Genomic DNA, 576716 nt, shown 5'->3' with positions numbered 1-576716 from the left:
TATACATGTAGAACCAAAATAAGATTTCATAAGGGAAAGTATTAATCAAGTCAAGTAGGCTTGACAAGGGGAAATATGTTCATTTTCGCATGGCAGTTTCCTTAGATGGAAACAGACACAGGACGGAGATTTTACTGGAAGGGCTCTCACAATGACACCTATCGGGGAGGGAGTGGGAGAAGCAAGACTGGAGAGAGGGATGCTGAACTGCAGTGTGATGAACAGACCTCACAGGCAATTCTAGAGCTAGGGCAGTGCCTCCAGCTCTCCTGAATCCAGGCAAAGGGCTGGGGCTTTTGTGTCCCTGTGTGGACCAGTCATGAGCTGTGAGATGTCCTAGGGGACACATCTCAGGGAGGAACTAGGTTGTGAGCCTTCTGCCAGCCGCAAACTCTCCCAGCAGCTGGGCCGTGAGTGCGTCCGTCCTTCCGTGGAAATCCGGGTGGTGCACTACCCACCCACTCACTACACCAGCGTTTGTGCCCATTTCATCCTTCCCTGGGCGACATTCATGATGGATATTTTTAAATCTCTGCCAGGATCACAGGTAAAAACTGAATATTGTTTTAATCTATTAGGGCACATTTTTGTTCATATATTTGCTGATTTCCCCCCATGTTCTGTGACATGCCTAGTTTCCTTGCTCCTTTTTCTACTAACTAAACTTGGCCTTGTCCATCAAGTGGGAGTTTGGATAATAACCAACCTACAAAGGGAACGTGGGAGCAAGTCGGAGGCTTGTTTCCTACCATAATAACCATAAAACTTTAAATGTTTTCTTTTTTTTAAGATTTATTTATTTCAGAGAGAGAGAGCATGAGCAGCAGAGGCAGAGGGAGAGAGAATCTAAAGCAGACTGCGCTGAGCGTGGAGCCGAGCCAAATCTAAGAGTCGAACACTCAACCAACTGCGCCGCCCAGACATCCCCCTGATGCATTAAGAGCAGAAAACCTTTACACCTTAATTTATTCTTACTCTCCATTCCAACCTGCTCTATTTCACTTGGATTCCATCGTCTTCCTTTTTCTTAAAAGCCTCAAGGCAACAAATCTGGTGAAAGCTTACTGTCAACAGTTAAAACAATACGCAAGTTCTTCTGAGAGAAATCTATCTTCCTGCAAAAAGGCATTTAGCTCCGCTTTTAGATGTTGCAAAATCTAGCTATGATTTCTGAATCTTTTGTATCCTAAGATACATGTGTACTAGCCCCTTTAAAAAGCCATGTTTTTTTAAGGATCATTTTCTGAGAAAAAATCGTCACATTGTCGAGACATGAGACTTTTCTCTTTTTTTAAACTTTTTTAAAATTTAATTTCAATTAATTAACATATAATGTATTATTGGTTTCAGAGGTACAGGTCTGCTATGATTAAGAGTCTCTTATGGTTTGTCTCCCTCTCTGGTTTCTTCTTGTTTTATTTTTTCCTTTCTTACCCTATGATCCTCTGCCTTGTTTCTTAAATTCCACATATCAGTGACATCATATGATAATTGTCTTTCTCTGATTAACTTATTTTGCTTAGCATAGTACCCTCTAGTTCCATCCACATCATTGCAAATGGCAAGATTTTTGATGGCTTAGTAACATTCCATTGTATATATATACCACATCTTCTTTATCCATTCATCTATTGATGGACATCTGGGCTCCTTCCATAGTTTGGTTATTGGACATATTTGGACATTGCTGCTATAAACTGTGGGGTGCAGGTGCCCCTTAGGATCACTACATTTGTATTTTTGGGGTAAATTGCTGAGTCATAGGGTAGTGCAATTGCTGGGTCAGAGGGTAGCTCTATTTTCAACTGTTTGAGGAACCTCCATACTGTTTTCCAGAGTGGCTGCACCAGCTTGCATTCCCACCAACAGTGTAAGAGGGTTCCCCTTTCTCCACATCCTTGCCAACATTTGTTGTTTCCTGTCTTGTTAATTTTAGCCATTCTGACAGGTGTGAGGTGGTATCTCATTGTGGTTCTGATTTGTATTTCCCTGATGCCGAGTGATGTTGAGCACTTTTTCATGTGTCTGTTGGCTATTTGGATGCCTTCTTTGCAGAAATCTGTTCATGTCTTCTACCCATTTCTTGATTGGATTATTTGTTCTTTGGGTGTTGAGTTGGGTAAGTTCTTTTAGATTTTGGATACTAGCCCTTTATCTGATATGTCATTTGCAAATGTCTTCTCCCATTCTGTCGGTTGTCTTTTGATTTTGTCGGTTGTCTTTTGATTTTGTCGACCTTTCCTTTGTTGTGCAAAAGCTTTTTATCTTGATAAAGTCCCAATAGTTCATTTTTGCCTTTGTTTCTCTTGCCTTTGGAGACGTGTCTAGCAAAAAGTTGCTGCAGCCAAGGTCGAAGAGGATGCTACCTGTGTTCTTCTCTAGGGTTTTGATGGATTCCTAAGACAGGAGACTTTTCTTTATAATGAATATCCATTTCACACGTTGGCTTAGGGAGTGTGTTGGGGGCGAGGCTGTTAAAACAGATGTGGTAAGGCTGAAACTTTGCAAATTGCCTCTAAGTGAAAGACAACAGACAGTTCAAGATAGAAACAGTGAAGCTTCCTACCTTCACATCCATCTAATTCAACTGCATGGGTAAGTGTTGGCTACCCTCTGGAAGGCAGCAGGCTAAGCTTGAAGATCTATGTCCATATTTCTCGATACAGTTCAAGGTTCTCCCTGTTTCTTGCTTAGCTCTTACCATTCAGACCCTTCTCCAGCCATATCCAACAGGGGAAATTCCTTCTCCAACCCCCAACCCCGCCACAACAGGACCCTGAGATGTCCCTGGCATGCCTCTTTGTCTCCAACCCCATTGTATGTGTTGACCCTTCCTCTCTTATCATCTTTCTGTACACAGTGAACTGCTGCTCTGGCCTCCAGCTACAGCTTGGATCTGCTGTGTAAACTTCTTGCTTGTCCTCTGTCCCCAACAGAAGTCCCCCTTCCTCCACTAGGTCCCCACAGCACTTTGCACAAACTGGACTATGGTCTCTATGGTTTTCATCAGTCCTTCTCTTGTACCACCTACGAGCCCACCAATTCTTTAAGGATATGAGCTGTGCCCTCCAAATTGTGCAGTGTGCAACTGGCAGGCATCGTTAGCAAAAGTTCGTGAATGAACAAAGGAAGAGATCTGGAAAGCACTTTGTAATTTACAAAACGTTTTCGCAGACTTGAGGCAATGCAATCACCCCAACAGCCATGCAGGCTTGATACTATAATATCTAGAGAGGTACTAGAGAGAGAATTAATTAAGTTCCTACCTGCAAGGGGTTTACAAGCAACTGGAGGAAACACAGATATCATAAGCCCTTGTCACTTACAGAAACCTAAATAAGACACTGCAGAATCGGTCTTGGAGTCCAAGGGGTAAATGAGTTGAATTCCAATTTAAGAGGAAAATAAACAACGTTCACTTTGATTTTTCCATGAGTTAGAAAAAACCTAGCAATAACTTAAACACGCCACACAGGGGCAGAAGAAGCTCACTATATCTAGGATTTCTTATTCTTCAGTGAGTTTGCACCTGTTCCTAATTCGACATTAGGTGGAAACACAGAAGGAAATTAGGTTCTTCACATTTATTGTCTACTGTACGTCAGAAAGTTTACATAGGGTGGGTCAGTAAATCCTCTTAATCCTGTAAGGGATTCTTATCTGCCCCTCAAGCTCCACCTCCGTCCCTCCCCACCTCTTAGCCCCAGGGGTGATGTCCCAAGCCCTAGGGTGACATGTCCAAGGTCACACATTTATGGTCAGCAGTGGAGTTAGGATTCAAACCCATGTCAAATTCCAAAGTCTGTTTTTATTCTTTTCATACTTTTTAGGTGACATAATAATACAAGAATACCTTCTCATTGTTATTAAAGACATTCAAGATAAAACATATGTCACCCTAGACTCCCACCCAATCCCATCCCGCTCTTATTATTTTAAAAGATTTTATTTGTTTATTTGAGAGAGAGAGAGAGAGAACAGGCATGAGCAGGGGGGAGGGGCAGAGGGAGAGGGAGAAGCAGACTCTCCGCGGAGCAGGGAGCCCGATGCGGGGCTCCGTCCCAGGACCCTGGGATCATGACCTGAGCTGAAGACAGACGCTTAACCCACTGAGCCCCCCAGGCGCCCCCATCCCTCTCTTATATCAATCTTCTGTGTCCCTTTCCAAAGTTCTATCCATGCATTTACAAACATATATTTATTTGAGCACAAATTTGTTCACGCTGAATTATTATGTCATTGCTGTGATATACTTATTGACTTAAAATTTATCTTATAATGACATATTATGTTTAAAATTTGATAAGGTACAGGATTTGCTGCAAAATAATTCTACTGGAGTGGGAGGAAGTGAGATGAAACAAGAGGGGTCTTGGATTGACAACTGCTATAGCTGAGCGATAAGGTTCATTAAGCTGCAAGTTACCATACTAAAAGTTTTTCAGATACTCTTGACTTCCAGCCTCTGTTTAGGATATAGGAAAATGGAAAGAACACTGCTTCCATCTTTACAACATCAAAAATGTCAGACAGGGGAACCTGGGTGGCTCAGCCATTTAAGCATCTGTCTTTGGCTCAGGTCATGTTGCCAGCAACCTGGGATGGAGCCCCACATCAGGCTCCCTGCTCAGTGGGGAGCCTGCTTCTCCCTCTCCCTCTCCCCACCCCCCGCCCCAGCTTGTGTTCTCTCCCTCTCTCGCTTTCTTCTCTGCACTCTCTCTCTCAAATAAATCTCTAAAAACATTTTTTTAAATGTCAGACAATCTGTAAATTATAACTTTTCTTAAGAGCTGAGGTCGGAAGGCAACCAATTATTGCCAGAGGGCAATAAACGTTGTCACCCTTGGGGAACTGGTGAAAACCCATTATAGCTGGAGAAAAAGGAAAAAAAAAAGTCCTCTGCTTTTGGGGAAGGTGCGTGATCACTGTCCACTGACCAAACCTGCAGTTGGAGGTAAGCAAGATCACTGAGAAGCCCCACCCCCAAGACCTAGGGACAGAGCTTTTGCCTAAAACTAAGGCTTAGTCAGAACAAAAAAAAAAGTGTCTCCCAAACCCCACCAGAGGCAGGACTGATACTGTGGGCATGTGAGGCGTGCAGTCACAGAGGACCCATGCTTTAAAAGTTCCTGTATTTGGTTTAACACTCTGCTGTCGCCAGCTTAAAATTTTTAATAATTTTTTTTTACCAGATTGCCCCACGTTTTCATTTTTCACTTCAGTTTGCGTAGTTGATCCTACCACCAGGCTAACAAGTGTCAAGTAACAATTAACTGGCAGAAGAAACAGGACACTTCAAGATCATTTCACTGAGATTATCCCTTCTGAGGAACAGAAATAAAGAAGAGTTTAAAAAAAGAGTAAAGTAAATAAACAAAGTTTCAGAAAACCGTGGAACACCATCAAATGTGACAAAATACACATAATGGGGGCACCAGAAGAAAAGAAAAGAAAGAAGAAAATAGAAAGTATATTTCAAGACAGAATGGCCTAATACTTGGTAAATTTTTATGAAAAACATTAATATGTACACCCAAGAAACTTAAACTCCAAGTAGGACAAATTCAAAACTTCCCATGCCTAGACATATATATCATAATCCAATTTTCAACATCCAAAGACAAAGAGGGAATCTTGAAAGCAGCAAAAATACAAGTAATTTTCAATAAGATTAACCAATGATTTCTCAGAGAAACCATGGAGCCCTAAAGGCAGTAGGATGATATATTCAAAGTGATGAAAGCAAAAACCTGTCAAATAATTCTGTATGCAGCAAAAATATGGGTCTAATTTGCTATAAAATCCCAAACTATAGATATGGAAATTAAGATATTCTCAGATAAATAAAAAACTTAGATAATTAGTTGCTACTAGACCTTTCTACAAGAAATACTAAAGAGAGTCCCACTGGCTGAAAGAAAAAGACAATAGACAATAACCCTAATCCAAATGTCCACATGAAGAAATAAAGAGCACTGGTAAACATAACTCTATGGTAAGTATAAAAGATGGCAAACATGTATTTTTTATATGTAACTTTCCCCCCCTTCTATCTGATTTAAAAAACTGCATAAAGCAAAAATTATACATCTGTGTTTATGGACATAAAATGTATAAAGATGCAATTTGTATGATAATAATAGCATGTGGAAAAAAATAATAGCACAAGGGAGAAGGAAGGTGAACAGCTATGTAGGAGCAAAGACTTGGTGGACTATTAAAATTAAATTGGCATTAATTTGAACTAGATTACTATATATATATCTTCTAATATCAAACAAAGTGGACTTTAAGACAAAAAAATTACTAAAGACAAAGAAAGACATTATACAATGAGAATAGGGTCAATTGATCGAGAAGACATACCAATTATAAACATATATGAACCTAAGAACAGAGTCCCAAAATACATAAAGCAAGAAATGACAGAATTGAGAACAGAAGTAGACAATTCAACAATAATAGTTGCGTATTTCAACACCTCAATTTCAATAATAGAAAGAACAACTCTACAGAAGATCAACAAGGATAGAAGACTTGAACAATATTATAAGCCAAATAGGTCTATCCCCAAAGAACACAAATGTCCCATGGAACATTTTCCAGAATAGGTCATGAGTTAGACTATCAAAGAAATCTTGAAAAATTTAAAAGGACTGAAATCATACAAATTACTTTCTCTGGCTTTGATGGAATGAAATTGAAAATCAATAACTGAAGGAAATTTGGTAAATTCACATATATGGGAATTAAACAATATATTCTTAAATAATGGATAAAAGAAGAAATCACAAGGAAAATTTAAAATTTTTGAATAAATGGAAATGGAAACACAACACACCAAGATTAGTATGATTCAACTAAAGCAGTGGTAGAGGGAAAGTATAGCTATAAATGCCTGTATTTAAGAAGAGAGATCTCAAACCAAGAATCTCACCTTACATCTTAAGATGCAGGAGAAAGAAAATCAAACTAGTGGCTTGTTTGTAATTGCCAAGCAGGAGGAGGAGGAGGAAAGAAAGAGAGAGAGAGAAGAAGGGAGACAGGGAGGGTGTGGGGAGGGAGGGAGGAAGGAAGGAAGGAAGGAAGGAAGGAAGGAAGGAAGGAAGGAAGGAAGGAAGGAAGGAAGGAAGGAAGGAAGGAAGGAAGGAAGGAAGGAAAATCACCCCAAGTTCCTTAAGTGGAGAATGGATAAACGAACTGGTACATACAAGCAGCGAAATAAAAAGGAGAAGGAACTGCTGAAATACAGCACCATGGTTATACCTCAAATTAATTAGGTAATTAGGTAAAGTGAGAGGAGACAGACTCAAAGGGCTGCCTACTGTATAATTCCATTTCTAGGACCTTCCTGCAAAAACAAAATTGTATCGATAGATAACAGGTCTGTGGTTACTTGTGACTAGGGGTGTGGGGAGTGGTTAACTACAAAGGAACATGGTGGGAGGTACTTTGGGGAGATGACAGAACTCTTCCATATCTTGATAGTGGTGGGGGTTACACAACCACCTACATTTGTCGAAACTCACAGACTTGCACACCGAAAAGGATAAATTTGACTTCATGTGCCTTATAACAATACAAAATGTGGGTAATTTTTCTTTAATGTCTTAGAAACCTTACATGTCAGTGTTGGGAACACCACCTCATTTTTTAGAGGGTTGCAGAGCACTCCACACTATGGATATATCCTAGTTTATTCATCCAATCCTTAATTGGTGAGCACTGAGAGTGTTTCCTTTCCCTTCCTCTTATAGCATTGTTTCCATAAATATTTCTGTACTTGCCTCCTTGCACCATGTTTTTATTTCTTGAAGACACACACCTACAAATGGAATTCCTAGGTCACGTCTTATCCTTAGTGCTCTGCTGACCATTGACAACGCGCAGGGATTCTCCTACCCAGGGGCAGCCTAGAACCTCTCCTCTACAGCCCAATATGGGGCTGAACACCGAGCACTGCTGCTCAGTTTCATTGTCTAAGAGTTGGTTACTTTTTTTTTTAAGATTTTATTTATTTGAGAGAGAGAGAGAGCACAAGTGGGTGGAGGGCAGAGGGAGAGGGAAAAGCAGACTCCTCACTGAGCAGGGAGCCTGCCGTGGGGCTTGATCCCAAGACCCTGAAATCATGACCTGAGCTGAAGGCAGAGGCTTAACCGACTGAGGCACTCCGGGTTGGTTACTTTTTTACTCAAAGACTTGTCTCCAGCATCGTTGCCCTGTTTGGTGGATTGAATGGGCTGATATACAGGATTTGTGCAGTAGATGTTAAATATACAATCCCTCCAGGTGACTCAGTCTCATCTCACCAGTCTATGAGTATCTATGCTCGCAAGCTTTGGAATCAGACATCTATCTGCTGGAGCCCTCCTTCAACCTCTCTTTCTCCATTCTGGGATTTTTTTCCTGAGCCCTAGAACTTCAGGTCTTTTTAGGTCAGTCTCTCATACCCTATCGGTTCTCAGTCCTGTTGACTCCACCTCCTAACCATCTTTCATAAATGCCTTTGGAAACCACTGATTCTACCCATCATGTCATCACATCTATCGTCAGGCTGTGTTCCAGAATGGCTGGAACTTGCTCCCAACTTCTTTCTTAACTTCTGTGCCCTCCTTCATGCCATTTTCCAACTGGCAAGCAGTGTCATCTTTTGAAAGATGCCTTTGGAACTTAAACAAGATACTTGCTTTTACAGTCAATTGAAACCTTGGCTTTCGTGATTGTACTCCTTAGCAAGGAGTATAAAAATAATGTACTTATTAACGCAATTGACAACTGTGTTCTCTCAGAGATCAATAATTTCCCCTGAGGCCATAAGCCTCAGCCACCAAGTCTACTCTTAGGGGTGGAAAGATTGTAGGGTAAAAAGGAATGACCTACAATGAAAAAATATATCTATCAAATGTTTCAAATATATATAATTTTTTTCAAAATGTTATCTGCCATCCTTTTGACAGTATAAAGATAAATAATGTCAGTTTTCACAACCTTGTAATGGACAGGATGAGCCTGATGTCTGAGCTGAGATGCTCAGTTCTGGTGAGAATCTTAACAATAGCATGTACATTTCTGATTCTGAATTATAAGGAGAAAACTTAAACATAATAATATTGTACCAAGAGATGGTACAATAACAACATGGAAGGAGCCTTCACCCAAGTAACTTTGCAGAGTAAAGCCAAGTCAACCAACTTGAACTACTTTGTGAGAGAGAGTATGCTTCGGTCTTGTTTAATTCACTGTTATTTTGGTTTTCTACAATGGCAGCTGCACTTACATCCTAAATATTGCACTCTGTATTCTTTCTACCTCTAACTCAACCCAATCTTTAAATTTTCTCTCCCTGGCTGTGTGGTTTCTCATATCTTGCTATCTGCTTGCCATCTGTGTTCTCGCTCAGCACTAACTCACCTAGCCTCCCCCCACGCATGACCAATAACCCAGCCTTCACTTCAATGCCGAAGTCTTAAGATGAGGAGCATCTAATGGGCCCACTTCCAGCTAGATATCCATTAAGCTATGGGCAGGATCACAAGGACTCCTGGTGCCAGAGCTGGGGATGGAATAGGGTCTCTAGGAAGGAAATATGGAAAGGAAGGACATGGTAAGCAACTCCAGAATAGCATAAGACTCTCTCCACAGAACAATGTGGACCCTTTGTGGAACCCACCTTAACAGCATAGGAAATAAAGCAGAAATAGCTCCTGAAAATTATGTCTGAGCAATTTGCTTTAATTCATCATTTCATTTTATCCTTACAATTACCAATGACACAGGTACTGTGATCATCCCTATTTACAAGAGAGAAAGGTACAGCACAGAGACGCAGACACCGTGATGAGCTGAGTCAACCTCAGGTACTCTTGACCACATCTCTGCACTGCCTCTGAAAGGCTCTCAGACCTCTAACCCAGCCCTACTAGAAAGAGGAGTCTGGGGTTCCTCGACCAGCTGCTGTACAGCAGGGTGAGACCCTAAGCTTCTTGACCATCTGGCTGGTGATCTTTCTACCAGGCTCCTCTGAGTGTGTCTAGAGAAAACACCTGGAAAGGTGTTGTAATGTCAGCTGCTTTTCTTGCCCCTCATGCTACTTCTGAGCCTTTGGTCACCACTGTGGCAATTGAAAAATAGTTTTCGATTGAGTCCAAGTGGTGTGATGTGGATACAGACCCTCAGCATCACTATCTTCCACCTCATTAGCAGCAAAACATTCCCCAGGGCCTCATCTTGAAGACTTCCAACTCCTCCCCAGTGTGGGATGGACAGTTGTGCTGCCTCGGTCAACAGGTCCATGAAGGCATCCATGGTGATAATGCAGGCTCACTTGGGTTGAATGCATCAATAGATACCCAAAGTGATGATTTTTCTGCTTGAAAAACAATGACCTACTTAGCATAATATCCAGTACTGGGAATCAAGGTCATTGTCCTGGGATTCTCTTCTGCTTCCCACGCCTGCTTCTCCCAGGCTTCCTGGGGTATACAACCCTGGCAGGATGCGAACAATACCCAGCTGTGCCCCATCAGGGGGCAGAGAACTCTTTCCAAAACTATGCAAAGTGGTGCCTTTCTGGCAAATAATGCAAGGTGGAGCCAGTGGCTCAAATATACATACCCAAGCCCACCTTCCCACCTTGTTGATGTCAAGGTTGGTTGACATGTGTGGAGTGTGAGACAAGAACTCCCTATAGAAAAATGGAAGATGGACAATTTATGATGGCCTTAGTATTTACTTGGGGCCCTTGTCTATCAGATACTTTGAGCCAAAGACCAGGAAGTGGGTCAAGCAGGCCAATGCTTTAAGAACACACTGAAAAGAACAAGGCCCTGGAGCCTCATGAATGAATAAAAAAGTAGTCAATTAACTAGTAAACTAAGAATAACAGCCTATTTTATTGAGCATGTTCTATGGGCAGCACTTTTCATAAGAAACCCTATGATGTACTATCATTGTTCTCACTTTACAAATAAAACTTTGGATTCCAGGTCCTGAGATGTCTCCACTGCAACACCCAGGACTGGGCATGGTGATGCCACAGGTCAAATCTCAGCAGAGTGTTGATAGACTATGGAAAATTCCATACACCCTTGGATATCCCCCCTTCAACAAGAGAACTCTCCTATTATCTATATGCTAAGTGTTGATAGCTCCCAACCAACACATATAAACACAAAATTCCACATTTAAAAAATCAAATCAGATCCAGCTCTGAGTTCTTCTCATAAAATTTCTAAGAAGTTTCTGATATCTAATACTGGAGGACTCCTTCCTTCCCCCTCCAATTATACCAGAAACCCCAAGGCTTACTCAGACCATGAAATTTGGGGAGGGCCCTAGCTCCCTACTTTGCGGCCCCTGTGTTCACCATCCCCAAGGATAGAGGCTGCTTTTAGGAACAGAACTCAGGCATCTCCACTCTGGGAACATGCAAAATCTGCCCCTTTCCAATCTCATGGCAACTTCATACCCTTCTTCAAAGCTCAGAAATAAACAACCCCTCCCTCTATGAGAAGAACCAACTTAATTATGAAACACAAAAGCCATTAAATCCTCTTTGAGCCAAGAGAGTCCCCACCTTGGCACTCAAAGCCTGGCTGCCCATCCTACTGGGGCAGGGAAGGGGACAAATCCCTCTTCACTCTTATTGAAGTATCTCCAGCAACCCAAAAAGCCAGAAACCAACTAATTTCTCAAACACTCATCCTGTCGCATCTGTTTTACCCATCGGACTTCTTTGAATAGAGCACACCATAGCTAAAAATAAAATGGTTGAAACAACTGGAAAATGTTTGCATTTTACAGATGAGAAACTAAGAGTTTCCCCAAGGTCTCTGAGCTTCTAGAAAGCTCATCAGGGTTTCAAAAGTTGCCCACTCTGGGTTTGAAAGCACAATGATTGCTAGACTTTGATTTCTAAACCCCAGTCACACTGAAGGAAACCAAATCTTCTTTGAAAAATGTCTGGCCCCAGGCTCGGACAAAAAAGTATGATGTAAGTCTATAACATCAAATTGTGTCTCAAAAATACATGCGTGCTAGAAAGAAGAAAGAAAGAAAGAAAGAAGAAAGAAAGAAAGAAAGAAAGAAAGAAAGAAAGAAAGAAAGAAAGAAAGAAAGAAAATAAATGTAAAAAAGACACAGAAACCAACATGAACAAACTTGAAGGGGTTTCCAATGGACAAATCTGAGACAATGTGAACATCAAAATAATGTAGTTGCTCTGCATAAAATTATGTCCCCTCGAATGTACATATTAGAGCCCTAAACCAAGGAGATGGGGCCTTGGGAGGTAATCAGGATTAGATGAGGTTATGAGGATGGGCCCTCAAGAACCCTCGGTGCTCTTATAAGAAGATACACAAATTGTGTGCACTCTGTCTCTCTCCCTATGTGAGGACACAGCGAGAAGGCAGTCATGTGTGGCCCAGAAAGCGGGGCCTCACCTGAGACAGAATCAGATGACACCTCTATCTGGGACTTCCAGCCTCCGTAACTCTGAGAAATACATTTCTGTCATTTATAAGCCACCCAGTCTATGGTATTTTGTTATAGCAACCCACGCGGACTAAGACACCAACTAAGGAACATTCTGCAAAACAAAAATGCCAACGTCAAGAGAAACAAAGATAAACTCATGAACCATTCCAGGCTAAAGGAGAAGAAAAAGCAATGAAAATTAAATGCAATGCTTAATCCCAAAACGGGGTTCTGGATTAGAATAAAAATGACCATCAAGGAGGAGACAGTTGATGAAATTTGAATAAATCCTACAGATTAAATATTGTATCAATGTTAAATTGTCTGATTTTGATCATACTATAAGAAATATTCTTGTTCTTAAAAACACGTGATACCTATTTGTGGGTTAGAGATGCACAATATCTGCAAACTTAATCTCAAGTAGTTCAGAAAAAAATAATAATTTAGATATAGATAGAGAGAGGGAATAATAAAGCTAATGCAGCAAAATGTTAATCATTGGTGAATCCGGGTGACATACGGGAGTGCTTCGTAATATTCTTGTGACTCTTTGGTGTTTGGAACCCTCTAGAGCTCCAAGATAATTATGTTTACTCATATACACCCCATATGGGAGGGGGGAAAGCTAAATTCAGTCACAGTGATGATTTCCACACCTTGGGGTGGCTAACTAGGTCCACACTTCTGTTGGGTTCACACAGCTGTGGAAATATTGCAGTTGGTGATGGGGAGTTTTCTGAGTCATTCACATGGAGTCGGAGAAGGAAGAACGCTGAAGATCAAACCCTTATAGAAATCCCCAGGGCTCTTTTATTCCAAATGCCCTCACCCCAAGAATCACCTTGAGTTCTTCTATGTCAAGATTCTTTCCACTGTAAGGGCAGAAACTCAATTCAAGCTGGCCAGCAAAAGAGAGGAGTTACTGGTTCACTTAGCTGCAGGTTGCAGGGTACTCTGGAGCCGGGGGGTCGGAGGCTGTTATCCTAAGTCTGTCTCACTCTGTCTTTCCATTCTGATGACTTCCGCCTTCAGGCAGACTCTCCTTTCATAGGAGGAAGATGCTACCAGCAGCTCTAGACTTGCCTTCTACAGCCTTCATGGCCTCAGGGGAAAGGGAACCTCTTTTTCCCTAGTAGTTTCAGAGCGAGAGTACTCACTTGACTTTTATTGGAATAGTATGTCTATCCCTGATGGGCTCTGGGTTGTAATCAGTGATTGTCTAGGTTTTGGGTCATAGAGCGACCCCTAAGGCTGAGAAGGTGGGTGGTAGAGAAGCTCTCAATGTGATCAAGCACTCTGGGTGAGGCTGGGAAGGTCTTCTCCCTGCAGGAAAAACAGGGTGCTGAGAGCAGAAAAGGCAAGGATGGATTGGGGGGAGAGAGGGTAAAAACAACATGTCAACTCCACCCTGCACTTTGAGTGCCCAACTTGCACATACCACAGTTTTCCTACACCTTCAAAATGTCTCCACCTGACAGGATGCAACAAAATCATGTACAATCCAACACTGCCCTCTCCCCCAGCCCCAGAGACAACCTAAAGGCATGTCCAGATCCAGATCCGAATCCATGACCCCTGGGTGAATTCATGAATCTCGATTAGATCTGAGTATGATTCCCAGATGTCCAGGTAATGTTCAGCTGAATGATAAATTAACTCTCTCTCCTAACACATCTCTTGTACAACAGTGGAGACAGAAAAAGAAAAGCTGTAACAAAACTCCCTTTGGAAAAGAAGATATGGAGAAACAATATAAGATTACTACTTGGTCATATTGTTTATCTTAGGAACAATCACAGGGACTCCCTCCTGGCAATGAACAAGTCTTTGGTGGTCACTTTTGGCTGCCCCTAGTCTGCTCTCTGGGGAGATCTTCCTCATCTGCTGACCCTCATTGCTGGGTCAGGAAGGATTCTCCTTTGAAAGCTGTATGTCCCTGGTAATCCAATTTCTGATCAAGGAGGTTCAAGGCCCCATGATTGCCTCCAGGGATGAGTAATGCAGGCTTTCAGTTGTCCACTACTGGGATTTCTCCAGAAGCCCAATGACCGACAAGTTCATTAAGAGTCTGGTCTGTTTGTTTCAGGGCAAGTCCTCAGACCAGTACCCAAAGTTAGAATTCTGCTTGAGCTGTGGGTCCTTGCATCCAGGCCATGGCTTGGGAAATTCTACAGATGACAAATAGGCTTCTGTCTGTTCTCTTACCTCCCTCTTAGTCAACTTGTGTTATTAACCACAGGCAGAAAAGGAAAGGCAGCTTTTATTCTCCATCATGTTCTGGGTGGGCCAGCTTCCAGCAAAGCTCATCTCTTTCTTGTAAGAACTTACTGAAGTCCACAACAAGCTTGCTCCAATATCCTTTCTCCACCATGTCTCTTAAAGCGAGTACCAGCAGGCACAGGGCCCCTGTCCCAGGAGAAGCAAGCGACTCTCAACCAGCTGGTTGGCTCCAAATAACTTCCCCATTGTAGATTTAAAAATTCTCACTGCTCGCCACGAGTTGCCATTCAGCTGATTCCTCATCTTAGGTTCTGTTACTTGCAACGCCCCACTTCTACTATGAATTTCAATACTGAGCCAGATCTTTTGGTTTCAGGACACAAAACTCTTATTTATTTTCTGCAGTAACTGCAAAGTCCAGAGGTGGATGCACCTTCAGGCACCACAGGATCCAGGTGCTCAAATGATGGCATTGGGAGCTTTCTCCCTTCATCTCTCAGCTCTGCTTCCCTGTGGGTTGGCTTAGGTAGGAAGAGGACCGCTGGCTCCTCCAGATCTGCATTCTACCAGCTTAGCAACCTCACAGAGAGACAGCTTCTCTTTCCAGGTAAAACGCCAGGGCTAACTCTCATCGGACCAACCTGGGATTGCATGTTCACCCCTGAATCAAATTCCTGTGGTAGCTGGGGGTGGCATCAGTCCTGGCGGAGCCACATGGACAGAGAGCCAAGGACAGGGATGACCCAAGGAAAATGGGGATGTTGTCATCAGAAGAGACAGAATGGTTGCTGAACAGACACAAACAATACGCCTCCCCTCTCAGTTTCCAAACTTTCATGGCAGCTGTACTTGGATAGCAGCAAGAAAAAGGGAATGAACAATTCTGCATCACCCACTGTGTGTCTTGCATCGGCTTATTTTTTCAACGTAAATTTTTGAGCACCTGTTATTACAAAGAATAAGAGCAGCTAACTCTTCTACAGCACCTGGTGTTTCCTAGGCTTCACACTGTTAACTCATTTACACGGCTCACAACAACTCTATAAGTTGAGTCCCATAGTGACCATAAGAAATTGGAGCACAGAGCACATCGTCGTCCCGTTGGTTGTAGGGCCGGGCATCTTTTAGGTTCCCAGCGCTGCTGTAACAAAGAACCACAAACCGGATGGCTGGAAACAACAGAAATATAATCTCTGACGTTCCGGAGGCTGGAAGCCTGAAATCAACGTGTCAGCAGAACTGCACTCCTTCTGAGACTCTAGGCGGTCCTCCCTCCTTCTCTTCCCCACTGCTGGTGGCAGCCGGCTGTCCCTGGGCTCTCTTCCCCACTGCTGGTGGCAGCCGGCTGTCCCTCGGCTTCCTTGCTTGCAGCTGTGTGTCTCCGTCTCTGCCCCATCATCACGTGACCATGGGCTCTTCTCTTCTTATGAGACAGTCACGTTGGATTAAGACCCACCCTAATGACCATACTTTAGCTTAATTACATCTTGCAAGACCCTCCCTTTGAGGAACATTTTCACAGGTACCAGGGGTTAAAACCTCAGCATATCGTTTGGGGGGACAGAATTCAGCTCACAGCATCCAAGCCAGGCCTGGTCCCAGAGTCCTCTGTTACCTCTGGTCTCAGGTCTGGGGGAGAGCTGCTGGGGTCCCAGAGGAGAGGAAGCCGGGTGTGGACCTTCCAGGAGCTTCTGCGGTGTGGGGAGACACAAGGTAAGCAATGAGTACTCTGATGAGGGTGGGCATGGAAACTGGGCATTACCCAGTCACTGGCGGGTTCCTGGAGGCGGGGCTGTCTGCATGGAGCCATGAGAGATAAGCAGGATGCAGGCAAGAGGGGCAGGGGCGGGAGGGAGGGACAGGTTCCAGGCAGAAGGGAACAGGGCTCGTTTGGATTTGTCAAGACAGTTCAGCAGGACCAGAGCAGAGAAGTCAGAAGGAAATGCGAAAGAGGAATCCAAACAGGCTGGCAGGGGCAGACCCGGGAGGTGGGAAAGCCTTGCCGAGGAGCTCACACGCTGTCCTGGATGTCACAAGGAGCCACGCGAGGGCGTGTGCCGGGTTCCGCTAGAGGCGCTGATTTCTATCCAGTTGTCACGGTCCTGTCGGGTCGGTGACAGTAGCCCAATTTGACACAACGGAGAAATCGAGGCTCGCAGAGATCACAGCTGTCTAGGTAGAGGCAGAGGCCAAATGCGGCTGGTCTCTGACCCCGGAAGTCCCCTAGGGACACATCTTACTCCCCGGGGGTTGGGCTATGAGGCGGGGGCAGTGAACAGATCACCAGGCCAGATGCTGAGTTCAAGTCCCACCCCTCTGCTCCCTAGCTCGTGACCTCAGGGAAGGTCTCTGTTCCCTGAATGGTGGCTCCCACATGCAGACACCTCGCCCTGGCAAGGCAGCTGCCTGGAGTGGCCGAGAAGTGGGCACAAAGGGGCTTGGGCAATGGATGCATGGAAAAACAGGAACAGCCTGGTGACAGCATGATTCTGATCATCATCATCTGTCCTTGTGACTTCCTGGGGGGAGGATGGGCAGCAGCTGCCGGGGCAGGCAGAGCTGGAGGAAGAAGCATCCTCACTGTGGCGTCACAGCCCTGCCACCCTCCCCAGCAGACCTGCACTGTCCCCCACCATTTCCTCCCAATGCAATCAGCGCTTTAATTAAAATCAGTCATCAGACTCTGGAGGCACAGCCAACAAAGGAAGCAGAAAGAGCAATTACCTCCTGGAGGCGGTGCCTGGAGCTGTGGAAGTTTCCTATGAAGAGAAGCAAGTGAGGGTGGCCTGGCAAGACGGAGCTGGGGGCTTGGGGAGCGGGAGACACTTTCCTCTCTGTGTGGAAGAGACTCGGGCATCCGTGCATGGGTTTCTGACTAAGCATTCTGCACCCCAGCTCCTTGTGGAGGACAGAGATGCTGGGGTGGGGCGGGCTGCTGTCTTTCCCCATCAGTGAAAGAAGTGGGGCTGGATTTGAAATGCCTCTCTGTTTTGTCTACTTGGGAAGCTGGGGACTTACTTTGGTTAAAATTGCCCCCGGGGCTGGACCACCTTGTCTGTCCTTCTCTCTGCTCATCCAGCCCATCCTTGAAGGCCACAGAGCTGGCCCAAACCCCTCCACCCTCCTGCATCCCGCCCCAGCTCCGCAGATGAGCTCTGGCCAGAAACAGAACACAAGGCCCTTATACAACTTGAAATTTTCTAGCAGCCCCATTAAAACAGGCAAAAAGAAACAGGTGAAATCGATCTTAATCATACGTTTTATTTGGCCTACTATATCCAAAATAGTGTCACTTCAACATGCAATCAATATTGAAAATCATTACTTTTTGTATACTAAGTCTCCAAAATCCTGTGTGTATTTTATATTTATGTCTCAGTTCAGACTTGCCCTATTTCTTTTTCTTTCTCTTTTCTTTTTGAGTACAGTTGACACACAATGTTATGTTAGTTTCAGGTCTACAACATGGTGATTCAACATCTCTATACCACAACAAGGGTAACTGCCGTATGTCACCTCACGACGCTGTTACAATATCATGGACTATGTTCCCCATGCTGTGCCTTTCAGTCCTGTGACTTATTCATTCCCTAACTGGAAGCCTGCATCTCCCAGCCCTCCTCACCCATTTTTCCCATCCCCCCATCCCTGGCAACCATTAGTTTGTTCTCTGTATTCATAGGTCTGATTCTGCTCTTTGTTTCTTCACTTGTTTTGATTTTTAGATCCCACATATAAGTGAAATCATATGATCTTTGTCTTTTGCTGTCTGACTTATTTCACCTAACAGAATACTCTCTAAGTCCATCCAGGTTATCACAAATGGCAAGGTCTCATTCTTTTTTATGGCTGAGTAATATCCCACTTTATATATATACCACATCTTCTTTATCTGTTCATCTGTTGATGGACACTTGGGTTGCTTCCATATCTTGGCTCTTGTAAATTATGCTGCAATAAACATAAGGGGCATATATCTTTTTGAATTAGTGTTCTCATTTTCTTTGAATAAATATCCAATAGTGGAATTACTGGATTGTACGGTATTTCTGTTTTTAATTTTTTGAAGAAGCTCCATACTGTTTTCCACAGTGGCTACACCAATTTGCATTCTCACCAACAGTGCATGAGGTTCCCTTCTCTCCACATCCTTCCTCCCTAACAATTGTTATTCCTTGTCTTTTGGTTTCTAGCCATTCTGATAGGTGTAAAGTGATATTTCACTGTGGGTTAGATTTGCATTTCCCTGATGATTAGTGATATTGAGCATGTTTTCATGTGTCTGTTGGCTAGTTGTATGTCTCCTTTGGAAAGGTGTCTTCAGGTCCTTCACTCATTTTTAATCAGATTAGTTTGTTAGCATTGAGTTGTATAAGTTCTTTATATATTTTAGATATTATCCTCTTATCAGATATATCAATTACAAATATCTTCTCCCATTCAGTAGGTTGCCTTTTTATTTTGTTGATAGTTTCCTTCGCTGTGCAGAGGCTTTTCATTTTGAAGTAGTCCCAAGAGTTTATTTTTGCTTTTATTTCCCCAGTCTTGGGAGACATATTTAGAAAAATGTTGTTATAACTGATAGCAGAGAAATTACTATGTTCTCTTCTAGGAGTTTTCTGGTTTCAGGACTCACATTTAGGTCTTTAATCTGTTTTGAATTTACTTTTGTATATGGCATAAGTAGTCCAGTTCCTTTGTTTTGCATGTAGCTGTCCAGTTTTCCCAACACCACTTATTGAAGAGAGTGTGTTTTCCCCATTGTATATTCTTGCCTCTTTTGTTGAAGATTAATTGGCCATATAATATCAGGTTTATTTCTTGGCTCTCTATTCTATTCCACCGATCTCTGTTTCTATTCCTGTGCCAGACCATACTGTTTTGATTATGATACCTGGAATTGTGATATCTCCAGCTTTTTTCTTCTTTCTCAAGATTGCTTTGCCTATTTGGGGTCTTTTGTGGTTCCATACAAATTTTAGTATTATTTGTTCTCGTTCTGTGTCGGTATTTTGAAAGGGATTGATTAAATCTGTAGATTGCTTTCGTTAGTACAGACATTTTAACAATATTCATTCTTCCAATCCATGAGCATGGAATATTCTTCCATTTGTTTATGTCCTCTTCAATTTCTTTCATCAGTGTTTTGTAGTTTTCAGAGTACAGGTGTTTCACCTCTTGGGTTAAGTTAATTCCTAGGTATTTTATCCATTTTGGTGCAATTGTAAATGAGATTGTTTTCTTAATTTCTCTTTCTACTATTTTGTTATGAGTGTATAGAAACACAACTGATTTCTGGGTATTAATTGTGTGTCCTGCAACTTTACTAAATTCATTTATTATTTCTGATAGTTTTTGGGGGGAGTCTTTAGGGTTTTTTATGTACAGTATTATGTCACCTGCAAAAAAGGCCAGTTTAACTTCTTCCGTATCTTACTTTTTTCGTTCGATTGCCATGCTGACTGGCCATATTTCAGTTGCTCAGTGGCCGCGTGTGGTCAGCAGCTACTGTATTGGACGGTGCAGGTCTGTACTGTGTTAATATTGGGTGATAGTCGTCTTCATTTATCAACTGGGTACCTCTCCCACCTGTGGAACTAGGACCCAGTGAGGATGTATTCACCCTCCAGAGAGCCTGGCACAGTGCCTAGCTCTTGGTAGGAGCTTCATCATTGTTTTGGAGTGAATGAATGATTCATTATGAGGGAGGGTCTCTCTGCACATAATATGAAATGGTGCTAGGGGATATGGACATGGCAGTGGCCCAGGAATCCTGCCCCCAAGCTCCCGTTCCATGCCCATGCCATGGGAGCCCCGAGCCGAAGAGGAAACAGTGAATCCAACACGCCAAGTTCCAGCATCTGGTCTTCACTCATTTTAAATATCAGCCCTGATGTGTGTTCGCCAGCGAAGGAAAGCCGGTAAATCCAGGGGGTGGGTGTGGGGGCTAGAGGGAGACATTCCACTTCCTATAGCCCCCTACTTAATTTCATCCATTCATTTATTCACCCATAAATGCTTATTAGCTCATTAGTTTGTTCATTTAGGACATGTTCCCAGTGTACTTCATTTAAGTTGGGCATTTGCTAGGTGCTGGTACGTTTCACGAATAAATAAGAAACCAACCTATCTCTTGCTCTGTAATCCTCTGGTGAACTTATTCTAGCAAAATCTGTGTTTAAACTAGAATAAACAAGCAAATGAGCAACGCTTGTATAAAACTGACACCTTCCCTTCTCCCCCCCGCCCCGCTTTTTTTTTTAAGTTTTACTTATTTAAGTGATCTCTACACCCGCCGTGGGGCTGGAACTCACAACGATCAAAAGTCACGTGTTTCTCCTACTGAGGCAACCAGGTGCTGCATGTGGACTTTAACTAACCTTCCTTTTCTCTTTCCATCGATAGCACACCTACTATGTGCCAGGTACAGTGCTAGGCCCTCTTTCCACCATCTCATTCAATCTTTCATTTTTAGGGATAAATAAACTCTGGGTCAGAAAAGGTTAGGTAGCTTGCCCGATGGCTGCCAGCTAGCAAGTGGCAGAGCTGAGATGCAAACCTGACTCTTCTGCCTCTCTAAATGAGGGGCTTTGTACCCTACTGCAGCTCCTCGTCATTGCTGTTGAAGTTCTCCCCGCTGTCTCCATGCCTTCCAGACACACAGGGCCACGCACACAGCAGGTGCTCCAGAAATGCCGACTGAATGTATGAACGAGATACTTGTTGAGTTAAAGAATGAATGAATGAGTTCTCCATTACTTTGGGATGATTTGTTTTTGCACTGGCTTGACTAAAATATAGGTTTCTCAAGGAACCATAGCACAGAAGGCATGTGGACTCTGCAATCAGCTGGATCTGGGTTCAAATCCCGGCTTGGCCCATATTTGCTGTGCAAACTGAGCAAGTCTCTCAACCTCTCTGAGGCTATGTTTTCTGAGGTTTGGAAGCAATATATGCGAGATTCTATGCCTAGCATAGTGTAGGTGCTCAGAAAACACCTGTTAAATGGAATGGCACTGAATCTCGATTTGTTAACAAAGTCTTGGGGAGGGCTGGGGAAGAGAAGACTTAATTTTGGTTAGGTGGAAGATGAGCTGGCATCAGAATCATTCAGGAAGCATGTACAATCCCGACTGCATGCCCCCCTTCAGAGAATGAGATTCAGGAGGAATCTGCCTGATAAGTCAGACATTGGTGGGCTAGGGATCGCTTTTTGAAAGTGATCACCCTGGAGCATTCGGATGGTCAGAGGAAATGTGTCTTGCAGCAAAGGTTGCAGAGGAAGGAGAGTGAGCCAGGCCTCAAAGGACAGCAGGGCCTCCACCACTGCCCTGGATTTTCTCTGCCAGCTAAAGGACAGGTGGGTCCTGGGCCATCTCTGCTCCTGTGATGGACCTTGAATAATTGATCAAGTCGCTCAGTGAGAAGCTCATGAATTCTTAAACCCTTTTAAGGGCCTCCCAGGAAGGGAGGGCATCCCCTCCAGGGTCTCTGTGGCCCTGTGCTCTCTCTATCTAGGTTCTGCATAAAGCGAAATGTCAGGGTCAGGGCCCCCTGCTGTGGCCTTCAGGTCGACAGCCTTTTAAGGAATGGACCGTTTCCCCTCACAGGATCCCACATTCTCTGCGCATATGGATTCTACACCAGTAATTGGCCTAAAGGCAGTCTGGAGACTGTCCCCAGGACCCAAGCCCTCTAAGCACCCTCTTCCTCTGTCCCCATGCCAAGCTGCCAGGACCCAGAGCACGCAGGTGACTTGAAACCTGGGATGCTCAAGGTCCCGACAGATTGCCTCTCCCAGCAAGTAAATAAAATTTTAAAATGGAGAAATGCTATGGAAAAAAATAAGGCATTTTTTGTTTTACTTTAAAGACAGATTACTTAAGCTAGGGAAGGCCTCCTGGAGGAGGTGGCTTTTGAATTGAAACCTGAACCATCAAAAGAAAGATCTGGAGAAAGACAGCTGCAAGCAGAAGGAATAGCAAAGACGGTGTCCCTGCAGGGACTTGGTGTCTTCCTGGGACAGAAAAAAGCCCAGTGTGGCCAGGGCACAATGAACGAGGAGGTTAGTGGGGTATAAGGGAGATGGAAGACTGGATCTACTGACCCTTATGAGGGCTCTGGGGAAAAGGGCAAAGATACCCCTCCTTCTGGATAGACATAGACCCTTATCCATACACAAGATTCCACAAGAAGAGCATGGCTGAATTTTAACCTCCCCTTGCCTGTCTGCCAGGCAACCTTTTGCAGTGTCCAACATGCAGAACTGTACATGGAGGACCTGGGGAGTGCCATTATCTGTCTGTGATGGAGCCAGACAAAAGGGAGAAATCGTAGCTCAGTGCTGGCCAGGTTAAATCTGAGATGCCATTAGCCATCTAGGAGAAGCTGCTGAGTAGACAGATGGATGTGCCCATCCGGAGCTCAGGGCAGAGGTCTGGATGTCCTCACTGGATCATCACACGCTTGGATGAGGCAGTCGGTGGGGGGAAAAGCCACAGAGTGGTATTTGGGATGTGCAAATCTGCCTGTGAGGTGCTTACTAGTCTGTGGGAGAGGTCAACAAGGTGCTTAGAAATCAAAATTTAAGGAGACACTCCCTCCCAGGGTCACTTAAGTGCAGAGTTGGCACCTGAGAGTGGGTGACACCTTAAAATTTGTGTCTTCTTAACTCTAGTCCCTGTTCCTTGTAATTCAATGACAAAAAGGTAGTCATGACAACTAATGGTGCTGGCACACTTGGACACTCACTTGGGAAAGAAAAAAAAGAACCTCACACTTTCCTTCACACCGTATATAAAAACAAAAATAGGTCAGAGACCTAAACATAAAAGCTAGAAGTATGAGGCTTAAGGGGGGAAAAAACAGAGAAAACCTCATGACCTTGGGGTAGGTAGGCAAAGATTGCTTAGGCCACAGAAAGCATGAACCATAAAAGAGAAAAAAAAATCAGTTGGATTTTATCAAAACTAAGAACTTGTCTTCCAAAAAAAAACACCATTAAGAAAATGAAAAAATGCCAGAGGCCCAGAAAGATTGTGTGTAGTATATATCTGACATAGGACTTGTTTCCAAAACATGTAAGGAACTCTTACAACTCAATAATAAAAGGACAATTGATCCAATTTTTTTCAATGGGTAAAAGACTGGAACAGATCCTTCACAAAAGAAAATACATAAATGTCCAAAAGTGAGCAAGTGAAAGTGATGTTCAAGGTCCATCGTCATCAGAAAAATGCAAATTGAAACCATAATGAAGCACTACTTTACACCCACCAGAACGGCTTTCAGTTAATAACAATGCCAAGTGTTGGTGAGAACACCAAGCAACTGGAATTCTCCTACACTGTCGGTGGGAATGTAAAATGTACAAACACTTTGTGTTTGTTGTTGTTGTTGTTTTAAGATTTTATTTATTTATTTGAGAGAGCGAGAATGAGAGAGAGAGAGCACATGAGAGGGGGGAGGGTCAGAGGGAGAAGCAGACTCCCTGCTGAGCAGGGAGCCTAATGCGGGACTCGATCCTGGGACTCCAGGATCGTGACCTGAGCGGAAGGCAGTCACCTAACCAACTGAGCCACCCAGGCACCCCAATGTACAAACACTTCGTAATACAGTTTGGCAGTCCATTACAAACACACAACCAAGCCATTCCAATTTGAAAATAGAAACAAGATCTCTATACAAAGGCTTGTAGCCAATGTTCAATGTTTTACTCATGGTGGCCAAAACCTTGGAAACAACTCAAGTGTTCATCAGCAGGAGAAAAGACAAACAAGAGTGGTCCACCCATACACAGGAACAGTATTCAGCAATCAAAATGTAACTTCCTAAATATGCCACACCATGGATGATTCTCCAAGGCTGAATGAACAAAGCCAGACAAAGAAAAAATACAATTTGTATGATTCCACCTATATAGAAATCTAGAAAAGACAAATCTTGTCTGTGGTGATAGAAACCTGTTCAATGTTTGCCTGAGGCTGGAGGTGGGTGGTGGGGGTTGACTGTAAGGGAACAAGAGGGAACTTTTAGGGGTGAGTGGAATGTTCTATATCTTGATTATAGTTCTGATTACAGGGTGTATATATGTATCAAGACTCATCAACCTTGAGCTCTAAAATAGGTACATTTATATAAATTATGTATCAATAGAGTAATTTAAATACCTCCATTCAAGGTTTTGTTGATAACCTTTTAAATCCTCTGGTCCTCCTTGTTACTCTGAGCGTGGTAATGTCTCAATGTTTCTGCTCTTCAAGGACATTGTGGTTAAATAATCTGGTTCACGGCCAGGACATAATGGGCATTAAAAATGGGCTCAGGGGACACCTGGGTGACTCAGTCGGTTAAGTGTCTGCCTTTGATTCAGGTCATGATGTGGGGGTCCTGGGATGGAGCCTCATGTTGGGCTCCCTGCTCAGAGGGGAGTCTGCTTCTCCCTCTCCCCCTCCCTCTGTGATCTCTCTTGCTCTTGCTCTATCTCAAATAAATAAATAAAATCTTTAAAAAAAATAGAATGGATTCAGGAATTACGGGTGCATGAGGGAACTGGGGCCCAGAGGGGAGACACTTGTCTCAGGACACACAGCCCAATACAGGTATTGACTACAAGGTGTTGCTGGGGGCGGGGGGGGGGGGGGCGGTTTGGGTTTCAAAAAATAGAACCCAAAGAAGCAGAGGCAGACGTCCGTCTATCATCCGCTCATCTCCTGTCCTGTCTGTTTTCCTTCAGAACTGAGTTTTGAGAGAGGTCAGGGTGCCTCCCCCAACCCCGAGCGAGGCCAGGCCCGCCAGGCGGGTAATTGCACAAACCCTAGGTCTGCAGAGCGTCTTTCAGGTGAGACGCTTCCCAACCACCGCCCCCCCCCCGCCCCCCGCCCCATCCTAAGAGCACAGTCCTCACCAAGCAGCGAGGTCCACCCGCTGCAGGTCTCTGCACCTCCATCATTGTTCACCTCGCCTCCCAGGGTTCTGCGAAGAGCAATGACAATGGTTGTCTGCTCTCACTACTCTCATGGAACCTAGAAGTTCTGCTCGGGAAAGTGAGGAAAGGCAAGGAAATAAAGAAGAAGCCGAGCTAGCATCCTTGTGCCCACTTCCAGGGCCAGAAGCACACTGAACTCTGGGCACAGAGCTGGCACGAAAGCTGGGTCACCCTGACCCTGATCCTCAAGCCCCGAGCAAGGCACGCCACCCCCGACGGGGCGCCAACATCGTTGTTCTTGAGGTCCAGGCCGGTTCCCGCTCCCACGAGCTGGGCGGCCTCCGGCCTCAGTTCACCCACTTGGCCCCCACGCAGGAAAGGATCTGGAGCGCGCCCGGGTTCGGCCGGGCCCCGCCCTCGGGGTGGGGCTGGGGGCGGTCACGTGGGGGGGGCTCCCGGGCCCCCGAGCCCCGCCCCGCCCCGCCCCGCCCCGCCCCCCGCCTCGGCCGGGTCTGGGTCTGGAGACGAGGCGCAGAGCCAGCCGAGGCCGCCAAGCCGGGGCCGCTGAGCTCGGCGGCGCCGCGGGGTCTGGGGTGCCTGCTCGCTGCTCCGCCCGCTCCCGGCCAGCTGTGCAGGCGGCTGAACCCGCCGCCGCAGCACCAGGAGCAGCAGCGAGGACTCGAGCGCGGGTGGCAGCGGCGACACCATGGATCTGTCCTTTATGGCCGCGCAGGTAACGGGGCGCCTTCCCCCGCGCGCCCTGGGCTGCGAAGTTTGGGGAGGTTCGGGGCCCACGGGCTTGCCCTGTCTGCAGCTGCTGGGCGCGCTGGGAGGCTTCGAGCCGGGCGGTGGCGCCCTCCGGGGATCTACGTCCCGGCCCTTTGTCCGGAGCCGGGCATCCCCAACCTGGTTTCTCTCGTCCGAGGCGGCGAGCGCGACTCCCGGGGGTGGGGCGGGTCGTGTGCCCTGAGCGCCCTGGGTTGATCTGTTCCCAGACTGAGAGGGGCCTGGGCGATGCGAGTCGACCCCTCCCTGCCCATCCCCTCCCTGCAGTCCTCGCTCCAGGACCCAGGACTGCCCCGGGGCCGTGCAGCCCAGATCCGTGGAAACCCGGGTGGGTGGGCACCGTCGCTGTTCTCCATTGCCTATCTTCACGAGGCGCGGGAGACCTCGGGCCCCCCCTCCCTTAAGTGGAGACCACAGCCCCCGGCAGCCTGAGGAAGGAGGTGAGACCGGCTCTGTGACCAGCCAAGCGCCAGAGCGCAACGATCCTTTTTTTTTTTTCCTTTGTGCTGGGTCTGTAGTCATCAGTGCCCAACGCGACCATAACTCTTCCCTTGACACAAAACAGGTTGCCAATAGCAGGAAAAAAAACAGATGACCTCTCATCACTTGATCCTTGCTGAAGGAGAATCCCCTTGAGTTCTGAGCGTTGGGTGATCTTTATGTTTCTGTGCTCAGCTCTCATGAGCTAGAACAAAGGCAGGCAGACACCCCCTTTGCGGAGCTGCCTGTGGCCTTCCCCGGACCCAGTGCCAGGGACAGTCTGGCTCCAGGAAAGGCCACATTTGGTCTGGGCGAGTAAATCTCAGTGTACCACATTCGGACCTTGCACCTTCTATGAGTTAGTTATGTTGGGATCCCAGAGGTAGGAAGGCCACCGGGGTCCCTCTGTCCCCTGTATGTGTAGCAGGGGCCCCACTTGCTGCTGTTTAATTTTCCGGGGAACAGATTTTAAGAGAACACTTTCCTTTCCCGCCCCCAAATTTCACCCCGGTCGAAGCCTCTTGAAATAGTAACAGCAAAATCCAGGCTGTATGGACAGCGAGTCTCTGAACAGTCATGGAAGGATGCAGAATCCCCAGGATGGTTTTAGATCCCAGCTCTAGGCAGCCTCTTGTTTTGTTTTCCAAAATGTGCTTTGCTTCAGTCAGCACCACTGGTCTTTTTTTGCCTAATTTTCTGTCTCCTGTTCCTAAACCCACGTTTATAAATATTGTCATGCGGGCATCATTTTAGACAGTGGTGACTTTAGCTACAGGATAACTGGAGTGGCTTCACCAGATTTATTTCTAGGGGAGAGAGGAGCTCACACACGCCTGTCTCTGCCTGCCCTCCTCTGGATCCCACCAAACAGCTTGTGTCCATGGTTACGAAATAAATTGATCACTGCTAACCCTGGGGCGGGCTGGAGCATCGGAAGTTGCCATGGTAACCGGACAAAATAAACGTAGGGCTTTTCTCCATCTGTAGACAGAGCCTGCACAGAGATTGGGTTCTTTTTTTTTTCTCTCTCTCTCTCTCTCTTTTGTTTACTCTCAAGTTTTGTGTGCTCAGTGTGTTCCTGCCAACAGATATTTGGGTATAGATTACATGCCCAGGCCCGTGTCAGTTGCAAGGAGCAGAAACATGATGAGCCATCGCGTGGGGAGAGATGCTGAGGTTTGTGGAGCACCCGCTGTGTGCCAGTCGCTTGCACACTTTATTACAGTAAATCCTTACAAGTCCATGACATGGGCACTGTCATTCCCCCTTTTACCGATCAGGTTATGAAACTTCGACAAGATTAAATAATTTGCCTGCTTGGTGCGTGTCACCAAGCTTCTGTCCCCACACATCAGCAGTGGACAGTTTGATAGGGAAATGTTAATGCCTCCATCTACTTGTTTGGCAGAAGTTGGGTAAACTTGCCTTCAGCAAGTTTCTGTTAGATGATTGGTTGGGGATGAGACAGGATGGATGTGAATCGTGAAAAGACAAGAACAGGAAAACAGTGCCTTCGCGGGGTCGCGTGCCCCGCCCCTCGAACACCTGTCATCGTCAGGACTTGGGGAACGTGAGTTCTGATAGAGTAGAACTACAGACAGATCTCCCCCGGTGGATTCTAGGCAGAGAGGCAGGAGGAGGGAGGCCCGGAATATATTCACAGACTCCTTCAGGAAGGGGGAATGTAGGGGCACAGGACAGCTGGGAGAGGGGGCTGGCGCCAGGTCACAGAGGGGCTGACTGTGGGGTGGGGAAGTTCACATGAATCAGTGGGCAGTGGGAGCCATTGCAGGCCACTGAGCAGGGAAAGGTTTGTGATTGAAGCAGTGCTTTGGGAAGACCCCAGCCCTGTGGAGCATAGTTAGAGGCATATGAGTGGAGCCAGAAGGGCACACCTGCTTGATTAATTGAGCGACTGAAACCAGCTCCCTGTGGCTCCAAAAGCTCCTCCCCCTCCTCAGTGTTGTGAACTGTGAGTCCTGTTTCTGGCTTTAAAAGACTCAGAGGATATAAGCCATTTCAGAAAGATTTGCCTCTCAAACGCTAAGCATTACGAAGACACCCCTTATGGATGGAAAGAGTGGATCCGCAACTCCCCTGATGCAGATCTGCCCTCGCTGGTGCAGGTACATGGGGTTGTGTGATGGGGTTTGGAAGAGGCTGTGGACACTGAAGATGGGAAGACTCAGCTCGTGGACCCCATCTCACCCCCTGAGCCCCGGAGGTGCTCAGCCGCCCTTTCCTCCCCCCTGGACACACCCCAGCCCCTCTCTGCGCAGTTCCTGGGTCCCCAGACACCCTGGTGGGCTGAACGGTAAACAGGAGCACCTGTTTCTCTATGGCCAGCAGTGGCCGGAAGGACAGGGCCGTCCAGACGCCCAGGGAGCTGGGGACCAGGAGAACAGCACAGACGTTGAGGACTGAGCCCTGAATCCCTGTGTCATTGGTGGGGTGGCCCTTACTCCAGAGATGGCCCTGTTCCCTCCCTCCCCCTCCTGGGGGCGGGGGGGGGATCTGATTCCCCTCCCCTTAAATCTGGGTTGGCACCAGCGAATTTCTTGACCAGGAGAAGGCAGTGTGAGTGGCATTCTGGAACCTCAGAGACTAGCTTTGAAGAGGACTGTGGTGTGCATGGATGGCTCCTAGCGTGCTTGCTCCAGGGGAAGCGCAGAGACCCTGAGACCTCCGTGATGAGACAAGGAGTGAACATTTAAGGAACCTACTGCGTGGGCAGAAATGAACGAGAGGGGGGGCGCCTGGGTGGCTCAGTTGGTTAAGCGGCTGCCTTCGGCTCAGGTCATGATCCCAGGGTCCTGGGATCGAGCCCCGCATCGGGCTCCCTGCTCCTCGGGAAGCCTGCTTCTCCCTCTCCCACTCCCCCCGCTTGTGTTCCCTCTCTCGCTGTCTCTCTCTGTGAAATAAATAAATAAAATCTTTAAAAAAAAAAAAAACAAAAAAGAAATGAACAAGAGGGCGTAGGGGCACCAGTCACGTGCTTGAGGCTGTAGGGCCGAGTTCAACAAGCGCACAGGCGGCACAAGAGCTCAGTCTTGTATCTGTCCTCTGCTGCCCCTACAGCAACTAGTCTAAACCCAAGAGTTCCCGACGTTGCTGCCATTAGGATCCCCTGGGAGCTTCTAAGACCTGCTGCCTCCACCGCACCCCGAGTGCTCCCCGTAGAGTCTCAGCTGAAGGCGGACATTTTCGTTATTTTCTGTCATCCGCCAGTGGATTCCAGCGTGTGGTCGGGGCGGGGCTGGAGGCTCGAGGCTAGAACCGCACTTGGGGCCGTCTCCCTCCCCCTCCTCTGGATGGAACAGATCCTTGGCTCTCCGGTCCCTTTCAGGTCGTAAAAGGTCATGTGGTCCCCAGAAGTCACCCGAGTATGGGTTCAGCAACTTAAAAGAGCGAGACCCAGAATAATACAACCCGGGGACTTGCTCCAGAGTCGAGGTTCTCCCTTCCTCCTGCCCACACCTGCCACAGGTGGGAGCCCTGTAGTCGGGTAGGTGGCTCTGCTAATCCCCTCATGCAGACAGGGAAGAAAGGGAGAGCCAGGGTGGCTCAGCCGACAAGTAGAGCCAGGCCTGGAGCCCCAACCGCAGGGCCGTCCTGCACGTGGGCTCACCACCTCGCAGAGCAGATCCAGTGCGGGGGTGTGTGGGAAACCTAGGGCCCCGCCATGGAGCAGCTCCAGGGAATCCTCAGTCCCTGAATACAGAGTGTTGTGATTATGTCCATTTTTGAAAAGATTTTGTTTGTTTATTTGGAGAGAGAGAGAGAGAGCGCGCGCGTGCAAGCATGAGCAGGGGGAGGGGCAGAGGGAGAGGGAGAAGCAGACTCCCTGCTGAGCAGGGAGCCCGATGCGGGGCTCCATCCCAGGACCCTGAGATCACGACCTGAGCTGAAGGCAGATGCTTAACTGACCGAGCCACCCAGGTGCCCCATGTTTATGTCCATTTTTTAAACATGTTCCTAAAGAGGACTGTATTAGTTTCCTGGGGCTACCCTAACAAATTAGCACAAGCAGAGTGGCTTACAACAGAAATGTAATCTCTCCCAGTTCTGGAGGCTAGAAATCCAAACTCCAGGTGTTGGCAGGGCAGGTGTCTCTGAAGTCCCCAGGGGAGAATCTATTCCAGCCCTCTCTCTTAACCTCACGGTGTTGCCTGCAGTCCTTGGTGCCCCTTGCCTGTGGATGCATCTCTCCGATCTCTGCCTCAGCAAACCTGGCACCCGCCCTGTGTGTCTCTGTGTCTCTTCTCCTCTTCTTATAAAGACACCGGTATATTGGATTAGGGCCCACTCTAGTGACCTCATTTTAACTTGATTATACCTGCAGAGAATCTAGTTTGAAAGGAGGTCATGCTCACAAGTATCAGGAGTTAGGGCTTCAAAAGCATATTTTGAGGGGAGACACAGTTTAACCTGTACTAACATCTGAAGACCCGTAAATAACCAGGATCTTGATCCTGGTGTTAGTGGTCACTGGTCTTAGGCAGTGGATGGATCATTTCTCTACACTTTAGTTTCACCATCTGTGAAATGGACACAAAATCGCCTTTCCTGTGGAACTGTTCATCTAGTCCTTCAGCAGATGTTTCCTGTGGGCCAGACCCAGAGCTCTGAGGTGGAGAAGGCCACAGGCCTGCCATGTGATATGTGACATGGGGTAGGTAAATGCAAGTGTCCCAGGAGCCCAGACAAGGCACCTGACCCGGAGGTCAGGGAAGGCTTCTAGAAGTTTGACTTGAGCTGTCTGAAGGATGCTGAGCTGCAAAGAAGGAGGGAGGACATTCCAGGCAGACGGAATGGCATGCTCAAGGGTTGAACGTAATAGGACTTGAAACAGTGTCTCCTGTTGGGCATGGGGGTTGCAAGTCAGGGCATTTGGATGGACTGGGGACAGGTGGGGAAGGAGTTGGAGACTGGGGCCAAGAAGGTGACCTTGTTCAGTGGAGCAGAGTGGGGTGGAGTGACCCACAGAGCAGAGGGCTGGCCTGGAAGGAATGGCTCCTTGCTCCTGCCCTGCAGACACACAGCGGGTTCTTCCCAGTTTTCAAGAAAATGGAAAATTCAGATGTTTACATGCAGTCTGGATTTTTAAATGTTGGCCACTCATTAAAAAATTTTAAGAAGGCAACCAACTACGATGTGAACTGTTTCAGTTACTTATTGCTTATTCTTTCAGTTACTTAGTGGCTTAAAGCAATCGTTCATTTTGCTCACGGTTTTGTGGAACCAGGATCTGGGAAGGACTCGGCTCGGAAGTTTGTTTCTGCTCAATGGCAGCTGGGCCTGGAGTCAAGACTTCCAGCCTCGCACACACGTCTGGCGACTCTATTCAACCTGACCATTCTCACCACTTGGCATGTCGTCTTGCAGATGTTTCTTCAGGCAGCTGGGGTTTCCTCCCAGGATGGTGGTCTTCTTGGTGGTCTGCCTTCCCCCCGAATGGGCATTCCTGGGTAGAAGCTGTGAGGCTTCCTATAAATGAGCCTCAGAAGTCCCAGAATGTCAGTAACTCGGTGTTCATTTGGCCAAGAAAGTCCGAAGGCCAGCCCCAATCTCAGCGGAAAGGATCAGATCCTACCTCTCAGTGTGGGAAGCAGCGTGCATATCCAGGAAGGACAGAAGGAATGGCTATCTTTGGGGACTGGCCTCTGCAGGGGGCAAATCGGGCAGGTGTGTGTGGGGGGTTGATCCTGGGGATGCCCGTGTGATTGCTTTAGACCAGTGGGAGGTGTGTAGAGCTTGACAAAACCTTGTGAACTGCCAACCCCAAGAGAGAAGTAAACTACTACTAAGGAGATAGGCCATGATGTCATTAGGCTGAACTGTATCAAGTTGCTGATACTTGGCCATTTTTGACCTGACAGTTTCATATAGTTCAGCCTAATCAGTACTACCTGGTATGACAGTAAGTTCTTGAGTTATGGAGCAGGGGAGTGAGGAGGCATAGGGAGGGGGATCAGTACCAGCTGGGGGAGATTTGAGGGGGCTTCCTGTGTTTGAGGAGTGGGGACCTCCCTCTCCCCCCGTCAAACACACACACACACACACACACACACACACACACACACACACACCCCTCCCCTCAGCTGGGCTTTTAGAACCTTGACCTTGCTGGTGGGAGGACACAGTCACTCCTGGAACATTATGTTGATAGTGGGCAGATCTTTCTGGAAGATAGCCTGTGTGGTCTAATCATAGCTGAGATACATCTGCTGCCAGTCCCTCTCCCGCTGCCCTTTCCTCCCCCTGGACCTTGGGGGGCTCGCAGTTAATTTGCATTTTAATCATTTTTCGTGGAGAGGGAAAAATCCACAAAAGAATCTGGTAGTGCTGAAGAGGTGATTCTGTTATCTCTTGAAATGGCTTGTCGCTACATTCATGGGCTTGTGGGATTATTCCAAAAGATCTGCAAGACACCAGCAGAAATTTTCTCTCCCCAGAGGAACACAGCACCCCCCAGAAAAATAGAATTCTAGGGAGTCTGGCAGTCTGCTACTTAGAGAATGTTTTCCCTAGCCAGCGACTGCTCTTTTTTCTTAATGTAAAAATTTTCATTAAAATACAAATTGTCTATTATCTCAAATGTTTTTAACCGAAGGGCCTGTCTTGTTGTACTTCAGATTCTCATTTAAAAGATTTAAATATTTTATCATTCCAATTAGACCTGCTTCGGGAGAGAATATAATGCTACATTTTTGCAGGGGTATAATGAGCAGTTAAGGAAGAGTAAAAATCCATGGTACTTTTTGTAGACCAGATTTCGAGACAGCATTTTGGGAGTCAAGACATTTCATTTGACTGGCAATAATTATATGTCACGGAGCTAAGAGAACTGGGGCATCTGGAAGTGAATTGCAAGTCTCCAATCAAATATTTGAGTGTTTATGGAGCAGCTGCTATGTGCTCAACCCTGCTCACCCTGCTTTAAGGATCTGAACCCCAGTTCCTTCTATTCTGAGGTGATGGGGACCCACCTCTGTTTACTCCCCACCCCATTCTGTCCCCTAAAGATGTCCCTATACCTTCCCATCATAACTGCCACTTATTAAATGCTCAAGGGAGCGCCAGGGAGGCCCTGTGTTGTGCAGTACACAGAATCTCATTAAATCCTTTATGATAGCTCCATGGAATAGGCAATTTTAAGATCCATTTTACAGATGAGGAAACTGAGGCTCAGGACATACACACCTGGGATTCAAACCCAGATCTCTATGCCGCGTCGGGTTGTTTTTTTAAATGCAATCTCATAGTCTCTGCCTTCTGATTAGAGTCTTTAAGCCATTCATGTTTAGTGTGATTTTTTAAATGTGGTTGGGTTTAAATCTACTATCTCACAGTCGCCTATTGGTCCCATCTGTTCTTTGTTCCCTTTTCCCTGTTTTTCTGCCTTACTTTGGATTAAGAAATTTTTGTTATTCCGTATGATCTCTTTTGTTGGTTTACTAGCTCTGTTTTGTTACTTTAGTGGTTGCTTTAGGATTTGTAGCATATATCGTTAAGTTATCACAGCCTAGCCACAAGTGGTATTACGCCACTTCACATACAGTGTAAGAACCTTATAAAAATATATTCTTATTCTCCCCTCTCAGCTGTTGTGCTATTATTGTTACACATTTCATTTCTGCTTGTTATAAACCTCACACTATGTTATTTTTGTTAAAAATCAATGATCTTTTAAAGCGATTTAAATAGTAAGAAAAAAAGTCTTATATATTTTCCCATATGGTTATTATTTCCAGGGTTTTTTATTCCTTTGTGTAGATCACAAATGTGGTATCATTTTCATTCTGCCTAAAGGACTTTAACATTTTTAGTGTGCAGAATTCTTCCAACTTTTGTATGTCTGGGGTGGAGGAGTCTTTTTTTTTTTTTTTTTTTGACTGTCATTTTTGAAAGTTAATTTTTACTGGGCGTAGAATTCTAGGTTGATAATTGGGTTTTCAGTGAAGGTATTGTTCCTCCATCTTCTTGCTTGCAGTGTTTCCACTGAGAAATCTGCCGCCACTGGATTTTGGTCCTCTAAACATGTCTTTTTTCCTTTGGCTGCTTTAACAGTTTTCTCTTTATTGATTTTGGGCACTTTGCTTATAATGTGGCTTAGTGTAGGGTTTTTTTCCATGTTTCTTGTGCTTAAAGTTTGGGAGCTTTCACATCTGTGGGTTTGTACTTTTCATCACCTTTGGAGAGTCTCTTGCCATTCTTTCTCTCCCGCCCAGTTTTATGGAGATGGTTGACATGTAACATTGTGTAAGTCTAAGTTCTACAACATGGTGATTTGATACGTGTGTCTATCACAAAATGATTACCATATCCTTACCTCACATAGTTACAATTCTTTTTTACTTGTAGTGAGAACTTTTAAGATCCATTCTCTTAGCAACTTTCAAATATACAGTACAGTATTTTTAACTATAGTCACTATGCTGTGCATTATATCCCCAGAACTTATTTATCTTATAACTGGAACTTTGTGCCTTTTCATTATCTTCACCCAATTCCTCCACCCCCTGCCTCTGGCAACTACCAAGGTGGTCTCTATTTGTATGAATTTAGTTTTCTTTAGATTCCACATGTAAGTGAGATCATACGATATTTGTTTTTCTTTCTGACTTGTTTCACTTAGTGTAAACCCTCAAGGTCCATCCATGGTGGTACAAATGGAAAGAGTTCATTCTTTCTTATGGCTAAGTAGTATTCTGGAGTGGGGTGTGTGTGTGTGTGTGTGTGTGTGTGTGTGTGTGTGTGTGTGTGTGTCCCATCTTTATCCATTCATCCATTGATGCACACTAGGTTGTTTCAGTGTCCTGGCTGTTATAAATAATGCTTCAGTGAGCATAAGAGTGCAGATATCTCTTCAGATAGTGATTCCATTTTCTTCAGCTATATACCCAGAAGTGGAATTGCTGGATCATATGGCAGTTCTATATTTTTTAATTTTTAATTTAATTTTTGAACTTCCATACTGTTTTCCACAATGGTCATGCCAATTTACATTCCCACCAACAGTGCACGAGGGTTACCTTCCCGCCACATCCTCGCCAACACTTGTTCTTTCTTATCTTCTTTCTTCCTGATGCTAGCCATTCTGACAGGTGTGGGGTGACATCTCATTGTGGTTTTATTTTGCATCTCCCTGATAATTAGTCATGTCGAGCACCTTTTCATGCACCTGTTTGGTCATTTGAATGTCTTCTTTGGAAAAACCCAGATTCAGATCCTCTGCCCACTTTTTACCTGGATTGTTTGAGTGTTTTGCTATTGAGTTGTGTGAGCTTTTCATTATTTCTTTACATATCTTTTCTGTTCCCCCTTCTCTTCTCCTTTGGAGACTCCATTTACACATACATTCGGCTGCCTGCAAGTGTCATCCCAGCTCCCTGGTGTTTATTCATTTTTTTGAGTCTCCTTTTCTGTTCATGTTTCATTTAGGGTAATTATCATTGATGTGTCTTCAAGTTCACCAATACTTTTCTTGAACATCCAATCTCTGTGAATCCCTTGCGGTGTATTTTTGACCTCAGACATGGTAGTTTTTATGTCTAGAAGCTTAATTTGTGTCTTTCTTTATATTTTCAATTGTCTTAACATGTTCAGTGTTTCTTTTAGGTTTTTGAGAATGTGGAATAGTTACAACAACTGTTCCTCCGTGCGCCTCTGTTGCTTCTAAATCTGCCTCAGTTCTGGCTGGTTTTGATTGACTGCTTTCTCCTCATTATGGGTCATATTTTCCTGCTGCTTGGCATGCCTGATAATTTTTGATTAGATGCCAAACATTGTGAATTTTACCTTGTGGGATGCTAGGTATCCTTGTATTCCTATAAATATTCTTGAGCTTTATTCTGGGATGCAGTTATGTTACTTGGAAACAGTTTGATCCCTTGGGGTCTTGCTTTTAAGGTTTGTTAGGTTGGACTGAAGCCATCTTTAGTCAAAGAGCCATTCTTTCCTGCTGGTGAGCGAGGCAGTTCTGAGTAATCTACCCAGCGCTTGTGGATTGCAAGATTTTCAAAGTGGCTGGGGGAAACAGGGACTATTTCCGGCCTGTGTGGATGCCAGGCACTATTCTCTGTCATCATTTTGGGTGACTCCTGCCTCCATTGCTTCCCTGACACACATGAACTCATCAGTCCTCTGCTGAATATCTAAGGGGTCCTTCTGCAGACCCCCAGGATTCTCTCTCTGTACAACTCTCTCCCTTCCACGCTCTGCCTCATGGTCCCCAGCCGCACTGGTCTCCCCAGACTCTCAATCCTGTCTTTTCAATCAAGGAACCCACTGGTCTTTGCCTGGGTTCCCCTTTCCTGCCCCACAACCTGGAAACTCTCCCCAAGCAGGTAAGTGAGTTACTTGTAGGGATCACCTGGTTTGTTTCTGTCTCTCAAGGATCAGAGTTCTTCATGGCCTGATGTCCAGTGTCTTGAAAACCATTTTCATGTATTTTGTACATTTTTGTTGTTTCATTTGGAAAGGTAGATCCAGTCCCTGTTACTCCATCTTGGCTGGAAGCAGAATTTTCTTAAGTGTTTTTAACAGCTCTGTTCCCACCTTCCTCCTCTCCTGCGTTGTGGGAAAAGGGGATGTAACAGCCGAGTCTAAATCTGGCCCAGTGCCCACCCCCCTGACTCCCACCTGTGGCCCCTTGCTTGGTTTGGCACGTCTTGGAATCTTCTGTATGTTATAAAATGTGGGCAGTGTTCGCACTTGATCTCACAGGTGAGTCCCTGATGCCAAACTGCACGGACCGAGCAAGTTCCTTTCCATGCTACCCTTGCCACATGAGTTTCTTCCGGATGCCCTATGAGGGGACATCTGAGACACCGAGAGAACCAGTGCTGTGCTGCTGGTGTCAGCCCTGTATGCCCGCAGCTGGAAGTCAGGCAGCTTAGTGAGCAGGGGTGGGTTCCCTGAGGCTTCCCTCTAGGCCCCTGCACCTTGGAGAGAGGCTCAGTCCCCAGAGGGATGAAAATGAGGGCTGGAGCAGGCTGGCAGGCAACAGTCGGGACCCTGTGTGTCCTCTCCAGACCCCTCAATGACCCTTCATCCATCCCCTCAGCACAGAGCTGTGGGAGCCGGTTAGAAATGCGGTTAAACTTGGCTTCCAGCAGCTTTACGGGGGGGACCTCGGGGAGGTGACTAATTGCTCTCCCAGGCCCCTGTGCCCCTGCCTCTCCGCTGAGCCTGGCAGTGCTGCCTGCCATCTCCTGCCTCCTCTCCGAGGTCCCGCCAGCCCTTCTTCCTCCCCGTGGAGATTCCGCGGTGGCCCCACTCTGCATCCCAAAAACCAAATCTATCAGGCAGGGTGGGCTTGCAGGCGGCGTGCCACAGAGAGGCGCTCCCGAGCTGTGTTGGGGGCTGTCTAGGAGCCAAAAAGGAGCTATTACCAGGCCTCATCAGCTTTGTCACCCTGATCAACATTGTGTGAGCACACATTACATAGAGAACGTCTCTCCCAGGCACGCAGATGGGTGAGGCAGGAGCCTGCCCCAGGTGGGAGAGGGGGCGGATGGTGTGGATGACTCTTGAGCACCTTGAGGACCAGACTCCGTGCATGACCACCCAGTGAGGACAATACTGCCGCACGCCCGTTTCACATGGGGGTGGGGTGGGGAATGAGGCTCAGAGAGCCTGTGGATCTGACCAAAGTCACCCAGGCAGGAAGAGGTAAGACCGGGCTGGATCCGAGCCAGGGCCCCGCTACCAGCTGGGGAGCTGGGTTGCAGCGCTGAAGTGGGGCGCCCTGAGCCCCTGACCAGTGTGGTTCTGTGTCACAGCACTCCTCAGCCCAGCCTTCTGTTAGCCCGTCTTCCTCCCTAGAACCTGTGTGCGCTGAGGGGACCCTGGCTGCCAGGTCTTGTTCCAGAGCCTAGACAGGCTGGCGCCGAAGGCTGGCCAAGGGCCCACAGGAGGCTGAAAGAGCTGGGGGCGGGGCTGCAGCAGGGGGAGCTGCTCTGGAAGTGGTCCTCCCCCTCCTCCTCCTCACCCCCGCAGCCCTCCACCTCCATCAGAGCATCAGAGAATCCTGGCATTCCCTGAGGGCCAGGGTTCCTGTCTCCTTTATGCTGGGATCACGACTGCCCAGCCCAGGGCCAGACCGGGTAAATATTTAATCAGTGAATCAGGACGGCCAGGAATCCACAGAAGCACAAGAAAAGCTGGATAGAAAACTATGTTTTGCATCGCCTTGCATCACTTCCTGCTGGGGTCTGGGTCACAGCTTTCTTTCCCTAAGGTCCCCAGTTACCAACAATACCCAGTCCCACCACCACACCCCACAACCTGTGTCTGAACTCCCCAGCACCCTCCCGTGCGCCCCGCGGAGTGTCTGGCACGGGGGCGGCCCAGGACTAGGGCTTTCCATGCAGTATTTTATCCCATCCTCTGAACAGCCCCATGGTGGTCGTCCTGCCCAGAGAGCTAAAGACCCCCGTGGCCAGGAGCTGATGGGACTAGGGTTTGACCAGAGGGCTGATCCTTCGACAACTTCTGGACCTCAGCATCACAGCACTGACTCAGAGATAAGGCCGCCCACTGTCCAGGTCTGCCCAGGACTGAGGGGCTTCTCAGGATGCCGGCCCTTATGTGCTGACACCCGGAGACCCCTTGGCAAACCGGGAGGGTGGGTCACCCTGCTCACAAGTCAGCTGGCGTTCCAAAGGGCTCTTTGGATCCCACGGGGATGGCCGACATGCTCTTCCAGAGAGGTGCACTGTGGATTTCACTAAGGCTCGTGCTCTTTACAAATGAATGGGGGTATTGGAATTAGTGCCTTGCCCCCAGCCCATTCATTTCTCTGATAGTCCATAAGCACCCAGTAGAGGTTAGATACTGGTCTAGGTACTGGGTGCAAGGAGGGGGACAAGTGCTAAGATCCCTGCTGTCTGCATGGGGACAGATAATGAAAGTACAGGTGAACACATATACAGCCAGTTATAGTCAGGGATAGCACCTCCCATGAGAGGTTGCCAGACACCGGGAGAGCATACAGCCTGCCCACCCACCTCTGTGTCCCAGCAGCCACCCAGCGGGGTGCCCAGAAACTGTTGACCCCTGTGGCTTCATCAGGAAGGTGGCAGAGGGCAAGGAGGACCCCTCACACCCCTGGCCCCAGGAGCTGACTCCCTGGGGCTGGCCAGGCTCTGCATTCTTCTCTTCTGCGGTCCTAGCCCTGCTGCGTGTCCCGGGCCTCTGAGTCCTGGCCTGGGCCTGACAGCAGGCGGCTGTCTCATTAGGAGAGCAGAGCCCACCTCTAGGAAATAAATCCCAAGGCTTGGGGAAGCTGGTTAGCTTGGCTGCCCTCAGTCCCTTCTGTCTCCCACTGGCCACCCATCACCTAGAAGCCTTCCGCTGGTCTGGAACACTGTTATGGGAGCACACTCAGCCTGGAGCGTGGCTCGCCCTGTTGGTCCCCAGTGGCCCATATGGGGAAGAAATGCCAAAAGAAAAAAAAGATAGCCCTGCTGGAGTCATGAAGCATTGGTAGAGAGCACTCACTCCAGACACGTTGAAGCTGAACGCCACCCCCCGTACACCGAAGCCTTACAGCTCATCCCCCTTTACACATATATATGCCTCCCCTCTCTGTCCAGGGGACCCTCAGAGGCTAAAAGGACAAACAGTGCCTTATTCCTCTTTGGAGCCCTGGGGCCTGGCCCACCGTAGGTGCTTAGTAAGAGCCCATGGAATGGACACAGTGAGCCCCCAAGTCGGGGAACCCAAGAGTGAGTTCTGACTCCTATGTTTGCCTTACTCCCAGACCCTGGCCAGATCCCCAGGCAGCTCTACTGTAATGCCCGAATCCTTCCCAGCACGCCTCGTAAGGTGGTCCTCTGTGTATCTGCAGCGACAGGGACCTCACCACCTTGCAAGACCATGACTTCCACTGGAGTCAAGCCTGCCACTATGCAGCCAGGGAAATCACTTCTTCTCTCCAAGCCCCTGCATGCTCAGCAGTGCAATGGGATCGTGGTAGTTGTGATAAGTTATGATCAACCTCAAGATTTTGAGGCTTCACAGTGGTAATGTGGCTCCTGGAAATTGTCAGCAAATGGGAATGATTCACGACAAACTTCCTCTCCCGAGTCAAAGCCCTTTAATTCTGCTGACTGGTCCCAGGCAGCGAGTCTAATCCGGCTTGCGTGTGGTGGGCTCTTCTGTGATTGCATAGGTGGGCCAAGGAGAGCACCTGAGGTGGGGAAACAGGAGGCCCGAGTCCTAGGGCTGGCTCTGCCACGTGTGACTTGGAGTAAGATACTTAACTTCTTGGAGCCTCAGTGTCTCTGTCTGTTAGACGGGGGCAGTAACACTCAGCTCATGGTGTGGGCAGGAGAATGAGGTGAGATGGTGGTTGTAAAGTTCATGCTGGGCAAGACTGCACAAATGCCCGTAATTATTACTCTGTTTGAGCGGTCCTCCTTTATCCTCCCTTGGTATCATTCCTTTTTTCGGACTAAATATAGCTATTTCCCTCAATTGTTTTCCCAAATGAATATTCTCTGTGAAATCTTCACCAGGTCAGGCAGTGTTCTTATAAATACATTTTCTTAAAATACGACGTGATGGTCCAGAAGAATCCATCACCCCCTTGGATCTAGTCCTGATACACCCATTAATGTGGCCATTGAGAGCCAAATCTTGCCTCCCATAATGCTGTACCTTTGACTTATACTGATGAGAGACGTCTCTTTTCTGAGCATGATTTAGCCAGTTCTGCCTTCCAGAATTTGTACAACTGATCTTTTTGAACCTTAGCACAGAATGTAAAGAGCTGTGAAGCGTCTGAAATTCTACCCTGTTTGTAAGTTTGCCTGCTATGATTTAAAAGATGCTGACAGAACAGATGAGGCTCCTGGATAAAGGACTTTATGACTCATAGTGCAGCCGGCAGCCTGAGCTTCATGTTCTCATCAGGGCACCTTACGGCACGAGCCCCGGGGAGGTGATGCCGAGCAGCCCCGGGGAGACTCTTTCTGCACACACACCGGGTTTGTAGAACAGCTGAGAAACCCCATGCTTAGGAAACCCCACTCTTTTCAAGGGAGCTGCTTGGCAAACCTGCCCAACCTTTGTCCTAGAGGGAGCTGTCACCCCGGTCAGGAAACAAATGTGCCCTCTGGCACACAGGGAACATAATCTTTCTTCAGGGCGGTTTGCTCTGCAAATGTCCTTGAAAGATAGTCTGAAACAGGGCACCTGGGTGGCTAGTTGGGTTAGGAGTTTGACTCTTGATGTTAGCTCAGGTCATGATCTCAGGGTTGTAGGTTCGAGCCCCGTGATGGGCTCCATGCTCGGTGGGCAGTCCGCTTGAGATTCTCTCTCTCCTCTCCCTCTGCCCTTCCCCAGCTCATTCTGTTTCTCTCTCTCTCTCTCTCAAATAAATAAATAAATCTTTAAAAACAAAACAAAACAAAAGATAGTCTGAAACAAAAGCTGTCGATTCTTTTGCCCAGAAGGCGCCACGAGAGATGGATGGAGAAAGGGCTTCCAACTTCTCCCGCAAACCGCTGTGCACAGATCTGGGCTTGCGTCTCCCTTGGCCACTCCTGAGCTGTGTCACTTCAGGCAAAGTACTAGCCTCTCTGATGCTCTGTTTCTACAGCCTGAAGTAGAAGTGCTGGAAGGCATTCTTGGGAATAGCCTTCTGGAAGTGTGCTAGCTGTGCGGGTACCGAGTGGGCTGAGGAGAGAAGGCAGCAGAGCCGCGGTCACCATGAGAGGGAGCTCATCCTTCCAGCACTTGATTCTCGCCCCTGTGTCTCCACCATCCTTCCCTGCCCTGATCCTCACGCTCCTGCCCCTTCTCTCCTGTCAAATGGGCAGAATGTCCATCCTGGCCCAGAGCCCTGCAGCCGTGGTGAGCGCCTGGAAGCCGGGCTTGGGAGGCTCGGAGCAGAAAGCGCAGAGCCTGGCTTGTGCCCCAGCTTAGGGGACGTGGGAGAGTTACTTTCTGAGTCTCAACCTCCTCATCTGTATCCGTATCATTGAACCTGCCTCCTGGGACTTAGGGCCGTTGGGAGCATTCGAGCATGAGACGTGCTCAGCGGGGCCGTTATGGTGCTGTTCTGGGAGTCCGAGCTTCCCGGAACACAGTGTGGGGCTGAGGATGTGCGTTTCCTACCTGGTGGGAAAGGCGACCACACCAGCCCCTCCCTGGAGAGAACTGATTAGGAAGAGCACCACGAAGGGGGCTGCGGGGCACGAGCTGGTTTCACAAACCTTGCCAACCACTCCGCATGCTAGGCATCCCCGTGGCAGGGCCCCTGTGAGCCCCCTGCGTCAAGAATGCAGAACTGACCAGGCTGCCCTCCCACGGGCTGGAGAAGCCGGGGTAACTCGGGCCCCTGGACACCTGCTGTCTGGTCTTGGCAATGCTGCTCACACACTGTGTGACCGTGGGGCAGGGTGACCAACGTTCCCCTCCCTAGGCTCCATTTAGGGCCTCAGTGTAGTGTGGTGGTTAAGGGTTGGAGACCAAGAGTCAGACAGACGGGGTTCGAATCCTGGATTCGGTTGAGCGTCTGACTCTTGATTTCAGCTCAGGTCATGATCTCAGGGTCCTGGGATCGAGTCCCGCATCAGGTTCCTCACTCAGCGGGGAGTCTGCTTGGGATTCTCTCTCCCTCTCGCTGTCCCTCTGCCCCTCCCCCTGCTCTCTCTCTCTCTCTTTCTCTCTCAAGTAAATAAATAAATCTCAAACGAACAAACAAACAACTGGCTGGGAGATTCGAACTTGCCATCTATCTTCCTCGGCCTTGATTTCTTTATCTGTAAAGTGGGGATGATGACGTTTGCTGTCCTGTGTTGTGAGGCTTGGACAAGGCCAGATGTTTGCAGAGCCCGGCCGCTAACTGGTGCCTGTTGTAATGTTGCATTCCGTGTCTTGGGTCTGCAAAATGGGGCAGGTGGGAGTGGACCACGGGACCTCTTACTGCATGGGGACATGGAAAGACTCCTGGAGTCAAGGTGGGCAAACCTTGGTCCAAATGCTCCTTGGCCTCTTCCTGGCTGTGTGTGACCTGGACAAGTCCTATCACTTCCCTGCACCCGTGATCAATGGCAGCAGCTGATCACACCTCCTTCCGCCCCATGTGACAAAAGCACTGGTCACCAAGCCTGGCCCGGGGGCTGGGTCGGTGGTCAGGGTGCCTCTCAGCTGGAGCTTGTCCATCAGCAGGGCTGCTGACCCCAGAGAGCACTCCTCTGTCTGAGGCTGTAGCCAGGAGGAAGGTACCAGACATAGAGTCCTGCTTGGGGCCAGAGCAGGTAGGATTCTCAAAGTGGGCCACACGCAGGTCCCAGTGGCTGGAGCTCCATCTCAAACCAAGGCTTAGTCCTCAGGACATCCACTGGAGCAGCTTGGGCTGATGGACCGCCCCCCCATGCCAGCTCACTGCACCCCTGCGGCAAGCAGGGTGGATGGTCCCATGGGGGGACAGGAAGGAACAATGCCTTCTGCAAATGGAAAATCTGCTCAGCCTCCTCCTGGCAAATGACGTCTACTGGGCCCTCCGAGGTGGAGCCCATTTTCTGTACTTTCGGTCAGGAAAATTCAGTGGTGCTAAGGGATATTCAAGGAGGAGGAACCTGCAGGCCTCCATTCCCTGGATCCATCGCGGAGAGGAACGTGAGGACCCCAGGGCTCCTTCTGGTTTGATTCATGTCACGGTGGTGGGCGAGTTGACCTCCAGCTGCCATGGGTCCCTGGGGTCACTATACAGTGCCAACCATGGGAACGCCTGCCACGTGCTGGGTGCCACGCTCTGGCTGACGGCTTCACTTGGACCAGCACAGCTAAGCCTCACCAGTACGTTCTGAAGTAGAAACTACAATCACGCTCATTTTTCAGATAAAGCAGCTGAGGCTGGGAGAGGTGACGTAGCAGAGCAGAGATTTCCGCCGGCTGCCAGGTGCCCACGTGCTTTTCCTCACCTTCCTCCCTGGGCTCAGTGGCCCTGCCTCGTGGCAGATGTGTTGCTAGATCTGAGCTCAGCCCGAGTAGGGAATCGGAAGAACGGCAGTGATGGGCATCCCTCACCTTTCCCACGGTGCTTTTCGGTTTGCCACAGCAAGCTCCGATACGGGAATGTGGGTCAGCATCTCTGCTTTTAAAAGTGGAAACCCAGGTGCAGAGGGGAGAGGTGGGTATCCCTATGCCATGGGGATCCAATCCCTATGCTGTATTTCAGCTCTTCCACAGGGTGTGGCCTAGGGTCCAGAAGCAGCTCCGGAGAAAGGGCAGCCCCACCAAAGGCTAAGGAAGCAGCTGGTGGGTGGCCTGGGAAGGTTCCAGAGCGGGGGAGCCGGCGCTGCATCTGGAAGAGTGCTCAGCATGCAGGAGGGGCCCTGCTGGGGGCTGGGGAAAGGCACTGCCCCAATGGACAGAATGGTGGCCAGATGCCAGGTCCTCTGGCTTCGTTGCCCACCAGGGATGAACCCCCCGGACCTGGAAAGCAGAGGGGCCCAGATCACGGCATCAGCGGACTGATGCTACCCCTCGGGCCCTTGGGCGAAGCCCGGTCTTCCTTCCTTAATCCACTTAATTCATTCAACAGCCATCCTCTGGGCCCCTCACCTGGGTTTGACTCCAAGCTAGGTACCAGGAGAAGAGGTGGCCCGGACAGTCCCTGCTACCAAGGGGCCGGCCGTCTGGTGGGAGAGCAGGGGAGCCAAGAGAACTGATGATACTGAGAGAGAAGGGTGGGGCGGGCTCTCTGGGAGGGCTTCCTGGAGGAAGTGGTGTCTCAAGCCCTGCTCTTATGGGCTTCCTATCCTGCTGCTCTGCTTCTGCGCTTGAGGCTTTCTTGGAGGCTGCAGCAGCTCCGGGGTGACCACAGGCTCTGGAGGGAACAGGCTGATGGGTCCTTGACTCCTGTAATTCTGGGCTCCAGCCAGCACCAGGTTCTGTTCTGTTTGGGGGCCTGCAAAGCTTGACCTTGGAACAGTGAGGCCCCTCAGGAAGGAAGGAGGGCCAGGGCAGGGGTGAAGTCCAGGTGTTCCTCCTACCTTCTCCCACCCGATGAGTCTCAGAACCCCATCATGTGCCCCCTCTCATTGCACCTGTAATGCACAAGGCCCCCTGGCAATGGTATGTATGCCCAGAGCCCAGGGGCCTCCCGCCCGCCACGTTCACTCTGGACTAGGCCCAGCCTCCTGCCTGAGACCCCTCCTGCGTGGGTGTTCAGGTCTCTGGGTGTCGGTCCTGGGACATTTGTTCTCCTGGGAGAGTTGGCTCCCCATTTGGGCAGGGAGAGAGCATGAGGTTCTGACCGCCAATCATAGACTTGCGTCCTGCTGTAGCAGGAAGGGGCCTGGCTTCGAAGCTCCCTTCCCACAGAGCTGGTGTCAGTCCCATGTGGGACAGGGAAGGGGGCCTGGCCTGGGGATGCACCTGGGACAGTGGTTGGAGCTGGCCTCTAGGAAAGATGTCCTCGAAGACCACCTGCTCTTCCTCTGCCTTCTTCTCGTCAGTCTTAATAACTGATCTGTCCTTACAATACCTTAAAAAGCCTCCACTTTGGGAACACATACTGCTCTCCTGTGTCCCCTACCCCAGCTGTGCTTCTGCCTTTGGAGGAAGACACACCTGCCTTCAAAGTCTTGCTCTGTCGTCCAGGCTCCTGTGTGACTTGAGCCCATCACTTAGCAGCTCTAGACCTGTTCCCTTGCCTGTGAGATTGAGCAAGTGACATTTGTCTGGAAGGGTTCAGTGGGTCCTGGGAAGAGCAAGGGCACAGGCCTGGCATGGAGCATTGTCTAGATCTAAGGAAGGGTGGCCTAGGAAGGGGGATGAGACATCAACTCATGATGTTAGGGTGGCCTGTTCCCCGCGCTCAGGTCTGTGGACTGCCTAGTCCTTCCTCCGACCAGCCTGGCTCCGGCTGGCAAAGGCCCCTGACTCAGACCAGTCCCTTCTCCTCGTCTCAAATCCGGTGGTTCCTTTCCCATTTTTTAGCTCCATTATGGGTCAAGGTTGGTGCTACCTGGCAGGCTGAGATTCATTGTGTTGCATTTGAAAGCTCATCCGTCAGTCACAGTGGTTGACTTGCAAAAGAATTGTGTGCAAGGAAGCAAAAGCCTTTAGCTTTAGCTGTATTCCTCATTTTAAGGTGATGAGCATGTTGAATTGATTCAGACCACTTCAGGGGATTGGCAGTCAAGGGGCTACTTACAGCAGGTTGGTGGAGAAAATCCTCCTGATCGTGACCTTGGCTGACCAAATAGTTTTCTACAGCAAATATTCTAACAAGTGATAACAATATTCACAGACTGGATGTTGTTAAGTCAATAGCATTTAGAGCTGTTGAAACAGAGCGTTCATTATAATATCAAAGCTGGTGGCTCTTCTCAGTAAACAGAATTAAGCTTGCCCTTTGGAGGACAAGATGCAGAATCGATTTGGCTTTAACTTAAATGTTACGGTAACTGTGATATAAATATTTCATAATCTTTCCTCTTAATCTGTCTAAGCGAAGATAAACAAAAGGCCCTGTATCAATAGCTCCATGGTTTCTCAAATTTCAAGCAAACCTATCTTTGGATCCTGGTTTATTTTTTACTCCTGGTGATGTGTAATTTACAGATGATCAAGAGCACAACTCTTAAGCCTGAAGCCTGATGAATCTACATATTGTGCTGAAAATTGTTGACCTATCAGGCCTGGCTGCCATCATGTGAAATCCCTGCTTAGAAAGTTGGTGCTTGGCTGGAGGGTGCCACCTCTCCTAATTGCAAACGGTGGCTCACCGTACCGACGCTGTTCATGCAAACAGTATGGTCCATGCGGAACTCTTGCTTTCCTTCCTGGGGGTCTGGAATTTGGGTGTGTGCTGGGCAGAGGGTTCCTGCGTGACCAGCCCCCAGTAAAAACTCTGGTGCTGTGTATCCTTGGTTGGCTACATTTCGGACATTTTGTCACAACCTGTTGTTGAGGAATTGGGTGCATCCCGTGTGACCATACTGGGAGGAGACCCTTGGAAGCCGGTGCCTGGTTTCCTCTGGGCTTCATCCTTTGCACCTTTTCCCTTTGCTGATTTTGCTCTGTGTCCTGTGCTATAATACATGGGAGCCCTGAGTCTTCCCAGAGCATCATCAGACCTGGGGTGGGCTCAGGGGCCTGACGTGCACATGTAGAAGTAGATCATGCCCCCCCTAAAGATGCCCTCTTGCAGCCAGTACCTGCCAAGGACTTGCTCACCCATCTCGCTCTCCCTGTCCCCCCAACCCTGTCAGGCTTTGGGGAGCATCTTTCACTGGTCACTCTTCTAGAGAGAGCTCTGTTTGCATACCGAAGAACTGCTTTCTTTTTTTACACACAGCTTACTCACAAATGCATCTTTTTGTCTCCTGAAAATAGCTGCCTCTGACCCAGCGATGTTTTATCTTCTAGAACGTTCCTTAATGACATCATTTCTACTGACCCTGTTCCCTGACCCCCCAGCACTTACCTCCCCATTCTTACTTTTAAAAACCTTGTGAATAGTGGCTTATTATAATGATGCACATTATTAAAACACTCCTGGGGGGGTTTCATAGTCAACTTTCTTGCCAGAGACTTCTTAATAAGCTCTAATCCAGATTCATCAGAACAGTTTTGAATGGGAGCTTACGTGGTGGGTTTTCCCACACAGCCAGACCCCGAACATGTTGTAGAGATATACAGGTGACTCGGGGAAGTGCTTCAGAGAGTCTGTTCTCTCAAGCAGAGAGCTTTGAGGGATAAGGTACAGCAACCACCAGGCTACTGTCCTCCCTAGAGGGATCAGGGTTCTCTCAGGGAATGACAGGCTTTCCATAGTTCTAGCTGAAGGAGATACAGAAAGGGCTCGGTTTGCGCCCACCGTGTTGACCAGGAACAATAGCAAAAAGTCAAAATCAGCAAATAGAGACAAATAGGGTTAAAACAATTTAATCCCTTGAAACAACAGGATTCTGAAATACTGATAGATCTTGCATTGATGCAATTAAGTATTTTTTTAACTCTTCTCCCGTGTAATTCATTTTCATGCAAACTCTCAAGAGACCAATGTATTTCCGACGATGTGTGAATGAGGCTCCTAAAACAAACACAGAGCCGTGCAGACTCCAGAGTCTAGTTTTATGGAATGAAATAACCTGATCAATTCATGTTTACATTTGTTCCTGGATAAATAGGATCCATTTTTCTTATCACGTATTTTTGGTGCCAGAGTTGAGGTCACTCCAGAGTTTCACTCCTGGAAGCCAGAGGAGGTTGGAGGGGTTCACACCAAACCGTTCTGCCCTTGGCTACCTCTCCCTGCACATAGAAGTCTTAGGTAAATATTGGGCACAGAATGGAACCTGTGAACACCTGGCGACAGCAGGAAGTAGGGGCTGGGTGTGTATGTGTTGAATTTACCGTATTTTCTTTCCAGTAGAACTCGTTAGTGGCCGTATAACCAGTATGTAAGAGATGATGCCTTTGGCTGAGCAAGATTTATTTATTTTTGTAAAGATCTTATTTATTTGAGAGAGAGAGAGGGCAGGAGTCCGGGGGGCGGGGCGGGAGGAGCAGAGGGAGAAGCCGACTCCCCGCTGAGCAGGGAGCTCAGTGCGGGGCTCGATCCCAGGACCCTGAGATCATGACCTGAGCCGAAGACAGACACTTAACCGACTGAGCCACCCAGGCGTCCTGGCTGAGTGAGATTTAAAGAAATAAACACCTCAGCATCATCCTCAATGGGATGATTATTCTAATGCTTGGTTTTCTATCTTGGTAACCACATCCCTCCCTAATAAGGAGTTAATCAAACTTCCCGAAGAGAAATCCTCTATCCCAAGCCTTCAGCATGTTTTGAAGTCAGAAGCCCTTGCAGGCAACTTATCTGCTCACAGCTTTTCTCAGAAAGTCACTGCGCTTATCAGGCACCTGCTGTATGCGCCCACTGTCTCTGAACCTGCCCTCCCTCCTCCCGTCTGGCAGCTGGGCTGCTGTCTCTTGGGTCAGATGAAGAAGGTGGGCTTGGGGTGAAGTAGTGTGTCCATGACCCCAGAGGGAGTGACCTGAGCCCCCAGCCCTCTGCCCACTTCACCCATGTGATGAGCATCATAGCTGCCGATTGCTCCCAGTCCGTCAGGAAGGGAGGAAGGAAGGGAAGGAGGGAGGGAGGAAAGAAGGAAGAAAAGCCAAAGGACCAGTGGATCTTTCTCTTACCCTCTCCTTTATCCCCTCTTCTTTCTTCCCTGCCTTTTGCAAAAGCAGGCATTGAGGTTACGGCCCTCCACGTGCATCTCTACATTAATCATTTACTACACTGGGACTGTTATTATCACTTGGAAAGGAGGCATTTTCTACCTCTTCATAGAGAAAATGCCTCCGCCCCAGCGCCCTGCTAGCTGCTGGTAACCATCAGGTACCCTCAAGACCACTTTTCTGAGTGGCATCCTTGCCAGACCACCCAGGGGACAGGCCCACATCCCTTTTCCAAACTTTTCAGCTGAAACTGGACTGGGGTTTTTCAACAGAGGATCGGAGCACTTTCTTTGCTCCTGGGCTGTCAAGCACATGCTTTCTGGGGCACCCTGAGCCTGGTTAACCCTAAATACTCTTGGGAAGAATATAGCCTTGTTTCTGAGATGATTTCTCTCCAACAGGCAGGTTTCCTATGGAGCATAATACAGACTCGATTTAGCCCAACAAGCCCGGGAGCATATGGTGAGTACCCGCTATGTGCACTCAGGATCTAAGGTGACAATTCAGGTCTTCGCAGTCCTGAATCATAAAACAAATATCAGCACATGGTAAAACCTTGACTTTTATCACACAGGAGGAAAAATCTTTTCATCTGACCCTTGCAAAATCTCTGGGAGGTGGAGGAGGTCGGGATCATCATGGCATGTCTGTGGTTTGAAAGCTGAGGCCCGAGAGGTTTTTCAGCAGCTGCTGATTTGCAGCTGTGAGTAAGCTCTCTGCTCTCCTTGCCCTTGGCCAAGCCCCTGATGGCGGATGGTTGCCCTCAGGAACAGGTCAAGAAGGGGATTGTCAGCTGCAGAGGAATCATGTTCTTCTTTAAAAGCCCTCTTGACCTGAGGAACAGGACTGTGAGATCCTCTTGAGGAATCATGAGAGTCCTAGCCCAGTCTTCATTTGCTTTCCTGGCGCTTGGCTTTTTCCACACTGGGACTGTTGCAGTGGCCAGCTCTGTGGACCAGCCTTTCTCTCTGGAAGGGACTGCCCAGGGAGCCAGCCTCCTTTTTTTCTCTGGCCCTGTTTTCTTCACAACACACCAGGCTGGATTTCCCTCCCATGGACAGGCAGGGGGCTGTGACGTGGCTTCCCGAACATGGATGGGGAGAGTCTTCCTCTGGCTTCTGACCCGGCTGGGCTTGCAGAAACACCTGTGAGTGCAGCGGTGCCCCGGGAGGCTCAGTTGGTTGAGCGTCTGACTCTTGATTTCAGCTCAGGTCATGATCTTAGGGTCCTGGGATCGAGTCCCGCGTCAGGTTCCTCACTCAGCGGGGAGTCTGCTTGGGATTCTCTCTCCCTCTCGCTGTCCCTCTGCCCCTCGCCCTGCTCTCTCTCTCTCTTTCTCTCTCAAGTAAATAAATAAATCTTAAACGAACAAACAAACAAAAGAAACACCAGTGAGCACACCTCCTGTGTTCTGAGCTGGCTTGCTTCAACAATGACCAGCTTTCTGAGACAGTAACCAGTGCAGCCAACAAAAGGTGGGGAGAGATTGCTGCTCACCAGCTCAACTCACAATATCAGCAAGTAGTGGACAAACAACCCCTTTTCTCCACCGGACAGGCTTTCTGTACATCTATCGGGACCCATCTCAAGGGTCACCCCTTCATGGAAGCCTTCTGGAAGCTTCTTAGGACATTAGTCATTCCTTCCCTTGTGTCTCATCTCTTCTTCCTGCTGACACAGGTGTCCCTGGGGAGAAAGGGCAGGGCAGATTCACCAGGAACGTCATCAGTGGGAGGAGACTGGTGTTTTAAAAATGTTCCCCTGGAGGTCCCAATGGGCACCTCCAGTGGAGAGTGTCCGGCCTTTGGTTCTTGTTATTTGTCTCATGCCACAGTGACTACCAAAAATGATTTTGTGGTACAGAGGAAAGGAGATGAAAAAATGATCCAAACATTTTCCTTATTGCAATAGTCACCCTCCACTTATGGCAAGAATACTTTCAAATGAAGTCTTTCCTTTTTTTTTTTTTTTTCCTTAAGCTCCAAAAGCGTCCCCTCAGGGAGGTAAGCATGCTGGGTAGGTCATGGCCCCAGCCTCCCTTCCCTCCAGGGCGGACGCACTCGAGGACAAGGAGCAATGCTGTGTTCTGATTAATTTCATTTGTTAGTTCTGTTCTCTACCCTCTCTCCCTCCTGCTCTGTCTCTCCTTCTCTCTTTTCCTTTCTTTCTCTCTCTTCCTCTAAGGTAAAGAGCACATAGTTTTTCTCTTTGCACCTCTGGCTTCCAGCCAGTCTCCTTGGCATGTAGTAGACGCTTTGTCTGGCCAATGAAAGAATGAACAGTTGAACAAACAAATTTCCCAGCCTTCACCCCAAGGCCTTGAAACTCCACTCCACTCAGGGAAAGGGAATTTAGTATGATCAGGAGGATGTGGGCCCGCACAACAGACTGGTCCCGCTGATTCTACTGAATCATTCCAAAGATATCCATGAATGAGTTGGGGCAGAAGAGGTACTAATTTATAACAGCTTTTGCCAGCTCAACTGTTTATACCTAGTGACCCAGCATCGGTGACAGGAATTTCTCACAGCTGAATCAACAGAGGCACGATGACCCCTCCACCCCAGGAAGCCCAGGCCTTAGAGAGGCCATCAGGTACAACCAGGGAGGGCGGCATCCCCACCTGGTCTTGGCCTCTTCTTCTCGAGGTTCTCAGCCAGTGTCCTAAAAACAAGCAATGGCCCCCAGATGCTCACTGAGGACCATGGACGCCCCTTGGAGGACAAGGTCCTGGGAGTCCTGGACCACCACTGCCTGGCATTTCTGTCCCCCAGGGCAAGCGTTCCCTCCATTATTGATACTCAAAGATGATGTGTGTTCTGACCAAGCCAGCGTTTTCTCCTGCTGTGTTGTGCTGAATTTCTATGGCAATGGTTTCAAAAGTGGTGAATTTGCTTTTTCCTCTTAATTCTGTAGTGCTCTGACGCTTGCCAAAAATATCCTTGTTTTCCTGGGTCTGAGGTTTTTCCTGGGTCTACTTATGTTCAGTGATAGAACCACCTCATCTGCCATGCAGATATTATATCAAATAGCACAATCACAGCAACTAATTGAGCAGATTTATTTATTTATTTTATTTTATTTTTTTTTAAGATTTTGTTTATTTATTTGTCAGAGAGAGAGAGAGACAGAAAGAGCGCAAGCTGGGGAAGCTGCAGGCAGAGGGAGAAGCAGGCTCCACACTGAGCAGGGAGCCCGATGTGGGACTCGATCCCAGAACCCTGGGATCATGACCTGAGCCGAAGGCAGGCACTTAACCGACTGAGCCACCCAGGCGTCCCTGAGCAGATTTTCTTAAATAAAATGCTCTATGTGAGTTGACATGCTAGGCACTGGGAATTCAAAGGGAAATTAGTTCTTATTCTTAAGAAGCTCACACTCCTTAAGAAAGATAGATCAGTACTCAGCTAATTGTAATACAATGTAATATAATGTGACTTAATGTACTATAATGTAATCTTAGTACATAGCTAACTATATTATAATGTAATCTAACATAGCATCACCTACTGCAACAAAATAACATAATGTTAATATACAGCTTAACTATAATGTAATGTAACATAATATAAGGTCACATAATGCAAGTGCACAGCCAACCTTAATGTAATGTAATGTAACATAATATAAAACGATAATATAATAAATATGATGTAATACATATAAGGCAATGTTTTAAATGTTTTATCAGTTGTAGGAACAAATTAGTATAGGACCCTGGTGGAGAAAGCCATAATACAGCCTAGAGTGATGCAAGGGTTAGGAGTTGGCAGGTGTGGATTTTGATTCCCGATCAATTCCTTGTAACTGTGTAAGCTTGGGGAAATGACTGCACCCTTCTGAGCCCCCAGTCACCCACCTCCTGCTGGGCTGGGGTGAGATTGAGGCGATACCATGAAGTGACAGCATCCAGGGCAGCCCTGTTTGGGGAGTTACTGCTCATTCCCACCATCCGGCTCAGGAGAGGCTCAGTAGAGGACCCTCAGGCAGTGGAGGGACAGTCCAGCAAGCAGCAGAGTCCGCCGCCTGAGCAGTGAGGTAGCCGCGTGAAGACACCCAGCACATCCAGTACAGAAGGGGTGGGCAGTGTGGTCCCTGAGGGCATGGGACCTGACCCATTGCCACCCCTGGCTGCTGAAGGACTGATGTCACAGTGGCTCCGTGCTCCTGGGGGAGGCGCCGAAATAAACACAGACCTTGCTCTAGAAGCTCTCTGCGTGCACTCAGCGCTGGTCCTGATGTCATGGTGCCCTGTCACATTGGCGAGTGTCATGGGTGTGACCTCTGCCTTCCTGGCCAGTTTAGACGCCCAGCAAGAGAAGGAAGTGTCTCTCCTTGTCCGGCACAGCACTGGCTCACGGGGGTGTCCACTCAGTGTGGCCACAGAGAGGATTATGGGGTGATGCCTCCCCATCCTCCTTTGACCATGTGCCTTCCTTTCTTCCCCTGTCTGCAGGCATGGGGGTGGTCCCCACCTCATGGGCTGTTGGTAATAAAATGCTATCATGCCCTTCAAGGGCCCAACACGTCCCTGGTGTGGAGCCGGCTCTCCATAAATATTAGCTTTTATTTTTATTTCCTATGCTGTTTTCCATTAAGAACTCTTCAGCACGTGAACAGTAGCCAACACGGGCGGCAAGGATGGACATGGGGCAGCTGCGTTGCCCTTAACTACAGCCAACGTGAAGAAAGACACGGCCAGGTGGGCGGCTGGCCGTGTGTTGTCAATTTGATGAAAGGGCAGAACTGCCTTTTTTCTTGTGCTCTTTCAACAAAATAGCCAAGTTGGAGGCCAGTTCTCTGTGGGACAGCGTCCCAAAGTAGCTCAGGGCTGGGTGACTTCATGACAAGGCTCTCGGGGTTTGGGGTGTGGGCGGGATGCTCAGTGGAGTGATCGTAGGCAGGATGCCTGATGCCCGGGACCCGGGGTCAGGGCACTCACTGCAGAGGCCGGCATGGAGTCAGGTCTGTAGCTTCAACATCTGTAGAAGGAGGCAGAGCCCCTTGCTGATACCCTCTTGGGGTGGAGGGGGGTGGAGAAATGGATTTCCCACCTCCGAATGAGACCAAAGCAGGGTCTGTTTGCTCTCTTCCTTTCTGCCTCCAGGAGAACAAGCATGTGGATGGTGTCAGGAGCATCAGCTGGTCAGCACTGCAATGCAGGGGGTGGGCCAGCCCCGGGCACGTTCCTCAGCAAGGCCTCTGTAGGTTTCTGTCCGCTGACACCTTGCCAACTTTACACCTTATATGTTCCAGCCGCTGAGCACAGGGACATAGTAGAGACTGTTCATTTCCATAAGAGTCATCCTGTAATATTGCTCCGAACCCCCTAATACTCACACTATTGATTTCCATAATAATCATCTTGGAATGTTGCCAGGAACCCTGTAATAGGCAGTTTGAATTCAGCCTCTGGAACTTCAGGAATGCCTAATCTATTGAAGCCTTGGTTTTGCCATCTGTAAAATGGGGAAATTCCACCTCCCTGAGAGGCAGTCTCTCTAACCAGGGCAGGTATGGGACGGGCAAGAAGCAAGGTGACATGAGAGGGACATGTGGTGACCCCCATGGGACCAGGGCAACTGGCCTGGGCAGTTGGGTTGTTTTTGAAGCTTTCAGCCCTCTTCACTGTCCTTGAAGGCCCAGGGCTCAGAGGCTGATGACTGACCATGACTTCATGAATCAGGCATGAAGTAGAGGCCAGGGGCACTGAAGATGTTGAGCTGGGCTCCGTGAAATGCTGCCTCTCTTACATTGTAGAGGGTATAAATGTTAATCATTTTAGAGGGAAAGCCTCCCTTTATTTGGGGGTCTTTCTTCCCAGCATGTGCCATGCTGACCTTTGTGTTTACAACTTGGAAGTTGACATGGGACCCTTGATACAAACCCCCATCAAGGAGAAGTCTTCACACCTGTGCTCACTAGCATTTCTTCCAGCACATTCCCAGGTCCCAGGGAGGAAACTCACAGAGCAAGATGGAGTCCTGATTCCACGTGAGACTCCATGCCCCAGAGCCCTGCTCTCGGCATGGGAATTGCCTTCTGTACTAAGCCAGGAGGATTGACCGAAATGCCACCTGTAGCCCCAGCTGGGCCAGGAGCCCAGGAGGCGTGGGCCCTTTGACCAAAGAAGGGTTTTCCATGTGGAGGGCACTCTGGGTGTCCTTCGAGGATTCTCCATTTACCTTGGTGATTAAACTCTAGGTGCCCAGAACCCTATAGTCTTCACCTGGTTATTTACTTTCAAAATAACTGATTTCCCTGTTCGAGTCCCATGAAGCATGGACAGCTGCTGTTTTGCTGGGTCCCTGGAGAGGGATGCAGCCCGCCTTCCCTCTCCAGAGCCGGTCACCGATCATGTCCTCACTCTGCTCTCTGTACCACTGGAGCCTCTCCGTCTCCCCTCTGCAGAAGCCTGGGGCCGATAAAATGTAAACCATATTTGCAGAAATGCAAGGCCTCCGGGAGGAGGAGACATCTGTGGCGTGTCATCAACAGACCCAGGTTCCAAGTTTGAGCTGGTGTGTGCATCGCAACGTTTTATTCCCCTGCGCACGTGAACTCTCTCGTTCATACATTCCCTCTCTCTCCTCTCCCTCTCACACACACATACTTACAAGCTCACACGCTCACACACACCTTCCAATTCCTGTCCTTTGACAGCTGAGGGACTGACCGTGGGCAAAGTCCTTACCTCTTCCGGAGGCAGATTCTGCATCCCGTTTTGTTGAAGGCATGAAGGAAAGCACCCCAGCTGTGCCATTGGCCATCCTAAGGTCCAAACTGAAGGTGTGCTGGGAACGAAGCTGCACGCCATACGTCCTGCTGTGGCCTCTGCCCACAGGATGCCCCTGGGTCACCTTAATCTCTCCCCCATCCCTGCAGGCAGCTCAAGAAGTGTGGGGTAATGACGGCCACATCAAGACACTCTCGTCTGCAGTTTGCAGACAGGCAAGCTCACTCTGAGCATTGCCTAATGTGCTGGAAAGGGGAAGCAACATCCGATAAGGTGTGAATAGCCTTGTAGAGGCTCCATCTCAAAAGTCAAATTCAAGATTCCTATGCCTGGCTGTTCCCTCCATCTTCTTATAGGACAACGTTTGAAGTAGGACAGACACACAGGACCGTGTACAGTTTAATGTGTGTTTTCCAAGTGAGCGCATGTAACCAGCACCCAAATCAGAATATAGCTCGCCTTCCACCCCGAAACCCCCTTGTGTCCCTCTTCCCAGCCTTCACCCCTCCGGCAGCAACAATAGGCTGAATCTGACACCAGATATTAGTTTTTCCTGGTTTTGACCTTTATAAAAATCAGGATTTCTCAAGGGACACGCTATTGATACTGGGACTGGATCATTCTGTGCTGTCAGGGGCTTTCCCGGGTGCCTCAGGATGCTCAGCAGCATCCCTGGTCTCCACCCACTAGGTGCCAGTAGCGCGTCCTCCCCGCTCGGTGGTGACAATCAAAAATGCCTCCAGACATCGCCAATTCTGGACCCTGGGGGTGCAGAATTACCCCCAGTTGAGACCCGCTGAAATAAATGGAATCACATAGTATGTTCTTATTTGCGTCTGGGTTTTTTGGGTCATCACTGTGTTTGTGAGATTCATCCATGCTCTGGTGTATACCTGTGGCTCGTGATTCTCATCGTGTAGGATTCCATCGTGTGAATACACCGCAGTTGACACATCCATTCTACTATTGATGGGCAACTGCGCTGTTTCCAGCTTGGGGCTATTCCGAGTAATGCCGTATGGATGTGTGTGTATACGTGTTTTGGTGAACACGCATTTGCCTATCTGTTGAGCGTGCAGTCTGTTTTGTGAGGTCTTTTGCTTCCTTTCCCTCCAGTGACCATGTGGCCTCCATGCCTGCATCGTAAAGGAACTTCCTCACAAACTCCTTCAGCCTTTCCTTGGACCTGGCGGCATAGACCCCAGTGTCCTAAGCTCCATCATCTGCTGCAATCACTCCACCTGAGCCATTAACACTCCCCACACTGCCCAGTGGGGATCGCAGCCTTTGGCCAACCGGCCACAGCCCACGTCCTGCCTCCTGGTGGGGCCGGGGAGCGGGGGGAAGCCTGTTGACCCAGCCCTGTAGCCAGCCCTGGGAGGTGGCACCACTCAACCTTGGGGAGCTGTGCTCCAAGCCTATGGGAATGACAGCCCCAAACGTCCAGCAGGAGACCAGCCGCAGGGGACAGGGGATGGACAGTGGCTCCCACTCTGAAGATCTTTAACATGACTGTCACTTCCCTTGATCAGAAATGTTTTTCTTACCGATGTTATGTGCTAACTGAAGTAGCAGGATTTGGGTGCCAGCCCTTGGATTCAAATTTCCTCCCTTCCTTCCCTCCCTCCCTTCTTCCTTCCTTCCTTCCTTCCTTCCTTCCTTCCTGTTAAAGTGACTCTGCATGAAAAGCCTGGGCACTGCAGGGGGCACAGAGAGAGTAAGAAACTCTCCAAGGCATTTATGAACCTAAGGCAGCATGCGGCGTGTGCACTCGTGTGCGCGTGCGTGCGTGCATGCATGCATGTGTGTGTGTGTGTCCATGTACACACACCATATCTTATGGATGCAGTGCGCAGTGCTCTGGCATTGGGGAGATGACAGGAGAGCTACAGATAAAATGCTTTGAGAACCAAAGGAAGTTGAAACTTCAAAGGAAGTTTCCAGAAATAGTAGCTGGGCCTGGAAAGTTGGGTGGAATTTGGGTACGTGGAGGTCTAGGCCGGCCTCCGGGTCAGGGAAAGGTAGGAACAGCCACTAGGAGGCCAAATGGGCAGGGTGCATAGTATTTCCTCAGGTCAGGGTCCTAAGCCCTCAGCCAGCCTTTGGAGATGTCACAGTGACCTCTGCAGTGGACCCCGTGCCTCAGTTTCCCTACCCTGCCTTGGCCATACACACAGGAAAATCTGGGGTCTGTGGAAAGAGCCCAAGCTTCAGGGCCTGACTCGGGTTGGGGGCCTACCCTCACCAGCCCGGCTCTGCACGGGGGCCTCAGCTCTGGCCCATGCCGTGCGAATGCCGGTGTCCGCCCTCCGCCTCCCCCCTGCCTCCCAGGGCGTGGAGAGCACTGCATGGCTCCCAGGGGCTGCAGAAGCAGCAGTAGCCTATGAGGTGTGCTTTGATTTCCTTTCTATTATGCACACTCTCTGGGGCATACGTATAGCTCTGAAAGTTCCCACAAATGCACAGACGCCTGTGACCACAACCACCGTCACGATTTAGAGCCTTCCCTCACCCCAGACACTTCCTCCAGCTGCCCTCGCCATCACGCCACCCCCATGCCCACTCCCGAGGTCACCATGTCATCCTGCTTCCTCCGGAACATCACGGGAATGGAATCACACAGCGCAAAGCCTTTTCTGTCTGGCTTATTCATGCACTTGAGATTTCCCCACATTGGTGTCCATCAAAAGCTGATATATTTTTAGTGCTGAGTAGTCTTTTACTGCGTGATTGTACCACCATTCTTTGGTTTTGTGTTTTTCTGGGCTTTTGAAAGACATTTGCGTTGCTTCCAGTTTGGGGCAGTTACGAATAAAGCTATTCTAAACTTTTGCACAGATTTTTCTATGAATGTAAGTTTTCATTTCTTTGGGGGCAAATACACAGGACCAGGATTTCCAGGTTGTTTGGCAAATGTGTGCTTATAAGAAACTGCCGAATTTTCCAGAACGGCTGTACCATTTTACTTTCCCACCTGCTTTGTATTCAAGCTGTTCCACACTCTCGCCAGAACTAAGTAATGACCTTAAAAAAAAAAAAAATTAACCATTTTAATAGGTGTACAGTGGTATCTCATGATGGTTTTATTTTGCATTTCCCTAATGATTGGCGATGTTGAACATCTTTTCGTGTGTCGTTCTGCCTTCTGCGTATCTCCTGTTCAGTGACCGCTCAGAGCTTTTGCTCATTTCTCAAAGTGGGTTGTTTTCCTGTTGTTGATTTTTCAGAGTTCTTTATATAATTAAGTTACAAGTCCCTTGTCAGATATTGTACCTGTGATTTTGTAAATATTTTCTTCCAACTGATGGCTTGTCTTTTCATTCTCTTATCAGTGTCTTTAGCAGAGGAATAGTTTCTAATTTTGATGAAATCCGGGTCACCGATGCTTTCTTGTATGGGTTGCACTTTTGGTGTTGGACCTAAGCATTCTTTGCCTACCTAACTCAAGGTTGAAGAAATTCTTCTCCTCTGTATTTTTCTGAAAGTATTATACATTTATGTTTACATTTAGATCTGTGATCCATTTTGAGTTCATTTTTGTGTAAGGCATGAGGGTGGGGTTTTTGGGGTAATTTTTATATAAGAGATCAGGTTCCAGGGACATTCTTATTTTTATTTTTTGCCTATCGGTATCCAAGTGTTCTAGCATCATTTGTTGAAAAAACTACCCTTCCTTCACTGAATTTCTTCTGAGATTTTTTTTGAAACTCAATTGACCATATTTATGTGAATCTGTCTCGGGACCCTCTGTTCTGTTTCATTGATCAATGTGTCTCTTCGTTTGCAAATGCTACACTGTCTTGAGAACTGTAGCTTTATAATAAGTCTGGAAATGAAGTACTACTGTGAGTTCATCAACTCTGTTCTTTCTTGGCTATATTTGGTCCTTTGTCTTTCATACATATGTTAGAATCGGCTTGTCTCTATCTACAAACACACCGGCTAGAATTTCGATTGGGATTACATTGAATCTCTACATCAATTGGGGGAGAATTCCCATCTTCACAATATTGAATCTATCAGTTCATGACCGTACTCTCCTCTCAGTTCATTTAGCTATTCTTTATGAATTTCATCAGTATTTTGCTATTTTCAGCATTCAGATCATGTATCTGTTTTGTTGGATTTATACTTAGTGCTTTCATTTTTGTGGTGCTCTTGTAAATGGAACTTTAAAACAAATTCCAATTGTTCATTGTTTGACTATAGACATACAATTGATTTTTTTTTAATACCTAAAGTATGATGTTAGCTTTCAGTTGTTTTTTGCTGGTGGTTTTTTTGTTTTTGTAGGTGGTCTTTATCAGACTTAAGGGAGTTCCCTTCTATTTCTATTTTGCTAAGAATGTTTACCATGAGTGGATGTTTAGTTTTGTCAAATGATTTTTCTGCATCTATGGATACAATTATGTTTTGTTTCTTTTCACTTCTGTGAGTGTAATGAATTACATTAATTGATGTTTGAATGTCGACCCAGACCAAAAAAAAAAAATTATCTTTTTACATATTGCTGGATTCAGTGCACGAATATCTCTAATCTACTTTTTGTCTATTGATCTTCCATTTCTTTTCTTGTCATATCTCTGATTTTGGTAGCAGGGTTGTGCTGGCTTCATTAACCTGATTTGAGAAGCATTCCACAAAAAGAGTTAAAAATGCCCTCCCCTCTTCTATTTTCTGGAAGAGATTGTATAGAGCTGGTATTATTCTTCCTTACATGTTTGGTAGAATGAGTCAGTGAGATCATTTAGAGATTTCTTTTATTCAGAAGATTTTTGCCTTGCCTTCTGCAAGCAGTGGTCCCAGCATCGGTCCCACCGTAATGCTGTGGTGATGCTATTGGGCTCTGTTTTGCACAGGCACCTCTCAGGGACGCATCTGGACTTTTCAAAGGCTTCATGACGCTTCTTTGGGTCACTCACATGCATGCACAGCACAGAACGAGCCCAGAACATGCACAGGTTCTATGCAGAATTAGAGGATCCTTTCTGCACTCTCTCCCCTGGGATATTCCTTGGCTCCCGAGGGCCTTCTTTCCTAACCCTCCAACTGAGAGTCTGTGTTTCTGTCAACTTTATTGCCTTGTGTGTCACACAGCTCTGCACGGCCAGGATGCCCGCTGGGCAAAGCAGGAGATGAGAGAGACAGAGAGACAGAGAGAAGTGATAAAAGGAACTTCCCCACACAACTCAGGCCTCGGGGGCCCTTTCTTCAGTTCCTCTGGTCCGAGAGAGAAGGGTTTTCTCTTGCAATTTAGGTTCCCTGCTCCTGCCACTGCCCACCACTGCCACAGAAGCGCAGCCAGCAACTGGCGCTGGTCCAGGGGCAGCTGGAGAGAGAAAGAGAAAGAAATTGGGGATTTCCCCCAAACTCTCCGGCTCCCGGGAGCCCCTCTTCCCTGCTCTCTGTCTACAAAGAGGGGATTCTCTAGGGCTTTTGCTGTCGATGTTTGGAGACAGGATGGAGAACCCCAGCAAGCTCACTGTGCCTGTGTCTTCAGGGCGGAAAATGGAGAAAATCACAAAAACCCCACAATGGCGAGGCCACGAGAGGCGAGCAGGCCTGGCTCTGTGCCCACCCAGCAATGGCATTGGGGACCATACTTACAATTAGGGGCCCCGGACGTTGAGTCCTTACAATCAGGACACAGTACTTCACCCCCACAGCACCCCACAGGGTGGTTCCCACTATTCTCCTCATTGGACAGATGGGAAACGGAGGCCCAGAGAGGGTCAGTCACTGGCTCATGGCACACAGCCAGGGCTCAGCCTTGTGCTTGATTCTGCAGTTCCACGAATTAACAGCAACCTGCCCTCCTTCATGCTGTGAGATCTGTTGCTTTGTTCTTATCTCCGTTAAAGTGCATGAAATGTCATTTTATGGCTGTGCGGTTGTCTGCATTCCTTTTAAATGTTAAGCCCTTCAGGGTTTCCCCTGGGCATCCCTAGGGTCGATCTAGCACTTCCAGGTGCAGAGTAGGCCCTCAGCGTTTGTTGAATGACTAACAAATGGATGGATGGCACTCCCAGTCTATCCAGCCCTTATATTTGGACCACAGAGACCCTGCGAGAAGATGGTAAGGAGAGAAATTGTCTTTATAATGTTTGTAGGCTGGCTGGAAGCCTCCTGGAATTTTCCAGTGAACTAGGTCACCCAGAGAGCCTGGACTGCAGATGGCGTGCTCTGGAGACACAAAACCGAGGGCGTGCCCCTTGCACAAACTCTGAAATTGTAGCTCTTTCTCAGAGTGACCACATACAGAGTTGCCAGATTTAACAAATAAAAATGCAGGAGGCCCAGTTTGAATGACATTTGAATGTCAGATCATTTTTCAGTACGATTTTTTGCTGTAAGTATGTCCAATGAAATATTTGGGATATACTTACACCAAAAAATGATTTTGTTGTTTTTTCTCTGAAATTCAGATTGCACTGGGTGAGGATTTTACCTAAGGGCCTGTCTCCCAGCCCTCACCACTCAACTCTCACTTTAGGACCGTCAACACCTGACCCCGGCTTTCTCGGCATCTGGTGAAGGCTTCTGAGCACTGAGCTTGGCCTTGGCCATCACTCATCTGAGCCGCTCCTGGGTAAGCGAGGCTCAGAGAGGGAAGAAGGGCCAGGTGTCTCAGCCCTGAGCAGCACCAGAGTGCAACTACCCAATGGAGACGGGGACAATATGGATGTTTCTACCCTCGTATAAGTTTAACTTTGAAACACACAGTCCAGGAGCATCAGATCCGTGTGGCTGGGATGCCCCAGGGGCCCTGCGGATGGATGGCCTTCTATGGGAGGAGGGTCTGGTGGAATCCAGCAGGAAGCCAGCAAGCCCACTTCCCAGAGCCTCCAGCAACAAACACCCATTGTCTCTCTCGTCCCCTACCCTGAAGCACTGGCATTATTCCGGAAATGTCTGCCAGAGCCACCTCTGGTTACCAGGCTTTGAAGATTTCCCTTTGAAAAAGTTTTCTCTTCCTTCCTCTGGAGAGGCCCTGCTTAGGGGAGATCTATCTAACCTCTCTCTTCTTTGCAGGAACAGATGGGGACCCGGAGGGGGCGGGGAGCCGGCAGGCCCGCAGTGGTAATCATAACCCACCTCGTCTGTGACCCACTCCAATGCTCAAAACATTGCTCTTAACGTTAGAGGTTGAAGAATACTGAAAAGTAACAGACGCCCATGTGCCCAGTGACCAGAAGAGACTCTTTTTAATATTTCATCCTGTTTGCTCACCTTTTCTTAGAGTGAAATATTATAGACAAAACCAGTCTCCTTTGCCCCCAACCCTTGTCCTCCGAGGCAGCCGCTATGGTGAGTCTGGCTCATACATTTATAATCCTTGACTTCATATGTGCAGATCCATGCACAATATAGAGTATTTGGCAGGCATGCTTTTAACGTCAGGGATGCTATCTGACTTTATTTGGTGACTTCCCTCCCTGCCCCCCAACCGCAGAAAGCGTTTTGCACCTGCTGGCCGCCCCCACCTGTGAGGCAGCGTTGGGTATTTCCCCTGTGTTTCTGGGGGAAGCCTGAGCTTGGGCAGGTTAGGTTAAGAAATGGGCCCTGACCGTCCAGCCGGGAAGTGCTGGCTCTAGGCTGAATCTCAGCGTGCCTTCAGAATTCTTGGCTGATGGTCCTCGAATTCATTTGTTCACCCTCTATCTTCTGAGCGCCTGCTCTGTTCCCGGCCCTGGGGACGCTGCGGGAAACCAGGAAGGCTCCCGCTCTCGTGAAAGTTACCACCAGGAAGCACAGCCTTCATCGACTTGGGCCTTGAACGCCGACCTGTCCGGGCGTTCCCTCTTCAACAAGCCAACAGGCTTTTTTCTGACCTGTCCATGACCACCTCCTCTGCTGGGGAAACGAGGTCCCCCCTCCTCCAGCCCCCGCCCCACCCTGTGACTCAGCAATAAGATGCCCAGGATCTGGTTCTGCCTCCCTGGGCCTCTCTCTTCGGCAGGGTGTGAAGTTAGGGGTCTTCACCCCCAGATCTGCTCTGAGCTGAAACATCGTCCAAGGGTTCCACTCCCAGGGGGCTAGGACCACACCCGCCCACTGGTGTGAGAAAGCCCAGTTGTCACTCGGGGGGGGGAGGGGGGACATCTCCAAGGAACCTTCCAGATGCTTCTCTCACCACCCGCTTCTGGGGTAACTCAGCCACCATCCCTCATTCTGACCATGAGTCCTCCTGCTCAGCTCTTTCGAACTTCCAAATAATGCAATCGAGGCTGACCTTTTTTTTTAATAATTTTTTATTGTTATGTTAATCACCATACATTACATCATTAGTTTTTGATGTAGTGATCCATGATTCATTGTTTGTGCATAACACCCAGTGCTCCACGCAGAACGTGCCCTCTTTAATACCCATCACCAGGCTAACCCATCCCCCCACCCCCCTCCCCTCTAGAACCCTCAGTTTGTTTTACGGAATCCATCATCTCTCATGGTCCGTCTCCCCCTCCGACTGACTCCCCTTCATTCTTCCCCTCCTGCTATCTTCTTCTTCTTTTTTTTTTCTTAACATATATTGCATTATTTGTTTCAGAAGTACAGATCGTGATTCATCAGTCTTGTACAATTCACAGCGCTCGCCATAGCACATACCCTCCCCAATGTCTATCACCCAGCCACCCCCTCCCTCCCACCCCCCACCACTCCAGCAACCCTCAGTTTGTTTCCTGAGATTAAGAATTCCTCATATCAGTGAGGTCATATGATACATGTCTTTCCCTGATTGACTTATTTCACTCGAGGCTGACCTTTTTGTTTGTTGTTTTCTATTCATGAGATTTTGCTGTTTAAACTTGTTTTCACATCTATGGACACTTTGAATGTAGAATCTGTTTTACAAAGGAAAAAAACATCAAAACCACCAAACACCTGAGACAGATAGATCAAATGACAGTGCTAGCCAGACTTGGAGCATCTCTCAGCCTAAACATAAGTTGGGGAGCAGAGGGGCTGTCTCTTGCACCTGCAAGAGAGTGCCTGATTAATTGATCGCATAGAAGCGCACATCTGGAAACACGAGGGTCCCCATTCCCTCCCTTCAGCTTAAGCAGTTGGGTAAGAGATGCATGCAAGGCTCCTGGTTTTGAATTTCTACAAGAACAATAAAAGGAAAGAATATAAGGAATTACTGAGTGACTATCTTGGACCACATTTTATCATCTGTGATTTTATTTCCTCCTTGTAAGAATCCTGCTGGTTCCACTGAAGATAATGAATTATCTTCATTACTAAACAGGCAAGTGGGTTAAAGGACCCACCCCAGCTCTACTATACTCACCCCCCGACTCTACCGTGCTCACCCACCTTGGTGAAGCAGGATTCACCTCCGAGTCTGTCTAGCACCAGAACCCACCCTTGTCCCCACACTCAGAGGCAAGAGCATCCATCAGACACCAGCCGTGGTCTCTGGCTTAGGTGCAGGGCAGAGGGGGGGCTCACTCTCTGGAGAATGCACTGTCCCCCACGGGGGTCTCTGCGATTGGGCTGATGAAGAACAGCTGGTGGGGAGCTCTTCTGACTTCAGTTCATTAATTCTACAGGGTCGTGTTTGTCACCTTTTTTGTGTTAACAATGGGGCTGAGAGAGCTTGAGATGATTAGATCACAATGCTTGCCTTCCAGAGAGTTCCCTGGGTAGCAGGAGACCAACCTCCAATTAGGTGAGCCTCTGGATACGTCACCTGACAGGGCAAAGAGACTTTGCTGGTATGATTAAGGTTAAGGATCTTGACATCAGGGGCGACTGGGTGGTGCACCAATTTAGGTGTCCTACTCTTGGTTTTGGCTCAGGTCATGATCTCAGGGTCGGGAGATCAAGCCCTCGTCGGGCTCCACGCCCAGGGGGGAGTCTGCTTGAGATTCTCTCTCTCTCCCTCTGCCTCTGCCCCTCCCCACCATGGGCTCTCTCTCCCTCTCTCAAATAAATAAATCTTAAAAAAAAAAAAAAGATTTTGAGATCAGAGATGATCCTGGATTATCCAAGCGAGCCCAGTATAATCACCAGGGTCCTCATAAGGGGGAAATGGGAGGGTCAGAGAGAGGTTGGAAGATGCCACACTACAGGCTTGGGGGACAGAGGATGGGGCCACGGGCCAATGTGGGCACCTCTGGAAGCTGGACGAGGCAGGAGTACAGTGAACACCTTGGTGGTAGCCCGGTGAGACCCGTGTAAGACTTCCAACCTCTGATCTCTGGAGTGCAAACGTGCTGACATCCTTATGCGTGAGGCTTTGGGAGTTAGAATCACTCTTCTGGGGAGTGTGTCTTTGTGCACCAGGAGCTCTGAAGAATTCATACCCATTGACTCAGAAGTTCCCTGTCTGGGAGTCTGCCACAATAAATAAAAATGCACATAGAAGCACATACATACACCCAAATGCAGGTATAGGGTGTTGATCAGTGCACTATTTTTTTAAAAATTTTTTATTATTAACATACAATGTATTATTTGTTCCAGGGGTACAGGTCTGTGGTTCATCGGTCTTACACAATCCACAGCGCTCACCACAGCACATACCCTCCCCAATGTCCACCACGCAGGCACCTCATCCCCCCACCCCTCTCCCCTCCAGCAACTCCCAGTTTGTTTCCTGAGATTGAGTCTCTTATGGTTTGTCTCTGTCTCTGATTTCGTCATTTTATTTTTTTCCTCTCTTCCCCTATGATCCTCTGCCTTGTTTCTTAAATTCCTCATATCAGTGAGATCATATGATAATTGTCTTTCTCTGATTGACTTATTTCACTCAACATAATACCCTCTAGTTCCATCCACATCATTGTAAATGGCAAGATTTCATTTTTCGATGGCTGCATAATATTCCATTGTGTATATATACCACATCTTCTTTATCCATTCATCTGTCGACGGACATCTAGGCTCTTTCCATAGTTTGGCTATTGTGGACGTTGCTGCTATAAACTTTGGGGTGCACGTGCCCCTTCGGATCCCTACATTTGGTAAGGATTACCTACATTGGTAAAGACCCAGTAGTGCAATTGCTGGGTCATGTGGTAGCTCTATTTTCAACTGTTTGAGGAACCTCCATACTGTTTTCCAGAGTGGCTGCACCAGCTTGCATTCCCACCAACGGTGTAGGCGGGTTCCCTTTTCTCCGCGTCCCTGCCAACATCTATCATTTCCTGACTTGTTAATTTTAGCCATTCTGACTGCATTATTTATAAAAGGAAAAAAACAAAATTTCTGAATCTCCAGTTGTAGGGGGATGGTTAAATTGCGGTTTTATTTGTGGTAGAATAGTATACAATGGGTAAAATGGTGTTTTGATGGAATTTTTACACAAAATTTTATATAAAACCACATGTGTAAACATGTGTTCTCTCTGTCTCTCTCTCACACACACATACACACACTCACATTGAAAAAAGGTGCAAAAGGAAAATATCTGTGTTAACAGTGATTATCCTAAAGCAGTGAGGCTCGTTCTCACTTTTCTTTTTCCTCTTTTCTATTTCCTTAATGTTCTGTGCTGAGCATCGTGACTTTACAAAGAGAAGAGGAAGGAAGGCATTTTACAGCCCATGCTGGGGTGGAGGGCCCGGCCGTGAGAGGGGGTCTGTAAGTCCCAGAGACTGCCCCAGCTGTGGATGAGCTATGTGCCTTAACGCTTCCATCTGCGAAATGGGCATGGGGGTGTCTGCCTCCAAGCGTTGCCATCTCTACTAATTTTTGTAGCTTAAAATAGGAACTGTCCATGATAAGAAACAGAAGGAGAGCCCTGTGAGATGCTGTGTCTGAGCACAGGGTTGCTTGACCCGGCAGATGTCCCTCTGGAAGGCGGTTCCTCCCGAGCCCGGTGTGCCCAGGTTAATTCTCTCTCTCCCTGTCCACAGCTGCCCATGATGGGAGGTGCCTTCATGGACTCGCCCAACGAGGACTTCAGCACGGAGTACTCCCTCTTTAATTCCTCCACCAACGTCCATGCGGCCTCCAACGGCCAGGGCCAGCCGGAGGAGCCTCCGCGGTCCTCCAACGACGCAGTCTTGCTCTGGATTGCCATCATAGCGACACTGGGGAACATTGTGGTGGTTGGGGTGGTGTACGCCTTCACCTTCTAAGGTTCGGGGCGCCCGCGAGCTCCAGGCCGACTCTCCCCGTGCTGGGCTCACAGCAGGGCGAGGCCTTGTTCGGGGCACCAGCGCTGTCGGCCTTTGGCTGTGCCCACCTCCTGGAACCAGGAGTTCTGACCATGTGCACGGCCTCTCCAGGGGCAGTGACTGTGCATCAGAAATTTCCCCCAAGCAGCCCTGATTTCCAATGTTCTGTGCTGTGGTCAAGCTGAGCCAGAAAACATGGGAGTGTGAGCTTCCAGCCCCTGGAGGCGTGATGGGGCAAAGCCTTCACGAGGAGCAAATTGGGGAATTTTTTGAAACCGTATTTCAATAACGTAAGACCAGAAGAAACAGCCGGTTAGGTGTGAAATATGGACATGGGGTTACAATCGCTTGCTGGCCGTAAATAACCACGTATGTGTCTTGTTTTTATGCCAACTTACCGCACCTGGTGCGTGAGGTGCCGGGCGAGAGCAGCCCTCAGTACTGGAGCGTTCCCAGCCCAGCCTTGGTCTCCCATTCAGCCCTTTGGAATAGGGTGGTGGTGAACTGGGCCATAGAACATTCCTCGTTTGACTTGGACAGGGCATCTTTGTCACCAGACACTTGGCCCCTTTTGAGACCCAGATGCATCGGGAAGTCCAAGGGCAGGCGGATGACTGGTGACGGGATGGGATTTCCATGGGTAGGGGGTTCTCTGCTGGACGGACTTGCTCTTCTTTTTCAAAAGAGAAGAAGCGCCTTTAAACTGTGGATCTGCCATGTGGTCAAGTCTTCAGACCAGCAGCCAGAAGATGCTCTTTCCTCTCTGAGAAATCTCGGGATTTTAGAGATAGCAGGCTCACGCTCACCTGATCTTCCGACAGCTGGGAGGGAGAAGCGCGGTTTGCCATTGATCACAGGGCAGGTGACTGCACCCGTCAGAGCAGGAGGGACCAGGAGGGACGTTTCCTGACTCAGCCGGGGGCTCTCTCAGCCCCAGTGAAGTACTCTCTCAAGCAAATCCCTGCTTCTCAGCTGCCCTCGGGGAGAATGCCCAGAGAAAGGGTCTGGAAGCTGTGTGCCAGGGGGGCCAGGTGCTCAGACACCTGCATTTTACACGGGGTCTGGCTCCCGGGTTCTCTTGCAGGCATGAATGTGCTCTGTCCGAGTCAGCCTCCTTAACCTTCCTCCAAGTCAGTGGCTGTGGGGAAGGGGGTTCTGGCAAGTAAGGGAGCCTCCCGAGCAGACCAGCACAGGATGGGATGCGCTGGGGGAGAAGGACTCGTTCTTCTTCTGTCTTTAGGAAAGGCGCCTGCATGGTACGCCCCCTTCCCCAGATAGCTCCCCTGTGCTGAGCAGAGTGAGAGGCTCACACGCAGGCTCCCTCGCTTGCAGGCCAGGAGTGGCTTTCTCTGTGCTTTCTCCCCGTGCTGTGCAAAAGAAAATAAATGGTCTAAACTTCCCCTCTCTGGTGGGGAAACTGAAAAGACTGGGTGGGAAACCCTGGTGCTGTTTGGGGACAATTGCAAAAAAGGTGATTGTGTCCCTGTGGTCTCAGGAGACATGGCTGTTCCTGGATGGCAGGCACAGGGACATCTTAATTGTCCAGAGGCAGCCACTCGTCTGCGAGGTTGGCGCCGGGCTACTGTGCCAACAGGATCTCCAGCCTGACCTCCAAACTGTGTCCGCAGACGGCCACCAGCTCCTCTGAGCCACATCTGTCACTGCAGCCATGCATGCATCCACGGCGGCTTTGGCTCAAGTGGAGGTCGCGAGTGCAGTGCTGATGACCTTTGCAGAGAGGGAGAAGGGATGGGGGACCTTTGGCCTGGGCTCCTTCTGGAATCACTGACAGGGCCGTGCTCTCAGCAGGACCAGACCGGGGCAGGGGGCGGGGGCCGGGAGGGGGCTGGGCTGGGTGGTCAGCTGTTACACGCCCATCATCCCCGCTGCTTCCCGAGCAAACTCTTCCCTGCCTCAAGCCCCCATGTGTGCCCTATAAGCAAGGGCTTTCTGAGACTGGTGTCTTCATGAGAACCCAAGGAGGAGGTTGAGAGCCGGGGTGGAGAGGAGCCTAGGCGATGCTTGGTGTCTTTGTGGGGGTCACTACAGCCCAGATATTCTGAGTCCTTACCTTCTGACCCCGCATCCCCAAAGGAGCCCTGTAGAGATGTAGTCGGCAGCTCCCTGTTCTCCGAATGGCCTGCGGCAATGGCAGTGGGAGCTCTAGAGTGTTCTGTGTGCCGTGACTGGGGAGGGAAGGAACGTGTGGTCCCAGCTCTGAGTATCCAGGGCAGCCCCAGCGGGCTGGGGATTCTCTGGGTAATTCTGGGTGCAGGGGTCTCCCCCACGAAGGCTTTCTCTTCCCCTGGCGTGAATGCCAGTTAAATTCAACTTTCAAGGAGTTCTCCCTCTTTGGTCAGGGCCACAGACACAGGGCTTGGAACCCTGGGCCATCTTGTCCAGACTTTACCTTCGGCGACTATAGTGACTTGCTCAGGGTCACTCCATCACAGTCTGCTACAGTGTTTTGACCTGGTTTTTCCTACCATCACTTAGATAACAATGAGGATAGATGTGCACGTGAAAGTCCAGTGAAGGGTAAAGGACAGATTTCCAGCCAGAAGGTATGCTGTGCTGTCCCTCCTGCCTTACGCAGCTGGGCTCTGTCTCGGATGTTAGGTAACAGGCAGGAGGCACCATCTGAGCATTGTGTCCAGGCACCGTGCTGGGCCCACATGTGCGTGTTTAATCTATACGATCGCCTTACAGCATCCTTGCTCCAAGACATATGGAACCAGAAACTCAGGGGAGTGGAGTAACTTGCCCGAGGCCACACAGCATGAAAGTGACAAGCTGGGATTTGAGTCTGGACCCTCCAGCTCTAAAACCAGCCTCTTTCTGCCACACCATGCTGTCTTCAGTGGCTGGGGTGGCACCTCCAGGGCACATTTAAGCCAGGCTCTGGGTCTACAGAGGCCATTCCTTGAGGCCCCATGTCGTGGTGTGGCCCGGGCCAGCTCTGGCTCCCTCCACAGGCAGAAGTCTGACTCTCCTCAGAATAGGGCAGGCTCGTCCCCCTGCCCATTGCCCTCTCTCTGTCCAAGCTTCAGGGATGGTGGTCCCTGTCACCTGCCCCTCTCTTTTTAAAGCCGAACACAAGTGTGTTTGTGTGGCCAGAGACGTTAGCGGAGAGCGGCTTTCTTGGGATACATGCCGAAGGACCCTGGCCAAGACCCGGAGCCCAACAAAGGGGCCCGCACAAGGAGTGAGGCTCACGCAGCCCGATAGCCGAGGAAAGTCGGGACGGTCCGTGTGGTAGGTGAGGCTCCAGCCCAGGCTCAGGCCTCCTGTTGAGCCCCATGGGGACTCTCCTGAGCAGGCAGGACGGATGCTCCTCTCTCACAGCCCAGCCTGGGGCTCCCATCTGGCTTCTCCTGGGTGAGGTTGGCCCCAGAGCCCACCTTGACTTAATGAGCCAGCACTGAGGAAGAAGGGGCTTGTCTCTTCAGTAGCTGCTCTTCAGAGAAGGGGTCCTGTATTTGCTGGAATGTTCTCCCTCCTTGGCCCTCCACATGCCTCTGCATCTTCCCTCTGCTAGCCATAGGTGCCCCATACCTGTGTTTGTCTGCATGTGGGACACGTGCTTTAGGAGGGCTGGAGATACTGTCATTGGAACTTGGGAGGAGAGGCCGGAGGACACTTTAGCCAGGTGTGTCCCGAGGGGATTCCACCTCCTGTATGGGCCCGGGGGGAATTAATGATCACTCTGCTGTCCCTCCCTTTTCCCTGAGATCTAGGTCAAGAGGCAGATGAGATTCCCCTGACCTCCCCTACCCTCCAGAGAGAGACAAATTTACCTCCTTTCAGGAGATCCCCGGGATCAGAGGGAGAAAGTTAGGGAGGGCAGGCTAGTACCACTTGGCTGGAGAGGCAATAAGCCATTTTCCAGCCTGTTCTAAATGGAAGGCCTGGCTACCGGCCAGACCACTAGCATATGTTGGAACCCCTCCCTGGAGACTGGAGAGACTCGGCCGTCATCTGTGCTGCCACCTGATTCCCTCCAGACAAGTGCTCCTCTCCTTCTTCAGGAGCATGACCTTCTTCCATCATTAGCAGTGATATCATTAATAATTATTATCCTTGCTGTTGTCATCTGTCGTGCATCTTCCTTGTGCTGTGCTCTGTTCATATCCCATTTACTTCTCCACTCACCCCTCGGAGGCAGAAGTGCGGTGCGGAGAGGTGCACGTTAATTATTGTCCCATTTTTCTGTTGAGAAAACTGAGGCCGGGCCAATGGGCCTGAGAACCCACATCTAGAGAGCTGGGATTCAGATCCACCTCTGCTGGCCCTCCAGCCTGGATGGCTACCCTGCGTCTCCCTGCGCGCACACTCTCCGCGGTGAGCCCTCTGGAACGGACCGCCCCAGGAGCAGGCACTCAGGCTGGGGCTGTTTGGGTCCTGGATCGTGGAGTTGAAGTGTAGGTCCTGGAAGGGGGCCGGAGCAGTGCACACGGGTTTAGCAGTCTGAGAACCTCACAGCGGTAAAGAGGCGTTAGAGAGCTTCCAATCAGGACCTGTAATGTTGGGGAGGGCAAATGGGGCCTCACGGAAAAGGAAAGAAGACCTGGCAAGTCTCCGGCTGCCTGGTCCAGAACATCATCTCCCAGCCTGCTGTGCCGTCACCGGGAGAACGGGGATGGCCCTGGATTCCCAGCACCAGCCGCGGGATGGGCATCGCGCTCCCTTCCAGCTGTCACCCGGCCCCCTGCACCGTGTCCTGGCACCTGCCCGTTGAGCATCCCCAGAGCGAGTCCTAGGTGGGCTGGGCTGCCCTGACAGGACAACCAAGAGGCTGTGCTCAGGGGGCCAAAGGCAGCAGTCAGAGCCTGAGTGCCTTGTAGTGGCCTGCCCCACGGGCCCCTGGCCTCTGTCATCAGTGACAAGGACACAAGACAGGCTGGCTGAGCTGAGGGCTGAGAGCCCCGAGGGATGGAAGTTCATCATCTCCAAGCGGAAAAAAGGAGCCTCTCCGAGAAACTCAGGTCATCCGCATCAAGCAGCAGCGAGATGTTCCCAGAAAATCACTTCTGAGATGAGACCTTGGCCATTTTCTTTCCCCTTGGCGGGGGGTGTGTGTGTGACAGGGGACAAAGCAGTGCAAAACACAGGGACTGCAGAGAGGAAGGATTTCCCCCAGAGTGAGAAAAGGGTAGCTGTCAGGAGTTAATGGAATGGTCGAAAGTACAGAAAATTGACTACATCAATTTTGGAATGTAAGTCTGTGTTGTTGTTCTGAGTCACTGGGCAAGTCATAATTTTTCTTTATCAAGAGAGATAATAAGGGGTGCCTGGGTGGCTCAGTCATTAAGCGTCTGCCTTCAGCTTGGGTCATGATCATAGGGTCCTGGGATCGAGGCCTGCATCGGGCTCCCTGCTCGGTGGGGAGGCTGCTTCTCCCTCTCCCACTCCCCCTGCTTGTGTTCCCTCTCTCGCTGTCTCTCTCTGTCAAATAAATAAATAAAATCTTTAAAAGAGAGAGAGAGATAATAAAAGCAGAGGAATCCCTTGGAGAGGCAGGACAGACTGCATGGTACCTGGGATGTACCCCGTGCCCATCTTTTGGCCGCAGTGCAGGCTTGCACCTGCCAGCATCTATCCAGATGCTTTTTTTTTTTAAAGATTTTATTTATTTATTTGAGAGAGAGAATGAGATAGAGAGAGAGAGAGAGCATGAGAGGGGGGAGGTCAGAGGGAGAAGCAGACTCCCCGCTGAGCAGGGAGCCCAATGCGGGACTCGATCCCGGGACTCCAGGATCATGATCTGAGCCGAAGGCAGTGGCTTAACCAACTGAGCCACCCAGGCGCCCCCTATCCAGATGCTTTAATGAGGCTCCATCCTCTGCCTCTGGGTCCTTTCGCCAGCTGACTTCCCGCCTTCCCAGAAGGAGGGCTGAGACCCCTCCTGCCTTGGGAATAAATCCTGACAGATACACAAGGCATATTGGCAGGGAACTTGTATGCACAGCGGCTGGGGAAATCCAGAGCCCTTATTCATCACCGAGCCCCTCCGTGTGGCTAAGCAGCCACCAGCCAGCCCTGTGTCCATCCCACCAACGTCTTAAGGAACGAGAGAATCACTGCACTTATGGATCAAAGCATTATCCCAACAACCCAGATGATTCTGACCAGGGCTCTGTAAGCTGGTAGGAAGGGAGTTTCCAAACTTTGACGCTTAAGGGGACGGAGTCTCTGAGGGTTTTGTGGGAGTTTGCCAGCTCAGGCTGGTCGGCAGGAGACTGGGGTCTTGGGCCCAGGGCATCTATGTAGCAACGTTTCTGAACCATTAGGCCAGGGGTTCTCAACCTTGGAAAATTCTGTCCTTCAGAGGACCTTCAGCAACGTGGAGAGACAATTTGGTTTTCACAGCTTGTTGGGGGTTGATGTTCTCCTGGCATCTAGTGGATAGAAGCCAGCGAAGCTGATGAACACCCCCCAACAACAAAGAATTAATGATCTGACCCCCAAACACCAATAGCGCTGAGGTGGGGAAACCCGGTACCAGGCAATGCTATCTCTGAATCCAAAACTGTGGGTGTTTTCTTCCAAAGCTCCCCTTTTCCCCATTTGCGAGTCATGGAATAAATCAGAGTTCTTCTGGGCAGCGGCGGTGATTATGGTTGCTGCCCCGAGTTCCAATAATCCCAGCGGAGGGCAGTGGTCTGCAGCCTAGCAAGTCCTTTGGGTATCCACGGACTGTCCATGCCCACCATCTTGGGCTTTCAAGGGGAGACTCGCCCTGAGGGAGGAAGCCCTACAAAGTCGATGGGAAGGCGGGGCTGAATTTGTCCAGGTAACTGTGATCTCTGGGGCCTAGAGGGACCTGACCTCTGCCATGCATCTGAGCGGCACTCACTGCTGGGGTGGGGGAGGGCAGAGGGGAGCTTAGAAGGGATGAGGATGGGAGGGGCTGCCTCAGAGTCCTTGGGCAAACATTTATCTTAACCTTGTTTTTGACTCTTTTCCATGTGCCCCACTCCGTTCCCTGCCCCCCACCCCCACCGGCTTGAAGGCATGTTCACACTTTCTACTATTTAAAGTTTTACGGAAACCTTATTCTGGTAACAAGCCACCCTCCAGAGACCAGATCTTCACGCAGAGAGAATCAGAGACGTTTCTGTGTCTGACGAATGTTTTCATAATCAACTTGTAAGTAGTTTACTTAATTTAAAAAAAAAAAGGTATTTTAACTATTCTTGTAATCCTTTGCTACTCAAGCCCCCTGGTTTCACGATGAGATCACTAACTTTTACTACAGTGAATAGGCAATTTCTTAATGTAGGGCTTCCATGTGCTCTTTGAAAAATATCTAAGCTCGATGGATGTAAAAACGTGGCTATGGAATCATGTTCCTTTGTTAGCACCGTTGCTTTTGTCATTTTCTATGATGATCATTAAAAACAAAACAAAACTTTAACTCCGAAGTGTTTGAATCCAACCTGCGCTTTACATAAGGATCCTGTCTATTCATCGAGGCAGGACTCAGCTCCAGGTCCCCTCCGTTCTGGTGCTCCTTCTGCCCCACCCGAAGCAGGATGACCCCCCTCCTCCCCGCGCCCCTCCCCAGCCTCCCCAGCCTCACACCTGCAGGGGGCAGGCGGGGGTGGCGGGGGGAGCAGATCGCAGGAGCTGCCTTCACTTACTCATCAGGAGCCCTCCCCCTGTAAGTCCTCTGAGAGCAAGGTGTATCTTACTCAACTTGTTAATCTCCCCACGCCTAGCATTGTGCCTGGCTCTCGGTAAACACCCAACACACATTCCGGGAATGAATGAATGGCATCCGGAAGACCAGCCCAATGCATTTCCACACAACACGGGACGGTGAGCCTGTACTTAATAAGTTTCATTCATTCACTGCTAACGGCAAACAGAAGGCACTTACTAGGTTCTGTGCAGGTCTGAGCTCTTTACGTATATATTAACTCACTTCACCTCCATGACAACTATATAAAGTAGGTACTATTGTTATCCTGTTTCTGTTTTTACAAGAGGAAACTGAGGCAGGGGTTTCCTGGCCCAAGGCCATGTAGCTGGTGAGTGGCAGCACCAGGACCGGAATCCGGGCTGGGCTCAGAGTCCACATTCTAATAGCTGTAAATGCCCCCTCGACATTTGTTGAGCACTGACTGTGTGGGAGGCCATGTGCCAGGAGCAGGGATGCTGGGGCAAGTGAGCAGCCTCTGTCCTGAAACACAGGCTTGAGGGGGCGAGAGGCACAAAGAATGTCACTGTCAGTGTTATATGCCAGGACGATAAGGGACCAAGTGCTGGGTTCTGCACCAGAGTCCCTGCCCCAAAGGAGTCCACCCTGGTCCCACTGAGGCAGGAACAGTGCAAGGAACTGATTAGATCAGTGGCTTAGACAAGAGCTGACAGCTAATAGGAGCTTACACCCCAAGCCCTGGGTCCCAAATTAAAGTCTGGTCATCCTAAAAGGTAGGCGGGGTCTACCTCTGGGGCAGGTGCAGGAGGGGATGTGCCGGTCAAAACATCCATGGGTCAGGCGTCAAAGGCTTTATGACCAAGAAATCTTGGGCTGCAGACCCAACCCCCCCGCCCCCCCACGCACACCTCCCCCCCACAACTGTAGTCTCAGGCCAGTTCCAGGGCTTCTAGCACCTTCTGTCAGACAGGAAGTACCTTCAGGGCTCCCAGAGCAGGGGACTTCCTGTGCTGGGCGCATCCTCAGTACCTGCCACTCTAATCCATGGGACCCAGTATAAAATGAGAACGCGGAGCTCTTGTTTAACATTATGAAGAATTTCAAGATGGTGACCCCAGGGCATCAAACCAAGGGTCAGGCTCTTCTGACGGTACAGGTCACACGCCCACGAAGCAGCCCTGGCCACCACTGCTCTGAGCCCCACAGCCAGGGGAAGAGAGGGGCAGGTTAACACACTCCATGCCACACGTTGCGCTCTTCTCTCTTAGGGTGCTTTTCGGGAGAATTCATGTTGGCTGCTGCGGAAAAAAGCAGAAAGGACCAGAAAACATTCCCATTCCTGCATGCCAGCTCCTTTTGCAATGTGACTTTGAGCACAAGTAAGTGGACTTTGGCAGCAAGTAAAGCCAAATAGATCACTGAGGGCTGCCTGGAGGAGGCAAGACTCAACCTTGTATGGAATCTGGAGAAGCAGGTGCACAGCAGAGGGGTACATGGGTGCTGGGGGGGCAGGTTGAGAGGTCAGGCTGGAGCCTGGAGGTCAAAGCAATTATGGGGATAAGGCTGGATAAGCAGATAAAGCCAGCTTGAAGGGGCCCCCGAATGTCAGGGTTGGAGGATCATGGTAGAGAGTGGGCTGCCATCAGCTGTACCCAAGCAGGGCTGGTCCTCAGCGTGGAGGGAACACGGTGTCTGGAAGAGGACGGCAGCTGGGAGGTGACTCTTGATTCTGCCTCTCAAACCGGCTCCTCCAGAGTCTTCCTGGTACCAGTCCCCCCCCAACCCCCACCCCTGCCTTCTCGCCTGGGGCCAAAGACCCAAACAGCTCGCAGAGATGGCACAGGCATTCCCACAGCCCAGCAGACTCTGTTCTCAAGAACTGATGAGGTGCATCACTTCGGAACAACAAGGAGAGCCCGCAGCAAGGTTTCTAATGAAAAGAAGGCGGCAGCCACAGCCCAGCGCTGCTGTATTTATGTTTTAAGAGGCCACGGCCAGGGCAGCCCGCACGGAAAACATGTCCTGCTCCCCGCCCCCACCACCCTCCCTGCTTTAGTGTTCATACCAAACATTTAGTTCTACAAATTTGGTTTGTAAATGCCTGTGTTTGCATTCTATTTGCTTGCTGCCAATCGGTCCTGAGATTTTGATGGCTTGAAATGGGTTTGCGGGCTCCGAATGTCAACACACGACAGTGGGCCCGTAAGGAAAGGAACGTTCCGACAAGCAGGGCTCTCCCGTCCAGCAGCCAGCGGGTTGCTGAGTTGGTGGGGCTGGTGTGCTCCCTTCTCCTGGAGAAGCCTGTCTGTCCCCTTTGGCTCACCCTCACGCCCCCCGCCCCCCAGTGCCCAGCCCAGACTTGGCGCCCTGTCATACTTCCACACCAGTGGGGGGATAAATAAACCGGAGCAGATGGGATGAAAAACACGTGGCCCTTGGTTGCCTGGTGTAAGGACCATCCCGGCATCACCCCTGGAGCTGTCTGAGCCAAGAGGGGAGGAGGGGGAGGGGAGGGACGGTCCCCAGGATGGTGGTGGGCCCCCCAGGGATTCTGGAGCCTGGCCAGTTCCTGTTGGCCTGGCTCCAAAGCCTGCCCTCCCTGGTGATTTTCCGTTTGGCTGGGACAGGCCTCTGATCCTTCAGGTCCTTGCAGGGTGCTGGCCTGACCAGGGCAGCGGAAACGGCTGGATGATGAATATTTATACAAGCTAGCAAGCTAGGCTGGGGGGTGGGGGGAAGAGGGGGAGCCTTTTCTGCAAAGGACACAAATCACATTAACCGCCATGGTAACCGCACTTGGAAGGTGCTGCCCTGGGGGTTTGCAAAGCTCTTTCCCACCGAGCTTTGATCCTCCAGCCCTGTGTGTGTGGGAGGGGAGGGCGGCGGCGGCTCCAGTGTGGGCCTCTCCCAACCAACCAACATCTACCTGCCTCCGCCACACCTCGGTCTGGGCTGGGCTCTGACGTGCCTAGGGGAACAAGGCAGGCCCCCCTCTCCCTTGCAATTTCCTGGGGGATAGCAGCACCTTTTATTCTAATAATGTGACTCCGGGTGGGCCCCCCCTGCCTCCTGGGTGGGGGCTGGTCCCCAAAAAGCCCATGACCTTGGAACTTTCAGCCCCACCCCCATCCTCTGGGGGGAGCTGAGGGGCTGAAGATCAGTAATCCATCCTGCCTGCTCCAAGAGGCACCACAGAATCCCTAGACTAGAGGGTTGGGTGAAGGTCCAAGGCGGGGAACGCCTCCATAGGCTAAGGGGTGGCGCACCCCAAACCCCCCAGGGATGGAGGCTCCTGCCCCAGGACCCTTCCAGACCCCTGTTCCGGCTGTTCAGCCGAATCCCCTGTGACATGACATCCTTTATCTCAAATCGGTAAACACCAGTGAGTATTGCCCTGCGTTCTGTGAGCCGTTCTAGCAAATCATCGAACCTGAGGAAGGTGTTGAGAGAACAGCGGGTCAGACGCAAGCATGGGGATCCCGGAGACCATCCGACGTGGGGGCAGTCTGGTGGGTCTGAGCCCAGAAGCCTCCAGCAGTTAGCCTCCGAACAGAATGAAAGTCCAAGCCCCCCGTTGGCATCTGAGAGTCAGAGAAATGGTCAGTGTGGAGAACGCTCCACGCATCCACACACTCCGTGTCAGAGGTATTGCACACAGAGGAACCAACCAGGCCCCGGTCCTTCAGTAACATCAAGTGGTGATGAATGTTTGGAGCAAAATAAAGCGAGCCAGGCTGGAGGGAAGGGGTCACATGGTCCGGGGGAGTGTTGTCAGGAAGCTGGCGAAGGCGAACAAGGCCCAGCAGAAGTCCAAGTGGGAGAAGAGTGCCCTGGGTAACCACTGTCAGCAGGGAAGCGCTGAGCGCACCCGACTTGTGCAGGGGTGACAGGAGGGAGCGGGGAGGGGGCGGGCACAGGGGAGGGGGCCTCAAGTAGAGTCAGGAGTGAACAAGTGCAAAGCCAGGGTCCGTGGACACGCGATGAGGCTCCACGATGACATTTCGGGGGAAATGGCTCCAAGATCCTTGAGAAAGGCCCTCTGGAGTTGTAAGCGGTACAGAGACAGAGGGAGGGTTCACGGTGTAAGTCCCCCCACCCTTTTAGTAAATGCTCTTAAGAAAAGGAGGTGAGGGGCCTATGTCAGGTGTTGGTTAGAAAGACAGTCAATTCTTTTGACAGCCCTGAGCTTTTCCAGGTAGGAATCCAAAAGGGGTTGGGGGACCCCAGGGATGCGCGGTCCTTTGGCTGCTAGACGTCATGCAAAGTCCCTCAGTGTGGGGGTCTGGACAGAGCCAGCAAGTGCCAAGAGGGCTGTTGGCAGTTCTCACAACTCCTGCTCCCAGGGGAGAGGTGTGGGGGTGGCCCAGCTTAAGATGACAGTTCAAACTGGCGACCCGAGGTGCCCACCACCCTGAGGAGCTGGGGGAGAAGAATTTTGGACTCAGTTCCCTACAAAGTGTGGTCTTGTCCCAGAAGGGCTCTGGAAATAACATCCTTCCTCCATCCCTGCGCCCATTCATTCCACAAGCATTCACTGAGCCTCCACGCTGAGCCGGACACACAGGACTACTTACGGTCCGGCTCCTGCCCCTAAGGCCCTCACTCAGAGACATGCCCCAGCTCTTCCCCAAGACCAAAGCTCTGAGCAAGCGTCTGCAAGCACCTTATTACCAGCAGGGGTCCACATGTGCGTAAGACACGGCAGGGGAGTGCTGTCCTGGGTGCGTGCCCTGGTGGGGCCCCTTACCTTGTTGGCCCCTTCTCCTAAGTGGAGAGGGCAGCCCTTCATGACTCTGGCAGGTGGCCCTGGGATGGAGCACCTCCAGCCATCAGGCTCCACTGCTGGGTTCTGAGGCAGATGTGCGCCGATGGACTGCCCCGCATCCACCGTCCCTCCTTTTAGTATAGCACCCCATCTTCTTTTGGGGAGCCACCCGCTCCATCTATGTATTCGGCTCATCCCAGGCTCTGTGACCACAGTGATATATGCCAGGTGGGCACGTGGCTCTGGCCCAGGCTGCTGTGCCATTTTATCCCCCTAGCCCCAGTGACTGGGTCAGCGATGGTCATGTGACCAAGCACAGGCAGGCAGAATGATCCCTTGACTTGTAAGTCATGCAGCCATGCTGCCTGGAGAATGATGAGGATGTGAGTCTGCATTGGCCAGCTGCCATCTTGCCCCCACAGGGAGAACCATCTAAGAATGACGCAGAGGACACAGAACCCAGGGATGGAAAGAAACATCGGTTCCTGATGGGTCTGACTGGACTCCTGGATCAAGCCACACCTGAAGGCTGACCTGTGGGATTCTCAGCTACATGAGCTAATAAATTCCCTGTATGTCTGAACCGGTTTGATTTGGGGTTCTGCCCCTTGTAATAGTCTTCACTGACACTCTCTTGATGCACTCTGTCCTTTAACCCCCATGACAGTTGGCCCACCCTTAAGGTGACAAGCTCCAGGGAACCCATCCTATTCAACAACAACCATCCTGGGCTCTCTTGCCTTGCTGCCACCTCAGTCTGTTTCTGTTCCCGCCCAGCTCCCCCTGCCCCTGGTGGCTTGTACTCTGAGTCTGATCACAGGCTCAGCTTTTCTGGCTTGACACATCACTCCTGGCCTTGGTCTTGTCTGTTGGCCTCTGATGGCCCCAGGTACTGCCCACCAATGAGTCCCAGCACCTAGGACCTGACCCTAGTCTCAGCCTCTGTGACTGGCATCCCTTTGGGTCAGGCCCCCAAGAATGACAACCTATCAGACTGTGCCCTATGTTTTCCTCATCAGTAGAGTGTTGCAGGAGGAGGGGGGAGGCAGCCCCAACACAGTCCCATGTAATTATTGTTGCTTTGGGGAGCCTAACAAAACCAGCACATGCCCGGTCCTCCACAGTTTACAGAGTTCTTTGACCTACGTTTTCCGCTCTGATCTTGTCACACCCCTGCGCTGCTCTGCCCGGAACCCCTCCCAGCATTTGCATAACTCAGCTTGTCCCCACTGCAGGATGCTTTGGCCCCCACCTCTGACACCAGCCACCTGCCCTCCAGCTAAGTGGTTTCACCCTCTTGGAGGGAGCAGCTGGAGATGCCTGAGCTTGTTTCCCGCTGCCCAGCCCTGGGGCAGCCCTTATCCCGAGACTGACAGGTGCCCCTCCTTTGCCTCTAATGGGATAGAACTTCCATTTCCGGGCTCCCTGCAGGATCGGGCTGAGGCTGCCCTCTGCAGGGCTTTGCCTGAAACGGCTACCCTGCCTTTGCTCTCTGCACTTCCCGTCTTCCTCCAAGGTCTCCCAATGTGCCCAGAAGCACTTCCTTAATAAATCACTTGCACGTGAACCTTGCCTCCGGTCTTTTTCTGGGAAACACATCTAAAGCCATCACCCTAACTGCCCTGAGAGCTAGATACATTCATCTCCATTGTACAGATGGGAAAGCTGCCGCTCAGAGAGGTTAGGTGACTTGTCCAATGTCACACCGCTGGTTCAAACCCAGTTCTTCTGGACCCCCAACCCAAGCAGCCTCTTCCTGCTCGGGTCAGTGAGCCACCTGAAGCTACCACCAGCAGTCAGGCTTCATAAGCTAGGCTTCAGTGTGTTCTCTCCTGTCACATCACGGTGCGTGCCGCTGTGGGTCTGCAGGCACCGCTGACCTCCAGCCCCACGTTCGGGGCCAGAGCCTTAGGGAGCTCTCTGCAGCCTGGAGTCATTGTGGGTCTCTACCATCAGCAGCCATAGCCCTGCAGCCTTTTTCTTGCTTTGTGAGTCAACAGTGTGGCTCCCGAGATGGACGCCATCACCTGTCCATCTCTAGACCCCTGAGGAGCACCGATGTGCAGCATCTGTCACGGGATCCGAGCACAACTGTAACTGCTTCCCAGGCGGAAAGCTGCTTGCTACAGGCGTTAGTGTTGAAACCCGAATCTTTAGCTTGTGGATCTGAACCATCTTGTTGATATGAACAAATGTTCCTACCTATTGTGTGGCATCCTACACTGCAAGTCAAAGCCAAGCAATCGACATGTATTAGGTGCATGTGCTCTTTCTAAAAACCACAAACTAAGAATGATAAATCACCAAAAAAAAAAAAAAATGATAAATCACCAATATACAGTTGCCCCTTGAACAACGCAGGGGTGAGGGGCACCAACCCCACACACAGCTGGAAATCTGCATATATCTTCTGACTCCCCCCAAATTTAACTACTGATAGCTTACTGTTGACAGAGCCTAACCAGTAACATAACCACCAATTAACACATATGTTGTGTGTCAGATGTATTTATGTACTGTATTCTTACAATAAAGTAAGCTAGAGAGAAGAAAACGTTATTAAGAAAATCATAAGGAAGAGAAAGGACATTTGCAGTACTGGACTATATTTATTGGAAAATATCTGCCTCAAAGATTCAAGACGAGGGATTCAAACCCGGGTTGTTTAGGGGCTGAGGATAGTTTAGGATTTGCTAATCTTACACTCTTCTGTTATGCATATATAGGAAAATCAAAAGGATCAAAAATTCAATTTGCATGGAGTTTAAAACCATATATTTTATGATAAAGGGCATTTAACTTAAGATGGCCAAAGCACTGATACTATGTATTTGCTGTAAAGAGAATCATTAGAGTTTTAATTTTCTGTATTTAAAAACTGAACAATAAAAAATTGTTTCCATTACCTTGGCGGGGGGGGCGGCAAAAACATGCTTGTTACAAAGCCACTTAACGACGATTTTCTTATGTCCACTCAAGACTTTCTCTCCTTCCCCTCCTGCTTGGGTTTACTCTGTTTCCAGCCAGGGAGGAGCATTATTTGGTGAATATGAAGATGAAAATACAGTGTCATTGCTGATGGTCAGCTCTGGGCACGTGGACCTGTGATGACCCTTGTCGCAGAATGTGATTCTCCTTCCCCGGAGTGTTTGGGAGGAGCCACGACTCCCTCTCCACACCCTCACCCCCACCTGTGGTCCCCTCCTACAGGAAAGGAGTACGTGTGTGTCTACACCTCTGTTGGCACTTTTCAACTCCCTGGAAACCACGTTCAAAATCCCGCTTTGTCCAGAAAACTCTGGTGCATTAATTCACTCCCCAAAATTGCCCCCAGAGGGCACCATGACTTGCCGATTATTATCAGGAGATTATATTCCCAAACAGGGAAGAGCCCTAAACCGCAGAGGAAATTGAGCAGAACTCCCTGGTGTGCACCCAGATCCTGCCCCACAGAAGGAAAGCTGGGGTCCCAACTAGTGGGCCGTGGTCCAAACCCAGCCCTCAGCCCTCTTCCCGTGGGCCTGGGCCTGGCTCTGTTTTGCGTTAATAAGGCTTCTTATTGAAGTACAACGTACAGACAGAAGAACCCACACACCATACGTGTACGGTTCCATGAATTTTCACAAAATCATCACACCCGTGAACCAAGGACTCAAGTCAATAAGCCACATGTCCTCAGCTCGTCCAGAAACCCCTTCAGTCTTTACTATCTCGTAAAATTCATTTCCATTCGTTGCCAAGAACAACAATAGAAAAATCTGGATGTCTGGACCAAATGGAAAGACCCACACGGGGGCTTCCTGCCCGAAGGGGTGGGGGGAGGTGAGGTTGGCTGCAAGCTCTAGAGGAGGTGTGGACTTACTAGACCATGTCAGGCCCAGGTCAGACGGGTCCTTGGCCCCACATTTTAAAGGGCACCTCCCTGTCCCCCTCCTCAGGCCCCTTCCTGTAGGGCAGGGAGCCCAAGAGGCCAGGGGCACGTGTCCATAAGGACCCTTCACTCTTCCTTTGAGACCAGACTGCACTACGCAGGACACCAGAATTCTGTGCCCTCCTCAAGGCCTGGTGGTTTATAGGTTTTGAAAACTGACTTTTAGGCCCCAGGAAGGGCCAAGGGGCAGCTGTGTCTGAGAAGGAGCTCGGATATGCAGGCTGTTGGGGGGGCAGAACGTGGGGGCAGGCCCCAAACCGGAACCAACTCTCCCGGGGGACCATATTCCAGCATAGAACCCCACAGAGTCTGTATTAGTCAGGGTTCTCCAGAGAAACGGAACAAGTAGCATATACACAGATAGAGAAAGAGGATTTATTTCTAGGAATTGGCTTACACCATTATGCAGGCTGGCAGGTCTAAACTCTGTGGGGTAGGCTATCGGTCTGGAAATTCAGGTAAGAGCAGCAATGTTGTAATCTTAACTCTAAATTCCACAGGGCAACAGGTTGAACACTCGGGCAGGGTTTCTAGGCTGCAGTCTGGAGGATTCCTGCCTTTTCTGGGAAGAGTCTATCTCAGTCCTTTTCCATGTAGCCTTCAACTGATTAGATGAGGCCCACCCACAATCTAGAGGGCAATCTGCTTTATTCAAAGTCTACTCATTTGAATGTTAGGAACATCTACAGAATACCTTCACAGCAACATCAAGATGCTGTTTGTCCAAACAACTGAGCCACCATAACCTAGCCAAAGTGGCACATAAAATTAACCATAATAGAGGGGCACCTGGGTGGCTCAGTTGTTAAGCGTCTGCCTTCGGCTCAGGTCATGATCCCAGGGTCCTGGGATCGAGCCCCACATCGGGCTCCCTGCTCCGCGGGAAGCCTGCTTCTCCCTCTCCCACTCCCCCTGCTTGTGTTCCCTCTCTCGCTGTGTCTCTTTCTGTCAAATAAATAAAATCTTAAAAACAAAAATTAACCACAATAGAGTCCAAGAAGTCTACATCCAAGTCTATATCCAAATCCTTCTAGGTTGTTGTGAAGGCATAGTTGTCAAGAGAGAAGAATAAAATAGATTTTATTCAACAGTTCATTAGCTGGTTCATAGGTTTTATGCCCTTGGACATGGTATACGGCTTTGTTGTTACAAATGCTCTGACCTGGTGTGTCATAAGGGCAGGCTGCCCATAACTCCAGATTGTCTTATAGCAGCTGACTTCAGTCTCACCTTACCCACTGGGCCCTTCTAGGCATTGGGTTTTCAACCCTAGATTTAAAAAACATCGGTTTAGAAAGGGGTAGGAGAGGATGGAATTAGCAGCCTGCTTATTGCTATCAGACGGGCCCTAGCTCTGTGACGATATATGATCCTCCATCAAAGCCCTGCCCCCTCCCCATTGTGTCAGGTATGGAGGCTGGGGCAGTGATGTTGTTCACAGCTCCATTTCTGGGGAAGAAGATGTAGGAGTATCCCGTGGCTTTAATTAGATGACGTCAACCGCAGGCCTCACCTGCATGGTCCACACTCACAGAATCTAGCAGCTGCTACCATTCTGAGGGCTCACTGCTCAACAGATCAGCCCAGCTTCCCTTTAAAACTGCTCTCTCTTGATTAGAAGTGTTGGGGCAGGGCCCGTTCTGCCTTAAAGTTCATCAGGGAGCCCCTGTCTCCTTGGCTAGTGTCCCAGGGGAGGCAAGCGAAGGGAAGATGCCCTAGAACAGGGGCCAACAGAGGCCACTGCTGGTTTTTATAAATAAAGTTTTATTGAGACCACGCATGCCCATCTGTGTACATCGTGTCTACAGCTGTTCAAGCACCACAGAGCAGCCAAGCGATGGCAACAGACACCACGTGGCTGGCAAAGGGGGGAAACGTTTATTATCTGGCCCTTTTCGGGGAAAGTTTGCCAACCCCGCCTTAAAAGGTAAGGCTGAGTTAGCCCTTCCTAAAGAGCGGGTAGGTCCACCTGGCTACCAGACACGAGGCCCCCTCCTCCTGGCCCTCCTCTTTGTCATCTTTGGGAACAGCAACCCCCATGGAGCTCAGGAGGAAGCAGTGCTGGATGCAGCTCCACATCTATCCATCTTTCCCCCAAAGAGCCCACCCATCAGCCCTCGGGTTAAGAGGGAGCAGAAATGGAGGGAGGCTTGGGGGCCAGATGTGGCTCTGTGGGTTGTCACCACACAGAGGGGTCTGGCCTCGGGGCATCCGGGGGTGACATACAGCTTATGCCGCTCACCAAGCTCTGTGCCTGGGGTGGGCTACACCTTCCCAGAGGAAAGGATACCTCTGAATTCTCATAAAGGTGCCTATAACACACACGAGCCAGTGTGGGGGCCCTGGCAGCAGCCTGGCTTTTGATTCCAGTTCTGGCCCCGACCTTGGACAAGAGACACAAATCCTCTGAGCCTCAGTTTCCTCACCTGTAAAATGGCAACAAGAACAGTGCTGGGACAGGCTGAGTAGAGGCCCTTCAGAGATGTGTGATCCTAGGCCCTCGGGCCCGTGACTATGTCACCTCTGTGGCAAAAGGGACGTTGCCACCATGATCAGGTTAAAGATCCTGAGCTGGGGAGAGGATCCTGAATTACCCAGGTGAGCCCAAGGTCATCACAAGGGTCCTCACAGGAAGAGAGGGTCAGGGTGAGTAGTACAAGGGAGAAGTTGGAAGCAAGCGGTTGGGGTGATGCAGGAAGGGGCCCCCAGCCAAGAAACGTGGGCACCTCGAGGGGCTGGAGAAGGCAGGGAAAAGGGTTCTCCCCCTGGAGCTTCCAGAAAGGGCCAGCCCTGCCGACACCTTGATTCAGCCCAAGGAGACTGCTTTTGGACTTCTCGTTCCAGAACTGGGCTGTTCGGAGCCCCTCCATGTGTGACCGGCTGCTCCAGCCGCCACAGGAAGCTGGTTTTAAGAACAAACAGACAGTGCCTCCGAACATCCCTCCCTGTGTATTTCCCGGGCTCTGTAAGGGGCCAGGTCACGGGGCTTCCTTACCTCCACCCTGCCCTCCCTGCCACCCCCCGGGCCGTCCCCGGAGGCCCCCGGGAAGATAAGGGGTGACCTCTGACCACAAGAGGAAGGACAGGAGGCCAAGGCAGCCAGATGGCAGAGATTACAGTAAGAGCACCCTGGCCCCTTCCAGAGCCGCCAGACCATGGGAGGCCAGGGTGGCCATGATGTCATCACTGACAGGCTTTAGCTTACGAAAGATGTTTCAAGGAGAGCAGGCAGGAGAAAAGCAAGAGTTCTTTTCGGATTGGTCATCGGTGACCGGCAGGCCAGACTGTCCCCTCCAAAATCAAACCTCACAGGAAAAAGTCACCCCATACACACTTTCCCTCGGCCGGCTGGCCCCCACCCCTTCGAGCCCCGGGCCAGCCACCCCCAACCCCCACCCCCGCTCCCGTGCTTTGCCTGATCCACCGCCTCGGGGTGACCAATTCCTCCCCGTCAGCCAGGGACTTTCCAGGTTTTAGTGCTGAAGGCCCCATGGCCAAGGAAGCCCCAGAACCCCACAAACCAAGACAGTTTGTCACCGGACTCAGCTCCCCCCATCCTCCCCCCATGCCACAGTGGCTCCCGCAGCACTGAGGGCCCCCAGCCCCGCATAGGATGCCCTTGTTTCCTCTGGGTTACCAGCAGAATGGATGGTTTCAGGCAAGGTCACCTTTCTTTAGGGGAAGACGGGGTCTATCAGGCAGGTGACCTCTCTGGTGCTGACCTGGTAATACCAGGTGGGCAGGTTAAGGTTACATTCCCAGGGGGAGGCTGAAACCGCAGTTAGGTTAGGTACTAGGTCTTGGTTTGGTGATGCGGGCTTAGCACAGGTGACGCCATTTGGGGCCTATTGTCTGTTTTGAACAGCACTTACTGTGTGCCCAGCACTGTAGGGAGTGTTGACACTTGCAGTGGACCACAATGGGAGAGTCCGTGACCTCAGAGGCATTTCTCAGCCCGCAGAGGAGGGACTGCATGTATCCGTGGGTCCCTGCATGCATAGGTACAAGACCAGGTGCGGCACGTGTCTCAGCTCACTTAATCAACCCATTTCACAGTTGAGGCATGGCGGGTTGGAAAGGCCAAGTGAGTTACCTAAATGAGAGGTATTGGGGCCTGAAGTCAAATGCAGGTCTGTCCCTTTTTTTCTCACCGTGAGCCCCAGGAAGGGGCTTGAATGAAGGAAGGTGTTGGGGCGGGCTGAACGGGGCTGAGACTGGTTCTAAATGGGAACATGTGGTCAGCTGACTCTGGTCAGCTGGCTCTGACTCCAGGATCCATTCACCTCATCCACAGTGTGATAAAGATTCCTGGAGTCAGAAACAGAGTGGGGAATCTGGTGTTGGCCCCCAGCTGTGTAACCTGGGGCAAGGCGCTTAGTTTTTCTTAGCCTCGTTTCTCCCCTGTCAGATGGGCCCCCACACTTTCCTCTGGGCGTTGTGGTGCAGACGAAGGAGTAGATGCATGTGTCTCCACACACCTGGTCTGTACCCTTGTACAGGGGAGTAGCCTTTAGGATGCCCTTAGGAGGGACAGGCAGGTGAGCCCTGTGCCTGGGTTCAGGGTGGGTGGCCCTGGGATGCCCCTTCCCCTCCAGCCCCTCCTTCCAGGGTACACACTGTGGTCACACCTGTGACTAACATGTGTGGGCTCTACCAGAGGCCCAGAGTCTCCCCCAAAAGCTCCATGGGTGTTAACCCATTCAGTGCTGACAGCAACTCTGTGAGGAAGCGCCACTGTTATCTCTGGTTTACAGGTGGGGAAACTGAGTGTAGTGAGGTTGAGGGATATGCTGAATGTTAGGGGTAAAAGGTGGGACACGGGGCACGATCCCAGGTAGTCTGGTGTTCGTGCCACTGACCTTCACCACCACGCTCCATGCTGGGGCTCAAGGCCTAGGGCGGGAGGAGGGGAAGGCGTGGGAATGGGGGGCACCTGTGCACAGCCAGGTGGCTCTCTGTTCCCTCTCACTTCTCATTGTCCTTGAAGTGTTCATGGTAGACGCTCTCCATCAGCCAGGGTGCCTTCAGACCCTTTCTCTTCCTGTCGAGATGTTCTCTCTCTCTCTCTCTCTTTTTAAAAGATTTTATTTATTTATTTGACAGAGAGCGACACAGTGAGAGAGCGAATACAAGCAGGGGGAGCAGGAGAGGGAGAAGCAGTCCTCCCGCGGAGCAGGGAGCCCGATATGGGGCTCGATCCCAGGACCCTGGGATCATGACCTGAGCCGAAGGCAGATGCTTAACAACTGAGCCACCCAGGTGCCCCTAAATAGTTTTTGAAGGATGGAGGGAAGGATGGGAGGAAGGAGAGAGGGAGGGAAAAGAGAAGGGAAGGAGGGAGAACCCAAGGCATCCGGGTCCTTCACCATCACAGCCCTCAATGCGACTCTAGGCAAATGACAGCCTGCGTGGTACTTAACAGGTGTGGATGCAGAATGGCCCAATTTGATGTACGAGTCTAACTGCTGAAGAACACAGCGTAAGCTCAAGGGACTATAGGCTGCCCATTTTTCAGGGCACCTAGACATGAACCCATCCTCAAAAACAATCTCTACTGAGACTTCACACCAGGCCCCAACTGTGTGTGGACATAAACCAGAGCAGCTGAGAAGCCCCCAGCCCAGACCTGGACAAGGCTGTGGGGTGTGCTCATAAAGGCCAGGGCACACGAGCTTTGACCCTCTAGACACCCCTGCCCCAAGTCATGAAGCTTATCCTTCTGCTTTCCCAATCTGCAAGCACATTAATGCTGGGGTCCTTGGCAATGACCATGGGCTTCAAAGTCTCTCTTTCCATTCTCCCATGGAATGCTAGGCTGTGCATGGGAGACCCTCCCAGGAGCTCTCGGTGGGGCTGCCAGGGCTCACCCTGTGGTTGTGGCTGTGCGCACATGGGAGACAGCCAGGCCTGAGCAGGTGCCGTTCAGACCGAATGACAATGCCAAGTCCACTCTCCATTCAGAGTTCCCTTTGCAAAGACTTCCTGAGTGTGTGTTAGGTGTCACTCACTGGGCAGAAAGATGGACAATAAACAATCAAACAAGCTCACACAGCTGTAGTTATGATGAAGAGAAAATCCAGACTGGTCCACTTTAGCTGACAAGTCAATTCCCTAAGATTTCCTCCCATGCCTGGGAGATGCAACCACAGGGGGTAAATAATCAAAGATAAGAGATAGTATCATATACTGAAAAGGGTATGGGGAAATGGTCTGCAAGTACAATTAGACAATCCTTCTTTGAAGGCAGCTTTGAAAGAGCTATAAAACTTAAATATGTGTCCAGCCCTATCACCCAGAACTTCCACCTCAAGGTACCCACTCTGGAGAAATCTCTACACTTATGCACAGAAAACATGTACAAATATTTTAATGACTGCATCATTTGAAAGAGCAATAAACTGGAAATGATGTCTATTGATCCATGGAATATGGAGTAACAGTTTACAAGGAGGAAGGAGGGGTGCCTGGGTGAGGCCATCGGTTGAGTGACTGACTCTTGGTTTCAGTTCAGGTCATGATCTCAGGGTCGTGGGATCGAGCCCTACCTCCGGCTCCATGCTCAGCTCGGGGTCTGCTCGAAGATTCTCTTCCTATCCCTCTGCCCATCCTGCTCGTGCTCTCTCTAAATAAGTAAATAAATAAATCTTTAAAAAAATAATAAAAAAAATAAATGGAGGAGGGAGATGTAGCTGCCCTGAAGCAAAGGTCCTCCAGGATGGGACCACTGGGTAAAAGAGCAAGGTGGAGAAAAATAAGCATGATATCGGGTCATTCCGAAGGTAGAAAAAGCTGCACCCCAGTCTCCCCACATCCTAGATAGGACATAATGCACGGAGATAGGCCTGTAACCACGTACCCCTGCAAAGGAGACCGGCAGAGAGGGCGCCATCGGAGGCCCCAGCTTGACTCAGATGTCCCAGTTTCTACACAATTACACATGGCTTATCTGCATAATTTTTACATTGGTATAATTAAACATGAGAAGGAAAAGAAAACAAAAAGAAAACCCAGGTGGTAGAACAACCCCCAGTTTGTACACTTCAACCCAGCTCAGATGTGATTGTCTATTTTGACAATAAAGACAAAAGCCCGACTATCTGCCAAGATCCGTTGCCATTTACAGAATACACGACCACCCACGGTTCGCTTAGGTTGCCCGATAGCCCTATTGCTTAGCTTTCATTTTATTGGGTAAACACACACATACACACACACACACACACACACACACACACACACACTCCAAAATGTGGCTTAAAACTGTACCCATTTTATTTAGCTCACAAATCTGTGGGTCAGCTGGGTGATTTTTCTGGTCTGGGCCAGCCAGGCTGATATTTGCTGGATTTGTCCGTGGTCAGCTGGCAACTAGATAGTCCCAAATAATGGAGCTCAGGTGTCTGGAATGTGACACCTTGTTCTCGGTCTGGCTCTCCTCCTGCAACAGGCTTATTCACATGGTGGGGGCGCTGTCAGAGTTCCAACAGCATCACGGTGAAAGCTGCCGTGCCTCTTGAGGCGCAGGCTCTAAAATTCACACCTTGTCACTTCTACCACATTCCGTCGGTTAAAGCAAGTGCCGAGACCAGCCTGCGTGCTAGTGGTGGGAAACGGACTCTATCCAGCTAATAATACCAACAGCTCCTATGTGCCAGGCCCTGTGCTGAGCATTTTAGACAGATGTTCTTATTATGTTCTCATATTAAGCCTATGAGAAAGGTGTATAATCTCAATTTACAGATGGAAAAACTGAGGCACCCTGGTGGGGGGCAGGGTTAAAGAAGGGAAACTCTCCAGCAGACTCCAGGACGTTAACCCACGTACAGATGCCTGAAATGCCACCATTGCTGATTCTGTCCTGCTATGGGATGAATTCTGTCCCCCTGTGACCCCACCCCCACCCCAGGATTCATACGGTGTAGCTCTAACCCCCATGGGGCTGCATTTGGAATAAGGGAATAATGAAGGTTATATGAGGTCCAGGGTGGAACCCTGCTTCGTGTCCTCGTAAAAGGAGACCCCAGAGAACTCAGTCTCTCTCTGCCACATGAGGACACAATGCCAAGAAGAGAACCAGAACTGAACTGGCCAGTACCTTGATCTGGAACCTCAGAGACTCCAAGACTGCGAGAAATACGTGTGTGTTGTCTAAGCCCCCCCGGTCTGTGCTATTTTGTTATGGCAGCCCAAGCAGCCTAAGACATCTCTCTGTCCCCTTTTAAAATCCAGTGCCCCCTTGTTGGGATGAGCACTGGGTGTTGCATGTAAGTGATGAATCACTGAATTCTACTCCGGAAAACCAATATTGCACTGCTTGTTAACTAAAAAAAATTTTTTAATAAATAAATAAATAAAAGTAAAAACATAAAATTCAGTACCCCTTGAGCTGAATGTGACACCCCTTTCCTAATTTCTCAGTATGCACCTGTCATTCACTTTGTGGCTCTCCTTCCCGGTGAGCCAGACTTCAAGGTGAAGTTCCCAGGATACCATATTTCTGCATAGAGCTGGTCTCAACTCCCACTTGTCTCTGCTTTTTTTTTTTTTTTTTTTATTATTTCTCTGCTTGGAGGACACAGGTTTGGCAATGACTGCTGGGCCCAACAGGTGGGTCTTGAGTCAAAAGAGAACATCTCGACAGGAAGAGAAAGGGTCTGAAGGCACCCTGGCTGATGGAGAGCGTCTACCATGAACACTTCAAGGACAATGAGAAGTGAGAGGGAACAGAGAGCCACCTGGCTGTGCACAGGTGCCCCCCATTCCCACGCCTTCCCCTCCTCCCGCCCTAGGCCTTGAGCCCCAGCATGGAGCGTGGTGGTGAAGGTCAGTGGCGCGAACACCAGACTACCTGGGATCGTGCCCCGTGTCCCACCTTTTACCCCTAACATTCAGCATATCCCTCAACCTCACTACACTCAGTTTCCCCACCTGTAAACCAGAGATAACAGTGGCGCTTCCTCACAGAGTTGCTGTCAGCACTGAATGGGTTAACACCCATGGAGCTTTTGGGGGAGACTCTGGGCCTCTGGTAGAGCCCACACATGTTAGTCACAGGTGTGACCACAGTGTGTACCCTGGAAGGAGGGGCTGGAGGGGAAGGGGCATCCCAGGGCCACCCACCCTGAACCCAGGCACAGGGCTCACCTGCCTGTCCCTCCTAAGGGCATCCTAAAGGCTACTCCCCTGTACAAGGGAACAGACCAGGTGTGTGGAGACACATGCATCTACTCCTTCGTCTGCACCACAACGCCCAGAGGAAAGTGTGGGGGCCCATCTGACAGGGGAGAAACGAGGCTAAGAAAAACTAAGCGCCTTGCCCCAGGTTACACAGCTGGGGGCCAACACCAGATTCCCCACTCTGTTTCTGACTCCAGGAATCTTTATCACACTGTGGATGAGGTGAATGGATCCTGGAGTCAGAGCCAGCTGACCATAGTCAGCTGACCACATGTTCCCATTTAGAACCAGTCTCAGCCCCGTTCAGCCCGCCCCGACACCTTCCTTCATTCAAGCCCCTTCCTGGGGCTCACGGTGAGAAAAAAAGGGACAGACCTGCATTTGACTTCAGGCCCCAATACCTCTCATTTAGGTAACTCACTTGGCCTTTCCAACCCGCCATGCCTCAACTGTGAAATGGGTTGATTAAGTGAGCTGAGACACGTGCCGCACCTGGTCTTGTACCTATGCATGCAGGGACCCACGGATACATGCAGTTCCTCCTCTGCGGGCTGAGAAATGCCTCTGAGGTCACGGACTCTCCCATTGTGGTCCACTGCAAGTGTCAACACTCCCTACAGTGCTGGGCACACAGTAAGTGCTGTTCAAAACAGACAATAGGCCCCAAATGGCGTCACCTGTGCTAAGCCCGCATCACCAAACCAAGACCTAGTACCTAACCTAACTGCGGTTTCAGCCTCCCCCCGGGAATGTAACCTTAACCTGCCCACCTGGTATTACCAGGTCAGCACCAGAGAGGTCATCTGCCTGATAGACCCCGTCTTCCCCTAAAGGAAGGTGACCTTGCCTGAAACCATCCATTCTGCTGGTACCCTCCTTGCCCCACTGTCTTCTACCTATCAGAATGTTCCATTTTGTACAGTTTCTTGGAGCTACTTTCTGTGCTAGGTGGGTTGCTGCCCTATTCACGAATCATGAATACAGCCATTAAGATCTTTAAAATGTACTCAGTTGAAGTTTGTTTTTAACAGATTCTGTGGCAGCAGTGGGATCTGAAGGAGACTTCTGATGGTTTCAGGGACAACAAGAAACACAGGCATGGTACCCACGAACCCTTGGAGTTCTCTGCCTTTCTCACCGTTTTGGAGGGCCGTGGGTGAGTTCCCCTTGGTTCTGAGCTCCACTCCCTCTGCTTCGAGCTCCTAATCTAATTGGCTCTCCACACTCCCCATTTGATTGGAAACCCCAGCCCTTGGTTTAGTCCCCAGATCCCATGTTGGGAACAGCTGGCGGTTCCGCATTGTGGGGAACCCCAGTCCCCACTTCCACCTTGGGAGCCGCTGGTGGTGCGCAAGGGCTTCTCTTAGCCAGGCGGCCCTAATATCTTTTCCTTTACCACTGGTGTGTTATGGTGCATGTGAGGAAAATATTATTGCTAATGGAAATTGCGGAGACCAAAAGCCAGGAATATTGGTGGGGTATGGTCCAGCACTCAAAAAGCTGTTAGAGAACTTGACTCCTACCTGCAAGACTTCCATGTTAAGTCATAGAATGGGTTAGATTAGCATGACGGGATATTTTTCCCAAGAAGACATCCAAATGGCCAACAGACACATTAAAAAATGTTCAACATCACTCGGCATCAGGGAAATACAAATCAAAACCTCAATGAGATACCACCTCACACCTGTCAGAATGGCTAAAATTAACAAGTCAGGAAACGACAGATGTTGGTGAGGATGAGGAGAAAGGGGAACCCTCCTACACTGTTGGTGGGAATGCAAGCTGGTGCAGCCACTCTGGAAAACAGTATGGAGGTTCCTCAAAAAGTTGAAAATAGAGCTACCCTAAAACCCAGCAATTCCACTACTGGGTATTTACCCCAAAGATACAAATGTAGTTATCCGAAGGGGTACGTGCACCCCAATGTTTATAGCAGCAATGTCCACAATAGCCAAACTATGGAAAGAGCCTAGATGTCCATCAACAGATGAATGGATAAAGGAGATGTGGTATATATATACACAATGGAATATTATGCAGCCATCAAAAAACATGAAATCTTGCCATTTGCAACAACATGGATGGAACTACAGGGTATTGTGCTAAGCAAAATAAGTCAATCAGAGAAAGACAAGTATCATATGATTTCACTGATATGAGGAATTCTTAATCTCAGGAAACAAACTGAGGTTTGCTGGAGTGGTGGGGGGTGGGAGGGATGGGGTGGCTGGGTGATGGACATTGAGGAAGGTATGTGCTATGGTGAGCGCTGAGAATTGTGTAAGACTGATGAATCACAGACCTGTACCTCTGAAACAAATAATACATTATATGTTAAAAAAAAAAAAAAGAAGATAGTAGGAAGGGAAAAATGAAGGGGGGAAATTGGAGGGAGAGACGAACCATGAGAGACTATGGACTCTGAGAAACACTGAGGGTTTTAGAGGGGAGTGGGGTGGGGGGATGGGTTAGTCTGGTGATGGGTATTAAGGAAGGCATGTATTAAATGGAGCACTGGGTGTTATATGCAAAAAATGAATCATGGAACACTACATCAAAAACTAATGATGTACTTTATGGTGACTAACATAACATAATAAAATAAAATTAGGAAAAAAAAAGATTAGCATGAAGGCACCTGCCAACCTCAGGAAAAATCTCTGTGCAACAGGATACACTGTGAAACACCACACACCCCAAACCAGTGGCATATCCTTCTTAGGTATTAGTTTGGCTCTGAAAAATCCAAAGACTTAGTCCCCCCACCCAAAAAGCAAGGGGTAGGGGGAACTGTAAGTTCCAAAAAGTAGAGCATGCCCCCTTCCAGCATACCTGCTTATTTTATGGCCAAGAACTATAATTCCAGAAGCTGCTGCTATCTACAAAGATGGCAAGCTCTTACTAGAAGCAACCTAAGATTGCAATGGCCATTATGGGAAAAGTTCCAATTAGACAAGATCATTCATTTAAGAAGTCCACTTGAAAGCAAGTTTTCCCAAATCAAGCAGAATGGGATGCCTATTTTAATTAGTATATAGAAGCTTCTAAACTTTAAAATTCCAAAATAGCTTCATTAAAAGATTTATTGCAAAGGACTAGTGAAAAATTAAAGACACAAGAGGTACCTAAAATAAAAGACAATAAGACTGACGTGATTCCTATGTCTCCCCTCCAACCTCCCTTACGTGAGTACTCATGGTCTACGAACTCTCTATCCGAACTGCTTCCCACTCTGAAGAGGCTATTAAACAGTTACCTCTTCAAATAAAACCACCGAAGGTTGCAGGAGACCCTCTTCAGGTATTTTTCACACGGTGGTTGAAGACTGAACTAAGGGCATAGTTAAAGAATTTCCTAAAGCCAGGGAGGATCCCCAAAAGTTTTCTGAAGAACATAGAGTCCTTATTGGGGCTGATCACCCCAGGCCTCCAGATCTTAATCAGCTTGTGCACCTGCTGGTAGGACCCCAGAAAGCCCCCAGAATGTGGGAAGCAGAATGGCATAACCCTGAAGATGATATTCAAGATTATGGACCTTGTGGCCCAGAAAAAGCTCACGAAACAGCAACTGAGCTTTTAAAAGCCATTCCTAGAGTCTTCCGTGCCCACACAGATTGGTCTATTATTCAAACATGTAGCAAGGAAGACGAATCCGTGGCAGGGTTTCAAGCCAGTCCAGAAGCTCTCTTCCTGTGGCATTCTCAGTTGTTTTTTTTTTAAAGATTTTATTTATTTATTTCAGAGAGAGAGAATGAGAGATAGAGAGCACGAGAGGGAAGAGGGTCAGAGGGAGAAGCAGACTCCCCGCTGAGCAGGGAGCCCGACGCGGGACTCGATCCCGGGACTCCAGGATCATGACCTGAGCCGAAGGCAGTCGCTTAACCAACTGAGCCACCCAGGCGCCCCAGCAGTCTCAGTTTTATACAATAAATGAAGTCCCCAACGTGTTCTGGCTGTCCTGTATGTACACGGATTATCTCCTGAGATTAGTGGATTGATAAAAAGGAAGAAAATAGGATGGGAGGCCACCAGTCTGACTGAACCCAGGACCATAACCAAGCACGTAGAAAGGACTTTGGAACTAGATCATAAACAAATGTTCACCAAGCTATTAGCCTTACAACTGCAACAGCTCCAAGGCCAGAAACCTAAAATAACACCCGAGCCTCCTGCATGGCACCCTCCGAGGAATCCATCATCAAAATGCTGGCCTAGGGGAAGCAACCTAAGTGTTCATCGATGGATAAAGGGATAAAGAAGATGTGATATATGTACAATGGGATATTACTCAGCCATAAAAAAGAATGAAGTCTTGCCATATGGGACAACATGGATGGACCTAGCAGGTTATTATGTTAAGTGAAATAAGTCAGAGAGAGAAAGACAAATACCATATGATTTCACTAGTATGTGGAATCTAGACAACAAAACAAATGAACAAACAATAAAACAGAAACAGACTCACAGATCCAGGAAACAAACTGCTGGCTACCAGGTTGGGGGCAGGCAGAATGGGCAAAAGGGATTAGGGGGTGCAAGCTCCCAGTTTTAGAATAAACAAGGTGTGGAGATGTAGGTTACAGCATAAGGAATATAGTCAATAATAATAACCTTGCATGGCGACAGATGGCAACTAGACTTGCCATGGGGATCATTTTGCAATGCATAAAAATATCAAATCACTATGATGTATACCTGAACCTAAAAGGATACTGTATGTCAATTATACTTCAATTTTAAAAATGTTGATCCAGAGGTCAATGTCTCATTTTTAATCAGCTAGGACACTGGGAAAAAGATTGTCCTCAAAGGTTTATGCAAATCCTTCTTCAATTCAGATGCTCCCGTATCTGCCCCCCAAAGATGACCCCCATGTGGGCCCCCCAAGAGTTGACAGGACTCTGAAGGATCCTCCAGTAAACTTATACCAGTAATTCCTTTAAATAGCCAATGGGAAATTAGATTTAAATTAATGGGAAAACTTTACAAATTCTGGTAGATACCCCAGCTGTATTCTCCACTTTAAACCCACGTGATAAGACAACAAATCACTTGAAGTGAAAAATGACTTTTCCACGGTGGGGGAGGCTATCTCATAAAATTCAGAGAGACTTTCTATCTCAACCAGAACAAATGACTCTGGTATCTTTCACTGAAAAACTTTCCTTTATGCTGTGATTCGGCTCCAGCCCATCTATTAGGTAGAGACCTCCTTTCTATATTAAAAGGGTAATACGTGGGTGCCTGGGTGGCTCAGTTGGTTAGGCGACTGCCTTCGGCTCAGGTCATGGTCCTGGAGTCCCGGGATCGAGTCCTGCATCAGGCTCCCTGCTCAGCAGGGAGTCTGCTTCTCCCTCTGACCCTCGCCCCTCTCACGCTCTCTCTCTCTCTATCTCATTCTCTCTCAAATAAATAAAATCTTTTTTAAAAAAGGGTAATACATTTTACCTCTGATAGAAGCCCCATCTTAGAATTTCCTGACCAACACGAACCTGATCTTTTATGTTCTTTACAATCTGTCCTCGATATAGAAGAGGACAAATTCCAACAAAAGTCCTCTAATTTAATCAAGATGTCTGAAAATTTGTGGGCTACTTCTAATACTGACATTGAAAGAATAAAAAGTGCAGAGCCTATAAAGATTTAGGGAGACATAACTAAACCTTGTCTCAAATTGCCTCAATATCCATTAAAGCCCAAGACTATACAAGGCGCACACCAACAGTAGAAGACCTTACCACCCATGGGCTAATCATGCCCTGAGCCAGTCCCCAACATGCTGAACTGGCCAGTCCAGAAACCTAATGGGTAGGATGACAATTTGTCCAAGACTTGAGGGCTATTCACAAGAGAGTGGTTCCCTGTTTCCCAGTGTCCCAAACCCAGACACCCTTTTGTCGTGAGTTCTACCAGCTCATAGCGGTTCACTTTGTGGATCTGTGTTCAACCTTCTTCAGCATCCCTGTGGACCCCAACAGCCAGTACCAACTCACCTTGACTTGGAACAATCAACAGTCTACCCAGATAGTCATGCCTCGGGGGTTCTCTGAGGCCCCTTCTTATTTTTCCCAAGTGCCCCACCAAGAGCAAAGCACCTCCCATTCCCTGGGAAATTGACCCTTTTACAATATATAGACGACCTCTTTCTCTGATCTGCCCAAGAGGCATCCATAAAAGACCCCCTTCATTTGCTGCTAGTTACTGGAAAGGGCATAACAGCTCTAAGGAAAATTTTCAAAGGTTTCTAGATGCTGTTCAGTACCTATGTCATAACCCAGGCGCTGAAGGAATCCAGCTATCTCCAAAGGGAACCAAGCTAATGCAAGAATTCCCTAGGTGCTCAACTAAACAGCAGCTTCTCGGATTCCCAGGCCTGGCTGGCTATTGTAGACTCTAGGTTCCCATTTTTTCTCTATTGGCTTCTCTACTCTAGGGGACCTTACTAAAATTTTCAGTCCCTGAGCCCCTTCCTTGGGAAGATGAAGGTGAGCAGGTCTTTATACAACTAGAACAAGGACTGCAAGAACCACCCCCCCTGGGACTACCTAACTATTCAAAACCGTTCACTTAATTTGTGCATGAAAGAGACAACCAAGCCCTGGGGATGCTCACACAAGAACACAGCTGGAAGCATCTGCCTATTTCTTATTACAGCACACACCTTGATTCCGTTGCTCCTGCATATCCGAACTGGCTAGAGCCACAGCTGCAAATTTAGTAGAAGCTTCCACAGATTTAACCCTAGGAAATGACATTGTTTTACAAACCCCTCATGTTGTCCAGAGTCTCCTCAATTCTGAAATGACCCAACATCTTTCTGCAAGCAGATTAACTTCCTCTGAGATCCTTCTGCATTCACCACTTAATCTTTATCTTAAATGTTGCAACATTCTTTTTTTTATATTTTTTATTAACATATAATGTATTATTTGTTTCAGGAGTACAGGTCTGTGATTCATCAATCTTACACAATTCACAGCGCTCACCATAGTACATACCCTCCCCAGTGTCCATAATCCAGCCACCCCGTCCCTCCCATCCCCCTCCACTCCAGCGACCCTCAGCTTGTTTCCTCCAGCTTGTCTCTTATGGTTTGTCTCCCTCTCTGGTTTCATCTTGTTTCATTTTCCCCTCCCTTCCCCTATGATCCTCTGTCCTATTTCTCTCTGGAAAACAGTATGGAGGTTCCTCAAAAAGTTGAAAATAGAATTACCCTACAACCCAGCAATTGCAGTACTGGGTATTCACCCCAAAGATACAAATGTAGGGATCCGAAGGGGCACATGCACCCCAATGTTTACAGCAGCAATTTCCACAATAGCCAAACTATGGAAAGAGCCTAGATGTCCATCAACAGATGAATGGATAAAGAAGATGTTGCAACATTCTTAATCCTGCTGCTGTTCTACCCCTGCCTAATGAAGGCGAGCCCCATGATGGTGAATAACATCCCGTTTCATGACACTGTGTCCTGATTGATAAGACATCCCTTTGACTAATTCCGATCTAATTTGGCTTGTTGGTGGGTCAGACAGTAAAGACAGAAGAGGAAATTTCCAAGCTGGCTAGGCTGTTACTCAGTATGAACTACCTGAGAGGGGGCACCTCCCACAAGTTAAGTCTACCCCCCGCAGAGCCCTGTGCTCTCACCTGAGCAGACCACTTACTGGAAGGATGAGTTGTTAATATTTTTCCTGACAGTTGGTTTGCCTTCGGGGTTGTCCATGATTTGGAGATGTCGTGGAAACAGCCGGGACCCCAGTCATAAGTGGACGATTAAACCAGCTTCTCTCAGCTATCTTCTTAACTTCTGAAACTGCTATTATCAAAACTGAGGCTGAAAGGACTGAGCCTGAATGTCAGGGAATGCCCTGGCTGACTTTTAGGCAAAGGCAGAAGCCACGAATCTATAAAGGCTGTGGCGCATGTGGATAAAGTCCATTCTGCTTCTTCAAGAAAATGACCCCTGATTGCCAGACTTTTGCCATCCTGACGTCCTTGCCACATGGCAGCATTCTGCTCCTGCATCAGAGAAATCATGATGGGCAAACAATGGCTATAAAATCAATGAACAGTCAGGTCTGTTGGAAACCCAGGACAGCCACTTGCCTCTTCCGTGTTCCCTGGCAAACTCCATCTTTTGGGTTTTGCATCCTTCCCCCACCACAGTGCATTTAAGATGACTTAAACTATGAATAAGGATTGGTGGGGAAACTTTTCTAAAACCACCAAAACAGTGCCACCAATGTCTGGCCCATCAGGCTCATAATCCTGGAAAAACTATTATGTGCTCCCAGAGCCCTCAAACCTCCTCCCTCTGGGCCCTTTGAGCACCTTCAACTGGACTTTATTTAACTGCTTCTTCATATGGGTTATCAATACGTTCTGGTGATTGGATGTGTGTTTTCTGAATGGGTTGAAACTCCCCTGCCCCAAATTTGGTGCCCTCACAGTGGCAAAGAAGCTGTTAAAAAATGTGTTTCCCACTTGGGGTATACCTACCATCATGTGCAGTGATGGGAGCACCTACTTCACTGGGCAAATCCAATAAGCCTTAAGGAAAGCCTTGCAAATATCTTTAAATTATCACTGTCCCCATTACCCTTGATAATCAGTCAAGGTCAAGAGAACCGATGGGATCCTCAGACTCAAAATCCCTAAACTGGCTGAAACTATTGGACTCGTTGGTTTAAAGTGTTGCCTTTGGTCTTGCTGAGTGTTTGTGGTACCCCCTTTGGGAAACATAAGCTCATGAGATAATCACCAGTAGACCAATGTCTGTTGGTGTAAAACCTCTTGCTGATCCCTTGTTAACTCATGCTAGTGTGACCAGCTACTGTAAGTCCTTAATGTCTTATGCTAAAGCCTATCATCAACAGGTTAAAGATGCCTCCCCAGATCCCTATTCAAAAAATCCTGTTGGGGTGCCTGGGTGGCTCAGTTGGTTGAGCGTCTGCCTTCAGCTCAGGTCATGATCCCAGGGTCCTGGGATTGAGCCCCGCACCAGGTTCCCTGCTCAGCAGGGAGCCTACTTCTCCCTCTCCCTCTGCTGCTTCCCCTGCTTGTGTGCGCTCTCTCTCTGTCAATAAATAAATAAAATCTTTAAAAACATCCTGTTGGTGACAGTCTAGAGCCTAGTGACTAGGCATTCTGGAAACATCATCTGAGGAAGACAGCCCTAGAACCGTGATGGAAGGGACCTTACCAAGTGCTCCTGACCCCTGACGCTATAGCAGAATTAGAAGGCATTGAACCTTGGGTTCACACCTCACAGCTGAAGAAGGCTCCACCTATTACCTGGTCCTGTGCAAACATTGGAGACCTCCAGGTCAAATTGATGAGGAAGACAAGCAGCTGTCGTGGAGGTAGACTGCCTCTTCCCAAGACACCAGATCAAAACTTCCTACTTTAACTAAACACAAGACCCTTTCTTCTCTTTCTTTCCTTTGCTCTGGGATTGGCCTGGAAAGATAATGCCATCATCCCTAAATCCCAGGCCATTGCCAAGGAGGGTAGCCTTTCAGGCTGCTGAACTTGTCATCCAAATCTGTCCATGGTGCTAGAGATCCCCTGGTCCTCCCTGTGATCAATTTCTCTTCTATTCCCAATGTCACCGTAAACTACAGTTGAACCCCCTGCACCAGAAGTCATTTACAGAATCTTCTATGGCTAGAACATCCCAGTGACTTGTTTTTACCTTTCTCTAATTATACCTGTACCCAGTTAGACACATGCCTATGCAGATCACAGTACATTTGCACCCCCACGTTCTTATGATTATCTACACCAGGTCTGCCCCCAATCACAAAAAGATCTCACCAGCAGCACCCATCTTTGCAAGGAATTTAGACCACCTTTTTATTTCAGCCTAGGAGATTTACTTCCTGACAGTGCTAGAAACCTAAGTGACCCCTGGCTTGGATAGGCAGATGCAACAATCCCCGTGAGTGAGTCCATCAACAGTGTCCCCTTAGCAGGAGTGGTTCATGCCCCAACAGGATTTATCTCTGCCTGTGCTGGTTATCATTCTCCTTGGGCCCATGAATGTCTTGCCAGCTGGCACATAGCCGGGCAGCTTAAGTTATCTGTGCCTCTAACTGTCCACAATTAAACTGAGATACCTCATTAGTCAGCTCCCTTGCATTTATATCGAGTTAGAAGGGACTTACAAGGAGGCTTTCATGATCCAGGATTCCCTTCCTTTGGCTTATCCCACTTCCCCATCTAGGAGTGAGTACAAATGGTGCTATGATGAGGAGCCTCTCCTAAACTCCTCAAGATATTATAGTCTGCGGCTAAAGCAATAGGTGCCCAACAAAATTCCTTAGATTTCCTAGACACGGTTGATCTTGATAATATGATAGCCTTTGATTATCTTTTAGCTGAGCAAGGAGACGTCTCTGTTGTGGCCAATACCACTTGCTGCACCTGGGTTAACACTTTGGGGGAAGTTAAACTCAGCTCCACAGTATTACTGAACAAGCCATTTGGCTTAAGAAAGTGACCCTTTTGGGGCACCTGGGTGGCTCAGTTGGTTGGGCGACTGCCTTCGGCCCAGGTCAGGATCCCAGGGTTCTGGGATCGAACCCCGAATCGGGTTCCCTGCTCGGCAGGGGGTCTGCTTCTCCCTCTCCCTTTGCTGCTCCCCCTGCTTGTGCTCTCCTGCTCTCTGTCAAATAAATGAATGAGATCTCTAAAAAGAAAAAAGAAAAAGAAAAAGAAAAAGAAAGTGACTCTTTCAATGGAGTCTTTTTATGACCATTTGATTTTGATTGTTTTGGGTGTTGGGGACCATGGCTCCAAAGTGCACTCCAGACATTGGGAATGATCCTGCCTATAATAATCACAATAGTCTCTCTGGTGTACTGTGTTCTCTCAAAAGCTTTAAATGCATGTTTGCAGCTGCTAACCACCAAGAAAATGATCTCTCCAAGACTGGAATGTCAAAAAAGAAACAGAGAATGACCATCTTAAAAAAAAAGTGAGCCTGAGGTCATGACCTGTGAGGTGCACAGAGATTCTGCAAAAAGATCTCATGACCTGTAGATTCCACTGAGGATCAGCAAAAACTGCAAGAACTTCAGAGCCATAGCTAGGAGTGGCATTAATGCCTTACATTTTGATCATGCCTCTAGTTAAACTGTGAGTCTGATCAAAAGGGGGGACTTGTTGCAAAGAGATAACAGGCCTAAAATGGAGTCACTTGTGCTAAGCCCATGTCACCAAACTGCAGTTTCAGCCTCCCCCCAGCAATGTAATCTTAACCTGTCAACCTGAAATTACCTGGTCAGCACCAGGGAGGTCATCTGCCTGATAGACCCCACCTTCCCCTAAAGGAAGGTGACCTTGCCTGAAACAACCCACTTCTTGCTGGCTACTTCCTTGTCCTGCCCCCTTCTGCCTCTGAAAGTCTTCTGATCTGCACAGCTCCTTGGAACTACCTTGTATCTGCTAGATGGGCTGCTGTCTGATTCATGAATGGTTGAACAAAGCCAATAAGATCTTTAAAATTTACTCAGTTGAATGTTGTTTTTTAATAGTGCTTAATACATTTTTTAAAAGAGACCGTTTTATTTAAAAGTGGGTATTTGTGGGAAGTCCTTTGAAGAGGAATGGTTTTTCTGGTTGTGTCTGCTCTTAGGAAAGAGTGCATCTTCCAGAAGTGGCTACTGCAGCTATAGGACTTGGTATGGGCACTGGCATGGTCAGATCTGGGACTCAGAAAAGCAACTTAAGCAACAGTGGTGGCTGGTGGCTGGGGATAAATTGAAAGCACACAAGACTCAGGGAAACCTGGTGTGCAACTATTGGGTAGTCCATGCCAAGAAGATCATAGCTACAGTGAGACCAGCATGAGAGAGACAGTGGGAACGGAGGGCTTGGACCCTGGGTTCAGGTACTGGCTCCTGAGTTCCAGCTGGGTGCCCTTGGGCCTCTTTCCTTATCTGCAAAATGGAGGTACTCCCAGGCCCCATCTCGTGCCATGAAGCATACATGGTCTGCCCTGGCAATATTACATGCTAACATCATGCAGGCTTGCAGGGAGCAGCACGGTGGCAAGGCACAAGTTTTGGGACTCTGTTTGCACTCCAGCTTTGCCACCTGCCCTCCCGCACACATGAATTGGGGCCAGTTATTTAACCTCTCTAAGGGTTAGTTTCCATCTGTAAAGTGAAAATCAACCCCACTGTCTAGGGTTGTTGTGTGGTTTAAGTTTGATACTGCAGGGAATAATCCTTGTCGAGTAAACACTCAACAAAGTCTAATGTCTTTTTCCCCAATGGGATGCAGAAGGTGGGAGAAGGGGCCAAGAGTCACAGGGCCTCCAGCTGCCCCACTCCAGACATTTCATAACTCCTTGGTTCTCTCCCAAGGGCCCAAGTGCTGGCTTCAGTATCCCTCCAAGGACTCACTGATAAACATCTTAATTAACATTTTGGAAGCAACTTCGTCAGCAGTTGAGTGTCATTGGAATATATTTAAAAGCCTCCTTATCCAGCCTGAATCTGTACTTTTCCAGGCCAAAATGTTTCTCACTTCCCAGTATTTCTGAAAAATCATTTGTTTGGCCCTCCACTGAATAAACCTTCAGTGAGCACCCAACTGTGCACCAATCCCTATGCTAACTACTAATAAGAATGCCTTCTCCTTGTCACGTATTCAAAGGACCAAAGGACATTTCTTGACTGCCTACTAAAATAATTTTCTTTCTATCTTTCTAAGCTCTTGGCTGAGACTGCCCCCTGTGATAAGACAGACTAAGAAGAGGAAAACAAACATAAGTTTGTTAACATATACCTCATAAAGACATGGGAGATACTCAGAGAAAAATGAATCATTCCCCTGAGTTGGCCTACACCACCAGTTTCAATATTATGTGGGCACTAAAGACAGAGAAAAGTATATTTGTGGTGAGGGGCAGGGGGGAGGCCAGTTATGGAAAGTTACCAGAAAAAGCATGGTGAACAAGGGCAAGGTTGTTATGCAGATTGAAGCCAAGCCTTCTCTAGTGACAAGAGTCTCTTGTGATTTAGAACCACCCTTCTCTTCCTGGTACAGAAAGGGAGACATGCTTGCAAATGAAGATTTCCTTTACAAATACAAACGTCCCTTACAACTAACTTCTACTCTGTTTTCAGATCCCCTTCCGTATCTGCTGTTTCTCAAAATAACCCTTGTGCCAAAGAGGGGTCTTTTGGGGTGGCATATTCTGTGCAAGACGCAGAGGACACAAAGATGAAATGTCCATCTTCTTTTTTTTACTGTATTGCCATTTAGTGATTTATTCTACAAAATTTTTGATCACCTAGTATCTGCTGGGCACTTTTTTTTTTATGTTATGTTAGTCACCATACATTACATCATTAGTTTTTGATGTAGTGTTCCATGATCCATTGTTTGTGTATAACCCCCAGTGCTCCATGCAATATGTGCCCTCTTTAATACCCATCACCAGGCTAACCCATCTCCCCACCCCCCTCCCCTCTAGTCAAGACGCCCTTCAACAGACAAATGGATAAAGAAGATGTGGTCCATATATACAATGGAATATTACTCAGCCATCAGAAAGGATGAATACCCAACTTTTGCATCAACATGGATGGGACTGGAGGAGATTATGCTAAGTGAAATAAGTCAAGCAGGGAAGTCAATTATCCTATGGTTTCACTTATTTGTGGAACATAAGGAACAGCATGGAGGACATTAGGAGAAGGAAGGGAAAATGAAGGGGGGGAATCAGAGGGGTAGACAAAACCATGAGAGACTATGGATTCTGAGAAATATCACATCTTCTTTATCCATTCATCTTTTGAAGGGTATCTCAGCTCCTTCCACAGTTTGGCTATTGTGGGCATTACTGCTATGAACATTGGGGTGCATGTGCCTCTTCTTTTCACTACATCTGTATCTTTGGGGTAAATACCCAGTAGTGCAATTGCTGGGTCATAGGGTAGCTCTATTTTTAACTTTTTAAGGAACCTCCATACTGTTTTCCAAAGTGGTTGTACCAATTTGCATTCCCACCAACAGTGTATGAGGGTTCCCTTTTCTCCACATCCTCTCCAACATTTGTTGTTTCCTGCCTTGTTAATTTTTGCCATTCTAACTGGTGTAAGGTGGTATCTCAATGTGCTTTTGATTTGAATTTCCCTGATGGCTAATGATGTTGGACATTTTTTCATGTGTCTGTTAGCCATTTGTATGTCTTCTTTGGAGAAGTGTCTGTTCACATTGTGGAGGGTATATGCTATGGTGCGCGCTGTGAATTGTGTAAGACTGATGAATCACAGACCCGTACCTCTGAAACAAATAATACATTATATGTTAAAAAAGAAGAAGAAGAAGATAGTAGGAAGGGAAAAATGAAGGGGGGGACATCAGAGAGGGAGACGAACCATGAGAGACTATGGACCCTGAGAAACAAACTGAGGGTTCTAGAGAGGAGGGGGTTGGGGGGATGGGCTAGCCTAGTGATGGGTATTAAAGAGGGTACATATTGAATGGAGCACTGGGTGTTATACACAAACAATGAATCATGGAACATCAAAACTAATGATGTATGGTGATTAACATAACAATAAAATTTTTAAAAAAGAAGTGTCTGTTCATGTCTTCTGCCCATTTTTTGACTGGATTATTTGTTTTTTGGGTGTTGAGTTTGAAAAGTTCTTTATAGATCTTGGATACCAGCCGTTTATCTGGAGTGTCATCTGCAAATATCTTCTCCCACTCCGTGGGTTGCCTCTTTGTTTTGTTGACAGTTTCCTTTGCTGTGCAGAAGCTTTTTATCTTGATGAAGTCCCAAAAGTTCATTTTCTCTTTTGTTTCCCTTGCCTTTGGAGACAGTCTTGAAAGAAGTTTCTGTGTCCGATGTTGAACAGGTTACTGCCCATGTTCTCCTCTAGGATTTTGATGGATTCCTGTCTCACATTGAGGTCTGCCATCCATTTAGAGTTTATCTTTGTGTATGATGTAAGGGAATGGTCGAGGTTCATTCTTCTGCATGTGGCTGTCCAATTTTCCCAGCACCATTTATTGAAGAGACTGTCTTTTTTCCATTGGATATTTTTTCCTGATTTGTCAAAGATGAGTTGACCATAGAGTTGAGAGTCCATATCTGGGCTCTCTATTCTGTTCCATTGATCTATGTGTCTGTTTTTGTGCCAGTACCATGCTGTCCTGGTGATCACAGCTTTGTAATAGAGCTTGAAATCAGGCAACATGATGCCCCCAACTTTTTCTTTTTCAACATTTCCTTGGTGATTTGGGGTCTTTTCTGGTTCCATACAAATTTTAGGATTGTTTGTTCCAGCTCTTTGAAAAATGCCATTGGTATTTTGATCGGGATGACGTTGAAAGTATAGATTGCTCTGGACAGTATAGACATTTTGACAATGTTTATTCTTCCAATCCATGAGCATGGAATGTTTTTCCATCTTTTTGTGTCTTCTTCAATTTCTTTCATAAGTGTTCTATAATTTCTAGAGTATAGAACCTTTACCTCTTTGGTTAGGTTTATTCCAAGGTCTCTCATGGTTTTTGGTGGTCTTGTAAATGGAATCAATTCCCTAATTTCTCTTTCTACAGTTACCTTGTTAGTGTATAGACAGGCAACTGATTTCTGTGCATTGATTTTGTATCCTGCCACATTACTGAATTGCTGTAGGAGTTCTAGTAATTTTGGGGTGGAGTCTTTTGGGTTTTCCACATTAAGTATCATGTCATCTGCCAAGAGAGAGAGTTTGACTTCTTTGCCAATTTGAATACATTTTATTTCTTTTTGTTGTCTGATTGCTGATGCTAGGACTTCTAGTACTATGTTGAACAATAGTGGCAAGAGTGGGCATTCTTGTAGTGTTCCTGATCTTAAGGGAAAAGCTGTCAGCTTTTCTCCATTGAGAATGATATTTGCTATGGGCTTTTCATAGATGGCTTTTATGAATTTGAGGAATGTTCTCTCTATCCCTATACTCTGAAGAGTTTTAATCAGGAAAGGATGCTGTATTTTGTCAAATCCTTTTTCTGCATCAACTGAGAGGATCATATGGTTCTTGTCTCTTCTCTTATTAATGTGCTCTATCACATTGATTGATTTGCGAATGTTGAACCACCCTTGCATCCCAGGAATAAATCCCACCTCGTCGTAATGGATAATCCTTTTAATGTACTGTTGGATCCTATTGGCTAGGATCTTGTTGAGAATTTTGGCATCCATATTCTTCGGGGATATTGGTCTGTAATTCTCCTGCTTGATAGGGTCTTTGCCTGGTTTTGGGATCAAGGTAATGCTGGCCTCATACAATAAGTTTGGAAGTTTTCCTTCTGTTTCTATTTTTTGAAACAGCTTCAGGAGAATAGGTATTATTTCTTCTTTGAATGTTTGGTAGAATTCCCCTGGGAATCCACCAGGCCCTGGGACTCTTGTTTTTTGGGAGGTTTTTGATCACTGCTTCAATTTCGTTACTGGTTATTGGTCTATTCAGATTGTCAGTTTCTTCCTGTTTCAGTCTTGGTAGTTTATAGGTTTCCAGGAAGGCATCCATTTCTTCCAGGCTGCTTAATTTATTGACGTATAGTTGTTGATAATAATTTCTAATAATTGTTTCTATTTCCTTGGTGTTAGTCATGATCTCTCCTTTTTCATTCATAATTTTATTAATTTGGGTCCTTTCTCTTTTCGTTTGGATAAGTCTGGCCAGTGGTTTATCAATCTTATTAATTCTTTCAAAGAACCAACTTCTGGTTTCATTGATCTGCTCTACTGTATTTCTGGTTTCTAATTCATTGATCTCTGCTCTAATCTTAATTATTTCTCTTCTTCTGCTTGGCTTAGGTTTTATTTGTTGTTCTTTCTCCAGTTCTTTAAGGTGTAAAGTTAGCTTGTATATTCAGGATTTTTCTATTTTTTTTTTTTTTTTGAGTGACACTTGGATGGCTATGTATTTCCCCCGTAGGACCACCTTTGCAGTATCCCATAGGTTTTGGACTGATGTGTTTTTGCTCTCATTGGTTTCATGAATTGTTTAAATTCTTTAATTTCCTGATTGACCCAAACATTCTTAAGCAGGATGGCCTTTAGCTTCTTATTGTTTGAATTCCTTCCAAATTTTTTCTTGTGATTGAGTTCCAGTTTCAAAGCACTGTGGTCTGAGAATATGCGGGGAATAATCTCAATCATTTGGTATCAGTCGAGACCTGATTTGTGACCCAGTATGTGGTCTATTCTGGAGAAAGTTCCATCTGCATTCGAGAAGAATGAGTATTCTTGTTGTTTTAGGGTGGAATGTTCTGTATATATCTATGAAGTCCATCTGGTCCAGTGTGTCATTCAAAGCTCTTGTTTCTTTGTTGATCTTCTGCTTAGATGATCTGTCTATTGCCGAGAGTGGAGTGTTGAGGTCTCCTACTTTTGAAGTATTATTATCAATATGTTTCTTTATTTTGGTTAACAGTTGGCTTATGTAGTTGGATGCTCCCATGTTGGGGGCATAGATATGTACAATTGTTAGATCTTCTTGTTGGATAGACCCTTTAAGAGTGATATACTGTCCTTCCGTATCTCTTACTACAGTCTTTAGCTTAAAAATCTAATTTGTCTGATATGAGAATTGCTACCCCAGCTTTCTTTTGAGGTCCATTGGCATGAAAATTCGTTCTCCATCCCCTCACTTTCAGTCTGAATGTATCTTTAGGTTCAAAATGAGTCTTGTAGACAGCATATGGATGGGGTCATGTCTTTTCATCCAATCTGCAACCCTGTGCCATTTCATGGGAGCGTTTAGGCCATTCATCTTGAGAGTGATTATTGAAAGATATGATTTTATTGCCATCATGTTGCCTGTGTAGTCCATGTTTCTATAGATTGTCTCTGTAAATTTCTGGTCTACATTAATATTAACTAATTAATATTAATATTTATTACTAAGTAAATAAACAAAATCTTTTAAAAAAGAAATTGGATCACACAGGGCATCTAAATCCTGATTCATCTACCCAGTTGACATTTATTGAGTGCCTACTATGTGCTAGGCATGGTGTCAAGAGCTTAACTAATGCACAAGCCTTCCTTCTTATTCTCTCCTCATTTCAGACCCAGTAGAGGCTACGATACCAGAAATCTACACGCACCTCCCCAGTATCACCGACATCTGCTCCTTTCATAGGTGCCCAAGAATCAAATCAGAGGCCCTTGTAAGCAAACAACTGCTTTCCTCTCAGGAGAATCATGGTCATTATTAATTCAAGAACATCTTAGAAAAAGAACTCCCTAATAGAGATATCAGTGTAGGGGTGGAAAATTTTTTCCCTCTTCCCTTTTAAGTTCTTTGGCTGGCCCAATAATTGAACTGACATAAGAAAAATTCATAGGACAAAACGAATTTAATTTCATACATACAGGTACTTTGAGGTTCAAAGAGGTGACCAAAACAGGAAGTTTTATGCCTTTTAGACAAAGAAACAATGAATTTGTGAAAAAACTGACAAGACAAAGGTTTGAGCCTGGGGGCAGTAAATTGGTGAAGTGATAAGCTTTGTTCATACAGCTTTCTCAGCTTTAAATTCCCTACCTCTAGTATGAAGGTTGCCTTCCACCCTCCTGGTACAGGGAGGGTACTTCACAGAGGAGGTTCATCTCCTGCTTTCAGGAGACAGAGGAAAGTGTCAGGGTGTCCTTCTTGCACTGGCTGTTTCTCAAGTTCTTTTAATTCAAAATAAGCAATATGCCAAAATGGCATAGTGTGGTGTGGCATATTCCGTTCCCTTTCATCAGCGTGGGGAGGGAAAATCATTCTGTCCTGTTGAAAGCCAAAGTGTGCTGCATGGTCACCTCCTGTTTGTCTTTACGGCTTTTGGAAAAATAAGCCCCAAACCAACTTGGCCTCCATTTTTAAACTATTGAGATTGTTTGTAGCTTGAGCCGTACAGACGTGGGTTTCCCTCTGCCATAAGTGAAATGGTAGATGTGTGAGAGATAGACAGTTAGCAATGTCAACAATGAAACACCTATGAGTGATTCTTTGTTCAATTTTTTTAAAAAGAAAAAAGAGCCGGGAGAAATGCCAGTCCGTACAGAATCTGTAGGCAGTCTGTAGGATTCATGACTGCCAAGAATATGTCATGAAGCCCCAGGAAGACAAGTTGCTGATAGGAGCTGAGGACACAATTAGGGATGACCATCCCAGAGACAGAGCTAGCCAAATTTGAGGTCCCGATGTCTTGACACACGAAGGGGTCCTGAGAGAGAGGAGGAATCCTGGAGTCTGTGGGAAGAAACAGTGGCCCGCTGAAGGAGGTCGGCTACGAAGTGGCCCGTTGGGGCCGTAGAAAGGCCTTGACTTCTGGAAAGAGAACCTCCTGTCCCCCTCCTTCCTCATCTTCCTAGCCATCAATCTGCAATGTAAGTAAGACAATGAGAAGAGGATTTGGGGAGAACTACAGGTCTCCAGTGCCACCCAGGGTTCCACCAGGAAAACCAATCCTCTTTGTTCTGCTTTCTGTCCTGATGTTTGCAAAGTGCCATAGAAGGTTTCAGAGCATTCACAAGTAGAAAAAAAGATGTTCACACAGTTTCGGGCATTTATTAAGACACCTACCTGCAGGGCCAGGATCATGTGAGGCAAGTAAGGCGCTAATCTTGGCACAAAATTTCAGGGGTACCAAAAAAATAGCTGCAACAATCAAGATAAATATTATTTTAATGCAGTGTTTAAAAAAAGCCAAATTTGTGCAAAAAAAATCCATGACAAATAAAATGCAAAATAAGGTCTCCATCAACGGTGATGTTACAGAGCAACACAGCATTGACAAGAACAAGATGAGTCTTGCTGCCGATGGTTCAGTCTCTAGGTGGGAAGGTCCAGTGCATAAGCCAGAAGCCCCAGAAGTTCAGGGAAACAAGAGAAGCTTGTTTCAAAGAATTAGGAAAGAGAACATTTCTTTGTGAAAATGGCCGATATTGTGATTTATAATAAGAAATATATATTTAGTCTTCATCCGCATTTCTGGCACAGAGCTCCTAAAACTGCTGGAATTTCCTAAGTAAAGAAGAGAGCCATAAAGGTGTCTTTCGTTGTGTGAAAGAGGCAACTTTAGGGATGGGGGCTGGATATGTCAGCCCCACCCCCCTGAACTCTGGGGAGGGGAGAGGAACTGGAGGTGGGATTAGTCACCAATGGCCAACCATTCATTAATCACGACTATGTAAAGAAGCCTTCATAAAACCCAAAAAGGACAGGTTGGGAGAACTTCTGGGTTGGTGAACAAGTGGAGGTATGGGAGAGTGGCATACTTTAGTTGGGGCATGAAGATCCACGCCCTTCCCCCATACCTGACCCTACGCATCTCTTCCATGTGGCTGTTCCTGAGTTATATCCTGTTTTAGCAAACTGGTGATCTAGTGAGTAAAATGTTCCTCTGATTTCTGTAAGCCTCTCTAGCAGATTAATCCAACCCAAGGAGGGGGTCGTTGGCACCTCTGATCTATAGGTGGTGGGCCACAAGCACAGATGTCCACCTGGACTTGTGCTCGGTGTCTGAGGTGGGGAAGAGGTGGCAATTCTGTAGGACTGGGCCCTTAACCTGTGGGATCTGATGCTACTTCCAGGTAAATAGTGTCCCAATGGAATTGAATTGTACGACACCCAGTTGGTATTGGAGAACTGGTTGGTGGTGTGGAAAAGATCTCCACGTGTTGGAATTGGATGCAGAATGCCAAAATAACATCTTTTTTTGGACTCAGCTCTTGCCCAGCCTACCAATAATAGGTGCTTACTTAGTGTTTGCTGAAAGAAAGAATGAAAATCTAGATGAAGGCAGCTCATGGTTGCGTGTCAAAGCACAGTGCTGAACAGTTGTCAGAGAAGGGAGCAGCGAGGGGGACCCGCTGCCCAAGGGCCCCGTGCTTACCCAGATTTTATGCTGGGCTTCTCTTTTCTTTTTCATAATAGAATTTTTTAAATATCCAAAAAGCAGAGTGAATCATATAATGACCCCACCCATGTATTCACCACCAGCTTCAATAATTATCTACATTTTGTTCATCTTATTTCATGTACCCTCCTTTCTCATCTCAAAATATTTTAAAGCAAATCCCAGATATCATATTATTCTACCCATAAATACTTCAGTTTGTGTCTCCAACAGATAAAGCCTTTAAAACGTATGACTGCAAAATCATTGTCATGTCTAATAAAATTAGAAGTAATTCCTTCCGTGTCCATTCATACCAGGCAAGGTTCAAATTTCTCCAACTATCTCAAAGTGTTATTTGTTTAAGCAATCATTCTAATCAGGATCCAAATGTGGTTTACATATTGTGTGCATCTGGTTTGTCTCTTAAATCTCTTTTAATCTGTAATGGTCCCTCTCTCCTTTCCGCTCCCTTAAAAAAACAACTCAGACCATCTGTCCAGTAGAATTTCCTACATACTTGTAATGACCTTTAATGCGTTCCTCTGACCTTTGAATTTCCTAAAAGCTGGGAATCTGACCTAGAGGCTTGATTAGATTCCAGCTGAGGGATTTTGGTAGAGTTCGTAGGTGGTCTTGGGCATTTCATATTACATCACACACCAGAAGATGCATCATGTCTATTGCCCCACAATGAGTAGGGTAAGGTCCCTCCATATAAAGTCCCACATAAACCTTTCATCTGATGATTTCAGCATCCAGTCGTGATTCTTAACTGGGCCAGGAGAGATTGCAAAATTCTAGCCGAACTTTTAAAAGGCAGAACCTCTCTGAACTCTGTTCTAGGGCTTCTTCTTTCTCACTTTATGCCTAAGGTTAGAAATACAACATAACAATTTGTTTTGTTTGAGCTTCACGGTGTTTTTTAAGCTGTAGAACTGGTATTTTAAAGTGGGGGTATTGTACATTTTTAATAAAAAATGCGATTTTTCAGCTTCCTTTGAAAAGTCGGGAATCCGGCAACGTTGGGTCCTCCTGACCACAGGGTGGCAGTCTATGGGATCTGAGGTGTGGCTGATGCTCTAGACAGAGTACGCTCCTGGTTCTCCGCAGCCGTGCCACGGCCTCCCGTGTCCCCAGAATGACATGGAGCATCTAGCAGGCACTTGCTAAGTTGTCTTCCTTATGATAGAAAGATCATTCTCTGGGTTAAGGCCTCCAGCAAAAGTTGGAGACCAAAAGATACACGGAAAGGGACGCTAGTTTCAAGAAAAGTAATGAAGAGAAACTTTGTGAAGATCACTTTTTTAAAAATGAGAATAATAGTCAAAGTGTATCTGTGTTAAAAGAATACAGCTCGAAATGCTAGTGGGTTACTAGCAGCGCCTTTGTCCATTGATCCCTGGGCTGTTGACTTCACCCCTGCCGCCCCCTCTCCCCATCAGATCGCCTATCCCCACGATCCCAGAGCCCCTCTTGTTGCGGATTCAACCATGTTCCCTCCAGAACTCAGATTGACACCTGTCGAAGAACACAATTCAACCGAGTCATTTGGGCGATCTAACTGGCTTTGTTCAACGATCCATGAATCGGGCAGCGCCTCATCTACCCAGTAGGAAGGAGCTCCAAGAGTTTTATCAAAGGGAAGGTTCATAGAGGCAGAGGGTGGAACAAAGAAGGTTCTAAAAGAATGGATTATTTCAAGCAAGGTTACCTTCCCTTAGAAAAACGCAGAGGGTCTTATGCAGACTTCTTCACTAGGGCTAACCAGGAAATTCCAGACTGATTGGTTTAAAATTCCATTGCTGGGGGAGGCTGAACCTGCAATTCGGTTATTGAATCTTGATGGGGCTTAGCAAAAGTAACTCCATTTGGGGGCTGTTGTTTCCTTTTTTTTTTTTTTTCTTTTTTTCTTTTTCTTTTCTTCTTTTTTTTTTTAATAAGCACTAACCCCCAGGACCTCACACATGACTGTATTTGGACACGGGGTCTTTAAAGAGGTGATTAAGTTAAAATGAGATCATTAGAGTGGGCCCTAATCCAATCTGACTGGTGGCCTTATAAGAAGAAGAAATTAAGACAGAGAGAGAGACAGCAGGGATATGTGTGCACAGAGAGCAACAGGGTGGCCACGGGCAAGCCAAGGAGAGAGAAAAGCAATGCAGCCTGGCCCCTGATGTTAGACTTCCAGCCTCCAGGACACTGAGCAAAGGAATTTCTGTTGTTTAAACCAGCCAGTCTGGTATTTTGTTATGGTAGATCTAGGAGACTAATATACATCCCTGTGCTTTAGATCTTAAGTCCGCATCCCCAGGATACACTACTGCCCGAAGCCCCAGACTGGAATATCCAACACCCCTCATTGCAGTGATAAGCAGATATCCCACAGATTTGAACAAAGGTGCAAAGACAGGAACTGACTGAGGTGGGAGAGTATAGGTGTAGCTAGAGAGGACAGGCAAAGAAGTTTGGACAGGTAGATGGCAAGTGCTAAGAAGCAATAGGGTTTTTGGAAGCCACCAGAAATTTTCAAAGTGCCTTTTGGGGAAGATTAATCATGGAACTGTTAGCTTTCCTTATTAGGAGGAGCTGTTAACAAGGTTTGTTTTATTTTGTTTGTTGTGTTTTAATCCTCAATCCCACCAACCAAACAGAGCAGACTGCAATAAACATTTGTTTGATTTCAATTGACTCAAAGTCATTCTACCTTGGAACAAAAGGGCAGCCACACTGGCCTGGATTAGCAGTTTGCAGGTTGTGCAAACAAACACCATTTTATGTGCTAACTGCCCCAGGGTAAAAAGGGCCTGGGTTTGGGCCCATCCGGGTGGGAGGTAGCATACAAACACAGGGGGAAAACAAGGGTTTTGCCTGTGTGGGGTTAGGCATTGGGTCGCTGGTGGAGAAGGGGGACTTCATGCTTGAACACCACTCCTGAAATGGGTAGCAATAAAAGAAGAAAATAGAAGGAAGAGATACTCAGAGGAGACAAAATGGGACTCAAAAGCAAGGTATACATCATTGTGAGCTAGAAAAAGAACAGGAATGCAGAGCTTTAGTGAAAATCAGTGTAACAAGGGAGGGAATTGGTCAAGCTCACAGATTAAAGCCAGGACACAGGCTCCAGTTGGGGGGTTGGGCAGGGGGAGAAGAGGGGCGGGGCGAGCTCAATGCACAGAAAGGGTTACGGAAAAAATGGCCCATTGCTTCTGACTATAGCTTTATCAAGGAGCCTTTGGGGTATGGAGGTAGGTTGGTAGGGAGGACAAAGGCTCTGCAGCTGGCCCAAGGCCCTCCCACCCCACTCTTTCTGTAACCAGATTGTGGTTTGTTTCCTTGGTATCAACAAGAAACAAGAGCTCCAAAACCCAAGGGCAGGTCAAGGTTCTATTCTATTGGTCCCTAGGGCCATGTGGAAGCAACAGAAAAAATACACAGAGATAGGAAGAGTGAGAAATGCAAATAGAGGCAAACCCCCCAAAACCTCAAATTTACTTTGAGTTCATGAACAAAATATGGGAAATACATGAACAACTTAATGCCATGCAGGAGAATCGGCATAATGAACAGAGGAACTTTCATTCCAGATCAAAAGCTTTATGAAACACTACATATGACAAAACGATAAAATAAGGATGTCTAGGATACTCAAAGAGTTGAAAGGAAGCATCGCCTTTGCTACAAGAGGATATAACAAAAACAGGCAGAAATTAAACAAGGCAGATATGAGAAAGAAAAAATGAAATCGTAGTATCTGCTACACACAGCCCAACTTAGAGTCTCAAGAAACCTAGCAAAGAGGGGGGGAAATGTTTATTTTCACTAGAAATCGGTACAAAATAGACTAAACTTGAAAAAAATCAGAACAACTCAGTATTGATATTGACAAAAGTGTGCCAGAAAGCAATATGCTAATACAGCTAAAGAGCCATGAAGATGTTCACATCTTTTGACTCAAAATAATTTCACATTGAGGCGTTTATTCCATAGACACAACCAAACAAAAGCAAAGGGCTACAGGCACAAACAAATTCTTTGTTGTCTATGATGGCTACTTCCTGAAAATGGCCTGAGTGTGCTTTATGAGAAGCATAGATTAATAAAACATGGTACTCAAATGAGGGAGAGAATAGAGATTCATTAAAACAATTATGATGATTGCATGAAAACACTTGAAAGTATTTATGATAAACAGGTTAAAGTTTAAAAATAGATTTTGCAGGACTCCTGGGTGGCTCAGTTTGTTAAGTGTCTGCCTTCAGCTCAGGTCATGATCTCAGGGTCCTGGGATCGAGCCTCACATCAGGCTCTGAGCTCAGCGGGGAGTCTGTTTGTCCCTCTCCCTCTGTGCTCTCTCTCTTTTTCTCTCAAATAAATAAAATCTTTTAAAAAAATAGATTTTGCTTTCCAGCCATGATGGAGTAATTCTACCCAACTAATCATCCCGCTGTAAACAACCACAACACGAGACAGACTAGATAAGCAACTGTTTGTTCGGTGTTGGACATTAATTAGTGTAAGCATACTAGTCCTGGAAGAAGGGGAACTTACAGGAAGAGCCCCATTATAACCCCAACCCCTCCATGAGGACAATTTCCCAACTGTGATGCAGCAAGCAGGAGTCTAAACAGACCGCAGAGCTCCTCTGATCCCAGGAGGCAAGAGTCGGAGAAGCTGAAGTGGTTGAAATCTGTGGGGCAGAGCATCAGACAGGAGGGAGCTGGGGTGAGCAAAAAATCCGTGTTCCGGGTCCTTACAAGTCCTTTGGTGAGTATTAGTCTGCACGTGTGCAGGGTGAGAACACCTGACATCTCCAAGAAGTGGCTACTAGGGGCTAAGAGCAAAATAAGGGTCCCTGAGATTGAGTTGTGCTTCAGGGATATTAGAGTTCCAGGCCAGCCAGACCCCACAAACAGTTAAAGAACGGATAAGGTAGATTGTGAAAATGTTAATGTCATTAAATTCAACAACTCGGAACACTCGGCTTACCAAAACTAATTCATGAAGAAATAATCTATAAAGAGCCCTAGATCTATGAAATAAGCTGAATTAGTCCTAAAAAACCTTCTCACAAAGAAAACCCCCAGTCCAGGTGGCTTCCTTGGTGAATTCTGTGAAATACTTTAAAAAGAAGTAGTATCAAGATTGCACAAACTCCTTCAGAAAGGAGAGAAAGAGACAACACTTCCCCATTTGTGTTATGAGGCTCACTTTACCCTGAATCCAAAACAAACAAAGACATTTCCAGAAAAGAAAAGTACAGATAAAGATCCATTATAATTATAGATGCAAAAACACTCAAAAAAATTAATAGATCCAATCAACGACATGTATAAGATGGGGAAAAAATCTATCATATCACGACCAGCGGGGATTCATCCTAGGAAATCAAGTTTAATTTAATACTCGAGAAGATCCAGCGGTGTAGCCACTGTGAGAAACAGCTTGGCAGTTTCTTAAAAAGTTGAGCATTGAACTACCAGACAACACAGCAATTCCATTCCTGGGTGTCTGCCCAAGGGAAATGCACATGTTCACACAAAAATTTGTACATCAATGCTCATAGCAGCATTATTCATAAAAGCCAAAAACAACCTAAATGTCCATCAACTGGTGAGTGGATGAAATGGGTATATCTATACAATGGCATCCTATCAACAACAGAAGGGACAAACTACTCACATATGTTACCTCCTGGAAAGAACTTTAAACTAGTATGCTAAGTGAAAGAAACCAGACACAAAAGACCATGTACTGTATGATTCCGCATATAATGGAAAGGTCTAGAAAAAGCAAATGTATAAAGTAGATGAGTGGTTGCCTGGGAATGGAAGTGGGGGGGGGCGGATCAGAGATTAACTGAAATGGGCATGAAGGATCTTAATGGGGGGGAATGAAAATGATCTAATACTAATTCATCATGATGATTGCACACTCAAAAAAGTTACTAAACGTCGAGTCATGTTATTGAAAGGACTGAATGTTATGTAAGTTTGAAGTTATTTAGAACTTATTTTAAAAAATGAATGTAACTCACTACATTAAAAGAATGGAGAAAAACCATGTGGTTATCTTAGTAAATACAGAAAAAACATTTGACAAGTTTCAACATCCGTTCATAGTCTAAAATAAAAAATTTAAGAAATGGAAAAAACCAGCTCTCAGAAACCTAAGAGGAGAAAAAGCAAACTTGCTCAATCCTAATAAAGGGCATCTATGACAGATCACGGATAGCATCATATTTAATGGTCAGCTTAACTCATAATATCCTACTGTTGACCAGAAGCCTTATCAATAACATAGTAGATTAACACATATTTCGTATGTTACATGTATAATATACTGTATTCTTACAATAAAGCAAGAGAGAAAATACTTATTTTCTTTATTAAGAAAATCATAAGGAAGAGAAAGTACATTTACAGTATTGTACTCTGTTTACTGAAAAAAAACCCACATATAAGTGGACCTGCACAGTTCTCACCAGTGTTGTTTAAGACTCAACTGTAGACCTCTAAATGAAAAAAAAAAAAAAACCTGAAACTACCTCACAGCATACATAAAATTTATTTGAAGTGGAGCATAGACTTAAAAGTTGAAACTATAAAACAGAAGGAAACAGAAGAGAAAGTATTTATGACATTGTAGTAAGCCAAGATTTAAAGCACAAAAAGCACCAGCCATAAAACCATTGATAAATTGGACATCTTAAAAATTCAAAAGTCTAGGGCACCTGGGTGACTCAGTTAAGTGTCCAAATCTTGGTCTCAGCTCAGGTCATGGTCTGAGGGTCATGAGTTCAAGCTCCAGGTTGGACTCCATGCTGGGCATGGAGCCTACCTGAAAAGAAAAAAAAAAGAATTCAAACCTTCGATTCTTCAAAGGACACCATTAAAAAAGTAAGAAAACAAGCTACAGACCAGGAGAAAATACTCACAATAGATATATCAGGTAAAGGATCTGTATTCAGGGTACACAAAAAACACCTGAAACTCAGTAATAAAAATTTAAAAACAACCCAATTTAAAAGGGGATAGTAGAAGACGTGAAGGGAGACTTCACAAGATAAAATCTATAAATGGCCAATAATTGATAAGATCAAGTGTAGCAAGGACAAGAAGCAACTGGAATTGTCATGCACGACTGGCAGAGCATAAAATGGTACAAATGTTTGGAAAACAATTTGGTAGTTCTCATAAATATATCCTTACCATATACTCTAGCAATTATACTTCTAGGTATTTACCAAAGAAAGATGAAAACATATGTACACACACACCCAAAACAAAAAACAACAACAACAAAACCTGTACATAAATGTTCCTACCAGCTTTCTTCAGAAAAGCCAAAAACTGGAAACAACCCAAATGTCCATGAGCTGGATAAACAAAGTTTAGTATAGACATATAATGGTATATTACTCAGCAATACAAAGGAATGAACTACTGATACACACCTCAGCATAGATGAATCTCAAAAACATTATCCTGGGAGAAAGACATCAGTCAAGAAAGGGTACATAATGGTTGCCGCATTCACAAGTTCTCAAAACAGGTGCATTGAGTCTATAGAGATGAAAATCAGATAAGTGGTTGCCTGGAACTGTTGGTGGGGCTGGAATTGACTAGAAATGTGTACAAGGGAAACATTTGGGGTGCTGGAAATGCTTTTATCTCAAAGTGGTTACATGGTGTATGCATTTGTCAAACTCATCAAGCTGTGTATATATTGCATGTAGATTATACCCCAATAAGGTTGATTAAAAATAGATTTCACCTGTAAGTTTTTGTTTCCTTAAGGACCCAAATAGAGGCATTTTACATCGTGGATGTCTCAGATGTTACTTATATGAACATCTGAAGATAATAAGAAGGAACAGGAAATTGGGGAAGGGGGGAGACAGGCAGGGTCTAGACCATGACCTTGAAGGGTTTTGCAAGTCCTGCTAAGGTATCTGGATTCCATCCTGTGTTAGAGGCAATGGGATGATAGCTAAGTTTTATGGGTTCTCTTTGAAACATTCTATTTATATTATTGCCATATCTTTTCAGGGAAATATATTTATTTTTAAATATAGGCCATGGAGGCGCCTGGGTGGCTCAGTCGGTTAAGCAACTGCCTTCGGCTCAGGTCATGATCCTGGAGTCCCGGGATCGAGTCCCGCATCGGGCTCCCTGCTCAGCGAGGGGCCTGCTTCTCCCTCTAACCCTCCCCCCTCTCATGTACTCTTTCTCTCTCTCATTCTCACTCTCTCAAAATAAATAAATAAATCTTTAAAAAAAAATAAATATAGGCCATGGACACTGAAGCTGACGTGTACTGGGGAGGTATGAAATTTATAGCCGGATTAGCAGTTCATCCAAGAGAGTGTTCATCAGTATGTATTGATTCAGGTGTTTTATGTATAGTATCTAATTTTATTTACACAACAGTACTAAAACATAAGCAAATATGCTTATGCAAATATCAGCTCTTACCACCTAACAAACCACCCCCAAAATAGTGGCTTAAAAAAATAACCACTTATTTAACTCACTGTTTTGCATGTAGACAGATTGGGCTGGGCTCAGCTGGAAGTCTTCTAGCCTCTGCTGGGTTCACTTATGCCTCTGTGTTTAGCTGCCAAGCAGACTGGAGGCTGGCTGATCTAAATGGCCTCTCTGGAGTGGCTCCTTACTGCTCCACGTGTCTCTCATCCTCCAGTAAGCCATTCCATATTTTCTCACATGGCAGCTGGGAGGGTTCCAAGGGAGAGCAGAAGTGTGCAAGGCTTCTTGAGCCTAGACTTGGAACTGGTGCCCATCCTTCTTTTAGCCAAAGCAAATTAAAAGGTCCACCTGGATTCAGAGGGATGAGAAATAGATACCACTTCTTGATGGGTACAACCCGTTGCAAAGGGTGAGAATTTAGGAAGGGTGAAGGATTGTAACCATTTTTGCATCTAATGCAATTGCCATCGCCTTTTCATGTAAAAAAAAAAAAAGGTTTAGAGAAGTTAAGTGACTTTTCTATGGTCACACAGTAAATGACAAGGCTGCCAGGCTCCAATTCCAAACTATTTCTGCAACAAAGTGTGAATCTGCATCTTAAGGAGCTTACAGTATTTCAGGCTGTTGAAACCATTATTCCCGCCCTCTGTAATACAGAATCAACAGATTGGAAAATGAAGGAACAGGAAGCTTATGAGCAGTAATGATTTCAAATGTAATAGTTTATGTCCTGAGATCTAAACAGAAAAGAATTTCACTTCCTTTCGGTAGCATCAGTAAGAATGTCACCCCAAAATATTCCATTTGGCCCTAAAGGGGTTCAGAACAAGTGTCCCCACAATGTGCCGCTTTGGCCTGTGGACTGTTTTTAGCTGAAGGCTATCAAGACCCAGCAGACTCAAGAAAACTTTTACCTCTCCTGTAAACTACATAAAAGAATTTAGAGAAGGGGCCTGGCCCAGCAAGAGAGCTATTACCAAGAGATAACTATTTTATCTGAATGACCTATCTGTTTGGCAGGACAAACATCTAATTACCAAACATCTGCGCTTCTTACCATCTTTTGAATCAACCTCTTAAAAGCCCCAGGCCCCATCCCATCCTTAGCTCAAGATGGCACACAAGCCTCAATTGCCCGCCCTTGGGTCTCATAATCTTATGAGGCCCCTGTGGTTATGTAACTAAACTTGGTTTCCTCCTGTTAACCTGTCTTATGTTAATTTGTTTATTAGACCAACCAAAGAATCTAGAATAGAAAGAAAATGGTTTTCTCCCCAACATCCCCATGTTTCCTTACCCTTCAGAAAAAAAAGGAACATAAAACCACCTGTCTATTTACCAAAAGCTCTTTGGGGTATAAGAGCACATGTCCATGGATGCAGCTGCAATGTTTGTGAATGGTCACAGTCAGTGTTGGGGAAAGGGAGGGGAGAAAAGCCTTCTCTCTGTTACTAAGATATGAGTTCCTGTACAGCAATCTCAAGATTTGGGCAAGACAACACGCGGAAAATTCCCCATGATTAGAAACATTATCAGATTATTGCCCAAACAAGTCAGTCTGGAACTGGGCTAAACAAATGGACATTTGAGGTCAAATGCCAGCGGGGAGGGGAGCTCATTATTCCTGAGACCCCAACAATGGGTTGGAGCAAAGGGAGAACAATGGGAGAACAGGCTCATGGAATGCTCTACAGCTATTGGCTGGGGATGGAGCAGCCAGGCCAGTGCAGGAAGTGGGGCTGGACTATGGGAAATGGGAGCTGGAAATGTACACATATACATTGACAAAGGGAGGAAGCAGCTGTAGAGAAGTGGAAATAGAGCTGGGAGGTTTTGGCTATCAAGTTGCTTAGGTGTGAGAACTAGGGATACTTATTTACTGTCACACCCCCAAATTTGAATGAGTCAATCCCTCTGACCAAAATAAATAGAATGGCACAGTGATCCTCAAACTTGCCCGATCAGGGGACTCCCCTGGAGACCTTTGCACAGTATACCTTCCTGGGCCCCTGCCTGGAGGTTCTGATTCTTGTCGGCCAGGGTGGGACCCAGGAATCTGCGTTTTTAACAAAAGCTCCAGGTGGTCATGATGCTGACACAAGCATGGAATGTGGGAATGTGCAGTTGTGTGGGACTTTCTAACCTTTATCTCAGGGAAATATTTGGGGTGGGTATGGGAGGGCATTGTTCTTGATGGATGGCAACAGCCTCAGGTGCTCTGGCCCCCTAAGGATTGGGATGATCAGTATCTTAGTGCTCCTCTAATGGGAGTAATAGTCAAAATATGGAGCCACAATAGGGCACAGTGTCTGGTGCAGGAGGCTCTCTGTTCTGCCTGGTCTGCCTCATGTGCTGTGGGAGAGTCTGGAAGATTCCAGGGAAGGAGCGAGGGCAGCAGAAAAAGGCAGGAGGCCTTGGGAGGCTTAGGGCCTTTGTTATTTGTCGCCTTATAAGGAAGAATTTCAACATTAATAAAGCACTGCCTGCATTCTCTGCGCACCATTTGAGAGATCTCAGCGTTCTGGAAAGAATTTGGCATTTTGATTCCCACACAGGCACCAACATTTACTAACTATGAGATGCTGGCCATGTGTAAACCTCCGTTTCCTCATCTGCAAAAGGAGGGTGACCATGAGTCCTCACTCATAAGACTGTCATGAACATCAAATACACAGAGTAACCCCTGGTACTTTTGTTCAGACCTAACCCACTGCACAGGCACTGGCTCCTCCTTCCAATCATGAAATTTAAAGGTGCCTCCATTTAAATGTTGTTTGGGATTTTGTTTCTGTTTGTTTTTGTTGTTGGGATTTTTCTTCTGTTTGTGTTTTCAAGTTGAAGGGGAGCAGAATTTGCCATCATGAAATATGCCCCTTTAGCATAAGGATTGTTTTTGGCTGGTTATTTTCAAGAAACAGCAGACACAGGAGAAGCTTGGAAAACTGAGTAGAAGTTACCCTTTTGTGAGAGAAATGGGCATTTATAAGGGAAGCCTCTATTTGTAAGGATGTCTTCTCTGTACCAGGAAGATGAGGATGACTAAATCTCTAGAAACTCTTTATGTGGAAGGTGACCACTTAAATCTGCATGGCAACCTTACCCTTGTGTATTTTAATTTTCCTGGTCACCTTCCATCACTGCCCTCCTCCCACATCTTCTTTTGTCTCTAGTTAGAGATGGTATTTAAAGTATTGGCTTAAGAGCACTTGGGTGGCTTAGTCAGTTAAGTGTCTGACTCTTGATTTCGTCTTGGGTCATGACCTCAGGTCATGAGTTCGAGCCCCGTGTTCGGCTCTACACTCGGCATAGAGTCTGCTAAAGATTCTCTTTCTCCCTCTGCCCCTCACCCCCTGCTCACACACACTCTCTTTTTCTCAAAAAAAAAAAAAAAAGTGGTGGTGGGGTGCCTGGGTGGCTCAGTCAGTTAAGTGCCTGCCCTCAGCTTGGGTCATGATCCCAGGGTCCTGGGATCGAGCCCCACATCGGGCTCCCTGCTCAGTGGGGGGCCTGCTTCTCCCTTTCCCTCTGCCTGCTGCTCTGCCTACTTGTGCTCTCTCTCAAATAAAAAGAGAAAAAAAGTGGTGGCTATTTTGGGGAGTTACTCAGGTTTCTTGGGTATTTCCCATGCATACAGGAGGGACACATGTCATTAAACTTCCATTTCCCCTGCCTGTTAATCTGTCTTTTATTTCAGGAGACCTTGGCTAAGAACCTAGAAGGGTAGAGGGAAAATGATTTTTCCTCCCCCACAAAGTCAGTGAAATGTTCTGAGAGTTCCCATGCAGATCCACAATCTCTTCTCTTCAATGCCAAAGTCCAAAAAAACCGTGAATTCCAAAGGCTTCCCATATTTGGTGGAACAATCTGACCTGACCTGAACCCCTTTCCAAGAAAAACCTGACATAAGACTTTGCTCATATGGTTTGCTCCAGTAATAATAGTGTTTCATTTTGGGGTGTTTCTCAAACTCCCCTAGGGGTCTTCCATAATGTACAATAGATGCAGAGTGTTTTCTTTCTAAAATCTGGAAAGTAATGAGTTCTGGAATAACTGATCCCAGGGTGAGCTGTTTTTACTCACAAAACTTCTGACACCAAAATGTGGGGTGTTTTTCCTCACACCAACCAATTCCCCAATTCTCCAGATACCAAGTGGATGTCCTACAACTCAATCATGACTCCAGCTATTCAAAACTAGCCTCAGATCCACAAGTTTAAGGGCCAGTCCCACAAGACTGCCCCCACTTCAGATACCAGTCACAAGTATTGGGTCCCCAAGTAACCTACACTTCTATCCATCTTGGCTACAAAACTGAAAAGTTCCCACAACCTCTCCTCCCTTTCAGGTTTGGTTGCTAGAACAGCTCACAAAACTCCACAAAACACATTACTGGTTTTATAACCACTTTATTATAAAGGATACAAATGAACAACCACATGAAAATGTACATAGGGTGAGATCCAGAAGAGTCCTGAGCACAAGAGTTTTGGTCTCCATGGAGTTCAGAGTTCACCACCCTCCCAGCATGTGCATATGCTCCCCAACTTGGTAACTCCCCAAACCTCACATTTAGGGGTTTCTGTGGAAGTTCCATTACATGGGCACAGTTGATCAAATCACTGGCCACTGGTGATTGAACTCAATCCCCAGCCTCTCTCACCTACCAGAGGTCTGAGGGTGGGGCTGAAAGCTGGTTCCTCAGACAACCAGCCACCCATCCTGAGGCTACCTAGGGGCCCACCAAGAGTCACTCCATTAGCATAAACTCAGGTAAGTTTGAAAGGGGCTTGTTATTTATAGCAAAAGACACTATTATCACTGGGGAAATTCCAAGGGTATTAGAAGCTCTGTGTCAGGAACCAGAGACAAAGACCAAATATATATTTCCTATTATGTCACATAGGGATTTCTGAGAAGGGACTCTAACCTGTCTTCCTCCCTCCCCCTCCCCCAACTAAAAGTCACGGAACTGTTAGCCTTCGAGGAGGTCTCTGAGATCATTTGCACCGGTGTCAGGGATCTCTTCAATTACAACCCCTGTAAAGAGCCTCTAATTTCTGCTTGCAATTATGGACCTTGAAAATAAAATGGCATGGTATTTACCCGCAAAATTGGTTTATTCAGGACTAGTGGAGAAATTGCAGTCTGGGACACCTATGACAACCTGTAGGCAAGTCCAGAGAAAAAAGGAGAAGAACATTATCTGATAGAAAAAAGGAAGAAGCTGGGAGAGGTTGCTTTGAGTAAAAGTCCATTGGAGGAAAGTGAGAGTTCAGGGTGGTGATGGTTTCTTATTGGCTGGGCTGTTGCTGGACAAGCAGAAAATCTTCCTTGCTTCCTGTTGGATCTGCAATTGATGGTGAGTTGGTGAGGCATGAGAGCTCCCTCTTTTGGCCCCCCAACCTCATTTTAAATGAGGTTTCCTTTGTTCAGTTGCACAGAATCTTCCAGAACCAGGGAACTCACTATTTAAGTCCTGGAAAGTCATTCCATCATGGATCACTTCCTCTCTTCAAAGGACTTCTGTAGTCTGCACCAAATTTGTTCCCTTTGTCCACCCCTACCTCTCTTCCCCCTCCCACTAGTTGTCCCTGTCCTGTTACCTGTAGCCCAGAGAATCTAGCAAGCCCTCTTCAGCTAGGGCCAGCTCTCAGCGCCAGCCCATAATTTTTGGGACCAGTACAAAATGAAAACATGGGGTCCTGACTCAAAAAACGGGAAAAAAATGCCATTGAAGGCATTAAAAATATAAAGCTTTTTCCTTTCTTCCATGATTTCTCTCTTTCAGTTTGTCATGATGGGTTTTTTTTTTTTTTTTTTAAGTAGGCTCCACACCTAGTATGGAGCCCAACATGGGACTCGAACTCATGACCCCGAGATCAAGACCTGAGCTAAAGTTAAAAGTTGGACACTTAACTGGCTGAGCCACCCAGGCACCCCTTTACTTGGTTTTAATGTTGCTCTAAGTAAAGAAGAATTCCAGTGTTAAATTATTGACATGAATTTTATTCATCTTTATATTGTGCATCTCCAGTTTTAAATGCAAATATAAGGACACATAACTCACAGGTGGAGTCAATGAAGTGACACAATTTATATTTCATAGCTGGTTCATGCATGTGTATTTTGTTCTTGCCAGAACATTTGAGACATTGCACAAAATCAACTCAACTGCCTTCATTTTATTTCTTGATAGGCACACATTCCGCCAAAACTCTTTCCCTTGGGCTCACCAATGGGGAAGGAAAGGGAACTGTTGGTGCCCATCTTTCCTTTCCCTTCTACTGGAATCCATTACCTACTTTCTGATTTCAAAGGAAGTTCTGGTTGGAAAGGAAAGTGTCATAGCTCCCCTCTTATTCAGCTGTGGCTGTAACACACTTACCTTGCACTCTGAGTCCCACTGGACTCTCGCGCATCATGAGTCTATAGGGCATCTTGAATACTATGTGTGAATAGAGAGCGAGGAACGGGGACACACCTATTGTGCGTATTTCCTTTATTTGTATACATGCTCCAGGGCCCCATCAGATTTCACTTACAAAATACAAGTTTAACGATAAAATTATAAGTTCAAGGTAGCCCCAGCAGAGCATTCAACCCATGTGAGGCCCTTCTGAGCAGAGGGCCATGTGGGGCCTGCACAGTTCATGCACCCATGAGGCTAGACCTTCTGCACGTGCGATCTACAGGAGTGGGTTTTCCTGCCTGTTCTATGTTTGGACCATCCAAGTTTCGGGCCCCCAAGAGAGGCCACATCTAAGCCACCTTAGGGTTCTAAGCTGGGGGTAGCTTACCTATGCAGTTTTTGATGATGCAAAATGGCTCCCTGTGCTGGTCCCAACACCATGTGCATTTTTTCAGATTTTCAAGAGGTTGTGCAAGACAAAGTCTCAAAAGCATTGGTTGTATTTGGAAATATGCAGCTCACCTTGGTAAGAGCCATTTCAGTGGAATGGGGAGTGGAAGGCAAGAGCCAGAGGATCCGCTGACCAATGAGCGAGGATGAGGAAGAGGAGTCCAAGAGGAGAGGTAATGGCGAGAAGAGAAATAGCTGCAGTGGGGGAGGCGTGAGTTCAGGAGAGAGGTTTGCAAAAGTAAGAGAAAGCCAAGCACTGTTGGTGCTGCTGGGAAGGAACTAATAAGGAGATTAGTATGGGACCACTGAAGACCCAGGAGAGGCAGGAGGCACTGCAGAGGCTGAGGCTGGTGAGAATCTGGACATTTGAGACAAGAATGAAGAATTCCATGTTCCTCCATGGAACGGCTCTTTCACGGGGTTCCGTAAATTCCACAGTCTGAGGGACAGGATCGACACCTTACAACTACAAAACCACTCAGCAAGCCATGGAATGGGGATTCTAGAGAACATCGTGGGAAATTGAGGAGAAAAGAGAGTGGCGGGACGGGGGAAATGCTCCATGTACGTGTGTGTATGTATGTGTGTATGTGTATATGTGTGTATGCGCGTGTGTGCATGTATGTGTATGTGTGTATGCACATGTGTCTGTATATAGAGTTTGTATGGGAATAAAAATACAGTGAAGCAAAACAGCAGGAGGGACAGACCGGATCTAGGATGGCAAGTGGAATATGAATCCAGCCAACTTCACTCTCCATAGCCCTTGTTTTACTCTTAAGGTCCTACCTCCCTCAGTTGGGGGACCAGCAAGCCAGATCAATGGGACTCTGGGCTGACTGCCCTGGAGCTTTCCTTCAAGACAAAGCCCAGCCTGCCCAGATTTGTGAGCTGCCCTTCGGTCAAATCTGCAAAGAAACTGGAAGGGGGCATGGAACCCTGTCAGGAGACCATGTCCTGTCCCAGCTCAGTCAGCATCTGCATCGTCTTGGGGGCAGCCTTGCGCCTGTCTGGGCTTCTGTTTCCTCATGTCTAGAATAGGAGATGTGTGGACAGGCAACAGACGATCCCCAAGGCCCTGTTCAGCTCTCAGGTTAAAAATGATTCTAACCCAATTAGAAAATGGTCAAAGGCCATGAAGAGACATTTCTCCAAATGGTGAAAGCATAAGAAAAGATGCTCAACCTCATTAGTCATTATGGAAATGCAAATCAAAACTGGGGTGAGAGGCTTCACATCCATTAGAAAGGTTATTAAAAAAAAAACCCCAAAACCTGAACATAACAAAGTTGTCGAGGATGTGAAGAAGTTGGAACCTTGGGGCGCCTGGGTGGCTCAGTGGTTAAGCGTCTGCCTTTGGCTCAGGTCATGATCCCAGGGTCCTGGGATCGAGCCCCACATCGGGCTCCCTGCTCCGCGGGGAGTCTGCTTCTCCCTCCCCCACTCCCCCTGCTTGTGTTCCCTCTCTCGCTGTGTCTCTCTCTGTCAAATAAATAAATAAAATCTTAAAAAAAAAAAAAATTGGAACCTTCACGTGCTGCTGATGCAAATGTAAAATGGTACAGCTGCTGTGGGAACCAATCCAATGGTTCCTCAAAAAGTTACACATGGACTGCCCATTTAAGCCAGCAATTCTTCTCCTAGGTGTACACCTAAAAGAATTGAAAACAGGTGCTTACATAAGTACTTGTACATGAATATTCATAGCAGCACTATTCACAGCCAAGACAGGGGAACAACCCACCTATCCATCAATGGATGAATGGATAAATAATATGGAACACTATTCGTCCATAAAAAGAATGAAGTACTAGGACATTAAGCTTAGTGAAACAAGTCGGATAGAGAAAGGCAAATACAAAAAAAAAAGAAAGAAAGAAAGAAAGAAAGGCAAATACCATATGATTTCATTTATATGTAGAAGCTAGAATAAAAACAAAACCAAACTCTCAGTTCCAGAGAATAGATCGGTGGTTGCCAGAGGTGGGCAGGAGTGGGAAGGGGGTGGGCAAAATGGGTAAAGGGAGTCAAAAGCTACAAACCTCCAGGGATAAAATAAGTAAGTCCTAGGGTTATAATGTACAGAATAGTGATTGTGGTTAATAACACTCTAGCGCATATTTGAAACTTGCTAAGAGAGTAGATCTTAAAAGTTCTCATCGCTAGGTAGAGATGGCAATGTAAATGTACTAAATGTCACTGAACTGTACACTTTAAAATGGCTAATTTTATATTACTGTGCATTTTACCCTAATTAAAAAAAGAAAAGGGGAAGAAATGACCCTAGGATCTCTTCATGACAGAACAAAACCCCTATGAGTACTTGAAGCCACTCTTTTGGAACTAGTCATGGCCCCTCCAGGCGGCCCTTCTTCTCCTCAGTGTGAATGTCTGATTAAGGGGCTTGGAGTCCACAACACAAGACATAATGTCCCTCCCTTAATGACAAATCCCAAAGGTCTGCCTTCCCCTTCCCCAGTTCCATCCCCAGATATCTTCATCTTTTCTGGAAGACGCCCTTCCCTTGGTGAATAAAAGAGAGCCACTTCCCCAGCACCTATTTTGGGAACCAGCCTGGAGTGTGACAAAAACAACCACCATATAGGGAGACATTCTCCTGTGAAGGCAGCTGACTCGCCAGAGGTGGGAGGGGGAGGACCCTCTGCCCTGGAGCCTGGAGTGTTGAGGAAACAGACACTTCAAAGGTTGGCAGAGGCTGCTGTCCAGGTTTCCTGTGGCCTGGGAAGAGGCAGTTTCCCTGGCTTTGTCTCGCCGGATAGACCTGGGTGTGTGGGATTAGTCACACCCTGGCTCAGTTTACAAAGGAGGGGACTCTTTGACAAATTGATTTTCAACCTGTTTTCCTGGAGAACGGTGGGGAAAGGGTTATTTTCAACCTCTCTTGGGAATGCACATGTTAGGCTGGATGGGAGAAAGGGGTGGAAAGACAAAAAGCCATAAATTGGGAATGTGTGGGGGATGGGACAGAGCTGGAATTTCATGGTAACTCACCGGTGACCTTGGGCAAACACTTTCACTTCAAATTCAAATTGAGGGGTTTGCCTTAAACCAGAGAAAATGAAAGAGATTATCAAGTTCCATTGCAGGTAAGTTTGCAGTTCAATATATGTAGTCATGTGTCACTGTGGATGCTGAAACTGACACGATTTCTGGAAAGAGCAACAACTTTGTGACCTGGTCCCCAGGTCACATCAACTGAAGGCTGTTTGGGGTCAATGTAGTCATAAAATATAACACCAATGAGCAATAAAAGTTGACTTCAAGACAGTGTTATGTAGGGGCGCCTGGGTGGCTCAGTTGGTTAAGTGTCTGCCTTCGGCTCAGGTCATGATCTCGAGCCCCACATCCAGCTCCCCACTGAGCGGGGAGTCTGCTTCTCCCTATCCCTCTCCCTCTGCCCTTCTCCTCTGCTCATGTTCTCTCTCTTTCTCTCTCTCAAATAAATGAATAAAAAGAAAATGTTATGTAGTGAGAAGGGAAAAAAAAGACAATGTTATGCAGTGAGAAGAAAATAAAAGACAAGGTTATGTAGTGAGATGAACACTGGAGTCCATCAGATCTGGATTTGGATTGCTAGTTTTATCACATACCAGTTGTGTGGCTTTACTTTCTCCATCTGAAAATGGGATAAACATATACAGATACCTATTAGAGTTATAGATAGAAGAAATCATGAATGTCACATGTCTGGGATACAGTAGGCTGTCAATAAATGTGGTTATTATTTATCTGGCTCAGCCCCCCACCTTCTATCGAGGTGAGTTTTTTCCTAGCGGCCAATCAGACCATATGTGCCAGATGCCGGGAGAGAGCACCCCCTCTGGACCTCCAGACATGTCAGAAGTGTAGGATGAAGAAAAATTAAGACATGCCTTCTGGCACCCCTTCTCTCTATAGTAAGAGCAAAAACATATATCATTATTAATTCCACTCCTAGGAATGTATTGAAAGGAAAAAACTGGGGGAAAATGGAAAGATCACTTATCTAGGTGTTTTTCAGAAAGTTGTTTATGATACACAACAGAAACGTATTCTACTAGAAGGCCTAGGAAGCATGACACGTTGATACCATGGAATATCATGTTAAATGATCAATGTGATATCTTGTAGAGTAATGACAACATGTAAATGAAGTGATGTAAAATTTAGGAAATTGGCCTCAAAACTGCATACACATTAGAATAATAACTACTCAGCTTATAGCCAAAAAGTGGAAGGGGCCATGGAGAAATGCAGATAGTTGACATAATGGGGGAATGGCATTAGGGTGCAATTTTTTTGATGCCATATGGTTATTTAATATCAAATATTATTTTTAATTACCTTTTTTCTTTGAGAGAGAGCACAAGAGTGAGCGGGGGGAGGGGCAGAGGGAGAGAATCTCAAGCAGACTCCCTGCTGAGTGCGGAGCCCGACGCAGGACTTGATCCAACGACCCTGAGATCATGACCTGAACTGAAATCAAGAATCTGATGCTCAACTGACTGAGCCACCCAGGCACCCCTTTAATTATCTTCTTTAATGATGTGGTTGAATTGATGATTTCTAAGACTTCTTTCCTCTCTAGTGCTCTATGGCCTCCTGCTTGAGCAATTAGCATATAGATTTATCTCAACTTATGTTTCCTCATCTGTAAAATTAGATAATACTTTTCTAGTTTCAAATCCTGAGACCCATCTGTGTTCACTGTCGCTGTGTAATAAATTACCCCCAAATTCAGCAGCTCAGACAATGAATACTTACTGTCTCATGCAGTTTCTGAGGGTTAGAATCTGGAAGGGGCTCAGCTGGGTGGTTCTGGCTCAGCGTCTCTCTCGAGGCAGTCAAGCTGTTAGGGCTGCAGTCAACTGAAGGCTTGACCGGAGCTGGAGAACCCACTCACAGGCTAACTCACACATTGTCAGTGCCCTGCCACAGGGGCCTCTCTGTAGGGCTACTCACAGCATGGTGGCTGGCTCCCCTCAGAGTGAGTGACTCAGGAGAGAGAGCCCCAGACTAAAGCTGAGGGTTCCTATAACCTGATCTGGGAACTGACATACCATCACTCTGCCACATGCTGTTGGTCACACAGAACAGCCCTGAGGCTCTAGGAGGGAATACACAGGGGTGTGAACACCAGGAGGTAGGACCCACTGGGGCCATTGAGGGCTGGGTATGGCATCATATGACAAAGTTGCACCCTGCCTGCACACTCCCACATACTGCCAGCATATTGGGCGTCACATTACCCACCACCAAGAGGTGGCCAAGAAATCCTTATTGACTAAGTGACTAAATGTTTTTCTACATTTATTAAAGGTTTGTGAGGAGTAGAGACGGTGTATACCAAATGCCTGGCTTATCAAATGCACCCCATGAAGAGGTAGATACTGCTGTCCTGCTCCATACAAATGAAATTGCAGCTCAGCACACAAAAGGTCATAAGCTGATAAGGTAGTAGAGCCTGGGTCCAAACCCAGGCAGACCTGTCTGACTCTTAAGCCCATGCTATTTTCATTCTTCACTATTTGTTGCTGAATTCACACACACACAAAGAAAATCAACAATCTCTCTTTCAGGCTTAGGTTAGGATTAGTTTTCAGGTGGCTCAGGGGCAGAACTCTCAAAATCCACTGCACGTGTGGGGGAGCGGTCTGTTAGATCTCCCTGTTTCCCATACGCCTTCCACCACCCTTACCTACTGCCAGAGATGTGCCGATAAATGCTCAATGACCAGCTCTGTGGGAAAAAGACATCCTGATTTGTAGCAACTGCTGGTGGCTATGATGTAAATATTCCCACCATGGCCACCTTCACCTGACGTCACGGAGCACAGAGTTGGGGAGAGAAGTACCATACACTGCTGTGAGCCTATAGGAGCCAGCTCCAGCACACCATCCCCTCCTCAAGTATATGAAACTTCCAGAAAGAATGGAGAATGGCTCTCAACCTCATTTGGACTTGTTAAAAGGTTTCTGCCTTTCTAGTTATTCCAGCTCTGCCTCTTCCTATATGAGCCACCTGGTCTATGGATGTGTACATGGAGTTTGGAGCCTATAGTCAAGCTGGTTCTGAATTTGCCTCCCTTGAGCTTAGTCCATACTAGCAGCTCTGATCCAAGGCTTGTGTATCTATGACTTGGAGGTACAGACCTATCCCTGAACCCTTCCCATAGCAGGTTCTAGATAAGACCGCCAATGTCCTAGCTACCCCATCCCCACTCCTCTTATATTGCCAGCTGCCTCAGGCTCAGTGGGAGCACCCAACCTTCTTTTGTGGGAGGTTGAGGGTGCGTTCATTATTAGACATCCTAATATCAGGGCAGACAAGAGCACACAGCCACGCAGAGTCCAGAAGAATGTACAAAGCTCACAGAGCTTCGTGCTGGCATTGAGTCTTATCTTCTACCCATCAAACCCACAGAAGCATGAGCATGGGGTGTAAGGAATACTTTTTCTTCCTATTCAGCTCACCTTGCTTTGTCTCCTTAATGCACACAGGTCTCCCTGTGTTGCTACTGGGGCAATTCCACCAGGCGACCCCATCACAGACAAAGAACTGAACCCTCTTTCTCTTCTCTTGATCCCCTTGCCCCCCTCCCCGGAGTCCTGCCTCTTTGAATCTCTGGTCAGTCTTAGTGCCATTTGGTTACAGTTTCAAGGGAGATGAACCTCCAAGATCTGCAGGTGGAACATCTGAAGGAAGCCCAGACCCAACATGGGTCTCCTGCGAGTGCCATGAGCTCACTGGAAGAGTCCTTCCCTGGGTCGCGTGACCGCGTGTCCCAGCCTGGACACACAGCAGGTCTTGAAAAGATGATGCAGTGGGGTGCTGTTCCTGGTGCACAATCTACGCTGCTCACAATGTAGACAGATTCTTCTGCTTTGCCAGCAGCTCCCAAGAACATTTGTCTCTTTCTGAGACTCAACAAAGGGCCCCCAGAAGCAGAGTTTGGGAAACTGAATCAATTTAGACCAAAGCATTAGAGCCTAGACTTGGGCAGACTTGGGGAATGGACAAAGCCCCAGTGGAAGAGACTGGACTGACTAGCAGAGGAAGGTGGCTGTCCTGGGATGGATGAAACAGGCAGAGGGCCAAGGAGCAAAAACTAGGGTGGGGGGTCCTTGTCCCCAGCCAAGCCCAATCGGCCTCCTCATTATTTTAAAATGTGTCCAGGATTTTGTTTTAATCAGATATAGTAAGGTGACAGACACAGAGACAACTGCCTCAGAAGAATAGTTTCATGACTTACAATCCCCAGAAGAAAGGGGCACACCAGCCATGTTACCCAGGGCCACAGGGGGAAGCAGCAGGGTCAGTCAGGAGGCAGGAGCTAAGGGAAAGCATGGACCTGAGCCTTCACAGTGGTTCTTGTGGGACAGTTCGGGTGAGGTAGGGTAGGTACATTGAGTAAGTTCAGTATTGAATAGTTTGGATAATTCTGGCAGGCTCTGGGCTGCAAGGGTGGTCCCTGGTGGTTCAGAACCTGGCCGTGGGTGATTTAGGGCAGGGGATAGATGGACTTAGTGTGTGAGTTTGATACAGCAGGTGGGCGGTGGTATGGGTTTTCAACTCACAGGCAAGTCATTTGCTATGTTTAGGAATTAGCCAGGCCTGGGTTGGACCATCCCTCTCAGGTCCACAAGGCCCCAAGATGTCAAAGCATGAAAAAATAAAGAGAACAAAAAACATGATTAATACACTCATCCTGGCAGATTCCTCTGACTGAGGATCTGAGGTTCTAAAATCAGATGGACAGTGGAGTTCAGGCTCTGGGTCTTCTCACATTGGTTGACCACAGGAAGTTGCTAGAAGTCCCTGAAGGTGAGTTTTGAAGACTGTATGGTAGGTTGTAGCCCCCAGCACAGCTCCAACACACAGGGGGCATTGGAGAAAGGACAACTGCAATTATGATTAGTAGGGGGTGGGGAGACTGAGTGGGGTAAGGGTGTGGGGGGGGTGGGAGGGGGTGGGGCTCATGTATTAGGTTTGTATTTAACTCTGTTCCATTTCACCTGGTTAAAAATCACAAGACTGTGTGTAACAGCAAAATATTATTAGCAACACTAATGCCTTCACTAGGGATTTGTTAACGTGTGGAACCGTCCACACAAGAGAGCGTTATACAGTATAAATAGACGAGGAAATGTGATCATACGAAATATTTGTTTTGTCATTGAAGGCAAAGGGCAGGTCACAGGATATAAAATTTCATGCAATCTCATTTGAATTTACACACACACACACACACACACACACACCCATAACTGGGTCCTTGGTTGAAAAGGGAGATTTCTGCCACATGGTGCCATCAGCGGCTCTGGTGACATTAGCCTCCTGGGCTGATGGGTCCCACTAACAGTGGCTGGGGGCAGACTGGGAGCCCTTGCTGCTTGGGGCTCTGGAGTCCCTCCGGGCCAGGCCAGCATGGAGTTGGGGGAGGGGGAGGGCCTGGATCAGGGGTGGTCCTCACAGAGGGGAGCCGGAGTAGTTTATCCCACTCCCCCGGCTAATTTGATGCATCTGAAGGCTCAGCACCTGGACGCAGGGCTCCAGCAGGCCTTGGAGCCTGTGAACAGTGACTTAGCCCTCGGTGGCCCCCAGGGGCCACTGCATCAGTGATCCGAGGCATAGAAGGCAGGAACGTAGGTGAAATAATCCCACAACAGAGTAGGGTAAGTTCACCCAGCCTGGGGCCACCCAGACAGCCTCGGAGACGGTGGGAGGGGACGTGAGTTTGGCATTAAAAAAGTCCCCTGAGGGCACCTGGGTGGCTCAGTCCATTAAGTGTCTTCCTTCGGCTCAGGTCGTGATCCTGGAGTCCAGGGATTGAGCCCCGCATCGGGCTCCCTGCTCCGCGGGGAGCCTGCTTCTCCCTCTCTGCCCTTCACCCTGATTGTGCTCTCTCTTGCTCACTCTCTCTCTCTCAAATAAATGAATAAATAAAATCTTTTTTAAAAAGTCACCTGTTTCAGCCAAATGTAAATAAGGCGCCCCAAGACCTCAAAGACTTCATTTTCACATCCCACTATCCACTTGTTACTGCTCACTGTCTGGGACCCCTGGGCATGCTCCTTTGCCTCTGTGAGCCTCCATGTCTTCATCTGTAGAATGAGGGTGATGGTGTCTATTTCCAAGATTATCGGGAGAATTAAATAAGATCAAAAGCAATTTCATATCTATTTGTCTATCTGTCTCTCTTCTATATTTTATATATATATATGATACACTGTCCATGTATAAATTTCCAAAAAGTTTAAAACATGATTCTCATTAAAATATAGAATGAAGGGGCACCTGAGTGGCTCAGTCAGTTAAGTGTCTGCCTTCTGCTCAGATCATGATCCCAGGGTCCTGCAATCGAGCCCTGCATCGGGCTCCCTGCTCAGCAGAGAGTCTGTTTCTCCCTCTCCCTCTGCCCCACCCCCTCCCCGTTTGTGCTCACTCTCTTTCTCAAATGAATAAATAAAATCTTTAAAAAAAATACATATATGTATATATATATATATGTAATGAAAAATAAATACAGAATGAACACAAGTGAAAGGTTTATTCAGTTTATTTATGAGGGAACCAGTAAGGAAATAGAGCTGGTTGAAGGTGCATGTAGAAACTGCATTTTTTTTAAAGATTTTATTTATTTATTTGACAGAGAGAGAGAGCGAGAGAGGGAACACAAGCAGGGGGAGTGGGAGAGGGAGAAGCAGGCCTCCCGCTGATCAGGGAGCCCAATGTGGGGCTCGATCCCAGGACCCTGGGATCATGACCTGAGCCGAAGGCAGATGCTTAATGACTGAGCCACCCAGGCACCCCCTGCATTTTTTAAACATGTATTTTTTTTTTTAAGGTTAAAGTGAGATGCTAGACTAGACAGAAAATTGGTCAATGTCAACACAGGTATAAACTTTGGGGTTATCTTTCCTACTGAACCAAAAAAAATTGGCGTTTCTGCCAGACAGAAACCTCCAACAGTGTGTAACTTGGCCCATGGTGTGTGTTGGCAAAATCAGACACAGGTTTGCTCTCCTTGGGTGAGCCTAGGAAACAAGGCCCGGGGGGATGTGGAAAAGACAGGCTGAACCCCTGCAACTTGCTTTACCTTCAAGTGAGGGGTGACTTTTCTGAAGAATGCAGAGCGGTTTCCAGCAACCGTGGAGTCCCCTTCCCTTGCTGACCCTGGGCTTCTGCTCTTCTTGAAGCACTGGTCTGGGGCAGAACCACTTCCCTGGGCTTGAATCCTGCTTGATGTTTCCAAAACACTAAAGTATTCTTTGTCTCATTTCATCCCACAACAGCCCTGTGAAGCTGGTGTTGCAAATCCCACTTATAAATGGGGAAACTGAGGCACAGGGGTTCGATGACTTCCATGAAAAATGGTCCAGGAAGTCATGATCACTGGGGCAGAACCATAGCTCTAACAGCCACCAGATGCTACAGCAAGCACTGTGGGGGCCACCCCATCCCCACCCCAGCTGCAGGCTCCGCTGGATCCAGGTCACAACAGGGCACTGCTGTGGCTGAGGTTGGGGAAACTCCCTGTTTCTCCTTTATTTCTCTTGGAGAGTCTATGGCAGTGGTCTTCAAACTGGGCGACAATGCCCCCGGGACACAAGAAGACTCACCAACAGGACATTCAGGTGTGCCTTGTGTAAGGAAATTAATTTCCAGATTCTCAAATTCCAGTTGACTCTTTCCTAAAGCTGATTGACCCAAGAACCCCGGCCTGAAGTCCAAGAAGCAAGGAGCTCTTGTCCTTTCTCCTCCTGCCTTCTCCCACCTCACAAAGGAAAGGCAGACCCATAGCCTCTCTACCGGGGGTCTTGCCTTGGGATGTAAATTCCTCAGGTGCCAAACAAAGGAACAGCTAGAAATAGCTACAGGTAATTGCCCTCCCAAGTTAGTGAGTTGGTTTCTAATCCCTCCAACTAACTTGAGGAAGGGTCTGATTCTGCTGATAGAGTATTAAAACACATTGTTGACAAGAAAAAAACGTGATTTAGAAGATGGTTGAAGAATAGAGTGACATCATAGCAAAACTTCCATTCCATCTACTTGTTCATGTGAGAAAGGCTGGTCAGAACTTACATCTATAAAGACAAAAAATAGTATAGAACTGAAGCCTGCCCTGCATGCATTTTCACAATAATACACATCCACAGATGCATGAACTAAGGTGGGAGAAAACCACAGACATCTATCACAACATGCATTTCCAGTAACATTTTACTTTTTTTGTTTGGCAACTAACATAATCTGCAACAAATTCTCTTGCTTAGCCAAATGGTGTACTGGTAATCATCATCATGACACCTCCATTCACTTAGTGCCTATGTTCAGAGGGAATTAAAATTGTCTGCCTTTCTATCCACATCCATACTTTTGTAGCAGGCAAGGACTATATTTATTACATCGAAATCAAATTTGAGGGGAGGGAAGCCGAGGGGACATGTGAGTTCAAAGAGAAAAGAGAACACTATAAAACATACAACTTTTGGCAATGAATTATTTATATATTGTATAAATGTTTGATAATGGGGAGAGAAGGAAGCCAGAGTATGTCATGCCAAAATATGCCTCTTTTACATAAAAATTATTTTGAGCCGCAGGAAATTAAGATGAAGCAAATGCAGGAAAAGCTCTCTCTACTCTCCCCCTTTCTGCCTCAAGGCAGGTTGTAAATTTCCCTTTACTAGAGACAGTTCTAGACTCATCGGCCCAGAGATAGCACCGGGGGAACTGCGCACAAACTTGACTCCATTCATTTCCGCAGCGTGTTTACATTTCCGCAGTCTGCTGCCCTTGGATCCTGAAACCTTTGTCTTGCCATCTCTCTACAACTGCGGCACTCCTTCTTCTTTTTTTTTTTTTAAGATTTTATTTATTTATTTAACAGAGAAAAAGAAAGAGAGTGTAGCGGGAGAAGCAGGCAGAAGTAAAGGGAGAAGCAGGCTCCCCACAGAGCCAGGAGCCCGACATGGGACTTGATCCCAGGAGCCTGGGATCATGACCCGAGCCGAAGGCAGACGCTTAACCGACTGAGCCACCCAGGCGCCCCTGCACTGCTCCTTTTAAAGATGCCAGATAAGTCCTCATTTTCAAACCATTTCACTGCATGTGGCTTGTGCGTTTGGGTCATTTAGGTCCAGTGCATCAGGACGGTTGAAACTCTACATAATGAGGCATTACTGCACTCCTCCTCTGGGTCTGTGCTCGATGATGTCACACCAGTAGCTTGAAATCAGCCACAGGAGACTTTATGCCAGAGAAATCATCAAATGCTACCAATCAGAGCTTGATTTGTTATTTTGCTGACTATCTGCACTTAAGACACTGATGGAGACAATGTTAATAATGCAGATGACACTTCAAAGAATGTCCTATTTGTAGCTGTTATATTGTGAATAGTACAAACAAAAAGAGAGAATATTCTTCCAGTATTCAAATACCAGTATCCAATCCAGCAAAGAAGTCACTCCTGTCACTGATAAATGAGTGAAGCTCTGACACATTGTATTGTTTTACTTTTGTCATGCTTATTAACGCAAATGAAAACATCAACCATCATGCATGGTTGCTTTGTCATTTGCAACCACAGATTGACTGTGGTTCGGCAAACACTTTCTGCAAGAATTACTGGTTGTAGAATTTATAAGAAACAAAGCTGGGGGCATCACATTGCCCGATTTCAAGCTATATTACAAAGCAGTGATCACCAAGACAGCATGGTACTGGCACAAAAACAGACATGTAGACCAATGGAACAGAATAGAGAGCCCAGATATGGACCCTCAACTCAATGGTCAAATAATCTTTGACAAAGCAGGAAAAAATATGCAATGGAAAAAAGACAGTCTCGTCAATAAATGGTGCTGGGAAAATTGGACAGCCACATGCAGAAGAATGAAACTTGACCATTCTTGAACACCATACACAAAGATAAACTCAAAATGGATGAAAGACCTCAATGTGAGACAGGAATCCATCAAAATCCTAGAGGATAACATAGGCAGTAACCTCTTTGACATCGGCCACAGCAACTTCTTTCAAGATTCATCTCCAAAGGCCAGGGAAACAAAAGCAAAAATGAACTTTTGGGACTTCATCAAGATAAAAAGCTTCTGCACAGCAAAGGAAACAGTCAACAAAACAAAGAGGCAACTCACAGAATGGGAGAAGATATTTGCAAATGCCACTACAGACAAAGCGCTGATTTCCAAGATCTCTAAAGAACTTCTCAAACTCAACACCCAAAAAACAAATAATCCAGTCAAAAAATGGGCAGAAGACATGAACAGACGCTTCTCCAAAGAAGACATATGAATGGCTAACAGACACATGAAAAAATGTTCATCATCATTAGCCATCAGGGAAATTCAAATCAAAACCACATTGAGATACCACCTTACACCAGTTGGAATGGCAAAAATTGACAAGACAAGAAACAAGAGAGGTTGTGGAAAAAAGGGAACCCTCTTACACTGTTGGTGGGAACGCAAATTGGTACAGCCACTTTGGAAAACAGTGTGGAGGTGCCTCAAAAAATTAAAAATAGAGCTACCCTATGACCCAGTAATTGCACTACTGGGCATTTACCCCAAAGACACAGATGTAGTGAAAAGAAGGGCCATATGCACCCCAATGTTCATAGCAGCAATGTCCACAATAGCCAAACTGTGGAAAGAGCCGAGATGCCCCTCAACAGATGAATGGATAAAGAAGATGTGGTCCATATACACAATGGAATATTACTCAGCCATCAGAAAGGATGAACACCCAACTTTTACATCAACATGGATGGGACTGGAGGAGATTATGCTAAGTGAAATAAGTCAAGCAGAGAAAGTCAATTATCCTATGGTTTCACTTATTTGTGGAACATGAGGAATAGCAGGGAGGACATTAGGAGAAGGAAGGGAAAAATGAAGGGGGGGAATCAGAGGGGGAGATGAACGATGGGAGACTATGGACTCTGAGAAACAAACTGAGGGTTTTAGAGGGGAAGGGGGTAGGGGGAATGGGTTAGCCTGGTGATGGGTATTAAGGAGGGCACGTACTGCATGGAGCACTGGGTGTTCCATGAAAAGAATGAATTGTGGATCACCACATCAAAAACTAATGATGTACTGAAGGGGACAGAGAAAGATGGCGGAGGAGTAGGAGACCTGGATTTTGTCTGGTCTCAGGAATTCAGCTGAATAGGGATCAAACCATTCTGAACACCTACGAACTCAACAGGAGATCGAAGAAGAGAGTAGCAACAACTCTCTGAACAGAGAAGCGACCACTTTCTGGAAGGTAGGACGTGCGGAGAAGTGAATCCGAGGCGATATTCGGGAGGATAGATGGTGGGGGAGGGGGCCTCCGTCGGCCGCTTCTGGCAAGTGCTAGAGCCGCGGAGCACAAAATCGGACCTTTTAGAAGTCGGCTCCGCTGAGGGACGTCGCTGCAGTGGCTAAGCGGGGGGTGGAACCCTCGCGGGACAGTGTGGTCTCAGGACCCTCGGGGTCACAGAAAGACCGGGGGTGCCTGAGTGTGGCAGAGCTCCCAGGGATCGGAGCGGGGAAGCCGGCTGCAGAGACGGAGCCGAGGCGCGGGCTCTCAGCTCGGGGTTGCCATAAACTGTGATCCGCGGCCCAGTCGGGGCACGGCTCCTCCTGCAGGGACCCAACAAGCAGCAGATCCGGGGAGACTCCCCTTCCTCCCCCGGGAGGAGCAGCGCGGGAGAGCACCGCAGGGATCTGCTGGGTTTGGAGACTCCACCCGGGGTCGGGTGCCAGAGATAGAACCGCTCGGTCACAGGCCGGGTGAGCACGGAGTGCGGCCGGAGACCAGGGAGAGGGGAGTGACTGCTTTTCTCTGGGGGCGCACTGAGGAGCGGGCCCCGAGTTCTCAGCTCCTCCGGGTGGAGATTGGGAGGCCACCATTTCTGCCCTGGTCCTCCAAAGCTGTACCAGGGCTTGCAGGGAACAAAAGCTCCTGAGAGCAAACCCGAGCAGCTTCCTTAACCCGGACGGACAAGGGCAGGGCAATTCCGCCTCCGGCAAAGACATTTGGGAACCACGGCAACAGGCCCCTCCCCCAGAAGATCAGCACGAACAGCCAGCAAGCCAAGACCAAGTTTACCGATCAAGGAGAACGGGAGAACTCCAGCGCTAGGGGAATACTGCACATAGAATTCATGGCTTTTTTTACCATGATTCATTAGTTTTTCAAAGTTAATTTTTTTAACTGTTTTTTTTTAATTTTTCTTTTTCCCTTTTTCAACCAACATCTTATCAATCCCTTTTTTAAAAAAAACATTTTTTATTTTTCATTTTTAGAGTCATATTTTATCCCTTCATAGTAGTTACCCTTATTTTTGGCATATATATATATATAAGTTGTTCTCTCTTTAAAATTTTGAGATAGAGTTTCTTCTAACAGATCAAAATATACCCTAAATCACTAGTGTATGGCTTTGTTCTATTCTCCTGCCTGATCACATTCTCTCCCTTTTTTTTCTTTTTTTTTTAAATTCTTTCTTTTTTCAAACAACTCCTTATCTTATCAATTCCTTTTATAAAATCTTTTATAATTTTCATCTTTACAGTCATCTTCCATCCCTTCATTGTATCAACCCTTATTTTGTACATATATGTCTTTCTTCCTTTAAAATTTTAGGAGGCACTTTTTTCTAACAGACCAAAATACACCCAAAATCTAGTGTGTGGCACTGATCTATGCACTAGCCTGATCATATTTGATCATATTCTGTTTTTTTTGGTATTGTTCTGTTTTTGTTTTTATCTTTTTCTTTTTGTTTTTTTTTTCTCTTTCTTTTTTCTTTCTTTCCCTTTCTTTTCCCCTGGTTTCAGGTCTTTTCTGATTTGTATAGAGTATATTTGCTGGGGACGTTGTTAACCTGTTAGCATTTTGTTCTCTCATTCACCTGTTCTCCTCTGGACAAAATGACAAGACTAAAAAAATCACCTCAGCAAAAAGAACAAGAGGTAGTACCGTCAGCCAGGGACCTACTCAATACGGACGTTAGTACGATGTCGGACCTAGAGTTCAGAATCATGACTTTAAAGATACTAGCTGGGCTTGAAAAAAGCGTGGAAGTTCTTAGAGAAACCCTTTCTGGAGAAATAAAAGAACTAAAATCTAACCAAGCCAAAATCAAAAAGGCTATTAATGAGGTGCAATCCAAAATGGGGGCACTAACTGCTAGGATAAATGAGGCAGAAGAGAGAACCAGCGATATAGAAGACCAAATGATGGAAAATAAAGAGGCTGAGAAAAAGAGAGAGAAACAACTACAGGATCACGAGGGCAGAATTCGGGAGCTAAGCGATACCATAAGACGAAACAACATTAGAATAATTGGGATCCCAGAAGAAGAAGAAAGAGAGAGAGGGGCAGAAGGTATATTGGAGCAAATAATAGCAGAGAACTTCCCTAATGTAAGGAAGGAAACAGGCATCAAAATCCAGGAGGCACAGAGAACCCCTCTCAAAATCAATAAAAATAGGTCAACACCCCGACATCTAATAGTAAAACTTACGAGTCTCAGAGACAAAGAGAAAATCCTGAAAGCAGCTCGGGAGGAAAGATATGTAACCTACAATGGTAGAAACATTAGATTGGCAACAGACCTATCCACAGAGACCTGGCAGGCCAGAAAGGACTGGCATGATATCTTCAGAGCACTAAACGAGAAAAATATGCAGCCAAGAATACTATATCCAGCTAGGCTGTCATTGAAAATAGAAGGAGAGATAAAAAGCTTCCAGGACAAACAAAAACTAAAGGAATTTGCAAACACAAAACCAGCCCTACAAGAAATATTGAAAGGGGTCCTCTAAGCAAGGAGAGAGCCTAAAAGCAGCATAGATCAGAATGGAACACAGACAGTATACAGTAACAGTCACCTTACAGGCAATACAATGGCACTAAATTCATACCTTTCGATAGTTACCCTGAATGTAAATGGGCTCAATGCCCCAATCAAAAGACACAGGCTATCAGATTGGATTAAAAAACAAGACCCATCAATATGCTGTCTGCAAGAGATTCATTTTAGACCCAAAGACACCCCCCACATTGAAAGTGAGGGGGTGGAAAACCATTTACCATGCTAATGGACACCAAAAGAAAGCTGGGGTGGCAATCCTTATATCAGACAAATTCGATTTTAAAACAAAGACTGTAATAAGAATTGAAGGACACTATATACTACTTAAAGGATCTATCCAACAAGAAGATCTAACAATTGTAAATATCTATGCCCCTAACATGGGAGCAGCCAATTATATAAGGCAATTAATAACAAAAGCAAGGAAACACATTGACAACAATACAATAGTAGTGGGGGACTTTAACACCCCCCTCACTGAAATGGACAGATCATCTAAGCAAAAGATCAACAAGGAAATAAAGACTTTAAATGACCCACTGGACCAAATGGACTTCACAGACATATTTAGGACATTCCATCCCAAAGCAACGGAATACACATTCTTCTCTAGTGCCCATGGAACATTCTCCAGAATAGATCACATCCTAGGTCACAAATCAGGTCTCAACCAGTACCAAAAGACTGGGATCATTCCCTGCATATTTTCAGACCACAATGCTTTGAAACTAAAACTCAATCACAAGAGGAAAGTCAGAAAGAAATCAAATACATGGAGGCTAAAGAGCATCCTACTAAAGAATGGGTCAACCAGGAAATTAAAGAAGAATTAAAAAAAATTCATGGAAACCAATGAAAATGAAAACACAACTGTTCAAAATCTTTGGGATGCAGCAAAGGCAGTCCTAAGAGGAAAGTATATAGCAATACAAGCCTTTCTCAAGAAACAAGAAAGGTCTCAAATACACAACATAACCCTACACCTAAAGGAGCTGGAGAAAGAACAGCAAATAACGCCTAAAGCCAGCAGGAGAAGATCAGAGCAGAAATCACTGAAATAGAAACCAAAAGAACAGTAGAACAGATCAATGAAACTGGGAGATGGTCCTCTGAGAGAATTAGTAAGACTGATAAACCCCTGGCCAGACTTATCAAAAAGAAAAGAGAAATGACCCAAGTAAATAAAATCATGAATGAAAGAGGAAAGATCACAACCAACACCAAAAAAATACAATTATAAGAACATATTATGAGCAACTCTATGCCAGCAAATTAGATAACCTGGAAGAAATGGGTGCATTCCTAGAGATGTATCAACTACCAAAATTGAACCAGGAAGAAATAGAAAACCTGAACAGACCTATAACCACTAAGGAAATTGAAGCAGTCCTCAAAAATCTCCCAACAAACCAAAGCCCAGGGCCAGAGGGCTTCCCGGGGGAATTCTATCAGACATTTCAAGAAGAATTAATACCTATTCTCCTGAAACTGTTCCAAAAAATAGAAATGGAAGGAAAACTTCCAAACTCATTTTATGAGGCCAGCATTACCTTGATCCCAAAACCAGACAAAGACCCCATCAAAAAGGAGAATTACAGACCAATATCCTTGATGAACATGGATGCAAAAATTCTCACCAAAATACTAGCCAATAGGATCCAACAGTACATTAAAAGGATTATTCACCACGACCAAGTGGGATTTATCCCTGGGCTGCAAGGTTGGTTCAACATCCGCAAATCAATCAACGTGATACAATACATTAACAAAAGAAAGAACAAGAATCATATGATCCTCTCAATAGATGCAGAAAAAGCATTTGACAAAGTACAGCATCCTTTCTTGATCAAAACTCTTCAGAGTATGGGGATAGAGGGTACATACCTCAATATCATAAAAGCCATCTATGAGAAACCTACAGCGAATATCATTCTCAATGGGGAAAAGCTGAGAGCTTTTCCCCTAAGGTCAGGAATGCAGCGGGGATGTCCACTCTCACCACTGCTCTTCAACATAGTATTAGAAGTCCTAGCCACAGCAATCAGACAACAAAAAGAAATCAAAGGCATCCAAATCGGCAAAGAGGAAGTCATACTCTCACTCTTTGCAGATGATATGATACTGTATGTGGAAACCCAAAAGACTCCACCCCAAAACTGCTAGAACTCATACAGGAATTCAGCAAACTGGCAGGATATAAAATCAATGCACAGAAATCAGTGGCATTCCTATACACCAACAACAAGACAGAAGAGAGACAAATCAAGGAGTCGATCCCATTTACAACCGCACCCAAAACCATAAGATACCTAGGAATAAATTTAACCAAAGAGGCAAAGGATCTGTACTCAGAAAACTATAAAATACTCATGAAAGAAATTGAAGACGACACAAAGAAATGGAAAAACGTTCCATGCTCATGGATTGGAAGAACAAACATTGTGAAGATGTCAATGCTACCTAGAGCAATCTACACATTCAATGCAATCCCCATCAAAATACCATCCACTTTTTCCAAAGAAATGGAACAAATAATCCTAAAATTTGTATGGAACCAGAAGAGACCCCGAATAGCCAAAGGAATGTTGAAAAAGGAAAGCAAAGCTGGCGGCATCACAATTCCGGACTTCCAGCTCTATTACAAAGCTGTCATCATCAAGACAGTATGGTACTGGCACAAAAACAGACACATAGATCAATGGAACAGAATCGAGAGCCCAGAAGTGGACCCTCAGCTCTATGGTCAACTCATCTTTGACAAAGCAGGAAAGAATGTCCAATGGAAAGAAGACAGTCTCTTCAACAAATGGTGTTGGGAAAATTGGACAGCCACATGCAGAAGAATGAAACTGGACCATTTCCTTACACCACACACAAAAATAGACTCCAAATGGTTGAAAGACCTAAATGTGAGACAGGAGTCCATCCAAATCCTAAAGGAGAACACAGGTAGCAACCTCTTCGACCTCAGCCGCAGCAACTCCTTCCTAGAAACATCGCCAAAGGCAAGGGAAGCCAGGGCAAAAATGAACTATTGGGATTTCATCAAGATAAAAAGCTTTTGCACAGCAAAAGAAACAGTCCACAAAACCAAAAGACAACCGACAGAATGGGAGAAAATATTTGCAAATGACATGTCAGATAAAGGGCTAGTATCCAAAATCTATAAAGAACTTATCAAACTCAACACCCAAAGAACAAATAATCCAATCAAGAAATGGGCAGAAGACATGAACAGACATTTTTCCAAAGAAGATATCCAAATGGCCAACAGACACATGAAAAAGTGCTCAACATCGCTCGGCATCAGAGAAATCCAAATCATAACCTCAATGAGATACCACCTCACACCCGTCAGAATGGCTAAAATTAACAAGTCAGGAAAGGACAGATGTTGGCGGGGATGTGGAGAAAGGGGAACCCTCCTACACTGTTGGTGGGAATGCAAGCTGGTGCAACCCCTCTGGAAAACAGTATGGAGGTTCCTCAAACAGTTGAAAATAGAGCTACCATACGATCCAGTAATTGCACTACTGGGTCTTTACCCCAAAGATACAAATGTAGGGATCCAAAGGGGTACGTGTACCCCAATGTTTATAGCAGCAATGTCCACAATAGCCAAACTGTGGAAAGAGCCAAGATGTCCATCGACAGATGAATGGATAAAGAAGAGGTGGTATATATACACAATGGATAATTATGCAGCCATCAAAAGGAATGAGATCTTGCCATTTGCAACGACGTGGATGGAACTGGAGGGTGTTATGCTGAGTGAAATAAGTCAATCAGAGAAAGACATGTATCCTATGACCTCACTGATATGAGGAATTCTTAATCTCAGGAAACAAACTGAGGTTTGCTGGAGTGGTGGGGGGTGGGAGGGTTGGGGTGGCTGGGTGATAGACATTGGGGAGGGTGTGTGCTGTGGTGAGCGCTGTGAATTGTGCAAGACTGTTGAATCACAGATCTGTATTAAATAATGCAACATATGTTAAGAAAAAAGAAAGAAGATAGCAGGAGGGGAAGGATGAAGGGGAGTAAGTCGGACGGGGAGACGAACCATGAGAGACGATGGACTCTGAAAAACAAACTGAGGGTTCTAGAGGGGAGGGGGTGGGGGGAAGGGTTAGCCTGGTGATGGGTATTAAAGAGGGCGTGTTCTGCGTGGAGCACTGGGTGTTATGCACAAACAATGAATCATGGAACACTACATCAAAAACTAATGATGTAATGTATGGTGATTAACATAACAATAAAAACATTTGAAAAAAAGAAAAAGAAAAACATCTCAAGAAATTTAAAAAAAATCTAATGATGTACTGTATGGTGACTAACATAACTTAATAAAACTAAATTAAAAAAAAGAAAGTGTATTGCATATTTTAGGTTGTTCTGTAAGTTGTTTCCTACCCATCCTTTATACCCGTAAAACTTATAATAAACTGATGTACATATATAAATATGCATACTTTTTTAAGAGCTGACTGTTCAGTATTTACCAGCACACTGCTGTTCAAGCCCTATTCCTGGCTTATCTTTGACCAGACTGGGCATTGGCATTTTTTTTTAAGTTTTTAAAAAAGATTTATTTATTTGAGAGAGAGAGAGACCGTGTGAGCCGGGGTGAGAGTGGAGATGGGGAGAGGCAGAGGGAGAGGGAGAGGCAGAGGGAGAGGGAGAGAAGCAGACTCTGCTGAGCACAGAGCCTGACACAGAGCTCTATCGCAGGACCCTGAGACCATGACCTGAGCCAAAATCAAAAGTCGGACACTCAACCGACTGAGCCACCCGGGCGCCCCTGGCATTGCTAATTTTAGAGTCTACCAGCTGAGACAAATGTGCAGAGGGGTTAAGAATCACTACCCTAAAAGGAGGTAAAAAAGTGAAGAGGTTGCTAGTTCCCATCCCAGCGTGAGCCTTCCACCTCCAACAGGTGCAGTTCAGGGTCCAAGCACTTTAGGGGAGAGGAGATAGCAGGCTTTGGGACAGTCCCTACCCATTAGAGAGGTAGGCCTGTCTCTGCACGGTGTCCATGATGTCTGTGGGTAGAATTCCTGCTCCAATGCAGCCAACCATAAGATCATTCCCCCCAGACTGGGAGCTTCTCAAGGGCCGGGACTGCGCCTTATTTATCCACTGAAGACCTGGCAAGTGGTGGATGCTTCCTGGACATTTGGCAAATAAATTAATGAATTGCATCAAGAGAAGATTATTCCAAACATCCAACAATAACATTTTAGATGAATAAATTACGGAACGGTCATTTAACAAAATACTCTGCAGCCATTAAAAATGATTGTGGGAGAAATGATTTAACGACCTAAGAAAATGCTCGTGATATATTGTAATTGCAAGATGACAGCTGCAAGATAGCATAGAAATGATGGACAATTTTGTTTTAAAAAACACATACAAAATATTTTCCTCAGCTTAACCGGGTATTGATCAACTCCTGGCCTGTGTCCGATTCATTCCAGGGAAGCAAGTGCTTTGTTCGGATTTTTACTGAAAACTCATCCTCCCAGGGAAGAATTTGTTTAGTTCATGATTAACGGCCTTAGCATTCTGATACAGGAGGGACTAGGACCCTTTTGTGATTAATCTTTATCATTCTTAATCTATGGAATTTTCAAATTTGGTTTTTAACATTTACATAACATGGATTACCCACAGCAAGAAGGTTGAGAGGCACAGTGATAATTATCCAAGGGTTAGGGAGATTGAGGGGAAAGATAAAACAGCACCTTGAAAAATCAGGCAAACGAAGTGAAATTCTTCCCGGATGGATCTGGAAACCACTGGCTAGGGCTGAAAAGGGAGGACAGTGATGTAATGTGCTTAGCAACACTTTGGAACTCACACTTTACCAAATAAATCATTCACCATTGTTCTAGACCTGCGGCTCCCCTGGACATTGCAAAACAAACATTTCTGCGGGCATGTGCCAAGAATGGGAAAACAGGCCAGCCAGTTCCCTCTGGACCAATACATTAAATGGGTTGGTGTGGGAGATTGGCCTTGGCCCATCTCTCGGTCCCTTCCCTGCCCGGTCCCCCAGCATGGGGGCGGGGGGCAGGGGGGTAGTGTTAAATAAGAGGAGCAGAGCCAGCTTCCAGAACAGTCCACCCCACCCTGCATCCTGGAGTGTAAAACTGCAGGAACTCAACAAGGGGCAAAACACCAGCAAGAACTCAAAGATGCAAGTGAGAAGTAAGTCTGACCTCACATTTCCCCTGGCATGAGGCGGCTCAAGCAAACACATTAGATAAGTCTGAAAATATGTCTTCTGACAGAATGCTTAGCCTTCTGGTGGACTCCAGAAATCGTGGGCCCTTTACAGTGTTGAGAAAGAAATGGGCTGGCCTGCCAGTTTTAGGATTTGGTTCATCTCATTTTACATTTTCACAGACTTTTGCCAAGTGCTTACTCTGTTCCAGGTACATAGTAGATGTTTGGGATCCAGAAATCAGACACAATTTCTTTCTTCTCAGAGCTTCCAGCGCGGAAGGGGACAAAGGTAAAGAGAACCACTTAAATTCAAGACAGAACAAACCGAGGGATCCTGATCATTGTCACCGCCATTGATGTCACAGCCAAGGGCATCAGTGGAACGCCTCTTCTGGGCTGGAGCCCCAGCACCTTGCACATACCACCTCTTTAATTCCCTCAAGAACTCATGAGGAAGCTCCTATTATCAGCTCCACTTTACAGATGGGGAAATCAAGGCTTAGAAAGCGTGAACAATTAGCTCAGCATCTTAAAGCCAACTGTGGCAGACCGAGGGTACAATCCTGAGTCAGTCTCCAGAGCCCCTGTTTATTTCCATCATTTTACATGAAAGGAGGATATGAGCAAACACGCATGGGGCAGTGGTGGGGCGGTTGAGGGCAGGGGAAGCGTGAAGTGAGTCTGAGAAGGAAATCGAGGAAGGCTTTATGGAGGAGGCACTGGTCTCTGACATCCCCCACACCCCAGGTGTCCGTGCATCGGCAGTGAGACCCTCGGGGGACGCTTGGATCACACTGCTTGGTGAAAGGCGAGACTGGAGAAGCCCGCAGAGCTGGATCCCGGAGGCCCAGAAAGCCATGCTCTGGGTTTGGTCTTGCCCTGCACGTGCTGGGCACCCCTCGCCAGTTTTCAAGGAGGAGGGGACCATGATTTGGAGCACGTTTTGGGAAGGGAAGGCTGGCTGTCATCTAAAGAAGGCTTATTAGCCCTCTCTCGACAACTGATGAAACAAAACTATACAATGTTTAGCAAGCCATGGGTACTCTGACCAATGCTGTCACCATGCGCATCAACTGCACAGTCTGTCTGTATTTCGAGTGCACACTGTAGGTTCACCAAGTCGGCCTGATGCCGGGGGTGGACACTGACGCCCAAGAATTTGTCTTTGTCACCAGCATCCCAGGGAGCCCTGCGCAGGCGCCACAAGACTCAGCCTCACAGATCCCCAAGTTATCCTCTCAGGTTCCAGTAGTCGGTGATTTCTCCCTCCGCTAAGTGTGAAAGGGAATGCAGCCCTGGCTGTGGGCCTAATGTGCATTTGGAGAGCTCTCCGGAGACCCATCCCTGTCCGGGGTAATGGTGGTGGACACATGATTACATTAGCATCGGGAAGGCAGCGGCAAAACCTGGATTGTGGCGATCCCAATTCCCTTTCACAGCTGGTGGCCCAGGATGCAGGGTCAGATGGCAGAGAGGCCTTCCTGCCCAGAACAATCAGTTGTGCAAGGCATGGAACCTGGAACTTAGGGCAGCTGGCCTCCCGCCGCGCTCCACACCCGGTGTCCGTGCGGACACAGCCCAGGCACAGCCGCGTTAGCACTGCAGTCCCGCAGCACAGGAGGGCGAGTCTGCTGGGGGAGGTGCCCCATACTCCCGTTCATTGCAATGTTTGCAGCCCTGCAACGCACAGTGGTGCTGCCTTAATCCCCCAGTCTCCCGGGGCCGTAGGGAGGCTTGAAAAAAATTTACATGGTGAAATATGGAGTTGTCCAGAAATAATTTGGAGTCCCCAGGAGAAGAGTGAGGTGATGGTGGTGCCGGGAACAGAGCAGCCTGTGTGCTCTTTGAAAGGGGGACTGCTGGGGACAGAGGCACCCGCTGATTGCCTGGTTTGGGGAGGACCGGCTTCAGTGGGGCTTCCATATGGGACTTCGCTCAAGAAGAGCTGAGCTTGAGTCCCTGCAAATGTAAAGAGATGAGCAGAGTCAGGGGGCCTCGGGGAAGGCGTCTGCGGTGGACATGAGGTCGACCCCCAAGATCTATTCCACCTCCATGACGCATGCCACCAATCAGCGCACAGCACTCCCCTGGTGACATCATCTGGCAGAGGGTGGGCATGGGTCCCAAGCTGGCCTGGTCAGGCTGGAGGCAACCGTCCATATGGTTAGGGAAGCGGTTGGGGAGGAGGTTTCTCTGTCTTGTCCTGGTGAGTGTGAATAGGGAGGCACATTGCCCCAGTGGTCACTGGCCACCATCTCGCAGTCGGGACGTGGACCAGCTTCAGGTGACATCAGTGCTGAGCAGAGAGACTGGAAGGAACCTCAGTCCCTGACGGGAGCACCAAACATGGGCTGAGTTGTGCCCGAAGCCCCCCACCTCTGGACCACGAATTACATGAGATGTACACATCCTCATTGTTTAAATCTTCTTGCATCCAGTGTCTTCATTTGCGGCCCAGAGCCTCCCGACCGGTACAGCTTTCCCCTGGCACAGCTGCCCACGGAAGTGTGAGCAGATGTCTCGCAGAGAACCTTAATGCTGGAAGCAGGCCAGCGCCTTCGAACCTCCGTGGCTTGTCTGGAGCTTTCACAAAATGTCTGTTTCAGTGGCATTCTTTCTACAAAGATATACTTGATTTGCATAGCAATCATTAGGAACATTCTTCATCTGCACCAAGAAAAGGATCTCTCCTGTGTTTTATGAGATGCAAAGCCCTTTCAGTGTGACCTGCGTTTTGACAGAAGAATCGGTCTGAGAAATATCTCACTCTTCCTTGCCTAATGGCCTCTGTGTGTAGGAGACTACAGAGAGCAGGGAACCCGAGTGAGCAAGAGACCGGGGTGACGGGGACCGCTCACACCCCACCTGACCCAGCTGCCTGCGGAAATGTGGGCCCAGGGCCCCCCTCACCCCAGTCTTCTGACTCCTCGAAGGAAGCTGTAAAATGGAATTTGTATGCGAATTCCCCACTTAAAAAAATAAAAGCAGATCAATCCTGTCTGTATCAAACATAATGCATCGGTTGCCATTTGTGCTGGTGCCTGGCCAGGGCTCGGTCTGGCAGATCCCAGGCTGTATGCCGTGGGCCCTGTACCTCCAAATAAACAACTGACTGTGTACAAAGCTGAGTCATCGCAGCTTCCTATTTCAATGTTCTATAACACTGAACATGGGGAAGCAACCTTCATTTGTAAGAACAGGGATCAGTTCTGTAAACTGGTGAATCTACCTGGGTGCAGGATTATGCAACTGTTTAAAAAAGATATTTACAAGTAACTCGAGAGAAATGCTTATGATGTTATAAAGATAAGCAGGGAAAAAGGAGCCTGCCGAGTTGTAGACATAAGTGATTCCAACTCTGGCAAACAATACAGGATGGAACCATGCATTAGAAATGAAGCCTGAAAGCAAATGAATCAAATATGAACAGGCATTCTCTCTGGGTGGAGAGAGAATTCTTCTTCTCCTCCTTACACTTTTCTGAACTTTGCAAATTGTCTCTAATTTCACAAGCATGAAAAATAAACTTCCTCATGAGGTTTCTAACTCATTAGGGCAAGGACTCCAACCGAGCCCGTCTGCCTCGACGTCGGCCTCAGCTGTGTTCGTGTCTACAAACCTTCCCAGAGCGGCTATCTCGTGCCACGCTCTGCGCCAGGCGTCCAGGGTGGAGCTGAATTCGAGCCTGTCCCGGTGCAGAGGAGCCCGCCGACTAACTGGTGTGAACCAGACAACTCGAAAACAGTGGTAGGGAAGATCACTCGCACAGAGCCACGGGGCTCCACTCTTCAGATGAGGGAGGCAACTTTGCAGACTCGTAAGGGCTTGTCAGCCCTCTGGCTGAATAAAGGGGGGAAGAGGGCTCTAGGAGAGGGTCCGAACGGTGCAAAGGGACAGAGGCAGGAAATAACACAGCAGATTTGGAGAAGCCAGGTCATTTGGGGGAAGGTGAAGACCAAGCCTCGTGTGCGGGCTTCTCACTTGTATCTGTCCTGGCTGCTGATGAGGGTGGGTCCAGTTGTGTGAGTCTCTCTGGCTAGGATGGGGCTCAGTGGTCCACTTGACACCTGAGTCGTCGCTGGGCCACCCAGGTTCAAGGACAGAGGCTCTGGGGCTGGTTCAACAGCATCCTTACATCCACGGATGGACCTGAGCACAAAGCTGGAAACATTTGTTTCCAGGGCAGCTGAGTGTCCATTGAGATGGATACCACGGGAGCTGCTTTGGGGGAGCCTGGTTCCAGGGAAACCATCAGGCCACACATGCAGTTATTCCAGCCACGTACAGCCAGATGGGAAGGAGGGAAGGAAAAAAATGAATGTTTTTGAGCACCTACTGGGGCCCAGCACTTTGCTAATTGCTTTCAGATACACTAGCTAGCTTCATCCTAATAATTTAATGAGGCAGGTATGATGGTCTCTGCTTCATGGTTGGAAAACCAAGCCTCAGAGAGGTCAGGGAGCTTGCCTGAAGTCACACAGCCAGTAAGTGGTGGAACCAGGCTGCCTACCTCTCCACTCCACACTGCCTGGAGGAAGGGGACCATGTTTATAAGCCCTGGAGGCTGTCAGAGCACCTAGCACTGAGTTTTCTTTAAACGCAGCAGCTGCCCCATAACTGAGTGCTCATCTGGACTCCTCTGCCAGGCATTTTGGCCCCAGAACTGGTGTGAATGCCAGCTCTCTTCCTGGACTTCAAACCACTTTCACTTTTAATTGCTCCTCCCGGGCCCTATCTCCTGAGGAGGGAAAGAATGTGTCAATATGATGAGAATTTCCCTGCATTGCTGGTGCCAGACCTGTGACCCCGGGACATCATCTCTCGGGCATGGCACAAAATTCCGGAAATCTCCAGCTCTAGAAATCCCCTCTGTGCTTTCCTACAGTTTAGAGGTGAAGTTCATGTGTTAGCAAAGCAACATGTAGCTCTTCTAAAGGACAAAGAACGGGGGAAATAAGCCCCTTTAGGAGGCAGCCAGATATGACGGGTAAACTGTGGGGCAGGTGGCCTTTAAAGGGCCTGTGGCCTGGGCAAATCATGGCCTCTCTGGGCCTTAAGGACTAGACCCGAATTAGGCTGCAGCTTTCAGACTGAAGGGGGAAGAAGTCATCTGTGGCCCTTGCTTCAACATGCCAAGTCCCTGGCCCTCTCCAGAATGCACATTGTAAACTCTTCCCAGGATTCTCGGAAAGGCTGGTATGGGTTCCGTGGCTCAGTGATGTCAGGGCCTTCATTCCTTTATGATCTTGGCTTTTTCCTCATGGTCACAAAAAGGCTGCCAAATCCTTGGGATTTGTGCTTTCTAGTTTCTAGTAATCTCCATACCCACAAGGACACCTCTGTGATTTACATGAGCCCCAAGAGGGGAAGGACCACCCTTCCAGCTCCCTGATGAGGTTGAGCACCTACTGTGCACCAGCTACTCTTCCAGACACTTGACACTTGACAGGATTCTAGAGATGGCCCCAGATTCCCATCCCATCCCCTGGTTATTCAATCACACTAACCTACATACTGCTGTGGAGGAACTTCGCAGGGGTTATCCGGGATGGGGTGGGAGGAAGCCTGGCCCTATCAGGTGAGCCCTTTCGAGAGAGTTTTCTCTAGTTGGAAGCAAAAGAAGAAGTCAGAGATATTAGAAACACAAGAAGGATTCCATGAAGACTCCCAGAGAGATAGAAGCCTCCAGGGCTTCCAAGCGCCCTCCCTCACCCAAGTTGTAAGCAATTGCCCATCCCAAGGAAGGTAGAAGGAAATGCAAGCCCAACCATAGGCCCTCTCAAGAAACACCCTCTGACCACACAAAATTGTGTTCCTTTCACATCAAATCTTGCCACAATAGACTTGCTCAAAACCCGTGACCACAGAGGTGGCACAGACAAGTCTCTTTGCACCTTGGACTGCCCGCCAGGGTGGGAGGAATCGGTAAGCATGAACTTGAAACAAGTGCCCTTGTTGTCAGTGATAGGAAGTGAGGAGCACAGAGAGCCCCTAGCCTGTCACTTCCCTCCGAGGCTGGCACAGCGTCTGCCCAGGAAAGGAAGGGACATGCTGGTTCTCTGCTGCCCAAGGGATAGAACAAGGCCCAAGGGAAGTGGTTTGAGCTCATTCCAGATACACAGTAAATCTCCCAAGAGTGGGAGAGCTCTTATTTGCCTATTTCTTGCTCCTCAAGGGGAAAGATCCTGCTCTGCGAAAGGTCCCATGGTCTTGCTAGGCACGAGCAGGTTTGGACAGGTGCAGAGAGCTTGTGGAGAGGAGGGTTGCCCCGTGGAACAGGTCCCCTCCCCCTGGGGACCAGCAGGGAGGTGGGGTGCAGAGAAGTAGAGGGGGCCCCCATAGAGTCCTACACATACAAGATGGTAAGAAGCTGGGGCTCAGGGCGAAGCAGCCAGGGGGAGCCCCAGGTGAGGGGGCCAGAGGGCCCACGGAGGGGGGGGCTGTCAGCGGTGGTTGTCGGCATGGCTGCGATGCACACCCTCCCCTTCTCACAGGCCCTCAGGGGAGTCTTCTACTTGGGCTTGTGCACACGTGGCCTGAGCTTTGTCTCCTCTGATTCATTCTCAGAAACCAAGGGAGCCAGGGTTCATGTCAGGTTCAACACACAAGTGGGATGTGGGGTGGGGAGATAAGCCACGAATCGAATTCAAGGGCTTGGGGCCAGAGGCCTCCATGGGAAATTGAATCCCCAAGAAATATTGGAAAAAGCTTTGAATTCACCCAGGGTTGAAGTGGGGGCTCCAGCCAATCTTATCTAGATGATAGGAGTCAGAGAAATCTCTGCTGACCTCAGCCTCCGGGCACTCCCACGTGCTGCCCCCCCCCCCCCCGCCCCACAATGCCAGGCAAGAGCCCCCTGCGTGAGCACCTGTGCAACTATCATCCTGCACAACCCCTTGGGGGCACCCACCTCACTGTATTGTCACCACCTGATTGCTTCTTTCCTCCTGCTCTGGACTCTGGGGTCCTCAGGCCAGGGCCGGGGTGTCTTCATCTCAGACCCCCTGGCTTAGCTCAAGCCTCTGTAAAGGCTGATGTTGGGGGGAAGAGAATGGCATGGACATTGCTGGAGTCTGACACCGTGCCAGACTCGGAGGGTAAGAGTCCAGTAAGACCTGCAACCTGTTCCCAGGGTCCTTGTGAGTGGGCATCCTTGGGGGGGCCCATCTCTGGGGGTATTGGGGTAGAGGTTGAACAAAAGCTTGGCAAAGAATGGGCCAACACTCAACTCCAGTGAGCAGTGGCCTCAATGGCTTCCAATGCCCCTCTGGCCCTGGGACACCTGACCCCCTGAGATCATGGTCCTGCAATATATTTGTGCCCAGACGGCTGCTGCCCACGGCCTTCCTGTGTTCAGCAAGCGGTCCATGAGTGGAGGGGGTGAATGAGAGCTGAGTCACCCCATGGAATGCCTAAATAAAAGTCCCCTCTCTCCCCAACAACTATTATAAACACATTACTGGTCAGCGCCATGTGTTTGCTCCTTGGAGTTTATGTTGCTGCACGAAATGTGATATCAAAGATAAGCCCACAAACATCTAACCACCCCATATTGAGTCATCTCTGTGTCTGGTCTATACGTCATTCCGCCCTCAACATACTTGTGCTGGACAAGATGAAGGGGTGTGGGGGGCAGTGGCCCCCACCCCACAGCCAGCTCACCCCTCAGGAACCACACTGGCCCCACAGCTGGCTTAGGGTCATCCTCATCCCGTGAGAGGCTGAGAGGTGACCTTCTAGGCTGGGACACATGGGCCAGAGTTTGCAATGCACCTCTTGCGCCGACTTGTCTATCTCGGCTTTAAATCACCAGCAAGGTTGTCATCCTCTTTCCTGACACCCCAAAAACAAATCCATAAGCTATTGGAAATCCAAAGCATGTCTCAGAAAGCATATATAACGGATCTGTTATTTCTGGTCTTGATAAATTCAGCTTTAAAATCCCATTTCACAGCTGGGGACCCAGAAGCTAAGCAGGATAAGAGATTTTCCCAGGACCCCACTCAGCCACAAGCCAGGCTGGCTCTGGGTGGTGGGCTCTTTTTCTAATACACTGATCCTTCCAAATCACTTCCCAATTGTAGCTAATGGCATCAATCTCCACCTGGTTCTTCATGCTTCCAAAGTCATTTCTAACATTAAGATTGTCTGGAGCCATGATGTGTCATGATCCAACTACAGTAACGTAACCAGAGAAGCATCTCTTTGTGCCGTGTAACGTGAAATCCGGAGGTAGGCAGTGTGGGGCTGGTGCACTTGCTTGAGGAAGTCATCAAGAACCCAGATTCCTTGTAGCCTCCTGCTCCACCGTCCTTACCTTGAAACTCTCATCCTCATGGTCACAAGGGGGCTGCTCTACCTCCAAGCATTGCAACTACATTCCATGCAGGAAGAACGGGGAAGATGCAGGGCAAAGGCTTATGTCACCTGAGTGTGTTCCTTTTCATACGGGAAACAATAGCTTCGCCTGGTAGACTTCTGTTTATACTGCATTGGCACAACTGGGGTGCACGGCCACCTTTCACCGCCAGGCATTTAGAACGGCAAGCAGTCCCTAGGCATTTTGCTGCCCTGAACAAAACTAAATTTCTGTGGGCAAGAAAGAGGAGAATGGATATTTGATAAGGAACCAGCTGCCCATCACACAGCTCCCACCTTTAGCCAGTCCCTAAGTTCCATAGAGTCTAACTCCTTGGTTTCCTCAAGCTCACCTGTCCTTCCCCGCCCAGGGCTTCCAACTGGATTAACTCCTGTAACTGCTCTCTCCCAGGCTGCCCTCCACGCCTGTCCACTCTCCATGCTGCCACCAGCCATCTTTCCAAAGCACAGAACACACTGTCTCCCTGTCCTCAAACCTCCACTTGCTCTCCATTGCTTAAAAAAGGAAGTCCAAGAGGACACTAAGGGCCCTTTACAATCCAGCCGCAGCTGATTTCTTCCCTTAGCTCCCAAGTCACCTGACCCTCTAGCTACACATTGGCTCCCAATCCCCACGCAGAGGACCACTCCCACACCTCTGCACCTTAGCTCATGCCATCTCCCCCACTAGCATGTCTTTCTTCCCGCCTGTTCTACTGGCCAGAAATGCACCATTAAGCTGCAGTTCAACGGCTACCTTTCCTCAACCCTTTGCGGACCATGCAGGCAGAATCAATCTCTCCCTCTCCGGCATACTTTTGGGTAATATTTTGCAATTAGGCTTGGACTCCAGCTGATTGTTGCGATTTCTTTAATGGCTTGTGGACATCCAGCACCCATTTCTCTATTTCCAGTAACAGCCTCTTGGGGACCTGCCCCTCCCCATACTGGTCCCCAGGGTCCTGGGATTCTGGTGCCATCCTGCAAGCATCTCTTGAGGCTAGACATACCCCTGGACTCTGGTGACGTCAGACTCTAAAATTCCTTCTCACTCGAATCTGTTTCGGCTGGAGTTCCAGCTCAAAAACGTATTCCCAGAGAGCATTGTGCATCTCTTCCCGGCTGGGTTGAAACTGTTCACTGGGTAAAGTCTGTAGCTTCTTCTGCTTCGTTCCCCTTGCCTGGCCCAGAGCACCATCCCTGTGAGGAGCCGGTGGGGAGTTGAAGACACTGGTGATATGTAGGGTGTCTCCCACACTTCATCCTGCATCCCTCGGGGCACTGTCTGGATCTGCTGCACTGCACTAGCCGCATGGGTCCTCAGCCTGCCCCTGACCCTTGACATCTGCTTGGTAAAGTTACAGTCAATCATACGCATGAAATGAGGTTTCCCTGCCAATAGCTCTGGTTCTGAGCCACGTTCTCTTCCATCTGGCAGCCGAGGGCACACAGTAGACGTTTAATAAATGTTAGTTGTTTTTATTGCCAGATTCTATGGGCAAGCTGGTAGATGAAGCACCTGCTATACATCAGTCCAGTATCTGAGCTGCGCTACGATGCTGGCACAGGCTTTTGGCTGAGCTCACCTCTGATTACCACAAGCCATGCATATAGCTCTGGGGACCTTCCACCTCAAGCCACCAGCATCTGTCCCCTGAATTGTGGCCAAATGTTCATAACTTCTCCGCCATTCGCACTTGCCTCCCGGCCATCTGTTATTAACACAGCAGCTAGGGTGATCCTTTGAGGGGAGAGTCAGATCCATTGCTCCTCAGCGCAGGACCCTCCAGAGGTCCCCTTCCGTCCCACCAAGAATAAAAGATAAAGTGCATCACTGCCCTGGCTACTCTGATCCCCCCCCACAGCTTGCTGAATGCTGAACATTCCAGGCCCTCCCATGCTAAGGCCTTCATATTTGCTCTTCCTTCTGCAAAGCTACACCCCCAAAGTGCTGCTAGTTTCCTCTACTCATGTCTCCGGCTTCATCCCACTTCACCTCTGAGAAGGAAGGACAGACAGGGCAAGGAGGGACATTGATTTGAGCATCTATTATGTGTCAAGCAAAATGCTACAAGTTAGCCTTAAAATAAGCACAAGGAAGCGTAAGAAAGTCTCACCTGTCCTTGCTGACTATGGGCACCCCTATTTGAAATACTAAAGTCTCTGCCCCTCTGCTTCACTTGTTTGTGCCTGTTTGTGCCTGAAGCCCGCAGTGTTGTCTGCCTGTCGGCCAATCCAAAAGCAACTAACCCCACCTTACAGATGACAGAACTGAGGCTCACAGAAGTCCAAAAGCTTGCTTGGTGATTCCATTCGGGTCTGCCAACCCTAGGGTCCTCCCCATCCCCCACCACTACCCATCCGATCCTAGATGGAGCGTCTCCTGTGATGCCCCACGTGCCTGTCTTCAGACAGCCCTGCCCTGGCCTGATGGCCCGACCCGGGAAGCCTGTGATCTGACTCCAGATATGGATCAGCGGACCACATCTGGGAGGCCATTCTGCGGGATTCGGGCCCAGCTCTTAAACCAACCACTCCCATGTCGTTCTGCCATTAGCTGCAGACACACTATGGGCATCAGGAAGGATTGAGTTCTTTGAGTCAATTTGCTGCGTCTAATGAAGAGCAGGAGATGATCTGGATGATGCGTCGCAGCTGCTAATATTCCTTTTCTGGAACGTCATCGGGTGGAGTCCTAAATGTGAAGGTGGGTTAGTGTTTGCACAAGCATTTTAGCATCCGGGGGCCACAGAAGACAGGCTTTTGCAAATGCATTTCCTCCTGCTCCGCGTGGCTGGCCTCATTCTCTGGCCCTGAAGGAAAGCATCTTGGCAGAGCCGAGAGACCTCTGGCAGGCAGCCCCCCCGCCCTGTCCTGACCTGTGCCAGCCCCACAACGCGCTCCATGAGGTCTGTCCCAGCGCCTGTCCCTCCCATGCGGGCGCCATCGGTACTCACGCCTGGTGGCTCCCAAACAAACCCATTAACCATGATTTATTCCACTCACCCTGGGAGGCTGGTCATCGCCTCCAACGACCTCTCTGCCAGACAACAAACCCTTCTTGAGATGTGCTGTGTGTGGGCACCTTCCTTCGCACCGGGCTTCAGCTGTGGACACATATACAGGAGCTCTGCCCCCAAGGAGCTCATGGTCTCGTGGGGGTGCAGAAGCCGGGGATCTCTGCCGAAAAAACCAAAGACAGCTTCGTGGAGAACGTGCCTGGCAGCCTGGAGAGTCAGGGAGGCTCTCTGAGAGGGTAGCTTTTGATGAGAAGAAAGTGACACTAAGATCTCAGGAAGAACATTCCAGATTGCAGGATGAGGGGTGGAAAGGCCCCGAAAGGCCCTGAGAGCGTCCCTGGATGAGGGGCAGAAAGAAAGTCTGTGTGGCTGGCAGGCTGGGACGCAGGGGGAGGGCATGGAGGTGGGCAGGGCAGACGGCGGAGGGCCCAGCTGCCTTACGGAGCTTGGACTCCACCGAAAGTGTGATGGGAGGCCCCGGGAGAGCATTAGACAGCCTGTGTGGACGGGCAGCCGGGCGGGAGCTCCGGGGCCAGGTGTCCCCCGTGGGGCGATCTGGGCCTGGCTGGCAGGACGAGGGGTTGGGAGGCCGAGATCATGACACCAGGAGCAGCGGGGGGTTTGGAAGTGGGGTGTGGGGAAAACTGAGGAATGGAGCATGATTTCTGGCTTTCCACGGAGCCCCAAGGCAAGCAGGGACGCCCTTTCCTGGCTTGGGGAAGATGGGAGAAGAAGCAGACTCAGAGGCCACGGTGAGAACCAACTTCGTCACATTAGGTTTGGGGTGTCTGTGTTCCATCCAGGGGGATGGGGTCAGGTGGCAGGGAGAGAAGAACAGTCTGGAGCTCCGAGAAGTCTGGGCTGGAGAAGCGGCTTCAGAGTCCGCACCCGGGCTGCCTGAGCTCACCTCCGTGGTGTGGACTGGGGACGGCAGGGCTGAGTGCTGGTTCTGGGCACTCTGGGCCACCCCGGCACTTTGGGGTCCGCTGCGGGAGGGAGGACCCGGCGAAGCGGCCGCAGCCCATAGCGGGGGAAGCCTAGGGAGGGAGAGTTTCTGAAGGACACTGTGACAAGTCGCACGAAATGGCACAGGGAGGCGGAGGGAGGTGAGCATCAGTTTTGGTGCCGTGGAAGGCATGGGTCACCTAGAACCATCTTGCGGGGATTCGTGGGGACAAGACCCCAGTTGAAAAGGCTTAGAGGAGGAGGTGAGGAGAAAATGGAGCTAACAAGTCCGGACAACTCTGCAGTGCTGGGCAGGGAGCAGGAGAGTGGGTGGGGGAGGGAGGAGGGCGTGGGGTCAAGGGAGTTTCCCAGGCTGCCACTGGGCATACTGGGGCAGCCAGCAGAAAGGGTGTAATGGGTGATGGGAGAAGGACAGGTGACAGTTACCGAAGAAACAGGCCTGAGCCGGTGGGGGATGCAATCCTGAGCCACGCGGACAGAAAGCAGGACATGGCTTCCGCCGTGGGGCATGCGGAGACCGACACAGTGGGCTGGGACTCAGCAACAGGGCTTTCTCGTCTAGATACAGTGACAGCCTCTGTAAAATCTGAGATCAGATCATTAGCCAAGAGGGAGGGAAGGAAGCCACATGGAAAACACAGAGAACGAAGAAGACTAGGGATGTACAAAGGGAAGTTTCTAGGAAAGAGCACATGGATTTAATGCAAGAGTTCGTTGCCCTCTAGAGATCTTTGCTCCTAAGTATGAAAGGAGGACAGCCACTCTGTTGTATGATTTTTTCCCAGTCCCAGTCAGCTTACAGGTGCAGACAGAGGAGAGCAGACGGTTGAGGCGTTGAGACGTTTCCGAAGGAGGTGAGCTGGAAAAACAGGAGATGGTGGTCAGCAAGCGGGAGGCTGGAAATCAAGACTGGAATGGGTGGCTGAGATGGGTGGCAGGAAAGGTCATGGGCCGCCCCTTGAGATCAGGCGACTGGGAGGTTCTTGGGGGTGGGGGGTGGGGCGGCTGCTACCCAGGCTCCCGAAGGCCGCACTCCTGCAATTTGCAGACCTCAGCCAATGGCAGACGGATGGCGGGCATGGAGGTTGTCCCCCTGGAGAATGGAAGGAGCTTCGGTGCAGCCAACGTTCCAGAGCTCCCCTGGGATCAGGTTGAAGCTGGCCTCCAGCAGAGATCACTTTACCATTCAGCTTTTCTTTCACCTGCCCATCCGGCTTACCTCGCTCCCCTTTTCCTGGGGTACTCTCCAAGCAATCATCTGAACAAGAATCCAGTCTCAGGCTCTGCTTCTAGAACAGACAGATGGCACATGCCAAGAACACTGAAGGTCACAGTGATAGCGAGTCCGCGAATCAAGTACTGATATTATTACTTGGAAGGAACTGGAGGTTTTGTGTAGGAAGGAGACAGTGTGGAAGTCGAGGGAAGAGCGACAGATGTTCACTCCACTGCTCCCAGATCCTGAGATTGTGGCACATGATAGGAAAAATCAACCTCGTGGGGCGCCTGGGTGGCTCAGTCAGTTAGGCGTCTGCCTTCGGCTCGGGTCATGATCTCAGGGTCCTGGGATCGAGCCCCGCATCGGGCTCCCTGCTCAGTGGGGAGTCTGCTTCTCCCTCTCCCTCTGCCCCTCCCCCTGCTTGTGCTCTCTCTCTCTCTGCCAAATAAATAAATAAAATCTTAAAAAAAAAAAAAAAGAGGAGGAAAAGTCAACCTCTTGAGAAGACTGGGGGAGGGAGGAGCAGGGTTCTCCACAGATGCCTGGCTTGGGTCCATACAAGGTGGAAAGGCCAGAACTCAGGACTGACCATGAGTTTCGGAGCGCTCAGAGGACGGGAGAGGCAGGTGGCTGATGGGGTCAGAGGAGGCGATGTGCAGAGTGTCTGTGGAGGTGGGCAGTCCTGGGGGATCCAGGAGGCCCAGGTCCCGCCCGAGGCTGAGGGGACGGGGCATGCAAGGCTTGGTGGGGTTGGTCCTGGAACACAGAGTGCCAAGTGATGCAGCCCCAGGTGCCCGGCACAGCCCAGGGAGAAAGCAAATTTCTCGGGGCTGTCTCTCCAGGTTCATGGAAAACCAACTAAACCGATTTAGACACACAAAACCTAGGGGTCCAGCCAGGCCCCTGTGCCCTTCAGGGATTTGGAGAAATCTTACCCAAACTCTGAATTCATGGGTTCAGAGACTCCAGGGGGCCCTTCTCCCCCAACACCCCAGTGTCCCACCCCCAAAATGATTCTCGTGGCTTCTCAACAGCCTGCTTCCTGGAGCTCTTCCCTCCAGGTTTTCCCATGATGTTCCCCAGAGCTCTAGCTCGGTGCTGGCCTCGGCGTCCTGCTCATGAAGCCCAAGACCCCTTCAATTGCCACATCTTGTGACTTCAGCAATTTAAGGCCCCGGTGGCCGGGGTAAAGGTTGCACTGTAGGTCCATCACCCCCTGCCCAGGTTCGGGCTCTTCCCTTCCTCTCTCTATCCCCTCCCTCCTCTCACAAGTCAGACTAACCAGCATCCTTCTGATGGCCTGGAGCGGGATGTTTCTGCCCTCACGCAAGCCCCTGGGGGCCCGGCTTCTGTTCCCCATGCGCTTGCCCAGGGATCCCTCTCTGAGACATGTCACACTCCTGCCGAAAGGAGTTCGAGGTGCACACTGCTTTCCCCTGTGCACAAACAGTACATGTGGTAGGTAGGGACACAGACTCTGGAGCCACGCCCAGCAAGAGGCCCAAACTTCCTGAGCCTCAGTTTCCTTATTTGGACATTGGGGCCATCATTGTAGAGCTAAGGTTTTTCTAGCACTTTCCTTGTTTTTGGCACTGGGCTAAGTACTTTATCATCATCGTCTTATTTAATCCTAACATTAGCCTTGTGAATTAGAAACTACCCCACTTGTCAGAGGACAAAACGAAGATTTACTGATTTTAAATAACGTGCCTGCCATCTGGGACTCTTAGTTGGCTGAACTGGATTCCCTGAAGGGTCTTTTTTACTTTGAGGACTTTGCTCTTACACTCCCTACATTGACAAAGTCTGGCTCTGCCATTAACCTGACCTTCCTCCCCCTGGGGCCTCAGTTTCCCTATCCAGAAGACGAAAGGTCCCTTCTGGCTCTATGGCCGCTGAATCTTAGAAAATGGCCACCATGGACTTGAAAGAGTTAGCATAGTTGCATGCAAATCCAAAATTCCCTTCTTACTAGGAGCTCTCCCAAGTTTCCAAGAGCTTTGAAGATAAAAACACAAAGTGGCTTAAATTTGATTAAAAGGCAGGAATTAGGAGGCAGTGAGTAAGAACATCCTCCACACTTCTTCTGGAAGGTCTCTAAATTATCCCAAAACATCATTTAATTTTTTTCAAGCATGATATTTTATCCATAATGGGATTGCCCCTGTGGAATCACAGCACTAGAAATCAACTCAGAAACCCATGGCCTTAGATGAACCATGAGAGATGATGGACTTTGAGAAACAGAGGGTTCTAGAAGGGAGGGGGTGGGGAGATGGGTTAGCCTGGTGATGGGTATTAAAGAGGGCACGTTCTGCATGGAGCACTAGGTGTTATACACAAACAATGAATCATGGAACACTACATCAAAAACTAATGATGTAATGTATGGTGATTAACATAACAATAAAAAACTTAAAGAAAAAAGAGATCCATATGAAGAATCACTCATGGAGAAAAAAAAAAAAAGAAACCCACGGCCTTCACAGAGGGGAAAGGTCTGAGCAGAGCCAGGGCACAGAGCAGATCTTTGAGTCTAGTGTGTGTGTGTGTGTGTGTGTGTGCGCGCACGTGCACGCATGTATCTGTGTGTGTGTACGTGCGTGAGTGTGTGCATGTATCTGTGTGTGTCTAAACATGCAGGAGTGTGAGCGTGTATCTGTGTGTGAGTGTGTCCGTGTGTCTGTGTGTGTGTCTGCGTGTGAGTGTGTGTGTCTGCATGTGTGTGCGTGGATCTGTGTGTGTGTGCACATGCGTGTGCACCCCGCCTACTCACAGAAAGTCCCGGGTGGACAAGACTGGCACAGGACACCTTGACTCACCCCTGAGAGGTGACCACAGCTGACAAACATGGCTTTGTTTATGTTCCTGGGATTCTGAGATACACAAATGAGCTCTGACCAGAAACTGAAACATGTTTGCCTGCAGAGCTTCTGCGCTCTCGGTAGCATCTGGAGGGACCCCTGGGGCTCCAGGCCCAGCTCTGCAGGCAAAGCCCTTCTGAGTGCTTGAAGATGACACAGCAGGAAGATCCTAACAGCCCAGCCATCTGGAGGCTAAGAAATGAGGTTCTAGAAAGAGCTCTGGGTTGGCTCTTTGTCTCCAGCCTGCAGGCACACCCTGGGCTTCTGCAGCCTCCCCCATCCTGCCCCCCGATGTGTCCCAGAATCACCACCTCCGTGCTCACCCAGCTCCGACCAGTATTCATAGCGATGAGCTTTGAAACCAAGGCCGGCAGCCGTAGGCCCCTGTTTCACTGCCCCTGGCGCCAACAGGAGACCCACCAAACCCCACCACGTGGCATGCAAGGCCCTTTGTGATCTGGGGCCCACTGGGCAGGAACTCACTAAATTCATTCATGACTTTATTCCTGAATTCATCAACGCACGAATACCCAATCGACCCAAAGACTCCCGGGTGCATGGCCTCTCTCTGCCACCCAGAGTCCTGCCAGGACCCACTGGACCGTGGGTGGGACCGGAGCTTCCTGAGGAGTAAGTGAAATGGGAAATAGTATATGCGGGAGTACTGTGAAAACTGCAAAGAACTGGGATTATAAGTGTAAGAAATTATTTCTATTAGTAAGAATGCTGTTGTCAAGTGCCCCACTGGGTGGACAACGTTTTTGTTCTTGTGATCAGCTAAGAAAAATCAATCAACTAATTTAAACAAATACTGGTACTTGTTTTCTCACTGTAGAAAATATTGAAAATATACAGAAAAAAACTCAGCATGTATAGTCCAAGCTTGGAGGAAAATCTAACTGGCTTGTCATGTGGATAAGAAATAAACCTTCATTGCTCAAGCCACGGAGGCATCAGGATTTATCTGCTTCTGCCATGTAGCCTAATCTCACAGTTGTCCACCTTCTAAGGCATGCTGTGCCTTTACGGTCTTGAATTCAACTGCTCATAAAAAGCACTCATCAAACGTGAGCCTTTAAAAATAATGAATCATAAATCAATGAGCAAGCCATTTACTAAATTGGGTAACATACACCCTGAGGTTTGTGGGACGGCAGAGAAGAGAGAAATCACTGCGGACAGGAGGAAGTAGGAAAAGGAGCTGTTGAGTGGAACCTGCTAGGATGTGTGTGAATTGGGCCCAGGAGGGGAATTGGAAGGCTCTTCTGGGCAGAAGATGATTCATGAAACCAGTGGGTTTTTGTCGATCATCAGGAGGCAGGAAGAGCAGGGAGGTACGTTCTGTGTCATTACTGGGAAAGTGGGAAAGATCAGGAGCCTGGAAAGCCCTTCGGTAGAGGGGTTCCTTCCCACCCTTGTCCCATTCTGCTTTGGACCCCCACGATTGTCCTCAGCAGTGGTAGAGTGGTCTTGTTTGCTGAGGTCCCCAGGAAGCCATAGAAGAGGTAGGGATGTGGAGGTGAGGGTTATTAAGAATAATCAGGCAGGGCACCTGGGTGGCTTAGGCGGTTGAATGCCCAGCTCTTGGTTTCAGCACGGATCATGATCTCAGGGTTGTGGGACCGAGCCCCGAGTCGGGCTCCACACTCAGCAGGGAATCTGCTTGAAACTTCTCTCCCTCAGCCCCTCCCCTGCTCTCTCTCTCTCTCTCTCTCTCTCTCTCTCTCTCTCTAAAATAAATAAATAAATCTTTTTCTTTTTTTTTTAAATCATCTGGGTACCCTTTCTCCTCGTGTTCTAGATGAAGAAATTGGAAGCCTGTGAGTTTAGGTGGCTTGTGTTTGGACACATAGCACAGCCGGTTAGTGTCCGAGGCACGTCACGAATGTAAACCCGGTGATGTCACTTTTGTTTTCAGCCTTCCAGCAGGTTCCCAGCCCCTGGAACAAAATCCAGACTCCTGACTGTGACCTACAAGCCCTACATGATCTGGTCCTTCCCGCTCCCATTCCCGGGACTGGAGGAGATCCTGGCCGGTTTTTGCCGTCCATGGCTATCGGGCCCCTCCCAGCCCCACCCCTCGGGTGGTCTAGGAGACATCAGGGATCTGAGTTCTGACAGATGAAAGGTGGTGGGCAGGAGTCAAGTGCACCCCTTCCAAGCCCGTCCCTAAAACTATCTCACAATCTCCCGTGATGCCTCTCACCCCTTGGCTACTGGCCCAGTGCAAGGATCGGTGGAGGGCTCCAGGACACCAGGCACTGGGAGCAGGCAGGTCACGTGACAGCAGGGGCCTGGTTCCTCCACGACTGGGGGAGCAGAGCCTCCCCTATACCCACATTGTGCTACTGAGTGAGCTAGAAGCAGACCCTCACTGCACCAGGCCCAGGCTCTGAGGATGACTTGTTACCGCAGCTTGCATTCCCTTACCCCGGCTGGCCAGACCCTGCTGGTCACTCTGTCCTCACAGCTTTTACTGCTCTTACTTATTTTTAGTGTTCGCCCTCCAAAATACAAACTGCATGAGGTCAGAGGCTTGGCCTATTTGGTTTACTGCAATATCCCAGCACTTAGAGCTTAGGAAGTGCTTTTAAAATTTGGGTTAAATGAATGAGTACTGAATGAATGTATGAGCAAACCTCAGTCCCATGACACTCAGGCTGAAACGCAGCCGGTCACACTACATGATTCTCTGTCTCTGAACAGTACAGAGTGGAGGGATTTTTTTCATCAGTTCACCTGAGAAAGATGAGCCTGGTCTCAGGTTTAAGGTTGGCCTGTCTATTTGGCCCATTAAAGAAAGTCTCACGTATCGCAGTAACCTTCCCTGAGCAGAGAGGTTTGCGGCCCTTGGCTCTGTAGGCCCCTTGGCTGCTGGCGACTGCTGAGTTTGGCACGTGGGTCGGTAATAAGTCAGAAGTATTTTTCCATTTTGCAGGAAAGAGTCAGTAATTTGCCCCCCACTGTGGGAGGTTGGAGAGAGAGGCGTCCAGACTAGCACCTTGAGATTATTCATAGCCAGTGCTTGCCCAGCCTTGCCAGGTCTCAGGGAGACCGGTCCTCTAGCATTTTCTCCAGGGACAACCAACCAGCTCGGCCTTCACTCAGGGGCACAAACAGCGCCGGGCAACTGGCCCTGCTTACAGCCTCCCAGTGAGCGGGCCTGGTCCTACCCACCTCGCAGACAGGCAAACTGAGGCCTCAAGAGGTAAGGAAGGCCTCACGGGCTGGGCCTCTAACTTGCAAAGAAAACACGCAACCTCTTCACCTGTCTGACTCCCGGACTTCCCTCAGTAAAACGGAGAGCGGAGGTATCGCAACCCCCGCCCCAGTCGTGAGGCGGGTGCTAACAGGATCACCCCTTCCTTAGAGATGAGTAAACTGAGGCACAAGCAGTTTAGATATGCACCCACGTGGAGTGCAGAACTGTGGTTCAGACCAGGCAGTCTGTGCACTTGACCGCTATGGGGCTCGCAGTTCGATCGCGGTTGTCCTGGAGCCGGCCTCACGGGACCTCAGGGAGCAAATGGGGCATGGATGCGGCCAGGGCTGTAAGCTGCCAAGGGCCATGCAAACGTGGACTTCCCATACGAGAGCAGACAGGGGTCCTGGAGGGGCAGAAAGAGAGATCTGGATTAGTCAGAGTCCTTCAAAGAAACAGAATCAGTAAGATAGAGAGAGAGCGTGACCGACTCACACATACACACACGTGCCCACACGCACACACTGAGCCCCTAGTGGCTTCCCTTAGCCCGTGGACAAAGGCCAAACCCCTTTCTGTGGCTGACAAAGCCTTTCTCCACTTCTCCCTCTCTTTGACACCCAGACCAAGCCCCTCCATTCCCCCCAAACCCCCACAAGGCCCCATCAAGCTCAACTTCACTCATCACAAAAAGCCTTCTTCCTCCCGCCCTACCAGTGAGGTACATTCTCCCAGCCGCCCCCCGGCTCTTTGCACATGCTCTTCCCACCCCCTGGGATCTATGCTGCCCATGCTCCCTGCCAAACCCTCCTTCTTCTAGCATCAGCTTATAATGTCATGTCCATGGAAACTGCTCCCTGACAGTACAAAAGTGGCTAAACAATAACTGTGTGTAAAATTGCACATTTACTATCTGTCTTCCCCAAATGTCTTGGTTTCTCCAGCAAGAAGGCTGCTTGGCCATCATGGAGTCCCCAGCCTGTGAGCAGGGCACATAGTAGGTCTGCATAGCACTTCAATGATATATGGATGTCCATCATGATCCAAACATGTGTTTCCAATTGGGTACAGTGATCATTCTTTCTCATCCCCGACCACATATTGTTTGCCTGGATGACAAAGGCTCACACTCAGAAATGCCGGCATCATTGCACAACCCCGACAACACACCAGCAGTGTGACCAAGCCCATCCTGAGAACTCTTACCCCCACGTGACTCTGCGCCCCCCCCCCCCCAGCATTCCCCTTTCACACCCTGATCATCCAGCCCTACATCCCGGACCCCAGTTGCTGAAGCCCCAGGTCTCATTCCAGCTTCTGTCTTTCATTTCTTAGGGGACAGCCTAATGGCAAGTTCAGATCCAAGACCCAGCTCAGCTGCCTATTCTCTGTGTCACCCGGGGCAGGTGACTTAACTTGGGTCAATATAGCAAGAAGCTGGATCAGAGGATGGCCACAGGCCCTCAGCCTTGACTGCGATCCACAGCCATCTCTTTTCTTCTGCGTCTTGGCCCGAATGCCCTGTCTCATTGCCAAGACTTCTGCCTAGGAGCAGAATCCACTCCTCACTTTTCTGCCCCAAGTAACTCTTGAGCCGCCAGACCGTGCCACCCCAGCCACGCCAGCCTGGAGGTGAACCTGGGACCACAAACAGAAAACAGGGGTTTCCCCTGTCTTTCCCTGCCTGTAATGGCAGGAAACTGTGTCAGCTTTCCTCAGTGGGTCCTACACACTCACATACACAACGCTTGTACACTCACATGCCTACATACTCCCCCATGCTCACACATGCACACTCACACCGTGACACATATACACTGGCACGCTCATACTCACACATGCTCACATCACGTTTCCTCTGTTTCAGGTGGGGCTTTTCTGTTATAAGCCACAGAAAACCAATTCTGGCTTACCTAAGGAGGAGAGGGAGGCTGTGGACAAGGAAGGGGAATGAGGAAAAGGCAGAGAAATTGGGAAAGCTCCCAGAATGACAGAAGCCAGACAGCCAAGTCTTGGGAAGGACGTGGCGCAGTCAGGGGAGACACCCAGCACCAGGGACTAGCAAGGGGTCCCTTGAGATTTCCGCAAGCAGGACAAATCAGCCCACCACCACTGCCTGATTTTTGTGACCAAATTATACCCTGCATATGAAAGCTGACATTCATTCACAATATATGTAAATCAAACCATCATACTGTCCACCTGAAACGTATACAGTGATGCATATCAAGTGTTTCTCAATAAAGCTGGGGGGGAGAAAGATTAAATTCATAATATTATCAGTATGGTGTCAAGAATATGATATAAACCAGCCTCCCATGCACCCACCAGCCAGGTTAAGAAACAGAACATCACCAACAGGTCAGAAGTCTTCACGTGCCCTTCTGCACCAAACCCAGACCACGTTCCGTCCTCACAACCATCCTCTCAAAGGTCAAGTTCCTGGAGGAGATCCTCTGATCCGCCCAACTCAGCCACATGCTTACAGTCCCCACGGAACTGCATGCAATGGGGACCAAGGGGGCCTCCTATAGGGAATCAGAGTGGTTGTTCTTGGAAGACGTGGGCCTGAGTGCTGGGTGGAAACAGTGAGACTGCTCCAAAGCTGCCTTCTTCTCCTGTGTCCTTTTGGTTTTGACTCCTTTTTCCTTGTACCTCCTCTCTAGCTTAGGCGTGGGTCTGCAGGGTTGACCCAGAACCATATCTGAGGGACAGACAGGCCGTTGCTGGCCTGGAAGCTGGAAGGGCTAGGAGCCCAGGGATGCAGGCAGCTTCTAGAATCTGGGAAAGGCAAGGGAATTAATATGGTGATCCAGGGGACTGGGAGCCCGGGAGGAGGAAGGTATTGAGGCACCCTCTGCCTTCGCCTTCTGTGGGACGGAGGTGAGCCCAGCTCCCCCCCACCATGGCTCAGTGCATGCGGTCACCTCCCAAATAAATGCCCTGTCCAGAAGGCTTTGACTCTGTCTCTGCTCTGGAAGGAGTTTCTTCCAGCACCTGCCCAGAGCTGCCATGGGACGCCAGGTATCCTAGGCTACTGGCTACTGGCCGGCAGGGCATCGAGAGCCCGTATGGGTGCCTAGACACTGGACCTGGGGTCCGAGCGCTGAGCACACCCCCTTCTCTTAGTTCCATGAGCTGGAGCAAGTTACTGCTTCTCTCTGAGCCTCAGCACCCCCACAGGTAAAATGAGACACCTACTTCACAGGTGTGTTTTGAATATTAAATAAAGTAATAGTTATAAAAAGCCTTAAGCCTGGTTCTGTCCACCGGGAGGTGCTGATAATAGCTGATGGTCATTTCTTATTATAGGTGGGGGTGGGAAGGTGAGCACTGCCTGACTGGCTTGAGGGTTCTTTTCAGGGTGTGTCCCCAGCCTGCACCTTGAAGGGGGTCCTGGTCCAGAAGGAAACTTCCAGAAGAGATGGCCAAAGTCCCAGAGCTGTGCATGAGCTCCTGTGACCTCGTCCGGCAGAGGGTGACAGGCCTCAAGCTGTCCTGACACTGCCATCTCGAGTAAATGAGCATGTAACTAAATGAGCATAAATTAAGGAAGTGTGGGAGCCCCAGAGTGACCCCGGGGAGGGGGACAAGGACTGGACCCGGCCCCTACACAGGGCTCGGAGCTGCCTCCCCTCACTGAGCCCCGCGTGCGGCATCCTCCCAGCCCCCCAACAGCAGATGCGGGAAGGCGGATCCGGTTCCGGGAGCGGCCCACTGCTGCTGCGGCCACAGGACGTTTAATCCCAGACCCGGGATAATAGTAAATGACAGGAGCATGCCGGGCCCTGTGCATGCAGCACCCATGAGGTCCTTACGCAAGCCACCCCCTCGGCACTGTTTCCAGTTGCCTAGGACAAGTGAGGAAGCCCTGCTAAGGCCTGGCCTGAGATTCACAGCAGGGCCAGCATGCGGACCAGGCAGCCCACAGCCTCCACTGCGCAGGGTGCCTGCCAGCACCTGAGTCCCAGCATGTGCCACAAAGCCATGTTGTTAACGTGGCCCGATACTGGTTGATGGGTAAAGATTCACTCTTGAAAGCATTAGTTCATCCATCTGCCGATATGTAAAAGACCTCCATGGCAGGCGGACAAAGATATGCCGAGCACCTGCTTGCCTCCAGATGCCAAGGGAAGGGGAACGACCTCTCTCTGCAGATGCGCGGTCTACAGCAAGGAGACACAGGGGGCCGTGGATTGAATGGTGTCTCCCAAGAAAGATTTGAAGTCCTAACCCCCCTTACCTGGGAATGTGACCTCATTGGGAAACAAGGTCTTTGCAGGGGATCGAATTAAGATGAGGTCATTAGGGTGGGTCTGATCCAATACGTCTGTGTCCTTATAAAAGGGGGAGAGATCTGGACACAGACATGCCAGGAGAATGCCACGTGAAGATTGGAATGAAACTGTCACAGCCAAGAGGCTGGGAGAGAGGGCTGGACCCATCCTTCCCCAGTGCCCAGTCTCAGACTTCGGCCCCCAGAGCCATGAGACAAGAGGGGTCTGCTGTGGCCTTTCTCCAGCCAGGCTTGGTGCTCTGTGACAATGGCCCAGGCCTAACACCCTCCCAGTGACCCAAACATGTCACGTCATGGGGCTGTTGTTCAATATTCACTCACACGCCTGCAACAAAGCAAACATGAAAATGCGGAGTCCCTGTTCTCCGTGGGACCGGAGGAAAGCTCGGGCGATTGTGGGGCAGGGGGAGTAGGGCAGACGACATAAGAAGAGAAGACAGGCCAAGCCCCACAGCTGTTCGGCCTTTATTGGAAGAACAGTGGGCAGCACGGAAGGGTTGAGCTGACCTCTGTCTTCCCAGGGGCCCTTGGACTACAGGGCAGAGACTACAGTGTCCAGCCTGGAGAGGACCGTGGGAGCCGGCGTGATGGGAAGTGATGGGAAGTGTCCCATCCAGGGACACCGGTTTTCTCTGTGAGGTAGCAGGAGGGACATGTGCTTGGGATGACAGGGAAGAGGGAGGTTTGGAAGTTGGAGGGAAAGCAGAAGGACCAGTAGGTGGGACCAGGGGAGGCTCTGGGCAGCATCTGGGACCCTGCTGGGACCAACAATTCTAAGTCGATGGTGGCATCAGGGCGCTGGGCGGTGGGGGACCGGCTGGCCTGGTAGAGAGGGGACAGGAGGCAGTGAGGGACAAGAAGTACAGGCAGGGAGAGCAGGCAATGACTCAGGGAGGGGGAACAGGCAGCAGGGGTAGCCAAACAAGTCATATGAAAAGAAGGGGGATCATAGGCAAAAGGAGAAATAGTGGTTTTGGTCAAAGTGGCACCTGGCCATCCATGGTCTCCTCCCTCCCCCAAACCCCTTTAAAATGTTAGTAGAGGTACTACCAAAAAAAGACATGACCCTATAGGATCATAAAACTGGCGGAGGCCATAGCAGCTGAGTTAGGGGATACTTAGTTGGCAGAAAGCAGAAGAAAGATCTGGCAGAATGGAGGTGGTTCCCATCTAACGACATGAAGAGGGGAACCCAAGAAAAATAGACCCCTTGATCACAGAACCCACAGGGGCTCCGTCCTTGAAGCAGCAGGTGCCGTGGAAGGAAGGTGTTGGATTCGGGACTGCAGGGGGGAGGGGTGGAGCGGGGGGAGGGGTGGAGATTGAGAGAAAGTGTCTCTGCGAACTAGGTGAGGCGCCAGATGTCCAACATCGGCTTCTCCCTCCTTCCATGCCACCTCCAGCCCTAAGACATGAGGTTTCTCCTCTGGAAAAATCAAATGAGAGAGGGTAGAGATGAGGCATGATACTTAACAGCATAGGATTCAGTGAAAATCTGCCCATTGCACTCTGGCACCCACAGATCCCTCCCTGTTCTGTCCCAGAAAGACCAGTGGCCGGGCTCTGGCCTCCCGGGCAGGGGACGGAGCGGGGGCGTCCACCCCCCGCCTGGGCACAGCAGCAGAGGGGAGGCTGTGTCGGCACAGAAGCAGGCTCTGAGGGGGCTTTGGGGCACCATGGCTGGCTGCACGGCCTCCACCCCATCCCCAGAGACCTGAGCGTTTCATCGCGGACTTGGGGGCCCAGACTTGCGCCGGGTTCCATTGTCTATCTGTAAGTGCTGTGTGCGCGCGGGGGGCAGGGAAAGGATGCATCCGTCTAGTCCATCAGCGAGTGATGATCACAGGGGCCGCTTGTGCCAGGCACCATGTCATCCTTGGTAATTTGACATGATCCGCTCTGGCTTCCATCTGATTGCTAAAATGTCCTCTAGCCTCAAAAAAAAAAACAAAACAAAACAAAAAAAAAAAACCAACAACAACAAAACCCTGGAATCAAAAAAGTGACCCTCGGGGAAGGAAAAAGGTCACCTCCTTACTTTCTGAATCACTCCAGTCTGGGAAGGGAACACAGCTCAGCACCCGGAAGGGCCGCCAGCCACCACCCACAAGGTCTCTGCCTCGTAGGGGGGCCCCCTCCCCTATTTCTGGCAACAGGGAACTCTGGATCCTGCTTGCAGCTCGACACCATCAAGGTTCATGACAGGGGGGCATTTAGGAAGGTGGTGCTTATTTATGGGGCAGGAACAATAGGACATGCTTGCTGTTACCATGACGCCGAGGCTGGTTCCTCCCTCAGCTCCAGAGCACCCCACCCCTGGCCCCAGAGCACCCCTCTCCCATGTCTCCAGCATGCTTCTGTGACCTACCAAGAAACACAGGGAAGGGAAAAAGCCAGCCGAAAGTACCCCGGTTTCCCCTCTGGGCACAGGGTGGGGGGGGGGCCTCTGGCTTGCAGGCTCCAGGCTCCCATTGGGCCCAACCCAGGGCCCCATGTAAGGGCTGCCCCCTTGCCCTACCTCCTGCCACCCCGAGCAGCCTTCCTCAGAGCGCAGCGCGGCTCTGTGGGGACTGGGCTGCCCGACATGCTCTTCAGCTCCTGCTCTCCCTGGGCAGGTCACTCTCCCTTCTGTTGATGATCCCAGTGTCACCCACCACACAGAGCTGTGACAGTCAGGTGAGGAAATGGAGGGGAGGGGTCCTCTCCCGCCTCTGAAGGGCACGGGGAGGGGGAGCTGTTCAACTCTCGACCGTGAGAAAGCAGGGACCAGCCTGCCCCCGGTCCTGTGAGCCCTGGACGGGCACACGAGAACAAATCTGGCCCCAGGGGGTGTTGGATGGACAGATGGATGGATGCACACATGGACGGTTGTGTGAGAATTCTGGGGAGGCCACAAGGCCTCATGGAAAAGGTGCAGTTGGGAATCCGAAAGCAACCGGGTTCACAGCCGTCTGCGGCCTTCCTTGAGCGGTTATTGAGCACCAAATGTGTGCCTGCCTGTTCATCGGTGGAAGGTGTAGATACCGCCCTTGCCCTCGCGGAGCTCTGCGTTCATGGCGACACAGGGAAGAACATTCCCTCCGCGGTGCCAGTACCCTGGGCAGGAAATTGCTGGCTGAACCACCAGGCCTGGATCATCCTCAGGAGGGTGATTTACCTTCCTACAAATCCCTCCGGACAGAACACAGATCGCTAGTTCAGGGAGTAGGGGAGGCGTGAGTACAAAGGGGCCTGTGTGTAGGGCATTGCACTCTGCGGGACATTGGGGTGCCGAGTACACGAGTCCGCATTTGTCAAAACCCACCCACCCGGACACCGCCAAGAGGAAATGTTACTGCGTGCACATTTCTTTTTTATTTTTTTAAGTTTTTTAATTATAAAATGATCCCTTCCGCACCTGCGAGGAGGCAGGGGGGGAGGGGTGGGCGGGGCCGTGGGAGACCAGCTGGGGCCCCAGCAGTGACCTTGGTGAGAGTGGCTGGGTCATGTACCTGAGCTCAGGTTGTTGACGTCGGGGAGCCCTGGCTTCCTCGTTGAGGACATGGTGTACTGATTTCCAGCTGGAGGCTGACCCTGCGGTTAGGGGTGGCACCTGTAACCTGCCTGGTGGGGCCTGGCCAGAGCAAGGTGCTCAGCACTTAGGAGCCTGGCTGATTACGCTTTGCCAGAGGGCTGCTGTGGCTGACCTCAGGGTGCCCCGAGGGGAGCTCTCCCGGTAGCTGTGGGGGGGGGGGGGTGGTGCCGGGAGGGGCCAGGGGCTGCGTTCGGAAAACAGACCTGAAAGTAAACCCGAGGGGAATTACTCAAGGGTGAAGGGCACCTGGATGCAGGCCCCTGCCTGTGCCTCCAGCCGCCCTGGGCAGAGGAGTGTGGCCCAGGGTGTTACGTACTTAGCATGCTTCTCTCCTAGGGAGGCCGGAGCATTGGTGTTGGGGTGGAGGGCACATAGGCCCCAGGGACAGCCTGGCTTGTGGGGCGACCCGCTGGGAAATGGAGACTCTGGGCTGGTGCCCCGCATCTTGCAGGCCAGAGCACTAGGGTTGGCAGGCCTGGATTCCTGCTCCAACTCAGCTTCTCTTGAGCTGGGCGACTCTGGGCCAAATACTCGACCTCTCTGCCCCATTATAAGACTCCAATCAGGGGTGCCTGGGGGGTTCAGTTGTTAAGCATCTGCCTTCGGCTCAGGTCATGATCCTGGGGTCCTGGAACCGAGCCCCGCATCGGACTCCCTGCTCAGTGAGGAGTCTGCTTCTCCCTCTGCCTGCTGCTCGCCCTGCTCATTCTCTCTCTGTCAAATGAATAAAATCTTAAAAAAAAAAAAAAAAAAAGAATTCAATGAGGAGCACGTGGGAATGGACCTCAGCGAACTGAAGATATTCTAACCGACATTGGGGGTGAAGAGGGTACCGATGCTGGTGCTAAAGGGTTGGCCGCTGAGTCAGCAGAAACTCACCGAAGGCCCCAGGTCAAAGCGCCCCTTGCTCTGCAGCAGCATCTGAGGCCGAGAGCGTGGACCCGAGTGGGGAGCACGCGGGGAGGACACGGCAGGTGCAGCTGCTGTGGAAAGCAGGTCCTCAAGACGGTAAACATAGGGACACCACATGACCCAGCAATTCCACTCCTGGGATGTGCCCCAAAGAACTGAAAACAGAAGCTCAGATCCTTTTACACAGACATTTGTAGCTGCATGGCTCACAACTGTCGAAAGGCAGAAACAGCCCAAATGTCCATCAACAATGCATGGATGAATGAAGGTAGAATATTACTCAGCTGTAAACAGGATGGAAGCATAGATCCCTGCTAGGTGGGTGAGCCTCAAAAACATTAGGTGGAGTGAAAGGGGTCTGCCCCGAAAGGGCACAGATTGTGTGATTCGATTGGTAGGAAATATGCAGAATAAGTAAATCCCAAAACAGGAAGCAGATGGATGGCTGCCGGGGGCTGGGGAGAAGGGGGATGGGGAGTGACCACCAGGAGGTGTGGGGTTTCCTTTGGGGGGAACAGAAATATTTCGACTGATGAGATGGTACAACGTGGCGAATCTGCTCAATGACAACGAACTTTTAAGTGGTTAATTTATGTTATGCTTTCTGTAAAGGCAGGGAAGGAGGGGTGCTTATGGGTCATACTGCCAGGAAGAGGGGACTAATCTGGTGAGGGGCAGGGCTCCCCAAGTCCCCACTCGGCTGCCAGGGCCCCCGGGGCAGACGTGACATCCTGGTTTACCACAAGGAATCCGGGACCCCACCCAAGCTAGAGCACCTGCGATGGTGCGGGGCTGGAACTCAGGTCTGCACCCCTTAGGGTCCCTTGTCTCTCCCTGCTGCTCAGCCAGGACCACATACCCACCGCCTCACCTGAGCCTCTCGCCCCACCATGCAAGAGTGTCTCCTCTGTGGTATAAGGGGAAGCAGATGCACAGAGCAGAATCTAAAATCATGTGCACAAGCCACCCCAGTGACAAGTGACAGGGTTCGGGAGCCCCTGAGGGAAGATGGGTCTGGGGCACTTGGAGAGTATAGACAGGAAGTGAGGGGCTGCCCCAAGCTCGGGGGACAGGGGGCTTCTGGAGCAGGTGCACCGTGCTGGCTAGAGAGCGAGGGGAAAGCAGATGAGGGAGGGTCAGCTAGGAGAGCGCAGAGTGAGCCCCAGCTGGGGCCCACGGGGGCTGCAGCCCTAGGCGGTGAAGGGGCCCTGGTAGACACATGGGACCGGAGTTCCCAACCAGGACAGCTCACCCTCCCTACAGAGTCTCCCCTGAGCATGGGGCCCACAGCGCCACCTCTGGTGGCCAAGGGGATGGAACCCAAATTTGGGATTTGGGAGGGAAATGGGGGTGGGGAGGGCCTTTCGATGTCCCTCCAGCTCCCCCTTCCTGCACATCCCTAAACATTTTAACCAATCACCTCAGCCTTCCCCCACCCCTGCCCCGTCAAGTCTTTGGAGGAGAAGCTGCAGCAGATGCCACCAAAACCCACCTCCACTGCTCACTGGACTCCCCCTCCAAGCTTCAGCTTCCTGTTGAAGATGAAGAGGAGGAGGAGGAGAAAGTGGGAGGGGGAGTGGAGAGGACTCATTGCTGTGCCAGCCTAGGGGAACCCAGGGGGCTAACCAGACAGCCAGGTGCCCCGGCAGGGGCCGTGGGAGGGGGACCCAGGTTCCATGGGGGTAGAGGACCCTGCACAGAGCCAGCTCCCTGGGGACCCTGACTTAGTAGTCAGTCCTAGGAGAAAAGGGTCCAAAGGATGCCAGCAACCAGCCTCCCCTCCTCACCCTGAGGATTTCCCAGACCCAGCCACAGGAAGTGAGTAACCACCTCTCAAGACCTACTGGCAACAGCCGCCCCCCCCCCAGGGCCAAGGACAGAGTTAGGAAGTGTGGCCAGGCTGACGGGCAGACCAAGGGCTCCTTTCCACCAAGCCTGGCGTGCTCAACGGTCTGCCAGGCCCAAGGGGACAAGGCCCCACCGCCCACCTCCCCGAGCAGCAAGGAGACGGACAGAGGGACTGAGGAGGGACTGGCCCCCTCACAGCCGTCTAGAGCACCTCTCCCAGCCCACCTCCTGGGGATTCCTGGCATACCAGAAATAGCGGGGATCTCACTCACTCCCTGAATCTGGGAGGGTTAGGTGCTGTGGGAAAGCCCAGTCAAACAGAAACTGTGGGGGGAACTCCCATATCCCAAAGTTAAACAAAAATAGATGAGCTTATACTCTTCAGTGTTCCCCAGTGTCTGATGGGAATAAAACACATAGGCACATACAAGCTATGAAGCATGAATTATGTCATTTTGATGATTCCATCTATGACTTAAACACACTGATATTTGCATTTAAAATTGGCACTGGGCAATGTGAAGATAAATGGTAAAGTGCATGCTGATAATGTACATTTTTAACCTTTCTTTCCTTAGAACGACATTAAATAGCCAATAGCGGGCAGCCACTGGGCCGGAGCTGGCCTGTGCTCAAGGTCAATGCCTCCAGCAGGGCCGTCCGTATAAGGGACTCTGGGAGCGGAGACCAGAGGCGGGACGGAGGGTCATGGGGGCTGGGATGCGCTCTGTAGGGCTCACAGGTGTGGCTGTTAGTGCCAACCAGGCAAAATTACAGGCTTTGCATGTGTTTTGCTATGCATCAGAGTCAGAGCTTACCTTTCAATTCTGCCTACTGGTTTTCCAGGACGGGTCTGTCTGGGGTGTGTGTGACAGATCAGCCCTTCCCCTAGTGGCTGCCCATCACAGAGAACAGGGGTAGGTTTTCTGGTCAGGACTGCGGAGTTCTGTACAAAAGCACAGCCCACTCCTGGGGGCCAGGGGCAAGGGCCTTCCTAGGTAGGGGGGTGAGAGGTGGGAGTGACGACCCTGGCCTCACACACAGGTGTTGGCGAGAACATTCCAGAACACTGGGGTGGAGGTGCAGACATTTATAAACAAGCATAGGTACATGCATGTCTGGAGGTTGCTTTTGTGCTGTTCTCTCTGAACGCAGGTGTGCTGGCTGGAGCTGGGAGTCCTGGCAGGGCTAAGCCCCTCTGCGGGCCCCAGCCAAGCAGACCCAATGGGGAGGAGTATAACAAGTCTGTGGCTGTGGTCATTTTCAAGGCAGGGTTTAGCCAAATTTCCTCATAGCAAAAAGTGAAGGACAGAAAACATGCTAACGCAGGTAAAAATTAGACAGGGTTGTTCCTGAGTCCACATGGAGCTCCTTTTGAAATGGTTCCCCACCCAGGTTCTGCCCTAAGCAGGGGACTGGCCTCAGTGGCAGACTCCTCCCAGGCAAGGGTGTGTTGGATGCATTCACTTCTGTCGAACAACGGATAGCCTAGTTATGTGGAAGTCTGATTTATGAGTGCATGGGGAGCTGGATAAGTGGGCGGGCGGGTGAGTGGATGGATGGATGGATGGATGGATGGATGGATGGATGGATGGATGGATGGGTTAGTGTATGAATGGGTGAATGGGTTGGTTAAAGGATGGATGGATGGATGGATGGATGGATGGATGGATGGATGGATGGGTATTTGGATGAATGGGTAGATACACCTGTAGGTGACTGAAAAAGTATAATTGTTTTATAAGATTTAAACTTTATTTTGATGGCAAGACACAACACAATGACAATTGTATGGATGAAAGATAGAACTTTTTATTACTTTCATTCCAAATGTGAGAAGGCTTCCAGGCAGGTCCACACAAGGGGTTGTACCCAGGGACAAGATAGTAACAAGCTGGAGCAGCAGGGAGCAGCTTACCTGTGGCAAGCAGGGTGGGGTTAGCTAGGATTCCCAGGCTCCCTGTGGATTGGCTATTTTGAGTAAGTTTCCAAGTTTCAGGGTATGAGGCTGTCCACAGTTATTCGGTCCCTGACCCCTAGGTGGTTAGGCACACAGAGGCCCAGAGTGTGAGAGCCCAGCAAGGGAAATGTCGGAGCATGAACTTAACTGCTAACAAAAACTGACCAGCCTCCAACCTGAGCTTCAAAAAGTGGATCAAGACGGTATTGTTAAAAAACTACATTACAGGACACCTGGGTGGCTCAGTCGATTAAGCGCCTGCCTTCAGCTCAGGTCATGATCCTGGGGTCCTGGGATCAAGCCCCGCATCATCGTCATCAGGCTCTCTGCTCAGTGGAGAGCCTGATTCTCCCTCTCCTTCTGCGTCTCTCCCTCCCGCTCATGTTAACGTGCACCCTCTCTCTCAAATAAATAAATAAATAAATAAAATCTTAGGGAAAAAACCTACATTACAGCGGTATATGGAAAAGTGTGTAGACAGACGGGGATGTCTTTCTGAGCTCTCTCAGTCAATAGTATTTACAGAAGCAGTAACATTGGATTCAGGTAATTGAGGATTTTCATCCCATAGACAAGGTACCCAAGAATGTACCAGCTGGGAATTTTGAGAAGTCTCTGTTCTGACGGGTCTCAACATGCTTTGGTCTTCCCGAACTGAGAAAGGCAACAGACCCTCTCACCCTGAAAAGGCACACACGTACGATTCTGTGTACCATTTAGAGGGCTGCATCCCCGTTTAGTGGACCCCATGCAGTCTCTCCCCAGAGCCCTGTCCCCACCTGGGAAGTGGGAAATCTCAGGGTAAGGAGTCCTAATGCGGTAGGACAGGCCAGTACTCCAGGGCGTCACCTGAGGCACCCAGGCCGGTGAGGGACTTGACTCAAGTCTATGCAACCAGCCCACATGGCCACGTCGGGCACAGATCCTGATGCACCGTCCTGGGACTCAGTTTCCCCATCTCCAAGAGGACAGAGTGGAACTGGATCACTGTTTGTGGACTGGCTTCAGAGAAGCTAACAGGGAAAGGGGAGACCAGCAGGTGGGGTTCTGACCCTCCGATCTATTCCCCGATTCCACTTTATCTGGTCTCTTTTGAAGGAAAGGTTTTAAGACCTTTAAAATACATATATTGGAAAGGTCCTGCCTTGCAAGCTTTGAAGCTGCTAAGATCCGTAAGTCTCCAAGTCTCGGGAGTGAAGCCAAGACAACCAATCAGTGTTGAAGTGGGAGGAGACTGCTGCCAAAGGTCCCCAGATTCGGGGGGAGGGGGCAGAAACTTCACACGCGCCAGAAAACAAGACGAGGAAAGGTGCTCCTTCTCCAAAGTCTTTTCCACGTTTCTGCCACTTGGGAGGCCAGCTGCCTGTTTATGCTGGAATTCGGACAGCAAAACAGTCAGGTGGGGGAAGTAATGAGAAAAGCCAAACGTTGTGTTAGACAAACTCCCTCACTTACACAGTAAGCCAACTGCCGACCGCAGTGCCAGAAGGAAGAATGCTGGTTTTTAGGGGTGACCCGCTATGCAATCCACTTTTTCACATCCATGATTGCATTTAATTGAGAAAGGGGATAGTATGGCGGTTAGGCACACAGACTTTGGAGCAAGTCTGCCTGGGTTCCTGCGAAGATTAGCTGAGTTCATCCATTTAGGTACTTAGAAAAATGCCTGACACAGAACACAAGTTACGGACGGGTCAGGGCTGTAATTAATCCTCACCACTCCCCCTGTGACACTTGTCACGCTCTCTGCTCCGTCTCCCAGCTCAGAGAGGTTAAGCCACTTTCCCGAGGCCCTCAGGCAAGGAGCGTGGGGATGGGGATCCAGGACCTGCTGCTTTTGAGCACTGGACACCTTCGCCACCCTGTGGCTCGAAAGCGCAGCCAGTCTACACGATAGAACATTCCTTGGGCTAACCTGGAAATCTTCCATGTGGCTCACGGAGCTCTCAAGGCTCACAGGGCAGGCAGAGCCCCGGGTTGCGGCAGCTGTCCCAGCCTGGCCTCTGCAGGCGCGGGCTCTAGAAACTGTAGCCAGACTGGCCACCCCTGGTTGCTGGGCAAGAGCCCTGGGCTGGGCTGGAGGTGGAGGGAGGAAGCGCCCAGGAGGGCGGTGACATCACCACCCAGCCCTTGAAAGATGAGCTGTTCCCTCCACCACTTCAGCTCCTAGGAGGGGTGAAGACATCAGGCAGCCCTGCCGGGACCGAGGGAGCACCCGAGGTGCCCGTGTGGCTCGCTCTGGACAAGGGGGACCCCCGGGCAGGGGCTGGTCCAGTCGCCTCCCCACTGCCAGGAGGACAGGAGGTGCCAGCACAAAGAGAGAGCCGGCAGGTGAGTGTCCCAGAGGCTGATTTCTCGGGCTGGGGGGAAAGTTCCCTTCCTTTCCCAGTCCTGACAAGTAACAAGACGGGCTCCACACAGGAAAATGATCTTGTTTGTTCTAGGTTTATCTTCTTCCTGAATCAAGACAGGCATGTGTGTATTTGTGTGAACAATTTAGTGATTTGATTTTTATGGACTCTGGGTAGCTGCCTCAGACTTCGGCAGCAAGGAGCAAGCAGGGATGGCTGTGGGGTTTAGACTCTGGAATCCGGCTTTTAACTCACAGCCGTGCGGCTCATGAGCCCCGTGTGACCCTGGACAAGTTCCTTAACCTCTCTGAGCCTCAGTCTCTCTGTCTGCGAAGCACCCTGCTTGCTGGCTGCCGGGGTGGCAGGAGTTAAATCAGATGGCAGAGGGGAGAGGGTCTGTCAATGCCGCCGCTGGAGGATGGTAACTCGGGCAGGTTGAAAGCCCCTCAGGTCCTGGTCCTGGTCCTGGTCCTGGTCCTGGTCTGGGCTGTCCAGGGCAGAGCGATAACCCTGAACACCGGTTCGGAGCCTGGGCTTGGCACGGGTTGGAGTCCTAGCTCTGTTCTCCTTCCCTGCGTAACAGTTTTGAGCAAATTATGTCCTCCCCATCCCCCCACCCCCGTTTCCTGAGCATGAAGATGACTTGGCAGGATGGTGGAAGGGTAGACATGGGCGAGTGTCTGCCTGTGAAGCCCCACAGCTGCGGTGGGTGCTCTGTGAGGGCCGCCGAGGGCAGGTAGCTGCGTGAGCCGGGGCTGGGTGGGCAATGGGCGTTGCTGTGGCGGGCAGGTTAGAATGTGCCTCCCTGAGTCACCGGCTGTCTCTGGTTCCTGCCCATAGGAAGCGGGAGCTCTGGCCCAGGTGTGGGGCACTGGGGGGCCCTGGGCCAACCCTCCTGAATTCCTTCTCGAAGAGGGAGAAGGGCTTAGGCTGGGGCCAGGGTAAGCGACCCCAGAGGACACCGCCTGCTCCCTCTTCTTTGGAGGAATGCCATCCTGTGACCTTCTAGGCCCCAGCAGCAGCGGGGTGATGGGGAGCCCCACAAGGTTGAGGGAAGAGTGTGCCGTTTCCCCTTGCATGAGGTGGAAGGCAGGCAGTTCTGGGGAACAGCCAAGGGAGGAGGTTTGGGAAAACATTGAAAACAAGAAGGCTCCCATGCCATCCTGGCAGGTGAAACCCTAGGGCCCCATTCCAGCCCTGCCCTAAACTCACACAATCCCTGTGATGCTTTGCTCTTTGCTCGGGTCGGGGGATGCCTCGGGCTCTTTGGGACTCTGGCTCTGTCACTCACACACAGCGGAAGTTTCCGATGACTGACTGAGTCTAGAGCGGGGCGGGGGCGGGGGGGAAGGTTTAAGGACTTGGGATTAGACCAAATTTGAGAGATGCCGGCCAAGCAGGGACCATGCAGGGGAAATAGCCATGCCACATGGTCTCAGCTCACACAGTGACGGGGTCTGGCCCTCAGAGCGGGTCAGAGGGACTGGTTTTCAGAATGAAAGCAGGGCTCTTCTCTCTCTCAGTTCATGGCTGCCTCCCTTGCACGGAGAACCGGGAACCGTGCTCAGCATAAGGCAGGCTCCGGTCACTCTCTGCCAAATGACTGGATGGATGGATTGGATGGATGGATGGACGGATAGAATTCCTAAGTGACAGATGCCCATCTGAAAAGGCTACATACTGTATGATTTCAGTTATATGACATTCTGGAAAAGGCAAAACGATGGGGATTGTAAAAAGATCAGTAGCTGCCAGGGGTCAGGGGGAGGGAGGGGTGAATAGGCAGAGCACAGAAGATGTTTAGGGCAGCAAAACTGCTTTTATGAGGCTATAGTGGAGGATACACATCATTATACATTTGACCTAGCCCATAGAATGTACAAGGGAGCCCCGTGGACTTTGGGTAATAATGATGTGCCAATATAGGTATTCACTGTAGGAAATGTACCCCTCTGGCGGGGATGTTGATCATGGGGGAGGCTGTGGGTATGTGGGGGCAGGGAGCATATGGAAGTCTCTGTACTTTCTGCTCAATTTTTCTGTGAACCTAAAACTGCCCTAAAAAAAAAAAAAAAAAGAGCACAAAGCAGATCTATGTGTTGCTTTGAGGATTCAGAAGGCACGTAGAATATCTCAGGGCGCCTGGGTGGCTCAGTTGGTTAAGCGACTGCCTTCGGCTCAGGTCATGATCCTGGAGTCCCGGAATCAAGTCCCACATCAGGCTCCCTACTCAGCAGGGAGTCTGCTTCTCCCTCTGACCCTCTTTCCTCTCATGCTCTCTATTTCTCATTCTCTCTTTCAAATAAATAAAATAAAACCTTTAAAAAAAAAAAAAAAAAAAAGAAGGCACTTAGAGTATCTCAAGACCGTGAGCCAAATAATCAGAACCTACTAAGATTTGACAGCCCAAATGCATCACTTCCAACACGGACCCAGTCTAGGACTCCCCTGACCTGTGAGTATCTTTCTTAGTGCACATGCTTCCAGGGATGGGGAGCTCACTACTTCACCGGCCAGCCCGCTCCATCTCAGGAGAGTTCTATTGTTAAAAAGTCCTTCCTTAGACTGGACTTAAACTCCTCTCCCACTGAGCAATGATCCACTTTCCATTTCTTGGAGCTGGAGCGTACAAATTCTAGTCCTCGTAGGCCCTCTCTGAGCTAAACATCCGCAACTCCTTCATCAAGACACACTTTCTCCTGCAAATCCAAAGAGTCAGCCACCTCTTTGACTCTGGCCTCAAAGTGGGATCTGGAGGATCCTGGAGCCTAGAAAAATATGAGCCTCCCCCCAAAAATCATCACCGCACAAAGCAGGGTGCAACACACACGAGCTCTGGTTTCAAATCCTGACTGTTTACTGGTTAAGGCTGCTTAACCAGTAAACTGATTTCTCCACAGTGCAGTGGGGATCACCCTTCCCATTGCTGAGGACCACGGCGAGGCGTAACTCAGATGGTGTTGGCGCGGTACAAGCAGGCATCAGGCTCACTGCAGGTGCCCGCCTAGCGGAGGGACGGCCTACAGGGGCAAGAACAGGGTCTGGGACCATCAGAGGTGTTGTCTTTGCCCTGCAATGGGGCCCCCGCATCTTGGGGATTCCCAGGGAAAAGAGCACCCCAGCACGCACGCGCTCATGTTCCCAGGCAACGCATCCTTGGGTGGTGACAGCAGGAGCCCCATCATACTTCCCTTCGGGGCTCAAAATTTAGGTTTCCGGGCCCCCCCACCCCCAATGCCTGTGGGCCTCCTGATCTCTGGGGCCTGTGGAGCGCTGTCAGGTGGAGCACAGAGAACTGGCTTCCAGACCCCAATCCAAACTCCCCAGACAGCAGAGACCTCAGACCAGTCACTTCGCTTCTCTGGGCCTCATGGGGCCAATTTGAAAATCAGCGCTATTTGGACCGGACATCCCACAGGATGTTGTAAACTGTAGAGTGCCTGTCACGTCACTGGTTGTTATTGTGCTGATCTGTACCCATGACTCCGTGTCTCCTCTCTCCTGAGGGTTCCCTGAGCAACCACACTCCAGCGTGGGCATTGCCTGACGGGGAAAGACTGGCCATTTCCAAACATCGCTGTGTGTCCAGTCATGTGGAGTCTGGCTCCCTCCTCCCGCCAGCTACAGACCCCAGGGCCCTCTCCTGGGACTCTAACTCCTCCCAGCTCCGGGATTTTGATGCAGGTGGGCCTCTGTCCACATTTGGGAAACAAACTGCCTCAGCAAAGGGCTTTCTGAAGGGGAGCACCCTTGAGGAGAAATCAGGCCCTGTCCCTGCCCAGGACCCTCCTCAGTGGATGTTGTTAAATGTCAGCTAGTAAAGTGGGGGGTAGGGGGGGAGAAGGGGCCTCTGGGCTCTCCTCTGACCAGAAATGTCCAGAAAAGAATGTCTAGAATGCAAGAACGTGGTGAGGGAGATGAAAAGCCAGACCAGGCGGGACCGGGGTGCGTCCACCCGGCACAGGTGGGCTCAGCAGGGGCAAAGGCCTGTGGACGAGGCGGTCTGCACAGATCATCTGTGGTGGCCGAAACAACGGGAAGCAGGGGACTCAAATGAACTGGGGCACAAGGGGCAATAAACCCCCATGGCAGCGATGCTTCGCCCCCTCCCTGCCCCCTCCCTGCCCCTCCTCCTCCTGGCTCAGAAACCATCCATAGGGACTGAATCCCACTCCTCCCCAGCCGGGTGACCCAGGGCAACCCCTTAGGGTCTCCTAGCGTTGGTTCATTCGGCTACAAATAATCATAGAACTGGAAACTTCCTAAAAGGAAACAGGAACTGCCTGTCCTGTCCGGTGCCTTCGAAGTGGGTGGTTGGCTTGTTAAATGTAACAGGGCGACTGCGCATCCGGGATGTGTCCATTCTCCTCCTCCAAGGACGGGTGCACACGCAGTGCTCTGCACACTCAGAGGAGTTCTGGAAGGAGTTTGGGGGCAGGGCGGCGGAGGGAACCAGAGAGAGCGCTGCCCCCAGGAGGGAGCACTGCCCTGGAGGGAGCTGGGGGCGGGGCCAGAGCCAGGAGGCAGACTTCCTGGCCACTGTATACACTTTCCTACTCTTCGAAATTCTTAATCTTGAGCATGCATATCCTTTGCAGAATTTCAATATATATATATATATATTTTTAAAAAGAAATTGAAGTGGAAATAAGGAGACAAAATCCTCCAAGATGCCCACTCTCCACAGCCTGAGTCTGTCCTGCAGATGAAGGGAGGGGACAATTCACACATTGGCCCCAGCACCCAGGAGCCAGTGCAGGGAAGAGGCAGCCAGGGAACAGGAGGGACCCCAGGTAGGGGGACAGGCCGGCCCTCTGGTTCATTTGTGAGTTTTTGAGGAAGTGCATTCGCTGAGCAGCTACTGTGTGGGGGCTCTGTGTTGGGCACCAGGGTGCTGCTGGGGACCAAAACTGCTTGTCATGCTCGGACTCTGGGGAGGAGTTTTTTTCCGGAAAAAAAAAAATCTTTTTTTTACTTGTATGTGCATTCTAGCCAAATGCGGAATTAATCCCATCAAATAATCCAATAAAGGGGAAGATGTTGTAGAAAAAAATCAGTGTGATCAATGAATTAGTGCGATCAAGGAAACCGACTAAAGTCTAAGGTATGGCTGACAAATTTGGCTGTAACATAATTTTGAAGTTTAATAGCCGTTTAAAAAGGATGCTTAAAATTTTTAAAAAATGATCATAATCTGGCAGAATTAAGCTGGTCACATCTGGGAGAAAGAACTTTCTTAGACTAGCACAGAGCAGGGCTGCGGGGTGCAAGGTGACCCAGAGCCAGACCCCGCAGCACCCGCCTGGCTGGTAGGGGCTGTACCAGGGGAGGCTCAGCCAGGCCTGGGGGGACATCAGTCTCTGCAGTGATAATAAGAGGCATCTGGCCATCAGAAGCCGCAGCCATTAAGCGCTGGACCCTCTGAGTGTGGCTCTGGCCACCTAGAGAGAACAGGTGTCCCGAGGAGACCTCTTTGTCCCTACAGACTAATATTTGGGTGGTGAGTTGCCAGGCTTCATCTCTTGTGAGCCTCACCATGCAAGCCAGCCGCCCCCCAAAGGCTCTGGGCCACCAACAAGAGGGCACCTCTCAGCCCCCCAGCCCTAAGCCTCGGGCCCCTAAGAGGGTCCCTTCCCGGGGAGTCCCACGGCAGCATTCATAGACCTACATCTCTCTGCAAAGTCCACTCCTTTGAAGGTCTGTCTGGATGCTGAGAGCAGGCTTCCCCGAAGGCAGCCTCCAGCCAGCGGCGGTCCTGGGCCAGGGGGTGGGATGGGGGATACGGGCCTGGTGGCCCGCAGCCTAGCGTTCTGACGCAGGCGGGGCCAAGCGGTTGCTGACAGACGCAGGACAAGTCTCTGACTTCTCTGAGCCTCCCCTTTCTCACCCGCATCAGAGCATAAAGCCCACGGTCCACAGCCATTGTGCGGCTGATAGACCAGGACCTGCGTGCAGGTGCCCACACAATGCCACACTCCGCCTGTCCCTGCCTTCCTGAGCCATTACTGACGCTGCTCTGGGCTCACCAGCTCGGAGACCTGCCCGCGAGGTACGCAGAGCCTGATCAGAGAAACTCCCACAGCGCTCTGCCTCTGTAACCCCTGGTGTCATCCCCAGAGGGCCCGGGACAGTCACACGCATGGCTTGTTCCCAAGCGTCCTGAACCCAGAGCCAACGGCAGGGTCTCTACTCCGCCCTCCCTGGGCCTCTGTCACCACCAACAGATACACAGACACACACAGACACACACAGACACACACACACACACACACTACACACACACACACGCACACAATACCGCACACACCACACACATACACCATACACACAGACACACACACTATATACCACACACACCACACACACACACACACAGTACCACACATACCACACACACCACACACATACACACACCATACACACCACACACACCACACACACAGTACCACACACCCCACATATACACACACAATACCACATACATACACCATACACACGGACACACACACTATACAACACACACACACACCATACACACACCACACACACCACACACACACACACAATACACACACACACCACACACACCACACACACACCACACATACACACACCACACACACACCACACACACACCACACCACAGACACACCACACACACACATACACACCATACACACACACACCACACACACCACACACACCAACACCCTACACACACACACACAGTACCACACACACCACACACACACACACAGTACCATACATATACACCATATACACCACACACACACAGACACACCCCCCACAAACATACATATCACACACAGAGACCACATGTACATACCACACATACCTTAACACGTCACACGTAGACAGGTACACACACCACACACACATATTGCACCACATACCACACACATGCATACTGCCTCTCTGCTGCCTACATGTCCCCACATCCGGCTTGTGACACGTCTATCATGTCTGAATTGTCTTTGTGGGCAGGTTTCAAGTCCTTTCCCATGAGGGTCCCAGACCCAAGGGAAGAGGAGGGTGTGCCTACATGGGGGAAGAGGGAGCAGTGGGAGAGACAAGGCACAGGAGACTGCCCAGAGCGACCTGAGGTATATCTCAGCCCCACCTCTGGGCTCCTTTGCCACCCAACGCTCTCAAGTATTCCTTCTGATGAACCCACAAGCAGGGATGCTCTCCCCACTTGAGAGTCAAGGAAATGTCTCTAGAGTTAATCGGAGCTGATCAGAGGCCAGGGTAGGTTGGGACGTGGTCTGGCTCTTCCCACGAGGACACCATGCTTCCCTGGATAGGCAACGGTATCAAGATAGAGACCCTTCAACCTGGGCGCTTCCCACAGTGGGACGTAATCCAAAAGCCCCAGCTGGGTGCTAACAGCCCTGATCGGGACACCTTACATGTCCCTGGCCATGGACCCATGTTTACTGTAAAAATAAGTATCAGCCACGGGAATTTTCCTTGCAAATGGCCTGGGGAACTTCTTCCGAGAGTCTGTTTGGACTGTGGTAACTGTGGCTGAGGGGGCAGAGGTGGGGCCCCGCGGGGCAGCCACCACACAGAAAAGCCCTTACATCTGAGGGACAATGGAAATGACGATTATTCCTGAGGCAGGAAAGGGAGCTGAGGCTTAATGAGGTCCTGGGTGCCAGGGGTGATCCACTGGGGCCTCGCCACAACCTGCATGCTGGAGATAAAGCTCCTTGTCCTATGAGTGGGGGGACCCAGGCTCAGAGAGGGGGCCCCTCACTTGATATCACACCATTAACTCTATCATCCAAGGTCTTCTGTTACACAGCAAATTTGCCTCACATGTCCCAGCTGGCCGGGCCTAGGGCAACCAGGGGAGGCAGCTGAATAACTGGGAGGACAGGGGAAAGCTGCAGGCAACATACAAACGAAGGAAAATCAAGCTGGCTTCAGGTTTTCTGCAGCTACAAATACACCTGACCCCAGAAAGCACCTACAGGCTCAGGAGGGAAACAGGCTGAGATACTGAATGGTCCTCCATGAGCAAAGTCCTCAGAAAGACATGCTCAAATCTGAGAGGTTCACAAAACATGCCATCCCTGCAACTGTCATGGAAAAAAATCACTCAAAGACATAACCCAGGCAGCAGAGGCATGAATCAAGATCTAGAACAGTGGTTGGGGAAGGATTTGCTTCTGCTCTTTTCTTTTGTTTCACGGGGACCCCAAATTCAGGAAATTAGTCTGAGCCCTCTGACACTGAGGACTTATGCCTGGTAGAAAACCGAATCTTCCCAGAACTTCCCTCAGCAGCAATTCATCTGGGTACTTTTCCTTGGGTTTTAGAAGCCTGCTGAATCCACCTGCTTATAGCTGGTGGCTGGGTAAACAGGAAACCACTGAAGAAACAGTTCATAAATACTTTAGACATTTCATTTTTAAATGAAAACATGATTGCATATTTATCAGTTTTTATGTAAGCAAGTCTTTTCCTTTGAACACAAGTCCGCTGACTATCTTCCTTACATAAGCTAACCCATAATTCATTCCCTATGTTTTTAAAAATAGGAGAAAACACTTAGCTTATTTAAACATCTTCATTACAAAAGTAATATATATCCTTCATAGAAAAATTGGAGGCTACTACAAAGAATAAAGAAAACGCAAAAGCAACCCAAGATCCCAGGCTTAAAGGCAAACACCATCAGTTAATGTTTTGGTATTTTGCCTACCGTGTTGTATATACAATTTAGTGTCGGCTTTTTTTTTCTGCTTGACATGATATCAGAAATATTCTTTTTTTTTTTTTGTAAACTGTTTGGAGCATCATTTTTCCTAAAGATTTATTTATTTATTTGAGAAAGAGAGAGAGCAGGAGCGGGAGGAGCAGAGGGAAAGGGAGAGAGAGAGAGAAAATCTCAAACAGACTCCCCACTGAGTGGGGAGACCAACTCAGGGCTCAATCTCACGCCCCTAAGATCACGACCTGAGCAGAAACCAAGAGTCTGATGCTTAACCAACTGAGCCAGGAGTCCCTGGAGCATCATTTTTAAAATATTTAACTAATTTCCTGGTCCCAAATATTTTGGTTTTTCTTATTTTCCTCTTCCAAATGCATGAAGCTTTTCCTGTTCTTTTGAATTTTTTCAGAAATACCAAGCAAAAAGGAAGGGGAATTCTTTAGGTTCTTGATTTGTTTCACCGAATTATCCAAATTGAATTTTCTGGAGACAGGTTCGGGAATCACTCCACCCTCTCCTGCCTGACTATGTTCAGAGAAGATATCCAAGCCACATCTGCTGCCTTTCTCAGTCTGAGACTGGCCCATTAAACCCTTGCAAATCAGATTGTTTTTACATTGTATTGGGGGCCTCCAGGAATTGGAGCCAGGCAGCCAGAGACTAGAGATGAGAGGATCTGGCATCTCATCAGTTGCAAACTCTTACTAACAGCAATCCCTACTGAGAACCTATTAAAAACCAATCCCATTTCCCCAACAAGGAAACTGAGGCTCAGAGGGCCTAAGGGACCGGGCAGTAAGCAGGGACACAGGACCGTGGCCCCAGTTTCTCCTGCGGCAGCCTTCAGAGCAGTGTGTGGCGGAGGGTGAGCAGTTTGGAAATGGCCTCTGCCCAGCACAGATGCACAGTGGGCCAGGCGGGGAATTTCAGGGGCTTTTGGTTCTAGTCCTCAAACTGGAAAACACAAGGGACGAGACAAACTCGTGCACGTCAGAAATTCTCCTTGATCCCGACTCAGGAAGTGGGAATTTTCCACCTGCTTTAGCACCAGAAATGATGAACCCTGGGGTCCTGCACAGCCCCCCTCCACCCCAACCCAGCCAGGTCTGCAAAGGTCTCAGAGCCCTGGGCAAGGTTGCAAGACCCCCCTCGTGGCAGCTGAGCTGCAGACCACGGGTCCTCAGCAGGGTTACACGAAGAGATAACAGTGCTCTGATGTTCGACCCCCTTTCTCCATCCTACCCCACCCCACCCCGGCTGCAACAAAAAGGCAGCCCGGTGGGTTAGAATAAATGCAGACCTTGGTCTGAGGCACTTAGACTTTACTCTGCACTTCATAGCTGGGTGGTCTTCTGGGGGTTAGTGACCTCTCTGAAGTTCATTTTCACCCAGATACCAGATGGCGTCACACCCAGTGTAAGCCTCTCACAGTGTTGCCTGGAGAATTAAGGGAGATCAGGTCTGTGAATCACCTGACGTAGAGTTGACAGCTGTAGGACCTTCACATCATACGAATTTCATATATGGTCTCAAACTAGAAAGGCCAAGGAACAACAGGGCCGTCGCATTGGATTAGGCAGCTATAGGTGGTTGTAGGGCATCATTCTGTAGAATTTAAGGAATCTTGGTCCAAATACACCAAAAACACTGCCCAGACTTAACTTGAACACTTCCAGTGACAGGAAACTCACTACTGCAAAAAGCAATGCAATTCGGCAGAGATTCAGTCAGCCACTACACTGCCAGGACCAGACATTCAGAGAAGCGAGGACCCTGTCCTGTGCTCAAGGAACTGACCATATGGCAGCCAGGATGGGTGTAAAGACAAAAGAAAGCGTGTGTGTGTGTGTGTGTGTGTGTGTGTGTGTGTGTGTGTGTGTGTGTGTGTGATCTGAGCCTGTTTTGTTGTTTATTAAAATGAGGACAATACTATGAGCCCCCCTCCTTCTTACAGCACTGAGGGGAGCCCAAGGACACAGGAGCACTTTACACGGCGTCCCAGGCCTGGCTCTGCCACCAAACTGCTGGGGCTCAGTTTCTTCATCTGTAAAATGGGGCAATCAGTGCCGACCCAGCATTACTGTGAGGGTCAAATGAGTTACTGTGTATTATGTGCTCAGAGCAGAGCGGGCGCCCGGAAGGTGGTACACACATTTGCTGTCAATGTCACCTTCCTCATCTTTATCCGTCCTTCCAACAAATATTCCCCAAGTGTCTGCTGCGGGCCAGAGCCAATGCCCGGAGGTGGGGGTCCAGGGGAGGGGAAGACAGAACCGTCTCCGGCACTTCCAGCCGCCCCCTCCAACCCCGCCACCGATCTGGCAGGGAGAGAGACCGTGAAGCTGGCGCCGAAGGATGAACAGCAGTTGGAAGGGCTCCTCGTAGACTGGAAAGTGGGCAGGGAGGCAGAGAGGTAGACCTCTGACTAAGGCGTGCCCGGAGCCAGTGATGAAACTGGGAACCCTGCGACACATCACATCGGGCTTGAAATCAGCCCTGATCAGGATATTTTCACCACGAAAATCTGCCCCCCCACCACCACCACCAAGAGCCAGCTATTAACATCACTGGCACGCTGCACCCCTGCCTCTGGCCCCTCGCAGTTGGCTGAACAAGCCCACCACCCACATCGGGACGGGTGTCCCAAGGACTAAGGACAGGACATGGGGAGCCACTCTTCCTCCTGCAAGCTGTCCTGGGCAAGGCCAAGGGAACGGCAGGAGTATTTCCTGAGCAAGTGCTCACTGGGAGCCCACCCCACACCAGGGGCTGGCCAGGGGTCCTGTGAATCGGTCCCTGGGGCAGCTCAGGATGAGTGCGGGGGGATTTTCTCAGGCACAAGCTTTCCTGACCAGGACAGACAGAACCTGGATTTTCCGGGGCTATAAATTGGCTACAGAAGGCAGACATGGCAGGAAGCTGACAGAACTTTGCTTCAGGAGATGCAGAGGCAGGAACAAGAGAAACCATTAAGGTTTTGTTCATGCCTGCCTTCTGAGGAGATAAGGGATCACCTAGACCCTGCAGGTGGAGGCACCACAGGGGACTGCTCCCAGCCTCCCTCTACAAGCCCCTTCAAAGCCACTGACCCACCCTCGTCATCCACACGTCACCCCCTCCGGAGTCCATCCTGTCGGGCATCTCCTGTCTGTCCATCCCCTCCTCCCGCCTCTCCCCCTTCCTCCATCTCCAGCCCCCCATCTCCTCCTCCACCTCCGATGCCACCAGCTCCCCTGCCTGGCTGCCTCAGCCCCCTCACTCTCTGCCTCCCAACTAAGGGAAGCCCCCAAGCTCTCCAGAGTGATAGCGCCAGTCACACCCCGAAAACACCGTGCTTCGGCTCTTCGGGCATCCAAGTGCAAAAGCCATAAAGATGAGACCTACACGTGAAAGCTCTATGGTTGGGGTCACCTGGTGTGATCACGTCCTCCAGGAAGCCTCCTGTGCTCTGCACCCTTAGGCATACGCCAACCACCTGGGAGATTCCTGAGGGCCCGGGCTGGCTCTAGTGTACTGTTACAGTGACACTATAAAGAGAGACCAGGGTTCAAATCCCAGCTGCCCGAGGCACTCACTGTGTGACTCTGGCCTCTCTTTTCTCATCTGTGAAATGGGGACAGTAGTAGTACCTCCATCTGAGGTGGTTGTGGATTTCCTGAATTAATTCATGGAAAGCACTTAGAGCACTGCTTAGCAATCACAGTAAGTCCTACTAACTGAGGCTAGCATATGTCCTGGCACACAGTAGCCACTCCTAAACTGAGGGAGTGAGTGATGGATAAACAAAGAAGAGCTTATTCATTACATACCGAAATGATATTTTAAATATACAGACTTAAAAATACAGTATTAAAATTACTTTAGCCTGCTTCTTTTTCCTTTTTTTTTTTTGTTGTTGTTGTTTTTCAAATGTGGCTACTAGAAAATTTAAAATTACTTCATTAAAATGAGATCTCTATTGGACAACACTTCTCTAGGCTGTGGGAAACCAAAGAACCAACACCCAGGATTCATGAACAAGTGAATTGAAAGGAAGAGAAAGCAGAGTGAGAAATGTCAGGAAAACCTATAAATTAAAAGAAACAAAAGAGACATATGAATCAATGCAATATGTAAAGTAACTTGGGTTCTGATTCAAGAAAATAACTGTGGGGCGCCTGGCTGGCTCAGTGGGTAGAGCATGTGACTCTTGATCTCAGGGCGGTGAGTTTAAGCCCCGAGTTGAGTGCTGAGCTTACTTAAAAAAAATGAAGAAAAAATAACTTGAAAACAATATGACATCATGAGACCATCAGAAATTGGAACAGCGCCTGGAGAGTTGATGCTAGTAAATTATTGTTGATTTCTTGTAGATGTGATAATGGGTATGCAGTGACACTTCTTGAAAAGAGTCCTTCTCTGTTAGAGACACACCCTGAAATATTTACGGAATAAAGGGTAGGTGTGTGAGATCTGCTTTAAATCTTACAGGAGAGGTGGGATGGGGTTTGGTTCCAATCTTGTGTGGAAGAAACAAGATTGACTGTGAGTTGGTGCTCACGGAAGCTGGGTGATAGGTACATAGAGTTTCATGATGGTAGACTGTCGGCTTGTGTATATTTTCAAAGCTTGCCATAACGATAAGCTAAAAAACAAAAACCAAAAGACAAACCTGGGGCTCTGCCCGGGTTCCAATTCTGGTGGCTCCACCTTGCTAGCTGGGCCTCAGTTTGCTCCTCTGTGAAATAGGCAGGTAGCAATAGTCCCTAGCCTGCAGAGGATGGTCTGTACTGGGTGTTGAAATGTGCAAAGAAAATACATTTATTTTGCAGGTGCTTTATACATCATCACCAGTCTTCACAACACCCTTTCTTTGGGACGTTATCCCCATTTACCCAAGGGGCTAGGTCTCCTGGCGCAGGTCATCAGCCAGACAAAACCAAGACACATCCCTGGTTTACCCGTGTCCATGATGTCAATACCTGTGTCGGGGACTCAGGGCCAACTTTTCCCATCCTCTCTGCTTGTCTGGTCTCGGGAGACTCCAGGGCCATTCCTTTGCAGTTGAACACCAAGAAACGTGCTCCCCTTCCACTCCTTTCTAGAGAAGGTGTAACACAGGGCCACACCTGGAGCTCTGCGGTTAATTCTGAAGGTTGACTCCCTGGGTTCCAAAGGGCTCCACCTCCCGAAGCAGACCTGGGCAGAGCGCCATAGTCCCAGCGCAGGGGCCAGGCTTGGACTTGACTGTGGCTTTGTCTTGGGCAGGCCTGGCAGGCGGGGCCAGGCCCCGGGCTCCTCAGATACAGGCAGGCAGGGAGACCTGCTTCCTGGGGAAGGGGAGCTTGCGAAGACTGACTCGTTCCATCCTTCTCCATAAATGCCTCTGGACGCCAGCAAGTGAGAAGATGAGCCCCTGGAACAGCACGGTGCCGGCCCCCCTACCCCTGCTTGCATGTTTGCCCGTGGCAGCCCATTTCCTCTTCAGGGACGTGGTTGTGCAGTGGTCTCCAGAACCATCTATTACATCTGCTTACTGTAATCATGGAAATGAGGTCCCAGAGATGACAAGGCACTGACCCAAGGTCACCTACGGTGCTCAGCGGCAGAGACAGGGGGTGGTCCTTGAAGGGTGGCACTGGGGTGTGGCTGGCTCTCCCGGTTCTTTTTGTCCTGCTCAGTGTGTCTGTGCGCTTCCCTCCCGTTCCTCACGTTGAACTTGACAAGCACATGGGGAATAATAGGGTGTTGAATGAACAAATGAGCAGGAAGTTGAAGGCGCAAGAAAACAGGTCGTTTCAGAGCCAAGATCTCAGACATTACAGTGAGCAGGAAGGCACAAAAGTCCACCTGCCCCGAACTGGGGGTTCTCCACTCTTCCTCTCGCACGCACCTGCAGCAGGACCCGAACCACTTCGTGCGACGACGGGTTGTTTTTTCTCTGCAGCTCGCTCCAAGTCTCTGTTTATCCCTGAAAGTACAGTGTAGCCTCCTCCTCGTGTTGTAAACCAGCTGCGTGGGAAGACAGTCACGGTACACCTCTGCTTAGGGCAGAAGAACCAGGCTAGCGGCCAGTGTGGCTAAGGCCCCGGTCAGCTGCCCTCCCTTTCCACCCCAGCAGGCCCACTGCCTCCCCTGGGCCACCAGGACCCTCTGGGAGCTAGAGAGTCTGCAGAAGAAATGAGCATTCTTCGGCACACCCAAACCTGAGCCTTTCCTGAGGAATTGCTTTTCTGGAAAACACACTCCCTCTGGACCCACAGCCTTCCTTTCTTGCAAGGCTCTCTTGCAAGGATTTCTATCTCTTCCCTTTATAAATTATTTACATGCTCATGACATCAACCCTGGAACATACAGGAAAGTGGAAAGGACTCTTAGGTCTGGTGTGTGCCTGCCACACCATTGCACGGGCTAGGGGTGTGAGGGTGGGGTTTTTAAACATGTTCACAATCAGACAATATTAGCACCCAGCTCCTTCTTCCACGTGGGAAGAAGAAGAAGAAAGAAAGAACATGGGGTCTGGGTACCAGGATTCCAGGACTGGCTTCAAGGTTGAGCACGGCCACTAGCTGGCTGTGTGTCCTAGGGAAATGCTCACCATCTCTGGGCCTCTGTGTCCACTTCTGTAATGTGAGGGAGTCTGACGCAATGCTCAAAAGCCCTTCCCACTCTCATATTCCAGGATCCTGTCAGGTTAACCTAGAAGGAGTTTCCAGGGGTGGAAGGAAATGGAAGGAGGAATAGGCGTGGTCCAAGAATCCCAGGCTTCAATTAAGACAGGTCCTCAGGCTCTGTCCCCAACAGCCCCAGTCCTGTGAGTGCTTCCAGACCCCCAATTGCCTCTGGTCTGCACCAAACCCCTAAAAGCCCACTCCAGCAGGAGACAGGCAAGGCCTCCGCTCAGGTTGCAGGCCAGCACTTACTTGCTGTGTGACTTTAGACATCTCACCACCTCTCTGGGCCTCAGTTTTCCCTTCTGTAAAGGAGGGTGGGAGTAGGTTGAACGTTTTCTTTTTAAGGAACATTCTTTCCTCCAATAAAATTGTGTTGCAATAACCTGATATGGGGCAGAGAGGAAGGGAACACTGACATTTACGGAGCATTGAGTATGTGTGGAGTTGGTCTAAGCACTTTGCAATCATTAACCTCCTTATACTCCCAGCAACCCTACAAAGTAGGTGCTAGGTCTGGAAGGGTTCAGCTGCTTGTCCGAGGTGATACACTGCTAATAGGTGTTGAAGCTGGGATTCTGACCTGGTTGGATCTCAGTCATGAAACCCCGGTCCTCGGTCATTCCAACCCCTTGGGGACATCTCCAGGTTCCCAGCCCATGCTCTTCCACATTCCCATGCGCACACACGCGCGCGCGCACACACACACACACACACACACACACAGAGTGGCTGCCCCTCTGTAGCCCACCCACCAAGCTTGATGCTCAAGCCCCAAACCAAAGGCCCAGGGACTGCCGATTTCCCAGTCCTGTGCCCATTCCCCAGCCGGCTGCAGCCACCCCCACACCCAGACGGGGTAGCAAAGGCAAAGAAAGAGGTGGGAGCACAGGAAATGTCTGGGGGGGGGGCAGAACAGGAGAGAGGCAACGTGGCTGGGGCACGTTGACCTTAAAAATAAGACTGTCAGTGGCTTTACCAGCAAAATGGTTTATTTGAGAACAGCAGAGAATTGCCATTTGGGACACATGAGCTATTGCAAAACCTTGGTCAAGTGAAGAGAACAAAGAGGAGAAATGCCCTTTTACACAGGAAAGGGCCAACTTCCGACGGCTGGTGTAAACAAAAGCCTATTGGAGTAAACTGGGAGTTCCAAGCATAGTGGTTTCTCATTGGCTGAGCTGTGACTGTGTCTCATTGGCTGGGCTGTTGCTGGGCAAGAAAATAATCTTCCTTCTTAATGCCGGAGTCCTAAGGCACAAACTTCTTTCTGCCCCGAGTGCGTGCTTTCTGCTGGGTCTGCAAAGGGCTGTGAGAAGTGGTGTGGTGTGAGAGCTCCCCCTGCTGGCCTCCCGACCCCATTTTGCGTGTTTATTTTTTTGTTTTATTTGGGAAAATATTTATTATGTTATTTATTTGTTTTTTCAAGTTTTTATTTCAATTCTAGTTAGCTAATATATATGGTAAAATTGGTTTTAGGTATAGAATTTAGTGATTCATCACTTCCACCTAATATCCAGGGCTAATCCTAACAAATGTCCTCCTTGATACCCATCACCCATCTAGCCCATCCCCACCCACTTCCTGTTTAACGTTTGTTCTTTACTGTAGAGAGTCTCTTATGGTTTGCTTCCTGATCTCTCTCTCTTTCTTTTCCTTCCAATATGTTCATCTGTTTTATCTCCTAAATTCCACATCTGTGTGAAATCACAGGATATTTGTCTATGACTGACTTGTTTCATTTAGCATAATACCCTCTAGTTCCATCCAGGTCGTTACAAATGGCAAGATTTCATTCTTTCTGATGGATGAGTAATATTCCATTGTGTGTGTGTGTGTTTGTGTGTGTGTGTGTGTGTGTGTGTGTGTGTGTACCACATCTTTACCCATTCATCAGTCAGTGGACATTTGGGCTCTTTCCATAGTTTGATTGTTGTGATAATTCTGCTATAAACATCAGGGTGCATGTGTCCCTTTGAATCTGTCTTTTTGCAACCTTTGGGTAAAGTGACCCCATTTTATTTTTTTATTTTTTTAGAGGAGGGGGAGGGGCAGAGGGAAAAGGAGAGAGAGAATCTCAAGCAGGCTCCCTCTGAGCGTGGAGCTCAACACGGGGCTCGATCTCACGACCCTGAGATCACGACCTGAGCCAAAATCCAGAGGCAGGTACTTAATTGACTGAACCACCCAGGCGCCCCCAAACCAACCCCATTTTAAATGAAGTCTTCCTTTATTCTGTTGCATGGGCACTAGGAAAATATATTACATGAAAACGGTTTGGAATAAAGGAATGGTTTCATAAAAAACAATAAACAAATGCAATGCTTTTCTGAAAGGTGTCATTGTGACAAACACAGAACAACATGGGAAAAATCCCCTTGAATTGCACATAAAACCACGGAGACAAAAGGATGGTGGCTGTGGCTATGTGTAGGGCTAGAACTCTGGGAGACTTGAACATGTTTAAATGCTATTTACTGTGGTTATATTATCTTATAAAACCAAAAGGGAGGGTGGGATTGGTGTTAGGGTGTCGGATGAAGTTGCCCAGTCATGAAAACTTCAAAACCCAATGTGGGGGAAAGAAGCAAAACATGCTGAACAGAATAACCTGCCTAATAAGCACAAGATAAAGACTGAACCAGGTCCAGGGCATCCGAGGGTGAGCAGAGTGCCGAGTCGGGCAAGGGAGCGCTCCCCTCTGCTGCAGAGCGCACTGGCTTCTCTTGCCTTCTCTGTAAATGTTTCCAAAACATTGCAGGCCCGTAGAGTGTGCAAATGTCAGAAGGGCCCACGTGATGGAATTGGGTCTTCTGATTCTACTCTCCAGGAGTTCCTAGAATGGGGGTTGACTTCCCAGAACCCCATCCTTCCCCAGAGACGGCTTTGACCTTTTTCAGGGCAGGGGAGAGAAGGGTCCCTTGGAAACTGTGTGCCCAGGCCGCACACGCTTCTCCCCGGCTGCCGAGGCCAATAAGGCGCAGAGGCCCACCTCCTCCCCTCTCCCCCAGTGTTTACTGTGGCCCAAACTATTCCCTGGTGACTGGTTATATACAGCACCCTTACTGGTACTTATGGTAATCAGACTTTAGAGGAAAGCATCTGTTCTGGGGAGGTGTCCAGGAGAGGGCTCTACGATGTGACTCAAGAGCCCTCTGTTCTTTCTGGCCCTGGCCTTGACTCCAGATTCCTGGGTGGTCTGAGAGATTCCACTTATTCAAGGAGCAAGTGTTTTTTCAAGAGACTGGGACATGCCAATCGGTGCAGGCACAGCGGAAAGTGGGAAGATGGAGGCAGGGCTCTTCCCTCTTGGGATACTGAATATAGATGGCCACACAAACACACCACAGACACCAACCACACACCCCCACACCCCACACAATACACACCACACAATACACACCATACACATATACATCACACACCACACACATAGCACACAATCACACATACACACCACACACATACACACCATACACATATCACACCACACACACACACACACACACACACACACACAAGGCAAAAGGAGAACACCCACACTCACGTAGTGACACACTCATCTCTCTCCATCCAGCTGAGGAATCAGTGTCTGAAAACCGAGTCTGGGTCTGTGAGTGGGAGAGCAAGCCACATGGAAGGGTCGCCTAAATCCCACACCCCATGGTATGGCTGAAGCAGAGCAGCCCTCTTGCTGGGGCAGGAAGTTCAGCTCAGGTTCTAAAACACATTGCCCACGTGCTGTGTACGTTTATTTACACATCCTGACTCATCCAGTGCTCGCCACGGCCCTAGGAGGTGAGGGCTATTTTTATACCAACCCCCAGATGACAAGCCCAGTGGAGAGGGACCCAATTCCAGGTCCGACTTCTGATCCCACAAGACCAGCTGCCAGGCGGGGCCCCCTGGCGTGCGCCACCCCTTTCTAGCTAGGTGCTTTGGGGTTGTTTTCCCAAATTCGGTCGTTCGGCTTGCAGTCTCTGCCATATCTAAGCCACCTAACACAGCTGCTTCTCTAATAAGAGACCTACTTTTGACCCGTGACTTCTTATCACCAACTTTATTAAATGGAAACTGAGTATCATCTGTCATAAAAACAACCTGCAGAAAATAAATACAATGGACCATAAGCTCTTCAAGTCTGGCTAGACTCAGGCACTGGGCCCGCCCTCTTTGTTGAAAGCGGGGTACACATCCCAGACAGGTGTTGAAGCCACCGGCCCCGTCCCGTCCCGTGGGGAGGGGTGAGCACACACTACAGAGTTCTCTACCGTCCAGCCCACAACCTTCGCTGCCAAAGAATGCTGCCCAGAGGTGGCTACAAGGTTGGGGGCTCCAGACAAGGGGAAGGTTGGCCCTGGAGAAAGGGACGCTGTGCGCTTCATCCTCAGAGCCCCTCAGACACGGGTTCCTGGGAAACCAGAATGGGCTCCCTCTGAGACCCAAGTGGCATTTACTTCTGGCGGCTGGGACAGCCAGTATTCATGTGATTCAACGAAGGGAAATATTTCTGAAGCGCGTCTTCTTGGCCAGGGTTCTGAGGCTGATGGAGAACCAGTGAATGAGGACATCGGATGCTCCTTGTGAAGCATGAGTTTGAGGCACGAGGGGGAAACCCAGCTGCAGAGTCACCCCATCTCCCAGCACTGCTCCAGCTCTGCGGGCAGGGACTGACCAGGACATCATGAGGTCCAGGGGAGGCGGGGACAAGGGGGTTCCTTCAGGGTGACAGAGAGTGCCGCACTCCTGGTCACCCCACTCCCCGTGCTAACGTGCCCCCCAAGCCATGCTCCCTGCCACATTCCTTCCAATCCCTCTCTGACACCAGATTTTATAATCCCTGGGTGTATGCCACAGGGTCCCAGGAGGACAGAGAAGGCACATTCACACCGGGCAATATGGAGAGATTTCTGACAGGGGGTCTATCTACAGAGCGTAGCCAAAGCCCTAGCAGCCGTCCCCCACTCCCTCCCTGAGAACTGAGCAAAATGAGGCGGTTGAGGTGGTCCTTTCCAGAATCCTGGCCAGGGAGATGGAAAGGACCCTGGAGGCCCCAAGGCAGGGAAATGGGAGCTGATGCACCATCTTCATGCTCTCCCTCCGTGCCCTGCCGGGGCTCCTGCTGGCCAGGTCCATGCGGAGCAGGCGTGTAGAGCCCCTGGTGAGGTCCCCCGGGCTGGGAGGCTGCAGGGAGGGGAGCAGCCGGCAGCTCCCATACTCCCCTGGGCTGGGCACCTCCAAAGCAAAGGCAGAGAAACAACACGCATCTCTCCACACTCCCAGCTTCTCTGGACTTGAAATCCCTCTCTCCGGACTGCTGGAGAAAGAGAAGCCCTGGGCTTTGTTTTGAAAATGAGATCAATATTTACAGCCATTAACCAGCAATTAGGATCTGCCAGCCAGATCCAGGAACACCCCAGCAGGCAGGCACAAGGGAGGGCAGTGAGGAAACACTGGGCACTCCCCAGGGTGACGGAGCGGGAGGCCCCGAGTCACCTGTGCACCTGTCACTGTCCCCATGGAAAAGAAAGGCCTGCGGGCAGGCTGAGGTCCCTCAGCAGGAGAGGGAACCCCACGGGGCAGAGGAAGGTCCCCTTGCTCCTTCTCAGTAAGCAGCACGGAGGAATGAATGATTCGAACACATGACCTCTGACCTCCAGTTGAATTTTCTTCTGAGGGGCCGGGAGGGCCTCCCAAAAAGGCAATCTAGGAGGTCTTTCTTCCTTTCCCCAGATCCCACTCCCTGAAGGATCAGCAGCACTTTGCTCCCTGTTGCTCCCTGTTGCTCCAAGTTCCAAATCCTGAGGGGTTCGGCTAAACCCTTTCCAGATGTTAATTAACTATCTTCTGCCTCATTTCCTGCTTACCAACTCAGTCTCTTCTTTTTCTAATGTGCTCTCGTATTTTCTGAATTGTCCGCTGCCTTACCTCCACTCCCACAACTAAATTCGGAGAGCTGGCTTCTAGAAGCCTGTGTGCCTGATCTTTGCACAGGCTGATCTCACTAAGTGGCTGGAACCTGGGGCTGGGCAGACCCATGGCTACACGCATCCACACGCACGTGCACCCAGGCACCCAGCTATTCACCCCCTTCCCGGACAGGAGCAAGAGGCCCCATGAGATGGGGGGAACAGGAGCAAGAAGTCCCGTGAGATGGGTGAGCGAGCTCGAGGTCTGGACCAGAAGGCAGGGGTCTAAGCCCCCACCCCCAGGTCTGGTCGGTAATGGCACTTGGAGGAGTCTCCGCACCCCACCTCCTCTGCAAGGCAAGCCCACAGCTGATGCTTCCCTCTCCGGATAGGGTACAGCGGATCCTTGAACAAAGCGGGGGTTAGGAGTCCCGACACCCTTCCCCGTCACAAATCTGCATCTCATTTTTTACTTCCCCCAAACTTAACTGCTGATAGCCTACCACGGACCCGAAACCTTCCTGGTAACATAAACAGCCGGTTAACAAAGATGTTGTATGTTATATGTATTATATAGTATCTTCTTACAGTAAAGGGAGAACAGCATCAGGAAGAGAAAGGACATTTACAGGACGGACCGTATTTACTGGAAAACATCCGCAGGCGTGGACGCCTGGAGGTTCCAAGCTGGGCTGTGCACGGATCAGCCACACAGAGGAAAGGGAAGAGGGTTGGAGAGAGGCTTTGTCAGCAGAGCCCCGCTGGGCAGAAAGGTTCACATCTCTCAGAACTTGAGAGCACACTAGAGCAGCAACTACCAAAATGGGTTGGGACTGCTCATCCCCAGCAGCCTTTCTCCTTAGGCTCGAAGCCCTGGGGATCCTCCAGCCCAGGCCTCTCCCCTGAGCTCTGGACCCACTCTGAGCCCAACAGCTACATACACTCCCACCTGTGAGTTTCAGAAGCATCTTACACCAGGCACGTCAGCTTTCCTCTCTAAACACCCCTGGGATTCATCCTCTCCAGCCTCCATCATCCTGCTCCCAGACGAACGGGCAGAACCAGCTAATCTGTCTCCCTGCCTCCACGCTGCCCCTGCCACAGTCCTGGCCCCTCCTTCCCCCAGCAGCCACCAGGGCCTAACACATATCCACAGCACGCTTCTTCCTGCCTCAGGGCCTTTGCACCCGCTGCTCCTTCCACCCAAACATCCTCCTCTCCACCACCATCCTTTTATCCAGTTTCCTCCCGCGTACCCTCAGGTCTCAAAATAAATATCCATTCATCCCCCACGCCAGGCTGGTTTAGGACTCCATGTTACATCCTGTCATGGGATCTTTATTTCATAGCATTTATGCCAGTTTTCAATTCATTAGTGACTAATTCAGTAGCATCTAGCTAATCCATTGGACCGTACACTCCTGGAGGACAGGACATTGTACCCTTAGGTCCCTAGCACCCCGTAGGCAGTAGCTGCTTAATGAACATTTGTTAAGTGAAGGACTCCAGTTCCCTTCCCTGGTGGAGAGTACGTGTGTTTTACGGTCCCCAGCCACCATCTAACTGTCTTTTCTCCCCCAATCAGCCCAGGAGCCTCACTTACACCCCACTCTGAGTCCCAATGTTCTCCACGTGGAAAAGATCAATGTTCCTGTCTTTTCATGAGGACCCTGTGCCCACCACGGCCTCTTTCGGGTAAGTCAAAAGAGTTCCTTGGTGTACTCCTCACAGGGGAGGGCCAGGCAGCCTGGAGAAGACCTGGAGAATGTGCCCCTCACCTCCTGGACAACAGTTGAAGCAACAGGAGAGGTCGAATCCACAGACGAAAACTCTCAGGGGCTGGTGAGGCTGGTGTTCAAATCCCCGTGGGCCTGGTGGGAGCAGAGGCAGTGGAGTGTTCTGTGGGGTTTGGCGGGGCATAGGAAGGCAAGAGGAAGACACAGTACCGGTGGTCACGTGCGAGCTATCCCAAATGAACTTGGAAATGAAGAGAGTGACGTTCTGACGTCAACACCCAAGGAACCAGACAGAGATGTGCCAGGTCACCATGGAGACCGGAAGTCTCCAACACACATCTGACGTCTGGTGGAAGGCCAAGTCACTCTAAAGAGAGAATGTGGGGAGATCTGATCCCGAGTGGAAGCAGAAGAAAGGGAGGGTCCATCCTCGGGGGGCAGTGTTGGCCCGACAAAGGGGAGAAGGGCCCAGCCAGGCCTCTCAGCCCTGTGGGGGCTGCAGCCTACTATGCTGATGACCAGACAGCCACGGGGCACGCGACCCCTAGTTACGCACTCCCCGGACCCCCTCGGACGATCCCATGGCTTCTCAGAACCAAACTAGGGGCCAGGGGCCATCCCGTTGGTGAGGGACCATACTGCTGGGAAGTGAACAAGCAGCAGCTGGTGCCACACTTAAGTCTCTAGAGAGCCAGACCCTGAGCCTGGGGCACTGAGGAAGTGGGTTTTCTGTAGCTACAGAAATTGGGCCAAAGGAACTTAGGGCTCAATGGGGAGGGCTCATCTCTGTTCCATGATGTCTGGGGCCTCGGCTGGAATATTCAAAGGCTAGGGTGCCAGGATCAACCAAAGGCTTAACTGGGACCAGAGGCTCTGCTTCCAAGTGGCAAGTTGGTTCCTCTCCACGTGGCTGCCTGAGTGCCCTCACAACATGGCAGCCAGCCTCCCCCACAGAGAGCAACCCAAGAGGCCAAGGAGGAAGCTGCATTGTGGGTATTTTTTTTTTTAAGATTTATTTATTTTAGAGATAGAGAGTTTGGGGGCCGGGGGTGGGGCATGGTGGAGAGGAGCAGAAGGAGAGGGAGAGAGAATCTCAAGCTGACTCCGTGCTGAGCGTGGAGCCCGATGCCGGGCTCCATCTCAGCAACCTGGAATCACGACCTGAGCCAAAACCAAGAGTCAGATGCTTAACCGACTGCCCCCCACAGGCACCCCTGCAATGCGTTTTAGGACTGGCCGCGGGAGTCACACATCGTCACTGCCACCAGGAGTGGGAAGCAAATCCCTAAGTCCAGCCACATTCACTAGGAGAGGAACTAGACTCTAATTCTTTGAAGGGAAGGGTAGCACAGAATTTTTGGACATAACTAAAACCACCACTCCACCAGAAGGATCTTTCTAGAGTGTTTTTTTATTCCATCACTCCCTCCTTAAAGCCCTCAGGGATAAAGACTCAGTTTCTTAGCAGCCAGTGATGACTGCCCTTTTTCCCTTATTCATCCCATCTCCTGCCACTTCCCGCCTCCCTGTCCAACATCTAGTCCGCCTTCCAGAACGTGCCAGAGGCTTCTCCACTCTGCACCTCCGCTCAGGCTGCTCCCTCTGCCTGGTCTGTCCCCTCTCCTTTGTTTTTGTTGTTGTGTTTGTTTGTTGTATTTTTTAATTTTCTTGTTTGAGTACAGTTGACACACAATGCTACCTTGGTTTCAGGTGTAAAACACAGTGATCCAACTTCTCTATACATTACACTGTGCTCACCGCAAGTGTAGTCACCATCTGTCACCGTATAACGTTGTTCCTTCTTGCTCTCCATTGACATGTTCCTCTTCCTTGGAGACCCAGCTCCAGAGTCACCTCCAACCTTCTCCACCCACCCCCCAATTCTGTGCCCCATGCCCTTCCTTCCACCTCATGGTATTCATCACACTTGGGAGCTTGGGCAGGGCAGGGGACACGCAGTACTCACCTCTGGGTCCCTACAGCCACATGGAGCTCAGCACAGAGAAGAAGCTCGAGGCACACTTAAAGGATAAATGCATTGATGAATAAGTCAGTCACAGGTGCCCAGTCTGGCCACTGAAAACCAACCAGCTACTCCTGGAAGTAGAGGGGTTTTTCCTAGGAAATCCCAGAGGTGAACAGCAGATCCTTTCCCATGAACTGTGGCTCAACTCCTCCCCATGAGCCTACCCAGGAAGGAATCGCCCTCCCAAAAAGAGCCCCTTTAGCGCCACCTACCCTCCCCCAGCCCACAGGGCACTAGGAAAATGTCTACCCAGGCCTGCCTCTGGGTTGTGCTTTCTGCTTTCAATGTATCTTCATACCCACTCTTTGATTTGAACCTTGCAACGGCCATGCAAAGCAAGTCAAGAAGAGAGTAATATTCTACACCAAAGGAAACAGAATGGAAGCTCAGAGAGGTCAGGCAATTTGCCCAAGACCGCACATCTAGGATTGGAACCCATATGTGTCCAAGCCCCATGCCTCTTTGCTGAGGGTAGAGATGAATTAGCCTTAACAGCGACACTTCTAGAAAAATCAACTGCCCCATGGTCTGAGTCTCACCCAAGAGTGAAAGAGGAATCAGTGGGTTAATGATAACATCACTAACACAGGAGCAAGCAGAGTGTTGTTGGTAGTTTAATAAGCACAAAAATAGATAATTATTCATGCTTATTGAACCAAGTGCAGAGGTTAGGGCTTTTTGCATACTGCCTTGGATTCCCACCACAGCCCTGAGAAGTAGATTTTGTTATTTCCATTTTACAAGGTAGGTCATTGAGGTTCAGAGAAGTTCATTAACTTACCCAAGGTCACACAGCTAATGAATGAGCCGGGATTTGAACTCAGGAGGACTGCCGGGTTCCAAAGCCCCTGCCCCCCCCCTTTCCATCATGCAACCTCTGATTATCATCAATACTTTGCTGATGAGGGTTCTGGAAGCACAATGCTGCCTTCTGCCAGAAGGAGACAGGGTGTGGGCAGATGGGGTCTCAGAGCCAGGCTGGAATCTCCTTGTCTGGCATGATATTATTCTTCCCCTCTAATCAATTAGTCACCATGACCAGGCCATGAGAGGCTGAAAGATGACCAGCTCCCTTGGGAGGGGCCCGTGCGATAAGGAAGGAATGAGGAATGTGCACGTATCCTCCCATCACAGAAGCTTCGAGGAGGTCCAGGGTCCAAGACTGTGATTGCCAGTACTGGTGATGGACGCCGGCCAAGGAAACATCCCAGGGGAGCCACGAGGCAAAGACCATGAGCTCTCGGCCTAGCTCAAGGAGACGGGGTACCTCTCAAAGACCCCGGGGAGTTCGGGGTGCCCGGACCCAAGTCTCTGAGCGTGCGGCAGAAAGGGCCTGAGTGCCACTCCCGACCTCGCTTCTGGAAGCTGCCTGCTAATCACCCCCCTCCTTCTGCACCAGCTATTTCTCCTGCCTCTTGTGACTTGAGGTGTAACAGCCTCTTTTCCACTTTCTTTCAGCACGGAAATGCTCAACGTCACCTCACAAGTCCTCATGCCCACCCTCAACGGGACCGTGCCCAACACCTGCGTCTACTCCGACTGGTGGAACTGGCTCAACACCATCCAGGCCCCCTTCCTCTGGGTCCTGTTCGTGCTGGCAGCCCTGGAGAACACCTTCGTCCTCAGCATCTTCTGCCTGCACAAGAGTAGCTGCACAGTGGCCGAGATCTACCTGGGTAACCTGGCCATGGCGGACCTGATCCTGGCCTGCGGGCTGCCCTTCTGGGCCATCACCATCGCCAACAACTTCGACTGGGTTTTTGGGGAGGTTCTCTGCCGTGTGGTGAACACCATGCTCTACATGAATCTCTACAGCAGCATCTGCTTCCTGATGCTGGTGAGTGTCGACCGCTACCTGGCCCTGGTGAAGACCATGTCCATGGGCTGGATGCGCAGGGTGCGCTGGGCCAAGCTCTACAGCCTGGTGATCTGGGGGTGCACGCTGCTCCTGAGTTCGCCCATGCTGGCCTTCCGGACCATGAAGGAGTACAGAGAAGAGGGCCACAATGTCACTGCCTGCATCATCATCTACCCGTCCCGCACCTGGGAAGTGTTCACCAACATCCTCCTGAACTTGGTGGGCTTCCTATTGCCCCTGACCATCATCACCTTCTGCACAGTGCAGATCATGCAGGTGCTGCGGAACAATGAGATGCAGAAGTTCAAGGAGATCCAGACAGAGAGGAAGGCCACGGTGCTGGTCCTAGTGGTGCTTGGGCTGTTTGTCCTCTGCTGGCTGCCCTTCCAGATCAGCACCGTCCTGGACACGCTGCTGCGCCTTGACATCCTGTCCAGCTGCTGGGACGAGCACGTGATCGACGTCTTCACGCAGATCGCCTCTTACTTGGCCTACAGTAACAGCTGCCTCAACCCACTGGTGTACGTGATCGTGGGCAAGCGCTTCCGCAAGAAGTCCCGGGAAGTGTTACAGGGACTGTGCCAGAAAGGGGGCTGCGTGCTGGAGTCCAGCAAGATGGAGAACTCCATGGGCACACTCCGGACCTCCATCTCCGTGGAGCGCCAGATCCACAAACTGCCAGAGTGGGTGGGCAACAGCCAGTGAGGGGGCGCCCCCTGGGCCCCTGCTCCTGTGTGCCGAGCAGGAGGGACAGTGGTGCTTCAGGATGTGCCCAGGAAGGAATGGAAGCCATGCCATGGGTGTGACCTCGGGCAATAAGTCGGCGTCTCTGGGAAAACCCAGGAGCATCACTGCTGCCCTGCCCAAGCTGCAGTGAGCCAGGCCGTGAGGATGGGGTGACCTCACGCACAGCCGAGGGCTCCATACACACGACAGTATTATTGTTCTCATCTGCTGCCACCCCTGGACCAGTCTGCATCCTCCCGGGAGTGGAGGGGCCTGGGGACAGGGACAGGAGTGACTGAGCTTCCCTCCCACGTGGTGTCCCGCCCTGCCGCAGCGTGCTGGCTCAGACCTCTGGGAGAACGGCCACCCCAACTCTGGTGCCCCAGCTGAGTGCATGCGGGGACCTGGCTGGGGTTTTGCCTCAGGTCTCTTAAATCTACCCAGCTGGGACTCTGGAGGATGATTCATGAGATTAATGAAGGTTTAACTCTGAGGGATCCCTGGTAAGAACCCAAAGACCAGGACTCCCTCACTTCCCAGGCCCATGGACAAGATGGTCTGTGCCAAAAAAGAACTCGGTAAGCACTTGGCTGGCACTTGCTGTTTACACAGCCCTGAGCACCATGGGCAAGAGGGAAGAAAAAGAGAGTATAATCTCTGCCTTGAAGGAACTTGCAAACTTGAACGGGGATGATTGGGTACTGGCAACCACCAGAAGGCTGTTCTGCAACCAGACATGGTCAAGCAAGGCACTGGGGGCGGTGCAGAGGTGAGGGGCGAGGAGCCTGCCGTGGGCCGGCCCTTAACCCGTGGCACATTGCTTTATCCCTGCCTGTTTCCTCCTCTGTAACACCAGGCTGTTGTGAAGATTGAGAGGCAAAGGCATAGAAGTACTTTGAAGGAAAGGTGCTATATAAATGTGTGGCTTTATTATGCACACAGAACAGAAGTAAATTTACTGTAACGACACAGCTTTGTCGCTAATGACTGTGTAAAGCACCCATCCGTGTCTGCCACATAGTAGGTGCTCAGTAATGTTAACTGCCTTCCACCATTCCTTCCCATACTCTGTACTTCCCACCCCCACCCCAACACACACACACACACACACACACACACACAAGCATTTTGGGGGCAGGCCACCCATTCAGGGTTTGATTTGTAATGAGCCCAAGAGATTTCTGATTGAACTTACTCAGGGAATCCACATGCTCAGACCCTCACTGGGGGTGGGCAGTAGTCGGGAGTTTAGGCCTGCCTACCGTTGTCCCTGTCTCAGCAACCAAGGGCACCAACCAGTGGTTTATAATAGCGGCAGACCAATGATTTGGCGCGAAGGTCACTGACCCCAAAGCACTGGTGCTGGGACCAAGCTCCCCTGGAGGGCTGAGCGGCTCATGGGTGCCGGCAGCAGCCCTGGGTCAGGAGGGCTGGCTAGGTCCGGGCAGGTGTGAAGGTGAGGAAGCCCTGGGGCGGTACCCACATGAGGAGCACCAGAACAACCGGTACATTGCTGAACAGAGAAGGGAGAACTCCCTCCCCCAAGAGGACAGCCGCCGGCACTGCAGAGGGGCGGGGCTCTGCCTTCGCTGGGCGGGGCAGCGGTGGGCGGAGCGATGCGTGGGGCGGGGCGGGTCCCAGGTGTCAGGCGGCAGGAAGCTAGACCCCATCCTTGGCCGGAGCCTTAAGAGACAGTAACAGCTGCCTCAACCCACTGGTGTTGGTGGGTTGCCTCAACCCCAAGCCCCAGCTCCTCCAAGGAGGATTCATTTCTTTTTTCCCACAGTTTCACAGTCTGCCTCCTGGGGCCAGCCCCGGGCCAAGCCCCATGGGGAGTGTGGAGAATGCACCACCCAGGGTCTGACATCAAGCGGCAGAGAACCAAGGCAGGGAGGGGCCAGCTCAGTAGCAGTGGAGCTCGTAAGGTACGCAGCACCCGGGCAGCGCTCATTCGCTCGGTAAAATAAATGGATACTTCTTAGCAGGCTCTCTCTGGAGAAGATGGAAACCCAAAAAGGACCGGGAAATTTTGGATGGCAAACAGCCCATAAACCCTCATCAAGCCAGCTCTAGATTTTAAAACAAAAAGGATCAAAAAAGATTCCCAGGCTTTGTTCCCCTACCACACACAGCCCTCTGTCCCAGTAAACATACACACTCGTAGCTGGAGAAAAAGAGTTGAATAAGAAGTAGCAACGGTTTAGAATTTGAATGAAGTTACACAGGTGCACATATTGTGGAATAAAGAGGAGGCTGTGCTTTGCAAATGTGTAGCACTCATCCATCAGCCGGCCTGTGATGGTCTAAAGGTCTTCTCTGAGCAGAGCCGAGTCACAGCTCTGGGACCCTAATGGTCACTTAGGGGTCATCTCGTGGTCTGAGGAGCAGTCTGTGACAGGGCAGCCGCCCTATGGGTTGTTTCGACACTGTGAGAAAGAACATCTGTCCCGTGAAAGACCCAAAGAGCTGTTACATTGTAAAGAAGGCGCATTTCACAATGAGAAATGGATGAAATGTGTAAACATGTGTCTTTTCCATACAGCTTAATAAATGGATGAGGAGTTTTTTGCAGTTTTTTCCTTTTTTCTAACTCTGGAACCCCTGAGTGTTGTGAGGACAGTGCAATAGGCAGTCAGAAGCCTTGAGGGGGAGGGGAAGGGTCATTATTTCCACTCAACCTATTTTAGGGCTTCTGTCCTACAGAACAGTGGTGTCCAAGCTTCTGTGATTGTGTATCCCTCTAAGTAAAGGAATTTTGATTATACATACCCAATATGTAAACTTACTAATATGTATTAAAATGTAGGCTCTAAAATATACTGAATCAGAAGTGTAAGAATGTTCAATAGGGTTTGATACTTTCCCCCTCCTACATCCCTACGGTGGTAACTCATCACCAGGCTTTCATCAGGTGCCGGTGGGACCCCATGAGGACCTAGAAGCATAGGGATGACAGCGAGTCAATCACTCAGGCATGCAATACATTTGTTGAGTACCCTCCATGTGACCTCCTCTTTAGATCAGGAGTGTCTTCCACAATGTCTAGGGTAAATAGTTGTCTAGCCACTGCTTGCATAATCCCAGTGATGGGGAACTCATTATCCACTTCATTTGGGGGAACTTTTCATTATTCATGTATTCATTCATTCGCTCATTCATTAAAGAAAACTTGTATTCTGTGTCTACAGAAATGGCACTACTCTGTCTACACCTCCAGCCACCCGGGCCAGATATGTGAGGCTCATCGGTAAATGCACCCTCTCCTTTATTCCTTCTACCCAGTGGATCAGCACCTCTTTTAGATTCCACCTAAGGGTTTCCTGGACCTATCTCCTTCTTCCCTTGTCTAACCTCCATCTCTTATTACTGTTCCCATCTCTGATTCTGACCACTACCGTCTGCTAATTCTTATTCTCCACTCTGCAGCCAATGATGTGTTTTAAGGCAAATACAATTGTAGAGGGGCTATAAACCCAAAGACCAGTGTTTAGGAGCTAAGGCTTTGGAATCAGGCAGATCTGGATTCCAGTTCTGGTTCTGGCCAGGGCTCTTATTTGTCGTGTGGTCTTGAACATCTCACTTATCGCTTCTGCGTCTCCATGTTCTCATCTGTGAAATGGGGATAATAATGGTATCTACCCCATAGAACTGTTAACAGGATTCACATAGAAAGTGTTTTAGCACAGTGCCTGGTAGAGAGTTGGCACTGGACCCATGCGGGCCACCATGATGGTGATGATGGAGGGTGATGACCACAGTCTCTAATGAGAAATCCTGCAATAGTGTCCCACCGCTCTTGGGATGAAGGTCCACATCCATAATGTGGTCTGCAAGACCCATCAGGAGCCGGCCCTGCCTTGTCTCTTTCCCTCTCTCTACCTCCTGGCTCATTCTCTACCTCTGGCCCTAGTGTCCACAACCGGACAGAGTCCAGCAGATTTTCCATTCCCCCTCCAGTGCCTACCCTTCCCACTCAGCCTGCACCCCTCCCGCCCAGCAGCTCTGAGCTTGGACAAAGTGGCCCACCATTGCCCGAGGAAGCTCACTCATCCAAGGGACTTGGTTCACAGATGGGAGCCTGACTCGAGGAAGTCTGCACTCTGGAAGAAGCCACCTAGCTGGAACTGTGAGCAGGGCTCTGGGCAGGTGGAAACAGGCTGGAAGAGTCTCGCTGCCACCTTCCTCCACCCAGCCAGGCAACGTGAGTGGCCTCTCCCCTCCTGACCTTCCGTGGCCCCAGCAAGCTGGTGTGATGGGGAGAAGTCCAGGTGGGCTGCCCAGCCCCTGAGTCTGCCCCAGGGCCGAATGGGCGAGGACCTGGTGCAGAGGTGCAAACTGGTCCTCAGTGACCTGGTGGGACCGAACGCTGGTGATGGGGGCTACCATCAACGTACGAAGCCTAACGCAGTCTTCATGGTTTGGAAGGTGAAGCTTCGATTGGCAGCCTCCAGCAGTGTGCTCCGCTATCTCTTTGTCACTCAGCCCCTAAGCCCATTATAGAGCCTCGCATAGTTCTGACCTCTCGCCAAGCCCTGGAGGGCCCGGGGGTCCGGGGTAAGCAAGGAGGTCCCTGTTGGGCATGGGGCATTGACTTGAAGGTTTATTGATTAGTTTTTGGCTGAGGTCAAACGGCCCCATTACAAAGTCCCACTCTCTGCTGACAACTTTTCAGACTTGACCCTCATGACCACTCAGGGAGGCAGGCGCTTACCAGTTCCTGATGTGGGGACTGAGACCCAGGAGAGCAGTTACTTGCCACGGCCACACGGTTCCTCAGGAGGGGGTTCAGGAAGCCCACCTGGTCTTGGCGGGCTTGTGCCTTAACCAGGGGTGAGGAATCTTGTCACCAGGAAAGCCTTCAAGGTGCCTTCCTGCGTGAAGAGCTTCTGAGCCAGCGCTGGGGCTGTGTCTGCCCTAATCACCAGACTGCATCTTGTCGGCCTTGGGAGTACTCGTCTCGGGGAGAATCGCCTCCCCAGGGGCTGGCGGCTGACGCCTGACCGGAGATATTCTCCGTCGAAGCTTTATTGAGCTATGATTCACATGCCAGACAGTTCGCCCATTCCAGCAGCTTTTAGTTTATTCTCAGAGCTGTGTGATGGTCACTGTTCTCTGATTCCAGAACACATTCATCACCGAAAAGTGAAATCCCCCATCCCACCCTCCCCACCGCCTCGGGAGCCACTCACCTCCTTTCTGTCTCGAGACTTGCATCTTCTGGACATTGCATAGGGACAGAATCATACACCGTGTGCCTTTTGTGTCTGGCTCCTTTTACCGGCCTTATGCAGAGATGTAATATTTAATGGCAGGGGAAGAACTTTGGAGGTCAGGCCTTGAGTCCCTACCATGCCACTAACTCACCGTGTGATCTTGGCAAATCACCCCCTCCATGGCCTTTGGCCTCTGTTTCCTCACCTGTAAAATGGGCAGATAACACAATAAGTATGCCTATCTCACCCAGAGCTAGTGACTCTGAAAACGGGGCTTTATAAACTATAACGGGCAGAACCAACATGACAGGGACCACCCCGGGCTTGGAGCCAAGGTCTGGTCCCCATCCCAGCTCTGCCACTCCTGGCTGTGGGAATTTGGACAAAGCCAGTTACGTTCTCTGCGTTTCTGTTTCCTCACCTATACAATGAGGAGCGGGTGCTTTGAAGAATAAGACAGATCAAAGTGTTCTCGTGGGCTAAATAGGGTTCCCTCCCCCCTCAAATGCACATCCACCTGGGACCTCAGAACATGATCTTACTTGGGAACAGGATCTTCACCCAAGTCATTAAGTCAGGGTGAGGTCACACCGGATCATGGTGGGCCTATGTCCGATGAGTGGGGTCCTCACGAGAACAGGAGAGACATACAGAGACACAGAGGCCCTCCGGAGATGTAGGCAGAGTTTGGAGGGATGCTTCCACAAGCCAAGGATCACCAAAGATTCCCCAGAACCATCAGAAGCCAGGAAAGAGGCATAGAAGAGACTTCCCCTCGGACCCTCCAGGAGGAACAGACCCTGCTGACACCTCGATCTTGGACTTCTGATCTCCTGAACTGTGAGAGAATAAATGTCCACTGTTTTCAGCACCCCCACCCACCGTCTGTGGTGCTTTGCTACGGCAGCCCGAGGAGGTGGGTAGGGATGTTTTGCTAGTTCTGAGGGCATGTTCCCTCACTACGGTCTACACAGAGCCCTGTCCCCAGCGGTGCAAAAGTCATTCCACAGGCTTTCTTCAGGTCTCCTGAGGGCTGGCGATGCTAGTCTGTGACAGAAGTTCCCCTAAGGAAGAGCAGGATCGACCATCGTATAGAACTTCGGAGAGTTTTTCAAAAGGAGGATCCTGAGGCCTTTCCCAAGATCCCAAGATGTTAGGGGCCGACCCAGGCCCCCAGAGGGTGTGCACCACAGACCTGCAGGCCCAGGACCAGGACTGCCCTGTTCCCCTCTTCCTTCCCTAGGCCCCAAAGGCAGGCTGATTCAGGGCATCTCAGGCCAGGCTAAGAAGAGGCCACAGGGCCTGGCTCCTGGCTTCCAGGCAGGCCGGCCACCAAGTCCACCCTGGTGGGAGGTTGTTTACAGACAGCCCCACAAGATGACCCAAGACAGGGCTAAGGCTCCTCTGGACTCCCCCTCCACGCTGAGTCACCTTCCGAGGCCCACTCAGCGGGCCAGCCATGTCTGCCTGCTTCTTCTCTGGGGTCCTGGCCAAGACAGAGGATGACTTACGTAACCCCTCCTTGTGCAAGAGCAAAGCAATATTAGGCCAGCTCCCGCTGGCTGCTGACCAAGGGCCAGCGGTGTCACCACTGTGGCTCACCTGATCCCCAAACTCTGAGAAGGGGCCCCCCTCACAGGCTCAAAAACCGAGGCTTCAGGAGGGGGCATAGAAACTGGTCCTAGTTCCCCTGGCTCGACGGCGAGGGCACTGAGATTCAAGCTCTGCGGCCCAGACCGGCCCGCCCTGAATTCCAGACCAGACCTGAAGACCCAGGCCCTGCTTCCAAATCAGATTTTTCCCCAAAGTACTTGCCCCACCGGAGGAAGACAAAGCACTGAGACCCTGGCACCTTGACCGCTGAAGGGCTTTTCGGGGCAATCTGACCCCTCCTCACATTCCACAAAGAAAGACAGACCCTGTCATTGTGAGAACTGGCCATCTCCCCTCGGCGCCCCGACCCCAGCAACTGCCAGAATGCTTTCTCTTCAATTCAGTTCTAAAATCATCTTCTCCTAGAACTATAGAGCTCACCTTCTAATCTTGAAGCTATTTCAGTACCATTATTTACTTTTGCAGATCTTTCCCAAAGTTTCTCAAAAACAAAAACAAAACCTAGCTCCCGATTGGTCAAATAAGTCTGAGAACTGCAACTACTACATCTTCCTCGTGGGGCTGCCGATTGCACGGATGTGTGTTAAGGGCCCTGAGAAGTCCTGCAGGAAGGAGGCACGCTCCTCTATGCTTGGCCTAACCCAGGGTTCCCAGACTTGATCGGCACAGAACCTGTCTTCCACTGGCTGCTTCTACTCTCCTTGCCCCACACCTCCTTCTCCAGCTGATGTTTAAATGTTGGAGCTCCTCATGCTTCAACCCTAAGACCTCCTCTCATCCGCCTTTCCTGATCCCAGCCAGGGGCATGGCTCTAAATGCCATCTGTGATGGTGAGTTTTAAATGTCAGCTTGGCTGGGCTCCAGCACCCAGTTATTCAATCAAACATGAATCCAGGTGTTGCTGTGAAGGTCTTGCGTAGATGTGGTGAACGTCCGCCATCAGTTGACTTTCAGTAAAGGAGATGACCCTCCGTAATGTGGGTGGGCCTCATCTGAGCAGTTGAAAGACTTGAGAACAAACACTGAGGTTTCCAGAGAAGAAGAAATTCTGTCTCAAGACTGCAGCACGAGCTCCTGCCTCAGTTTCTAGGTCTCTGGTCTGCCCTGTGGATTTTGGCCAGCCAGCCCTTGTAAGCACGTTAACTAACTCCTTGAAATAAATATCTTGATGGATAGATGATAGATTGATTGGATTGATTGATAGATAATAAATAGATGATAGATAGATAGATAGATAGATAGATAATAGATAGATGATATCTAGATATTGATGATAGATGGGTAGGAATAGGTAGATATCCTATTGGCTCAGTTTCTCTGGAGAGCCCTGACTGAGACACATCTACGCCACTAACTCTGAAATGTTAGCTCTCTTCTGAGGCATCTTCTCTGATCCCAGTTTCCAGGGGAGAACCCCATTTAGGTCTTTCACATGGATCTTCAACTTATCTGTCTCTGTCACATGTGTGTAGCCACCATGAGGACTGGGACAGTCAAGGGTGACCCCAAGTCTTCAGGAAAAGGTGAAAGTTCTCTTCAGCATGTCAGTTCCCCTGTATCCAGGTTGTGAAAGCACTTCCGATCATGGGACTGGCATGGTTTATGTGAAAGATACATGCCTACGGCATCAATCCCATCTCTCTTAAAGACATACGAGCTCTACTGGTTTCCCAGGAAAGCTAATCTGATTTCAAGCCCTCCATTTTTTTGCTGTACACATGGGCCACTTAAGCATCTTGGTTGATTGAAAAATGATGTAAGAGGTTTTCCATGTAGGCAACTTCTGCCAGATAACCCAGAGAAAAGTCATAAAACTGGGAAAATACATTACACACATTTATCTTCCCTGTGAGTGTCCGTATGATGCAATATGGACGCAATATCAACATTTTCCATGGATCTATTTGATCTTCACATCAGCTCGCAAAGTAGGCAGGCCATGTTCACTCCCAGATGCAGAAACTGGGTCAGAGGCTCCCTAGGACTTCCAGGGTCCCCCAGGTCTCCCCCCCACACAACGGGACAGGGGGTGGGTGTCTGTGCTGTCAGACAACTCCTCAGTCTGGTCTGAAACTGTGCAATTCTCTTTGCTACACCAAAACAAGAGCTTTGGGGGGCATACCCACACAGGGTCTGCCCAAGGGTAGGGGCTGAGTGCTACCCAGAAAGAATGAGTAAATGCCATCTGAGGCTTGAGCCTGGGCCTTCCGACTCCAAGTTCCAAGGAAGCCTTCCACAAACAAGTTTGTACATATATGCATGTTGAGCCTTCCACCTACAATGGTTTTCTCAGCTTGCCTGCCTTCTAGACTCCTATTCGTCTCTCAAAACCCAGCTCAAATATCCCTCTGCCATAATGCTTGCCAGGCTCAGCCTCAAGCAGAATTAAATTCTTTAGGTCTTCATACTAGGACAGACCCCTGGCTCTTCATTGTCACTCTGCATTCACAGTCACTGTGTATCTTTGTCCTCAGACAGTCCCAGAGCCCCGCAAGTGGCCAGGGAAAGGGGTTTGTTCATCTCTGTCTTCCCAGTACCCACAAGGGACCCAGTGCCCTTAAGAGGTTCGGGACTGTGTGTTGATCCAGAGACAAACTATTGATATTCTGATATATATAAATAAATAGGGTTATAAATTCATTCAGCAAATATTTGTTGAGCTCTGTTGTAGGAGTTTGGAATATGACTCTAATGAAAAGAGATAAAGCCCTTGCCCAGTACAGCTCATACTTTAGTGGGAGAGACAGGAAGTAAAAACTAACCACGTGTCCGTGGTTGATGAGGGTGATGAGATCGGTTATGACAAACAGTGAAGCCAGGGAGGAGAGGAGAGGTTATTTAAGGGAAGGGCTCGCCGATAAAGGGGGATCTGTGGGGACCAGGAGGACCTGAGGCATGGGGCTGTCTATGAGAAGGGTGCTCCAGGCACAGGGAATGGCCAGTGCAAAGGCCCTGAGGTGGGAGAGGATGTGGCATGTTCAAAACAGAGCAAGGGGGCCAGGAGAGCCAAGGGAGGAGCAGGTGGGGACCATGGCAAGGACACTCAGAAAAGGCAGCAGGCTGTGTCATGGACAAGTCTTAATGATCTCCTGTGCCTGAGACGGGAGCAGTGAGGGTTTCCAGAAGAGACACAACACGGTCAGACTTAGGCTTTAGAACATAGCGGAACATGGCTGAGCAACCCTGGTCACACGTCCTTTCCAAGTGTTGCCCCTGGAGAGGGTTCCGGAGCCTTCCAGGCCCAGTATGCTCCAGGCCCCAGCTGTGTTAGCTCACGGGCTTCTCCCGACTCGCCTCAAAGGAGGGTCTGCCTAGCACCCCCGTCCAGGTGAGACAGCATCTCCCAAAGCAAAGCTGACACAGAGACAGAGTTTTAGGTGGCCATTTTTTAAACCTTCCCGGTCTTTGGAAGCCCAGGCCCACCAGAGCTTTTTCTGCTGAGTGGCCAGTGCCCAGAGCCCTTCACTTTTAAGTGGCCATCAACCAGGCGGGGGCGCTGCTTAGAGCTGCCCGGGACACACTCGGCAATTGTCTTCCGTCGATTTCCAGGGGTTTGTGCTTTGTGCAGCCTACAAACTTTAGGATTTTATTTTTACCCCCCTTCCATCCGGACACCTCAGTCTGGCCCCTCTGTTCCCGCCCACTCTGTGCAGCCCTTGGTGTGCTCTTGTGGAGTGGGGTTTGCACACTTGGCCGCAAACACGGGCTTGACCACCTTCCAGGTCCACCAGAACATGAGCAGTCCCGGGGGAGACACCAAGGCTTCTTCTCTCTGCCCCCGGCACCCAGCATGCACAGGGCACCAGGCAGACGCTCCCTTCGTATTTGCAGACTAGGAGGATGAACACGCAGACCCGCGCTCATCCAGGGGCAAAGGGTTACAACGGGCCTGAGTGATGGAGGGGCATGAAGCAGACCGGGAGGGGAGGGGAGGCCATTTCCAGCAAATGCCCCCAGGTAGACAAGTCCAGGTGCACCAGGAGCCCGCAAGTCACCCCTTGGCCGCAACAGAAGACGCAGGTGGGGGGGGTGCCTCTGGCTGTTACAGCAGGACCCTGGAGGAGTCTGAGAATTCCCAGGGGCTGGGGTGTGGTCCTGTGAAATGACAAAATCCCGGTGCTCTGGAATAGGAGTCTAGCACAGGAATCGACGGAAGGACAAGAATCAGAAAGCAAGGAGATCTGTTGGGAGTTCTGTGTCGTAGACCGCATGAGTGTCTGACACCGACGACAGGAAGGAAGGCTTGGACAGAGGGGACAGAGGGCTCGATGGGCCTTCAGTTCGGGCCAGAAGGTGCCCAGCTTTGGTTTCTTTCTTGCGTCTACAAGTACAGTTAATAGTAGGGCTAGCACGTGTAATTGTGGGGGCTGAGCAAGAGCCCTGAGGATGCTCGGGTTCTAGAAGTTACCTGCAGTGGTGTTCCCAATGAGGTATCCTCACAGAAGCTGCTCGAAGTGACTAGGAGAAGAGATAGGGTGGCTCTGGGGTTTAAGGACTGGAGAACTGTGTATGTCACGGTGGGAACTGTGACCCGTGCGTCCCCAAGCCCCTCAAACTCCAGCCCACCTTCCCTGAATACGCATCGAGCGTAGCCAGAGCCCACCTGCAGCTCAGAAGACACAGCTGCGCAGAGTCCCCGGCGTTCGCCTCAGGGACGGTGCCAGGGAAGGCGGACCTGTCCCACCGAGCCGGACAGGCTGTCCTCTTTGTAGATGGCAGTCCTGGGTACTCTGCCAGCCACCTCTTTGTGCCTCTTCACTGCCCTTCTCTCCCGACACATGCCCCCCACATGCCCCAGGACCCAAAGGACCCTCATCCCACCTCCATTATAAGGGCCTGTACCCCTTCCGAGATGTGGGGTTTCCTCATCCTGCCCTCGGCCCCGGGAAATCGAGCCCCTCTTCCCACAGGCTTGGGGTTCCCTCACCCTGTCCTCAACCCCCCGGAATTCAGGCCCCCTCTCCCCACAGCCCCAGAAGTAGAGACTCTCTTCCCCCTGGGACCAAGGCCCACTTCCCATTTCCCACCCTGAGTGAGCAACAGTGGGAACATCCGTTTTCTTAAGAGAACATTCCATCCCATGCCCGGGTGGGGCCCCATGGCTTTGGCAAGGCTGCCATAGAGTCACCTCCCGAAGCCCAGTTCCCTCGGCTATCCCGTGCCCTTGTCCTCACGGGCTGTTCCCCAACCCACGTGCAGGGGGCCAGGGGCAGACCCCGCAGACCCCACCTCCCCCAGAACTTGTCGTCTCAGCGCCTGGGCAGGAAGGCATCCCATAAGAACAGACACTCATGAGAAAGAGTCCAGTCTAAATGCATATGGGAGGGAGAAAGGCAGCTGCTTTCTGGAAAGGGTTTCCTCTGGGCAGACCCTAATCTTCATTACCAGTCAGGAAGGACTGGGACTTGGAGCCTCCCTCTGATGAAAATCTCCCCCAAATGATGGCCGACACTCACCTGACATCTGTGTTACCAAAAGAAATCCCAGGTCTCCCCTGACGGGAAGGAGCCTTCCCAAAGACAAATTCTACTTTACTCCCTAAAATACTCACGGGCTGCTGAGTCTTGGAGTCTTCTTCTTCTTCTTTATTTTCTGCTTCCACAATTTCAATATGTCTGGTGACAGGAGGAAACCGCTAGAAAGTTCTAAAATGCAGGTTATCCCCACCAAGGTGTCAGTACAGAGAAAAGAAAGAGAGAAGACCAGATTCTGAAGACAAAGGGGACATTTTCTGCCCCCAGACATGTTGGGTTCAAGGTAACATCCAGAGGGGACTTGGAGCATCCAAGAGGCGGGACTAAGGTGTGGGGAGGGCTGGGGCCCCGAGATTTGGGTGTCAACTTTCCAGAAGCCAGAATTCAAGCCCTGGCATGGATGCGTTCTCCTGCATTTAGGCAGGGAGTTTGAAATGTCTTAATTTCCTAAGAGGGAGGATAAGGAGCCCTTCAGTTAAAGGATCTTGAGGCTTGATCCTCAGGGAAAGCCAGAAATGGGGCGCCTGGGTGGCTCATTTGGTTAAGTGACTGCCTTCGGCTCAGGTCATGATCCTGGAGTCCCGGGATCGAGTCCCACATCGGGCTCCCTGCTCAGCGGGGAGTCTGTTTCTCCCTCTGACCCTACCCCCTTTTCATGCTCTTTCTCTCTCTCTCATTCTCTCTCTTAAATAAATAAAATCTTTAAAAAAAAAAGAAAGAAAGAAAGAAAGAAGAAAGCCAGAAATGGCTTTCTTTGTGAAGAGGCACAAAGAGGTGGCTGGTTCAGACATCCCCAGATGTCTGAACACGAGGTCTTGAGTAGTTCAAGTTGATATATGCAGATGTACACTGAAAAATGGGCCTTGGAGCTGCCAGGGAAAATTAGGAAAAGTGCATTACTCAACTCTGGACCCTGCCTGAGTCAAATTTTTCCTAGCTCACTGTTTGTTCAGTGGGGTCCACATTAATAGATTCTTGGCCGTGGATCCTTCAGAGCCGAAATTCAAAAGGAAGCATTTAAGAAAAGCTGCTGCAAAACCTCAGGCATGCAGGATCCCATAGCAAATGCGGCTGTCATCACTCAATGTCCACTGAGGCTCATGGGGACTCAGAAGGAGGCCAGGATGCATTTTAAGCACATGTTGGTCAACATACCGCTCCTGGGCAGTCATAGGCCTCCCCACATGTCACCAATGTAAGGAGGGGGGTGGGAGCTGAATAATCTCTTGCCAGCCCCAAAATGCAGAGCAGTTTTCCTTTTAAACCCCAGCTCGCTTCTTCCATTGAAAGACTCACTTTTTTCAGCAATCCCTCCAGCGACGTCATCGGAGAGAAGGTTGTGTAATTCAAGCCCGTAGCATTTCCACTGGGCTTCCCAGCGCTGAACACACCTCTGAAGCCTGCTCTTGCCATCAGAAAAGCCAGCTGAAGTTGTGAACTCTTTCCTTTCCTAGGTAAGTAAATGACCACCTTTTTTTTTTTCCCTTGTGAGAGTGAGGTGTAAGAGAAGATCCACGTCTCTTAGAAAAAAACAACCAAAAAAGCTTCCTTTTACAACTAGATATTGGCAGAATTTTCGGTTTTCTTTAAGTGTATTTTTTTTTTTGAAACAATTCTAGATCCGTTTAAGAGACTGTATTTGTGCCTGCGTAGGGGTTGAGTTGCTTTTCCAGAAGAAAAGGAGGAGAGCATCTGGACTAGCCTGGGAAGTTTCCAGAAGCTCTTTCTTTATATCAAGGCCACAGGAAACATGTAGAGGCTGGATACAGCCTCCAAAGGGCTCTGTGTGGACTCTGACCAGTTTCTATCTACAAATTTTGATTGATAAAAATCAAAATTGATCTCCCCACGATGGCTTACCAGATTTCAGAGGGTCAATAACTGGCTGGGTTATTTGGCTTGACAATAGCATCTTATTATTTGACTAAGTTGAGATTCTTTCATCTCTGTGTATTTCAAATGCCCTTATCATCATCTCACTGTTGGAATTGGGATGAATTCCAGGAAGCCTCCTTGTAAGACAGTGGTCTCCCGAGTCGCAATGCCAATGTTAAAATGTGCAGAACTCAGAAAATAACACATGGAAATTGCAAACTCGTCTTCTCTAGTAGACCTGCCCAATGTCACCTCTAAGTTTTTAACAAATAAGATCAAGTATTACTAAAAATACAGTGCTGTTTATTGAGCACCTACTCTGTGCCGGGCAAATATCAGAGCTACAACTAAGAACTGGTGAAGGAAGCTCTCTCCTTTCTGTCCAGCTTAATATAAACACAGACAGCAGGTGGCAAAGACAAACCCTTTAAAAATAAGCCCAGCGGGCGCCTGGGTGGCTCAGTTGGTTAAGCGACTGCCATCGGCTCAGGTCATGATCCTGGAGTCCCGGGATCGAGTCCCATATCGGGCTCCCTGCTCGGCAGGGAGTCTGCTTCTCCCTCTGACCCTCTTCCCTCTCGTGTTCTCTATCTCTCATTCTTTCTCTCTCAAATAAATAAATAAAATCTTTAAAAAAAAAAAAAAATAAGCCCAGCTTGGGGCGCCTGCGTGGTGCAGTTGGTTGAGCCTCCAACTTTTGGCTTCAGCTCAGGTCATGATCTCAGGTTTCTGGGATGGAGCCCTGAGTCAGTCTCCATGCGCAGTACAGAGTCGGCTTGAGATTCTCTCCCCCCGCCACCCCTCCTGTTCATGCTCTCTCTCAAATAAATAAATAAGCCTTAAAAAAAAAAAGTAATAAACCTAGCTTGAGCAGACACAGGCTATGGGAGGAAGGGCAATGTGTGCTGAACCAACAGATTCGAGCTGAAGCCAGAGGTCTCTGCACGTGGCTTGCAAAGCAGTCCCTGATTTTCTGGGTAGGGTGAAGCCTTGCCCCCTGGATGAGTTTCCTATGGCTGCTGTAATAAATTAGCACAAACCTAGTGGCTTAAAATGACACAGATTTATTGTTGTACCATTCTGGAAGTCAGATGTTCAACATCAGTCACACTGATGTGTGGGCCAAAGTCAAGGTGTTGGCAGGGCTGTGTTCCTTCTGGAGGCTCCAGGGAGAATCTGTTCCTTGCTTCCTCCACCTTCAAGAGGCTGCCTGTGTCTCTTGGCTCATGGCCCCTTCCTCCGTCTTCAAAGGCCCTGGTGCTGTATCTTTGCCTCAGTTTGTTCATCTGTACCATGGGCGCAACTCTACGACTGCTCATGCAACCGTGTTGTCAGGATTAAGTTCCTGAGAGCCCAGCGGAGTCTCAGGCCCTCTGCAGATGACAGATGTGGCTGATGTTGAGGGCTCAGACCCGGGCCTCTGGGTCTCCATCCAGCCCCAGCGTCGGGGAGAACTGGGGCCGAGACAGAACGTGTCATGTGGGTTTTCCTTGGCGGGTAGAACTTGGTCACCACGTGCAGAGAAGGGCACAGGAAGGCGTGGCATGAGGCCCCATGACAGTCTCAGGACGCAGCTCCGCAGACGTGTATGGACCACAACAGAGTGCTGGGGCGGGGGCCCTCGGGCATTTGAGAAATCAGGTTTGCTGGGTATGCCGGCTTCCTGCGGCTGCCGAAATGAATCCCGACCAACAGGGTGGTTTTAAACAACCAAATGGCCGTATTACAGTGGTGGAGTTATAAAGCAGTTCTTGTCCAAAGCTATTTCCCAAAAAATGATTTATTTAACTCTGTCTCTATACACACACACCCCAACAGATTGGCCATATTATAGTGATGGAGTCATAAAGTAGTTCTAGTTAAAAATTTGTTTTCAAAAATAGTCATGTCTTTAAGTATATATATACACCCACATACATTAAGGCAAAATAAAAGTTTTTATGTTACTGAGCTGAACATTGAAAAAGAACATAAGCAAAATAGACTCGTTTGGTACATATCCACGGGCTATAATCTGTGCCTGACTTGGGTATGTCTTTGGCATTTTCCTGGAGAATGAATTTTTCTTTCCGCTTGGTCTTACTACTTTTAATTGTTCCATATACTTGCTGAAATATTTGCCTTCAAATTTTACAGTTAATAAATTTAAGTTAGCACCTTCAATTGACCCTTCTCTTAGACTAGAACGTATTTATTTAAGAAAATGTGGCGGAGGCAGGTGCTCAGGTGCCTGATACACTCTGAGCAAGTTCTGCAAAGTGGGGGCTATTCTCAAGTCTGACTCTTTGCATATAAAATGATGTAAATATTTTAGCCCACACATTTTCACAGGTGGTGTGCCTTTATGCTTTAGTTCAAAGTGGCTTTCTTCAACAAATATTTTTACCAGATTCAGCTCTACAAATAAGTTGCAGTTACAATTTTTGAACTCTTTGTCAAGCTTAGATGCTGTGAATGGTAGGTGTTCTCAATTTTGTCCCATTTCTGTACAGAACATGAACTTACTCAATTGAAAAGATTCTTCCCACAAACAGGTATTTCAAAGCTCACTACAGAATTTTTAAAATTAAATCTTGTGTGCCACTGAGCTCTCACTCTCTGATTTAATCATTTCTTCCCTTTTGCAACACATTTCCTTTATTGTCTGCATAACAGCTTCGTTTTCTATCATTACAATCTGCTAGACACGCAAAAGTGGATGTTTTGGTGCTCTGTTCTTTGAACACGTTGATTAAAGATTTCCAATTGATTCGGAACAAAATTCAAAAAATGTAGAGCTCTCTTTTAACAAACAGCTTAGTAACACTTTCAGGCATTTAGGCTCAAGGTCTTATAAAATTGATTGATGATGGGCAGCAAAGAAAAGAAATACATGCTGAAGGGTTTGTTGTTGTTGTTTTTTTAATTCACCGTCAACTTCACTACAAAAAGCTTGTGGTTCAATAACTCTGCGTACGTCTTTAAATTTTCTAAATTTTGTCACCTATCATCTCTATATCAATTGGTAGAATATTGAAACGTTTTTGCATGCAATTATAAACTGTGTTTGCACTGTGGCCTGTTCAAAGTACATTTCTATTTCATTGGTCTCTTATTTAGTAAGAATGTAACTGTTACCATGACACCATGCCCCAGCAAAATCTGTCTTTGTATTACCATCACAAAAATATAACTCTATTTCCAATGTAAACAATTTAAACTGAATTTAGAATAGCATTTCCCAGAAGTCCGTTGTTCCGTTCGGCCAGACTGAACTTCCAGAAGCTTGGTTTTGGGTCCGTGAATTGGATCATGATTGGCACAGACTGATTTTTCTAGTGGAAGAATCTGAAGATACTGATATCAAACTGGCACCAAGAACTCCCCGTCTGTGGTGTTCTTACAAAACTGCCCCATAATCAGCCACCACCTCCACTGTTGTCTGTGTAGGAGAAAAACTGGAACCAAAAATCAGCTGAATTAATTTGCAGAACAGCTGCTTGGGCTAAGTTGAAAAGCCACGCTTCCATGGGTGCGATCAGTGTCTTAGGGCAGATCTTTTAAAAGCACCAACTTCTAAAGCGGAGCTTTTGCGTCTTAGGCATTCTTGTGGTCAGTGAAAGCCCCCACAGTGATGTAAATATCAGCAAACATTCTGTGCAACTTGCGCATTTCATCACCAACTTCCTTGAGAAACAGAAGCTCACTGCTAAAATTTTCACTGCTTTCAGTTTTTAGCTCATCACTGCCAGAAAGGGCATATTGCAAAATTTAAAATTATTTCCAGGGGGCGCCTGCCTGGCTCAGTCGGTAGAGCATCCAACTCTTGATCTCAGGGTCGTGAGTTTGAGCCCCACGTTGGGCGTGGAGCTTACGTAGAAAAGAATTAAAAAAAAAAAAGTATTTCCAAATAACCGAATAAATATTTAGTTGTGGATTTATGCCCTGCAAGAGTTGACAGCACAAGAGTATCCTGACTCTTCCGTACGCTCTGGGTCAGAGCTCCTACATGCCACAGACACTCCACAGCCACCCGACCCGTAATTCGCCGTGTTTCCCCACTCACCCGCCCCCTGGTGGCCAAGCCCCTTGTTCTCTTCTCTGTCTACACTCTCCCTTGGTGATGTCATCCAGTCTTGTGGCTTTAAACACCATCTAGGTAATCACAACTCCCATTTACGTATCACTGTATCAGACCTTGTCACTGCGTACCAAACGTGACTATGTAGGTGGTGTCCAATGGACATCTCAACCTTGACGTGTCCAAGAGTGAACCCCTGATCCCCGGCACACACAAAAAATCCTGCCCTGTCTTCAGTCTGTGACCTCTACTTCAGTTGATGGCAACTTCATATTTCTTTGTATTTCCTGGCAACATCCGATCCTTCCTTTCTCACAACCTGTATCCGATTGAAAATCATGGCAGTATTACTTTCAGTACAAATCTAGAAGCTGATTCCATCTTATCATCCCCAAGGCTACCACTCCCCAGCTAACACATTTATTCAGTACACTCATTGTTGTGGGCTCGCTCTTCCCACTAGGCTAGAGGCCCCCTGAGGGCATGGGGTTTTTGCCAGGTGGATTCACTGCTGTGTCCCAAATACCTAGAACAGCACCAGGTACACAGTAGGTGCTCAATAAGTACTAGTTCAGTAGATAAATGCATGGAGGAACTGGTGAATTATATCTTGGTGTGAATGGCACAGTGTGTGTTACCAACAGTGTCAAAACTTGAAGGTCATCGTGTCCTCAGGTAAGGAAAGTCGGGCTCAGAGACACTAAGTGATTGCCCAAGGTCACACGGCCAAATAGACTCTTCCAAGATTGGTTCTCTCTCACACAATATCTTCTGTTGGATGCTGGGAGGCCATGCCCAGTTGAAGGAATCTCAAGCATCACCAAGTAATAACAGTAATGATAACAAAAGTTCACATTTATCGAGTGCTTACGAAAAGCCAGGAACCATTTTAAGCCCTTTGCATATATTAATTCGTCTGGGGTGGGGGTAAGATTTTTAGGTGCGAAGCCCCAGAACTCCCACAGTGCAGGCAGCTGCTTGCCGTGTGAATGGGACCACATGGGTCCCCTGAGCCGGCTGTGGCCAGCTTTGCTGGCAGGTGCCCACAAACCCACAAGTACAGGATATGGTCCCTTCTTTTCTGTGGGGTCCAGAGGGCTGGGAGGCATGGTCGGCTTCCTTCCCACCACATCCCTCTCCCCCTGAACCTCAGCGTGGGCACGTGGGAGGCAAGCCAGCTGTGTGGCTAGGGGTCAGCGCGGACCGAGGTCTCCCAGGACAGGTTGTTAACATCGGAGCCTGGCTTCCTCATCTACCAAGTGGGGACAAAACGTGCAGTAGGGTCGAGTAGACAGAGGCTCAGGCTCTGGAATCAGACGGTCCACGTCACTGTGACTACGGAGGAGTGATGGGTCCCTTGACACTCCATTTTCTGAGCAGTCGAATGGAGAGGACAATGCTCCTGCCGCCACAGAGATGTTGGGAAAATTAAATGAAAAAATATTTAAATGTGAAAGTCTTAGAATGGTGCCTGGAGATAAGAGATCATTTCATCAGTGTGAGCTGCTATTCTTTTACTACTTGTATTTTTCAAGCCCAGCTTGAGAACCTCCTTGCTCTGGAAACCTCCCACCATTGCCCCCACGTCGTCCACCCTGCTGGTCTCTGCCCCCACGGGTGGGCCTCCCCGCTGGCTGTACCTCTTTCTGGCCCTTCTTGATTCTTTCTTAGGTCGTCGACCACTGTCTCCATGGCTGCACCCCCTCTAGGCAGTGAGCACCTGCAGGTTGCGGGCTATGTCCCGTTCCCTGTATCTCTGGTACCTGGCAAAGTGCTGGCACAAAGGGGGTGCTCATTAAATGTTTGACAAAACTGTTAACAATAATAATGTGGTTGGTTTTTAAGATTTTATTTATTTATTTGCACGCACATGTGCCTGAGGGAGAGAGAGAGGGAACACAAGCAGGGGGAGTGGGAGAGGGAAAAGCAGGCTTCCTGTTGAGCAGGCAGCCCAAGGTGGGTCTCGATCCCAGGACCCTGGGATCATGACCGGAGCTGAAGGCAGATGCTTAACCGACTGAGCCATGCAGGAGCCCCGGTAATCTAGTAAGTAAGTAAGATTAATCAGCCCCTTCCACTGAGCCCTTCCCCCGGACCAGGCAACCACGCCAAGCGCTCCATAGATCCTATGGCCAGTCCTGGCCACAATCCCACTAGAGGGACACGATCGGCTTCGACTTCCAAAAAGGGAAATAAAAGTCAGTGGGTCTCAGTGGCCCACATCAAGTGGTTGTGCCAGGGTTCGGGCCCGGTTTTCAAAGCCCTAGTCCTTTCCTTTATACCAGGGGTCGGCCAACATCTCCTCAAGGGGACCCGATGGCAAATATTGGCCGTTTTGCAAGCCACGCAGCCTTTGTGGCTGCCACACAAAAGCAGCCTCGGACAATATGTAGATGAACAGGTGTGGCCGCGTGCCAAGAAAACTTGATTTTTCCAAACCTGCGGGGCGGGCTGGAGGCGGTCGGCGGGTTGCGGCGGGCGGCCTCCCACCTGACGCTGCGTGCCGTTCAGTGCAGGTCCCTGTGGATGGCGGCCCGGACCCCCCTGGAGTTCCTGTCGCTGAACCGGACGCAGCTGTCGCCCCCCAGTGCCACGTCCTGTGACGGCGCTCAAGAGGCCTGGGCCGTGCTGCACAGGGTGTTACCAACGTTCATCATCGTCATCTGCATCTGCGGCCTGCTGGGAAACCTCTTCGTGCTGTCGGTCTTCCTCCTCCCCCGGCGGCGCCTGAGCGTGGCGGAAATCTACCTGGCCAACCTGGCCGCCTCCGATCTGGTGTTCGTCTCGGGCCTGCCCTTCTGGGCGGAGAACATCGCCAACCAATTCCGCTGGGCCTTCGGAGGCCCCCTGTGCCGCCTGGTCAATGGAGTCATCAAGGCCAACCTGTTCATCAGCATCTTCCTGGTGGTGGCCATCAGCCGGGACCGCTACCGCGCACTGGTGCACCCGGTGGCCAGCCGGCAGCGGCGGCGGCGGCGGCGGGCCCAGGCCACCTGCCTGCTCATCTGGACGCTGGGCGGCCTCCTGAGCGTCCCCACGTTCCTGTTCCGCTCCACCGCGGCCGTGCCGCCGCTCAACAACTCCTGCGCCTGCGTGCTGCTGCCGTCCGGCGCCGCCTGGCCCTGGCTGAGGATGGTGGAGTTAAACGTGCTGGGCTTCCTGCTGCCGCTGGCCGCCATCGTCTTCTTCAACGGCCACATCCTGGCCTCGCTGCGCGAGCGGGCGGGGGTCCCCGGGGCGCGGGCCGGGGGCCGCACGGGCCGCAAGGCCGCGGTGCTCATCCTCGCGCTCGTGGCTGCCTTCCTGGTGTGCTGGGCGCCCTACCACTTCTTCGCCTTCCTGGAGTTCCTCTACCAGGTGCGGGCCGTCCGAGGCTGCTTCTGGGAGGATTTCATCGACCTGGGCCTGCAGTATGCCAACTTCTTCGCTTTCATCAACAGCTGCCTGAACCCGGTGATTTACGTCTTCGTGGGCCGGCTTTTCAGGACCAAGGCCTGGGAACTTTATCAGCAATGCGCCGCTCGAAGTCTTCCTCCAGGGTCCTTGCCCCACAGGACGGGCGTTCTCCAACATTTCTGGCGGAAGTAACACAGCAGGGAGTCACGAAGCTTGGCGTCCTCATCAGTGATTCCGGACGTAATAGATGCTGTTGGAGTGGGCTCCAGAATGAGCGCCCCACCCGCCCCCACCCCCCACCCCCCACCCCCCACCCCCCAGACGGCCAGGACCTCGTCCCTGGAAACTGTTGGGTGTTCTTATGGTACGAGGACTTTGCAGATGTGATTAAGCTAAGGGTCTTGAGATGGGGCGATGATCCTGGATTATCTGAGCGGGTCCAGTGTCATCACAAAGGTCCTGATAAAAGAGAAGCGGCCAGAGAAGGCCATGGGACAGCAGATGCAGGAGTGAATCCGGGAGCCCGGAGCCGGGGGCTGCTGGCGCCCCCTAGGGCCTGGAAAAGGGACAGAGAGGGATTCTCCCCTCAAGCCTCCAGAGGAAGCCAGCCCTGCACACGTTTGGACTTGAGCCCACTGAGACGGACTTCAGAGGTCTGGCCTCCAGAAGGAGAAGACAATAAAGTCGTGTTGTTTTAAGTCACCGAGTTTGGGCTAATTTGTTCCAGCATCCACGGGAAACTTCCAGTAAGGGTCTCTGCCCACGTTGCCACGTGCCCATCCAAAAGGTTCTAGGCTAACAGCTAGGCATACAGAGATGATAGAGCTAGGGATCCCATCCACGAGGAACTTGCATAAATCATTAGAATAAAAAAAAAGAAAAGAAAACAAGAAATCGCAGAAGCACGCCCCATATCCAGCACCCTGAGCGTTCGGAGGGAAAAGGGGCTGTCAGGAGAGGTGTGCTGAAGCGGGTCAACGGGGAGCTGAGTTTCAGGAAGGGCAGAATCTGGATGCGTGGAGGGAGGGGAGGGAGGCCTGGCAGAGGCATAACTGGGACACGCAGGTGGAACATGGGCGCTACGCAGGAAAGAGTATTTATGAAACTCTTAATGCTTCTGTATTCTTCCTGCCATGGGGGACCCAGTGGTGAACCTGGAAAAGTCTGCCTTCAGGGAGCTCGGAGAGAACCAGAGAGCAGGGTAACTGCCCCCACCACATGAGAAGAGGTGTTCTGAGCACAGAGAAGGGCGCCCAGGGTGGGCGGCTGGGAGGGGAGGGGTCTGGAGGGTTTCCCGGAGAAAGAGACAGGGCCTGTAAGCTGAATCCAAAGAACAAGCAGTTGGCCGAACCAAATAGGAAAAAGGTGCGTTCCAGGTAGAAGAAACACGCTCCACCCAGAGACGGGTGGGTTTATAGGCTCGGAGGAGGAAGGCTGAAGGAAGGAGAGGTACATGGCAGTCACGGAGGGTGAGGACAAGACGACCAAGGGCAGGGGGGAAGCAGGGAGGGCCCGGCTGAAGCTAGAAGGCATTGATCTGTTGTGTGAATTACTCTAGCCATGCTCATCAGGCCCCAGACAGGCAGGCAGTTGGGTATCTCCAGGGCTGGGGTTTTGCCAGAGGACGGCCATCGTTCAAGGTGTTGGGAATACTGGTCTGACTATGGAGACTGGCTGAATTAGAGAAGGAATGGACTTAGGAGGTGAGGGAGACAGAGTGACACGGATGCAGTTACAGAGCAGGGGCAGTGGGAGCACCTAGGTGAGAGAGCACAGGAATAGGAGGTTGAGGCCACGGAGTAAGAGTGTTTGCATGGAACATTCCATCCCCCACGTGGCCGTGGCATCGGGCAGCTGGAATCAAGAGAAGGAGAAGGTCATAGGTGACAAGGCAGTCAAGGAATGGAGAGGTAGGGGAGGGACATCCCACAGGGTCCCTGCAGGCAGGCAGGCAGGTGCATTCGAGAAAGGGCAAGGAAGCCAGTGCTCCTGGAGCCTGCCGATGGGATCTAAGAGGCTGGCGGGGGCTGGGCCGCCAGATCCTCGCAGGCGAGCAGTGACCACCCTGCAATCAGTGCCCCAGCCCCCGGAGAGCAGGGATTTAAGTCAACAAGCCAGGCTCCAGCTGGCCCATGTATTTAGATCGCACGGTGTTTAAAAAAACTATTATTGAGCTGGTGACCAATATTTAAATTCCACCTAAGAATCCCGATTTTGGGCTTCCCTTGAGCATCGGCAGATCTAGCAACAGGGAGCCTGCATTCCTTCCTTAGGCAGATGTTTACGGAGCCTCTAGCCCGTGCCAGACACTGCCGTGGGTGCTGGGAGCCCAGCAGGGGCCCCCTGGCGCTGACTTCTGGGTGCCCCCCTAGGACACCAGTTCTCTGGCACTGAGAGCAGGGCCCCCCTCCAGCGGCTACAGCCCCCTCCCACGGAGCAGAGGCTAGAGTCATCAGCTTGCTTGCTTCCCAACACCGACGCCGGGGCAGGAATCCCGGGAGCAAAGTCCTGTACAGAGCAGCCAGGACAGGAATATCGGGCAGAAGTAGAGCGAAGGAAAGGAGAGATAATGCCCAGTCTCTCCTCTGCTCAGAGCAAACTGACCCGAAAATGTCCTTCTTGCTGCTTTCTCAGCCCCCGGCACTCAAGCTGTGGCTTATCAAAATGCTCTCTGGGGGTTGCAAAAGACGGTCCCACCATCTAGAGCATGCGGGCTCCCATGCCTTAACCGGCGGCAGGCTGTTGGCGCGGTCTCGATGAGCCGGACACCGGATTTCTGGAACGAGTGTAACCGACACTGAAGCCCGGCCTGCAGCCCTGCGGGAAGAGAAGCCGGCAGCCCACAGTGAGGGCTCCGTTGTCCTTCCACTGACAACGTCAAGTATTCGTCTGCAGAGGGAGAAATTCCTGCCTTGGTTAAAAGGATCAGTGCTGCGGGAGAGATTAAATGTTTGAATTGGCGCGGATCTGGGCGATGTGCTCGACCTGGAGGATTTCACACGTGGGTCCAGCCCCAAGCCTCACCTTGTAGGGCTAATACCTGCCATGGAGGGATGAGTGAGCCCATGGTCTAGCATCCCTGGCTCCGGCACCCAGGCGGGCTCCCACTTTCTGTCTGAGAAGGGCCAAGGGAGAGACATGGAGTTTCTTTTCCAACCCAGCCCCAGGGGCAGGCCTGTTATGTCAGTCCACAGCCGCCCTCCCCGCCCCCCCCGCCATAGCCATCACCCCGTCCGTGGGGTGGGCTCCGAATAGCGCTACACACTCCCAAATCCCAGCCCGGGGAGACTCCCGGGTGTTGCAATGGACACAGGCAGGCTCTTGTCCTCTGGAGATGAGTCACGAGCTTGATGAGGAGCAAGCAGGAAGTTTTCTCCTACATGCTAGAAAAGGCTTTAAACTAAATTAAAATGAGCGAGTGTCATAACCAGCCCAATCTGGCTAGAATCTGAAAATGTTCCTGGTTGTGACATTGCACCATACTTACACACGAAGTCATCACAGGGGAAATGGAGTAAAGAGTACAAAGGATCTCTCTGTGAATCTAATAAAAAAGTGTGTGTGTGTGTGTGTGTGTGTGTGTGTGTATCATCGAGTTGAACCCCTCCATTTTACAGTTAAGGAAGCTGAGGCCCAGGCATAGGCAGAGACTTTCCCGAGGTTACCCGGTGAGCTGGACTCCTGGGGCAGGGCTCTGTTCAGACCCAGGGATGCCCACAAGACTGTGAGGTCAGAGAACAGGCCTGAGTGCCAGGGACCCCACCATCAGAGTTGCCTTCCTGATGGCAGACTCCCAGTGCCTGGCACTGGATTTAAGATAATGAGCAGGAAGACAGGAGCTTCAAGGGGCGCCTGGGTGGCTCAGTTGGTTAAGCGACTGCCTTCGGCTCAGGTCATGATCCTGGAGTCCCGGGATCGAGTCCCACATCGGACTCCCTGCTCAGCAGGGAGTCTGCTTCTCCCTCTGACCCTCTTCCCTCTCGTGCTCTCTCTCTCTCATTCTCTGTCAAATAAATAAATAAAATCTTTAAAAAAAAAGATTTAAAAAAAAAAAGGAAGACAGGAGCTTCAGGAGACAGAAGGGTATTAGAAGGGTGAGTTGGGGCTCAGCAAGTATGGAGGGGAAGATACTTCAGGGTTTTCCTTGACAGGGAGCTCAGTGGTTGCTGAAAAAGCTGCTGGCTCTTGGGCTATATTAATAGGAGTATAGCATCTAAACTATGGGAGATGATAGGCCATTTAGCTTAGCATTGGACAGGGTACATAAAGAGTATTGTGTTCCAGCTCTTGGCTCATTCAGAAGAAAGGGATCAGACTGGCAAAGGGACTCAATATCATAACCTTCATGACACAGTGAGAGGCTGAGAGGGCTTTCCTGAAGAAGCAAAGACCTACGGAGAAAGGGGGAAAAAATGTATTTAGTGTGACCCCAGCAGGACCAAAGAGAAAAAAATCCTGAGAAACACGTTCCAGCTTACTTTGAGGAAAGAACTTTCTGATAGGCAGAGCTGGCTGACGGTGGGTTCCCTGTTCCCAAGGCACACCCACCCTTGAGAAGCTCACTGCAAGCAGGGGGGCTGATAGAAAAAGAAGTCATTTCTCAGTATGAGATGTGTAATCCCGGGGTGATAGAGTCTGCCTGGAAGGGGTTCAAGAAACAAGGGAGTAACAGAGGATGTGACCCCGAGCTGGGTCTTGAAGTTAAATAGGACAATGAGGGTGTTAACCACCCACAGTCTTTGCCTCGCCCAAGATGTGACCCAGTGAGATCAAGGGCTGGAAGAATTATCACAAGGCTCGGAGGTCGGTGTTCCCTATAGGCCACAAGAGTCCACAGAGACTCTGAACAGGGGAGTGTCAAATTCAGACCCACAGTTTAGAAGAATCACTCCTGAGAATATGTGGGATATAGATGATGGCCTGGGGTCCTATCAGTTATCTGTTGCTGCATAACAAACCGCCCCCAAACTTAGAGATTTCGAACCACCTTAGCGCACAGTTCTGTGGTCGGCCCCACGGGCTGGATTCTGCTGATGGTTCTTCCGCCGGTCGTGGCTGCATTCCCACACGCATCTGTGATCAGCGGATGACCCGGCAGCTCTGCTTCTGGGGGCTGAGCAGGAGGGTGCAACAGGCACAGAGTCGGCCTCAGTTAAGTTAAAAATCACTGATAGATTAGGTGTGATGCAGGCAGGCTGGGGAGCACCCCAAATCTGACCTCCCCAATCTAAGAATCAGAGCGGCTGAATTGCCCACTGCTTTGACTGCACTTACTGTCGGCTTAATACAGTTCAGGTGTTGTGCAAGGCGCAGGCGCAGAGGACAATGAGACACTGTCCTCTCGGACCCTTCATAGGACGTGGAAGAGGTCGTCACATGCAAGCTCCTCAGTTGGTAGGTGGAAGACCTGAGACCCAGAATGGTTTGCCCCATCACACGAGGTGACAACACTGTTGAGGAGCCTGGATGAGGCACCAGCTCCCCTACTCTGTCTAGCCCTCTCCACCTGTACAGTGGCTCCCCAGAAAGTGCTTCCTAAGAACACCTTGTCTTTTGGGTTTTTTTTAAGATTTATTTATTTAGGGCGCCTGGGTGGCTCAGTCGTTAAGCATCTGCCTTCCGCTCGGGTCATGATCCCAGAGTCCTGGGATCGAGCCCTGCATCGGGCTCCCTGCTCGGCGGGGAAGCCTGCTTCTGCTTCTCCCTCTGCCACTCCCCCTGCTTGTGTTCCTTCTCTTGCTGTCTCTGTCTCTGTCAAAAAAATAAAATCTTAAAAAAAAAATTTTATTTATTTGAAGGGGGAGGAGAGGGGGGTGGGGCAGAGGGAGAGGGAGAGAGAGTGTCAAGCAGACTCTGCGCTAAGCACAGAGCCTGACTCGGGGCTGGATCTCATGACCCTAAGATCACGACCTGAGCTGAAACCAAGAGTTGGATGCTTAAGCGACTGAGCCACCCAGGCGCCCCAAACACCCTGTCTTTCGAATGGAAGTACCTTTGCCCGGTGCTGACAGGGTGAGGTGAGGGGAGGGCCAGGCCATTCCTCGTCCTCGCTCTCCTGTAAGAGACATTTCTGCTGTCCAGCAACAGTTCCAGGCCTCCCGTCCTTCTGGGAAGCGGGGACTGAACTTCCTCGTGCTGTGGAGGCTGAGAGTGGTCCTCTCAACTCCTTTGGCCAATGCCAGGGGACTTGGATTTGCTTTGAGGCAGAAGCAATTCTCTCTTCTTCTGCTGTAGCAAACCCCGAAGGCTTGTGTCAAGAAGGTGATGTCATTAAGATGTGGAGGCCCGTCAGCCTGGACCCCTGAGTTCCTAGAAGAGCAGAGCCCCTACCCCACCTGCATGAAACATGAACCTCGGTGGTTGTGAGCCACGGAGCGTCAGGGGATGTTTGTTACACAGCAGAACCCCTCCCATCCTGACTGACCCACCAGGTTTCACTGAGGATAGCTCCCTACGCCCCTGGCCTGTTGCCCACTCTTTACTCCTCTCTGTGGAAGAAAAGTGACCTGACTGGTTTCAAAACAAGAATTGAGCCTATAGAGCTTGCTGCCTTCCCCCATTCCCACTTTGTCCACAGACTGGTCTTCTCTCAGCCATGAGGTCAACTTAGCGCTAGACGCTCTGCCTCAGTGGAGGAAATGGCCTGCACTGCCTGGACGTTGTGGGTAAGTTGGCCTGATTCTGGGGTTCAGAATTACGAACCTGTTGATGCCACACATCAAAGTGACATCACCTACCAAGCCCTCCTCAGTCGTGAAGGTGACATTGTGGCCTCCATCTGCTGACTCTTGACTGCCTCACTTAGTTCCAAGCTCAGGCAGGGAAACAGTGTCCTCCAACCCCAGCTCCCATTACCTTGCCCAACCCTCACTTCGAGGGACTCAAATTCCAAACATCTGTCACTCCTTGGACAAAAACATGAAAGCCCAGTGGTGAAATGCAAACCAGATTCCTGAGAGACTTTTCACCAAACCCACGGTAAAACCTTAGCAAGTTTTGATCCCGGGTTTCTTGGCACCGCGGACATTTTGGGCCACACAGCTCTTTGTGGTGTGGGAGCTGCCTGGGGCCACGTACAATGTTTAGCAGCACCTCAGCCCTTTCCCCTCTACCACTAGATTTTAGAAGCCCTGCCCCAGTGGGACAGCTGAAATGTCCCAAGATATTACCAAATGTCCTGTGGGAGCAAGATCACCCCCCACCCCCAACTGAGGGGCCCATCAGCCTGGAAAGGCCCATCAACCTTTTAGCTCATGTGATCTAGTTCTTCAGCGATGGCTTCAAGGAAAGGCTGGTGGTCTGGGGAGACTTCTTGGAGGTGAAGGGCCGTCAGGCTTGAAGCCTTGAACGAAGGGAAGGGGAGAAGCCATCGTGTCAGGACAGCAGGACATAGGGAGGCTTGGAGGCGGGCACACTCAAGAGGGGGTGTCCAAGCAGGAGGCCCACACAAACAACAGTTGGGATGATTGAAGAGCCAAGCATACAGAGTCGTGCAGAACCGTCTCTGGCATGCGCTGCACACACAGCCAGTGTTTGCTCGTTCCATCATAGCCATCTCTCCTCCAGCCCAAATAGCGACAGTATTTTTAGCAACTCATCACAATTGGTTTCGGTGACATTCCCCGGTGTTTAACAATAAATTCCTCCAGTCAACGCCTGGACCCTCTCCCAAAGTCCCAAATATCCCCTCCGTCATCCTATTGCCGACCTTGGGGTGAGGCTGGGAAAGGGGAGCAAAGGAAGGGAAGAATGAGGTTCAATCATAACGGACAGGTATCCACATTGAAAGCCAGGATCCAACAGGACCTGGCCAAAGGTGACATCAGAGGCGCTTGGAGGTGCAGGGTCAGATCTTTATTTAAAACGCTAGTGTTTTGGGGCACCTGGGTGGCTCAGTCAGTGGAAGAAGCAACTCCTGATCTCGGGGTCGTGAGTTCGAGCCCCATGTTGGGCATAGAGCTTACTTTTAAAAATAAAGTTATTACCTATTTAAAAAATAGAAAAGGGGCGCCTGGGTGGCTCAGTCAGTTAAGCGTCTGCCTTCACTCAGGTCACAATCTCGGGGTCCTGGGATCGAGTCCTGAGTCAGACTCCCTGCTCAGCGGGGATGCTGCTTCACCCTCTCCCTCTGCCCCCAGCCGTGCTCTCTCTCTCAAATAAATAAATAAAATCTTATAAAAAATAAAATGCTGATGTTTTGTTCATCATGGATGTTTGTGCATTCATGTGGGTTTTTTTTTTTTTAAGAACATAGCATTAAATTATTGTTTATCTTGATTACTGATGTGCCCAAGGCCCATGCCCCTCCCTCCCCCTCGTCCCAGCCCTGAGTGGCAGGGTTAGGGGGCTGGGGCCTGCATCTCCAGCAGAGGAAGGAATCCAGCACAGAAGCTTAAACTGGCTTCTGTTGCAGGCTCACCTTTAGATACCCCTGCAGGAAAAACCACCAGAGACCTTTATCTAAATATTACCTCATGCCCCAAATATTCCCTTATCAGCCTGTTGTGACAACTCCCTCAGGGGCAATATCACAGAGATTGAGAGAGGGCCCTGGTGCAGCTACCACCCAGGGGAGTTATTTACAGGGAGAAATCAAATGTGAAATTAAATGACATTTTTATTTTTAATTTAAGCAGTGTCTTCGACGAAGAGGACGCTGCCACGGAAAAGCCTGGCGAGAGGGCAGGGATAGGATTTTCCCCAAACTTTCCCACGGTACCTGGCGGGGGTTTGGCGGGGCGGGGATTGACTCTGCGCAGGCTCAGTTGCGCTGCTGCTGGAGGGCTCGGCGCGGGGCAATTGCCGAGCTGAATTCCACTCGGGAAGGGAGCGGGCGCCCCCTGCTGGCCCCCGCGGAGGATTGCTCTTTTCCCCACCGAGGATTCTGCACAAATTTCCAAAGCCCTTAAAAGGGTTACAACATACAGGTTCCAAAGCTTAACAGAACATAGAAATGAGAAAAGGCAAGGATTTCTCTGGAACACGGTTGTTTAAAGATCTCTTCAAAATAATAAAAAATGTTCTAGTGATTAATTTTGTTGGGGTTATGTTAGTAGGTACCACTTCCACAAGAGGAAAATTGGCAACAGACACCCACACTTAAACGGGTGTATCATTGACTCGGTGTTTCCCCTTGTCAGGATCTATCGGACGGATAAATCACGGAGAAACTGAGACGCTGCAAAGTTAAGTGACTTACTCAAGGTCACTCTTTGGGATGGAGAGTGGCTAAAACTCCAGCAAACAGGACATAAAGGCTAAGAAAACAGCTTTCAAAATGAAAGCCCGTAAGAAGAATTAAAAAGAGTTTTGAAGACAATAGTATGTTCTGAAGGGGAAAATCTTAAAAGAAAAACTTTAGTTTAAACTGAAATGGAGAAGAGAGGTGTTTATTTGGCTTTAGGGGTGTCCGTCACAAATGAAAGGGGGGATTTCTGAGTGTGGAGCTGTGACATTGATACTGATTTTTAAAAGCAGAGTGGAACAGGGAGGGGGATTGCGCTTAACTTTTACCACATGTTAAATGCATTTTGGAGTTAGAGCCCTTTGGTCTCCCTCGCTCTAAAAATAATTGGGCTACATCTGGGCCGACAAAGGCTCATGTTAGGGTTTTGGAAACAGAATTATACTTTGCACCAAGCAGCCATGTTCTCCTTTATTCCTCAATGGAATCTAAATTTAAAAGAATGGTGTGGGGTGCCTGTATGGCTCAGATGATTGGGGATCTGCCTTTGGCTCAGGTCGTGATCTCCGGGTCCTGGGATCAAGCCCCACTTCCGGCTCCCAGCTGGCTCAGTGGGGAGCCTGCTTCTCTCTCCCTCTGCCTCTCCCCCTGCTTGTGTGCTCTGTCTCTCTCTCAAATGAATAAATAAAATCTTTTTAAAAAAAGGAATGGTTTGCCCTCTGCTGATAGCCTAGAAATTCTTACGGTAAGGACGTGGTAGGGTTCGCTTTTCTCGGCTGTCCCCAAGCCCCAACGACTTTGCCTCCAGCACCCTCTTTGACTTTTATTTCCAAATGCTAACCAGGATGTACCCTCCAAGTCAAATTTCCCTGTAACTAGGCAATCCTGAACATCAGCTAAAAAGGGAGCCGGCTCCCCCAGCAAGCCCCAGGCTTCCCCCAATCTGTGTTTAACGCCAGGGAAGCAGGAAGTTTGCATGGCCGAGGGAAAGGAGAGACCAGGTGGGGTCTTCAGAAGCAGGAATTCCAAGTCTAAAACTGCTCTGAGTAGTTTCTGCTTCAGTTTTGTGGAATATCACTTGATCTCTCAGGAGCAAAACATATTGATTTCCATTTTATAAGGGGCAAATGGCTGGAATGATTAGCTGGGTCTAATCGATGTCTTCCCACTGGGTTCTGAGCTCCCCAAGACCAAGGGGACGTCTTTCAGCTCTCACCTGGGACCTGGCACACAGTAAGCATTCAGGAAATAGTTAACTACCCCTAACGCTCACATGATACAGTGTGTGAGACACTAGTCTAAGCACTTTCATGCATTAACTCACACAATCCTCATGACAACCATATTATCATCTCTGTTTTATAGAGGAGGAAACTGAAGCACAGAGAGGTTAAACAACTTCCCCAAGGCCACACAGCTAACAAATACTGAAGCCTGGATTCAGCAGGTCTAAAATCTGTATTCTTAGCTACTATACCAGTGGTACCGAAACTTGTCTGCACACGAGTCACGCGGGGAGCTTCAAAAATATGCCCCAGGGATTGACTTAATTGGTCGTGGGTGTGGCCTGAATTTTGGAATTGTTAAAAGATCCTCCAGTGGTTTCAGTGTGCCGACAAGTTGTGAGGACCGCTACATTATACCATCCTGCCTCGTTACTCAGCAAATTTGTTTGCCGAATTTTATTTGCTCCATGTGCAACTGCTTTCAGGAATATAAACAAGCCGGGGGCAGGGGCGAAGCTCCAACTCTGGTGGTGGCAAATTGTCTTGGAGGGAAACTACTTGTAATTCCAGTAGGGTGCTGCTAAGTGTGGGTCTGCAGACATTCCTGGATGCAAATTCCAAGTTATGAGCTACACGTAGCAGTCTGGCCAGGCGCTCACCAACTCCCATTTCCTCCCTTCCTAGACACACAGCAAGGCGGCGACGTCAGATTCCCTTCGGGCTGGGTGTGGTCACGGGCCAGGATTCTGACCTACAGCTGGTGGGCAAACGCCAGAGCCAGGCTGTCCTCCTCCCCACCCCCACCCCGTCCAGGGGAGGCAGAGCTACAAGACAGGGGACGCCTGGGCTCCTCCATCCCCACTTGAGGAGAGCTGCCGCCTATTGAGGAGCACCGACTGGACTTCATGAGGATGAAACGCGGCTGGGTTTGGGGGCTTCATCTGTCATTGGTGACGAGTGTTCCTTGACAAGCAGATTGTGTGGCTTTGGACAGGTCGCTTCTCCTAAGCATCAGTTTCGGCCCCTGCAGAAGGACTAACACAAATACAAGTAAGAGGATGCTCGAGGGCTGGGTGGCGCTTCTCTACCCCTCGGGGGCTCCAGCAGCACATGGGAGGGTAGGAGCCTGAGGGGGGGGGGGATTTATTCCTCCGGCCCCTCGGCTTACTGCCCGGCACGCAAGGCCACCGCCCTGGTCAGGCGGCCCCTCCTCTGGCTGCAGGTTCTGGGAACCTCTCCCTCTCTGTCCCTTCGGGCCTGCAAGGAGGCTTACGTTGCTCCAGCGGCTTCTCAGAAGGCGAGAAATCACCCCCGACTGGGAGGCCCAGGACGGACCCAGAGCTGAACGTGAAAGAGGCTCCAAGGTAGCCGTGGTCTCCCTGGCCCTGCCCGCCAAGGCTCCGTCAGTCCCTTCCTTACGGCCGCTGCCAGTCGTCCGTGTGGCCGTCCGCCAGGGCCCCGGCTGAGGCTGAGTGTGAATGCCACAGGGAGGAGTCCTGAGCATGGCAGTCCCAGAGTAAATACTGAACAAATATGGGGTTTTCACCTATTTTATGTTTATGGATGTACTGGTATCCTCACATATTGCTAAAACCAAGCAAGTAAAACTGCATTGAATAAAGGACATCTTCAAGTACTAATCATGTGATCTTGAGCACGTAACTTTGCCTCTCTGGCCTTGACATCCTCACTGCAAAGTGACTGTGTAGGACGATAGCAGTGCTAAAGTTCATTCATTCATTCACTAGGCCCCGATGCCTTGATTCTGGGCAAGGCCCGGTGCCAGGCGCCAGGTGCGTGTGCGCCCTGCCCGCACAGAGGGTGTCAGGCAATAAACACTGAGACAAGTCAGTGTGGGCTTGGGAGAGCAGGACCACGGTTTCAAGGAATGTGTGCGATAATGGAGAATAAAGAGGTAGGTAGGGTGGCTGGCCCTGCCTGAAAATGGTAACCTTGTAAGTTGCAACGAGGAGGAAACAGGCAGAGCATTCTGGAGAGGAATGTGGGAAGGCTCTTTAGGCATTGTTCTCGCTCCAGGAGGCACATTATTTCCCCAGGGGAGCTGTGAGCCCAGCGGTTTGCACAGGTGGATTCTGCCACCCAGGGGACATCTGACCGTATCTGCGGACATTTTGGTTTTCACAGTTGTTGAGGGGTGCTACTTGCCTCTACTGGGTAAGGCCAAGGATGTGCTGCTCAACATCCTGCAGTGCACAAGACGGCCCCCCAACAGAGGATTTACCAGCCCCAAATGTCAGAATTGCTAAGGTGTGGAGACCCTGACTTAGCCCCATTCGCAGATTCTTATTTAGTTGGTGCTGAGTGGGGCCTGAACATCATAAAAAAAAAAAAAAAAAAAAAAGGAAAAAGAAAGATCTCTAACCCCTGCATACAGGGATGTGGCAGAACCAAAGGACAAGAGCGGCTGGTGCCCAGCCAGGAGAGGGGAGCAGGGCTAGAGATGCAGGTGAGAGATGGAGAAGCAAGTTTGTTCTTGCCTTAGGCTCAAGCATTCTAAGAATCGTGAATCTTAATCTTTTAGCAGAATTCCTTTCTTAGTTTCCTAATTAGTGATGAGCTTTCACTAATTCAGACAACTGTGCAAGGTCCCCTTAAATGACGTCCCAGGATGAGCATGGGGTTTGGGAGTCACAGCATGTGGCCACAGCAAGGTTCTTGACTTCTCTGGAAAACAGGGACGGCACCAACTGCCTCTCCGAGGGGCCCTGAGGTTACAGAAAGAACCCACGCACACCGACACCGGCAGGCAGCAAGCACCGCACAAAGGTTCCTATCCCTCCATCACAAGAGCCACGTGTGAAGTGTGCCCTGATGTTTCCCTGGTAGCTCAGAGTGCTTTCACAGTGACACCGGTCCTATCAAAACTTCTTTTAAAGGACTGCCTTTAAAAGTACTCCTTTATCTCCCTCTCCCACTCCCCCTGTGTTCCCTCTCTCGCTCTCTGTCAAAAAATTAATTTTTTAAATCTTAAAAAAAAGGGGGGGAGGGGGCCCCTGGGTGGCTCAGTCGTTAAGCGTCTGCCTTCGGCTCAGGTCATGATCCCAGGGTCCTGGGATCGAGCCCCGCATCAGGCTCCCTGCTCCGCGGGAAGCCTGCTTCTCTCCCTCTCCCACTCCCCCTGCTTGTGTTCCTTCTCTCGCTGTGTCTCTGTCAAAAATTTAAAAATAAATAAATAAATAAATCTTTAAAAAGTACTCCTTTAAAATCTCTCTTTTAGGGCAACCCTCTCAGGTCCCCCCTCCCTCCTCAGGAGCTTTGTACTATCACTTTGCTATCACTTAATAAACTTTGCTTTTTGCTGCCCCCCCAAAAATAATAAATAAAATCTCTCTTTTACAAGTAAAAACATTCCCCCATATAGAGCAGACTTACCAGATATTTATCTAGGTCCCTCAGACTGACACAAGAAGGTATGTTTGTCTCAAGTCCACACTGCAGGGCTGAGATAACAAGAGTGACGAACACCCTGCAGGGGGTAGGAGTGGCAAGCTTTACCATCACATGCCCCGTGCAGCTCAGAAACGGGCGGCAGGTTGAATCATGATTTGCCGTCACCAGCACCGGGGTCTCAGTAACAGGATCTGCCACAGACCTGAGCCCCACCCTGAGAAGTGTTTTGTACAGGCCGTGGGACCCGTTCTTGGCGAAAGACAAGTGTTTAAACCAAACTCCAAAGAGTAAATATTTTAATTTTCTTCAAGTATACTCTCCATTTCATAATATTTTCCATAGTCACACGGACGAGTTACATTTCCACAAAAAGACTCATACAGCAGTAGCGTTCTTAAAGTACTCACATCCAAAATTAAGTAGGGAAACTAGGGAACTCAGCAAGGAGCATACAACACTGTGGTGAGATTAAGTTCCACGTCCAAGGTTAAGTCGGGAGGGATTCGCAGGAGAGCCGAACTCGGCGCCCCCCCCTCCACCACGGTCCACAGTGGAAAAGTGACCAGTGCGGCCTGCGCCCCCGGGCGCTTAGGAAACCCACCCCGAGGCTGGAAGCTGCCATTTCATGTATGCACAACGCGAGTCAAACAGCAAAGTGAACACGCTTCTTAAAGGGGGGGCTGCTAATTCCACCACCCACGGCACCAGAGGGGTCACCGAGGCCGCTGCCACCCCCTTGGCCAACCCGAGTCGCACAGCAGCCTGCACTCCAGCGCTTCCCACCGAGCCACACGCTCGAAACCACGGTGGCCACGGTTGGGATGGGAGGCAAAAATCCCGGACTCCGATGTTTTTGAAAACTGCTGACCTCTCAGTGTGAATTGTTGAAACTCAAATTTCTCATCCCCAACACAGCCCATGACGCTGGTGTGTTAGAAGAGCTTTTCTGTGTCTGATGTACAGAAACAGGATCGAGGAAAATACTCCCCACGTAAGCTTACAAGGTCTGCTAAAGGGGGTGGTGCGCCTACATGGTCCCAAAATATGGAGATAAAAGGAAGTTGGCACTAAAGCGCACAACTAGGCTTCTATGGAAAGACTGACTATACCTTCCTATAAACAGAAATAAGAGTGTTTGATAGAAGATTTTCCCCCCTATATTGTACACTCTACAAGTAGCCTTCCTAGTTAAACCTAAGACTCACAAATTTCCGTTTGATTTATTCTATTTGATACCAACTGGTATGTCCAGTGGATGGATGCGTCTGCAGATACAAAAGAGTATCACTTTGCTTTTGACAGTCCCTTACTTTCAAGCTCAAGGAACTTTACAGACATTGGCCCTCATGTCTCCAGCGGGTCAAGAGGATGTGAGGGGAAACGGAGTGACTGCTCACCACGAACACTAGCCCTGCCACACTGCTCCCTGTAATTCTGAGGAATTCTACCCGATGCAGGTGTAAGAAAAGGGAAGCAAAGGCCCGTGATTAAAGTCACGAAGCTTTTCATATCTACACAATTTAAATGAATGTCACGACAGTTGCTAACTCTGAAACCATGTAGTGAAGGGTTCTCATTTAACACGGCTGCCAAGTCAACACCGCCTGCTACCCACCCGCTCTGGGGAGAGTACACAGTGCACAGAACCCGACCTGAACGCACTGGAGGCAGGCCCGACGCCCCTGGGTCAGTGGCCCCTGCACAGCAGCAGACAGAGCTGCCTAGATGGTTTTGAAACCGAGCAAGGGCACCAAACCTACAGAACACGGTTTTTACAGGAGAGGATTAAAAACTAGACATTTTTCCTGGAAATATTTTAATACCATTTAAAAGTGACACAGAAGGCAGGAAACATCAGTTTTTAGTATTTTTGCTATTCTAGGCACACTGGGACTTGGAAAGATTCCCTAAAGTGAGTCTTAGATTATAAAAATATTGATGTGAAATATATGTGCTTAAAGTGGGAATCCAAACTGGACCCAACCTTCACTAAAGTCAAAGTTTACTGCTGTGTCTAGAAGAAAGGCTGTATTATGTCTGTCCTAAAAGGCAGATATTAAAAGGGAATGTTCTACTGGTAAATAATAGCAATCTGGGGACAGACAGGAAGGGAAATGGGATGCACATCAGCCCCATTCAAGAGGAAGTATCGCTGCCTTTATAAAGTGGTCTTCACATGCTTCTGTAACACTGTGGTCTTAAAACTCGCTGACGGATCTTGGTCAGGCTTGCTCACCTGGACTCGCTGGGGAAACACCCATATGGCCTCCGTGCAGCGACACGTGGACACACACCATCTACTCCATGCAGGATAGCTCATCAAAGTCAACCACACAGGCCCGGTGGCCACTCAGAAATGCAGTACTCAGAGATCCAAGATCTGAGGGAGCCCGTGGCTACCCTGTGTGGTGTGACCTCCATGCTCTCCAGCACCCCCAGCCCGGGGTGTCACAGGTCTGGGGCAGTCTACCAAACCACACACACACACACACACACCCCACACACCCCCTGATCATCCATCTCTTTTGGGCTTTGTCGTACAAAACCCCTTAGTCTGGGGCAGTCTACCAAACCACACACACCCACACACACACACACACACACGGGGCAGTCTACCAAACCACACACACCACACACACCACACACACACCCTGATCATCCAAAAATCTCTGTTGGGCTTTGTCATACAAAACCCCTTCGTTTACAGACAGATGCTGAGGCTTACAGAAATCTAATGCCTTGGCCAAGTCACCTGCCAAGTGAGGGCAGATCTGGCAGCCTAAGGGTCGTGCCTAACGCCCTCCTTACTGTGTCGCTGTGACATAAAGGTTGGAGAAGACATTTTTAAGAAATAAAAAATTGAGGATACTTAATAATGCAGAAGTGTTCAAATACAGTCTACATAAACATCTCAAATAAAGAGCATCTTGGTTAAACTGGCAATGAACAGAGCCTTGATACTGGGCCTTTCTGAGGCAGGTTTCTGGTTCCCAAACCCAGATTCTGTGGTCACAGAGAACCATGGAAATGACAACATGAAGATACATGTTACACTAGGATTTACAACCAAATTTGTCAAAAGATGGGTCTATTTGCAAATCAGGAGTGCAAAGAAGATTATTTCTCCCTAGACTATATCTAACTGAACTTAAATAGCGTAACTATGGAAAATGTATTTTAAAATTAGAAATTTTATATTTTTAAGTTGATGAAGGGCTTTGCAGTTTGATTAATCATCACAAATAAGAGACATGGTATGTTCTGTTTTAAGGATGCATGCAGCATCCTGGGGTCAGCGAGCAGGGAGGTCAGAAGGTGCCCCCAAAGCCGGCTAAGCCTTCTCGATGATGCACGGGCGTGGCTACTGTTTACTCAGGATCACATTCTGCATGGAATCCATTTAATTGGGAAAGAGTAACGGATGGTTCTGTGAGTAGTGCCTTTTTTAAGTTTTTTCAGCAATAAAAAGGAAATAAAAATTAAATGCTGTTAACGTAGTTTTCATAAATTTTAAATGTCCAGATGTTTGGCTTACATTGCTTTCTTGTTCAGAAAATCTAGAGAATGGAATCGATTCGACATCATTTTTCAAACCCCAACCTGAAATGTAGTTCTGAAATCCAAATTCATGTGAATGGCATTCTCCCCACTTCAGAAAATTAAAATTCACATCATGCAAATTCACATGAACGGCATTCTCCCCACTTCAGAAAATTAAAATTCACATCACATCAGTGGATGAACACAAAGTCCTGCATTTTTTCTACTACATTCACCTAAAGTCAAAAAGTGAGTCCTTGTGAACAATTTTCCTCTTACTCCTAGGCAATGATTTACTTGATATTAACCAAAATCAGTTTCGAGAAAGTATTCCCAAGTATCTTGGGATGGATCCAAGTATCCCATCTATGAATATGCTCTAAGAAAAGCAAAATGTTCATGGAAGCATAAAACAATTTTACCTTTAAATAAAAATATTTTATTCATTCCTGACAGGTTATCAAAATGTACACGGTTAACCAAGTAAAAATGGTACTTCGAAATAGCTTACTAGGGCATATTTGGAGGATTTTTGGTTAATTTCAGCAAAGTAAAAATCATTTCCAATCTCCCTTTCCACACATTCCTAACAAGCTTGCACTATATCTGCTGAAAAGTGAACATATAAATCATATGGGCCCCAGTACATTATAGAATGCACATTTTCATTTACACTTTAAATAAATGGAAGTTACTACATCTGAGTTAGCTTCCTTTGCCAGAAACATTCAGTCTTACTCCTCTTTATATTTTGTGAAAATCTGTAAATTACATAATAGATCACATGACTCGTATTAATCTACATACACACACACACACACACACACACACACACACACAATAAAGTGCAACACAACAGAACATGTCTGCGACATTCACGTTCTCAACGCCCACAGATAAGATCTTCTGAGGGAATGGAAATAATGTTCTCAAGTGCACGGACACTAAATCCAACAGACTAGGTTATTTATTCCTCAGGGATATTTATATTAAAATCCTATTTGCTTTGCTTTCCCTGTAGCTTCTGTCTCTCATTCTCAATGAAAGTTTCGAAGCTGTGATTCTTTTTAAACCTTGAGAAAAATCAACTCCTCAGGGCAACATAAACAGTGCTTTCAAAGTGCACTTTCAAAGTTTCTGAGCACACTGTACTGTAACAGGAGGCTTCCAACGATCTCTCATCCATAGCAAGGAGAATTACAGCCATTTTAATAAAAGCAAGCATTCCACTCACTTGGCAGCAAACGCTTAAGAACTTTTGACACTAACTACCAAACACTTCTCGAGGCAAGTACCAAACTAGCCCTAAAATGTCACAAGTTTTTGGTTGCATGTTGCTTTGATATTAAATTATTTAACTAAGAAATGCTTTTGTTCCTGAGATGAGCACAATAAAATTAAATGAGTACCCTCTAAAGCTGCCAATGGGACACTATGCTCCTTACTTCCACCCTCACTATCTCCATAAAGAATTGCATCTGAAATATCAGTCTTCCCCATGGCGCCATTTCTGTGACTCGTCTTGCCGAACATCTGGTCTAATTTGGTTTCTCATGCCACCTAATACATTTGATGTCGCTTCTGTGGCAACAATCAGAGGTTTCACCACTGCGGGAGGAATCTGGCGCAGGACCTCGCCCACGGCACCAGTGACCCCTCTGCTCTCGTGTTCTCGAGCTGCGGTTTCATAAATTGTCTGAGCCGTGTCTGTAAGTCCCTGAAAGGGGAGAGGAGAGAAGGTCAGAAAAATCTCTAAATTATCCTATTGTATACAACTTTAGCAGAGTACATCAACATTATGCCTGTAACCAGACCAAAAAACCCACTGTGCTTTTTGAGATACCAGGATAATTATATTTATGACAAAATTGTAATTATAGGGAAAATAAGAGGCAATTATTATAATTTAGCATTTTGTTGTGACACGTGTATGTAGAAAATACCATTTTCTACCTAAGCTACCATTTCACGTAGAGAAGCTTAAAGAACTATTTAATGATCTAAGAGTAGCTTTCCTGGCACTATTAATCATCTAGTTAAATCAGACTTAGCAAATAAAGCTTCTGGAATAAATATAATCACAAAAGGAATACGGTGATAGCTCCTTTGAGTCAACTGTAACAAGAAAATCTAATTCTACACAGCTCCAGAAAATTATTTGTTTTAAATTACTATCTAGGTACTAGAAAAGATAATTGTGGAACATTCAATTAAGATAAAAGGACTGGCTTAAATAGAAAAAATTCTGAAAACAAAGCAGGAACATGTTTAATAATTTAAAAGTTTCTGTAGCATTTTTTCATGATTCTTATAACTGTGTAACATTAAAATAATCATGATTGCTACACTTTAAAGCTCAATATATAAATGTGCTGATCAAGCCAAAGTGGTAAAGCTTCACACCACTTTTAAATCTGTTTGTCTAACTCAGAAATCCCGCAGGGGACACAAGGCACTGTTCCGTTGTGACCGGTTCAGTGAAGGGCACAGCACAAGGCACTCTGGGCTCTCCAGGGAAATCAAGGAACCCTGTCCTAAGCCAGAATCCAGCCATCACTCTGACCAGCTAACAAGGGTATCATTTCTACCCGGCACAGCAGGGTAAACATGTAATACTGTAGGGGGAGGAAAAGTACAGAAGAACTAAAAACAAATACAAGTGCAGTTTTTAAAACTATCTACAATAAGTGAAACCGTGACAATAAAGAAAACGCTCACGGTTGGTCCACCTGTGCGATCTGCATCCTTCTGTCTCCTCTCAGACACCCTCCCTAGCCCGCAGACAGGAAGCAGGTTCTAGAGGATGACAACCCAGTGAGCGCCACCACCGTGTCACAGAAGTGAATTCGTATCTCGGCTCTCACTTCAGTGTGTTTACCTTGGCCAAGTATTTTTTTTTTTTCATTCGTTCTTTGTTTTGTTCTGTTTTGTTGCTAGTCAAGTCCTTTCAATGGGGGAGAAAGTCTGTGGCGACTGTCAGACTTCACTGGCTCAAGACACCCGCAGAGACTGGCGCTCCGTGCTCACGAAGCAGGCCCTGGCCCCGGGTCGCTGCCCCCACCACAGCCCCCGGCCTCCCACCCAGGGGAACAACGGAAGCAAGGGTCAGCCAGCACAAGGCAAATACTTGTGGGCCACACAGTTTCTATCGTATATGCTTTTTCTTTTTTTTTTTTTTCCTTTTTACAATACTTTCAAGTTGTTAAAATAATTCTGAGCTGGTAGATCCACACAAAAACAAGCCTGAGCCAGACGTGACCTAGAAGTCACAGTGTGCTGAGCCAGGATCTAGAGGAGCCAATCTGTGAACCAGCTGGAATGTGTTCTCTCCATCTTTGATTTACTTAACATCTAAAAGGGAAAAGACACATTTATCACCATGTAAAGAGCCTCTATTTAAAAAGTTTTGAACACGGAAGTCAGATTCCTTGTAATCAAGCACACCCTACCATCTCAATCTGTGCTCACACTGACAAGTCTTAGAGAGAGAACCGCACGGCAGACCCGAATACCCAGGGTCCAATCGAGGCCCCACTACTGACTCGCCCAGCTACACTGGGGAGCCATTCCTGCTGAGCCAGTGTCATGGGCAAGTGAGGAACACCACCTACCTTTAAGGGTTGCTATACACCTGGCACAAAGTAAGCACACAAATATTTTTTCAAATGAATATAGATTAAATCAGACAGGCGTTATGCAAACTGCAAAGTGCTCCATTTCCAAGTGCTATTATATCCTGTGGCCCATGGCCCCTGCCATGCCCTGAACCCCAGGATCATTTTTATAAACCTGATTTCTAACATGTCTACTGATAACTGGCCCAATCGTGACATCTATAGGAACAGATCTGACCAGTAATTATTCTCCCAACTAAGTCTCCTTTTAAGAAAAGCAGGTGGTCTTGCCTTTATTCCACTAATATATTTCCTCAGGGCCCTACCTCACTGGTCTCCCGACCATTCGGGACCACAGAGGCCACTTTGTCAGGGAAAAGACTGTCCTAGGCACTTGTGCCTGTCAGAATAGACGGGGGAAAAGATTAATGAAATCCTAATACATGCATCAAGAGTAAAACCACTTCAAACTTTGTCAAGAAAGATTACAACGGGGAATGCTCCCAACAGTGCCCATTAAGAACCAGATTCACTGGTGCAACTAAATTGCAATTAGGCTTAATAAACGTTGAGATTCAGATAGTTACAAATCACCAACTTCATTCTTAACAGCCTCTTGCACAAATGAACAAAGGGACATTTATATGAACATTGCTGTAGCAGTGGTTTAGGGAAAACAAGGTCTACCAATAGGAAAATGAAGTATGCCACAGTCCTACGATGAAATGCCGTAGAAAGTTTAAATGAGATGTACGTATATCACTGTGGACAGAGCTTGAAAGGCAGACGTTACACAGTGATACCTATGACACCATATATGTTAACTTTTAAAATATAAACAATAGCATGTGTTGCTTATGAATACATACACAGTAAAACCACAAAAACATGTACCAAAAAATGTGTACCATCTTCAGGAGAGTGAAGGCATGGGAACGGGATCAGGGCGAGTGATTCAGCTGAAAAGCTGTACTTTTAAACAAAGCTGAGTACTACAGAGCAGGGCAACTACGTGCTACGTCCGGGTAGTGCGAGCGTGTGCGTGTGTCCATTACCCGGCTGGCTTCTGCACGTGAGGAGAATCAGCCTTTCCTCCGGATCATGACTCTCCTTGTGAGCCCATCACTACCCGGCCCTCTTCTCTGACCTCACGCAGACATTTGCACTTGCTATTGGTAGCAATTCCAAGTCCACTCGCAGGGGTTTCCAACCACAAAATACTCTTCCAACAAAAGCCAGGAAAGTGGGCCAGCCGGTTCCGGCCTGAGCACCCAGGTACGCACTCACCTCTTTCACAACACTGTAGGCCTTGGCCACACCTTCCCGCAGGTCCACTGGCTGGTGGGCTAAGCGGTGATGAGGAAACCTTTTGATCTTCTTGGTCTCACTAGAAAGGGTCCCAGGAGACACCATGTCATAAGCAGTCTCTGCTGCCGCCTGGATCATTTATCAGAAAGTAAGAAATGAATCAGAAGAAAGTCTGCAGAGTTCTGCTCCAACAATGCACTTGCCATGGGGGAGTCGGGAAGAACAGAGGGACTTGCAGGCCCTAATGCAGGTGCGTCTGTGGTATCGGGAGTTCTTCACGACAAAAACTTAGCACTTTTATACCAAGAACATTAAAGTGCACGTTAAGAACTAGTATCTGGATTGAGCTGACTTTCTCAGTCCTCCTCTCTCCCTCTGAGAACACTCTCCACGTTACCAGGTTAATCGAGAATGCCCTGTCTGTGAACAACTGGGTAAGGTCAACTGGAGTTTAACACTTAACAAAATAAGTCTGTTTTGATCTGTAATGCTTCCTTCACGTTTAGCTATGATCTGTTCATATAAATGAGGCAAAATAAACCCTCGATTAGGGTGTCTGGGTGGCTCAGTCGTTAAGCATCTGCCTTCAGCTCAGGTCATGATCCCAAGGTCCTGGGATCGAGCCCCACATCGGGCTCCCTGCTCAGGGGGAAGCCTGCTTCTCCCTCTCCCATTCCCCCTGCTTGTGTTCCCTCTCTCGCTGTGTCTCTCTCTGTCAAATAAATAAATAAAAATCTTTAAAAATAAATAAATAAGTAAATAAATAAATAAATCCTTGACTAACTTAACAGTTACATTAACTGAAACACAAATTTGCACTGGATTCCACTGCTTTATTCTACGAATTCTTTAATAAAAACAAACAAAAAACCCCACGATGTTAAATCATCGTAAATAAGATATCTATTCTCAATGTTCTGTATATTTCACAGTGTCTTTTTAAAAACATAAACCCCCGACCATTTTGCAGGAACCGTTCCTCTCCCCATAGGGAGGACGGCAGTCGGTGGAGAGATACCTGTATGGTCTGAACCGTCCTGTTGGTGAGCTCCAGGGCGGCCATGGCTGTTGAGGTGCCAAAGGAGGCGGCACCTCTCTGGAACCCTCTGACGATGCGGCCGTCCTTCCGGTACTGCTCTATCGGTAACCAGACCAAGTCCTTTAGGCCTTGCACTAGAACAACAGTCAACACGGAGCGATCAGCGGGAGTGCTCGAACTCAGATCTCTGCTAGCACTCTAACCCCGGGGTTTTAACCTCAAATGGGAACGCAAAGTGCTCTTACCTGTGTGTATGACCACACACAGAAGTTTTCTAGAAAGTTGGTCCTCTCACACAGACTGTCCCAAAGGCACCCATAACTCCAAAGGGGTTAAGAATCACACATCAGGCAAAATAAATCATCTTTTGATTAAACAAGAAAACTCACCTAATTGTACTAGTGAATGCATAGGCCCAACACCTCCCAGGATTCCTGGTAGCTGGTTTTTCTTAATGTCAGTAAGCCATTCCGTGATGGCATACGAAAACAATTTGTCAACACCTAGCAAGCTAGAGCAAATGACTATTAGTATACAGAAAAGAGAAAGAAATTCGTAGGTTCAGATAAGTTGGGGGAACTTTTTTTTTTTTTTAGTTTCAGGAGAATTTAGTGATTCATGAGTTGCATAGAACACCCAGTGCTCATTACATCAAGTGTCCTCCTTAATGCTCATCAGTTACCCCAACCCCTGCCCCCCCCAGCAACCCTCAGTTTGTTCCCTAGAGTTAAGAGTCTCTTATGATTTCCCTTCCTCCCTGTTATTTTTCCTTCCCTTCTCCTATGCTCATCTGTTCATCATGAGTGAAATCATATGGTATTTGTCTTTCTCTGACTGCCTTAATTCGTTTACCATAATAAGCTAGGGTTTTTTAACTTAAGACAAAAGAAAATTTACCAATTACAAGGACAAAATATTATAGATGTTCGATCTGAATGTACATATACACACATATATGTACACATATATATAATCCAGTTTAATGTTAGTAATTTCTACAAGGTTTCAGTAACATGTATAACTGTATTCTTCCACTGCTCCTATTTCTTGAACATCTAGAACTCTAGCATAGGGGACACCTGGGTGGCTCAGTTGGTTCAGCATCAGACTCTTGGGTTTCAGCTCAGGTCATGATCCCAGGGTCGTAAGATCGAGTCCCACATCAGGCTCCATACTCAGCACAGAGTCTGCTTGAGATTCTCTCTCTCGCTCTTCCTCTCCCCACTTGTGTGTGCACACACACTCCCTCTCAAATAAATAAAATCTTGGGCGCCTGGGTGGCTCAGTTGGTTAAGCTTCTGCCTTCGGCTCAGGTCGTGATCCCAGGGTCCTGGGATCAAGCCCTGCATCGGGCTCCCTGCTCGGTGGGGAGCCTGCTTCTCCCTTTCCCTCTGCCTGCCGCTCCCCCTGCTTGTGCTTGTTCTCTGTCTCTTTCTCTCTGACAAATAAATAAAATCTTAAATAAATAAATAAAATTTTTAAAGCTCTAGCATAGTATTAACTCAATGTCTATAAACTGCTACATGGTTCTCAGCCACTAAGAACCATTACGTTGTGAACTTCCAGTCTTTTTGCTAAATAAATGAATGTATGACTTTGGGAAATTATTAAAAAATAACTATAGCTGTTTTTGAAAAATACTACTCTGTTTAAACTACTACTCTCTCAGCATAAAAAGTAGCCCCTAATCAGTAAGCCTCCTCTAAAAACAAGCTCTCTGCACACAATACTGTAGAACAATGATATGTTTGCTAAGAAAAGTCAGTGGATCGATTTGTTGTAAGCTAATCACAGTCACTATACCATAAAGCCTCATATGGTATAAATCGACCTACCCATGCCGGTAGAAAAGCCGCTTCAGCTTCAGTTCTGAGCAGTTTAACTGGGCCAGACCAATCAGAATCCCAGCCAGCGTACCCTTTAAAATTAAAAAAAGCCAGATTAATGTGTAACTGAGAGACCCAACATTTAAAGTAGTTGTTATTTGGGCAAGTCGAAGTAATATTCATTCACTTATGCAGCTAAAACACTTGAAGTATTTACATCAAAAAAATACATACTTACTAATATATATGACCCAAATTACACTAAATTTTACTCACAGGTTAAGTAAATGATGTTTACTTTAAAAACAGAATTAAATTTTAAAATCTTGCATGTCACTTCAAACATAAAAACCATGACAGAAAAAGTTTAAAAATTAACTCCATTAGAAAAACAAAAGAGATAATTTTGTAGAGTGTATTTATACAAAGTTTCCAAACCTGATCCATTGATACGTGTTTGCCATGATAATCAAGTCGAATAGGAACTTCTGATGTGAATCTAAATTCTCTGAAGATAAAGAAAGGAGGGGAGTTATTTATATTCAAAAGTACGAATAGTTGAAATTAGAAATAAATTAATTTAACTGGATAATAAAAACAAAACCATAAAATAATGTATCTGAAGACCTAAGTAAAAGGCAATGTCTTTTAGTTCTATCTTAAGATAATATAACAACTAAACTAATGTTAATCATCTTATACATTGTATTTATTTTATTTAAATTTTGTCACAAAAAAAACAAACCTCCCAGTTTACTAAATGTTTACCTTAGAAAAATTTATTCTGGCAGATATTCTTAATTTATACAGAAGAATAATAAAGGTGACCTTCAAGATTAAATCAAATAATAGAATCATTACCAAGAAGTAAAAAAGAAGAGGTAAGGGATTTATTTCAGCTCCACCATGAAGCAGAAAGTGCCAGAAAAGCCAGCCACGAATCCCAGTTTTACCAGTTATATGTGATGCAATCATGGGCAAGGAACTTAAACTCTGAGCCTAAACGTCTTAGTAAATTTTTAAAATGCCACCCACGTTGGTGAATTTGAGTGAGCATTCTTGAAATTAATGCTTATAAACAGGATATCAACACACAAGCATTGGGAATTCTGTGAGAATGAAAATCTTAATTATACGCTGATGGTATACATCAAACAAAAGGAGCCGGCTTCCCAAAGTTGGACTGTAAATTGGACTTAAAACACAATTTTTCTACAGAATTAATGTCTGTGTTTATATCCTAAGCCATTCCACGAAAGTCCAATTTAACCCACAGCAAAATGGAAATGCTGTATTTAAACGTCAATCACTACAGGAGCCTGGGACCCCAGGTCATCCCTCATCTTCCAAATACACAGCTCCACATGGGTCCCTGGGCATTTTGGTTCTCTTCCTTCTCACTCTGTTTTCTTCATGGCACATAATATGGCAAATCATGTATTTTAATTATTTGTAAGCTCAATTATACAGGGAATTTTTCTCAGCTTTGTTTACTGTGCCTAGAACAAAACCTGGCATACACAGAGTAAGAGCTCAATAAATATCTGTGGAATGGTTGGGGGCTATTAGGCCATCACTTAGAAAATGCGCCAGATTTGGGATTAAGACCTGTGTTCTAGTCTTGACTTGGCCACTAACTGTGTGATTTTGAGCAAGTCAACTTACTTCTCTGGACAATAAAGTTCCTCGTCTGTGAAGTGAGTAAACTGGACTATATCACTGACTACCACCCCTAGGCCTTCTAGGAATTTTTAAGAGTAGAAACAGAAATCCATAGCAATTTTAAATAGTGTAATAAAAAAAACCAAAAACATTTACCTAAGTGAGGCCACACAAGCTGAATAAGAAATGTTAAATTTCTTTGCTTTCAGGCCAGAATTGTTAAACAATTCAATTTCTTTTGGACTGGCTAACCAGTGTTTACAAAAACCAAACTAGGAGTTCATGTGTGATTAATATAAAATGAGAATTCACATTATTACTTATGATATGCAATTTTCTGGTAGTAAAAAAAATTTAAAGATCAATGTGGGAAAGTAATAAAAGAGATTCTTCATTCCTGGTGAAACTTTTACAACTGCCAGAGATCATCTATCCCAGGATCTTTCCAATTCTCATATCGTTATTGTTTTTTCTCTATTTTCAAGATATATATAAAAATATGAAAGCACTTTAAATAGCTTACTGCCCGCTTTGGGCCATACCCAAAGTCTAACCTAAAGTCAGCTTGAAAAGACAGAATCTGGGGACAATCGATGTCAACAGGAGTACGGACAACAAGGGGAAGTAACTAACGGTCCCTCACAACAACAGGTGGCTTAGATCTTCCTTCTTTCTCCTTCCAATGGAGCCAAGGCTCCATGCCCACCATGAGGGGCCGGGAAAGATGATGGGAAGAATGAATGGGTCTGGAGCCGAGGATAAATTCCAGCGTGCAAGCAGCTAGCTGAGTCATGGGCAGGAGCTACAGCGGATAGCAGGAGCACGCGGGCCTGCTTTTCCTGACAGTGCCGACTGAGCCAGGGAGTGAAGGGTCAGGAAAGACACAGCAGTGATGGGGAAGGGCAGATGGAACACCAGACAGAAAATGCCCACACTGGAAAAAGGAAGCCAAGGTGTGTAAGGGAAAAGAGTAAAGGACATCCTGATTGGGGAGGTACAAATAAGCTGTACCAGTGGCTGGGAAGAGAGACAGAAGGAGGAAAACAAAGCTAAGAGGAAAAGGACATTCCTGCTGCAGAATCCAGAGAAAATAGCCCTGAACCAGGGTTACTACCTGTAATCAAGGGGTGCAGGATACGTGGAGCCCACGTGTAAATAAAGACACTAGTTACTGTTGGGCAGGGCAAAGAAAAGCTGGAGTAACCTCATGATTAGTGGTGGTACACAAACACATTAAAGATCAACCTGCAAAACGCTAAAATAACTTCACGTGTTATCAAAATTAAGTGATTTACCTAAAAAACACGGGCTGATCACTAAATGATGCTTCTCCAGCTGAGAAGTCCTTCTCTTCCTCCCCATTAACCATTTCCACTGAACTGGCACCACCATCTTGGGAAGGCTGCTTTGGCCCAGGAAAAGAAAGAACTAGATTTGGCTCCTTGGAGGTGCTTAAATGCCTTGGCAAACTGCAGGTGACATCAGCTCCAGGAGACTTTTTAACTGAAAAGGTAATGTGTGCATTTGAAAAATTAGGAATGCTTCTTTAGAGCAACCATTTAAAATTAATGTGGATTTAGCTTGTTTTGCTGCATTTAATAAACACAATAACTGCTACAGAGACCACTGACTTCCACCTTTTAAATTATTACTCTTACATAAACTACATTTGCAAAATATAAAAAAATAAACACAAAGCACATTTATATAAATGAGAATAAAGACTGTAAGTACACTCTCAAAAAGGCCTCATAATCAAAATCAATCCAAGTATTTGATATAGACTTTTTCCAAACTATACATATTTAATACCTTCTGGATCTGGAGTCATTAGAAGCTCTACTTCTGTGGAAAGACTTGTGAAGAAATCCTTCAGGAAGAACAAGGCATCCTAAAATGAAAAGAAGTAATTATAATCAGGGCAGGGGCGGGGACATCTATTTCTAAAACTACAAAGTATCTCAAAGTCCCATATTTTACTCATTTTTGAGTTCTTACTGTGTGAGGCACTGTTCCTATTCCCCATCTCTCTCACACACACACACTTCCTTGTTAATTCTCACAACTCTGAGAAAAATTATAGACGTGAAAATTAAGACACAGAGAAGTTAAAGATTACACGACTATTTCTTTTTTTTTTTAAAGATTTATTTATTTATTTATTTGAGAGAGAGAGAGAACGAGAGATAGAAAGCACGAGAAGGAAGAGGGTCAGAGGGAGAAGCAGACTCCCTGCCGAGCAGGGAGCCCGATGAGGGACTCGATCCCGGGACTCCAGGATCATGACCTGAACCGAAGGCAGTCGCTTAACCAACTGAGCCACCCAGGCGCCCTACACGACTATTTCTAAATCCAAGTACAGTTTGGTTTCTCAGGAAGGCGGCATCCTTGTTCTTGGATGCCAGTGCTCAGTGCAAACTGTAGGGGGCGCAACACTGCCACGAGGAACAGCAGCCTGCCAGCCTGCGCACACCCACACGCCTTCCAAGTTCTTACTACCTGCTTTCTGCCTGTACAACCATGTTCTATCGCCTTAACACATTTTCTCCATTGGACAGGATATTCAAAAGTAAAATCCATAAAATCACCCAGTGTGGTCTCTTCTGAAATGATATAATAACAAAAATGCGCGGGCCTGTCTTAATGCTGTCCGAGCAAGCCACATTCGCCCGCTATTAGCAGCTTCGTTTTACCCACCTCACTCACACCGACAGACCCCTTTTGGAAAGTATGAAAATTAAATGCTTGAGCCTGTTCTTTCTTACTCTGCCCTTCCATTTAAAAAAATTCTCAGTTAATATAAAGCATTAATACTGTACCAAAATGCAATGTGGTGTGGCATTACAGGGTCGGGATATTTGGTAGCATACTCTTAAGTCTGGTAATTCCAAAGGGTCTGATCAACCTACGGATCACGTTTATCAGAAGTATAAACGATGAAAGTCAGAAAGATATTCTTCTAGGTAACATGGCATATGGGAGACTGAGGGATGGGACTGAAGAACAAGCAGGCAGTTTCAACAGTACTGAAAATACTCTGGTTCTGCAGTAAGACAGTGGGTTCATGAATTGTTCATTACATTACACTTTATTTACATTTATATATGTGTACATTTTGCTATTCACATTACTACACAGATCTGTGTGTATATGTACACACACATTGGATAACGTATGTATATCAAATATTAGATGTTTACAAATAGTCCCTAAAAATGTTACTCTTTGACCACTAGATGGTGATATTTTAACGCAATAAATACTCTGACTCTATGCCTTCAAAAAAACAAGAGAAAATTTCCAGGTATAAATATGCTTTAAAAAAAGAGAGAGAGAGAGAGAGAGAAGACCACAGAGCCAGTGGCATTTATCCATTTTCACTACAAATCACAAAACAACAGAAGAGGGGATACTAATGGTCAGCATTTCAATATGCTCTCAGAAGTTCTGATTTTGGTATTTATGCTAAACTCTTTACAACTCAATACAACAACCTAATTTTAAAACTAGCAAGACACAGACACTTCACAAAAGGGTATACAGATGCCAGGTAAGCATGTGAAAAGATGCTTAGCATCATTAGCCATCAGGAAATCCAAATTAAAACCACAATGAACACCAAAAAAAAATGTTAAAATTAAAAAGTATCAGGTTTGGTCAGGGTGTGAAGCAGCAGCTCTCGTGTTCCTGGGGGTATGTACAAGGGTTTAACTGCCAGGGGAAACTGGCAGCTTCTTATATTGGCCAAATACACATCTGCCTGACGGCCTGGAAATTGGTTATAATATCCAAGACAAATGAAAACAAAAGATCCATAAGAAGACTTGTACACAGACTTCGTAACAGCTTTGTTCCTAAGAGCCAAAACCAAGAAAAACAACCCAAATGTAAATTATGTAAATGGATACACAAACTGTGGTACAGCCATACAAGGACATCCGTCCTCAGCAATGAAAAGGAACAGACTGAACAGAAATGAACAGACACGCCTCAGCACAGATGAAGCTCACGGCACAGGAAGCCAAATACACTTCCATTTACATGAAGCTGTGGGAGGGATAAAACTAACCTATGGTGATAGAAAGGAGACCAGCAGTTACTTTGGTGTGGTGGAGACTGATCACAGAGGGGCACGGGGGACTCTGAAGGGAACAGAAAATGCTATTTCAACTGGTGCACTAGTTACTCAAGTGTATCTGTCAAGCTCAAACTGTACACCTAAAATCCTGGCACTTTATTATATGCAAATTATACCTCCATACAATCAACTTAAAACTTGAAAAAATGTGCTTTATTATTTTACAAACTTAGGCTCTAATTCTTTCTAGCTTTAAGAAGATACTAACAGTATCTTCTATCATAGAAGTGTTAAAATAGTTAATTATAATGTCATACTCAGGCAATCAAGTAATGATGCTAAAAATCCACAAATGTGCAAACTAGCACTGCTACGTATTCACCATCTCGAACCTCAGCCAAGCACATACCTACCTTAACAGAATGGCTTCACATCTCCTCTCACAACCTGAATTAGGCCCTCAATGCCTTTACACAAATCTTAATGCAACTAACTCAACCACATTCCTTAAGACCCACCTTGAGTATCACCTCCTCCAAAAGCCTTTCCTGATTACCCCTCACGTTTCTGAATCCCCCGCCTGGCTTCAGAGCCCCTTCTGCTGGGGCACATCCCACTATGCCTATCTTTACCACTGGGACTCACCACGGGGTGTTAAAGTCGTCTGTTTTATGTCAATCTCCACCCCCATACAGAGATCTTTGAGGATGGAGATGTTCACTTATCTTTGTATCCCCAGCATCCTAGTACAGGACCTGCGATGAGACTGGCATTCAGCAAATCATTTGGGATTAACAAGCATATTTTCCCTGCACAGAGTTCCAGGCAGCGCAACACTGAAATGGACACCAGACTAGGAGAGTCAGGAAATCTGGCCTCTTCAAAGTTCAGATCTCAAACTGCCTAGTTACATGAACTTCATCATCTATTTACCCTTCCCCAGAAGAAAATCGTTCCTTCTGCCTAGTGTCCTGCCTCCACTACATGCATGCTGAGCTTTGGAAGCAATGACCCTGAACTTCAACAGCAATGCAGCTTTTTTGAAAACATGAGAAAACAGTGTGTTGCTTTCATACTTACTATCTATGATCCAGTTAAGAGAAATAAAGTCAGAGACATGCTTGGTAAGAAAAGTATTACTCAAAGCATTATCATTCTTCAACTGATTAGTTTTCTAAAAAAAAAAAATGGAGAACGTGAGTATCAGGTTTTCTCTTCAGAGGATCATTTGCTCTCTCAAACTAAGGCACGTCGATCTTAGAAGGTGCCAGCCAGAAAGGAAGTTTGCACAGTGGACCTGTCAGCACACACCTGCAGCGCGGCTGTGTTCTCCTCCGGTTCGTATCTTGGGGAACGATTTCCCGCTCCTCAGGTCAGCCAAAACGGTGATTTCCCTGTTTTCTCAAAGATCAGTATCTCCCCATTTCAATATCACAATGCTTTATAGTTCTAAGAAATTAAGCTCACTACTAAAGAAAAAAGTCTATTAAAGAAAACTAGGCAGGGCGCCTGGTGGCTCAGTCGGTTAAGCGTCTGCCTTCAGCTCAGGTCATGATCCCAGGGTCCTGGGATTGAGTCCTGCGTCGGGCTCCCTGCTCAGCAGGGACTCTGCTTCTCCCTTTGCCTCTGCCCCTCCCCCCCCACACACTCTCTCTCTCTCCCTCCCCTGCAAATAAATAAATTAAAAAACTTAAAAAAAAAAGGAAAAAGAAAACTGGGCTTGCTACATCTGGCAAAGTCATGCCATAAAGATGTATCTTGCTCAAATTCTTGCTCACACTGATTTCCACAGATCGAATTTCCCATAAATACTTGATCGTACTCCTATTCAATCACAAGGCAATGAATGGATAAATCAAATTAAAATATGGGTATCCAAAGAAATTCTTCTCATAAGGAGGGAACATAAATCTAAAGTACGCACTGGCAAGTCTGTCCCAGCTCAGAAGCTACAAATATTAATGTGAAGCTGTGCTGAACTTCTGTGCTTCCACAATACATTTTTTCTGAGAAATGTCTATATTTCTGCAAGATAATTATTTAATACCTTATTCCTGAAATGTCTGTTACTCATTTAAATAACAAGTCAACATTATTCAATCTGTACCATGTAAGCAAACCAACAGTGCTATCCCACACAGACTCTCCTTCTCACACCAATATAAAGTGTAACAGGACAGTTCTGCTGTTTCAAAAGCAGGCTATTTTAAGAACTCCACTTATTTTCCTCAGTTGTGACATGCTTCAGTTAATAAAAACAACAGTTAACACTTCTGATCTTTTAACATTGTATGCCAGGCACCAAGCTAAATACTTAACATACGCTAGTCCCATTTGATCCTCGTTTTTTAAAAAACGATTCTACATCTATTTCTCTTACTTTGATTTTATCAGTGAAGAAAGTGAGGCTTGGAGAAATAACTTCCCCAAAGGCACACAACTAGGGAAAGAGAACTGAGGTGCTAACCCCAGGCTGACTCCCGAGCCTGTGCCCCCCTCATGGCTACACCACATGACTGCAAAGCATCATGTGTTCACACACCCTGAATCTAGGTTGCCCAAGAGGCGCCAACTATGTTTACAGTGGAGTCAAAGCAAAACCCAGAACAATTTCATGGAAATGCTTGCTAGAATATGGCCAAGTGGATTTCTTTAGGTCTTTCCACAAATCTGTTGTTTGTGACCTGTTCAGGTGTCCAATTTACTAATTTGTCATCTTGCCCAGGGCAGAAGGAATTCTCTTCCAGGTGCTGTGGTTAAGAGACAAGCCCCCTGATCTTTCAACCACAGATATCAGGGAGTCATTTCCTACCCTCTGAAGACACCTGTGTACCTGCCCGTGTGTCCGTGAGCAGGGAAGAACGGGAAGCAGGGACTGAGTACTAGGTCACGCAGACAATGAAGAGCCTGGAGCACAACATCTAACAATGTTTACTCACCAACAGTTCAGATCCCAAACGCCTGATGAATTTGTCCTATTCTTTACCAGCAGAATTCTTCTTCAATTATGCAACTTTCATAACAGTTAAGTAACAGTAAACATTTTAATTCACCTAAATTAAATCTCTTCTTCTGAGTCTGGGACATAGAAGCATAACTCCTCACACGATGCTTGCAGTACAAACCTGGTCAATATTGAGGCGAAGTGGCATTAGGGACACTCGCAAGCAGCATTCCTGCGGTGACCTGCCGGACTCGGGGCGCACGTGTAATACTTTCACTGTCAACTAGGAGAGAAGAAAAACATTTTTTCCCCAAATGATATTACAACCTTGTTTTCACTCAAAAAGAAAAAACAGAATAAACAAAAGAAAAAAATCCCATTTCTATTCCTTATAGGAGAACTAAAAGTGGAACTGTTGCCCCTTTTTGTTTAAAGGCCTGAATCACACTTGTCTGGGGCACACACTCCCTGAAGAATCTCAGGAGAGATATGGGTTCTCTTTAGTGGGAAAGACGTAAACGACAGTGTGGTACACGCACTTCAGGATCCGCTGGGCCCCTGGAGGGAATCCGGAGAGCCACACTCCAAAGACAGCTTCTAGGACGTTTTCTTCTAGCAATCCTGAGCAAATCATTCCTATTCCACTAAAACTCACAAAGTGTTAGAAATCTGGAACACTGGGGCGCCTGGGTGGCTCAGTTGGTTAAGCGACTGCCTTCGGCTCAGGTCATGATCCAGGAGTCCCTGGATTGAGTCCCACATCGGGCTCCCTGCTCGGCAGAGTCTGCTTCTCCCTTTGACCCTCCCCCCTCTCATGTGCTCTCTCTCTCTCATTCTCTCTGTCTCAAATAATAAAAAAAAAAAAATCTTTAAAAAAAAAAACCAAGTATGCCAAAAAAATGAATAAAAAAAAAATCTGGAACACTTCCAGCAATACTAAATATTTTGTGTAGATCACAATGGACTTCCCATTTTCCTTGGGTATCAATATATTGGCAGTTAAAATTAATGGACCCTAAAAGTGACATGTGAAATAATTTTTAGGGGCACCTGGGAGGCTCAGTCATTAGGCATCTGCCTTTGGCTTGGGTCGTGATCCCAGGGTCCTGGGATCGAGCCCCACATCGGGCTCCCTGCTCGGTGGGAGGCCTGCTTCTCCCTCTCCCACTCCTCCTGCTTGTGTTCCCTCTCTCCCCCTCTCGCTGTCAAATAAAAAAAATAGAAAATAAATAAATCTTAAAAAATAATTTTCAAATAATAAAACTTTAAGGGGCACATGGGTGGCTCAGTCAAGCATCTGCCTTTGGCTCAGGTCATGATCCCAGGCTCCCGGGATCGAGTCCCACATGGGGCTCCCTGCTCAGCAGGGAGTCTGCTTCTCCCTCTGCCCCTCCCCCCAGCTCATGCTCGCTGTCTGAAATAAAACCTTTAAAAATTAATAATAAAACTTTAAGCAGCATATTTAAAAGGGATTTAAAAGCAGCATATTACTATTAAAAAAAAAAACAACCTTCCATTTTCCCCAATCTCAATCTTCTGCAGTTAGATACAATAAACACACTTTTCCAAAACAAATACACAACAGAACATATGAGGTCTTAAATCTTACCATGTTGGAATGAGCTTTTCGAGGCATTTCTTTACTGCAATACAGGTACAAAAACTTATTCATTTGTGATGTTGCCAGACGATCTCGAATTTCAAGATCCTGCACGACAAACACCTGCCGGGAGACTGGGTGCTCTAAGAGGCCAGAGTCAGACTCAGGCTTGCAAGGCGGGTAGACCTCGTGCTGAAACTTCACCTTCACAGAGAAGAAAGAACACACAACCATTTTTACCTTTTATTTAAATTAGATTTCTTCTTTAAAATGCAAAATATCACCCATCACTTGCTGTTTCAGAGAACAACAGAACAGTCCTTCATTTGTTCACTTTATTGATCTACGTGTGCCTCACCACACAAGCATGAGCTCAAGCATATCTCTTACTTGATCTTGGCAAAATCCCTATCCTTTTCAAGCAAAACCCTAAGAATAATACACAAAATTATCATCTTGCATACCCATGAAATTGCTCGAAAAAGAATCAGTGGAGGCAATGTTCAAGTTCCAAAGCGGGGGGCAAGGATACAATGAAATGCATGGGATCCTCATCACTACGATACTCCCGTGTTAAGTGCCCTAAGACACTGGGCACAATCCCAGACACGCTCAAAGAACTGAACGCGTATGATGTCACTGGCGACCTGGACGTACTGGTCTCTAGACATTCATGGAGGACCTGACACAGGACCTATCCGCCGGCAGCCCTCCCAGGTAGATCCTCCAGGGCAGTGGTTCCCCAAGTGTAGTCGTGGGAAAGGTAGTATCAGAATCACCTGGGAACTCATTAAAAATGCAAATTCATGGGCCCCACCTCATACTGATTCAGAAACTCTGGGGCCCAGCAACTTGTGTTTTAACAAGCCCTCGAGGGGATTCTGATGCTTGCTCAACTCTGAGAGACACTCCTCTAGGGACAGCCTGGGAAAACAAAAACAAAACAAACCCCTCAAACTTCTCGGAACATTTGAGAAAGCAAAGGTAGAAGTTTTACAAGACCCCTGCATTTTTCCAATCCAAAGGGCTGGCCCTTAGGGCTCAAAACCACAAGGCTGGGGAGTACCCAAGGAACCCCCATTAATGCTCCTACGTCAGGGGCTTTTTCCTTTCAAAATACTATCTTACCTTGCTTAACTGTATTTCCATTAAAAAGTCATGGTTTCTTCCTTTTCCCCCACATGCCATGTTACGTCCATGCCTCGCGGGAGTGTGAGAAGGTGAACTGTGGGGACTGCTATAAATGGAGAATTAAAAAAACAAAAAAACATAAAAACTTTTGTTAAAGGAAATATTCAAAGAAAGGCAATGAATGACCTCAGGAAAAATAGAAAGACAAAAAGAGAAAATAATATTACAGAACTATCAACACACTGCCACAAACTGCATTTCTCTATATCAAAGCCACATCTTTATGCTTCGGAGACACTGAGAACATGAATTTTATTACTGCCGTTGCGGCAATCAGCTGCCTGCTAAATATTTAGAACTACAGAAAAACCTAACTATGGTGTTGGTGTTCATATAACAGGACACGGAAAAATGAGACCTCCTGAGAAGTTCCTTAGTACTTCAGAAACTCCTTACAGTCAGAGTACAAGTCCTAAAAATCCCAATCGATATAGAAAAGGAAGTTTTTTTTTTTTAAAGATTTTATTTATTTATGTGACCGAGAGAGAGATAGGGAGAGCAGGAACACAAGCAGGGGGAGTGGGAGAGGGAGAAGCAGGCTTCCCGCGGAGCAGGGAGCCCGATGCGGGCCTCGATCCCAGGACCCTGGGATCATGACCTGAGCTGAAGGCAGACGCTTAACGACTGAGCCACCCAGGCGCCCCTAGAAAAGGAAGTTTTTAAAAATCACTTTTTTTTTTTTTAAGATTTTGTTTATTTGACAGAGAGAACATGAGCAAGAGAGCAGAAGCAGGGGGAGCAGCAGAGGCAGAGGGAGCAGCAGACTCCCCGCTGAGCAGGGAGCCCGATGCGGGGCTCGATCCCAGGACCCTGGGATCATGACCTGAGCCGAAGGCAGATGCTTAACCCACTGAGCCACCCAGGTGCCCCTAAAAATCACTTTTAAATAGAAAGTCTCTGCACTGTTGTGCCAAAGATTACCCTTCCCTGAAACCTTTTCTGATCCTCCCACCCTAATGAGAATGTTCCCTCCCACTGCCCCTAGGACTAGGCTGGCTAGTCCTCTTCTAGCTCCACCAAACAACACACTCATTTAAGTACTTCAGGAGCATCACCCCCTTGCCCAGAACTCTGCTGGAGGCCAGAGATTTAGAGCCATGCCTGGTCCCTGCCCTGAAGCACATGCTTCACTTCATTGCCCTCATCTGCTTACATAATGGTCCTTTTGAATGGAGGGCAGGGTGTGGGTCTTATTTTTTTAAGATTTTATTTATTTATTTGAGAGCCAGAGAGCGCAGGAGAGAGCCCATGAGAGAGCGCAAGAGAGAGCCCAGGAGAGAGCCCAAGAGAGAGAGCCCAGGAGAGAGCGCAGGAGAGAGCGCAGGAGCAGGGAGGAGAAGAGAGCCCAGGGGCAGGGAGGAGGAGAGAGCGCAGGGGCAGGGAGGAGGAGAGAGCGCAGGGGCAGGGAGGAGGAGAGAGCGCAGGAGCAGGGAGGAGGAGAGAGCGCAGGGGCAGGGAGGAGGAGAGAGCCCAAGAGAGAGCCCAGGAGAGAGCTCAGGGGCAGGGAGGAGGAGAGAGCGCAGGGGCAGGGAGAAGGAGAGAGCCCAGGAGAGAGCGCAGGGGCAGGGAGAAGGAGAGAGCCCAGGAGAGAGCACAGGGGCAGGGAGGAGGAGAGAGCGCAGGAGAGAGCGCAGGAGAGAGCCCAGGAGAGAGCTCAGGAGAGAGCTCAGGAGAGAGCTCAGGAGAGAGTGCAGGGGCAGGGAGGAGAGAGTGCAGGGGCAAGGAGGAGGAGAGAGTGCAGGGGCAAGGAGGAGGAGAGAGTGCAGGGGCAGGGAGGAGGAGAGAGCCCAAGAGAGAGCCCAGGAGAGAGCCCAGGAGAGAGTGCAGGGGCAGGGAGGAGGAGAGAGCCCAGGAGAGAGTGCAGGGGCAGGGAGGAGGAGAGAGTGCAGGGGCAGGGAGGAGGAGAGAGCCCAGGAGAGAGCCCAGGAAAGCGCCCAGGAGAGCACAGGAGCTGGGAGGAGGAGGGGCAGAGGGAGAGTCAGAAGCAGGCTCCTCGCTGAGCAGGGAGCCCTGAGCAGGGAGCCCGATGCGGGGGCTGGATCCCAGGACCCCGGGACCATGATCTGAGCTGAAGGCAGACAGTTAACCCACTAAGCCACCCAGGAGCCCCTGGGTCTTATTCATTTTAGTGAATGTGCCTCTAACACAGGCTCCGGCACATGGTAGGTACCCAAGATATTTTGCTGAATGGAAATCACTTAAGTCACCATATTTCAGTAAATATATAAACAATACAACTAAGTTTACAAATGAAAAGTTTTAACATTAAAAGAGTAACATTTAAATTACATAGTTTTCAGTACTACTTTATTAATAATTCTTAAAATGACAAATTCTGGGGCGCCTGGGTGGTTCAGTCGGTTAGGCATCTGTCCTCGGCTCAGGTCCTGATCCCGGCGTCCTGGGATGGAGCCCCACATCACGCTCCCTGCTCCGCGGGGAGTCTGCTTCTCCCTCTGTCCCTCACCTTGGCTCATGCTCTCTCCCACGTGTGCTGGCTCTCTCTCTCAAATAAGTAAAATCTTTTAAAAAATGACAAATTCTTTTTCTAAGAAAAGAAAATAATGGCTTGTAAAAAACAACAAAAACAAAAAAACAACTTATGTAGAAATCAACTTACATGTAACTTTTAGCTGGAGAAGTAGGAGGGACTGTTCCAAAATCCTTTCCTCCATAAAGATGCCAAACAAGAGAGACTTCTTTAACGACATAGCGAACGACAGGGATGGGAAAGTGCAATGGAGCTTTGCCCGTGTCCGTCTTCTTAGCGGGTTGACTAAAGTAATTTTCCTTTATTACGATTGCATCATCGACCATCACTTTTACAACTGGCTCTTCCTCCTTCTCCTAAAATAAACAGGGAACACACACGGTCTTGTCTCAGTAGAAACCACTGATTATTCTGCATATCTCAAGATTTCTTGACTCTGCATTCTTTCTAATAGCAATATCGATATATGAAATGGGCAAGTACTGATATTAATCATCACACTGGATATTCTGCATTATTCAGCAACAAATGGACTTTCTGTTCTATGTAAATCACTCCACAAAGGAGTCTTTCATAGTCTTCAATCTAGCTTTTACCATTTGATAATAAAAAGGCACAGATTTAGTGGGTGTGGGCTGATATGGGTATGTATCTGGTGTGTATATGTTTGTTTATAGTTATTTAATTCAAAGTCAATACTACATTCCAAATTTAACATACTTCAACATAATGACCAAATTACCATGATCCTAATAATGAAGTTATCCTGAGTTTGACTGCTTTTATTTTTTTTTAATTTCCCAGGATGCAGTAAAACAAATACATTCAGCAAGTTACTACTGAGCAGTTTAATATGTATATAAGCTAAATGGTGATTCATGAAGTTCAATTCCAGCACCAATGCTTAACCATTCTAGTGAACTGTGCATTCATTACATCCAGACCATGCTCTTTAAATGGAAGCATGATTCTCACATGGCAATTACACTTATCAACCATCATCAGCCTTCACATAAACCATGTCTTACCTTTCCCAATTCTTGGACTAGCAACTCTAGATAGCACTCCTTTCACCATTTCCTTGCCCTGAAGAGCTAACTATGTACAACATCCGTAGTTTAATAATCTATGTAGAGAATTTCGCCCTGAAACTAATAATACACTATATGTTAACTAACTTGAATTTAAATAAAATCTAAAAAAGTTATTTTTTAAATTTTGCAAACATTGAGCATTCTTCTGAGTTTTAGAGCGATGTGTCACAGAAGTAATAAAGTATAGTAAACATTTGCAAAGCCTCAATAATAAATTACAAAATGAAGTCACTGTGAACTGCCAAGAGTTATAAAAAAAAATCTGAAGGCTGTTTCTCAGGTACCCTTTGGTCAATTCAACCTGTAACACTACCCTAAGGCCTCAATTATATTATCCATTTATTACCTGAATGTTTGCTCTTGGTGCAAAAAGAATGCAAAAGTCGTCATTCTCAGTGGGCGCACCTGCCATTGCATCACTAATCAAGTGGTGTGTGAATGAGGTGTAAGGAGGGCCAGGCTCCTGGGATGTGTTCCCACTCTCATCTGGAAACAGGAAGAGGTCTGAACAACAGGGCTCCTGAGTTTGAGATTTTTCATCCAAAACACCTAGGTAAAAAAGAATACAACACTCAATTTTGGCACATTTTGAACAGTAATGCTTAGTAAACATTTTAACCACATGTCAGATACACACTATATTGAAATGTTTTCACCTGCAATATCTCATTTATTTCTTACAACCCTCCAATTACTAATAAAAAGACTGATATAAATGATGGTCTCAAAAGTCATAGTGAGTCTCCTCTTAGTTATTTCGCATTAGAGAAGCTCAGAAATTTGGCAGCAGGGGGTTAGTGTTGATTGGAGTTTTGTTTAAGCCAGAACTGCATTCTGACAACTCTGTCCTGTGGGTGGAGATCTGGAAACTTCCAGAGCAATACTGTAAGGGTAGGAACAACTGGTAACATCTGGCAGTGCCTCCCCTAAAACTACAGGAAATCTCTGCTTGGGGGGGGGGGGCGGAAACAGAGGCCAAGCAGGTCTCTGGCCAGGGAGTGGTGCCCTACAATCAACAGACTACTTTGTGGGGCGATGGATACCCAAACGGGCTACCTGTTCTCAGGTAGCTGTCAATGTGGTTCACGACTGCATGCATGACAAAATTTGTATTGTGAACATACATCTTTATGCATTTTTAATACATAGTAGATCCACTAATTCTTTTTCCATTCTGTCAGTCATTCCAATTACTGTGATAAGGACTGAGAACGTGAAGATGAATAATGTGACATTTTAGCCTCAAGAGGCTCAAGAGGCTCACAGACCAGATTTTAAATTCTTCTATGGCAGCACCTTGGACTTACTCATCCTTTATAAGTGCCTAGTGCACCTGAATATTGAAGCTGCTCAGTAAATATTCATGAAACATTCTTTCCCACCTAAGTAGGTTAGCTGCTAATATTACAGATAATGTAATATGTAGGAAGCTAAAAGTTCCTATTTGTTTCCTGAGTTCTAATTTATGCTAAATTAGAATAAAACAATTTAACCCTAAACTTTGATAATACCATGAAATAATTTTTCAAAAATTAAGATTTCAGAACATATAGAAATGACTATGTTTATTCGATTAGAAAAAAATATTTTTTAGATAGATGCTTCAAAGTATTTAGATGCTCCCAGCTGGCTTTCAAGGCTCTCCCACTGGCTGGTTCCTCCCTGCTTATCCAACTTTGCTGGCCAATTCTTTCCAATGAGAAGGGAGCTTCTGTTCCAGTAAGAGCTTGAGCTGCAAGATAATTAAGGCTTCTGCATGCTTCTGCGCCTCTATCAACATTCATGACCTTGCCAAGACTACCTTCTCTCTCTTCTCCATATACCTAAACCCCAGCCACTCTTTAAAATTAAGCCAACTTGGGCGCCTGGGTGGCTCAGTCATTAAGCGTCTGCCTTAGGCTCAGGTCATGATCCCAGGGTCCTGGGATTGAGTCCTGCATCGGGCTCCCTGCTCGGCGGGAAGCCTGCGTCTCCCTCTCCCACTCCCCCTGCTTGTGTTCCTGCTCTCGCTGTCTCTGTCAAATAAATAAATAAAATCTTTAAAAATTAAATTAAGCCAACTCCTCTCACTTTCACTGACAATTCCAATCCCTTCCAACCAGTAGTTGAGGATGTGACACACTCTGAAGTGCTTTCTCATGTCATTTCACAATCACTCTAAGTAAGAACATCAGTCTGGCTTAGTGCCGATCTGTGTTATGAAACTCTAAGCTAACAGAAAAGATAAGCTTTGTCTTTCATTTCATCTGTAACCCCCACAACACCCTGGCCAGTGGTTATTTGTCTACTAGACGCTCAATCAACACAAGCCGATTGACTAATAAATATCCACCAAAACTCAGACTTGTCTTTTTATTAAGTTACTCACTGCAGAATTTGTAAGCGTACAAAGAACATAAACCTCAAGTGAGGCCCCAGTGCTCTTGGGGAGGAAGGCCTGGCCCATCCTACCGTTGGCCTGGGCCTGTGCGGACGCGGCGGCCTGCTGCAGGTCAACCTCCTCCATAGCGTCACTCATCAGATCGCGTAACATCTGCTGGTCTGCTTCAGGAAGTACTGGACCTTGTGAGGATGAGCGACCGCTGGAATCTACCTACAGCCAAAACACCTAATTAAAAATAACTGAAAATGCTGTAAGAAGCAAACTACTCAGCATGAGGTTGTCCTAGAAACACGTGGCATTTTACAAAGACACCAGAAACAGGAACGCAGCCATCGTTCTACCTTCTGCCCGGCAGCTGCAGCCTTCTAGGCTGTTAGCATCATCACCACCCCAATGACTACTGGCCAACAGAAATAAATGTGCCATCACCTCAAAGCCAGCACCATGAGCCGGGATGGTGGAAAGCGCGCACACTAGAGGAGACAGAAGCTAAGAACACTGCAGTGAGGCCTGGGGAGAAGCGCTCTCCTGCAGAGCGGGAGCTGCTCAAATCTAGCAGCTGCACCAACTCTCACCCCATGGACACAAAGCCACTGGGGGTCAGAGTCTCATGTCCTGAAATGGACGGACACCGAAAGATAGTACGGGGCACACAGGGCAGGGGAAATCTACTAAGTGGGGACTCACAGGGTTCAACTCCAGCGCTGATGCTTAACTATTTTGGTTAGTGAACTGTGGGTTCATTAAATCCAGACCATGCTTTTTAAATGGGAGTATGACTCTAAAATGGAAAGATCTAATTTGAAAGGGATAATTTAAAGTAACTTTTAATAAACTGGAGAATGTTTTTACAAAGAACATAAACAGTGGAGAGGGAGGGTCATGAATTGCCTTCTTATCAGTGAGAAGACAGCAAAAGCAAGGAGTCAAAACCCAAAGCATAACACGAAGTGTAAGAGCATCTGAACAAGATAAGGACTTTCACTAGGGGCTCCATTATCTAAGAGACTGAGAATCCTGTTCACAGAGCAGGCCACGATAAAGAATGAAAAAGCACTAAAAAGTTAAAAATGCTAAACAAACCAGACATTGTTCAATCTGTACATAAGAGAGGACAGAGAGGTGACAGTTGGGGGCATAAGAAAGCGGCGACCCAGAAATCAAAGTATCTGGTTTTGTTGCTAATTCTATTAATTTGGGTAAATAGCCTAATTCTCTGGGTTTTAACTTACTCATCTATAAAATGGAGATGATAATCTTTAACCTATCACACTGAATTCAAAGAAATCACAAACGAGAAAATATACTGAAAACCCAACAGAATCATATGTAACAAACAAAAGACAACCTAAGTCTTCTGGTAATAATACTAACACTGGTATCTCCTCTCCTAAGCATTTATACATACAACTGGCACAGAACAAGCTCTTACAATGCTAAATGTTTTCTTTCTTCCTGGAGGGGAGATGAAAATAACTCAAGTCTGGAAGAAAGTATTCTGTTGGCCGAGAAGATTAATGTTCTGAAACAAAGAACACCAAACAGAATGGTTTTCCAAAAAGGCCTACGGAATCACCTTTCCAGACGCATCACTCTGAAGGTAAAGAACAGGTGATTTTTCAAAGTTTCTTTTCTACCTCATGACTGTCATGAAGACCTCACTGACGCACACACATCACACCCGTGGCTGAAAGGTGTCCGGGGTGAGTTAGTTCTAATAAAAGATGTTGCTGGCTATACCTTCATCTTTCTGTGAGGGGCTCCAGGCTTCATCTCCACCTTGTTTGCTGCATGTAAGTCCCCGTAGCTTGCAATGTACTGAATGAGATTCATTAAAGCAGCACAAGAGTCCGAGCACGTTCTGATATGGACAATGTCACTGGAACAGTGTAGCTCGAAGCGCGGCTCAGTCTGGATGGACACAAGGGAAAAGAAATGAACAGGTTTTTCAAACAAGAGCTAAAAATTTCTTGTTTTGCATAGGCTTACATTAAATAAAACAGAACAGAATTTTACTTGCCACAGGAAATGTATATTTATAATTATATCCTAATTTTAAAATATTTTATCTACTTTTGACCAAAATAATTTTATAATAAATTCAATTATTCTTTGGTCTCTCTTATAAAAAAGAGGGGTCAAGGGCGCCTGAGTGGCTCAGTCATTGGGCGTCTGCCTTCGGCTCAGGTCATGATTTGGGATCGAGCCCCACATCGGGCTCCCTGCTCGGCAGGAAGCCTGCTTCTCCCTCTCCCACTCCCCCTGCTTCTGTTCCTCTCTTGCCATCTCTCTCTGTCAAATAAATAAATAAAATCTTAAAAAAAAAATAGAAGTAAAAATTTCCATTTATTTTAATAACTTACTTGCTCTCCATCAGAATCAGATTTCACTGCAGTTATGGTTAATTCCAAAAGCCCCATATCCATCACACGAACATAATCTAAAATTTTTTAAATTAACAAAATATCTGAGTAAAGCTTTCAAAAAATACATATCCAACCAACAACGTAATAAAACTAGCATCTCTTTAAAATTCATGGCAGTTAGTGGTACAAATATTTAGAATGGAATGGAAATATAGTTTCATCCTATAAAAGTTCTACAATTCCATTTTACTTAGGAACAAAATTAATCTTATATTAAATAGAGTACATATAATTTGATGCACTTAACTGATGTTCTAAGGACATTACAACTTCAAACTGGTATTTAATAAAATCTTTAGTTCAATAGCACTATTCCAGAGTTCAAATGCTCTAAAATATTCATACAAAAACTAAAGAACATTCATGTATCTCAGATTTTGTTTTTCAACTCTTACCTCTACTCAAATTTATAGTAACAGTATTACACTTGTCAGACAAATGCAGAGCAGCTTCATCCAAGATTATTCTGAGGAAACAATATAAAATCAACATCGAAAAATTAACTGAATATATGACACGTGATCATGACATACTTCACTGTATCATTCTTCTGATATACAAGTTATCAAAGTCATATGTAGTTTCTTACAAGTGGCATCTAACATTTCCTTAAAACTCAGTTTGAGTGCTAGAAATATTTAAATGGTGTAAAGAATGAGACTGAATCATCAGCTCAAATTAATTTAAATTTTCAGCATTTTTTAATAGATCTAAATTATCTAAATTATGAAAATAAAGTGTTATCAGGTAGTATAGGAAGGAAATTTAGATTTCTGTTTTTAAAAGTAAACTATCAATCTCAGGAATTCATTTCCTCCCTAAAAATAAAAAACAGTGATAAATAGAAGAGATGGGACAAATCATTTGAAAATGAAAAATTGAAAACCTGGATAAAGGGACATGACTACAAGTAAAAGAATGCTAATTTTCAACAAAAGGTTGGGACTTCAAAGACTTCAGGTGAACAACAGTTCAGTTAGCATGTTTGAAACAGCTGCATTTAGCAGATAGTTAAGTTTACCCAGGCACCTGAGAGTAGATGAGGATTTGTCCAAGGCCACACTACTCGAAATGCTGAAGGTTTCCACAGTGAGAAGAGATCGGATCGGCAAATAAAGAGGCCTAATACCAAAAAGAAACAAACAACATCAGTCTGCTAAAACAACAGAAACTCCCTTAAAAGAGCATTTTGAACCTTAACTCTACAATTTGAATTATGCATTTTTTCAAAACAGTACACATTTTGAATAAACCTTTATTTTGTCCAACTTGTGAACTGACCTATAATCAAGTGCACAGCTCCAGAGGTGAACGTGAAAAGTTGTAAATGAAGTTGGAGGATTATATCCCAGAACAGGTTCATCAGCAATATTCAAGAAGTATAAAATCTGTAATCACAAAAATATAAAATGCCCTGCTTTAGAAGAAAAAAAAAGTAGTTGTGACCAGGATATCTTTAGACCAATGTAAAATATCTCACAGAAAAAGCAACCATTTATTGGGGGTGTGGGTGGGGAATCAATGCCAAAAGGAAAAAAAAAATCATCATTTTGAACTAATTCATTTTAAAACGTATTTGCAAAACCACTCAAGTTTGAAATGAAGAGAGTCCCATCTGACAACTGCAATGCTACAGAAGTCTTGAGAAAATCGTATCTTCTCAAAGATATGATTCATATCAAAATCATTATACAAACTAAAGTATGTATAACATGCTTGCATATTATTTTGCTTGGGACAATTCTTGAAAAAAATAAACTTTGCTAAAGATTACTTAACACTCCATCTGGTTTTCTATGTAATCCACTTTTGGGAAAAGTTATTTTTCCTTAAATTATACCTAGCTCAGTCTGAAAACCAGATCCTCTAACATCCATTCTCCTGTATTTCTATCTAAATGAGGTTAGATTAAACCTCCCCCTTACAACTGAGTTCAGTGTTCACACCAACCATCTCTCTACCCTTGCTACACAGATCTAAGTCTCAGGTTTCCTAAATGCTTTTATGAAAGCACTCTGAAAACTTTCAGGTATAAAATATTTTATTATTTTCCAGCACAAAGAAAAAGTTCCTCTAAGGAAAATGAACAAGAGTCACAGTGTACTAATTTTCATTCTCAATAGAAAAGAACCAACTGTATTTCATTAATCAAACACTGGAGATTAATTACAGAAATGCCTCAAAGCATGTCATTGGCCTAGGGAATAACCGTGAAATTATGGCACGTACGGAGTGAGCACAAGTCAATACATCATTTGCTGCTCCTCTATGCCTGGTGCTCTACAGGTTCTGGGACACAGAGTGCCTTCCCTTAAATGACTTAAAAGATAACTCTGTCTTTGAGATGTTTAGGGTCAAAACTTTAAGGTAAAAAATCAATTTCGTTCTGGAGTGGTGATAATGTTCTATTTCCTAACCTAAGAGGTGGTTATATAGGAGTGTTTACTTCAACGATATTTCTATGCACACTGATCATTTCCAATTTGTGACTTTACAGTCTGTGTATTACATGTCAATATAAAGTAAAAAGTAAATCAATATGTACATAACAACTCGTACCTGCTCATGCCAGCTAAGCCCAGAAGGAAGCATTCTGTGCTGGAGTGTGGCTCCTTTCAACCCCACAGCAATGAGAAATTCCTGTACAGATGACACAAAAAATTACACTAATCACCTACATAACCCTCTAATTCAAAACTCGGAAAGTTTTTCTAAGAAAATAAATGTGTTGCTTTTATGCAATCACTTTTAGCTAGTAATCAAATGAACGGCAAGTCTTTAATGGTATAAAAGTACAAAACACAAACCTTTGTATTGGACTCTGATTTATCAGATAGTATTTTAACTGCAACGGAGAGCATATTCAAAGTGTCTCCTGCAACACCATCTGAAGAAGCTCTACTGAGGCCATCTTCTTCAGAGGAATAAATAGTAGGTTCCAACCAGTGTGGGCGGGTTGAACTGGGCAGTCGTGTTTCCGTAGGAAGAATCACTCCATCTACTATGCCTACATCGACAATGAAGCGACAATGTAACAAAATGATAACCTGAAATTAGTTCACAGACTTTCACAACTCAAAACAAAAATCCCTATGCTTCCACTGAATATACTATAATCCTGGGGGCAAAATGACCAAGAACCAGCTTGGCATTAATAATCTATACCTCTCTGCTAATGGTGGTATGACTGATAGTACCCTACTTTAAAAAAAAGAAAAATTAAGAAGAAATGCTAGGAAAATTAAATAGAAAAAGCTGATAAGCATTAAGACTGTGCAAAGTATTGTTTTCTACACTTTGGGGGGAAAAAAGGAATGTGTGAGTATCTTCTATTCACAGGGTAACAGGGAATGTACTCAAAAGATGGTAAATTCCTTTTGTTACCAAAAGGAAATGCTGCTTAAGAGAGAGTAATGAATGTAAAGTCCCATCAACTCGTCAGTGGATAGTAAGATACAGCACATCCATAAAATGGAATATTTGTCAATAAAAGGAATAAAATATTAATACACTCGGATGAACCTTGAAAACATCATGCCAAATTAAAGACGCCAGTCACAAAAGACTATATATTATATCATTCCATAACATCCAGAATACACAACCCACAGAGGCAAAGTAGATTAGAGGTTATTTAGTGCTGGGGGGTGGGGGGTGGGGGGTGGGAGGTGGGAGGGCCATGGGAGGTTACAACTGAAGGGTGCACAGCCTCTTTTGGGGATGATGGAAAGGTTCTAAAGTTGATTGTGATGCTGGTTACAACAACTCTGGGAAATACTGAAAACCACTGAAATGGATAGTTTAAATGGGTGAATTGTATGGTACATGAACTACTGCACCTCAATAAAGTTGTTGCCCAGAAAAACCATAAAGTCAACATAAGTATTACTCTGCCAGTGGAATCAGAACACCCCAGAGAAAATAATTTCTAATATGAGAGTTCTGTTCTCAATAGATTTTCCTTATTAGGGGGCACCTGGGTGGCTCAGTCGGTTAAATGTCTGCCTTCAGTTCAGGTCATGATTCCAGGGTCCTGGGATGGAGCCCCACGTCAGGCTCCCTGCTCAGTGGGGAGTGTGCTTCTCCCTCTCCCCCTCCCCCACCTGTTGCACACTCTCTCCCAAATAAATCTTTAAAAAAAACTTTATTAAACAAAATTTCAATGGGTCTGAACAGAGGTGAACAGAACACACATTCAACATGTGTCCTACCTTTGTGGTACAGACTGAGACTACTGGAATGAAGGCAGATGTAGTGCTTGTCATCACAGCCTTCATACTTGGTCACACAAAACAACGAACCACTGCTGAACTCTAACCAGAATTCGCCATGTTTATTTTCCAACAGCTCTCCATTATCTTGCTAATAAAAAGGTCAGAAAAACATAGAAGTTGTTATTTAAATGCAGAAAAGTCAGAATGCCCCTTGGGTTGCTCCTTCCTGATTCAGCCTAGAAGATTCTCCCACATGGCAGCAAAGCAGTCTGATTCTCAAACCACGCAACATGGTTGCATGAAATGCTATGCAGGGTCCTCTCTGCAGAATGAATCCCTGTACTTCACCCTCCTCTCTAACAGGTAAATTACTAGTGATCACCTCGGCAGCAGAACCAGCACATTTGCCAAAAGAAGGTCCACACAAGGTCTGTCTTGTGATCCGCAGTGAAATGCTTCCTCTCCAAAGCCACTGTCACTGCGGAACCTTTCTCAGGCACTGAAACAACCTCCCGCCACCTCAATGACGGCAGGTATAATCACGGTACATTTAAAATAAGATATACCTGAAACACTTTGGCTTTGCAAATCCTTACCCTGACATCTGTAAACACTGCCATTAGTCCATGGTTAATACTCAGAAGAACCGAGAGAAAACTCTGCGAGTTCTTGTTCTGAGAGTCTAGTTTTTTTTTCCTACGGGAACGATAGTTGGGATCAACAGTAGAAAAATACTGCAATGTCTCCTCCTCAGATCCACTCTCCTCATCTGTGAGAAATAAATGTCATAGTGATATGGTTTGGACAGCTACGGAAATAGAATAGCAACTGGAATATTATCATAAAAAATACTTATTTTGCAACCTTTTTATCAAGAATCTGGCATGACAATAAAAATATACTTTCTGTATTTTTCTCTTTCCCACTGAACTTAAAACAATGTACATACTATCACTATAAAGATAATATATTTAATTGATAATATTCTCAATATGTAGATAGAAGTGGAGAAATACTATAAATTACTATATTATAAAATATAGTTAGTTACAAGGGGAAAATAGCCAAGAAACATTTTAAAATCTATCAATTGAAAAGGTTACTACTTTACTGCTAAACCTGGCATTTTAAGTTAGAACAAATTTAAAATATATTACCGTAGTGAGCTGTGGATTTAAATGGACTAAAACTATCTTTGTTGAAGGTATTAATCAGCTGACTGGCTACAGAAAGACCAATACCATAGGAAATATTTTCAAATGTCTCCACTGGTGAAGGAGCTGTTGGTTCCCACAGCAGCAAGTCATTAAAGATCCTATGGAAGACAAAAGTTGAAAAATACATAACTCATAGTTCAACTGAAGGTAAACTCAAGAACATGTCTTTAAGAAGTCACATGAATAATAATTTTTCTAAATGGGAAATAGAAACTAGATCCTACAAAGGAGGTTTTTTTTTTTTTTTTTTAAGTATTAATTATGTCCTTTCAATGGAAAAGTTACTGATACGGCTTGACTGCAGGACAGTGAGAAAGGAATCTGTACAATTCGGTTCCTAATTAGCTAGCTGCCTGGTTTTACATATGTTGTGTACATCAAATTACACACACCTAAACGCACTTTAGAGGAGAAAATTAATTTAAAAACTGTAAAGAACAAAGGAAAGACTGTTCACACAGGAGAGCACTCTGTAAACCGTAACACACCACGCACTGTCTCATCTGACCCCACCCCACCCCCAAACCCATGGGGCAGCCAAGAATCATTACTCTCACTTCACACTTGGAGAAACTGCCTCATAAAGTTAAGTGCCTTGCCCAAGGTCATAGGGCTAATTTGTGGAAGGACTGGGGCCACAGCCCGGATTTTGTCCAGCTCCCAATTCAGCTCTCCTCCTTACTCACTGTTCCTAGAGATAACTGCTTTCTCTCTCTTTCTCTGTCTCTCTCCCCCCGCCCCACCCCAACAGAAAGCACAGCTTCCCTGGGAAGTGTGCTTGGACTAAGAATGCATACAACACAGGGAACAAAGAGAGGAAACCTTCTACTGGCTGCACAGCCAAGTCAATACTAGTGATTAATGGGTGATACCCAACAAGCTAGACTACCAGCACATCCTACTTTTTCAAAGAAATTATCTGTCACTATTCAGATGCCCTCCTGCTCCTACCCCGCCCCCGCCCCCCAAGATCACCCCTGCTCTACATTTTTATAAATACTCAGACTTCACAATGTCTTCTCTGAAGCCCATTGTTAAGATCTGGACCCACAGTGAATCCTTCACATACATAACTCTTGTCATGGTGCCTACAACAGTATTTTCTTGCTTCCCCTTCCAAGACTGTAGCCTCTCAGCGAGGGCCTTAGGTGTTGGTCATCTTTATATGTGCCTAGCACGGTGGCTGTCACGTAGCAGGCACTGAGGGTTTGATGATGAGAGGACCAGTGGACAACTCACATGGCAGGAATGCCAAAGGCCCAGCCTCCTCGTAAAGCCTAGTGTGAAACCAATCAAGGTACCCCACTGGCCGGTGCTGTGAGAAGCCACTTGTCTAGGAACTTCCCGGGCCAATTCCTAAGCTTCTAAAGCCCTAGAAAGTATAAACAACCAGGACTGAGTATCGTGACTCTCAGTAGACTCAAATCCCCACCCCAAAAGCTCTCCATCTGGAACCATCAATAGGTGAAGAATACCAGGGATACATAAGTTTCATCTCAGATACAATGACAGCTATGCCCCCAAACTGTGTGATACTCACTGGCTCACTGCTTCTTGGATATATTGCTCACAGGACAAAGAAACAAGAGTCTAAACCCAAATCTTACTCTAAACACCTTTGTAAATAAATAATGACGATAAAATGAAGAATTTTCTCAGGAAATGCCCTTCCTTTACCTTATCCCTATAACCATTCTCTTATCTCCATAGGTAAGAGAAAGTATTAATTTATGTAAAACCTAAATATAAGTTTTATATGATTTTGCGTTTTCCTTATTTATATGTTGGTCTAAACTCAGTCTTGATATTAATACTATAAAACATTGGATAAGGTTTCTAATACCAAGAAAGAAAACACTTAAGATATTTAAGGACACAGGGGCATCTGGGTGGTTCAGTCAGTTAAGTGGCCAACTCTTGATTTTGGCTCAGGTCATAATCTCAGAGTTGTGGAACTGAGCCCTGGATGGGGCTCCTATCAGCAGGGAGTCTGCTTGGGATTCATTCTCTCTCTCAAATAAATAAATAGATCTTTAAAAAAAAAGATATTTAAGGGCACATCACCATGATTCTGTGGCTATGAGCCTGAAACATAACAGACAATACCTGATTTAACAAAGCTAGTGAAAATTCTTTTATATTCTACTCTAAAGGACTTCAATGGAAAAAATTTTCCTGTACCGGAGACTGTCTATCTAAAAAGAGCCCATTGACCAAGGCACTAAAGGAATAAACCAAGAATTTAAAATGTATGAAGTTAAGGCAGAGTTGGTTATATCTCCTGCTCAGAAAGTTATTTTAATGTATGAAAATAAAAACTAAAAATAAATTTTAAAAATTATATAGATAAAAGGGCAATACTGAAACATTTAGCAAAACTCAAATGGGGTTTGAAGATTAAGTAATGCAGAATATCAATTTTCTCATTTTCTTTTTGATTGTTGAATTATAATTATGTAGAAGAATGTCCTTGTCTTTGGGAAAGACACAAGTGCTCAGGGAGGGGCATCAGGTCAGTGGCTCTCAAATAGTTAAGTAGGGGAGAGGAAAGCTCTATGTTCTATACTTGAAACTTTTCTGCAAGTCTGAGAATATGTGAAAACTTTAAAATATTAACTCAAAAAAATAATTAAAAAAATATTAACTCAAAATAAAAACAGACCTATTCAAAGCCAAATAAAGGGCAAAGAATTCACACCCTGAAGAACTTAGATATGAGATTTATAAATCCACAGGGTGAGGGAGCACTTCAACATCTATATAACTGTAGGTATCTGAAAGCTGGAGAAGTGGGCAGGGTAAGGTAGAACAGAAATGCTCTTCAGCAACCACTATTTAACCAACTCTGCAGAACACATACTCTCTCATTCCTGACTTGAGCAATCAACCGCCCCACCTGCCATCCTGATGGACGTCCCCCATACGCTAACCGCTGCTCCTTGGGACTACTCTCCAGCACACCCAAGAAGTCTGCTCCTATCAGGTAAACTCTATGTTCAGTATATTCACTAAGTGTCAACTGTGTTTGGCCTCAAATGGGCTCATCTCACTTGTATTTACTGTTCTAAATATACTTTAACTCAATATTATGCTAACAGATGACTTAAATATACAGACTGAGGTGGAAAAAATCTTAAAAAACTGAGAAAGATTTTGCACTCAGACTCCTCTGAAACTATTTTTTCAGTAACTGAAAACTGTAAACAAAACCTTTCAGGTATACATTATGTGAAACTTCCAATCTGTGGCTTATATTAAAAGGAAAAAAAAGCCCTTGTCTTGTATTTTAAAAAGCTGTAGATGAACATATTAATAAACTCAATGTTTAAGGCGCATATTTCTGTTCTGATGTCCCAATTTAACCGACGGCCACCTGCTCAAGCAAATGCAGAGAGAAAGAAATGGATTAAGCTCTTCTGACCTCCGGGCTAGACCCTGAACTAGTTGTTTCATTCTGCTCAGTCTCAGCTTTGCAGATCTGTCAACTCTTGGTAGATATTCCTAACTATAAAAAGAAGAATGGTCTAGAGATCAGTGGTTTCCCAAACTTTAGATCATGTGTAACAGCTAAAAAAAAAAAAAAAAAACCTGTAAAAGCCTTCTGATACGAATTTATAAATTATAGGCTTCTACTTATATACATTATGTAGAATATAAAACAAATATAAAAATATAAGTTTTAAAAGACTTAGGTTCAATTAAGTCAATTAAGCTGCCAACTCTTGGTTTCGGCTCAGGTTATGATCTCAGGGTCATGAGATAGAGCCCTGCCGTGTCAGGCTTTGTGCTCAACACAGTGTCTGCTTGAGATTCTCTCTCCCTCTGCCTCTCGCACTCCTGCATATGCTCTAAAATAAATCATTAAAAAATAAATGATTTTTTGGGGGGAGCCTCGGTGGCTCAGTTGTTAAGCGTCTGCCTTCGGCTCAGGTCATGATCCCAGAGTCCTGGGATCGAGCCCCGCATCAGGCTCCCTGCTCAGCGGGAAGCCTGCTTCTCTTTCTCCCACTCTCCTTACTTGTGTTCCCTCTCATGCTCTGTCTTCCTCTGTCAAATAAATAAAATCTTTTAAAAAAATAAATAAAAATAAAAGTTTTTTTTTTTTTAAGTTGAACAGAAGAACATTTTCTTCCTCCACCTCAAATAGACTATCCTGTGAATCTCATCATCAAGACAACTCAACTAAATAGATCTTTCTAGAACTTAATTTTCTGATTCTAAGACCAACAATCCTGGTCACTGGCAGGAAATAAGAAGATCCAGAGCTTATTATGAACAGTTAAGGAATAAAGGACCAGAGATGTCTGATATCAAGTAAATGTACAGCAGAAACAACAGTGCAGCTTCTAAAGATTAATAGAAATGAAAATCATGTGTCCTACATATGAGAAGCTAGTGATGACCGATACTAAGAACATCTTTTTCTAGAAAAGCACATGACCACCTTTCAGGTCTGCTATAGAAGTGATTCCTTCAGTGGATGGGAATGATACCAGAGGACTACCGAGTGCTTACTGTATGCCAGGCACTATTCTCCGGACTTCTCAAGTGCTGTATCATCTAATCCTCCAAACAACTCTGAGACAGGTTCAAGTTATCATCTACATTTTACAGATGAGGAAACTGAGCTTATTAGGACAGGTAAGTTGTGAAGGTCTTCCAAGTCTAGGCTCTTTTAACTCTAGAATGCTATTTATTTCAACATATTTGCTTGGTATGTATATTTAAGGATATGGATATTATATAATTCTAACAAGATGCTTTTTTAAACCCTGAAAAAAGATGCTCCTTGTACAAAGACTCTAGGATTCTGATTCTACCCCAGCACGTGCCAGCCCCCCATATAAGCTGCTCCCCTGGCACCTGTTGGCCCTCCATACAGGGGTCTCCCAACTCTTTTCATGTCACTGCACACATAGAAGACATTTACTCAGTACTCTGTGGTAAGGTGACAGAGAGCAAACAGCCAACAAAGGTGGAGGGAATAAACATCTCACATACAAGTAACCCAGTTACCAGACACACTGGTTAGGAAACTCTGCTATGACAACAGCCCATCGGAACGGTTAACAGTTTTGTAATCAACACCACACAAAGTACCCAGTGATGGTAGATAACATTAAAAGAAAGAAAAGGGGCAAGTGCAGAAACAGGGAGACAGGCAGAGAAGTCCAATCCCAAAGACTCAACTAAATGTGTTTAAACTCACCTATTATAAAGCTTCTCATAAAAGCTTTTATTAGGTAGTGTTATATGAATGTTGGGTAACGTAAGTTCCAGCACATAGTGAGAATTGCTGATTGCTTTATCCTGAAATTCTGTCATTTCCACAGGGTCTCCTGGCATCACCATCTAAAATACAAGTTTGGTGCAAAAAAAGCATGAAATAACCATTTCATGTTTAAAATAACAGTAGGATCTTCTTGCCCTATCCATGGGACTTTATATGTAAACAAACAAATAAGCATGTAACTTTTAACCAAGAAAAGAAATATTATTCAGTCTTAGAGTTAAAAGGGTAGCAATAACAGTATACAAAGTACTTCTTCAAAAACAAAGAATGAAAATCACTGCTACATGGTAAAGGATAATTCCTTCATTGCTCACTTCATTGCTCATTTTACCTGCTCATTTTCAAACATGACTCTACGAGAAGAGAAGGGAGAAGGGGCTGGTCTTCGCAGATCACAAACATCCTTCAGGGAATGAGCACCCCCTTCCTCCTCTTCCTGATAGCGGCCATCACTCTCTTCTTCCTCAGCTGCTATTCGCTCCAAAATGGAATGCACAGCTGGTGGATTTAATTTCAGCACAATTCTGACAGCAAAGACAATTTAAAAAATCAAGGCCTAAGTATGAACAGCAAGGCTTTAACTTTCCTGCACTCTGATACAAAAACCACCGATAATAGGATTCAGCTTTTCTACAAAGTCTAATTGTGTCTCATGTAACCACTTCTGAGTGTGCTATCAACTTCAAAATGTAGAACAGATGAAACAAATAAAAGAAGGGCATTAACATTTCATACTTGACTAACTGAAAATCTGATCTTGAGGACAAAAGATTATCTTTCAATTTCATCAACAGCCGACAAATTTTACCTAATAATTCTATTTACTTTCATGAAACCAAATGCTTCTGGGGTCTGTTGTGCTATTATAGAATATTGCACACCTAAGAGACCTTCTATCATAGAAATTATTCAAATGGAAAAACAAGGACTCATAGAGAATAACTTAGAACTCCAACAACAAAGTAGCATTTCCCTTCAGGAATTTCAGTAACAAAAGGCTTGCCTTGTTGCTGTATTGAAGCTACAAACCTGAAGCAAAGGAGCCAACGCCCTGGGCCCCGCTTTCCTACTCCCTGCACATCACTAGCAAAGGCTTTGCAGTTTCCTTCCCAACACCGTTGTGAGGAGGGCTGGTGCCCTCAAACCAAACTTCTGTGGGGCATCTATGAAGTGTTTTTCCCCTTAGTTAAGTGGTGCCAGTTGGCTCCTGAAACAATCACGACTGTTTCCTAATTTATAGACATCCTAATGTAAATTGTGCTTCCAAATTAACCGAAGTAGATCCATTTATGATGAAAACTCATGCACTAAACCGCTCATTATCAGGCACGTCCTGATCACACCCATCCTAAGATCCTGCTAGGACTGATAGACAGGGGCAGGTGTAAAAAAGGCTGGCAGGAAAATGGCACAAAAAAGTCACTTTAATTCTCAGATATCAAATATTCAGTTTTCAATATAATAAAGTCATTTCAAGTAAACTAAGTCCTTTTAAACATATCCAAGCCCACTATCAGGCTATTAAATTAATAGTCTTATTACAGTGTATAATATATGAGTAATTAACAAATGTTAATGAATAATTAATAATCTCTAATAAATATACTTTATTAATTCTTCTAAGAAATCCTGAAGCAGCAGTTCTTGACATCCACCTGCACACTGGAATCATCTGGTGTAATTTTTAGACTATCCTGATGCCCAGGCTCTATCCCAAAATCTCAGGGTGGGGCCCCTGAGTATTTTGTAAAAGTTTTGTAAAAGCCCAGATTTGAAAAACAGTGTCCTAAGGGGCGCCTGAGTGGCTCAGTCGTTAAGAGTCTGCCTTAGGCTCAGGTCATGATCCCAGGGTCCTGGTATCCAGCCCCGCACTGGGCTCCCTGCTCAGCAGGAAGCCTGCTTCTCCCTCTCCCACTCCCCCTGCCTGTGTTCCCTCTCTCCCTGTGTCTCTGTCAAATAAATAAATAAGATCCTTACAAGAAAAAAGCAAAAAACAGTGTCCTAAAGCAATCACGGACTATAAAATTCACTTAACTAACCAAATGATGCCATATAACTCCTCTACTGTAGTTCTGAACTATTTTTTTTAAATGGTTAATGATTCTTTTGTGCCTCTAATTAAACAGGGTAACTTGAGACCAGGGAACACATTTTATACCTCCATCTCTCACAGTATTGACACATACCTTTCATAGAGTAGTACACTCAATACGGATTTTTCAATTTAATTTGTCCCTCTTTCTCTGTTTTCTCCCTCTCCTTGTTCTCTCATCAGGGCTGAGTATGTTTAGTTTAAATTAATAGCCAAAATGCCGATTAAAAGTACTACAGCAGGGGCACCTGGGTAGCGCAATCGGTTAAGCAACTGTCAGTTTTGGTCCAGGTCATGATCTCAGGGTCCTGCGATCAAGCCCGGTGTGGGGCTCCTGCTCAGCACGTGGAGTCTGCTTAAGATTCTCTCTCCTTCTGCCTCTGCTCCCTCACTAAAAAATAAATCTTTAAAAAAAAAAAAGTACCACAGCATTTTTTGAAAGGATCTCATTAAATGTCTATCATATACACCTGCTAACTCACCGTGGCCAGTCAAAGTCATCTGATGACGCTGTATCTCCATCTACTCCGCTAGACACATGGAAAAACTTAATAGATGGTTCTCCTTTATCTTCCTGGAATGACCCTAATAAAACACAAATGATTAACTAAAATGCATTTCTTCGCAAGTGCTGAAAGAAGATAGTTTCCTCCTAACATAAGCAAAGATCTCCTAAATCAGGGACCTAGTGCAACATTAAGTTGCACAGCACTCATTCTTTTGTTCCTATTTCATGGATACATGTGGGGAGACAGGAGGAACAGATAATGATGATGTTTTCTGTTCAAACTCAAATTTTTAGGTACCAAGTGTAATGTGTCAGGTACATAATCATGACATAAATTTCGCAGTTGCCACTTACTGCCACTGAATGCTTATTCTACATAAAAGTTTATGCAGTTAATCTAAGAACATAGATAATAACTATATTTCTTAAATGTTTTGTACCAAGCACTGTACTTCCATTCACAATAATCCTATGCATGCTTTTTCAGTCCATTTTACAAAGAAAGACTTTCCTCCCGAAAAATGAGTTTCTTCCCACTGTAGATAAGATCAGACAACCCCTAAAGCCCTTTCATGAAGTCATAATCAGCAAGTCAATTGTAAATCTCTCTAAAGATGTGTAAAACTCCAAACAAGGGAAAAAAATTTTGCAGCCTATTCCCTGAGATGGAGGAGCAGGATATGGTGGCATGGAGAGGGTGTGGTTAGAGGGGGTGAAGTGGCAGAGGCAGGTTGTTTATGAACCACAGAATAAAACGTCAGAATCTTCCAGAGGTCCTCATACACCTGGTTTACCCTAAGTCAATACATATTCTGTTAGATGACAAAAGCAAATACAGAAAAACTGTCAATGGGTTTTACAAAGGAAAGTCACCAAAGATTAGTATGATGATTGAAAGCTCAAGTGTGAGACTTCGGTTGGAATCTTGATTTTGCCATTTACTACCACACGGTCTTGGAAGGTACCTCTTCTTAAGTCTATGGATTCCTCACTTATAAATGATAAAAAATAATTGGAAATAATAAGCCTACCATAACCATGACGATGAAAGGAAAGCAGTAACGTGTGAAGTGCTTAGTACAGTACCTAACACAGAGTGGCACTTAAGAAATTCTGGTTACTTTCAGCCCTACAAAAATTAAGTAGTCAGGTGGCAATAAAAATGTAAGTTAAAGGAGCGTCTGGTCGGCTGAGGTCATGATCTCAGGATTCTGGGATCAAGCCCTGCATTGGGCTCCCTGCTTGGCAGGAAGCCTGCTTCTTCCTCTTCCTCTCCCTGCTGGTGCTCTCTCTCTCTCCCATTCTCTCTCTCTCTCTCTCTCTCCTTCCCTCCCTCTCCCTCTCAAATAAAATCTTTAAAAAAAAGTAAGCTACAGCACTACACTCCTTGCAGAAAAGTATTTTAATAAAGTGAATAATCATGCTTAGTAACTTAAAAAAAAAAAATCAATTCTATCACATATTGGTATACAATATTGGAAAAAACTCATTACTCTTGCTTTCTAACACTGTCTATATTGGGGGCTACCATATACTTTTTCATGATGTTTGCCTGAGTAGTATTGTTTGTTTCTGCTCTGGTTCTTACACGCATGTTCAATCTTACCAACTAATTCTCTAAACGTAAGTTCCAATTTCATTTGTTCTGGGGTTGATCCTCCTATAAATTCAGTCTTAAATTCTAGGTCTGTGAATGCTAAATGAAGGATCTCCTTTTGAAGTGACTTCTTAAACCATGGTCCTCTTTCTTGATCTGATCGAAGATCAGGTATTGGGAAGCGAACAGAAAGGTTTAACGCTGGTGTGGCCACTTGTACTGATACCCGACAATTTGCAGGATTATGTGAATCATCCAGAAATACTTCAGTGAAAGCTTTGTGCTAAAACACAAAATATCAAAAATATGTCAAAACATCAAATTAGGTAAACATAAATGACATTAATATTCAACATTACAATATGCATAATCACTATTTCCTCATTCAGTATAATGAATTAAAATACAATTCAAATTAACTACTACCATATTAATTTAGTGTAATGAAATTCTATAATGTAATAGTTACTGATCAAACTTCAAATAACTGGCAAAAGTTAAACCAAATTAAGTCAAAATCAATCAGTCAAAATAAAAAACAAACCAAAGTGAAGACACAGGTGCTATAGATGTATACACATATTACTAAGAGTAAAAAACAACAGCATTAGATTAGGTTATCAATAAATCCAATACAGTTAAAAATCAACTCAACATTCAATTTGAAGGATTTATCTACCAACATGCTCCTTTAAAGACTTGATGTGAAATAAGATCATGCCAAATGCAAGGGCCCATCCCTGACTTAACTTTGTATTTCCAGGACTAAGCCTAGAGCCTGACACAGTCTAAGTTCTAAATACTCACCAAATGACTCACTCTGAGCTCCCATCCAACCCAAGGGTATGAGTCCATCAAACGGCCCTTAGAAACCAAGACACATATGCACCCTCTACTCAAAGCCATGTTACAGCAAAAGGGTCAAAGAACGTGCCCTGCAGGGGCACCTGGGTGGCTCAGTCGTTAAGCATCTGCCTTCAGCTCAGGTCATGATGCCAGAGTCCTGGGATCGAGCCCACCTCAAACCCAGGCTCCCTGCTCCGCGGGAAGCCTGCTTCTCCCTCTCCCACTCCCCCTGCTTGTGTTCCTGCTCTCCTTCTCTCTCTCTGTCAAATAAATAAATAAAATCTTAAAAAAAAAGAGCATGCCCTTCAGATAAAAGTCGATTTCTGTTTGTTTTTTGTTTTTCTAAAATGTACTGAAGCTTCTAAAGCGTTAGCCCAGAGTACGCTGCAGGTGATAACACTCCACTCCACGAATCAGTGTCTAACCTCCTGGATTAGGGAGCTCCTTTCTTACGTGGGATTTCTAGCACACCTATTCTCTCTCTTCCCCTCTTGGACTCTGTAACACTAACCCCCACTCTCAGCAAAAATAACCCAAGAGATTAACCATCATCCCAGCACATCTATGGCTAACAGCAAATATGCACACTAGCCCCACAAAACTTGAAATAACTAGTAATTGGTGACAACAATAAATAAAAAATGCTGATTTAATGTGAATACCCATCACTAATTAAGGGCGAAACAAGTAGAAAAACACCTCCTCCCTTTTCTTTTAACCAAAGTTGTCTCTATCTGTTCCTGGTCCGAGAGCCCCCTAGTTCCAGCCCAAGATTCCTAACAGATTTCTTGCAAATATGACTTACTTGAACTGCTTAGAAAAGACACCATGCATCAGACAGATCTAAGTGACCTAATGTGATGCTCAATAACTCAATGCTATAAATTATGTTCCCACTTTCAAAAGTGTACCTTACAATATATGGGCTACATTTTATAGGTAGATCAGGTAGTTTACTAAATGTGTGAATAAATTTTCTGCAGGTATTATAATCGCAACTTATAAAATTCAAATAAACACAGAGAGGGAAAGGAAATCTAATTCTACACTCTAACATAATCAATGCTACCAACTGGTATATTTCTATCCATTCTTTCTCTATACCTCAATTTTATTTACACAGTTGTGATAAAAGTTTCTGTGGAATAATATGTTTCACTTTTTCTCTTAATACTCCTTCATGAGCTTTCTTCATGTGGCTACACCATCTTTATAACCATCATTCAAAATGGCCACATAAAATTTCACTCAATATATTAGCAAACATTATTCAGCTAGCCTACCATCTAGACATAAAAGTCTCCATCTTTTCATTATGAATAATGCTGTTTTAATACTATATGCTATTTAATCCATTAAGAATACTTAAGCTCAGAAATGATCCCAATAAGCCCATTAGCTAGTTATAATTAGAATTAGTATTTGTAATGTTCTGAATACTTACCAGACTAGTATGTTTATTGTATGAAGTATACATGTGCGATGCCATCATTTCTACCGTAGTAAGCTTTTGTGGTTGAAGCAAAGAATTTAATCTGTCCACAATACTGATATCCAGCTCACAAAACACAGGATTTAACTTAATTTGTAATTCTGCCTTCTGAGGAACAGAACTAAGCCTTGCTTGATTACCCTTTAAAAAAATAAAAGGGAAAACATTAATATGATCACTAACACTACTACAAAATTTAGAAACTGTATGATTGTGAGAAAATACGTATCAAATGAAAATTTATAGGTGGTATCACACAATAAGGCTTCTTACCTGGGGTCCTTTATTCTCAGAATGCTTATAATGAAGCTGAAGACACACAGGGAGATGGGAATCAGTTCGTTCTTTGGGATGGAACATTAAAAGCTTACAAACAAAGACAAAAATAAATGTAAGATATTAAACTATAATTCATCCCATGAATTAACAGAGGTACTAGTGGTGGAAAGACTTTTTTTAAATCAGGAAATCTCATTTTACATTTCATTTTGGTCATTCACAAGCAATGTCAATCTTAAGACAATTTCTGTGATACTTAGTATCTCATCTGCAGAATGTACATGAGAATTCAAGTGAATTAACGCCCAAGAAAGTACTTTGAACATAAAATAATGTACAAGGAAAAGTAACAGCAATAAATGTTATCTTGATAACTTTGAAAAGTTCCTCTAGCACACACTTTTAGAATTGGAAAAAAAAATCAGACTAATAATAAACAAAAGACACTGTGCTTGTCTTGAACAGTGCTTACTAGCACACTGCAGGTATTCAGTATTTGTTTTACAGACTTCTGAAATTAATAGTGCTTGGAAAATTAGGGAAATAAAGTCATCTGTCCCATAATCTGTCTGCCGCTCTAAAACAAGTCAACTCTAAAAAATTCTAACAGACTCTTACAATGACCTTGAAAGCCATACTTTAAAATGTTTCAACGAAATACAAATGCGTACACATGCACTCTTCCTTCCTCTAATGGCTTCCTATATTTTTTTTAATAAAATCATTGCTATTAATACAACTCTTTAAAAGCAAGGTAGATTTAAAGAATGATCCTAAAGACAAAGTATCTAGCATTTACCTCTGTGTAGTGAGGAGGAACAGAATGAGAATCAGTTGGAAACAGGCATTCCAAAAGTTCCATTTGCCCAATGGACATATCAGTACTAAAATATCGGGAAGCTGATCTTTGTCTTTGTTCATAGGACACTTTGATGCCAGTACCTATAAATCTATTAGAGAAAATGAAGCATTTAAGAGTATTCATATACTTCTAGGTTAACCAATGTGTCAAATAGTACACAAGTGTTAATAAAGTACATATTCTAATATATAATAATATTCCTAAGGGTATTAACCAGAAAGACTGCTTCAAATTTCCCATTCCCTGACATAAGAAAGCAATTTCTGATAGGAAATTATCCAGGATATATTATTTCCCAACACTGCCCTCCCTTCTTTAATATTTTAAAATTTACACTGCACGGGCGCCTGGGTGCTCAGTTGGTTAAGCGACTGCCTTCGGCTCAGGTCAGGATCGAGTCCTGCATCGGGCTCCCTGCTCAGCAGGGAGTCTGCTTCTCCCTCTGACCCTCTTCCCTCTCGTGCTCTCTATCTCATTCTCTCTCTAATAAATAAATAAAATCTTTAAAAAATAAATAAAAATAAAAATTTACACTGCAGTGAGACAAAAATCTTTCAAACTATATGCAGTAGATTCTTAAAATTATTTAAAAGCCTCATGCAGTACTTTAAAACCTTCAGTCAGTGGATCTCAAGTGAAAGTCGTCTTCCTATTTTTGCTGCTTTTATTTCCTACTGGCAGACATTTGAAACCTTGTCAAAATGTTTTTACAGTTTAATTATAAATACTATGGCCCTAACTTGTAGAGTTTCTTTAGCCAGGTATAAAAACTACTCTGTATATTAATTTTAATACTTCAAAAAAAAGTAAAAGGCCAAACTTTCCTAAAAATATTAATATATGTGCCTAAATTGTTGTATAAAATATGATCAAAAGATAACTTTCACTAAGATGAGCAATGTTTACATATTAACAATATTATACTTACAAATTTACCTCCTCATTCATTAGGACTCAACCCATGAAAGGATCACTGGCTATGTGAACGGCTTTAATTTTTTCTTTTTTTTAAATGAAGCTTTGTTGTTTTAAGTAGGCTCCATGCCCAGCGTGGAGCCCAATTTGGGGCCTGAACTTACGACCCTGAGATCAAGACCTGAGCTGAGATCAAGAGTTGGACACTTAACCATCTGAGCCACCCACATGCCCCCGGATGGCTTTAACTTTTTAAAGCAGAAATTGAAAGTGTAACATCGGGCTCAGGATCAGCGCTGGTACCCTTCCCCACCCCACAGACAGTGGCATGGGGGTCATGTTGTGTCCACGTCCCTTCTCATTAGCTCACTCCACTCTCACCACCACTGCCATCTCCGCTGAGCCAGTGACAATAAGAACTATTTTTATGATTATAATGGTGTCAATATTTTAATCAGCAAAATGTGGTCCAAAAAAAACTTGTCAAGGGCACCTGGGTGGCTCAGTGGGTTAAGCGTCTGCCTTCAGCTCAGGTCATGATCCTGGGGTCCTGGGATCGAGTCCCGCATTGGGCACCCAGCTCAGCACAGAGTCTGCTTCTCCCTCTCCCTCTGCCCCTCCCACCTGTTCATGTTTTCACTTGTGCTCTGTCTCTAATGAATTAAAAAAAATCTTAAAAAAAAATTGTCAAGAGCAGAGAAAACTCCAAATTACCTCAACCTTATATGTAAATAGGTTTGCATGCCAAGTAAGCTGAATAAAAGATTCTATGGTAAACATTTTTGTAGCACTACAAGAAAACCTCACTCATTCCCTCATTTACAAATAAAATGTGAATCAGAAAAACAGAGTTAGGGGCGCCTGGGTGGCTCAGTTGGTTAAGCAGCTGCCTTTGGCTCAGGTCACGATCCTGGAGTCCCAGGATCGAGTCCCGCATTAGGCTCCCTGCTCGGCAAGGAGCCTGCTTCTCCCTCTAACCCTCCCCCTTCTCATGTACTCTCTCTCTCTCTTTCTCACTCTCTCAAAATAAATAAAAATCTTTAAAAAAAAAAAAAAAAGAAAGAAAAACAGAGTTAGACAGATAAAAAAGTCCCCACCTGGTTCTTTTTCAAGCATCATTAATAAACATGAGAGAATTTACCTAAGGTGATCATGTTTGCAAGCTTCCGCAAATACTGCTCGGAAAGACATAAAATCATCTGTTGAAAATCTTGCTGGGTCAATGTTTTCTATACAGGTAAAGAATGCTATCGCCAAAGGCGTCAATGGATTAAGGTTTAGTGATGTTTCAGGTGGAGATAAAGGATCGATGTGAAGCACAGAGATGGAAAAGGTTCCCACAGCTAGTCTAAAAATAAGTTCAGGCCTGGATTCATCCACTGAAACAGATCTAGATGGGAGAGCTGAAACACATGGGTTAAAATTATATACATAAAATTTAATACTTAAAAACAATCCATTATATCAAAATTATAAAGCATTTACTCATGTGTTAGTTTTAAAAAGCAGGTGAACACACAACAGTTTGATATTTGATATTCAACAAGATAAACTGTTATCTTTCTGCATTTGATATTCAGGATCTTTGATACTTGAAGCATCAAAAAGAAACATGAACAAAAGTTTTGCATTAATAAAACTGTATTGGAAAAGTTGCAGATTAACCCAAAACCTGCTCACCAAATTTTCTTTTAAGCCTTGGTTCTATTTCAATTAAATTTTGTGGAGAAGAGACCTGAGGTTCTCTTTCAAGGAAAGTGTAAACAATGGAACAAGTATTGATGGTTGACTGAGACTCCTAAACTACAATAGTAATATGAAACTTACAGTGTACTTTTTACTGAAGATATTTAAATACACAAAGACTACAGTGAATTGGGCGCCTGGGTGGCTCAGATGGTTAAGCGTCTGCCTTCAGCTCAGGTCATGATCCCAGACTCCTGGGATCGGGTCCCGCATCGCGCTCCCTGTTCCTTGGGAGACTGCTTCTCCCTCTGCCTCTCTTTCTCTCTCTCTCTCTCTGTCTCTCATGAATAAATAAATAAAATCTTAAAAAAAAAAAAAGACTACAGTGAATTGGCAACCATTCTAAAATACTTCACGGTTGAGTTGTTCAACCATGCTTCACATTTTCTTTCTAAACTTTGTTAAATGGCCTAGCTCAAAAAAAAATGTATGAGGGGAAAGAAAAGCAGCAGTAGAATGGTATTTTCTAGAAAGAAACAATTTTTTTTTTTTTTATTCCAGTGGAAGGGGCGCCTGGGTGGCTCAGTTGTTAAGCATCTGCCAGACTTCGGCTCAGGTCAGGATCCCAGGGTCCTGGGATCAAGCCCCTCATCGGGCTCCCTGCTCCACGGCAAACCTGCTTCTCCCTCTCCCGCTCCCCCTGCTTGTGTTCCCTCTCTTGCTGTGTCTCTCTGTCAAATAAATAAATAAAATCTTTAAAAAATAATAAAATAAATAAATTCCAGTGGAAAATTACCGTTAAGTGTCTTACACTACTTACAAGTCTTCTGTAAATTTGGTGGGTGAACTAGGTTGGATGGCAATGTGGACCCTCTTACTGGTTGTTCTTTATGATGTTCAAGGAAATCTCCCCACGTTGGCTGAAGCTGTAAAATAATTTTTTTTTAAATCACATGAATAAAGTGTAGAATTTCAGAAGCCACTTTTCAAGAATAGAACAAAATTTAAACACTTTACCACAGTAGCACTTAATGGAGATCCTGCTGGAGTATTTGTATATGTACTAGTTAATGACAACTCAAGGTCCATATTTGGAGGGTCTCCCAGAGGTGGAAGAGAAGAGAGACTATGGGACATGTCCATATCAGCCATGGAGAAGAAAACTTCTTCTTCTAGACAAAATTAAACCTTGTCAGTTGTATAATTCAGGTCTTTAAATTAAGTTAACATACATTAATATAATATTCTTCAGATTATCTAAGTACAGTGATGCCCTACAATTTACATTACTTCTGATGGGGTAATTTGTGAGGATCGAAGATATAAATGGCATAGTAAAAACTCAACCAAATACAAGTTAACAAAACATTATGCTATCCTACCGGTGAACTTGGTTTTTGGTTTTTTTTTTAATGTAAGATTTGCAGTACTACGTGGTATATTTTTAAGTGTCATGTGACAATTTAGAAGTTAAAATCCAACTTTAAAATAGTATAAAGATCTTGCAATCTCTGGTTTCGTATGAATACAGCTCTTTAAAAAAAAAACAAAACAAAACACCTGAATGTATTATTTAGAATTTTATTTACATTTCACTTCTTTCTGGAGGTTGTTTTACCCTCATGCAAATGAAGTTTGTTATGACCAAAATTTCTTGAGTCGATTTTAAAACTTATTTAGTTCAACATTCTATACTTAAATGGATTCTTGTTAAGGTATTAGTGCTAAACATTCTAAAACACCTGTAAAAATGCAAAGTAAACTGTGTAAAGACTATTTACGTGTAATTGATGGAAGAGTAGAAAAAAAGGTTCCATTTAAGGGCCTCTAACCATAAATCAGTATACAAGCATGTAAGAATTTGATAAAATGATTACCCCAATTTATCTTTTGGGTAAATCTACATTTTTGTAAATTGACTGTCCTTAGAATAAAAAAGAAGTCATGATTTACAAAACAAGATTACACATTCAAAAAAGGATACGTGAACCAGTGCATCACTGTAATGCTGCAGTTAGATCAACTTAACAAATTTAAACCTTCTTAGATCACGGATCTTTCGTTCTTTCATTACTAAACTCCATTTCACAGCGGCCAAATTAAGTTTACTTTGCTCTATGATGATGTTGTAAGAATCCAGTGTCAATTGTTTCAGTCGCTTACCACGGCTAGAAGGTGTACGAGCGGATTCTGTCTCATAAAAGCTTTGCTCTGAAGATACACCTGCTGAGAGGGAATCTTTTCTCAAATAATACCGGTTTAATTCCATCTGAATTCGATATTCCTCTTCTTGCTGCATGGGTCGGCTTTTTCTATCTTTATTAGCTAACCCTATTTTGCTAGAATTTTCTACAAGTATAGAAAAGAAAGCAAAACAGTAATTAAATTTGGAGTTAATCAATCATCTCCCTCCCAAAACCCACTTGTCCAATACCAATGGCAACTTCATGCCACAGTCAATGCAGAACTACCACTATTTAATATTAATCAGAGCTATGCAGTAGCTTTAAGCAACTAGCTAGGGATCACAGAATCTAAAAAGTTTTAAATAATCTTTTAAGATTATTTAAATAATCTTTAATATTAAATAATCTTTAAATAATCTTACTTAAATAATCTATACTAAAAAAATAATAACAGAGTTGCCTTTTGCCATACTTGCCTGGTCCAGCAACAGCTGCTAACATATCCAAAAGCAAGTGCACCTGCCTTGGTGACAGGAATAGATGAATAGAGTCTATCTGTCCATCAATATCCAACTTCAAAAAAAAAAAAAAATAAGCCATTCAGGATAAACACTCTTTAAAATCTCATCACCACAAATCCCAGTATACTTTAATGACTGATTACTTAAGTCTTGGGATTCCTTCACCTAAGATTCCCTCCACTAATTAACACAATCTAAATGAAAGACTTAAAGGCCACCAAACTGTTGTTCTAAGGGGAAAAATCCTCCTGCAAAATTCCTTGTTGGCAAGTCCAATGTCCTATTTTTATCTCTGAGTTTTCTGAGTATTTCAGGTATTTGAGGAGGCTTCAAGTCACAGTCACCAGGAAGAATATGAAGACAGCAGCAGCACAGAATTCATTCCCAACAGGATTTCAAGACTCAAATCATAATCCTCAAAGTGGGATTCAAGCCAAGAGCAAATAAAGTTGGCTTTCTCAAGTTCGCGCATGGGTAACACTCCCTAACAGAGCATGTGAGGCCCTTCCCTACCAACAGTGTGCCTCTCCACACGTGCACACAGGGTTTCACAAAGCCCGCTCTCTGTTGGGCAGGAAAGTGCAGGCCACAGCAGAGATGCCCACGAAGCAGGTGCTCATGTGGACTGCCTTGCTCTTTTCCAAGTCTTTGTCCATTTTTCCTCATGGAAATAAAAACCCCAGCTGGTCTCATCCTGATTCCTGTGGAGTATATTCTGACAAAACAATTACTCTATTTTCTACATCACATTCTAACAAGTTGAGTATGCCTGCCTTACTTTTCATTCATCTCCTCTTAGGGCTAATGCTAACACTCTTATCATCTTTATTCCATTTCACAATTTTAAAAGAATTCAATTAATATTTATATTTGGAAAATGGTATCTTCCCGGGGCGGATGGACAAATTTCTTCTGATTCTAAAAGCAAAAAATATTACACAGTAATGCCGAGAAGCTTCCATGATCAGAGAATATAATGTATTCTCCAGGAATAACAATCCTCACTATTACCTTTTTCTGAGTGTTGGGGCACTATGCTTTTACTACATTTCCGCTCATTCTAGAAAGGCATCTGTTTTACAGACGAGGACATGGAATCATAAAGATCTGCACAAGGCCATCTACAGACCCAAAGCCCGGATTTTAACCTAGGCTGACCTAGATGGGAAGCCCTCACTCCTCCCATGGTATGGTTCTCGGTGGATTTGTTTTATGGAGCTCCTTGCTGACAGCTGCCATCCCAGATGATGAATCAGCAAGGAGTTTAGGCTGGGGACAGTGGGAAAATCTCTGATTACATGCCATATTTAAAAATTGGTTTTTAATTTCTTAGTATTGAAAACATAATCTCTGACCTTTATTAGGATGGATTATCAAGAGTTTCACTTCTAATGTTCATAGAAATATTATTTGTACATTCTAAATTTGGCATACAAAGAACAAAGCAGCTCTTACTTTCCTCTGGAAACAGAAAAAACAGAACATAACTAAAATAATTTCAAACTCAATATGACAACAGTAACCAAACAAAATGTCTATAAATTCAATACATACAGCTCCTCTATTTTCTTATACGCTCCTGAAAGTATATGCTAAAACTGAACATGTGAACTATCAAGCTGACACACTATTTGGGGTGGGTACCATCTCAGAGAACTAAAAAAAATTTTTTTTAATTTATTTGAGAGAGCGAGAGCGCACACATGCACATACAAGGAGGCAGGGGGCAAAGGAAAAGGGAGAGAGAGATCTCAAAGAAGACTCTGTACTAAGCGAGGGCTCAATCTCACGACCCTGAGATCATGACCTGAGCGAAAATCAAGAGTCGGACACTTAACTGACTGAGCCACCCAGGAGCACCCCCCCCCCCAAATCTTTCATAACATTTTGATCCCACAGTTGAAAAACCTGTGGATCTAATGAACATTGGTGAGACTAAAGATCTGACACCTGAGCACCCCTAACCAATGCCATCTTTGTCTACACGGCATTAAGTTTATGGGACTTATATTTCTCAAAGCTAGTATCTAGAACTTTAGCCTTCATTTTCATTAAATAAGAACAAAAGGTACTCAAACTCAAGTTACAACACAAAAATTACCATGTAGACAAGGATGTTAATATCTCCAAATATCAAACACTGGCTGGCAAACAATGCCATCATGCTATAAATTCCAGATGTTCACTTGTCACCTAATACAAAGATGTCCAAAAGTAACATCGAAAAGGCACTTATACAGGGGCGCCTGGGTGGCTCAGTCGTTAAGCGCCTGCCTTCAGCTCAGGTCATGATCCCGGGGTCCTGGGATAGAGCCCCGCATTGGGCTCCGTGCTCCGCAGGAAGCCTGCTTCTCCCTCTCCCACTCCCCCTGCTTGTGTTCCCTCTCTCGCTGTGTCTCTGTCAAATACATAAATAAAATAAATAATAATAATAAATAATTTTTTTTTAAACAGGCACTTCTACAAATCAACACCTAATGCGCAAAAGTTCAGGTTTGCATAAAGATCAAATATACAAATGTTGAGGACTAGCTAATCAAAACAGAACTATAAAAGTGACTGCCTTTTATAGAAGGCAGTCAGAAGAAGGAAGGTTCTTCCTTCTTCAAGAAATAGCTAATGCATTCCCCAGAGGCATGGGTGTGTTAGTTTCCCCAAGGATGTTAGCACCTCAGGGGATTCCCTGTCATGCTGAAACAGACCTATGGCTTTCCTGTTATTTTATGAACAGGCTTAAGACCTAGTGAAAGGATCTCATACCCCCTGGAGGTAGGACAGAGCAGTAAACAAAGGAGAGGAAGTAATCAGCAACAGGAAGGTTGGCATTCTGATCATCACCTTCCTCTGCTTCTAACTGTAGCCAGGTGTGCCAATCCAAGGATGGACTGCTGGAGATCCTCAATCGTCTGAAAATCTTATGTGCATGCACGAGTACTCAGTTGCTCCCTCTTCCATGTCCCCACAGCAATGTCTATACCCTTTATTATACGTTGTATTAAGGCAAAGACAGTATTCCCCTCTTCTCTGCATCTCACCCAAGAAACTGCATAGGGCCTGGCATCCAGTTTACTCCAACATCTACAGCTAGTTAGCCCAGTGAGTAAACAGATGAACAAATCCTGATATTTTCTTAATTTAAACTACATTTACAGAGATTATATAGAAAATTTGTTTTCAAAGTTTGAAAATAACACTTCAAAGACATTTTTAACAGACTAATATAGGCTTCCTGATTCTCCAGCAGACTGTTCAATACTGTTCCCTAAGAACCAAGTGCAGCTGTCCCCTAAGAACCAAGTGCAGCTGTCTTTACAGGGTCTTCAAAAAGCCATGAGACATCATGAAAAAAAAAATCAATCTCTTTTCATAAACATTGTACAACTATAAAAATGGTCATTCCATTCAAAACACATCTAGGTGGGCATTTTTAGATGCATACAATTAAACACCTTCTATAGTCAACTTCTTACTTCCATATTCTTCTCCTTTAAACTGAAAGTTATGATGACAGAAAGTTTTTAACAAATTCCTAATTTATTAACTCATGAATGTTTCTGAACTGCTAGAATGGGCGAAAGTGAGTGCAGGAGACAGTAGTAATACCTGAGCCTGAGCAGAGGCCCTGAGACCTAAGGACAGAGGTACCAGCTGAGATTAAGAACACGGACTCCAGGACAGAGGGCACCCTAGTTACAGGACAACCCACAGTGGCCAATTGGTGGGTCACTACACACATTAAATACTTGTACTTCTGTTTTAACTATAGAAAATGACACAAATACTGACCTTAGCTCCAGGAAGTACTTCATTCTGTTTCAACGTGAGACTCAACTCCAGCCTACCAATTAGCCCTCCAATCTGCACTGGGTCAGAGGGCGCTACCTCTGGTAAATTTCTAGTTAGTTGTGGGTGTGGCTCATATACAATTTTGGGATTCCAGCTAGGTGACAGCTTTGGCTCAGTTTCCTATAATAAGGCAATTAAGAATAAAGTAATTCTTTAGAACATCTTAGTATAAATAAACCAAAATGCAAAAAACAAATGTCAACTTAAGAAGAGTAAAATATTTGACGTGAAAAACTGTACTATGTGACAATGAATAAACCAGTCTGTTATAGCTAGCAGGAAACAACGGTAATAAAGGCAAATCATGGAAAAGGACTTTATGAAAAAAAAGCACATCTATTCAAATTACAGCAATAAGAAAACATAATAGACATTCTATAATTATGAAAATCTGAAATAATGTAAAAGATAAATTATGGAAGGACTGATTTATAAAAGGGCTCTCTACTCTTAGAAAGGATTAATAAAAAGTTCCTTAATTATAAAACATTAAGATATAATTTGTAAGTTTTCAGCCATACATTCATTATGTAAGGTAAATGTGAACACTGCTTTTGTTTTTATTATAAAAGGGTATTAGTTGTTAATATACCATTTTCCTACAAGACACAGTATCCAATGTTATACCCTGGTAGGAAAGGCATTAATCATAAATGTTGAGTATTTTAAAAAAAACTCTGAAATGTGGGTCTCCATTACTGAATATTTGTGTTAACGTCCAGATCAGATGGAAACTCACTAACATGTATTTTATATCCTAGCACAATTTAATTGCCCTCCTTTAAACCATTTATTTATTTTTAAATTTATTTTTTTGAGAGGGAGAGAGACTCTTAAGCAGGCTCCATGCCCAGTGCAGAGCCTGATGCTGGGCTGGATCTCACAACCCTCAGATCACCACCTGAACCAAAATCAAGAGTCAGATGCTCAACCTACTGAGCCACCCAGGTGCCCCTAATTTAAACTTTTTAAAAATCTATGATTAGTGTTTGGTTTTTTTGTTTTGTTTTTCTTACCGCTGGTGCAGTTGAACACACTGGGGAAGATTTTGCTGACGCAGAAAACTCCTCCCAGAAGAGAGATACTCCGGAGAGCTGGAGTAACTTGTGAGCAAAGGCTGTGGGCTGATGCACGTTAATTCCTGAGGCCTCATCAGCAGCTTCATCACAGTAGACAGTTCTCAAAGTTCAAAACAAAAAGCGCTGGCATAAAACTCCTAAGAAAACCTACTTGCAAGTCTAAGAAACACACATAGCTTTTTAAGGTAAAGAGTTTTTCAAGTGTTAGCACTTAGAAAATGCCTAGAATGTTGTCAACATTAGTGCTTTACTACAGGAAATGTTTTCACCAAGAGAACCTCAGCCTCAAGAAGGATAATTTTATGGGACCCCTAAACTGGAGGAAAAGATTAATAACTTCCTAAAGTTAGCCTCAAGGAAAACAATTCCTGTGCTTCCTCACAAACATCTCTTAGTAACAGTGAGACAGCATTTGGCTCCAAGTCACAAGTCTGCAATGAATGACATTTTTTGAATTCTTGTGACTATTCTATGAGTTATGACTCACTTCATTTTCAACAAAATACAGAATGTAGTTCTACATGAGATTTTAGATACTTTTTAATATACCATTTCAGGTAACACAACCTAATTTCAAAAATCTGCTAACAATAACTGTTTCACTAATAGGTAATTTTATGATAGAAAGACAGAAACCATAACATATCTGCTTAAAATTGAGTAAAAGCCCCCAAAAGTTCCCTATACAAAGTGTCTTCAGTGCTCAGTGGAATTCCGCGTATTTCTATCACGTTAAGACACAGGTGAACAGTGACTACCCCAAGGGCAACCCTCTCGGGTCCCCTCCTTCTTTGGGTGCTTTGTACTATCTGTACATTACTGTACTCTCAAAAAACTTTGCTGCCCACCAAAAAAAAAAAAAAGTGACTACCTCAAAACGACACTCAGCTATTTATAAGGCTCCCAGTGGGCATACACAGAAAACTAAGTCCTGGTTTCTATCTTTTTAAGTAAATCACTATTACACAAATACTCCCACAGAATCCTCTCAGAGAAAACTGCAGGCTTAGGCTTTCTCGTGAAAGCAGCACTCAGATCAAGCACAGGAAAGCAAAGAAGCCCCTCGCGTTAATGAGACATGCTGAAACAGGGCATCGCTCATATGAAAAAACTCCAACTGGAGTGCCTTAAATTTAGCAGCACTGACACATTCATGATTTTTATTTGATATTAACTAAAAGAATCATTTGCTTTGAATTCCACACATTATATATAATTATACCTCAAATGGTACTTTAAGTTTTCAATAAAGGGATTAGAACATATCTTGGAGAGCAGAGCTTTACTCTAAAAACATACAATGTAGTAACTCAATTGCATGAAATCTAATGAAAGTCAGATCTTACTATTTATAAAAGAAAAGAATAGGGTCATTTATTCTCAGATATAAGAAATCTTACCTTTCTATTCGAATTTCAAGTGCAGTTCCAGTTTTGGAATTTTCTGGCACGTGTTCAATTCTCAAGACAGTGTCTATAAAAGTGACTTTTACTCTTCTTAGTACTAGAGTAAACAGGTAACCATCAACATGAGACCACATGTATACTAAATAAAAACTTCTAATGAAAGGAATATATAGTAGCTTAATAAGAACTTACAAAATAAACTGGTAGTATTTCTTTCCTTAAAAATCCCCAAATCTTGAGTTTGGTAATAAACATTTTGCCTTACTGAGCACCTAACAGATACCTGTGCAATGCCCAACACACTCTGCTGAACTCTAAACCCTTCATTACACAAGCATAATAAAGGAAACAGGGAAAAAAAAAAAAAAAAACTAGGGTACAGAAGGACATGAAATTAAATTGAATATTTAAAATAACCTCAATTCTAAAGTTCTGAAGTGAGAACAGTAATGCCTTAAAAAAAAAAAAAATCACTCCAATGGATTTTCCTTATACAAGGCTTACTAAAGAAAGGTACTACATTACTAATTAAAAAAAAAACTAAAATTTTTGAAAGTACTCCATAATGCCAAACCTGTTTCAATGGTTTCAGCAAACTTTTCAAGTCCTTCAAAAGGCTGCGATGCTTCTCCTTGTTCATCTGTTAATTTCTGGCTAAGACATTCTTTTGCCAATTGCATACTGCTGGTCATGAAACTTGACCAATACATAGGTTCAGAACCAGTTGCTGCAGAAAATATAGATTAATCCTAAATAACTTCTTATAGTTACAACAAAGCAGTTTCTTAAAATGCCACATTTGAAATATATTCTTACCCTCCAAGAGATATTTAACATCAGGGTGTTACCTAGGCATATGGTATTCTAGAAATTACTCTTGAGATTTAAACATCACCTTACAATAACGGAGAAGAAAAAGGAAAAAAAAAATTAACAGAAAGAAGTCCAGAGACATGCTCTCATTAAATATGTATCTGTCAAATGTTAATTCATGAATTCATTCAACAAGTATCTAATGCATGCATGGTACTGTTCAAAATACTGTAGAACAGGGGTCAACAAATTTTTTTGGTGAGGGTCAGATAGTAAATAGTTTAGGCCCTATCACCTCTACCCTGACTACTCAACTCTCTCGCTCTAGTGCAAAAGCAGCCAGAGAGAATAAGGAAATGAATGAGTATGGTAGTGTTCCAATACAAATTTATTTACAAAAATATGACAGATCAAATTTGGCCTACAGGCCATAGTTAGCTGACCCTGCTGTAGGGGACCGAAAAATAATGATTAATTCTGCCCTCTGAGAGCCTACAATATATGGAAGAAATGAGATGTGGTTAAGAAGAATTAGTAAGCAACTATACAATGTCAACAGAAAACACAGCTAAATCAAGAGGTTAATTCTTCCCACAGACAGAATTTAATGGAAATCTGGTAGAGATGGCTTCTGACCTAGGCTTTAGAAGGTCAGTATAAATGTAGATAAAACAGAAGAACATCCTTGGAGGAATCCATGAACTGGGAAAAATCCTTTTCAGATCATCCCTCATCAAAGAATTGCACTACACTTCCTTCCATTATTCAAAACAAACTAACAGATTACTAGAATTACCGCCTTCCAAAATGGAATTTAAAACCCTTCTCATGGAATATTTTTAAAGGCAGAATATTTGACTTTCCATAGGAAAATATTATTCTATCTACTCATCATGGTTAAAAAATAAAATATTCTTGTTAATTAAATGCCATTATCAAGGAGGATTTCCATGCATAGACTACCAATTTTCAAAGTACAGGTGCTATTAATTCTAGTAAGCATAATTTAAACTTTGGTGTTCCAGACAGCACTCAGAATTGTAATTCTTCAAGTATATCTTGACCAACATCACTTGTCACTCAAAGAATTTAAATTCAGAATTTAAGATGATTTAGATCATGACTCTATCGTCTTATAAAACACACACGCACGCACGCACGCACGCACACACACACATACTCCAAAGTAGAAAATCTGAGCTACAACAGAGCACAGTGGTTAAGAACATGGACTCCAGAACTAGACTGCCTGGGTTGAGATCCCAACTTTCCACTTAACTACCTATGATCTTGGACACGTTACTGAATCCACCTGTGCTTCAATGTCCTGCTCCATAAAATGAAAGACAACAAACCGCATCTATTTCAAAGAGCTATGGTAAGATAATATTGGTAAAGCACTCACAACAGCATCTGGCATGCAAGAAGCACTATATACATGTTTGATAAGTCAGAAAACGGCATACATATAACTAAAGCTACCACACGGATACACTTATAAATAACTTACTACTACTTTAAAGCTTTTCCCTCCCAAACTTTTCTTTTGAAACTTTTTAATCCTAAGGAAAAGGTGAAAGAACGGTACAATGAACAAATGCATAGGCTTCACTTAGATTCATCACAACTATATACGCACACGCAAATACCCACACACTCTTATCCTTTTGCTGATCTATCTGAAGGTAAACTGCAGGCATCATAACACTCACTCCTAAATACTTCAGCAGATAACTCTTAAGAATACAAACATACCCGTGGCAAAAGCTCAATAACATGAACACACCCAAGAAATGTAACAATGACAAAATACTATCTTCTATACATTCCACACCCAAATTTCCCAGCTGTCCCAGTAATATCCTTCATAACAAAAACACAAACACAGGATTATCTACTTCAGTTATTCATGTCTTCCTCTTCTCTAATCTGGAACAATTCCTCTACTTTTCTTGTGTTTCATGATACTGATACTTCTTAAGAGTACCAACTGGTCTATAGACCAGTTAGTCTATAGAATTTCCCTCATTTTGGATTTGTCTGCCTTCTTCCTTATGCTGTGATTCAAATTAAGCACTTTTAACAGGAACAGTATATATATGATGTGTCCTTTTCAGCCATCACTCAGGACACACATCATGGCAGTTTGACCCACTACTGATGAGATTAAGATTGACCACTAGGATTGTTGTGGTGTCTCTCAATTTCCTCCACTGTGAAAGAAACATTTTTCTCTCTGTAAATAACATGTAATCAATGGGAGGTATGTCAATACATCTCAATATCAAGCTCAACAACCTTTCACCAAATGGGGTTAGCATTCATTGATGATTACCACCGGTATCAATTTTTTTTTTTTTTTACCATGGTGGCCAAAAACATAGTGATGGTCTATCATTTTTTCTACTCTAGTAAGTAGATACTCTACTGCAATAAAGAGCTTTCCCTTCTTCCTGCCTCCCTTACATACTGAATACTTATTTTTAACAGTATGGACTTAGAATTGTTTTTAATTCCAAGTGTTATAATCCATTTATTGTCATTATTCCCAGATTTGGCCAATGAGAACACCTACAAGCCCAGTCCTCTGTCCTTTTAACACTTCTCCATCAATCATTAAGCACTTCCTTGGTTTCTGGCACAATACTTTGAAACTTTAAAATACAAGTCACTTTACATAATCAGTAACAAATAATTAAACCAAATCATCAGTATACTAAAGTTCCCATGGATAAATAGGGCAAGAAGTAACTCTAAAGGTAAAAAATCACCCCCAAGACCTAATATTTTATCTACTGAAAATCTCACAATGCTAAGTAATTAATTACTGAATTTAATACAATTAGGTTACCTTCCCAATCTGTGAAGAATACAAACAGAAACAAAAAAAACAGAAACACGTAACACACCTACCTAGGCGGGGTCTAGGCCGGAAGACCATTTCTAGCCCTTTCACTTCCAGTGCACAATTCTCCTGTAGCAAGGAGCCCCATGGAACTGACAGAGAAATTGACTGTATGAATCCTTCAGTGACTTCTAAAGGCGCATCTGCCGACTCCAGGATCTCATTGAGACACTAAAGAGAAAAACCAAGTTGTATTTTGAAATCACAGGAACAAGAACTCAAAATTGTTAATTTATTCAAAGATGCTGAATATGCTCATATGTGTGTGTCAGACACTAGGAATAAGGAAAGCAGAGTCCAAGATAAAGACTCCCCATCCTCACGAAGGTTACAAAATAGCTTACCATGAAAGACACACATAATTAAGGTGTGATGAGGTACATGAAAGAGGAAATATACTATACTCTTTGAGCATGTAATAGAACCTAACCCAGAGATCCAAGACAGGCCACCTGAGGAAGAGCTATTTAAAAAGTGAGACCAGAGGCTAAGGAGTTAATCAAGCAAAGTGGTCCACAAAGAGACAACAGTGTATGGAAGGAATCAAAGAAACCAGAGGTCAGAGAGTGCAAGCCCACATATTTGAGACGCAAAACTTTATGAAAAGGAAAAGCTGCTTTAGGCTCTAGTGTAGTGTGCTAGGGTGATGAGCCAGAGATAAAGCACACAGATAAGGGAGAGTGAAATCCAAACAGCCTTGTAATTCATGTTAAAGAGTCAGACTTTTATCTCAAAAGCAAAGTGAAGCCCCTGAAAGGTTTTAAGCAAGGGCACCATGATGAGATCAGAACTGGAGGGGAAACAGTTTCACTACCAAGCCAAGCATGTATTGGAGGAAAGCAAAATTCAGGCAAAAAGGTCATTCGGAGTAAGAGAAGCTAGGGAGATTGGTTTGGCGAGGACGGTGACACTGAGGACAGTCAGAAGTGGGCAGATTTTTGTAGAATATTAGGAAGTAGAATTGACATCATGAGAAATAAAGAAGGAATGAAGAATGACTTCTGGGTTAGGGACCTGGGCAGCTGGTTAGCTGGCAGTGCCATTTACTGAGAAAAAAAAACCTGGAGAAGCAGGTTAGGGGAAGCTCAGGAGCTGAGTTCCAAAGAGTATATGTGAGCAGGCATCTAGGTGAGATGTCCAGGAGGCAGCCGGATATTCTAGTCTAGATGTCAGGAGAGCCATCTGGGCTGAAGATACAGAAGGGCATTATGAATCCAGAATGTCAATGAAGCCCTAGGGTGAGGAGAAACAGTCTTTGGGAACTTATGCAAAGTTAAATGACAAGAGGCCTAGGACTGAGTCCTGATAAACAACAACATTTAAGAATTAAGAATTGGGCGGGCGCCTGGGTGGCTCAGTCGTTGGGCATCTGCCTTCGGCTCAGGTCATGATCCCAGGTTCCTGGGACCGAGTCCCACATCGGGCTCCCTGCTCCGCGGGAAGCCTGCTTCTCCCTCTCCCACTCCCCCTGCTTGTGTTCCTGCTCTCGCTGTCTCTCTCTGTCAAATAAATAAAATCTTTAAAAAAAAAAAAAAATACAACTAAAAAAAAAAAGAATTAAGAATTGGGGGCGCCTCTGTGGCTCAGAGAGTTGGGCGTCCAACTCTTGATTTCGGCTCAAGTCATGATCTCAGGGTCGTGAGATTCAGCCCTACATCAGGCTCCCTACCGGGCATGGAGCCCCACTTGAGGAACCTGCAAGTAAACTAGAAAAAAGCAAACAGAGAGATAGAAGGAAAATCAAAAAAGCCTTACATCCCCCAAAATCATGGAAAGACAATTTTAAAAAGTGGTGCAGTGCATCAAAAGGCAAGAAGAGGCCAAAGTTTTTAAGTGTCCACCCGATTTTCTGATATTTAGGGTACTGGTGATCCAACTGAGAACAATTTCAATGGCGTGGTAAGGAAACCAGACTACAACAAAAGGAAAAGCGAATGGATGTAAATATAGTTAATAGAATAATTAAGTGTATTTCTTAACATACTTCTTTTTGACAATGTACTTTATAAATTAAAATAACAAATATTTATTAAATGCCAGTTTATATGTAAGGTACTTTCTGCACACAACAGTGAATAGCAATATCGTAATTCTTTGTCTACAAACCCAACGCTGAATGTTTTGATATTTAGACTGGCTCACATTTTATCATTGGAGGCCACTACTTTAAAAGGCTTTCTTCATGCTGTTTGTGGAATCCTACAGACTTTCTGAAGAGTACAGGGGCATGGGTGCTTTTAAGGTAAACACATTCAGATCCTCAATCCACAAATACATTGTTCTAAAACTGACCTGCCTGAGAAGAGTACCTAACCGTGGCACCATGTTGGAACTCCTCTCACATACTACCTTGTACAATCTCCGTCCTCCCACTTCGCCAAATGGGCCGATCTTTGCCCTTCCTGAATCCTCCTTTGTGCACTGCCTAGGGTATAAAAATCTCCAGGAAGCACCAGCAGTAAGTTTGTTAGTCTTTCCTTATCTATACATATCTTTGGCATGACACTCAAAGTCAAAGAACTAAGTGATGTTGCTACTACAAAAGCCCTTCAATTCTCATCTACTTATTTATGACTCAAGCCTATAACTATTTTAAAAATTTAGAATGAAATTTATGATGAGCCCTATCAAATACTAGTTGTAAGTATATTCATTTATGGACACATGAACTAATCAGGGAAGAGCGGGAAAACCATCTACCCACATCATTAAGAAATGTATTTCCAGGGCACCTGGGAAGCACATTCGGTTAAGTGTCTACCTTTGGCCCAGGTCATGATCCTCGGGTCCTGGGATTGAGCCCCACATCAGGATCCCTGCTTCTCCTTCTCCCTCTGCCCTTTCCCCCGACCTCCACTTGTGCTCTCTCTCAAATAAAATCTTTAAAAAAAAAAAAAGTATTTCCAACAGAAATTTTTATGTTTAGTTTTTCAAATGTATATTTATATTGTTTTGATCGACTGCACTTATAATCATAATACTCACACTTCCAGAGGAAAAATGTTAATAAAGCCTAACGATTACCTAAAGGAAATACTGATACAGTCAGTATGGGAAGCGCTTAAAGGAACTAAGGAAACCACTAAAAAATTCAAAAGACATCAAGTGAGGAAATCATTAAAGGAATTAAAATGGTAATTAAAAGGAATTAAATTTTTAAAAGGAATTAAAGGAAATATTGAGCAAGACGGCGGAGGAGTAGAAGACCTAAATTTCGTCTGGTCGCAGGAATTCAGCTGGATGGGGATCAAAGCATTCTGAACACCCAGGAACTCAACAGTAGATTGAAGAAAATAGCAGCAACTCTATGACAGAAAAGCGACCACTTTCTGGAAGGTAGGACGTGCGGAGAAGTGAATCTGAGGCGATATTCGGGAGGACAAACGGCAGGGGAGGGAGCCTCCGACGACCGCTTCTGGCAAGTGACAAGAGCCGCGGAGCACAAAATCGGAACTTTTAGAAGTCGGCTCCGCTGAGGGACGTCGCTCCAGTGGCTAAGCGGGGGTGGAACCCTCGCGGGACAGTGTGGTCTCAGGACCCTCGGGGTCACAGAAAGACCGGGGGTGCCTGAGTGCGGCAGAGCTCCCAGGGATCGGAGCGGGGAAGCCAGCTGCAGAGACGGAGCCGAGGCGCGGGCTCTCAGCTCGGGGTGGCCATAAACCGTGACCCAACAAGCAGCAGATCCGGGGAGATTCCCCTTCCTCCCCCGGGAGAAGCGGCGCGGGAGCGCAGCGCAGGGATCTGCTGGGTTTACAGACGCCACACGGGGTCGGGTGCCAGAGGTAGAAACGCTTGGTCACAGGCCAGGTGAGCACCGAGTGTGGCCGGAGACCAGGGAGAGCAGAGTGATTGACTGCTTTCCTCTGGGGGCTCACTGAGGAGTGGGGCGCAGAGCTCCCGGCTCCTCCGGGGGGGAGATTAGGAGGCCGCCATTTCACTCTCATCCTCCAAAGCTGTACCGAAAGCTTGCAAGGAACAAAAGCTCCCGAGAGCAAACCCCAGCAGATTACTTCGCCCCGACCAGGCAAGGGCGGGGAAATTCCGCCTCCGGCAAAAAACATTTGGGAACCACGCAACAGGCCCCTCCCCCAGAAGATCAGCAAGAACAACAGCCAAGACCAAGCTTAACCATCAATGAGAACCGCAGAACTCCAGGGCTAGGGGAATACTGCACATAAATTCATCACTTTCTTCCCCATGATTCTTTAGTCTTTCCAAGTTAATTTTTTTAACTTTCTTTTTTCCTTTTCCTATTTTTTTAAATATTTCTTTCTCCCTTTTGGAACCAACATCTTATCAATTCCTTAAAATCTTTTTTAATTTTAAGGTTTAGAGTCATATTTTATCCCTTCATTGTAGTTAACCTTATTTTTTTGTGTATATATAAGTGGTTCTCTCCTTACAATTTTGGGATACAGTTTCTTCTAACAGACCAAAATATACCCTATATCTCTAGTGCATGGCTTTGTTCTAGTCTCCTGCCTGATCACAATCTCTCCTTTTTTTTTTAAATTTTTCTTCTTTTTTCAACCAACTTCTTATCAATTCCTTTTATACAATCTTTTATAATTTTCATCTTTACAGTCATATTCCATCCCTTCATCGTATTTACCCTTATTTTTGTATATATAAGTTTATCTTCTTTAAAATATTGAGAGGCAGTTTCTTCTAACAAACCAAAATATGCCCAAAATCTACTGTGTGGTTCTGTGTATTCACCAGCCTGATCATATTCTTTTTTTTTTTCTTTCCCTTTCTTTTCCCCCCAGTTTCGGGTCTCTTCTGATTTGTTTAGTGTATATTTTTCTGGGGTCACTGTTACCCTGTTAGCATTTTGTTCTCTCATTCGTCTGTTCTCCTCTGGACAAAATGACAAGATGGAAAACACCTCAAAAAAAAAGAACAAGAGGCAGTACCAACTGCCAGGGACCTAATCAATACGGACATTAGGAAGATGTCCAAACTAGAGTTCAGAATGACGATTATAAAGATACTAGCTGGGCTTGAAAAAACCGTGGAAGATACTAGAGAATCACTTTCTGGAGAAATAAAAGAACTAAAATCTAACCAAGTCAGAATCAAAAAGGCTATTAATGAGGTGCAATAAAAAATGGAGGCTCTAACTGCTAGGATGAATGAGGCAGAAAAGAGAATTAGTGATACAGAAGACCAAATGATGGAAAATAAAGAAGCTGAGAAAAAGATAAACAACTACTGGATCATGAGGGCAGAATTCGAGAGATAAGTGATACCCTAAGACAAAACAATACTAGAATAATTGGGATCCCAGAAGAAGCAAGAGAGAGGGGCCAGAAGGTACACTGGAGCAAATTATAGCAGAGAACTTCCCTAATTTGGGGAAGGAAACAGGCATCAAAATCCAGGAGTCACAGAGAACCCCCCTCAAAATCAATAAAAATAGGTCAACACCCTGACATCTAATAGTAAAACTCACTAGTCTCAGAGACAGAGAGAAAATCCTGAAAGCAGCTTGGGACAAGAGATATGTAACCTACAACGGTAGAAACATTAGATTAGCAGCAGATCTATCCATAGAGACCAGGCAGGCCAGAAAGAACTGGCATGATATATTCAGAGCACTAAAGGAGAAAAATATACAGCCAAGAATACTATATCCAGCAAGGCTGTCATTGAAAATAGAAGGAGAGATAAAAAGCTTCCAGGACAAACAAAAACTAAAGGAATTTGCAAACACGAAACCAGCCCTACAAGAAACAGTGAAAGGGGTCCTCCAAGCAGAGAGAGAGCCTAAAAGCAACACAGACCAGAAAGGAACACAGACAATATACAGTAAAAGTCACCTTACATGGAATACAATGGCACTAAATTCATATCTTTCAATAGTTACCCTGAATGTAAATGGGCTAAATGCCCCAATCAAAAGACAGAGGCTATCAGATTGGATAAAAAAAACAAAACCCATTGATATGCTGTCTGCAAGAGACTCATTTTAGACCCAAAGACACCCCCCACATTGAAAGTGAGGGGGTGGAAAACCATTTACCATGTTAATGGACACCAAAAGAAAGCTGGGGTGGCAATCCTTATATCAGCAAATTGGATTTTAAAACAAAGACTGTAATAAGAGATGAGGAAGGACACTATATCCTACTTAAAGGGTCTATCCAACAAGAAGATCTAACAATTGTAAATATCTATGCCCCTAACATGGGAGCAGCCAATTATATAAGGCAAGTAATAACAAAATCAAAGAAACACATTGACAACAATACAATAATAGTGGGGGACTTTAACACCCCCCTGACTGAAATGGACAGATCATCTAAGCAAAAGATCAACAAGGAAATAAAGACTTTAAATGACACACTGGACCAAATGGACTTCACAGACATATTCAGGACATTCCATTCCAAAGCAACGGAATACACATTCGTCTCTAGTGCCCATGGAACATTCTCCAGAATAGATCACATCCTAGGTCACAAATCAGGTCTCAACCGGTACCAAAAGACTGGGATCATTCCCTGCATATTTTCAGACCACAATGCTTTGAAACTAGAACTCAATCACAAGAGGAAAGTCGGAAAGAACTCAAATACATGGAGGCTAAAGAGCATCCTACTAAAGAATGAATGGGTCAACCAGGAAATTAAAGAAGAATTAAAAAAATTCATGGAAACCAATGAAAATGAAAACAACTGTTCAAAATCTTTGGGATGCAGCAAAGGCAGTCTGGAGAGGAAAGTACATAGCAATACAAGCCTTTCTCAAGAAACAAGAAAGGTCTCAAATACACAACATAACCCTACACCTAAAGGAGCTGGAGAAAGAACAGCAAATAAAGCCTAAACCCAGCAGGAGAAGAGAAAAAGATCAGAGCAGAAATCACTGAAATAGAAACCAAAAGAACAGTAGAACAGATCAATGAAACTGGGAGCTGGTCCTTTGAGAGAATTAGTAAGACTGATAAACCCCTGGCCAGACTTATCAAAAAGAAAAGAGAAATGACCCAAGTAAATAAAATCATGAATGAAAGAGGAAAGATCACAACCAACACCAAAAAAATACAATTTTAAGAACATATTATGAGCAACTATATGCCAGCAAATTAGACAATCTGGAAGAAATGGATGCATTCCTAGAGACCTATAAACTACCAAAACTGAAGCAGGAAGAAATAGAAAAACCTAAACAGACCCATGACCAGTAAGGAAATTGAAGCAGTAATCAAAAATCTCCCAACAAGAGCCCAGGGCCAGATGGCTTCCCAGGCGAATTCTATTAAACATTTAAAGAAGAATTAATACCTATTCTTCTGAAACTGTTCCAAAAAATAGAAATGAAAGGAAAACTTCCAAAGTCATTTTACTAGGCCAGCATTACCTTGATCCCAAAACCAAAGACCCCACCAAAAAGCAGAATTACAGACCAATATCCCTTATGAACATGGATGCAAAAATTCTCACCAAAATACTAGCCAATAGGATCCAACAGTACATTAAAAGGATTATTTACAACGACCAAGTAGGATTTATTCCTGGGCTGCAAGGTTGGTTCAACATCCACAAATCAATCAATGTGATACAATACATTAATAAAAGAATAAGAACCATATGATTCTCTCAATAGATGCAGAAAAAGCATCTGACAAAGTACAGCATCCTTTCTTGATCAAAACTCTTCAGAGTGTAGGGATAGAGGGTACATACCTCAGTATCATAAAAGCCATCTATGAAAAACCCACAGAGAATATCTTCTCAATGGGGAAAAACTGAGAGCTTTTCCCCTAAGGTCAGGAACACGGCAAGGATGTCCTCTATCACCACTGCTATTCAATGTAGTACTAGAAATCCGAGCCTCAGCAATCAGACAACAAAAAGAAATAAAAGGCATCCAAATCGGCAAAGATGAAGTCAAACTCTCACTCTTTGCAGAGGATATGATACTTCATGTGGAAAACCCAAAAGACTCCACCCCAAAACTGCTAGAACTCATACAGGAATTCAGTAAAGTGGCAGGATATAAAAATCAATGCACAGAAATCAGTGGCATTCCTATACACCAAGACAGAAGAAAGAGAAATTAAGGAGTCGATCCCATTTACAAATGCACCCAAAACCATAAGATACCTAGGAATAAATCCAACCAAAGAGGCAAAGGATCTGTACTCAGAAAGGTATAAAATACTCATGAAAGAAGTTGAGGAAGACGCAAAGAAATGGAAATACGTTCCAAGTTCATGGACTGGAAGAACAAATATTGTGAAGATGTCAATGCTACCTAGAGCAATCTACACATTTAGTGCAATCCCTATCAAAATACCATCAACTTTTTTCAAAGAAATGGAACAAATAATCCTAACATTTGTACAGAAACAGAAGAGACCCCGAATAGCCAGAGGAATGTTGAAAAAGAAAAGCAAAGCTGGTGGCATCACAATTCCGGACCTCAAGCTCTATTACAAAGTTGTAATCATGAAGACAGTATGGTACTGGCACAAAAACAGACACATAGATCAATGGAACAGAATAGAGGGCCCAGAAATGGACCCTCAACTCTATGGTCAACTAATCTCTGACAAAGCAGGAAAGAATGTCCAATGGAAAAAAGACAGTCTCTTCAACAAATGGTGCTGGGAAAATTGGACAACCACATGCAGAAGAATGAAACTGGACCATTTCCTTACACCACACACAAAAACAGACTCAAAATGGATGAAAGATCTAAATATGAGACAGGAACCTATCAAAATCCTTGAGGAGAACACAGGCAGCAACCACTTCGACCTCAGCTGCAACTTCTTCCTAGAAACATCGCCAAAGACAAGGGAAGCGAGTGCAAAATGAACTACTGGGATTTCATCAAGATAAAAAACCTTTGCACAGCAAAAGAAACAGTCCACAAAACCAAAAGACAACCGACAGAATGGAAGAAGATATTTGCAAATGACATATCAGATAAAGGGCTAGTATCCAAAATCTATAAAGAACTTATCAACCTCAACACCCAAAGAACAAATGATCCAATCAAGAAATGGGCAGAAGACATGAACAGACATTTCTGTGAAGACGACCTCCAAATGGCCAACAGACACATGAAAAAATGTTCCAACATCCTCGGCATCAGGGAAATCCAAATCAAAACCTCAATGAGATACCACCTCACACTAGTCAGAATGGCTAGAATTAACAAGTCAGGAAACAACAGATGTTGGCAGGGATGCGGAGAAAGGGGAACCCTCCTACACTGTTGGTGGGAATGCAAGCTGGTGCAGCCACTCTGGAAAACAGTATGGAGGTTCCTCAAACAGTTGAAAATAGAGCTACCCTACGACCCAGCAATTGCACTACTGGGTATTTATCCCAAAGATACAAATGGAGTGATTGGAAGGGGTACGTGCACCCCAATGTATATAGCAGCAATGTCCACAATAGCCAAACTATGGAAAGAGCCAAGATGTCCATCAACAGTGGAATGGATAAAGAAGATGTGCTAATATATATACAGTGGAATAGTATGCAGCCAAAAAAACAAAAACAAAATCTTGCCATTTGCAACGATGTGGATGGAACTAGAGGGTATTATGCTAAGCAAAATAAGGCAATCAGAGAAAGACAAGTATCATATGATCTCACTGATAATGAGGAATTTGAGAGAAGATCATAGGGGAAGGCAAGAAAAAACTGAAACAAGATGAAACCAGAGAGGGAGATAAACCTTAAGAGACTCTTAATGTCAGGAAACAAACTGAGGGGCGCCTGGGTGGCTCAGTTGGTTAAGCGACTGCCTTCGGCTCAGGTCATGATCCTGGAGTCCCGGGATCGAGTCCCACATTGGACTCCCTACTCAGCAGGGAGTCTGCTTCTCCCTCTGACCCTCTTCCCTCTCGTGCTCTCTATCTCTCATTCTCTCTCTCTCAAATAAATAAATAAAATCTTTAAAAAAAAAAAAAGGAAACAAACTGAGGGTTGCTGGAGTGGTGGGGGGTGGGAGGTATGGGGGTGGTGGGTGATGGACATTGGGGAGGGTGTGTGCTATGGTGAGCGTTGTGAATTGTTAAGACTGATGAATCACAGACCTGTACCTCTGAAACAAATAATTACGTATTTAAAAACAAAGAAGAAGAAGATAGTATGAAGGGAAAAATGAAGAGGGGGAGGAAGAGGAGGGGGAGATGAACCATGAGAGACTGTGGACTCTGAGAAACAAACTGAGGGTTTTAGAGGGGAGAGCGTGGGAGGGATGGGTTAGTGTGGTGATGGGTATTAAGGAGGGCACGTACTGCATTGAGCACTGGGTGTTATACGCAATGAATCATGGAACACTACATCAAAAACTAATGATGTAATGTATGGTGACATAACATTAATAAATTTAAAAAAAGGAAATATTTACTTAATGCAAAAGAAAGCTGGAAAGTAACAGTAAATTTTAAAATATGATCAATTTCAATTTAATTACATGTTCTTATTGTAGAGAAGTCATAGCATGATCAATAAAAGGCTTAAGCATAAAATATATAAAGATAAAATTTTGCAAAGCAAGAGCTCAATGGGAAAAGATACAATGTTAAATTTCCAACTATTAATGAAGACTTTGTTCAAGCATTTTTAAATGTATAATGATGGGTATTCAGATCCTATTGGGTGAAAATATGTATTTTTTACATCAGTATTTACAACACAATAAAAATTATCCTCTACAACTACTTAAACTGTTAAAAACAAAACTAAAGGCCAAGGTGGAGTCACCTACCCCCCAGGACAGCAAATAGACTTAATTGCAGTTTCAACCTCTCCAGGAATGAAATTTTAAGCCCATCAGTCTGGATTTTCTGGTTGGCAACCAATGAGGTAATCCGTCGTGTGGGCTCCCCATCCCAAATGAAGATGAGGTAATCCACCTAAAACTCCCTGCTCTTCCCCCTAAGGAAAGAAGTTCTGGCCAAAAACAATCTTCTCTTTTCTTTTGCTAGTAACTTCTTACCCTACCCTCCTCCCTCCTTCAAAAACCTTCCCTGTTTGCACAACTTTGGAGCTCCCCTCTACCTGCTAGGTGGGATACTGCGTTATTCAGCCAATTAGATTTTCAAATGCTCTTGGGTGAATTTTTTTAACAAAATTATGAAAAATTTTCGAGTCAATTTTAAAATGCACAAGCAATGCGATAATTTTTCAAAAATTTTAAGAGAAAACGGGGCAAACGTGTTTGAAGAACACTCCTTTAAAAGAGCATGTATTCAGGTCCTAGCTCAGTCGCTTTACTAGCTGGGTGGCTTTGGACAAATTCTTGAGTCTCAATTTCCTCATCCATAAAATAGGATAGTATCTATTTCATAGGGTTACTGTTAACATAAATGAGATAATAACGCATAAAGCTATTAACATAGTTCCTGATACCAAGTACACACTTTATAAAAGTTAACTATTGTTCTTTATCTTGCACAGGGCCTACCTAGTGTAATGATGATCATCACTATTAGGAATTCAAGGTGTGTTCCACAGTATGGAGAAAAACGTTTCTCTTCACTATGTACCATAAAACTAACTAGGAAAACACATCCTTATTAGTTTAAACCAAGCTATCAGAATTCAGAGAGATAAAATAGAGCATAAAAATTAGGGCGCCTGGGTGGCTCAGTCGGTTAAGCGACTGCCTTCGGCTCAGGTCATGATCCTGGAGTCCCGGGATCGAGTCCCACATCAGGCTCCCTGCTCAGCAGGGAGTCTGCTTCTCCCTCTGACCCTCCCCCCTCTCATGCTCTATCTCATTCTCTCTCTCAAATAAATAAATTCTTAAAAAAAAAAATTAGCAAGACCTGACTTAAAGCAATTAACATTTGATTTGCACTTATTACATACAGGACACTGCACTATGCTATTTTATATCTATGTTATTGCACTAAATTGTCACAATAGCTCTCTGAACTACGTATTTTTGTGCCCGGTTTACAGGTAAGGCAACTGAGATCAGAAGAGTTAAGTAACTTTCAAAAGCTGTTCAGTTAATCACTGCAGAAACAAAACTATAAAAAAATATATATTTTCACAATGGAAAATCTTGCAAGAGGCTCATAAAAATGATGTGCAAACACCACTAAGTCTCAGAAATGCAGTACCTGGGCTTGGGAGCTGGCTTATAGAACAAGCTTTCTAAGAGAGAAAAATTCTCAATCCCTTTGTACTAGTGTTTTTCAAAATGCAGTCAAGGACCATATGCATCAGACTCTCCTAGGAGGCTTCCTAAAACTGCAGATTCTTGGGTCTTTAGAATGAGAATCTACAGCAAAGGGGCCAGAAGTCTGCATGTTAGCAAACTTCCCAGGTGAACCCAGTGCTGCTAGTGTTTTTAGAAGTTCAGGTTTCTTGAATCTTTTGAGCCAGTGTGATATACAAAAAGAATATAGGAGTCAGAAAGACCAAGGTTTGAAATCTCGCTGCACTGCTGATACTAAGCCCGAGTAAGTTATTTAACCTCATGGTAAAACAAACCCAACATAGAGCAAGAAAACATATATTAAAAGCACCCATCACAGTATACAGAGATGGAAGGTGCTTAATAAACAGACGCTATTATGTTCAAAAGCAAACTAAAATCCCCTACCTTGACTCTATGTCCCCTCTAATCATCAACCTCATTTCTCTTGTAACCAAGGAAACAATTTACTGGAACCACCAACTACTACCGGCCTTCTAACCCACAGCTCCTATGACATTGCTCTTAACTGCCAAAAACAGTTGCCAAACCCAACAATCTTCAGTCTTCCCCTTCCTTGAATTCTCATCTCTAATTCCTATAGACTGCTTCCCTGTCTGAAATCCTAACTTCTTTTGGCTTCTATAACACTCTTCACACTCTCACTCTTCCTTCCAATCCTTTACCACTTAAATGGTGGTGTTCAACTCAGCTTCATCTTCAGCCTTTTTTGTTTCTCAGCCTCATCTACATACTACCCAGGAGCTTTGTGCAGTTCCTGTGTTTCAGTCATTACTGACACTCTGATAACTTGCAAATCTTTATCTCCAGCTCTCCCTCAACTCCAGTACTATATATGTTGTGAGAATTAATAAAAGGAAACCGCATCTAAAGTGGAAGGAAGAGGCACCTGGGCGGCTTAGCTGAGCATCTGACTCTTGATTTCAGCTCAGGTTGTGATCTCATGGGTCATGAGATCAGGCTCCACACTCAGCAGGGAGTCTGCTTGGGATTCTGTTTCTCCATCTTCCTCTGTCCCTCCCCCTGTACTCACACACAATAAAAAATAAATCTTGAAAAATAAAATAAAATAAAATGGAGACAGGAGGTCAGCAGGGAAAGCTCTCATGCCCTACCACTGGTGGTCAGTTGGCAGACTCAACAAGGAGAGATCTACCTTGCAAGTCCAGCCTACCTTAGCTACTACCTTCCTATCCCAGCAGGAGGTAGGAAAATTTCCTTCTTCCCCGGCCCCCCACAACTGCCCAGCTGGGGAGAAACAGTCACAGTTCAGCCAATGAAGAGCCACTCTACTTCACACTCCCAGTTTACTCCAATGGACATTTTCTTTTTTTTTTCTTTAAAGATTTATTTATTTGACAGAGACACACAGGAGAGAGGGAACACAAGCAGGGGGAGTGGGAGAGGGAGAAGCAAGCTTCCTGTCTAGCAGGGAGCCCGATGTGGGACCCGATCCCAGGACCCTGGGATCATGACCTCAGCCGAAGGCAGACGCTTAACGACTGAGCCACCCAGGCGCCCCGGACATTTTGTTTCTAACAGCCCTTCCAACTTCTCCCTTTCCTCTGTAAAAGAACTTACTTCTTTGTTCTCCAGACTTGCCTATAGTTTTGCTGTAGCTTTACTTGTCCCAAGATTGCAATTCTCTGCTATTACCAAATAAACCAATTTTTGCCAGTAAAGCAACTGCTAGTTTTATTTTTAAGGTTAACAACATATAGCTCCCACCGCCTCCTGAGCATCTGTCTGGATTTTCCAAAGTCCCCTTAAAAAAAAAAAAAAAAAATCAATGTCGAAACTTATTCTCCCCCCAACCTCAATCTCCTCCTTTCCTCTCCCATTGCTCCCCACTCCCACAGGGACAGAGAGGGGGGACAAACACAACCTTCTCTGTATCCAATATTTCCTATTAAGCCAATAAACTGCAGTAAGCTACGGTCATTCAAGATCCCTCTACTCATGTTTTTCATATTTTCATAACAATATTAAGAGAAATAGAATGTTTGACTCTAAAAAAAAGGCCCATCATTTAAAAAGTTCAGAATGGCTTATCTTATGGGTTATTTCCATAAATAAAAGTCTGAAATTTGGGGGGGGGCACCTGGGTGGCTCAGTCAGTTGAGCTCTCTGCCTTCGGCTCAGGTCATGATCTGAAGGTTAGGGTTAGGGTTAGAGTCTACAGTTCAAGAATTTACACTGTGCCACTAAGGTACAAAATACTATCTCTAAATATAATATGTTTAAATAGGTCATACTTACATGCAGTCTTATATGCACTTGGGCAAAATCCCCTATATTCAATATCATAAAGTACTTAGAAATTCACTCATTCTGTGAAATTCCAAGGTCTACTACAGTATATGAGTAGGACAAAATTCTCAGCTTCCTTGGCCAAATGGATTCCTTGTTATGTACTCAGGCAATTTCCTCATTAGCCCAACGAAGTACATCCTTGTGATTAATTCCTGACCTAAAAGCAGAGCCACCTGAAGTGCTCAGCAAGTGTCCTATCACAGATTACCTTAGAGTTTTTCTTATGTTGAAGGCCATTTTGCTTTCAGTAATCAATGAGTTTCATACATATAGATAGAAAAAGAGAAGGTAACTGGTCTACTACACCATCTGGCATAGAATTAGTAATCAAATGTTGCTTGAACTAAAGATAATTTTATTATATATACCAGTATAAGCAGGAAAGCAATAGAAAGATTAAGTTGAAATTAAAAAGCTTCAATGTCTCAATGTCTATCTTCCTGGACATACTGAATTTCTGCAAGGAAAGGGTTTTTATCCACTGCTATATCCCCCAGCCCCTCACTGTGGCACATGCTAAGAACTCAGTAAATGTAAATGAACCAATTGATGAAAAAACTTCAATTAAAAAAATAAGAATAAAGTCAAAGTCTTAGAGTTGGAAAAGGATGAGTCATCAAATCCAACTTCCTACCCAAGTAGAATATCCTTCTTTCAACATTTTAAATTTTCAACTACTTCCTTGGAAAAACAATATATGAATATATGAACCCACTACAGTTGTAGAATAGTCTCAAACCCCTCTGCTTCTATTCCTCCCTCCCACTTTAAGCCCTTCAAAGGTAGTGATCTCCAAAGTGCAGTGTATATATCCCCTAGAGTAGAACAGAGCACTTACAGGTATGTGAGAAGTTAGACATCCAATCCTCAATTTTTCACATTTTTAGATTTAAAAGTTGTACCAATATTTAATATACAAATGGGCATTGGTACTCTCACGCCATTCATCAGATTGGCACAAAGCAAAGAACAGCAGCTCCACACTGGGGTAATGTTAAGAGTGTGCCCTCACTTGGATATTCCATTTCAGGATACTGAAACTTAATTTAGCATTGATTCTACATTAATAAAAACAGATCTTGAAACAGTAGGATCTTTGTAAAGAGACAGAATATGGCAAAAACTTTCTGATTTCCTGGTTTTCTTATGGCCAAATATTTAAGAGTTGAATTTAAAGATAAGCAGTTTTCTTCTACACAAGAAGAGTTCCAAATATACTATTTATGTGATGACCCATGGCTATCAATAGCATATGCTACCTAGCAGCTATATTCCAAAAAACAAAACACACCATCTTTTCAAAGTAAAGACACCACTTTAGGGGCACCTAGGTGGCTCAGTTGGTTAGGTGTCTGCTCTTGATTTCGGCTCAGGTCATGATCTCTGGGTGGTGAGATTGAGCCCTCAGCAGGGAGTCGGCCTGAGATTGTCTCTCTGCCTCTGCCCTCCCCCCTCAAAAAGTAAAGATACCATTTTAATGAGTGAGAAAATAACTCTTTTCAGGGCACCTGGCTGGCTTGCTTGGTAGAGCACATGATTCTTGATTTTGGGATTGAGTTCGAGCTCCATACTGCGTGTAGAGATCACTTAAAAATAAAATCTTAAAACAAAAGGAAAAAATTGGGGTGCCTGTGTGGCTCAGTCAGTTGAGCTGTCTGCCTTCGGCTCAGGTCATGATCATGGGCTCCAGGGATCAAGCCCCACATCAGGCTCCCCTGCTCAGCGGGGAGCCTCCTTCTCCCTCTCCCACTCCCCCTGCTTGTGCTCTCTCACTCTCGGGACGCCTGGGTGGCTCAGTTGGTTAAGTGGCTGCCTTCGGCTCAGGTCATGATCCCAGGGTCCTGGGATTGAGTCCCACATCGGGCTCCTTGCTCAGCAGGGAATCTGCTTCTCCCTCTGCCTGCCACTCCCCCTGCTTGTACTCTCTCCCTCTCTCTCAAATCAATAAATAAAATCTTAACAAAAAAAATTCCTCCCTGTCTCTCCCTCCCCCTCTCTCACCCTTTACAACACCCCCCTCCGCCCCCCCACACCTGTGCTCTAAGAAAGAAACAAAACATGTAAAAACAGAACAAAAAAACAAATATCACCACCTCTGATTTCCCATGAAAATTAAATTAAAACTACACAAATAAAAGTGCCTAGCACAGTGCCTAAAATAAATAGATGCTCAATAAACATTAATGCCTTTTCCCTGCTTTGAAGCCATGTGATTAATGACGAAATAAGGGGCTTAAGAATTAGGTTTGAATTCTCACAGTACCACTTGCTGTCTGACTTGGGGCACATTTTTTTTAATTTCAACTTTAAAATAGAAATAATAATACCTACCTTATGGGGTTAATGTGACAAGTCATTAAAAAATAATGCATAAAGTCACTCAACCCACAAAAGACAATAAATGTCCAAACCTCCTCCTCTAAGATAGCTTATTCATACCTATACTAGAAGTATATAGATTCATGGGTCACCGAAATTAAAAATATCCATCAGAATCCCTATCTTCAGCTATGAATTACAGCAATATACTACCCTGACACAGTGGCTGGCATGGAATGCATACTCCATTAATGTTTCTTAAACTCTGGTGAATTACTACGTTGACTGTCACTGAGCTAACTGGCAGCCTGGGCTAGGATGATCTAGCCTGGTGTGGGACTAGGTCTACTCAAACCAGGGCTCTTTCCACTATCATTTGTACTCTCCCTAGTTAAGTCATCTACTTACTAAAAAAAGATATGTTTATTCATACTAGTACAAATTCATCAAAGGGTCATTATAAGGTGTTAGCATAATATGAATTTTTCAGGTTTCTGTGGCTAAGGAAGTCATTACTCTGTTAACACCTTTATATAAAAGTAAAAAATATTTAGGCTTTTTAAACAGTTTAAATGGGGGGGAGGGGGAGGTCACCTTTTGTTTTGCTCAACTATCACCGGCAAGTCACCTATGTTTATAATTTCCTAAATGTACCCTGTGTAGGAATGCTTTTAGAATAGTAAAACTCTAAGATAGCACAACCAATTCAAACTGCCAGCAGCAAACTCTAGCCAACAAATAAAGGGTTGGGGGAAGGAGAAAAGCCGCTCCATTCTTGCTCAACTCAAGGCTAAATACAGTTTAAGTGAAATACAACGCATTGAACATACAAATGCAGGTACAACCATACGTGGTGAGTTAAACTATAGGTGAAGCATCTGTAAAACACACAGTTTGAGTCAACTCACAGCCTCTAGCTGACAAGTAGAAAACAGGTTTTTAAATGTCCGAAAATCGCAGCTTCAGCACTTTTGAAACACCTGCTTTTATGATCTGTCACGTGAAGCCAGTAAGCAAAACTAACCAGCGCTACTAGGGCCACACAACCACTCACAGGTTGGCCTTGTAAACATAACATCAAGCAAAAAACAGGCAAACCGGCCGGCCGGAGGCCTTCACCTAACTTCCTTCCAGATGGCAGACGCTGTACGGAGACCACGGTGTTCAAGTAGCCAACCCAAAATAAATAAAGGAATAACTAGGAATTCAGACATCCCCAAAGGTCTTCCTCATCCTTAATCTTTCCAGAGTGTCATCCCATGAAATAGGATTTGTTTGCCACGGAACCCCGCGACCCCTGCTACCCAAGGGTCAGCCCCGGTCACCACCTTCCGGGGACCCCTCGCGGCCAACTTTCCAAAACCCTCAAACCACTGACGCAACTGCTTCCCTCCCTGTAGACTCCGTCACCTCTGTTAAGTTTCTGAAACACGTGATTTCGGGACGCAACTTACTAGAAACAGACTAAACACTTGATTGAACACATTTCTGTGAGCCCTGCAAACCTTGGATCCAAACAATTCCCAGGGAGGGGTTGAACGTCACCAAGCTCGGGTGACACTCGTTCAAATCGCCCTAAGCATGGGAGCGAGACCCACCCGGCTGGCCGCCGGCGGCTCTTACCCATTTATCCAAGGGGACTTGGGCGAGGGACCCGGTGCCCTGGTACAGGTCCAGGCTGAGCTGCTCCAGGCTCAGCTTCTCCTGCAGGAAGTGGCCCAGGTACCTCTGCAGGAGGTACCGACAGGCCCTCTTCTTGATGGACTCCGAAAACGGCCAAGGCATGATGAGGGCTGGCAACGGGGCCCGCGGGGGCTGCAGGCGGCGACTCCGGCCCTGGGGCCCAGGTTCCGGCTCCAGGCCGCGGCGGCGGCGCCTCGGGTCCCGGCCCGCGTGCCCAGTCCGCGGCGGGGCCTATGCCCGGGACAGCCCCTCCATGCCCGCTCGGCGCCGGGCGTCCCTCAGGGCGACCCCATCGTCCGCGCCGCGCGCCTCGCGCTAGGCCTGGCAGGGACCAGGCACAGAGCAGTCCCCGTCGCCCCAGGCCCGGGGAGGGAGTGCGGGGCCTCCGCGAGGACCCTAGCAGTAGTCACCGAGAGAGGATTCAAGAGAACACGCGGGGAGGCGACAGAGCCTGAGGCAGGTACTGAGGCGGACTCCTCCACCGCCGCCGCGCGACGAATTTGTTGTCCTACGCGGGGCGCGCTCCCGGTCCTGGGACGCTCCCGGCGCGTTCGCGACACCCACAGTCGCGGCGCGCGGCCCGGCGCTGGCGGAAGTGACGCCACACTAGGGCTGAGGAGGCGGGGAGAAGGGCCCTGAAGGGAGCGGTTCCGGCTCCGAGAGGGCGGGGCGAGGGCGGGAGGCGGGACGGCGCCGCGGGTCGGCTCCAGACGCCTCCGGAGGGAGGAAGAGGAGGACGCGGGGCGCGCGCAGGTGAGTCGCCGCGGGGGAGGCGGCGGGCGGGCGGTCGGCCGCCAAGAGAGGCTCGAGGGCGGCCTGGGGGTCCTGCGAGCGGGACGCGGCGCAGCGGACCGGGCCGTGGGGCGCGACGGCGGAAGGGGCCCGGTGCCCGGGTTGACAGGGGTCTGGGGGCGCCTCTGGCCTGGGGCGTCCGGTCACCTGGGACCCCGACCCCGGAAACGGGCACTCGGAGCGCCACCGGCCCCGGGCAGGGGGGCTGCAGCATCTCTCGGTCCTTCCCGCCACCGCGCCCCCGCCCCCCCCAGTATTGACCGGTGCCCATTGTCAGCAAGTTATCCGTCCCCCGCCTCTTTCGGGTATTGTTTCCAAAGCTTCATCTTCCGTACTGTTTGCCTAGCGGCTTGCAGTTTACAGAGCGCTTCCTTCGTGCTGGGTGTGCTGCACCGGCCACCGGGAAACTTGAGTTGTGGAGGCATTTGTGGGCAGAACTGCTTTCTCTGCTCGATGCCAGAGCCTCCGGACCCCGTGGAAACCTGAGCGAAGTGCTTGTGCTGCTCTGGGAATCTGCGCCATCGTATTTCTGCCTTTTAGGGGGCAGCTCCTGCAGAAGCCAAGCTGCCCTTTAACTTGGTCAACCCGGAAAGGCCAGCGTGCCGGCGTTCGGTGCCCTGGAGGCTAGATGCCCCGGGTTAAAATCCAGACTAGACGAGTTTGAGTAGGGGACGAACCTAAACAGAGCACCGGTACAGAAGGTTTAATTAGGGTTAGCGAATTAGGACAACGGGCTTCAGGAGATTTTATAGATAACGTGGGTAACTTCCACCAAGACAGCCCGGAAGTGTTGACAGATGCCGGTTCCCCTTTCCACAACCACCTTTGCATTTGAGAACCAGTGTGCTCTCTGGTGTGTGTAGTTGCTTAGATTGTTGGTACCCCTCATTCTCTGTAGATTGGTCCCAAGCATTCTCAGTAACTTCAGTTCACTTACTCTTCGTTCATTGAAAAATATTTGTTAAGGGGGCCCTTTAAATGAAGGTCTTCACAGTTGGTGATGTGGAAAAGGTAGAAAAGAATTCAAAGAGTTTATGTTCTATGGTGAAAGGGCCATTCCTTTATTCAGTAAATATTTGTTGCCTGCCATGTGCCGGGCACGGGATAGAGCAATGAACAGATTAAGTCCCTGGCCTCATGGAGCTTACATTTTTTGAAGGGAAGGGAAACGGACAATAATTCAATATACGGGGGCGCCTGGGTGGCTCAGTTGGTTAAGCGACTGCCTTCGGCTCAGGTCATGATCCTGGAGTCCCGGGATCGAGTCCCGCATCGGGCTCCCTGCTCGGCGGGGAGTCTGCTTCTCCCTCTGACCCTCTTCCCTCTCGTGCTCTCTATCTCTCATTCTCTCTCTCTCAAATAAATAAATAAAATCTTTAAAAAAAAAAATAATTCAATATACGGTAGGCCATGTGCTGGTAAGTGCTGTAGAAAGAAAGTAAAGTGATATAAAGAGAATGGAGAGGGAAGAGATTTGCCACTTTTATACAGAGGGGTAAGAGAAGGCCTCTCTTACTTAATAAGGTGATGTTTTAGCAGTCTTGGAGAACCCTGGGGAGCAAGACATGTTATTTTCTATGGCAAGGGAACAGCAAGTGCAAGGCCCTATGGCAAGGGCATGCTTGGTGAGTTCAAGGAACATCAGCGGGGTGTGAAGTAAAGAGGAGGAAAAGCTGGGGGCTTGGGTGGGGACAGTCCCTATAGGGCCCTGTAAGGACTTTGGCCTTTAACTCTGTGTAGGTGAACGGGTTCGAGGAAGAGGAGTGACATAATGTGGCCTGAGTTTATACAGGATCATGCTAACTGCGTTGTGGAAGTGGGAGGACCAAAGGAGAAAAGGCCAGACCAGTTAGAGATTATTGCAGGAATCCAGGCAGCCCCAGGCAGGAACTTGAACTAGAGTAGTTGTGGTCAAGGTAGTAAGAAGCAGGAGATTCTGGATATATTTTGAAGATGATAAGTAAGACATGTTTATGAATAATAATTACATTTGCCATAAATGGAGTATAAACAAAGTGATGAAAAGGTGAAATCTCATCTGGCAGGGAATTAGAATAGGCTTTGTAAGTAACCGAGTGAGCCACCCAGGAGCCCCTAGGAACCAGCTCTTTCTAACTGGACTTTTGACAAATGGATACAGTTGACTTCTTTCAAGTACAAATGTTAAGTGATTTCCTTTGAAATAGAGAATTGCATTCAGGCTGTCCATGGAATGCCTGAAATTTCAAATATCAGGAAAAGAAAATAAAAATCAGAAGATTTTTTTTTTTTAAAGATTTTATTTATTTATTCATGAGAGACAGAGAGAGAGAGAAGCAGAGGGAGAAGCAGGCTCCCAAGGAGCAGGGAGCCCGATGCGGGACTCGATCCCAGGACCCTGGGATCATGACCCGAGCCGAAGGCAGACACTTAACCATCTGAGCCACCCAGGCGCCAGAAGATTTTATAATAACAAACATGCGCCCTTCGAGTGTTACAGGTGTTGCCTTGTATGTTTTATGCTTTCTAGGAGGATGTCAGCATAAATGTTAAGGCTTAGGACCTAGCATTATTATACCTTTAGCTCAAATAGGGTATGAACTCATCCTAAATCACAGCGCTATTTTTGTGTTTTATCAAAGACAGAGTACTATCACAAAATGTTAACCCCTAGTGTTAATTAAATGAGGAAGGTGAAGAAAAATTCTCAACCAAACACTGTCAACTTTTTAAGAATTCTGTAAAAGGCTTTGAAGTGACAGGTTAGAAGTTACATACCAGAGCTATGTACATCCTTCAAAGAAATCCATGTTAATGTGTGAAACAAAAGAAAAATGGATGACATGCTTTGGCCTTTTGAGACTTGCACCTGAGGTAACAGGAATATGATGATTAGGGCACGGTTCTGGAACCTGTACAAGACAGCAGCAGCCACAGCACTTTACATGATGTAAAAAGCACCAAACTCAGAGTTAAATGGCTTGAGTTTCAGGGTCCGCTCTTCTTTAACGATCTTTTTAATATATAATAATAAACATAATATTTCTTGAGCTTAGCACCTTCCATATGTACTTGTGGTATTCCATTAAGTGATGCTGTGGTTAGCTTTGTTTTAGAGAGGAGGAATGTGTGACCAGAGAGATTCAAGGATCTTGCCCCAAGTCCCAGAGTAGGTAGCAGAGCTGAGATTCTTGCCATGTTCGAGACCCTTTAACCACCGCACCTCCTGGCTGGCCACTTCTTCATATTGAGAGCATTTTCCAGACTGTGATACATGATAAAAATAAAAAGTCATCCTGATTAAGATAGTGCATTTTAGCCCTCTGCTGACTGTTGGGATGTCACCTGTAAAGTCAGTCTCAAAGTGAAAATTGGAAATCTGTATACTGCTCTTGAAATCATTCTGCTTCTATTCTTTTTTTTAAGATTTTATGTCTTTGAGAGAGAGAGCACGAGTTGGGAGGTGGGCAGAGGGAGAGGGAGAAGCAGACTCCCTAAGCAGGGAGCCTGATGCAGGGCTCCAACCCAGGACCCTGAGATGGTGACCTTAACCAGACACTTAACCGACTGAGCCACTCAGGCACCCCTGCTTCTATTCTTTTGTCATGCTATGTATATTAAACTGTTGTCATCAAGGACAAATCTACAGTCTTTTTTTTTTTTTAAGATTTTATTTATTTAGTAGGGAGAGAGAGAGGAAGCACAAGCAGGGGGAGTAGCAAGCAGAGGGAGAAGCAGGCTCCTCACTGAGCAGGGAGCCCGAGGTGGGACTCGCCCCCAGGACCCTGAGATCATGACCTGAGCCGAAGGCAGACGCTTAACTGACTGAGCCACCCAGGCGTCCCAAAATCTGCAGTCTTTTTTCACTCTTTATGCTGTAAATTTGTGATGAAACAACAAAGTATTAAATCAAGTAGAGAATAAAGAACTTAGTGATAAATACCTTGATATTCAGTTCATCAATCCTCCAGAACACTAACATAGCCCAAAAATTATACCCACAGATGAAGTAAGAGCTGGTTCCTAGGGGCTCCTGGGTGGCTCACTCAGTTAAGCATCTGCCTTTGGCCCAGGTCATGATCCCAGGATACTGGGATTGAGCTCCCTGCTCAGCAGAGAGTCTGCTTCTCCCTCTCCCTCTGCTGCTCCCTCTGCTTGTGCGTGCTCTCTCTCTCTCTCTCTCTCTCTCTCTCTCTCTCGTGTCAAATAAATAAATAAGATCCTTTAAAAAAAAAAAAAAGCTGGTTCCTAAATAATGATGTATGATACTCTAAGGAATCCTTTTGGAAACTTTCTACAAGGTGATGCAGTCTACCAGAGTAAGAGCACCCGTAAGGTATTCCAATTTTTTGAAGGTGCTAGCAATGGAATATTGCTCACAACCTGGTAGGGAGCCAATTTAGAGTCGAAATGGAAAGCAGAGGGGTTTTCTATTTTATGCCTCTTTAGATACTGATTTGTCTTATTTTTGCTTATAATATACTTTATATTAAATATAGTACCCAATCCTCTGTGTAACCTAGAGGATTACATGGAAACAAAAAACTAATGCCTGGAGCGTTTTTTAAAGCATTCCATTTTTGAGTCTTTTCTTAAAATCTCATTTATAATTTCTCATTTGAAGGAAAGGTTGTTTATAGGGGTGTAGTATTACTGCTTATTTACAGTTTACAAGGCTTCTCAAATTGACAGCATCTGTATGTTTCTTCACTGTTAGCTCCCTCCATAATTGATTTGTTATTACTCAGTCATGTATATGTGTCTCTGTCATTGTTGGAAGTAGGGTACAGAGTAATTTTATGAATCAGTGTATAAATGGAAAAAATATACCATTTTTATTTGAATTACAAATACTGTATGTTTGTAACATATGATGATTCCAATTTTAAGTTTTAAAATTTTGGTGGCGGCTGGGTGGCTCAGTTGGTTAAGCGTCCGCCTCATTCTCTCTTGTTCTCTCTCTCTCAAATAAATAAAATCTTTTTAGAAATTTTTTAAAATAAATAAAATTTTTAATTTCAAAACACATCTTAGAGCTATTGAAAACAGATTATGTGTTATGTTAACAGAAAATAAAGATTAAACTGGCTTTAGCTTTGGTTAATTTCTAAATGTTGCTAATTATAATTAATCAACTTGATTTCATCTTTACTTTCAAAACTCTTGTTTGAAATGCAGATAAATTCAAACCTCTCATTCCAGTTGAAACTGAAGCTACCAGTTACTTTAACTATCTCAATAGCTTGTCTTCTTTAAGAAGAATGTTTCTGCTTCTATTTCTTGTACTTTCCAGTATATCACATTTTCATCACTTGTCTTACTACAAACATAATACATTTTCTTTTTGCCATAGAAAAATTAGAAGATAAAAAATTAAAAGGTAGGGAATAAAGAACTTAGTAATCAATATCTTGATAACGAGTTTCATGAATCTTCTTACTTCTTTTACTTTTCACTCAAATATTTTTATCAGAGGCAGAGGAAACCCTAGGGGTGTGGAGGCATAACCTGAAGAGGGCATGGCCTAACACCTCCATTTGCTCTAAAGTTTTAGGCAATTTTGCATCCTACTTCATAATATTGTTACTATACCAGTGATGTGTATTTGGGGGGAATGTCTACAGTGTTTATCCTGGGCTTTGTATGCCCCTTGTCACAGGGCCAAGTATCACAGCTTGAGAAGCAGAGTTCATATTTTTTCTTTGGTTTATTCATTGAGAAAATATTCAGTGAAGGGACGCCGGGCTGGCTCAATTGGTAGGGCATGTGACTCTTGATCTCAGGGTGGTGAGTTCGAACCCCATGTTGGGTATAGATTATAAATAAACTTAAAAAATATATATTCAGTGAAGACCTGCCTTATATGTGACCCTGTGCTGGTAATGTATCAGAGGCCCTGGTCTGCAATGAAGTATGAAAACCTACAGCAGTACTAATGCAAAGGAAGAAGGATATAGTGATTAACTCTTTCTTGAGATCAGATATAGAATCTTGAAATAAATGTGTCTAACCTGAATTTTGAAGAACTAAAAGTCTGAAAGTACAGCTGAACTTTGAACAGTGCAGGCACCAATTCCCCTGCAGTTGAAAATCCAAGTATAACTTTTTTTTTCAAGTATACCTCTTGACTCCCCAAACTCTTTTAACTAATAGCCTACTGTTGATCAGAAGCCTTACCACTTATATGAACAGCCAGATAACACATACTTTGTATGTTTCATGCATTATACACTGTATTCTTTTTTTTTTAAGGTTTTATTTATTTATTTGAGAGAGAGAGAATGAGAGAGAGAGCACGAGAGGGAAGAGGGCCAGAGGGAGAAGCAGACTCCTCACTGAGCAGGAAGCCCGATGTGGGACTCGATCCCGGGACTCCAGGATCATGACCTGAGCCGAAGGCAGTCGCCCAACCAACTGAGCCACCCAGGCGCCCTATACACTATATTCTTAACAACAAAATAAGATGTTATTAAGAAAAGTATAAGGAAGAGGGTGCCAGAGTGGCATAGTCGGTTAAGCCTCCGACTCGTGGTTTCGGCTCAGGTCATGATCTCAGTGTTATGGGATTAGACCCTTTGTGGGGCTCCCTGCTCAAGGTAGCATCTGCATAAGATTCTCTCTCCCTCTGCCTCTCCTCCCCAACCCAGTGCGCACTCTAAAATAAATAAATCTTTTTAAAAAATTGTAAGAGAAAGTACATTTACAGTACAACATTGTATTTATTGAAAAAATTCTGCATATAAGTGGAACCATGCAGTTCAAACCCATGTTGTTCAAGGGTCACCTGTAATGTCAAAGTACAATTTTTTTTTTTTAAGTTAGAAACATGGGGGGGCGCCTGGGTGGCTCAGTTGTTAAGCATCTGCTAGGGTCCTGGGATCGAGCCCCACATCGGGCTCCCTGCTCAGCAGGAAGCCTGCTTCTCCCTCTCCCACTTCCCCTGCTTGTGTTCCCTCTCTTGCTGTCTCTCTCCTATCTGTCAAATAAAATCTTAAAATAAGTTAGAAACACCGGTCTTATACAAACATAGTAAGCATGTGTCAAAAATGTATTTAACTCTATGTAATGAATAAGTCATGAGAATAAAAGGCACACCTAAGGCATATAGTTAATGATAATTGTAATAGCTATGTAACAGGACAGAGGGTAGCTATACTTGGTGGTGAACACAGCATAATGTATGAACTTGTCAAATCACTAAGTCGTACACCTGAAACTAATTTAACGTTGTGTGTAAACTATACTCAAAATTTTTAAAAATGTATTTAACCCATTAATGAAGGAACTGGCAAGGTGGTAAAGTTGATCCAAAGTAATATGGGAGAGGAGTACCTTGGCCGGCTTGGTCAGTGGAATGTGCAACTCTTGGTCTCAGGGTCGTGAGTTGGAGCCCCATGTTGGGTGTAGAGATTACTTAAAAATAAAATCTTAAAAAATATATATATGGGAGAGCCTAAAATCACTGAAAGAAAAACTGATGAAATAAGATTGCAAAATTAGCTCAAAACTGGTTACTGGGATGTGCACTCCTGGCAAAGACAGAGGGACGGGGCCCCGATTTACCCTTCCACCTGAAACAGTAAGAAAGTGGGCAGAAATATATGGGGAGTAAAGGTTTTTAAGACTTTGGGCATCGGACAATGAAGGACACTGATCCCTGGGAGGCAAGAAACAAATGAGGTGAGCCCATTGCCCTAGCTTACTGCCTAGAGATCTCCAGGCAGGGCACTGGGAGAAGAAACCTAGGTAGAGCCCAGTAGTCTTGCTGAGTTGAATATATAGAGTTAGGAGTTCAGGAAGGCCAAGTCAACTAGGACAGAGTACTAGAAATTAGAGAGCTCTGTATATTTCCATAGCTTCCAAGAGCAAGGAAATCCTCCTGCAGCCTGCAACTGAATACTAATCAACACATAGGCGTGAGGAAACTACCCAAAAAAAATTAGAGGAATTTTCAGAACTCTCAAACAGCACCAGGGAAGTTCCTGTTCCTATCACTGAAAATGGAAAACCCTCATAATCCACAGGACATCAGAATATTCAGAATGGTTTTTGACTCCAGAGTGGGTCAAAATTAACCAGAAACTAAATGTAGCTTTGATACTGCCTTAAGTCTAAAAGCAAGACCCAAAAGGATAAAGCTGTTTCCAGATAACTGTATCCCAGAAGAATGCTAAATAATACTTATAGGAGTATTAAAATAGCCAGGACTGTAAAAGGTAAAAAACACATTGTCTGGCATCCAATCAAAAATTATCAGGCATACAAAGCAGCAGTATACATCCCACAGTAAGAAAAATCTATAAATTGAAATTAAGCCAGAAATAACCCTGAAATTAGTAGAGGACATTAAAGCACCATGTCATATGTTTAAAAAGCTTGAGAAAAGACTGAGCAAATTAAGTAGTAGAGATGTGGAAAATATGTGTTTTTTTTAAAAAGACTCAGGTAGAAGAGATAAGACACTGCAGAAGAAAAGATTAGTGGGGCGCCTGGGTGGCTCAGTTGGTTAAGCAACTGCCTTCAGCTCAGGTCATGATCCCGGAGTCCCAGGATCGAGGCCCACATCGGGCTCCCTGCTCAGCAGGGAGTCTGCTTCTCCCTCTGACCCTCCCCCCTCTCATGCTCTCTCTCTCAAATAAATAAATAAAATCTTAAAAAAAAAAAAAAAAAGAAGAAGAAAAGATTAGTGAATTTGAAGACGTACCAGTAGAAGAAGAGACTAAAAGCGTTGAGGGGAAAAATAGTGGGACAACTTCACCTAGAGTAATACTCAAGAAATTTGAGTCCCCAAAGAGAGGAGGGACAGATCAATGTTTGAAGAAATAATGGCCAAAAATTTTCCAAATTTGTTAAAAACTGTATAAACCCACACATGCAAGAGACTCCATGAACCCCAAGCAAAAGAAACCAGGAAAACTACACCTAGAGGAACAGAGACAGTGATGACATCAGATTTCTCATGGGAAATAATGTAAGCAAAATAATAGTAGAGAGACATCTTTAAAATCTTGAAGGGGGTGGAGGACTGTCAGCCCAGGTTTCTATACCCAGCAAAAATATCTTTCAAAACTGAAGGTGAAAGGAAGACTTGTTTAGATATACACAAGCTGAAAGAATTCATTAACAGCAGACCTGCACTGCAGGAAATGTTAAAGGAAATCCATCAGGCAGAGGAATATGAAACAGATCATAGATGCAAATGTAAATAAACACAAAGGAATGCAGAGCACCAGAAATAGTAATTATGTGGTTAAATATAAAATACTTTTTTAAAAATAATTTTTAACAGATTTTATTTGTCAGAGCGAGCACAAGCAGGGGGTGCAGCAGGCAGAGGGAGAGGCGGGCTCCCCACTGGGCAAGGAACCCAGTGCCAGGACCCTGGGATCATGACCTGAGCCACAGGCAGACACTTAACCAACTGAGCCACCAGGCATCCCAAAATATTTATTACCTAAATCGCTGAAAAATTGTTTAAAACAAGTAATATGTATTATGAAGTTTCTAACATGTAGAAGTAAAATATGACAAAAGTAGCACAAAGGCTATACGGTACGCTCTTGCAAGTTTCTTATGCTCCATGCCATACATGAAGTGGTATTATATCACTTCAAGGTTGAAGGTAGACTGTCATAAAGATGTGTATAGTATAAACTAAAGTAACCAATAAAAACATGCAACGGAGTTCATAAGCCACCAAAGGGCATAAATTAGAATACTGAAAAGTGGTCAGTCCAAAAGTAGGCAGAAAAATAAGGAAAAGGAAGAGAATACAGATGGCATGAATAGAAAAGAGCAAAATAGTAACCACATCAATAATTATAGTAGTCATGTTAAATATAAATGGTCTAAACACTACAGTTAAAAGGTAAAGATTGCCAGATTGAATAAAAAAGCAGGACCAAACTATATGCTACCTAAAAGAAACCCACTTTAAATATAAAGACTGTTGGCTATTACCATTTACAAAGAGCTTGAAAGAGGCTATTCTATCTAAATCAAGTTCTCCCGTCTGGGTAGCAGCACACTTCAGATTGGGCCATCTGTATCATTCCTCTCTCAACATTGTCCTTGCATTAGACTAGTTAGGCTGGTCGCCTTAGAATCACTGCCACACCCCGTGCAGACTCTTTGTTTATGCTTCGTTCCCTATGAAGAATTCTTCACAACTCTCAAGTCCTTTCTGCTTTATCCATAACTTCACTTGTGCTCATTCAAGACCAGTTTTGACTGACCTGTTCCATGAGTCAAAGTCAAGCCCCATCATAACTGACAATTATGTCATAGATCACAGAATGTCAGAGGTCTCACGAACAATAAAGAACTTCTTGTCTATTCCCCTTACTTTATAGGTGAAAAAACCATGAGTCCAGTGAGGTTACGTGGCCAGCCCAGGTTCATACAAGTTTAGTGGTAAGTTTGTAGTAGGGCCAAAACACATCATTGCTTTCTTTAATTATCTGCCACTCGCAATTAAGTACACTTCTTAGGTTATAATTATGATGCATGTGCATAGCGTTAATATTTATGTACATATTTCTTGTGCTTGCCTTATTTCCCAAGTTAAGCTATAATACCAGTAGACACCTTTTTTTTTTTTAAGATTTATTTATTTTAGAGAGAGAGTGCAAACGAAAGGGAGAGGGAGAGAGAGAGCATCTCAAGCAGACTCCCCATGAGTGCAGAACCCAACACAGGGCTCAATCCCAGGACCCTGAGGTCATGACCTGAGCCGAAATCAAGAGTCGGACATTCAACCAACTGAGCCACGCAGGTGCCCCACCAGTAGACACCTTTAATTAGTATTCTGATGCTTAGAGAAATGCTGGATATATAGGTACATGGGTTATATTTGATAATTATGATATATGATAATTAATAAGCTTAGAGTCTAAATTGACAAGATCACAAAACATAAGAAATAATTCATTACTTTTTACCATTTGAAACAAGATGGTTAATTCCCCTCCGTAGAGTAGCTAAGATTGAAAATATTTTTTCTGGGGGTGCCTGGGTGGCTCAGTAGGTCGGGCATCTGCCTTCAGCTGAAGTCATGATCTGAGGGTCCTGGGATCGAGCCCCACATCAGGCTCCCTGCTCAGCAGGAAGTCTGCTTCTCCCTCTCCCTTTGCCTCTCCCCACCTCTCTCTCTCTCTCTCTCTGTCTCTCTCTCTCTCTCTCTCTCTCTCTCTCTCTCTCTCTCTCTCTCTCTCTCTCTCTCTCTCTCTCTCTCCCCCTCTCTCCCTCTCCCCCCCTTCCCTCTCCCTCTCTCAAATAAAATCTTTTAAAAAATATATTTTTCTAACATGTATTTCCAGATCTTGCTACTCATACGTAAAATAATTTAGTATTTTTTTATCTACTGATTGTTTTTCAACCGTAATATAAACTTTCTTCCTTATCATGTTATCTACAAGTATTCACAAAGATCTGTACCCATGCTATCTGGTGCAGGAGCCATTAGCTATTTAAGCTTAGATGAATGGGGGCACCTGGGTGACTCATTTGTTAAGCATCTGCCTTCAGCTCAGGTCATGATCCCAGAGTCCTGGGATGAGCCCCACATCAGGCTCCCTGCTCTGCAGGAAGCCTGCTTCTCCCTCTGCCACTCCCCCTGCTTGTGTTCCTGCTCTCGCTGTGTCTCTCTCTAAATAAATAAATAAAATCTTTAAAAAAAATAAATAAATGAATAAAATAAATAAACTTAGATGAATGAAAATTAAATGGAATTTGAAATTCAGTAACTCAGTCACTCTAACCGGGAGCTGGTAGCTACTGTCTTGGACAGCACTGATAAAGAATGTTTCCGTCATTGCACAAAGTTCTGTTGGTCTAGAATGTGTTATATAATGATAAATTGTTTTGCCTGCAGAAAGGGAAACCGAGGATTTTTACCAGATTCATACTGATGAGAGAGCCATTCCCGTAACCAGACAGCAGCCCTAATGTGTCAAGAGTAATTCTAGTAGTGTCCCTACCCTGGAATAGGCACACATTTCCTCATCCTCTATGGTGCAGGCCTCCACAGTCAGGTACACAAGATAATCCATTGAGAAGTAAGAGAAAATAAGTGTATAGTTCATATTTTGTCTTCTGTTTAAATGTATTGTAGTAGAATGTGTATGTAAATAAATATACATAACATGAGGTATCTGCTCACAGTATTTTTAGTTCCTGGGATGCATCATCAGAAATGTAGAAGCCATTTCTTTAGTGTCCCATTGATAAAGCCACCCTGTTGCTGTGTGGTCTACTGCCGTAGCTCCAGCACTCTCACCACCAGCTGCCTTCGTGTTTGGCGGTGCCTTCATAGCTCTGTGTCCAATCTCCTCAAGAGAGGATCTAATCGGATAGGCCAGTCACCACCCAGAATCAAGTAGCTGGACAGAGCTCTTAATTCAGGATAATTTATAGACCCCTTGCCAGCCTTGAGATGGTACCTTTAAATGAAACACCATCGCCAGTACATTTTGCTGTGATGATGGTCCTGGAGTTACAGAATACAAAGCATGAAACTATTGTTAAGGAACCTTTCCAAAGAAGGCATTAAGCTTGGCAAGTACTCTGGGCCGCCTTTTAAGAAAACCATGTAAACTGCCTGGTACTGTACATTCTCCGTCCAGTGTGTTTATTAAAAATAAATTACAGCTTCCAAAAAGGAAGGTCAGAAAGTAAAGTCTCTTTGACTGCCTTCATACTCCTTTCCTGCTAATATGGTACAGACACTGTGGTAGAAAGAATAATGGCCCCCAAAGATGTCTATGTTTTAATCCCCAGAAACTGAATGTGTTACCTTATATGATAAAAGGAACTTTGCAGGTTGGATTAATTTTGGGACCTTGAACGGGACGTATCCTGGATTGTCCAGGTAGGCCCAATGTAGACACAAGAGTCCTTGTAAAAGGGGTGCCCATGTCGAAAGTCAGAAAAAGAAGGTGTTATCACAGAACCAGAGAATGTAGTGATGTGCTTTGAAGGTGGGGAAGGGACCATGAGCCAAGGAATGCAGTCAGCTTTTAGAAGCTAGAACAGGCAAGGAAACATTCTCCTCTGAGGTCTCCAGTAGTAATGCATCCCTGCTGCTACCTGGATTCTAGATTTTTTACCAGCAGAATTATAAGAAAATAAATTTGTGTTGTTTTAAGCCACAGGGTTTGTGGTGATTTGTTACAGCAGCAATAAGAAACTAATAGAGACATGTATTGATAAGCACTTTCTACAGAGCTTTTATGAAGCACTTTCAGCATGACAGGCACAAAAATACCAGATTTCCATTTTTTAAATCTCTTTACTTTCATTAAGCTCTTGAAGAGCTAGGTCAATCACTACTTTTCATTTTGGGTTGGCTTCTAAATCAATTAGGATGCTTTCAGTTGCCAGTAAAAGAATGGGAATTTGTTGGATTCAATAACTGGAAAATGTGAAGGTCAGGCAGCTGTCAGGACTCTGGCTCCATTTCCCTGTGAATCTCTTGGCTCTGTTCTTTCCCACTGTCAGCATCATCCTTGGGCTAGTTTCCCCATCTCGGGATGGCTACCAGGAACACTTGGAGCTGTGTGCTCAAACTGCTCTGGATTGGAGTGACTGGGAAGAATTCCTGTGTCGAGGAGGACAGTCTTTAGCCGGGATTGGAGTCAATCTCATTTTGTTTCATTACTTTACTCAGTAAGGGGAGGGGGCGTTACGACTCCCCTAAGAAAATCTGGGTGCTATTAGGAAAGGGAAAGGGTATTGATAATAATCAAGAGCCTGTTATAATAGATAAAAGATAAATTATGATATCTTGAAGTAATACTGGTGTAAAATGTTAATAACTGGTATAGTGCTTCAATACTAAAATGTATCGTTTTCGTGTGTATGTATCATTACCAGAAGTTCTGAATGTGTCTTTTTTTTATGCATCATAAAGACTTTTTTTGTTTTTGAGAGAGAGAAAGCGAGCACAGCATGGGTGGCCAGGGGGGACAGAGGGAAGAGAGAGAATCCCAAGTAGCCTCCACACCCAGCACAGAGCCCGACATAGAGCTCGATCTCACAACCCTGAGATCATGACCTGAGCCGAAATCAAGAGTCAGATGCTCAACCAACTGCACCACCCAGGTGCCCCAAGACATTTTAGAAAAATCTTCTAAAAGTTTGCAGTTAGGAAAGTTGTGTCGTTTTTGCCCATGGTGTTAATTATTACATAGCACAGCTTGATGACATACTTTCCTGACCTGTGAGGGTTTCTTCCATTCTGGTGTTCGATTCTTCGTCTTTCTCCATTATTAAGGTCCTAATTGCAGTGAATTAGACTCTTGCTTTAAAAGCTTGTCAACAAGCTTTCTCGTATAAACATCTTTTTATGTAATGATTATTATTTCTGACATCCATAATTGAGGTCCTTGATCACTTAAGCAAAACAAAGATGTTCGGTATTCATGATGTTAAGAGACTTACAATGGACCGTTCCATTTCAAAATCTTCAAAACTGACTGTAAAAAAAAAAAAAAGGGCTCTTTTCTTATACACAAAACCAAGTATAATATTAAGGAGCATAATGATTATTTTTAGGGTTAGGTAGAAGATTTTAGAAAAACATTTTTCATTTTCATATATATATCAATATTAGGTTCCAGTTATCTGACAAATTGCTCCAGCAATAGATAAATTTATAATCAACTTGCTAGTAATGAGTGACTAAGTCTGTAAAGTACCATGGAAGACAAGGTAAAGGAGCCTTAAAACATATCATTAGTTGGAATAGGATTGGAGGAATATATTATTAGTATATTTGCTATGCAATTTTTTGAAATGACAAAGTTTATCATCAACTGCCTTTAGCAAATAGTTTGCCTTTAATGATGGCAAATGACGTGCAGCTATAGGAACTACTTAAGATTTTTGTGAATAATTTTAGAGCAGTAGAATTCTCTGAACTTAAAAAATATGCAGAAAAATCCCCCAGAGATTTTGATTCACTTTCTCTGAGGTGGGGTCAGTGGCCAAGGTAAAAACCACTAACTTAGAGGATTTTTAATATTACAAATAGGGCAATTCTACAAATTACTGACTTCAGTAACTGTAGAAAAAGAGATGGAATTTTTAAGATAATAGAAAAATTATATAAATGCTCATGCCAAGTTGAAGAGTGCTACTACATTCAGGACAATGGATGCTTAATCCAGTTCAGAGAAATGAAATCTTTTTTTTTTTTTTTTTGAGAAATGAAAACTTACTTTTAAAGCCTGCAGCTAAAAAGAAAGCATATTTTCTTCTTTAAAAGCCTACATTCCAGTGTAATTTGACATTCACTAACTTTTCTCATTCATACATTTTGAATTTTAACAATGCTCACTGCTACCCCAGTCACAGAAGAGAAGCTAGAACTCCATAGCAACCTGGCAGTAATACTGGATTGAGTTAGCCTGAGAAATAATGTTTTTCAAATTATAATATTTGGGTCAGTTCAGAGAAGTGGTAAAAACATGAGTCAGTCATTCAGTAAATGGTGTTGGGACCGTAAGCCATCCATTTCAAAATTAAAGCTACACAAAATAAATTCCAGGTGGGTCAGAAAGTTATCTGTACATATAGACAATGAGAACTCAGAAGACAAGAGGTTTTTAAAATGTAGTCAGGGAGTGGGGAAGGCCTTCATAAGCAAAACCCCAAATCCAGAAGTCATAAAAGAAGCCATTGAGAAGTCATGTACTGTAGTAGGTAAAGATTTGAATTCTGATTTAATGGTCTGAGTTCATTTCCGTTTCAGTTTTTTACAGCTATATGATCTTGGAACTAAGAATACCGTATAAATATCAGAAAGATGTTTAATCAAAGAAATATATATTCCAACAGTGAGGCATCATTCTTTGCCTCTCAGATTGGCAAATATTAACAAGGATTGTAAAGAGGGTAATGAAAAAGTGTAGTCCCTCATATTCTATTCATGGAGGATAAATCAATACAGCCTTTTTGTGAAGGTGAATCAGCAATATCTGTTGAAAGTTAAAATGAGCATACACTTTGACTCAGCAATTCCAATTTTAAATATCTACATATTACATATTAAAAAGAAGTATGGGGGCACCTGGGTGGCTCAATCAGTTAAGCATCTGCCTTCAGCTCAGGTCATGATCCCAGGGTCCTGGGATTGAGCCCCACGTCAGGCTCCCTGCTTAGCCGGGAGTCTGCTTGTCCCTCTCCCTGTGCCTCTCTCCCCTGCTTGTGCTCTCTCTCTCTCTCTCTCTCTCTCTCTGTCAAATAAATAAGTAAAATCTTTTAAAAAATGAAGTATGTACTAAGATTTTTACTGAGGCATTGTTGGAAATAGCTGAAAACTAATATTCTGAATTAGTGTCATTGTGGTAATTAACCTTTGGGGGAGGAGTGGAAAACGGATCTTTTTTTGAAAACTTGTACACTTCTGTAACTGTAAAACTGAAAATGGTTTTAGACAATATTTTCCATAAAAGTTGTGAGCCAGTTAATGTTTTCTATTAAGGCATAGCTCCCTTTAATCAAACAGTAATATTTGGAATGTCTCTCTATAAACATGTCTTATATCTACTCCTTTGCAGAATGGAAACAGACTGTAATCCCATGGAGCTGAGCAGTATGTCAGGGTTTGAAGAAGATGCAGAGCTTAATGGTTTTGAAGAAGCTGATACGAAAGACATGAAGCTAGAAGCCGAAGCAGTTGTAAATGACGTTCTCTTTGCTGTTAACAACATGTTTGTCTCAAAAAACCTGCGCTGTGCCGACGATGTGGCCTATATCAATGTGGAGACAAGAGAAAGGAACAGATACTGCCTGGAGCTCACTGAAGCAGGGCTAAGGGTCAGTCGCTTTTCTTTTTAGGGGAAAAAGAAAAATGTTGCTGTCTCTACCACTTGAGGGGGTGGGGGAAGGAAGGGTGTTAACTGAGAACGCAACACCTTGCAGCTCCAACATTTTTTTTTTTTAAGATTTATTTATTTGTTTTTAGAGAAAGAGAGGGCAGGGGCGAGGGGCAGAGGGAGAGGGAGAGAGAATCTCAAGCAGACGCCACGCTGAGCGTGGAGCCTGACTCGGGGCTTGATCTCATGACCCTGAGATCACATCCAGAGCGAAAACCAAGAGGCGGACACTCAACTGACTGCACCACCCAGGCGCCCCAAGAGTTTTGTAAGGAAAACTTTTTTCCCTAGGGGTTCTTATTAATTCTAAAGTCTTTGGTCAACATGGGGAAATTGGATTTTTTTTGAAAAAGAAAAAACTTTGGATTTGCAGTGTTACTTTGCTTTGACCCTCACCCCCCAAATTAATTTATTTCTTGTCTGTAGCTAAATATGTCTGCCGAAATTAGGCATTCTGTGCACTGGGTGAGTTTTGCAATCATTGTGTTGAAAGGATCTTTTCTCACCTCTTAAAAAATGTCTCTGCTCCTAAAACAGCACACCTGACTGCACAGTTCTCTAGCTGTTGGGTCAGAACTAAGTCATGGCAGAACACTCGGCCTCCAAATTTGCAAGAGTGTCCTGTCCTCCGTGTGAGCTTTCCTAGGCAGAGTCACCTCTCTGCACACTTTGAACCAGAATCCTCACTTTGGAATACCAGAAAGCCCTACCCAAAAGCAGCTTATCATTTAAAACAGCAAAACTCACTGGGGCGTGCCTGGCTGGCTCAGTCAGTGGAGCGTGCGCCTCTTAATCTCAGGGTTGTAGGCTTGAGCCCCACCTTGGGTGTAGTGATTACTTGAAAATAAAATCTTTAAAAAATAATAAATAAGACAACAAAACTCACTGTTAGGAAAATTTTTTACCTGAACAAAGGAATAGGTATTAGAAATTCCGAAATTTAGTTTTGACTTTAATACTTATCAGTCTTGGTCAAAGATCTCTGCCTTTTCTGTTTCTATACCTAAGAGTAGTCCCGCAAAGTAGCACAGTATCATAAGGTACAGGGCAAGGCCTAAGCAAGTAAGAATGTCATACAATACTAAACAAGTACATAGACATCTTTTTATTTCACTAGATTCAGTTTGCTTAATATATGAACCATGTGTCCTGTGTATTCATTGACAGTCACCTGCACTGAAGTAAATTGCAAGACTAGCCTCTTTACTACTTCCGGTTCCCTCATAACTGCCAAGTCGGTAGCTCCTTAGCTTTGGGAGTAGTACCTAGATTAACTAATCTTTGTGCTCTCCTTCGTAAATCCCTAAACTTATGCTAAAAGCGTGTAGTGTGTAGAAGTGGATCTTAAGTAGAAATAGACAAATCAAAAGTAGAGGTAAATGACCCTGCATAAATTAATTCAGTCTTGCATTGATTAATTCTGAGATGACTGTGGGAAGGTAGGAAGGGCTCTGACCAGAGTCAGAAGCCTAACATAGGAATTTGAGTGATCTTGGGTAAGTCATTCAACCTCTCTTAGTCCCTTCTTCTTTATCTGTAGCCTAGAGATTAGGAAAAAAAAAAAAAAACTAAAAAGAATTTGGGGAATGCTTATATGAATAGTTTGCAGAAAGATCTCGATCCCTTAAAAACCCGGCACGTGGGTATCCAGTATTTGTTTGTTTTTGCAGTCTTAGTTAACTTTTATTGAGCAACTATCCTGAGTCAGGAATTGGAAATCAAACCATGAGTAAGGTATGATCCCTGTCCACTAGGAAGACTACAGACTAGCAGGGAAAGGAGGGGCAAATAGAATTGGAGTGCACGGAGAAAGTGCAGTGACACAGCATGGTTCTGAAGAGGCGTGACTCATTCTCCTGACACGTCTGCCTCTGCTTGTCATGGAAAACAACACCACCACTACTTCTAACATAAACTTGCATCTTCTTGGATAGATGTCATTAAAAATTAGAGTTTATATAGGGAATTCACAAGCTTTAGTCAAATCAACGAAAACTAAGTTGATTTTGCCCTAACACTGTGCAGGTGAACCAGGATAGATCTTGTTGGGGACAAAAGCTTTCACTGTGCTTAAAGAAAACACACAAATACACATACACAGAATAACATTCCCTTTTATCTCACAGAATTGAGCATTTGTTTCCCTGTCAGATAAATAATGTGTTAGTAATGTTAAATTAGTAATGTAACTAATTGTAAAGCAGGATTGAAACTATAAACAATTTTTAGAACTCTTTATAAAAGTTTAAATAATGATAAAAATATGAACTGATGATACATTATCTCTTCTGGTGCCTTGTTATGGTTGATCCTCAGTCGGTGTGGGATTAAAGAGGAGCATGTTTCAGTCTATGAAAATGAAATACTAGTTCTTTGTAGCTTTTTACATTCCTTCTGACATTCCTTTTTAGTCAGGAGTAGGTAAACTGAACCTTTTACTTTTGAGGAGAAAGATGATAAAGAGGGCATTTTGTTGGTGGTGTTCCTGTATGTTTCCAGTTGCTTAGAAATGTGCATATTCTAACTATCGATTGAGAAATCGTGTCATTAAAGAACGGCCCCAGTAAACACGTGGTTTTTGCCTTCTGTACCAAGTTGAATCTAGTTATTTGATTCACTGTTGCATTTCTCTTGTAGGTGGTAGGTTATGCTTTTGACCAAGTGGATGATCACTTACACACTCCCTATCATGAAACGGTCTACTCGTTGCTGGATACCCTCAGCCCGGCCTACCGGGAAGCATTTGGAAACGCACTCCTTCAAAGACTGGAAGCTTTGAAGAGGGATGGATAGTCATGCTTTTTCCTTCTAGAGGGGGCTGCTGGTACACAATGTTGACATAAAGCTTGAAATACTTGCATATGGTCATAGTAGAAAATGCATCTTTGGTTTTTATGTCCATTTCTTGCTTCAAGCTTAGGCTTCTGACTCAAAACATCACTGATTAATGAATTGTCTTTCTTAGTTTCAGATTCATGAAGGGAATTGAGGCCATTGCTTGACACTGTCATTAAGACATTAAGATTTGTTCATATAGTATCTCTGCATTTCAAAACCTAATCAGTATTTCATTCTGTTACTACAGGACTTTGATGCTGCCGGCCCTCTCTCTTACATAGGAAATTCTAGACTTGCACAGTAATGTACAGGAATTAAAATGACCTAACTTCATACTTGGATTGAGCTTGCTGAATCAGGGGTTTACTACTAGCTTGGACTGACTTTGTAGTAATTATTTTGCTACTAGCCTTATTGGAAACAAATTATCGACTAGTTTCCCCTGCACAAATTTTGAAATTCACTGCTTCACTTAATCTATTTATATTACTAATATGGATTGATAAAGATGAATTCATTATATATATATCACTTAGCTAGTGTTAAATGGAAAACAGGTACTGAATAATAGTTCTGTATTCCTTGTTTGCAACAGCCAGCCAACTAAGAGGACAAACCGTTAGCAAATGAATGTAATAATTACTTGTTTCCAAGATATTTAAGCACATAAGCAAATATAGGAACAGGCTCCATTTTTCTTAACAAAAAAGCATCTTGTGTGTGTGTGTGTGTGTGTGTGTGTGTGTGTGTGTGTGAGACTCAAAAGGAAGAAGATTCTGATTTCCTGGAAAACAATATTTTGGCCTGTGTTGATTCTTATTGTGGATGTTTGTTTACGTAATGTACAGTATATGTTCAGAAAGTATTTTTGCTTCAATGTCCCCTTTCTGTAAAGTAGTGCTTTGGTAGTCCCCTAGGCCTCCTCCTTCCCCAGCACACGCACAGTGTTCTGTCTCCATGCGGAATCTGCAGCGTAAGATGCTGTAATATGCGCGCATTGTATGGGTTGGAAACCAAAGGGTGAATGAAGCATTCAGAGACTTAATATTTGAAAAAAGGGGGCTCTGTTTTTATATTTTATTACAGGTACTAATATTTATAAAAATGAACTGTACCATGCTGCTACATGTTTTCAGGTACATATTGAATACTGAGGATTGGGGAGTTGATTTTCTAGTAGTAACCTAAAGCAGCTGTAGAAATGTTGAAGTAAAACTCTGCATCGGGACACACCTTCGTAATTTGTCATTTGCAGACTTTTCTTAGTCATTATTAAGTAATAGGTACTTTTAGGCTCTGAAGATCACATAGACCGCATTGAGGTTCGGTTGGGTCAGTATTCATCATCGGAGTTCATCGGGGTGCTTTAACTATGTTCGGTAAATGCATGTCCATTCGCAGCTTTATTTTCAGATGCTAACTATTTGGGCAGTAAAGTCAAACTGCAGGTCGGATTTCTTCACGCTTAATCTCAGGCTAAATAAATGTTAAGGATATTTGTAAAGTTTGAATAAAATTCTGTTTACTCATTTCGAGTTAAGTATGAAGAAAAGTGATTGTATGTTCAAAAATTGACATTGTTCACTTTGTGATAAATGACTGGTTCCAGGAGCTTCCACGTCCATTTTTTAATTCCGTGCGGTTACATTTTGCTGTGAAGTGATTTGCTCTTTCTACCATTATGAAAGAGGAACAGAGAGAGAAGACATTAATAAAACTATACAGATACTAAACTTCCATTTCATCTAGCATATTTAAAGAATCTAATCAGATAAATTAAGCCTTGATTTCCCTTCCAAAAGGAAAAGCCTCTAAATAAGTAACTCTTACAAATCAGTAAGAAAACAAGAACAATGGGTATATAATACGATCAAACAACTCTAAAGAATATATAGATGTCCGGTAACCACTTGAAAGATACTCAACTTGACCAGTAATTCAAGAAAGGAAAATAGGGTTTAGCTCTGTGTTTCACCTAATAATTTCATAATCTCCCTTATTTAAATGTAATGATGACAATAAGGATTTAGTGAGGGGCACTCTTACATTCTGTCGGGGAATATATCAATGAAACCTTTCTGGAAAACATTAGTAATAGAGCCTTTACAAAGCTTGTAACTTCTGTACTGGTAATACCCCAGCAAACTAGCACAGGGAAGTGACTCAGCAGAAAATACACTACAAGGATGTTTACTTTCTCTGATGAAAAATTGGAAAGGCTGTAAAAAGTGGTTGTTATGCCACATGCTTTTGATGGAAAAATATGCAGCCATTAAAAATCATGGAAAAAACGGCAACAGGAAAAAATTCTACATGATAAAAAAGGATTTAAACTATGATCTATTTTTGGAAAATATACAGTGTTCTACAATGTTAATAGTAGCTATCACTAGGTGGTAAGATAGGTAATTTTCATCTCCTTCGTATGTTCTCACAGTTTCTGCGTTAGCCTATATGCACGAATTGGAGGCAAAATACAATAGATCCGGGGTTTCAGCCAGCCAAAGAACATTTCTCTAGCAAAAGCACCAAGCTAGGTTGAGTTGTGTTCATTCCCAGGATCCTTGAAGAGGCAGTAGGATTGTGAAGACAGAAGAGTGCCCACCTCTTTTCCCGTGATCAGCCCCCGGTGCTGTCCTGGTCATTAGCTCCCTCCGCACACAGCGTCATTCTGTCCAATGTTTAGAAACACAAAAAGTGTTGAGGGGAGCAGGGTAGAAATACAGATTCCGACACAGATCACGTCGACTTCAGAACTCTGCCTTCAGCCCCTTTGTTTTGCATATGACATAGCTGAGCTTTGGACAGATGGAGGGACTTGCTCAGCGGCCCACCTGTGAACACGAGTTGGGTCAGAACCCAGCCTTCTGTCTCCACCAACTATCCCTGTCCGGTGTGTGTTGATAAAAGCATCACCTGAACTCTGTGGTTACAGGTGCATATCATTTTATTGTGCTTTACAGATAATGCAGGATTTTTTGTCACAAAGGTCTTTTATTCTGGTGGTCAGTGATTTCTGATGTTACTGTAAGGGGGGGGGCACAAACCATACCCATATAGGATGGTGAACTTAACTGGTAACTTGTGTTCTAACTGCTTCAGTAACCAGCTATTTCCTTCTCTCCCTCTCCTTGCACCTGACACACAACAATATTCAAAGTAGGCCAATTAATAACCCTACAGTGCCCTCCTAAGTAGTCAAGTGAAAGGAAGAATTGCCCATCTCACTTCATATCAAAAGCTAAAAATGATTAAGTTTAGTGAAGGAAACGTGGAAAGCCAAGATACGCCAAAAGCTAGGCCTGTTGCACTCGTTAGTGAGGATGTGAATGCAGAGGAAAAGTTCTTGAAGGAAAAAGCGCTACTGCAGTGAATACACGAATGATAAAGCAAAACAGCCGTACTGCTCATGGGGAGAGTTTTAGTGTTCTAGACAGAGGATCAACCAAGCACATTACCTTATGCTAAAAACTCTTCCAGAGCAAGGCATTAACTCTTCAGTGCGATGAAGGGTGGGAGAGGTGAGGGAGCCGTAGAAGAAAAGTTCAAAGCTAGCAGAGGTTGGTCAGGGGGCTTACAGAAAGGCAATGTCTCCATAACATAAAAGCACAAATCAAAGCAGGCTATCGAGAGGATCTAGCTAAGATGAGTAACGAAGGTGGCTACACTAAACATTTTCAATAGATGAAACAGGCCTCCAGAGGAAGAAGGTAACTTCTAGGACGGTTACAGCTGGAGAGAAGTCAATCCCTAGCTTCAAAGGACGGGCTGACTTGTCAGGGGCTAACGCTCTAGAGACTTCAAGCAGAAGCCAATGCTCATTCACCGTTCCAAAAAATCCTAGGGCCCTTAAGAATTATGCTAGGAACACCTGGGTGGCTCGGTCAGTTGAGAATCTGACTTCGGCTCAGGTCATGATCTCCAGGTCCTGGGATTGAGCCTCGCATCGGGCTCTGCGCTCAGTGTGGAGTCTGCTTGTCCCTCTGCCCCTCCCCGTGCTCGCTCGCTCTCAAATAAGATCTTAAAAAAAAAAAAAAAGAATTATGCTGGGCGCCTGGGTGGCTCAGTTAAGTGTCTGCCTTCAGCTCAGGTCATGATCCCAGGGTCCTGGGATCAAGTCCCACATCAGGCTCCCTGCTCAGCGGGGAGTCTGCTTCTCCCTCTGCCTCTGCCCTCCCACCTGCTCGTGCTCTCTCTCACACTCTCTCAAATAAATAAAATCTTAAAAAAAATTATGTTAAATCTACTCTGTGCTCTATAAACAGAACAACAAAGCCTGCATGACAGCACATCTGTTTATAACATGGTTTGCTAAATATTTTAAGACCCTGCTGAGACCTGTTGGGAAAAGAAAAATTCATTTCAAAATATTACTGACAAAATATTACTGACAGTATATTACATTGACAATATACCCGGTCACCCAAGAACTCTGATGGAGATATGCAGTCAGATGAATGTTCTTCTCATGCCTGCTACCACAACGTCTATTCTGCCCCCATGGATCAAGGAGTCATTTCGACTTTCAGGTCTTATTTAAGAAACATTTTGAAAGGCTGTAGCTGTCTTACAGCTCTGATGGATCTGGGCAAAGTGAATTGAAAACCTAAAAAGGATTCACCATTCTAGATGCCATGAAAAGCATTCATGATTCACGAGGAGAGGTCAAAGGACCAACATTAACAGGAGTTTGGAAGAAGTTCATTCCAACCCTCATGGATGATTTTGAGCGGCTCAAGCCTTCAGTGGAGGAAGAAATTGCAGATGAGGTGGAAACAGCAAGGAGCCTGAGGATGGGACGGAACTGCTGCAATCTCACAGCAAAACTTGAACAGATGAGGAGTTGCTTCTTATGGATGAGCTAAGAAAGTGGTTTTCTTGAGATGGAATCTACTGGTGAAGATTGTTGAAATGACAAAAGGTTTAGAATATTTCATAAACTTAGTTGATGGAACAGCAGCAGGCTTTAAGAGAATCCATTCCGATTTTGAAAGAAGTTCTACTGGGGCACCTGGGTGGCTCAGTCGGTTCAGCTCAGGTCGTGATCCCAGCGTCCTCAGATCAAGCCCCTCATTGGGCTCTCTGCTCAACGGGGAGTCTGCTTCTACCTCTGCCCGACCCCCTGCCCGTGCTCTCTCTCACTTTGTGCACTCTCTTTCTCAAATATCTTTTTAAAAAAAGAAAAAAAGTTCTGTGGGTAAAACACTATCAAACACCATCACCCGCTAGAGAAATCATTCCTGAACGGAAGAGTCAATCGATGCTGCAAACTTAATTGTCTTATTTTAAGAAATTGCCCCAGCCACCCCAGCCTTCAGCACCCACCACCTGGATCAGTAAACAGCCATCAACATTGAGGCAAGACCCTTGCTGAGAGCTCAAACGATGGTTAGCATTTTTTAGCAATAAAGTATTTTTTAATTATGTACATTAGTTTCTTTAGACATAATCCTATAGAACACTTAACTACAGTATAGGGTAAACATAATTTTTATACGCCCTGGGAAGCCAGAAAAATAATTTCACTAGCTTTGTTGCAATACTCACTTTATCGTGGTGGTCTGGAAACCAAAATTCTCCAAGGTATGCCTGTGTATGAAAGCTGATTTTGAAAAAAGAAAGGAGTAACAGTAAAAGAAGGGTACATTACTTGTTGATATAATAGAATTAATCAATAGAAGCTCATTTTCTCACCTACCAATATGATAGATATAAAATTCTCTGGAAGCCATCCACTTATAACTATGGTGCTAGCTCCTTTAGCTGTTACCAGGAGTATAAACAGTAAGAATGAAACAAGGTGAGATATTTTATAGTAACACATCCAGTTGAATAGCTTTCAAAATACCTGCTTAACTGCACATCAGTAGGGACAAACTAAAAATCAAAAAGAGGCATCCAGTGAATTCTAGAGTATTTGGAATAACAAGTCATTTGAAAGAATGCTGAAGAAGATCTCCATCAAGTTTTGCTCAGGTCTTGCATGAATATTTTTACATCTTGTGGATAATTTAAAAAAAAGAATGTTGCTCTGAGTAAGCTCTTCCCAAATTGAATGCAAATCTCAAAGGGTTAATTATTTTATCAAAACAAATTTTAATGAGATGAGAAAAGGGGGGGGCGCCTGGGTGGCTCAGTCAGTTAAGCGTCCAACTCTTGATTTGGGGCTCAGGTCATGATCTCAGGGTGGTGAGATCCAGCCCAGCATCGGGCTCTGTCCTGGGCCTGGAGCCTGCTTAAGATTCTCTCTCCCTCTCCCTCTAGGCTTCCCCACCATTAGTTAATTCATTCATTCACTCATTCATTCATTCATTAAAAAGAAAAGGGGGCGGAGACCAAAAAAAAAAAAAAAAAGAATGAAAGGGTCCCATTTGCCGAAGTGTGCCTTAGCGTTGCAGAAAAAAAAGCAATTTCTGGGGCGCCTGGGTAGCTCAGTTGGTTAAGTGTCTGCCTTTGGCCGGGGTCATGATCCCGAGGTCCTGGGATAGAGCCCCACATCGGGCTCCCTGCTCAGTGGGGAGCCTGCTTCTCCCTCTCCCTCTGCCTGCCGTTCCCCCTGCTTGTGCTCTCTCTCTCTGTCAAATAAATAAATAAAACCTTAAAAAAAAAAAAAAAGCAATTTCACCTTTGGACACCACTTCAGTAAAGGCTGTCAAATATGTCTTATTCAATCCTAACAGCCCTGTTAGGCTGGTGAGTTCACTCGTGTTTTACATCAATTTAACAGCCGAGGTAAGGTTAAAACATCGTCCCAGTCGCTAACAAATGGTTGCAGAGCTGGAATTTAAGGCCAGATCTGCTGAGTGCCCAGAGCCTCCAAGCTGGCTGGAGCTCCTGGGTCACATCCGGTTTTTTTAAGGCAATCAGTTAAAAAAAAATACAAAAAACTACCCCCCCAAAATGCTATAGGTGTTAAATATTTATATTTAACAAGTTATTGTTTAGAGCACGAAGTATTTCAATAGCATCTGACTATTCCAAGATAAGGGCAGGATGTCCACAAGGACATTTGTGGTCCCGTGATAAGGCAAACTGGATGTCATCTTTTAATTTGTCGGTTTATCTGGGCACCTGCATGTCTACTCTCATTTGGAAAGGTCAAAAGCCTAAATTCCATCCCTTTGTGAATGTGGATGGCCGCCGGGCACCATGGCCTCTAGCCGCCACCACCCCTGCCCAGCCCCGAGGTCTCTCCCGAACTGCCACCGAACAGCCCCGGGGACTGCCGAGCCCCATCGACCGAGCGGCGACTGACTGCACTGTGAGGACCACACACGCTGTCGTTGCAGCGTCCTGGACCCAGAACTCCATGGCAACAGCGGCTCCCGGCGCTGGAGGATTGCCACGTCCTCCGGCTCACACGATCCCACAGGGGAATGGGCTTCGGGCTTTCCTCGTTCAGCTGATTCAGCAGTATTTTCAGTCCTCCGGGTCTTGTGAACCCGGGGTCGTTTCCAGTTTCGGAATTAAAGAGACGGAAGGGAGCCGGGGCCACGTGGCCCCTACGGCACGGCCCCGGGAGGCTCCGAAAGAGAACTCGCTCCGCCGGCGAACACTGGGCGTGGAGCCCAGCAGAACGGGGGTGGGGGGCCACTGTGGCCCCCAGGCCCCGCAGAGCCCACCCCGCGCGGGACACCCGCGGCCCCGTCCCCTCCCCGGGAACGCCCCGCCTCGCGCCCTAGGCCCCGCCCCCGGAGAGTCAGGGGGGGCCCCCCCCGCCCCACCTCCTTGGCAACCAGAGGGACGCTTTCTCCTTAGCAACTAGTGCTGCTCCCAGCATGGCTGAAGAAAAGGAAGTTATTGCAGCCACCGAGAAAGTTATCCGGATCCAGAGGGTGTTTATAAACCTGCTGGATTCATACAGCAGCGGGAACATCGGGAAGGTGAGCAGCGGCCGGTGAGAGTAGACAGAGCCCCAGCCCCCAGTCCCCAGTCCCCAGTCCCCCGCCCCTGGGTTCCCGAGCCCCCGAGCCCAGGGAGGGTTTGCGCCACGGGACGCTGTCAGGGCCTCCCCGAAAGGAGGGTCCCGCGTCCTGGGCACCAGTCCGCACGCAGAGCCGCAGCTGGAAGCCCAGGTGTTTGGAGATCGCCGGTCCAGCACTGGGTCCTCCCCGTTAATGAAAGGAAACTGAGGCTCAGAGGGAGAAAGGGACTTGCCCCAGATCACATAGCAAGTTGGGGGCCGGACTTGGACACAGGGCCCAGGTCTCTGACAGCTAAGCCCAGTGGTTATGTCGCCTAACCAAGCATATTCATTCATCCATGCCTTGCACAGGCATCCTGAGGGTCTATTATGTGCCAGGCACTGTCTTGGGCCCTGAGTCCCACTAAACTTCCCCACTCTTCATCGTTAGTCCTGGGAAATAAGGATATTCTAAAAGAGGATCCTGAGACCCTTCATCTTCAAATACTCGGTAGTCAAAAGAAAGCCATAATTTTATCACTTGCCTGAGCAAGACTCATTCATCTCAATTCTACCCTCTGGAGCTACCCAGAAGTGTAACCTCACCCTGGGCAGACTTCTGTGAGGCTAATGATCGCGCTTTCAGACAACACATGCTACCTGAATTAGGATGTGGCTACAGTGCATACCATCTATACTGGTTTCCTAGCGATCACAAATTACCACAAACTGGGTGGCTTAAAACAACCGGGTTTATTCTGTCTCGGTTCTGGAGGCCAGAAGCCCAAAATCAAAGTGTTGGCAGGGCTGTTTCCTTCTAAAGGCTGTGAGGGAGATTCTGCTTCATACCCCTCTCATAGCGCCCGGTGCTTGCCGGAAGTTCTTGCATCCCTTGGCTTGTAGACTCATCACTCCAACCTCTGCCTCTCTTCCCATGCTGTTCTTCTCAAGTATCTCTGTGTCCCAATTTCCCTGTTTTTAGGACACCAGTCGTTGGATTAGAGCCCATTCTAATCCAGTATGACCGCATTTTAACTCAATTACATCTGCAAAGACCCTATTTCCAAATGGGGGTGGGGAGTAGGGGGCCACTATTCAACCCAGTACACCTTCTAAAGTTGATCAGTAAAAAAAAAATACAGATTTAGATAGTTAATTTATATGTAAAATAGTATATTTTATATCTGGCATGCAATAATATATATGGTAGTCTATGTGATGGTGTTGTTAAAAAGGAAGCCACAAGGCCCAAGATGGAGTCATTTGCCAGGACAGCAAACCAAGACTTAATTGTAGTTTTCAACCTCTCTAGGAGTGGAATTTTAAGACAGTCAGTCTGGAATTCTCTGGATGACATCAATGAGGTTATCTGTCACTGGGCTCTCTCCATTCCCCAAAGGAAGATGAGGTCATCTGCATAAGATCCCCCCCTTCCCTAAGGGAAGGTGACCTTCCTAAAACAATCCTTTCTTTTTTTGCTAATAACTCCTCACCCCACCCACCTTCCCATAAAAACCTTCCATTTTGTGCAGCTTCTCAGGGCTCCCATCTGCTTGCTAGATGGGATTGCTGCTCAATTCATGAATCACTTAGTAAAGCCAATTCAATCTTCAAATATTCCCAATTGAATCTTGTTTTTTAACAGTATGTACAGTGTATATGATATGTATCTACTATGAGAGACTAAAAACACATGATATATCTTCCACATTACTAGAAAATCGAGGAGAGGGACAGAGAAAGGACAAAGACACAGTTGGAAAAAATATGTAACAAAATCTGTTTATTTAAAGAAAGGAAGCATTAAAAAGACAGATGTAGTATGAAGTGATTTATGTCTTTCAAAAAGACAGATACAAATATAAAGATAGGTAGACAGGTAGATGAAGAAATAAATAGAGATGATCTATATGCAGAAAATGTCTCAAAATAGGGGTGCCTGGGTGGCTCAGTTGGTTGAGTCTCCAACTCTTGATGTCAGGGTCACGGGATCAAGCCCCACGTCGGGCTCCGAGCTCAGAGGGGAGTCTGCTTGACATTCTTTCTCTCTCTCTCTCCCTCTGCCCGTCCCATAGATGATAAGTAATTTTTTGAACAACCACGGTATTTAGGTGTGTGATAGGTACTTTGGAAGAAAGAGAGTAGAAGATTGGCTGGTGAGAGAGGGCGGCTGCTTAGGGTCTCAGGAAAGGGCTCTCCTTAAAGCTGCCCCTTACCCTCACACCCCAGGATGAAGATCAAGCCCGAGGAGCTGGTTCTCAGGGCACAGCAGAGGCAAAGGTTCCAAGGCGGGAGTCGGAGAACAGGGGCGTGAGAGTGCAGGGAATCAGGCCCCAGGACAGCCGGCCCAGGGCCCAGGGCCCACGAGACTTGGCGGCCCACAAACATGTCCTAATCTCTTTTAAAATCGGAAGGAAGCAAATGAAATTTTGGAGTCAAAGATGGTAGGTCTTTATGGCAATGCAGTCACAAAGTATAATTTTTAATTTTTTTTTCCCTTGGAGGAAAGGACCCATGGAAGTCTGAAGGAGGCCTTGCTCAGCAGCTCACTGGTGCCCCACGTGTGGTCAGCACTCCACTGATTTTTGTTGCATAAATTAACAAAGCAGAATCAAACACAAAGTGGAAGGGGGTGTGGGAGATGCCAAGGGGGAGAAACAAGCAGGCTCCATGCAGAGCACAGAGCCCAACAAGGGGCTCCATCTCACTACCCTGAGATCAGGACCTGAAATGAAATCCAGATTTGGATGCTTGACCCACTGAGCCACCCAGGTTACCCCCTGGATTATTTTAAAAAGGGAGGGGACGTGATTGAGATTAGGCAAGAGAATTTAACCTTTTTCTCTACTCCTTTTGAGCTCTGGTTATTTTTTTACAGCATAATATTTTTTTTTAAAGATTTTGTTTATTCATTTGAGACACAGATACAGAGAGAGAGAGAGAGAGAGAGAGCATGAGCAGGGCTAGAGGCAGAGGGAGAGGGAGAAGCAGGCTCCCCGCTGAGCCAGGAGCCCGATGCGGGACTCCTCCCAGCACCCTGGGACCACGACCCGAGCCGAAGGCAGCTGTTTAACCATCTGAGCCACCCAGGTGCCCCTACAGCATGATATTTTTAGAACAAAAGATTTTCTTTTAGTTTGTAGAGATCTTTTCCAAAAGCTTATCAATAACAGAATTTTTTGCTTATTCCTTGACTCACCTGGACGTCTAGTTCTGAAATTTTAGGGAATTACTGTTCTCCATACCAAGCAACATGGGACTGAGAATATGAAGCATATAAAAGAAATGGAGGCTGGGTCTCTAGTCTTCAGTCTCCCCGCCCAGCTGGGCAAAGCCACCTGCCCCCTGTCCCCGCCCCCCCAACTCATCCCTGGAGGGGAGCCGGGTGGCCGTGGGGTCCATGTGCCGCCTTGGGGATCAGGAGGTCCGACTGCACCCCTCCCTGCCCATGCAATCTTGGGCAAGTTCCTTAGAGCCGGGCATCAATGTCCTCAACTGTGAAATGGGGTAATAAAATTGACTGTGTATGTTTGAGAGAGAAATGAAAATATATATGACATACTTGGTAGAAATAGAGTCCCATAAGTGGTTGAACCTGACAAGCTTGCATTACTAACTCGAAATGACTGTTATCAAAATAAATCAGGTGGGACTTCTGGTTTGTTTGGGGTTTTTTTGTATGTCTTTCCTCCCAAGGTGTGATAATGTCATGACTACTTACATATGTTTAGCATGTAAATTAAAATAAAAATTGTTTTTTTGTTTTTTTGAGAGAGAGAGCATGAGCTAGCAAGGTGATGGGGGAGGGGCAGAGGGAGAGAGAAAGAGAGAGACTCTTTTTCTTTTTTTAAAGATTTTATTTATTTATTTGAGAGAGAGAATGAGAGAGAGAGAGACTACATGAGACGGGGGAAGGTCAGAGGGAGAAGCAGACTCCCCGCTGAGCAGGGAGCCCGATGCGGGACTTGGTCCTGGGACTCCAGGATCATGACCTGAGCCGAAGTCGGTCGCTTGACCAACTGAGCCACCCAGGCGCCCCAAGAGAGAGACTCTTAAGCAGGCTCCATGCTCAGCAAAGAGCCCAGTGGAGGACTGGATCTCATGACCCTGAGAGCATGACCTGACCTGAAATCAAGAGTCAGACACCTAACAGACTGAGCCACCCAGGCGCCCCTCTTTGGATTTTGTTTGTTTTGGTTTGTTTTTGTTTGTTTGTTTGTTTTTTGCCAACTTGATTCTATTTCGTTCTTCAATAAGGTAGCCACTGGCCACTTGCGGCTATAGAACATTTCAATGTGGCAAGTCCAGATGGAGGTGTGCCCGCCCTCAGTGTAAAAGGCACACTGAATTTCAAAGACTTAGTATAAGCAAAAAGGAATATAAAAGATCTAATTAATAATTTTATATGGATTACATGTGAAATTAGTAATATTTTGAATCTGTTGGGTTAAATGAAACATTATTTAAATTCATTTCACTGGTTTCCTTTTACTTCTGTTTAATGGGGCTGCTAGCCGGTTTAATTTACCAGAGAGGATAGCATGACATTTCTCCATTTCTATTAGGCAAGACCAACATGGTGACTGCAGCCCTGCCCTGCCACATATGCTTGCTACACCCCTTAAGCTCTCTGAGCCTGGGTTCCTCATCTAGAAAACAGAGCATCATAATAGTACCCACCTCACTGTGTTACCATGGTTATTGCTAATTTCAGTGAACTACCACCACTGTATAACCCACTGGCTGTGCGCGTCTGGTACCTCTAGCAAGCCCTCCAGAAACTTCAGTTTTTAGAATCCTTTCACTGACTGCCCTCACTCTACGTTGTTCTTAGTATTTTCTTAGTAAATTTATGTTTTCTTGCAGTTTCTGTCTAACTGTGTAGTCGGGGCTTCCCTTGAAGAAATTACAGAAGAAGAGGAAGAAGAAGATGAAAATAAATCAACCATGCTGGAAGCCGCATCAGCCAAACTGAAGGAAGGCACCTTCCAGATTGTGGGCACGCTCTCCAAGCTCGAAAGCGTCCAGCCCGACTTTGCCGTGGAGACATACAGTGTAAGTCCGGGTGGCTTTTGCTAAGAATAGACCAAGGGCAGAGTCACCTCGAGCTCCAACACCTTCACAATGTGCTCTTCTTCTACTTCTTCTTTTTTGTTTTTAAGATTTTATTTATTTATTTGACAGAGAGAGAGACAGTGAGAGAGGGAACACAAGCAGGGGGAGTGGGAGAGGGAGAAGCAGGCTTCCCGCTGAGCAGGGTGCCCGATAAGGGACTCGATCCCAGAATCCTGGGATCATGACCCGAACCGAAGGCAGACACCCAACCGACTGAGCCACCCAGGTGCCCCACAGTGCGCTCTTATTCTTTGCTTCTCCTTCTCCCGCAAACATGGACAGGGAGAAGGTGAGGGGCAGGCAGGTCGAGGCAGGTCTTTCTCCTCTGATGGAGAAAAATCATTGTCTCCACTTTAAATGTGCCTTGCCTGGAGCAAAGAATTTAAATTAGATTTTCTTAGAAGGGATGGATCTAATCTGTATTTCAGACTCATAAAATTTCTAAACTTTGGGCACCTGGGTGGCTCAGTCAGTTAAGCGTCCGACTCTTGATTTCGACTTGGGTCATGATTCAGGGTTGTGAGATCGAGCCCCACGTCGGGCTCTGTGCTGTGTGCAGAGCCTGCTTAAGATTCTCTCTCTCCCGGGCGCCTGGGTGGCTCAGTTGGTTAGGCGACTGCCTTCGGCTCAGGTCATGATCCCGGAGTCCCGGGATCGAGTCCCACATCGGGCTTCCTGCTCAGCAGGGAGTCTGCTTCTCCCTCTGACCCTCTTCCCTCTCGTGCTTTCTATCTCTCGTTCTCTCTCTCTCTCAAATAAATAAATAAAATCTTTAAAAAAAAAAAAGATTCTCTCTCTCCCTCTCCCTTGGCACCCCCCCTAAAAATTTTTTTTCTAAGCTGTGTTTAAAATGCATTCTACCCTCCATTCCCCAACAACCCTGGGCCGTGGTGGGTGCTCACCTCTGTGAAAGAGAAACCTCCTTTGGTAATAAGCCACTCAGTAATAACATATCATTATGTTGCTGTCTTAATGAGAAACAGTGCTTCTGTTGTGGAAAACCCACCTGTGTGCTCTGGAGCTGAAATATAACACGAAGACAGAGTTTGGGGATAAAGAGGAATGACAGTTTTGATACTTTGCCCAGCAAAGGAGGCTGCAGCAGGCTAATGCCTTCACAACTGCAGACCCTTCCAGTTAAAAAATGGGCAGAAGACAGAATAGACATTTTTCCGAAGACGACATACAGATGGCTAACAGACACATGAAAAGATGCTGAACTTCGCTCATCATCAGGGCAATACAGATCAAAACCACGATGAGATACCACCTCACATCTGTCAGAATGGCTAAAACGAACAACTCAGGAAACAACAAATGTTGGAGAGAATGGGGAGAAAGGGGAGCCCTCTTACACTGTTGGTGGAAATGCAAAGTGGCGCAGCCACTGTGGAAAACAGTATGGAGGTTCCTCAAAAAGTCAAAAATAGAGCTACGTCATGACCCAGCAATTGCACTACTGGGTATTTACCCCAAAGATACGAATGTAGGGATCCGAAGGGGCACACGCATCCCAATGTTTATAGCAGCAACGTCCACAATAGCCAAACTGTGGAAAGAGCCAAGATGTCCATCAACAGATGAATGGATAAAGAAGATGTGGTATATGTATACAATGGAATATTACTCAGCCATCAGAAAGGAAGAATACCTACCATTTACATTGACGTGGATGGAACCGGAGGGTATTATGCTAAGTGAAACAAGTCAGTCATAGACAAATACCAAATGATTTCACACCTAGGTGGAATTTAGGAAACAAAACAGATGACTATATGGCAAGAAAAAAAAAAAGAGAGGGAAGCAAACCGTAAGAGACTCTCAACAATAGAGAACAAACAGGGTTGCTAAAGAGGAAGTGGGTCGGGGGATGGGCTAGATGGGTGATGGGTATCAAGGAGAGTGCTTGTTAGGATTAGCTCTGGGTATTATGTGTAAGTGATGAATCACTAAATTCAACAAATGAAATTAATATTACACTGTATGTTAACTAAGTGGAATTTAAATAAAAACTTGGAAAAAAACAAAACAAAACAAAAAACCAAACACTGCAGACTCACCCCGGGGGGAAAAGGCTGAGAGGTTTTACAAGAAAATACAGGATCCGAGTGGTTTCGCGGAGTCCATTTGGTACTGTCATCCTCGCCCTTCCCGTCTTCAGGGTGGTCTCCTGCCTGGCCCGGCCCCGCCATCCGGCCATCCGCGTCTCCGTTACTAAGGATACACTGAGGTCCCCAGGATGTCAATATCGATGTCCAGTTCCTGGAACAAAGGATTCTACCGAAAAGCAAGTGAGAGGGGAGGGGGAGGCTTCAAGAATGAAGAAGAGAAAAACGTGTTCAGTTTAAAGTCAAGCTTTGCTGAAGCCCTAGCATGTCCATCTTAATTTCCACGCATCTTTACGTTTCTCTAGCTTACGTTTCACTGCTTCCCCGGTGACACGTGCTACCCAATCCTCACCCTGCGACATTTGCCTACCTCCGAGAGGGGCATCCCTCTCATCACCCTGCCTGCCGCTCTTCAGACCCTACGGTACAGCTTTGCACACATCGCACCCTGCAACAGCCTTTCCTCTTCCAACCCCACCCAGTCCTAGTCATCTATCAGGATTTGACTCAGGATGTCACCTCCTCTAGGAAGCCCTCAGTGATTTCTACTTCGACACTCCCTGTTTCAATACTGAGCTCTTTTCTTTGACTCCCATAGCACCTTTACCTGCCTACATCATCACACCTGTCACACTTCATGGTTATTGTCTGTCTCTGGTGGGTGGCCCGGACTACAACTATCAGCCCCTTGAGAAAAGACACCGCACCTGACTTTTTCTCCTGCTCATCTGTGCATCTTTGGCCCCGAGCACATCGACTGGCAGAAAGTAGCCCTCAATAAAACACTTGTGAAATGAATGAACAAGTCCCCTCCCGCCATCCGAGGAAACTTTCTCCACCACTTACCCGCTTTCACACTCTCCAGGGGCTTTGCCCACTACTGGCTTCTTTCTTTCCGCCTATCCACGTACTCCATGCTCACATCTTTCCAAGTGTCGAAAACACTGCATGTGGCCTCCCTGCTGGCTACCCCCGGGCCCGGGCCACCACTGCCACATTCGCCAGCCTCACTCCTGCCCTCCCGGCCACTTGGGAGTCCCGTGCCAGCAGACTCTGCCCCCACCGCATCACAGGAAATGCCCTGGCCAGTGTCACCACGGAGCTCCTAATTCCCAAAGTCCTGTCTTCCCTGGCTTCCCAGGGGAAAGTCTCCTTCCCCCTTCTGCAGCCTCCACAGCCTCACTTCTCTTGTTCATCTGAGGCTCCCTTTAAATGCTGTTTTCCCCAGAGCCCCCTCCTTTCTCTTAATGGATGTCCTTCCTCAATCTTATCCAGTCCTATGGCTTGAGCTCCCCCACAGGAGCTAATGCCTTTCAAATCTGTCGCCAACCCTGTTGACCTCCAAATCCAGCTGCCCTCTAGTGCGTCCCCCCCAGAAGTCCTGCCGGCACTTCTGAATCAATATGCCCCAAATTAAATTTATCACACTCCTCTGCAAAACCCCTCTGCCTTTTAGATGCCTCATTTTTATTAAGGACCTTGCTCTCTATATCACTTTGGGCTGTTTGGGGGCTGCAAGCGCTAGGGAAGTGTGGCAACACAAACTGGCTTTGCAAATAAAGAAATTCTTCAGTGTATGTGGCTGGTGGTCTCAAGGAAGATGCAGTTTCAGGGCTGGCGTGATCCAGGGGCTGCTGCTGCTTTTCCTGCCCCTTCCTGGGCTCTGCCTCCCCGTAAGGGTGACTTCAGCCTCAGGCTGGCAGCCAGACAGCAACAGTCCCGAGGCTTATAATCACAAACAGCAACATTTGTAGCCTCCAGACTGTGGAACATGAATTTCTGTTATTTAAGCCATTCAGTTTGTGACAGTAAGTGACAGCCCTCGGAAATGACTACAGCTGGACGCCAAAGGCCGTAGGGAACCGGGCTGCGGAAACTGGCCGTCTGCACGGTTGGGTTTAACAGGGATGCATTAACCCTGCCAGGGTAGTCCTCCCTATATGGATAGGCACTCACTTTGCTTTTGTTCTTTAACCAAGTTATGTGGTAAGAGATCACGTCTGACCTGAAATGTTTTGCTTTAATGCAACTGGTCAAGGAACTGTGGGGAATATCTGCCCCTCAGGATATCTGGACTAACAGCGAATGCAAATCCTGATTTGGAAATGCAGGGTCCTCTGATGGTTATCATAATACCCGCCCCAGGTAGGGCACTCCTAGGAAACCTGCCGACATCCACACAGGAAGGAATAACTATTTAAAACAAGACAATCACCAAAGTTACTTTTGTCTAATGTAAGAATTTTATATCTTTACCCACTAAAAGTTTCCGTATTTTTAAAATATTCCCAACTGTCAACTGTAATAAGGCACCCTACATCTACAAAGAGGACCGATTAATTCCATCTTGAGGATTCTGAAACAATCCGCATTAATCACTCATCAGCCCTTGTGAGTGATTCACGATATATAATGGCTCGAATAATCTTGCGCAGAGTTGGAGTTAGTTTCGAATGCCTCACACATTTTCTTTCAGTGTGTTGTAATTCTTCCCTTCTGAATTGGGGTTTAAACAGCATGCAGAAATAGTACCTAAGATCATTATGCAATTTTTTAATCATCTGTTCCCAGCTATTTCCATAAACTTATTTGTTACTTGGAAACTACACACAGAAGAGAGCCAAAATTTCATTTTAAATAGAAATCCTGCAAATGTTTCCTGTAGGACACTTCATCTGCAGTATATCTCATTTGGAAAGTGTCATTCCAGCTAAATATTAAGGTTAGCTGCTCACAACAAATGACTATCAACTCTCTTTTTCAGAACATCTCTAGAGGAGACCTTCTCATGCGCCTCCTGGAGTGTGACGTCATCATTTATAACATCACTGAGAACCCACAGCAAGCAGAAGAGGCCATCTGGGCAGTCTCTGGTCAGTGAATCGCTCTCTTTCTCCAAAAGTGGCACTTTTGCGCAACTTCCTTACCTTTAGAACCACCTAATGACCACGAGGCAAATTACTGCCAGGGGGAAACCGATCCGATATGGAAGATGAAACGTGAAATGAGATCAGGCTGATGAAAATGCCTTTGGATCGTGTTAAAGATAAGCTGAGGCCTAGGAAAATCTTCAGGAGTTTATCTGAGCAAAAACGGATTCACGAGAGCTCGCCACGTTGGAAATGGTTAGGAGCGCTCCACCAACAGGAGCCAGGGGCAGGCCCTACAGAGCAAAGCAAGGACATTATTTGATTGGCTATGGCTGAAGCATTTGCCTGACCTGGAAGGGCCTAGTCACTGTCGTGATTGGTGGTCCTTAGTTTTGATTTTCTAACCTTGCGGCATTTACAGACCTAGGTTTTGGTTTGCTTATGGGAACTGCTATGGCCTTAGAGCCACCTGAGACTTAATGGCCCCCTTGTTGAATTCATTAAAAAATGCGTGCTCCCGCAGAATAGAATTTTTTTTAAACATTTTATTTATTTATTTGACAGAGCCAGAGAGGGAACACAAGCACAGAGAGGGAACACAAGCAGGGGGAGCAGCAGAGGGAGAGGGAGAAGCAGACTCCCTACTGAGCAGGGAGCCCGATGCGGGGCTCGATCCCAGGACCCTGGGATCATGACCTGAGCCAAAGGCAGACGCTTAAGGACTGAGCCACCCAGGCGCCCCAGAATAGAATATTTTTAATCGTGAAAAGAAACGGTAACTTTCAAAATTCAGCCTGTATTCATACTACAGGCACTGCTTAAGGAGACGGGGTTGAAGTGCATTGGGAAGATACAAAGACAAATGAGACAGAGATTATACCCCAAGGTCCCTGCGGTCCCACGGAAGAGCTGAAGCGCACACGAGGAACGTTAATGCAGGGCAGAGGATGGCAGGTTCACAAGAAGGGTATCAAGAGATGGATGGTGCCTTTAATAAAGAGGGGAGGACTGATTTTTGTGAGGATTTGATTCAGTTCAACAAGTGCGACATGACATCAGCGAGGGCTGAGGGCTCGGGGAGAATGCTTGCATGTTTGGAATGCTTTCAAAACTGTAATGAACTCTAAGGACCGCAGGTCTAAGAGAACAGGGTGACGTTTAGCAATTTGGGGCTGTTACGATTCATCTCTCAATTAAGTCGGGAGAAAAGGAGAAAGCTTATCAGCTTATTTGAATCACCATCCTAGACTAGCAGGACAGCCAAAAAGACACAGAGCGCCTTACATTTCGATATTTTTTTCACATCAGTATTTTTGTTTCAGGCAGATTAGAACAGAGGTCAACAAATTTTCTGTAAAGGGCCGAAGAGTAAATATTGTTGGCTATTCGTGCCAACTACTGTGCTGTTGTAGCAAGAACGTAGCCATAGACAATATGTAAATGATGGGCTAGGTTCCAATAAAACTTTATTTATAAAAAGAGGCACTACTTTGCCAACGCTTGAATAAAATCAGCAGCAAAGCAATATTTTGGCTTAAATTCAAAGAAATGGAATGCAGCCTCAGGAATGCCCGTACCATACTCAGAGAAATGATGGAAAAGTACTGTGTGTTGGATGTGTGGGATTCCTCAGGAGTTTAGAATGTTTGATTTCTCTTTTATAACTTTGCGCCTACATTTCATCCAGTGAGAAACAAATCAAAAACATGAACATCGTATCATCTTTTGAAGCAGAGCTTTTCTGAAAAGCCAACTATCTGCATTTTGTCCCTTTGCAAATATTTACAGATGATGTATAATTGCACCTTCTAAAATAATTGCACCATTTAAAATCACAATCAGAGCTAACATTTATTGAGTTCTTATTTTGTCAGGCTTTGAAAATTGATGTTTCTATATAATGTATACTTGCAATGCTTAAACATTTTTTTCTGAAATAACCCCTGGGATATGTTTTTAAAATTAAAAAGCACAGTAGGGCTGGGGCACCTGGGTGGCACAGTCAGTTAAGCATCTGAGTCTTAATTTCAGCTCAGGTGTGATCTCAGGGTTGGGAGATCGAGCCCCGCATCGGGCTCACACACAGGGCAGAGTCGGCTTCAGATTCTCCCTCTCCCTCTGCCGCTCCCACTCGTGCTCTCTCTCTCTCTCTTTTTTTTTTAAGATTTTACTTATTTGACAGAGAGATAGAGCGAGCACAACTAGGCAGAGCGGCTGGGAGAGGCAGAGGGAGAAGCAGACTCCCCGCCGAGCAGGGAGCCCGACGTGGGACTCGATCCCAGGACCCCGGGATCATGACCTGAGCCGAAGGCAGACGTTTAACCGACTGAGCCACCCAGGCGCCCCCCCTTTTTTTTTTTTTAAGATTTTATTTATTTATTCATAAGAGACAGAGAGAGACAGGCAGAGGGAGAAGCAGGCTTCCCGCTGAGCAGGGAGCCCGATGCGGGACTCGATCCCAGGACTCAGGGATCATGACCTGAGCCGAAGGCAGACGCTTAACGACTGAGCCACCCAGGCGCCCTTGTGCTCTCTATTTCTCTTTCTCTAAAATAAGTAAATAAATCTTTAAATAAAACAAAATAAAAAGCACAGTAGAGCTTAGAATAAAAAGCTACGATTCCTTGCATTTCCCTTCCACTCCATCCCTGTGCCCCAAAAGGAACCTCATTTAACCCACTTGTACCTTTTAATGCATAAAAATGCTTGCACGGATGTCCTTTGATTATGGATTTTAGACCTTAGCCACTGCCCTCCTGCTGTGACAGATGAGCTGCAGCTCCTCTTAGGAGCCCCCACTGCCCCTCGAGGGGACATAATGCTTTCCCAGACTTTGACACAGCAACTCCCTTCATGAGCTTTAATATGGTGTGGGTTTTACTGCCTTCCTTCTTCATTCTAATGAAGAGCTTTAAATAACTAAGAAAATTTTTCCTCTCTATTTGGGGGAAAGGTTTTAACTGTCTTACCTCATTTTGGAAAAACAGAGTGTTTGTGTCCGCAAGAAAGTAATAGCCAGAGGCCTTCAGCCTGCCATCAGGGTCACCTGGGGGTGGGGTAGACGTGGGCCTGGTGGGGCTTCAAGCATTTTGTCCTAGGGGCGCCTGGGTGGCTCAGTCGTTTGAGCGTCTGCCTTCGGCTCAGATCATGATCCCAGGGTCCTGGGATCGAGCCCCACATTGGGCTCCGTGATCAGCAAGGAGCCTGCTTCTCCCTCTCTCACTCCCCCTGCTTGTGCTCTCTCTGTCTCTCTAATAAATAAATAAAATCTTTTTAAAAAAAAAGAAGAATTTTGTCCTTTTACTTGATGTGCACAAGCTTAGATTTGGGGTTTGGTTTTTGTTTGGGGCTTTTTTTGTATGTTTGTTCGTTGTGGGTTTTTTTTTAAGATTTTTATTTATTTATTTGAGATAGAGCGAGAGTGAGAGAGAGAGAGCACAAGCAGTGCAGGGTGAGGGGGCAGAGGGAGAGAGAGAAGCAGGCTCTCCACCGAGCAGGGAGCCCGACACGGAGCTGGGGTTTCGACCTCAGGACCCTGGGATCACAACCTGAGCTGAAGGCAGACGCTTAACGACTGAGCCACCAGGGTTTTTTGTTTTTCGTTTTTTGTTTTTGCAAAGGATCTATGTCTTACTTCTTAATAATGTGTTATTAAGTAATTTTAAAATGTTTTTAATTGAAAAGGATTCTCCTACCTTGCTTCTCACAGATGCTCTCCAAGGAAGACAAGATGACACAAGAGAAAGGAAGCAAGTGTTAGGATTAAGAGAAGCCATTTGCACATAAGGATAAAATGTGCTTGTTCCAAGTGAACAAGGAGATTATTTTAGACCCATTAAAATGATCACAAATGAAAGGATAACCCACTTTGAGGATCTCTAAGTGGGCCAAACAGTCACAAACTAGGCCAGTCTGAAGCATAGTAGAGCCAAAAGGGCAAAAGGGCAAAATGAAATTGAAGAAGCCATTTTTGTTAATAGAATGAAAATGGAACTAAAATTAACACTTGAGTCAGAGATTAATACATGGACATCGTGTTCTCAGACTTAATTCAGTAATGCTTTCTCACCTTAGGGCCGGACTCCACACGTTCATTGGATTCAGGGTATCAGCCTTTTATTGTTTTGCTTCTTTAGGGAATCAGCTCCTGAGACTAAAAATGTACCATGACAATCGTGTCACTTAGCTCCTCTGACAATTTAATTAGCTCCCTTTAGATTTTTTTTCCTCTGGAAAATTATATGTCATGAAAAATATTTTAATGGGATCACATGCCGAAAGTATTTAAAGAGATTTAATGCTTCAGTGTGTGGAGGGCCCACCCCCTCCTCCCCTAGAGGTGACAAACCCTTTAGAAGTCCAATGTTCATCCTTCCATCCACCACTGTTCTCAATTCCGATCCCTACAGAATGTTCATAATCAGCCATTCCTGCTGTACCCAAGCCCTCTGGCCACGGCCCACGGCGACCGCAGCATGGGCTGCCCACCCCCCAGGCCAGGGGGAATGTGAAACCCCCCAAATTACTTCCTTCCACAGTGGCGCAAGCTACACAGGACTGCTTTAGGTGAAACCGTCAGGGGGTCTTACTTTCAGATTTGGGGCCTTTGCGGCCCCAGCCCCAGCCTTGCTAGGGCCCCCTGCTCCATTCCACACGCGGCATAGTGGGGAGAGCACGGCCTTTGCAACCAGGCTGCTGGGATCGGACTGTGCCCCCCACCTCTCCTCCATGCCTCTGGGCAAACTGCACCCCAGTTCCCTGATCTGCAAAACAGAAATAATAGTAGTACATGTGTCATAACGGTAAGGATGAAGGAAGGGCCGTAAAGTGTTCTAGTCCATGCCAGCGATGGCCACTGGCCACCCCCAAAAGTGAAATCACACTGCTACAACCAGGAGGCAGGAAAGAGGGTTAATCCTGGGAGCCCGGGCTCAGTAGAGGTCGGGTGGCTGGAGGGAGAATGCCAAGACCCGTGAGGGCAGGGGGACCAGTCGGGGAAGCACAGAGGTGACACCCATCTTAATTTCAAGTCCCACACATGATGGGGAAAACAAGGTCTTTGTGGGTACATATAACTGCTCTACTTTCTGGCCCTACAGCACTGAATGAAGAAGTCAGCCACTTTGAGAAGCACAAGGTATTTATTTTAGTATCCACGGTGATGACCTGGGCACGATCCAAACCCCTGGACCCCGTAAGTAATGCATTAGCATTTCCTTTTTTGTTTTTAAACAAAGATTTATTTATTTATAAGACAGTGAGTGATTGGGGAGAAAGGCAGAGGAAGAGGGAGAGAGAGAATCCCAAGCAGACTCCCCATGGAGTGAGGAGCCCAACATGGGGCTCAATCCCGGGACCCGAGATCATGACCTGAGCCAAAATCAAGAGTCAGATGCTCAACCAACTGACCCACCCAGGCGCCCCTACACTAGCTTTTCCTTTATGCAACCTTTCGCCCTTCCTACCTTGTTTTCTGTGTGTGGAGAGAACTTTCTACAGTGTACCATATAATGTTGCCCTCCTGAACCCTATCCCGTTATCAGTGTTGAACAGAAATCAGCGACTCTAAGCACACTCAATTCTAAGGGGCCTCACTGTGTTATGTGCCACTTAGGAAGGAAAAGATAAAGGATACCTGTTAAACCATAACCATGCTTACTTATCACTTAGACTTCTTATCTGAAAAGGCTCTCTTTTAGACATTTTGAGACCTCTATTTCTGTCATACACCTCGTGCAGAGATGAAGAGGAAGATGGATGCCCCATAGAGTTGTTACGGGAACCCCCAAACCCCTTCGTCTTCAGAGGCCAGGTGTGTGACTCACCTCTACGTCCTGTCTTTGTCCACACAATAACTCAGTATGAAAGCTGCCTCGTGTCCTTTACTTCCTTTCCCGTAAAGCACACGATTATTCCTCTGCCGGAGAGTGCGGACTTAGAGTCGGTCTTCCAGAGCTGTTTATTTTCTTTACGGATATCAGATGTACCTTTGCCGTTCTGCCCCAGTGCCTTCGTGCCCATGAACCACCTTTTCACTTTGGTGCTGAATCACAGTGTGATCTTGTGAAAGACATTTAGAAAGACAGTTCAATGAACAGGTGCAGTGCCTAATTCCATTGGAAGGGATGACAGTATCAGTTGTGCTCAAGGTCCCCCAGGTGTCAGAAAGGACGGCGTCAGTGCTTCCTGGCTGAGCACCACTGTAAGAAGCTGCTGATCGCAAGGCACATCCTACCTTCAGGGAACAGAATGTGCGGAGGGAAATGGCACATGCCAGAATCAATGGAACACATTACTTATAAGGAGGAAATAAATATGTAGGGACTTATCATACATTGCATCAAAGGCCATTTGTTTGTTTAATCGTCTCTCCCTTGGTGCACCAGGAGATCCTTGAGATCAGAGACCTGCGGTTTTCTGTCTTTTTCTGTAAAGTTCACTCACCCACTCCATCTGGCTGCCGTCACCTCAAGGACCAAGCAGGTCATTTGACTCTTGTTCTTTTTTTTTTTTTAAGATTTTATTTATTTATTTGAGAGCAAGAGAGAGAACATGAGCAGGGGGAGGGGCAGAGAGAGAGGGTGAAGCAGACTCCCCACTGAGTAGGGAGCCCAACATGGGACTCGATCCCAGGACCCTGAGATCATGACCTGAGCTGAAGGCAGACACTTCACAGACTGAGCCACCCAGGCGCCCCTTGACTCCTGTTCTGGTTCCTTCCCACAGACGGTCCAGTGAAGTGTCTGCTCTAAAACAATCATTGGTCACTTGACCAGCTGCAGGCCTGCCAGGTTGTGCTCCCTCCTTCGCTTACATACTAACTTGTACTGAATTCAGCAAAATGAGAATGTATTGGCTCATAACTGGTAAGTCCAAAGGTGGACTTCAGGCACAGCTGGAGCTAGAAGCTTAAACAATGTCCTCAGAGCTCACTACTCTCTTTCTCTCTTCTGTGGGGCTTCATTCTCAGGGAGGCTCCCTCTCCTGCCAGCCCCCAGCAGCTCCCGGGCTTACATGCCCAGAGCTTCAGTTCCCTTTTCCACTTTGGTCATGTCCCACCCCAGGACTGGAATATGCTGTGTGTCCAAGTCTTGGGGCCTAAACTCAAGCCAGTCACTATGGCCAGGGGAACATGGAGCTCGGGCTGGCCAGGCCTGGGGTTATAGACTCACTTCTAGTTGGGGGGGATCAGCCCCTAAACTACATGGGCTGAGAGTGGAGAAGAGATGGGTCCCTCAAGAGAAAATGCAGGGAAATGACTGCCGTGTTAGCTCCTATGTCCTGTGGCAAGTCCGTATCCTCTCACTGTGGCTTTAACTTCTATTTCCTCGACAACTCATGATGGCTTGAAGTGAGGCTTACGAAGATATAACTTATACAGAGTAGAGGTAACCCTCTTTCCTGGATAGTTCTATGAGTTTTGACAAATGCACACGGTTGTGTAACCACCACGGCCATCAAGACAGAGAACCAATTTCAGGGGGTTTCCATCACCCCCCAAAATTCTCTACCCCACACCACACAAAAAGCTCAGTTCCAGATGGATCACATAATTAAAAGTAAAAACCAACACTTTTTCATTTTTTTAAGAAAAATTAATAGAACTTATAGGGGAAGAGTTCTTAAACAGGACCTAGTCATGCTAAATATGACTCCCAAAAATGAATAAATTCAACTGCAGTGGAATGAATGAAGTGTTTATGGACAGAAAACCAAAGCTCTGCTCCAACTAAAGATGAACGAGACATAGCAGTTCTGGGCCAGATGGGATCTTGGACTGGACCTATGCTGGAGGAAAAAGCGCCGTAAGGGGTATCACTGGGACAGCTGACAAAGTTGGAACATGGATTGTCGATTGGATGAAATTATTTACATCAATATTAAACTTCCTGAATTTTACCACCGTACTATGGTTTCATGGGAGAATGTGCTTAGGAGCTACGCACTGAAAAGTTAAGAGAAAAGGGACACAGGGTAGGCAACCTGCTCTCAAATGATTCAGAAAAAAGAAATAACATGTGCATGCTGTGGGGAAATATAATTAGAAACAGTCTTCACCCAACCCGGAAAATCCCTCCACAAGGGAAGAGAGAAAGAAAACAGCTTTATTACTGAACAAGCATTAAAATGGAATGTCATGCACGTCGTGGGCCGTTCGCTAAGAGATTGCAAAGATAGAAGGAAATCTCACCTTTTTCTATAGCCAAGCAGATTCTGTCCATCGCATACATGTTTCCTGACAAACAATAACTAGTTCTTGAGTAAGGGGATTTGACAGCGCCATCTGTCACAGATAGTTCGTCCTAGATTCACCTAGTAATTTGGGTGGCCATCTGTGTTAGCTAATTGGCTTTATGCAGAGGAAAAACCAATCTTTCATATCTTTACAACAGGAGTTGGTTCTGCAGCTAAGCGCAAGGTGTGCAGCAAAGTTAGGCTCCTACCTTCCCACAGAAACTGGAAGACCAGAGGTGCTCTCTCCCTTGATGTACATTTCAAAGAGGTATCTCCCAGGTCCTTGAGAAAGACCTTTCCTGGTTAGAAAGCTGGCAAGAGGCTTATTTTGCTTCTAAAAAAACTCACACACTTGGGGCGCCTGGGTGGCTCAGTCAGTTAAGTGTCAACTCTTGATTTCGGCTCAGGTCGTGATTTCAGAGTCCCGGGGTTGAGCCCTGCATCTGGCTCCATGCTCAGCCGTGGGTTTGCTTGAGAGTCTCTCTCCCTCTGCCCCCACCTCCCTCTATCCTGCTTCTGTCCCCGTGCACTCTCTCTCTCTCTTTCAAATAAATAAATAAATAAGATCTTAGGGGAAAAAAATCCACATACATTTCAAAGAGACAGAGAAAAAACTTACAAACTTTTTATTAAAGTATAATGCCCTAAGAAAAAAGGGTGGGAGAGAAGCCTCTTCCCTTGTTGTCAACAGGGAGAACGAAGCTTCTTATTTTTAATTTGTACTTGTCCTTAAAATATACATATAAAGAGAAAGAGAGAAACAATGAGAAAAGAATGCGATAAAAATTTAAAAATCAGTGGATCTGAGGGAAAAAAAATGTATAGGAGTTATCCATGTTGTTTTTGCAAACTTTCCATAAATGTGAAGTTATGTCAGTGTAGAAGTTCACAAATAAGTAAACCGTAGTTAGAAACACACTGGGGGCGGAAGAAAGCTTGGTGAGATTTCAGTTTTCCCTATTTTTTTTGTTTTTGTTTTTTAGATTTATTTATTTATTGAGAGAGAGAGAGAGCTGGGGGGTGGGGTGGGGGAGGGAGAGGGAGAGAGAAACTCAAGCAGACTCTGCACTGAGCACGGAGCTCAAAGCGGGGCTTGAGCCCATGACCCTGCGATCAGGACCCTGAGATCGGGACGTGAGCTGAAGCCAAGAGCTGGACACTCAACTGACTGCCCCACCCAGGCGCCCCTCAGTTTTCCATCTGAGGCACAGTTGCCTTAATAGTCTCTTTTAGGGTTTCCGTGCAAGTTACAGGTGACTTGTGATTATGAATTGAGCTCAGCTAGATCTGTAAGGACAGGACATTGGAGGATCTGATAAATGTGAGGCTCTGCAAACGTGGCTCTCTTTGTCGCTCAGCCCCACACAAACACTGAATAAGACCATTTGAGTGCAAGCCCTTCATGACTTCCTTTAAGGCCCATGACTGCTCCTTGCCCAGAGATGTTCATCATCCCAGTTGTGGTTATGGTTGGAAGAGGAAATTCGAGCATCTGTCCTCAGTGTATGGTCATAGAGATGACTGGTGCCTTCTTTTCTAGGCAAGGAAGCAAACTGAGCCCAAGCTGGTCTGAAGGCCAGTTTGTCCCCCGAAAATCTAACTGAAGGGTGTGGGGCAGAGGAAGACTTTGGCATCAGTGGAAATCAGGGCTTTCACGTTGCAAGTAACAGAATCTAGCTGGACTTAGCTGACACAAAAAGAGGAAGTTGTTTTATTTTTTTATTTTTATTTTTTTAAGATTTTATTTATTTATTTGAGAGAGAGAATGAGATAGAGAGCACAAGAGGGGGGAGGGTCAGGGGGAGAAGCAGACTTCCCGCTGAGCAGGGAGCCCGATGCGGGACTCGATCCCGGGACTCCAGGATCATGACCTGAACTGAAGGCAGTCACTTAACCAACTGAGCCACCCAGGCGCCCGAGGAAGTTGTTTTAAAGATATAAGTGATGTCTACAAAAATCCACGGAGAAGCCATTGGGCATCAGAGATTGGGAAATCTTAATAACTGATGAAACTTGGTCCTAGGAAGGTAGGGGTCATTAACAAGATATGTTAAGTTGGAAAAAATCATTGTGAACTCATGACTTTAAGAAAGACAGATCTTCAGCTCTGTCGTTATGAAAAATGGCTCACCAGCAGCCCTCCTGGGCCTCCCTGAGGTACAGTTGTTCCTCCCTAACACCGCTTTTTAGTACAACTAGCTCCAGGACACTATGGAAGGTACTGGATTCTGTGTTTTGGGTCAGTAAAAACCTGGGTAAGCCTGGAACATATCTTTGAGGCTAGAAAGCTGAGACATTTTCAGAGATGCTGAGAGTCCAAAGGGGGGGCTCTCCACTAGCCCCACGGTAAAGGGTGAGCATCATGAAAATAATTTTGTGTGCTGGGCATTTCCCATCTGCCCCTTCAGACTCAGTCTCCACTTTTCTCCACCCTGCTCTGGCCTCAGAGGCTAGGTCAGCAAGCAAGCTGGCCCTCTCCTGCCCACTGGGTTTGGCCAGTGGGGAGTGGGGTGAGAGGATGAGGGAAAGGAGAAGACAGAGGTCAGGGCACTTATCCTGTGAACTGGCAGGCTGAGCTTTTCAACCGACATCACTGTGCCTGTGGGCTGCCTGTCCCCTCTTCTCTAGGCCCTAATTAATTATTGCTGGCTTCCTCTTGACTCTGGGACCTAGGAGTGGTACAGAGCACCCTGTTACTGACTCCAGGGTATCTGATTCCCCTTCACCCTGTCCACATCTTTGTAAATAATCCTGTTTTTATTTATTTATTTTTAAGATTTTATTTATTTATTTGTCAGAGAGAGAACGAGAGAGAGACAGCACAAGCAGGGAGAACGGCAGGTGGAAGGAGAAGCAGGCTCCCCGCTGAGCAGGGAGCCCGATGCGGGACTCGATCCGAGGAACCTGGGATCATGACCTGAGCCGAAGGCAGACGCCTAACTGACTGAGCCACCCAGACATCCCAATAATCCTGTTTTTAAACTCTCCTCAAATTACCCACTTTGAGTGTACTTTTTATCCTGCCAAGACACCACCCAACACATTGTGGTTAACTGAAATCCATTGAGTTGGTGAAAAGCCATGACTTCATTATGCAACTCAAAAGAAAAAAATGAGCGTGGATTGGTGTAGACACTGCTGGTCCCCTGGCAGCCACCCCCCCCCCTGTCTTCCTTGCCAGCAGAGTCCTGATCTGTTCAGGTGGTCATACTGCCCATGAGAGCCAGGGAAGGGGGACGCTATCCCCAGCTCCAGGGGGAGAGCCTTATGAATCCAAATGAGCCGTGATGGTCCCATTCCTCTCGCCAACGATGAGCTAAGGGCAGGCATGCAAGCTAATTCCAGAATGCCAGGGAGTAACAGCCAAACCCCTAGCATGGAGAATGTCTTAGCCGTGGTGAAAGTTTATTCCTTACTTGTATGCAACATATGACAGGTGTTCCTGATGAATGAGGAATTGTCCTCCCAACTCTGAATCAAGACCCAGGCTCCTCTCACCATCTTCCAGAGTGGCCTCTGGAACCATTATGCAAACCTACATCAAGCCTGGGGGCCCCGGGTAGAAGGCACAAAAGATCATGCACGGCAAGTTTTCAAGCCAGGCGTGGAAGACATGAGCATCCCTTCTCTAAATCCCTTTGACTAAAACCCAGTCACATGGCCATACCCAACTGGGAGAGAGCCCGGGATATGTCATCTAGCTCTGTGCCCAGGAAATCAGCGTGGTCCAGGCTCTGGCACAGAGAGAAGTCTGCTAGGAGACCTCTGAAGGGCTCATCCCTACTTAGAAGATGCAACCTTCTTCCCTCTGGGGATATTGTCAACTCTGGACTTGACACTTATACATGGAATGCTCTTAGTAACATAAGGTTGATTTGAGGGGAAAGGGCAATGTGGAAAAAAAAAAAACCATTGGCACCTGGGTGGCTCAGTCGTTAAGCATCTGCCTTGGGCTCAGGACATGATCCCAGGGTCCTGGGATCAAGCCCCGCCTCGGGCTCCCTGCTCGGCGGGGGGTCAGCTTCTCCCTCTCCCACTCCCCCTGCTTGTGTTCCCTCTCTCGCTGTGTCTCTCTCTGTCAAATAAATAAATAAAATCTTAAAAAAAAAACCCCACAAGTTAGATTAAAATATGAAACCATATATGTTGCAAGAACTATTAAGAAATGGGTTTAAAAAAAAAAGAAAATGGGTTATTTTATTTACCCAAAGGATACAAACATAGTGATTCAAAGGGGCACCTGCACCCCAATGTTTAGAGCCGCAATGTCCACAATAGCCAAACTATGGAAAGAGCCCAGATGTCCATCAACAGATGAACGGATAAAGAAGATGTGGTAATATATATACAATGGAATATTACTCAGCCATCAGAAAGAATGAGATCTTACCATTTGCAATGGCGTGGATAGAACTGAGGGTATTATGCTAAGCGAAATAAGTCAATCAGAGAAAGAATTATCACATGATTTCACTCATATGTGGAAGTTAAGAAACGAAACAGGGTCATAGGGGAAGGGATGGAAAAATAAAATAAGACAAAATCAGAGCGGGAGACAAACCATGAGACTCTTAACTCTAGGAAACTGAGGGTTTGGGGTGGGGGGGAGATGGGGGGTGGGGTGGGGGATAACTGGGAGGACGGCACGTGATGCAATGAGCACGGGGCGGTGCATGCAACGGATGAATCCCTAAACTCTACCTCTGAAACTATAATACACTATATGGTAATTAATCGAATTTAAATAAAATAAAAAAATTTTTAAAGAAATGGGTTATTTAATGTCTTTAAAAGAAAGACATTTAAATTTTTTATTTTGCTTAAAGTAAGTATAAATGATAACATTTGGCTAGCTAAAACATTTTCAAGGGAGTTGAATCACTGGAAAAGTAAGCAGTAGCTTTTCCGATGCTTCATTTGAGCTCTCCGGAACACAGTCGAGGCAGCATTTGGGGCTTGGGCGTTTTATGTAGCTCCAAGCTTTATGTCTCAGGTCTGGCTTTCTGTCTTTCATAGGATGATTCTGAGATTCCATTTACTGAAGAGGATTATCGAAGAAGAAAACACCATCCAAATTTTCTGGACCACATAAATGCCGAAAAGATGGTTCTCAAATGTGGAAAAAAGGTAAGTCTGGAGTAGTAAAGCGTCTAGAGTGAGAGAGGTCCTTTCTGAGGCAGCTCTCAGTGCGTATGGCCAGGGCTGGGCCGTTGCGCGCGTATCTCAACTCCTTACACGTCTCCGTGTCTAGTGTCCCCACGCCCACAGATCTCTGAGCTTCAGGCTCACCCCAGGATGTGCTGTCCGGTGTTGGCCCAGCCCCCTAAGTTGACAGCCTTGTGTTAGGTCCCCAGGAGAGCTCAAGCCCTCACCCACTAAGGTGTGGGTCCAAAGAGTCCCTTAGCCCAGAAGAGGCAAATAACTCAGAGTCAGAGTGGGGAGGAGGGGGAGCTGCTTTTCCCCTTTTTTCCAGAATCTCCCTCACCTGTTTCTTATAGCGGAAAAGTGCATATTAACCTTACCTTACAGATCTAGAGAAGAGGCCTTCCAGAAGTTAAATAACTAGCTCAAGGTCACATAACTAGGATTTGCTGAGCACCATCCTGAGCACTTCTTGGCCCTGTCTGAGCCACTCCGTACAACGGTGTCATATACGTACATAATTATCCCCATTTCACCGATGGGGGCGCTGTGGGAAAGAGGTGCCAAGTGGTAGAGCTGTGGTTCAGCCTCAGATCCATCAGACCACAGAGACGGCGGGATTTATTTTTATTTTATTTTTTTCTTGATTCCAGAGCTCCATCATTCACAGGCAAGGTCCAGATCAACCTGTTACTAAGATATACCTCCAGCTGAGAAACTCTTGTAAAAAACAGCTTCTTAGCCCTCGGCTGCAGCAGAATTTATCGTTTTGATACATAGATATTGTAAAACCATTGTATTTCCCATCTTTTGTCAGAATAGATGATAGGAATGCCCTGGTGATGAATGAGTTTACTAAGAATTATTGAGGGTTTGCTCACTAAGTGCCAGGCCCTGTGCTAAATGCTTTACTCATGGTAGTTCATGTAATCCTCGTGTATCTCCTAGATAACCCTCAAAATTCTGTGAATCAAGGACTATTATCATCATCCTCATTTAACTTACGTAGAACTTATGTAGAACCCCCAAACCTCTAAAGGTTCCATGCACCACGTTTTTCCCATGAGCAGAGAACCCACAGTAGTGATATGTAATCATGGCTCTAAGGTGACACCTAGTGGTCTCAGAGGATATTGTGATAGGAACGTTGTCTCCTATTTTTAAATGACACAAAAACAATTTTTTTTTAACTCTGTCAATACAAACACTGCAAGTATAAAATATTTAAAGGAAATAACACTGGGATTCGGAGTTCTAGACCCTTTTCTACCCATTAATTTATGACCTTTGCTAACTCATTAAAGTTTTGGAGTTAAATGAATAAAGGCACTAGACTAGAAAGGTCTAAATTTCTTCCAATTCCAAATCTTGTGAGTATATTATTTTATTAAGCATTGAGCATTGCCCCAGATAGAGAATCCATGATTTCTTGAACATTTATGTTCAATTATCTAGATGATCAAACACACACAAATAATTTATGTGATAGTCTAGATGATCAAACACACACAAATAATTTATGTGATAGTCTAAAGTGGAGAAATCTTACCATTTTAATGTTTTCTTATAAAAACATTAAATTTGTCTCATGCTCTAAATAATACAAATCAAAACTTTATTTTAAAAATACATTATTCTGGGGGCATCTGGGTGGCTCAGTCAGTCAAATCCTTGATCTCAGCTCAGGTCTTGATCTCAGGGTTTTTAGTTCAAGCCCCAAATTGGTGGGGTGTTTGGCTTTAGAATCAAGGTAATGCTGGCTTCGTAGAATGAGTTTAGAAGTTTTCCTTCCATTTCTAATTTTTGGAACAGTTTGAGAAGAATTAATATTATCTCTTCTTTAAATGTTTGGTAAAATTCCCCTAGGAAGCCATCTGGCCCTAGACTTTTGTTTGTTCAAGGGAGATTTTTGATTACTGATTCAATTTCTTTGCTGGTTATGGGTCTGTTCAAATTTTCTATTTCTTCCTGTTTCAGTTTTGGTAGTTTGCATGTTTCTAGGAATTTATCCATTTCTTCCAGATTGCCCAGTTTGTTGGCATATAATTTTTCGTAATATTCTCTTATAAATGTATTTCCGTGATGCTGGTTGTGATCTCTCCTCTTTCATTCATGCTTTTATTTGTTTGCGACCTTTATCTTTTCTTCTTGATAAGTCTGGCTGGGGGTTATCAATTTTATTAATTCTTTCAAAGAACAAGCTCTTAGTTTCATTGATCTGTTCTACTAGTTTTGTTTCTGTATCATTTATTTCTGCTCTAGTTTTTATTATTTCCCTTTTTATGCTGACTTTAGGCTTTATTTGCAGTTCCTTTTCTAGCTCCTTTAGGTGTAAGGTTAGGTTGTGTATTTGAGACTTTTTTTTTCCTTTTTGAGATAGGCCTGTATTGCTATATACTTCCCTCTTAGGACTGCCTTTGCTACATTCCAAAGATTTTGGACCATTGTGTTTTCATTTTCATTTGCTTCCATGTATTTTTTTTATTTCTTTTTTAATTTCCTGGTTAACCCATTCATTCTTTAGTAGGATGTTCTTTAACCTCCATGTATTTGTGCTCTTTCCAAATTTATTCTTGTGGTTGACTTCAGATTTCATAGCCTCGTGGTCTGAAAATATGCATGGTATGATCTAAATCTTTTCATACTGGTTGAGGGCTGATTTGTGGCCCAGTATGTGATCTATTCTGGAGAATGTTCCATGTGCACTCAAAAAGAATGTGTATTCTGTTGCTTTAGGATGAAATGCTCTGACTATATCTGTTAAGTCCACCTGGTCCAGTGTATCATTCAATGCCATTGTTTCCTTGTTGATTTTCTGCTTACATGATCTGTCCATTGCTATAAGTAGGATGTTAAAGACCCCTACTATTATGGTATGATTATCAATTAGTTTCTTTGTTTGTTATTAATTGATTTATGTATTTGGCTGCTCTCAAGTTGGGGGCATAAATATTTACGATTGTTAGATCTTCTTGTTGGATAGACCCCTTAGTTATGACATAGTGTCCTTCTTCATCTCTTGTTACAGTCTTTGGTTTAAAAATCTAATTTGTCTGTCATGGAACACTACATCAAAAACTAATGATGTACTGTATGGCGACTAACAACATAATTAAAAAAAAGAAAGTAAAAAAAATAAAAATAAATAAAATCTAGTTTGTCTGATATAAGTATGACTCCTCAGGCTTTCTTTTGATGTCCATTAACATGAGAGATGGTTTTCCACCCCTCACTTTCAATCTGGATGTGTCTTTAGGTCCAAAACGTGTTTCTTATAAACAGCATATAGATGGGTCTTGGGGTTTTTTAATCCATTTTGACACCCTGTGCCTTTGGTTAGAGCATTTAGTCCGTTTATAGTTAGAGTAATTATTGATAGATAAGCATTGACTGCCATTGTATTACCTGTAACGTCGCTGTTTCTGGAGATTTTTCTCTGTTCCTTTCTTTGTTGCTTTTTGTCTTTCTCTTCCACTCAAAGGATCCCTTTAATATTTCTTGCAGGGCTGGTTTAGTGGTCATGAACTCCTTTAGTTTTTGTTTGTCTGGGAAATTCCTTATCTCTCCTTCTATTCTGAATGACAGGCTTGCTGGATAAAGTATTCTTGGCTGAATATTCTTCTCCTTCAGCACGTTGAATATATCCTTCCACTCCCTTCTGGCCTGCCAAGTTTCTGCAGAGAGATCTACTGCTAACCTGATTTGTCTTCCCTTGTAGGTTAGGGATTTCTTTCTTTCTTTCTTTCTTTCTTTCTTTCTTTCTTTCTTTCTTTCTTTCTTTCTTTCTTTCTTTTTTTTTTTTAGGGATTTCTTTTCCCTCGCTGCTTTCAAGATTCCTTCCTTTAAAGATTGATTAAATGGTTGATTGATTTAAGAGAGTGAGAACACAGAAGGAGAGGGAGAAGCAGACTCCCCGCTGAGCAAGGAGCCCAATGCGGGGCTCGATCTTAGGACCCTGGGACCATGACCTGAGCCAAAGGCAGACACTTAATGACTGAGCCACCCAGGTGCCCCAGGATTCTTTCCTTACCTCTATATCTTGCAGACTTTACTAGGATATGTCTTGGTGTTGGCCAGCTTTTGTTGAATGTGATGGGAGTTCTCTGTGCCTCCTGGATTTAGATGTCTGTGTCCTTCCTCAGACTAGGGAAGTTTTCAGCTATAATTTGCTCAAACAAACCTTCTGCCCTCTTTTCTCTCTTCATCTTCTGGAACTCCTATGATACAAATGTTATTACACTTTATGCAGTTGCTGAGTTCCCTAAGTCTACATTCATGATCCAATACTTTTCTTTCCCTCTTCTTCTCAGCTTCATTACTTTCCATACATTTTATCTTCCGTATCACTGATTCATTCCTCGGCTTCTTCCATCCTTGTTGTCATTGCATCCAGTCGGTTTTGCATCTTTTTTTTTTTTTAAGATTTTATTTATTTATTTATTTGACAGAGAGAGAAGAGAGAGAGAGCACAAGCAGGGGGAGTGGCAGGCAGAGGGACAGGGAGAAGCAGGAGCAGGGAGCCCGATGCAGGGTTCGATCCCAGGACCCTGGGATCATGACCTGAGCTGAAAGTAGACGCTTAACCGACTGAGCCACCCAGGCGCCCCTCGGTTTTGCATCTTGGTTACAGCATTTTTTTTTTTTTACCTGACTAGTTTTTAGTTCTTTTATCTCTGCAGTGTCTTCTATGCTTTTCTCAAGCCCAGCTAGTATCCTTATAATTGTTATTTTCAATTCTGGCTCAGGCATATTACTTATATCTATTTTGATTAGATCCCTGGCCATGACCTCTTCATTTCCTTTCTTTTGGGGTGAATTCCTCTGTCTTGTCATTTTGTCTAGGTCACTGTTAGAGTGTGTGTGTTTGTGTGTGTGTGTGTGTGTGTGTGTGTGTGTGTGTATGTGTTAGGAAACCCTGTTATATTTCCTGCTCCTGAGAGTAATGGCTATATTAAGAAGAGGTCCTATACTGTCCAGGGCCTGGTGCTTCAGCAAGTGTTTCAGGACATGCACTTTGTTGTGTTTTTGCTGCTCCTTCCCTCTATAGTCAGTCCTCTGAAGAGTTTCTCCTGCAGTGGGGAGTGTTTGGACCTTGTCCACAGTGTGGTAAGTTTTAACTAGGTGTGTTTTGGTTTGCTTGTTAAGAGGCTAGATCCTATTTTCCATAGAGCTGAATCTTTGCAGCACTCTATGATCAGTAAACTTGGTGTGAGCAAGGGGTTTGTGCTGGTCCTCTCAGGAAGTGGCCTGCTGCACTGGTCCTCAGGCTGACTTGCCCTAGTAAAGATGCACCTGCAGGGTGCAGGGGGTGGGGCTTGGCTTAATTGGCTCCAGCCTCCACGGGGGGCACTGCATTGCTCAATGGAGTCTGTCCATGCAGAGGAGAAAAATGGCATCACCCCTCTCTCTCATCCCCAAATAGCAGAGTTCCCACCCACCACTGTTCAGGAAGCCCCCATGAAAGAACGAACCATCTCCCCTCTTGTGTCCCTAGCTTCCATCGGATCCCTGCCTTCACCCTGTCTGTGTCCAAGCTGTCTGCCTGCTAGGCAGCACCATACTCCTGTGTTTTATCTCAGGTACACAGCTGGGTTTCAAAACTCCAAATCTTAGGCACCTGGTGCACATGCACCTGTGCTGATCCTCTGGAGGGTCTCCCCGCATTGTGGTCAGTGCTGGTTTGTCCCAGAAAAGCAGTCAACACAACCGTGCAGCAGTTTGGGGTTTATAGTAAAGTGCAGCAAAAAGCCAGCACCAAGGTATACTGCCCTCAGCAGGTGTCTCTGTGCCTATGCTAATGAACAAGGAGGCACACAGGTGCCTGCCAGCTCTTTTGTCCCTGGAGAGGCTGTACCACCACTACCATTCCCAAATGCACCCCAAGAAGGGGAACACTGTCTCCCAGTGCGACTCAGGGGATCCTCAGACCACACTGCCCACTCCCTCCTTCCATGCAGGAGTACTGCTATGCCCACCAGGTTCCACCCAGCAGTAGTGCAGACTTCTAAAACTTCAGACTTTGGGCTCCAGTGCTTGTAAAAACTTGCTGTCATCAGTCACTCTAGTTTTCCCAGTCAGTGGTTTTGGGGAAGTGTTTCTCTTGTGCAATCCCCTGCATGCTGCTTTCTCTGTTTCTCTCTCTCTCCTCTCTCCGAGATCAAGGCTCCCTCCTTTCTGCAGCACCCATGATTCTTTTCTCCCTGGAATCATATCTCTGCACCTCCTACCTTCCATAATGTGGCTTCTTTTGTCTCTCTAGTTCCGCAGTTTGTTCTCTCAGCATTCAGATCGAGTTCTTGGGTGTCTGGAAGGATTAGATATTTATCCAGCTGTGTTGGAGGGATGTGGCAAGCATAGGGTCCCCTTATGCCAGCTTAACTCCTCCTCTAGTGTCATCTTTTTTTGTTCATTTTTCACTGAATTGCTTTTTGGTCAGAGGATGTGGTCTGGGCGGTGGCGATGCTGTAGTTTTTGGTGAGATGCTTTGCTATGTAGTACACGGCCAGTGTTGTTTTTATTTTAAATTCCATACGGACTTGAGAAACCTGTGCCTTTCAAACCTGCAATAGGCCAGAGCCAGAATTGAAAATAACAATTATAAGGATACTAGCTGGGCTTGAGAAAAGCATAGAAGACACCGCAAAGATAAAAGAACTAAAAACTAGTCAGGTAAAAAAAAAAAAATGCTGTAACCAAGATGTAAAACTGAGGGGCACCTGGGTGGCTCAGTCGATTAAGCATCTGCCTTCAGTTTCCATATATGTCTACTTAGGTCAAGTTTCTTAATGGTGTTTTGCATATCTTACTAGTTTGGGGTCTCCTGAATCTATCAATTACTAGGAAGGGGTATACTAAAAAATCTCCCACTATGGAGTAAATGTATCCATATCTCCTTGAAATTAAGTTAGATCTTTGCCTTGCTCATTTCAAGGCATAGTCCTGTAACCCCTTCACAGTGTTAGACATTGTTGGAATGAAACTATAAAATCATTTTTTTCTTAATAATTGGGAGCAGGACAATATTTCTAGCCAAGTCCGCAGCTTTCCAGATCATTCTCAGGTATTAATGGAGTCTTTTCTAGTTCTTACAAAGGCTCAGACAGGTTGAATACTAAAGTCATGAGTCTATCATTTGATTTTCAGCTTCTCTCCGGCCTCTCAGCCTGACTCAGCCTCACATGAATGCAGGAGGGAAGGAGGCTAAGACTGATCAACTCTCCTCCTTTCTCCACCTTAGTCAGCCCCCTTCTCTCCTGTTCTCTGTTCCTTGCTCTACCCCCTGCCTATTTTTTTTTTAAGATTTTATCTATTTATTTGTCAGAGAGAGAGAGAGAGAGAGAGAGAGAGCACAAGCAGGGGGAGTGGGAGGCAGAGGGAGAAACAGGCTCCCTGCTGAGCAAGGAGCCTAGTGCAGGACTCCATCCCAGGACCCTGGGATCATGACCTGAGCCAAAGGCAGACACTTAACCAAATGAGCCACCCAGGCGCCCCCCCCACCTGCCTATTCTTTATCATCATCATTATCACTGTCCTGATCATCTTGTTTTTTCCCTTTGTTTCCCATTTCTTAATTTTTTCATCATTGTAACCACATTTATTTCAGAATCTCTACTAATTTATTTTCTGAAGGCAATGCAAGTCTGATTTCACTCATGGTGGATTGTTCCCTCATAAGTTTTATAATTTTGGTTTGTGAGCTCATCTTTAGTAAGGTCTTTTAGTACAAAGTTTCTATTAGTAAGCATATTTTCTTGTGATTTCTGGAATTCCAGTTGTAAAGATAATCCTGTAATTTGGCATGGATTTTTAAAAATAGCATCTCTTTAAATTGTCAACCATCCATTTCTTTATAACTCATCACCCCTAAAAACCTCATGTAAAAGAATTCTCAGGGAAAAGTGGGCAAAATGCACTTTGTATCAAAGTGTAAAGTGTATCTTCCAAAAGTGCTGCTATAAAAGTCTCAAGTATATTCAGGGATCTGATGCCTTCAAGATTCATGATGGTCAGTGTGAAATGGGAATTCACAATGAGAATATGCCTTATGGTTTGTAATTGGCTTGACAGTCAATGCTGTGCCCTCAAACCAGCACCCATCTGCTACAGTGAGGTCACCACCCTTGACCCAGCTGTTGTCCTTTTACTGGGGTTTTAAAGGACAGTGGAGGTCCCCGGGGTGGGGGGAGGTACAGGGAGCTTTGATTTGCCTCTCTGAAGTGCCCCAAGAGTCTCACTGCCTGAAATGCTTTTTATGTTAATTTTTGGTTCTGGAATCCCTACATCAAGCAGGTAATTTAAATGTGAAAGACAAACTATCGAGAAGTACAAGGTCAAGGTTAAATTTCTCAAGGGAGCCTTGGCTAGATTTGACACAATTCCTTGTCACCTTCTTCTGCCACAGGTTGGAGTTTTTCCAGTTCACCCTTTTGTTGTGGATGAACGCTTCGTATTGCGGCCCAACTCCTAACTTCACCAGATCGAGTGTTTGTCTCCTCTACCGACATGGATTTCAAAACCTATGCACCTAGATCATGAGACCCTCAACTTCCCAGGGCGCCCACACTGTCCACCCTTCATCACTCTTGTTTTCACTTCTATTTTTGGCCCCTAAGGATAGTTATTATGTCCTTGAGAATTCTGCCATCCTCGAAGGATACTATTGGCATTTTATATGGCATTCCTAGGTATTTGCACTAGGAGGTTTTAGATTTTTTTAATCCCCCATGGATTACCTGGAGCAGAGGAGAGACTCATTTTCCTGATAAAGGTTCCCTGTTTCAAAATGTGTGCTCATGCACTCTGGGAGGGGTTTCCCATGACACCAAGTAATTCTTGGGCACCTGCTGGGCATCCTATATTTCAACTCAATTCTGCCACTATCTTCCTAGAAGTAGCATCAGATCCCACAGGTTTAGGGCTCATTCCTACAAGACTGCCCCCCACTTCCAACACCAATTGTGTTGTGGGGTCGTTGAGCACAACTGTCAAGAAAGAATTCCTGAGATATTGTATGGTATAACTTAGTAAGTTTATTTAAGTAGCACGGGACAGGACCTGTGGGCAGAAAGGGCTGAACTTTTGCTGTATGAAGCTGGTGGTTATATGCTTAGTGTTCAAGGGGGGAGGGGACGTGCAGGGGGTATAAGATCATAAATGTTTCTTTGAATTTCTACTTGTAAAACTACTTTTGTAAGATTTCTCTGGTCCTTATCATTCAGTTCCATATTAACCATCAGTGAAATATACAGGCAGTCATGAGACCCTTTAAGAATGTAGCAACCAGGGGGCATGAGTGGCTCAGTTGATTAAGCTCTTAGCTCAGGTCTTGATCTCAGGGTTATAAGTTCAAGCCCCACGTTGGGCTCCATGTTGGGCATGGAGCTTACTTAAAAAAAAAAAAAAAAAAAAAAAAGAGTGTAGCAACCAGTACATATTTGATTCTTACCAAAACTATGCAGGCTAGGTTAGCTTCCTGGGCTAAAGGTGGACATTTTTCTGTTTCTATCCCTCATCAGTGGCAAGCCCAGGCTATCATCTGTGCTTCTGACCAACTCTTATAGGTTGGAGGTTCCAGTGACCCCTCCCACCTCCCCAAGCCTTGGGTTTGATTAGTTTGCTAAGGGTGGCTCACGGAATTCAGAGAAACATTTTACTTACTAGATTACCAGTTTCTAATAAAAGAATATAACTCAGGAATAGCCAGATGGAAAAGATGCACAGGGCAAGGTTTGGGGAAAAGCATGGAGCTTCTCTGCTCTCCCCAAATCTCCCCTGGTTCACCAACCCAGAAGCTCTCCAAACCTTCTCCTTTTGGGTTTTTATGGAGGCTTCATCATGTTTGAGACAATCATTGATCATTGGTGATTGAACTTGATCTCCATATCCCCGGAGATGGCAGGGGAGCTGGAAGTTGGCAATCAACCCACATCTTCAGGTTGGATCCCAAAGTCACCTGATTAACATAACAAAAGACACCTTTGTCACTCTGTTTGCTTGGAAATTCCCATAGTTCTGAGAACTCATGCCAGATATGGAGATGAAGACCAAATATATATTTCTTATTGTGAATCACAATATCCCACCTTATATTGTGGCTCATTACTAACAACTCCCTGTGTATGTCCACCTCCCCTACTGCATAAGTAAAGATCATCATGGAAGGACCCATCTTTATATGTTCCCTTTCCTGTAGGTGCCAGCATAGTGCATGCAGGTGTGAAGTCTTCACAGATAATTATCCCTGGCTTTCATTCAATTAAAAGTCCAAATAAATTTTAATAGTGGTTAGAGGCATTCATGTAGGACTCATTTTAACCACTAAAATAATCTGGTTTGGTATGATTAATAATACTACATTTAGCTTTTCCCCTCTCCTTTATCTAATAGGCCAAAAAATTTGCAACTTACGTGGTTGCTGCTGGACTTCAGTATGGAGTAGAAGGAGGCATCTTACATTATTTTTTTAAGGTATGACTTTTTAGTGACTATGAGATAAGAACCAAATTAACCAGTACACATAAAGGATTTCAGATGTTGTAAATTATATGGAGGGGCACCTGGGTGGCTCAGCCGGTTAAGCGGCTGCCTTCGGCTCAGGTCATGATCCCAGGGTCCTGGGATGGAGCCCCGCATCGGGCTCCCTGCTCGGCGGAGAGCCTGCTTCTCCCTCTCCCTCTGCCTGCCACTCCGCCTACTTGTGCTCTCTATCTCTGTTAAATAAATAAATAAAAATCTTTAAAAAAAAAAAAAAGAAAATTATATGGAAAGCAACAAAACAGAAAGAAAGCCAGCAGTAGGGTTGGGAGGTTGTATCTTGAATATGATGATCAGGGAAGGCCTTTCCTATGATATGACACTTGAGCAGAAAGTGACAAGGGAGCTGGCTACTTTGCTTTCTGGGGGAAAGTCAATAGGAATTGTAAGTGCAAAGACCTAAGGCAGAAAGGTGCAGACTGTGTTAAGGAACAGCAAATAGACAAGTATAGCCAACGTATAGGAGAGTGGTAGGCAATGAAGTCCATTTGTCCTTGTCTATTCTCAGCTGCTCCTCACCTACCTGACCACTGAATCTTGGCTTTCTCAGGTTTCTGCCCAGATCTTCTTGCCTTTTTATTTTTAAGATTTATTTATTTATTTGAGAGAGAGCGAGCACCAGTGGGAGGGGCAGAGGGAGAGGGAGAGAGAGAATCTCAAGCAGACTCCGCCCTCAGTGCGGAGGCCAACACAGGGCTCCCTCTCACGACACTGAGATGAGGAGTTGAAACCAAGAGTCTGGACGCTTAACTGACTTTGCCACCCAGGCGCCCCGCCCCCTGTCTTCTCTGTCTACACTCTTTTCTTGGGTTGGTCTGTCCATTCCCATGACTGGGTGCCAATGACTCTCAAATATCATTCTCCAGCAGGGCTCGCTCCTGAGTCCTAGCTTTGTGAATCTGGCTGCCTATTCAGCACCTCGACTTTGAACGTTTCACAGACCCAAACTCTACCTACAGTCACCCCCAACCTCCAGGACCCCATCTCAGAAAATGGGACCTTCTTCTATCCAGCTGCACCAACCAGCATCCAACTCCTTGCTCTTTCTCATCCGCCACAAAATCTCCCAGTAATAATAGAGCCAACGTCCTCAGTATCTCCTTCTCTCCAACCCCACGCCCCCAACAGCCCCCCCCCCCACAAGCTAAAGGACATCTCTTGTCCACACAACTTGCCTGGCCTCCACCTCCCCATTTAGACTCTTACTTTACATCATTCCTTCACGAGGCAACAAAAGCAAATCTAATGATGTCACTTCCCTGCTTAAAACCCTTCAATGGTTTCCCAAAGCCCAAAATATCTTACAAGGTCCCGCGGTCTGCTGTGGCCCCCACCCCTACCTCTTTCACTCTTAAAAAGCAATTTAAAATAATCTAGTACCTGACAGCTAATAAACACTATCCAGATTGTCTTTTTCTTTACTGAAATACTTAAATGCAGGGAAAAGACAAGGGTTTGGACTCTGAAGATCAGGGTTCAAATCCAGGCTCAGCGACTCATCAGATGCTTCATCTACTAAGCATTTCATCTTTGAACTGATAACAATTACTCCAGCCCATGGGAGTAATTTTAGACTTTCATTCTCATTTTTTTGTGTGTGAGAATGGAAGGTGTCATGTATGTGAAAGCTTTTCCCTTCTGTGTAGACACCATGCCAATGACGACTGAAGACAGCCCACGAGATTGTAGATTTCCTGAAAAGTATTTCAGCCTGAGGTTAGTTTCTCTTAATAGGCTTTGATCACCAACTAAATCTCATCAGAGCTGATTTTCAAAACATCCCCTTTAGGCGATGACATCATCAGACAGCTGGGTCTTTTGGATGCCCCAGACTATGGCTGTGTGTGAGCTGTAATAGTTACATACAACTAGCGGAAAATACGCTTTTGCTTTTCTTTCAGAACGCTTGGTTGGGTGAGGTCCCTGCATTACCCGTGTTTGGAGATGGAACAAATGTAATTCCAGCAATTCATGTCCTTGACCTAGCAGGGTAAGTGTTCTCCTAGAGCTAGGACTTCCCCGGAAGTAATTGACTAATGTGTTTGTGCTTAAGCAAACACTTAGTGAGCGCTCGCCAAGCGCTATAGACCCTTACATGTGTCACTGTATTCGTTCTTCACAACAACCCTGTGCACAAGGTCTACTTATTATCTCTGTTTTGTATCTGGCGGCATAGTGTCCACCATCTAAAAGTGCCAGGAAAGCCCATAGCACAGTCTTCATCCAAAGGTAGGCTCTCCGAAATGTCGGGAGTCATGATTCACCAGGGGTAGGAAATCGTAGTCCCCGTACTGCTTCTTACTGACCAGTGGTTCCCCTAAGAGAGCCACGGCTTCTCCCAATCTGTGTCTGACTCTGTGAATGCCCCTCCCCAAAGCACTGTTGAGAGACTCACAGGAGCGCCAGGTGAGCGGACTTCACTAACTAAAGTCCTGCCCCGGGGGTCAGGTGCGCTTTGCAACGCACTGGGCGGAGCTGGAGCTGAATGGATCGGCCTTGGAGTCCTGGCCTTTCCACTTTCCCCAGTGGCTCTTCAGCCTGAGATGCGTTCCTTGACCATCCCAGCTTCCCTGTGTGTAGAGATCATTGTCCCACGCTGACCATGTTGGAAATGAAGTGAGATACTGCCTGGCTCCCAGGGGCGGTGGTCGGTGGACTCTCCTTTGACTCCATCTCTTTTGCTTTCTCCCCTGGTGGTGGTTTTTCCTGGTGGGCTGCAGAGTGATACAAAACATCATAGACCACGTGCCAAAGCTTCATTACCTGGTTGCAGTGGACGAGTCTGTTCATACCCTGGAAGACTTGGTCAAGGTACAGCTGTTCCATCCCATATTTGATTGCATTTCTTAAACTGTTGTAGCCCCTAAAGTATAGCAATGGAATCAGGGGTGCTAACAAGACTGGGGACTCCCCAAATGGAATATCCTGAAAACCAAAGTCACTATCCGCTTCTGCAGTGTATGTGCTGGGAAATTTACAATCAAGATGTCCTTTCTCTGGTCTGTGCCCGGAAGGGAGTGGGAGAGGCCACTGCGGGGCCAAGACACACACGAATCCCACAGGGGCGTTACTAAAATGTGTCCTTGCCCCAAAGTACTGATACGGTCAGTTTCCCCAAACCTACTGGCGGCTTCCAGGGGCTCTAGGTTTGTGGGGGCTGTCTCTCCAGTCCAGGCCACTTGTCACCTTGTAGCCCAGCTAGCGCAGCGAGTAGCCTTCCCCTACTCATCCTTTAACCCGCAGCTCAGATTTCATCCTCACGGAACGCTTTCTCCAGCAGCCCCTCTGCAGGTGATCCGCATAACCGTCTGTGTACTGCTGCCTCCCCTTCAGACTGAGAGCCCCCTGAGGGCAGGTCCTGCCTTACTGGTCTCTGTTTGCAGTCTCTGGCGTGCAGTGGCGAATGTTGAATATTTGCAAAACAAATGAATCAGTGCATACCCGCAGGGCACCCCCTTTTACAAAAAAAAAAAAAAAAAGAAAAAATTATTCATTTATATTGACATTCATTTAAGAAATTTTGTATTAAAATCTTACAAGCAAACCAAATAGTATTTCTATTTTCCTCTAACAGTGCATCAGTAAAAATACTGGCCCTGGGAAAATCCAGAAAATACCCAAAGAAAATGCTTTCCTAACCAAGGACTTAACAGTGAGTAGATAAGAGATTCTTCTCCTAAATGTATTGGTTCTTGAGGGATTTGGAGTCCGAATTCCTGGCTTCCAGGTTTGTCTTTGCCCCTCCTGCACAGCTAAACATTTTACCCTAAAGCAATTTCCTCTTGTCTTCTGAGAGCTGCTGTTTTCTTTTCTGAAAAACCCTCAGAGGTCCTGGTCAGAAAACGTACTTGAAAAATTGATATGGGGTTGCCTGGGTGGCTCAGTCGTTGGGCGTCTGCCTTCGGCTCGGGTCATGGTTCCAGGGTCCTGGGATCGAGCCCCGCATCGGGCTCTCTGCTCCGCGGGAAGCCTGCTTCTCCCTCTCCCACTCCCCCTGCTTGTGTTCCCTCTCTCGCTGTGTCTCTCTCTGTCAAATAAATAAATAAATAAAAATTAAAAAAAAAAAACCTGTTTGATACGTAATTGCTTTACAGACACTGGATGTTCTTCTCTTTGGCCTCTTTGTATTAATTCACACAGGAACCCGGGATTTCTGATTTCATTGCCACAGAAACTTACCCAGCCTTAGTCAGCAGTGTGCCCTTTGAGCTTGCTTTAGGACACAGTTTTTAAAAATTATTTTATTATTATTATTATTAGGAATAAATTGCATCAAAATGCTACCTTTGAGAATGTTTCTGGAAGGACTGGTATCACTGGTTGCCTCTGGGGAACACAGCCGGGTGGGTGGTGATGGGGGTCAAAGAGAACGCTGTCCTCTATACTTTTTCTTTTGGATTTTGAGCCAAGGGATTGCACTATTCAAAGAATAGATACAATTAAAATTTGCAAAAAAAGAAACCTTACACTGGGACTTCCAGCATCCCCCTACTCTGAGCTGCTTGTCCAAGAGCCAGGATGCGGCCTGTCCCGAGCACAGAGGTGGGAAGAGTTTAGAACTCTCACGGAAGACCACAGGGGGCGCTCTGTCAACACCGAGTGCCACCATTGATTGTCTTCCATGTTTTGTGACTGTATTTTTTTCTTTAAATCACAGTGATTTTGGTCTGTTGTAACTGTCAAAGTGAAGGAAAAGTCAAGTCAAATCTCTAATAATTTCTTTATCTTTTAGCAAGAGTGCCTTGACCATTTACTGGTCAATTTGAGAATGGAAGCACTTTTTGTGAAGGAGAATTTTAACATTCGATGGGTTGCCCAAACAGGATTTGTGGAAAATATCAACAATATCCTCAAAGAGTACAAGCAAAGCAGAGGACTACTGGTAACTATAACAATTTTCCTGTTTTGATATCCTGTTTCAATTCAACTATAACAATTTCCTGTTTCCTGTTTTAAATTCGAATTTAAGCAAAGTAAATGAAACTTTTAGTAGAATCACACGAGTGAAAGTATTTTCTTTTTCAAATGTCCCAATTTCTAAAATCAAGTTCTTTTTAAAATTTGATCCATTTGTTCATGTCTAACACTGTATGTATAATATTAATTAATGTCAACCAAATATTAAACATTTTAAAGTTAATACAGATAATGACTGTTACACTTGACACAAATTGAACATGATAGTAAATTCAAAACTGACTGCCACAGCACTGTCTATATACAGAAAAGTAGCAAGTGCAACCTGGCCTGCCTGTTTCAGCCCTGGGTTACCTACAGGAGATGGTCGGTGGGAGGTAGAAAGGAGAAGACTGATTGTTACTTTGATCTCTTCCTGTTGGCCAGGGGATTCACTGGTCATTTATCATCAAACTCTTCAAAGTAGACATGCTTATCTCCACATTATAGATGATGAAACTGAGGCTCAGAGAGGTTAAGCAATTTCTTCAAGGTCACACAGCTAATCAGAGATTCGAACTAGCTGGGATGCAGACTTAGCTAGAACAGCCCAACTTCAGGGTCCCCACACGTCCCTCCCTAAAATCAGTTATATGTAGCCCTTTCCCAGCTCCTTGATTTACCCCAGGGAAGCATCCCAAAGAGGATAGCGGCCAGTACATTAAACATGTGTTGAAAACTGTCAGGTAGCATATGAGGAACAGGTGCCATCCTAACCATAGTACCACTGTGCATGGGAGTCTTCATACAAGCAAGAACAGTAATCATTGTGTTCTAAGAACCATATTCTCCTGAAAAACATGCCTAGTTAAGAGTAAGTAGGAGAGGGGTACCTGGGTGGCTCAGTCGTTAAGCGGCTGCCTTCGGCTCAGGTCATGATCCCAAGGTCCTGGGATCGAGCCCCGCATCGGGCTCCCTGCTCCACGGGAAGCCTGCTTCTCCCTCTCCCACTCCCCCTGCTTGTGTTCCCTCTCTCGCTGTGTCTCTCTCTGTCAAATAAATAAAAAAAATCTCTAAAAAAAAAAAAAAGTAGATGTGCCTCTTAGCAAAGGAAACAGTGATGTCTTTAAGCATCTGAAATACCCATCTTAAGTTTTTGGAGCCTATCCTGAGACACACAAGACCCAACTCAAGTGGTGAGACTAGTGTTGTCCTCTGTGGGTCAAATGGACATCAAGGTACCATGACCAGATGCCACTAAATAGCCTGTTCATCTAACTCTTCATGTTCCAAACGATGCTCATCAACAACCCTCCATGACTGTCTACTCCGAGGGAGCAAACGTACCGGACAAGTGCACTTGGAGTTCTGAATTCAGTGGTAGTCAGACTTCTCACTATTAAGTGAATAAATGGCCATTCTGGTTTTTCACCTGGCTGAGGTGTGCCTACCCCAGGAGACAGATCTGCCATCGCTGTGTGGACAAAATGGTGCTTATGAACATGCTCAGTTGAGAGCTGGACCTTAGACCATGGTGAATGCACCAGGCCCACCCAGGAGCACAGCCCAGCCCATCAAGACTCTGCTTGAGCTGCTTTCTCAGACACCCTTCCACTGCCCGCCATCTTGGTCATCACCATTGTCCCGAAAGTATCCTTCACCAGATAAGACCAGTCATGTTCACCATCCTCACCCAGCACCCCTGCAATGTCCCTGTTTATTTCCTTCACAGCCGTGGTCTCCTCCTCATCTGTCAAATGGTAGTAATAATAACCACAACTAACTTGGTGGCTGAAATTATATGACCTTTAAGCGCATGGTCACTCTGCCAATGGAAATTCTTCCCATCAGCCTGATTTTTATTATTAATTTGCCTTATAATATACGAGGCTTCAGTTCCACAACTGTTTGGATCATTTTGCAAGAAATGACTGCTACTGATATTTTGAATTCTGTTGGAAATAAACATTTACTCCCTGGTTACAAATGTCACAGAGTTTCTAGAGCATTCAAGCAAGTTTTGGCAGAAGAAATGGCGGGGCTTTTTTTTTTTTTTTTTATGAGTGTTTTTAAAAACTAGAATAAATTAACTGTGCTAAAAAGTAAAGTATGATTAAAGACCCAGTCAGTCCAGAAACAATATTCATGAGGCAATAATCTAAGCCCCCACACACTGGACCAGAAATTCTATGTCTTTGTTGTCTTTGTAAGAGTAATATGACTCATATGTGGAATTTAAGAAACAAAACAGATGAACATAGGGTAAGGGAAGAAAAAATAAAATAAGACAAAATCAGAAGGGGAGAGAAACCATAAGAGACTCTGAACTCTAGGAAACAAACTGAGGGTTGCTGGAAGGGTGGTAGGTGGGGGGATGGGGTAACTGGGAATGGACATTCGGAGGACATGGGATGTAATGAGTACCGGTGTTATATGCAACTGATGAATCACTGAACTCTACCTCTGAAGCTAATAATACAGTATATGTTAATTAAATTGAATTTTAAGTAAAAATTTTAAAAAAGGAGTAATATGGTAGTGTGTAATGCTCAAGTACTTTGTTCTTTAGTACTTTTAGTACTTTTGTGTAATGTTTGAGTGCTTTAGTACTTCAGTACACTATATGTTAATTAAATTGAAAATTGATTTTTAAATAAAAATTTTTTTAAAAAGAGTAACATGGTAGTATGTAACACTCAAGTACTTTGTTCTTTAGTACTTTTAGTACTTTTGTGTAATGCTTGAGTACTTTAGTACTTCAGCACTTCAGTACACTATATGTTAATTAAATTGAAAATTGATTTTTAAATAAAATTTTTTTAAAAAGAGTAACATGGTAGTGTGTAATGCTCAAGTACTTTGTTCTTTAGTACTTTTAGTACTTTTGTGTAATGTTTGAGTACTTTAGTACTTCAGTACTTCAGCACACTATATGTTAATTAAATTGAAAACTGATTTTTAAATAAAAAAATTTTTAAAAAGAGTAACATGGTAGTGTGTAATGCTCAAGTACTTTGTTCTTTAGTACTTTTAGTACTTTTGTGTAATGTTTGAGTACTTTAGTACTTCAGTACTTCAGTACACTATATGTTAATTAAATTGAAAATTGATTTTTAAATAAAAAATGTTTTAAAAAGAGTAACATGGTAGTGTGTAATGCTCAAGTACTTTGTTCTTTAGTACTTTTTAGTACTTTGTTTTTAGTACTTTTAGTACTGTGTTCTTTTAGTACTTCTCGTACATCCAGAGCACATCTCATTGAGCGTTGTGTCCCCCATGGTTGGTCGGTGCACATAGTAGATGCTCACTAAGTACCTGCTGAACGAATGAACAGGAAGGGCCACTCCCTGAGTGGGGAGCAGTGCTGTGAGGATGATGTGGCACTGACCACAGAGGCTGGCCGTGGAGGAAGTGACTCTAGAGACTTGACAGAGGAGAGTTAGGCTGCAGGACCCCAAGATGTTCAGGAAAGGCACCCCCTGAAATGAAAAACACTCTGTCGAACCACAGCTTTTTCACAAATCACTGGATGGTCCTTGTTCTTCTTTTGCAGCCAATCAAGATCTGCATTCTGGGTCCTCCAGCTGTGGGAAAATCCAGTATTGCTGAAGCCTTGTCTAAGCACTACAAGTTGCATCACATTAAATTGAAGGATGTTATTTCCGAAGCCATAGCGAAACTGGTAACATTTCTAACTACTTCACTGGGAATTTTTATATCTTAAAAATGCTTTTCTTAGTCTTGTAATAAGGAAGCCACTAATTTTACGTGGCATCCTGCAAAGAGATCTGTTATTTTAATTGGATTTTGTTGTTGTCCCCAGTTATGAAAACAGCATCCCACAGGACGTTCCTCGGTGCGATGGAAGCATCTTTCATGGGGTGCCCTTGAAATTTAGTTTGTCTCCAGCTGTTGCTAAAAAATATATCTTGTATTCTCTCTGTTGACTGGAACATTTTTAGTTTTTTTGTTTTCATTTTTTAAGTAGGCTCCATGCCCAGTGTGGAGTCCAATGTGGGGTCTAGACTCACCACCCCGAGATCAAGACCTGAGCTGAGATCAAGAGTCAGAGGCTTGGGCGCCTGGGTGGCTCAGTTGGTTAGGCGACTGCCTTCGGCTCAGGTCATGATCCTGGAGTCCCAGGATCAAGTCCTGCATCGGGCTCCCTGCTCGGCAGGGAGTCTGCTTCTCCCTCTGACCCTCTTCCCTCTCGTGCTCTCTATCTCTCATTCTCTCTCTCTCAAATAAATAAATAAATAAAATCTTAAAAAAAAAAAAGAGTCAGAGGCTTAACTGACTGAACCACCTGGGCACCCCAATATTTTTTAGATTTTTTTTTTATTCTTGATGTGTGTTTCTCAGAGTATTATCAGACTATTTATTAACTGCTTTAAAAGAAAGAGACTATTGGGGTCCCTTCATGGTTCAGTTGGTTAAGCTTCCGACTCTTGATTTTGGCTCAGGTCATGATCTTGGGGTCATGAGATCAAGCCCCTCATTGGGTTCCACACTGGGTATGGAGCCTGCTTAAGATTCTCTCTCCCTTAAGAGGCCCTCCCCCCTCACATGCACACACACACTTCCTCTCTCTCTCTAAAAAAAAAAGAGAGACTATTTTCTTAGAGCAATTTTAGGTTCATAGCAAAACTGAGAGGTAGGTACAGAGACATCCCCTCCCCTTTGCATGCATAAGCTCCTGCATTATCAGCACCCCCTCCAGAATGGTTACATTAGTTACAACTGATGAGCCTATACGGACGCTTCATTATCACCCAAAGCCCATTGTTTACTTTAGGGTTGTTCTTGGTGTTACACACCCTATGGGTTTGGACAAACGTATAATGACATGTACTTACCATTATCGTATCCCATGGAGTAGTTTTACTGCCCTAAAAATCCTCTGTGCTCTGCCTATTCATTCCACCCTCCCCTCAGCTAACTGCTTTTTATCATTTTATTGGAAATGGTAGCTGCTATGGTATATTTCCTTAAATGATTCCTAAAAGTCTTAATTTGTACAAAATGTGTTTCCTTAAGTAAGATATCACCTGACACCTAGAAAGTGTTGATTCTTAAGCAGTTCTGGTGTTAACACAGAAACAGATTCTTCTCCTAAAATAGAGTAAGAAAAACCTCGAGGCTCTCAACCATCTTTGTAGATACATGCATCCTGACAACTTGCACAATGACTGTGGGTGAGCGTATTCCCTATTTGGACACCAGCCTTTTCCAGGATCACGCGCCAGATGATTTTGTGAGTAGCAGATCCGTGCGGGGCATCATCCAATTTGAATATCCCTGTGGTATGTAGGAGGCGATTGTCACACTTAAGGATGAAGGGGAAGAGGAAGAAGAAGGTGAGCAGGGGGAAGAGGAGGAGAATGTGGAAGATGCACAGGAGCTCTTGGATGGCATCAAAGAAAGCATGGAGCAGAATGCAGGTAGTGTGCCCAGCTCGGGGCTGCTCTTGTTAACAAGCTTTGTTTCCTTGTTATAAAAGACTATTTGTTTGCTATTTAAAGTACAGAACAGGGCACCTGGGTGGCTCAGTTGGTTAAGCGACTGCCTTCAGCTCAGGTCATGATCCTGGAGTCCTGGGATCGAGTCCCGCATCGGGCTCCCTGCTCAGCGGGGGGTCTGCTTCTCCCTCTGACCCTCTTCCCTCTCGTGCTCTCTATCTCTGATTCTCTCTCTCTCAAATAAATAAATAAAATCTTTAAAAAAAATAAATAAAGTACAGAACATATAACAAAGAAATTTCAATCATAATCCCACCCCCGCCTCCCCAGGAGGAAAAAATCACCATTGATGTTTGGTGACTGTCTGATCATAGGACGGGAAAGAACTCAAGTTAACAATAATAAAAGACCAAATGTATAGTCATATATTTTAGAAGCATCAAAAATCATTAATTAGGGTGCTTGGTGGCTCAGTTGGTTAAGCTTCTGCCTTCGGCTCAGGTCATGATCCCGGGGTCCTGGGATCGATCCTGCATCAGGCTCCTTGCTCAGCAAGGGGTCTGCTTTTCCCTCTACCCCTCCCCCTTGCTCCTGATCTCTCTCCCTCTCAAATAAAGAAATAAAATCTTAAAATCATTAATTAAAAGGCAAAGGACAAACCAGGAAAAGATATTTGCCGCTAACATGATAAAGACCTAATATCCTTAATATATAAAATGCTCAGGCAAACTAGTAAGAAAATCATTAAATCCTTAGTAGAAAAAAGTGGATGAAATACATGGAGCCATAATACATTCAGGAAGAAATACAAGTAAGTGGAAAAATATCCTTACTCATTGGGTAACTGTAAGCATTTTGTTGAACAAACTCACTGGGGTGAGGGGTCACTTTAAACACAAACTCGGGACCCATTCTCTCCCCTCTCCCGCTTGGACAGAGTTTCAGGCTGGTTCCATTGCAACTCCTAGATAATAAGTAAGTAGTCTCTTTGTTCATGCTTTAAGAAGTCCGTGCCAATCAAATGACTGCAAGCTGTTTTGAACTTAGACATTTCCAAGGGACCTGGTTATTTGGCAGAAAACCAGTGTAATTATTCGGAAACTAAAACCACTTCATTTTGATTTATGTAGATAGTCGAGATCCTCCATCGAACGGGTTTTACTGGTATCACCTATAGACTAGTCCAACGCGTGACCACTGGACTCTGATCCAACGGAGTTTCTCCCCTTGTCACCCCCTCAAGCATGTTTGGCTTCTTTCCACTTACCCCCTCCTCCTCTCATCTTTGCTGGTGGCTGTTTCTGATCCTCCAGGGTTGGGCTGGCCGGGTGAGAGGCGGGGAAGAAGGACAGAGGCATGAGCCAGGCCTGGGCGACGACAGATGGCTCCTTCCTGGTGTTGCCCTTCACAGACCCTCCCACCGAGGACCGCCCACTGCATTCCTGGGGGCACAACTCTTGACTGCCCTCCCCACCTCTGGTCTTCTAGCACAGGCGCTTTGTCCCTCCAGGTGGTCCTCTCCCCAGCCACTCGTCTTCAAGAATTCTAGTGTCTCCATGGCTCCCAATGAAGGTGTCTCTCCCCCACGTCTCCTTGCCCCAGGCCACTCCAGTCTGGTGTTTAGGGGTGGAGAACATGGGCTTGTATGCACACGCTGGATGTCCACTTCAGACAGGTAGCTGATTACCTGTGTCTTGGTTTCTGCTTTGGTATGGGCTGGGCCAGGAGGAAATGGAATTTAGAATCCCGGAGATGTCCCAGAGGAAAAAGAAGGTACACAGAAAACCCAGTTTATTTTTAGAAAATTTTTTAATTAAAAAATTTTATTTATTTATTATTATTATTTTAAAGTAAGTAGGCTCCACGCCCAACGTCGGGCTTGAACTCATGACCCTGAGATCAAGCATCACATGCTCTCCTGACTGAGCCAGCCAGGTGACCCCCTTTTTTTTTTTTTTAAACTTTTTTTTTTTTTTTTAAGTCATCCCTATGTCTGACCCGGGGCTCAAACTCACGACCTTGAGATCAAGAGTAGCATGCTCTCCTGACTGTAGAAAACCCAGGTTAATACTTTGAGAGAAAACATTGCCTCTGCCTCCCCTATGAAATACGTGGGAGCCAGGATGCTGGTTTTAGGGAGACTACCAGCCGCCTGGCTCCCACCACTTGGGGAAGGAGACACAACCCAAGATAAGACATTCTGCTGTGAGGACGCCTGGGGAGGGAAATCTGGCAAGGACACGGGAGAGGGTGGAGGGCAGGGCTGGGGTGGTAAGGAATCTACAGGTGTCCGTTGCCCTGTGTGCACACCGTAAGCCTGAGAGCTAAGGCCAGAGCAGGGCGCTGGGAGCGGTGAACACCACCACCCCAAGAGGAGAGGGAAGAGCACCTAGGATTCGGGCTAATGGGACGAAACAAAGCCTGGACAATATTTATGGGACAGAGACATGTAACCGGTCTTTGCAAGAACCCAAAAATTGTTTTTTTTTTTTAAAGATTTTATTTATTTATTTGAGAGAGAGAGAGCACGAAAGGGAAGAGGGTCAGAGGGAGAAGCAGACTCCCTGCTGAGCAGGGAGCCCGATGCGGGACTCGATCCCGGGACTCCAGGATCATGACCTGAGCCGAAGGCAGTTGCTTAACCAACTGAGCCACCCAGGCGCCCAAGAACCCAAAAATTGTATCCAAAGCGTGTCGCTGCTCTGCTCAAGCTCAAGAAGGGCCCTGTCTTTGGCAGCCGACTCTGTTCTGCCCCCAAATGTAAAGAGAGGCCACTCTGGGGACGCCTGGGTGACTCAGTCAGTTGAGCATCTGCCTTCAGCTCAGGTCATGATCCCCGGAGTCCTGGGATCGAGCCCTGCGTTGGGCTCCTTGCTCAGCAGGGAGCTTGCTGCTTCCCCTGCTTGTGCTCTCTCTCTGTCTCTGTCTCTCTCTCTGATAAATAAATAAATAAAATCTTAAAAAAAAAAAAAAAGAGAGAGAGGCCACGCTGGGTCAGCAGCCTCTGCCCCGAGGGGCCCTGGAAGAGTACAGAGGAAGTGGCCTGCAGCCACCGCCCCCCCCCCCCCCCACCAAGATTGGAATAGTTCATTCAGTCCCCTTTAACCTTAGGAAGGTTTTTCTTTTTTGTTTTTGGTTTGTTTGTTTTTCTTCCTCAAGTTTGCCCCCAAATCCTTCCTATTCGTATTTACCTAAAACTAGAATGTGGACCTTGATTATGTTTGGACGAAACAAGACCTCTGAGCTCCCTGCACAGACCTAACATAGAAATTACACCGCCGGAGCAAGGACAGAGGTCAGCTCGCTTTCCCCTCGCATGACCCCATTTGTTAGTAAATAACTAACGATTCCAGCGAGACCAATTTCACAATCCTGCATTGGGGCATCTCCGTGTTCTGAGGATTCCGCTCCAGTCCGCCCCCGACAATGCAGCCAAAATGGGGGCCTGGTTAAACTGGAATGCACCAGGTTGCCGATTCTTTGGGCTCAGTTTATGTGTTTCAAAAGCATTGTGGGATTATTGAAACTAGTTGGTGGAGTTCCAGGTGGTCATTGGACTAGTCTTTCAACTTTTCTGTGAGTTTGAAAATAGAAATTGGGGCGCCTGGGTGGCTCAGTCGTTAAGCGTCTGCCTTTGGCTCAGGTCATGACCCCGGGGTCCTGGGATCGAGCCCCGAGTGGGATTCCCTGCTCGGCGAGGAGTCTGCTTCTCCCTCTCCCTCTGCTGCTCCCCCTGCTTGTTCTCTCTCTCTCTCAAATGAATAAATAAAATCTGAGCAGGTCCTGTCCCCATGCTTTAATAAAACCACCATTTTGCACCAAAAAAAAAAAATGAATAAATAAAATCTTTTAAAAAATGAACAATTGGGGGGAGGGAGACGTATGTAACTTTTTCAGTATCCTAGTGTGTGTCCTCTGCATGGATTATTTTAAAACGTTGGAGGCACCTATTTTTTGAAACGTGTTTTAGTAATTGTGAATATGGATTCATATTAGCATTTTAAATATTACTTGAATATGAAAGACTAAAAAAAAAAAAAAGAGCAGGTGGTGTTTTCAAGGCTGTCCTGTAGGGCTGTGTTCATTCATTTCAAAGTAGAAGTGACAGTCCCCTTCCAAGGAGCTCCACACTGCCAAGGTCATGGGTGTATCTCGAGGAGGTCACGGTTCTCCAGAGAGAGCCATTTGAGCTTGGCCCTTTGTGTACCCACATTCCGCCGTTATCAGAACCTGCTGCTCGAGGTCCCTTCTTGCATACCGAACGCTTCAGCTCTGAAACAAACAGGAGTGAATGGCAAAGCTGGCTGGCTGAAATCAACCAAGGGATGCATGGAGGGGCCTGAAGCTTGATTTCTGAGCATGTATGTGCCTTTGCCTCAGCAACAGAACCTTTGAAAATCAGAAATAGACTGCTTAGATAAAACTCGTCTTCGATTTTTGCTGAATCCCTCGACATTTTATTTGGCTTTATTTCTTTGCACCACAGTGAACCTTACTGAGAAATAATGTCAAATCATTTCAAGGAATTTCATTATGTGAAATAATGCCTTTGATTTTCTTTCTTTCTTTCTTTCTTTTTTTTGGTCTCAGCCCTAACATTTAAATTTCTGGAAGATGCAATTAGTTTTGAATCAGTTCCTGCCTAATGAGTTGTGTGGCAATGGGAGGTAGAAGAAAGAAGAGGTGTTTTAATGACATTATTTTATTGTCATGAATACAGTGATTAAAAGACACCAAACCCCAGGACGCCTGGGTGGCTCAGTCGGTTAAGCGTCTGCCTTTGGCTCGGGTCAGGATCCCAGGGTCCTGGGATAGAGTCCCACATCAGGCTCCTTGCTCAGCTGGGGGTCTGCTTCTCCCTTTCCCCTTGCCTGTGCTCTCTTGCTTTCTCTCTGTCAAATAAATAAATAAAGTCTTAAAAAAAAAAAAAGATTCTCTCTCCCTCTCTAAAACAAATTGAAAAAAAGAGAGACCAAAACTATTTTATATTGTAGACCCACTGATAAACTAAAAGTATGGTATAACCCTAGAAAGAGCTTTGTAGATCAATTACTCAAAGTTGCCAAACTCACCATACTGTAACGCACACATTAAGCAACGTAAGGGCAGGGTCGTGTCTCAGAAACAGTAGCTGTTTGATAATTACAATAGAATAATACATGAATATCGCAGCGAAGCTGCATCATATCGTCCTTTAACCACTGTGCCCGTTTTAGAACAGACTCCTCCCTCCTCAGTGATGCCATGCAACCGCCGGAATCCAGCCTCCAAGGCTGGAGAAAGAACTGCGTAGCGGGGCCAAGGTCGGGAATGCAGATTTGGAGAGACCCGGGGTGGGGAGGGCGTTGGTTCCTGCAGCTTTAAAGAGAACCCTACCTTTGAGAGTCAGATCAAGTTCAATTTTTATTTTTTAATTAATTTTTCCTTTTTATTTTTAAGTAATCTCTACACCCAACGTGGGCCTCAAGCTCACCACCCGAGATCAATTGCATGCTCTACCAACTGAGCCAGTCCGGCACCCCAAGCTTGATTTTTATTCCAATGCAGCAAATATTTATTACTATTGTTACACTATTAATAATAAGTCGTGTGTTAACAACACGTGAACACTATCTCACTTAAATCTTACAATGGAAACATTTATTTCTATGTATTAAGGCTATTATTACTATGTCTTAAGGCTATAAGGCTATGTATTAAGGCATAATATCAAAACAGAATTGAGTGAACCCTGCTGGCAAGTGGTAACACTCGGGACATCTCCACTTGCTCCTTGTTCTGCTTCATCCAGAAGTTGTGACTTTACCCAGAAGAATATTTGGGAATTGCAGACATCAGCATTTGCTTCTGGTCTTTATTGCAGACAAGCTCATTGGGTTCTCCTATTTTATTGTGCATTACGGTTCAATGTGTCATGTTCAAAATACAAAACCACATATTTGTAACTTTAAGGGAAAATAAAAGATTTTCAGTAGTAACGTTGACTACACAACAAATTTTGAGATGGCTTTGGAATGTAACCGCCATGTAGAATGTGACTCCCTAGTAATATATTTTTTTTTTCTTTTTACCAGGCCGACTAGAAGATCAATATATAATTAGATTTATCAAAGAAAAGGTGAAATCTATGCCTTGCAGGAATCAAGGTTATATTTTGGATGGATTCCCAAAGACCTATGAGCAAGCTAAAGACCTGTTCAATCGTAAGTTCGAGTGTTCCTCTTATTTTTTATTTTATTTTTTAAGCTTTTCTTTCTTTGTGTAAACTCTACCCCCAACGTGGAGCTTGAACTCACAACCTTGAGATAAGAGCCACATGCTCTGCGGACTGAGCCAGCCAGACGCCCCTCCTTACATTCAGATAAGTTGCAATGTATCGTAGTAATAGTCACTCAGTTAAAATTTAAAAATCAGAGAGACTGTGTCTAAAATGCAGGCTTTTCTATTATTGGTTAGTTTTCTAGTTAACCTCTAGTTAAAATATTTTAATTTTTTGCCAAGCTGTCCATAGTGATAGCACGTAATAAACACAACAATGTATATTTTGTTTTATTAGAAGAAGATGAGGAGGAAGAAGAAGATGTCAGAGGCAAAATGTTTCCCTTTGATAAACTAATCATACCTGGTAAGTTTAAAATATTTCTTGAAGGTCATATTTAGGGGAATGCCATTTTGCACCCAAACCATCTTTTCGATGTCAGTAAAACAGATCTCTCTCTCCTTCTCTCTCTCTCTCTCTCTCTCTCTCTCTTTTTTTTTTTAGGGAAAAAGGGAAAACGATACCCTTAAACGTACACTCTCAAGCTAGGGAATGTATGGGGGGCAGCAATCAGGAATACAGGAATACTAAGTTCTGAAATGGACAGAAGTCTCTTTGAGAATGTTCTTTTCTGCTGCTCCCTCCAGGAACAAAGCACTGGGTGGCCAGTCCCCTAATGCCTTGACTTCTGAGTCAGTTGGCAAGATGACCAGGGACTGGACCCTTCCTACCATTTTAGGTGCTAGCCATGCCATCATCTTTCCCAAATCCAGGGTTGAGACTGGGCAGGTGCAGAGTGTCTTGGTTCACTGTCCACGTAAATACACAGTCGTTGCACCATGTCCTCTTGGAAGTAAAGCATAAACAATGTATTCCACGAAAAAGGATTTGCTGAGTACCCGGCAGGCATTTCTTGTGACCTTGCCTTGAACTTTTCAAGTTTTTTTTTTTTTTTAATCAATTTGCGTGCGATATCATCATAGGAAACACAAAAACAGCTTTTTTCAGCAACTGAGCCTGAGGTCGTAATGGTGGGGGGCGGAGGGGGGGGCTGCTCACTTGCGTCAGAGTCCCCACGGGAGTCAGTTGATGACAGCTTGCCATGAAGCTTCTGGAAGCACTGGGGCCACCAGAAAGCAGTCATCCTCAGGGATAGATATTTACTGTTTGCCTGAGGGCCCTGAAGCCTTGCAGGAACTTGCAACAGCAAAGGGGGTGGGTTGTCTTGGATTTCCCGTGAACGTATGCATTGGGCTTAACAAAAGTTAAAAAGTAAAGTCGATTAACCAGATCTGTCTGGTTTCTGAGAGTTTATCACTTCCGGGCAATATTCATTCATTGCAAACTGCATTGTAAATCCTCATGCTCTCACTGGGGCAGCTCAATGAACCATTCGTCTGCCCAGAACTGCATGAGATAGGAATTCCTTGAGCCTTTGCACGGTCCTGTCAGGCTGGAATTAGTCCCGTGGTTACCTGATCCAGAAGCCAAAGCCCAGGGACTTACCCAAGCCCGCTTCCCTGGTACACAGAATGGCTTAAATTCAAACTCGGTCTGCTCTTCCCACTGCCTCCAAAGCACAGAATTAATGAAACCCCTTCAGGAAATGGAATCACGCACATGAAACAGTCAATGATTCTTAAGCGTGGTCCCCTGGGCTGCCCCCCCTCTGCTGGATGTGATCCAAACGGGTTGAACATGTCATCTATTTGGAATGTTTAGTCTGCTCATAGTTATCCTCTTTCTGGAAATTGTCATTATTTTCTGTCTTCCTGGAAGAAATGAGAGAATTGTCTCATTTGTCCCCGGGGGATTTGAGTACAGGGAGGTGGCTGAGTGAGGACACGAGAGGCCAATGCCATTGAAAGCAGGGTCCCCAGAGCAGGGGGTGTGCCGCACCATGCTGGGTCATGTGGGGAAGTGTGCGAGGCTTGGTCAGGAAGCAGGAAGCATCGAGGGGAAGGCTAAGCCATTGCCTTAACTGGGGTTTCTGTGGGAAAGGCAAGGCAAGGCTGAGTAAACAGCTTTTTTTTTTTAGAGGATTGGCTAGTTTGAGCCAGCCCCAGTGGGTTTTGCTCTCTAGTTCCCTGGTACCTGGCTCTGGGATGATTTAAGGCAGGGAAATATTGGCTTGGTGTGTGAGAGTTATAAAAAGGGGGTGGTCATCTTGTATATGAGGGCCATCCTCCTGAGTAAGTGGTTGACTATCTTTAGGAATTAGCTAGTCCTGAAAGGGGCAGTGTCTCTCCAGGTGTGTAACTCCCTTCGGAGATGTCAGAACATCGTAAGATACAGAAAATAATAAATCTGATTAATACAAGTCTCCGTGCTTGATTTGAATGATAACACATTTCAATCTATGGTGACCCAGTCATAGGTGGTATTATCTCTCCTTGATAAATCATTGCTTTTTACAACTGCTGCTAGCCTGTATCCAGTTCAGTTCTTTTCAGATCTCGTTGTTGAAGCAGACAAGTTTAAAGTCATACCTGCTTGGGGCTCCTGGCTGAGTCACCACTCTTGATCTCAGGGTCATGAGTTTGATCCCCATATCAGACATGGAGCCTACTTAAAAAAGTGAAAGTAGATCAATAAATAAATACAGTTGTATCTGCTTGATGACTATGGAAAAAATGTTTTAAAACACAGATTTTCAGGGGCGCCTGGGTGGCTCAGTTGCTTAAGTGTCCAACTCATGATTTTGGCTCAGGTCATGAACTCCTGGGTCGTGAGATCAAGCCCTTTGTCAGGCTCAGTGGGGAGTCTGCTCGAGATTCTCTCTCTCTCTCTCTCTCCCTCTGTCCCTCTTCAAATAAATAAATAAATCTAAAACAAAAAACAGGGGTACCTGGGTAGCTCAGTCATTAAGCATCTGCCTTCGGCTCAGGGTCCAGGGATCAAGCCCCGCATCAGGCTCCCTGCTCCACGGGAAGCCTGCTTCTCCCTCTCCCACTCCCCCTGCTTGTGTTCCCTCTTTCGCTATCTCGCTCTCTGTCAAATAAATAAACAAAATCTTAAAAAAAAAACATTAAAAAAACCCAAAAAACAAAACAAAACAACAAAAAACAGATTTTCACATGACTCTAGATAGCCAAACACAGTGACCTCCTTGTTATATACAATCTTACCAAGCAGAAATCTATTACTTGCTATCCACAGTTAGCCAGTACAAGGACAGTAGACATTCCTTCTTTTAAAAAGCAATTTATTTGTTTATTTGAGAGGGAGAGAGAGAGAGAGAGCACGCAAGTGGGGGGAGGAGCAGAGAGAAAGGGAGAGAGAGAATCCCAAGCTGACTCTGAGCTGAGCTGGGAGCCCAACGTGGGGCTTGATCTCACAATCATGACCAGAGCTGAAATCAAAAGTTGGATGCTCAACCGACTGAGTCACCCAGGCTCCCCAGCACAGTGGATGTTCTGAATAATTATCTCTAGGTACTGCAAAATCCTGAAGTTCTGTCTGAATCATAAGAGAGAAAGGACTTTTTAAAAATATCATCTGGGGGGGGCGGCGCCTGGGTGGCTCAGTTGGTTAAGCGGCTGCCTTCAGCTCAGGTCATGATCCCAGGGTCCTGGGATTGAGCCCCCCGTCGGGCTCCCTGCTCAGCAGGGAGCCTGCTTCTCCCTCTCCCTCTGCCTGCCTCTCCGCCTACTTGTGCTCTCTCTCTCTGTCAAATAAATAAATAAAAAAATCTTTAAAAAAATAAAAAAATAAAAATATCATCTGGGGGCACCTGGTTGGCTGAGTTGGTACAGCACGCAACTCTTGATCTTGGGGTCATGAGTTCAAGCCCTACCTTGGGTGTAGAGCTTACTTAAAAAAAAAAAAAATCATCCAGTGGGAAATATATTCCATCACGCTAAAATTCTTTGAAATCTGGAAGCCAAGGACATCACTCACTGTTCATGGTACTCGATTAACTGGAATCTTCCTTCTCCCAATCACTGGGGAGAAAAATACAGCATCGCATTTTAAAATTCTTAGATTACTAACAGAATCATTAACTTTTCATCTAGATGCCTGACGTCATGGAGCTTAACTAGATTCAAATTTCAGTGAATTTAGTGACATAATTTCAAGTACTCTACCAGCATTTGGAGGTCCAGCTGTCTCCTCTCCTTTTCAAAATATAGCCACTCCTGAAAATCAAATGATCACAGATGAGCATCTAAACTAAATTAAAATAGGTCAGAATAGTGGCAGCATCAGACTATGGTTATGAATTTTTTAAAAAATATTTTATTTATTTATTTATTTGAAAGAGACAGAATGAGAGAGAGAGAGAGCATATGAGAGGGAGGAGGGTCAGAGGGAGAAGCGGGCTCCCTGCTCCCGGGACTCCAGGATCATGACCTGAGCCGAAGGCAGTCGCTTAACCAACTGAGCCACCCAGGCGCCCTGGTTATGAATTTATTGGATCTTGTTCCACAAGCTCTGTCCTCACCTTTATTTTCCCTGTTAACACACGAAGTAGATGGTATTCAATGGACATCCACTTGCCCCATAGGCACACTCTGCTCTGGGCTCTGCTCCATACACTGACTTTTCTCACTCACTCAAGAAATCTTATTAGAATGCATTTGAGTGAAAATGGCACCATTATGTGGCAAACCAATACAATTTAATTAATTAATTAATCTTTAAATGTCCCAGTAAAACTTGATTTACAAAATCAGATGATGGGCCGGATTTAGCCCACAGGGAACCAATACAATTTTAGGATAAAAATTAAACCGTTACCATGCTTTGCCAGACTCTTACAGGTAGCAAGTTATTTGTAATACACCTGGTTAATGATCTGGGCACCCGTGTACTCTGACCGTGTTGAGAACCTCTCAGAATAGTAACTCACGTAGAAAGTCTATTTCACTGATGTGCACTTTAACCATTCATTCCCTCAACAAATATCTACTGAACTTATACAAGAAGCTGGAGAAACAGCTGCTTTCATAGTTTAAAAGAAAAATCACAGGTGGGGGGTGCCTGGGTGGCTCAGTCGTTGAGCGTCTGCCTTCGGCTCAGGTCATAATCCCAGGGTTCTGGGACCGAGCCCCACGTCGGGCTCCCTGCTCAGCGGGGAGCCTGCTTCTCCCTCTGCCTGCCACTCCCCCTGCTTGTGCTTGCACTCTCTCTGTCATATAAATAAAAAAAATATTTTTAAAAAAAGAAAAAGAAAAAGAAAATCACAGGTGGGTGAAATGATCCCCATCATTAATCTGATCCCCGTGTCCAACATCAGATAAGCGCTCTGTTGAATGGAAGGCAGATGCTTCCTAGCCAATTGCATTAAGTTAGAAGACAGCTGGATCCTTGGGAAATTGAAGTCCCAAGGGGAGTCCTTGTTTTTATTAATTTCCCAAATTGGCCATCAGTTTGCTCAGCCGCTAGTCTCTTTGGAAGCCCGTGATGCTGTGCTGGGAAGAGGGCGGGGTGGGGGTTGACTGGGAGGCGGTTGATGCCACAGGGTTATCAGAGATGCACTAATTCTGATTTTTGCTGCTTTTTCTTATCGGATTTGTTGTTATTCGATGATTAGATTTGCTACTATTTGCTATTTGGTATTAGATTTGCTATTTTTTTTGTCATTAAAAATTTGCTATTTCCAATTTCTGTTGCTTTTTTTTTAAAGGGAAGGAAGGAAAGAAAGAGGGAAAAAATAGAAAAATAACAGATCTCACAAAATACCAGCTGGTTGGGCCTCATCGGGTGGTGTTTGGAAATGTCAGTGATTTGTATCTACGTATGTTCCATGAGAGGCAGCAAGGAGGCCAATTTGTCATGAGGTCTCTGGTAACTGGACATTTCAGGTTAAGCACTGGTCCGGCCACCAGCACCTGCTAGTTAGCCCCTTCATCCTTGGGTTAACTCAGGAGCCTCTCTCTCTCTCTCCCCAGAGTTTGTTTGTGTGCTGGATGCCTCGGATGAGTTCCTGAAGGAGCGGGTGATGAACCTTCCTGAGAGCATCGTGGCAGGGACCCATTACAGCCAGGACCGCTTCCTCCGGGCTCTGAGTAACTACCGGGACCTCAATACTGAAGATGAGACTGTCATCAACTATTTCGATGAGATTGAAATCCACCCGATACATATTGGTATGAAATGAGCTCAGGACTAAGGTGAATGTGAAGAACCACTGCCAAGTGTCACTGCCCCCCCCCCCCCCACCGCCGCCAACCCAAGGAACCCCTGCTGCCTGTCTGTCATAGGGCTGGGGCGGGGACGGGGGAGCAGAGCTATGTCCCTGGGGCCAGGAGGTCACAGGATAAACAGGGGAGTCCTCCTCCTGGGGAGTCCTTCTACTTGAGAATTTGGTGTGTGCATTGGGGGGCGTGTTGGGTATTGTTATATGAAAACATATACATACATTATGAAATCGAATACCAAATTGGCACTTTTTTTAAAGGACACTTCAAAGATATGTATATCTGCTGCTGGCTTCTTTGGGGCATTCTCCCAGCTTCCTTGGGGGCAGCGTTTTGTTCCTGTAGCATTGTAGGGTCCGGTGTTCTTCATAGAGCCCCTCCTGGCCTTTATCCCAGCCATCTGACACCCCCCCCCCCCCCCACACACACACTGCTACTCAGAAAGCAAATTGTTCTTCATTGCATTCCTCTTTGTTTCCAGTAAACACTGAACTCAGATCTTAGCACCCAGCAGGTACTCAGTAAATAGGAGCTGTCATCAACCTCACCGTGGCGTCATTGTTCCTGGCTCCAAATCTCAGCTGTCATAGATGTTTCTACTTCCCTGGGCTTTGGTGAACCGCGAGACTTCCTTTCTGGCTTCCTGGATCTTGACATTTCTTCCTCCCCTGGGTTTGATGAGAACCCCCTAGCCTGGTGGCAGCTTAGTGGCCAGGCTGAACCCCTGAGGGTCTCTCTGGGTCTCTCTTTGCACTCAAGAGCCAGATGGGACAGCATCTGGACCCTGGAGTCCTGGGAGGTGTAGCACCAACGAACGATGTCTGCATGAGGCAGGAGAGCTGATTTCAGGACTGGTTCTGCTCATCTGTGTTTTCATCTGTGAAATGGGAAAATAACCCCTGGCTTATAGAGTTGTTCCAAATGCAGAGATAATAGACAGGAAGTGTCTGGAGTACCGGGAAGTTCAACACGTGGTAACTAATTTTGTTATTACTAAGGCATAACATAGCGTGCTATTAAGCAATAAAAAGATAATGCAATTTATAAATCTACAAAATCCATTTGGCACCCGCGGAAACAGTTGGGTTTTGTCCTCATCTGGACGTGTCTGTACGCACTGGACCCACGTTTTCCATGTAAAACCTTAGGATTTGAATCTCCTTATGGAAAGTAGCTCACCCTATTTGATTAGAGAACTGGGAGAGAATGGTGAGCACATTGCACAAAAACAGTGATTGCCATCTTTTCAGTAAAGCTCAAAAAGGTATTTATGGAAAAATCAGGAGAGCCCCGGGGAGAAATGTTGAGAAAGACAGAAATGAGGAGGGAGGAGTGGATGAGTGGTCATTGCGTTCCTGTCTCATTCTGGGCCCGTTCCTGTCTCATTCTGTGCCCGTCACATCTGGCCTCATCTCTACCCCGGACAAGCAGGAGATGACGTACAAGGGAAGGGAGAAATGGATCTTAGGGATGGGTGTGGGAGAGGGGTCAAGGTCAGGAAAGCAGACCAGCCTCAGAAGGATCAGGAATGGGGCTGGCACCTACATTTTCTCCCTGCACTTTTGGACTCCTCTTCTCTCTGGGAGTCTCTTTCTTTCCAGCTCTTTGGACCATCACCTCTCCTCCACCACCCACATGGTGAACTGGAGCTGCCCCACAACCCAGGAGCTTCTACCCTGGGAGCCAAGCCTAGAGCTAGACTTTCCACCCTGATAACACATCCCTAGAAGGGCAAATCCAAGGTCATGGTTTGGGCAGGCTCCCACCCCCAATCAGCAATTCCCCTGTCCCAGGGTCAGGGCAGAAGCATTGGTTTGGGCAGCACTAGTCTCCAAACGTGAGCCTCTTCAAAAGTGTTTCAGAGCACTTTCAAGCACGTCAAGTTGTAATTACTCTGTTAGAGAAATCGGGAGAAATACATTTAAATGTCAGAGCACAGGCAGTAAGTGGAATATATGAGTTTTGTGTTATTTTGGTTTTGTTTGCTTTTTGGGGGCTGGCTTCCTCCCACCAAGTGATACATTGACCCAGTTCTTCCCCTCTTCCCATGCAGAAGCTAGAGGTGCCTCTAGTCTGGGTCAAGGTCATACTGTAGGAACAGAGGGAGCGGGCATGGCTGTGGTTGTGCCTGGGGCGGGGTGAGAGGAACCTTACTCCTAGGAAGGTCTGCGGCGCTGAGAACCAAAATCATCCACTGCACACCCTTCCACGGGGGCACCTTCCAAGCAAACCCAAGAGAGTGGTGTAGAATTTAGTGTTGAGTGACTTTGTGGAGAAACCCGTTGTTTACCAAGAAGCTGCTGTGGGTTTGGTTTTTTTTTTTTTTTGGTCTTGATGTTAACATTAGTCAGATATTCTGGAATCTGGACTTTTCCCTATTCAAGTAGGCTAACTGAAATGGTTTGTTTTTCTTATGAATTGGAAATGTATCCCAGGATCATTGAGTCTCAGAAACAGAAAAAAAAAAAAAAAAAAAAAAGAAATGGAGGAAATCCTATCTGGTTTTCAACAAGAGCGGACTTCTTCCTGTGGAAACCCCCATAGAAGCATCTTTCTCTGCTTGGATGCTTCCAGGGATGGATAACTCTTTTTTTTTTTTTTTTGGAGGAGGTCCTTCCGCCCCCCACCCCAACTCAAAATCAGTGCTGTCAGAGCTCAAAGACTGAGCCCCAGTTTTCCAGCCCTGGGACTCCCAGCCACAGCGCTGATATTTGCCAGTGAGCCAAGAAATCCTGAACCGTGCTGGCCACTGGAACAGCAAAGCGCAATGCGGTCATTTCCATAACGTACCATGGCACGTTTATGGGAACAAAGAATTTTCTGGAATGTGATCTCAGAGTATGTGGCAGAATGTATGTGTGTGCTGATCTCCTTCCTCTCTCCTGGTATTTAAAGATGTAGGAAAACTTGAAGACCCTCAGAACAGACTGGCCATCAAACAGCTCATCAAAGAGATCGGGGAGCCTCGAAATTATGGTTTAACGGATGAAGAAAAGGCAGAAGAGGAGCGGAGGGCTGTGGAGGAGCGCCTAGCCAAGGAGGCGATGCACGAAGCAGAACGGGAGGCCAAGGAAGCTGTGGAGTTGGCCGAGAAGATCGCTCGCTGGGAGGAGTGGGTGAGTGAGTGTGGGCATGGGTTGGGGGTGGGGGGGTCAAGCCATTTAGGACAGCTGCATTTCCCATCCTGCTCGAAGAGAAATGTCATGGAAATACCCAAGCACGTTTTTTTTTTTCTTTGTTTTGTCATAGGACCATTTCCTAAAAGGTGCCCTTGGTCTTTTGCTTGGGATAAATAATCATGATAACAGTAACTAGCCGTCGCCGGGAGTTTTGATAATCCAGATCCCTGTAACTGGGTCCCCTGGTGCTACATGCCAACCTTGGGATTTCTTCTGATTTTCCTCCATTTATCCCTCTCACCTGGGTGGTCAGCCTCCTTCACCGTCTCAGTTCCCCAAATCACGGAGTCGTACCTACTCTGCTTCTGAAAATCATACTCAGATCTACCCACAGCTCCTCACTTCTGGTCAGGGTCGGAGTTTCTCGCCCGAATTACGGCGCCTCCTCACTGGTCTCCGCACGGTGCACCTGTCCCTTTCCCTCCTGTTTCCATGCTGCCCCTGGCCGTCCTCCTAACATCTGGTTCCACGAGGGCAATTCCCTGTTGAAACGCTTCACAGGCTTGCATCACTGTGAGACCAAAGTCCAAACTCATTATTGGGGGCCCTCAAGGTTCTGGCTTGATGCATTTCAACAACACACCGTCTGCGCAACTAACTTCCTCCTTTGCTTTGGGTCTTGCCTAAAAAGCCATCTTTCCAAGGAAGCCTTTCCTGCACACCATGTTTAAAATGTCAACCCCATGGGGCGCCTGGGTGGCTCAGTTGGTTAGGCATCTGCCTTTGGCTCGGGTCATGATCTCGGAGTCCTGGGATCGAGTCCAGCGTCGGGCTCCCTGCTCGGTGGCGAATCTGCTTCTCCCTCTCGATGTGTTCTCTCTCCCTCTGTGTTCTCTCTCTCATTGTCTCTCAAATAAATAAAATCTTTAAAAAAAATGTCAACCCCTGCCACTCCCCACCACCTGTCATATCCCCTTTTATATTTCTCAATTTCCCTCTTTTTGCACTTATTCTCATGGACTATATATTTTCTATATTTATCTTGTTTATTGTCTTTTCTCTGTGCAGAATTTAAATCACATGAGGACAAGGATTTTTGTCTATGTTGTTCACTACCATATTTCCAATGCCAAGAACAGTGCTTGGGACGTAACAGACACCCAACAAATATTTGGGGAAGGAAGGAGGAGACAAAGGAAGGGTGTCCTTAGGCACACATCTTTGGGTGCCTGCTTATCTCCTTAGCACAAATTCCTGGATTTTGTTAGATCAGACTACAGGTGGTTTAATTTTTGATACATATTTCGAAACTACCTTCTAGCAAAGGTAAAGCAGCTCACACCTTGTCTACCAGTGGCTTTCCCTACACTTCCTCTAACCCTGCTTTCTCAATTTTGCTCACAAAATATCAACCTGATAAACAAAACCCCAACCCAGTGCTCTAATATTCATCTCTCTGGTCAGGCGTGTGACAGCTCTTCCCGTGTTCGTTGGCATTTCTATTTCTTACGTTGCACGTTCTCTCTGCTTGTGTTTGGGCGGTGTGTCCTTTTCTTAGTATTTCTGCAAGAACAGCTCCTGAGAAGGTAGTGTAGTCATAGAAACACGAACGGCCTCGGGAGGCAAGGGTTTCCCAAGCTGTGTTGCTAGAGTCCAACTGTTGCTCCTTCTCCTTTGAAGTTTGTGGCTCTGTGCCTCCGTTTCTCCATCTGTAAAAGGAGGATGATGATAGTACCTGCTTCATACAGCGACGGGGGTGAGCGATGGGACGGGGGTGATGAGTCAGTACGTGCATAAATCCTCAGTCAGTGCCTGGCAAACTGTGTGCATCCCGTGATAGCCTAGCTTTTTATAATCTGTTGCAAATAGTTTTTCTCAAACTCATCAGTTATCTTTTGGCAGCATTTATGGTGTCTCTTCTGGACATAAAGAAGTTTTATGGTGGTATGTAGTCAAATCCATCAGTCTGCTTCCCATGTTGATTTCTGGGTTTGCTGTCTTGCTGGGAAAGACTCTTTTCAAACAAATAATACCGGTTAGGACTCTTTATCTTGCAAGTGACAGAAAAGCAAACTCCAAATGGCTTAGAAATAAAGAAAGCTTATAGATTCACATCAAAGTCCAGGGGGGTAGGGCTGGCTTCAGGCAAGGCTTGATATAGTGGCTTAGATGGTTTTACCAAGGACCTGGGGTCCCTATCTCTGCTCTGCCCTCCACATTGGCATCATCCTTAGGTTCTACCTGATAAAAGTGTTTGTCCTTTACTAACATCCACAGCCAGGAGGTGGGCTGGACTGATGGGCTTAAGTCCCACCTAAACCACCAGGCTAAGAAGGGAGACTTCTCAAAGGAAATCTGGAAATTACTATTCCCCAGAGAGGAGGGACCATATGCTGAGCAAGGAACAACAGGCATCCACCAGATGAATGAATACCTTCTAGACTTTCTATTAGCACCTCTGTGATTCTTTCCTTCGTTCCTTCCTTCCCATCCTCCCATTCTTACTTTCTTCATCTGGGCAGCTAGAAGTTATCTTGATTTAAGAAGCGAGTTTGGGATCCAGTTTAATATTTTCTAGATTACTAAGCAGTTGTTACAACACCATGTACATCTTTCATCTGCTCTTTGCAATGCCATCTTTATCATAATGTGGTGACCACGTAAAGCGGTATCCGGCTCTAATTAACTCGGAGGTGAATCGGGTGAAAGTGTTCTCCCCTTTCTGTCTGTTTACCCCAAGCCCCAAATGTTCTATTTGTAGAATAAACGACTAGAGGAAGTGAAAAGAGAAGAAAGAGAATTACTAGAGGCCCAGTCTATTCCCCTGAGAAACTACTTAATGACCCACGTGATGCCAACACTGATGGAGGGGCTGAATGAGTGTTGTAAGGTCAGACCGGATGATCCTGTTGATTTTCTGGTAAGATTTTCTTTTTTTAATATCAATTTGAAAATAAAAGATGCCTGAATCTAAACAGAAAGCTAGTTGAGATAGAGAAATTGTGTGTCTGGTTATTTGGGAAATAGCCTCTAAGACCTTCACAGTTTATAGTAAGATTTTCTTACTCATTTGAAAGTAAAGATTTACGGGGGCGCCTGGGTGGCTCAGTCGTTACGCATCTGCTGGGCTCAGGTCATGATCCCAGGGTCCTGGGATCGAGCCCCGCATCGGGCTCCCTGCTCCGCGGGAAGCCTGCTTCTCCCTCTCCCACTCCCCCTGCTCGTGTTCCCTCTCTCGTTGTCTCTCTCTCTGTCAAATAAATAAAATCTTAAAAAAAAAAGTAAAGATTTATGTACTTTTATTTTTAAATTTAATTTTATTTATTTATTTGACAGAGAGAAAGGAGCAGGGAGCCCGATGCGGGGCTCGATCCCAGGACCCTGGGATCATGACCTGAGCCCAAGGCAGACACTTAACCAACTGAGCCACCCAGGCACCCGTAAATAAATAAAAATCTTAAAAAAAAAGTAAAGATTTATATACTTTTATTTTTGAATTGTTAACATTAGTAGTAGTGTCTTCTAAACTGACTTGTCTTTTTTGCCTTTCTTTCAATTATAGGCAGAGTATCTCTTCAAGAACAATCCCGAAATGCAGTGAAACTTTCAAGATCGTGTGTGATATACCTTTACAGAGATGGAGATGAGGTTAACAAGTGTAATTTGAAAATTTACTTGAAAAAAAAGTTTTTCCTATTTTTGGGAAATTCTTTGTTTTCCCCACAGGCAAATACTTTGTTATTTTTTCTTAATACTTCCTACTTTTTTTTGGCAAATACTTTATTAGGTAGAGTCATTATAAAAAGCTGATGGCAATGAGTGACTTCATTAAAGAACTTTATTTGAAAGGTAAATTGATAAAGTATCTGTGCATAGTTCATGGAACAGATATTGATTTAATGTTTCATTCTTAGTCAAAGTGTTCTGCACACTTGGATTTACAGTAATTTATAGCATGAAGAAAATTAGACTATATATGATTTGAACACGTAGGCTAATGACTTTACACAGTCTGCTATTGTTGCATGCCAATGGGGTTAGAAAGAAAGGAAAATGGTTTATGCTTTGTTGACTCACACCGAGTCAGATGTCATTGGCTTCCACTAGGTTAAGTTTTGAGTTCAGGGTCAGTATCTTAAGCGATGAGTCAGAGAGAGAATTGTAAACCTCTTGGTAGAAAAAAATCCCATAACAGAATGAATGATCCTAAATATTTGGGATAACTAAAAATTGAATATTTTCAACAAACTTTATAATATAGGCATAAGCCATCAATCTCTATGGTCTTTTCTAGCTTGAAAAATCCCATCATTTCTAGAATTATACTGAATGAGAAATTACCCTGAGTGAAAAATATATTAAAATCTGTTTCATCTCTTTAAATAACGTAATCTGAATATAACTGCAGGTTTTTTTTATTATGGTAAAATACGTACAACGTAACATTTACCATTGTGACCATCTTAAAGTGTAAAAGTCAGTGACACTAAGTGCATTCACTGTGTTTGTTCCATGAAAGGGAGTTAAATGCAAAACGACCTCCGAAGGCTTAGGTGGCAGGAAGACCACAGAAAAAGGCTGACAAGTCCAGCTTGACAAGAAATGGTTTATTAAGGAGACTTATGAACAGAAGTGTGTCTCAGGGTAGCCCCAAGATGAGTAGATCCCCGAAACCCCACTCCCCCCTTAAGAGCTGCTTTTATTGTCCTAGGGGCTGGGAGTCCACCCAATGGGAGAATAGGTGTGTGTTGAGGCACGTGGGTGGCTCAGTCAGTGAGCATCTGACTCTTGATTTCGGCTCAGGTCATGATCTCAGGGTCGTGAGATGGAGCTCTGCTGGGCATGGAGCCTGCTTGAGATTCTCTCCCTGTTTCTTCGCCTCCTCCCCTTTTAAAACAACAACAATAACAAAGAATAGGTGTGTGTCATAGTCCTAATTCCTGGGCACAACAAGGACCTTATGCCCTAAAGGCACACTTAAGGGTGTGGTTAAACAAAAGGAAAGAATGTGAGGGAAGGACTGAGCTTGAGAAGGCTTCAGGTCACAGAGCTGTCCGCATGTCAGCTGTCCGCCTTTGCCCAAGATGGCTGTAGTCTGGTTCACACAGTGCGGGATACTCATCACCACTACCTAGTTTTAGAACCTTTCCATCACCCAGATGGAAATCCTGTCCCCCGTACTATCCCTTCAACCCAGCTCCTGGCAACCACTAATCTGCTTCCTGTCTCTACGGATTTGTCTCTTCTGGATATTTATGTCAACAGACTCACACAATATGTGGCCTTTTGTGTCTTCTTTCACTAGCATGTTTTTAAGGTTCATGCCGTGGCATGTTATCAGGGCTTCATTCCTTTTTGTGGCTGAATAATATCCCACCATGTGCTGTTTAACCATTCATTCGTTGATGGAGCATTTGGGTCGTTTCTACCTTTTAGATACTGTGAATAATGCTGCTATGACCATTTGTGTACAGGTTCTTGTTTGAACAGCTGGTGTGAATTTTGGGGGGCGGATACCCAGGAGCGGAATTGCTGTCACACGATACTATGTTTAACTTGCTGAGCAACTGCCAAACCTCTCTGCAGTAGCTGCATCATTTTCCACGCCCACCAGCAATGCATGAAGATTCCAATTTCTCTGCATTCTTACTAACGCTTGTTAATGTGTGTGTGTGTGTGTGTGTGTGTGTGTGTGATGCTAATGGGTCTGAAGTGGTGTCACACTGTGACTAAGCATGTTTTCATATGCTTGCTGGCCATTTGTATATCTTCTTTGGAGAAATGTATATTCAAGTCCTTTGCTCACTTTGTATTTGTCTTTTTGCTAATGAACTGTAACAGTTTTAATATATTCTGCATGTAAGACCCTTATCAGATATATGATTTGCAAATATTTTTCCCTATTCCATGGCTTGTCTTTTCACTCTCTTGAAGGGTGCCCTTGAATGCAAAAAAGCTCTTAATTTTGATGACATCCAATTTACCTGTTTTTTCTTTTGCTTCCCTGCACTACTTTTGACCCTTACATTTTAATCAAAAACACTACATAAATAAAGAGAATACATCTTCAAGTTTGAAGTCATTAGCCTTTATAATAGTTACCTTTCATGCCTGCATGTTGGTTACATTTCATGACCTTGCTTTTGGCTCACTGAGAAAATCCAAGCAATCAAAAGAGCCATTCTATTCTCCTTCTGCAAACTAGCTCTGTTTCCCTTCTGTGCTTCCATCTGAGACTAACTCCTCACTTGTGCCCTGGATGCCATCCGGTCTCACATCATCAGATGCTGCTCCTAGAACTGTCTCTTCTCTCTCACAGCCTGGTTTCTCCTTCTCTTCTGGATCATCACCCTTTGCTTCCAACTTAATGAATTAGCTCCTACGCTTCGAAACAAGACAAAAACAGATTAAAATGCAAAAACCTTCCTAGCCCTCTGCATTCTCCTCCAGCCATGGCCCCAATATCCTGTTCCTCTTTAGATCAAGGTTACCAGTGACCTCCAAATCCAACTGTGAACTCTTACTTGACCTCTCTGAGCATTTTATCATTTGCTCCTTGAAATCCTCTTTTCCCTCCGCCTGAATGTCTAAAGCATGGCCAATCCCATTCCTAAGCACACTCGCCCCTCCCCTCCACCGCTGCTCCCCCATGCCCCCATCTCAGGGATTGGCAAATCCATCCTTCCAGTTGTTAAGGCCCCAAACCTGGTGTCATCTTTGACACTTTTTCCCCTTATTCACACTCAGTTCTCCAGTGCATCATATGTGCCCAGCTTCTCTGCTTGCTTCTCACCCCTCCAACACTACGGTCCTGGCCCAAGATACCACCATCTCCCACATGGATCAAGACTGTCACCTGTCCCTGGGCTGCTCCTTTCTGTGACCGCTCTTAACATATCAGCAGGGGGATCTTTTTCAAACAGATGTCAGATCCCCTCAAAGCCCTCCAAGGCCTTGCCGTTTCATGTAGGGTGGAAGGCAAAGTCCCGACTTAGCCTACGAGGCCTGATATAGTCTGATCCCTCATGATCTCCCTGCCCCCTCACTTCGTTCTTCATTGCCAAGCACAGTCTGCTTTGGGGACTTTGCCTGGAATCCTCGGCCCACACGTATCCCTGTGGCTCACTCTCACTTCATCCTTGGCTTGGATCAAATATCATGTCCTCAAAGGGGCCTCCTCAGACCATCCTCTTGATGACATTCCACTCTGTTCCTTTTCTCTGCTTGCACTGACATCATTTTATAAGCCTATGTGTTTATCGTCTCTTTCCCCCCCCTAAAAATGTAAGCACCACAGGGGTGGGGATTTTGGTTTTTTCTCTATCTCTAGAGATGAAGAAGGTACATAGCACATGGTAGAGATGTATAAATATTAGTGAATGAAAGCTATTTAGCTGAAATTCTGTTATTTATTTTTTGTAAGATTTTATTTATTTATTTGACAGAGAGATAGAGAGCACAAGTAGGCACAGCGGCAGGCAGAGGGAGAGGGAGAAGCAGACTCCCCTCTGAGCAGGGAGCCCGATGCGGGGCTTGATCGCAGGACTCTGGGATCATGACCTGAGCCGAAGGCAGACGCTTAACCGACTGAGCCACCCAGGCGCCCCTATTTGTTTATTTTATATAACTAATTCAAATCCCCAGTCCTTTGACAAAGTCCATAATACACATTTCCATAGGCTCTGATGGGATACTTGAGTAACTCTGAGAGTCACTAAGAGGCTTTACTAAGTGGCACTGATTTTGGCGAATTCATATAGAGTCCAGCCCTCCGCCATGCAAGTTAAGAAGAGTGATCTCATGCAAACAATCTCACTCTGTTAGCAGCATGTCTGTTTCACTGTCTCCAGTCCTAACATTATTTATTCTCTTCTCTATTTTTAGAAAATGATTGGAAAAGTGGTTGCAGTATCTACCCACATGGGAAAATAATATTTGTTGGAGTTGCAATAGAAAGTTAGGTTGAACACCCGTTATATATAAATGCTTTCTCACCATTATGGAGCATTGAAGCATCTGAGATTCCTTTTATCCCCTTTCTCTGGTAGTGGATGGAATTCCTATATAGCATTAGATAAATTGCAAACACTCAATTTTTTTTTTCCAAATCTAGTTACATAGTACTGTCGGTACCTTTCAGTTTCAGGCAGAAAAACTTAATTAATGTGTTAAGAGAATTTTGATGTTCTTAGATTAAACGCCTATATATAGAAAGAAAAAAAGGAGTATCAGCAATTATTTATCTAACCTTAATTAGGTGATTGATAAAATAAGCCACTGGAAAATTAAACTACCATTTGGAGAAGCTGAAAAAAAAAAAAAAAGAGTGATCTCAGCCATGTCTTCGGTCAGGCAGGACCCTGAGATGTTGACTTGTCTTAACTAATCTCCTAGGAGACCAGGAGAGAAGACAGAGTACCGATTGGACTTACAATGAGATGCATGATTGTTGAGCGGGAGGATATTTGCACCCATTTCACCAGCACATTCTCGTCCTAGAAGCAGGTTATCTGAGTAGGCGGATGATCACAAGCGCTTGGGGAACAAAAACCACGACAAGGCATTGGCTTCCGCTAGCTTGGTGTATCCACCCCCACCCTGCCACCAACATACCTGTCCTGTGTTCTGGTTTTTCCTGAAAAGGTGCACTTGCCTAGGCTTTTGGGTGGGCGGTGAGTTTTTACCTCCATGACTCCCCTTGACACATTCTCTGTCCTGGCCCAAGACACCACCATCTCCCACCTGGATTGTGGCTGTCACCTGTCCCTGGGCTGCTCTTTCTGCAACTGCTCTCAACATACCAGCAGGGGGATCTATCTTTTTCAAACGGATGTCAGATCCCCTCAAAGCCCTCAAGGCCTTGCCATCTCATGTAGGGTGGAAGGCAAAGTCCTGACCTAGTCCTGACCAAAGACCTGACACCTGGCTGGCTTAGTCCAAACAGTGTGTGACTCTTGATCTCGGGGTCAAGAGTTTGAGCCCCCTGCTGGGTATAGAGATTACTTAGATAAATATTTAAAAAAAAAAGAGTCAAAAGCCAAACTTCAGAATTGGGAAGATATTTACAATGGATGTACATAGATATGCACAGATATACAGTAGATAAATGACAGAGGACTGTTCAGAATGTTAAAAATTCCTCCAAGTCAGTAAGACTGACAATCCCAATTTTTAATTTTTAAAAAAATTTTTATTGTTATGTTAATCACCATACATTATTAGTTTTTGATGTAGTGTTCCATGATTCATTGCTTGTGCATAACACCCAGTGCTCCATGCAGAACGTGCCCTCTTTAATACCCATCACCAGGCTAACCCATCCCCCCAACCCCCTCCCCTCTAGAAACCTCAGTTTGTTTTTCAGAGTCCATCATCTCTCATGGTTTGTCTCCCCCTCCGACTTACTCCCCTTCATTCTTTCCCTCCTGCTATCTTCTTCTTTTTATTTTTCTTAACATATATTGCATTATTTGTTTCAGAAGTACTGATCTGTGATTCAACAGTCTTGCACAATTCACAGTGCTCACCATAGCACATACCCTCCCCAATGTCTGTCACCCAGTCACCCCATCCCTCCCACCCCCCACCACTCCAGCAACACTCAGTTTGTTTCCTGAGGTTAAAAATTCCTCATATCAGCGAGGTCCTATGATACATGTCTTTCTCTGATTGACTTATTTCACTCAGCATAACACCCTCCAGTTCCATCCACGTCGTTGCAAATGGCAAGATCTCATTCCTTTTTATGGCTGCATAATATTCCACTGTGTATATATACCAGATCTTCCTTATCCATTCATCTGTCGATGGACATCTTGGCTCTTTCCACAGTTTGGCTATTGTGGACATTGCTGCTATAAACATCGGGGTGCACGTACCCCTTTGGATCCCTACATTTGTATCTTTGTGGTAAATACCCGGTAGTGCAACTGCTGGATTGGATGGTAGCTCTAATTTCAACTGTTTGAGGAACCTCCATACTGTTTTCCAGAGTGGTTGCACCAGCTTGCATTCCCACCAACAGTGTAGGAGGGTTCACCTTTCTCCGCATCCCCGCCAACATCTGTCGTTTCCTGACTTGTTAATTCTAGCCATTCTGACGGGTGTGAGGTGGTATCTCATTGAGGTTTTGATTTGGATTTCCCTGATGCCGAGCGATGTTGAGCACTTTTTCATGTGTCTGTTGGCCATTTGGATGTCTTCTTTGGAAAAACATCTGTTCATGTCTTCTGCCCATTTCTTGATTAGATCATTTGTTCTTTGGGTGTGGTTTGATAAGTTCTTTATAGATTTTGGATACTAGCCCTTTATCTGATATGTCATTTGCAAATATCTTCTCCCATTCTGTCGGTTGTCTTTTGGTTTTGTGGACTGTTTCTTTTGCTGTGCAAAAGCTTTTTATCTTGATGAAATCCCAATAGTTCATTTTTGCCCTTGCTTCCCTTGCCTTTGGCGATGTTTCTAGGAAGAAGTTGCTGCGGCTGAGGTCGAAGAGGTTGCTACCTGTGTTCTCCTTTCGGATTTTGATGGACTCCTGTCTCACGTTTAGGTCTTTCAACCATTTGGAGTCTATTTTTGTGTGTGGTGTAAGGAAATGGTCCAGTTTCATTCTTCTGCATGTGGCTGTCCAATTTTCCCAACACCATTTGTTGAAGAGACTGTCTTTATTCCATTGGACATTCTTTCCTGCTTTGTCAAGGATGAGTTGACCATAGAGTTGAGGGTCCACTTCTGGGCTCTCTATTCTGTTCCATTGATCTATGTGTCTGTTTTTGTGCCAGTACCATACTGTCTTGATGATGACAGCTTTGTAATATAGCTGGAAGTCTGGAATCGTGATGCCGCCAGCTTTGCTTTTCTTTTTCAATATTCCTCTGGCTATTCGGGGTCTCTTCTGGTTCCATACAAATTTTAGGATTATTTGTTCCATTTCTTTGAAAAAAGTGGATGGTATTTTGATGGGGATTGCATTGAATGTGTAGATTGCTCTAGGTAGCACTGACATCTTCACAATGTTTGTTCTTCCAATCCATGAGCATGGAACGTTTTTCCATTTCTTTGTGTCTTCTTCAATTTCTTTCATGAGTATTTTATAGTTTTCTGAGTACAGATCCTTTGCCTCTTTGGTTAAATTTATTCCTAGGTATCTTATGGTTTTGGGTGCAATTGTAAATGGGATCGACTCCTTGATTTGTCTCTCTTCTGTCTTGTTGTTGGTGTATAGGAATGCCACTGATTTCTGTGCATTGATTTTATATCCTGCTACTTTACTGAATTCCTGTATGAGTTCTAGCAGTTTTGGGGTGGAGTCTTTTGGGTTTTCCACATACAGTATCATATCATCTGCAAAGAGTGAGAGTTTGACTTCTTCTTTGCCGATTTGGATGCCTTTGATTTCTTTTTGTTGTCTGATTGCTGTGGCTAGGACTTCTAATACTATGTTGAATAGCAGTGGTGATAGTGGACATCCCTGCCGCGTTCCTGACCTTAGGGGAAAAGCTCTCAGCTTTTCCCCATTGAGAATGATATTCGCTGTAGGTTTTTCATAGATGGCTTTCATGATATTGAGGTATGTACCCTCTATCCCTATACTCTGAAGAGTTTTGATCCAGAAAGGATGCTGTACTTTGTCAAATGCTTTTTCTGCATCTATTGAGAGGCTCATATGACTCTTGTTCTTTCTTTTGTTAATGTATTGTATCACATTGATTGATTTGCGGATGTTGAACCAACCTTGTAGCCCAGGGATAAATCCCACTTGGTCATGGTGAATAATCCTTTTAATGTACTGTTGGATCCTATTGGCTAGTATTTTGGTGAGAATTTTTGCATCCATGTTCATCAAGGATATTGGTCTGTAATTCTTTTTGATGGGGTCTTTGTCTGGTTTGGGGATCAAGGTAATGCTGGCCTCATAAAATGAGTTTGGAAGTTTTCATTCCATTTCTATTTTTTGGAACAGTTTCAGGAGAGTAGGTATTAATTCTTCTTGAAATGTCTGATAGAATTCCCCTGGGAAGCCATCTGGCCCTGGGCTTTTGTTTCTTGGGAGATTTTTGATGACTGCTTCAATTTCCTTAGTGGTTATAGGTCTGTTCAGGTTTTCTATTTCTTCCTGGTTCAGTTTTGGTAGTTGATACATCTCTAGGAATGCACCCATTTCTTCCAGGTTATCTAATTTGCTGGCATAGAGTTGCTCCAATATGTTCTTAAAATTGTTTGTATTTCTTTGGTGTTGGTTGTGATCTCTCCTCTTTCGTTCATGATTTTGTTGATTTGGGTCATTTCTCTTTTCTTTTTGATAAGTCTGGCCAGTGGTTTATCAATCTTGTTAATTCTTTCAAAGAACGAGCTCCTAGTTTCGTTGATCTGTTCTACTGTTCTTTTGGTTTCTATTTCATTGATTTCTGCTCTGATCTTTATGATTTCTCTTCTCCTGCTGGGTTTAGGCTTTATTTGCTGTTCTTTCTCCAGCTCCTTTAGGTGTAGGGTTAGGGTGTGTATTTGATACCTTTCTTGTTTCTTGAGAAAGGCTTGTATTGCTATATACTTTCCTCTCAGGACTGCCTTTGCTGTATCCCAAAGATTTTGAACAGTTGTGTTTTCATTTTCATTGGTTTCCATGAATTTTTTTAATTCTTCTTTAATTTCCTGGTTGACCCATTCATTCTTTAGTAGGATGCTCTTTAGCCTCCATGTATTTGAGTTCTTTCTGACTTTCCTCTTGTGATTGAGTTCTAGTTTCAAAGCACTGTGGTCTGAAAATATGCAAGGAATAATCCCAATCTTTTGGTATCGGTTGAGACCTGATTTGTGACCTAGGATGTGATCAATTCTGGAGAATGTTCCATGGGCACTAGAGAAGAATGTGTATTCCGTTGCTTTGGGATGGAATGTTCTGAATATGTCTGTGAAGTCCATTTGGTCCATTGTTTCATTTAAAGTCTTTATTTCCTTGTTGATCTTTTGCTTAGATGATCTGTCCATTTCAGTCAGGGGGGTGTTAAAGTCCCCCACTATTACTGTATTGTTGTCAATGTGTTTCTTTGCTTTTGTTATTAGTTGCCTTATAAAAGCGGCTTCTCCCATGTTAGGGGCATAGATATTTACAATTGTTAGATCTTCTTGTTGGATAGACCCTTTAAGTAAGATATAGTGTCCTTCTTCATCTCTTATTATAGTCTTTGTTTTAAAATCTAATTTGTCTGATATAAGAATTGCCACCCCAGCTTTCTTTTGGTGTCCATTAACATGGTAAATGGTTTTCCACCCCCTCACTTTCAATCTGGGGGTGTCTTTGGGTCTAAAATGAGTCTCTTGCAGACAGCATATTGATGGGTCTTATTTTTTAATCCAATCTGATAGCCTGTGTCTTTTGATTGGGACCTTTAGCCCATTTACATTCAGGGTAACTATTGAAAGATATGAATTTAGGGCCATTGTATTGCCTGTAAGGTGACTGTGACTGTATATTGTCTGTGTTCCTTTCTGATCTATGCTGCTTTTAGGCTCTCTCTTTGCTTAGAGGACCCCTTTCAATATTTCTTGTAGGGCTGTTTTCGTGTTTGCAAATTCCTTTAGTTTTTGTTTGTCCTGGAAGCTTTTTATCTCTCCTTCTATTTTCAATGACAGCCTTGCTGGATATAGTATTCTTGGCTGCATATTTTTCTCGTTTGGTGCTCTAAAAATATCATGCCCGTCCTTTCTGGCCTGCCAGGTCTCTGTGGATAGGTCTGTTGCCATTCTAATGTTTCTACCATGGTAGGTTACAGATCTCTTCTCCCAAGCCGCTTTCAGGATTTTCTCTTTGTCTCTGAGACTCGTAAGTTTTACTATTAGATGTCGAGGTGTTGACCTATTTTTATTGATTTTGAGAGGGGTTCTCTGTGCCTCCTGGATTTTGATGCCTGTTTCCTTCCCCCTATTAGGGAAGTTCTCTGCTATAATTTGCTCCAATATTCCTTCTGCCCCTCTCTCTCTTTCTTCTTCTTCTGCGATCCCAATTATTCTAATGTTGTTTCATCTTATCATATCGCTTATCTCTCGAATTCTGCCCTCGTGATCCTGTAGTTGTTTCTCTCTCTTTTTCTCTGCCTCTTTATTTTCCATCATTTGGTCTTCTATATCACTGATTCTCTCTCTGCCTCATTTTTCCTAGCAGTTAGTGCCCCCATTTTTGATTGCACCTCATTAATAGCCTTTTTGATTTTGACTTGGTTAGATTTTAGTTCTTTTATTTCTCCAGAAAGCGTTTCTTTAATAACTTCCACGCTTTTTTCAAGCCCAGCTAGTATCTTTAAAGTCATGATTCTGAACTCTAGGTCCGACATCGTACTAATTTCAGTATTGAGTAGGTCCCTGGCAGACGGTACTACCTCTTGTTCTTTGTGCTGAGGTGATTTTTTTCGTCTTGTCATTTTGTCCAGAGGAGAACAGATAAATGAGAGAACAAAATGCTAACAGGTTAACAACGTCCCCAGCAAATATACTGTATACAAATCAGAAAAGACCTGAAACCAGGGGAAAAGAAAGGGAAAGAAGAAAGAGGAAAAAAAAGAAAAAGAAAAAGATAAAAACAAACAAAAACAGAACAAAACAAAACAAAAAAAACAGAATATGATCAAATATGATTAGGCTAGTGCGTAGATCAGTGCCACACACTAGATTTTGGGTGTATTTTGGTCTGTTAGAAGAAAGTGCCTCCTAAAATTTTAAAGGAAGAAAGACTTATATATGTACAAAATAAGGGTTGATACAATGAAGGGATTGAAGATGACTGTAAAGATGAAACTTATAAAAGGTTTTATAAACGGAATTGATAAGAAGTTCTTTGAAAGAAGAAAGAAGAAGATTTAAAAAAAAAAAAGAAAAGAAAAAAAATGGGAGAGACTGTGATCAGGCAGGAGACTAGAACAAAGCCATACACTAGTGATTTAGGGTATATTTTGATCTGTTAGAAGAAACTGTATATCAAAATTTTAAAGAGAGAAGAACTTATATACATATGCTAAAAATAAGGGTAACTACTCTGAAGGGATAAAAGATGACTCTAAAAATGAAAAATAAAAAATGTTTTTTTAAAAAAGGGATTGATAAGATGTTGGTTGAAAAAGGGAAAAAGAAAAATTCAAAAAACAAAAAACAAAAAAGTTAAAAAAATTAACTTTGAAAAACTAATGAATCAAGGTAAAAAGGCCATGAATTCTACGTGCAGTATTCCCCTAGCGCTGGAGTTCTCCTTGATCGGTAAACTTGGTCTTGGCTTGCTGGCTATTCGTGCTGATCTTCTGGGGGAGGGGCCTGTTGCCGTGGTTCCTAAATGTCTTTGCCGGAGGCGGAATTGCCCCGCCCTTGTCGTCCGGGCTAAGCAAGCTGCTCGGGTTTGCTCTCAGGAGCTTTTGTTCCCTACAAGCTCTCAGCACAGCTTTGGAGGACCAGGGTGAAAATGGTGGCCTCCCAATCTCCGCCCGGAGGAGCTGAGAACTCGGGGCCCCGCTCCTCAGTGCGCCCCCAGAGAAAAGCAGTCAATCATTCCCGTCTCCCCGGTCTCCGGCCGCACTCCGCACTCACCCGGCCTGTGACCGAGCGTTTCTATCTCTGGCACCCGATCCTGTGTGGAGTCTCCAAACCCAGCAGATCCCTGCGGTGCGCTCCTGCGCCGCTCCTCCTGGGGGAGGAAGGGGAGTCTCCCCGGCTCTGCCGCCTGTTGGGTCCTTGCTGGAGGAGCAGTGGCCCGAGTGGCCTGGGGATCACAGTTTATGGCCACCCCGAGCTGCAAGCCCACGCCTCGGCTCCGTCTCTGCAGCCGGCTTCCCCGCTCCGATCCCTGGGAGCTCTGCCGCACTCAGGCACCCCCGGTCTTTCTGTGACCCTGAGGGCCCTGAGACCACACTGTCCCGCGAGGGTTCCACCCCCCGCTTAGCCACTGGAGTGACGTCCCTCAGCGGAGCTGACTTCTAAAAGGTCCGATTTTGTGCTCCGCGGCTCTAGCACTTGCCAGAAGCGGCCGACGGAGGCCCCCTCCCCCGCCGTCTATCCTCCCGAATATCGCCTCGGATTCACTTCTCCGCACATCCTACCTTCCAGAAAGTGGTCGCTTTTCTGTTCAGAGAGTTGTTGCTACTCTCTTCTTCGATCTCCTGTTGAGTTCGTAGGTGTTCAGAATGGTTTGATCCCTATTCAGCTGAATTCCTGAGACCAGACGAAATCCCTAGGTCTCCTACTCCTCCGCCATATTGCTCCGCCCCCCAATTTTTAAATTTTTTGACTATCCAATTTAAAAATAGGAAGAAGACTTGAGAAACCACTTCATAAAAAAGGATACCCAAATGACCAATTAGCATATTAACAAGTGTTCAAAGGCAGTGATCATCAGAGAAATGGAAATGAAAACTGCAGGGGGATTCCAGCACAATGCTGCCAGATGGCACAAATTACATGGGATTGTTTACATCAAGTGCTGGGGAGGATGTGGAGTAACTGGAACACACATGTATTGCTGGTGGGACTACAGATTGGTACTATCCCTGTGATAACCTTTGGGAGTACTTATTAAAGCTAAGTATGGGTATATACATGATCCAGCAATTCCACTCTTGGGTCTATGCCCAAGAGGGATGAGTGCTTATGTCTACAAAAAGGCAGGTACAAGAATATTCAAAGCAACATTACTCATAAAAGCCCCGAACTGGGAAAAAACCGAAATGTCCATCAATAGGAGAAAGATATACTGTGATACTTACAATAGGAGAAAGATACAGTGATAGTATAGTACACAGCAATGAAAAAGAATGAACTGTCACTCCCACAACAAAGTCTCATATAGTGTTGAGTGAAGGAAGTTATTACATACAAGGGTGAATAGTGTATGATTCCATGTGTATGAAGTTGAAAAACCAATATAACCAGTCCATAGTGATAGAGGTCAAAATAGGGGTTACGTGGCAGTGGTGGTAGTAATGACAGATGCTTATTCACTGGGAGGGAGTGTGCTGGGGTACTGAACATTTTCTGTCTTGATTCAAGTGCTAGTTACATGAGAGTGAGTGTGCAGAGGAGAAAAATCCATACAGCTCAATAGGCAGTATTATGGGGGGTAAACACAAAAGCCTTCATGCTTGAACACGTTACTGTATAATTGTACTTTAATAATCTTTTAAAAAGGAACTGGTATTCTACCTTAAAAAAATGAAATATACCATGTACCCTAAACTAAAAACAAAACAAAAAGCTAAAAACAAAACAACATAACTCCTTAAAATGTGGACCTGTTCATAGCCATAGAGTTCCTGAGATCCACTTTGGGAAAGAAAAATACCATTTGAATTCCCATTAAGAAAAATTAGTCTTTTATGTTAAAAAATGGAAATTAATCAAAATTCCATTCAAATTCTTTATTTAGAGTATTTTGGGGTATGACACAGTATTAGGTGTTAGATACAAAGTCAGTTTGGTTGAGAAGGAAGGCAGACTCTGCAATGGCTCCCAGTGATCTCCGCCTGATGGTATTCATGCCTTTTGAGTGTGGGTGGAACCTGTGATTGGCTTCTATCCAGTGGAATTCGGCAAACCTTAGGTTACCTAAGACTGTATGAGGTCATGCTAGCAGAATCTTTTGCCTTCTGTTCTTAAATACTTTGATGAAGCAAACTGCTCTGTTGGAGAGACCCACATGGCTAAGAACTGAGAGGGCCCTTAGCAAGCAGCCAGCAAGACACTGATACCTTCAATGCAATAGCTCTGAAGACCTGAATCTTGCCACCAAATGTGTGTGGAAGTTAAGTCCTTCCACAGTCGAGCCCTCAGATGAGACCCCCTCTTCCCCCAGCCCACCATAAATGTAGCTTTGCTAGAGACCCTGAATCAGAGGACCCAGCTAAGCTGTGCCCAAATTCCTGACCCCCCAGAAACTGTCAAAAAATGCGTTTTTTTTTTGTTTTTTGAAATGTGTTTTAAATAGTTTGAAATTTGTGGCATATTGTTACACAGCACTAAATAACTAGTATCATTGAACATGCATCATTATTTTCTAGGAGTTAGCAACCTGAGATGATCGTTGTTATGGACTGAATGTTTAAATGTCCCAAAGTTCGTATGTTGAAGTACTAACCCCCTCCATGTGACTGTATTGGAAATGGGGCCTCTAAGAAAGTAATTAAGGTTAAGTGGAGTCTTAAGGGTGGGGGCCATGACCCAGTAGGATTAGTCTCTTTAAAAGACACCAGAGAGCTTGTTCTCCCTCTCTGTCCCTCACCTTCCCTTCCCTCCCATCACCTCTCCCTCACTCCCTCTCCCCACCATGGGAGCACCGTGAGAAAGTGGCCATCTACAAGCCAGGATAAGTGTCCTCACCAGAAGCTGGTCATGCTGGCACCTTAATCTTGGACTTCCCAGCCTCCAGAACTGTGAGAAATACATTTCTATTGTTTTTTTTTTTTTTTTTTTAAGATTTTATTTATCTATTTGACAGAGAGAGACACAGCGAGAGAGGGAACACAAGCAGGGGGAGTGGGAGAGGGAGAAGCAGGCTTCCCGCGGAGCAGGGAGCCCAATGAGGGGCTTGATCCCAGGACCCTGGGATCATGTCCTGAGCCCAAGGCAGATGCTTAACGACTGAGCCACCCAGGTGCCCCTACATTTCTATTGTTTAAGCCACCAATTATTCTGTGGTATTTTGTTATGGCAGTTCATGCTAAGATAATTACCGACCGTTTTTGTTTCAGCCAGATTAATTATAGAATTGAAAGTAACTGAATGGAAAAAAAATAACTGAACGGAACTACTGGGCAAATCTAAGTTGCCTTTAAGGAATCAGAAACAACTTAATTCTTAAGTACCAATATATGCCAAGCATGGTTTTGTGCTTTGGGCTTAGAATAGTTTGAACAATACGGTTAGGGTTCCTATCTTCATGGAGCTTAGATTTTAGTAAGGATGACAGAATAAGTAAAAAAAAAAAAAAATTAGTGAGGAAGTTCTGGTTATGTGATGAGGATTGTAACGCAAGTAGTTTACATAAGGCGGTCTGGGAAGGCATCTGGGAGGCAGTGACATCTGAGCTTTGACCGGCTGAGAACAAGCCAGCCACGGGAAGGGCTAGGGCAGCAGTGTAGAGGGGGACAAGCATGGAGGCGCTGAGGCAGCAAGGAGCTGAGCATTTTTTTTTTTTTAAGATTTTATTTATTTGAGTGCATGCAGGGGGGAGAGGGAGAAGCAGCCCAGCTCCCCCTCCCCCACCCCAGCCCTGCCAGCGTGGGGCTCCATCCCAGGACCCTGGGATCATGACCTGAGCCGAAGGCAGATGCTTAACCTACTGAGCCACCCAGGTGCCCCTAGGAGCTGAGCATGTTTAAGGAAAAGAGGCCAGTAGGGCTGAAAACACAGGGAGGAAAGGGGCAGAGTTTGAGATGAGGTTAGAGGGAAAATCAAGAGTCAGATCACCCAGGCCTTGTAAGCTACTGTCAAGTTTGGTTTTCTTCTTCTTCTTCTTTTTTTTTTAAAGATTTTACTTATTTATTTGACAGAGAGACAGTGAGAGCTGGAACACAAGCAGGGGGAGTGGGAGAGGGAGAAGCAGACTTTCTGCTGAGCAGGGAGCCCAACGTGGGACTCGATCCCAGGACTCCGGTATCATGACCTAAGCTGAAGGCAGACGCTTAACGACTGAGCCACCCAGGCGCCCCTAGTTTGGTTTTATTCTAAGAGTGATGGGAAGCCATTAAACTGGGTTTTGTTTATTTATTTATTTTTAAAATATTTTATTTATTTATTTGAGAGAGAGAATGAGATAGAGAGAGCATGAGAGGGCGTAGGGTCAGAGGGAGAAGCCGACTCCCTGCTGAGCAGGGAGCCTGATGTGGGACTTGATCCCAGGAGCCTGGGATCATGACCTGAGCTGAAGGCAGTCGCTTAACCAACTGAGCCACCCAGGCGCCCTAAACTGGGTTTTATGTGAGAGCATGATAAAATCTGAGTTTATGTTTTCAAAGTCCAGCTGCTGTATGGAGGATGAATGGAAGGAAAGCATAAACAGAAGCAGGAGAAGAGCACGGAGGCTGCCCCAACCACCCAAACTAAACAAGACAGTGGCTGGGACTAGGGTGGTGGCAGAGGAGATGGAGAAGGGGGTGATTTCTGATGGATTGTGGAGGCGCAATTGACAGGAGTTGACGGTGGTTTGTCTATGGGTAAGCGAGAGATAGGAAGGAATTGAGGAGACTGACTTGCTGTTTTGGCTTCAGTCTGGAAGACCTTTGTGTTGTTGACCTAAAGGCAGAGACCAGAGGAGGCACAAGTTTGGGCCACTTCTCATCAACATGCTATTGAGCTTCTTCCTTTCATGCAAATGGTAGACACATTCTTTTTTTTTTTTTCTTTTTTTAAGATTTTGCTTACTTATTTGAGAGGTGGGGGGAGAACACAGAGGGAGGAGCAGACTCCCCACTGAGTGGAGAGCCCGATGCGGGGCTTGATCCCAGGAACCTGAAATCATGACCTGAGCTGAAGGCAGACGCTTAACTGACCGAGCCACCCAGGCAACCCTAGTAGACACATTCTTTAAAACATAAACTAATAAACATCTAAAGGGAATTTAAAAGAATTTAAAGAAAAGATAGCTCAAGGGTATAGTACTCATTAGATGAAAGTGCATGTGCTACTGTTTTTACTTGAGGGACTCATAAATCTGGTAAATCTTGGCTAAAATTTTTTTTCCAAATTTTTATTTAAATTCTAGTTAACATATAGTGTAATATTAGTTTTAGGAGAATTTAGTGATTCATCACTTACGTGTAACACTCAGCGCTCAACACAGGTGCCCTCCTTAATCCCCATCATCCATTTAGCGCATCCCTGCCCACCTCCCCTCCATCAACCCTGTTTGTTCTCTGTATTTAAGTCTCTCGTGTTGGGTAAAAAATTTTAAAACGTATGCATCATTAGTCGCCAAATGAATCACTGTAGTTTATTATTGGGATAAAAATCTCTATAGCAACACAGTATCTCCAAGTATCACCTCCTAAATGACAGACTGAAGCACAATCTAAGCTAGTTCCAATATGTGAAGAGGACCTGTTCTGAAAAACATTTCTGTCCATTTCTTAAATTTAAATGCACTGTGGACCTATGAGAACCAGCTTAGGAATTTTCCCCCTACTTATGACATTGTTCTGTGGAAAATGCAATCTGAATGATCCTTAAGATAGCAGTAGGAAATGTCTTCCCCCATGGCCACAGTCAGTAGCACACAGGCACTGTGGTAGGGCGAGGGCTGCGGGGATGGGGCGGCAGTTGGAGGGAGTGGGCTGAGCTCTGGGGACAAGCAAGGCAAGGCTAACAATAGGGATCCTGTCTTAACCAGTACACTCACTGGTCACTGGCTTTATCTCATGCTCCACTTTCCTTGGCTCAAGTTATATCCTTAAGTGGATGCTAAACGTTGGGGATACGTGAACACCTAGCTCATTACGCACTCGTGAAGTTTGGGTTGGATTAGATTGTAGTTACCGAGTGTATGGAGGGCCTTTCCTTCTGTGCTGAACTGAAACATGACTCCAAGATACAAATCTTGTTTCCAGAGTTTTAAAATCTCTATCTCCAGGGACGCCTGGGTGGCTTAGTCAGTTAAGTGTCTGCCTTTGGCTCAGTTCATGATCCCAGAGTCCTGGGATCGAGTTCCACCATTGGGCTCCTTGCTCAGCGGGGAGTCTGCTTCTCCCTCTCCCTGCTCCTCCCCCTGCTTGTGCTCACGCTCTCCCTCTGACAAATAAATAAAATCTTAAAAAAAAAAAACCAAAACTCTATCTTCAGGAGCTGACTTCTCAGCTCCTGAAACATGTTTTCCATCACCTGATAGGCATTTCTAAAGGTCCCACAGGCACTTCAAAGAACCCATACCAAATGACTCTCATGACCTCATCCACTCACCTAGTTAGCCTTCTGTTTCCTATTTACTGGTAGCTCCCTCCACTCTGTCGCCCTCCCTAGAACCTTTGAAATCTTGTCTTCTTCCTCTCCCTCCTCTCTCACATTCAGGATTAACTACATCTCCTAAATCTCTCTGAAATCAGTCCCTTTCTTCATTTCAAGCGTCATCATCTCTTACCTGAACCACAGCAAGAGCTAACCTACCCTCCAGCTTCAAAAGCTCTCCCAGCTCAAATTCGTTCCCTACCCTTTTGAGTGATCTTCCCAGAAATGCAGATGTGATCTTATCACTGCTGTCAAACTTTCGAGGGTTCCCCCATTCACAAAAAAAAGATAAAATCTGAATCTTTCAATGGCTCCAGGTCTCGAAGGCCGGTCCTTCGAAGGGAGGCCTTGTTTGGCCACCTTACCTAAAGTTGACCTCCCCCCGTAATTCTATTACCTGGTTTATTTCATTCATGGTTCTTAATTCCCTTGTCTGTTTATGGGTTTATTATTTGCCCCCCACTTCCCAAGAACATAAGGTCTAACTGGGGCAGGGATCTTGACTGTTTTTCATAGTGGAGAGCAACCTCCCAGCTTGAGCACAGTGATGGTGTGTAGCAGGTGTGCAACATTCTGCTGGACAAAGGCCCCTCATTGTCCGCCTCCCACTCCTCTGCAGTTTCATTCCCACCGCATATCTGTGGTTTAGTTACTTCAAAAGTCTCCCTGTTTCCAAATAAACTTTAAATTATTTGTACTTTCCTTCTTTTTGAAAAGTTGTTTCCTGTTACGCCCTTCTCCTCCTGTCCTCTTACTAAGTCCTAACTTTTTTGTCAGCGTTTTTTTAATTGTTAAGCTTTTTTTTTTTTTAACATTTTTTTTGCGGGGGGAGGGCCTGGGTGGCTCAGTTGGTTAAGTGTCTGCCTCCGGCTCAGGTCATGATCCCAGGGTCCTGGGATCGAGCTCCTCGTCAGGCTCCCTGCTCCGCGGGGAGCCTGCTTCTCCCTGTGCCTCTGCTGCTCCCCCTGCTTGTGTTCTCTCTCTAATACATAAAATCTTTAAAAATAAAATAAATAAAAATTTTATTTTATTTATTTATTTGAGAGAGAGAATGAGAGACAGAGAGCACGAGAGGGAAGAGGGTCAGAGGGAGAAGCCGACTCCCCGCTGAGCGGGGAGCCCGATGCGGGACTCGATCCCGGGACTCCAGGATCATGACCTGAGCCGAAGGCAGTCGCTCAACCAACTGAGCCACCCAGGCGTCCAAAATAAATTTTTTTTTTATTGATTTGTAGTTGACAGTGTTATATTAGTTGCAGGTGTACAACATAGAGACTTGACATCAAGACATTTCTATCCCTATTTTTTAAAAGATTTTATTTATCTGTTTGAGAGGCTGAGACAGAGAGAGCAACAGACAGCATGAGTGGGGAGAAGAGGGAGAAGCAGGCTCCCCACTGAGCAGGGAGCTTGATGTGGGACTTGATCCCAGGACCCTGGACCCTGGGATCACAACCTCAGCTGAAGGCAGACACCCAACTGAGCCACCCAGGCATCCTATACGACATTTCTAAAGTCACTTTGGGAAGTCTACTTTGATTCCAACAAATATACTTCCTTTAACTGTCTTCAGAAAGTAATATGGCATCTAGCACATTCTAGGTACTAAATAAATATTCGTTAATTGTGCTATCTAGCTGCCTCATTCTAGAGAAGGCGGAAACAAAATCGGTGTGGAGCACCTGGAGACTGAAAGCACAGAGGTTTCATGACCATGTATCCTTCACTGCCTTTTGAGATGCCAGGCAGAGGACAGCCACGAGCTCAAAAAGTTCCCATTCTTTAATTCCTAACATACATCATCAGTGCCTAGCTTTATGAGCAAATTTTAAGACCACAGCCTTAATGTATTTTATTGATTTCTCTGGATCTCAGATTTTCACTTTTAAGGGCAGGCCTGCTACTGGGCCCCCAACCAAAACCACCTTGATGACAAGAGGGTAAGGGAACAAGTAGAAGATCTGAGAATCAAGGACAAGTCTGTCTCCCAATCAGTGCTGTTCAACAGAAATGAGGGCCATACATATAATTTAAAATTTTCTAATGGCCACATTTTAAGAGAAGACTGATGAAATTAACTTTAGTGAATTTTTTTATATATCCAAAATACTATTTCAGCATATAATGAACATCAAACGCATCAGTTAGGTATCTCATTCTTTTGTTTCTACTGACATCTCTGAAATCTGTATTTTGCACTTACAGTACATCTTAAATGGACTTAGCCTCATTTCAAGTGTGCTCAAAAGTCACATGACAAATGACTATTGTACTGGACAATGCAGGTTTAGGTCCTGTGCTTCTCCCATTGAGCCTTTAGTTCTAGACCGCTTTGTCCTACTAGATGTTCTGTGCAAACAGGTAAGTCCTTTGCCAAATTTCTTGAGGCTAGACACGTCCATGTTAATCTACTTAAATAATTTAGAACTGGGAATTTATCCTTGCCGTATTTATTTCCTTCCCGCCCCTCCATAAACCTTGTGTGACACTTTAGAATGCGTTCTAATTAGCAGAGGGAAGGAATGAATTATCAGAGTCGGGCTCAAGCATGAAGACTCCAGCTTTTGCTGAGGGTGGGGAGTACACTCCTAGGACCCACCCCAGGGATAGATCAGGGCTGCAAAACACAGCCTTTGCTAAAATCCCAATGGTTACTGCCATCGATCGTTCTACGTTAAGTGCAGCTTTACCAGGAAGTTCCAGGGCACCACCTGCTAGTAAAATCAGCTCGTGTTCCAGAACTCGCTGTCATCACAGTGCTGCCCCGCAAATCTATTCATTCAACCATCACTTCTTGAGCGCCTCCGTACACCCTTTGGTGGACAAGTCAGCCGAAAGCCCAAGAGGGGGAACCTCAGTCTAACAGGGGAGGGGGAGTCCCAACAACCAGCCCGTGCTAAGCACTCCTGCATCAACCAACCCATACAGCAGTCGACACGACCCCAGGGAGCAGGTCTTACTCTCACTTCGCAGAAGAGCAGGAAGAGGCCGAGTAACTTGTGGCCACCGAAGGCACCGACCCGAGCGGTCGCGTAAGCCCCGCGTCGGGCGGCACACCCGGCACGCATGGGAGCCTCGGTCCCCGCCGAGCGCCTCCACGGACGCCGTTCAAGGGGAAGCGCGGCCGCCGCGACCTCGGGCGGCGAGAGCGGCGGCGCATTGTGAGGTGCCGCGTGGTGCTCACCGGCGACAGGAGCGTCCCCGCTCGAGGAACAGCCAGCCGTCCGCCGCCTCTCGCACCTCTCCTGGCAGACACCTGACATCCACCGCGGAAGCGCTACGGCTTTGGGGCGGAAATTGTCGGAACGCCGGCCGCCTCAAGAACTACCGTTCCCGTGAGGCTGCGCGGCGCCGGGAGGCCTTTGCGCAGGCGCGCGCACGGCGTGCGTGGCGGCGTCAGCAGTTCTAGAACGTTGCTGTGGTAGCGCTCGGGCGCCATGTTAGGACGAAGGGGAAGGAGGAGAAGAGCTTAAAGCGGCGGGAGCGGTGCGGGAGTGGGGTTGGACCCAGGGCTGAGGCAGGCCCCCCCCTCCCTCCCGCCTCAGTGGATCATGCCCAGGGCGGCAGCGGCGGTGGTTGCGGGGGGGAAGTGACTGGGCGGTGCCGGCGCAGGAGACGATGCCGTTGTAAGTGATTTGTATTCTGTTTTCTCTCGCACGCCGGCGGGGCCTTGGGGGCGTCCGGGGAGGGGGGGAGGGGGTGGCGCGAGAGCCGGGCCCTCGCCCCGTGGGGGAGGCAGGCGGGAACGGGGCTCTTCCTGTTTCCTCACCCGCTCGCCGCCGCACTTCCCCTTGTGCTCGGTTCCCGCTTCCCCCCACCCCTTCCTGGCTCCGCGGCCGTCGGGCCGGGGGCTTCCCCTTCCGGAACGGCCAGGGGAACCTGAACCTTAGTGCTCCCGCTTCTCTGCCCCGTCCGGGGAAAAAAAAAAAAAAAGAAAAAGAAAGAAAGAAAAGAGAAAAAACAACGCCCGGCGGCGGGGAAGGAAGGCCCCGCTGGTTGCGGGGTCTGCACACGGCGTTCAGGTTCACTCTCGGCGTCTCCCCGGCTCATTTCGATGCTTCTCTTCCTGGTCTACCTCCGCTGCGTCCCTCTCTTCCTCCCGTTTCCAAGCTGCCCAGATCGTGCGGCAGAGTTAACCCACTTCCACCCCCGAGCTTGCACGAGCACTAGCTAAAAACCCAGTTTTGAGCGTCGAGCCCCGCTTCCCCGCTTGAACCAGTCCTCCCCAGGCTTCCCACCGTCAGCAGAGGGACACTTGCCAGGGTGTCCTTCGCAACGCGTTGTGTTAGGTATTGCTCTGTCTGTTCTGTTTTGATACGATAGTCGGATGCGTTCTGCTTCCTTCCCCCTCCCATCTCTAGTGGTACTTTTCATTTTTCTGATTATAGACTTAAAGCTAGTGCATCCTTGCCTTCTAATCTCGCTAGGTCTGCGTCTTATACTTTCCCTTGTAGCGTTTTTAAAAAGTTTTTCTATTCTGTCTGTTTCAAAGAATGAGATGTAATCTGAGAACTCATTGTTGGGATCGAAAGTAGATTACAGTTTTTTTTTCTGCGTGTATCCAGCAGTGTAGAGGCCTAAATAGTGAGACTGCATTTCTTCCATTTTTTTTTGAACATTCCAGTGTAATAGTGCTCTTTTGAGACGGGGGACCGAATTTTCTTCTTTGAAGGCCCCAAACGAACTATGTAATTGACACTGGAAGTTTTACTTATGTGCAAAATAAAGGTTTTGTGATTTCTAGACACCTAATCCAGCACCTCAGATTTATCTTTTTTTTTTTTAAGTAAAAACAGTTTCTTTTTCGCAAATATTACTGATTACAGTTACCTATGTGTATGTGCATGTGTCTCTTTACAGGTGAGGCTCTAACTTTGACATAGGCTTCAAGATACCTATTGCTTTTTACACAGTATTTTTGAAAAAAATTTCATGCTCCTCCTCACCCACTCCTGTCATTTTTAAGAGACCTATCAGCAAATTTCTGTAAATGAGACTATTTCCTAGTTTTAATTAAATATGCAGACCTAAAATCTTAGAATCTGCAAGATCCCTGTTAATTGATTTATTCATCCTTTTATGAAATGGTAGAGACACTAGAAGCACTGATTTTGGGGGCATTTTTCAGTTCAGCAATTAAAATGTTTTAGTGATGCCATGTGACTTCTTTGTGTTAGCTCACATATTATTGCTGTGCTTGAAAAGCAACTTTGTGATAATCATGTCAGTATTAAAATTTGATTAGTGATAGGAAATGTACAATTTAAGAGGTTTTAATTAAAAATAACATAATTGTATCTTTTTGTCTAGAAAATGAAAATACTTTTATACCTACTTTCTCCCAGCTTTCTTTGAGGAAGGGAGGTGTACATTTTCTTTAAAGACCTAAGCATAAATTTTCTTGGAAGTTCAAGTATATAAAATGGAAGACAGAGTTTTGGCTTTCCATTGTGTTTTTTGACATGTGAGCAATATGCCCAGTTTTTCATTATATCCCTCTCATTTTTAACTCTTAAGTGTACTATACTTTTAAGTAAACAACAAAAAGACCAGACTGCCTAGTTAAATAGGCCTATTTCCTCATTGATTGGCTTTCTTTGTTTTTCATATTCTGGTGTCACAATTGCCTTTCATTTTGTTTCTTTGAAGTTTTGAATTGTGATTTCCAGGCTTATCGTGCTCGATTTCCACTTGCACCTTAGTATGCTGTCCTGTTAAAGTTGGGTGGGTGGGATTGAGTTGAGCTGTCAGAATGGGTTAAATCCAAATAGGTTATTGACGTTTAAGTCATTACAACATTGTGAACAAGTGTTAATATTTTGTCTAAAACTCATATGTAATATACGTATAATTTTGAAAGGCTGGTATGATTTAAGAGCCATGGTGATCAAGCTTCCAAAAATATTGGTAGTCTTTAGGATCCATTAATACAGGGTTTCTCTGGTAGGTACTGTTGACATTTAGGGTCAGATAATTCTTTGAAGGGGGCTGCTTGTGTGTTGTAAGGTGTTTAACAGCATCCCATCTCCTTGTTGAGAATCATTGCATTGATAAGAGTATAACGCCTTTCTGGGAACTGTATTCTGCTTTCTGCCCTACTCTGTGCTGGACAGATCCATTATTTGCATCAGCTCAGTTCTGGCTATCACAAGTGTAGTGAAAAGATTTTGAGGAGAGTAACCATCATCACTGACCTAGTGTTCATACCATATTCGTAGAATGTTGTTAAAAGTTAGTGGAAGAGATAGTTAGCAAGACTTGGGGGAGGCAGTAGCTTTTCTCCCAAATATTTGGGGCTGTCAGAAAAAAAATAGTTTCATGAAGTCATTCATAGCAGGTAGAACTGGGACCTCTTGGTGGGTTGTAATGGGTACCAGATCACATTGTGATCTGTGGAACTCCGGGGATCTCTAAGGAGTACATAAAATTCAAACTATTTTCATAATAGTGCTGAAATGTTATTTCTTTTTTACTCTGTGGACGTTTGCATGATGGTGTGAAAGCAGTTGTGGATAATGCTGTTCTTGCCTTAGGAAAAATTGAGGCAGAGGCACCATATTGTACTAGTAGTCATATATTTCTTCATCACAAGCATAACACATATTTTAAAAAGTTCTTGATGAAACAGTAAAACACATTAATTTTAATAAATCCTGACTCTCGAATTTATGTCTTACATAAGCCATGATAAAATGGGAAGTACACATAAAGTGGTCTACTAAAAAGGAGCATGGTTGTTTTGAGAAAAGCACATGTCTGACTGATTTGTGAGCTAAACTAGTGTTTTTCTCGTAGAGCTCTTTTATCTGAAAAAAACAAATGAACCGTGGGTATTGACACTTGGACCATTATTTTCCTGAAAATGAAGTGAGCCTGTCTCTTTAAGGAAAACAGCTGACAGCATTGGTGGCCAAATGATAAATTTGAAGATAAAAACTAGAATTTTGGAAGGCTTGTTTCTGTCATTGTGAGCTTGACAGCTTCCTAGTAGTTAAAAAATGTTTCTGATAAGATTGGTAGTGATATTGATGATACCATTTTTTAAAAATAATTTTGTAATAATGTGTCAACATTTGGAAGATAAGCTTAATTTTGATGTAATAAAAATCATACATCGGTAAAAGGTACATTCGAAGTGCAGTGTTGATCAATGGATTTTTTTTTAAGATTTTATTTTTAAGTAATCTGTACACTGAACATGGGGCTTGAACCCATAACCCTGAGATCAAGAGTCACAGGCTCCGCCTGCAAAGCGCCCCTAGACCAGTGGATTTTAATGCAGCAGTATAAGGGGTTTATTGATGTGGTTTCAGCTTTGATACTGTAACTAATCTTTAATAAAACACTTGTGGAGTTTTGGTGTAGTATCATAGAAGAATATCCACAATTATTTGAAAAAGCTATTGAAATACTCTTCCAGTTAGGATGGTGTGATATCAGGTTTTCTTCATATGTGTCTACCAGAACAGCTTGTCAAAAGGATTGAATGCAGAAGCAGATAGAGGAATAGAGCGATCTTTGATAAAGCCATAATTAAAAAGATTTGCAAAAATGTAAAACAGATTAATGTCACTAAATTTTTTTTGGAGAACAGTTTTAAAAAATTATTTATGTTAACATGTAATAGATTTCTTGTTACTCAAATACATAAACATTTAAAAATTTATCCTAGTTATAATTCCAATGCAGTAAATATTGGCAGATATAATCCATATAAGCAAAAGATCTTTGGGTTCCTCAATAAAGCTTAAGAGTTGTAAAAGGAGTCTGTGACCAAAAAGTTTGAAAACTTGAGAATTGCCGCCTTACAGGAACAGCTAACTGCTGTGCCAAGCTGCTATTTCCAGTGGTGGTAGCGTTTCTGGGTGGTTTTTGGACAGTCTGGATGGATGGACACACATGTGGTTTAAAGATTTTTGTTGTTGATGCAAAACAATGCATTGGATAATCTTTAGGGAAGATAACTAATAACAGCGATTTTGGTTTTCAGATTTTAGGATTTAGAGATTTTGTAATGAATTGCTTGCTGCTAAAAATATGTTGGCTATGGTTTTGGAATGTGGTGTATTACCTTAAGTCTGTTCTCAGTTATGCTTTTTTGATGGAGAAGTTAGGAGATAAGGTATTGGAATTGAATAAATTTATGAGCTAATTCAGTTCCTATTCCCTAGTCACCCCCATCTCCTACCTCGCCCCTCCCAGGTGAAAGCCTTCTGGCCAGAATGAAGCCATTTGGATTCTTAGTATTTCCCATTTTGGTGGGGTGGGAGGCATGTTTTTTTGTTCTGTATGTTCATTGTTCTGATTATTCAGCAGCTTTTAAATAACTGCACATTCCCAATTTATGATATACAAAACAGCAGCATTGCAGGAGGTATTAGTTCCCTTGAAAGGTGGTTAACTTGAGGGGCGCCTGGGTGGTTCAGTCTGTTAAGCATCTGCTTTCAGCTCAGGTCATGATCCTGGGGTCCTGGGGTAGGGCCCTGCATTGGGCTCCCTGCTAAGCGGGGAGTCTGCTTCTCCCTCTGCTGTTCCCCCTGCTTGTGCTCTCTCTCCCCCCTCTCTCCCCCCCTGGTCAAATAAATAAATAAATAAAAATAAAGTTGGTTAAATTGAGGCTTGAAGTATTCACTTTCCAGGGTCTTAAGGGTGCTTAAGTTGTAGATTGGGGCTTAATTCAACTATGGGTTCCATGTTCCCTTCTCATTCTAGTACTATACCATCTCCTGTGGACTTTGTTGGGAACTATGTTTGATCAGCTCAGTTGGAGTCTGTTTAAATGTCTTAAGTAGAATTAATTTTGAAGATCATATTTCTTGTGTGTAGAATATTTGAATCTCAAGGTATTTTTTTTTTTTTTACTGGTGACATGTATTATATACGTATAGTATATGTAAAGCGTACTATACTGCAGAACCTAAGATCTTAGAATGTATTTTTAGCTTTATTTATTTAAAACCACGACCAGATTTATCACTCTGTACTCTCATTTTGTGACCACTGCCTCTGTGGAACGTGTAATTTTTTAATTTTTGGGTTGTAGGTCTGCAGAATTATATAACAACTCAATTGTGGAAATTAAAGATTTGGGAAAGGAAAAAATGTAGGGATTTTGCTAGATATCTTTATTTTCTACCTCTTCTGTTACAGAATTGTCTTTCAAATTTGTATCCCCTCTGTGTTTTGTCCAGAAACCAGCTTCTTGCATTTTATGATGGCTTTTATAGTTTTGGGGTTCTTAAAGAGTAGTGTTCTTGTCATTTTAGTCATCAGAAACATCTTGCATTTCCTGAAGTTAATGTGTTGTAATACTATGACAACATATTTTTGACTATTCTTTTCTAATACATCTTTATACTTTTTCAGATTCTCTATTTTATTTACATTTTCTTTTTCTTTTTTTTCAAATGAAAGTATTTATTTTTGTAAATGTTTTCTCCAGCCAGTTTATCTCAAATTGCACAAGAAACAGGAAAAAAAAAAAAAGAAAATCTGTATTTAATCTTGTGAAAAGTTAAGAGAATAACCAGTAGCTTCCATTTTTGTTTTAGGTTATTATTATCATTAAATTATATTCTTTTTATAAAAATATGTTTTAAAAAACCCCACACACATAAACAGGCCACAAACTACCAACGTAGAAATGCAAACACAGCCAACACAGACACCTCAGGTGACACAGGAACGGGGTTCCTGGGGGGTCAACAGTGAAGGACAGTAGGCACTGAAAGGAAAACGGTGCCTCAAACATGGTCGATCTGCATTTTTAGCACAGGATAACCTCCCATCCCATGGTACACATTTCACAAGATCGAAAAGCAACACCTGACTTTACTTGATTAAAACCAGGGCGGGTGGGGGGGGAACGGACAATGTTTATGGGGACAACAACTTACAGACAGTGCGGGGAAGGGGGCCCTTTTCCAAGTCTGCCGCAGAAGGCGTGACGACCAGCTGCCAAACCTTTACCTCGCCCAGGTACCAAGAATTTACATGAGTGGTGAACGTATGTCCCTCTGTGTTAAACATGCTCCAGCGATGGTCAGTTTGGGCGCTCCTCCCGAGCCGCGTGCAGGAACGGTTTCCAGATTCAATGAAACGGCCGGCCGCTTTTCAGGTTGTACTTGACAAACTGATGGATGAGTACTGTAGTCTGGCTGGTTTTTTACTTCTAGCCCTTTGGGAGAATGAGGGCAAGGGGGCAGTTGAAAGTGCCCTTAGGAAGGAAGGAAGAATAACTTGGTCATTTTTATAACTGAGTAACAAGTACCCTTCCTCTGCATAATCAGCCTTGCATTTCCAAAGTTTGGCCTTGGGATTCATCATAATTTGGTCCCCTTGAGCATAAATTATTACTGGGCCCTCTACTGCTGCCTACTAAATACTGGCTGATTGACCTGGAATACGTATTTTAAGAATATAGCGAGATTGTAAATATGTTTGGTACCACTTACACAGAACACATGGCTGGTGAATTAGTGATTCTTTGTATAATTTCTTAGTGATCAAATACATTCTTTTTTTTTTTTAAGATTTTATTTATTTATTTATTTATTTGAGAGAGAGAGAAACAGCATGAGAGAGGAGAGGGTCAGAGGTAGAAGCAGACTTCCCGCCAAGCCGGAAGCATGATGTGGGACTCGATCCCAGGACTCCAGGATCATGACCTGAGCCGAAGGCAGTCGCTTAACCAACTGAGCCACCCAGGCACCCCAAATACATTATCTTGTTATAGCCTGGACTAAGCTACTAGTAAAATTAAAACATCCTATGTTAAACTTCTTGTGAAAGAGATTATATTTCTGTTAAGAATTAATACTGAATGCACATTCAGACCCTTATTCCTTTTCTGTCTGGTGTCCTTTCTTTCCTGCTTAATCCCAATGGGCACATTATGTTTAAGATTAAGACCTCTTTACAGCAAATTATATTGTGGTGAATTGTTACATTAAATATGTTTTTGTGCTTTATCTGATTGCTTCCAAAGAAGACTATCAGGCAAATTAAGCTTTCAGTTTTAACTTGAATAAAACTAGGAAGAAATGATAAAGTGTTTTCAGTTGGCTGGTAGCTATGAGTTTTGACTTTGTTGATAGCGTTAGGCCACAACATATTCCATATGCCCAATATGAGGAGGCAGGGATTCATCAACAGTATGGGCTTTGTTTAAATTGGGATGCAAAGTCATTAAACATTCACTGTTTGGGAAAACACCATTGGTGATTTGTTGTCCTTTCCTTATCTGTGTTTGTCATCTTCCTAGACTGCCCTCCCTTCCACCCCCCCATCAAAATCGTTTGGAGTACATACCTCCTTAATGATTTTCTTTGGCATAGCCTTGATTCTTTGTTTCTGTAGTATTTATTTTAAGCATTTACTTAGCACTTACTTGTTTTTTAAGGATCTGAATCCCAGACCAAATCTGAAATTGTCAGTGAGAGCAGAGACTATCTTTGTATTCCTGATTTTAGTGTTGGCTTTCATACATATTTAGGAGTTCAGTAAATTTCAGCCTAATAAATGCTATACTTTCTGGCAAAATTAAGTTAAATGAGAAAAAGGTACTTTTAGAAAAACTGGATTGATGAATTTTGATAACCTTGAATGCCTTAGCAGTTTTCTGGAGCAATAAATAAAGCATGGTTTGCTACTATTTCTTTTTCTTTTTTTTTTTTTAACATTTTATTTATTTGACAGAGAGAGAGCGAGAGAGGGAACACAAGCAGGGGGAGTGGAGAGGGAGAAGCAGGCTTCCTGCTGAACAGGGAGCCCAAGGCCGGGCTCATGATCTGAGCCGAAGGCAGACGCTTAACGACTGAGCCACTCAGGCGCCCCATGCTTTACTACTATTTCTAATTGCAGTATTGCGTGGAAAAAAAATCCATTTTTTTAAAGTCTTGTTTATTTCACTTTAAGATAATGTGCTTTGATTAGCATAAACTGATCTTTTAAATCTAATATTTAAAAATTTTTTTAAATCTTCATTAAATCTAATAATCAAAATGTTAATTTGTTTTGAATTGAACATTTATTTGGTATCCCTTGCTGCCAGGGAGTAATTTTAGGGCATGATTTTGGCCTCCTTACTATCCTTACTAATTTAATGGTGAATAAAAAGTAGAATTAGATGATGTTCACCTTTAGTATGACATCATTAATATTTAATTAAAAATAATTAAACAATTTGAAACAAACCTTTATAAAGTACAAAGTGAAAATTGTGTTTTTATGTATCTGAAGACATAAAAATAAATAATTTTTAAGTATATAAAACTGTGTATTGTGGAAGATGTATAAAGGCACTTCAGCATAGAGGTTAGATGCCTGGGTTCTTATCCTGGCCCAGTGAACTTAGATAAGCCGTTGTTTCTCTACTTTATTCATCTGTAATATGGAGACAGTTAATAGAGTTGTTAGGAACAATTGGGAATATTGTAAAGTGCTTGACATGCTACCTGGAGTATGTTGGGGTTTCAGTAAATACTATTATCATAATTATATTCCACAGTTCTTTTCAGCTAGTATATTATGGGCATCTTTCTATGCTACTACATGTAATAATCCCCTGATTCTTTTTATATGGCATAGTGCTATGTTGTAAGAATGTACTGTTATTAACCAGTCCTATATTATATTAATGGATATTTAGGTGGTTTCCAGTTAGTACATTGTATACAGTGCTCCAGTGAACAACCTTGGGTATCTTTTTGTATTATTCCTGTGAGAAGGGTCATTCTAGAACCTGCGGAATCACAGAGGTATTTACGAATACCAGGCATGTCCCCCAACTCCCCATAGGGGATAACCCTGGGATAGGCACTGCTCATTTCAAGTTTATGGTTGCTGTACAGGATTTTGGGCCCATATTTGACCTGTCTTATTGTACCCCTATCCCACAAGCGGCTGGAAATTTGGATTTTTGTGTTATATTTCATATATTGAAACTGTGTTGTGAATTGAAAAGAACATGTCTCCCAACTTCAGGGCCTTTGGTTTGAGTTCTGTGTCTTAGTATTTCTGTAAGATAGATTGCTAGAGGTGAAGTTGTTGAACATAAACTTTTAAAATTGATACATGCATTTTTAATGAATATTGCCAGATTGCTTTTTAAAATTATGTTCATTTCCATTGTGATGGATAAGAGTGCTCGTTTTCTTATGCCATTACCAATACTGTAGGTTTATAATAGATCTTTCATTTTTACCAGATGTATATCAACTTTGTTTTTCTGCAGTCTGACAGGAAAATAGTTGTCCTAGTTTGCTTGCCTGATGTGCAGTGAAACTTTTTTTTAGTTGATTTAAGAACTCTGTGCATTGAGACTATTAATTTTTTGGGATAGGTTGCATGTATTTTCCTCACTTATTATTTGTTTTAACTTTGCTTATGATATATTTTTGTTATATAAAAGCTGGAATATTTTTATGTAGGTAAATTTTTCTGTATGGCTTTTGAGTTTTGTGTGTTACTTAAATATGGTTTTGAAAATAAGTGTTAATATTTTGAAATACCGTGGCATCTGGAATTTAGATTTTACAATGGATAGCCAAACCCATTTGAGTGTTCTGTACTTTTCTCAGTGATTTGAAATGGTTATTAGTATAATTTATCCAAAGATTGATCATACTTTGGATATGTGGCCACTAAACAACAGTTAACAAATCATGGGAACTTATACTATACTATTTGAGTTAGCTTTATAATTACTGTACCAGAGTGGTTCTCGATATTTCAGAGTATACTTACTAAGTTAGATGCCTAAACTTTTGAAATATAGAGCTGACATGAGCAACCTGCAGTCATATACTAATTTCACAAAAATGTGCTATTCTAAGTACCTAAATATTTAGCCTAATTAGGGTCATGTTATGCACAGCCTAACATTGGGAAGGGATGGACTTTGAGTATTGGATTAAAACTTTTATTATTTATTATTACTATTTTTTAAAGATTTTATTTATTTCTTTGACAGAGAGAGACAGCGAGACAGGGAACACAAGCAGGGGGAGCTGGATGGTCACCCAGTGTCACTCTGTTCATGAGATGAAAATAAACTACTCAGGAAAAGTACAAGTGTTCTTCATAGTAAAAACCTGAAATTTTAATAAATCACAAGTACTGTAGCTCTGTATCTAGTCTGTTTTTTCTTTGTTTTATGTAATTATAAAATTTTATTTTTAAAATAGAATAATGTCTGAAGAAAACTAAATGCCGGTAAAAAATGTCTCTAGAAAGTGATAGAGGATGTCTGGGTGGCTCAGTCGGTTAAGCGTCTGCCTTCTGCTTAGGTCATGATCCCAGGGTCCTGGGATCGAGTTCCACATCGGGCTCCTTGCTCAGCAGGGAGCCTGCTTCTCCCTCTCTCTCCCTCTGCTTGTGCTGTCTCTGTCAAATAAATAAAATCTTTAAAAAAAAATGTGATAGATACGGGCAGACGTGTAATGTGTTCGAGAATGGAAGAACTCTGCATTCTTGGGATTGATAGCTATCTGGTGTATTGTTCCAGGAGAGGGTCTATAAAGCAGAATCCTTTAAATTGCTCGGTATTGGAATGTGTATTTTTGTTTTGTTAGAACAGCAAATAAAGATCCTTAAGTTGCTTTTATCACTTTACTTGATTTTTAATATTAAAATTGAATGGAAAACTTGACTTTCTCTGTTTAAAGTACAGTTACGGTTAGCGTTTCTACTTGGGACATTTTGGACATTCAAAGCATATGGCAGCGTGGAATTTCTAGTCATCTATTTAAGCTAAGATTAAGGCATTTTTATTGGAGGCACAGGTATCTTGTAACTTTCAGAACATGTATTTCTTTCCTCTTAACTTGGTTTTGATTGATTTTTTTTTAAAAGGATTTATTTATTTATTTGACACAGAGAGAGACAGCAAGAGAGGGAACACAAGCAGGGGGAGTGGGGGAGGGAGAAGCAGGCTTCCCACGGAGCAGGGAGCCTGATGTGGGGCTCGATCCAGGACCCTGGGATCGTGACCTGCCAAAGGCAGAGGCTTAACGACTGAGCCACCCAGGCGCCCCATGATGTTTGTTTTTTTATATGTGTTCTTGAATTAGTATATGTTCTTTTTTTTTTTTTAAGATTTTATTTATTTATTTGAGAGAGCATGAGAGCGAGATTGAGAGAGAACGAGTCGGGGGAGAGGCAGAGGGAGAAGCAGACTGCCCGCAGAGCAGCGAGCCCAAAGCGGGACTCGATCCCAGGACCCCAGGATCATGACCTAAGCTGAAGACAGCTGCTTAACTGACTGAGCCACCCAGGCGCCCGAATTAGTATATGTTCTGTATGTGTACTTGAGTTAAATATATGTTCTATATGTATACATGTATAGACATATGCTGTAGATGTTTTTTCCTGAATTAGACGGGACAAATAAAAGTGATTTTATTTTAGATGATGTAATGATATTTTGAATAAAGTAAATAAAAAGCTGTAATTTGCATCTGATTTGTTTCCCCATCAAAATGTTAATGTGGAAACTCATAGAAATCAACATATTTTTCAAATTAGGGTGAACAGACTTGGTGTGAATTTAGAAATATGAATTGGTATCCTAATATTCTGGTGATTATTTTTGAAGTAGACAGGGCATTTCCAAGCATTGTTTTTTGTGTGACAGTGAAAAACCTGAATATTTGACAAAGAAAAAAATGGGAAATATAAGTGAGCCTTAACCTCACAGAGAGTGAGTACTCATATTTTGTTGATGATCCAACTAAACTGGTAATGGATTTAAACCCCTTCAGAAAGGAATGAATGCAGAGAAACGTATTACTTGCTCAAAACAAAAAAAAATCCACTAGAGTGGATTATTTTACCTGAAATTATTACCTGAAGTTATGAAAACATGAATTCAGTTCACACTTGACTTGAAATCTCGCCTTGCTTGAACCAAGACTAACTGGAATGAACTTGCACTTGTTTTCATTTCTGGCTCTACTCATGTTAGAATCATTTATTAAAGTATTCATAATCCAGTGGTAGTCATGAAGGGTTCTAGTTTACTTGGAGAAACTCATACCGAAGCAGTGAAAAATAGGAGAGAATATAATCAGTGTGCTGTTTTCATTTAATATCTAATTTATCTGAAGTCAGAGTATGTGTGGTGTGAAGGGGTTCTCAAATGGTTAGGCAGTTTTCAGGGCTAATTTTTTTTTTTTTTTTTAAGATTTTATTTGAGAGAGCACAAGCAGGGAGTGGCAGGGAGAGGGAGAAGCAGGCTCCCCACTGAGCAGGGAGCTTGATGCCATGTGGGGCTCTGCCATGCGGGGCTCTGCCATGCGGGGCTGATCCCAGGACCCTGGGATCATGACCTGAGCCGAAGGCAGACGCTTAACCGACTGAGCCACCCAGGCCCCCCTAGGGCTGCCTTTTTGATGTCACTTTTATGGAACCTGATGATAACTGTTTATTGACGAGAATATGTTCTAACCAAGACATGAATGCATTTACATTTAGGTTAATTTGTATATTTTAATCATAGAAGATGCTACATAAATTTGAAAAATAGAACATTAATGGAAGATATTTAGTCTGAGACAGTGCTTTGTGCTCATGTGGATCCCCAGCTCTGGGAATTAACATAGCCTTTGTATAGCTTTGCAGTTTAGGTTACAGGAGTAGGAGGAAGGATCTGACATGAATTAATTGCTGAAACAGATAATATATCTGACATTTATTTACTAAATGTTAATATAAAACCTGGATTAAAATTGAGAGAGTGCATAACTGGGCCAGGAAACATTGACTAGAGAATATACAGACCATTGGCTAACTTAGAAACAAGCAGTATGGGTTTCCTGGCATTCTTAGTTCTATGTTGTTATCAGAAGACAAAATATCGAACACTGTCCAGCAGTCACTGTATAAACCAGAATCCAGTGGATAGGTATTAAATGCATAGTGGGACTTCCCTGCATAGGATTCTTGGATTTGGCACGTTATTGCTTAAGTAGATTATTGCACTTCAATTTTTTTTTCCTCCTCAGTATAAAAAAAATACATACTTGGAAAGAAAAGTAGGTGTGTGTGTGTAAAACAAACGCTTCAATTTTTTTAAGGAACAGATTTGGGAGAAATAAATAGGTTCTTAGCCCATTCTTCATTTTTTATGGTATTTGACTTGTTAGTTTTTATATAATAATTGTGCTGCTTCTCTTTAGAGGTCTTGTCCATTGACTTAAAATTATTTTAACAAAGAGGATGAGAAACATGAATGAGTTTCATCAAAAAAATACTCGAGTCAAATTAATTTCCTCTAAAGCATTTCAAGCATGCCATGCCTTTTTGTATTTAACCAGTTACAGTAAAATCCTACTGATTGTAAAAATCTGGAATTTCTCTTAAAATGGGGGAAGAAAAACCTTTTAGACTAGCATCACTGTTGAAGTGTGAATCTCTCACCAGGAATGTGTAATAAGCTTAAGTGTGTGACTATAGTGCCCCGCATTCCGCAAGTTATCTTTGTTATTGGCTCTGTATTTTATGAATTTTATTCACTGTGAGTAAGATATTAAGTTCTGTTTGTGGGGAGTCTCTTGTATTGGTTAAATAGTGTTTATAGCGTGTTTATCATTGCTTTAGAAATAACAGTATAACAGATTTTGGCTCCTTTTCAAGAAGTAGTTTCTCAGTTCACCATATTCTAAGTTGTGTTTTCTCTACCATTATATTTGATCTGGATTCTTATAGTTTATTTAGATATTTAGGTAATGACAAAGGTAAAATCCTTGGAGTGGGAAGAGTTACAGAGTTTTCTTTTTGGTCACTTGCTTTTGGTTGGTTACTTTTTGCTGTAAGATGTCTTTTGAAAGGAGTCTTTTTGGATATGGCAGGAAACCAACTGTGTTTAAGATTTATCTATTTATTTGAGAGAGAGAGAGAGCACATGAAGGAGGGAGGGTCAGAGGGAGAAGCAGACTCCCCGCAGGGAGCTGGATGTAGGATGTGGGGATGTGGGATGCTGGACTCGATCCTGGGACTCCAGGATCATGACCTGAGCTGAAGGCAGTCGCTTAACCAACTGAGCCACCAGGCACCCCCCAGCTGTGTTTAGAAATGCATTTTACTAAAGCAGTTTTTCTAGTCAAACGATTTGTTTCAAATTGTAGAAATTCTTTGGCAGTAATTTTATCTAATTTTGTTTGTAGTCCAGTTACAACGCAGGGATCACAACAAACACAGCCGCCCCAGAAGCATTATGGCATTACCTCTCCTATCAGCTTAGCAGCCCCCAAGGAGACTGACTGCCTGCTTACACAGAAACTAATTGAGACTCTGAAGCCCTTTGGGGTTTTTGAAGAGGAAGAGGAACTGCAGCGCAGGTGAATATACACATATGTATTTTTCTTTTAATTTAATAATTTTTTATCAGTGTAATGAAAATTTTTGAGGCATTATCTGCTCAGTCAGAATTATTCCCTGAAATCTGTATTGAACAAGACCGATGCTTAGAAAAAACTTTTTTTCTACAATGAATTTTATTCCCTTTTGATTTTTGATGCTTTTGGTTATTACAGTACAGAATTGTCAGAAGGGGAATGCTTACTCAGCTAAAGAATGCCTTACCCAGTGTAACAGTGCCTACATATAATAAACTACTGTGTACTTACTTTCTGATAACTTAAAAACTGGTTGAAATTTAGGGAACCACCTATCGAGAACTGATTTTCATTTTAATTAGGAATGAAACAACTTGATACTTGATTGATATTTGCTCTGTCAACAGGATTTTAATTTTGGGGAAATTAAATAACCTGGTAAAAGAGTGGATACGAGAAATCAGTGAAAGCAAGGTAAGGTGACTTATTTGTATATGAAATAATTTGCCATCTGAACAGCAGCAGTCTTAAGTAAGCTGTTCTTATTAGAGTGGATTTAGAGTCTTTAATGCAAAGTCCATTTTAGACTATTTGATAACAGAATTTATATTTTGTTTCTAGTTATTTTGAAAGCAGGGAAAACAACTGAATTCAGTGATTTTATAAGTACTTTTGTTACAGTATGTATGTATGTATGTATTTGTTTAAAAGATTTTATTTATTTTTCAACAGAGAGACAGACAGCAAGAGAGGGAACACAAGCAGGGGGAGTGGGAGAGGGAGAAGCAGACTTCCTGCCGAGCAGGGAGCCTGATGTGGGACTCGATCCCAGGACCCTGGGATCATGACCTGAGCCGAAGGCAGACGCTTAACGACTGAGCCACCCAGGCGCCCTGTTGCAATATTTAAAGCTGAAACTCAGTAATTACTTATGCTTCACAGAAAAAAATAATTCCCTGAAGAGGTGCTTTAAAAGTGTATATTAAATATTTGAGAATCTTGTTACCTTTTAAGCAATCCTACGACAATGAACAAAGTTTTAGGTTTTCAGATATTAGACTCTCAAACTGAGTATCTGTTTAGTTTTTTATAATATTCTCTGAGTTCCTAAACCTTATTCTGAAAAATTATACATACAGTTGATGAATCTATGACTGGGCTTCTGGTAATGGGAATGTATTCTTAGAGTTGTGTGTGGAATTCATTTAGCCCATTTTTAAAAATTGCATAGGGGCACCTGGCTGGCTCAGTCTGTAGAGGGTGCAACTCTTGATCTTGGGGTTATAAGTTTGAGCCCCGTGTTGGGGGTAGAGATTACATTAAAAAAACTGCTTAAATAGTGGCAGTTTCGCCGGGACAGTATAAAATGCATATTTAATTTATAATACAATTGAAAAATTGATGGAAAGAGAACCAAGGATTGAAAACTTGAGAGAGGGGATTAACATAGAAGAAAGTCTCTTGGTTTTAGTCAAATTTATATTGTTTTCTTAAAACAGCATATATATATTTTAAGCAACTGATTAAAACTTCAACAGTGGGAGTGTTCTAAACGGGGGACTCCGTGTGCTGCATGTTTCTCACTGATAGAATTCCTGATACGAATGCGATTTATTCATTCATTTATTTATTTATAAAAATTTATTTTAGAGAGGGGGGGAAGGGGGTGGTGCAGAGGGAGAGAGAGAATCTCAAGCATACACCCGCGGAGCCTGGATGTGTGGCTTGATTCCAGGACCCTGAGATCACGACCTGAGCCGAAATCAAGAGTCAGACCCTTAACTGACTGTGCCACCCAGGCGCCCCGTGAATGAGATTTTAAAAAGAAAGTTCTTTTTGTGCTGAGCAGCAGATGTCCAAGTTTAAGTATTTTTTACTTATTTATTGAACTTAGGGTTTCCTTAACCTTCTGTAGGAAATACAGCCTTGTTTTAATGGCATTTTTTAAATGTTTAAGTTTAAAGCCATAGTCAAGTAGACAAAGCCAAAACCTAGATCTACTTAACGTGAAATGTGAGTACTGCCTCATCGTAGTTTTGTTTCAGGTATTTACTTCAGTAAGTTTCTTTAACCAGTAATTCTTGATACAGTTCTTCCTGCTGGTTTTACTGAGGGTAAGAAAATGTGTTTGGATGAATGAAAGTAATGCTCATTCCTATTTGGATTTATCAGTGTCCTTTTCTTTATAGCCTAACCGTAAGTAGTAAGTTGGTTAGAGAAAGGGACGGAGGTTAGGCTTCATACGTTTTGATCTTTTGTGTCTGCCTTTTGTAGAGAGAATTTCTTCTTCAGCTGGTTAGTTTTAAGACTTGATACAGGATTTCTTGATGTTGACACTGTTGATATTTTGGGATCAGATAATTATTTTTTAGGGTGTTATCCTGTGCCTCGTAAGATCTTAAGCAAAACACATCCCTGGCTCTCTCTTACTAGATGCACTGCCCCTGTCCTCTGTGTCTCCAAATTATGACCAAAAAAGTCTCCAGACATTGCTGTATGTTCCTGGAGGAGTAGAGTCAGCCCTGGTTGAGAAGCAGTGATTAATAGATAGTTCCAATGAATTTATTTATGGTATTTGGGGGGGGAATTATATAAAATTTGAATTTTACTTCAGTTGTCTTGTTCGCTAATATTCTGAGACTTAAAAAGATTTTGCAATTTATTTTTCTGTGACCTGAATTAAGGAATCTTAATTTCTGGGTTAAAATTATTAAAATAGCTATAAACATACTAATGTGTAAACATGTGCCCATATACAGTAGCCATTAATGACATGTGGCTGTTTCTGTTTAAATGATCTAAAATTAAATATCCAGTTCCTCAGCCTAGCTAGCTATATTTCATTATATGTACCTATATATATTTCACACTATAGTGGACAGTTCTTTAGAGTGTACGTATCCAAAAGATTTGTTTTATTAGAAAAGTCCGTAGATCATTGATCTCAGGTAGTTTCTTCCTAACTCCCTTTGTAGGCCTATTCCTGCAACATCTTGCTGGCTTTATTTAAATAACCAGGACAACTTTGCAATTGAGGTTTTTAGATTTCTGAATGTAGGAAGACAAATGTTATATATCTAGATGGTCCTTTTTGTATAAGTGATGATTAAATGTGCCCTCAAAAAACAAGGGAGTCCCTGAATCTTTATAATTTATTTTTAAGGTTCTTGAAGTATGAAGTAACACTTTCATTTATGTTACTTGGGGGAGGTGAGGAGGAGTGATTGGTGTTTTGGTACTGAATAAGACTTTACTGAGGAATTAGAAAGTGAAGAGAAACATTGACCAAGCACACATTAAAATTGTTTTTTGTTTGGACAGGTATCATCCTTACCACCAGTGGCATTAAGTACTCACCATAGTACTTTACAGTAGTACCAGGGTCAGGAAGATGATTTTTTAATGCTTTCCTTTCTCCTTTTTCTTGGTGTTTCTACTCTAAGAAACTATCAGTAAGTTTTAGTTCTGTTCAAAGTCATCCCACCAAAGCCTTTTGGAAATCTAAACTATTATGTAGCAGTATTGGCCTTAAAGTCACTTTTGATGTGGTAAAATTATATCTAATGTACTGTGAAATATTCAGTATAATCATTGAATGTAATTTTTTAAGCAATCAGAATATGTGTTTTTGTTATAGTCTAACATTCGTGATATGTGCAGCATATTGGTCATGAATAAAATCTGCTTCTAACATTACTGCTATGGAATCACATGCTCTCCTGTATGATAGTCCTCTTTTATAGCAGTTTCCAGAAATGGCAAAATTCTAAAATGGTGTGGGTCACTAAAGAACGTTCACTAAAAGTTGGAAATTGCTTTTATTTCAAAATTGGTTGGTATATGAAGGCCTGGTATTTGGTAAAGCTTACAGAGTTTGTTTACCCTCCATAAATTTGCACTGAATTCTTGTTTGTTTTTTTTTAATTATTATATAGTGCTATTTGAAATAATTTCTTTTGTTCTCCACTGATATAATATCCATTTCTTGTTTGTTTAAACAGAATCTTCCACAATCTGTAATTGAAAATGTTGGAGGAAAAATTTTTACATTTGGATCTTACAGATTAGGAGTACATACAAAAGGTAAATACTGTTTTAATTATCTTGAGAAGGAATACTCTTTTTAGTTCTTAAAAATCATAATGACCCATTCATTGCAGTTACTTGCGTAGCATACAGCTTAGTGAGTTTGTGTGGAAGATAGAGTACTTCAAGGAGCCTAAAGTTGGTTAAGAAGATAAAAAAGATGCCTTCTTAAACCTGCACTGACCAATATGGTATTTTAATTTACTTAAATTAAAAAAGGCAGTTCTGTACAGCACAGGGAATATAGTCAGTAGTACGTTAACGACCTTGTATAGAAAGAGGTGGTAACTGCACTTAGAGTGGTGAGCAGAACATAGTGTATAGACTTGTGGAATCACCGTGTTGTACACCTGAGGCTGATACAACATTGTATGTCAACTGTACTTCAGCTTAATTAAGAAGTAAGTCAGTGCCTCAGCAGAAGTGGTCGCATTTTTAGATCAGTAACATGGTGGCTGGTGGTTACTGTGCAGCAAAGTGCAGAGAGAAAACCTTTCCCCTTCCCCCTTCCCCGGTGGAGAGCTCTTTCGGACAGTGCTGCTCTCTATCATTTCCTCTACCTGAAGAATGTCAAGTCAGGAAAGCAGAACAAAAATGAATGCAAGCCTCTTATAAAGACCTGTGGATTTTCTTTTCCCCGTGCTTTTTTTTAATAGTTGTAAAATACAGTTGAGCAAAAACCACACCACAACAGTGTATCTGCAGCCATTGGTGATTACTGTCAGTGTTTCCTTGCTTTGTACTTATCTTAGGCAAATAAATACACAGTGAAAATGTTAGCATGGCAGAGAACATTTATTGGACTTTTTTGCTGGGCACTGAGCTAATAATAAGCTTTTGGTCTTCGTTATCTCATTTGTTCCTCAGTTTTCTTATTCTCATGTAACATAGAAGTCTGAGACTTACAGAGGCAGTAGGCTTGAACAGTGTCTCCCAGCCATCTCTTGGCAGAACTAGGATTCTTCAGCCATTAACCACTGACTTCCTTGTTAAAAGTATCTGTCAGGACAGTGTTCTCTCTGTTCTGACATTTTTCCTCGTCCGCATCCCCCACTGCCCCGTGCCGGTAGTAGTTAGTGCATTTGCTTTTGATGTGTCCTGTGCACTGTGTGCTGGTCTCCCTTCGCGTATATGCTGACTGTACAGCCTTCAGAGTGGTGCCTTAGATGTTGAGTCTTCTAGGGAAGTGACTGTGTTGACCTGATTCCACATTGATCTCTCCCTTTTATGATCCCAGTTATTGATTTACATCGTCTTTGTTGTGTTCCCCCTATGCACTCAAGGCTGGCCTCCTCTCAAGCACTAAATTAGTAACAAATATCTTACCATGGTGTGCCTCTTTGGGTTCTTGCCAGTGATCCTTTTTGGAGTTTATTCTGTAGGTCCCATTTAGGGGCCCAGATAGACGCCTATAAACACTACTCACATAATGTGTGAGGAAAAAAAAACACTTTCTTTGTTTTGGTTTGCTAATGAACATGGCTGTGACAATGACATCAAAATGTTGGGTATATTCTTGAATAGTTCCCTCTCTTTAACATAAAAGTCCTATCTGAGTCACTTTTCTCTGACTCCCAGGTCACCTGGGCCACTACAAATAGAGGATGCTGCAGGAAAAAAGATATCCCGTCAATTAGTATCATGTTTTTCCTATACTGACCAGTAATGTTTTTTAAGGGGAAGGGCACATTTTTAGAGGCTCACTATATAATGTTAACAGATTCTCAACATCAAGTACTGCCATGATAAGATGCAAAATAATTTTCTTGTAATAGTAATTAGTGGTTGATGGGCTTAATTTTTTTTAGGTGCCGATATTGATGCGTTGTGTGTTGCACCAAGACATGTTGATCGAAGTGACTTTTTCACCTCATTCTATGATAAGTTGAAATTACAGGAAGAAGTAAAAGATTTAAGAGTGCGTAAATGTTTGGGGTGAAAGGGGAGGAGTTATAAAAATTAGTGAAATTGAGCAAATTTTATGGTATAGCTGTCATTTATTGAACTATTGCAATTTGCCAGACCCTTTCAAGGGCTTAACATGTATGCTTGCATTTTATTCTTTACAAGCCTAAAATAAATTTCATCTCATGTTCAGAGTAGGAAATAAGGCAAAAAGAATAAATACTAAGCAGTGTGGCCACGAATTACATCTGAGTGGCAGAAATCAAGGATTTAAACCTAGGTTTATCTGATTCAAGAGCCTAGTGTGTTAAAGCTAGTTGTTGAGAACCTAGTCTGTGTCAGGCATTATGCTAAATTATGTTTAAACAATTTCAAATGTCTCATTCACTTAAAAGTACTAAAACTAGTATAGGTCTGATCTGTAGTTTCAGAGACACTGAACTTACTTAATTTTCTTACAGGCTGTTGAAGAGGCATTTGTACCAGTTATCAAACTGTGTTTTGATGGGATAGAGGTAAGATACAATTCAAATAGACAGTTCTTGCTCTGTGTAATGTTGATTGATGTAGGTTAAGAAATTATTTTAATTGGTAAGTTGATGTGATATTAACAAGTTTTTTTAATAGAAGTGACTCTGTTCTTTGTAGAATATCAGTTCTAGTCTTTTTTATTTTTTTAATTTTATTTTTTTAGAGGGAGTAGGAAGGGAGAAAGAGAATCCTAAGCAGGCTCCATGCTGGGCTCAGTCTCATGACCCTGAGATCATGATCTGGGCCAAAATCAGGAGTTAGACGCTTAACCGACTGAGCCACCCAGGCAGCCCAGTTTTAGTGTTGTGTGTGTGTGTGGGTTTTTTTTGTTTTTTCAAAGAGATTTATTTATTTTAGCGAGAGAGACGTGCTGGGGGAAGGTCAGAGGGAGAGGGAGAGAATCTCAGACAGACTCTCAGCTGAGCCACGGACATTGGGCTCGATCCCAGGATTCTGAGATTAAGAGTATGATGTGCAACCGACTGAGCCACCCAGCTGCCCCTTCGTCTTTTTTCAAAGAGCCTCATGAAATTAAGAGCTAAAATATAGACAGAAATAATTAAACATTGACTATGAAATGCTGTTACAAAACTCTTTACTCAGTAGGTTTTCCATTTGCAAATTTATATACTTTTAGTCTTATTAAGGTAGTATTTTTTGCACATGGAACTTTGCCTTGACATCATTTAAATTAAATATTTAAGAAGTTGAGAGAAAACTGTGACCTGATAGTGTGTATGCTGAGATATTTTCTGGTAGGGGAGGATTTATGAGTTCAGATTCTTGAGATGATACTCATTTCTGTCTGCTGTTCTCCACAGCAGTTGTAGTGAAGGCAGTTGGAACAAAGCTGATAAGACAGTAAAGCAACTTCACTTATTTATGTTATTTCTGTCATATATAATAGTTCTGGAAAGTCACTGATAGTGAAGATTGTAAAATTTTGGAAACTGGAAGAATAATACTTCATTGTTTTGCAAAAAAAGGCGACTTCTTTAACTGCTGCATAAAGATGCCCAGCTCTGTCTTCCTTGAAAAGTCGATGAGTAACCTTAATTAAGTAGACATAAAATGTTAAATTTATTTATTTATTTTTATTTTTATTTTTTTTAAAGATTTTATTTATTTATTTAATTGACACAGAGAGAGAGACAGCGAGAGAGGGAACACAAGCAGGGGGAGGGTCAGAGGGAGAAGCAGGCTTCCCGCCGAGCAGGGAGCCCGATGCGGGGCTCGATCCCAGGACCCTGAGATCATGACCTGAGCTGAAGGCAGTCGCTCAACCAACTGAGCCACCCAGGCGCCCCAATGTTAAATTTAGTAAAGGATTGTCAAGTTCAGGTAGATTTTGCTGTCAGTGCTTAAATAAATATAAAACAATCTGTAAGGTAAGGCAATGTCCTGCTTTCCCCAAAAGAACATTACCAAAGAAGGGGGGATTGGTTTTTTTTGTGGAAGATCCAACTGAATTGTGTGAACTTTTCAGGATGGAGATGAAAGTCAGATGGTTACTTGAAATATTTAATGTGTTAGTTTCCTGTCCATACATTGTATATAAAAATAACACTGTTTTAGGGAATGTGTTTACATTAGAACATTTGAAAAATCACTTTATCCTACTTAAAATGGCAATCTCTGTTGACTTGCTTTTGAGTTACCTGTTAAGCACATAATTTTTATTTCTGTCTAAATTGGGGGAGCTACTGGACTTTGGAAACTTTCATTGGAACATTTTTGCTATACCTCAAGTTAATTAATTATTTCTAAAAGTGTACAGCTGTTTTTCTATTTTGTAGGTGTATGTTTTAAATGATTTTTCACAGTAAGCTCTTTTATTTTTTATTTATTTATTTTTTTAAAAGATTTTATTTATTTATTTGAGAGAGAGAGAGAATGAGAGATAGAAAGCACGAGAGGGAAGAGGGTCAGAGGGAGAAGCAGACTCCCTGCTGAGCAGGGAGCCCAATGCGGGACTCGATCCCGGGACTCCAGGATCATGACCTGAGCCGAAGGCAGTCGCTTAACCAACTGAGCCACCCAGGCGCCCACAGTAAGCTCTTTTAAAATACTGCCTTCTAAAGTGATCTTCTAAAAGGCTTACTTCTGGCAGCATCCAAAGTTTTGGAACCATGAAATCATACCCTCAGGAATAATGACCAAATCCATGCTAAGTTTGTTCACACTCTCACCTTTCCTTGGAAAAAAGGGAGGGGCACCTGTATAGCTCCGTTGGTTGTGTCGGACTCTTGGTCTCAGCTTAGGTCTTGATCTCAGGGATAGGAGTTCGGGCCCTGCATTGGGCTCCTCACTGGGCGTGGAGCCTACTTAAAAGCAGGGCGGGGGCGGGGGGTGGTTTGTCAGTTGCATTCTGTAAGCCTTCAAGATTAGCTAGTGTTTATTTTTGTTTTGTTCCTATTTTGTCAAAACTAAGTTGGGAGTCCTACTGTAATGTTACAGATATGTAAGGTCTTAAATGTAAGGAACCCCCTTTTTACTGGCAGGTATATTTGGGCTAAATATAAGGATGTTGGCCTTATATTTGGGCACCTTTTAATATATAGTCAATTCATAATTTATATAGATGGAGAACTAAACAGTTAATTTTAAATAGTCTAGTAGTAGATACATTAACAAATTTAGTATATCCAGTAGATGCATTAGTAAACTTAGTAAATCAAACTTAGTAAGCCTGATTAAAATGACAAGTAGGTATTTATTCAAGTTCTCTTTCATGGTGCCATGTTTTAACATCTGATTAAAATACCTATGATACACATTATTGGACTTTGGACTTTTGGAGGCATTGTCGTGTTTATAGTTGATGAGAAGATCCTGGCTTTAAAGAGTATTCTTTGTTAAAGAAATGCCTTAAAAATAGTTTGATGGATATGGAATATTAAGTTTTGTTTTTGTTTTAGATTGATATTTTGTTTGCAAGACTAGCACTGCAGACTATTCCAGAAGACTTGGACTTACGAGATGACAGTCTGCTTAAGAATTTAGATATAAGATGCATAAGAAGTCTTAACGGTATGTTAAAACCTACTTCCATTTGCATAGTAGCAGTTTTTGTCAAATAGGAAATAGTTTTTAACTCAGATTTTATAATGGAGCTTTTTATAGCCACACTGTTTACCCATAGTGAGTCAAATAAAATATGCTTTACTTAATAGTTAAGACTGCAGAGGGGTATATGGTAATTTATTTTACTCACCAGTTTCTTGCACGGTTATTTCTTTTCTTCCTGGGACATTTAAAGACTAACATTTGTGCTCTCTTACTAGTGGTTTAGGTTTCACGGCATAACCCTAATTAATTGTGATCATGATATTCTTTGTAACCTTTTCAGCTGTTGTATTTAAAGGGGTTACTTCTGAACACTCTTGTATTTACATTGCTGTTGCCGTGCCCTGGCAAGAACAATTCTTGCAAACTTAAGTGGATTAAACCCTTGTCCGTATATCCCGACTGGAAGAAGTTTTAATTATATGATGAAAATTTGAGATTAGGCAGATTACAGATTCTTTGTGATACATTTGTGATAGGAGATAAAAATTTTAGACTTTTTATTTGCAATAAAAGTTTTAGATTTTTTATTTGCCTTTTTATTAATTAATGTTACTGATTCTATGAAATAAGTTTTTATTTAAGTTTGACATCAGTCTTAGAAAATTGAAAAGAAATATTATCATTAAACTTTTGATGATTTAACGTTCTGTTTTTTCACTCCCTGTTAATCAGGTTGCAGGGTAACCGATGAAATTTTACATCTAGTACCAAACATTGACAACTTCAGGTTAACTCTGAGAGCTATCAAACTGTGGGCCAAACGTGAGTTCAGAATTTGTTGGCTAGCTTATTAAAGATGTTTCAGCTTTTGTTCAACACTAACTTTTCTTTTTGCTTTTCCCTTATCAACAGGCCACAACATCTATTCCAATATATTAGGTTTCCTCGGTGGTGTTTCCTGGGCTATGCTAGTAGCAAGAACTTGCCAGCTTTATCCAAATGCAATAGCATCAACTCTTGTACATAAATTTTTCTTGGTATTTTCTAAATGGTATGTGTTTAGATTATATTAAAATAAAATTGATTGTAGACACTGAAGTTTAGTCTTATTTCTATGACATTTCTGCAGCTGGTTTCAGATTCAAATTTTAGTTCATAATGTAGCCATTTAGGTAGTTTTGGGGAGATCATGTTGTGTATAAAATGGCAAACCTAAATTCCTTTCCTTTTCCCTAGCTTTCCCAGGGTAGTAAGGCAGGTGCTTTTTTGTGCTTCCTTATCCTCTAAATAAACCCTGAATTTTAGCTGTCATGTCTGCTAAAATCCAATGAACTTATATCAGTTTTAGGAAGTTTGGATAAAACTTATATATACCACTTCTTATGCTCTTTGGATTTTTCTAAATCTACAGGTCATTAGTTTCTTGGAATTACTTTTTTGCTTTCAGCTGCCCATTTATCTTTGGTAAAATATTAAAAATGTAATTGTATATAAAAAGCTTTTAAGAATAACTAAGTGTGAAAAATAGCAATTTTGTCATCCCTTTGAGGTCAGTCCTTAACTCAGGAGAGTTTGTTTTTTAAAGCTTCCTCATTTCAGTATGTTCACATTTGTCAATCATTATTTCTTTTAAGAAAAGTAAGATAAAAAATTATTGCCAATTCATATTAGTTGCTTTGGCCTAAAAGGTTTCTTGGTTTTTAATCAAATTGATCTTAGAGATTTTTCTTCCCGCTCTATACCTGCGAACCCCTGTACCTCCTCCCACTGCAAAAATAGTTTTTTTAGTGATTTTATACAAATTTAAATTATTGGAAATAATTTTATAATTTAGAACTGTGCCCCACTTTTCAGTACACATTCTCTTATTTATAGATTTGGTAGTGCTTAATCATATATAATCAGTTTTGATGAGATTGACGAAAGGATGTCAGAATTTCTGTAATGCTACACATACATAGCAAATAATATTTCTGAGAAGCTAAGCTTGCTACTAAGGATGGAAAATATTTTCCAATTTTTAATCTCTTCCATAAAAGACTGAGGTAGCTAACTTGAAGAATGCGTCTTGAAAACAATGTTATTCACGTCACAAAGTTTCATCACACATATTCATGTTAGAACCTTTAGGTTGTGAGATAAAATTTTCCTAATCAGTCTCTAATTATTCATACTCCTTTGCCTAAATGAGTTAACTTTTTCACCCTCACTTGTCTTTGGATGTAGCCAGTGTGAGAATAGGATTTTTGTCTTTCAAGAAGGGTTTATCCTGTTGAAGGTTGAGGTGAACACATTGGGTGTCTTGGGATAGTACTTTTTTATTTAAATAGTGCTTTATCAGTTCTTTGAGAGGCAGAGAAGATGTGTGACTTACCAGCCTGAGAAAGCTGCCAAATGGTTTAAGTATAGTTAGAGGAAAAGTACTTCGGGTAGTATTAACATCAACAGATAGACATAAAATATATATATCAAGAGGGCAAAATGAATGAAGAAGGCTCACATTCACAAATGCTGTATGTTTAACAAAATACGTTTAGATGGTAATATCCAATAGTCTTATCAAGTGCTACAATCTTTTTAAACAGGGAATGGCCAAATCCAGTGCTATTGAAACAGCCTGAAGAATGCAATCTTAATTTGCCTGTATGGGACCCAAGGGTTAGTGTATTATTTTTTCCCCTACAAATTCGCACTGTGCAATAACAAGTAAAAATCATCTGCATAATCTTCAGGGAGACTTCCCATCCTTTTATGTATGAGTGGACATGTCCGTATTACACTTTCTTTTAGATAACCTCAACTATAATTGTCCTCTGATGTGAGAAGCATAATTATGTACCCTGTAAACTCCTTTTAATTGTACATAGTTTATACTATCAAGTTCACTAACATTTTAATTTATTCTATATAGAACTACCTTGTAAGTCAAAGTTTGTGTGGGCATTTGTGCTTAAAAAAAAAAAATAAAAGGATACTCAAAATCCCTGTATTTTTTTATTTGATCTAAATATTCTGTTAAAATTGGGTTGTGTTAGGAAAACTGTTTAACGTTTACATGTGGCAGATAACTTCTAAGCAGTATCACTCTAATTACTATGATGTAATTGTAAAAATTGGTTTGGATATTTCAGATTACAAAAACCTGGTTGGGATAAAAGAAGAGCTTCTGTTCCGCTTTTTGGGAAGTTACGACCTTTACCGCTTACTCAGTTTAAATGTTACCAACATGCACTTTATTAATTGATAAAAGAAATACAGGTTTCAGTAAGGCTTTTTTTAGGTCTATAAAATTCTATTTTTCTATTAGTTTCCTATCTTACTGCAGTATTGAAAATTAAGTCAGTTTTAAGTCTGTTAATTACATCAAGCTATCTGTTTTCAAGTTTTCCAAACCTCAGGCATTTAATTTTGGAAGGATTTGAATTTACAGTTTCCTTCGTGGAAATATGTCACTTATCATTAGTATACAGATTAAGTTATTAAATCATTTCATTTTTTCTTAAAATAACACGGATAATATAGCCTCAGCATGTGTTAAGAAGCTTATACTTCCTATAAGTCAATGGTATATTAAAACTGTTTCCATCTTGTTTAAAATTTGTTTTGGAGAGAACACTATTTAGTATGACATTTCTGAAAAGTGTAATTGTGTGTGCATCCCCATTTCTGTTGTTGAAAAAAGAAAAACTAAACATCAATAGATGCTCAACTAGAACCTTTTTTGCTTGACAGGCACACTATTTCTAGTAAGGTTGCCAGGAATAGTCATGCCCAAATGATCAAATCTTCAGTTTAGACCAAATCTCTGATTCTCTGAAGAATTCCTATAAAAACAATGTCGCCTTACATGGTTTTTCTTTCTCAACTCCAGCTATGAATGAAATAAAATTTAATCATTGGTTCAGTTTAACAAGGGATAAAAAGTCCAAGTATCTGTTGCATATGTACTTGAAGAAACTGATTGGCTGTTGTTGTATGTAGGTAAACCCCAGTGATAGGTACCATCTTATGCCTATAATTACACCAGCATACCCACAACAGAACTCCACGTACAATGTGTCCGTTTCAACACGGATGGTCATGGTTGAGGAGTTTAAACAAGGTAAGTGTTTATCCTTATGCTCTCCTTTATACACGAAGGATCTACATACCATTGTAGACCCAGTAGTTGGCTATGCAGTTTAAAATGAAGAAAGCATTCACTGAAGTGGGTTTTGGTGTTTATTGATTGATTACAGTATATATTTGAGAATTGACTTGAAAAACTCAGTTTAATTCCTTTGAGGCAAAGTATTTTTGGTTATCTGCTAGAAAGCTAACCAGTTTAAAGCTATCCCCTTAGCTGGCCCTTTATGGGCTGCCTTAGTGCTGTACAGTTACCATGTAAAGTTTTAAAATGCTACCAGTTTGTCTCCACTGGGTGACCTGAGAGATGCTTTTAGCAAGCTATATACTTGAAGAGAGCTTTGAGCAGGATTGGGGCCAAAGTGCCTATTATTTTGGAAGAACCTCTAAACTTTCTGAATCCCAGTAGTACTGTTCTAATTTCTTTGCCAAAAACGGTCTTTGAGGGAAGTAGCTGAAACAGGATTATTTGATTTGATTGATAATAGTCATGGAAACAGAATTAGCTGTACCACTACCAACTTCAAACTCAGTGTAAAATTCTTTTCTGTAGTCTGAAGAGGCTCTTCATGGGAGAATGTTGCTTAGAAACATCAGGAAGCTTGTTTTTAGAAAGGCAAGACTCAGCTTATGGGAAATTTTTCTTTCTCGGTTAACTCCAGTGCTTCAGTTTTTGGAAAGAGTCATCCTATGAGCATGGCATTTAGAGTAATGGTAATTTACCAGAAATTTGACTCTCAAAAACTCCAGCTTTTTGAAAAGTGTGTATGTATGTAAAAATCTCTGTGCTCTAAAGTCATAGGCTGAAATTGCTATTTGTTAAAATTAATGATTTTAGGATTATAGTGAATGCATGTGGTATGTTTAAGATCTTTAAAATTCTAGATTGTTAGACTGAAGCATGCCAACATTTTAATATGTTTTTAATTTAGGTCTTGCTATCACAGATGAAATTTTGCTGAGTAAGGCAGAGTGGTCCAAACTTTTTGAAGCTCCAAACTTCTTTCAAAAGTACAAGTATGTATTTTAAGGCATGTCAGACATGTTGCTCTCTTAAGTAATGGTTTCATGGTAGCATATGTGACATCTCCTCTTGCTAGACTAATGTAGTTTTTAATTTTCCTTTAAACATCTTCCATAGAATTTTCCTTCCTGTCACAGAGGGTGTACTGTTTTTAGTAAACCCTTTCTTTTTTCTTTGTCTGGGTGAAGTGTAGCCCTTATAGTTTCCTGCCTGGTATAACCAAACTCCTACGTTTGTAGCAACATCACTTCTGTAGGCGTCTTGTCATCACCAGAACTCTCAATCCGTATGCCTTGGCAAAGGAGTGAGCAGTTAAAATCTGCAGTTACTGTTCTCTCTTAGGAAATGAAGTATTTTCAGCCAGTTCTGGAAACTTACTGTTGAGATTCTATATAACCATAGGCAGAGCTTATAAAATGTCAACATAGAGTCAGTAAAGTGTTTCCAATAGTTCTAGCACATGATTGGCCTACCATTTTACCCTAATGTTAATAAAGCCCCTTCAGATATTTCTTGGAATCTAAGTGGGTGTAATATTTTTTACTAATGATTTTAATATAATGATTTAATACCTTAGTACAGGTTAAACGCCTGATTGTGTTGGTTTTGATGAAAATTGTAAGTTATAATAAATCTTACTTTTTAAAAAAAAAAACGGACTTGCACTTTTATTTGCCCTGAGCTGAAAACTTGCCAAAGTCCCACTTAAATTTTTTTTTCTTTAATGCTTGAAACTTTCCTGACCATTTGATCTTGTGTTGGATTGTGTTTTGTAATAATCTAAGCAAGATTGCTTTATGCTATTTCCCCAATTAAAAACAAGAATGATGACCTTCATGATGTCTCTGTGTTTTGTTTCTGTATCTTTTGCATGAAAAAGCAATATGGAGCCAGCTTAATTGTTGTGTTCTGGGAGCACTGCACTGTCAGTTAATATTTAAATAGCTTAACATTGAATGCTCTTGTTTACTACTTACTCCCCATAAGTTGTGCTTTTCCATTTGGCAGATAATTTTTTGTTTTTTATTTTAACCGATGTTGAGGAAGTACCTTTGAACATTTAAACTAATAAAACATATATTCTGATATTTAAAAAGAAACTACAACATCAAAGTACATAATTGCTTGTATGGAGAATAAGGAAGAAACTGGTTTTATAGAAAAATATCAGCATCTCTTAATCCCTGAGAATCAAAGACTAAGCTAGATTCATTCTTTTTCCTGTTTCACTTCCTCATAGGACTAAGGTGGGTAGAATGAAGTTCTTGAAAGTACTTAAGTGGCTTCCTTCACTTGAAGAAAGATTAATTGTTGAAACCTTGATAGTGTCATCTATTTGAATAAATTTGCATTACTAGAACTTCCGAAGGTTTTTTTTTTTTTAAGCTTAATCTTTTGTCTTTTAGAAGTTTTAAGCTATCCTTTATGCCAAATAGTACCTATAAGGGCTTCAGTGGACTGAGTAAAAGGTCATAGATTATTGTCTTTACTGAATTCTCTTGAAACAAATCATTGTAGATGATCAAAAACGACTTCAAGCATGATTAGGTATGAGGAGGTAACAACAAGAAGAGGAAATTATATCAGAAAAATTTAAGTTTTAGCTGTGAGTCCTGAGAAAACAGATTTGAAAACATGACAATAATGGGCTAGTTTTATCTATACCGAATCCTATTTATATTTTTAACTTCTCCAAAAGTTTTCCTCTTTATAATATCTAGTGCTTACTATCATTAGAATGTAGAGGTAGTCACAGGTTTGAATTTTTCTTTTAACGTATCACATGTAATACTCCCCAAATTGGCTGTACAACTGAATTGAAATGCTTCGTTTTCTCTTGAGTCAAAGTTGGTTTAGCCTTATTTGAAGTATATCCTGAAAGTAGTGCCATTTGTTATGTATTGGATTTTAAATTGTAATATACCTGCCTGTCATTCTTGGAAGGGAGGGAAGCATGGGGGAAATTCCATTTTCTTAAAAAGTAGAAAAGTCATCTAACAGAAGATCTCAGTGTTCCTTAAGAAAAAGGGGTAACCTTGCTTTGTGCAATTTTAAATAACTATAAGAAGACATTTTTCATGTTTTTCCTTTAAGATAATTCGAGTTGACACGTAGCAATGAAGTAAATCATTGACATAGGAAATGGTGAATACTTATTTCAGGTATTCCATTTCACTAGGAAAAGAAGGAGGAAAGATAATAGCAAGAGGCCAGCATGTTCTCTAAGGTGTAAGATTAATTATAATTTCAAGGAGTATGTGTGAATAGAATAATTTAGCCTTCAAATGTTTTAAAAACTTAATAAAATACTGAACTTTAACTCTTGGTCCTGAGTTAAAGATGGAATTATAAGGATTTTTCTCTAAGATAATTAGATTTTTAGTGAACATATCTGAGCTATAATCTACCTAGGTAAAATATTAATGTGATGAAATGGCCAGGAAACCTACTTATATACTGTTTTTTGGGGGTAAATAATTTTTAGGTAATAAAAGCAACTAAATTGTTCTTAGGAATTTTTAAATAGGTGTTAATTCATTGGGGATACATTTTTACAGTAAAATTTTTTATTGGAAGCTGGAAATCTTTAAATTTGGGGAAAAGTTAATGACTGTTGCATTGACTTCAAAGTGTCTCCTGAAGGCATTTGAGTATCTTGAGCAAATAAATGGTGGTGGCAGTTGGAAATTGGAGATCCCCATTCTTTGGGGCAGCAATAAAAAAGATATGTAGTCTGAATTTAGAAATACTTCTTTTGGTCTCTATGTTTTCTGATAGGGATCTTAGGAATTGAATACCAGTTCTGGTTTTTAAAACTTAACAAACTCGGTTGGTATTTTGGTTTCAGTTTCTTAGCTGGATGAGTATAAATGGATTCCATTTTATAAATGGATTCCTAATGGCAGGTTATTTCTATTAAGCTTAATTATTGTATTTTATATCTCCTTTTATTGCTTAAATGTGGCTGAGTAAAGGACATAACCACGCCCCCCAGGCTCCCCTCTTTGCAATAAGTGCCAAAGTTGAACTTTTTAAACTTCAAAACTTTAAACTTTGAATTCCAACAAAATTATGTTCAAATGGATTGTATGTTTTGCCTTTGTAAATAGAGAACATTTGTGCATCATTTGTTGAAGACTCAGGTGGTAATTAAGAACATCCATTTTAATAGTGTGGTAAAAGTAGAGACTGAGAGTCTTATCCCTGTCCTAGGTGAATGCAGACAACTTTGCTTTTTTGTTTTTGTGTACATGCCTGCTTTTTATAGTTTGTTGTCTCCTGTTGTAAGTTGTTACACTTCTGTCGAGAGAGCTCTTCCTCCATCTTCCTTCGCCCCGCCCCCAGCTGCCCATTTCCAATCTCCCAGGGACTGGAAATCGGGTTACTGAGCTTGTTAGGATTTTGGTGCATTTAAGAGAATTTAAGGGCTCTCAGAGTGGGTTTCTGTGTACGTAAAATGCATGAGCTTTTAGTGCTTTTATGTGACTTTTATTTATTTGAGCCATCTGTTTGTTCTGTATATTTGGTTTGATCCAAATAATGCTGAACAAATTTAAACTGGTGGTAAAGGAAGTACTGGTCTGTATGGATTTGAGCTGCATATTCACATATCTGTCTACATGTTTTCATATTTATACATACTACCTCCGTTACCGTAAGTTTGATAAGTCCTTGAAGTTAGCTCATTTGAGCCTCACTTTTCCCCTGCCAGTTAAAAGAGGCATTACCCTATATTACAGATGACGTATATATACAAGTCTCATACCTGGGTTACATAGTTATGAAGAATCATAACCATTTTTCAGATACTTAATGAGCATAAATAATAAGTAATCAAATGGAATAGTTTAAGGAAGAATGGTTAAAAATGCTTTAACTTGCCAAATTTTCACTGTCCCTTGCCTAAATATCTTCTCTCTCTCTCTCTCTCTCTCTCTCTCTTTTTTGATGGCTAATTTAAACTGGGGTTAATAGTTTTTTCCTGGCCTATGTCAGGTATTTGGTTTTGGTCCGAAACCTCATTTATAAGATGTGAAAGATAAGGGTTTCAGCCCTTTTTTTTTTAAAAGAGTAAACTAATTTAAAAATTTTCATCATACTCTGGTTTTTCAGACTAGTATCCATACTAGGTAATGTCAGTTTGCTTTTTTGTGAGGTAGGTTCTGGTGAGAAGTTTGGCTTCCAGCACCTCTGAAATGGGTTCTGTGGAAGAGTATATTGGACTGAACTTTTTTAGTATCATAAAATTACATGAATTATATTTTAGTTGTAAATAGTTTTAAAAAGATTTAAAATAGTATTTAGTTTTGATAGCATTTTGTAAAATGAAAACTTGTCTTTAATGGGATTGGATTCTGCATAAAAATCAGATTTCTTCTTTGCTCTCATGTTAGTCATGTCTGCTTTTTAATAGAAATTTATACTGTTACTTGAAAAAAATCATGAGGCCTGTCTTCAGTATTCAGTTTAATTTTTGCTACCTATTTGAGCTAAAAAGCATGGTGTGTTTGAACTATTTTTGAGCTTACTGATGTAATATGTATACTTAGTGATCCTGTTTTTGTGGCTAAAGCCTTGGTGCATTGTTATTAAAACAACTTTGTTATAGTAGATTATATTTTAGTGAGCAGCTTATAGATATAAAGCATTCCACCGGAGTCTTTGAACCAAACTATCAATTAGTGTTTATTCATTGTTCTTGAATTAAGCTGCTTTGGGATAATTTATAAAATCACTCTTTTTCAGAAGAATTAAACTCACCAATAGTTAGAAACTTGTGGTATTTAGCTTTTATGATTTTATGTACATTTTGAGATTGCAATCCCCCTTGCTAAACTGTTGCTGATCTGTAACTGTAACAAAGCTATTACATTAGGGTGTTAATATCCAGCACAAAGCAGTTAAATAAAATAAATAGCATGTTGTCTTTATCTCCAAAGGCATTATATTGTACTTCTAGCAAGTGCACCAACAGAAAAACAACGCCTAGAATGGTGAGTATAAGATTAGACTTTACAGAGAAAATAAGCAAAAATCAATCAGATAGCTACAGAACACAGCAGATGGGAGAAAGTTTGTCCTCTCATCCAGTCTGGTTTTATTCATAAATGGAACTTTACTACTTGTAATGGAAGTGTAGGAATTTGGGGATCCGTATGCAACTTTGTTTTTTGTTTCCCTTACGGAGATCCATTTATCATTAACTATATTTAAAGTGCTTTGTTTTAGCTTACTGATTTTTTTCCTTTAAATATTTGCAGGGATGTCTTTTGTAACCTTCTTAGTTTGAAATGTGGCTTGATTATCCTTCCTCAGTTTTTGCTTCAGCATTTTTGTTTAGAGCCTAAGACTGGTTTTATCTATGGGAGTTCAGATGGTTGAACTGCCCTCACATGTATTTAAGTATGATCTTCATATTACTGCTTTGTGTAACATATTTTGACTTTGTGCATTTTATTTTATTTTTTAAATTAACCAGAATTTTCATTAATACTAAGTGACATTTGTTCAGGGTGGGCTTGGTGGAGTCAAAAATCCGAATCCTGGTTGGAAGTTTGGAGAAGAATGAATTTATTACACTGGCTCATGTGAATCCCCAGTCATTTCCAGCACCCAAAGAAAATCCTGACAAGTAAGCAGTCTTCTAATTTAATCTAGTTGCCTTCTCTCCTTTTTAACTTTTACTCATAGAAGCTTTCTATAGGCAGTTTTTAATAACTAGAGTCACCATTCTGTTGATCACATATGGCACAAAACCAATTTGAGATTAGTAGATTAGGTTTTCCAGATCAGAAACACTGAGGAGACAAATTATTTCTTGAGAAAAATCAATACTAAAATGGTTTTCTCTGGTAATAGTCTAATGATGGTACCTATGAACTAATTAGAGTTCAAATTCTGCATATCTGCCTTTTAGCATTTCTTAAAATTTCTTTCTTCTCACCCATATTATACAGTGGTCGTCAGAATAGCTGCTATCCCAAACATGTCTTGCCTTTCATCTTAACTTTTTGAAAGAGAGAACATGCTTTCAATTTACCTTGCAAAAAATCTGATTTGTGATAGATTCTGAAACACTGGGAAGATCTGTTAATAAAAGGCTCACATTATCCTTTTAAGGGTCTTTCATAGGTCAATTTCTGGTTCAGTTGCTGTATTATTATTTATGTGAGATTCTACTTTGCCTGTACTTTGTTGCATTTGGAAGGTGAGGGGAGTTTTAGTAATGAGCTTTTTAAAAAAAATAAAGTAGCATTAAAGAAAGATTGAAAAATATAGGCGAATCGATCATTTGAGATTGTACTGCAGTGGTATAGCCGTTACTCTGATTTGTTGATACAGATTATTTCCTTTTGCAATCCTGTAAAAAGTGTTATTTGAGCTTTTTATAATTTTTTGTTGCTGCAGTCTTAATTATTAAGACTGATCCATTCAGCACATAGATGATTAAATGTTCAAAAGTAGCTGAATCACCCATTGTTCCTATTATTACGCTATAGTCAAATTACTGTTCATGTCATCTTTTCTTCTTTTTCTTTTTTTAAAAAAAGATTTATTTATTTTAGAGAGAGAGCAGGGGTTGGGGGAAAAGGAGCGGAGGGAGAAGGAGAGAGAAACCCAAGCAGGCTCCGTGCTGAGTGCTGAACCTAACACGGGGCTCAATCCCACGACCCATGGACCCATGAGATCACAACCTGAGCCGAAACCAAGAGTCGGATGCTCAAGCCGACAGCACCACCCAGGCGCCCCTCATGCCACCTTTTCAACTGAGTTTTAAAATTTTAAGGAATATATATTAAGTTCTAGTTAAAATTTTATGGCTAGAATAAATTTTTTTTCAGATTTTTCTAAAATGTGTTATTCCTTTTCCCTTGTTAGTTTGAACATAATTTTTGTTGTGCCTTTGGTACTTTTGGATCATCATTAACATTGGCTGTCAGTACCCTGTTTAGTAATAGGAATATGAAGGGCAGGCATGGGGGAGAACTTGGAGTTTTGATGGAGTTTTGGTTTAGAACTTTACTTAGTTTGCTTATACATTTGTATTCCAAGTTTTTCCACATACCTCAGGTTGTCAACCACATTGATAATGTTTTCATGAAGTCTTGATAAACTAGTAACACTTTTCTTACTTTGCAGGGAAGAATTTCGCACGATGTGGGTGATTGGGTTAGTGTTTAAAAAAACAGAAAACTCTGAAAATCTCAGTGTTGATCTCACCTATGATATTCAGTCTTTCACAGATACAGGTATATCTCTCCTTGGATGATCAAAACACGTAACTTGCATATTTGAATTTGTCTTCGTGTGACATTTGCAGTAACTGTTAATTGGGAATATTGAACAGTGATTATCAGAATAATTTTAATGTTTTGGATTAGATTAGTTTCAGTCATGTCTAATAGATAAATGGGTTTTTTTCCTTTGTGATTTTATTAAAGCACAGGGACGGGACCCGTGGGCAGAAAGAGCTGCCACAAAATGGTTTTGGCGTTGTTTTGTATTGTAGGTTAAAGTTAAGTAGGACCATTTTAAATTTGTTCACAGTTATTTATGAAATTAGAAACCATCTGAGTATTTGATTGTGTAAAAGACTGAGTCTGTGTCTGACTGCCTCAATAATCTTGAGGCTTAGACGTTTACACAGCTAGACTTCTGGTGATGTGAGGAAATTTTATTCTCTGTGTCAAATATAGACACGTGTTGATTTACGGGTATAGGGTGATTAGAGCTATATTTCAGATTGACCTATACCCTGAGAGAGAAAACTGAGTTATAACAGTTTATCTAAAGAACAAATGGGTGTAGTTCACAGAAGTGAAGGCTATATATAGATGCACAACTATTCAAGGGAATGGTGAATATGCATAGAGACAGTGATGAATATACAGGTCCAGTGACTAGAAGGCATACTTACGTAGTCAGGCAGTTGCACCTGTGTGTGGAATCACTAGCAGTGTGACATCTGGGAGCTGCTCCTGATCGGGTGCTGTCTGTTGGGATTCTGACCATCAGCAGCCTTGCTGCTGGTGATTCAGTAGCAGTTAAAGTTTCAAATGAAACAAGATGAACTCTAAATGAGACACATGGCAGTTGCCTTCTTGGAAAATTCAGATTAAAAATATTCTGTTTCTTACGAAAACTTGAGTTGCTTTCTTTCAAATAATTGATAATTGATAAGTAGGTTTTTCATTTTTAGGAATATAAGTGGAATATGGCACAGTTCTTTATGGTGAGGAACATTGAAAGATAGTGTCCCTAGCAAGTAGTAACCCTTAATAACCGTGACAACAAAAACACTCATAGATTTTTTAGGATGTGATTTGGAGGGTGGTAACTCCACTTGCTGAATGCCACAGAAGTGTTTTTTTCCAGAGTAAAAATTCTGATATCAACTTAAACTATAAACTAAGAAATCATGTAGAGATACTTGAATTAGAAAATTGGTTCTGTGCATTTCATCTCAGTTGTTTATCAAAGATTGTGCTAATGAGCCATCAAGATTTTCAAGGAGCTTTTATTTTGGGAGGGAAATGTTTAGTTGTCCTGGACCTTGAAACATTTTAATGGAATACTTTGTGGGATTTTCTTTTTTCTTTCTTTTTTTTAATATTTTATTGGAGAGAGCCAGAGAGTGCTCATGCGCATAAGCCCACACAAGCGGGGGGGGGGGGGGGGGGGGCGGGGGGGAGGTGCAGGGGGAAGGGAGAAGCAGGCTCCCCACTGAGCAGAGAGCCCCACTCGGGGCTCCATCCCAGGACCCTGAGATCATGACCTGAGCGGAAGGCAGATGCCTAACCGATTGAGCCACCCAGGTGCCCCCTTTGTGGGATTGTCTTTTTCTTTTTTTTTTAAATTAATTTATTTTTATTTAAATTCAATTAACATAATGTATTATTGGTTTCAGAGGTAGAGGTTAGTGATTAATCAGTCTTCTATAACACCCAGTGCTCATCACATCATGTGCCTCCTTAATGTCCATCACCCAGTTAGCCCATCCCCCTACCCCTCTCCCCTCCAGCAACCCTCAGTTTGTTTCCTATGCTTAAGAGTCTCTTTTGGTTTGTCTCCCTCTCTGATTTCGTCTTGTTTTATTTTTTTTCCTCTCTTCCCCTATAATCCTCTGTTTTGTTTCCTAAATTCCATGTATCAGCGAGATCATCTGATAATTGTCTTTCTCTGATTGACTTATTTCGCTTTAGCATAACACCCTCTAGTTTCATCCATGTTGTTGCAGATAGGAAGATTTTATTTATTTTTTTTTTGGTGACTGAGTAGTATTCCATTGGATATATATACCACATCTTCTTTATCCATTCATCTGTTTATGGACATTTGGGCTCTTTCCATGGTTTGGCTATTGTGGACATTGCTGCTATAAACAGTGGGGTGCAGGTGCCCCTTTGGATCACTACATTTGTATCTTTGGGGTAAATACCCAGTAGTGCAATTGCTGGGTCTCAGGTAGCTCTATTTTCAACCCTTTGAGGAACCTCCATGCTGCTTTCCAGAGTGGCTGCACCAGCTTGCATTCTTTGTGGGATTTTCAATTCTCAAATTCTTACTTCCAGTCTCTTCCAACTTCAGATCTTTCCGATCTCAGGTATTGGTAGCTATATCCCTGTAGTTGTTCGAGCTAGAAATCTTGGAGTCCTCCTTGACTCCTGTTTTTCTCATAACTTGATGTTAATGCGTTAAAAAATCCTTTTGCCTCTACTTTTGCTATCCATTGAGATTCCTGCTACTAATTGCTATTTCTACTGCTATCACACTAGTCCAAGCCATTTGTCATTGCTCTGTTGTATTACTCCCATTACTACAGTTTCCCTGGCCTGTCCTAGCCCAGTTATTAATGGGATAATAGTTATTCTCACCCAGCATCCAAAATGATACTAAGCCAAATCATGTCTTGCCTGCTTAAAACCTGTAATGGCTACCAATCTCATTTGGAAAGAAGTTGAAGTCCTTCCTTACTGTGGTTTGCAAGCTTTTAACTAATCTGGCCTTCTCATTATGTCTGTGGCCTCATTTCCTGTTATAAGTTCAGAATCCTTTATTCCATATGTCTTGGGGCCAGAAAGTAATAAAGTTAGTAAGTAAAATTCCTAGTGGGGCTTGGAGCAACATTTGGTAGTCAGTGACGGTAACATTTCTTCAGGGAACTGTTCAGGATTCACATTAAGCAAAGGTAGAGACCAAATAGCCACAAATAGGTGAGATCAGGGTTTGTTTTTGTCAGATGAGTTTTGGTGCCAATTATAGGAGGAACTTATGTGTCGGGAGCATTTGGGATTTTAGAATTGCTCTTAAGGGATTATGGATCTTGACTTTTCCTTCTCCTCAGTGGCCTTTTTGTTTTACTTAGATATTCCAGACATGCTCTCAACTGAGGACATTTTGTCCTTGACCTTGGATCTTCCTGGAATGCGGTTCCATCAGTTATTTTTGCTTACTTCACTTTCACTCTCCACTCTGATGTCCTCTCACTTTCTATGCTGAGCTTCTTGTCTTCTTCCCTACTCAGTTTTTCTCCATAGCACTATCATCATCTGATATGAAATATATTTTACTTTATTGTTTCCTCTTTATTGTATTGTCCCTACTAGAATGTAGACTCTGAAGTTCTTTTGGTCTCTTATTCTCTGCTCTATCCCCCGTGTGATACAGTATTGGTGCTCAATAAATAATTTGTCATATGACTGAGTGAATGGATTTTTCCATTTGGGGATTCTCTGGAACTTACTTGGATGAATTTATCTTTAGCATTTTCTTTTTGTTCCTGTGACCTCTATTATTTGAGTTATTCTGTAATAGAAGATGTTAACTACTTGTCTTAAATTTTTATCCTATAGGTTCTTGAAAAGGTATCTTTGGGTTTAGTCAGTAAGTTTGACTTTTGCTGCATTTGTTACATAATTGGGCTAGAATTTTAAATAATAGTGGTAGCACAAAAGGGTATGAAGAAGCCCTTTTTTTCCCAGTTCTGCTTCTTAAAGAGTTACTCTTCAAAGTTATTATCTTAAGAGTAATTAACTGGAAGAGTTAGTATACTTTGTGCTTTTATTCGTTATATAGACCTTGTGGTAAAAGGTACTTAGAGTTTGCTCAGGCAATGGATTATGTCAGATTAGAGAGAATATTGGCCTGATAGTTTTATGCACAGGATTGCTAGAAAAGGATCCCTACTTAGAATAGCTTCTCCTAGGTGAGTTTAACTGCCTTTGTTAAAATGTTTCTATTTCTTGTAACAATTTCCTAATTGTGTAGTTTATAGGCAAGCAATAAACAGCAAGATGTTTGAGGTGGACATGAAAATTGCTGCAATGCATGTAAAAAGAAAGCAACTCCATCAACTACTACCTAATCATGTTCTTCAGAAAAAGAAAAAGGTAAATTTAGAAAGTACTTACAAAAGCATTACTAACGTAGTGTTTTTACTGTATTCAGTCTGTCAGTACTTCAACATTTAGACTCAGTTTAAGTCATGCTTGAAGTAGATCACAGCATTTTAAAAAAAATCTGTTCCAGGGAGCAGTTCCATTATGTGAAACCTTGCTCCCAGTAGCGTTTCTTGCATGTACTTGCAGACCTCAGATAGATTAGTGGCGATGCTTCCTATCCTTATTTTATGTAAGTTTATAGTCTCTTTCAGAGTCTTATGTTCTTATCCACTCAATACCCACATCAGTATTTAATTTCCTTTCCTTTAAAAAGTAAACTAGGTAATATGTGGATAAATTAATTATGTGACTTTTTATAAAAATGGCTTTGTTAAGAATTATAGATGGGTATTATTGAAAAATTAAGTTATTGAATATAAAGATCACAAACAGAGGTGATCAGAGTTAATGTTTTGTAGAATGTCGTTCTGGTAATAGTGCTTCCTGTTGAATAACTTATAGCCATATTCTTATTTAGACTTGCTATAAAGGACATATTAGAATTTTAGTGCATAGATGATAATTACATTTTTACTTTATGTGACTTCAAGAATAGGTGGCTTATTTCTATAATGGAATATACACTGCAGTGAAAATGAATGGATTAGAGCTACATCTATTAATATGTTCATTTAAAAGGTTCTGATGAATATGTACTATTTAATTTTATATAAGGTTTACAAGTTTAAAAGATGTAAAACAATATATTATTTAAGAGACTATGAAAGAAAAGTATAGCATATATTATGGTACAGGTGTCTTAAGTCAAGGACAAGAACTTTGGAGTAGATAAAGCTGGTTCAATTTCAGGTTCCACTGCTTCCCAGCTGTGAGACTTGGGCCAGCCATATCATGAACATCATGTTCTTGATTTGCTTCTTCTCTAAAATTAGGATAATATATTTACCTACCTCATTAGATATTTTGTGAGGATGACAATGAGTTAATACCTATAACAAGGTGGTTTTGGCTAGTGCTTGGCACATTGCGAATGCTCATTTGTTTCTGTTATCACCATAACTTGAGGTAGAGGTACTTTTTTATATTGGTCTAAAATGCAGTTTTAAAAGGCATTTTTGTTTTTAAGGTAACTTAGTACATTAAAGCTTTTATGTGACTTGTTTTCCTCTCAACCTAATGCTTTTATGAGTTAACCAAATAATCTAGAAAGTGGCAAAAAGGTACTGATCTTTTCTCAAGCCATTTTATTTATTTGTAATAAAATATACATAAAGTTTGCCATTGAGTAATTTTATTTTTAAATTAAAATGTCAAGCCAGACATTTGTCTTCTGATTGTCCCTTGGTGTTATTAATAAGTTTAAGCAACCATACTTAAATGTGTATTTACTACATGTAAAAATACATAACCATTTTATGTGTTTTTGGAAGTCAATGTAAATAGGTTGTTATGTTCTTTAACACTTAACCTATTTCTATTTTATTAACACATTTATTTATAACTGAGGTTATTAGATTTTCCAGAACCCTTGATCCTCAGATTATCTTTTAAAACCCCTACATATATGGTATTGTTGATTTTTGAAACAATGGAAGTATAGTTTAAATACATCTTATTTTTATTCTATTAAGGTATTATCTATCTAAATATAATCTCCTAGAAATAAAAGTTATTAGTGTTCAGAAATAACTTTAAACATTGTATTTATCAAATAAAGCTTAACTGTACTCTTATCACCCTGTAATAGCTACTTTTCACCTCTCAGTGTGTGTTTTTTAAGTTTTTTTATTTATTGAGAGAGAGAGAGAATGGTAGAGAGCATGAGAGGGAGGAAGGTCAGAGGGAGAAGCAGACTCCCTGCCGAGCAGGGAGCCCGATGCGGGACTCGATCCCGGGACTCCAGGATCATGACCTGAGCCGAAGGCAGTCGCCCAACCAACTGAGCCACCCAGGCGCCCTCAGTGTGTGTTTCTACATAGACTGTTTGGTGCCTATATGTAACCACATATCATATGTATTTTTAAAAGGTTTTTGATGGTACATACCCTTTTGTGACCTGCTCTTTGGGTGTTTATTATGTGTCCAGATTACATTACATTACAGATACTATGTGGCTGCTTAGTATTTTTTTACATGGCTACAGTATGATTATATCTGTCCTTATTTGACATCATTTGGACTGTTTCTAAGGTGCTGCTAGTAAAATAGCACTTTCTTGTTTTTAGTAGTAGTAGTATCTAGAAATCTAGATCCATGAATCTTTTCTCTTAGACTCTCATTAATAGCTTCCTTTTATTAACTGCTATTTGCAAAGCCCGGTACGAATGTTTTTCTATATTTAATGATAAAACAACCCACAAGTATTGTCTTTTATAGAAGAAACCAAGTGGCTGATAAACTTGCCCACGTTTGTATAGTAGGAGATGTGAATGGGACCTAGGTCTCAGTGCAAAGCGTATGTGTTTATTTCTCTCTGTAGTATGTTCTGTCTTTATCTTTTATTTGAAAATGTGGATAAAACATTTATGATGGCTTGGCATTGAAGTCTCTTGTGCCAAACTTGATATAGACAAAGGCAAAGCAGAGCAACTCTTTTGTGTTCAAACCAGCTAGTTAAAACCTTCAGTTTCATAGATCATCCTCAGCAGTGGCCTGTTGTCTCACAGGTGTTTGATCACCTGGTCAGGCAGGTAACTGTAGAATTAGTATAACTTACTTACTGTACAAATCCTTGTCTGGCGGAGAGTGAAATTGGTAGCATTTTTGCATAGGAAAGAAGCTCATTAGAAAATTCATTTCACAACTGACTTCATAAACAAGTGGCATTACTTTCTCTTCCTCTCCATCCTGCCAAATCTCATCTTCCCCATTTGATCAATATTGATTTATGTACAAAAGTAATGTCTGTAGTGCTAGATAAAGAATGTCTTGTCATTTGGGGAACTAGAGTGCGCACACGCACACACACACGGGATGTGGGTTTTTGTCAACAATGCAGTCATTTCCATTAAAATGTTTCTGTAGGTAAGTGGAGCACCAAGGCTTAAAAGTATTCTGGAAAAAAAAACTGAAGAAATCAATTTGATATTGCAATACTATTGGTTGTAGAAACAGAAACTAAGTTCTTTAGAAATCAACTTTCATCCCATAGAAACATAGTTTAAGCTTTATTTTAGTTTTCCTATATTAAGTAACATTTTGAGTGCTTTGATTTTTAACAAGCAGGACTAGCATTAGGATTTACATGTGGATATTAGATTTCACTTTCAGGAAATTATTTCTGCTTCTCTTTTCACAGGATAATTTATACTATTAGATGTACCATGTTAAAATTCTAAGTTGGCAGTCAGAGCACCAGAAATTCTTGGTTTTGAGAGAGCCTCATTTATTTATAGATTTTTAGAAGTGGTACTATGCTGTACTTATTTGATGGTTGTTTTGACATTACACAATTTTATGTTCATTGTAGAATAATTAAAAATTGATTTAAAAAAATTGGGCATAATCCCAAAAGCCAGATATACTCATTGCTAGTATTGGGTTTATCATTAAGACTTTTTTCCTAATATTCCTAATATATATGTGTATGTGTCTGTATATATTTATAGTTATCTGATTTAAGATCCGTGTGTTTTCACATTACAGTGCTTTTTAGCATGCAGTGTGTCTTGTGGAAAATGTGTACGTTTAATATAGCATTCTTTTCTCCTTTTTTCTCCCATGGAAGAACTGTAGTGTAGTCAGGCCTCTTAGAAGTCTTTACCTTGTAAGTCACCATGGCACTTCTGAGTTTTCATGATTTATGCTTTGTAGTAGAAATCATATATCAAAGTAAAATATGTTCATGTTTCAAAGATGTGGGTAAAATAAAGATATATTTGACTAAATATCTTATTAATTGCAGCATTCAACAGAAGGTGTCAGATTGACGCCTCTGAATGACAGCAGCCTCGACTTGTCTATGGACAGTGATAACAGCATGTCTGTGCCTTCACCTACTAGTGCTATGAAGACCAGTCCATTGAACAGTTCTGGCAGCTCTCAGGGGTAAGGAAAGCGAGGGAATGAAGTGGAGTGGCTGTTCACTAAACGTATTTGATGAATTCTCTTGTTAGAGTCATCTATTTAGAATATTTATTCCCCTTTTAATTTTTTAAAAATAGCAATTAAACTTATTTTGGGGGGAAAATAATTTTTATTTTTGTCCTATTGTGTCATACTTGGATTCCGTTTTGGGGACAGGTGTACCTTAATTCAGATACGAATGAATGTTAGCACCGTAATCCCTCATTTCGCATACAGATGGTCCCTGACTAACATGGTTTGACTTAAGATTTTTTTACTTTACAGTGGTGCAAAAGCAGTACACAGTAAAACCATACTTTGACGTTTGAATTTTGAGCTTTTCTGGGGCTAACAGTATACCATACGGTAGTCACTTGTAGTGCCTGGCAGCGAGCTGCAAGGTCCCCGTCAGCCCTGCGCTCATAGGTCAACAGCCGCTACACCGACACCCATTCTGCACCCATACAGCCATTCCGTTTTTCACTTTCAGTACAGTATTCAATAAATTACATGAGATAGTCAACACTTTATTTTGAAATAGGCTTTGTGTTAGGTGCTTTTGCCCAATTGTAGGCTAATGTAAGTGTCCTGAGCATGTTTGAAGGAGGCTAGGCTAAGCTGTGATGTTTGGTGACTATGTGTATTAAATGCATTTTCGACTTAAGATATTTTCAATTTATGATGGGTTTAATAGGATGTAACCCCATCTTAAGAAAGCTCTGTATATTGAGGCTTCTGCTGCCTCCAGTGAACTGTATGGTATGCTAGGGAGAATGGACAAGAGGGATAAAATCACCTTTCTGTTCCGGAGCTGCTTACATCTGTGTAGCAGGGGAACAAATCTGTGGACATGTTAGGGGTCTGCTAAGGAAGGTGAAGGTCTTTGTGGGCTGGTCTTAGTTATAGGGAACTTTTTTTTTTTTTAAGAATTAAGTGTCTTTAAAAACATTGAACACAGATAAACATTTTTGTTATGAAAGAAATACATGGCTATGGTGGCAAAAACTAGAACACAAAAAGCCATATTTATGTTTAACCTATAAATTTTTCCAGTGTATCCTTGCAGAATCTTTTTTTTTTTTTTTTAATGGAAATACTAGGGTATCTTCAAAGGGATTTGTATAGAAGCCTTTTGTACTTTGAGTTTATGCACATGTATGTAAAATAGTAACTATGTATTAAGTAACTTCAGAAATTTAAACAATGTTAGTTTCTTATGTAATACTAAATAACTTCTGTAAATAAGACTTCCGGATTTTAAGTTTACAACTGTATATTTGCTTAGCAAATTTTGAGTATTTATTATGCACTGGCCATTTTGCCAGCTATTTCTGGTTTTCTTCCTGCATCTGTGGTTGTTCTCTGGCCAGCTCTCCCTTTCTGTTGAAGTCGTTAGATGCGTGTGCCCTTGAGGGCGCTCTCCTCGGTACTTGTCCCTGCTTGGTATTCTCCCTTGGGGGGAGTGGGATCACCTGCCCTTGTTGACTTCATTTACTTCTATGTACCAGTGAACTCCAAAGCTTTTTCTTTCTTTTTAAATTTTTTTTTTTTAAAGATTTATTTGGGAGAGCACGAGAGGGAGAGGGAGAGAGAGAATCAAGCAGACCCCGTACTGAGCACAGAGCCCAACATGGGGCTCAATCCCAGGACCCGGAGATCATGACCTGAGCTGAAACCAAGTGTTGGACACTTAATCGACTGAGCCACCCAGGCACCCTGTGAACTCCAAAGCTTTAATAAGCTGATTGCCCTGGTTACGTGCAAATGTCTTGTAGGCACCAAAAGTCTTAAGTCCTTTCGTGTCGCCTTGTCATGGCGTCATTGTTCCACAGTTGCAGAGTGTGAGCTATAGCTGAGGGAGCGAGAATAACCACAGAGGACTTTTTGCTTTTATTTTTCTTTCAAGGGGTAATTAAAATGAGATATTTAACTGCGATAGGATTTATCTGAGACAGAAGAGTTGAAGAAACAGGAGACTAAAGGATGGATGATTTGAGTTTCCTGAAATGACAGGAGGGAGTGGGATCCAGAACATAGAAGAGGAGGGATGGCTTTGAAAGCCTTTGTTGTTTATCTGGGCCACTGGGTGGTTTTTTAGGGTGTCACAAACCCTTAGATTTTGTATGCAGAAGCTTATTTCTATTTCTCAGACCATTTTCTTATTTATAGCCTTTGACGGAATTTTCTTATACCCCAAATCCATTAAGTCTATTCCCCCAAATCAGATACAGATTGTTTTTAAAACTGTCCTGTTTAATATGCTAGTCACTAGCCACATGCGGCGATTTAAATTTATTAATATTAAATAAAATTAAATATTCAGTTTCTCACGAGCCGAGTAGGTGCATCTGTATAGTGACTTAACCATACTGGATAGCACAGCTATGCGACGTTGTTCCAGAGGGTTCTGTCGGACAGCACTGCTTTATAGAGTGTGTGCTTTGGGTTGTTGGTTATATTTCAGCATATAAAGTCAGTTACTAACATATACATAGAAGTAAAACCAAAGAATCGTTTCCTTTAGAAAATAACTTCCATATTAAATTTTGTTATGGAATTTTATTTTATACTTTTCTGTTTGCTTTTTCACTTTTTTCTTTTTTTCTTTTTCTTTCTTTCTTTCTTTTTTTTTTTTTTTAGCAGAAACAGTCCTGCTCCAGCTGTAACAGCAGCATCTGTGACCAACATACAGGCTACTGAAGTTTCTGTGCCACAAGTAAATTCCAGTGAAAGCTCAGGGGGTAAGGAGATTGGGTTGACAGACTTGAGAATCCTTACACCGTATTTGGTGTTAGCCTTCATTTTGAAAGATGGCTTTATTGATTAAGTGGTTCGAATTCAGTTTTTTAATGCTATTGTATAATTATCAATGAAATAAAATAAAATTCAGAGACTGAAAGCTTTACTTGTAACTTTCTATTGACAGGATTTATTGTAATTTTTATGTGTTCATGTACTTACCTACTTAGGTACATCGAGTGAAAGCATTCCTCAAACTGCCACACAACCAGCCATTTCACCACCACCAAAGCCTACGGTCTCCAGAGTTGTTTCTTCAACACGTCTGGTAAACCCACCACCTAGACCTTCAGGAAATGCAGCAACAAAAATACCTAATCCTATAGTAGGAGTCAAGAGGACATCCTCACCTCATAAAGAAGAGAGTCCTAAGAAAACCAAAACAGAAGAGGTATCTATATATTAGTTAGCCTTGGGAATACCAGCCTGCCTATTTTAAAGTCCAGTAGAAGAAAATCTTTGTGAGCCAGAGTTGAGAAGCAACAAGGAAGAAAGCTTTTAGAAAAAGTTTAGGTAGTACTTTAGGGCCATAGTCTCTTCACCCTTCTACTCTTCTCAAAGCGACTACCTCTTCCATAAAGCTGTGCCTCATTTAAACTTAGCTTGTCTAGTCTATAACACAGTTTAGTATGTCATCCCAGTTTCTTATTCTCTCACAGCTCTATCTTTTATGTGTACTGATTCTTTGATAGCCTCTTTGGACACAGTTCTGTGATCCAAATGGAGTTTTGGAGTTTCTTACACTGTACTTGTTATTACAGGGTTACTGAATATGAGGTTTTCAGGGAATTCTTACTGAATAACTGGCCATAGTTGCAAAGTCAGATTAATTTTGAGACCTTGAATGATTACTTACTTCCTCCAACCCTTCAGGAAAATTTCTAGCAATACTTTCACTTTTTATAGTGGCCAGTTTACCTTGCCAAAGTCTCAGATAGTTTTAGGGAAACCATTAAAAGTGTATATTGATTTTGGTGGTGGTTTTAAAATACAAAACAGAAGTAAGTAGCCTTGTTACACAATTTGCTCCCTGGAATCACTCTCAGGTTGTTTTCCTGTTAGTAGAACAGTCATTGTTGCCCCAGAGATTACAGTCCAAAAACTCCAATTTCATTGTGATTTTTGGTTAAAAATTTGTTACTTAGGAGTTTACTCATTTTACCAAAGTTTCTTTAGAAAAGGAAAAAAAAATCTGGATTTTTCTCATGGGAGTGTTTTGATCTGTAATAGTGAAATATTATTATCTTTAATTTGTAAGTGTTCTGTTCCCCAGCTTATTCTGAAGCCTTTGGGTTTAGATTTTTTTGGATATGGTCACTATTAACTAAATATGAATAATTTTGATGAATTTTGTCGCTTTAATGATGCTGAATGAAGAATGATTATATCATATCACGCTTTATAACACATGTTCTGAAAACCTGTCTGCGTAGTTATTTCTTAAGGCAGTGATTTTCAGCCTTGCTTGTACATCAGAATTTTTTAGAGTGATTCCCCCCACCCCCAATAGAGATTTTACGGCCTCCTCCAGATACATTGAATCAGAGACTCCAGAAGTTAGGCCTGGGAATCTTTTATTCAAACCCCCCAGTGCTGCAGGACTCTGTTGTGCAGCAACCTAAAAATGTGCTGATTTTGGTGGAACTCCACATTGTGTCTATTGATACTTGTTTGGAGTTGGCAAAGCATTGCAGAATTCACATTTCTTTTTATCTCAGTAAGTATATGTAAGCATAACTGGAGATGCCTATTCATTCTGTTTACTTCTGTTAATGGTTTAATCCCTTAATGTCTCCGGAGAGCTCTGACTCACGGTGTACCGGCATAACGCTGGTAGGTTCATTTGCACTTACTTTGGTAGAAAACACTCCTGGTTCCTGTCTAGATAGAGAGGCAATAGGAATATAGGATTTTTTTTACTTAGTATGGACAATTTTAAGTCTATACACAAGTAAAGAGAGTCATTTCCTATGCTTGCATACCCACTGTGTAGCTTCGGGTGCAGTGGGCTCTGCCAGTCCCTACATCCTTCATTCTTTTGGCCTTTTCCATCTTCCTCTGTCTGGACTATGGAGATTAACAATCCAGACATCATATCATTTCGTCAGTATTTTTAAAATCATGTATCTAAAAGATAAGGATTACAAAAAAGAAAACATAAACAATAAACTTATCCCGCTTAGAAAAATCAAATATCTAGTTAGTGCTCAAGCGACCCTGATTGTATCATCATTGATTTTTTTTTTTTAAGTCTTTGTTTGTTCCATTCTGTAACTACATAAGATCCCTGTGTAGCTATTGATTGATTTCTCTTAAGTATTCTTTAAAACAGATTTCCCTTCCTTTTTTCCTTGCAATTTTTGTTTTGTTTTTTAATGTTTTCTCACAGTCTGGGTTTTGTTTATGGCGGCTTCATGGAGTTGACTAACAAAAAACAGTTTTATGATATAGAAGAGACCTGAGGATCTTAGGTATCGTACAGGCTGATCTCCTCATTTCCCAGAAGGAGGACCTTGAGTTTCAGTGGTTTTTCCATTTATAAAGCTAATTAAAGTCAGAGTCAGGAATAGAACCCAGGCCTAAATCTCATGGTGCTAAAGGAGAAGATCATCATTTTGGAGCTCTCCTAAACCGGATCTTTTATTCTCTGTTAATGAGTACTTGTTATTAGAAATTTTAACAAACCAGAAAGAAACACTGGTCTTAATTAATCATGCACTAACGTGTATAGACAGGAGGGGTTCAGGGGTGGTCAGGGAGGTGTACTGCTGCTTAATTTGCATCATATGAGAAAGATGTAAAATAAAAATAGACAAATGTTTGCCCTGGATTGTATGCTTAAACGATGCTATATATCTATTTTTAAACTTTTTCTTATGGAAAATTTCAAACATGTACAAAATTATAATGAACGGTCCTGTTTGCATCACTTAGCTTCCGCAGTTAACAGCTCACGGCCAGCCTGCTTCATCTACACATCTACTTCCTTTCCCCTTGTTATGAAGCAAATCCCAGGCGTGTCATTTCAGCCATAAATATTTCTGTGTGTATCTAAAGATAAAGACTTCTGAAAACACAACTGTAGTTTATTATCACCATATATGTGTGTGTGTATGTATATATATGTGTGTGTATATCAGTATATTTACCAGTATTAGCAATAATATCTTAGTGTTACATATCCAGTCAGGTTTGATATTTGCCCTGTTACCATTACTGTTTTTGAAGTTTATAACATTTGCAGGATACAAATAAGATCCTTATTAGAATTGGTTTATATTACTGTTAAATTTCTTCTACTCATAGAAACATGGTTTCTATGTCTTGTTATAAAGCTACATTTAAAATTATAATTTTCCTTAGTAAATACAGCAGAGAAATTAGGGTTAAAATAGTTTTTCTTAGAGGGTGTTAATTGCAAGTCACTGCAGGAATGGGAAAGTACAGCCATCTTTGGCTTCTCTTTGCTTTCTTTACCGAAAATGAGTTGTTTTGAATATAATAAATTAAAAAATTAAGACTGGAAGAGAGCATTTCTCAAACCTCCAGTTCTTCAGGATGTTACTAAGTTTTACTAAGCGGGGGGAGTCTGGTTAATTAAGTTTGGGAAAGTTAAAGAGGTGTTCTTTATAGAACTTCTCAGACCCTTTTATAAAAAGTGCCAATATGTATGTGAATTTCCCAGAATGGGGGTCTATCTCTAGGATTCCAAGTTTCTAAATTGTTTGATCAATGAACTTTTTTTTTTCTCTTCCTTACAAAAATATTTTATGAACTTAGTGGTTTTAGGAATGTGATTTAGGTGGTGTTGATCAACAGTAACCGCTTTCTTCATATTCTTTGGAAGATACTGAAGCCAAATTAAATATGTTACATTAAAATTTTTTTTTTCAAATGAATGAGTGATCTACTTTAAGGCCATAGTTGATCTTACAGGTTAAATTATTTTATAATTTAAAAAATTTTTGTCAATTAAAGCATTGATTGGCAAATAATCTAAATTTTTCATTTTAGAGAATAAAGCTTTTTTTTTCAAAAACAGGATGAAACAAGCGAAGATGCTAACTGTCTTGCTTTGAGTGGACATGATAAAACAGAAACAAAGGTATACTAATTTAGCCTTGGAATACATACACAATTAAGAGTACGGAAGATGTGATAGAAATGTCTCTAGAATTTTGTACTGTCTTTTGTTCTATAGGTTTTAGGTTGTTTTCAGTATAGTTTTTAGAGAAGTGTTCGTCCCTTTTGAATGTTAATTTATAATGCTGAAAGTGAATTTCTCAAATGTTTGAGGTCCTACTAAATGCAAGGTAATCTGGGTGGACACTGGACGGAATAAAGTGATGAGTGAGGCATGTTCTGTGCCTTTAAAAGAACTTACAATTAAGTAGAGAAGATAAGAGGTAGAAGCAACTAATTATATTATCAAAGAAGATCAAAGTAATTGAGGCTGCTGGGGTGGTGAGGGGCAGAAGCAGTGGGATGTTATTTCTGACTGAAGAAACAGTAAGAGGCTTTGTAGAAAGACCATGTCGTATTTGACGTAGTCCTTGAAGGATATGTAGGATTTGGGGCAGTCCAAGATAAGAAGGTCATCTTACTCTTGGGTGGGCGTATTGGTATGTTTTGAGAATCAGTTTTTGGCAGAAGGTTCTGGCAAGAGCCTTCTGGAGTGCATGGGGCTTGAGATGAGGTAGATGAGATGAGAGAGAGTGGTTTCGCCAAACCGTATTAGACTCTCAACATCATTTTTTCAGAAATTGAAATGTACTGAAGGCTTTTACCTTCTTCCTCTTATTTAAGGTAGAAAATTTGGAAATCCTCCTCCAAAATTATTCCCATAATCGACATTTGAGCAAGTATTCTTTTGGTGTCTTTATAGATTTTATTTGGGCATACATACCAGTGCCTTTGCTTTCAAATCTTTATTCACTCTGTAAACCAGGAAAAATTGTTCCTGTGATTATATAATTTACAGAATATTAATAAGTTATCTTAAGGCTGTAACCCTATTTTATTCAACCAGTTCCCAGTTGTTTCTATTAAAAAAAGAAAGTTCTTTCTTACTGTAGTATTGACTGTAGGTAAATACCTGCCATCCATTTATATTTATTAGAATAAACTAATGAAAGAGGAGTTACCGAGGCAAATAGTATGCTTACTTTTAAAACTTGATACGTAACTCCCAATTTGTGCTTCAGAAAGCCTGAACTTCCATTTCTGTTACCTGCATCCTGTTTACCCCGTTCTTTTTCATAAGAGAAAAATTGACATTTCATTGTTTTATTACTGTATATGTTGTTTTATAGAAATTCAGATTTTTACATATTTATTTTCATTTGTTTGTGTATATATGTAGTATTCTGTTTTGTGCACAGCTTTAAAAACATTGAGAGCAGTGGCATGACCTGGTTCTCCCTGTATTTTCTGATAATATTTATAATAGATCCTTGCATTGATTATTGAGGAGGGGAGGAGAAACAAACAAAAAAATGTTTTAGGGACTTTTTTTTTCTACTTTTAATCGAAGGTGTGGGAGCAGCTTTTATCCTTTAGAAAAGGTAATTTTATTTAATAATATTAACGGGGTTTTGTTTTTTTCACATAGCTAGGGCTTAGGTATGTAGTGTGTTAATTATTGTCTGGGCAGCATTTCATAATGTGCCTGTGCGTGTCTTTAATTATTATTTGCTCCAGATGTCCAAGTTGGAGGTAGCTGGAAAGTCAGGAGATACTCTGACCATGCCCATAGAAATGCAGTAGACAAATCGAAACGTATGTGTATGTGACAAGGGCGAGGTGGCCTGCGGCCAGGCTCACTACATGATTTTGTGATGTGGTCCCATCTTTCTCTTGATCCTCCTGTCTTCCAAGTTGTCTTCTTTATTAGCCACCAAACCCAGTCATGTTCTTTTATTCTTTTTTTTAAGTCTCTTTCCTCCCCCGTCCTCTTTGTCTCACAGGAACAACTTGATACAGAGACAAGTACAACTCAATCAGAAACTATTCACACAGCGGCTTCTCTGTTGGCCTCTCAGGTACTAAGTGCAAAAAGCAAGGACAGTTTGTAAATGTTGTTAAGATTAGTGTGGTATAATGAATTAAAATGAGCATATACAGAAGACAATTAAAATTCTCTCTGTAACAGTAGTTACTCGCTAGCCTATCAATGTGTGTATCGTAGTTTAAAGGTAGAGCATCAGATTTGATAGAACCATTGTTTTGCACTGTCAAGATGCTAACTCATCCCCTTATATATTATTTGATATTGCAAATTATTTAAATCCTCACTAGTCACAAAATGCAGTATTCATATAAAGGTTTTCTCTACAGATCAAAGAGTGAATTTTAAATCATGACAACTAAAAAACATTCTTTGTGGATCTTTTTGTGAGGTTAAAATGATTTTTTTCTTTTTAAAATGTGTTTCTGTCTCACATTTTACTTCTGATTTTCAGTTATTAATTTAGTGTAACCCATAATTCTTTCAAATTATTTTTCATTTGTCCTAGAAATTCTGTGATAGTCCCTTGTTTCATACAGTAGGCACCTAGAATCTTTTCTTTCTTTTTTAATACTGATTTGTGAACCTTCATTTTGTTCGTGAAACATTGATTTTCCTTTTGAACCCTTTCAAAAATTGAGTATACTTCAAAGTCTAGGTCATATTCTGACACAAAGTAAATATTTTCTTTAAGTAGATGTTGAACTGGTGACCCTCTGCAAGACCACTGAGATCATTGATGCTCACAGTGAGGCTGCTGAACTGAGGCAGTGATACTTTGCTGCTTTGTGGCTCAGAGTTATTTTAATGTGATAATTTTAAGATGTGTTTTTGCTAACTATTAACCCACATGGCCTCTAAAGAGAGAAATATCATGTTGACTTTCTGGAATGTCATTTATTTCCATAACTTTTATCTAATAAAAATTTGGGGTGGAGGAAGTAACTAAAACAACATGAGGAAATGTGCTTGGCATTGATACATGGACAAAGTAGTCTATCGGTCTTAAGCTCCTGTGATGTGACTGCATGTCTTTTGGCCTGCCACATTACTCTGGGGAACTGTTTTCATAGTTTTATCTTTTATTAAGTTCATCCCTATGGTGATGAGTACTCATGGGTATTTGCCTTTTTGTATTTTAATGGGGGAGGTAGAACTTCATTTCTAATGTAAAGATTTGTAGAGCCACTGAGAGAAAAATCACCCAGTTAATAAAAAGAGTGATGATGTTGATTACAAAAAAAAAAAAAAATCCCTATATTTGGTGATACAAGGGGTGTATTTCTTTCTGGGGAAATGATTATAATATTGTGGCTGTGTGTAATAAAGAATCCTTATTGTTTTGATATAACTTGAGATACAGACAAAATGGTAGCATCTCTGGGATTTGCTTCAGAGTAAGCTTGGGAGTGAAGGTGGGGGGACGGTGGATGGTTCTGGTTGGGCCGCTGGCGAAGCTCGGTAATGGCTACATGGGATTCATCATAGAATGCGCTCTACTTGTGTGGATGCTTGGAATTTCCCATAATAAAACATTTAAAAATTTCTCTCTGTTTTTGAATGCTAAAGAAGGCTTGTGATTTAATCTTTTTTAACATGAAGTTTTCCTAAAATTTAGAATAACTAAATTATTGCTGAGTTGTATAGATTTAATTTTATAATGTTTAGGGGTCAGAAAATAATGTCCTGGTAACTGCCGCTCCTGTGTGTGTGTGTTCTCCCACACGGGGGCGCTCCAGCACCAGTTACCATCACAGCTGTTCCTGTTACTACAAGTAGATACAGTTTAACATGACTTTAATAATTATATGACAGGTCATTCTTAGAGGAGTGTGTCTATGAAAGTTGTATTTTAAAATTAGGAGTTTTCTGTGTATTGCTAAAACATTCATATTTTATTATTTGAAAATTACAAGTGTAGAACAAATAGTTTTATAGTAATAGTCATGTTTATTTGCACTTCATTCTTGTTTCTCTTTAAATTTTTAATACTTCTGTCGTAAGGTCCCATCCATTTCTTAGAAAGTAAAGCAGTGGAAAGTAAATCTCATTTTTAAGTTACAGTGCTTTGAACAATGTTGTGTTCTTTGCTTTCGTTCTCAGAAAACATCCAGTACAGACCTTTCTGATATCCCTGCTCTCCCTGCAAATCCTATTCCTGTTATCAAGAATTCAATAAAACTGAGATTGAATCGGTAAAAACAACCTCAGGGGTCCATAAACAATATCTGCCAACTCAACCTGTTGTCTTCAAATGCTAAAAAAGGAGAATGGAGGGTACAAGACTAGACATGACTGAAAATGGATTTAGGTTTTTTTTGTGACCTCCCTTACTGGGCTAATCAGCACTTGATCGGAAGTCCAGGTTAGTATGTGAAGCCAGGAGTACTATTATTATTGTGTTAGCAACAGTTGCATTAACTATTTCAAAAAATTACTGCCTTTAAAAAGAAAAAAAAACCTCAAGCTATATTTGTATCCATAATTGACATCTGGATTGGGTTTATGTTTGATGCATTGTTTGGAAAATTTGCAATACAAACTGGCATAAGAATTCCTTGTTCGATGATGCACTTTTATGTATTTTTTTATTAGAAAGTAGAACTAATTTTAGATTTTCAGCTTGATGGATTTTCATTTTTTCCTGAAAAATTTCCTTTACCATTAGTCTTCAAATTGGATACCATTGTGCGGTGGCGTACTGTTCTACTTCAGAGAAAGGATGAGAGGACATCTAGTTCAGTCCCTGTGCAGTAGCTGCAACCCTTAAAAATGAAATGTCAACTCTAGGGGTATATATTTGACATTGAAAGAATAATTAGGAAATAGTTGGTTTTGATGGGGTCATGATTAAGAAATGATATATTGGTTTTATTTATAGAATTGTTTAGAGTGCATACAAATCAGCAATCAGCCAGCAAATATTTTTCTTTGAGCTTATTAAAGCTCCATATTCTTTTGCCTTCAATCTGTTGTCTTCGAAACAAAGCTTTTTGCTCCTTCCCCCTTTTCTTTTTCCTTTTTGCTTGTATGCATAAGGTAGAACTTAATTTCGTAAGAAACAAAATGCCAGTATTTTCTTAAGCCATGATGTGAAACCAATGATCCTGTGGCCATGTGGCACAGAACACTAAATTTTGGTCCTGTGGCTGAAACTTTAGGGTGACTAAAAGAAAAATGCATGATGCCCTATCCGGGACGGCCATTTGATCTCTGGACATGCGGAATTTTGTACACTCCACAGAACTCCTCTCTGTAGTAAAGTTGATTTTCAATTTTAAATGTGGGCAAAAAGGCATTTTCTCCAAGAATTTTAAACTAATTTTTATTTTTAAAATGGTTGACCAAAATTTGTCAGTAAATTTTACATGTAGAAACATTTTAAAAATCATTTCTAGCAAGCACTTGGCATCTAGTCAGCTCTCTACTCCTTTTCATTTTGTTTTATCCGATCAATAGGTTAGGAACTCCTTTCTGCAAAGAAAAGAAGTCCTCATAATTAAGCAGCAGAGCATCCATCTTCACGAAGTATGAGGGGTGCCAGATGTTGATAAACTTAGTTTATTCTTTCCTAATCTGGACAAAGCAGACCTAACAGATTTTCTGATGAGCATGTTTATGAATCTTCCATTGTGCTCCATTCTTATCACATGTGCATTTTTCATGTTAAACTGCAGTTACTTAAACTCTTCCCCTGTCCTTCTAAATTAATTTTCCAAAGTTCGGAGTGTAGTCTTTCCCCTTAGGCTATGCATTAATTGAGGCTTTCTTTTCACCGTACCTTATGATGTCTAGTAGACAGTGTTTCCGCTTCCCACATCTTCGCTCCGCACACTCACCTTGCCCTTCCTCCCACCACCTAAGAAAAAAAGATGGTCATGCTAACAGGTGAAGTGTACAAGGTGTCTGTGTGTTTTGTATAGCTTCAGAGTTAGATTGAAATTGCCAGGCACAGATTTAGTCTTGTCATTTTGTTTACACATTGGGGAAAAAAAAATTCAGTTTATTAAACGTTTCATGTAACTGCACCCAAGTTTTGCCAAGCTGGAAACTTGGACCTTTTCTGTGTAGTGACTTTTTAATTCTAGTTTTCATAACCTGGAGATCAGACTGTTGCTTTCGCATGATGTATGTAGTGTCTCATGACTGGAGTTTGCTTTGTTTTATAGTATCTGTACTCCTTGTATTTTTCAAGAGCTATTTTGTAAACAGATGATGTATTTCTCCATTGAAAACACAATAAAAAAAAAAAACAGCACAATCCCACAGTTGGCTGGTTTCTTTTGACTGACTTTATTTCTCTTGTTTTTTCAGTGATAAATTGGTTCTACTTTTAAGTTTATGGTATGGCCATAAGTGAAGATTTGCAAAAGAATTTACTTTGCTTACATTTAGAAAAGATTTGCTTCTGGTTAATTTATACTGTTAGTGGCAGCCTAGTATTAATTGATATCTTCCTGATCACTATTTTTCATATAAATGATCATTTGGGAGGAAAACGTGAATGTAGTTACTAATAATTCACTCTCAGCTGTCCCATTGTCTACAGTATTTTGTGTATGTAGACTATATGCCTTTTCTGTATATTTGTTTCGTGCACATAGACAGTGTACTGCTGATTGGTTTCCTTTTCAAAGTTGGTTTTCAGTTATTTCTATGTCAGCAGGTGGCACTGTTGTTTTTCAGTGGGTTTAGGATTATAGACCACAAACCAGCTAGGATCTTCTCTTTCTCATTTTACCAAACCCAAATCAGATAGTGCTTTTCTTAAACCCCCAGATGCTCAACATTGCATACTAACTCATGGGTTAGGAGAGAACTGCTTTGTATGTTTGTAATGGCCAACTCCTGAGTATGGCTCTCTTAAGTACCTTGAGTGGAGGGATGGACCTCCTGATGTTAAAGTCATTATTCTAATGGACGTGCAGTCTTGTGTATTTCGTTCCTGAAATTCCAAATTCTAATACCTTTATTATATATAAAACAATATACGACTGCAACATGGGATGACTTTTCATTAAGCTTTCGGGAGTATTAGGAAAAGGGAAGATACTGTACAAATTACCCTTGGCCTCCATCGTTCACACCTACAGAGTTGAATTTGCGGGACTTCCTCTACCTCGAGAGACACCTAAACATGGGACTGAATAGCCCACTTTCTGACTTTGATCACCCACACGGTCTTTTGGCTTTTCATGCATCTTGCTGAATTAGTAAAACAAGTAAAGGTGTGTTTTGTGGATCTGGGTATATTCTGGAATAAAGTTTGTATTTTTCTAATTAACACCTCTGTTTGTTTTTTTTTCCACACAGAAAAATGTTTTAGAGCTCTGCGTAGTATTAATTCTGGCTGCACTCAAGGTGGCAATAAGTGATCAGCAGCTCCAAGTAGTAATTGATGTATGAAAGGGTAAATCATTAACATACATAAGCTTGTAGAACAAGCCTTGGGAATGCTGTTTGTGCACTTAAATACATTTAAGCAAAAAGAGAAACTGTTTATCTAAAAAGGCATTGAATAATCCTTTGGATATAGTTTTTTCTATTTTAATTCTAATAAAAGAACAGCACAAGGAAAATTAGTTGCTTTTAGCCTGAATTGTATGTTTTGGTATTTTTTTTTAATTCTCTGTTTTATTCCTTTACTGTTAGTTTTTTTTTTTTTTTCCAAACCAGAATCACAAATGGATGCTGTCTTAAGAGCTGAACTTGCTGGTACATGAAATATTAAATGTGTTCTGTAATAAACACGACTTTCAGTCATATAGCGACAAGTGGTCTGTTTAATTCCGTGTAGTGTTTGTTTTTTATATTTGTGTAATCAATTTATTCATCCTTTCTCTATACTTACCAGTTTAAACATCCTTGTGACATCTTATGTAACTTTATTGGCACCAGGAAAGATGGCATCAGTATTTCTGAGCCATGTATTTTAGAAGTGGTTGCATATACTTGATCCTAGAACTGATTTTATGTACTTGGGAAGTCATTTCAACTTCTCTTCCTCAGAGACATACTTCTGTCTCTGTGCTCTGCAGACATCACTGTAGCTGATCAGTGATCAATCATACATGGATTTTCCTGAACGGGATGGAATTTTAAGTGCATTTTTTTTCTTTCCTCATCTCCCAATTCACAGGCCTTTCCTCAAAAGGGTAGAATTAAGGCTATGCTCAAGTTCACATTTCAGAAAGCTTAGGTTTGTGTGAAAGGTGGTGATTTCAGTTATTATGCTTTCTTCCTGCAATTACCTTTTTAAAAAATGCTTCACATTTACAGATAGCTAAAAATCATATCTAAAAAGGGCAGAGTATTGTTTAGATTTTATAGCTTAACCACCAACTGTTTAAAATGTTAACTTTGAAAATATACTTTAAATAAGACAGTGCATTCACTTTCTGTTTTGGGTATCTTTAAATTGCACTGGTAGGATGGGAAATGGATCCTCTTTCAAAATGAAAAATAGAAGTAGTCTGTTGTGTGCTTTCATCAAAGCTTTATATTTTTTGCTGTGATATTTCTAAGGTACAGGATAATCCCTTAAATCACAAATAGTTTCCTCCTTGCCACCCAGCTTAGAGTTTTGTTTAGTATGTATTGTTCTTGTTTTTTACTGGTGAGAATGGACCAGTTATGCTACACCCTCAACCGTCCCTCTTCCTTAGGTGCCAGAATTGACCAGGGAAAGCCTAAAGGCATGTAGATTTTGTTTTACAACATGGAATAAATGATGAGGGTCTAGGAGCTCCCAGAGCTGATTAAACCTGTGCTTGAACTTGCCACTGACAGTCTTAGCAGCGGAGTTGCTTTTTTCCACCAGAGCACAGACCTCGCAGCCATAAGACCAGTGACCTGAGACATACTACAGCAAAAATACATTATTTGGAACAGTATAAATTCAGTTACATACTGTCACAGTCTTCAGTACATTTTATAAAAATTGCTTTACCTATAGTTGAATATTTTTCAAACCATTGCATCAATGGATAGAAATATAAACAGATTAGAGGGAAAACCATTAAGTTTAAGTCTCAGGTTGAGTATAATGTAATTAACAGTGAAAATGATAAATTATCACCTAGTGTGAATCTCATGCATCTCAATATGTGGAAGTATCCAGACTGTATACTCTTGTTTTCACCTAACTTGGATGCTTTTAATTTCATATTAGGTGAATATGACCCAATTAAAAAAAAAAAAAGGAAACCCAAGTTTCTTAAAAAGACTGTAAGCCTTTTAGAAGTGTTTCATTTAATTAATTTGTAAGATGCTATTTTCTGATTCAACAGATTTCAGTCTGAAAATATGTATTTTGAATAATTCAAGAATTTTAGTTTTATGGGTTTCTTATAGCTCCTTGCAGACAGTTCTCTCAGTCTTGTGTGTTTTCTAATAATGTCATATAGTCCTAAAATCGTTAAAAATTTTTTTTGGTATAATACAATTTTTGCTTTAAGAAGACTTATGGAAATGCAAAATAGCAGTTATTTCTGGGGAGTAAAATGATCTCGTGCCACTGCTGTTCCCCTCTAAATCCCCATATATACACACATATGTGGATATTTGGGTTCTTTTCAAATTTTAGGCATAAGAAAGTAGGTATATGTATTTTACTGTAATAATGCAAAATGTCCCAACTTTGTGCTTGTTCCTTGTGGATGCTGTCTCTCTCTTGGCACAACACCCTCCTTACAAACTTTCACACTGTGTGGTGCCTGGTGCTATGTGATTTCCAGAAATCTGGCATGAGAATTGGTCCTTGTTTGCGTTTTCTGACTGCAGTGGAGCTGTTAATAAAGAGATTGATGATAAAGTTGTTGAAAAGAGACAGTTGGGCAGAACTGCTCCCCATGAGTGACAGAGGGCATGATCTGCCTTCACAGCCAAGAAAGCCACCCCCAGCAGAGAACCGACAGTGCCTGGACACTGTGCCAAGACTAATAGAAGGAGCTTTACTGCACTATTAGACTACTACATCTCTTTAATTTAGGCTTGCTTCCCATTCCCATTTTTATCCTTAGGTTCATGGAATGAATGCTCAGGACGTATTATTTGCAAATAGGACACACTTCCCAACTGTACAGTAATTATTTTTGCAGATTCTTAAAAACACTCATAATTCATCCTAATTTGGTTCAGTAAATTGTTTTATTTAGAGAATATGACTACAATTTCTATAGAAAGCCTGTTTCTTCTAGACAGCAGCCTCAAAATCTTAAGTTTGACAATCTCAAGAAGCATTAGCTGTAGTTAAGTATTGGTTTATGGGTTGTTAATGATCTTAGTCATAATTAATGTAATTTGTGTATTTTTCACCTATCACTGCTAGAAGCTTAGGCTGCTATCATTCAATTAAGCTGTTTTTTGTGTGGTCTCCTTGAATGGTCCACTAGAATTTTTGACACTCTAATACTGATTTTAAAAGATAGAGATTTTGCCTAAAATTTTTTTTAACTCTCCTAGGTTATATGAGAATTATGTTATTGGTTAGATGTCTTTTAAGGAAACTATATCATTGTGGCCTTTGTCTTGTAAAGTGACCCAGATGTGGACACTGGTTTCTTGATAATGAAAATTCTTGGTAATTTTGCAAGTATGATTTTTGCCGTCTGCCAAAACTGTTGGGTGGGTGGATATAACACACACACACACACACACACACACACACACACACACACACACACACACACACACACACACACACTTCACGAGGTATTTTTTTTTAATTTTAAAAATATGTCCATAAGATCTCAAAGTTGGAACCTAATGAAACATCTAGTTCATTATTACCCATGACTGCCTCAGCCATTTCCACTGAGGGGGAGGCCAAATTTTATCATTTCCATGGCTGGGCCCTATTTAAAATTGTAGATTGGGCTCAAGGTGGTTTCCTTGATGCCCAATAGTAGTCTTGCTATACCTTTTAGCAGCAAGTTCTGACTAGTGTGTACTTCCTTTAACAGGAAACCTTTAAAACAGATTGCTGAATTTTCAACCCCCCCCCCCCCCCCCGCCCCCCGCCAAGTAAAATCATTTGCTGGCAGGTGTTTTATGGCCGGGTGCAATAAGACTGTGAAGCCAGACCAGACCAGAGGACATTAGCATATCACTCGTTCCTTAAACTTTGATCTAACCCTTAACGTGCATTCTCCAGCAACTGGACAGCTAGAGGGGAATTAGCTCAAACTCCTGCCTTTGAGTATATCATAATCAAGTGAAGTAGTACTTTTGGGAGTAATGGGGCAACTTGTCCTTAGGGTTATATCAGATTCTTTTTAGTAGGCATTCTTGAGGTTAATGGTTAATGTTAAGCTGGGAATGCACTGATACAGGCAAAAAGAGCATGGATGTACACCAGTAATTTACAATAGACAAATTAGCTTAAATAATTTGTCAAAGATCGTAATTTCTCTCCATGTCTGACCCTAAAGTTTTTTTTTTTCTCCCTGCCATTCTACATTGTTCTCGACTTGCCTTGATTTAGAAGGAAATAAAAGGGAACATTTGCAGGACCGTGGTATAGTGAGCCTTGTTGGTGTCCTTGAATTGTATAGCACGGTTCACAGACTATTGTTTGTGGCCAGGTTGGTTGTTAGTCCTCTGGGCCTCCCAAGAAGTTTATTGGACACACTCCCCCGGTTGGTTTCCCAGAGTTGGTTCTGTTCTGTCACAGACTGGTAACCTAATCCCTACAAAGTAGACTTGGATGCTGTGGTGGGTGGGAGAAAGATGAGCTGCGAGGACTACTGGTATTTTCCATCAGCTCCCTCTTGCCCTTGTAGTACTTTTAATGAAGAGTTTTAGATTTGGCTATTGTTAAGCAAACAGGCTATAGGAAAGCATGAAAATTCTCCATTTCCAGAAGGGTTTGAAATGGCTTAGACTTGAAATGGCTAAGAATGAAACTAAAAAAGAAAAAGAAACTCTTCATAGTTACACAATGTTACATTAGTTTCAGATGTACAACATGGTGATTCAACTTCTCTGTAAGTTACTTCGTTTTTTTAAAGATTTTATTTATTTGACAGAGACACAGTGAGAGAGGGAACACAAGCAGGGGGAGTGGGAGAGGGAGAAGCAGGCTTTCCGCAGAGCAGGGAGCCCGATGCGGGGCTCGATCCCAGGACCCTGAGATCATGACCTGAGCCGAAGGCAGACGCTTAATGACTGAGCCACCCAGGCGCCCCTCAACTTCTCTATAAGTTATGCTGTGCTCACCACAAATGTAACTACCATCTGTCATCATGCAGTGCTGTTCCATATCCTGGACTGTATTCCCTGTGCTGTACCTTTTATTCCTGTGACTTACTCATTTCATAACTGGAAGCCTGCCTCTCCCACTCCCTTTCACCCATTTTGCTCATTCTTTCTCACTTTGGCAATCATTAGTTTACTCCGTACTTATAGGTCTGATTTTGCTTTTTGTTTACTCATCTGTTTTTTAGATTCCACATACAGATGAAATCATATGGTGTTTGTCTTTCCCTGACTTATTTCTCAGCATAATACCCTCTAGGTCCATCCATGTCATCCCAAATGTCAAGATCTCATCCTTTTACATGGCTGTGTAATATTCCAGTGTCTATGTGTATGCACATCTTAAGAATGAAATTTTTAAAGAGGGTAATGCATTTGGGATAAAGGGGGAAATAAATGTAAAGTGAGGCCAGAAACCCAAAGAAAATAATACCACCCTCCCCTTGTTTATTTGACAAGTATTTTCAAATTCTGTGTTTACACTTGTCTAGTTGTTGGCTTCATGGAATTTACATTCCAATGGACGTTAATTTTTTTTGTTAACCTTTTTCTTAGTAATGGCTGGTTGCTAAACCACAGAAATTATGAAAACTTTACTTAGAATTATTAGGGAATTCTTGTTGTAATTTTTGGTCACCACGGAAGATTGTAACATCCAAAGCAACGGAGTTTCCATTAATGAAGGATTAGAAGTAGAAGCATTTAAGGGGCTCTGACTTGTGTTTTACTTGAAACCTGCTATATTGGTTACCGTGGGGAGAAGATGGGAAGGAGAATCCCATCTGGGTGTTTGAGGTGTGAACAGACACAAGCCAACTGGAAGGTTAAGGCCCTATGGAGAATAAGAGCTGAGGTCTAGGCTTTTTGTTCAGTGAAAGTCTTGAGTTGCTGCTTCAGGGGGGAGGTGGCATCGGGGTAGGGATGCCTAGTCCCTAGTGTACGAATTCCATAGGATACTGGGTCTGTGCGGGCTTGGCATATGCTAGAATTTGTACGTAGCAAAATTGCCCATTAAGCCATCCATCTTGACTGCCATTTTATCACATTAGGTAATTTGAAACATTTAGCAAACACCTCTTCTGTGTGGCAGTGGAAGGAATGCTTGTTTTCACGTCAGAGCTGCTTTCAGACCTAGGCTTTAGCATTTCAGCCTTTGCCCTGGAAAGCTCATCAGCCTTAAAGTTTTAACTAACAATTTTAGTTCTTGGTTGAGTTAGCCAAAACGGTCTGTGGTGATTTGAGCTTTGGTCCAAGCTAAGATTTAGGAAATCCAACGTTGGGAAGAGGTTGTGTTTTAGATTCCACTAAAGTTTAAAGTTTGTATCAGATCAACTTGGTGAATTTTATTTGTAAATAATTATTTTAGCCAATTACTGTCACCGATTTCTTCAAATTTTGTATCCATTAGTTGGAGCAAGTAGCCTAAAACCTGCCCCACTGAAAGTTCCTAGGTAATAGTGGGAGGGGAAAAAAACCCCCAAAACTCTGTTATTTTTTTTCTGATTAATAGGCTGGGTATTGCCCAACCTTGGCCTTTGGGTTCAGTTTTATACTCCACTTTGCATCAGTCTTGAGCCTTATGCTTCTGAGACCATCACTAGTGTGTGTGATGCTTTTAATTAGCACTAAGAAGTGAAGCTGGTGCACTGATTAGAGGAAAAAGCTCCAGTCTCAGGAAGGACAGATCCTATCTTTCTGTCCACCAGGTCCTGGTGATCATGGGCAAGTTGTCTAACACTGAGTTTCTGAGTGAAAATGTAACGCGTTACTTATTTTTTTAAATCAGCTTTTAAAAAGCATTAAAAAACATTCAGCTTTTATTTTTTTCATTTTAAGAATTTTGTTACGCACATATAAAATGTTTATGAGTCTCAACAAATTTATATTAAAATATATACTCAGAGAATCACTACTCCAATTCTGTCTTATCTTTTTCCTGCTCTCAATCAGGAATCATTTATATTTTTTTGCAGTTTTATATTTCATTTTTATTTTACTTTCTAATTTTTAAAAAAGTTATGGTATAGTTAACATACAGTGTTATATTAGTTTCAGGTGTACAATATAGTGATTCAACAGTTCCATATATTACTCAGTGCTCATCATAAGTGTACTCCTAATCCCCTGCACCTGTTTTACCCATCTCCCCACCAACTTCCCGTCTGGCTACCATCAGTTCTCTGCAGTTAAGAATCTGGTTTTTGGGGCACCTGGGTGGCTCAGTTGGTTAAGCGTCTGCCTTCGGCTCAGGTCATGATCCCAGGGTCCTGGGATCGAGCCCCGCATCGGGCTCCCTGCTCGGTGGGAAACCTGCTTCTGCCTCTCTCACTCCCCCTGCTTGTGTTCCCTCCCTCGCTGTCTCTCTCTCTGTCAAATAAATAAAGTCTAAAAAAAAAAAAAAATCTGGTTTTTGGTTTGTCTTTTTTCCTTTGTTCATTTGTTCCTTAAATTCCACATATGAGTGAGATTATATGGTATTTGTCTTTCTCTGACTATCTCGCTTAGCATGATGCTCTGTAGATCCATCCATGTTGTCACAAATGGCAAGATTTCATTCTTTTTCATGGCTGAGTAATAATCCAGTGTGTGTGTGAGTGTGTGTGACATCTTCTTTATCCATTCATCTATCGATGGACTGCTTCCATAATTTGGCTGTTGTAAATAATGCTGCAATAAACATAAGGTTGCATATAACTTTCCGAGTTAGTGTTTTCATAATCTTTGGGTAAATACCCAGTCGTGGAATTACTGGCTCATATGATAATTCCATTTTTAATATTTTGAGGTTGAGGAAACTCCATACTGTCTTCCACAGCGGCTGCACCAGCTTGCATTCCCACCAGCAGCACACGAGTGTTCATTTTTCTTCACATCCTCGTCAACACTTGTTATTTCTTGGGTTTTTGACTTTAGCCATTCTGACAGGTATGAGGTGATATCTCCTTGTGGTTTTGATTTGCATTTCCCTGATGATGAGTGATGTTGAGCATCTTTCCATGTGTCTGTTGGCCATCTGGATGTCTGCTTTGGAAAAATGTCTTGGATTATTTGTTTTTTGGGTGTTGAGTTGTATCCGTTCTTTATGTATTTTGGATACTATCAGATATGTCATTTGCAAATATCTTCTCCCATTCAGCAGGTTGTCTTTTAGTTTTGTTGAGTGTTTCCTTTGCTGTGCTTTTCATTTTGATGTAGTCCCAGTAGTTTATTTTTGCTTTTGTTTCCCTTGCCTCAGGAAACCTCTAGAAAAGTGTTGCTATAGCCAGTGTCAGAGAAATTACTGCTTGTGCTCTCTTCTAGGATTTTTATGATTTCAGGTCTCACACTTAGGTCCTGATTAATCCATTTTGAGTTTATTTTTAAGTGTGGACCACTTAAGAAAGTGGTCCAGTTGCATTCTTTTGCATGTAGCTGTCTAGTTTTCCCGACACCACTTGTTGAAGAAACTTTTTCCCGTTGCATATTCTTTCCTGCTTTGTTGCAGATTAATTGACCATATAATCATAGATTTATTTCTGGCTTCTCTGTTCTGTTCCTTTGATGATGTGTCTGATTTTGTGCCAGTACCACACTGTTTTGATCACCGCACCTTTGTAATATCACTTGAAATCTGGGATTGTGATGCCTTCAGTTTTGTTCTTTTTCAAGACTGCTTTGGCTATTCGGGGTCTTTTGTGGTTCCATACAAATTCCAGGATTATTTATTTCTTTGTTTCTTATTGGAATTTTATGTAGATTAGCAAGTAAGCAATGTGTAAAGAGAATCATAGATTTTTCTTTTTTAAGTGCTAGATTAAACGTAATTTGAATTTGTTAGAGGGCAGACACATAGGCCAGTTGCAGACTGCGAAGGAGTATCTGCAAATCGTCCCTTCTAATTCCCAAAGCTGTCTTCTGGATAAAAAATTGGGAAAGGACCAGAGTAAGGGGAAAAAAAATCTAGAGTCAGGCAAAACCCTTTTTATTTTTCAAATTGCTGTGACCTCTTCATCAGAAAACTTTCTCTGCTTTGGTGCCAAGACAGATGCAGTGCACAGCTTCTGAGGGGACAGTGGGCAGGCCTGTCTGCTTCTGAGAGCTCCAACCCTTCTGTCAGGAAACTTCCTGACATTTGCTGGTGTCATGCCATTGGTCTTATTGTTACAGCAAGCTGGGACGTTGGTACTGACATGGTAAATGTCCCCATTCACAGATGAGAAGACCAGGATTAGTTTGTGACATCCCTTGCCGATGGCCACATAGTAAACTGGAATTTGAATGTGCTTTACTCCAAAACGTAATCCTGAAATATCACCTTGTGTTTTCCTATTCTACAATGTTGCTTTTTAGTATTTCTTTTTGGAAATCAGCACTGGAAAGGCCAGGGTTATTCACTCTTTTGTGTAGGCTTCTAGTTTGAGAACAGCTCAAAGTTCTTTCTGCCGATCGGATGCCCTTGAGGATGGCCTGCCACAGGTGAGGAGGGGCAGAGATCTGCAAGGATAGGGGGTGTGTTTGTTAGTACCGGGAAGGTTCAGGCTGTGGCTAGTTCGGGTAAACTGACCTATTCACACCCAATTCACTTAACAATTGGTTTGCCTAAAATGTGGATTTTTAAAATATGTTAATTTTTCATATTGGCTAGGATGCTTACTTTCGTATAAATATTTTTCTTTTTAAACCAATGAAGACAAGTTCCTAGAACAAAAGATTAAAAAATTTAAAATCATCAATAGAGCAAATAGAAGTATTAATACTGATACCCTATAGGTTGCTCAGGAGGTGCTATAACTATTTTACCTGAAGGTATTTGAACAAAAAAATCTGATTGAAAACACAAAATTAAGGAAGAAGTACCCTTGGAGGGATTAGATAAAAACAGTAGTATAATGTTTTTTTTTTTTTTTTTTTTTTTTTTTTTAAAGATTTTATTTATTTATTCATGAGAGACAGAGAGAGAGAGAGAGAGAGAGAGAGAGAGGCAGAGGGAGAAGCAGGCTCCCAAGGAGCAGGGAGCCTGATGCGGGACTCGATCCCAGGACCCTGGGATCATGACCTGAGCCGAAGGCAGACGCTTAACCATCTGAGCCACCCAGGCGCCCAAACAGTAGTATAATGTTTAAAAAAAAAAGTAAAAATAGGAATCAGTATCTAAAAATGAATTTTTTGTGCCGAGGGCTTTGTCCATCACGTTGTATATAAAATGCCAGGACCCTGGTAAACCCTGTCCACAGAGCGGATTGTGGGTGAACATGTCAGGTAGCAAATTCATGATTAGGTGAATTGGATTTTAGGCAAATTTGATGCTATCTAGAATTTGTTAGTTTTTTTTTTCTAATCATAATAGTAATATCTCTTCATTGCAATGCTCAAAAAGTAAAAGAAATTATAAAGAAGAAAGTAAAAATCATCCATAATCCTACCTCTCAGAGTTTTTAATTTTTTTTAAAGATTTTATTTATTTATTCATGAGAGACAGAGAGAGAGAGAGAGAGGCAGAGGGAGAAGCAGGCTCCCCACTGAGCAGGGAGCCCGATGTGGGACTCGATCCCAGGACCCTGGGATCATGACCTGAGCCGAAGGCAGACGCTTAACCATCTGAGCCACCTAGGCACACTCTCTCTCAGAGTTTTTTAAATCACTTAGATATTTTCTTTCTTTTAGAGACTTTTTTTTTTTAACGTAGTCGAGCTCATACCATTTAAGCAGTTTAATGTCCTCAGCATCTTCCCTACACACAGTCATGCCTGTTGAACAGGCTGAGTGAAGAACCCAGGAACATGTCCCCAGTGCATCCCAAGGAGCCACCCTTTGGAGTGTGGCCTTAAGGACTGCAGAAACGTGGTGGTGTCTGGACCCAAGGGGGTAGCGGAGAGGAGGCCAGGCTGTGCAGTGGTCAGGGGCTCCGGAATTCTCCCGGGGAGGACCGGGTTCTGGCTGCTCCCCGTGGCAGCTGACTTCCTGCTGAGATGAATACCCCTATCAGATGGTTGGAAAAAGCAAGGAAGTTCAGAAAATCTTCCTCCTTAGCCAGCTCTTCCCTCAGTCCCTCTCTGCTTTGTCTTTGCTGTGTAGTAAGGTCATTTTAGCGGATGCGGTTCTGCTTCCTGGGAGGGTTCATTCCTCGGGCGAATGGTCACCGGCCCCCTGTGCCCTGGGTGCTGCCACAGGAGGGACTCAGGCCAGCAGGGACTCTGCTGAGACTCACTGAATGTCCAGTGACGTCACACTTCGCTGCTTTGACAACTCTTCTGAGTCGAGGAGCCATGGAGCCAGTAAGAAATAGGTGGACACTCTCTGGTTCCAAAGCCCTGGCCCTTTTTTGTTCAGCAGTTCTGCAGAGGCCCTGACCTGAGTGTATGTGGCAGATGAAATGGGCAAGAGCCGTTGTCCTGTGGCCGCCTACACTTCAAGGGAGTGGGGTGGCAGACAGATGAGGTGCACGTCAGTGCAAGGCTCCGAAGGACAATACCCCAGTGCTTCCAAAGGGACAGGAGTGTCCAAAGTCTGGCGGCATGAGCTGGGTGCAGAGTGAGAGGGGCAGCGTGTTTCCCGAGGTAGCAAGGAGCTCGGTGACTGCAGAGGAATGGGAAGGGGCCAGAGTTTGGGGAGCTCAGGGAAGGAGGGGGTAGAGAGATGCAAATGCCCCGGTGTGTCACACAGTGTGACAACAGGGGCCCAGAAGTGCCGAGGGAGCATGCAGCTTCCTGGTGGCCTTGGGGAGCATGGAGGAAAGGAGGTGAACGGGAAGCTGGTGGTGATGGTGGAGCGGGAGGGACCAGAACAGCATGGACACAGCGCTGCTAGGTTCACCGGCAGAGGTCTGTAGCTCGACCCTGGAGGCTCATGAGGGTCATGAAACATTTCAATGGACCAAGACGTGGCCCAAACTCTTAGCAAGGCTGTGACCTAAGAAGGGGGCAGAAAAAGGAGCACAAATGAATTAACAGGTGGTGGTGGGGGGTGCTCAGTCCCTCTCGGGCTTGTACCTGATCCTGCCTCCGAACTGCTTACTACGTGCCTGTGTTGTGCTTAGGGTCAGTGGGTGGCCAAGGGCACCAGCCCTGTGGGGACACTTGGGACCCTGTCACTGCCATGCCCTCCCTCGCACTCCTCATTTCATCCCGGATCCAGCTTCAAGCCCTTTAGCTCGCTTCTTGCTCAGCTGTGCTCCTGGAGCATTCAGTACTCCCGGGGTTTCCCTAATCTGGGTGTGTGGGGACAAACCCCCTGCCCTATAATAGGGAAAAACACCGATCTTTTGAGTGCCAGGCTTGCACTAAGTGCTGTGTGGACCCCACCTCCTTGGATCCTTCCACAGTTCCACGAAGGTGGCTGTTACATATCCCACAGTCCTAATGGAGACTCTGGTCCGTTCGGCGAGCTGGGGCATGGGGCCCAGTGCGGAGCTGCAACACTTGCAGTTGGGTGCTCGGGTGCTGCTCCCCCTCCTCGCCTGGGCTATGACCCCCAGGACTCTGCTGGCAGCACCTCTCCCTGGCTGCTGTGGGCCCCAGGTCCCTGAAACACAAGTTTATCTGGCTTGCAAGGCTGAAGGAGCAGTTGGTCACTGAAGCCAGCGGAGGCTGTGAGCAGTGTGCCCTTTCCATTCCGACACGTGTGTGGGGGCCATGGTGTGACCTCCTCGGGTACGGGCCCACATCGCTGCAGAGTCCCCCCCGGAAAACCTTCTAGTCCTGGACATGCTTCATTGCGGGGGCTCAGCTTTGCTAGGCTGAATATGTGTGAGTCTTTATTTAATTAAGGCTAGAAACAGCTCTTCCTATGTTCATAAACACAGGCACCCCCTCTTGCCCTCACCGCCACCTTCCAGCCACCGGCCCACAGCCTGCTTGTGGCCCAGGCTCTGCTGCTCACTGACCTCCAGTCCCTGCCCCCCTCACCCCTGTAGTCAGAGAGGTCAAGCCCGGATTCCTCTCAGTGACCCCTGAGTCTGTGGGTGACAGGAGAGATACCTGCACTCACCCCTGGTGGGAGACAATACAGTTTGACCAAAGGGCACCCCAGTCCCAAGGCATTTGGCAACTTGTAACCTGAATGGAAGACACTGGAAAAACAACCTAACAGGCATTTGGGGACGCGCCCATCCTCGATGCCGTCTGTCGGTTCGTCTGCTGGTTCTAATTACAGCCCTCGCTGGAGGCTGAAGCGGAGGGTACGGAGCGAACAATGAACATGTCAGCCAGGAGAGGAGCTCCAGGGGGTGTGCTGTGGGAGTCAGGGGCAGGGGCCGGCGGGAAGGGGAGAAGGGAGGACAAAGCTCTGGGCACCTTTGCCAGAAGGAGGCATTGGGAGTGTGGCCGGGGCAAGACCCTGCACCTCCTGGCCCCTGCCCCCCCCCAGGTATGCACCTCCTCCCCCGCCGCCTAAACACCCATCCCAAACCCAAGCCACTGAGGCCCTGGGCATGTGTGTGGCTCCGAGGGGGCTGTAACTCTTTCCCACAGCAGCCTGGCCTGGTATGTCCAGCGAGGCCCAGGCACGGCTACCCATTTGCTCACACACCACCCTAGGCTCTCTGTGGGCTGGTTCTGCTCTGCTTCTACTTCTGCAGGGAGGGCACCGCATCTCCTCCCCGGAGACCTGGAGCCACACCTCTGCGGGAGGGAGGATGTGCGGCAGGCTGGCTGCTTGCCCCCTGACCACATCCTGAGTCCCAGGGCCCTGGCAAGAGTCCTGGGTGTGTCAGAGGAGGGAGACAGAGCACACTCCATCCCACTGGCCACTGCACACTCTTCCTTACGCCCGGAGACTCTTGTCTACCTGCTCACTGTCCATCCCTTTTGTGCCTGGCTGGGCTGAGATGGCTTATTCTCCACGAAGATGGTTCAGGCTGGGGTAGATCCTCCACCCTCAATGCCCTCCAGCTAAGTCTCTCTTAGCACCTGCTGTATTGCCTTCCCGCCCCACCCGGAAACTGCGCTCTTCAAAGCTGGGTTCATGTCTTGAAACATGTCTGTAGCCACATCCCATGATGTGTGGTAGATGCTTGCTGGTGCAAGTTCAGGGATGAAGGACTGATCAGTTCCTGCCCCGAGGAGCTCCCGACGTGCTGGGGGAATAGCAGCTAACATTTATGAAGACTTGATGTACTAGATGCTGCTGAGTGCCTGCAGCCACAATCCTGGAAGCAGAAAATATTATAGTCCCCATTTGATGGACCGTGAAACTGAGGCACAGAGCAGTTCAATACCTGTCCGAGGTCCCACACCTTCCAGATGATGGAGCCCATCACCATGAAGGGAGCCGTTAGGGTGATGCAGTGGGGAAGGGGGATACTTTCCGTAGCTCCCATTCAGTTCTCAAAACGGCCCCGTGGGAACTGCCTGGAACCTAAGCGTTGGGGGAAATTCGGTGTCTTGTTCAAGGGCACCAGCAAAGAGGCAGTCAGGTCAGAATTCAAACCCTCTGGCCAGTCCTGAGCAGACAGACCCTGAGGAGAGGACCCTGGAAGCCAAGGGGGCCCCTCAAGGCAGGAGCTGTTTCTGCCTGTGGTCGTCTCTCCCACCTGACTGGGAAGAGACTCTGACGTGACAATTCTTATTGTCATTTAGTGAATGAACCCTGACCGGGAGCCCAGCTAATGGGGTGGTGGGTGGTAACTAGAAGATCCTTCTAGATCTCAGGGGTCACTGTCAAAACCCATTCCTTGGATTAGGACTAATTGCCGGTTCCCCAAAGTCTCCCAGTTCACCATCTCCCTGGGTATGCAGTGTTTGTGCAGTAAAATGACAGGGTCTAAACAGGCCTGCGAGTAGGGCGAGAGAAAACACAGCCCGGGGCTGACCAGTGCGGTCAGGGAGGTTCAGCTGTAATTTATGTGATGCTAAAAAACCAACCCTATCTTGGCCTGTGATGCATGTTTAGAAAAAATGATGCTCATTTCTTTAGATGCTGAGCGTGTTCAGGAGAGAGCAGTGACGGACTCACACGCAGCCTCGGCAGTTCGTCCTTCCCAGGAGCACAGCTGACTTCAGAGTAATCCCTGTGATCGTCCTCGGTGGAGTTGGCATGAGAGGGTGCAGACTCAGGAGGGAGGGCGGACCACCTCTGCCACAGGTGGAAACTGTGCACCTGGGCATCTGACATGCGAGCACTCTATCCCTCTGGATCAGCCCTGAGTCTGAACGGAGCCGTGAGCAGAAAGGGCAGAAACGTCGCACGGCCCATGCACCAAGGTGGCCCTGTCGTCTTCAGGGGCATAGCCAAGCTCTCCATGGCTCCCACGTGGCATTGATGGCTAACATCCGCCAGATTATCCTAGAGGCCTTTAACGTTTAAAAACGTCGTCCACACCTGATCCCCTGTACTCCTCACGGAAAGCCTGTGAAGTAGGCCTTGTTACCTGCATTTTACAGGTTAGGAAATTTGTTCGGGTAAGAGGTGTCTAGCTTGTAGGTTGCATGTATCTAGCACACATAGCTGCTTTGCTAATGGATTTGCTAATTTTGGGGGAGGAGGGCTGCTTTGGGCTTCAGTAGCCTTTTTAAGAGACAAGCACTTTGAACCATGGGAGCTTTGTCTTTTCTCTGCATCCAGCCATGCGGCCCCGGTGAGCTTTCTGCACATTTCTCCCAGAAACCCAACGAAGGGGAATTGGAGAGGAGAGCCAGAGGGGGCTCAGGGTGAAGTGGAAGGAAGGTAGATGTGGGGTGTAGCTGTGGGGTGGCTGACGGCTCTCCACCCCAGGCCCCGAGATGCTTCGGACCCCACGGCTCGGGGATCCCACAGACCTGGCGGGTCCATGTTCACGTGACTTCCTCTGAAAACATGCAGCGTGTTTCTTATTTTAAGTTCTTCTTCCAGGTCGCTTTGAGTTGTTTGCTAACTGTTCTGAACAGGAGCATTCTTTTTATTCCCAAACAGTGCGTATACATCTTGGGGGCAAGGACCACGTTTTAGACTTCACTTTTTCTCAGCACAGCTCATAGCACAACAGCACAGCCCTGACATGGCTGACTTTCTCAGGATCTCCTGGATCTTTCTTTACCTCTCTGAACAAAAGTTAAAGGAAAGGCAAATCTATTTGCATGGGAACCCCTGCCCCCCACCCCAAATTAAAACCGGCTTGTGTGTCTCTCAGAAAGTTATTTCTCCTCTCTGGGCCTCAGTTTGTCCATCAAGAAAATGAGGCTGTTTGACTGGGGTGCTTGGGGGTGCTTGGGGGAGCTTCGGGCTCCAAGCTCCTTTGGATTCTAAGTCTCCTTTTCCATCAAGAATGTTTTTCCTCCCAAAACTGTGATTTGGTGAAGACTTGGCCTCTCCTCCCGACCCAGGGGCTTCTTTCCTGCCTGGCTCTTGCCTGCCTGCCTGCACCCCCCTGGCGTGCCCCACCGGCCTCCCTTTGTTTGCTGGCTCTGGAACTGGAGAAGGAGCCGGCCCCTCCTGGCTTCTCAGGGGAGTCCTCATGAATACAGATCCTGCCTTTTTTTGCATATGAGCACTGGTGCTGGTCTGAACCCAGCTGTGTGCAGCGTAAGGTGACATATAGATTCCGCACCCCGGCCACGGCTCCTCCACGCGGCTAATCGAAAAGCTTTCTGAGTGGGCCCACGTTGCATATGCATAAGCTCTGCTTTGGCTACGGGGTGGGCAGAGGGTGGTTTCACTCTCTTTTCCACAGGCTCTCTGTGCTTCTTTGGGTTTCCTTCGAGTGCAGCAGGCCGGCTGGGCTGAACAGCTTCGAAGTGACGTGGGATCTCTGGACCTCTTGGGATCTTTGGGACTTGAGTCTGGAACGGGAACTGAGCTCCTGCTCACCCACTCGGCCTGGCAGCAGGAGCCCCGGTTTGTCAGCGGTAACCTGCGAGAACAGGCCCAAGGGTGCCCTTCACCTCCTGCAGGACACAGATCGAGCTCCCTTCCTGGAGCCGGAGGCCTTTCCCTGCCTGCTCCCCCTCCCCGCCCCCCAGGGTTTCCCATGACCCCTGTCCTCCCGGCCATCCGGACTTACCTACCAGCCCCAGACAGGCCAGGCCTCCGTGTGCCTCGGAGCCTCCACACCGCTGGCCTCTGCCCTGTCCCTGGCAGGCCTGCGGGGGCCCTTCCGTGTTCCTGTAGCTCCAAGGGTCTGCCTCCAGCACGCACCTGCACTTGGAGCTCCCATCGGTCCCCACTGGTCCTGGGCCCTCATTGGCTCCGGCCCAGGGCCTGCACACGGTGAAGAAGACCCAGGGCCAATGCTCTGGTAACTCGCCGGATCAAGAGTTCAGTTTTAAAAGCTTGCTGGATCTCACCACAAGTGTGTCTTCTGCAGAGGCCGAGAGGAGGAAGAAAAGCCGGTTTGTGGGGACCATCCGGGCCCCTTTCACGGGAAACGACTGAATAGAGAGGCTGGGACCCTGCAGGGTGGAGTTGCTCTTGCTGCAGCCACCAGCAAAACTGCTTTCCAGGAAAGCCTCCGATGCCCCTGTGGGAACGGCTGGGAAGTTGCCGCCCGTCACCCAGAGGCGGTGGGTGCTGCCTCCCCGCCTTCTCCCCTCCCTGCCCCGAACCCGCCCCTGCGGGCTCTCCTAGGCGGCCACTCTCCCCACTCCTCCATTCGGATAGCTGGAAGAGCGGAGGGGCTAATGGAGTTTATATAGCTTCCCCTGTATATATTTAGAGATAAGAAGTTCATTTAGGGATTAGGGGCTGCTTCTTGTCTATGCATCATTAAGCATACCACATCTGCTACTGAGCTAGCAATCAGCAGAATATTGAGAAAAGTTATAAAGAAATCTTTGCGACGCTTCCTTTTCCTTCCCGGCTCCCCGAGTCCTGGCTCAGACTTCTGCGAGGGAGCGTAAGGGAGAAAGTGGAGCCCGGGCTCAGAGGAGCCAGCCTCAGGACCAGGCCCTGGAATCGGAGCAGTGACTCCTCCGACGGAGACCCGCCCCCCTCACGTGCGCACGCGTGCGTGTGAGCATGGAGGGTGGACAGTGGATGGTGGCAGAGAGATGACCTCTGACAGAGCTCCATGTGCATTTTCCCGTGGTGGCCACACCAGGAAAGACAGGGGGCCCGGTCGAAAGCCGTGGGGCCTCGGCGGTCCTGAGCACTGCTCTGTGGTCAGAGGCTGGAGACCAGCCTTAGGTATCATCCCTCTGGGTGACCTTGATCAAGGGTCTCCCCTCTGCGGTCCTCAGTCTCCTTATCTGCGAAATGGGTATGGAGGCAGAGAGCTGCTTGCTGGCATGGTGGCCCTGGGCAGAGCAGAGGCACCCACCTGGGCATCCTGGGTTCTGAAGGCACTCAGCCGGGAACCGGGGGCAGCAGGTGCGTGCCCAGCCTCCCCGGCTCCTTCAGCAGGCCCAGAGAACTGAGTCGCCTCACCCCCATTCCCTGGGGTCCCCTGGCCTGCCTGGCCTGTTTGGCCCCGGGGCTGGAGGAGTTGCAGCCCGTCTGTCCGCGTGACATGTGGCGCGTTAAACTGCAGGTGTCACTGTTAGCCCTGCAATGGGGGCTCGGCTCTCCGGCCACACGGCGGCCACAAAGGAACCTGCTCGCTCCCGGCCCGCGGGCTCCGTCACCAGCGGCTCGGCCAGGGGCCCGGAAGCGCGACGCCCTCTCCTGCGGCCGCCGCCCCTCGAGCTACCGCCCCCGGGAAGTGGAGATCCCCCCACCCCGCCGGAGGCCGCAGCACGTGCGCGCGGAGCCGGGGCGGGGGGGGGGGGGGTTAGGCGCCCCCCGCGGGGCTCGTGGGCTCGGTCTAGGCCTGGCGGACCTCCCGGGCAAGAGAGGCGGAAACGGGCCGGGAGGCCGCTCGGGGCGGGGGCGGCACGCTGCCGCGTCCATCCGGTCAGCGCCAGCGGCCGGGGCCGGGGCCGGGGCCGGGGGCGGGGGGGGGGGGGCATGCACGCGGTCGGGGCGCCGGGAGGCCTTGGGGACCTGGGGCCCGGGCTGGGCGGACACCCTGAGCTGCAGAGACCCAGTGCGTTTCCCTTTATTGAGCAGCCACCAAGGGAGGAGAGACCCGAGTAAAGAGGGGTGCCCCCCACCCCGGTTCCTGGTAGCTCAGAGGGCGACCCCACCCCCCTCACGCACCGCCAGGGACTTAGCGCTTCAGGCTGTAAAAGGCCCCTTCCGAAAAGTTCGTTTTTCAGAAATGACCAGGTGGCTGTTTTTCAGGGCATTTACCCCAGAAACCACATGCTCTGTGCTGCGCTGGCGGGGACATGCCGTCCGCCAGCGGGCACCCCGGGCATGGAGCCCTGCTCAGGCGGCAGGCGCCTGCAGGGGCCCGGCGAAGCCCGTCCACTACGCTTTAGGGTCTGCTGAGCCCCAACCTGCCCTCCCCCATTTGTTGTGCTCCTGTTTAATTCTGCATTTCATCCTGGACACGCAAATACCTCCTGGAACCAGATTTGGGGGGCCTCTATCTGGGAGCTGGGGGGGCCCTCCCCCAGGTCCAGTGGCTGCAGGGGAAGGGGCTGCGGGGCTCCGGGGCTCCGGGCTCCCTTCTCTTAATTTCTGTTTAAAGAGAGCGCAGAAAGAAGGGCGCGCGCCTGTGTGGGTGTTGGTGGGGAGAGAGGGCACGGAATATTTCCAGGCCTTGAAAAACGAAGAAAAATAAATTTTTGAATAAGAATGGTCCATGTACTGTGACCGCAGGGCAAATGCAAATGTCTGTTTTCAGACACAGACTCGTGAATTCTTATTATGAGTTCGTGACGGCACCTCCAAGCCGGACATTTCATATTCATCAGTGTGAGACACCTCGGCTCCCCACGTCAGGTGTGGCCTTCCCAGCACCTGTGTCCCTTTAATCACGGGGTTGGGGCTGGTGTGGAAAAGAAGAGAGAGAAAACAAGGAAACTCAGGGCCGGCCACATTTGGTCTGTTTCCTTCAGTCCTTAAAGTGTTAAGGGAATACGAGATAAAAAAGATGCGCGCGGAAGAAGCAGCAGCCAGAGATCCTCCACAAAGATCTTTTTAGTGTCAACTTAAATGTACACAAATAGCGGATGATGATCTCTTTTATTGGACTAACATTTATCCAGTAATATCCACACACTTTTAAAACCATTGAGGCCCCCTCTTCAGGTGTTCATTTGAATAGAAATAGCTGAATGAGTGTTTTTATAATTGATCCCCTGAGAACTGAATGTCTAGTGCTGCATAACTAACATTTTCCCATTGCTGGTTTTTTTTCCCCCCCAAATTGCCACTCTGCAAAATTAAGATTTTGTACAGTTTTGATAAGAGAATTAACCTCCCACGTGCCAAACTCCCTGAGTGTGAGAGGCTCCTGGGGAGTTGGCCTGTGCAGGGTCAGCTCCGCGGCTGGCTCATTTCTGGGGGCTTTGCTGCCTCTTGGTTCCAGGCAGAACCTGGATCGTGGTGGGAGGTCCATCTGATGGAGGCTCCTGGGCCCAGGAATGTGGGCTTCTTACCTTCCCCTTTGTATGCAGCAGCTCCCGGATGGATGGCCCGCACTGGCCTGGGGGTGCTCAGAGCCCCGGACCTTGGGGGGAGAGCATAAGACTTTTCTCTCCTTCCGGTGCTTTCTCCAGGCGCTGCCAAGTACTTTTAATGTTCCACTAGTTTGGGAGTCATGATCATAATATATATTCGCTGCAGAAAATTTGAAAACTATTTAGAAATATAAAGTTGAAAACAAATTTCACCCCAATTCTACCACCCAGGGTGAGACATTGTTGGATTTCCTGCCAGTCTTTTTTCCTTCAGTCGTGTATTAAGTATATGTCTATGAAATTGGGATCATGCTGTACCTACAGTTTTGTCTCCTTTTTTTCCCTTTGAGTGGTACGTACAAAGCATTTCCTGCATCTTTGAGCACGTTTGTCAGCATCAATGTGGCCATCAGACGGCTGCAGTAGAATGAATTTAATTGCTCCTATTGATGGACAGCGAGGTGAGAGCTCTTTTTTTTGACCACATACAAAAGAAGTGTCCCTGGCCCTTCAGAGGGAGGCTGATTTAAACCAGAGCAAGGAAGTGACTTAGGAAAAAATTTCCCTTTGAGGCCCAGAAGGGATAAATTCTTCCCCTGAGCGGTGCAGGGTGTCCTTGGTAAGACACGCCCCTGGTGACTGGAGCCCCGCGACAGTGGCCAGGATGCCTGTGAGCAGGGCCTGGGGTCCCCGTCCCTCCTGGGCCTCACGTGTCCCTTCCTGTTCTGAGTCAAGTTGCCCTCAGTCCTGGATTTGGTAGGCTGCTTCCAGCTGGAGGGAACAAAACCCCAGCTCAGCTAGCTTCAAAGGCAAGGACGGAGACTCGGTCACATGACAGATTCCCCTAGGTGGCAGCTCCAGGTTGGCTGATTCAGCCACTGTGCAATATCTCCAAAGGAGCCCAGACTCTCCCTGGCCACCCTCAGCATGGTGGCTCCGCCCAGCCTGCCTCCCCCCAGTCAAGGCATGCCATCCAGACATGCTGAAGGCCAACGGTGGGAAAGGGACTGTTTGTGCAAATGGGATTTTGTTGTTGGTGGTGGTGGTCAGCAAGGACATCTTTTTCCGGAAGGCCAGGCCTCTTTCCCTGTCCAGCTTCCTTCGCCTCTCATTGGCTAAAACCACATGCCCATACCTAAGCCGGTCTTTGGCAAGAAGGGGATTCATCCTTCCCGAGGCCGAGGCTGACAGCTACCTGGGAAGGGGTGGGGGGCCCTGGGGGTGCCTTGGGACGTGCACTTTGCCCTTCTGAGTGTAGAATCCTGAGCCCCTGCACCCCAGCTTCCCCAGGCCCCTCTAGGCTGCGGGCATTGACTTCATCAAGCTGCAGGTTCACTCAGAACCCAAGGCAGCCTCACCAAGTGACTAGAATGTTACCTACCCCAGCCTCAGTGGTTGGTGGGGGCACTAGGGATCCCGGAGCGCACTGTGAGACCTGGGGCAGCCCCGCAGGTGGTATTCCCAAATTCCAGTGTGCCCCAGGAGCCTCCGTGGTGGTTCTGCTTGGGTGGGCCCCAAGAGGCTGCCTCATTGCTGTAGATCCCCTCCCCTGCCCTCTGTGCTCTGCTGCCCTACTGTGTGCTTCTGCCTTCTCAGGTCCAACCCTCCCACTTCTGGAAACAGAACACGAATTGTCCTATGGAGAATCCCTACTCCACAGGCAGCTCATCTGGTTTGAGAGGGGCCGACCTCACCCCCACCCCAGTGCCGTGATGGGTTCAGGGTGCTGGATAGCCAGTCATGGCATTATGCCCCCAGATCAGTCTGATAGGTTATTATGGGGATGGGCATGTGACCCAACATTGTTTCAATACAAGTTGATCTCAGGATGCCTGCTGATCAGGGATCACGGGAACGGAGTGTGCTTTCTTTCCCCTGACGTCTCCAGGATGTGAGCCCGGAGCTGGTGCTCCCCAACTCACTACCACAGGGGAGAGTCTGCCTGACAAGGAAGCCAACAAAGAAGAAAGCAGAGTTCGAAGATGGAGAGAGACCAGGTCCTGATGGCGTCCATTGAGCCCCTAGATCCAGCTACACTTGACGTAGTACTACCCCTGAAATGATCATTTATGGAAGCCAATAATTTTTCTTTTCACATGAACCAGATTGAGTTGGGTTTTTGTTGCAACCAAAAAGAGTCTTGATTAAGACACCCACCCAATAGGGTGGTCTTCCAAAACCAGGATCCCATGACCATGTTTTGATAACCATCCCTGATCCTGGGGCAGGCCAGTCAGCTGACCCTGACTCTGGGTGCTAAAGCCTGAAGCCTGGTCAGATCCCTCTGGGGGCCCTTTCCTCCAGTCCACAGAGCTGCTTCCCTTGTGCCCTCCAAATGATCTGGTGTCCGCTTTTGAGAAGAAGTCAGGCAGAAACAGGAAAGGCATTTCTTTCCCTCTCCGCATTGACTCCTCCTCTGCCCGGGCTTTCACGACTCCAGGGATAGTTTCCTGATAATTCAGCTGAAAATTTCCGTGGCTCAGGTTCTGCGTCTCTGAGTTGTCCCCTCGGGCTCCTCTAACAACCCGGCTCCTTCCTGAGGTCCGCAGTCGGAGCGCATCTCTGGCCACGTCACTGTTCAGCCAAGCTCGGCACATTTCCTGTGTTCATCCTTCTTCATAAATCATGTCTCCAGCCTGCTAATCACTGTGTACACATTTCAAGGGATGCTTTGCAATTTTCATCGGCTCTGGTGTTGAGAGGCCCGGCTCTTTTTCCGGGGCAAGTGCCTTTCCCTGCAAAAGGCTGCGTTCCCTGTGTCCAAATGCTCCTGGGGCCAGTAGGGAAAGGAAACGGGGGGCTGTGGGGTGCAGGCCTGGTGTAAGTTGTGGATAATGGGGCGTGGCAAAATCGTGCCTGTGACCTGCCCCCAGGGGGCGGTGGCCTCTCGGGGACTGCCAGGTGTCACCTTGTGGGAATCTGGCTTGGCGTTGGAGAGGTTATGATCTCTTGGGGGAAGGTGGACATCCATGTTTTTATGTGAAATTTCCTCTTTTTTAAAAAAGCTGCTGGTAACAAAATGAAACAATTTAAATGCTGTGAAAACCAACTGTCTCTTAGACCACCAGCTTGTGACTTCTGTCCGAGCAGATGAATAAAGCGACGGGATTGTCAGACCAGAGAGAGCAGGGTGGCCTAGCAGACGGACACTGGGCTGGGGAGGGGAGGCCTGTGTTCGGGTCCTCCCCCACCCGCTGTGGAACCTTGTCCACGTTATTTAGTCTCTAAGCATTTCTAGCTGTGTATGTATGTTTTCCTAACCTTTGCAACAGTCTTATGAGATGGATCTTGTTTTTCTCATTTTGCGGAAGAGAAAACCCAGCCCGAGTTGGTGAGACATCCCCGCCAGAGGGCAGAGCTGGAAAGGGGCAGAGCCCGTGTTCCTGGTGCTGGGCTGTTTATTGGGTCACATCTCCCATTCATGGCTCCAGCCCCGACACAGCTCCTGGGTGTCCAGGAACTTGCCATGTGGTTGAGGAAGAGCCTGGAATGTCTTCAGTGGCTCAGGCTGGTTGCAGAGTCCGAGACCTTCCAGGCTCATAGGTGGCTTTGCTTGCCGTGGACGTGACCTTGCCCTAACTCTCCACGTCCTCAGCATGCTGTGCTCTCTAGTCCCATTTTCTTTCCATGTTCTTGGTTCTGGGTCATGTTTCAAAGACTGTTGGCCCTGGGTTAGGATTTCGTGATCTCAGGACAACTCCAAAAGGACCCTCGTGTGTGAACGGGTGCTCCCGTGAGCTCCCTTCTGCCCATGGCTGGGACCGCGATGGTTTGGTCCTCCTTGCCTTCCGACCCTCACTGTCCCTTCCTTCACCCGGGATAGAGGCTTCTGAGAGGAGGGAGCTGCGGCGTGTCTTAGTTGGGGCTACTCTAACAACATAACACACGGTGGGTGGCCACAGCAACAATTTATCATATAAATTAAATATAACGATGAGACTAGCCTTTCCTACACATCCGTGACACTCCTAAGTGTGGTGATCACAGAGGCCTCACCACGTGCTGGCCACCGCCCTCCACACTTTACATCTGAAGCCTCCTCAACCTTGTAAGCTGCAGAGACAAGACTCCACCCCAGGCCGGCAGGCCGTGAAGTCCTCTCCCTTAGCACCGTGGAAGCCCCTGGAGGGCCTGCCGCTTCTCCCTCTTTGGGAGCGACTTTGGGACCTCGAGCTCAGACCACCCCCCGGGAGGACGGTCTGTGCTTATGCAGCACACTAGGACCCCCAGCTCTTCTTCTGCTCTGTGGACGCTGGCCCAGATGGGTTTGGAGCCTGGATTCTCCGGCCCAGGTTCTCCTTTGTTCCCTCTGCTATGAACGGGGAATGGTCACCCCCACGTTGAGGTGGCCGCGTGCCTGGTCCACACCGTGCGCTCGTGCGCACCCGCACACCAATGAACAGTGTTTCTCGGGACACCAGGCCTGGTCCCGTGCAGGCTTTGACCCCAGTGGCTGCTCTCCAGGCCCCAGCAGGCCTGCCTACCATTCTGGCCCAACTAGCGTCCTCCCAGTGCCAGATGGGGCCTCCTGTTTTCTCTTGGTCTGGGGGGCCCAAGCTGCAGAAGCATGGAGTCCAGGACTCGTCCCCGGGGCTCTCAGGCTGCCCCACACAGCGAGGCGGGGCACAGGAAGAGGAGAGGGGCGGTGCGAGCCATGGGGGAGTCCGCCAAGTCCCAGAGCCAGAGGCAACGCTAGGTTCATCACCCCTCTTCCGGCTCCAGACCAGCCTTGGATCCTGCAGTGTCCTGCCCAGAGGGTGCCGTACCCAGCTAAGACGTGGAGGGAACCTGTCCAGGATCAGGACCCTGACTGAGGACCGGCTGACCGGCTGTGGAGACGCGACCTCTCCTTCCAGCTCCCCTGGTAGCCAGGCACACCAGACCTCACCTTCCTGTCGACGGGCCTCTGGTTTTTAGGTCAATTCTCAGGACAGCTCACCCAATCCATCTGCCTTCATAGCCTTTTCCGGGAGCGTGGTGATGCTTCTGTCCACCAAGGAACTGGGAGAACAGTTCTCTTGGTGTGCAAGGAGCCTCACCTCCATGGGAATTCCCTCCCGCGTTGACTCCCTTGCTCCTGTCACAGGGGGGTGGTCCTTTGCCCAGTCGAAGTTTCAGGTTTGGGGAGGGAGATGGAGCAGAGTTTGAGGGAGCGGGAAGGTGCTCAGCTGCTCCTGAAAAAAATGGGAGGAAGAAAGTGTGGGTGCTCCTAAGAGGCAGGAAGGAGGCGCTGGCCCCAGGCACAGATTGCAAGGGGGCCCCCCCGAATCTCAGTAATCAAGGGAAATAGTATTTTAACGCCCTATTTTAAAACTCAGAATTGCCGGGAAAAAACCCACGGTGAACAAAGTATCAAAATTTCAAAGCCAGGATCAACCATGCAGAGCCATATTGGCACCTGAGGCAAAAGGAAGAATCAGTAAGAATCATCCTGTCTCTGTTTAAAATGTTGATTTTTGTTCACCATGGATTTTTTCCCCAATACTTTTTGCATTAAAATATGACTTATCTTGATTTGGGGGCACCCCCTTCAATTCTGTGCCCAAGGCAAGTACCCTGTTTGCCTCGCCCTGATCCCAGCCCCGGGACAGTGGTCCCCGAGCACAGGGGGTCCCCGAAGGACTTCTAGCTCTTTCCCTGCTCCTGGGATCCCTTGCAGCCCCTGACTTGGGTAGAATCCCTCACTCAGACAAAGGCCTCATGCGGTGAGTGTTTTCCTGCAGAAATTAAGGGGAAGCACTGCTTTCGAGGACATCTAGATAGATGCCAGTAGAGCCCAGGGGGCTCGTGTGAGATGACCCAGGGACGGGGCAGATGGAGACAGAGGTGGACGTGGATCTTCCTCGGGCAGGGCTTGGGACTGAGCCCCTCTGATCTAGGGTGGGGTGGGCTGGCTGACTTCTTGACACAGTGGTGAAGCCAACTCCCTGGCTGCCCAAGGCTGAACCTCTGTCTTCATCCCTGCTGGGCATCGCTCACCTCTGGCCGTGGCCGCCCCGCCTAACAGGGCCCCTAGAATCCCAGCTCCTTGACAGCTGGAGGGCATGTGGGTCCGGTCACAGATCTCAGGCCAAAACTAATTTTTGTGGCTGGAGGGTTGTCCTTCTGGTTTGCCTCAGCTTTTCCAGGGGCTGACAAATAACCTGCCAGGGGAAGCTGCCTCTCTTCCTTCCCCGGGTCTCGGGCACGCATTGCGGACAGAGCTCAGCTGCCAAGCCCAGAGGCCGGTTCTAACACAGGACCTCAGGCCTCACTGCCTCTCTTATGGGAGACGGCCCCAAAGTGAAATTTGTCACCGTTGGCTAAGTTGTTTCTTCTCTCTTTCCTCTCCTTGGTGGTGGTGGGTCTGTGCTTAAAATCCTGCTTCCTGGAAGGGGGACTGGGGGTTGAGGAACTCATGGGGATATATGTATTAAGGCAGCAAGATCACAAGTGAGACTGAATTTGTGGATGTACAGTTGACCCTCGAACAGCACGGGTTTGAACAGCGTGGTCCACGCATACGCGGATTTTTTCCAGTGAATACAGCACAGCACTGTTGAATGCATTTTCTCGTCCTTATGATTTTCTTTTCTTTCTTTCTTTTTTCTTTTTATTTATTTATTTAGAGAAAGAATGTGTGTGCTGGAACAGGGGGAGGGGCAGAGGGAGAGAGAGAATCCTAAGCAGGCTCCATGCCCAGCACGGAGCCTGACCCTGAGACCATGATCTGAGCCCAAACCAAGAGTTGGATGCTTAACCGACTGAGCCACCCAGGCGCCCCTTCCTTATGATTTTCTTAATGACATCTTTTTTCTCTAGCTTGCCTTATTGTAAGAATATAGTATATAATACATATAACATACAGAATGTCTGTTAGTCCACTGTTTATGTTGTTGGTAAGGCTTCTGGGCAACAGTCGGCTATTAGTAGTGAAGTTTTTGGGGAGTCAAAGTTATAGTTACACTCAGATTTTGGACTGCGAGGAGGGGTTGGTGCCCCTAACCTCTGTGTTGTTCAAGGGGCAACTCTAAACATATATTTATATAGTAAAAGAACAAGAAACCCGAGCAGTCTAAAGAGACTACCAGAGACATTTGACAGGTTGTCATTGGTCGGGAAGCGTGCCGTATAGGTAATTTCCAGGTACTGGTCACGTGAGAAGAGTTTCAGGTTCACCGATGCCAGGAGTTTCAACGGATCACACAGGTTCCCTGGGCCTGCCCCCCCAGCTCCCGTGCACGTTGGAGCGCATGCTGTGCAGGCGAAGCTTGGTCCCCAAAGCCCGCGGGCCTGATCTGGGGTCCCAGCTCCACTCTGGACCGCTCACGCCTTTGGCGCCCAGACTTCTCTCACCTGCCGATGGGAGGATGGCTTCTCTCAGGTTGTTGGGAGGATCGAGTAAGATCATGATTTCAGGTGCTGAACGTGGTGGTGCACACACATCAGGCGCTTAACGAACGCCGACCCGCCCTTCCCGTTGCCCTCCCTGCCCTTCTCTGAGGGATCCTGTGTCCAAAGCTGATGCCTTTCTGATTTTAAGACTTGGCCTCTGCCAGTCCCACCTGAGACTTACTCTTGATTTCAGTGTCCGGAGCCCAAACCTCTGTGTGGATGAAAAGGTGTGGAAACTCTACACCTGGGGCAGATCCAGGTTTGGGGGGGGGGTCTGGAGCTTATACAATGTGGGGTGTCCTCTCATAAAACTCTGCGTTCTGAATCGGGCTCAGGACCATGGAAGGGGCCTGGGCAAGTGAGGGGCCCGAAGCTGAAGCTGCATTAGCTTCTCAGTAAATCCCCACTGATCACACATCAGAATTTGAGCAGCGAGTGGGGCTCAGGGCCTAGACGCGATCGCCTCCTCCTTGGAGGCTTCCTTCCTCCCTGGGGAGGGGGAGGAGGTGGAGGAGGGGTGCCCTGACCCCTCTCAACCACGCCTAGGTGGCCTGCCCTTGAAATTTGGCCGAAGTCCTTCCTGGAGCTCCCCTGCACAGCCGCAGCCCTGAGGCTGAGAGGCTGCCGGGCACATCGGCTGCACTCGACAGGCCTGAAGCTGCGATCCGGCCTGCGCCCTGCCTGCCAGGCCCTCCTGAGCGTGCCCGGCTCAGAGATGAGGCTTCTGCACCAGGGCCTGGGCCTCCACCCATCACCCCTCCCTCTCCTCCCCTCCCCCTCTCCTCCCTCCCTCCTCCCCCAGCCTTCCTCCTGCCCAGTCTCTCTGGCTTCCCTCCTCCCCTTCCTCCTCCTCCTTGGGCCTGCCCCTGCTCCTGGGTGGCTGGGCTCTGGAAGGCTCTTCTCCCTCCGGAGGTGTTTGCTCAAGTCTGCAGGCCCCCTCCCCCTCCCCAGCAAGGGCCCAGTCGTTCAGTTGCCTGGAAGGGGCTGACAGCAGACACAGCCCTGGTCGGGCAGAGCAGGTCCCCAGCCAGCTGGCGAGGGGATGGGCCCGAGCCAGGTAATTATTGCCGAGTGCAGGGGTCAAGAGCCGCAGAGCGGCGGATGTACTAATGAAACACAAATGGGACATCTGTGTTCAGGAGTTCAGCAAACCATGGAAAACCCAACTTTGCCAGGAGTTTATGTCCTCCTGAAAGCAGCATCACTCCTTCCGGCTAAGGGAGCAGTAAACACACCAGAGGCCATTTCCCTGCTTCTCCAAGCTTCTGCATCTGGGGGTGTTACAGCTCCCGTCACCCCCAGGACATGGCTGGGCCAGGAGGCCCGTTGGCACGCCGAGGGCCTCTCCCGGTCGGCTCGGAGAGCCCCTAGGCGGGGGCTCCGAGGAGGGGACGGGAGGTGGTGAGGCCATGTCCTTCCCCACAGGCTCTGCAGCCTCTCGGCCTTGTGAGGAGCCGGGTCGGGCCCTTCCTGCCTCCTGCAGCGCAGTGCGCGGGGTGCAAGGGCCGCGGAGGCCTGAGCTTAGGGGGCCCGGAAGGTGCCGAGGCCCGCGTGACTCAGGGGATGTTAGGGAGGAGGGGTGGTACCGAGGCGTCCCATGGCCTCCTGGGTCTCAGTTTTCTCACCTGTACAGTCAGGGTGTGGCTAAGGAGCCCGTGTCCGTGCAGATTCTTTGGGTCGTGGACACTGATTCTGCCTGTCTTACCCATCAAAAGAACTCTTCCTGCAGGAGGGGGGGTGTTTTGTGCAATGGGGGGGAGGTGCTGGCTCAGGAAAAACAGGAACCAGGGCAGCCACGGGGACCTGAGCAGCAGGAGGTGGGGGGCTTGTCCTTACTCCGCTTACTCCGGTCTCCCCTGCCCCCAAGTCTTGGCACCACTATTCCTCAGTTTCCATATCCTGGCGGGGGGGGGGGGGGGGCAGAATCTTCGGCCCAGACACCCAGGTGTCTTTCCTGGGGGAGGGTGGGCACCACAGGATGTGACCCCTCAGGGTCAGCCCCTGTACAGGGGTGCTACTTCCGGAAGGAGGGAGCCACAGAGCACCAGCGGCCACGATGTGGCAGTCGCAGGCTGAAACACGCAGTTCTGAAGAGGGTGCACCTGTCCTCTTATGGCCGGAAACCAGGACAGCCTGGGGCCCGATCTCCCCGCTCCCAACTGACACCGGGCTCCCGACTCTTGGCCCCACTTCTAGCTTCTCACTCACCTCCGGGACCACCCCCTGAGCAGGTCCTGTCGGGAGCACACCCTGACTCCTGTTGATACTTGCCCTTGGGATACTACTGCTGCTTCAGTAACCATGACGTCCCGTAAGTACTGGGTCCTGACTTGGTGCCGAGCCCTGGAGCCGCCCAGATTGTTCTCTGGGTGATGGCCACAGAACGGGGGCCTTAGCTGGCTGTGGCGGGGCGGGGGCACTGGTTAATGGAGGCCAGGCAGAGGTGGGAGTTGGGTCCTGGGCTAGGACCAGGCGGGGGTGGCTAGTTGGGTCCTGGCACCCTGCCCAGGCAGGGCGGCCCCAGAGCCAGGCTGTCCCACTAGCCGAGGCTGTAATTTCAGTGAGGCCCATGCAAGAGCCTGTCTTAAGGGGACGGAGAGTGGACCTCAGTCAGGGACGCGGGGCTGAGAGTGAGTCGTTGGGGGGTGAATCAGGTGCCAGGAGCAAGCTGGGTGGGGGGAGGGGATCCCGGAAGGCCTCGCCCTCCCTGGCGACTCCGTTCCCAGTCCGTTGTAATCCCTGGGCTGGAGGAGAGGGATTCACGGAGACTCTTAGACATTTTCCAGGACGACAACTTTGCGAGGCCCAGAGTGTGACTGGAGCCGTGGGGGGTAAAGGCTGCTTCCTTCGGAGCTGATGTGAGCCCGTGGCTCTTGGGCCTGACGCATCCTGTTCAATCAAGGTTTTACCAGTTGATAGGACTCATTTTCCCAATGTCATGAGGAAATGTCGAGAGTGCTTTGCCAGCAGATGAAGACCTTCACACTCAAAGCTCTGGCGTGAGCAGGTGTGGCCCACCCTCGTGCTGCTTGCCCGGAGTCTCTTCCTCGTCTCTCCCTGCTGGTGGATTCTGATTCGTTCAGGGCCCACCTTCACCACCAGCCACGGCTTGGTGAGTTGTGATTGGTCCAAGGTTCCCGATCCCCTCAACCGCACGGCCGCAGCCCTGACCTACCGGGGGTGAAGCTGGGGCCGCCTCAGGCTCTTTTGTACGTGAGGCCACATTTCTGTCATTTGCACCCCGATCATCCCGGCCAATCCTGCACGGGGAAAGTGGCCTTCTGCGTTTGTGGAAGACGAGTTCTGCAGGCGTGAAGCCCTTCACAGTACGACAGGTTCCATGGAGGCCCTGAGCTGGGCGAGGTGTGGCATCGGATGAGGCCATGTTTCCGAGTGAGGACAACCAAGGCCAAAGACGGAACTCAGACCCGGGAGGGAGGGCTTGGAGGACAGCAGACCACCGAACGAGGCCATCCTGGGACCTGGCAGCTGAGAGTAAGAGGGACGCCATAGGTCTCAGGGCAGCATGACATGGTCGGTGCGGCCCAGCGCTGGGGGCAGAGAGGAGGGGCTCCCTTCAGCAATGACCACGACGGCAGTGCTCAGCAGCGGCCGGCTTTGTGCAAAACACGATGCACGATCTCACGCACTCCGCAGTGTCCCTTGGGGAGTCTTCGTGATTCCCATTTCCGCGTGAGAAAACGGAGGCCCAGAGAAGTGGGGGCCTCTGAATGGGAGCTCGGCGCTGCAGAGATCTTCACCCTTGTGCTACACGGAAATCATGGCCTCCGCCAGAAAGCAAGCCAAGGAAGGTCATGGCCTGGAGCGGTGGCCAGAGCAGGGCTGAGAGGGCAGACGCGGGCTGGAAGTTGAGCTGCACCTCACCAGGGAGCGCCCCAGGTCCTGGACTGCGAGCGGCTCCCGGCGGCACCCGCAGCACCCCCAGGCCTGGCCCAGCATGGGGCATGCAGGAGCTGCCCCGCTGGTGTTTGCTGAGTGAATGAACGAACATCTGTATTAGTGGCTGGATTATCCAGTTGGTTAGAATGAGAAAACCAGTCCTGGAACCACAGGGGCCTAAGACCAGCCGGTCTCAGATGATAGAAACAGCTCGGAGAAGATCTAAGAGCGTGTGGCCAGTTGGGGACAGTTGGGGCCTGAATTTAGAGCTCTTGCCATCCGGTCCACCATAGCCTGGGGGCCTCATGTTTTATTTGCAAGGGCAAGTGCATGGTCAGCGGGTGTGTGGGGGAGGGGAAGGAAGCTCAGGGTATGCATGTCTGTCAGAGGAGAAAGAGCACGTGAGTTCCCAGCACAGGAGGGCAGGTGCCAGGAGCTGTTGTCCCTCTGGGGGCCTCAGTGAGGGCCAGTGATGGCAGACGGAGTCCTTCCCTGGGCGGCTGAGGGTGGCTATACCGTATGAGGAGCTGCTGTCAGGGGCCAGCCCCTAGGGCAGGTGAACCAAGGCAACGTCAAGAAGAGGAACATTGACTGGACTTCTTTCTAGTCCCATGGGGCCAGGCTATAGGGGTCTTGGGGTTACAACTGGAATTGAAGAGATGTCTTGACAGTCTTGCCCTGGGGGAAATAATGGGGGGGCTGGGACCGTGGTCCATGGGTTTTCCCTGCCCTGGGAGCCCCCCCAGCACCCCTATGAGTGGGCCGGAGCCACATGAAAGGCTCCATGGGCCGTGGCTTTGTACTGCCAGGGATGAACTGTGCTCAAAAGTGCTCTGTAGGCAGAAAGAGGAGTAGCAAAAAGGCTTTCATGCACTATTTCAGGATTGCTGGCCCTGAACATTTATCACTTACTGATGCATATAATTTGCCTGATGACTCAGTTTCATATATTTTAGTTTCCAAAGATAAACAGTTTTTGCATATTTCCTGCAAATGGGAGTTATATTTAATAATCTCAGGGTAGGAGGGTTTGGATGCTGGGGACAGGGAGTTCGAGGAAGGCAGAGGACTTGAGACAGCCTGGGAAGAGCGGTCTGGGGGCCCGGCATGGGCTTAGAATTTGGATCGGAGGTTGGTTCAGCCCCGTAGACCTACAGGATGAGGTGCAGAAGGCTGGCCCAGAGAGGGGCTGGTTTTAGAAGTGGTTGAATTGAGCGCATACAGCCTTCTCGTGCCTGTTTTCAAGGACCAGGGGTCTTTGGTCAAGGGGGCAAGCCAGGGCTGGGCATTGGGATGGGAGCCCTAGGGTTCTGAGCCAAGGCAGAGAGGCTCACCTGCTGCCCACAGAGTCCAGACTGGCCCTGGCTGGTCTCCTCGTTGCCCCTGGTCACAGCAGGCCAGCCTGGGAGGCATGACGCATCCGCTTTATGGCAGCCAGAACCCCGAGTTGGAGCATAAGGAGGTGGAACGGAAGCCCCAGGAGACAGTATGACCAACAGCTCCAGCTCTGTTACTGACTCGGGAGGGGCACGAACAGAGTTTAACCACTTTGAATCTCGACAGTAATATTTACCTGACAGGTTTCCTCAAAGGTTGGGATGATCTATGTCATGTGAAAGCACCTTGCACAGTGCCCGGAACAGAGTATGTGCCCCGTAAATGCTTCTCTCCCCAGTGTGTGCTTAGCTGTGTGTTAGACACTCAGGGTGACTAAAAATATGTGCCGGGGGTTTCTACCCTGAGGAGTTCATGTTAGAGATGCAAAGCACACCCTCAGACAAGTTCAGCTGTTGTCGTGGAAGAGCGGGTCTGAGTAGATTGCGTTCTTCATCAGGACTCTCGGTGCCAAGTGACAGAAAGCCAGCTCACACGGCTCCAGCACATTCCTGTGACCAAACACACCGAGGGTGGCTTCCTCCACAGGTAGCTGCAGGATGCAGGTTGTCCTCACGGGGCGTGCTGTGGGGAGCTCCAGGCTCACACCCGCCTTCTCAGCAACTCCAACGGGAATAAGTGCTTCTCTTTCTCTTCAGCCTGAAAAAGAGGCTTAGAGATGAATCTTGTTGACTCGGGCAGCCTGGCTCAGGTCATGTGCCCATCCTTGAACCCAGCTATGGAGAAGGGGTTATGAGGCGAAGTGGGTGGTAGCTTGCATCGCTGCCCCTGCCCTTTATCATCCTTGCCTATCGGAGGATCATGCATCTCCTCCTCTGCCACCTGCTGGCAGTGTCTCCCACCCCACTGACCTCGAGCCCGGCATGGGGCTGGCTCTGGTTAATGCCACGTGAGCAGATACGATGCTCGCCATGCCTGAGCAGAAGCGCTAAGAGCTTTCACCTTACGGGTTTCTGCCAGCTCTCCTCTTCTTTTCCCTCTGCCTCTGGTAGGGGCCGTCAAAAATAGAGGCTGGATCTGAAAATAAAGAAGACACACAGAGCAGAAACAAGGAAGAGACGTGGAGCCGTCTGTGTGAAATAAATGGGAGAAATGAATGTTTGTTGTTGTAAGTCCCTGAGATCTGGGGATTGCTTGTTACCGCAGCACCGCCCAGTGAATGCTGACTGATACAAAGAGACTGAGTGCTGGGCAGGCAGAAACCACAGCCATGTCCCCGAGAGGCAAGAAGGTGATAGAAACCCAAAGCTCTGTGAATTCCCAGAGAAAGACTCCCTGACAGGCGTGGGGTTTGAAACAGTGGTGGCCCGCTGGCATTTGGTGAATTTATAGAACCACATGAGATGGCTGAGTACCTGGTTCCCTCGGCCATGACTACCCAGGTCAGATTTTTTTGTCCTAAATTCTGTATTCTCTGATGGTTTCCTTTAAAACACACTCCTGATCACATTTCTTCCTGGCTTAGGATCCCTCAGCAGGTCCCTGCTGCCCCAGGGTAAAGTCTAGACCCCCAAACACATCATGCATAGCCCCCCTTGACCTATCAGGGTTGGGTCAGTGTATGAGCCAATAAACAGAACTGTGTGCATTTCCTGGGGTTCCCCATCTCCACTGCTGCACCAGGGCAGAGCCGCCAACATCCCTCGGCTGAACTATGGCTATAGCCTAATGGCTTCCTGGCAGCCCTCCAACTCACTCTCCCCCAGCAGCTCACAGGATCTTCTAAAAATGCAAATCCTGGGGCGCCTGGCTGGCTCGGTTGGTTAAGCATCTGCCTTTGGCTCAGATCATGATCTCAGGGTCCTGGGATCAAGCCCTGAGTCGGGCTCCCTGATCAGTGGGAAGGCTGCTTCTACCCCCGCTCATGCTCTCTCTCTCTCTCTCTCTCAAATAAATAAATAGAATAATAAAAAAATGTAAATCTGGTCATATTGTCATCCCGCAGCATGCTGTCGTCACATGTACAGTAAGACCCAAACTCCTTGCCAGCATGGGGGGCATGGGGGGGCTGGCATTTTCCCAAACTGACCATAACCGTCTTATCCACCCCCCACACTTCTTCCAAGGTGACCCAAACTTCCTCTCCCGAGAGGTGGGGCCTCTGTCCATTTGGGTGAGCTTTGGACTACGGTGGAAAAGACACTCCTTCTGGGGCTAGATAGATCGTGTACCCGGTAGCATGGCTTCTGTTTGGTTTTCTTGGGATGCTCACTGTGGGAATGCAGCCACCACCATGGGATGAAGCCGGGCAGCCTGTGGAAAGGCTCACATGGAAAGACACAGCCGAAGCAAGCCTTGCCAGGTGTCTTGGAAGTGAGCTCTCCAGACCCCAACCTCCTGGAGCCGAGACAAGCCTTCCCTATGAGCCCTGGTCAAGCAGCATATCCATGAGCAAAATCAACGACTGTTGTTGTTTTAAGCCACCAAGCTTGGGGTATTTGTTAGGCAGCGCCAGTGACTAATGCACATGGCTCAAGGCCCTGAGGGATGTGACTCCTCCTGGCTCCACCTCCCTCCACTCATTCTCACGCCCCAAGCTCTGTTGTCTTCTTTTCAGACAAGCCAGGCACAGTCCTGCCTCAGGACCTTTGTGCTCTTTTCTCTGCATGGTGCCTCCTTCCCGCATTCCAGCTGCCGGGCTCTGTCTCATCCTTCGCGAGTCTTGAATGTCACCTCAGAGCCTCCCTGGCCACCCTGGCTACTGTCACTCCTGACCCCCACCCACACCCACTGTCTGGTGACCATATTTGTTTTACCTTTTCCAAACCACTTATCCCTGTCTGAAATGATCTTGCTTGTTTGTTTCCATATTGTTTGTCTCTCCCCCTCTTCTATAAGCTGCAGGAAGCAGGGCAAGTCCTTCTTTTTTTTTATTGAGATATAATTGACATACGACATGATATATTATTTCAGGCGTACGACCCCGTGATTTGATATTTGGATGTCGTGTGAAATGGTCACCACTCTAAGTTGCTAACGTCCATCAGCTCACAGTTACATTATTTCCCTTACGATGAGATATACTCCCTTAGCAACTTTCCAATACGCAAACAAGTCCTATAGGCTGTAGTCCCCATGCTGTACCTGACATCCTCTTGACTTCTTTATTTTATAATTGGGAGTTCGCACCTTTGGACCCCCCTAACCCATTTGGCTCACCCTCCCCTCTCACCTCTAGCAACCGCTGATCTGTTCTTGGTGTCCATAAATTCTGTTTTTTTCGTTTTAATTTTTTAAGATTCCACATATGAGATTATACAGCAGTATTTGTCTTTCTCTGGCCAACGAATTTCACTTAGCATAATGCCCTCAAGGTCCACCCATGTTGTTGCAAAGAGCAAGATTTCCTTTTTTTTAATGGCTGAATAATATTCCACTATTTATACCACATTTTATTTATCCGCTCATCTGCTGATGGGCACTTTGGCTGGTTAGGTCATTCTTGTTTACCACGTGGATGGTTAATTTTATGTCAAGCTGACTGGGCCCGAGGGTGCCCAGATTCAACCTCAATTCTGCGAGTGTCTGAGAGTGCGCAGCTGGATGAGGTTAGCAAGTGAACTGATGGGCTGAGGACAGCAGGCGGCCTCCCCATGTGGGTGGACCTCACACTCTCTGTTGGAGGTCCCGAGTCGAACAGAAAGGCGGAGGAGGGGGGAATTCACCCTCCCCGCCTGACTGCGGAGCGGGGACATCAGCTTCCTGCCCTGAGCAGAGTCAGGCTGCCCCAGACCCTCCTCCCTCCTGCCCCGCACCCCCTTTTGTAAAGGCTCTGCTCAGGCCCCCTCCCCCCACCGCTGGGGACTCTCTGCCCTCCCATCGGGGCCAGCTGCTGTCCCAGCACCTCCCAAATGCTATGGGTCTCCATCTCCCACAGGCTGTAAGCTCCCAGGACACGGAGCATCCCAACCTGGGGTGGGACCAGGTAGGACCTATGGAATAGCACTCAGACAAGGGAGGTGGAGAACATGAGGGTGCAGCCAGCTCTCTGGGGTCAGGACCCTGCCCTGCGTTGGATGGACCCGATTCCTGCCCCTTGGACTCTGGTGCTTATTTCCCTCTTGTCCTCTCTTAGTGGCTAGAGCTTTGGGGAAAGTTTTGGCAGATTTCCGGTGTGATCAGGGAAGCAAGGGAAGGAACGAAGTCTCCCGGAGTCCCCCGTGGTGGGCAGTGGAAGGCAGGCGAGAGACCTCCAAGGTCAAGGGCAGAGGGTCAGGGGTCAGAGTGAGGGTTACTTGGTCTCCCAGACTTTCCCACTCGGACATTGTTTTTTTAGGGGTGAGAGTGGGGCTTCTGGGGGTGTGCTGCGATTGCAGCCATCCGCCTGGTGGAAAGCATGGGGAGCAGTAGGCCCCAGGCCGCTGGGGCCCCGAGGGCAGCTGGGAAGGTGGCACTGCCCCTCCTCCACCTGCCCTCTGGGCGGACACTCCCAGTGTGTGCCAGGCTCTTGCTTCTCATGCACCTTCACCACGCTGCTGAGCAGAGTTTAACCAGCACTCGGCACTCTGGTAAACACGCCTTCGCTTTTATGTCTCCTCCCCACGACACCTTGCTGGTGGCACCATTATCCCCGTGTCTCAGAGGAGGGACGTGAGGCTGAAAGGACCTGCCAGTGGAGACAGACGCGGGACGGCGGCCAGGCCTGGCCCACTGCTCGGGCCCATAGCTACCCCCTCTGGCTCCCGGTCTGCAGGCTCCGGGCCCTTCCTCTCTGCGGGGCCGGGCCTCTCATCCGTGCCACAGGGGGATGGTGGGGTGGCGGCCCGCTTCTTCCTCCAGTGCTGACAGCACGTCCCCGCGACTCGGTGCTTCATTCGCGGGATGGAAAGAGCGACCGTGCTCACATCTCTTTGACACGTGAGGACATCGAGCCCCAGAGAGACGACGAAGGATTTCCCAGGGTCACTGGGTGACCACAGCTCCTGATTGCAGACCCCAGGGGACACAAAGCCCAGATCGTCCGGGCCCAGGTCGGTCTCTCCCGCCTGGTTCCGGGCTCCTGGCCCTCCCTGGCGGGACGCACCGCCAGAGTGCAGTTTCTTTCCTTCTGTGGCAAGCTCTTTGCACCTGAGAACATCAGCGCGCCCTCCCCTCTCGTTGCCCCGTCCTACCCTCTGGCTGCTCCGGGGGGCTGGGGGGTGGGGGGTGGGGGTGCTGTCCGTGTCACTAATTGTCACCTGCTCTGAGCCTCCTGCCCCGGCTCCTCCAGACCAGAACCTCTGGTATTTTCCTTTAAAGCCCTCATCACGAGAGCAATTACTTGGGTTATGTCCGTCCCGGCCCCCTTGTAGGTCAGCTCCATGAGCGCAGGGACCAGCATTGCGGCGGCCACCTCTGTCCTCACACCTGGCCCAGGTGGCTCTGAGAGGTGATCAGCACTGCTGGGAGGGAGGATGGATGTTTCCATTCTGTTAATGAGGCCTTGAAGCCAGCCATGGTGGGGTCGGTGCCAACACATGGGCCCGTGATCCCAGGAGGGTCCCCCAGAAGCTTCCTCAGCCCTGAGGAGAGAACCTTCTTCCTTCTGCACCTTGCTCATTCATGCTTCAGAAGCCACACTGGATGAAAGGACCCGACGTGCCTAGTGCCATCCGAAGGCCAGTCTGACAAGTCTGTGTCCCCTCCCTGCGGTTGGGGGGATGTGCAGAAGAGAGGCTGTGAGGGGCCCAGGAGCTCAGAGGGACAAGCAGAGGCCGTGGCTCGGCTCTCACTTGGAATGTGCCCGTTGTTCCTTCATGAGCCTGCCGTCAGCCTTCGTGTTCACGGGGTGCCCCGGGAGTTGGGGGAGGGCGCCTGCAAGTGCGGTCAGCCAGAGGCGCTGGGGGTGCTGGAGCTCGGTGGGGGGGGGGCCACGGCCCGGTCTTGGCCCCTCTCAGAGCACCGGGACAGGGTCAAGGACAGAGTGGGGCATGGTCAAGAAAGGCTTCGGACAAAAGCTGCCTTTGGGAAGGCAGAAGATGGTGGGGGCCGGGGGGGCACAGAGCAGCCTTGGCTATGCTCTTACCGCGTGCTGGGCAGCTTGAACGCGAGATGACTTCCTCATGAGAACTCCAAGGGGCCAGTGTTTTTCTTTGTGGCCACTGAGCTGCTGAGAGGACACCAGAGGCTGGGACGATGAAGAGAGACGCCCACGAGGGAGTCCAGCAGGTCCTGCTGCACATGTGTCAGACCCCCTCTTTCTGCCTGTTCTCGCCCTTCCCTTCCTTCCTCTAGAGACCCTGGACCCAGAGAGCCTCTCAGCTGTCTTGTTAACTAGCGAGTGTCTGAGCTGACCCCTTTCCTCCAGGAACCAAATGGACTCTTTCTTCTTGGGGTGTCTGTGCCCACAGGGCCCCATGGTGGAGGGCGCTGTGGTGGGACACATGGGGATGCTGGTCAGGGTGGGGAGACCCGCCAGCCAACCCAGGCCGCACTCACGTTCCTGCAGAGAGCGGGGGGCGTGCGTAGTCTCCTCAGGAACGGGCTCTGGTGCTCCGGCTAGGACCCGGAGTGTGAGGTAGAGGAAGATCCTGGGGTCCAAGTGTCTCCCTGGCAGCAAGACTATTGAGGAGTCCCGACGGCTCTGGAGTCCCCGTCATTGACCTCTCAGGGAAGGGGAGAGTGGGCTGGCTGGAGAGTCCCTTGTTCACCCCATCTTCACTGAGCAGATCTTCCTCACCAGGTACTGTGTTGAGCTCTGGGAATCCAAAAGGAACTAAGACCCATTGCTGCCCACACGGAGCTCCCAGTCTGGTCCAGGAGGCACATTACAGTGGGATAAGGAGGTGCTCAGGGGCCATGGCAAATTACCCCCACCCACTCTGGTCATCCACGAAGGCTTCTCGGAGGAGAAAACTCTGGGGGTCTCGGGAGCAAAGTTCAGAGAGGGATTCTGGGCTGGCAGGAGCCATCTGGCCCCTCAGGATCTGGACAAGGTGTGATCTTCAGCCCCAGACTTGTGCCTACAGCTCCGTGGACATCGGCAGACCTGAAAGCTACGTCTGTCTGCAGTGGTTTTCTGCTATTGAGAAAAGCCCCCAGCAGGAGAGACCCTCGGGATCCACCGGGCTCTCTGATTCCAGCCCGTGTCAAAGAAACACGGGGACTTATTAAGGGCACATGGGCATTCTGCTCGATAGATTGATGCTTGCTTTCTGGGACCCTGCTTCTGCCTTGCAGATCCTCAAGGCAGGTGGGGTCTGCTTCTCTCCTCAGAGACACCTGGCAGAAATGGAGCAGAAAGCCCCGAATGGAGGCAGTGTGGCCTCCTCACTTCTGGCTTCGGTTGTCCCACGGACGCGGTGGGGCTTGGGGGTGGGCGTCAGGCTGGGTGGGCACTTGGAGCCTGGGGAACCGTGAGACAGGGCAGAAGAAGGGGCACGGTGTCCCCTTTCACCCCCGGCGGAGGTGAAGGTCTGAGCATGTGTTTCCAGACTAACGTCTACTGTCGCCATCCTCCTGTGGCCTCTGTGGGTCATTTGTGAGGTCCCCGAGGAACAGCGGTGGTGTGGAAGGCTTGGAGGCTGGCAGGTGGGATGTAGCTGGCCCGGGCGGGGAGTCCGTACTTCCTTCACAGCTGGGCCTCCCGGGCCAGTTGCCTCCACTCTCTGAGCCTCAGTTTCCTTATTGACTGGTGGAGGTTGGAGGGGAAGGAAGAGAGGATGACTGGCCTCCAGGTGGCTCTGAGAAGCACGAGGGCGCCTCTACCATGGTCTTGCATGGGCACCGTGACCCATGGCAGCCAAGGTCACTGCTGCCTTCCACCTTGGCAGTTGTTCTTAAAATACCTGCTGGCCTAAAGGAACTGTCAGAGGAGCTGAAGGCCCCTCCTCTCCCTTCCTGGGCCCCCCGCAGCTCCTGCTCAATGCCGGTGAGTTAGGGTGCCGGGGGCTTGGAATGGGGTCCGCCCAGCCTTCCGCTTGGGACTGGGTTAATCCCTGCTGGATGAGTTCGGGGACAGAAGTCTCCCAGCGTGGCGTGAGATGCTACACCTTCCGCGCTGACCTGGAGGCACGGCTACCTGTCCTTCGCACTTGGCAGGTGGCTCCCGAGCACGCATCTTGCTTGGTCCTTTGTAAACACAGAGAAAAGTGACCCACCTCATGGTCCCCTGTCAGTGCCTGCCCTCCCCGCCTCCTGGAGGCTCAGCCCGGTGGTGGGGGGCGGTGGCAAGCTTCGGGGAGCCCGTTCCCCTGCTGCCCATGGGTCTGCGGGCCCCACCCCAGCCCCTCCCGGCCCCCCTTCCCTGAGCAAGCTGCCTATTGGGTGATCACAGGCTTTTGACTGTGGCATCTTTATATATTTTTTCTTCTGACTATAAAATTCATATGTGTCCATGGTGGGGAATTTGGAAAACGCACAAAATGACAAAGAGGAGAACGGCAGCTCCCCTTTTGGCTCCCGCAAAATCGGATTCACCCCAGGACTCCCTCCGCTTCTCTCGTTTCTCTTGTGGTTTCCTCGACTGTGACCACTGAGTTTAGCGTGTCTTCAGCCGGATCTTTAACTTTCGGGGCCCCTCTCTTGTTCCCTGGTCGTTCCTTTTGTTGTTGTGCTAGCAACCAGTTTTATTCAACAGATGTAGCCCTGTCGATGGTTTCTGTGGCTGTTTCCGTAGTCTTTTTCCTTTTTCTACCTTTCTGTTGAAGGCTCTTCTCCAGTCTGGCGCTCGAGGGTGGCGCTCCTCAGCGTCCATCCGTGTTGAAGAGCAAGGCTCTGGGTGCAGGGGCCGGGCCTGCGAGCTGATGGCCGGGTGGCCTTCCGGTCATTCTCCTGGGGAGTTCCCGGATCTCAGGGTCTGTTGGACCTCGAAGGGAGCTCTCCAAACCTCCTGGGATGGGGCTGTGTGTGGAGTGGGGCTGGGGTCTGAGCCCAGCTGCTGAGGTTCTACCGAGGAAGGAGGGGGGGCCATGGATCCCACCATACACTCCGGGCAAGCTTCCTCTTAGCCCCCCATTTTTAGTAGGGTCTTCACCGTGTCTGGTGTTGTCGAATATACCACCTGGTTCGTTTTCACCACCGAGTAAATTTTGTTCCCGTCTTTCTCCGGTTTCTCCGGGGGTGGGAGGGACAGTTCCGTAGGAGCACAGAGGGGTGGGGTTGGGGGGATGGGGAGGAGACCTCGGGGTCGAATGACCAACTGGTCTGCCTACGACCCGAAGTCCCACATCCCCAGGGGGCCCCTCAGGTCCAGGTGACCAGGACAGCTGGTCCTCCCAGCTGGTGGTCTCGCCGTCCTCACGCCAGCTCTCCACCAGTCCTGTCTTTAGTCCTGTCTTAGCCTCCAGCCTTCAGATGTCCTTGGGCTTTCTGGCTCCTGAGCCTGGCAAGCCTTCTCTGGGGCGGGGGAGGGCAGGCTTGCTTCTTGTTGGCTCCCTCGTCCTCCCCACCCTTTGAAATCAATTACATTTGAGCTCTCTGGTGTGCTAAGTCAATTACCGCTGATCCATCAACTGTCTATCTTCCAAAATTTTGTTGACATCTCTCATCTACGGTGTGATCACTGCTGTTTTCTTTGTTCTTGTGGGTGCGTAGATATTTTATTCTGTTACCACTATTCGGGTGAGGGTCCGGAACCGAGTGAATGCATGTGCTCCGGCTTTCCCGCTTAGCCCTTCCATGCTTCCATCAGTCGGACTCCCCACTCCGAGGCTGACTCTCACGCAGCCTCCGATCTCCACCCCCAGTTCTGTATTTATAATTCTAAATCTCTTTTAAAATCGTAATTCCTCAGTTGTTGAATTTCAGTTCTATATTTAAATGGGTCCATTCCCCACCATGGGTCTCTCTCCATACTTCTTCCTTCCATGGTTCTTTATTTGAACTGGTTGATTTCAACAAGTCTCATTCCCAGAATTTTGTCATGTTTGGGAATAGCTCTGGTTTCCATTATACTCAAATAACATCTTTTCAGGTTATAATTCTCTTGGTGTTTCTAGAACTCCAGAGCTAGTGGTCTAGTGCTTCCTGACATTGAACATGGCTGCAGGCAGATCTTGGGCCAACTCGATATTTTTCTCCTGGTAGGTGATTTGCCTTTTCTGTCTTGGTCTCCAAAGGGCTCATTTTTATCCTTTATATTCCAGAATTTAATCATGCAATATTTTCATATTGATGGCTCTAAGTTAAGCTTTTCCCAAACGCTGTATATATATTTTTGTGATCTGTTGAAAAATCCATTTATGGGAAATTTCCCATTTATGAGAAATTTTCTTGTGTTATTTCTTCAAATGCATCTTCAGTTCCGTTTGCCAGATTGTTTACTTGAAGGACACATTGCTTACATTGTACCATCTTCATCTGTTTTCGATATTAACTTATTTCTAGTTATTTCCGTCTCCTGATTTCATCTGCATTCACGGACTTTTCTCAAGCTTTTCCATTATGGCACCAGTTTGGGTTTTACGCATGTCTCCTGTTCCTTGTCTAGAAGTTAGTTACTACTCCGTAGCAATGTTTTTGCTTCAGTCTTTTCCCTTAGAGCTGAGCAATATCCATTTTCATCTCTCCCCATTGTTTGATTATCTCGCCCCTCTGCTTTTGTTTGGGTGAGTTACCGAGCTTAGCAGTTGTTCATTCCTGAGGGATTTCCTTCTCTTCGTGGAGTGGTAAGCTTTCTTGTAGGTCTGGATCTCTGTCTCTCTGTCTCTGGTCTCCTTCCCTTCCCCACTCTTCCTCCCCAAGGACTGCCACATGGGGGACGAGTTAATATCACCAGGCTGTTTCTACTGGGGCAACTCTGCCCAGGCATCATGTGTTGCACTGGAACGGACTTGGGGAGATACTCCTGGGTTTGGGGGTGACTTCCTGGCTCCTTCCCCATCGACCTTGAGAGCAGTTTGTGTTCCCGCCCAAGCTGCAGTGTGAAGACATACGGTATTCTGGCCACTTTTCTATGACTGTGGGATGGTTGGAGGTGGTGAGGACGGCTCAGCTGAGAGGCTGGGAGACCTTTGTCAAGACGCAGGGGCTCCACTCCGTCATCTGAGATTATTCATAGGTCCTCTGCTCGGGTTTGCTTCCTTGGTTGTGGGACAGACGCCTTCCCATGATGCTTCTCCGGTGGGGAATGGCCCTGAGGACTTCCCTTCTGTTGAGCTCTCGGCCCCTTCTGACACTGTTCCCTGTGGGCCATTAAGGATCAGGGCCAAAGAAGGGAGAAGCATGTGGGGTGAGGCTCTAAGGAGAGCTGGGGACAGGGACAAGATGAGGGGCCTGGGGCTGGGCATTTAAATGTTTGTGCCGGAGGTGATGTCCAGTTGGCAGAAAGCATCTGTTCTGACTTCAATATTTTCAATATTCCCCCTCCTTGGGCCCCCTTGCTGAGCATGGTCCGTGGGTGGTCAGTGGCCTGGCATGCTCCCGATCTAAGAGGAGAATTTTCTTGGGGGGGATCATTTGGATGCTGGGGAGCTCTTGGGGAGCAGAGGGCTGACCGTAACCGGCAGCCAGGGGATGATATGATGTGCTGGGTCGGCAGTGTGTGCTCTGAGACCTGTCCTCCACAGGCCCCTCTCCAGGAGCTCTCAGCCCTCAAGGGTCACGACCCCCATCACCCTGTGAGACCCATACACTCCTCTGAAACCCTGAGGCCTTGCAGGCCCAAAGGGACAACGGGTCCCCAGTGGTTTGGAGGAAAGGACTGCCCATCCCCGCTGCACTGGGCAGAGGGGAATGGTCACCCCAGGTGTACCCCATTACAGATCCCAGCTGCCCAGAGTGGAGAGGGAGGTGACCAAGGCCACCCCCCCGCATCCTCTGAGAGCAGAGCCTGGGCTTAGGTGCTTCTACTGGGAACTGATTCCAAACCCTCAAAGTGAAGGGGATGCCCTCCTCAGGGTCGCCTTGCCTCCTGTTTTTATCTACTTCATAGCACCTATTGCTCTGGGCTGTAACCACCTGTCTATGCGTCTACCCCTCACTTGTGTGTGAGCTTCTCGAATGCAGGTGCCGTACCTCACTCACTTAGGGCCTGGCGCATAGTAGGTGCTCACTAAATGCCTACTGAACGGATGAAGGGTTTTCCTGAAAATAAATAGACCTCATCTTCACCGGTGCCTCTCCCCCCTGCCCCCCACACCAGAGACCACATACACAGGGGTGCACCTTTAGCGAGCGAGTGGGTGGTTTTAAGGCTAATAGGATTCATTCATAATTACATAGTTAAGTAAAATTTATGTTTGGCAGAATTAGCCGAGCTCCCTGAGGGCAGCATAAACCAGAGAGACGCTCCGTTTCAAAGTCCCGTCTTCCCGTGGAAAATTCCCGTTTGTCATTCTTTTGTGGCAACGGTTAAGAGCTCCTGGAGGCCCACGGACGCTTATTTACTGATCCACAGATGACGGATGGTACATCCCTGCTTTGTTTGGAAGGGAAAACTTGAACAGCTTGTCTGCACCTCTCCACTCGGACATTAAATCAACATGGCTCTATTAGTGGCCTTGGGACGCCAGCTGAGCTGTCTTCGAGCCTGTCACCGTGATGTCTTCATCCGTAACCAGAGCAGACGTGAGCTCCTGGCAGCTTCAGGAGGTGACAACAAATCCAATTAGCTCCTCTCCACGGCGCCGCAGTACCACCGCGAAACGGCCTGACAGCAAGGGTGCCTGCCGTACCCCGCACAGTGGGACGTGGCATTCCCAGGAAGGCGGGGGAGAGAGGGGAAACAAAGGGACCGAGCTTAATTGTTGGGGGACGTTCTGCGCCAGTGGCAAGAGCTGGTGCCAGGACGGCCTGACCCGGGGCCAGCCCCTCCGGGTCCCGGACAGTGGGAGAGGCCGCCGGAAGCGCAGCTGACAGAGTCAGCCCCTCCTTTGGAACCTTGCTCAGCTCTGATGTGGGTTATCTCGGGGGACCATTCAATACCCCATCCCCTTCCTCCCTTGCCTCCTTCCCCACTTCTCTCCGGGTTCCTGAGCTCCATGCACGCTGTCCCGAAAAAAACCAGAACTTTGGGTGCTGGTAGGTGGTGAGGCCTTGGTATCTCTCTCAGTCAAGGTGGGTGCCCAAAGACCGCTTCTGCCTCTGGGAAGCAAGGGGCGGTGGGGCCGAGTGTGTGGGGTGAGGGTGGCAGGGTGGGGATGGTGCAGCAAGGAGAGAAGCTGCCTGGAGGAGGCATTCGTGGACAAGCCGCAGTGGGGGAGGAGAAGCTGGGTGGCAAGTCCTGGCTGTTTGCTTGGGGTGGAAACACTGGGGGTGGGGGGTGGGGTGGGAGGGGGAGAGAAAGGGAAACAGAAAGAGGAGCAAACCACCTTCGTAAGAAGCACAGGCTGAGAGCAGCTCCGGGTCTGAGAGTTCACGAAAGTTTGCGCGTTCCTGAGCGGATCACAACATGAACGGTTTCTTGGGTCATTTATTTCCTAAGAATGAGTCCCTTGCTGGCTCCGAGGCCTTTTCCAGCGCCTGCCAGGCCCAGGTGCCCTTTCTGGAGTCAGGCCTTCTCCTCACTCGGAGTCGCCAGGGATGGACAACCAGGACATTCGCCCAGGGGGCCCCCTGAGGTCTCGGGCCCAGAATGCGAGGGTTTGGAGGAGAGAGGCCAAGAAGAGTGGGGAGGAGAGGAAGAGGTCAGCGGGCCTCTGAATACTGTCCTGGATGCAGAGACGCCAGGCCTTCACGGTGCCCCCCACCTCCGTGGGGCCCGGGGATGTTCTTTCCCACTGACGCCTCTCATCTTTCCGGGTCTTTAGGGGGCCGAAGAGGGGGAAACGGGTCCCTGCCTGCAGAAGCCAGGCCTCGGGAATGCCTCTGGAGTTTCGACCGCATGAAACGGGCCCAAGTCACTTCCAAGAAAGGGCTCAGTGCATGGACTCCTTCCCGGGAGAGGCCGTGAGCGGGAATCTGCCCGCCGCCTGCTGCGGCCCGTGGGACCGGAGGCTGCGGCTAATGGCTGGCAGCGTGCGGGGGGGCTCTGCTGCGGGCTCGCCAGCGGGGCTGCTTCTTCCTGCCACAGCCTGCTGCCATCTACCTTGGAGGGGCCGGCCCTCGGGTGAGCGGAGGTCGGCGGAGAGGCAGGGAGAAAGGCAAGAGGCCGGCAAGAGGCTCTGTGGTCCATCTTCCCGAAGCAGGTTGTTGGGAATGTACATGATCAGAGTCCAGCTCATTCCAGATTAATTGGGCAGGATACGGAGGCATCTGGCTGTTGCCGAGATCAACCGAAGATCCCGCGTGCGCTGGAGCCCCGGACCGCTTTGGGAACCAGCCCAGTGCTGCCAGGCACAATTATTTTCAGCAATGTCTTTCTGCCACCGAAACTTAGGACTGTGGACTTTGGCAGGCAAGCTAAGTGCCGATTTGCGAGCTCACAAATTGACATGATCCTTGATGCAAGATGTTGTACCGGGGCCCGAACGGCAGGGAGACAGACCCCCGCCTGCTGCCATGGGGTGGCTGGGCCTGTTTGAAGCCAGCTCTTTGTGTTGTGTGTGTGTGTGCGCACGCGTGTGCAGGTTTACGCGTGTGGTGGGGGCAGAACGAGGCTGGGCGGAGCCGTAGGCCAGCTCCCAGAGGGTCCTACAGGCCAACAGGAGAGTTTGACTTTAACCTGTGACAGGGAGGAGGACCTCTTGTCACCTGGGCCGGCAGACCCTCCAAAAAGTGCGCGCAGCAAGCCCCCACCGTGCCGATTGCTGGTGTGGTTTGTAGTCTGTGTGGCAATGCTTCCTTTACTTGCTGCTCTTTGAGGTTGCGGAGAGAAGATCCGTGTTCGGTCTCGCCGGTTCCCCGGCACCCAGCACAGCGCAGATGCAGCTTAGACCCCCACCTGTCGGTGGCAGAATGGGCTGCCCTTGGTCGGCGGAATACGACCAGGGCCAGGGTGGGGGACCCGGACTAGGAACACTCCCCGCCGGGATAGAACCGCAGTGGTCCAGGGAGAGATGAGGAGGCTTCGCTTAAGTAGAGGAGATGGAAAGAGGTAACATGTGAGAAAGGTGTTTAAGAAGTTGAGTAACAGGATTTGGCCGCTCTTGCCATGTGAGGCATGAGAAGGAAGGAGGCCAGCATGACCCCAGATTTCCGTTTTGCGGGGGGTGGACGGGGCATACGGACCGGAGACTCTGGGCAGACGTCTGGGAGACAGAACAGGTCAGCAGCCCCGGGCATGCTAAGGAAGCAGGGGTGTCTGTGCGCATCCAGGCGGAGCATTTCCATTGCATGCAGGGGTCTGGACCTCCAGGGAGGGCCTGGGTTGGAGTCCCATGGGTCAGGAGCTGTGGCTGTGGGTGAGCATGGGCGGGAATACCCCGGGGAGGCCGAGAGTCGGGGACGGGGGCATTGGGTTTAGGCAGCTTTGCAGGTTGTGGAGAGGAGCCTGAAGGCAGTCCGAGGAGGCATCTCGGGAGAGCCTGCGACGGCCACTCGGGAGCCGAAGAGCCGCGGGCTCAAGGGCAGTGGGCGGGAGAGGCCCGGACAGCCGCCTCTGGGTTTGGCCATGAGGTGGTCCCTGGAGGACTGGGTGTGAGCCGTGTGGGTGGGGGCCAGGTGGGGCACAGCCAGATGGCAGTGGACTGGGCAGCGCAGGACACCTCTTGGTTACCAGTGAGCTGCCACTTACAGCCACCCATCACAGTTGTGTTCGGAGGCATGCCTGCAGCAGAGGCGGCTCCAGGGTCTGCCTGGGGGAGGTAAGGAGGGCCGGTGGTGGCCCTTCCTGGGACCCCTCCTTTCCCCAGCTCCGACAGAAGAGCTGGGTCTGAATCCTGGCTCTTCCATCTGCTGGCTGGAGACCTTGGCACCTTGTCACCTCTCTGAGCCTCAGTTTCCCACAGGCTGGGAATTAAACAGGGATTAAGGGAGATAATGCACGTAAAGCAAAAAGTCAGAGCTCCGCTGATGTGGGCTTTTGTTGCTCTTCAGAAAAACCAGTGGGTTGGATGCTGGTACTCCTTGCGCTTTCCAGGCGAGACCCTGAGGCTCAGAGAGGTGAAGTGACTGGTCCACAATCACACAGCCAGGAGGTGGTAGGATTGGATTCTAGGCATCCCGACTCCAGAGCCCAGCGCTGAACTAGGTGAAGGAACCCATCCAGGGCCTTGGCTGTGCTGTTGTTAATAAGTGAGTATTGAATCAGCAATATTCATAAAATCCACAATATTGAACGTGTGAGCGGGAAGACTGCCCATAGCGTTCCAGGGAGGGCTGGAGTGTTGCACGAGCCACAGGATTCAGGCAGAAATCTCTCTCTCCCCCGAGCTTTGGCATGCCCTTGGTCCTGCAGATAGAGCCGCCCAATCTGCTCTGCCCGAGGGGGCCTTGCTGCTGTGACCATATCCCGGGATGTCAGACGGCCTGACCAAAGAAATCACTCCGTGGGTTGGCTCTCAAGTGCACCGATTGGACCCTTCTATTCAGTCACCTTTCTCTTGGGTTAGAGACACATGTCACCATTGGTCCAGCCTCCCCTCTGTGCCCATTCTCCTCCCCGCAGCCACCAAATCTCATCCAGTGAGCGTGTATCCCTTTGATTTCCTGCTATACTTTTAGGTGTGTGTGCACAGGCACATAACCTATGGTATTATCTTTGCATTTTTAAAAATTTCCCTAGAATCGTACCATACTCTACATTTAATGCCACAAGTTATTTTTCTTCCAATCAGCATGATTGTTGATTCATCCAAGTTGTCAGTCGAGACCTCGTTCATCTTGTAGATTGCTGTATCATCTTCCAATGCATGAACCTGCCATTTTTCATGGCTGTAGTCTCCCAATGATGGGTGTTTTTATTTTTGATTTTGCCATCACAGACGATGCTGTCATGAATACTCTTGTGCCTGTCAGCTTATAGATGAGTCTCTCCAGGTCTAGGGGGTACACTGAGAGATTGAGCCACTGAATAGTGGAGCATGTGCAGATGGGAAAACATGGCCACATGAGTTCACAGCTCCTCCTACATCTTGTCTCTTGGTTGGCCTTGTGACATGCTTTGACCAACAGAGTCTACCTCTGTCCAGGAGCTCCTGAAGAACATCAGGCTGTGTCTGCCACACGTTCCTCCAAGTTCATGGGAGACCCCAGGCTCAGATCCTGCACCCTCCAAGTAGGCCTCACACCTCGGCTCTGTCCGGTGTCCCCTCCAGACAACCCCACCAGACGTGGTCATGCCATCTATAGCAGGCAATCATGTCACCACTGGGCCAGTGGTATTGTCCAAGCAAAACACGATCCACAGCATGAAATGCCAAGATAGCAGCCCAACTTGCAAATAGGGCCCTTGTGGTTCTCTTCTGCTTAAAGGTTGGACAAGGTGATCCATCCCTTGTTTTTTGAGATTGCTTTGGAGAAATTAAAATCATGACGTGTGCACAGTCTCTGTCCTTGGTGTTCGGCCCAGTTCTAACTACAATGTGTTTGGGTGGGCATCTGTCTGAGCCTTGGTCTCCTGGTTTCTGTCCCAACTGATGAAGCATCTCCCTACCCCACCCCCTGCCTGCCTCCTCAGGGTCAGGTGAATGAGGGGTGAATCTGCTTCCTCTCAACTTGGCTTTCTCCAATTTCAAGTCCAAGGGGGAGGGCACTGCCTCTCCCCACCTGACGGCCCCCCATAGTCACCTCCAAGCATCACCTCTGCCCAGTTCCTGGGCATTAAGTCCTCCTCAGGGCACCCGGCCGGCTGTGCTCTGACTGACAACTGGACCGAGAGCCAGCAGGGCCCCTGGAAACCATGTGCCTCAAGTCAAAGCAGAGTGCTCAGTGCCCCAGAGTGACCTACTTTTGGTGGCAGTCTAGACCTTTGGTCATAGAGACCAGATTTTTCTAGTTGGTGTATCTGGGAAGGGATGAGCATATTCAGAGGAGCCGGATGTGGTCGAGCTGTCCTTGGCTTCTATGCCAGTCCTTGGGATTGCCATCTGTGAGTCTTACATGCCGTTGGGGGGGCGGTTCTCAGCAACAGATTGATTTGGGTTCCCCGACCCCCTTCGGAAAGATCCCAATGCCTAGGGGAAAAGCCTCCATTCCTGGAAAGGAGCTTCCAGGACACTTGTATCTCCCGGAGGAATTTAGGACTCTGTAAGTTGTGATCACCGACTTTCCAGGCGCGGGCCGAGGCCCTCCCCACTGTTTGTGCTCATTCACTCTGTCGCCTCTCCCAAGGGCCGGTGTCCTTTGTCTTATTTTCCTGACACATGGATCCTTGATGGAGGGCAGGTTACCATTTCTCCCTGGGAACCCAGTGCTCCATTGACCTCAGGCCACTCAGCAAACCTCAACCGAGCACCTGACCCTCCCCACCCCTGCCCCTGCCTGCTCTCCTAGTGTCTCCGGTGGTTTCCCACCCTGGTGGGAGTCCTGCACACCGGCCCATGGCTCCGCCGGCTACTGGGTTTATAGCCAGACTTGTGCTCTTGCCTGCAGGGGACACCGCTTCCCTCCATCCCCTGTGGGCCTCATTGGAAGCTGTGAATACCCTTCGTGAGTCAAGCCTGCGCTCTCGAAGTGCTTCCACTCTGCCGGGCACCCCTTTCCCTTCTCTTCACACCTGCTGCCTCCTCCCTGCAGTCTTCCAGCCCCAACCTTGCGGAACTTCTGCACCCCGTGGGAGCCCCCGTGGCCCAGCACCCTCACCTCTCTCTCAGGCCCCAAGCTCTGGCCCTGCCTCCCCACGGTGCAGGCCCTCTGTGGCTCCACGAGGACGCCCCCCCCACCGGCTGGGAGGACTCCAACCCCCACCTGATCTCGGGCTGCCTTTGTGTGCTGGCGCTTTCTCTCTCCCGCAGTCCCTGGACTGCAAGATGCAAAACTTTTGAGCTGACTCCATGTTTCCTTGAGTTTCTGGTGATCCCCCTGCCAAAGTCAAGACAGATTCTTAAGCTGCAGTCTTCTGTCTCCTCTCCCTGTCCCTTCCCCGTAGGCTTTGTGCTGACTGCAAGATATACACTTGACTTTGAAGCTTCCTGCCTGCATTTCTGACACTTTCCTTTCAAAGCCAAGCCCGCATCTCTAGTTAGGCTGCTTCCTCTGGCAACTGATGTGGCTGCAGACAGAGTCAAGGTCACATGTCTCGCCCTCCCAGCCGCCTTCTCAATCTCCCACCCCCCTGTCTGGCGCAGGCAAGATGCCCAGAGAGCGGATCTGGATCAAGTACGGGAATGGACAGGGAAGACTGTGGGAGCGTCTCAAGGAGGAAGGGATGCGGGGTGTTCTGGCCCCTGCGCCCACTCTCGTGAGGACATGGTGGGCAGGGACCGCGGGCAGGGGCTGTGGGTCAGTTGGGGAGGTCGGCCTGGCTCTGGCCGGCTCTGTGCCCCCTGCCCGCTCTCGCCTGAAGCCCGAGCAGCTCCAGCCGTCGGGGCTGGAGCCCATCCTGAGCTGGGGGAGGAAATAAAGAGGATCTCTTGCCAGCGCCTTCTTCCCTTTTACGGTTTTTGGCCCTGCCCCCTGGTGCTCACACAGCCGCCATCTGGCTTTCTGTGCTGTGGCCCAGCCCCCGCAGGCTCCCGGGCCTTCCAGGGAGGGGCTGTTTGCTGTGAAAACCCAAGGTCTGGGGGAGCGGCATGGCATGCCAGGCTGGAATTTTTGAAATCCTGGGACCAGCTCCCTGGCAGCTCCTGCAAGGGCGAGGCCTCTGTTTCTTTCCCAGAGCCCTGCATGGAGCAGGTGGGTCCCCATCTCACGACTCAGTCCAGGGGGAGCAGAACACTCAGAGCTGTATTTGGGGGACGCTGAATGCTACCTCTGGGCATGCAGTCTGCCGGAAGCCCACCCAGAATCCTACTTCATGGGCTGACAGCTTTTGTGAACAGCCCCCTCGCCCTCCCCCCACACACATCCCCCCCCCATTTTATTTTTAAGGAAATAACAACAGCAGTTAGCTATTCCTTTGTATGGTTCCAGTAAAGGAGTCATTTAAAGGGGCCGGCATGTTGGAATTGCCCCTCTCCTCCTCACTGGGAGGCAGAGGGAGAAAGCCCGGGAAGGAAGACAGCCCGCCTGGCAGGGACTCGGGGCTCACCCTGTGCCACTGCTCCAAGGCTGCCCACCTTCCCACCCTGAGCCCTGGTGTGGCCGCCCTGAGCCCTGGTGTGGCCGGGAGGGGTTCAAATGCACATTCCAAAGGTGCTAAAACAAAAATTGACAGACAAGCTAACAGATCAAACACGACACTTCAAAGAGAAGAAAAGCCACAGGATGAAGCCGTGTGGCACTCTGGTCCCCACGTGCGGGGGACACAAAGGCTCCTCCCTGCCCAGGGCTCGGCCGCATCCGAATCCCAGCCCAGAGCGCTGGGGATGGGTCTTCAGGGACGACATGACCAGTTACTGCATTCTCCGTGCTCAAGCACTCGGAGGGGCTAATTAGTGCTTTTAATATGCAAATCAGAGCCTGGGCAGATTAAATCCAGGAAAAAAAACAGCTGGTGAATATGTTATTTTAATTATTACTCCAAAGGAAATATGGGCCTAGCTTAAGAGGATAGCAGGCGGGTGGGTATGAAGTTCTTGTGGAAGGATCCTTGGTGAGGGGGGAGAGAGCCGGGGCGGGTGTGAGGGCACAGGGAGGGGCTGGAGCCCCCCCTGGCTGTGCAGTCTGGGGCAAGTCGCTGTCCTCCTGGGGCCTCAGTTTCGTCATTAATAACCACAGGAGCTTGTAGAGATGATCTCATTCATTCATTCATTCATTCAGCAGATACTGACTGGCCACCTACCAGGTGCCAGGTGCTGCATCAGCAGTAAGGTTCCTGCCTTAACCCGGCGGGCTTTTCAGTGGGGGAGTCTGGCAATCAACAAGTAACCCACAAGTCCATGAAACAATCCAGATTGATGGAGGGGCGAAGAAGGAATGAGGCAGATCTACCATAGGGAATGATGAGGAGGACCTGTTTGTCCGCATGGGGCGGCGAGGGAAAATTCTCTCCACAGATGCCAGGGAAGCTGAGACCCGGCGGTGGGCACAGAGCCACGGGGTGCGAAGGACAGTCCCCATCCCGTGGGGGTGGCCCTGAATGTCCCCATGGTGCTCCTATTGGACTCCGGGATAATTGATCCAGTCGCACAGAACTGGGTCCTAGTTTGGGAAATGGAGGAGCAGGGAGAACTGTGACATTCTTGGGGTAAACGGAACACAAATCGAGGGGAGCTTAACGTGGGGTTGTTGTGCATGACGGCCAAGGAAGAATTCTCAAGACGTTTCACGGTGCAGTTTTGGTCACATTCTTCCTGCCTTTGATTTCCTCATCAAGCTGGTCCTGGCTCAGTTTTTCTGTTGAAACTAGAGCAAGGAAGGGAAGCTCACCAGGGGGGCGTCTGTTTCTGTTTTCCCCTGGTCTTCCTCCTGGTACTGGCTCCGGGGACTCAACAACCTGATCCACTTCACGTGTTTGTCAGAGAGGCAGGTGAGACCTGCACACCATCTCCCTTCAGCGTGCGCCTGTGTGTGCACGTGTGAGCATGCACACGTGTGTGAGTGTGCACACAGCCAGCATCCTTGACCAGAAGAATGATTTCCAGCTCCTGCATCCTTGGAAACTGGAGCTGGAAATCATTTCTGGCAGGTGTTTGCTCTCCTGCTGGGGACTGGACCAGAGGGAGTTCCCCAGTCCCCAGGCCAAGTCCCCTCTATGTGCCGGCGGTTCGCTGTTCAATGCCCCGGGCCTGGTGCGTGACTTCCTGAACGGGGCTTGCTTTCATGGGGAAATGACAAAACCAAACTGGGAGATCAAGGTGTATCTCTAGTCACAGATCGAAGGCCCTGAGTTCCACTTTCTTGGGTACAGGAGCAGAATAATGGAAAAACAAATGAAAAATTCATTCTTTTCCAACAACTTTGCCTGGAGTCAGCAGGAGAAAATTCCTTGTACAGGACAGAGAGTAGAGAAGGGGAGTGTATGATGGATAGGAGTGAAGCAGCCACAGAGGAGGGATACAGGGAGAGAGCGAGCGAGAGGAGAGAAGAGATTAGACGAGAAGGGAAGGGAAGGAGGGAGGGGAGGACACAGAAGGAGGAACAGAGAGATGGTGTCAGACAGGCGAGGAAGAAGAAGAGCAGAGGAGCGGCGACACGACTGGAAGGGGGGGAAGGGGAGGGTAGAGGGCTGGGCGCAGGCCGGACACCCGGGGACAAGGTGGGGGTGAGGGGTGCAGACCCCAGACCAGCTCTCACCAGTAGGCCTCCCCAGCACCCCTGCAGCCGCAAGGAGGACCGGATGCCTGCTTCCCATGGAAGCAAGTTTGCAGCCCGCGTGTGTGTGTGTGCGTGCGTGCGTGCATGTGCGCGCGTGTGTGCACGTGTGTCTGTGTGTGCCTGTGCGCGCGTGCCTGTGCGCATGTGTGTGAGTGAGCGCGCGCGTGTGTGTGCGTGCGCGCGTGTGCCTGTGTGTGTCTGTGTGCGCGTGTGCCTGTGCCCATGTGTGTGAGTGAGCGCGCGCGCGTGTGTGCGTGTGCCTGTGCGCATGTGTGTGAGTGAGCGCGCGCGCGTGTGTGCGTGTGCCTGTGCGCATGTGTGGGAGTGAGCGCGCACGCGTGTGTGCGTGTGCGTGCGCGTGTGTGTCTGTGCGCGCGTGTGTCTGTGTGTGCCTGTGTGCGCGTGCATGTGCGTGTGTGTGTGTGCCCGGTTCCAGCAGCCCATGAGAGGAAGTGGTGGAGGGCCCTGCCTGCAGTAGGGGGGTGGGGTGGGCTGGGGGGACAACAGGTGTGACAGGTGTGTCCCAGGCGAGAGTGCAGTGGGCAGGCTTGGGCCCCCCACCCTGGACAATGCACCCCTGCCCCAGGAGGCATGATTATTATGACCTCAATGCACAGAGAGCAGAGCCGTGTGACCAGGGACCGGGTGGGCCCAGCGCCCCAGCAGTGCGCTGCCCCTTCGGCAAACCTCGCCCCGCCCGGCCTCTGCTGTCCTGGGTGCAGGGGACCGGGGCCAGCCCGGCACAGGGCAGGGCAGGGCAGGGCAGGGCAGGGCGGCCCTGAGGACAGTGGGGAGTAGACTCCAGGCCCGCCCAGTGTGGAGCCCTCTGCTGCCGCCTGTGAACCCTGAGGGCAGTCCTGCGAGCCTGGTGTCACCCCTACTGGCCCCAGGTCCTTGGGAAGGCTTTCTGGAGGAAAGCATGGGCCAAGGGAACTGTTCTTCACGAAGCAGGGCAAAGGCCCTAGAGACAAGAAGACCAGCGCAGGCCAAGGCCTGGAGGTCTGACCGTGGGGGACAGGGGCACAAATAGAAGATGAGTCTGGGGGGGGACCAGAGCTGAGGATGGCTGCCCTGACATGGGACAGGTCAGGGTGAAGAGGAGGCACCGAAGGGTCTCAGGAAGGGGACATTATTGGGATTCTGGGAAGTTCTGGGGGGCTGTGGTGTGGAGCCCTTGGCCTCTACCCCGTAGGTCTGTAGGCCTGAGTGGCCCTGAGCCCAAGGCAGTGACCTGGGTCAGCGGCGACAGGGCCCCCACCCCAGGGCAGTGAGTCACAGCTAGAGCAAAGGGCACTGATGTAAAAGGTGTTTGGGGAGGAGGGCCGGTAGCCCTCGCTGAATGTGTGGAAGCAGGGGACGGGGTTCTGGGGTTTATGATATTTGGAGCACTTCCCCATTCACTGTCTCGTTTGAGCCCGATAACGATAACACGGGCATATATGCCCCAGGATTCTTACTTTACAGGCGAGGAAACCAAAGAGCGTGGATGGCTCACGCTCCGGCGAGCGGCAGAGAGTGGTCCCACACCCAGGTCTCCGCGCCCAAGGCTCCGGTGCTGTCGGGAGCTTGGGGTTAGAAGTCACTCCCTGGCCTAGGTTTCCCTGGGGAGTGACAGAGCTCTGACCAAGGGCTCGTTTGTCTGGCTTTACAAACTTTCAGAAGACATGAGAAGACCCTGCCCCCTCCCCCAACACCCCCTCCCCCCCAGATAGATCGATTCTTCTTTGTATTCTTAGAGTAGGGGTTGGCAAAGGAGAGCCTGTGGGCCAATCTGGTCTGCAGCGTGTGTTTTAGCAAATAAAGTTTTATTGGAACAGAGCCGTGCCCATTTGTTTACACATTGTCTCAGGGTGATTTGCACCACAATGCGGGAGTCACGTAGTGCTGACAGAGACGGGCTGGCCCACAGAGCCTGAAATATTTACTATTTGGCCTTTTCTGGAAAACATTGTCCAACCCCGTCTTAGACACTTGCTGTAATCTGAGTGTTTGCGCTACCCCCAGCTCCAAATTCACACGTGGAAATTCTAATGCTCAGTGGGATGATATTAGGAAGTGGGGGCTTTGGGAGGGGCTTAGGAGGGTGGAGCCCCATGATAGGATTTGTGGCTTATTAAAGAGGCTCCAGAGAGAGCCCTGGTCTTTTCTCCCACCATGTGAGGAGGACCCAGAGAGAAGGCACCAGCTACAAAGCAGGAAGTGGGCTCTCACCAGAACTTGACCATGCCGGCACATGGTTGTGGACGCCCTGCCTCGAGAACCACGAGACGGAAAAGTTTGCTGTTAGTAGACCACACGGTCTGTGGTATTTTGTTATAGCCTGAATGGACTAAGGCCCTATTATAAGACAAGCCTAACAAAGGGTTGAGGGACCTCCAGGTGAGATTATTAAACCCCAAAGAATCCAGTTGGTTGTGTTGATAGCTGATAGTCTCTCAAGTTCACTTTGATCTGAAGTGGGACTGAGGGCGAGGTGTTTGAGTGGAGACTGGCACTTTCCTCGATGAGGAACTACTCTGGATCCTTCCGAAGCCCAGCTTGCTGCCTGGGATGGGGGGGCGAGAGACCGTTCCCCGCTTCAGGGAGAGGGTGCTGCCTTTCCTTCTGGGAAGCCTGAAGCCTGCGGGTGTGCTGAGGAGGAAGTGGGAGTGGAGGGTCTTGCTCAGAACCTGGCGCTGGTGTGTAGGTCACACACACACACACACACACACACACACGCACGCACGGCTGCCAGGTGTGGACCAGCGCACCTTTCAGGTATGGGAAGAAAGCCCGAGAGAGCTGGTGCATCTCAGCCGGCATCTCCATAGGGTTTGCCCTCTGAGGCTGATTGGCATTCATTTGCACGCACACCTAGAGCATCCACGAAGTGCCCGGTGGGATGTGGTCAAGGGCACTGAGACTGTGGAGGCCCCTCCAGCGGTTGTGTGGCCTGGCCTCCCGCTGCAGGCTGAGCAGAGTCACCACCAGCGGCGCGCAGCGTTCCAGAAGCCAGGTCAGGCCTCACTCCAGTTGAAGGGCTTCTGTGCCCATCCTCAAATCTCTGTCAGCTGGAGATGTGGAGTCCGCTCGGGGGATTCGAATGTCAGGTATGGAATCAGAGAAGCCTTTCTTCAGAGAGTTAGCAGGGGCCTCGGTGACCGCGCAGGTAACGTTGCTCTCAGTCCCGTTGCAACCTGGGCATCCTCGGGAATGGGGCTCTCACCACTCCCTGGGAAAGCCGATCCTTCTGTTGGTGTTCCTCCGTTGGCTCACCAGGCAGTGCCCACCCACTGGCCCCCCGTCAGCAGGACAACCAAGCATCCGGGTGCTCTTTCACATCATAACGGGAAGAGCAGGGTGGACATGCGATGGCCTCGGGAATCAGACCACCTGGGGACTCCTGGTCTCCCTGCTGAACGAGGATTGTGACCTTGAGTGGGCAGCTGAAGCTCCTGGGCTCTGGAATTATTTCCAGAAATGGAAATAATAGGGTCTGGCTGGTGGCAACTGGTCAAGTCCATTGGTCATTTAGTGCTGCTTTGGACAGGCGATAGAAAGATCTTCACATTTCTTATCTACTCCCACCTGTCCATCCACATGCTTCCCTCCCAGACCTCCTTGGTCCGGATCGTCCAGCCTTTCTTTTTACAAGCCCCTCTCCAGCCTGCGGAGGTATTTGCCATTGACCCTGAGGCAATATATATGCTTAGGTCACGGAAGTGGATGAGCTGGTGTGCCCCTCAGGCTCTGCCCATGGGGAGGATCTTCCTTCACTGCCGATGTCCAAGGCCACTGCTGAGTGGGGCTGTAAGGAAGCTGGGTCGTGAATGTTAGTGTGGCACCACCTTTGGAGTCCCTTGTCTGCACCCCCAGCCTGTTGTTTGTTAGACCCGCATCCTCCCGGCTTCTGGGGCTCTCATCCCCGACAGAAACTAATTCTGTCCTGGAATCTTCCACCACCAGCCCTGGCCTGCAGAGGGGGAGTGCCCAGGCAACATAATGGTGCTGGTGCTTCTCAAATTAATCCACTTCTTATGGCCTTGGTAAAGGATGTACCTCCCAGGGCTTTCAATGTAGCATAATCATCTCGAGTGTCCTCCGACCTTATATGGCATATCCACTTGGGCAGGCCCCCCATCTCATACACTTGTCATGTCTTCTTGGGCTGCCTGCTCCAGCAATCCTGGCATTTTGGACTCAGCATGGACATGTTGTCCACACTTCCTGGAGTGAGTCTAGTAGCGAGTGTGCACCATTGTCTGGTGTTCTCCTCAGGAGGTTAAATCCTGTATTCTGGGAGAGCACACCCAAACTGATTGGCTCCCCCTTGCCCAGCCTCATACTCGGGCCCCCTTGACCAAGCACCCTCCATGCATGCTCTTTTGGCAGGTTCCCGTTAATGCTTGCTGGCTGGTTATAACCAAGGTGGCAACTCTCTTGTGAGACCTGTAGCCCCACTGAAGGATTAGGAAAGAAACAAAAACCTCCATTCTAGAGTGGGGGGGGGGGGGTCCAAAGGCTCTAAGGGGCAGCTGGTGCCTCAAACAGGAAGAACGGAATTTCCTACCTGTGGTTTCTCTAAGGATCCCCATGAGAAATCTCCAATGGGAGCTGGGCTCACTGAAGTGGTCAACTGGTAAAGGAAGTCGAAAGCTCCAGCTCTTAGAAGGGATTAAGTCAGAAGGTGCATTTGTCTCACCGATGGGCCTGGAGACCTGGTCCCACACCCCAGAGCTGTAGTAAGCTCTTCGGGATGAGGCCTGGCTGTTGCTTTAGGAGGCAGTGAGGGCTCAGGGACGAACAGCTCTTGGAACAGGGTGTGCTCAGAGAAGGTGGGTGTGACCTCTTGTGAGATTCAGGGAAGTTCCCAAATCCTTAACCCTTTGCCCTTGAGCCTTGTAATTCCCCTTCTGAAAATGCCCTTACCCTTACCTCTCGGTAAAGAAATTGTGCATTTGCCTGCACGGTCTGGCACATTGGTCCTATGGAAGCTGGAGGATCAGGTTGACAAAGGGATGGGGTACGGGTGGTCCCTATTTGATCCAGCACCCTCCTGGAGCATTGCCTTTTCTGTGTGTGTGTGTGTGTGTGTGTGTGTGTGTGTGTGTGTGTGTGTGTGTGTGTGTGTGGTTTTTTTAGTATAACAAAGTATACTTTACCATTCAAAACTCATTCAAGTCTACAATTCGATGATGTTTATTAAATTTATAGGGTTGTGTGATCTTCACCATACTTGTGTTAGAGACTTTCTATCCCCCTGCCAGTTCTCCTGAGCCCATTTCCGGGCGCTGTGCCCACCCCCAGCTCATGACAACCACTGATATGCTTTCTGTTTCTATAAATTTGCCTTTTCGGGACATTTTGTGTCAATGAAATCATACAATATGTCTTTTACGTCTGGCTTCCCTCAGTTTGCATGGTATTTTTGAGGTTCATCCAAGCTGTAGCATGTTTGAGCGGTTCGTCCCTTTTTATTGTCAAATAAAATCCCTTTCTAAGGATACATCATGTTGTGTTCATCCATTCACCAACGGAACATTTGGATTGTTTCGAGTTTTTAGGCGATCATGAACAATGCTGCTATGAGCGTTCACGTATAAGTCTTTGTGTGCACAAATGTTTTCATTTCTCCTGAACAGACACCCAGGAATGGAACTGTTGTGTTGTATGGTATATTTATGTTTAGCTTTTGAAGAAACTGCCACACCATTTTCCAAAATGGCTGCGTCATCTTTCATCCCCACCAACAGTGCGTGAGGGTGAAGTTCTCCCACAGCCCTGCCAAACTTTTTATTGTCTTTTTGATTATGCCATGCCAGTGGGTGTATAATGGTATCCCACGGTGGTTTTGATTTGCATTTCCCTAATGACTGATATGTTGACATTTTTCATGTGCTTATTAGCCATTTGTCTATCTTCTTTGGTAATGTCTACTCAGTGTAGTCTGTTTTTCAACTGGGTTTTTTGTCTTCTGATTATTGAGTTGTAAGAGTTCTTTATGTAATCAGGATACAAATCCTTTATCAGATATATGATTTACAAGTATTTTCTCCCAGTATGTGTCCCCTCTTTTCATTTTCTTACTGGTGTCTTTTGAAGGGCAAATGTTCTTAATTTTGAGAACGCTCAGTTTATGACTTTTTTTCTTGTATGGATTGTGTTTTTGATATTGTATCTAAGACATCTTTGACTAATCCAAGGTTCAAAGCTGTTTTGCTAAATTTTCTTGTAGAAAGTGTACAGTTTTCATTCATATATTTGAGTTTATGATCCGTTTTGAATTATTTTTTATATATGGAGTGAGGTAAGGATCTAAATTCATTCTTTTTTTTATTATTATGTAGTGTTCCATGATTCATTATTTGCATATAACACCCAGTGCTCCACGCAGAACGTGCCCTCTTTAATACCCATCACCAGGCTAACCCATCCCCCCACCCCCCTCCCCTCTAGAACCCTCAGTTTGTTTTTCAGAGTCCATCGTCTCTCATGGTTCGTCTCCCCCTAGGATTTCCCCCCCTTCATTCTTACATTCATTCTTTTGTATATGGGTATCTATTTGTTGAAAAGACTATTGCTTCCTTATTGAATAGCTTTGGCACCTTTGTCAAAATCAATTGATCATAAATGTAATAGTGTAATAATCTGGACTTTCTGTTCTGTTCTATTGATCCTATTCTTATGCCAGCACCACATTACCTTGATTCAAGGAGATTTATAGTAAGTTTTAAAGTTGGGTAGTGTAAATTTTTTGTTCTTCTTTTTAAAATTTTTTGGCTATTCTGGGTCCTTTGCATTTCCCCATGAATGTTAGGATCAGCTAATCAATTTCTACCAAAAAAAAAAAAAAAAAAGAAAGAAAGAAAGAAAAGAAAAGCCTACTGGGATTTTGATAAAGATCATGTTGAATGTATAGATCAACTTGGGCAGAACTGTCATCCTAACAGCATTGCATTGAATCTATATGCACAGACTGTCTCTCCATTTAAATCTTCTCAGCAATGTTTTGTTGTTTCGGTGTACAAACGTTGCATTTCTTTTGTTAAATTTAGTTCTAAATATTTTAGTCTTTTATTGTGAATGGGATTTTTTCTTAATTCCATTTTCAGATAGTATGTTGTTAGAATATAGAGGCACAATTAGTTTTTGTGTGTTAATATTGTATCTTGTGCCCTTGCTGAACTCATTTATAAGTTCTAGTAGGTGTGTGTATGTATTTCTTAGGTTTTTCTATGTATAAAATTATGTCATCCATGGGTAAAGACAGCTTTATTTCTCTTCCAATACAGATGCCTTTTATTTATCTTCCTTGCCTATCTGCATTGGCTAGAACGGCCAGTACAGTTGAAGAGAAGTAGTGAAAATAGACATCCTGTCCTGTTTCTGATTTTAGGGGGGAAATGTACATTCTTTCACCATTAAGTAGGATATTAGCAATAGGTTTTTTGTAGATGCTCTTTATCAGGCCTCTGAGGAATTTCCCTTTTATTCCTACTTAATGAAAGTTTTTATCATACATGTTAGATTTTGTCAAATTTTTTTTTTGTATCTTCAGATGTTCATGTAGTTTTGTCCTTTATTTTATTAATATAATATATCACATTAATTGATTTTCAAATGTTAAACCAACTTGTGTGTCTGGGACAAATCCTAATTGGTCATGGCAAATGATCCTTTTTATATGTCGCTGGATTTAGTTTACTAACATTTTGTTGAAATATCTTACTTTGATGTTCATGAGGTATATTGATCTATAGTTTTCTTGTGGTGTGTTGTCTGACTTTGGTATCAAGGTAATACTGTCTAATCAAATTTGTTTTCTGAAAAAGTTTGTGAAGGGTTGGTATTATTTCTTCTCTAAATATTCAATAGAATTCATCACTAAAGCCTGGGTTTTTCTTCAGGGGAAAAATTTTAAATTACTAATTGAAGATTTTAAATGAGCTATTTTTAGATCAGTCATCATTTTTATGCCTTCTTGCATCAGTTTTGGGAATTTGTTCTCCTCTAGGAATTTGTTCATTTCACCTCAGTTGTCTAAGTTATTGGCATAAAGGTGTTCATAGCGTCCCCTTTCAGCTTCTGGCCGGTAGTGAGGTGCCCTTTTTCATTCCCGGGTATTCTGATCTTGTTATTCTGTGATTTCTCTCTTTTTTTCTTGAGCATCTAGCTAAAGATTTGTCACTTTGCTGATCTTTTGAAAAAATAAACTTCTGGTTTCATGGATTTTCTCTATTGTTTTTATGTTTTATGTTTCACTGGATTCTGCTCTTTATTTTATTTTTTTAATAATTGTTTATTGTTATGTTAATCACCATACATTACATCGTTAGTTTTTGATGGAGTGTTCCATGATTCATGGTTTGTGCATAACACCCAGTGCTCCACGCAGACTGTGCCCTCTTTAATACCCATCACCAGGCCAACACATCCCCCCACCGCCCTCCCCTCTAGAACCCTCAGTTTGTTTTTCAGAGTCCGTCGTCTCTCATGGTTCGTCTCCCCCTCCGACTTACTCCCCTTCATTCTTCCCCTCCTGCTATCTTCTTCTTTTTTTTTTCTTAACATATATTGCATTATTTGTTTCAGAAGTACAGATCCGTGATTCAACAGTCTTGTACAATTCACAGCGCTCACCATAGCACATACCCTTCCCCAATGTCTATCACCCAGCCACCCCATCCCTCCCACCCCCCACCACTCCAGCAACCCTCAGTTTGTTTCCTGAGATTAAGAATTCCTCATATCAGTGAGGTCCTATGATACATGTCTTTCTCTGATTGACTTATTTCACTCAGCATAACACCCTCCAGTTCCGTCCATGTCGTTGCAAATGGCAAGATCTCATTCCTTTTGATGGCTGCATAATTATCCATTGTGTATATATACCACTTCTTCTTTATCCATTCATCTGTCGATGGACATCTTGGCTCTTTCCACAGTTTGGCTATTGTAGACATTGCTGCTATAAACATTGGGGTGCACGTACCCCTTCGGATCCCTACGTTTGTATCTTTGGGGTAAATACCCAGTAGTGCAATTGCTGGATCGGATGGTAGCTCTATTTTCAACTGTTTGAGGAACCTCCATACTGTCTTCCAGAGTGGCTGCACCAGCTTGCATTCCCACCAACAGTGTAGGAGGGTTCCCCTTTCTCTGCATCCCCGCCAACATCTGTCGTTTCCTGACTTGCTAATTCTAGCCATTCTGACGGGTGTGAGGTGGTATCTCATTGAGGTTTTGATTTGGATTTCCCTGATGCCGAGCGATGTTGAGCACTTTTTCATGTGTCTGTTGGCCATTTGGATGTCTTCTTTGGAAAAACGTCTGTTCATGTCTTCTGCCCATTTCTTGATTGGATTATTTGTTCTTTGGGTGTGGAGTTTGATAAGTTCTTTATAGATTTTGGATACTAGCCCTTTATCTGATATGTCATTTGCAAATATTTTCTCCCATTCTGTCGGTTGTGTTTTGGTTTTGTGGACTGTTTTTTTGCTGTGCAAAAGCTTTTTATCTTGATGAAATCCCGATAGTTCATTTTTGCCCTGGCTTCCCTTGCCTTTGGCGATGTTTCTAGGAAGAAGTTGCTGCGGCTGAGGTGGAAGAGGTTGCTACCTGTGTTCTCCTTTTGGATTTGGATGGACTCCTGTCTCACGTTTAGGTCTTTCAACCATTTGGAGTCTATTTTTGTGTGTGGTGTAAGGAAATGGTCCAGTTTCATTCTTCTGCATGTGGCTGTCCAATTTTCCCAACACCATTTGTTGAAGAGACTGTCTTTTTTCCATTGGACATTCTTTCCTGCTCGGTCAAAGATGAGTTGACCATAGAGTTGAGGGTCCATTTCTGGGCTCTCTATTCTGTTCCATTGATCTATGTGTCTGTTTTTGTGCCAGGACCATACTGTCTTGATGATGACAGCTTTGTAATAGAGCTGGAAGTCCGGAATCGTGATACCGCCAGCTTTGCTTTTCTTTTTCAATATTCCTCTGGCTATTCAGGGTCTCTTCTGGTTCCATACAAATTTTAGGATTATTTGTTCCATTTCTTTGAAAAAGGTGGATGGTATTTTGATGGGGATTGCATTGAATGTGTAGATGGCTCTAGGTAGCACTGACATCTTCACAATGTTTGTTCTTCCAATCCATGAGCATGGAACGTTTTTCCATTTCTTTGTGTCATCTTCAATTTCTTTCATGAGTATTTTATAGTTTTCTGAGTACAGATCCTTTGCCTCTTTGGTTAAATTTATTCCTAGGTATCTTATGGTTTTGGGTGCAATTGTAAGTGGGATCGACTCCTTGATTTGTCTCTCATCTGTCTTGTGGTTGGTGTATAGGAATGCCACTGATTTCTGTGCATTGATTTTATATCCTGCTACTTTACTGAATTCCTGTATGAGTTCTAGCAGTTTTGGGGTGGAGTCTTTTGGGTTTTCCACATACAGTATCATATCATCTGCAAAGAGTGAGAGTTTGACTTCCTCTTTGCCAATTTGGATGCCTTTGATTTCTTTTTTGTTGTCTGATTGCTGTGGCTAGGACTTCTAATACTATGTTGAATGGCAGTGGTGAGAGTGGACATCCCTGCCGCGTTCCTGACCTTAGGGGAAAAGCTCTCAGCTTTTCCGCATTGAGAATGATATTCGCTGTAGGTTTTTCATAGATGGCTTTTATGATATTGAGGTATGTACCCTCTATCCCTATACTCTGAAGAGTTCTGATCCAGAAAGGATGCTGTACTTTGTCAAATGCTTTTTCTGCATCTATTGAGAGGATCATACGACTCTTGTTCTTTCTTTTGTTAATGTATTGTATCACGTTGATTGATTTGCGGATGTTGAACCAGCCTTGTAGCCCAGGGATAAATCCCACTGGGTCATGGTGAATAATCCTTTTAATGTACTGTTGGATCCTATTGGCTAGTACTTTGGTGAGAATTTTTGCATCCATGTTCATCAAGGATATTGGTCTTTAATTCTCCTTTTTGATGGGGTCTCTGTCTGGTTTGGGGATCAAGGTAATGGTGGCCTCATAAAATGAGTTTGGAAGTTTTCCTTCCATTTCTATTTTTTGGAACAGTTTCAGGAGAATAGGTATTAATTCTTCTTTAAATGTCTGATAGAATTCCCCTGGGAAGCCATCTGGCCCTGGGCTTTTGTTTGTTGGGAGATTTTGGATGACTGCTTCAATTTCCTTAGTATTTATAGGTCTGTTCAGGTTTTCTGTTTCTTCCTGGTTCAGTTTTGGTAGTTGATACATCTCTAGGAATGCACGCATTTCTTCCAGGTTATCTAATTTGCTGGCATAGAGTTGCTCATAATATGTTCTTATAATTGTTTGTATTTCTTTGGTGTTGGTTGTGATCTCTCCTCTTTCATTCATGATTTTGTTGATTTGGGTCATTTCTCTTTTCTTTTTGATAAGTCTGGCTGGGGGTTTATCAATCTTGTTAATTCTTTCACAGAACCAACTCCTAGTTTCGTTCATGTGTTCTACTGTTCTTTTGGTTTCTAGTTCATTGATTTCTGCTCTGATCTTTATTATTTCTCTTCTCCTGCTGAGTTTAGGCTTTATTTTCTGGTTTTTCTCCAGCTCCTTTAGGTGTAGGGTTAGGTTGTGTACTTGAGACCTTTCTTGTTTCTTGAGAAAGGCTTGTATTGCTATATACTTTCCTCTCAGGACTGCCTTTGCTGTATCCCAAAGATTTTGAACAGTTGTGTTTTCATTTTCATTGGTTTCCATGAATTTTTTTAATTCTTCTTTAATTTCCTGGTTGACCCATTCATTCTTTAGTAGGATGCTCTTTAGCCTCCATGTATTTGAGTTCTTTCCGACTTTCCTCTTGTGATTGAGTTCTAGTTTCAAAGCATTGTGGTCTGAAAATATGCAGGGAATAATCCCAATCTTTTGGTACCGGTTGAGACCTGATTTGTGACCTAGGATGTGATCAATTCTGGAGAATGTTCCATGGGCACTAGAGAAGAGTGTGTATCCTGTTGCTTTGGGATGGAATGTTCTGAATATGTCTGTAAAGTCCATTTGGTCCATTGTTTCATTTAAAGTCTTTATTTCCTGGTTGATCTTTTGCTTAGATGATCTGTCCATTTCAGTGAGGGGGGTGTTAAAGTCCCCCACTATTATTGTATTGCTGTCAATGTGTTTCTTTGCTTTTGTTATTACTTGCCTTATATAATTGGCTGCTCCCATGTTAGGGGCATAGATATTTACAATTGTTAGATCTTCTTGTTGGATAGACCCTTTAAGTAGGATATAGTGTCCTTCCTCATCTCTTATTACAGTCTTTGTTTTAAAATCGAATTTGTCTGATTTAAGGATTGCCACCCCAGCTTTCTTTTGGTGTCCATTAGCATGGTAAATGGTTTTCCACCCCCTCACTTTCAATCTGGGGTGTCTTTGGGTCTAAAATGAGTCTCTTGCAGACAGCATATCGATGGGTCTTGTTTTTGAATCCAATCTGATAGCCTGTGTCTTTTGATTGCGGCCTTGAGCCCATTTACATTCAGGGTAACTATTGAAAGGTATGAATTTAGTGCCATTGTATTGCCTGTAAGGTGACTGTTACTGTATATTGTCTGTGTTCCTTTCTGATCTATGCTGCTTTCAGGCTCTCTTTTTGCTTAGAGGACCCCTTTCACTATTTCTTGTAGGGCTGGTTTTGTGTTTGCAAATTCCTTTAGTTTTTGTTTGTTCTGGAAGCTTTTTATCTCTCCTTCTATTTTCAATGACAGCCTAGCTGGATATAATATTCTTGGCTGCATATTTTTCTCGTTTAGTGCTCTGAAGATATCATGCCAGTCCTTTCTGGCCTGCCAGGTCTCTGTGGATAGGTCTGTTGCCAATCTAATGTTTCTACCCTTGTAGGTTATGTATCTCTTCTCCCGAGCTGCTTTCAGGATTTTCTCTTTGTCTCTGAGACTCGTAAGTTTTACTATTAGATGTCGGGGTGTTAACTTATTTTTATTGATTTTGAGAGGGGTTCTCTGTGCCTCCTGGATTTTGATGCCTGTTTCCTTCCCCACATTAGGGAAGTTCTCTGCTATTATTTGCTCCAATATACCTTCTGCCCCTCTCTCTCTTTCTTCTTCTTCTGGGATCCCAATTATTCTAATGTTGTTTTGTCTTATCGTATCGCTTATCTCTCGAATTCTGCCCTCGTGATCCTGTAGTTGTTTCTCTCTCTTTTTCTCAGCCTCTTTATTTTCCATCATTTGGTCTTCTATATCGCTGATTCTCTCTTCTGCCTCATTTATCCTAGCAGTTAGTGCCCCCATTTTTGATTGCACCTCATTAACAGCCTTTTTGATTTTGACTTGGTTAGATTTTAGTTCTTTTATTTCTCCAGAAAGGGTTTCTCTAATAACTTCCACACTTTTTTCAAGCCCAGCTAGTATCTTTAAAGTCATGATTCTGAACTCTAGGTCCGACATTGTACTAATGTCAGGATTGAGTAGGTCCCTGGCAGACGGTACTACCTCTTGTTCTTTTTGCTGAGGTGATTTTTTTCGTCTTGTCATTTTGTCCAGAGGAGAACAGATGAATGAGAGAACAGAATGCTAACAGGTTAACAACGTCTCCAGGAAATATACTCTATGCCAATCAGAAAAGACCTGAAACCAGGGGACAAGAAAGGGAAAGAAAGAAGAGGAAAAAAAAAAGGAAAAAGAAAAAGATAAAAACAAAAACAGAACAAAACAAAACAAAAAAACAGAATATGATCAAATATGATCAGGCTAGTGCATAGAT

The 576716-nt window shown here is 45.7% G+C and overlaps 8 protein-coding genes and 1 long non-coding RNA gene across 22 annotated transcripts; 6 read left to right on the top strand and 3 right to left on the bottom strand.

Annotated features, from left to right (window-relative positions):
* The first annotated feature begins 26133 nt into the window (after nt 1-26133).
* On the top strand, nt 26134-74349 carry C6H14orf132 (chromosome 6 C14orf132 homolog). Its single transcript, XM_027571861.2, has 2 exons — nt 26134-26360; nt 68714-74349. Exons 1-2 carry the CDS (start codon nt 26334-26336, stop codon nt 68936-68938), a joined length of 252 nt encoding a protein of 83 aa, XP_027427662.1. The 5' UTR covers nt 26134-26333; the 3' UTR covers nt 68939-74349.
* Nucleotides 74350-188313: 113964 nt separating this feature from the next.
* Nucleotides 188314-218682, top strand: BDKRB2 (bradykinin receptor B2). The gene is made up of 3 exons (XM_027572404.2): nt 188314-188446; nt 211351-211460; nt 214986-218682. The coding sequence occupies exons 2-3, from the start codon at nt 211387-211389 to the stop codon at nt 216088-216090; spliced, it is 1179 nt and encodes a 392-aa protein (XP_027428205.1). The 5' UTR covers nt 188314-188446; nt 211351-211386; the 3' UTR covers nt 216091-218682.
* On the top strand, nt 188362-238440 carry BDKRB1 (bradykinin receptor B1). 3 transcript variants are annotated; one of them, XM_035728260.1, is made up of 3 exons: nt 188362-188446; nt 229718-229866; nt 236864-238440. In XM_035728260.1, exon 3 carries the CDS (start codon nt 236874-236876, stop codon nt 237933-237935), a length of 1062 nt encoding a protein of 353 aa, XP_035584153.1. In that variant the 5' UTR covers nt 188362-188446; nt 229718-229866; nt 236864-236873; the 3' UTR covers nt 237936-238440. The 3 variants fall into 3 exon arrangements, with proteins under 3 accessions (XP_035584153.1, XP_027428207.1, XP_027428206.1); XM_027572406.2 differs by lacking the exon at nt 188362-188446 and adding an exon at nt 211348-211460; XM_027572405.2 differs by lacking the exon at nt 188362-188446 and adding an exon at nt 211348-211460 and having other exon boundaries at nt 236859-238440.
* A 13421-nt stretch (nt 238441-251861) lies between these two features.
* Nucleotides 251862-335593, bottom strand: ATG2B (autophagy related 2B). Of its 4 annotated transcripts, none has more exons than XM_027569916.2 (42): nt 334971-335593; nt 316526-316688; nt 313374-313526; nt 312794-312896; nt 311331-311493; nt 310255-310434; nt 306424-306520; nt 305925-306110; nt 304779-304930; nt 304582-304687; nt 303217-303478; nt 301098-301248; nt 300293-300385; nt 299972-300160; nt 297691-297964; nt 296059-296161; nt 293816-294008; nt 293401-293543; nt 288132-288289; nt 287571-287743; nt 286972-287122; nt 285568-285767; nt 285320-285400; nt 284042-284148; nt 283790-283882; nt 283156-283226; nt 282698-282774; nt 282075-282245; nt 280403-280544; nt 278298-278500; nt 276987-277213; nt 274304-274412; nt 273185-273379; nt 271757-271858; nt 266366-266444; nt 265849-266056; nt 263330-263399; nt 262901-262983; nt 261455-261576; nt 261045-261199; nt 260006-260155; nt 251862-256821 (listed from the first exon to the last, which is right to left on the bottom strand). In XM_027569916.2, the coding sequence occupies exons 1-42, from the start codon at nt 335130-335132 to the stop codon at nt 256591-256593; spliced, it is 6231 nt and encodes a 2076-aa protein (XP_027425717.1). In that variant the 5' UTR covers nt 335133-335593; the 3' UTR covers nt 251862-256590. The 4 variants fall into 4 exon arrangements, with proteins under 4 accessions (XP_027425717.1, XP_027425715.1, XP_035583824.1 ...); XM_027569914.2 differs by having other exon boundaries at nt 304779-304933; nt 334971-335132; XM_027569915.1 differs by having other exon boundaries at nt 256591-256821; nt 274304-274409; nt 304779-304933; nt 334971-335132.
* A 65-nt stretch (nt 335594-335658) lies between these two features.
* LOC113910444 (GSK3B interacting protein) lies at nt 335659-357240 on the top strand. 2 transcript variants are annotated; one of them, XM_027572681.1, is made up of 4 exons: nt 335676-335783; nt 346154-346214; nt 352361-352619; nt 355316-357240. In XM_027572681.1, exons 3-4 carry the CDS (start codon nt 352362-352364, stop codon nt 355469-355471), a joined length of 414 nt encoding a protein of 137 aa, XP_027428482.1. In that variant the 5' UTR covers nt 335676-335783; nt 346154-346214; nt 352361; the 3' UTR covers nt 355472-357240. The 2 variants fall into 2 exon arrangements, with proteins under 2 accessions (XP_027428483.1, XP_027428482.1); XM_027572682.1 differs by lacking the exon at nt 346154-346214 and having other exon boundaries at nt 335659-335783.
* On the bottom strand, nt 357053-361110 carry LOC113910445. Its single transcript, XR_003516046.1, has 3 exons — nt 361064-361110; nt 358122-358187; nt 357053-357189 (listed from the first exon to the last, which is right to left on the bottom strand). It is a non-coding gene; the product is annotated as an uncharacterized LOC113910445 (long non-coding RNA).
* Nucleotides 361111-363241: 2131 nt separating this feature from the next.
* AK7 (adenylate kinase 7) lies at nt 363242-427041 on the top strand. Of its 3 annotated transcripts, XM_027570228.1 has the most exons (18): nt 363242-363399; nt 368286-368474; nt 373407-373515; nt 378612-378706; nt 386764-386874; nt 397276-397356; nt 399324-399412; nt 400143-400233; nt 400997-401074; nt 402155-402304; nt 405872-406000; nt 407630-407759; nt 413852-413980; nt 414334-414402; nt 419931-420128; nt 423075-423295; nt 426060-426218; nt 426861-427041. In XM_027570228.1, exons 1-18 carry the CDS (start codon nt 363295-363297, stop codon nt 426897-426899), a joined length of 2172 nt encoding a protein of 723 aa, XP_027426029.1. In that variant the 5' UTR covers nt 363242-363294; the 3' UTR covers nt 426900-427041. The 3 variants fall into 3 exon arrangements, with proteins under 3 accessions (XP_027426029.1, XP_027426030.1, XP_027426031.1); XM_027570229.1 differs by lacking the exon at nt 397276-397356; XM_027570230.2 differs by lacking the exons at nt 363242-363399; nt 368286-368474; nt 373407-373515 and adding an exon at nt 378106-378314.
* Nucleotides 426860-448551, bottom strand: LOC113909134. The gene is made up of 2 exons (XM_027570232.2): nt 448228-448551; nt 426860-428185 (listed from the first exon to the last, which is right to left on the bottom strand). Exons 1-2 carry the CDS (start codon nt 448528-448530, stop codon nt 428111-428113), a joined length of 378 nt encoding a protein of 125 aa, XP_027426033.1. The 5' UTR covers nt 448531-448551; the 3' UTR covers nt 426860-428110.
* A 136-nt stretch (nt 448552-448687) lies between these two features.
* Nucleotides 448688-506823, top strand: PAPOLA (poly(A) polymerase alpha). 6 transcript variants are annotated; one of them, XM_027570221.2, is made up of 22 exons: nt 448688-448893; nt 463432-463605; nt 464010-464076; nt 467604-467685; nt 469497-469606; nt 470055-470108; nt 473043-473154; nt 473866-473955; nt 474046-474184; nt 475719-475791; nt 477115-477235; nt 478191-478275; nt 483223-483276; nt 483795-483914; nt 485423-485532; nt 489551-489672; nt 493589-493731; nt 496393-496490; nt 496719-496939; nt 500591-500653; nt 502515-502589; nt 504659-506823. In XM_027570221.2, the coding sequence occupies exons 1-22, from the start codon at nt 448886-448888 to the stop codon at nt 504752-504754; spliced, it is 2217 nt and encodes a 738-aa protein (XP_027426022.1). In that variant the 5' UTR covers nt 448688-448885; the 3' UTR covers nt 504755-506823. The 6 variants fall into 6 exon arrangements, with proteins under 6 accessions (XP_027426022.1, XP_027426021.1, XP_027426024.1 ...); XM_027570220.2 differs by having other exon boundaries at nt 448689-448893; nt 496390-496490; XM_027570223.2 differs by lacking the exon at nt 500591-500653 and having other exon boundaries at nt 448689-448893.
* Nucleotides 506824-576716: the final 69893 nt, after the last annotated feature.

Source organism: Zalophus californianus, chromosome 6 (assembly GCF_009762305.2).
Source record: "Zalophus californianus isolate mZalCal1 chromosome 6, mZalCal1.pri.v2, whole genome shotgun sequence".
NCBI classification, from domain to species: Eukaryota; Metazoa; Chordata; class Mammalia; order Carnivora; family Otariidae; genus Zalophus; species Zalophus californianus.
The sequence above is the reverse complement of the archived record's forward strand: the minus strand, read 5'-3'. Positions and strand labels throughout refer to the sequence as shown.

Excerpts from the sequence above, each read along its gene's own strand:
- PAPOLA (XM_027570220.2), top strand. Across the intron at positions 464,077-467,603 it reads GAGAAATCAGTGAAAGCAAG|AATCTTCCACAATCTGTAAT; the intron begins GTAAGGTGACTT and ends TTGTTTAAACAG. Across the intron at positions 483,915-485,422 it reads CCCAAAGAAAATCCTGACAA|GGAAGAATTTCGCACGATGT; the intron begins GTAAGCAGTCTT and ends CTTACTTTGCAG.
- ATG2B (XM_027569914.2), bottom strand. The coding sequence starts at position 335,132 with ATGCCTTGGCCGTTTTCGGAGTCCATCAAGAAGAGGGCCTGTCGGTAC. Across the intron at positions 311,494-312,793 it reads CTTGAAATTCGAATAGAAAG|AACTGTCTACTGTGATGAAG; the intron begins GTAAGATTTCTT and ends TTGAACTTTGAG. Across the intron at positions 304,688-304,778 it reads CTCCATTAAGTGCTACTGTG|CTTCAGCCAACGTGGGGAGA; the intron begins GTAAAGTGTTTA and ends ATTATTTTACAG.
- LOC113910444 (XM_027572682.1), top strand. The coding sequence starts at position 352,362 with ATGGAAACAGACTGTAATCCCATGGAGCTGAGCAGTATGTCAGGGTTT. Across the intron at positions 352,620-355,315 it reads TCACTGAAGCAGGGCTAAGG|GTGGTAGGTTATGCTTTTGA; the intron begins GTCAGTCGCTTT and ends TTTCTCTTGTAG.
- BDKRB1 (XM_035728260.1), top strand. The coding sequence starts at position 236,874 with ATGGCGGCCCGGACCCCCCTGGAGTTCCTGTCGCTGAACCGGACGCAG.
- C6H14orf132 (XM_027571861.2), top strand. The coding sequence starts at position 26,334 with ATGGATCTGTCCTTTATGGCCGCGCAG. Across the intron at positions 26,361-68,713 it reads TGTCCTTTATGGCCGCGCAG|CTGCCCATGATGGGAGGTGC; the intron begins GTAACGGGGCGC and ends CCCTGTCCACAG.
- AK7 (XM_027570228.1), top strand. The coding sequence starts at position 363,295 with ATGGCTGAAGAAAAGGAAGTTATTGCAGCCACCGAGAAAGTTATCCGG. Across the intron at positions 420,129-423,074 it reads AATCCACCCGATACATATTG|ATGTAGGAAAACTTGAAGAC; the intron begins GTATGAAATGAG and ends TGGTATTTAAAG. Across the intron at positions 426,219-426,860 it reads ATGATCCTGTTGATTTTCTG|GCAGAGTATCTCTTCAAGAA; the intron begins GTAAGATTTTCT and ends TTTCAATTATAG.
- LOC113909134 (XM_027570232.2), bottom strand. The coding sequence starts at position 448,530 with ATGTCAGGTGTCTGCCAGGAGAGGTGCGAGAGGCGGCGGACGGCTGGC. Across the intron at positions 428,186-448,227 it reads TGCTCTTCTGCGAAGTGAGA|GGGAGGAGGCGAAGAAACAG; the intron begins GTAAGACCTGCT and ends TTGTTTTAAAAG.
- BDKRB2 (XM_027572404.2), top strand. The coding sequence starts at position 211,387 with ATGTTCTCCACGTGGAAAAGATCAATGTTCCTGTCTTTTCATGAGGAC. Across the intron at positions 211,461-214,985 it reads CCCACCACGGCCTCTTTCGG|CACGGAAATGCTCAACGTCA; the intron begins GTAAGTCAAAAG and ends ACTTTCTTTCAG.